General features: G+C 35.1%; 7 protein-coding genes across 12 annotated transcripts in view; 2 read left to right on the top strand and 5 right to left on the bottom strand.

The window, feature by feature from the left end:
- The window catches only part of LOC148944286 (intraflagellar transport protein 140 homolog), a 254,533-nt gene extending 175,895 nt beyond the window's left edge, over window positions 1-78,638 (bottom strand). The window contains exons 1-5 of the mRNA XM_089099895.1: window positions 78,453-78,638; window positions 73,576-73,791; window positions 65,081-65,214; window positions 59,004-59,149; window positions 19,735-19,910 (exon numbers count right to left, since the gene is read on the bottom strand). Coding sequence (XP_088956021.1) covers window positions 19,735-19,910; window positions 59,004-59,149; window positions 65,081-65,214; window positions 73,576-73,791; window positions 78,453-78,638 — 858 coding nt within the window. The remainder of the gene's footprint in view (window positions 1-19,734; window positions 19,911-59,003; window positions 59,150-65,080; window positions 65,215-73,575; window positions 73,792-78,452) is intronic.
- Window positions 78,639-116,428: 37,790 nt separating this feature from the next.
- Window positions 116,429-183,544, bottom strand: eco (Establishment of cohesion). Of its 3 annotated transcripts, none has more exons than XM_089099724.1 (6): window positions 183,529-183,544; window positions 158,012-158,994; window positions 129,294-129,635; window positions 125,778-125,874; window positions 123,084-123,251; window positions 116,429-118,303 (listed from the first exon to the last, which is right to left on the bottom strand). In XM_089099724.1, the coding sequence occupies exons 2-6, from the start codon at window positions 158,992-158,994 to the stop codon at window positions 117,965-117,967; spliced, it is 1,929 nt and encodes a 642-aa protein (XP_088955850.1). In that variant the 5' UTR covers window positions 183,529-183,544; the 3' UTR covers window positions 116,429-117,964. The 3 variants fall into 3 exon arrangements, with proteins under 3 accessions (XP_088955850.1, XP_088955851.1, XP_088955849.1); XM_089099725.1 differs by lacking the exon at window positions 183,529-183,544 and adding an exon at window positions 183,489-183,507; XM_089099723.1 differs by lacking the exon at window positions 183,529-183,544 and adding an exon at window positions 183,399-183,493.
- A 21,453-nt stretch (window positions 183,545-204,997) lies between these two features.
- crc (bZIP transcription factor crc) lies at window positions 204,998-277,505 on the top strand. 2 transcript variants are annotated; one of them, XM_089100078.1, is made up of 3 exons: window positions 204,998-205,146; window positions 234,770-235,006; window positions 276,344-277,505. In XM_089100078.1, exons 2-3 carry the CDS (start codon window positions 234,853-234,855, stop codon window positions 277,108-277,110), a joined length of 921 nt encoding a protein of 306 aa, XP_088956204.1. In that variant the 5' UTR covers window positions 204,998-205,146; window positions 234,770-234,852; the 3' UTR covers window positions 277,111-277,505. The 2 variants fall into 2 exon arrangements, with proteins under 2 accessions (XP_088956204.1, XP_088956205.1); XM_089100079.1 differs by lacking the exons at window positions 204,998-205,146; window positions 234,770-235,006 and adding an exon at window positions 253,885-254,250.
- Window positions 231,389-232,078, bottom strand: LOC148944284 (uncharacterized). The gene has a single exon (XM_089099893.1). It carries the CDS (start codon window positions 232,076-232,078, stop codon window positions 231,389-231,391), a length of 690 nt encoding a protein of 229 aa, XP_088956019.1.
- Window positions 277,506-286,021: 8,516 nt separating the features above from the next.
- Window positions 286,022-338,464, bottom strand: l(2)gd1 (lethal (2) giant discs 1). 2 transcript variants are annotated; one of them, XM_089100768.1, is made up of 14 exons: window positions 338,369-338,464; window positions 335,075-335,204; window positions 321,375-321,484; window positions 313,066-313,307; window positions 308,847-309,024; window positions 306,013-306,183; window positions 299,350-299,509; window positions 298,119-298,331; window positions 297,237-297,353; window positions 294,085-294,347; window positions 292,028-292,198; window positions 289,786-289,961; window positions 287,948-288,068; window positions 286,022-287,039 (listed from the first exon to the last, which is right to left on the bottom strand). In XM_089100768.1, exons 1-14 carry the CDS (start codon window positions 338,453-338,455, stop codon window positions 286,683-286,685), a joined length of 2,496 nt encoding a protein of 831 aa, XP_088956894.1. In that variant the 5' UTR covers window positions 338,456-338,464; the 3' UTR covers window positions 286,022-286,682. The 2 variants fall into 2 exon arrangements, with proteins under 2 accessions (XP_088956894.1, XP_088956895.1); XM_089100769.1 differs by having other exon boundaries at window positions 338,340-338,446.
- Window positions 338,465-351,042: 12,578 nt separating this feature from the next.
- On the top strand, window positions 351,043-380,318 carry LOC148944281 (glutathione S-transferase 3, mitochondrial-like). 2 transcript variants are annotated; one of them, XM_089100206.1, is made up of 5 exons: window positions 351,043-351,199; window positions 370,019-370,151; window positions 375,434-375,531; window positions 377,436-377,566; window positions 380,122-380,318. In XM_089100206.1, exons 1-5 carry the CDS (start codon window positions 351,192-351,194, stop codon window positions 380,220-380,222), a joined length of 471 nt encoding a protein of 156 aa, XP_088956332.1. In that variant the 5' UTR covers window positions 351,043-351,191; the 3' UTR covers window positions 380,223-380,318. The 2 variants fall into 2 exon arrangements, with proteins under 2 accessions (XP_088956332.1, XP_088956331.1); XM_089100205.1 differs by lacking the exon at window positions 380,122-380,318 and adding an exon at window positions 379,209-379,405 and having other exon boundaries at window positions 351,044-351,199.
- Window positions 380,319-385,303: 4,985 nt separating this feature from the next.
- Window positions 385,304-475,615, bottom strand: LOC148944280 (gamma-tubulin complex component 3 homolog). Its single transcript, XM_089099780.1, has 15 exons — window positions 475,554-475,615; window positions 467,689-467,769; window positions 460,367-460,554; window positions 455,722-455,893; window positions 446,985-447,151; window positions 441,598-441,792; window positions 437,328-437,484; window positions 433,808-434,030; window positions 427,383-427,531; window positions 415,970-416,165; window positions 412,141-412,339; window positions 409,321-409,456; window positions 395,426-395,649; window positions 388,879-389,127; window positions 385,304-386,009 (listed from the first exon to the last, which is right to left on the bottom strand). The coding sequence occupies exons 2-15, from the start codon at window positions 467,747-467,749 to the stop codon at window positions 385,842-385,844; spliced, it is 2,484 nt and encodes an 827-aa protein (XP_088955906.1). The 5' UTR covers window positions 467,750-467,769; window positions 475,554-475,615; the 3' UTR covers window positions 385,304-385,841.
- Between the last annotated feature and the right edge of the window lie 101,101 nt (window positions 475,616-576,716).

The following is a 576,716-nucleotide window of genomic DNA, read 5'->3' as shown; positions in this document are numbered from 1 at the left end:
AGTGTACTACTTCTGCTCTTACAATTTAACTAAATCAAAAGAATGTATCCAGGTTGTCAAAGAGCATAGAAAGAAAAATTTTTTAAATGATATTAGTTTTTTTTCAGGTCAACTTGAGGAGGTATAAAATTAAGGTAAACAATCTATTCGGGTCAGGATTAAAAATTGTTGAGAAAGTTTCTCCAACATGCAAATAGCAAGCCAAACTATCGATTTTTATAGAAAAAAGCCGAACAGATATATAATATTTTTTTCCGTGATAAAGACTATGTCAATATAAAACGAACAGAAACTAATTTAAAAAACTTTTTTCCACGTAACAAGTTTCACAAAGAAAAGTAAAGAGTTCCATTAAACCAAAAATGGGCAGAAATAAAGTCAAATAATCTTCCAACCGAAAAACTATCACCATAAAGAAATAGATGAAACCCAAAAGGAACAGAAATTACAATAAATAAGCAAGTCAAAAGAACATAATTTCCACTATACTGAAAAAAATACGTTTGAAACATTTTCACCTTTCTTGCTTTCATAAATAAAAAATTATTAAAACCGTAAGGAATAAACATCAGTATATGTGAATTAAACACACAATCCCGGTCAATTTTTTTTTTTCAGTAAAGCGCAAATTGTGTTCTGGTCTTGAGAAGTTATGGGAGTTATTAGTCTTATTCATGTTAATTTTTACTCGTTTTGAGTTTGACTCGGCTATTTATTGCAATTTCTGTTCTTTTTTAGTTTCGTTTATTTATTTATAGTGATTTGTGGTAGTTTGACGCTTAGAAGATTATTTGACTTTATTTTTACTTATTCTTTACTTAATGGAAGTAGAGAAGCCCTGATATCTCCGATCGCCCACCCCTGCTGCCACCTACAACTTTTTTTACATAATTTATGTCTGTTTGTTGTCAGTGAGAATGAAAAAACAGGAACTTTCTCACATTTATGTCTGTTTTCTTGGATGGTTATGTGTGTTGGTCGATTTATTTGATGTTTTTCATGGATGTTTTATGGTTTTTGTCAGTGAGAATGGAAAAACAGTATTTTTCTCACTTGAAAAACATGAATTTTGTCACATTCATGGATGTTTTTATGGTTTTTGTCAGTGAGAATGAAAAAACAGGAACTTTCTCACATTTATGTCTGGTTTATGGTTTTTGTCTGTGAAAATGGAAAAACAGGAACTTTCTCACTTTCATGGATTATTGAGTCATTAATCAAATTGTTTCCGGTTAAGGTTAATTAATGTCTGACAGATGACGTCAAGTTAATTAATGTCTTTGATGTATTTCCAAAGAGAATGTTTCCGAGGCACAGTTTAGATCACACATGACAGATGATGTCATGATTGATTGATTGACATGAAAGGGGAATTAATTTGTTGTTTCTAAAGAGAATGGATTTGACACGAAAGGGAATTAATTTGTTGTTTCTATAGAGAACTGTCTCCAAGCGAATGTTTAGATCTTAGCGATGAATTGTTTTAGCGCAGGAATCAGGTTTCTTAGTAATTTGAAATGTGTCAGCGCAGAGATGCCAAACAAAAGGAACACGCTGAAATTACGTTTAGGGATTATTTGGGCGAAGCTATTTTAGCTATTTTATGGAATTATTTCGGCGAAACAGTTAGAGACATTTTAAAAGATGATTTAAAAGATGATTTTAGAAGAGAATTTGAGGGTGAAACTCTGTGGTCGTTATAATACACAAGTTTCATTCGAACAGCGTCGTGAGGTCCCCTACCCAAACCCCAAAGGGTTTCGTTCCCCCTACCCCCACCCCGAAGGAAGCCCCCGGTGCTCAAAGGTCCCCCAAGCTCCCAAAGGGCCCCCGGACCCCCAAAGGCCATCCCCAGACCCCCAAAGGCCCTCCCCGGACCCCAAAGGCCCTCCTCCAGTCCCCAAAGGTCCACAGGGCTCCCAAAGAGCCACCCGGCCCTAAAGGGCCCCCCAGACCCCCAACTGTCCCCCAGGCTCCCAAAGGGCCCCCGGACCCCCCAAGGGCCCCCCCAGACCCCCAAAGGCCCATCGGACTCCCAAAAGACCACCGGGCTCCCAAAGGGCCCCCCGGACCCCCAAAGGCCCACACCCGGTCCCCAAAGGTCCACCGGGCTCCCAAAGGACCAATCGACCCACAATGCCCCACAGACCCCCAAAGGCCCTCCCCGGACCCCCAAAGGCCCACTGGGCTCCCAAAAGACCACCCGGCTCCCAAAGGGCCCCCCGGACCCCCAAAGGCCCTCACCCGGTCCCCAAAGGACCACCCAGCCCGAAAGGGCCCCCCCAGACCCCCAAAGGACCCCCAGCACCCCCAAGGCCCCTGAGCTCCCATTTTTAATACTTTTTCTGCCCTTTATTATATCTTTTCAGAACAAGTTCCTTTCATAATGTCCATCCTAAACCCATTTTACATGTTGAAGTTCCCATCCTTTTCCCCCACAACTTTACTTTATAGCTTTTTGAATGCCAAACACCCAGTAATACTTTTCAAAAGGCATTTCAGAACAAGTTCTTTTCTTAGTGACCGTCCTAAACCCATTTTACAAATTGAAGTATCCATCCTTTTCACCCAAAACTTAGTTATAGGTAAGAGTTTGAAGTTTTACCTTAGAGACTTAGCTTAGACTTTTAGTTTGGTTTTAGTTTTAGTTAAAAGTTTAGAGGTTTTTTTTAGCTCAGACTCTTAGCTTAGAGTTTTGTTAGAGTTCTAGTTTAGTTTAGTTTTAGTTAAGAGTTTTTAGCTTAGAGTCTTAGCTTAAAGTTTTAGTTTGGTTTAGTTTTAGTTAAAAGTTTAGAGTTTTTTTTTAGCTTAGAGTCTTAGTTTAGAGTTTTTGTTAGAGTTCTAGTTTAGATAAGTTTTAGTTAAGAGTTTAGAGTTTTTAGCTTAGAGTCGTAGCTTAGAGTTTTATTCAGAGTTCTAGTTTAGTTTAGTTACAGTTCAGAATTTAGAGTTTTAGCTTAGAGTCATAGCTTATAATTTTACTTAAGGTTGTAGTTTGGTTAAGTTTTAGCTAAGAGTTTCGAGTTTTAGCTTAGAGTCTTAGCTTAGAGTTTTTGTTAGAGTTGAAGTTTAGTTTAATTTTAGTTAAAAAGTTGATGCTTTACCTTTGAGTTTCAGTTAGAGTTCTAGTTTAGTTTACTTTTAGTTAAGAGTTTAGAGTTTTTAGCTTAGAGTCTTAGCTTAAAGTTTTAGTTTGGTTTAGTTTTAGTTAAAATTTTAGAGTTTTTTTTTTATCTTATAGTCTTAGCTTATAGTTTTTGTTAGAGTTCTATTTTAGTTTAGTTTAGTTTTAGTTAAGAGTTTAGAGTTTTTAGCTTAGAGTCTTAGCTTAGAGTTTTATTCAGAGTTCTAGTTTAGTTTAGTTTAGTTACAGTTCAGAATTTAGAGTTTTAGCTTAGAGTCATAGCTTATAATTTTACTTACAGTTGTAGTTTGGTTAAGTTTTAGTTAAGAGTTTCGAGTTTTAGCTTAGAGTCTTAGCTTATAGTTTTACTTAGAGTTATAGTTTAGTTTATTTTTATTTAAGAGTTTAGATTTTTACCTTATAGTCTTAGCTTAGAGTTTTAGTTATAGTTGAAGTTTAGTTTAGTTACAGTTAAGAATTTATAGTTTTAGCTTGTAGTCATAGCTTAGAGTTTTACTTAAAGTTTTAGTTTGGCTAAGTTTTAGTTAAGAATTTCGAGTTTTAGCTTAGAGTCTTAGCTAACAGTTTTTTGTTAGAGTTCTAGTTTAGTTTAATTTTAGTTAAGAGTTTGATGTTTTACCTTTGAGTTTCAGTTAGAGTTCTAGTTTAGTTTAATTTTAGTTAAGAGTTTGGTGTTTTACCTTAGAGTCTTAGCTTAGAGTTCTAGTTTAGTTTAGTTTTACTTAAGAGTTTAGAGTTTTAGCTTAGAGTCTCAGCTTAGAGTTTTTGTTAGAGTTCTACTTTATTTTAGTTTTAGTTAAGAGTTTAGTGTTTTTAACTTAGAGTCTTAGCTTAGAGTTTATGTTGAAGTTCTAGTATAGTTTAGTTTTAGTTTAGAGTTTTAGATTAGAGCCTTAGATTAGAGTTTTTGGCATAGTTGAAGTTTAGTTTATTTTTTGTTAAGAGTTTAGAGGGTTTTTTTTGTTATAGTTATAGTTTAGTTTAATTTTAGTTAATATTTTGATTTTCTAAATTTTAGTTTAATTTATAGTTATATTTTAGTTTAGTTTTAGTTAAGAGTTTAGAGTTTACCATAGAGTTTTAGCTTAGAGTTTTAGTTAGAGTTCTAGTTTAGTTTAGTTTTAGTTACAGTTCAGAATTTAGAGTTTTAGCTTAGAGTCATAGCTTAGAGTTTTACGTAAAGTTATAGTTTGGTTAAGTTTTAGTTAAGAGTTTAGAGTTTTTAGCTTAGAGTTTTTGTTGAAGTTCTAGTTTAGTTTAGTTTTAGTTAATAGTTTAGATTTCTAGCTTAGAGTCTTAGCTAATAGTTTTTGTTAGAGTTGAATTTTAGTTTAATTTTAGTTAATAATTTGATGTTTTAAATTTTAGTTTCAGTTAGATTTCTAGTATATTTTACTTTTAGTTTAGAGTTTAGAGTTTTTTAGCTTAAAGTCTTAGCTTAGAGTTTTAGTTAGAGTTCTAGTTTAGTTCTAAGAGTTTAGAGTTTTAGCTTAGAGTCTTAGTTAGAGTTTTTGTAAGAGTACTAGTTTATTTTAGTTTTGAGTTCTAGTTTAGTTTACATATAGTTAAGAGTTTGGATTTTTACCTTATAGACTTAGCTTAGAGTTTTAGTTTAGTTTAGTTTTAGTTAAGAGTTTAGAGTTTTTTAGCTTAGAGTTTTAGATTAGAGTTTTTGTTAGAGTTCTAGTTTAGTTTAGTTTTAGTTAAGAGTTTAGTGTTTTACATTAGAGTCTTAGTTTAGAGTTTCAGTTAGAGTTCTAGTTTAGTTTAGTTTTAGTTAAGAGTTTAGAGTTTTTAGCTTAGAGTCTTGGCTTAGAGTTTTCGTTAGAGTTCTAGTTTATTTTAGTTTTAGTTAAAAGCTTAGAGTTTTTAGCTTAGAGTCTTAGCTTAGAGTTTTTGTTGAAGTTTTAGTTTAGTTTAGTTTTAGTTAATAGTTTAGAGTTTTAGATTAGAGTCTTAGCTTATAGGTTTTGTTAGAGTTGAAGTTTAGTTTAGTAATAGTTAAGAGTTTAGATTTTTAGCTTATAGTCTTAGCTTAGAGTTTTTGTTATAGTTCTAGTTTAGTTTAGATATAGTTAAGAATTTGGAGTTTTACCTTAGAGACTTGGCTTATAGTTTCAGTTTAGTTTACTTTTAGTTAAGAGTTTTGAATTTTTAGATTCGAGTCTTAGCTTAGAGTTTTTGTTAGAGTTCTAGTTTAGTTTAGTTTTAGTTAAGAGTTTGGTGTTTTACCTTAGAATCATAGCTTAGACATTTAGTTAGAGTTTTAGTTTAGTTTAGTTTTAGTTAAGAGTTTAGAATTTTAGCTTAGAGTCTTAGATTAGAGTTTTAGTTATAGTTATAGTTTAGTTTAGTTTTAGTTAATAGTTTATAGTTTTTAGATTATAGTCTTAGAATAGTTTTTGTCGAAGTTCTATTTTAGTTTAGTAATAGTTAAGAGTTTAGAGTTTTAGCTTAGAGTCTTAGCTTAGAGTTTTTGTTAAGGTTGAAGTTTAGTTTAGTAATAGTTAAGAGTTTAGAGTTTTAGCTTAGAGTCTTAGCTTAGAGTTTTTGTTAAAGTTGAAGTTTAGTTTAGTAATAGTTAATAGTTTAGAGTTTTTTATAATAGAGTCTTAGATTAGAGTTTTTGTTAGAGTTCTAGTTTAGTTTAGTTATAGTTAAGAGTTTAGAGTTTTTAGCTTAGATTCTTAGCTTAGAGTTTTAGTTTAGTTTAATTTTAGTTAACAGTTTAGAGTTTTACCATAGAGTCTTATCTTAGGGTTTTTTTAGAGTTCTAGTTTAGTTTAGTTTTAGTTAAGAGTTTAGAGTTTTTAGCTTAGAGTCTTAGTTTAGAGTTTTTTGTTGCAGTTCTAGTTTAGTTTAGAGTTTTAGCTTAGACTTGGAGTTTTAATTAGAGTTCTAGTTTAGTTTAGTTTTAGTTAAGAGTTTAGAGTCTTAGCTTAGAGTCTTAGCTTAGAGTTTTTGTTAGAGTTGTAGCTTAGTTTAGTTTTAGTTAAGAGTTTAGAGCTTTACCTTAGAGTCTTAGATTAGAGTTTTTGTTAGACTCCTAGCTTAGTTACAGTTAAGAGTTTGAAGTTTTACCTTAGAGACTTAGCTTAGAGTTTTAGTTAATTTTAGTTTTACTTAAGATTATAGAATTTTAGTTGAGAGTCTCAGATTAGATTTTGCATTAGATATCGAGTTTAGTGCGGTTATAGATTTGAGCATAGTGTTTTTAGCTTAGAGTCTTAGGTCGGTGTTTTTGCCGAAGGTCTAGTTTAGTTTAGTTTTAGGTGGGAGTTTTGGACTAGCATTAAAGTATTAATTAGGGTTCTAGTTTAGCTTAGTTATAGTTAAGAGTTTAGAGTTTTAAGCTTTTAGTCTTAGTTTAGTTTTATTTAAATCTATAGTTTAGTTTAAATTTTGTTAAGAGTTTAGAGTTCCTACATAGATTCTTAACTTAGAGTTTTAGTTAAAGTTTAGTTTATTTGAAGTTAAGAATTTATAGTTTTAGCTTAGAGTCAAAGCTTAGAGTTTTACTTAAAGTTATAGCTTAGTTAAGATTTAGTTAAGAGTTTCGAGTTTTAGCTGAGTCTTAGCTTACAGTTTTTGTTAGAGTTATAGTTTAGCTTAGTTTTACTTAAGAGTTTAGAGTTTTACCTTAGAGTCTTAGCTTAGAGTTTTTGTTACAGTTCTAGTTTAGTTTAATTTTAGTTAAGAATTTGATGTTTCACCTTTGAGTTTCAGTTAGAGTTCTAGTTTAGTTTACTTTTAGTTAAGAGTTTAGTGTTTTACCTTAGAGTCTTAGCATAGATTTTTAGTTAGAGTTCTAGTTTAGTTTAGTGTTAGTTAAGAGTTTAGAATTTTAGCTTAGAGTCATAGCTTAGAGTTTTTGTTAGAGTTTTAGTTTAGTTTAATTTTAGTTAAGAATTTGATGTTTTACCTTTGAGTTTCAGTTAGAGTTCTAGTTTAGTTTAATTTTAGTTAAGAGTTTAGCGTTTTACCTTAGATTGTTATCTTAGAGCTCTAGTTAGAGTTTTATTTTAGTTTAGTTTTAGTTAAGAGTTTAGAATTTGAGCTTAGAGTCTTAGCTTAGAGTTTTTGTTAGAGTTCTAGTTTATTTTAGTTTTAGTTAAGAGTTTAGAGTTTTTGGCTTAGAGTCTTTTCCTTAGAGTTTTTGTTGAAGTTCCAGTTTAGTTTAGTTTTAGTTAAGAGTTTAGAGTTTTAGCTTAGAGTCTTAGCTTAGAGTTATAGTTAGAGTTGAAGTTTAGTTTAGTTATAGTTAAGAATTTAGAGTTTTAGCTTAGAGTAGTAGTTTAGAGTATTTATTAGAGTTCTAGTTTAGTTTACTTAAGAGTTTAGAGTTTTATCATAGAATCTTAGCTTAGAGTTTTTGTTAAAGTTTTAGTTTAGTTTAGTTTTAGTTAAGAGTTTAGAGTTTTTTAGCTTAGAGTCTTAGCTTAAAGTTTTTGTTAGAGTTGTAGTTTAGTTTAGTTTTAGTTAAGAGTTTGGTATTTTACCTTAGAGTTATAGATTAGAGTTTTAGTTAGAGTTCTAGTTTATTGTAGTTTTAGTTAAGAGTTTAGAATTTTAGCTTAGAATCTTATCATAGTGTTTTTGTTATTGTTACATTTTATCTTAGTTTTAGTTATGATTTTAGAGTTTTTAGCTTAGATTCTTATCTTAGGGTTTTTGTTGAAGTTCTAGTTTAGTTTAGTTTTAGTTAAAAGTTTAGCGTTTTAGCTTAGAGTCTTATCTTACAGTTTTTTTTAGAGTTTTAGTTTAGTTTAGTTTTAGTTAATAGTTTTGAGTTTTACCTTAAAGTCTTAGATTAGAGTTTTAGTTAGGGTTGAAGTTTCGTTTAGTTTAGTTATAGTTAAGAGTTTATAGTTTTAGCTTAGAGTCTTAGCTTAAAGTTTTAGTTATAGTTGTTTTTTATTTTAGTTTTACTTAAGAGTTATATATTAGAGGTTTATACTAAAATATTAGCTTAGAGATTTAGTTAGAGTTGAAGTTTAGTCCAAACTAACATAACCACAAAATTACACAATATTGCATAGAAATACCAAAACAATTGTTTAGATTAGGTTTGTTTAGGTTAGAGGTTAGGTGTCTCCCCGTTTAAGTTGGGTTAGATTTGGTTGGCATATCATAAGCGCTCATGATAAGCGAATCAAATCTAACCTAACATAAACGTGGAGAAACCAACTTGTAAAATGGGTTTAGGATGGACATTATTAAAAGAACTTGTTCTCAAAAGATATAATAAAGCCATAAAAAGTATTAAAAAATGGGAGCTCAGGGGCCTTTGGGGGGATGGGGGTCCTTTGGGGGCCTGGGGGGGCCCTTTAGGGCCGGGTGTTCCTTTGGGGACCGGGTGAGGGCCTTTGGGGGTCCGGGGGGCCCTTTGGGAGCCCGGTTGTCTTTTGGGAGCCCGGTGGGCCTTTGGGGGTCCGAGGAGGGCCTTTGGGGGTCTGGGGGGCATTGAGGGTCGATTGGTCCTTTGGGCGCCCGGTGGACCTTTGGGGACCGGGTGAGGGCCTTTGGGGGTCCGGGGGGCCCTTTGGGAGCCCGGTGGTCTTTTGGGAGTCCGATAGGCCTTTGGGGGTCTGGGGGGGCCCTTTGGGGGTCCGGGGGCCCTTTGGGAGCCTGGGGGACCTTTGGGGGTCTGGGGGGCCCTTTAGGGCCGGGTGGCCCTTTGGGAGCCCTGTGGACCTTTGGGGACTGGGGTAGGGCCTTTGGGGGTCCGGGGAGGGCCTTTGGGGGTCTGGGGATGGCCTTTGGGGGTCCGGGGGCCCTTTGGGAGCTTTGGGGACCTTTGAGCACCGGGGGCTTCCTTCGGGGTTGGGGTAAGAGGATCGAAACCCTTTGGGGTTGGGGTAGGGGACCTCACGACGCTGTTCAAATGAAACTTGTGTATTATAACGACCACAGAGTTTCACCCTCAAATTCTCTTCTAAAATCATCTTTTAAATCATCTTTTAAAATGTCTCTAACTGTTTCGCCGAAATAATTCCATAACATGGCTAAAACGGCTTCGCCCAAATAATCCCTAAACGTAATTTCAGCGTGTTCCTTTTGTTTGGCATCTCTGCGCTGACACATTTCAAATTACTAAGAAACCTGATTCCCGCGCTAAAACAATTCATCGCTAAGATCTAAACATTCGCTTGGAGACAGTTCTCTTTAGAAACAACAAATTAATTCCCTTTCGTGTCAAATCAATTCTCTTTAGAAACAACAAATTAATTCCCCTTTCATGTCAATCAATCAATCATGACATCATCTTTCATGTGTGATCTAAACTGTGCCTCGGAAACATTCTCTTTGGAAATACATTAAAGACATTAATTAACTTGACGTCATCTGTCAGACATTAATTAACCTTGCCAGGAAACAATTTGATTAATGAATCAATAATCCATGAAAGTGAGAAAGTTCCTGTTTATCCATTCTCACTGACGAAAACCATAAGCCAGACCTAAATGTGAGAAAGTTCCTTGTTTTTCAGTCTCACTGACAAAGAACATAAAAACATCCATGAACGTGACACAATTCATGTTTTTCAAGTGAGAAAAATACTGTTTTTTAATTCTCTCTGACAAAATCCATAAATCATCCATGAAAAACATCAAATAAATCGACCAACAAACATAAGCATCCAAGAAAACAGACATAAATGTGAGAAAGTTCCTGTTTTTTCATTCTCACTGACAACAAACAGACATAAATTATGTGAAAAAAGTTGTAGGTGGCAGCAGGGGTGGGCGATCGGAGATATTAGGGCTTCTCTACTAATGGAGCTCTTTATTTTTCTTTGAAAAACCTGTTTTGGGGGAAAAAGTTTTTAAATTAATAGCTAGATAGGTCAAACCTATTATAGTTTTATCATGGAACTTGGTAGAGGAGATACGCTCCAGGAATCATTTAATACCCCCATGCCTTCTCAAGACAAGGAATTAATTTTCCATTTACTAAAACAAAACAAATGACCGTCTTTTTTTACTGACTCTGCTTTACTGAACAAAAAATTCAAATGAATTTACTGAAAAAAATGTGCATTGTCAGCTTAATATATATATGCTGATGTTTATTCCTTAATATCCGAATTAATTTTTGATTTCTTAAAGTTATGAAAGTGAAAACATTTAAAAGAACTTTTTTCAGTAAAGTACAAATTATATTCTGGCTCTTAGAAAACATAGGGTTTAGAACCCTATACAGATTAATTTCTGCTCGTTTTGATTTTGACTTATTTTAATTTCTGTTTTGGGTTTCTTCTATTTATTGATACTGATTTGTGGTAGTTGTATGCTTGGTAGATTGTTTGATTCTATTTTTTTCATTTTTGGTTTAATGAGTTCTTTACTTTTTTTTTGAAAAACTTATTTTGTGGAAAAAGTTTTTTTGATTAATTTCTGTTCTTTTTATACTGACATAGTCTTTTTCAGGGAGAAAGACTGAGCCTCTTCTGAAGTTAAACAAACCATCCCTTCAATGACAACCTTTAATACCCCTGGGCATAACTTACAACCCCTGCTCCTAATCTCTGGGGTTTGTTACAACCCCAAAAGCCTTGTTATATGATATTTAGACTATTTTGAATAAAATCGCTATCTCAAAATTTCTATTAGACCCATTTTGGGGCAATACAACATGTGTGTAGGGGGGAGAGGATCTCTCTCTCCTCTGATGACTTTGAGTCTTAAAAGGAACACTAGAGCGTCTGATTACCAATCCAATAAGTCTCCTTTTAAGTTTATATGACCATACTTTCTATAAAAACCCTATATGTCCCCAGGGTATAACTTACAACCATTGCCCTGAGGGCTGGGGGGATTTGTTATTCTCAAAGACATAATTTCCGGACCTTTCTGATAGGCTTAACAAAATGGCTATATCAAAATTTTGATTGGAAGTGTTTGGGAAAATGACGTGGAGGGAGACATTTGCCCTCTGATGCCTTTCGACTAGTAAAAAAGGCACTAGTCCTCTCAATTTCCAATCGAATGAGCCCTTTTTGAAGGTTCTACGACAAAACTTTCCATAAAAACGTTATATGCCCCAAGGGTATAAATTACGAGCCTTTTCGCGAGGGCTATAGGGTGAGGGCTGTCATCCTCAAAGACATAATTTCCAGACCTTTCAACTACGTTGAACAAAATGGCCATATCAAAACATTCATCGGAAATGTTTGGGGAAATAATGGTCAGGGGAGGGGGGGGGGCGATTCTCCCTCTGATTACTTTCGACTTTTAAAAAGGGCAATAGCCCTCTCAATTTCCAGTCAAAAGAGCCCTTTTTGAAGTTTTTACGACAACACTTTCTGTATGACATTATATGCCCCCAGGGTATAACTTACAACCTATGCCTCGAGGGCTGTGGGGGGGATGTTGTACTCAAAAATATAGTTTCCGGACCCTTCAACTGCGTTCAACAAAATTGCTATATCAAAATGTTGATCGGAAGTGTTTGGGGAAATGATGGGTATGGTGGGGGGGGGGGGGCATTCGCCCTCCCATCGCTTTTGACTATTAATAAGGGCACTAGCCCTCTCAATTCCGAACTGAATGAGTCCTTTTTGAAGTTTCTACGACAACGCTGGCAAAGACATAATTTCCAGAACTTTCAACTACGTTGAATAAAATGTCCATCTCAAAATTTTAATTGGATGTGTTTGGGGAAGTAGTTGGCGTGAGAGGGGCGTTAGTTGCCCTCCAACCACTTTTGATTATTAAATAGGGCACTAGCGCTTTCAATTTCCAATCGAATGAGCCCTTTTTTCAAGTTTCTACGACAACACTTTCTATAAAAACTTATATGCCCCCAGGGCATAACTTACAACCCTTGCGCTGAGGGCTGTTGGGGGAGTCTCATCCTCAAAGACATCATTTCCGGACTTTCAACTACGTTGAACAAAATGGCTATCTTGAACATAAATTTTTAGTGTATGTGTTTGGGGAAATGGTGGGCATGGGAGGGGGGTTAGTTTTTCTCCAATCACTGTTGACTATCATCCTTAAAGACAAAATATCCAGAACTTTCAACTACGTTGAAAAAATGGCTATCTCAAAATTTTGATTGGATACCTTTGAGGAAATGGTGTGCGTGAGAGGGGGGATAGTTGCCCTCCAATCAGTTTCCACTAGCCTATTAAAAATGGCCTTAGCCTTTTCAATATTCAATTGAATGAGCCTTTTTTGAAGTTTCTACGACAACATTTTCTATAAAAAAAACTTATATGCCCCCAGGCCAAACCTTACAACCATTGCCTTGAAGGCTGAGGGGGTTGGGGTTGTCATCATCAAAAACCTAATTTCCAGAACTTTCATCTGGGTTGAATAAAATGGCTATTTCAAAATTTTGATTGGATGTGTTTGGGGAAATGGTGGGCGTGAGAGGGGGGTTAGTTACCCTCCAATAACTTTCTACTATTAAAAAGAGCACTAGCTATTTCAATTTCCAATCGAAAAAGCCCTTTTTGAAGTCTGTACAAAAATGCTATCTATAAATCTTCTATGCCCCCAGGGCATAACTAGCAACCCTTACCCTGAGGGGTTTGGGGGGTTTGTCATCCTCAAAATAATAATTTCCAGAATTTTCAACAACGTTGAAGAAAATAGCTATCTCAAAATTTTAATTGGATGTGTTTGGGTAAATGGTGGGCGTGAGAGGTGGGTTAGTTGCTCTCCAATCACTTTCGACTCTTAAAAAGGGCACTAGCCCTTTCAATTTCCTATCAAATGATTTTTGTTAAGCTTCTACGACAACATTTTCTATAAAAACCTTATATGCCCTCATGGTATGACTTACAACCCTTGCCCTGACGGCTCTGAAGGGGTTATCATCCTAAAAGAACTAATTTCCAAAACTTTTAACTACTTTGAACGAAACGAATAGCTCAAAATTTTGATTGCCTGTGTTTGGGATATGGTTGGCGTGGAAGGGGTTTTAGTTGCCTTCCAATCACTTTCGACTATTAAAAAGGGCACTAGCCCTTTGAATTTCCAATCGAATGAGCCCTTTTTGAAGTTTCTACGACAAAGTTTTCCATAAAAACCTTATATGCCCCTGGGCGTAACTTACAACCCTTGCCCTGAGGGCTGCGAGGGGAGTATCCTCCTCAAAAACATTTTTTCTATATGAAAATCAACTACGTTGAACAAAATGGCTATCTTAAAATTTTGATTGGATGTGTTTGGGGAAATGGTGGGCTAAGAATGGGTGTTGGTTGCCTTCCAATCACTTTCGACGATTAAAAAGGACACTAGCCATTTCAATTTCCAAACGAATGAGCCCTTTTCCAAGTTTTTACGACAGCTCCTTCGATACAAAGTGCCCTGGTCTGGAAAAAAAATAATTATACATTGTGCCAACATCGTTCTTTACTTAGGCAACACTATTGCGTTGCCTATGATTTTTGTTCTTCTTGGGTTTCATTTATTTAATGGTGGTGATTTGTGGTAGTTTTAGGCTTGGAGATTATTTGACTTTATTTCTGCCAATTTTTGGATTAATGGAATTCTTTACTTTAAATTGAAAAACTTGTTTCGTGGAAAAAGTTTTTTAAATTAATTACTACTAAAGAATAAACGAAACCCAAAACAAAGAGAAATTAAATAAAGAATGATAGCAAAAAAACATACAATAGGTACTAAGATAAATAAATAAATATATCTTTAAAAGAATAAATGAACCAAAAGGAACAGAAATTAAATAAAGAATCGTAGCAAACAAAAATACAACAGGTACTAATATAAACGAATAGATAAATATTAAAACGATTAAAACTTGAATTATATATGCAAATCAAGCTTAAAACAAACATTAATCACTACAAACAAGAAATTGGTCACTGTCTCCTTCTCTAACTGTAAAAACCTATAGCCTTCTACATCATTCGTGCTTTACTGAAAATAAATTGTATTACAAAGATTTTCTTTTGTACTTGGTACAACATTGAAAATAAAATGAAAACTACAGTGAAATAAAATCTTAAACCGATGAGCTTTCAGCAATTAATATCTTATGCGTCAAATATTCCGTTTTATTTCATTAGTTCTTTCCAATACTCCAAGCGCCAATTACGCAGTAGGCTTCAGACCTTTACAGTTAGGGAAGCGGACAGAAGCCAAACTCTTGTTTGTAGTGAAATATATTTGTGTCTCGAAGAGGCTTGCAGTGAAAACTATTTGTGTCTTCATGAGTATTTTGAACAAAATGGACTCAAAATTTTGATCAGATGCATTTGGAGAAAAGACTACGTGGCGGTAAGCTAGTTGCCCTACAGTCACTTTTGATTCTTAAAAAACAAAAACTAGAACTTTCAGTTTCCAATCAAATGAACCTCCTCCAAAGTTTATAAGACCGGCCCTTCCATAAAAAACCTTATAAGCCCGAGGGGTGCAACTTGCAATCGTCGCACCCAGGCTCTGGGAGGTTGTTTCCACACCGGAGGCACTGTTACATGATCTTTGGACTATTTTGAACAAAATTGCTACTTCGAAATTGTTTATCGGAAGGATTTGGATGAAAGAGAGCATGGGGGGGCTAGTTGCCCTTCGATCATTTTTTACTCTTAAAAAGGGAACTAGGACTGTCAATTTCCAATCAAATGAGCGTCCTCCAAAGTTTATATGATCACCCCTTCCATGTATTTCAAAGTTTATACGACAACCCCTTCCATAAAAACCCTTATGCCCCCTTGGCATAGCTTACAACACTTGCCACTGGGGTCTGTGGGGTTGTGTTGACCCTGGAGTTTCGTTTTCTGATCTTTGGAGGGTTTTGAATGCTAGTTGCCCTCCGATGACTTTTGACTCTTAAAAAGGGAACTAAAACTTTCAGTTTCAAATGAAATGAGCCGCCTCTAAAGTTTCTTATGAAAGACGTCTTCCATAAATACCTTATATACCCCCCGGGCATAACTTACAACACTTGCCCCTGGGCTCTGGGGGTTTGTTTCGTTCGACCCTGGAGTTTTATTTTCTGATCTTTGGAGTACTTTGAACAAAATGGCTCAAAATTTTGATCGGAGGCATTTAGAGAAAAAGAGGGGTTGGAGTGGCTAGTTGCCCTTCGATTTCTTTTGACTCTTAAAATGGACACTAAAAACTTCAATTTCCAATCAAATGAGCTTTCTCCAAAGTTTTTACGACCACTTCTGCCACTAAAACCCAGGGTCTCCGGGGGACTGTGTCGAAGCCAGAGTTTTGTTTTCTGATCTTTGGAGGATTTTGAACACAATGGCTATCTCAAATTTTTGATTTGATGTATTTGGGGAGAATAGGGCGTCGGGGAGCTAGTTGCGTTCCGATCACTTTTGACTCTTAAAAAGGCACTAGAATTTCCGATTTCCAATCGAATGAGCCCCCTCCTAAGTTTATACGACTATCCTTTCCATATGAAGCTTCTCTGGGGAAAACAATAAATAATAAATAATAAAATATTGAAGCCTTATGGCCTTCACTATAGGCAACGCTATAGCTAGACCCCGGTGCCGTGCCGGTGGATCGACCGAACGCCGCCGACGAGAGGCCCGGTCGACCGCTGCCCAAGTGTCAGAACGCCGCCAGCGCGCATCAGGCGCGCCACCGCCGGCAGAGGTGGTGGCGTTTGGTCGACTTTAAATTAATTTTGCGGCAGTTCTTTATAGCGTCAACCGTAAAGTCGGAGCTTTTCCTTCTCGTGTGGTTTAGTATTTTGATTTTCCTGATTAGAAATCAAGCAGGGCTTGCACTATCCCTGAATTTTTGGGCATTTACCCGAAAATCTATGCGTCACCCCGGAAAACAAATTAGTTCCCCGAATCCCCGACAATCAGGTAATCACGGTGCTACCCCTAGCGATTTATCACCAGTGACTTTCCCTGCCAAATATTACTTTACATACCATAATTCTTCACTACTCTCTTGTTAGTTAATTTTCGTCTCTTTTGTCACTTTGCTTAAAAGCCAGACAGATGCAATATGCAATTGCAAATATTGCAATATACACAGTTCTTCATATGTTGACAAAAAAAGTATCGTCTTTACGAAATGAGTTTAAATAATTTCGAATGCAGTTTCCCAATCGCTATTTCTTACATCATTCCTAGTCAAGAACTTTATTTTCAAAATGAATAGAATTATAGAACACATTCACTACTATACATCTTCAGCCTTCAGTTGGATTTGGAAATTGACAGCCGACAGATTGTTTCTACAGCTGAATTGTGAGTTTGCAGATTTTTTTTTCTTTTGCTGTTTTTAGATAAGATTTTCTTAATGTTTAATACTCAATTGTTGAACGCCTGATAGAAAATACAATCTTCTTTTTGAAACATTTTTACCCCCCACCCCCCAAAAAAAAACCTTCTATTGAGACATAATTTAGCTACAGACTAAGCTATGTACAAGGTTGGGGAATTAAAGATGGAAACGGAAGTTACCCCCAAAATATGATTCATAAATAAATTGTAAATTATTGCCTATAGGGAGGGGGGATAGGGGGCTATCATTTTTAAATGATAATACCTCTTTTTTTTTACTGAAAGCAGGGATGCCAAAAAGATAATTATTTTTTTCGTTTAAAGTAGAGACAAAAGAAAATTATATCGAATTCGCTGGGAAACCATTGACATATTTTTACAGACCCAGGGCCCGGGACGTGTTCATTGTCTTGGATATTATGCGATTTCTCATAGGCTATTGGCTTAATTTGGCTTTTGTGTCTGCTCCTTTTTAATTAGATTATTTGGATCTTATTGAATGCCATAGCACATCTACGACTCAGTTTTTCAATAATTTGAGGTATATCTGAATAATTTCGGCATTTTTGTTGTTGTCTTTGTACCCCTTTACTCATATCCTTAATTTTTTTTTCAAGGAACACTAAGCTGTTTAACGTTATTTTGCGTGGTTGTTTGAACCATATAGTGACCTAGTTAATTATTAAGTAAATTATTTTTCTAATGTAAAGCTAAGACGGTATTCTATCAAGGTGGTATCGAGAGGGGGGGGGGGTAGGGAGGTATTACATTTAAATGATAATATCTATTTTTTTTTATTGAAAGCAGGGATGCCAAAAAGTTAATTTTTTTAATTTAAAGCAGAGACGGCATCCTATCAAGGTGGTATCCAGAAGGGGGAGGGGGGTAGCGAGCTATCATACTTAAATGATAATACCTCGATTTTTTTTTGAAAGCAGGGATGCCAATAAGTTAATTATTTTTTTTTGTTAAAAGCAGAGACGGTATCCTATCAAGATGGCATCCAGGGGGGGGGGCATAGGGATTTATTATATTTAAGTGATAGTACCTTGATTTTTTTTTATTGAAAGCAGGGATGCCAAAATGTTTAAAAGTTGACAAAAATTTACAAGATTTTCGCGAGTTATACTTGATACAGCACTTGCATAGTTTATTCGTCCAAAGGGAAAGGGATATATGTGTCCAACCCATTTTTTTTCTTATTGATGAAACGGGTTTACTTTGGAAACATTAATTCATAAGTACCAGGCAGATTCACACTAAAATGAATTGGTGTGACGAAAGCGATATCGACATCCCCACCTAACGTTGCGCTCGAGTGACAATGGCGCCCTTGGTCCAGTGCCCAAGTTACATTAAAAAGCCAGGTCATAATAAAAGCTTTCAATTTGGGAGGTTCAAGGAGGAGTCTTTGACAGTCTTATGACCTCAGGGTACTAGATGTTGCAACGTTCTTACGTATCTACAGTGGTTTAAAAAATTCGATCACCCCACAAATGATGACCAAAAATATCCACAAATATAACAAATGTAACATTTGGAATATTAAAACACTTTTTTCAAAGACTAGAAGAAAAGCAAACAGCGCTAAATGCCCCCAAATATGCTTAAAAGCTATTTCAAAAAGAATCTCTTTGGAGATTTTGATGGATATGACCATAGCAGAAGCTTTGAGTCTGGGTGGGGATCAAAGAGGAGTCCTGGAGTATTTTGACCACAGATGACTTATTGTTGCAACTTTCTTAAATTTGGTAATTTTTGTGAGCATTTGGAAATCAAAGCTTAAACTCAATAACTGATACTAAGTGTCCTAATATTTTGCTTGGATTAAAAGTGACGAACTAGGAAGAGAATCTCAACATCTTCCTGGAGCTACTTCAGTCTGCATATCATTTCATTTAATTACCTTTAAAATGGATGAACTTTTCATTTTTTACCTAAGAAAATAGCTGGCACTTCATTTTTCTTCATACCGAATAAACCATTAAGTGTTTTTTGTTTCATTGTAATTGAAGTGTTCTCATGTGAAGTGTTCATCATGTATTTTTCATCTTGATAAATTTACTACTTTTACATGCAGTTTATAATTTGACTGATAGTAGGTATTTATGAGTTTATAATTTGGAATGAATCCCCAAAAGAAAAAATGAATAATATCCAAAAGAGCAGCCAAAAACAATAAAAAAGCAGCAGTTCAGCCTTAGCCTACATGACATATATTCTATAAAGAAGCCAAAAAAAAACAACTTTAAAATGTATTTTTTTAAAATTGTTATTAAAACAAGTTTTTAATACAAGAAGGCTTTTTCGGAATCCAAAAGAGCAAAAAAAAACTATATCAAAGTCGCCCATTTCAACTGTTTTAAAGGTGACAAAACAGATGTAGGCAAAGGGCATTATGAAAAAATTAAGCTTCTAAGTTCAAAATTACATTAAAAGTTTTTACCCAGATAACTAACGAATTTTGTGATATGGTATTTGAAGTTTTGTATGCAGTAATGCTCGATGAAAAAAAACTACTAATTTTTATAATTATTTATGTTAAGAATACATAGCTAATAGATACTTCAACTAGTCGTATTATCGTATTATGCAAGAGTTCTGAAACGCCACAGCCATTTTGTTTCTACCAGATTTATACTTCTCTTGATGAATAACGAAGAAGACTTGTTTCCAGCCAGCGACTTGCGAAGTTTTAAACTCATAAATAGGCTCGAATCTGTTGTAAATCTAAGCTGTGATTTGAGAAAGACTGATGAAAACATTAATGTTTGCGGTCAATATTGATCGTGCCAGCGGCGCGCCACCGACATCTTACCGGCGGCGTGGCGGTGGCGCGCAGTTTTAGCCCCGCCGCCACCGGTCTTCCCTCATCGGCTTGGCGCCGGGGTCTAGCTATAGCGTTGCCTCTGATACAAAAATAAGCACTGAACCTTTTTATTCTTCTTCTATATAGAGTTGTATATGGACCACCATGAAGGTCCTTCGACTTCTTAGGGATCGTCTGTTGAACAGATATTGTGGCTGGTATGAGCAACCAAGTGACAAACAGATCATCTTCTTATTTAAGAGGTTAGTAATATGTTAAACTATCATTAACTAATTCTGTTGGGGGGGGGGGAGGGTAATAAGAGCCCAGAATCTTGTTTGATCTCGTGCAACCCCGGCGAGACCTAAACTCAAATGAATATGAAGAACAGTGTACCATCCTCTTCCCCACCTTTCCAACCATTTAATTTTGAAATTTTCTTATAATGTTTTCGTTTATCTTATGTTTTGATAAGCTTCTTTTAGCCGATACAAATACCATACATACTTTCCTTTATAAGTTTAACATCTCATCTGAAATTGAGGTACTTACTCGACTAATTTCATCTAGAGCACCATCAGTGGCACACCTAAAAACATTAACACCCAAGTCTTCTGTAACAACGAGGAGGAGGCCATGCTTTTCAGCATAGGAGGCGGCAATAACAGCACAGCCCATTCGTAGTGTTTCTGAAGAAGAACCACTTTCTTCAGCATAGATCAGAACGCCTAAATAAAATTTCAGGTAAAAAGGGTAAAGATAATCAAAAAAAAATTTTTTTGACATAATATTTTGAGTTAATATTGATCAACAGTATGGGGAAGGGTGAATCCTAATTAGGACAAAGGTAAAGTTTTAGCTGATTTAGGTGGTCACAAGAGAGTAGAGTAGTACATTCCATTTCGAGCCGATTATGTTCCTTCCTGTGCTATTTGGGGAAATTACGTTCCATGGCACCTTTCCAGAGCATGTATCTATGGTAAAGGTTGTATAAGAGAATTAGACTGGTTTTTTTTTTTTTTTTTTGTTTTTTTTTTGGTAATTGGCATTTTTTTCTGATAACAGGTTCCATTCATTGCGATCATAGCTCTAAAAAGGGTTTAGCATTTGCGAATTTGATCCTATTAAGGTGGAAAAAAAGGGTTTAGCATTTGCGAATACTTTGATGTGTTCCGTATAATACACAAGTGATGTTTGAACAATTTTGTCAATTTAAAATTTTTTGCACTGGAGGGTTTTATTTTTTATTTTTTTTTTTTGGCAATTGACATTTTTGTCTGATAACAGGTACCATTCATTGCGATCATAGCTCTAAAAAGGGTTTAGCATTTGCGAATTTGATCCTATTAAGGTGTAAAAAAAGGGTTTAGCATTTGCGAATACTTCGATGTGTTCTGTATAATACACAAGTGATGTTTGAACAATGTTGTCAATTTAAAATTTTTTGCACAGGAGGGTTTTATTTTTTATTTATTTTTTGGCAATTGGCATTTTTGTCTGATAACAGGTACCATTCATTGCGATCATAGCTCTAAAAAAGGGTTTAGCATTTGCGAATACTTTGAGAGGACAGCAGCGTGTCTTAGAGTAGTTATAGTTCTGTACCGTGGTACGAGTTCCTTTTGAAAAACCCCAATGAATGACTTGAAATAAAATTTTTAACGAGAAATGTCTGAAAATTGTTTTTGGGGGGATGGGGCGATGACAGATTGGATGTCTCAGACTAGTGTTAGTGCTGAAAAATGGCACGAATTGCTTACGAAAAACCCAAATGAATGACTTGAAATAAAATTTTTAACAAGAAATGTCTGAAAAGTATTTTTTGGGAGATGGGGCGATGACAGAGTGGATGTCTTAGACTAGTTATAGTGCTGTACTCTGGCATGAATTGCTTTTCGAAACCCGGGTGAATTAGTTGAAAATAAAGTTTTAACAAGAAATGTCTGAAAAAGTGTTTTTGGGGGATGGGGTGATGACAGAAGGGTGTCTTAGACTAGTTATAGTTCAGTACTCTGGCACGAATTGCTTGTTAAAAACCCAAATGAATGACTTAAAATAGAATTTTTTAACGAGAAATGTCTGAAAAGCGTTTTTGGGGAGATGGGGCGATGACAAAAGTTTGTCTTAGAGTAGTTATAGTTCTGTACTGTGGCACGAATTGATTTTGAAAAAACCAAATGAATGAATTGAATTAAAATTTATAACAATACATGTCTGAAAAGTGTTTTTGGGGAGATGGGGGCGATGACAGAGTGGATGTCTTAGATTAGTTATAGTTCTGTACTCTGGCATGAACTGCTTTCGAAAACCTAAATGAATGACTTGAAATAAAATTTTAACGAGAAACGTCTGAAAATTGTTTTTGGGGGGATGGGGCGATGACAGAAGCGTGTCTTAGAGTAGTTATAGTTCTGTACTGTGGCATGAATTGCTTGTGAAAAACCAAAATGGATGACTTGAAATAGAATTTTTAACAAGAAATGTCTGAAAATTGTTTTTTTTGTGTGGGGGTTGGGCGATGACAGAGTGGATGTCTTAGACTAGTGATAGTGCTGTACTGTGGCACGAATTGCTTGCGAAAAACCCAAATGAATGACTTGAAATAAAAATTTTAACGAGTAATGTCTGAAAAGTGTTTCTGGGGAGATGGGGAGAGGACAGCAGCTTGTCTTAGAGTAGTTATAGTTCTGTAAAGTGGCACGAATTCCTTTTGAAAAACCCAAATAAATGACTTGAAATAAAATTTTTAAGGAGAAATGTCTGAAAAGTGTTTTCGGGGAGATGGGGCGATGACAGAAGCGTATCTTAGAGTAGTTGTAGTTCTGTACTGTGGCACACATTGCTTGTGAAAAACCAAAATAAATGACTTGAAATAGAATTTTTAACAAGAAATGTCTGAAAATAGTTTTTTTTTGGGTGGGGGGTGGGGGCGATGACAGAGTGGATGTCTTAGACTAGTGATAGTGCTGTACTGTGGCACGTATTGCTTGCGAAAAACCCAAATGGAGGACTTGAAATAAAAATTTTAACGAGAAATGTTTGAAAAGTGTTTTTGGGGAGATGGGGCGATGACAGAAGCGTGTCTTAGAGTAGTTATAGTTCTGGACTGTGGTATGAATTGATCGTGAAAAACCCAAATGAACGACTTGAAATAAAATTTTTAACAAGAAATGTCTGAATAGTGTTTTTGGGGGGATGGGACGATGACAGAGTGGATGTCTTAGACTAGTTATAATGCTGTACTCTGGCATGAATTGCTTGCGAAAACCCGGATGAATTACTTGAAAATAAAGTTTTGACAAGAAATGTCTGAAAAGTGTTCTTGGGGAGATGGGGCGATGACAGAAGCGTGTCTTAGAGTATTTATAGTTCTGTACTGTGGTACAAATTGATCGTGAAAAACCCAAATGAACGACTTGAAATAAAATTTTTAACAAGAAATGTCTGAATAGTGTTTTTGGGGGGATGGGACGATGACAGAGTGGATGTCTTAGACTAATTATAATACTGTACTCTGGCATGAATTGCTTGCGAAAACCTGGATGAATTACTTGAAAATAAAGTTTTGACAAGAAATGTCTGAAAAGTGTTTTTGGGGAGATGGGGCAAGGACAGCAGCGTGTCTTAGAGTAATTATAGTTCTGTACTGAGGCACAAATTGCTTGTGAAAAACCCAAATGAATAACTTGAAAATAAAGTTTTAACAAGAAATGTCTGAAAAGTGTTTTTGGGGAGATGGGGCGAGGACAGCAGCGTGTCTTAGAGTAGTTATAATTCTGTACTGTGGCACAAATTCCTTTTGAAAAACCCAAATTAATGACTTGAAATAAAAATTTTAACGAGAAATGTCTAAAAATTGTTTTTGGGGGGATGGGGCGACGACAGATTGGATGTCTCAGACTAGTGATAGTGCTGTACTGTGGCACGAATTGCTTTTCGAAAACCCGGGTGAATTAGTTGAAAATAAAGTTTTAACAAGAAATGTCTGAAAAGAGTTTTTGGGGAGATGGGGTAATGACAGAAGGGTGTCTTAGACTAGTTATAGTTCAGTACTGTGGTACGAATTGCTTGTGAAAACCCAAATGAATGACTTGAAATAGAATTTTTAACGAGAAATGTCTACAAAGCGTTTTTGGGGAGATGGGGCGATGACAGAAGCGTGTCTTAGAGTAGTTATAGTTCTGTACTGTGGCATGAATTGCCTGTGAAAAACCAAAATGGATGACTTGAAATAGAATTTTTAACAAGAAATGTCTGAAAATTGTTTTTTTTGGTGGGGATTGGGCGATGACAGAGTGGATGTCTTAGACTAGTGATAGTGCTGTACTGTGGCACGAATTGCTTGCGAAAAACCCAAATGAATGACTTAAAATAAAAATTTTAACGAGTAATGTCTGAAAAGTGTTTCTGGGGAGATGGGGCGAGGACAGCAGCGTGTCTTAGAGTATTTATAGTTCTGTAAAGTGGCACGAATTCCTTTTGAAAAACCCAAATAAATGACTTGAAATAAAATTTTTAAGGAGAAATGTCTGAAAAGTGTTTTCGGGGAGATGGGGCGATGACAGAAGCGTGTCTTAGAGTAGTTGTAGTTCTGTACTGTGGCACACATTGCTTGGGAAAAACCAAAATGAATGACTTGAAATAGAATTTTTAACAAGAAATGTCTGAAAATATTTTTTTTTTGGGGGGGGGGTGGGGCGATAACAGAGTGGATGTCTTAGACTAGTGATAGTGCTGTACTGTGGCACGTATTGCTTGCGAAAAACCCAAATGAATGACTTGAAATAAAAATTTTAACGAGAAATGTTTGAAAAGTGTTTTTGGGGAGATGGGGCGATGACAGAAGCGTGTCTTAGACTAGTTATAGTTCTGTACTGTGGTACTAATTGATCGTGAAAAACCCAAATGAACGACTTGAAATAAAATTTTTAACAAGAAGTGTCTAAATAGTGTTTTTGGGGGGATGGGGCGATGACAGAGTGGATGTCTTAGACTAGTTATAATGCTGTACTCTGGCATGAATTGCTTGCAAAAACCCGGATGAATTACTTGAAAATAAAGTTTTGACAAGAAATGTCTGAAAAGTGTTCTTGGGGAGATGGGGCGATGACAGAAGCGTGTCTTAGAGTAATTATAGTTCTGTACTGTGGTACAAATTGATCGTGAAAAACCCAAATGAACGACTTGAAATAAAATTTTTAACAAGAAATGTCTGAATAGTGTTTTTGGGGGGATGGGACGATGACAGAGTGGATGTCTTAGACTAATTATAATACTGTACTCTGGCATGAATTGCTTGCGAAAACCTGGATGAATTACTTGAAAATAAAGTTTTGACAAGAAATGTCTGAAAAGTGTTTCTGGGGAGATGGAGCGATGACAGAAGCGTGTCTTAGAGTAATTATAGTTCTGTACTGAGGCACGAATTGCTTGTGAAAAACCCAAATGAATAACTTGAAAATAAAGTTTTAACAAGAAATGTCTGAAAAGTGTTTTTGGGGAGATGGGGCGAGGACAGCAGCGTGTCTTAGAGTAGTTATAATTCTGTACTGTGGCACAAATTCCTTTTGAAAAACCCAAATGAATGACTTGAAATAAAATTTTTAACGAGAAATGTCTAAAAATTGTTTTTGGGGGGATGGGGCGACGACAGATTGGATGTCTCAGACTAGTGATAGTGCTGTACTGTGGCATGAATTGCTTTTCGAAAACCCGGGTGAATTAGTTGAAAATAAAGTTTTAACAAGAAATGTCTGAAAAGTGTTTTTGGGGAGATGGGGTAATGACAGAAGGGTGTCTTAGACTAGTTATAGTTCAGTACTGTGGCACGAATTGCTTGTGAAAAACCCAAATGAATGACTTGAAATATAATTTTTAACGATAAATGTCTACAAAGCGTTTTTGGGGAGATGGGGTGATGACAAAAGCGTGTCTTAGAGTAGTTATAGTTCTGTACTGTGGCACGAATTGATTGTGAAAAACCCAAATGAATGAACCCAAATGAAAAACGCACAGACACGACACACAAACAGAGTCATAGTGAGAGAGATATCCAAAAAGTTGGGTTGATCTTGGATATCTCTCTCACTATGACTCTGTTTGTGTGTCGTGTCTGTGCGTGTGTCGTCTCTATGTGTGTGTCATCTCTGTGGGTGTGTCGTCTCTGTTTTTGTGTCTTCTCCGTATGTTTGTCGTCTCTGTGCGTGTGTCGTCTCTTTGTGTGTTTTTTATCCGTTTGTGTGTGTCGTCTCTTTGTGTGTGTTGTCTCTGTGTGTTTGTCGTCTCTGTGTGTGTATGTATTCTCTCTCTGTGTGTCGTCTCCGTGTGTGTGTCTTCTCTGTGCGTGTGTCGTCTCTCTGTGTAAGTCTTCACTATGTGTGTGTCGTGTCTGTGTGTGTGTCGTCTCTGTGTCGGTGTTGTCTCTGTGTGTGTGTTGTCTCTATGCGTGTTTCGTCTCTATGTGTGTTTCGTATCTGTGTGTATGTGTCGTCTCTGTGTGTGTGTCGTCTCTATGTGTGTTGGTCATTTCTGTGTGTGTGTGTCTCGTCTCTCTGTGTGTGTTGTCTCTCTGTGTGTAACGTCTTTGTGCGTGTCTCGTCTCTATGGGTGTTTCTCCTCTGTGTGTGTGTCATCTCTGTGTGTGTGTCGTCTCTGTGTGTGTGTGTCGTCTCTGTGCGTTTGTCGTGTCTATGTGTGTGTGTCGTCTCTGTGTGTGTGTCGTCTCTGTGCGTGTGTGTCGCTATGTGTGTGTGTCATCTCTGTGTGTGTGTGGTCTCTGTGTGTGTGTGTGTGTCGTCTCTGTGTGTGTGTCTTCTCTCTCTGTGTGCGTTTCGTCTCTGTGTGTGTGTCGTCTCTGTGCGTGTGTATTCTCTATGTGTGTGTCGTCTCTGTGTGTGTGTGTTGTCTCTGTGTGTGTATCGTCTCTGTGCGTGTGTCGTCTCTATGTGTGTTTCGTCTCTGTGTGTGTGTCATCTCTCTGTGTGTGTCTTCTCTCTGTGTGTTGTCGTCTCTGTGTTTGTGTCGTCTCTGTGTGTGTGTCGTCGCTATGTGTGTGTGTCGTCTCTGTGTGTGTGTTGTCTCTGTGTGCGTGTTGTCTCTATGATTGTTATCTTTGTGTGTGTGTGTTTCGTCTCTGTGCGTGTGTCGTCTCTATGTGTGTTTCGTATCTGTGTGTGTGTCGTCTATTTTCGTGTGTCGTCTCTATGTGTGTGTGTCGTTTCTGTGTGTGTGTCTAGTCTCTATCTGTGTGCTTTCTCTGTGTGTATATCGTATCTGTGAGTGTTTATTATCTCTTTGTTTGTCGTATGTGTGTGTGTGTGTCATCTCTGTGTGTGTGTCGTCTGTCTGAGTGTGTCGTCTCTGTGTCTGTGTGTGTCTTCTCTGTGCGTGTGTCGTCTCTGTGTGTGTGTGTCGTCTCTGTGTGCGTGTGTCGTCGCTGTGCGTGTGTCTTCTCTATATGTGTGTCATCTGTGTGTGTGTGGTGTGTCTGTGTGTGTGTATGTCGTCTCTGTGCGTGTGTCTTCTCTCTGTGTGTGTGTCGTCTCTGTGTGTGTGTCGTCTGTGTGCGTGTGTCGTCGCTATGTGTGTATGTGTGTGTCGTCTCTGTGTGTGTTGTCTCTGTGTGTGTGTATCATCTCTGTGCGTGTGTCGTCTCTATGTGTGTTTCGTCTGTGTGTGTGTCATCTCTTTGTGTGTGTGGTATCTCTGTGTGTGTGTCGTCTCTGTGCGTGTGTCGTTTCTATGTGATTGTCGTCTCTCTATGTGTGTCGTCTCTGTGCGTATGTCGTTGCTATGTGTTTGTATTGTCTCTGTGTGGGTGTTGTCTCTGTGCGTGTGTCTTCCCTCTGTGTGTTGTCGTCTCTGTGTGTGTGTCGTCTCTGTGTGTGTGTTGTCGCTATGTATGTGTCGTCTCTCTGTGTCTGTGTGTGTGTTGTCTCTGTGTGCGTGTTGTCTCTGTGTGCGTGTTGTCTCTGTTCTTGTTGTCTTTGTGTGTGTGTCGTCTCTGTGCGTGTATCGTCGAGATGTGTGTGTCGTCTCTGTGTGTGTGTCGTCTCTGTGTGTGCGTCGTCTCTGTGCGTGTGTCTCCTCTCTGTGTGTGTATCGTCTCTGTGTGTGTGTCGTCTCTGTGCGTGTGTTGTCTCTGTGTTTGTTGTCTTTGTGTGTGTGTGTCGTCTCTGTTTTTGTGTCTTTTCTGTATGTTTGTCGTCTCTATGTGTGTGTCGCCTCTGTCTATGTGTCGTCTCTTTGTGTGTTACGTATCTGTGTGTGTGTCGTCTCTTTGTGTGTGTGTTGTCTCTGTGTGTTTGTCGTCTCTCTGTGTGTGTGTGTCGTCTCTCTATGTGTGTCGTCTCTGTGTGTGAGTCGTCTCTGTGCGCGTGTTGTCTCTGTGTGTAAATCTTCTCTGTGTGTGTATCATCCCTGTGTTTGTGTCATCTCTGTGTGTGTGTTGTCTCTGTTTTGCTGCCGTCTCTGTGTGTTTGCCGTCTCTGTGTGTGTTTCGTCTCTGTGTGTGTTTCGTCCCTGTGTGTGGACACGCTTCTGTCATCACCCCATCTCCCCAAAAACACTTTTCAAACATTTCTTGTTAAAAATTTATTTTCAAGTAATTCATCCGGGTTTTCGAAAGAAATTCATGCCAGAGTACAGCACTATAACTAGTCTAAGACATCTACTCTGTCATCGCCCCATCTCCCCAAAAAAACTTTTCAGACATGTCTTGTTATAAATTTTGTTTCAAGTCATTCATTTGGGTTTTTCACAATCAATTCGTGCCGCAGTACAGAACTATAAGTACTCTAAGACACGCTTCTGTCATCGCCCCATCTCCCCAAAAACGCTTTTCAGACATTTCTCGTTAAAAATTCTATTTCAAGTCATTCATTTGGGTTTTTCACAAGCAATTCGTGCCACAGTACTGAACTATAACTAGTCTAAGACACCCTTCTGTCATCACCCCATCTTCCCAAAAACACTTTTCAGACATTTCTTGTTAAAACTTTATTTTCAACTAATTCACCCGGATTTTCGAAAAGCAATTCATGCCAGAGTACAGCACTATAACTAGTCTAAGACATCCACTCTGTCATCGCCCCATCTCCCAAAAAATATTTTTCAGACATGTCTTGTTAAAAATTTTATTTCAAGTCATTCATTTGGGTTTTTCACAAGCAATTCGTGCCACAGTACAGCACTATCACTAGTCTGAGACATACAATCTGTCATCGCCCCATCCCCCCAAAAACAATTTTCAGACATTTCTCGTTAAAAATTTTATTTCAAGTCATTCTTTTGGGTTTTTCAAAAGGAATTCGTGCCACAGTACAGAACTATAACTACTCTAAGACACGCTGCTGTCATCGCCCCATCTCCCCAAAAACACTTTTCAGACATTTCTTGTTAAAACTTTATTTTCAAGTCATTCATTTGGGTTTTTCAAAAGGAACTCGTGCCACAGTACTGAACTATAACTACTCTAAGACACGCTTCTGTCATCGCCCCATCTCCCCAGAAACACTTTTCAGACATTTCTTGTCAAAACTTTATTTTCAAGTAATTCATCCGGGTTTTCGCAAGCAATTCATGCCAGAGTACAGCATTATAACTAGTCTAAGACATCCACTCTGTCATCGTCCCATCCCTCCAAAAACACTATTCAGACATTTCTTGTTAAAAAAATTTTTTCAAGTCGTTCATTTGGGTTTTTCACGATCAATTCGTACCACAGTACAGAACTATAACTACTCTAAGACACGCTTCTGTCATCGCCCCATCTCCCCAAAAACACTCTTCAGACATTGCTTGTCAAAACTTTATTTTCAAGTAATTCATCTGGGTTTTCGCAAGCAATTCATGCCAGAGTACAGCATTATAACTAGTCTAAGACATCCACTCTGTCATCGTCCCATCCCCCAAAAACACTATTCAGACATTTCTTGTTAAAAATTTTATTTCAAGTCGTTCATTTGGGTTTTTCACGATCAATTCGTACAACAGTACAGAACAATAACTACTCTAAGACACGCTTCTGTCATCGCCCCATCTCCCCAAAAACACTTCAGACATTTCTCGTTAAAATTTTTATTTCAAGTCATTCATTCGGGTTTTTCACAATCAGTTCGTGCCACAGTACAGAACTATAACTACTCTAAGACACGCTTCTGCCATCGCCCCATCTCCCCAAAAACACTTTTCAGACATTTCTCGTTAAAAAATTCTATTTCAAGTCATTCATTTGGGTTTTTCACAAGCAATTCGTGCCACAGTACTGAACTATAACTAGTCTGAGACATCCTTCTGTCATCGCCCCATCCCTCCCCCCCAAAACTTTTCAGACATTTCTCGTTAAAAATTTATTTTCAACTAATTCACCCGGGTTTTCGAAAAGCAATTCATGCCAGAGTACAGCACTATACCTAGTCTAAGACATCCACACTGTCATCGCCCCATCTCCCAAAAAATACTTTTCAGACATTTCTTGTTAAAAATTTTATTTCAAGTCATTCATTTGGGTTTTTCGCAAGCAATTCGTGCCATAGTACAGCACTAACACTAGTCTGAGACATCCAATCTGTCATCGCCCCATCCCCCCAAAAACAATTCTCGGACATTTCTCGTTAAAAATTTTCATTTCAAGTCATTCATTTGGGTTTTTCAAAAGGAATTCGTACCACGGTACAGAACTATAACTACTCTAAGACACGCTGTTGTCCTCTCAAAGTATTCGCAAAAGCTAAACCCCTTTTTAGAACTATGATCGCAATGAATGGTACCTGTTATCAGACAAAAATGCCAATTGCCAAAAAATAAATAAAAAATAAAACCCTCCTGTGCAAAAAATTTTAAATTGACAACATTGTTCAAACATCACTTGTGTATTATACAGAACACATCGAAGTATTCGCAAATGCTAAACCCTTTTTTTCACCTTAATAGGATCAAATTCGCAAATGCTAAACCCTTTTTATATATATGATCGCAATTAATGTTACCTTTTATAATAAAAAAATTTAAATTGCCAAAAAAAAAAAAAAAAAAATAAAACCCTCCAGTGCAAAAAATTTTAAATTGACAAAATTGTTCAAACATCACTTGTGTATTATACGGAACACATCAAAGTATTCGCAAATGCTAAACCCTTTTTTTCCACCTTAATAGGATCAAATTCACAAATGTTAAACCCTTTTTAGAGCTATGATCGCAATGAATGGTACCTGTTATCAGACAAAAATGCCAATTGCCAAAAAATAAATAAAAAATAAAAAAAACAGTCTAATTCTCTTATACAACCTTGACCATAGATACATGCTCTGGAAAGGTGCCATGGAATGTAATCTCCCCAAATAGTACAGGAAGGAACATAATCGGCGAGAATCCATAAGTACATGCTCTGAAAAGGTGCTAAGGAACGTAATCTCCCCAAATAGCACAAGAAGGAACATAATCGGCTCGAAATGGAATTTACTACTCTACTCAAGAGAAATACATTTTTAGTTGGGTCATTTTTATTGAATATCAAAACTCTTTTCAAAAATTCTTCAGTGATACAAAATAATTAAATTGTCCAAGAAAATTTCATGAAACTCACGAAATCTGTTTTTGATGAACAAAACAAAATAAGTATAGTAGGTAAAAACAGCCTTTCCATCAACCTGGTGTTTAATAAAAAAAAACCTTTTTCAACTGAAAGTAAGGAGGAACATTAAAACTTAAAATGAATGGACAATATTCTGTATACGAGGTGGGTTGCCCCCTCCTCAATACCTCGGTCTTAACGCAAAAGTTTTTTCAAAAAGTATCTTATTCTAATTAAATACCTCTGTTTCAGAAGTCGTTCTTAAATAATTGGGACAAAAAGTCAAGCTTTGGCGTAAACAGCGAGGTATTTTGGAGGGTACAACCCCCTTGTATACGGAATAATTTCTTTTCGCTTCAAGTTTTAATGTTGCTCCTGACTTTCAGTTGGAAAAATTTGTTTTTATTTTTAATTTCTGTTCGTTTTCCAAATAATACAGGGGGAATCCGGCTCCGCCTTCAAGGAAATTCCATCCCCCAACGAAAAATACTCCATGTAGAGTTCTTTCCACGCAAAATGCCCTCCCCCTAAGACTTTCCCCGAGACAATTCCATCATCGCTGAAATATCCCCCTCCCCCGGAAAATTTCTTGCGTATGATTCCGCCGGAAAAATTCTCCTTAGCATACTTTCATTTGACAAAGACTTCGATTCTTATCGTTTTTCAAATTATGACGAAAATCTCCTCTTTGTAGAAAATTTTCCCCATAAAACACCTCCCGTGGAAAGTTCCTCCCGGTTAAAATTCCCCCATAGAGAAATTTTCCCACGGAAAATCTCTATCCATAAAAAATTTCATCTCCACTAAAAATTTCCCCCCGAAAAATTCCCTCCAGAACATCTCCACACATAGTCTGAGTTGGCAAAGAGAAAGTCCGACGAATAAAAAGAATTTCGTATAGGAATTCTGGCAAATTTCCAAGTGTAAAATTTTCCTGGAAAGTTCCCCCCATAAACTTCCCTGTTCATGGAAATAGTTCCCAGTGGAAAATCCTCCCAAAGCAAAAACTCAACCCCCCCCCCCCCCGCGAAAAATATCTGTATACTTCACAATAACAAAGGCTCTATGCGTAAACTATGGGCAAACCTCACAACTTATAGCCCTTTCCCCAGAGGCTGTTGGAGGGTCATGTTACACCCAAAGGCATAGTTATTGGACTTCTCAACTATGTTGAATAAAATGGCTATCTCGAAATTTTGATTGGACTACTTCAGGGAAAAGGGGGTGTGGGAGGGGGCTAATTGCTCTCTTATCTTTTTGGTCACTTAAAAAGCGCACTAGAACTTATGATTTCGATTAGAATAAGCCCTCTTCCAATATTCTAGGACCACTGCTGGATACGATGACTCCTGAGGGAAAAAACAAACAAACTAAAACAAATAAACACACATCCGTGATCTTTGTTTTGGCAAAAAATTACAAATTCCACATTTTTGCAGATGGGAAAACCTCGATGAGAGCTTGAAACCTCTACATTAGTGTTCTCTGATACGCTGAATTTGATGGTGTCATTCTCATCAAAACTCCTTGACTTGTTGGGTGTCTTTCCCCCTTTTTCGAAAATCAGGCAAATATTCTCAGGCTTGGACCTATTGATGGGTAAGAGTTAACTTAATGAATCTTATATATTTGGAATCAACACAAAAACTTAATTCTTCTGCTATATCTATTGATATTAAAATTCCATTTTTAGAGTTTCTACTGAGCTATTATTATGCTGCTGAGTGTTATTATACTGCTACTAAAGTTAAATACCCATTCTACTACTACCGCTACTGCTACTAAAGCAAAGGCTAGAACTATTATTTCTACTGCTACTACTACTATGGCTGCTACTAAAACTAAAGGTATTAAGATGAAAACTTTGGGAAATATTGAAACAGTATGAAACTAAATTGAATCACACTATGCCCACACATGTTGTTAAGAGGACGTATCAGAAACTTTTCAGGAACGGTTTATGGTATTAAGTTGAAAGTGTCAGTTGTGTTGGAGGCAGAGTTGCCACCGCTAGTGATTTATCACTATATCTAGTGATTTTTTATGTTGCCTAGTGATTTTCTTCTAGTTAGTGATTTATAGTGATTTTTGCTCTAAAACTAGTAATTTTTTCCTAAATCTAGGTATTTTTCCTGATATAGCGTTTAGACTCATGATTCAATCGAATAAATCATACAAGAAGTTAATTAATAAAAAATGGGAAATAATGATTCACTACAGTTCCTAATATGCTACAGATTAGCATTTATGGAAATATAACGCCTTTGAAACTTCCGATTTCTCACCGTATGTCGATATCAAATATAGACCCCAGAGCGTTGTCATCAAGATAACAGGCGAAGCTAGCTAATCGCAAAATTGCAAAAATGTTCTATACTTCCTATTTCACAATATTTGTTCAGGTGGAATTTTTGTCTCCATATTTATGGATTTTTTCTCTGTAATCTATCAGTTCTAAATTAGATTTTCTTTGTTAAAATCTTTGAAAGTGGAGTGAATGGTGGATATGAATACATCCTCTACATCTGCAAAAAAAACAGAAAAGGAGTCATTGAAAAATAAGAAGGTAGGTATACATTAAATATAATTTTCTAAATGAAAAAAGAAATCATTAAAAAAGAAAATAGGACATATGGCTTTTTTATAATAGGATTTGTAGTATAACTACATAGATTAAATCGATTGTAGTTTGATGATTGAAGTCGTATGGGAGTAAGGGGGAGGGGGGGTACCTACTCTGATAATTGTCTAATGATTTTAGTACTTGTTTCCAATTTCTAACCAACACTACAGTAATTCCTTAAATTCTTTTATATGATATTTAAATGTCTTATAAACATAGATCATCTCTTACTCCTTCAGTTTTTGGAGTTATGTAATGACAAATCAAACAGTTTATGGTAACAAACTGTAAGAATGGAGCGGCAAGGCTGAATAGTAACCGAAACCTTAGAAACGGAATTTTGATATCAATCGATATATCATCGGCTCATTCCAAATATATAGACCATGATTCCAAATATATAAGATTCATTAAGCTTAGTTTTACATATAAAGGCTAAGAAACTGTGAGAGTTCGCCTGATTTTTGAAAGAGGAAGGAAACATCCACTAAAAGTCGAAGAATTGTAATAAAAATCAAACCATTAGATTCGGCGTATCAGAGAACCCTACTGTAGAGGTTTCAAACTCCTATTTGCACAGAAGTGTTGAGTTTTGCGTTGTTTGCAAGAACAAAAATCACGCAGGCGTGTTTATTTGTTGTTGGTTTTTCCCAGGGGTGATCGTATAGAAACAACGGTCCTAGAACACAGGCGATGGCTCGTTTGAACGTAAATTAAAATTTCTGGTATCCCTTTTATTTGATCAAAAAGATTGGAGGGCTACTAGCCCCCCTCCTACGTACCTTTTCCCCAAAAGCTGTCCGATCAAAAGTTTGAGATGGCCATTTTGTTAGCATAGTCGAAAGGCTCCAAAACTATACCTTCATATTTAACGTAACCCACGCAGCCCCTAAGGATAGGTCTGGGGATGAAAGTATGCTAACGATAATTTGCTAAGGATAATAAGGATAATATATGATCAATGAAAACCAGTTTCATTGTCACAAATAACGGGTGACAGAATGCATTGGAGTTGTATAACTTGGGCTATACATTTGCACATTAGGAGGGTAGAGGTAAGGTTAGGCTAAGTTACTAGTAGTATGCTAGAATGCACTCCGGCCAGTGATTGCGTAATATGCCTTACCAGGGTCATAGTAAGCTATCTAGTACCACGACCAGTGATTGCGTAATATGCCTTACCACGGGCCAGGCATCTATATATTTGAACCCTACGCCTGAGGCATTTGCAGGTATATTTTAAACAAATTGGGGTTACCAGGGTCATTTGCACAGAGGTACCATTTCTATAGAAGCTATAGTAATTTGAAATATCATATGGAATTTGCTTGAAGGTATATACTTTGTATACGCGCCCGTACCAAACAGGTTTTTCTGGTAGTCCTATTCTACAGGTCATTACACCTTTGCCAAGAGGAGCGAGTATAACTTGATTGGTGATTAGGATTTGAATAAAAGGAATAGTTTTCTTTACAATTCATATTAGTAAGAGAATTGAATTCAAAGAGAATAGTTTATTTGCAAGGATATTAGTGAGAAAAAAAATGAGTGGTGCATTTACACTATTGGAGATTAATGATGTAACCGACAGCAGCAGCAGCAGCGATATACGAGTACCTAATGTAGCTGTAGAAATAACCGCTGGTTGTAGACTATGTCTTGAATGGGACATTATGTATGCAAGATACGTGATATCATTAAGCAAATTTAAGCAGGAGGAGCAACTATGTTTTGCTGGAAAAGTAAATATTCTCCATATAAATAAATTTCGGTCAGCATTAGATGTCCTATCGAAATATATTTATGAGAACAAAATGCATCTGTGAATATTATTATTGTAATTATGTTCAATAAAAATGTTTCTAAATCAATGGTATTTTTTTATTTTTCTATAGTAGACAAGCGTATATTTCATAGAGTAGAAAAAAGAAATTCTGTTTAGTCTGAAGTTGGTTGTGAGAGAGTTAGGACTAAAAAAATGGATAGATTCGAGAAAGATCGAATCATGAGGAATCTAGTTCTTATGGAAAAACGTTTGATTCTAGATGATGATTTTCTAGAGTTGTCTATTCAAAGGAAGATATTTTCTCAAGGAATGCTTGTCGATATAATGAAAACTGATTCCCCATCATTAGACTATTGTATGAAGCTTCTACGTCCTGGTCCAAATGCATTTACACAATTTATTAATATATTGATCACGACACGACAAAATGATATTGTGGATATGCTTTTAAACATTAGTTTAGAAATTTAGGACTTTTTTCATAAGAAAGATGGTGCTCAAGGATGATTTACTCCTCTCTCTCTCTCAGAAAATTTTTTTTGTTGCTAGCTCAGTTTCATTGTGGCAGTGAGAGCGTTAACACATGACAAAATGTTCCATACATGTCCGTTATGTATGTACACACAGGGCAGCTGGTCATCATGTGAGAATTGCACAATGATTGAGGAGTATGATGAAAAGTGTAGATTATGCAACCCGTGTAAATTGCATAGAGGATATGCTACACAAATTAAATGTTGTAATTCCTGTCTTGAAGAGGTGTGTGACTCTCATCCTAGAGGCCAACTATGCTCCAATTGTCATTATGATAAATGCAAGCAGTGGGAGAGTACATATCCCGGTATGATTGGAAAGAATCCTAACCGTGATTTTAGTTTATTGCTACGAGATTGGTATCGTCGTTGTTTTAGATTGTTCGGGGAGGAGGAACCGGGTCAACGATTCAACTGTTGGAACAACAAAAGAATATGGTTTCTACGTCATCGTTGTGAAGACACTAGGTGTTATGATTATAAGCCCACTGATTTTTATTTGGCTGTGACGGAATGTGATTCGACACTTGAGGACACTGTTTGTGAAATTGCTTCAAATACGCAAATTAAAACATTTGAATTCTATAGAATGAATGAGAATAGTATCATTGACTATACAAAGAGATATGATAAGAGTGAAGTCACACTCTACTTTAGAAAATGTGACCCTGACATTGCAGTACATCAGGATCAGTACACTGTGAATTCAGATAATCTACCTGCACTAGTTGTTGTCGACAAATACCTAGTAGTTGATGAAATCTAAAGAGTAGAAAAGTCGTTTTATCATGTATATAAATTTTTATCAATAAACAATTTCACATACATCTTTATAACATTTTATTCTTAGGGCACTAAAATCAATATTAAATACACTTGTAAGTATATTCTCCACTAGGAAGTCGTTCAATTGAGGTAAGTCAACGTAGATGTTGAGAAACTGCGTGTAGGTGTAGCCACGACATCTGAACATGAAAAAGAGTAGTGCATGAAAGCCACATGTCTTAGTCGTTAAATCCTGTACTCTTCGTTGATTTTGAATAATGGTTTTCCCACAGCTTTCAATAAAGTTGCTGATGTATGGAGCGTAGAATTTATACGATAGGCCAAGAGGATCAAAAAATTCAATATTCTTTGCTGTTTGAAAGATGCATAACCAATGACCGGTCTTCAAAGTCGATGGACTGCTATTAATAATGATAATGGTATTGTTAACTCTTGGAATTTTTTCAATTAAGTCCGAAGGTAGGCAATAGGACTTGTAATGGGACATTAATGGATCCCTACTAAATACATTGATTATTTGGTTTGTGTTCATGGTGCTGGGTCTAGTAGAACACTGCTGTCGGGTATGATTTCCCAATAGGTTTCAAATTGACTCAGTGATATTAGCGTGATAATCTCTGTCAGAGCATTGGCAAATGTACACTCTAAAAGTACATTCCCTGTTCGTGCTATGGCCATATCCTGTGTGCCTGACAAATCCAAAACAATAACCCCATGATTTTTTGAAAACATTGAATCGGTTATTCCATTTTCAAATAGTTGAGAGTCATGATCTAGGGATTGCATGGTCAACTCGTACAGAATTCTATAGGAATTTTTGTCAAATGACTTAATGTACAGTGGAATATCATTCAATTTGCACACATGGCTAGATATATCGAAAAAATTTAAATCAAGGAGAGATTCAGTCCAGGATCCAACGGCACTGGCACTCTTCACAAAGGCCAAAGCAATTTTTGATGGGATTTTTCCAATGATAAATGATGAATCGCTATAGCTACGAGAGCCGGTGGCACTGTGACGTTGATTGGTGATTGTATGGGGGACAAGAAGTTTAATGTTGTTACCATTGGCTCTTAGCTTCTCCACTGCCAATGCAACTGAGCTCATAACTTGTTGTTTTCGGACGTGGAGAATTTCCGATGTTATAATGACATTTGAATAGGGTGCTGCAGGAAGTATTTTTCTCAAAATTAAATTTGATGGAGCCATCTGTAGCTTTATGTCAATCTTGACATTGGGGGATAGCCATAGGGATATATTGAATATATCATGATTTACCTTTCCAACTAGATGATACTTCGGATCCCTAACATGATCCAACTAAAAGTTAGATTCAACATTCTTTTGATGCTCATAGCAAAGTTACTTCCCTCTAAACTCTTTTTACCCCTTTAGTGTCATCATCATAGATTTTCTGCAGCTAGCATAGTTTGATAAATTGTTGAGAGTGAACACCAATGTTCCATTAATAAATACATTAATTTGTTTGAATAGATTGTGTAGAATACAGTTTTCGTAAGAGAGACCATCGCCGGCGTTTGGAGTTGTATTATCTGACTTTTTCTTCACCGCGACATTTAAATCAATAAATGTTGATGACAAATCAATGAAATAGTCTTCATTGGAAAATATTTGAAAGTGTATATTTTCCGAGAGGGGTTGTGGGGGGTGAACTTGTTCATAGTAACCATACTTGACGTTGACCACAACAAGTAAATCATTTTATTTATTCACTAATGATGTGTTTTACTGACATGATTCTTGGTGAGTGAGATAAGGCATCTTAATAGACTAAATCGTTCTTTGATATCACAACCTTTTTCTGTGTCTTTTGCTTCTTGGGTTGACGGTTGGACCTTATTGTTTGATTCCTGAAATTCCTTGTTAATTTCCTTTGCTTCCTACCTGTGTGGAGACTGATGATTGAATGACGCGAACGCATCCTTTTCAATCCCTCCCCATTTTGTCGAGATTTTAATTGTTCACCAACGGCTCTTGCTGAAGATCTAATATTTTCCTTAACACTCTCCTTGAAATTCTTCCCCGACCCCCTGTCCTGTAGTGTTGAGGCAGCAAAATATGATGCAGCAGTTACAATATATTTTCCGGCAAGGGGTAGTGCAAAACGAAATAGCCTAGCAAACCAGCTACCAAGACCATAGCCAGACATTGTAGTACGACCCTTGTAGTAGTCCAATCCATTGCCTATTTGACGTGGACTCAAAGGACCAACATAACAGTCAATATCGGGGCAGACAAATGGAATTCTTCTATTGTTCATTTTTTAGGTGATTGTACCGTTGTCGTTGACAATGGGTCGAAAATGACATGTAATCACTTCTAAGCCTTTTTAAATTGCTAGAGAATCACCTAATTCAGTTCTTAGTGTTAACTGACAGAGTTCCAAATAGGAAGTGTTTACAGGAATATACTGAAGATGCTTTATATTGTAGTGTTGAACATGTTCTTGGTTGGTTTTTCGTTCAAGAACTCGTAGGAGGGGAACATTTGAATTACCAACCCGAGATGTTTCCACAAATGAAGCGTAGAGAAATATACAAGTGTCCGTGGAGAAGGCAGGTGGGTAGTCAGCAAAAATGAAATTAGTGTTTCCGGCACTTCTACCATTGATTATATTGAGCTTAAAGCCAAGAATGTCCTTTAGATTATCATTGAGAATAACCTTTTCATTGGCAATAGGTGAACTAATGTAGATCTTGCCCTCCTCCTTTGAATAGTTGAAATGAAAAGCTCCTTTTTTACGAGCAGAAATTCTTTTATTGATAGTACGACATAAATCATTCATGCAGGTGAGCTCCTCGTAGGGTAATTCAACATATGGATAATCCATCCAATTGATTTTTTGAATTTGTTCTTGATCACCTGGTGGTGGCGGCAAATCATAGGGTATAATTTTTATTTAATATTTAATCTCTTTTCTCAGTATGTCGTTGGTATACGTGAGAATACGATTGACAAGATTAACTACACTTTCCCGGCTAAATTGAACAATGTTTAAGAGTTTTGTTAAAAAATCCATGGCTGCATTCAGGTCCGGTTATAGAGAATCGGAACCCTTGGACATAAAAGTCACATAGAAATCATTGGGCCTTTTCAATATCTTCAAAACTGATCCAAGAATCAAAATCAGAGTTGTATCCTAGCCACCGAACAAGTAACTGTTTCTTACCCCCACGAGTACGTGTCTTTAATATCTTTTCAATTTGATAGATTTCACTGGCATTTTTAACTTTTTGTAGTTCATAGTCATAAATGTCACCGAGAATCTCCTCATCTATGGTATCACGCAGGCGATAAGTTATGGGTTTAGTGTCTAGTATTTTTTCCAACTTAAAAAGTTCTGTGGACCACAAGTAATTCCCCTTTTCAAAAACATTAGTTGTTCTATTAATTGGAACGGCATCACCAACATTGAATTTATTTTTCTTTTTCTTGAAAGAAGACGAGTAATTTGACTACTATTTAAGAAAGGTGTCAATTGTATCATGATCAGAATGATGAACTTCTGTTGGCGTAGAGTTGGACAATGATCGATGAGGTCGTTGATTATAAATCAACATTATTTTATCAAGATCACGAATAAAAGCCGATGTATTTTTCAATGTACAATATCTTGAAATTAAAAGTCTAATAGTTCTTATCAATCTTTCGGCCAATGCAGCCTTTATAGGACTGTGACTATGATAGAGCAGTGTACTATATTTTTCTAGTACTTTTTCAACATTGGGATTAACAAATTCACTACCGTGATCCGTTTGAATTTTTTATATGAATCCTTTTGGAAAATACTCTCAATGGCCTGAGCAACTTCAAAATCTCTCTTCGATCGCAATGGAATTGCATATGTATAGCAACTAAAAACACTGATTGCAAGTAAAATGTAATTGTACGGTGTATTGTGACGTCGTTGAAGCTCATCTCGAGTCAGGAGATCTGCTTGCATTATATGCAATGGGTCAAAGGCTTTAGTTTTTCGATATTGATTGGCACGAAGTCTATGATTTCTATGCAGAGTGTAACTTGATTCATTTTGTAGACAGTCTTGTACATTTTTAGTGCGAACACCAGTGACTTTGGAAAGAGTTGTGGGGGAGCTTAAACTCCCCGCCTCACCAATATTTTCATGAACACCTTTCAGAACTTCAATCATTTTGAAAGTAAACCTGTATTGTAATGTCCACGACCCTGGTCGGTACTGACCAGTGGTGGTGACGTTTAGTGCATGCATGCTTGCCAGTTTCTAGCTCTTAGTGGGTGGCGAGTATTCTACAAAAGTTTTTAAAAATATTTTTCTTCAAGTTAATTTTTTAATTTTGACAATGTTGTTGTTGATGATGACGATGATGCCGGTTCATTTAATTTTTTTAGAATTCGTCTAATGACAATAAGAGTTTTTAGGAAGTTTAATGTATTTAGAAAGTTATATATATGAGAGTCAAATGATAATAGCCCTTTACGATTTGTAACCATATCATAGATTAAATCAAGTAGATTATAGCTCTTGCCCTGAATTATAATCCCTTCCCCATTGCTCTCAACTTGAATGTGACCACTTTCCAAGAGATAGGTTAGGAGTCGTTTACTTTGTTGACGATATTAGTTGGGCATTAGATTTCCAATTTTCGATACAATTGAATCCAATTACTTCTTCTTCAATTGTGTAGCAGAAGCAGAATCCAAAGGAGATGATTCTTTTTTGGGATAAGCAGCAGCAGCAGTGGGCTTCGAGCGATAAGACTTGTGTTTGTCCACTCGGCGAAGTGCATCTTGAAGTAAAAGCAGTTTTTTATCATCCTCAATATTTTCATTGTCAAGGAATTTACTCAGATTGTTCTCAAAGTGTTCGACGGCTGAGAGAGCGAGTTCTATTGGAGTCAATTTATAGGGTTTTGCCATTCTCTTTTAGAGAAAACTGTTTACAAGTCCTGCAATTATTGGCAGTAAGAGTGTGAAAAAGCTACCGCCCGCCTGAAGAAGTCGTTTCCTTTTAAAATTCTTTCCTTTCTTTTTAGAGGCCCATGTACGTACAATGGAACGATGTTGCTTTGCATGTTGCTTAACTACTTCTTGCACTTGAACATTACCCTCGATCAAATTTAAACAAAGTTCGGATATTAGATTAATGAAATCGTTGTCAATACAGTGTTTGAGTATTGCTTTCCTAAGCGGAGGTTTTGAACTGCTTAGAACTGAAAATAGATGTATATTTTCCTGTAGTTTCTTCAGAGTTATGATAGTGACTAATAGAACTTTTTAGTGTTCACAGGGAGATATACTGTAATCTCATCTTCGAAAACATATGTCGGCACACGCAGATCCTCAGGGAAATTTTAATTAAGATCAAATAGCATATGGCCGTATGGTTTATTATTTGCCTGTTTGTGTGTTGAGAGAAGACCCTTGTGGGCCCCTGGGTATATCTGTTTTTTGAGAGTTATGAGCGATCTTGAATCATTAACAACTCTGTAGATTATATAGTAGGTACAATTAAAAGCAGGTATTCGTATAAATTTGCTATGATGAAAGAGATTTGGTATAACTTGAGTAATGGAAAAATGTTCGTGATTAGAGCGAAAAGTGAAATGGCGTAGCATTTTCTGGGACCATTGTTCAATGTATTCAGCCAGATCATTAATGATGAACCAAGATTTGTGGTCAATAATTCTTAAAATATCAAGCCACAGTATGAATTATATCTGCACCAGCCCCATGGTGGTGGCAAGCGCTTTTATTTCATCACATTAATCCTTCAAAATAATATATACATAATAGATTTTTTTCGGCTTTTCCACAAACATTTTATCGCGATTTTTAATTATTTTAGTTAAGAGTGTTGTTTTTCCCGACATTGATGGTCCACACAGAAACGACCTGAATGGTGTTTTAAATTGGTACATGTTCCCTTCAACAGTTCACCTGGACAACTAACTGTAGACTATGGCTGTCTAATGACTAAATAATTTCCCTCTTACTACTACTCCCCTCAAGAATAATAATAACGAGAAGAAGAAGAAGAAGAATAAAGAATAACGCTTTCTTTTATTATATACATAAAAAAGGTGACAATATTTAAAAAAAAAATACTATATTGAAAAAGGCTCATTAAACATGAATAAAAAAAATACACTTTTTTTAATTTATTTATAATAAAAAAAAAAACAACATTTACATAGCCACTAGAAAAAAAAAAACACATAAATAAATGCACTTTTTTTTCTGTTTATTTATTTATAAAAAAATACAACATGTATTGGACTAATGTGCACACACATACACACACACTTGTAACATTACAACATACAATGATACTTGCGACATATTAATTTGTGGGATCCCCCCCCCCCCCCCCCCGGGGGGGGGGCGGCCCGTGGGGTGGGGGGGGCCGGGACGCGCCGCGGCGCCGGGGGGGGGCCGGCGGGGGGGGCCCCGGGCCGGGGCCGGCATTAAATACTGTAAATTTATCTGCCTTGCAAACACACACACACACACACACACACACATTGAAAATTGATTGTGATATAGAAAAAAAAATTAATTACCCAAAAAAAAAACCTCCCACCCAATTTATACTTTTTTTTTAGTGAATTTAAGTTAATTTTTCTAGACCGAGTTGTTTTCTGTACTCTGTACATTCAACTCGGTCTGAAATTAAATAATTACCGTGTGGCAATACCTTTGCACCATCCTCAAGTACATAGACGTTGTCCGATATGGCAGACATGGCGTTTTTCTCAACTCTAACTGTATAGTTTTTAAATTGTAAAGAGCAAATCGCTATGATTTTCGCTCTTGGCACTAAAATACTTTCCACACAGTTTCTATAAACACTCATATCGAAATTATTTTTAACATAGTGTGTAGGCACCCCCTTTCAGACTTGCTTTATATCCTTGCTGTGCGTTTCCACACAGTACACCTTCGGACCAGGAAACACACCACTGGATATCAGATCGCTATCCGTTTCAGATTTTAGCATTAACAATTGATTTGGGGCCTGGCGTTTCACTAGCTCCGGGTAGAGGGATTCGTCCCAGTTGGTGTAGTCCATTTATGAGCTGATTTACTCACCATTTTCCAAATCATTCAATAGAATTTCAGTTTCTACTTTGAACAGGAGTTAATCAGTGTTCCCGTAATACACTTGAACTTGTCCCTCAATCGGCCACTGTACCCTACATACATTATAATAAAATGGCAACATGAGTTTCTTGGATATTTCAGTTATTGCACTTCCTCCTGCAATATTTTTATTTAATACAATGTCTCTTTTCTTAATATGTAGGAGCACCACATTGGAGTCTATGATTGTGAAAGATGTGAAGTTTGGATCCGCAATGATTCGAGCAAAATCTTTGGGGTTGGTTAAAATGTCAAATCGACTTCTGTTTTGTACGCCCTCGCATATTTTACCGAAAGCTGAGTTGAAAATGAGCTTACAGACTTCTTTTTGAACTTTTTTTTTCTCTTGTGAATGCCTACTGAAAAAGCTATCAATAAACATTTTCATATATGGCTTTTGATCAAATTGGAGGGCTCTATGAATCTTTGTGACCTTGAAACCATTGGACACCATCCATTTCAATAGCACGTGATGAAAAACGATATTCTGTTTCGGGTTGAGATCGGCACTTAGTTTTTGTTTTGAAGGTACCCAGTGCATACTCCCGTCCTCTACTAAAGATAAATTGTAGGGGCTCAGAGAGCCCCTACCCACTGGTCTATTTATGCACGGAAAAACAAAGTCTTTCACCGAGTCATGGGTTTCCATGGGTATTTCATCGTCAATTTAAAAAAACCATCACCGTGCTCCATTCTCCTCAACACTGGCAATGTCGGGAAAATTCGAAGCACAGGGATTGTCAAGCCAATTATAATTGCCACACGGCAAACAGTAGTGAGACATTGCCGATGGGTAAAGAGAATTCATATCCAAAAACACTGCGTCCGACTTTTCATTGGTGTGCTGTCCACTCGGATCAGTTTTCATGATACGATCCCCGTGAAAAACATACCCACCCCGCATTGATCGCTCTACAAACAGATGCTGATCCACTACGGCGATCAGACCTATTTCTTCTTTGCTGATTTTAAGTATCAAGTCCATCACCAAATGGGGAGTGGAAAAATAATAACCTAAATCCAACCCAAATTCACCATAGATTTTATCCGTATTTCTGCACACAATATCCAGAAGAGTGAGTAAGTCACTGGCCAAGTATAGTTTACAATAATCCCACCCATTTTTACATCCGCCCTTTGCCCAAACCCTCTTAGCAAATTCGTAGTCGCTAGTGGTGCACTCACTCTCAGGAAGAGAATTGTAAAAAGCTTCAATGGGCGGTAGTGACACCTCATCTAGCCTCGAGCCAGAGTTGTAATAATCATATAGATATATACCCTTACACGTTAATAAATCACATGTTTCATCATCGGGGCCGCGCTGTTTGAGGAGGGGGAATCTATCAAAATTGTCACTTTTCTGCACCTGAATCAATTGACTTAAAGATTTGGGGAAGAAGCTGAACGAGTCTAAAAAACGGATTTTATTCAGGCACGTGTTACCCTTGTCAACTGTTTTCCACATGAATTCTAGCAGCAGTAGCTTCTCCGATGATTTGGGTATGATATTATATAAAAAAGAACCATCTATCCATGCGTCATCTACAACTCCTCCCTTGGCAATGCGGGCCAACACCGGAAGAACAAACTTTAAGTCGTAATTGGAATTGTGTATAAAAACAGGTACGAAATATTGTTGTCTAACGTTTAAATTGCATGATTGGTGTGCTACCCCTCTACAGTTACTCCCTCCCGATGTAAAGTCCTGCCACAAATGATTATGGTCGATCACCTTCCTCCTCCCCCCAGTCCCAACACCATCATCAAATTTTCCCTTGCAAACCCAACACAGTTTACGATTTTTATTGGCCACTATGTCATCTGGTGATAGGAGCATAGGAGAGTTTGTATAACGAAGGCGCGAAATTGCACCGTTCGCTGTTTTGACTAGACTGACCAATGCCGAGCGCATGCAGTCTTCACCGTCACTCAACATCTCAACTACATCCAACACTTGCATGGTATTATTGGAATCTCGTTGCGCGTGAGCGTAAGAGACCCCTATGGCTTCATGTATTTTAACACGATTTGAATTTGACGGATTGCACACATCTGTCAGCGTAGCCTCGCAGTCCAAAGCGATCTTATTGCTCTGCAGGAGCGTGTTTTGAAAATTTTTAAAACGTAAGATCGCTCTATCTCCGCTTACCGTCTCCACAGCCTGTTATCCATGACGTTTACAGTGTTTCATGTGATGCTTTAAATTTAAATCAGAGCGAAATCTCGAGAGGCATGTTGGACAGTAATAACACACACCACCCCACTTTGGAACTTCATTTAGAACCCTTCAAATATCCGTAATTGGATTGAAATGGCCAATTGAATCAGAGTCTGTGGGTGGGATGTATAGAAGCCATACCCAATGTTCTACTGATTCAATTGAAGGAGCCCGCACTGGAAATAATACACCCTTCTTATCGGAACGCTGACCCTCTTCAAATTCTGGTTAATACTGTAACACAGTGACACCAATCTTTAAATGTGCATTAGCCCGCTCAAAAATATCTATTCCTTTTAGTGTCACGGGAAATTGACCATTTAAACAATTAAAATTTACTTTGGGGAACTTTGAACCCTCCCTACCATTAACTGCCATTTTGTCCAACTTTTTCTTATATGCATCTTTTTCGAGTGGTCTGTATGCCGCAATTAAAAAAGCATACTTGAAACACTGCAGCCGCGTATCGAAACAGATTCGTTGTACCCCCTGACACCCCTCTAACTCTGAATGATATTTTAATTTAATATTCCCCGCCCCCCTCTTACAATAAAATCCTTTTTAAACCTACAAATTTTAACATTTAAACTTTCAATAAATAAAACCACAGATCCACTACCCCCCTCGTTATAATTTTCCCACTTACTTTGAATACTATTGGCCCAATTTAGAAAAACCTCCCCATAATTTGATAAATGCGGGTGTATTGCCAAAATCTCTTTGTGCAAGTATTTAGAATACATCTAACCAGCACTTTCATTTAAAAAAAATATTTTTAGTGCTATTGATGATTTTAAACTGACACCCACTCCCCACACACCCATTAGTTGTTCAAGAATGGCTCGAATCTTATCAGTATATGAATGTGTAATGGCCAGGGGATCTGTTATTATATCCTCCGACACTAGAGAGTTGAAAGGGTCACCGAATTTGGCGCTGTAGACCAATGTGTGATGCAAGGCAGAGTTAGAGAGAAAAAATCCGGAAGAGGGGATACTGTTGCTGTTGTATTACTACTACTTCTATCTATAGCATTAAATGGAATGGTGGTGGGTGACAGAGAATTGTCAATAACACCACTCCCAGTCTGTTCAATCATATTGGGGGGATGTGGCATGAGGTCCCCTAAAACATATTCCAAGGTGTTTGGGGACAATTGGTCGAGCCAGCCTGTGTTGTCCTCTGATGGAATTTCGTTATGAGGACCCGGTTCAGATTTACTTGTAACATCACCTAAATATTCACGCATGAAACTATCTGTCCACCCCGGATCCTCATGCATGTCAATATCACAGCTTAAGTCATCCAGGCTGGCCACTTCCCCAAAAACATCGTTAAAGAAGCCACTTTCCCACTCCAGATTCTCTAGAACCAATGTAGCTTCATCCCTGAACTCTGCTGGTGGTGACAGAATTGGTCCTGTAAATATAGTTGCTTCATCACTCAATGGTGTCGCTGGTGGTGCTATATTTTTAATCTGTAGAAAAAAAAAGTTTTATTTTTTATGTAAATTTTTTTATAGTTAATAAACTTTGTCAATTTTTCATAGTCTCTGTCACACTACCACCACCTTCACCACCACCTGCACAATTAAAATAAGAAGAAAAAAAAGTTACATTGCTTTATGTCTTTCATAATGTCAGTTGAACATGTTAAAAAATATATAGTCCAATTCGATTGTTTGAGCCTCTTCATTATAATTCTCAATGAAATTTGACCATCGTTCAAACGCTTGTTAATAATTAAATAAAAAAAACAAATTTTTTTCAACTGAAATTAAGGAGAAACACTAAAAATTAAAATGAACCAAAATTATTACATAGATGAGGGGGGGGTCCCTCCTCCTCAACCTCGCGCCGTTCCCGCTAATTTAAAATTTTGTTTCACTTATCAAAAAATGAACCCTCAAGCAAAATAGACGCTTATTTAGAATAAATAGCTCTTTTGAAAGCAATAAACAAACTTTAGCCTAAAGAGTGAGGTATTGACGAATGGGGGCAAACCCCCTCATATACGAAATAATTTCTGTTCTTTTTAAGTTTTAAAGTTGCTCCTTACTTTCAGCTGAAAAACTTTCAACTGAAAGTTCTATTTATTTAAACTAGTTTCTAGTTTAAATTTTAGTTTAAAATTTAGTTTCTTATCGTTTTTAAATAGTGCTGGGAAATCTGACATCACCCACATAGAAAATTTCTCTTCCCCCATGAAAAATTCCTCCATTGAGAGATCTTACCACGTAACTCCCTCCCCCCCAGCCTCCCTCGACCACAAAAAAAAAACTGAAAACATATCTATAAATCCCAAAAAACACAGCAAAATTCAAAAAATGGGCAAATCACAAAAAATGCATTCCACCACCCGGGCAGGTGAAGGATTAAATAATCCTCAAAGACATAGTTATTAGATTTTTTTGAATAAATATTGTAATTTCAAACTTTTAATCCGGTGACTTTGGGAAAAAATGATCCTAGGAGGGGGCTTAGTTACCGTCCAAATCCTTAGGTCACTTAAAAAGGACACTAGAACTTTTAATTTCTATTTGAATGAGACCTCTCTCAATATTCTAGGACCTCTGGGTCGATACAGTCACCCCTGAAAAAAAAAACAAATAAACAATCATACTTATAAAAAAAAAAAAAATGTTTTATTCCAAAAATTTTTTAAAATAAAAATGCAAACGATGTATCTGAGTTAAGGTTTGGAGTCTAGTTATTATGATTCTGACTGATCTTTGACAATCGTTTAACTGACGTAGTATTCCCTCTGAACATTTGCCCCTTGGCTTCAGTTAACTGACAGGAACCCCAGCTGTTAATTGGTGATGGTTCTACCTTCTCAATAATCCGTATTTTCCTGTGTCTTTTGCCAACAGATTTGTTTGAAGTTGACCTGGGCTAAATAAATGTTTGTAAGAGAGAAGAACTGTTTTCTCCATCCATATCAACAATTAATATGTTGGATGGTCCTTTTTTAGAACCCTCCCTCCCTCCCCTCTCCCGGGGTGGAACCGTGGGAACCAGGAGTGCTCTTCAATATAGGAGGATTGATACCCTTTCGAGTTGGGGGTATCGGACTTCACAACACAGTTCAAATAGAACAGACTCAAATTCTTTTTCGAAAACACCTAAGTGCTTCAATGAAATGATCAAAAACGGGTTCACCCAAATAATATTTCTTAACATTGCTGTGAAGACATATTTGGAAATTATCAAAAAACCTTTTTTCCTGTGTTAATTGCTTATCGAAGATATACATCTTGCTATTTAAAGTCCGCTTTGCATGCGACCCACTTAGAATTCAAATCGGATTAAAAAGCGATGGTAGATCTGATAAGGTAGCGGATGTATGCAAATGCATTAGCGCAAAAATACCAGTTTAAAAGTGCGCGTCAACTGTATATTAGCAAATTGTTTTCGCTTTCGTTTTTTTCAAAATAGATAGTTTTTTTTTGTCTAAAATGAAAATTTGAATTATTGCATTATAATTCATATTTGGTAGAATTTAAGAGGTTAGGTTTTTTTTTTGTTATATAAATGCATGATAATCATTCCTTTATACATATACCAGCTAATTTGGTTAATGAAAGAAAATGAAATAGTTTTTTAGAAACAAATTTTAAGTTTTACTCATCAAAAGCTATGCGCCTGAGAAAATTTACCTTATTTTGAAAATAGGGATAGAAACAAAAAAAAATTATGTATATACTTAAAAATTCTGAATGGGCTTCTATATCTGAACTCCTTGGCAAAACTTGAGGGGGGTTAAGCTCAAATTCTTCAGTAGGCTGAGCTGAGGCATTATATAAGGCACTCCATTCCCTTTTCAAGTTCCTTCCAGCTGACATGGAGCTAACACTGGAGTCAGAGGACCCTGTCATTAAAAGATTCGCGGCCATTGGCTGGTCCAGGTCGTGTGTAGTTCTAGCAGCGAATTTGATTAATGATGGTCTTGTAGCTTGCATTAATATACATTCGCTATATCTTGCCCTCTTTTCAGAAGGGGGGTATTGCATATGTCCACTTCCTTTAAAAAAAAATGCATTTTGGGTTTGGAAAATAATTAAGTTTATATTAGGAATTTAAAGTAGTGTAAAAAATTTTTTTTTAAATATAGATAAGCAATTTTTTCAAAAACATCCCTAAAAAGGTTAACTGATCATGATAAAAATCACACCTTAAATGAAGACTGGCCTGTAATTTTTTTAAAAAACACCCTTTAAAAAAAAAAGCCGCCGTAAGCTTCAACCTATAAGAGAATTATTTAGAGGTTTCAGCTCCTAAAAACAATAGGCTTCTAAGTATACAAGTACCCTTAGTTCTAGTGTAAGGAAAGAATTTCTTCCTTAACTTAATGACAAGACAATTTCTTTTTTTATTATAATAATGAGAAAATTTTTACTCACCAGAAATTGCTTTGAATTATCCATTTTCTATGTAAATGCTTACAAAAAATGTCAATTGTGTTATGTTCAATAAACTATTCAAAACTGTTGAGGAATCTAATTTGAAACTTGAATATATACAAAAAATAATTGGCATCTAAAAAGATACACCTGTTTTTCCGAGACGGATCTAACCTAAAAAAAAACTAGTATACCATGAAATAGAAATTCAGTTAATTGTGTCAGAAAAAACTTGAACCAGAATAGATTATAATAGATGCCTGGCCCGTGGTAAGGCATATTACGCAATCACTGGTCGTGGTACTAGATAGCTTACTATGACCCTGGTAAGGCATATTACGCAATCACTGGCCGGAGTGCATTCTAGCATACTACTGTTACTTTACCCCCACACTCCCTTAATGTGCAAATACACATCCCAAATTATGTTATTATATAAAATAAAGTGTTATGTTTTCACCATATTTTGACATATTTAATTAGGTTTAACATAACTTTACTTGTTGGGTGTGTTCCGTATAATTAACAAGAACCTCTTTTTTTTATTAAAGAAGCAATAAAACCGATGTTTATCGAAATTTGTGAAGGGTGGGACATTAAAATATAAAAAGACCATTTTCAAAATCGTTGCTGGTGTCCCAGTAATTATATTAGCTCAACTAGAGTAAAAAAAAATAGTTTCTATATTTTTTGGGAAAAAAACAGAAGTTTTGAATCGACAAGGGAAAAAAACTAAAAAGAAAAAGGAAATATGTCGATTAGATCACAGATAACCAATTTTCCGTGATCAGGGTATAAGCCAAGGGTACCAATTTGGCAAATACAAGAGGAAGCAAGGATTTTGTTCTATTCTCTGCATAAAGTTGCAACAAGGCATTATTCAAAATTTCAAGGGTAATTTTCACTTGAGAAAAACAAAACCTCAATCTAAAGGTATTTTTCCCCATCTAGAGGGTTAAGTTTACGCCCTTCCTGTAGGTCGCCTGCATAGAACATGGTAACGAAACGAAACAATTATTAATTACAATGATAAAAAGTATTATAATTCTTATAATATCTAGTGATTTATAGTCAATAATCTAGTGATTTCTAGTGATCTTTTTCAAGAATCTAGTGAATTTTTCATCGGCTGGCAACCCTGGTTGAAGGGGATGTTGAAGAAACTAAAGGTCCTTTGCGCATACTGCTACTAATGCTACTACGACTATAATTACTACACAAGCTAAGAGTATTAAGGTAAAGCTGTCAAGGAATATTTAGGCGGAGGTTGAACTAAATCAAAACGAGCTATGAGCAGGTAGATTTTCAAAATAGGTGACAAAGAAACATTTTAAGAACAGCTTACATTATTAACCTAGACCTTTAAGAGTAAGTTGTAGCGGATTTTGAACTAGCCAGAAGGCACTAGGTGTATACTATTAATACTACAACTAAAGTTACTGTAACTAATAACGCCAAGGATATTAAGGTGAGAGTTTTAGAGAACATTTTGGGGGTTTCAATTAAACGAAAGAACTATATGCACGCAGGTTTTCAAAAGGTCATATAAGCAATATTTATAGGCACCACCGCTCTATCATAGCTTGCAATATCATTGAAACTTTTAAAGGAGCTAATTTGATTGGAAACTAAAAGTTCTAGTGTCCTTTTTAAGAATCAAAAGTGACTGGAGGGCAAGCAGGCCTCCTCCCAAGCCCATTCATTTTCTAAGCACATCCAGTCAAAACTTTGAAACAGCCATTATGTTCAGAAAAGTAGAACGGTTCAGTAACTATGTCTCTAGGGATATTGTGCATTTCAACGCCCAAAACTTATAAAATTGGCCCATTATGCTTTAAAGTTAAATGGTGCTTTAAAACTGAATAAAAGTTACTGTGTATCTGGTTGCCAACTCAGAAATACATCGAGAACAAATGGGGGTATTAAGTTGAAACTTTCGGGTCTACTATTATAACTACTTCTGCTCTTACAATTTAAATAAATCAAAAGAGTCTAAGTGTATCCAAGTTGTCAAAGAGCAAAGATGGAATTTTTTGGGAAGGATATTAAGTTGTTTTTTCAGGTCAACTTGAAGAGGTATAAAATTAAATTAAACAATGCTATTTGTGTCAAGATTAAAAATTGTTGAAAAAGTTTTTCCAACATAAGAATAGCAAGCCGAACTATTGATTCTCATAGAAAAACCGAAAAGATACAAAATATTGTTTCCATGAAAATGAGTATATCAAGAAAAAACATAAATTAATTTTAAGAACTTTTGCCACGAACAAGTTTTTTAAAGAAAAGTAATGAGCTCCATTAAACCAAAAATGAGCAGAAATAAAGTCAAATAATCTTCCAAGCGTAAAACTATCACAAATCACCATCGTATTCTCCACGTAACACCTATAATTAGGAGTTGTTTTCTTCGACCACACTGCCGTTCTATGATGAACAAATAAACTTTCAAATGGGGATAAATTCATTTATTTATACAGTGACAAAACAGGTACAAAAGTCCAGATATTTCGATCACATATACAGCGACTGTCTTCAGTAGAAATACTAATATAATAAAACTTAATCTAGGATATTTATATACAACAAAATAAATAACTTTTCGGGTCATTAACAAAAAAATGAACCTCCAGATTATTAACTAGATTATTTTCAGAGAAAGTTCATTGACAAAGTTCATTCAAATTCTTGATGTAAATTTCCTTCTTTAATCTTGTCCAAATGTAAAACAAATTTCCAATGAAGGTGGCAAACCCTTCCGTGTCTTCTAATTGCAAACTAAATGTTGAGTTTATAGTTGTTTACTGGGTTGGACTAATTTCCCCATATATACGATGGATTTTCCACGTAACACTTTTAATTAGGTGTCGTTTTCTTAGACCACACTGCCGTTCTATGACAAAGAAATAAACTTTCAAATGGGGATAAATCCATTTATTTAGACAGTGAAAAAACAGGTACAAAAGCCCAGATATTTCCATCACATATTCAGCGACCGTCTTCAGTATAAATACTAAAATAATAAAATTTAAACTAGGATGTTTATATACAACAAAATAAATAACTTTTCGGGTCATTCACGAAATAAAGAACCTCCGGATTATTCACTAGATTTGTTTTCAGAGAGAGTTCATTGACAAAGTTCATTCAAAGTTCTTGATGTACATTTTCTTCTCTAATCTCACCCAAATGTAAAACAAATTTCCAATGAAGGTGGCAAAGCCTTCCGTGTCTAATAATTGCAAAGCAAATGTTGATTTTATAGTTGTTTACTTGGTTGGACTCGTTTCCCCATATATACGACGTATTTTCCACGTAACACCTATAATTAGGAGTTGTTTTCTTTAAACACACTGCCGTTCTATGATGAACAAACAAACTTTCAAATGAGGATGAATCCATTTATTTTAGAGAGTGAAAAAACAGGTACAAAATTCCAGATATTTCAATCACATATACAGCAACCGTCTTCAGTAGAAATACTAAAATAATAAAATTTAAACTAGGATATTTATATACGACAAAATAATTAACTTTTCGGTTCATTCACAAAATAATGAACCTCCGGATTATTCACTAGATATCTAGATATCTATTGAATATATCTTGTGATACAATTCTTATTGTATATCATCGGAATTCCTTGAAAAATATTCAAAGTGTTAACAATCCCATTAGCATTGTTAATAGCAGTCCATCGAGCGTAAAGACCAGGTCATTGGCTATGCACCTTTCAAACAGTGAAGAATTTTTTATCCTCTCGGCCTACCATAGAAATTCTACGATCCGCACATCAACAACTTTATTGAAAGCAGTGGGGAAAATAATATTCAAAACCAGAAGAGAGTGCAAGATTTAACAACTAAAATCTCTGGTTTTCATGCACTACTATGTTTCGTTTTCAGATGCCGTGGCTATACATACAACGATTTTCTCAATATTTACGTAGACAGTCCTTGCCTGAATGACTTCATAGTGGAAAATATACTTTCATACCTCTATAGTATTGATTTTAGTCCCCAACGAATAAAATTTTCTAAAAATGTATATAAATTTGTTTTTTAATAAAACAAAAATGTATATATATATATATATATATATATATATATATATATATATATATATATATATATATATATATATATATATATATATATATATATATATATATATATATATATATATATATATATATATATATATATATATAACTCTTTATATTTCTTCTTTTTCTATGTATAGGCAACTGTCGAGAACAACTAATGGTGGTAGATTATCTTAATTTGCTGTATTTTGATCATGATGAATTGCAAAGTCAGGGTCACATTTACAACAGTACAATGTAGCTTCGCTCTTATTGTACCTGTCTTATAGTTAATGATGCAAATTTCAGTTATACTGTAAAATTCACGTGTTTCAATTTGCTAAATAAAAATCAGTAGATCTATAGTCATAGTAGCCATTATCTTTACAACGATGGCGTAGAAACCAAATTGTCTTGTTACTCCAACATTTGAATCTTACACCTGATTCTTCCTCCTAAAACAATTTAAAACCACGACGATACCAATCTTTTAGAAATAAACTAAAATGTTGTTTAGGGTTCTTTCCAATCATACCAGGGTAGATATTCTCCCACTGATCACATTTATCATAGTGACAACTGGAGCATGGGTGTCCTCTAGGGTGAAAGTCGCACATCTCTTCAAGACAGGAATTACAATCTTGAACTTGTACTGCATATTCTCTATACAATTTACATGGATTGCATAATCTACACTTTTCATCATACTCATCAATAATTGTACAATTCTCACATGATGACCAGCTGCCCAGTGTACATGCATAGTGGGCACGTATAAAACATTTTATTTTCCAGTTTTAACTCTCTCACAGATAAAATGAAACTGATCTACGATCTATCGATAAATAGAATGTTCAAGAGAGAGGTAGAGAGAAAGAGAGAGAGGAGAGAAAGGAGTAATCTTTTGACATCACAAAACCTGTTTGAAAAAGATCTTCTAAGTTCTCGATTTATTTATTGTTCTGATTTGGATAGAGACTTCAATTTCTAAGCCAGTGTGTTCAAAAGCAAGTCCACAATATCATTTTGTTTTGTTTCAATTAATATATCAGTAAATTAAGTAAATATGTTTGACCCACATCGTAAAAGTTGCATACAAAATTCCAATGATGGAGAATCATTTCTCATTATACCGTCAAGTATTCTTTGAGAAAATATTTACCTTTGAAGAGATAACTCTAGAAATTCATCATCCGGGATCAAACGTTTTTCCATAATCACAAGATTCATCATAACTTTTTTTTCTCAAATCCATCCATTTTTCAATCCTATCACTCTCACTGCTTACTTCAGACTAAGCAGGATTCTTTCTATTTCAAGAATATTCGGTAACCTACTAAAAATCTATTAAGAAAAAAAAATCTTCGATTTAGAAATTTTTTTTATTATGTATATAATTACAACATTCAATTACTGACACAATTTATTCTCTTCAATATATTTTACTATTGCATTTAACGCAGCTTGAAGTCAATGTATATGCATTATATCAACTTTTACTGCAAAGCATATCTACTCCAATTTTAATTTACTCAATGATATCAAATATCTTGCATACACATCATCCCATTCAAAGCTTAGTCGAGATCCTCTTGTAATTTCTACTGCTATGTATGCTACTCTCGTCTTTGCATCACTGCTGTTGCTACCAACTGCACAATCAACTTCTAATAGTGTAAACATACTACTCATCATTGCTAATATATATCTTGTCAAAGATACGAGTATAATCAAGATGTTCTCTCTGTATTTTATACCCTTACAAATATTAATGACATCAAAAATTTGTCATGATATTGGTTCTGGCTGCTATGAGCGGTATTTCGGGCCTCATGGACATGGTATATTCAGGTAATAACTCTAGTACACAGGTTATGTCTCGGGCTATTTTTTTTCTCCCATATTTGGAGTACCATCAGTAACATGAGTAGATTTAGCGTCACAGGCTATTTTTAGTCTCCCGTATTTGAAGTATCCATTTTTGGTTTAATGGAGCTCTTTACATTTCTTTGAAAAACTTGTTTTGTTAAAAAATGTTTTAAATTAATCTCAGAAAAGGTTGAGGGTATTAAATTAAGATTTTGGGGATGTTAAGGGGGATGTTGAGCTGAATGAAAAGACACTATATACATCCATGTGGTCAAAAGGGTACAACACATGGGGTATCGCTAAGGTTATTAAGTTAAAACTTCTAGGAATGTTGAACTGAATCAAAACACACTCTTTGGTTCCAGGTTGTCAACAGGGCGCATTTGCGACATTTCAGAAACATCTAAGGATATTAAGCTAAACTTTCAAGACTTGTTTAGGGGGATGTGAAACTAAAACAAAAGACGCTATTCCCAACCAACTTGTCAAAAGGGCCCACTCACAATATTCTGGGAACGGCTAAGGGTATTAAGTTGAAACTTTCAGGGAATGTGTAGGGGGACATCGAACCAAATCAAAAGACACTATGTGCCCCCAGGTTGCCAAAAGGGCGTATCTGCAATATCTAAGGAATGGCTAAGGGTGTTAAGTTGCAACTTTCAGTTCATGTTGACGGGGATGTTGAAATAAACTCAAAGAAACTATATACATTCATGTTTTCAAAACGGCGTATCCGTAATATCTCAAAAACAGCTAAGGCTACTAAAAGATTATTTTAAGGTTGTCAAAGGAGTGGATCTGCAATATCTGAGGGACAGCTATGTGTACTAAATTGAAACTTCCAGGGAAAATTACGGGGGGTGACGTTGAACTGCATCAAAGATCTATGCACGTCCAGGTTGTCAAAAGAACGCAATATCTCAGAAACGGATAAGGGTATCAAGTTAAAAATTTCAGGGAATTGTTTAGGGGGGGGTGTTGGACTAAATGAAAATACAGTAATTGCAGCGAATCCAATTGGTCAAAAGGGCGCATCTGCAATGCATCAGTAACGGCTAAGGGCATTAACTTGAAACTTTCAGCGCATGTTGACGGAGATATTGAACTGATCGAAAAAACAGTCTGTGCAACATTTTTGTCAAGAGGCTGAATCTGTAATTGTTGGGATTTCTAGGACATAATGAACTAAATCGAAACCCACTATTTACATCCAGGTTATCCAACAGGGCGCATATGCAACATGTCATCAGCATCTAAGATATTAAACTTTCAGGGAATGTTCAGGGGGATATTGAACTAAAACAAAGGAAAATATGTGCATCCAGGTTATCGAAAAGGCATACCTTAAATATCTCAGGAACAACAAAGAGTGATTGTTTCAAACTTTCAAAGAATGTTGAGAGGGACGTGAAACAAAATCACTATGTGCATTCAGGTCGTAAAAAGGGTGCATCTCAGGAAGAGCCAAGCAATTTTGCCAAAACACCGTACCTACAATACCTCAGGGGCAGCAAAGGGTATTAAGCTAAAACTGTCAGGGAATGCTGAGGGGTATGTGGAACAAAACCAAAGACACTACGCTCATCCAGGTTGTAAAAATTGCGTATCTACAATGTCTCAGGAGCGGCTAAGGTATGAAGCTGAAACCTTCATGAAATATTAAGGATGATGTTGGGCTAAAACAAACTCAGTATTTACATCCAGGTTGTCAAATGGGCGTACCTGCAATATCTCAGGAATGCCTTTGGACATTAAGATGACAATTTCAAAGAAATTTGCACGGGATGTTGGGCTATTTTAAGATACTACGTACATCTGGGTTGTTAAAAGGATGTATCTGCGATATCTCAGGTACGCCTAAGGGTATAAATTAACAGCTTAAGGGATTCACCATATGCTTTGAGGGAATATTGAACGGGCATATTAAGTAGATTTTAGGACAAGACTTGGGGGAATAAGGGGAGCTTATCCAGAACAAAATATGCTTGAAAAAATCCAGTTGTATTGATTCATAGTGTGAAAAAAAAATTATGTTGAGCTGCATAAATTTTCAGGCCGTGAAGAAACATTAAAGTTTCAGAACCAAAAGAACCTCAACCTGAAACAATTATGGTTCTCGCGATTCTTAACGTCTTGTTTTATTTTTTAAACGGCAAATCAGATTTTTTTTTTTTTAAATAGATAACCTTAAAAGCCATTTGTTTGAACAAACAAGCAGTTAAACCAAAATATAGCACAAAAAGATTCTTATAATGAAACGGTCGATCAATGTACTCAACATAATAACGTGATGGAAGTAAGGATAGCTCCAGCCCTATAGAAAACCAAAAAAAGTGTGCAGACCTTTCATCAATATCGTTCAAATCATTTCAGTTGAACGATAAATCCCCCTAGCCATTCATCCAGACTTCTATAGTATAACTATTGCTAAGATTTGTTGCAAAATTGGTCAAAAATATAAATAGTTAGCCAAAATCATGATTCTTAAGCAGATTAAATATAAAAAAACAAGGTTTTTTTTAACTGAAGTAAGAGCTACATTAAAACTTAAAATGAACAGAAATTGTTCCGTACATGAAAGGGACTGTCCACTCCTCAGCGCCTCTCTCTTTGTGCTAAAGTTTGACTCTTTATCACAACTCTACTTCTTAAAACAATAATTTTTTTTATAAAGAGCAGAGAATAGCATGTGTAAGCTTTTTACAAAATATTGAAACTATTTATCGATATTTATTGAGTATATCTCTTTTCTTTTTCAAATACTACACTTTAAGAAAAAAAAAGAATGAATGGTGATTTTGCACATACCAGTCTTGGTCACTATGTATACTGCCGTAAGACCTTTTGATTGAACAATTGACGCTGGCATAAGTCTACCTGTTCTGGGTCGAACCCGTGGACCAAGAGCATCCAGAGCTGTTTCATCTCCAGCGATTGCGGCTTTAGCTAATTCACTGAAAATAAATATTAATCACTTTTGGATTTTTTTTTTTTTTTTTTTTTTTTTTTTTTTTTTTGCTGCAAAAAGTAAAGAAAATTTACTTTTAGTCAGACAATTTAATGGACAAAATTGGTAACTTTGTCTAAGTGGTCCAGGTCCATTCTAGCTTGACTCTTACTAGATAGTGACCGTAATAAAGACAATTTTGTAAACCACATTGGACTACCATAATAAAGAATAAGAAACCAAATAAAAGAAAATTGAGAAGAGGGGTTTAAAAAGCCAACGAAAATACTGGACGGAACAATTCGAATATTTCGGGAGGACAACCGCTTCCCATCTTCACTGCTATATAAGAAAGTTTCAAGGAAACATATTCACACTTTTTGAACGTAAATGTAAACAAAACAAAACAGATAAGAATAAAATGATAAAAACAATGTGGAACGCAAAGGAAAATGAAATAAAAACCCAAAATGGAAGCATTAAAAACCTTACAACACGGAAAAAACAATAAATATTTGTTTTTGTTTTTGCTTTCAGTGTTACTTGCTTTTGAATTTTATTTTTATTTGGTTTGTTTCGATTACATTTACTTTCAAAAAGTTTTGTTTACATTTCAGTTCAAAATGTTTGATCATGTTTCCTTGAAACTTTCTCATATAGCGCTGAGGATGAGAAGCGGTTGTCCTCTTGAAGAATTGTTTCGTCAAGTATTTTCGTTGGCCTTATAAAACCGCATTCTTGATTTTCTTTTCTCTGGTTTTGAACTTTTTCTTATGGTCCTTAATAAAAATTTTATGGGGAATATGACGAGGGTCAGTAAAATGTCTAAAATTCGGGGTTTCCAGAGCTTACAATTACCAAAAAAAACATCATTTTGTAAATCAAAATACAAAGCAGTATCAAAGTAGCCTAAAGGTTATTATTACTAATTAATTAAAAAACTTTTTCCACAAAATAAGTTTTTCAAAGAAAAGTAAAGAGCTCCATTGAACCAAAAATGAGCAAAAATAACATCAAATAATCTACCAAGCGTGAAAATACCACAAATCAGCATCGATAAATAAGTGAAACCCAAAACGAACAGAAATTACAATAAATAACCGAGTCAAACTCAAAACCAGCAGAAATTAACATACGTTGGGCTCAAAACCCCTATGCCTTCCCAAGGCCAGAACATAGTTTACACTTTACTGAAAAAAATATAAACGATCTTACTTTCATAACTCTAATATATCAAATAATATTAACATTTTGATTACAAAATATCAGTTTATGTATATTAAACTGACAATGCACATTCATTTGTATTTTTTTCAGTAAAGTGCAAATTATGTTCTAGCCTTGGATTATAATAAGGATTATAATCTTAATTATAATTTACGTCCTCTTCTTTGTCCGCTTTGCAGTTTTTATCAAACTATGCTTGTGATTACTGTGACTTTAACTAGACTTAAGTCGTCTTCATCATAGCATATACTAAATATATATTATTCATTTGAATCGGGGGTGAGTTAGTGGGGGTTGAACTGAGTAGGGATTTACTTGGCAGTTTTCATGGGCTAGTGAAATTTTCGGTATTTTGAAATTTGTTGGCAGATTTGGCTGCTTTTGGAATTCTATCAAATTCTGCTACTGGCTGCTTTGGAACTTTTTCCATACCTGCTCATTACGAATTCTAATATCCTGGTATCATACCATCAATTCTAATATTTTTTCTAAGATTGTTTCAACTAGCTACGGCCGATTATAACGGTTTTTGAGTTCATCTGTAGCACTAAAACTTATATTGAATCATGGGTAGACTGAAACATAGATAATAACTATCATAGGCAGCTCAATCGCGCTGTCAAACAGTTCGTGGTAACGAACTGTAAGTAAGGAGCGACCCGGCTCAATGGTAACCGAAACTCTAGAAAACGGGTTTTTGATACCAATAGATATATCAAAAGAATCAGATTTCAATGCTGATTTCAAATATATAACTTTCATCAAGTTTAGAGCTACCCATCAAAAGTTACGCGCCTGAGAAAATTTGGCTGATTTTCAAAAAAAGGGGGAAAGACCCACAAAAAGATATATAACCTTAATGAAAAACACAACATCATATTAAGCGTATCAGAGAACCCTACTGTAGAGGTTTCAAGCTCCTATCTACAAAAATGTGGAATTTTGCATTTTTTGCCAGAAGAAAGATCACGGATGCGTGGTTGTTTGTTTGTTTGTTTGTTTGTTTGTTTGTTTTTTTTTTTTTTACCAGGGGTGATCGTATCGAACCATTAGTCCTAGATTATCTTAGGAGGGCTCATTGGAATGGAAATTAAAATTTCTAGTTCCCTTTTTAAGTGACCAAAAAAATTGAGGCCAACTAGGCCCCCTCCCATGCTTGTGTTTTTACCAAAGTCACCCGATCAAAATTTTGAGATAGCCATTTTGTTCAGCCTGGTCGAAAATATGATAAATATGTCTTTTGGGATGACTTAATCCCCCGAAGTACCCAGAGGGAGGGCTAAAAGATATGAACTTTACCCAATGTTAACATATAGTATTGGTTATTCGGAAGTATACAGAAGTTTTCAGGAGGTTTTTTTCTGCTAGTGGGAGGGAAGGGTGGGTCGGGGGTTATGTTGGAGGATCTGTTCATGAAGGAAGTTTTCATGGGGGAAGGGAAATCGCCATGAAGGGGGCGCCGGACTTGCCAGCATTATTTATTGGTTATTGGGAAGTATACAACCATTTTCAGGAAGGATTTTTTCTGGAGGGGGGCTAGAGGCGGGAGTTACTCGGGAGAATAGTTCCGTGGAGGATGTTCCTTTGGGGTAAGGGACATTTCTATGAAGGGGGTGCCGGATTTCCAAGCATTATTTAAAAAACGATCAGAAATTAAATAAAAAAAAACCAAGTTTTTTCAACTGAAATGTAAGAAGGAATATTAGAACTTAAAACGAACAGAAATTATAACGTATGTGAGGGGGTTCTCCCCCAAGTCAATACCTCGCTCTTTATGCTACAGTTTTTTTTTAGTGCTTTCAAAAGAGCGATCTATTCTAATTAAACGGCCTTTGTGATTCAGGGGTTTGTGAATCAAATTTTTTTTTAACTTTTAACGTAAAGAGCGTGGTATTGACTAAGGGCAGAACCCCTCATATACGTAATAACATATACGTAATAAAAAAAACAATAAAAAAACAAGCGATACGGCTCAATAGTAATCGAAACTTTTAAAAACGGAATTTTGATGTCAATAAATGTATCAAAAGAATGTGTTTATAATGCTGATTCTAAATATATAAATTTTATTAAGTTTAGTATTACTCATCAAAGGCTACAAGCCTGAGGAAATTTACTCGATTTTTTAAAGAGGGGGAAACATCCCCTACAAGTGAAAGAATTTTAATGAAAATCACAACGTCAGATTCAGCGTATCAGAAAACCCTATTACATAGGTTTCAAGCTCATATCTGCAAAAATCTGCAACTTTGAATTTTTGCCAGAAGAAAAATATACGAATATAGAAGTTAGTTACGTAAGTTAATTTGTAAAGACATTCATTTAGCAAAAGAAAAGTAAAATTTTTATGCAAATAAAAGCTGCATTAACTAAAAAACGATCAGAAATTAAATAAAAAAAATAAGTTTTTTAAACTGAAAGTAAGGTGCGACATTGAAACTTAAAACGAACAGAAATTAGTCCGTATATGAAAGGGGCTGTCCCCTCCTCAACGCCTCGCTCTTTATTCCGTATATGAAATGGGCTGTCCCCTCCTCAACGCCTAGCTCTTTACGCTAAAGTTTTTTATTGTTTTAAAAAATAAAGTTGTGAGACAGAGTCAAACTTTAGCGTAAAGAGCGAGGCGTTGAGGAGGGGACAGCCCATTTCATATACGGAATAAAGAGCGAGGCGTTGAGGAGGGGACAGCCCCTTTCATATACGGAATAATTTCTGTTCGTTTTAAGTTTCAATGTCGCACCTTACTTTCAGTTTAAAAAACTTGTTTTTTTTTATTTAATTTTTAAGTAAAGAACGATGTTGGCACAATGTATAAATTTTTTTTTCCATACCAGGGCACTTCGTAACGAAGGACTTGTCGTAGAAACTTTGAAATGGGCTCATTCGATTGGAAATTTCAGTGGCTTGTGCCCTTTCTAATAGTCGAAAGTGATTGGAAGGCAACTAACACCCCTTCCACGTCCACCATTTCCCCAAACACATCCAATCAAAATTTTGAGATAGCCATTTTGTTCAGCGTAGTTGACCTTCAGATAGAAATTATGTTTTTGAGGAGGACACTCCCCCACAACCCTCAGGGCAAAGGTTGTAAGCTTTGCCCTGGGGGCATATAAGGTTTTTATAGAAAGCGTTGTCGTAGAAACTTCAAAAAGGGTTCATTTGATTGAAATTGAAATAGTTAGTGACATTTTTAATAGTCTAAAGTGAATGGAAGGCAACTGACACCCCTTCCACGACCATCATTTATCCATACACATGCCATCAACATTTTTAGATAGCCATTTTGATCAAAGTAGCTGAACGGCCTAAAAATTATATCTTTGAGGGTGAAACTCACCCCACAATCCTCGGCGTAAGGACTGTAAATTATGCCCTGGGGGCATATAAGGTTTTTACTGAAAGCTTTGTCGGAGAAACTTGAAAAAGGGCTCATTAGATTGAAAATTCAAAGGGCTAGTGCCCCTTTTAATAGTCAAAAGTGATTTGAGGGAAACTAACCCCACCTTTTCCCCAAATACATCCAATCAAAATTTTTTGATAGCCATTTTGTTCAACGTAGTTAAAAATCTTAGAAATTGGGTCTTTGAGGATGATAACCCCCTCAGAGCCCTCGGGGCAAGGGCTTTAAGTTATGCCCTTGGGGCATATAAGGTTCTTATAGATAGTGATGTTCTAGAAACTTCAAAAAGGGCTCATTCGATTGGAAATTAGAAGGGCTTGTGCCCTTTTTAATAGTAGAAAGTGATTAGAGGATACCTAATACCCCTCTCACACCCGAAATTTCCCCAAACACATCCAATCAAAATTTTGAGATAGCCATTTTATTCCACGTAGTTAAGAAGTCCGGAAATTATGTTTTTGAGGATGACACTCCCCCACAGACCCCAGGGGAAGGGTTGTAAGTTATGCCCTGGGGGCATATAAGGTTATTTTTTTATAGAAAAAGTTGTCGTACAAAATTCAAAAAGGAATCATTCGATTGGAAATTGAAAAGGCTAGTGCCCTTTTTAATAGTCGAAAGTGGTGGGTGGGCAAGTAACACCCCTTTCATCATTGGCGGATACAGGGGGGATATGGGCGCCCCCCCCCCCCCGAGCGTAGTCTAAAGTAGTGTAATTTACTTAATTAACCCAAGTTTGCGTTAATTAAACTTGCTCCTAACGCAAGTTTATCGGATCAACCTATTTTGCGCCCACCCCCCTAAAAAAACTTTATCGGATAAAACTATTTTGCGCCCCCCCCCCCACCTTAAAAAAATCCTGGATCCACCCCTGCCTCTCACGCCCACCATTTCCCCAAACACATCCAATCAATATTTTGAGATAATCATTTTGTTCAAGGTAGTTGAAAGTTCTGGAAATTAGGTCTTTGACTACTACAAATCAGCAGCGATAAATAAATGAAACCTAGAACTTCGAAATTAGACATAAGAACATAAGAAATTATGTTCCGGCCTTGGGAAGGCATAGGGGTTTTGAGCCCTACTCATCGTAGTTTCTGCTTGTTTTGAGTTTGACTCGCTTATTTATTGTAATTTCTGTTCGTTTTGGGTTTCATTTATTTATCGATGCTGATTAGTGGTAGTTTCACGCTTGGTAGATTATTTGATTTTATTTTTACTCATTTTTGGTTTAATGGAGTTTTCTACTTTGCTTTGAAAAACTTGTTTTGTAGAAAAAGTTTTTTAATTAATCTAAGTAAAACAGCATACGTTATGTCATTTCTGTGATCACTCAGCGAGCCGTCGACTAAAACAGCATCCGTTAATGCTTCAGGTGCTTCGTATTTTGTAAGCACTTGCATTTGCACACCACCTACGACTCTCCAAAAAGTCACCAGTCCATCCTAAAATAGTAGAAAGGATAAAATTGATTTATAGTAGTTCAAAAAACGTAAGTGATCGAGTTCCAGCATGTTTCTTTCTCTTGTTAAACTTGCGAGTTTGCTGTCAACTCTATGCGTCCCTTTTCATCTCCTATGTACCAATGTTCATTCTAGTATTTATAATCCCCAATCAAACGCTTACTCTCTTTAACTCATCAAACAGTTCGTGTTCAAACAACCCGTTCAAACCCTTACTCTCTTTAACTCATCAAACAGTGCGTTCCGTTCAAATTAAAAATAAAATTCTTGACTATGAATCCTTTAAGAATCTTATAGCAATTGGGAAACTGCATTCTAAATGGTTTAATCTCATCAAACAGTTCATGCTAATGAACTATAAGTAAGGAGTGACCTCGCTCAATAATAAAAGAAACTATAAGATACGGATAAAGATTGTAATACGAATGGATACATCAAAAGAATCAGCTTTTTATACCGATTTCAAATATGTACGTTTCATCAAAGTTACCTATCAAAAGTTACATGCCTAAAAAAAATTTGCCTTGTTTTAAAAAAAGAGGAAACACCCCCTAAGAGTCATGGAACCTTAATGAAAATCACACTATCAGATTTAGCGTACCAGAGAAGCCTACTGCAGAGGTTTCAAGCCCCTATCTGCAAAAGTGTGGAATTTTGTATTTTTGGCCGGAAGAAAGATCACGGATGCGTGACTATTTTTTTTTTCCAGGGGTGATCGTATTGACCCAGTGTTCCTATAGTATCTCGGGAGGGCTCATTCGAACGTAAACTAAAAGTTCTATTGCCCTTTTCAAGTGACGAAAAAAATAGAGGGCAACTAGGCCCCCTCCCACGCTCATTTTTTCCCAAAATTACCTGTTCAAAACTTTGAGATAGCCATTTTGATCAGCATGGTAAAAGAATATACTAATTATGTCTTTTAGGATGACTTGATCCCCCATAGTCCCCGGAGGAAGGGCTGTAAGTTATGAACTTTGCCCAATGTTTGCATATAATATTGGTTATTGGGAAGTATACAGATATTTTCAGGGGGGATTTTTTATGGTAGCAGGGTGGGGGGATTTCGTGGCAGTATCTCCCCATGGAAGAAGTTTTCGTGGGGGAAGGGAGATTGCTATGAAAAAAGCTCCGGATTTCCCAGCATTGTTTAAAAAACGATCAGAAATTAAACAATTTTTTTCAACTGAAAGTAAGGAGCAACATCAAAACTTAAAACGGACAGAAATTATTACGTATATGAGGGGGTTTGCCCCCTAGTCAATACCTGGGTCTTTACGCTAAAGTTTGTGTAGTACTTTCATAAAAGCTATTTATTCTAATTAAACGGCCTTTGTGATTAAAGGGTCTTTCTTAAAGAATTGGAACAAAATTTGAACTTTAGCGGAAAGAGCGAGGTATTGACTAGGGGGCAAAGCCCCAAATACACTCAATAAAATTATACGAGTATTGAAGGTAGTTACGTAAGTTAATTCGAAAGTTATGTATATTTATTACTAATAAAAACGTTCGTAAATAAAAATTAAAAGTTTCAGTGCCCTTTTTAAGTAACCAAAAAAATTGGAGGGCAACTAGGCCCCTCCTCCGCTCCTCTTTTCTGAAAATTGTCCGATCAAAATTTCGAGAGAGCCATTTAGCCAAAAAAAAAGTAAAATTAATATGTAAATTTCATCTTAACTATTCATGTACGGTGAGCCAAAATCAAAACCTGCAATAATTAAAATATGTTCAGAAATTAAATAAAAAACACATTTTTTTAGCTGAAAGTAAGGAGTGACATTAAACCTTAAAACGAACAGAAATTATTCCGTACATAAAAGGGCTGTCCCCTCCTCAACACCTCGCTCTTTACGCTAAAGTTTGATTCTTTCTAACAACTCTATTTTTTAAAACAATAAAAAATTTTAGCGTAAAGAGCGAGGCGTTGAGGAGGGGACAGCCCCTTTCATATACGGTATTAAATAAAAAAAAAACAAGTTTTATCAACTGAAAGTGAGGAGCAACATTAACACTTAAAACGAACAAGAATTATTGCATAAATGAGGGGATTCGCCCCCTAGTCAATACCTCGCTCTTTACTCTAAAGTTCAAATTTCGTTCAAATCACAAATACGTGAATCACAAATGCCGTTTAATAAGAATAGATAGCTCTTTTGAAAGTACTAAAAAAAAAACTTTAGCGTAAAGAGCAAGGTATAGAGGGGGCAACCCCCCTCGTATTCTTAGTAATTTCTGTTATTTTTAGGCTTTAACGTTATTCCTTAATTTCAGTTGAAAACACTTGTTTTTTATTTAATTTCTGATCGTTTTTTAAATAATGCTGGAAAATCCGGCGCCCCCTTCATAGAAATCAGTGGCGGATCCTGGGGGCAAGGGGGCGCACGCCCCCCCCCCCTCCAGCGTAGTCTGAAGTACTAAAATTTACTTAATTAACGCAAGTTTGCGTTAATCAAACTTACTCCTAACGGAAGTTTATCAGATCAACCTTTTTTGCGCCCCCCCCCCCCTAAGAAAAATCCTGGATCCGCCCCTGATAAAAATGTCCCTTCCTCCGAGGAAACATCCTCCATGGAAAGATCCTCCCATTTAGCCCCTTCCTCCGACCCCACTCCTCCCCCCACCGAAAAAAAATCCCCCCTGAAAACCCCTCTATACTTCAAAATAGCCAATACTGTATGTAAACAATGGGCAAAGTTCAAAGATTGTAGCCCTTCCCCCGGGGACTATGGGGAGTAAGTAATCTTCAAAGACATATTTATTAGATTTTTGACTATGTTGAACAAAATGGCAATCTTAAAATGTTTATTGGGAGACTTTAGGGAAAAATGAGTGAGGGAGGGGGCCTAGTTGTCCTCCAAATTTTTGGTTACTTAGAAATGACACTAGAACTTTTAATTTCCGCTCGAATGAGACCTCTCGCCATATTCTAATACTACTGGATCGATGCGATGACCCCTGGGGAAAAAAAAATAAAATCAACACGCATCTGCGATCTTTCTTCTTGCAAAAAATACAAAATTCCACATTTGTACAGATAGGAGCTTGAAACATATACAGTACGGTTTTCTGTTACGCTGAATCTGGTGGTTTGACTTTCGATAAGATTCTATCACTTTTAGGAGGTGTTTTCCCCTTTTTTCGAAAATAAGGCAAATTTTTTCAGGCTCGTAACTTTTGATGTGTTAGACTAAATTTGATGAAGCTCATATATTTGAAATCAGCATAAGAATATGTTCCTTTTGATGTATCTACTGGTATCAAAATTCCGTTTTTTAGAGTTTAGGTTACTATTGAGCCGAGTCGCTCCTTACGTACAGTTCGTTACGACGAAATGTTTGATAATTTCTGTTCGTTATAAGTTTTAATGTCGCTCCTTATTTTCATCTAAAAAACTTGTTTTTTTTATTTAATTTCATGCATGACGCAAGCTGAAGAAATCGCATCTCATCCGTGTCCAACGTAGTGCTCAAAAACCAACAAGGAAACGTAATCCTTTGCTAAAGAAAGTTAAAAATAAATAATTCTGGCTTAGAAAATTGGGCTACTTGTGGTCGAACAGCTGGGGATAGAGTTTATGACATTAAATAAAAGCAGAACTTGGATGTTAGCTTCACCTCCGTGCTGTTCGGTTATCAGGTGTAAAATTTCGGAAGAATAAAGTGAATGAGAAAAAATACCACTCAGCCAACTTTTCGGGGGCAGGTTTTTTATAACTCGTCCATCTTGGATTGAACGCTGCTCAAGGATTTTTCCCAGATTTAATCACTCTGTTCGTAAATGTTTTTTCTGTTTGCTTGAGACAATGTCACCACGTCGTGTAAGCCAGCGATGTGTGACTTTCATTCGGAAGTCCGCTGTTTTCAGAGGTATTAAACGATTGAAAGTAAAATCTGTTAATCTTGATGGTATTGTTGTTTCAAATTTAGTCCCTAATTTGCTCGAGTTTGTTTCGCATTTTCAACAATTTTTTTATTGTTCAAATGTGTGCTTCTAGTTCGTCGGCGCCGAATTTGTTTCTATGCGATAGCGTGACTTCACTTAAATAAAAAAGAGGAAAGACCTGGTTTTTGTAACTTGTGTAGAACTATAATGATTGTTTGCCGCTTATTAAGTTCTTTGAGTATCTGCTTATGCATTATACTACTGAGCCAGCCCTAGGTACTGATAATTAGTTCTGTTTTAAATCTGGACTTGGATGTCAACATTTTGATAGAGCTTTCCTTCGTCTCCCAAAAGATTCCCAACAGAGACACCACCCTATCTTCTTAAGCGGCGTTCACATGCATGTCTAGATAGAATCCCATGTCTGCACACGTGTCTAGCCAGACTTCAATGTCTAGGCAACAACCGTTCACAAGTAAAATTCGGTGCTTAGCTAGACAAGCTAGACAAACTGCTTGGCTAGACTTTGAGTTCTAGACTCTAGAGCTCATGTCTAGGATTTTTGATTACAGCCAATCAGAATGTGTCAAGTTCCACTATTTTCCCCATCTATGTTTACATTTTTCAACTGAAATTTAGTTTTTATTTTCTCATTAATTGTTTTTTTCATTTTAGGCAAAAATGCAACACCAGACATAACAGTGAAGCACACTAAGGCAATTACTTGGCTTATCTCATCCATTATCCTGTGACAGTAAAAATAGGGATTACAATTTTGAAAGTTATGCCTGCATAAGCTCTTTTGATTGGTTAGAAATGACAACTGTGATCTATCTGAAACAAAAATTTGTAGTTTTAGGTAAGCATTGAATCCTTCTTGTGAACATTAATTTCCTAGACATTAATTTTTGGCCAGACACGTGTCTAGACATGAGATTCTAGCTAGACACCAAAGTATAATCACCTACGGAACAAGTACTGACAAAACCAATCCTCTCCACACAAAAAGAGTGACCCTTTGTCCGCGTCTCCGGAGACGATTCCATACCTATGCGAACCTGGCAACTAAATACCGTAGTTACACAATTCAATACAACTTTCCCGGTCACTCGTCGCCTGAATCACGCTCTAGCATAATTTATTGGCTCGTAGCAAAGTACTTTGGCTCGGAGCGATTAAGTAGTACAGCACTTTGTGTCTAGAGGCGCTGAGGTACGCGGGGTCACTTTTGGAGAGTTTTGTCAGTACTTGTTCCGTAGGTGATTATACTTTGCTAGAAACGCATGTGAACGCCGCTTTAGCAACACTTGACCTGTCTTAGGCATTTGATAGTGTATGTGATACCCAGGCCGGGACTGTTTTATGCCAAGGCTGTGTTTCAAATTCCGTTCGAATATCGTTAAATGTTCTCTTTGACTCGAAATAAGTGTTTGTGATACCATGAGTACTATCCATTCACGTGCTATAAGTGATATTGATAATAAATTAAAGCTTGGTTATGCCAAAATTGTAGTAAATCGTAGATATTATAGAAAACAAGCGGTGACTCATCTCTCCTCTAACATCTGTGTTTATTTCTATTTTGTTTTGTATAAGTTTCCACCTTTTCTAAACTCTATAAAAAAGTTCTTATTATTAGTAATTACAGATATTGCAAGTTTCTTCTGTATTTGCCTCGTTTGTGATAAAATACAAGGCTTATACAAAAGTTTTTAGCTACTGATATTAACATTGTGTTTAATAGACTGTGGGTGATGCATAGAGGATGTTCTACTTAGGTAGGATTATTATCAGTATTTTTCACGAAAATTGTTGTTCGTGTTTTTAGTTGTTGCTGTTTTATTTGTTTATGTCCATTCTTTGGATGTTTAGCTTTATGTTGGTTTTAGTTCTGTTTCTGTATTTTTTTTTGTCAGTTCTCCACGAGTGTCCTATATTGTTGTATGATGTGGGCTATAAATAAATTATTATTACTATTAGGTTATCATGATTATTAGTAGTGGCTTGTACATATATTATTACTAATCAAGCAAACAGAATAATAAGAAAGCCATATGAGTATAATATCAATCATATAAAAATTTTTTTACCAAAATTAGGGCTCTAAATGAATTTTCCCTAAGCCTTGAACTATTTCGACCACCTTTTTAGGCCAAAAAATATAAGCACCAACTTTCAGGTTCATTTTACTCATAGTGCTCCTTTATGCACAAATAATTCAAATGTGCACATTAATTCAAATGTGCACATTCAAATATGCACATTAATTCAAAACTGATTACAAAGATGACAGTTTTTCTTTCTTTTTCTTTTTTGTTTTAGTTTATTGAAGCCCTATAAGTTTAATTCAGAGTGATTGACTAAAAACAAGTATTTGGCACTTTCTCCTAAGTTATTATGATTTTTTTTTATTGAAGCCCTATAAGTTTGATTCAGAGCGATTGACTAAAAACAAGTATTTTGCACTTTCTCCTAAGTTATTATGATTTACCTAAATTACTTTTAAAGGGAATTTTGTATGAATGAGCCCTATCCCAATCTCATAAAACCACAGGATCGATACAATCGCCCCCGGGAAAAAAAGATTTTCCAAAAATCTTGACCTATCTAGATCGTTTTTTTTTTCAGACCAGAAAATGTTAGTTTGCTATTTTTTTAGAAAATATTATGCCATTTCCGCATAAATACAAACAAACATACATCTACAATTATTGCTCTCTTAAAGCAAGTAGATATTATCGATAAATTTAGCAAAAAATGCATACAAAAAATGTACATGTTGTTTTGGTGGATTTATACATTTTTATGAATAAAATGCCAATGAATAAAATGCTAATGGCTGTTATGAATAACAGTCTAATACAGTTGATCAGTAGGGTAGAATCTTTCTTTGCAGCATCTACATGCAATGCCACAAAATTGTAGCATTGTACATCGAATAAAATAAAATGCTACATGCAAAAGAGATAACAGGAATTACTCAAGTCTCCAATACAGTTGATCAGCATGATAGAAATTTTACTATTATTCTTTTTTTTTGCAACATCCTAAACAAAATGAAAAAGATTGACGGGAGGAAATCTGACTTATGACGTCAAATTCAAAATAGAAAATGGATGAAAGGCCTGGTATCTCTAAAAGGGGTTTGTATCTCAAGACATGAACTGAAAGTCATTTATTTGATGGATTAATTAAATAATACTTCATTTCTTCAGTTTGCGGAAGAACTAAACTGAAAGTAGAAATAAACAGTATACCTTCTTGTTTTTGGCAAGTAGCCAAACAAACAGTGACCTTAGAATGTATTTGTTAGGTGATTTTTGTCTTGATGTCCAAATTATAAATTTTATTATAAGATGTTGGATTATAATCCTTCGATTATTATCAACTGGTTTTGAAAATCTGGTTGTGAATGATATGATTTTTATAGATCCTATTATTAGGTTACGTTTTTAACTCTTGAATTGAGAGTCATGCTACAGAGTCAGGTTTTCAAATTGGACGTTAGAGTGCATAAAGGACATTTGAATTTTTCTGAACATGAGAAACAAACCTCTTGAAAAAATTGTGATATACGAGTAAACAACATCGAATAATAAGCTGAAGCAAAAACAAAACTGGTTTCTGTATAGTTCAATCAACAAATTTGTGTAAGTTGACACAAATACCAGCAATCAAAGCCAAAATCAAAATTTAGAACGTTTTATAAATGCATTATTTTTATTGACAATTGAACTGTTGAACACTGTCTCATAGACAGCTGTCTAGGTTGGAAGTGGTAACATCCAATTATATTTTATTCTTAATAGGCTATTCAGATTTATTGTCCCTGTAAAACGTGCGATTTCGCAACAAGCCTGCAACCGTGCACTGAAAGGTCAAGATACTGGTATCAATGGATTTGTTTCAGATCTATTTATTTACTGAGTCACAATTATGATGTTACCTAGACTTTTTCTTAGAAAGTGATCTATACCTGTTCAAAAACTAGAAAAGTTTTACTATTTTTGTATGTTTTTGCCATAATTTCTAATGGATTTTTCAATCCAAATAAAGCAAAACAAATTGAAGAAACATAATACAGTAAATAAATGAAGCTGGATCGCAGCCACCAAATGACACAAAATTTGTTTTACGTTAAAACCATGGGACACAGAAAAATAACCCATCAAAAACTTTCTGAGCTAAACATAACCCTTAAGTCTATAAGTCACTAGGTTGTACATTAAAACAAAACCTACTATGTTAAAGAAAAGCTCGATAAAGTTTTTTTTAAGTTTCACATACATTGGACTTAGTATCTAGCATTATTATCTTTTCTGAAACACTGACTAAATTGAGAGTTCGTGGACCAAGCTATTCTTTCACTTTTGAAACGAAACTAAATTCGAAACCAAAACTTGTCTCAATACGGTTAGCAAAAAAAAATACCACAAACCTGCATAAGGTGCATAAATTTTGTACCTGATCTGCTGACACTATTCTTGATCCTAGGCTATTCCACTTCAGCATGAATATTGGCACTGAGCTAAAATCATTGATAACTTTTATCGTTGTTTCCCCTTCACAATTGAGAAGATTCAATTCGTTTGAGCGCCAGTAAAGAAGAAGAAATGTGTTCGTTGGATGCCAGCAAAACTTCAATATTTCGTCGTCATTTCGGTGTAAAATACTGGCTTTCTGAAGGAAGTTTAAGCTTGTAATATTGGCAACCTTGTCCACTATGCAGAGAAACTGGTAGAGAGTAAGACCAATGTGGGTTTTACCTTAAGGGCTCAGCACACGTAGCTGATTTCGGGAACCGATTTCAGCATCAGTGGACAGACGATAGCGGTAAGAAAAAATTGTTGAAAGAAAAAATTTATTGCGGGAGATTTTCAAAACAAAAAATCATGGACACAAATAGTCAACTGGAGTTTATTAATAGTTGTGTGATTTATCTTAGCTTAGTCCTCAGTTTAGTTCTCAGCTCAGTAGCGGGGTCTTTCGCAACAGACATCTCTGGCTGACTATTTTTTTGTATCCCTATTTTCTTGTGATGATCATGATGAAAATCGGCGCTGATTTTTTAAATCGGTGCCGAAAACTAGACAATTTGTCAAGCTGAAATCGACGCCGATTTCTTTTAAAATCGGCTCTGATTTGGAAATCAGTTCCCAAAATCAGCTACGTCTGCCCAGCCCTTTAGAAGCAAATTTATATACACCCTTTGATTCAAAATTATTATTTCACTGTTTTAACGTGAGCAGCTGTCATAACGAGTTTATCAAAACCCTGATAAGGGTATAATGAGCATTAAAGAACGTCTATACTCATCCTTAGTTACTTATTTGTTTATTTAAAATGCCTTCGCGGAAAGAATAGAAAAGACAGAGCATAAATAGAAGAAAAAAGAATGACACTAAACTCAAAGCAAACAGTTAAATATACATCAAACAAGTTGAGTTTGACGGACGAAAATGGGTCTGGAAAAATATATATTGGTATTTTTAAGATGAAGATTTAACTTCTGAGTATTGATCAGAAACTCAAGGACGATTGCTCTAAAAAAGATCCTTGTGGTTCTTTTGGGATAATGGTAACATTTTCTTTGATGCATAAAACCTTGTTCTCAATCAACTATACATCATCCTCTATCCTCCCAACCTTCCCTCAACCCGAAAACAAACCTAGGAGGAGTAGAAAGCTGTGCGCTTACAATATCTTTAGGCACGCCATTCTAATCCTTCTTTTATAACACACAAATAAACTACTATGGCCTTTTTAATACCCATTTGGCTACTCAAAAATCAAACAAAAACCAACAAAAAATAAAATAATATGGTTTAACATAATACTAACATCAATTCCTCTTCTTTTTTTTTTAATAATTTAAAACTTTTTTTTACAATAAAACAATTAAATCAAAACTTTCAAATTTAAAACTCAATTTTACTCATCCATTCCACATCTACTCTCTCCCTCCATACTCGACTCCGTCTCAAGTCATCCACATAACTTTCAAGCCAAACATTCGCCAAAGGAATTTGGACCTGCTTCTCACGTTTCCGCATTTTCCACACATGCATGCTAACACTTGTCACTAACAAACACAGCGCATAATTCCTTTGCTTACCTTTAACACAAAATGACAGCTTTAGAGTTTTTTTCTTTTCTTCTACAGAAGTTGTTTTTATTCCTTCATTTTCTAATATTTCCAATAATCTTCCAATAGTCTTCCAAAAACTATTTCCAATAGTTTGTTTTTATTACAACATTGAAAATAAAATTACAGTGAAATAAAATCTTGAAATCTTGAAATAAAATCTTGATAAGGACCTTATGTATCAAATATTCAGGTTAATTCTATTAATTCTTTCCAAGACTGTTCAAGACACATATAGTTTTTAGTAAAGCGTCAATGAGGCAGTTAGCATTAGACTTTTACAGTTAGGGAAGGAAGCAGTAGCCAAACTCTTGTCTGTAGTGACTTCTGTTCGTTTTAAACTAAATTTGCATATTCCATTCAAGTTTCACTCGTTGTAGTATTTACTTATTCGTTTATATTAATACCTGTTGTATGTTTGTCTGCTATGATTGTTTATTTAATTTCTGTTCGTTTTGCATTCATTTGTTCTTGAATAATAATTTCTGGTCATTTTGAGTTATTTTAATTATTTGAGTATATTTCAGTTATTTTGAGTTGAGTTATTATTTTAGGTCTACATTTCTGCTGCTCTTAAGTTTAATATGACCTTTACTTTCCTTTGAAAAACGTCTTTTTCGGTAAGTTTTTATAATTAATTTCCGTTCGTTTTTGATTGCCAAAGTTGCAAGTTCTTCAGCATTCCCAGCTTCAAAACCAAATTTTTGTTTTTTCGACATCAAAGTATCAAAACTAGTATAAAAGTAACAATATCAAAGTAACTAAGCATCAAGGTACACAAAGTATCAAAGTAAACAAATTATCAAAGCGACAATAAGCAACTTGCATAACTTACAGTTCTTGCCCCGTAAATAAAAGTTGCCCGGTAAATATGTAAATCAAAGTATCAAAGTAAACAAAGCACCAAAATAACAATAAAGAACTTGAATAAATTACAGCTTTTGCCCTGGCTGCCCTTTGATTACTTTTGACTTTTTAAAAAGTAACTAGAACTTTTAATTCCCAATCGAATGACCCCCCTCCAAAGTTAATACAACCGCTGCTTCCACAAACACCTTATATGTTAACAAGGGTAACCTTGTATACGTTTCAGCTCTTGCTCCGGGGACTGTGGGGTATTTTTCAACCTCTGATTTATAGTTGTTTAATTTTTGGACTATTTTGAACAAAATGGATATTTAAAAATTTTGATCGGATGCATTTGGGGAAAGAAGAGCGCGAGGGTGGGGGCTGGTTATCCTCCAATCACTTTTGACTCTTAAAAGAGCACTAGAACTTTCTATTTTCAATCGAATGAGCCCCTTCCAAAGTTCATAAGACCACCCTTCCTTTAAAACATTATATGTTAACAACAGACATCTTGCATAACTTACAGCTCTTGCCCTGGGGCGTGTGGGGGTTTTCAACCCCGGAGGCATAATTATTTGACCTTCGGACTATTTTGAACAAAATGCTATTTTGTAAATTTTCATCGGATGTATTTGAGGAAAAGAGGGCGCGGGAGGAGCCTAGTTGCCCCCCGATGACTTATGACTCTTAACAAGGAACTAGAAATTTCAATTCTTAATCAAATAAGCCTACTCCAAAGCTTTTACTATCACCTCTTCCATAAGAACATTATATGCCCCTGGGGCATAGCTTACAACCCTTACCTCCGGGCTCTGGGGGATTGTTTCAACTCTGGAGGCATTGTTGTATGATCTTTGGAATGTTTTAAACAAAATGGCTATCCCAAAATTTCGATCAGATACATTTGGGGAAATCGGACGTTTGGGGGATTGGTTGCCCTCCGATCACTTTTGACTTAAAAAGAGAACTAGAACTTTAGATTTCAAATCAAATAAGCCTCATCCAAAGTTTATATACCACCCCTTTCATAAAAACCTTATATGCCCCCGGGTTCTAACTTACACCAATGCCCTTGGGCCCTGCGGGATTTTGTCAACCCCAGAGGCATTGTTATATAATATATGGACAATGTTGAACAAAATGGCTAGCTCAAATTTTGATTGCATGCATTTGGGGAAAAGAGGGCATGGAGACTACTTGCCCTAAGATCACTGTTTGTTCTTAAAATTAGAACTAGAACTTTCAATTTCCAATCAAATAAGCCTCTCCAAAGTTTATACGATAACCCTTTTAATAAAAACCTTATATGCCCCCGGGGCATAACTTACGACCCTTTGTCCCCGGACTCTCCGGGGCTGTGTCAGCCCCGAAGGTATTGTTATAAGACATAATGATAGTTGGACTATTTTGACCATAATGACTATCTCAAAATTTCAATCGTATGCTTTTGGGGGAAAGAGGGCGTGGCGGAGTTATTGCTCTCTGATAACTTTATATATATATATATATATATATATATATATATATATATATATATATATATATATATATATATATATATATATATATATATATATATATATATATATATATATATATATATATATATATATATATTATATATATATATATATTCTCGATTCTTTTCCACTCATACTTAATCCATGGAATAAACATGTAATTCTTCATTAATTTTTTTTTTTTTTTTGTCTAAATATACGGCTACCCTTAATTTGCTTTTAAATAAATGAGGCACAGCTTCCTTAGTTATTAGTAATGGCAGTCATGTTAATTTATTTGTCTTGTCGCAATAGAAAATTTTGAAATTTCAATACAAGGCTCAAGCGAACTAGCAAACAATTTTTTCATTTCCATTGTTCATCCTAAAGTTATATCTTTCATGTTAATCTCTTACTATCATTTTTTAATGGTTTTATATTACTTATTTGTATATTGTGTTAGTAAATTGAGTGTGCATTATAGACCCACAGTTTTATTTTCAATTTTTGTTGGTAGAAAATTATTATTCAAATACCCAGTTTTCGCAAGGACTTAAACCACCATATTCATTTAATAAAATACATATTCATTTAATAAACTGACAGTAATTGTTTGTTCTTAGTTGTTTTTTATTCAAATTTAGTGGCAATAACTACATCTCTATTTTTTTATTTTTAAAAAATTAAGAATTTAAGGGTATTCTCTTAGATTAAGTTAAAGTAGAGTATTCAAGTTTAGTTATCAACTAACTCCATTTCAGTTTTCTAGTCGTTTGCCAAAATACAGTACTGGTCTATTGTCAAAATAAAAAAAAAAACCATAAAATTTAAGAATAACAAAAAAATACCTCTTGGGCTTTTAGGCTTGGGCATACTTCTTGAGATTTGAAGAGGAATAACTCTGTTTGAATGCTACTTCGCTCCGGAGTTAAAGCACAAGCTAAGATGTCGAGTCGTGGATGCCATTCAATAAGTCGAGGAGTCCAGTCTTGTTTGAAGTTTTTCCAATCCAAGATTTCAGAGTAGAACCGCATCTTTTATCCGTTCGTTGCAAAGTTTTTGTCCAGTTTTTGGATTGTTTCTTCCCGTTGAAATCTACATAATATAGAATACGTAAAATTGTTTTTTTTTTTGCTTAGAAGCTATCTGAATGCTACGGTATGATGTGTGCTATTTCTTTTGCATCGTTAATTTAAAAAGAAAAGTTTTCCGAAGGAAGTAAAGAGCAAAATTGACGCTCAAAACGAACAGAAATTATTCCTTCATGGTCTATTTAATATATATATCAATAAAACTAGTACAAATAAACCAACTATTTATATTTTCCTATGTTTATAGGATTATAGAAAACTAATGCTTTACTGAAAACATTACGACCATTTCTAATGATATTGATACATAAATAAAAAATTGATAATTATTCAAAATATAAATAAATATATAAAAAATGATTTAAAAATACTTATGTTTGTCTTATCTCATATACAGAATTACAAAGCAAGAAGATATAAAGATAGGTATGCAGGTGTTGGTGAAGAGCCCTCCGGCTAGTATCTCTCAGAATTGATCTCGACATTTTTACTAATTGTTCTATTGAATTTTTTCTAAAAACACCTGCCTGTATTGGGACAGAATTTAAAAATTGTGAGTGCACATTAGTTTTAACCAAAAGTCATCTGAAAGCCGTAGTATCACACATGATTGATGTATCTTTTGTTCTTTTTTATGTTTTCTATTTTAAAAAAATTAGAGCCAAAAAAAATCTACCAACACATAAAAAAGTTCAGATGATTTTTTGCTTCAGTTTTCGCTTCCCATCTTTTGGCATGTTTTGATCATACCTGTAGGTTTAAATTTTAATAGGAGTTTTTACTTTCATGTGAAAAAAACTAATTTGTGTTTAGTTTCTGTTTATTTCTTATAGAATACTTTGGGTTTATGTTAACGTGTGGGGGCTACCAACCCTTCCCTTCCCTGTCACTGTTTATGCTAAGGTTTACCTTTGGTATAACAGCGCTTTGAGAGTGATGGTGCATTTAGGTGCATTTGCTTTACACCATAAAAGAGGATTTTCCTAAATAAGAGGGAGTTTCCTGCCACCATCAATTGCTCTTTACGCTGAATTTGACTTTTTATCAAAATGCTTTAACATTTAATAAAACCATTTTCCGTGAAAGCTACCATTTTCGTAATAAGGGAGGAGGCTTAGCCCCCCTATGAAGCATTGTTAAGCCACTTAGCCAAAGCCTCAGTCAATGCATATTTCTCCGAGTCCAGGCAATGTAAGAGGTGACACCCTTCACACTGATCTTAAGGACTTCTCATAAAAGTTTTTCCGAAAACGTTCACTTCCTGGACACTTTAGACAGCCGATTTCTACAACCGCGGGTGTAATTCAATCCCATCGGGAGAAAATGAAAAAAAAAATACTGAATAAACCCACATTTCTAACCTTCCTTTGTGGAGAAAAAATTCTATTTGTGTACATAGAGGACTGAAACCTTCGTTTTTCGGCTTTGGTGAATTTGATAGTGAAATTGGCACCAAAATTGTTACCTTTTAGGGTCTTTACCCTCCTTTTTCAGTCACTTAATAAGAAAAAAAAACATTTCACATCTTGCAGTTACTGCCTTTAGGTTTCTCGTACATGTTGAGTTTCAATGCACAGTTTGTTTGTTTTTATCAAAATGGCACTTCTCTTTTGGGGGGTTTATTCCTTGTTTCATGTGCTAATAGCTACTAATGAGTAACTTAAAACTTAATACATTTTGAATGTTCAGAGTAAGCATTAAGCAATATATTTTGTCGTTGCATATTTTGTAATTGAAACTTTCCAAGAGTTTTGGTTTTTACCAACAATGGTTACTCTTTAGTTACAGTTTGTTATCATACGCCCAAGATTCCCAACGTTGGGCAATTGCCCTGTCGATGGGGCATGCCAATATTTTGGTGGGTCATGGGCAGGACGTGCACCCTTCACCTGACTATACTTTAGAGCAATAATTTTGAAAAAGAACCTTTTGCATATGACATCACATTCAAATGCATTTAAAAAGCCAAAAAGATGCATGATATCATTACAATAATTTTATACATTGTAAAATGTGTGGTATTCAGACAATATTTTTCATTAGTATAAATTATGTCTAGAGACCCCCCCCCCCCAAAAAAAAAAAAAAACATACCAATTTCGTAGCCCTATAGCGGCGCCAATTCACGAAAATAAAGGGGGAGGCAAGTGTTTTTTCCCCATTTTTTAATTAAGATACGGAAAACAGAACAAGGTAGAGCAAGCATACTTAAAGCAGGGGGTAGCGGCGACTTCGCTGTTTGGAAAAATTGTCGACTAATCTATCCAAATCCAGTTTCTTCTCTTTTTCAACAGCCATGATCATATTCACAAGTATGGTATTACTTTTTCTATCTTCCACCGAAAAATTTAGAATTGAACTTTAAATTTCTTTATGTCTTTGTGAAATAAAGAACTGAAGTGGAAGATTTTTATTTTCTCTGTAGAAATTAGAATTGAATTGTGTTCTTTGATACAAGTACGTTGATAACTTGAACTTTTTTATCTTACTTGAAAAATTTGGAAGATTATTTACAATTTTTCCTCGCTATTAGCCACATCTTAAATTAAGTGGAAAATGTTTATATTATTTGTACAAATATACGTGATCATTTACTAATTTTTTTTCAGTTCAAAATTTCAGAAGAGAACTTAAACTTTCCTTGACTTCGTTGAGAAAATTTCAAGTAGAACTAGAACTTTTTATCTTCCGTGAAAATATTCACAAGTATGATATTACTTTTTCCATCTTCCACCGAAAAATTAGAATTGAACTTTAAATTTCTTTATGTCTTTGTGAAATAATGACTGAAGTGGAAGATTTTTGTTTCCTCTGGAGAAATTAGAATTGAAGTGTGTTCTTTGGTAAAGTTCAGAATAGGAACTTGAACTTTTCTTCACTTCGTTGAGAAAATTTTAAATTGAACTAGAACTTTTTATCTTCCATGAAAATATTCACAAGTATGGTATTACTGTTTCTATCTTCCACCGAAAACTTTAGAATTGAACTTTAAATTTCTTTATGTCTTTGTGAAATAAAGAACTGAAGTAGAAGATTTTTATTTTCTCTGGAGAAATTTAGAATTGAAGTATGTTATTTGCTAAAATTCCGACGAGAACTTGAACTTTTCTTCGCTTCGTTGAGAAAATTTGGAACAGTATTTTAGATTTTTCATCTCTTCGAGACAGATCTGAAATAAAGTAGAAAATTTTTATATTATTTGGAAAAATAGAAATGATCAATGACTAATTTCTTTTTCATTGAGAACATTCAGAAGAGAAATTGAACTTTCATTGACTTCGTTGATAAAATTTTAAATTGAACTAGAACTTTTTATCTTCCGTGAAAATATTCACAAGTATGGTATTACTTTTTCCATCTTCCACAGAAAAATTAGAATTGAACTTTAAATTGCTTTATGTCTTTGTGAAATAATGAACTGAAATGGAAGGTTTTTGTTTTCTCTGGAGAAATTAGAATTGAAGTGTGTTCTTTGGTAAAATTCAGAAGAGAACTTGAATATTCACGATCAAAGTATAACTTTTCCAATATTCTATGAAAAATTTGGAACAGAACCTTAAGTTTTTTCATCTCTATGTGAAAAGTCAGAACTGAATTTAAGAAAATTTAGAATTAAAGTGAAACTTTTTATCTTCACAGAAAATAATCACTATCATAGTATAACTTTTCCTATCTTCTACAGAAAAATTTAGAACAGAACTTTAAATGTTTTATGTCTTGGTGAACTTAAAACTGAAGTGGAAGCTTTTTATTTTCTCTGGAGAAATTAGAATTGAATTGTATTTGTTGGTAAAATTCAGAAGAGAACTTGAACTTTTCTATCTTCTATGAAAAATTTGGAATAGTATTTTAAATTTTTCATCTCTTTGAGAAAAATCTGAAGTGAATTGGAAAATTTTTATATTATTTTGGGAAAATAGAATTGATCAATAACTTATTTCATTTTCAATGAGAAAATTCAGAATCGAAGTTGAACTTGTCTTCTTCCGAGAAAATATATTGAACAGAACTTTAAATTTTTTCATCTCTTTGAGAAAGGTCGGAACTGAATTTAAGAAAATTTAGAATTAAAGTGAAACTTTTTATCTTCATAGAAAACAATCACAATCAAAGTACAACTATTCCTATCTTCTAAGGAAAAATTTAGAACTGAACTTTAAATTTTTTAATGTCTTGGTAAACTTAAAACTGAAGTGGAAGCTTTTTATTTCCTCTGGAGAAATTAGAATTGAATTGTGTTCTTTGGTAAAATTCAGTAAAGAACATGAACTTTTCTTCACTTCATTGAGAAAATTTAAAATTGGACTAGAACTTTTTATCTTCCGTGAAAATAATCACAAGTATGGTATTACTTTTTCTATCTTCCACCGAAAAATTAGAATTGAACTTTAAATTTCTTTATGTCTTTGTGAAATAAAGAACTGAAGTGGAAGATTTTTGTTTTCTCTGGAGAAATTAGAATTGAAGTGTGTTCTTTGGTAAAGTTCAGAAGAGAACTTGAACTTTTCTTCACTTCGTTGAGAAAATTTTAAATTGAACTAGAACTTTTTATCTTCCAGGAAAATATTCACAAGTATGGTATTACTTTTTCTATCTTCCACCGAAAAATTTAGAATTGAACTTTAAATTTCTTTATGTCTTTGTGAAATTAAGAACTGAAGTGGAAGATTTTTATTTTCTCTGTAGAAATTAGAATTGAATTGTGTTCTTCGATAAAATTCCGACGAGAAATTGAACTTTTTTATCTTCCGTGAAAAATTTAGAACAGAACTTTAAATTTTTTATGTCTTCGAGACAGATCTGAACTAAAGTGGAAAATTTTTATATTATTTGGAAAAATAGAAATGATCAATGACTAATTTTTTTTTTCATTGAGAAAATTAATAATAGAAATTGAACTTTCCTTGAATTCGTTGAGAAAATTTTAAATTGAACTAGAACTTTTTATCTTCCGTGAAAATATTCACAAGTATGATATTACTTTTTCCATCTTCCACCGAAAAATTAGAATTGAACTTTAAATTTCTTTATGTCTTTGTGAAATAATGAACTGAAGTGGAAGATTTTTGTTTTCTCTGGAGAAATTAGAATTGATGTATGTTCTTTGATAAAGTTCAGAATATGAACTTGAACTTTTCTGCACTTCGTTGAGAAAATTTAAAACTGAAATAGAACTTTTTATTTTCAATGAAAATAATCACATGTATGGTATTACTTTTTCTATCTGCCACCGAAAACTTTAGAATTGAACTTTAAATTTCTTTATGTCTTTGTGAAATAAAGAACTGAAGTAGAAGATTTTTATTTTCTCTGAAGAAATTAGAATTGAAGTGTGTTCTTTGCTAAAATTCCGAAGAGAACTTGAACTTTTCTTCGATTCGTTGAGAAAATTTGGAACAGTATTTTAGATTTTTCATCTCTTCGAGACAGATCTGAACTAAAGTGGAAAATTTTTATATTATTTGGAAAAAAATAGAAATGATCAATGACTAATTTTTTTTTTCATTGAGAAAATTCAGAAGAGAACTTGAACTTTCCTTGACTTCGTTGATAAAATTTTAAATTGAACTAGAACTTTTTATCTTCCGTGAAAATATTCACAAGTATGGTATTACTTTTTCCATCTTCCACCGAAAAATTAGAATTGAACTTTAAATTTCTTTATGTCTTTGTGAAATAATGAACTGAAGTTGAAGATTTTTGTTTTCTCTGGAGAAATTAGAATTGAAGTGTGTTCTTTGGTAAAATTCAGAAGAGAACTTGAATATTCACGATCAGAGTATAACTTTTCTAATATTATATGAAAAATATGGAACAGAACCTAAAATTTCTTCATCTCTATGTGAAAAGTTGCAACTGAATATAAGGAAATTTAGACGTACAGTGAAACTTTTTGTCTTCACATAAAATAATTACTATCATAGTAAAACTTTTCCTATCTTTTACAGAAAAGTTTAGCACAGAACTTTAAATTTTTTATATCTTGGTGAACATAAAATTGAATTTAAAGCTTTTTATCTTATCTGGAGAAATTAGAATTGAATTGTGTTTTTTGGTAAAATTCAGAAGAGAACTTGAACTTTTCTATCTTCTATGTAAAATTTGGAATAGTATTTTAAATTTTTCATCTCTTTGAGAAAAATCTGAAGTGAGGTGGAAAATTTTTATATTATTTTGGGAAAATAGAATTGATCAATAACTTATTTCATTTTCAATGAGAAAATTCAGAATCGAAGTTGAACTTGTCTTCTTCCGAGAAAATATATTGAACAGAACTTTAAATTTTTTCATCTCTTTGAGAAAGGTCGGAACTGAATTTAAGAAAATTTAGAATTAAAGTGAAACTTTTTATCTTCATAGAAAACAATCACAATCAAAGTACAACTATTCCTATCTTCTAAGGAAAAATTTAGAACTGAACTTTAAATTTTTTAATGTCTTGGTAAACTTAAAACTGAAGTGGAAGATTTTTATTTCCTCTGGAGAAATTAGAATTGAATTGTGTTCTTTGGTAAAATTCAGTAAAGAACATGAACTTTTCTTCACTTCATTGAGAAAATTTAAAATTGGACTAGAACTTTTTATCTTCCGTGAAAATAATCACAAGTATGGTATTAATTTTTCTATATCCCACCGAAAAATTTAGAATTGAACTTTAAATTTCTTTAAGTCTTTGTGAAATAAAGAACTGATGCGGAAGATTTTTGTTTTCTCTGGAGAAATTAGAATTGAATTGTGTTCTTTGGTAAAATTCAGTAAAGAACATGAACTTTTCTTCACTTCGTTGAGAAAATTTTAAATTGAACTAGAACTTTTTATTTTCCGTGAAACAAATCACAAGTATGGTATTAATTTTTCTATCTCCCACCGAAAAATTTAGAATTGAACTTTAAATTTCTTTATGTCTTTGTGAAATAAAGAACTGAAGTGGAAGATTTTTGTTTTCTCTTGGAGAAATTAGAATTGAAGTGTGTTCTTTGGTAAAGTTCAGAAGAGAACTTGAACTTTACTTGACTTCGTTGAGAAAATTTTAAATTGAACTAGAAATTTTTATCTTCCGTGAAAATATTCACAAGTATGGTATTACTTTTTCTATCTTCCACCGAAAAATTAGAATTGAACTTTAAATTTCTGTATGTCTTTGTGAAATAAAGAACTGAAGTGGTAGATTTTTGTTTTCTCTGGTGAAATTAGAATTGAAGTTTCTTCTTTGGTAAACTTCAGAAGAGAACTTGAACTTTTCTTCACTTCGTTGAGAAAATTTTAACTTCAACTAGAACTTTTTATCTTCCAGGAAAATATTCACAAGTGTGGTATTACTTTTTCTATCTTCCACCGAAAAATTAGAATTGAACTTTAAATTTCTTTATGTCTTTGTGAAATTAAGAACTGAAGTGGAAGATTTTTATTTTCTCTGTAGAAATTAGAATTGAATTGTGTTCTTCGATAAAATTCCGACGAGAAATTGAACTTTTTTATCTTCCGTGAAAAATTTGGAACAGTATTTTAAATTTTTCATCTCTTCGGGACAGATCTGAAATAAAGTGGAAAATTTTTATATTATTTGGAAAAATAGAAATGATCAATGACTAATTTTTTTTCATTGAGAAAATTCAGAAGAGAACTTGAACTTTCCTTGACTTCGTTGATAAAATTTCAAATTGAACTAGAGCTTTTTATCTTCCGTGAAAATATTCACAAGTATGATATTACTTTTTCCATCTTCCACCTAAAAATTAGAATTGAACTTTAAATTTCTTTATGTCTTTGTGAAATACTGAACTGAAGTGGAAGATTTTTGTTTTCTCTGGAGAAATTAGAATTGAAGTGTGTTCTTTGGTAAAGTTCAGAATATGAACTTGAACTTTTCTTCCCTTCGTTGAGAAAATTTTAAATTGAACTAGAACTTTGTATCTTCCATGAAAATATTCACAAGTATGATATTACTTTTTCTATCTTCCACCGAAAAATTTAGAAATGAACTTTAAATTTCTTTATGTCTTTGTGAAATAAAGAACTGAAGTGGAAGATTTTCATTTTCTCCGGAGAAATTAGAATTGAAGTCTGTTCCTTGCTAAAATTCTGACGAGAACTTGAACTTTTCTTCGCTTCGATGAGAAAATTTGGAACATTATTTTAGATTTTTAATCTCTTCGAGACAGATCTTAACTAAATTTTAAAATTTTTATATTATTTGGAAAAAATAGAAATGATCAATGACTAATTTCTTTTTCATTGAGAAAATTCAGAAGAGAACTTGAACTTTCCTTGACTTCGTTGATAAAATTTAAAATTGAACTAGGACTTTTTATCTTCCAAGAAAATATTCACAAGTATGGTATTACTTTTTCCATCTTTCACCGAAAAATTAGAATTGAACTTTAAATTTCTTTATGTCTGTGAAATAATGAACTGAACTGGAAGATTTTTGTTTTCTCTGGAGAAATTAGAATTGAAGTGTGTTCTTTGGTAAAATTCAGAAGAGAACTTGAATATTCACGATCAAAGTATAACTTTTCTAATATTCTATGAAAAATTTGGAACAGAACTTTAATTTTTTTCATCTCTATGTGAAAAGTCGGAACTGAATTTAAGAAAATTTAGAATTAAAGTGAAACTTTTTATCTTCACGGAAAATAATTACTATCATAGTATAACTTTTCCTATCTTCTACAGAAAAATTTGGAACAGAACTTTAAATTTTTTATGTCTTGGTGAACTTAAAACTGAAGTGGAAGCTTTTTATCTTATCTGGAGAAATTAGAATTGACTTGTGTTTGTTGGTAAAATTCAGACGAGAACTTGAACTTTTCTATCTTCTAAGAAAAATTTGTAATAGTATTTTAAATTTTTCATCTCTTTGAGAAAAATCCGAAGTGAAGTGGAAAATTTTTATATTATTTTGGGGAAATAGAATTGATCAATAACTTATTTCATTTTCAATGAGAAAATTCAGAATCGGAGTTAAACTTTTCTTCTTCCGAGAAAATATATTGAACAGAACTTTAAATTTTTTCATCTCTTTGAGAAAGGTCGGAACTGAATTTAAGAAAATTTAGAATTAAAGTGAAACTTTTTATCTTCATAGAAAACAATCACAATCAAAGTATAACTATTCCTATCTTCTAAGGAAAAATTTAGAACTGAACTTTAAATTTTTTAATGTTTTGGTAAACTTAAAACTGAAGTGGAAGCTTTTTATTTCCTCTGGAGAAATTAGAATTGAATTGTGTTCTTTGGTAAAATTCAGATTAGAACTTGATCTTTTCTATCTTCTAAGAAAAATTTGGAACAATATTTTAAATTTTTCATCTCTTTGAGAAAAATCTGAATTGAAGTGGAAAATTTTATATTATTTTGGGAAAATAGAATTGATCAATAACTTATTTCATTTTCATTGAGAAAATTCAGAATCGAATTTGAAATTTTCTTCTTCCGTGGAAATATTTGGAATAGAACTTTAAATTTTTTCATCTCTTTGAGAAAGGTCGGAATTGAATTTAAGAAAATTTAGAATTAAAGTGAAATTTTTTATCTTCATGGAAAATAATCACTATCATAGTATAACTTTTCCTATCTTCTAAGGAAAAATTTAGAACTGAACTTTAAATTTTTTAATGTCTTGGTGAACTTAAAACTGAAGTGGAAGCTTTTTATTTTCTCTGGTGAAATTAGAATTGAATTGTGTTTGTTGGTAAAATTCAGAAGAGAACTTGAACTTTTCTATCTTCTATGAAAAATTTGGAATAGTAGTATCATTATCTCTAAAATTATTTTTCTTACCCTAAATATAATGAACACTTAACAAAATAACGCATAAGATATTTTTAATGAAATAAGGACATGTAGAATATTGATATAAAAATATGTTAAATACATTATTATACATTATTAGTACACTTGCGCTTCACTTTCCGTCAATTCATCTTTATATTCATTGATGATATTGTCTGCTAATGTCCTTTTTATTCTGCCTGCGATTTCACTGTCTATTTTCACATTATTTTTACATAGATAGCAGTTTTGGCACATTGACATGATATGATTTATGATGTTGATGCAGCTGTATGCATGTCTTCTTTTTCCTTTTGCTTTCATTCGAATGCTAACACCGGAAGAATTGCGATAAGATCTATCAACGGCTAACATGCTACCAGAACCATTAGCTAGAAGTTCATAGTTTAGGTATTTCTCCTTGTCAGCGTTCAACACGACAATGATTTTTTCATGTGCGCATACTTTCGTCGAATAATTCATCTTCACTTTTTACAGATATGAATTGTGTGTTGATCCTTCCACTGCGTAAAAAATACTGATTTAATGCATGCAATAAACTCGCTAGTGTCGATAACCTGCCATAGAGTACCAGTGGAAAAGCCGCGTCGTGTCCATGAACAAGCAAAGAGTACGATTGGTAGAGCCGTACGCATATTTCATGTCATTTTAAGATACGTAAAAAGTTAAAAAAATACCATGTTAAAAAATTCAAGATAGTATTTATGAATTGGGGAGGGGACTCTTTGAGGTTGTAAAATGGTTTTAGGAATGAAATTATGAATGTAACTTGGTCAAAAAGGATAAAATAAACCAATAAAAAAGTATTTAAAATAAAATGGCGCGGGGACTCTTGGGGGGGGCCTGGGGGGGGTGTTGGGGGGACCCTTGGGGGAGGGTGCCCTTCTGTGATCGAAATTTATACTGTTTAGTTTACTTTTTTTTTGCGGCGCATCCCTGCGGTACATCCTGCGGCCCTTTCCTGCGGTGCCTCCCTGCGGCGCATCCCCTGCGGCGCTTTCCTGAACCGCGGCGCAGCACTGCGGCACATCCGGTGGCGCTTTCCGGGCCCCCAACACAGCCCGACGCTGGTTCGCGGGGCCGGAGGCCCGTGGGGGGCGGGGGGAGGGCTTGGGGGGGCCCAGGGTGGACCTTGGGGGCACAGGGAGGACCTTGGGGGGTCCGGGGGGGCAGTTGGGGACCGGTGGAGGACCTTTGGGATCCCTGTTGGTCCTTTGGGAGCTCGATGGGCCTTGGGGGGCCGGGGGTGGGTGTGGGGGGGGGGGGGGGGGCATTTGGGGGCGCGGGTGGCCCTTTGGGAGCTTGGGGGGCTTTTGAGGACCGGGGGCTTCCTTCGGGGTTGGGGTAGGAGGATTGGAACCCTTTGGGGTAGGGTTAGAGGACCTCACAACACTGTTCAAATGAAACTTGTGTATTATAACGACCACAGAGTTTCACCATTAAATTCTCTTCTAAAATCTCTTCAAAAATCATCTTTTAAAATGTCTCTAACTGTTTCGCCGAAATAGTTCCATAACCTGTCTAAAACAGTTTCTTCCAAATAATCCCTAAACGTAATTCAGCGTGTTCCCTTTGTTTTTGGCATCTCTGCGCTAATGCATTTCAAATTAATAAGAAACCTGATTCCCGTGCTATAACAATTCATTGCTAAGATGTTTCTTGGAGAATTGTTTCCATGGCCTTTGGCTATTAATATCCTTTGGAGTTTGACCAAAAGAGTTGTTTCCGAGGCACTGACATTAATGACTTGGATATATTCCTGGAGAATCGTTTCTCTGCAAAAATTTTTAAAGTCTGACAGATGATGTCATTGGTTGATTGATCTGTTAAGAAAGGGGAGATTAATTTGTTGTTTCTAAGGGAAATTTTTGATTCACGATAGGTGACTTAAGGTCGACAGAACAGGTGTTCCAAGGTCGAGGGTGTTGTTATTGTTGTAAGTGCACTCTCTCAGCGAATGTCAAGGTCGATGTTGTTGTTGTTGACACACCTTGGAAATTTAGGTCATTGACCCCATTAACCACGTGTTCTCCCTAATGACTCTATGCCCATATTTGGTGCGCTGTCAGTATTCTATGCCCTTATTTGGTGTGGGGTTCGGAGTTCTATGCCCATATTTGGTGTGCTGTTCGGAGTTCTATGCCCATATTTGGTGTGCTGTTCGGAGTTCTATGCCCATATTTGGTGTGCTGTTCGGAGTTCTATGCCCATATATGGTGTGCTGTTCGGAGTTCTATGCCCATATTTGGTGTGCTGTTCGGAGTTCTATGCCCATATTTGGTGTGCTGTTCGGAGTTCTATGCCCATATTTGGTGTGCTGTTAGGAGTTCTATGCCCATATTTGGTGTGCTGTTCGGAGTTCTATGCCCATATTTGGTGTGGTGTTTGGAGTTCTATGCCCTTATTTGGTGTGCTGTTCGGAGTTCTATGCCCATATTTGGTGTGCTGTTCGGAGTTCTATGCCCATATTTGGTGTGCTGTTCGGAGTTCTATGCCCATATATGGTGTGCTGTTCGGAGTTCTATGCCCATATTTGGTGTGCTGTTCGGAGTATAAGATAGCCTTCTACTGAGGCTGAGTTGATTTTTTTCGAGTAGTCTCTTTGTTTCATCCACTGCCTCGCCGTCAAAACTATCAGAGACTGCGGCTAGCACAGCAGGAATACAATCAAGTCTGACCTTTATCGTAGAAATAGAGAAGACTGCGTAAAACCAGCGAGTTTGGACGGTCCTCTCAAACTTCAAGATTTTTTTGCCCGCTAATACACTGAGATTCCACAAATAGTTCATGTCAAGTGTTGTTGCATGATATAAATACATAAAGTTTTTGCACCACAGAGAAAAATTCCCAAAGTTCGCCACGTTTTTCAGGCAATCAGTCAAAACCAAGTGTAATCTGTGGGTGTAACAATGTAAAAAACTGTATGAGGCATCTTCTCCCTAGGCTTTGCTTGAGCTCCGTTAGATTCCCCACTCGTCACAAATATGCCGTCATAATATTGGGCAACACACAACATCAAATCTACAAAAAACTTTTCAATAGTTTCACAAATCAAGGTTGATAAGGTTTCGGCGTCTAATAATTGCATGTGATAGCTGTCGATTAGTCACTCCACTACTTTTCCATTTGATATGTACCTGAGTAGGATCGCTCATTTTTCTCTTCTAGGAACACCTTTGTCTCGTCAACAAGAATAGCGTACTAATTAGTTGATTTTACTTCTGAAAAAAAGTCTTGCCGCAAGATATTTCCTGCCAGTGTAACTGTGTTGTTTTGGTTCTTATGACTGTAATAGTGACCAAATCGGCAATGTAACTTGGGCTCCAGCATTTCGTCCCCTTTAGGTATTTCCTCCGTCAGTTCAACAAAATTACCCCTATTTGCGGAAGTTTCTGATTCGTCATCACCCTTTAAAGTAACCTGGCCGCCAATGAAGCAAATAGCGTGAAAAATGTATTTCACATAATCTCTTTTTTCTTGAACCTCTTGAAATCTGGATTGACTTAAGCTATTCATTACACATCTCGAAATATCAGTAGTAATTATCTTAAATTCCACCCATGCTGACACACAATTCTTATGTCTTTTACTACTATCATGTTGCTTCAATAGACCAGAACAGTCTTTCCGCTTGCAAAATCCTGTTTCGATGAAATCTCTTTTTCCAGCAGTTTCCACAGCCCTTAGAGCCCTATTAGATAAATGGCAGCAAACAAAATAAAACACAGAATCAAGTTTTATGAGTATTCAATCCAATCGTAAGTCTTAAAGTAATGCACACTGAATTTCCTTCCGTTAGAAGTGGAAGCCGGATATCTTTCAAGAATAGATTGAGCTGGTTGGTTGGGACGCGTTGTAGAGATACTTGAGAGAGATTGTCGACTGCTACTTGAACCTGCAACGGGTTTGGGGATGCAGACTACTCTTTCTTGTTGACCTGGGTCGTAAATCATGTCCAGTAGCTCGACACTTTGAGCACTGACATTATTGCCAGTTTCTTGTGCTGACGATTCTTCATCTTTCTTCTGGATTTTCACCGCAAAAAAAAGTCCAAAGTTTGTTGTTGCTTTTTACTCATTGTTTGATTACGGCCTCACACCAACGAAAGAGACAAACTGACGGGATGGAGCTGACACCTAGTTTTTCACTGAACCCTAGTCAGAGATCATTCATGAAAGCGGATAAGACAGCAGAGAGGAATCGTTTCACAGATATCAAAACAAGGTTGTCTACTATCGATCAGTCTTGCCACCTGTAGCACGAAAGTGCTATTTTAGTACTATTTTATCATGAGTAGCACTGCTGCACGTGCTACATTTAACGGCCAAACAGTAACACTTTCGTGCTACATTTTATAGCATTTTTGTGCTACAATTTTCTCTCTTTGTCTTGGGAGAAATACTGAAGATACTGAAAACAGGCAGAGGAATTAACAAAAAGTGCGGAGCTCCTCTTTCCCGTATTTTTTTTGAAAGATTGCCCGAAAGTTTATAGAGACTTGACAACCTTTTTTGCCGTGTTCGTTTCGAAAGATTGGGGCTAAGTTTGAAATAACCAGACGAAAAATTTAACCTAAAACTAATCCAAGTACACTTAAACGGACCACGCGCGTGTCGCGGCTAAATTGTTTTGAATCTAGCACCAAAAATCTTTGTATAGAACGCAAATCTGGACGATATTAGCACTTTAGGAACTGACCGTAGTAGCAACACTGCTATCAATATATTTAGGATTTTCCAGGAGGAGGACAGAAGTAACATTTCAAAACAAAGTCATTGAAATGTTACTGTAAAAAGTAACAGTGAGAAAAACAACAGCGCTATTTAATGGCTCTGAAAAAACAAAAGCATGGGGGTGAATACTTCAAGTAACCTGTAAGTCAGTCTCACTAGTTCAATATAGCACATAGCTAAAATGCATAAATGCTATTGAGTAGAACTAACAACGTTTTTTTCAAAATATAGGGGGCGTGCCCCTTACCTCCCTCTCTAAATTGGCACCACTGTGGCCTTTTAAGCTTCCTTCAGGTAAATATAGGTAAAATTTAGAATAACAAAATTTTAAAATCAAAAGGGGGCATGGGGATTTAGGAATGCCTATGTGGGCATGGCCCAAAATTGTTTGGGAGCCACTGCCATAAGCCATATGAGCCAATATTCTCATAAATTTTAACGAGGACTGCTACTCCATCTTCAACTCCCCTTTTTTATTCAAGTTTAATATTCATAACAAATTGCTACGATAATGATATTTGTCCTTGAAAAAAATAATCCTTTGAATATTTATTTGGGGGATCGGGGTTAAAAAATCGAAAGTTATTTATAAGGTCCTTGCCTATTTGTTTTATAGGGATTTTCCCCATGAATACCAGGAGGGAAAAACCCTCGGGAAACAGGAAGACTTTAAATATTATATATTAATGAGAAATGAGAAATATGATTATTTGAGTTCGGTGAAAACAAAGCTCCTGGTACCACTTTTCACCCCCCCCCCCTTCCTCCCAGACACTTCCTGGTGGCATTCACGATATGTCGGCTCACTTTTTCACCTCTCTACTAGTAGGCATGTAAATATATTATTTTATGCTATATAGAAAAAGAATTTATGAATGGGAAGGGTAACACCACCCCCAACACCACTATTAAAATGTGTGCACCAAAAATATTATAGGGACTCAAGAGGGATTTGAGATCAATGTTTGCTATGATTAATCAAAAAAAAATTTCAACAAAATAAGTTTTTCAAAGAAAAGTAAAGAACTCTATTAAACCAAAAATGAGTAAAAATAAAATCCAATAATCTACCAAGCGTGAAACTACCACAAATCAACATCGATAAATTAATGAAACCCAAAACGGACAGAAATTACAATAAATAATTGATTCAAACTCACATGAGTAGAAATTAACATGAGCAGGGCTCAAAACCCCTATGCCTTCCCAAGGCCAGAACGTAATTTGCACTTTACTGAAAAAAAAATATAAATGTTTTTACTTTTATGACTTTAATAAATCAAATGATATTAACATTCTGATTAATACATATCAGTATATGTATATTAAACTGATAATGCACATTCATTTCTATTTTTTCAGTAAAGTGCAAAATATGTTCTGGCCTTGGGAAGGCATAGGGGTTTTGAGCCCTACTCGTGTTACTTTCTGCTCCTTTTGAGTTTGAATCGGTTATTTATTGTAATTTCTGTCCGTTTTTGGTTTCATTTATTTATCGATGCTGATTTGTGGTAGTTTCACGCTTGGTAGATTATTTGATTTTATTTTTACTCATTTTTGGTTTAATGGAGTTCTTTACTTTTCTTTGAAAAACTTATTTTGTGGAAAAAGTTTTTTGATCAATTTCTGTTCGTTTTATATTAACATAGTCTTTTCAGGGAAAAATAAAATAATTCTTTAAATCTTTTCGTGTTTTTAAGACTTTATAGTTTGGCCTGCTATTTGTATGCTGGAGAAAAATTTTCAGCAATTTTTAACAACATAAACCCTTTTAAAAATCTGGACACAAATAGTAGTGTTTAATTTAGTTTCATACCTCCTCTAGTTGACCTGAAATAGAAAACTTGATACCATTCGCAAAAAAAATCTGTTTACTTTCCTTAATAGCTTGGATACACTTACACTATTTTGATTTGGTTAAATTTTAAGAGCAGAAGTAGGCCCAAAATTTTGAACATAATACCCTCAGTCGTTCTTGGGATACTGCTGAGATGCCTGATCAAGAATTAGCATTAACACAGTGCATTTTGATTTCATCGTAAGGCAACATTTAGTATTCGACTATTAAATAGGGCATTAGCCCTCTCTATTTTTAATCGAATGAGTCCTTTTCGAAGTTTTTAAGACAACTCGTTCGATACGAAGTGCCCTGGTATAAACAAAAAAGAAGAAAAAAAAATAATAACCCATTGTACCCATATCGATCTTAACTATAAAAATGTCAAGCCTTCCAATCACTTTCGACTATTAAAAAGAGCACTAGCCCTTTCAATTTCCAATCAAATGAGCCCTTTTTGAGTTTCTACGACAGCGCTTTCCATAAACACCTTATATGCCCCCAGGACATAAATTGCGACCCTTGCTATGAGGGATATGAGGGGGCTGTCATCCTCAAAGACCTAATTTCCAGAACTTTCAACTACGTTAAACAAAATGGCTATCTAAAAATTTTGATTGTATGTGTTTCCTTATATGACCCCAGGGCATAACTTAAAACTCTTGTCCCGAGCGCTCTGAGGGGTTATCATCCTCAAAGACCTAATTTCTAAAACTTGTAACTTCTTTAAACAAAATGGCTAGCTAAAAATTTTGATTGGATGTGTCTGGGGAAAAGGTAGGCGGGAGAGTGGGATTAGTTGCCCTCAAATCACTTTCGACTATTAAAAAGGGCACTAGCCCTTTGAATTTCCGATCAAACGAGCCCTTTTTCATATTTCTACGACAAAGCTTCCAATAAAAACCTTATATACCCCCAGGGCATAGCTTAAAACCCTTACACTGAGGGATGTGGGGGGAGTGTAATCCTTTTAGATATAATTTTCGCACCTTTCAACTACATTGTTTAGATTAAAGTGAACTCAATGAGAAGGAAAGCTAAAAAAGAATATTTTGCTAACCAACTGAGTTTAAATAAGGATAATGCGAGAGGAACTTGGAAGGTTATAAATGACCTATTGGGAAAGAAGAAAGAAGCTCCACCCAATTCGCTGCTGATTCAAGGAGAAGCAGTGAGTGATGAAACGATTATTACTAATAAATTTGCTGAGTTGTTTTCAAGTATTGGTCAAAATGTGCAGGCGGAAGGGTTAGTGAATTTTAATAATGATTCCTTGGAGGACGAATTTTTGGATGAAAGAGGAATTGGAAATGAAGTTGAATTTAACCGTGTACTGGACAAAATTCTGAAGGTTGTAAAAACAATCAAATCTAATTCACCAGGGACAGAAGGCATTAATTTTAAGGCTTTTAAATCAGTGATGTGTTATTTAATACCATGTCTCGTCCACATAATCAATCTTTCCCTGGAAACTGGTGTATTCCCCGATGCGCTTAAAAGGGCAAAAGTCATCCCTCTCCATAAAGGTGGGTCTAAACTAGATATCGAAAATTATAGACCTATATCAATCCTTCCCCTGTTTTCAAAAATATTTGAAAAAATTGTGCATAAAAGGCTATATGATTACCTTACGAAAACAGGGATGTTAAGTGAAACTCAGTTCGGCTTTAGGAAAGGTCACTTGACGTCGGACGCCGTGCATTCTCTCTGTGATATTGTAAATAGATGCTTTGAACGTGGTGAAATCCCTTTGACTGTTTTTATTGATTTTAGAAAGGCGATTGATACAGTGGATTTTAAAATTTTACTCAAACGTCTACAGTCCCTTGGAGTTCGTGGTAATTATCTGAAATGGTTTGATAGTTTTTTAAGTGGAAGATCTATTCAAGTTGTTTTAAATGATGCATTTTCTTCTCCCTATCAAGTGAAGTGTGGTGTACCTCAGGGATCTGTTTTGGGACCACTTCTGTACCTTGTGTATGTTGATTCAATGCGTTTTTACTTACCGGAGTGTTTTATCACGACTTTTGTGGATGATACTGCTTTGGCTATGTCTAGTAGAGTGATTGATGATCTATTGTTTAATGTAAGTAGTGTCTTAAAGTTATTTTATGCATTTACAAGTTTCAGCCTTTTGTCACTGAATGTTAAAAAAACTAATTTTATGATTTTTAGGAGAGTTGGTATGCCTCCGAGTGTTGATGGAGAGATATTTGTTAATGGTAAGCCTTTGTCACAGGTACACGAGGTGCGTTATTTGGGCTTCCAGCTTGATTGTAATTTGTCTTGGAAGCACCATAGTGATCTTGTTGCAGCTAAAGTTGCTAGAGGTCTGGGAATTTTGCGTCGTTTGAAGCATTTTTTAACATTATCGGTTCTTTTATTATTGTATCATAGTATTGTTGCGCCTTATATTTCTTATGGTTGTGTCATTTGGTCTAGCCATTTTTATTCAAATTTCAAAAGAGTGCAGATTTTACAAAATAAAACAGTACTTCTTCTTGGGAATTATATAGAAAATGTGAATGATACCGCGTCATGTTTAAAAAAATTGAGAGTGCTTAACATTGGTCGGACTCACAAGTACCTGGCTGCTATTTTTGTCTAGAGGTGTTGGATTGATGCATTTTCTTCAGTTCTTAAAGTTTGTTGTAGTGTAAATAGTTAACTCCAAAGGTATGCGACTCGACATGCAGACAATTCTAAGGTTGAATATAGGGGCACCCCACGTGCAGGTTTTGGAAGTCTGTATTTGGTTCCGGCTATTTGGACTGATATCCCAGTTGGCGTTCGGGAAGCTGAACACATTGGGTCGTTTAAAGTAAAAATAAAAAAACATTTATTGGGAGAGGGGAGGTAGTTTATTATTATTGTCATCATTAATGTCTTAATTTTTTTTTTCTTTTCTTCGTAGTTTTTGGTATTATTGTTTAAATTGAAAGGGAGTTTTCAGGTCTTTTTTCAGGTCTTTTTTTTTTTTGAGAATTAGAATTTTGAGAGGTTGAGAATTAGTGGATTGCAGCCGTCTTTCATCAGGCTTTTTGAGCCTTCCCCGGGCGGTTGCTTGTATATAGTTTATTTTGTAATTAGTAGTAAATAAAGCAAGTCAAGTCAAGTCAATTGAACAAAATGGCTATCTCAAAATTTTGATTGGATATGTTTGGATAAATGGTGGGCGTGGTAGGGGTGTTAGTTACCTTCAAATAATTTTCGACTATCAAAAAGAGCATTAGCCATTTCGATTTCCAATCAAATGAGCCCTTTTTGAAGTTTCTGTGACAACGCTTTCTATAAAAAAACCTTATATGCCCCCAGGGTATTACTTACAACTCTTGCCCTGAGGGCTCTGGTGGGGGGGGTTGTCATCCTCGAAGACCCAATTTCCAGAAATTTCAACGACGTTGAACAAAATAGCTGTCCTTAAATTTTGATTGGATGTCTTTGGGGAAAAGGTGGGCGTGAGAGGGGGGTTAGTTGCCCTCCAATCACTTTCGACTATTAAAAAGGGCACTACCCTTTGAATTTCCAATCGAATGAGCTTTTTTTGAAGTTAACGCTTTCTACAAAAACCTTATATGCCCCCAGGGCATAACTTACAACCCTTTCCCTGAGGGTTGTGGGGGAGTGTCCTCCTCAAAAATATAATTTCTATTTGAAAAACAACTGCGCTGAACAAAATGGCTATCTCAAAATGTTGATTGTATGTGTGTCGGGAAATGTTAGGCGTGGAAGGGGTTTTAGTTGCCTTCCAATCACTTTTGACAATTAAAAAGGGCACAAGCCACTCCAATTTCCAATCGAATGAGCCCTTTTCGAAGTTTCTACGACAACTCCTTCGATACGAAGTGCCCTGGTATGGAAACCAAAAAAAAAAATAATATATATTGTGCCAACATCGTTCTTTACTTAGGCAGCGCTATTGCGCTGCCTATGATTGTGATATCGTGAGACATTATTGTCTCTGAAAATAGAAAGCTCAATATAGCTTTCTGATAAATCTAAAATGACTGGCAAGCTCAGAGTTTTCATTCGATGGCTTTTCGGCACCCCTTGGGCTAAAATTGACATTTGCGCAACAAAATGGTAGGTATACACCAGTCTTTCGGCAATATATTGTTTGGTTACCAAAAAGAACAGCAGAACGTTCAAGTTTATTTTTAAAGAGCCTTCTTCCGACATTCTAGGACCGTTGGTTTTATACGATCACCAATAGGGAAAAGAACAGCATATTAACAACGACACATTCGTGATCATCCTTTAAAAAAAAAGGAAAATTTTCACTTTTTTGTACATAAGGGCTCAAAACCTATACAATAGAGTTTTATTACATACTGAATTTGAGGGCATAATTTTTTCCAAATCACTCGAGCTTTTGGGGTTATTTTCCCCTTTTTTGGAGACTGAATATATTTTCTGAGGCTCGTAATTTTTGACGAGCAAGTTTAAAATTAATGAATTTTATGTATTTGAGTCCCCATAAAAATCCAATTCTCTTAGTGTTTATCCGCCTCCCGGCAAATATCTATCTTCACGGTGCTCTTGATGAATGAAGTCTTATAGGTTACAGATAAGAAAAATTTCCCCAATAGGAAGAAAGTTATTACCTCACAGCACGCTAATCCAGGCTTAGTTCAGATGAAGGGAGAATAGAGATTAATTATTTCCCCAATCCTAGAACGATTTCTGTATCTATCAAAGGCTCATAGAGAGTTAAGCAATTTGGGTATTAAAATGCACCCTTTAAGGCATTTTAACACACACACACATCCGCCTACACAGTGACTCACCATCCCTCCTTCATAATAGCTGATGTGCAATTATAAATCAGTGTACATAAGGTTATCAAGCCTAAAGTGAATCAACGTAGCTAAATGAAGCTTTAAAATAAATTTCAATATTAAACATTTATCTTGTATAGACTACGCGGCACTTTAGGGACGAATACACCACCACGTGGCATTATTTCCTCTGAAACTGGGAGACTGAATATATTGTTTTTCTATGCTTTTAGATCAATTATCCTTAACCGAATTTTCAACCGATAACAATTTGGCCCTCTTTGGGGTAAATCATAGTTTGTTGCTAAAAAAGACAGAAAACGCCGTTTTCCCGTGGTAAAGTTTTTTTTGGCTACTTAAAAACGACACTATAACTTTTTAATTCGGTCTAAATGAGCTCTATCCCAATTCTCTAGGACCACTACCTCGATACAATTACTCTTGGTTGGGAAAAAAAAATGTAAACAAACAAGCATCTTTGATCCTTCTTTGGGAGAAAAATGTAAATTCCACACTTTTGTAGATAGAAGCTTGAAACCTCGGCAAGCTGGTTCTCTGACATACTGAAGTGGATTGCAGGATTTTAATCAAGTTCTCTTACCTTTTTGGGGTTATTTTTCATCTTTTACAGAAATAAAACAAATATTATCAGGCTTGCAGCTTTTGATGAGTAACTACAAACTTAATTTTGAAAGAGGGAGAAACTTAATGTTTACACATTTGGAATCGGCGCTAAAAGTCGATTCTTTTGACGTATTAATTGTTATCTAACTCCCTTTTTAGAGTTTTTATTACTGTTATCCAGAGTCGCTCCTTATTCACAGCTTGTTACGAAGAATTATTTGATATTGTTTTTTTTTTTTTTTTTAACACCAAACACCAATTGAAAACACCAAAAAAATGGTGTTTTCAATAAATCTCTTTTTCTGCAAAGGGCAAATGGAATTTCAGATTTAAGATGGGTTTTTAAGGGACTTTGAATTTTGCTCCTCGAATGAGTTAAATTTTAGGTGTTTTAACTTTTAATTATTAAAAAACAGTGATTTTTTTAACGAAAGTAAATAGGAGCCTAATAACTTTAAACAAGTAGAAATTATCACAAATATGAAGCGAATTTCGACCAGTCGTATCAACTTCAGGGGGGTTGGGGGTTGGTTGGGTTTGTTGTAACTATTCCCCCTTCCTATTTTGATAAATATATTTTCGGGTGTATCATTGAATTTCCCTTTTTCGACATTTTCGTTCAAAAAATCCAAAACAAAGCAAAAATTATCTCCCTACATTTTGAAAATTTATTCCCCCCCCCCTGATGCCCCAAAATTTTCGAGTATTGCCACAATAAATTTTACCTCAATACCGAGAGAACCCATGACTTTAACTTTAACAATGCATCAAGATCGATAGGACCCATTTAGTTGCATCTTTTTTTTAAAAAAACAACCTTTTATCTCTCGAGTTGTTGTTTTAGTTCTCGTGCTGTGTTACCAAAGGCAGTTTTTTTTTCTATTTTTCCAATATAAATATAAGAAAAAAGATGTTTTTCAACGAAGATTCCAAACAAATTTTTTTCAAAATTAAGGGGGGGGGACAGACAAAATTAGAGAGTAGAGACAATTCCCCCCCCCCCCCACCACCAACAATTTGCACCTCCGCCGCCACAGGATTTTGTGTGACATGAAAATGTCCTACATAGTTAAGAAAAAAATTAGCTTGCTTTCCTAATTGTAACTCATTTAGGTACAGGAAATGGTAAAAAATAACAAAAAACTATGTAATTATATGCTGATGATTTTCGCTATCTTTTCACACACTTTTGCAATTGTTATAACTTTTTATTTATCGAACTTGGAAATAAGTAAGGTAACATCCACAGATGTAAGCAAAGGTTTCTCAGGTGAAAATTCCATAAAAATTGCTGAATGTTTTTTTGGAGGAGGGGGGATTTGAATCTAATTCCCCCTCCAACGAATTTTGGGTATACCCCTGGTTTTAGTGATGATGCAATTTAATGTCAATGGCCAAAGAAAGTATTAGTCGACTGAAATTGTGTAAAAACAGGCTAAAAAAACAACTCTAGAATGACGTAGTTTTAGACAAGCAAAAACAAGAAAATGAATTGACAAAATATTAAAATAACATACCGAATTGGAAATTTTCGTTCTACAAATGCACTTGAGACAATAAATGTTGAATAAATAATTATACATTATCATCCATACTCACCTTTGATTTATAAGACCGCTGGTCATTCACTCTTAGCTGTGTTGTGTTTAGGATTCTATGGCAACCAATGATGCTGCCATCTAAGTAAGTATAAAAGAATGACAATAGGAACGCAGGAAGATAAAAGGAGATTAAACATTAAAACATTATAAAAATATAAATGTTTTTACTTTTATAACTTTAATAAATCAAATAATACTGATTACTAAATTTTGATTACTATATACTGATTAATAATTGATTAATAAATTATTATTTGATTAATAATATTGATAAACATTTTGATTACTAAATATCAGTATATGTATATTAAACTGACAATGCACATTCATTTGTATTTTTTCAGTAAAGTGCAAATTTTGTTCTGGCGTTGGGAAGGCATAGGGGTTTTGCGCCCAACTTATGTTAATATCTCCTCGTTTTGAGTTTGACTCGGTTATTTATTGTAATTTCTGTTCGTTTTGGGTTTCATTTGTTTATCAATGCTAATGTGTGGTAGTTCCGAGCTTGATAAATTATTTGATTTTATTTTCGCTCATTTTTTGTTTAATGGAGTTCTTTACTTTTCTTTGAAAAACTTATTTTGTGGAAAAGGTTTTTTTAATTAATTTCTGTTCGTTTTATATTGACATAGTCTTTTCAGAGAAAAGGAAAATAATACTTTAAATCTTTTCATTTTTTAAGACTTTATAGTTTGGCCTGCTATTTGTATGCCGGAAAAAATTTTCAGCAATTTTTAACAGCATACACCTTTTTAAAAATCTGGACACAAATAGTACTGTTTAATTTAGTTTCATAGCTCCTCTAGTTGACCTGTAATGAAAAACTTGATACTATTCGCAAAAAAATCTGTTTAATTTCTTTGATAGCTTGGATTTTGTTAAATTTTAAGAGCAGAAGTAGCCCCAAACGTTTGAATATAATACCCTCCTTTGTTCTTGGGATACTTCTGAGATTCCGAATTGGTAATTAGCATTATCACAGTGCATTTTTATTTAATCTTAATTCAAAATTTAGTTTTTAAACACATAAAAATTTGATTTTACGAATACTAAGTCTATTCTATAAATCATATACAACAACTTTCTAAATAAACCTTTTATGCCCCCAGGGCATAAATTACAACCCTTGCACTGAGGGCTCTGAGGGGGTTATCATCCTAAAAGACCTAATTTCCAGAACTTTTAACTACGTTGAACAAAATGGAAATCTCAAAATTTTAATTTGATGTCTTTGGAAGAGTGGTGGGCATGAGAGGGGCGTTAGTTCCTATACAGTCACTTTCAGCTATTAAAAAAAGAAACTAGCCCTTTCAATTTCCAATTGAATGAGCCCTTTTGAAGTTTCTACGACAAAGCTTTCAATAAAAACTTTATATGCCCCCAGGGCATAGCTTACAACCCCTGCCTTGAGGGCTGTCACTTTGTCACTTTGTTTTTGTCACTTAAAAAGGTCTCTAGAACTTTTAATTTCCGTTCCAATGAGCCCTCCCACGATATTCTAGGACAACTGGGTCAATTCGATCACCCCTGGAAAAAAAAAATATAAAAAAAATAAACACGAATCTGTGATCTTTCTTCTGGCAAAAAAAAATACAAAATTCCACATTTTTGCAGATAGGAGCTTGAAACCACTACGGTAGAGTTTTCTGCACATTACGGTTCTGTAACTTTTAGGGGGTATTTCCCCCTAAACTTTTGAGGGATAGGAATAAACTTGATGAAACTTATATATTTAAAATCAGCAATAAAATCTGATTCTTTTGATGTATCTATTGGTATCAAATTCCGTTTCTTAGAGTTTCGGTTACTATTGAGCCGGGTCGCTCCTTACTTACAGTTTCGTTACCACGAACTGTTTGATATATTTTTTGCTTTTAGTAAAGCACTAGTCAATTTTACGATGGAATGCGTGGAGGGGTGGCAATTTTTGTTTGTTAACAGGGCCCTTATTTGGCTTTTGACCTACACTTATGTGTAGGTTATCTAATATGCCGATTGTGTTTTTTCCTCGATTTAACCATAATAGCACTATAATAAGGCATAATAAGATTATAACAGCGTTCACTATTTTTATGCTAGATTGGGCTATTTTTGGGCTAGTGATTGCGCCAGTTTGGGCTATACGTTTTGCTGAAAACCTGGCAACTGTATTCTAAATATGCAATGCCTCAGTTAATCATTATCTTATTAAATTGAAGAAATTGCATGAATGATCAGTTTGAAAAGAACTTTCAATAAATATCTTCGGTTTAAACATAAATTATGAAACTCAAGATCAATTAGATTTTAATCAATATAGTAGGAAGGCAAAAAATTGAAAAAGAGGCACAGAGGAGATTAGGATGAATTAGGAAGATTATGAACGAATGCAGTAGGAAGGTGAGAAAATTGAAAAAGAGGCACAGAGAAAATTAGGAAAACCAAAGAAAGATCTGTCATCTTAAAGTCTACTTATTATATTGCTTTGGCGTCGTTCAAATTATGCTGCCATTTCCGAGAAAGGCACTCTGACACAGACCATGTACTCGAATAAACTTGACTTAACATAAAGCTCTTGCTCGGGCAGCGTCGCCAGCGTAGAGGGAACTAGACTTCAGCACCTTTAGTCGTCTCCAGAGTGGCCTGTTTTCGACGAGGGCAGCAGCTTCGTTGAGTTTGATGCACTGTGCAGTGAGTCGGTAGCGGATGATATCCGCCAATCTCGTACGAGGTCTACCTCTGGGGCGTTTCCAGCCATTTGCAGTTGGCTAAAATGTCCGATATAAGTCGGGCAGGTGTTTGAGTGGGTAGGCAAAGTAAATGTCCCTACCAACACAGAGCGGGACTCAAGCTGTTCGGACAGGGGTCGTAATTTAAAGGACCGGAGGATGTCCATGTTCCGTATCCTGTGAAGGTATCTAACGTGGTCGATTTTGCGGAGGTTTTTTTTGGACAGCATCTAGCTTCATCATCTGTGACTGAGTCAAAGGCCAGGTCTCTGAAGAGTACAGCACAATACTTGCTACCGAGGCAGAGTATATACGAGGTTTCGTGACATGGCTGGAGTTTATGGAATATTATCCTCAGAAGACGGCCAAAAACGGCGTTCGCCTCGCCACCCTTGCTGATGTCTCTGCATCTATACTTACGTTTGAAAAGACCATTGAACAAAGGTATGTGAACTGTTTCACTATCTCAACATTTTGGTTACACACTTCCATTGATGTCAGGGTCTGCATGGTTTCTTGTCCACTGGCAATATTTTGGTTTTAGTCCAGTTTACTTTTAAACCAAGTTTTTCTGCAGTAGATGCTAGTTTTTACAGGGCAGATTTGATGCCACTGAGATTTTTGCATGTCAATTCAACATCGTAAGTGAAGCCAACATCTGACAGAACTCTTCCAGCAAAATCGATGCAAAAAGGATTCACCAGCAGTATTTTGTTGAGAACATGGTTTATGACACAGTTGAAAAGTTCGGGACCAGCAGCGTAACCCTTCCGAACACTATTACTAATTTAAGAATGCAATGAGAGCTGGCCACTTACAATGACAGTGCTTTCGCTCTTATTGTATAATTCTTCGGACATATTGAAAATTTTCATAGGTTTACCAGCAGATTGAAGGATCAGCCACAGCGACTGTCTGTCAACAGTGACGAAAGCAGATCAAAAATCGACGGAGGTAATATATGGCATTCCTTTTATATTCTAGAGTTCTCTCTATCAGCTGTCTAACTGTATAGATTTTTTCAGTAGTGGACCGATCCGACATTAGCCCACCTTGCTGGTGGCGAAGAAGGGGATGAAGGTACTTTGTTGCCCACTTGAGGAGCAGCATGGCGAAGATTTTTTCGGGTACCGATAGCAGAATTATGCCACGATATTTATTACCTTCTGCTTTGCTCCCTTTCCTCTTGTAGACTGCTACAAGTAAACCTGTCTTCCAGTCTGATGGGATCATTTCAGAGCACCACAAAGTATTAAACAGCACTTGTAGCCAGAGGGTCATGGATGGATCACCATTCTTCAGAAGTTCTGATGTGAGGCCACATACTCTCGGTGCTTTGTTGTTCTTTAGATTTAGGACTGCAGTATTAATTTCTTCTGAGTAATTTCAGTGCCATCGGGGGCAGGGGTAGTATTGGCAGCAGTAGTAATCTAGTCGGTTGGCTCAGAGTTTAGTGGCTTCTCAAAGAGGTGTTCCCACTGGCGGAGGCAATGTGATTGGTCGTAAATATGCTCGCCACTGGTGAGTCGGAAGTACTTTTTAGTCTGATTGTAACGGCCTGAGAGCTCACGGAGGATCCCATATATGGCTACAATGTCCTTTTTTGGTGGCCTCTTGAAGCTCGCGTGCTTTTTTGCCGATAAAGGTCTTACGGTCTTTGTGCAGCATGGTGTCGCGCTCTTTATTTAATTGCATATATACTATCCTGTCCCTACGAAGGGGGGCTTCCCGTCTGTGTTTGACAATGACGAGGAACTCGTTGCTGATCCAGTCTTTATACTTCCGCTGTTTCATTCGAGGAATGCTAGTAGCAGCTGCAAGAACATTCCCTCTGAACACCTTCCATACACCTTAACTATCATCGCAATGCACAAGGACCTCGAATCTGTGGAATATTTCGACCGGATACCGCTCAGCAAGAGCGGGGTCATGCTGGATACAATAGGTATCAATTTTCGGAAATGGCTTGCTGTTTGTTGCAGCTTTTAGGCGAAGCCCGAATTTAGCTGCAACAAGACGATGGTCGATGTTCCCAAGTTCGGCACCACGATAGGTGTGACAATTCTGTACAGACGACAGCCATCGCCGGTGTATGATGATGTAGTCGAGCATATACTTTGTTGATCCATCAATGTTATATCAGGTATACTTGGCTATCTTGGGTCTCTGGAACCACGTGTTTTTAAATAGTTAAATTGTGGGTGAGACAGCAGTTCAGCATTCTCTCTCCGTTGTCATTTAGGCTATCTACTTTTACGGGTGCAACGGCAAAATCCCACAGGCCGGACTCATTCGAAATGCTAACATTCATATCTACTAGAAGGAAGAGGTAGTCATGGGGAGGTACTGACGAAACCTTCGAACTTAGAAAGATATAGAAGTTATCCTTATCTTTTTCCTCGGCTTCATTTGTGGAGACGTAAAAGGTGATGGTGGTTGTTTTTCCATGTTTCCCATCGAGCCTTGCTCTCAGGAGTCTGGGTGTTACTGGTGCGAATGATAGGAGGGTCTTACATGCAGCACTGTTCTGCAGTAGGTCAACACCTCCTCGTTTCTGGCTGGCATCAGACCAGAGCAGTGTACTCCTTACCATTACCAGATAGATCTGTTCCAGTGATTCCAGCAATTGTAACTATTTTTTTTTTTTTTTTTTTTTAACTCCTTGGCTTTGAAACGGGTGTGGTTCATTGTCAGGACATTCCAAGTAGCCACATTAATACCACCTTGGTCAACGATGTTAAGAGGGAATCGTCCTTGGGCGGTCCAGGGTCATGAAAGGGTTTGAGATGATATATCCAAGGCTGAATTTCTGGTTCCATTCGTAGCAACAGAAATTGAAGGAGGGCCGCCAACCCAGCCGTCCCAAGGTACATTTGGTTCTCCGATGACTAGTCGGATATCCAGAGGCACGTGTGAGGTCTTCTTTCATGAGCCAAATTGCATGGGAGCTACATCCAGACGAGTCTCCGTAGTCTCTAAGCTAAGATCTATTCCCCACGTAAGCACTTGCTCTTATGTAGCAAATAACCTTTTGAAAAGAGAAGGTGGGCTCTGACTCACGTCGATCGTGCCACAAGTACCTCAGCTGTGCTTGTACACTCTCACTCCGATTGAATTTGTTTTCTGTTGCATTAAACGCGTCATTTTCTTGAGTTGGCAGTTCATCTTAAAATTATTTTTCTAAAATATTCGCTGCGAGAGGGCTTTTTAACAAATCCAAGAATATTAAAACCAGGGTAATACTGCACCGTTGAATTAATTTCTCGCGGAGTTCTTGTTAAATAAATGTCTTGCGAGTGGCAACTTCTTCATAAAATTAAAAATAATTTTTTTTCTCAACTGAAAGTAAGGAGCAACATTAAAACTCAAGACGAACAGAATTTTTTCCGTAAATGAAGGGGTTACCCGCTCCTCAATTCATTGCTCTGCGTGCTAAAGTTTTTAGCACTTATAAGAAAGCTTCATATTCTAATTAAACGCCCTTGTGTTTCAAGAGTCATTCTTAAAATATTGGTACGAACAGTAAAACTTTAGCGTAAAGAACAAGGTATTGAGGAAGGGACCACCCTGCCCACATCACGTAGATACCTTTGCTTGAACCTACACGTGTCTTAATCTGCCATTTTGTTTAACGAATCTTTTTACTCATACTTGTTGTAAATGTCTGTTTAAATAAATGTATATCAAGGTCATTTAATAAACAAAAGAATGAAAAGTACGTCACGGGTCAATATAAGTATATTTGTTTCTGTAACTTTTTGCCCTAATTGAGGTTCCCTTGGAACTTAAATTTTAACTGAAGAGTCTACACGATTTGAAATTTTAAAGCAGATCCAAGTAAAGCATTCAAATTTTTAGCACCATGACTTGCAACCCTTTTCCTGAGGGTTGGTGGGGGGGGGGGGGGTTGTAACCCTCAAAGAACAAATTTCCAGAACTTTAAACGACGTTGAACAAACTGATTATCCCAATATTTTGATTAGATGTGTTTGGGGGAATGGCGGGCGTGAGAGGGGGGTTTGTTGCCCTTCAACCACTTTCAACTATTAAAAAGAGTACTAGCTCTCTCAATTTCCAATCGAATGAGTCATTTTTTAAGTTTCTACAACAACGCTTTCTGAAAAAAACCTTATATGACCCCAGGGCATATTTTACAACCCTTCCTCTGAGGACTGGGGGGGGGGGGGGTCATCCTGAAAGACCTAATTTCTTTAAGTTTCAACTACGGTGAAAAAAAAACGGTTATCTCAAAATTTTGATTGGATGTGTTTGGGGAAATGGTGGGTATGCCCTGGGGGCATATAAGGTTTTTATAGAAAATGCTGTAGAAACTTCAAAAAGGGCTCATCCGATTGGAAATTGAAAGGGCTAGTGTCCTTTTTAGTAGTCGAAAGTGATAGGAAGGCAACTAATCCTCTCTCACCCCCACCATTTTCCCGAACACATTCAATCAAAATTTTGAGATTTTGATTGAATTCAAGTCGTTTTGTTCAACGTAGTTCAAAGGTCCAGAAATTGTCTTTGAGGATGACAAACCCCCCACAGTCACCAGGGCAACGGTTGTAAGTTATGCCTTGGGGGCACATAAGGTTTTTACAGAAAGCCTTGATGTAAACACTTCAAAAACGGTTTATACGATTGGGAACTAAGAGGCCCAGGGCACTTCTTGTTATTCAAAAGTGTTCGGAGGGCGAGTATCCCCCCATGGCCATCATTACCCCAACCCTCCCAACTAAAATTTTGATTAGACATTTTGTTTAACGTTGTTGAAAGGTCCGAAAATTATGTCTTTGAGTGTGACACCCCCCCCCTACAGCCCTTGGCGATAAGGTTATAATTTCTGCCTGGGGGCATAGAAGGTTTTTATAGAATGCATTGTTAGGTAAACTTCAATAAGGGCTCATTCAATTGGGAATTGAGATGGCTAGTGCCCTTATTAATAGTCAAAAGCGATCGGAGGGCGAATATCTCCCCACGCCAAACATTTCACCAACCACTTCCAATCAACATTTTAATAAAGCCATTTTGTTTAACGTAGTTGACGGGTCTAGAAATCTTTTTTTTGGGTATAACCCCCCCCCCCCACCCACAGCCCTCAGGGCTAAGATTGTAAATTTTGTCCTGGTGGGCTTATAATGTTTTATAGAAAGCGTTGTCGTAGAAACTTCAAAAAGTCGTTATTGGATTGGAAATTGAGAGGGCTATTGTCCTTTTTAATAGTCGAAATTTATTGAAGGGAGAATCACCCCGCCCCATGCCTGTCATTTCCCAAAATTTCTGATAAACATTTTGATATGTCAATTTTGTTCCATGTAGTTGAAAGATCTGGAAATTATGTCTTTGAGGATGACAACCCTCCCCCCATAGCCCTCAAGACAAGGGCCCTAAGTCATGCCCTTGGGCCATATAAGGTTTTCATAGAAAGTTTTGTCGTAGAAGCTTCAAAAAGGGCTAATTCGATTGGAAATCGAGAGGGCCAGTGCCTTTGTCATTAGTCGGAAGTAATCAGACGGCAAACGCTCCCCCATGCCCATCATTTCCCCAAACACTTACAATCAAAATTTTGAGATAGCCATTTTGTTCAGCGTACCAGAAAGGATTGGACATTATGTTTTTGAGGATAAAAAATCCCTCCAACCCTCCGGGCAAGGATTGTAAGTATGCCCTTGGGACATTAGTTTTTACAGAAGCGTGGTCATATAAACTTCGGAGGGGGCTCATTGGATTGGTAATCAGACGCTCTAGTGCTCTTTTAAGAGCCAAAGTAATCTGAGGGCAGCTATCCCCCCACACACCAGACACGATCGTATTGTCCCGAAATGCATCTAATAGGAATTTTGAGATAGCCATTCTATTCAAAATAGTATAAATATCATATAACAAGGCTTTTGGGCAAGGGTTAGGGCAAGATTAGGGGCAAGGGTTGTAAGTTATGCCCAGGGGGTATTTTATGCTTTTATGGAAGAGGTGGTTGTTTATTTTTAGAAGAGGCTCAGTCTTTCTTTCTAAAAAAGACTGTGTCAATATAAAACAAACAGAAATGAATTTAAAAAAAACTTTTTCCAGAAAATAAGTATCAATAAATATATGAAACCCAAAATAAATAGAAATTAAAATAAATAATACAGTCAAACTCAAAACGAGCAGAAATTAATATGAGTAGGGCTCTAAACTTCATGCTTTCCAAAAGCCAGAATATAATTTGTACTTTACTGAAAAAATAATTCTTTTGAAGGTTTTCACTTTTATAACTTTAAGAAATCAAAAACTAATTAAGATTTTAAGGAATAAATATCAGCATATGTATATTCAACTGACAATGAACATTTTTTTTCAGCAAATACATTTGAATTTTTTTCAGTGAAGTGAAAATTATATTCTGGCTTTTTGAAACCATGAGGTTTATAACCCTAGTCTACTCATATCAATTTCTGCTCGATTTGAGTTCGACTCATGTTATATATTCTAATTTCTGTTTGTTTTGGGTTTCATTTATTTAATGATACTGATTTGTGTTAGTTGTATGCTTGGTAGATTATTTTATTCTATTTTTGGTTTAGTGGAGTTCTTACTTTTTTTTGAAAAACTTATTTTGTGGATAGAGCTTTTTTTAATTATTTCTATTTTAAGGACATACGCAATGGACTAGATGATTAAGAGGTTTCATAATACAACTTCCATTAACAACGAACTAGTCTGAGGACAACATCTAACAGCTCAAGAAGATGAATTCAGTCATTGGTTGTAATACAAAATTGCCGTTGCAATTTTTTAAGTTTCGTTTGTTCGTTTTTCAAAAAGTTTCGTTTGAAAATAATGACTACTTAAATGAAATGTATACCGAACGCACTTCCTAACTAGAAAACATAACCTTTTCAACTATAATTAATAGAAAATGTAAAGGAGACATTCAGAGGCCAAATCAATTAAGTTCACTGAGTCCATGGGCTAAATCCATATATCAGAAGCATTCATTAAAGTTAAGGTGATACCAGGGTCGTATCCAGGACTTTTTTCGGATAGGGTTACAAAAAAGATTTCTTCGCAGGGGGGGGGGACAAAAAAACTTTAAAAAACGTACCCAAACAAATTTTTAAGTCCCTTTTTTTTACGTTTTTACGAGTTTGGCAAACTTTTTTCGTGAGGGGGGTGTTCAACCCCACCCCCCTGAATACGGCCTTGGGTGATACCAACTTTAATGAACCTCTATTGCATAAATTCGATAACCACTCCCTAGTTTGTTTCTATCAAAAGTATGAAACTTGATTCAAAATCGTATATTTTGATAAAATAGAACATTTAAATAAATCATTTGGAATCAAAGTGCATGCCAAAATAACGCTTCACTTGTATGACACGAGCAATAAGGCACCAGAGAAATTTGCACTAAAAAGGGGCTAAAACTCATCTACAAATTATTCATGTAAAAGGTCAATTTACACCAAATTCAATTAAACTGCTAGAATTGACAGTGGCGTCAATTGAAGAGGAGGGCAGGAGGTTAACATTTAAGCCCCCCTCCCCACCCTTACCTAATTTAAAACTTTTTTTTTCCTAGAAAAAAATTATTTTTTTTGTGTTTTCATAGAAAAAAAAGGAAAAAACAGAATTGCTCCCCGATGCTATAACGATGAGACATTTGATATTTGAAAGGCAACTGCATTACAATCTAATGACAAACCATAGGGGAAATGGTACATGAGTGTGAAAGCAAGAAGGAAAAACAGTCAGTTAGACTTTGCTTCTACTTAACAAAAAAAGGTATTTTTCCACGTCAAGCAACTGTTTATATAGGCTGGAAGACCGTTTTACCAATCTCTCTAAATTTATAATATAAAAGAAAATTTCCCCGTCAATTTTAAAATACTGAAGCAAAATTAAAAAGCAAAATTTTTTTAAAATGACATCCTTAATTAATATTATCTATTTATAATGTCTTTAAAATTGTCGTCCTTATGCTTACAAATTGTAAAAAATGAAAGGTATTAAACGTTGAATATCAACAATTCTGCCGCATAAATAGTTGAGTAAGGCACTGGCACATTAATCTATTCAAAGGGCAATTCTTTTTTTAAACTATACAAAAAAGTGAAAATACAAGAAAATTCAGTACATCGTAGGAAAATCGTGAAAATCAAGGGGAGGGAGCCCCAAGATCCCTCCATATGCATTCGTGCTGATAACGTAGAAGAAAAAAAGCTAAATTAAAAGGTTTTAGTAACCATAGGGGGAGGGGAGGGAATCAACAGGCGAAAATATCAGGGTCTTTGCAGGTATAGTTCGGATTTGTAAAAATAGAAATAGGGAATTTTCACCGTGCTGTTCAACTGAGCTACATCGGACGACGCAACCTAAATAAAACTCTGCGAACTTCTATTTTTCAGTTCATAGAAGGATATTTCTTTTTTCCACATAGAAGGACCACATAGAAGGACCCTTGCTTTTTTCCACACATAATTGTTTGTGTTGTCACGTAAGAACCCTTACTTTTTTTTTCTCATACATTTTTTTGGATCTCCGCATTCATCAAAAAATCTTCTAGTTTTTGGGTTTGATATTTATAATAACAGTTTGGAACATATATTGATAATTTTTTTTTAATTCATCTATTTTCGAAAATATCTTTGACTAATACAATAAAGTAAAATGAGGCTAAAAAAAGGTCCTTTTGGACTAAACACAATTTTATAACAAGATATTCAATGTATCTTCTATATTTCAAAAACAATATTTTCTTTTTTGAAACATGTACAAATAATGAAAATAACAGTCACTTCATCTTTAATATTTTATCAAAGCGTCTACAGTATAACATAGGTTCTGCTAGCATAAGTTTAACAGTTCAAAAAGAATCAATCCAAAATAATTCCCTCATAATATGGTATAATGAGAATCCTTATATACAACCGCCTTTTAGAATGTTTGTACCATATAAACATATCCCCCCCCCAGACACACACACAAAAAAGCTAACGTTGGTAAGATATTTAAAATTTAATCTGCATTTTTCTTAATTCAGGATTATAGGGATATAAGGACACCCCCTTGCCTTACATAAAATAATATAGATCAAACAAAAGTGACAATCCTTAGCCTGTTTTTATTTCAAATTGTGATTATAAAATAACACTTTAAAATAAAATATTGGTGTCTTTCCTGGGATCTCAAAAAAAAATTTAAAATTCAGCAGACAGCATAAGAAAACAGAAAGGTTCCCGGACGCGGGCCGAAATATTTGGAGTATTTTCTAATCAAGTGTTTATTTGTTGTTATTTATTGTTTCACTGCTTTATTAAAATTGGCACCCGTTTTTTCTTGCTTAATTTTTCGTAAATGGAAAAGCAGTGTGGTCTAAGAAATTATTTGAGAAAACAGTGTTTTCTCAATACCAAATATACAGAGTCCTTTTGGATTAAACATAATTTCATAACAAGATATTCAATGTATAGTAAGAGCATGCAGAAAAAGCCTGAAGATTGGTTCTTTCAGCAGTTAATTTATTTTGGTAGCTGTATTTTGTGTCGACCCAAACGGAATGACCTCTTTATATGAGTGAATGTCAGAGTCTAGTTAAAGTCTTCAGGGGTATGATTTAGGACATTCAAATTTATTTGACCTCCGAAAGAGTTAATTGGAAACTTTGCATTGAAGATTTGGAATAAACTTGGAGAGGAAGATAATGGATTATTCTTTTCTTTTTTTACAAGGATAATTAGTTTACAGTTAGTTTACAAGTTAGTTTAAAAAAATACATCATTTTACTTTATTGATAACCGTTTCTGGTCATCTTTATTATTCACATCTTCTATTCCATTTTTAGAGGACCGAAGTCACTAATGGAAGAATTAAGAGAGGCAAATATTTACCCTTGTGAACACATCACCTTCTACGGTCTTAGGAATCATTCAAATCTGAACGAACAACTGGTAATCTCGACTTATCTTTTTTGTAAACAAGATTTCCATCTTATTGGCAATTTTATTTCCTTGTTATCTAACGAAGTAGATAACAAAGTGATTGCGGGTCAACAAATAAAAAACTTAATTATGAAAAATCCACCTTGAGAATATTTACTCGGCCTACAAATTATAACCCTTGGTTATAGTTTGCCACTGAAGTTGCAATCCGTAGGAATTCTGTGTAATATCTGGGGTTATTTTTAGATGAAGTTTTTTATGTTTCTCTGAGTATTTTATTTGTTCATTAAAAGAAACAAACAAGTTATGCCCAAAAGTCACAGGCAGTCGATAAGGGATATATCTATAATAAGAGTTATACCTAGGTGAGGGGGGGGGGTCCCAACAGTGTATTTTTTTATACATGACAAAAGTTAGGGCTTAAAATGATAATTTACTGAAGTCATTTACCGCATCTACTTAAAATAGACTTTTCTTTGTTAGTCTCACAACATTTTTTGAGCGGATCAGATCGATTCACTAAACTTTAGTTTTTTTTTGGGGGGGGGGGAGGGATTCCAGCTTGAGATTACTTTACCGATTTTAGCTTCTTATCAGTATATTCACTAAATATATGGATTTACACAAAATATAAAAAACATCTAGACAAGTTAAAATGGAATAATTCGTTTAGAAGACAATTTGACATACATACTAAAATGCACTTAAATGTTTTTTTTTTTTCCGAACTCAAACACTAAAAAGTTAAACAGATTCCCACCCCCTTGACAATTCATGCAAAAAGCTAGTCAATCATTTTTCCAACAAAAATAAAAAGACACCAGTAGCCCCAATTCACAAAAATGTTGAGGGGGGGGGATACATTTTTCAAAATTTAGAGGGCCGTACAATTTTATTTTTTCTACAATTTTTTCAAATGAAAATATCGAAAAGAAAATTTTAATGAAGAAACCAAAAAAGGTAATTTCTGAAATTTAGGGCGGGAGGGACAAAAACATCTAGAGGGGGAGGGGAATGCGACCCTTTTTCCTAATTAACACCAGTGAAAGACAATTTTTAGACGTAGGCTATATACCAGCAGCAACTTAGATTGCAAATTTGGGACACTTAGTGCAAATCGGCCAGATACATAAGGCTGCAAATATTTTTGGGAAAGCCAATCTTTACTCTTACAGATAAGTCTATATACAAAGTTTTTGATCAAAATAAAAAGACGCCTGTAGACGGATGTAGATTATACATCACAGAGTGTTTGGGTTGTAAAATTAGGACACTTTTGCATTAACACTAAATAATAAACAATAGTAAATATTAAAGGGGAAATGACAAAGACTCAAATTGTACAGATAAATGATAATAGAGCACTGTAAAGATCACACGTAGATGTAATGTTTCTAGTGCTATGTCTTTCGAAAAAAAGAAGGTTTTTTTTTAACCTGAATAAAGTAAAAACTTTATTTAAATCACCCTCCTCTTCTCGAAATTTCATCTAACCTGGATGTTGGATGTATTTTTACCCCCAAATAATGAAATGGGAATATGATTTGTAGCTACTTTTCTAGCAAATGACTTTCACTTTCAACATATTCACGTCGAAAAGTTTAGAACAAATAAATTTTATCTACGTCATATTTATGGGGATGATTTGATCAAAATTGTGTATAAATATATAAACACTCAGAAAAAACATGCAAATGTTATCAACCAACAGGATTTTCTTCTACGATGTAAGAAGATGAGAATTGTGCTTAACTGGGAGTTGCTTAACTGGTTTTCGTCTCATGTTCGCGTCACAAATTCTCGGGTGGCTCAAATCACCAAGTATTATTAGCGGAGACGGTGGAATCAGTGAAGATGTGAAAGCGAAACAAATAGTTTGTAAAATCTGAGCGAAAAGTTCGCGACCTGAGATTCGAAAATGTGGGATCTACGATAATGCAATGGTCAAATATGGTTTGGAAACGTGGGGGCTTCGAAAGACTATTATTCACTCGTTTCGGGATGATACCTAAATCTACTTTATCGGATACCTACTTTATCGGATGATACCTAAATTCAAATATCACAACGGATGCAGTACCTTCTCTTTTATATTTTTTCTGCTATTGGTTTTGTGAAGTCAAGGAGATAATCTCAATAAACTGACATTCATAATTGCTTCTTCGTTATAATTCTATAAGTTTTTGAAAATTCACTACAAATTCCATGAAATGATTGATTTATGTGAGCGATAGTGATTTATTTTAGTTATGTTCTATTCGCATTATAATTGAGGAAAGAAAAGAAAACGTTCATGGAGGCCCATCTTTTACATCAAAGAAAACAAAGCAGCGAAATTCATAGATTTTTTTAAGTCATTAGGGTAAAGACTGATTCAACCATTAATAGCTAGTAGCCATAAACCTTATGTCTTTCGGAACTGGGGTTCACCAGCAAATCCTTTGGTTTGTGCTGGAGGTCAGGGTGTGCAGTGGCGGCTCTGGCCTCTCTTGCGCCCGGGTAAAATCTTGATTAGCGCCCCCTCCTGCCTCCTGTCTTAAGTCTGGCCGCCCTCCTAGCGGTTCTAAAATTTCTGCGCCCAGGGCAAGTGCCTCCTCTGTCCCCCCCTAAAACCACCTAAGGTGGCATGACTTTGTAGGCACAGCCTCCATGAGTCTGAGGAGCTTACGATTAGATAAATCCTCATGAAACCTCTGAATTTTAGATGCCAGGTGAGGCGGAAAACGCCTGACCCTTCTGCAAGCATATACATTTTCCGCTAGCGGCCTGGATTCGCTTTTCAATATTAGCTAGTTTTCGCTAAACTTGAGTGTCGCAAGTATCCGCAGAAAACAAATCCGGTTTTGCTAGCCAGTTCGTATGTATCGGCCCTTAACCAATTCAGTCTCTTTAGCACTCATTTCATAGGAAGGTCAGTTAGCCCTCCACAACTTCATTATGAAAAAAAAAACTCATTAGAAGGGGGAAGTGAGGAGAAAATGGTGGCGATTTACCATGAAAAACGTCTTCATAGCCAATATACTATATAAAACAAAACACATTTTTCACGTTTCTACTTTCCAGAAAGGGTAAGGGGATGGGAGCTACAGCATTGAGTAAATTATAAATTAAATCTCTAGAAACTTATAAGGAGAAAAGAAATGTCAAAGAATAAAAACTCAAAAAATAAAAAAGAGATAGGTCTTTTAGGCTTAAAAGGGCAGAATAAACAGCCTCAGCTAGACATTTCTCTAATAAACACTTAAAAACTAAAAGGAAAGACAAAAACCACAGCACTTAAATATTACGCTGATACACGAGGTAATCCTTTTTCTTGGTATAGCTTTTCGCAAAGAGAGCACCATCTGCCGTCGGAGTGGAAAACGCAAACTGATTACATTTCAGAAGGGAACCAAACTGATATTGCGTTCGCATACAAGACATCAAACGGGAAGCTACCTTACGTCGACGATATGATGACAAAGTCCATATCCTTGAAATTCCAGCCTTTACTGCCACTTCCTCGTTGCCACATGCCACAGCACCGTCTACAGTCTCAATAACAGGATGAGCAGCCGATATTGGTTCAACAACAAGGCATCCGACAATACATTTATCAGTTACATACAGAAATACCTGGAAAAAATAAATGATATAAAGAAGACTAAATTCTAAATTATCTAAAAGCAATTATCATAACTATAGGAAACTGTTCCATATTAATGTCAGTTCCCTCATGCTTAGTTTTGGGAACCTAATAATGTTACAGGGCTATTCTTGGTTCATATGAATAGCCTTGACTCCCAAAGTTGCTATGGACTGTCATGGTCTTCACAAGTCATTTCGAAACTGTCATTTTTTCCTAGATTCAGTGTTTCTCTTTAGACTATTTAGGTTCTGAAACAAAAAGTCGGTTGCATGCATATTTGCAACGTTACGCTTTGATTTTCTCTGAAAATTTGATAAGCTGCAATTCTAGAAAGTTTTAGGCGAAGAAAATTGTATACATTGCAGCTATTTGAGTTCCCCAACATTCAGTTTTATGACCCTATAATTTTTTTAGGGATATTCTTGGTTTATATAAAAGACCATACTAATTGAAAGAATGGTGATGATAATCTAGGAATCACTTGTAGCAATAATACAGCAGTAGTTTCCAGCAAGAGTTTTAGAAAGAGAAATCATCCTCGGCTATGATGAACAAAACTGGAAAATATGACAAAACCGATAATCGGCTGTTCAATTGCAACTGTCCAGTACCAAAGTTAATAAAACAGAGTTTATACAATTTTCAAAAGATAAAACAACAAATCTGAAGATTTTTAGTATTGAGACTTTTATTAAAGTCATTCCTGTAAAAAGAGTGAAATCATAAAAAAAACAGGTGCAATTAATGATAATTTGTTATTGTTTTTTAATCATTGTAATAATTTACGCGCTTAAATTTGTATCAAAGTGGAGGTTGTTTGCATAATCTGAAACATATTTGTTCTCTGTCCTGTTATAAAAATTGTTCACCATTCATTAGTAGAATCACATCTTAGATTAATTACTAAATTACCAAGTACTAAAATCCAGTACTTTTAACACTTGATATTGACACCACCTGAAATGTTACGAAATAAGGATACATGAATTAGGAGTTTTTCTTAAAACGCTAACTCTAACTCTAAATTTTAACGCTAACTCTAAATTTTTCTCAGTCTTTTGAATATTAGGCAGATTGAAGACCAGCACAAAAATACGATTTTAGCTTTCAACGAATATGATTTAACTTAAAGCATTTGTGCACTACAATCTAGATTTATAATCAAGATTTTAAAAAAAAACATCTAAAAAACATTAGATTTTCGAATAAGACTGTAAGACACCACACAAGCGACAAAATTTAAAGGTCTTGATCAGGAATTATGATGAAATCTTGAGATTATTTAATAACATTCTCTATTAATGTAACTAAAATGGCTCTAATCCTCGTCACTCATCCTTGGCAACACTGCGTCTACAAAGTCTTCATTTCTGTTGATGACAGTATTTGTCAGCCAGGGTCGACATAGCTCTAAATGGGCCCCTGGAGAAATCTGGGGGGAAATACGAGAAGTGTGGGATGATCTGCCCCCAACCCCGCACTGCACTCCCGGCCGAAGGCAGTGAGTTAGGAGATCAGTATCTGCGTAACGCTGACCATTGGTCAGTATGTAAAAAAAATTTTATACGAAGTTTCTATCCTACTAGAAATGCATGTGCACACGATCTTTCAATATAGAAATAGTTATTCTAGCAATATCATTCCGCCATCAGTGTCAAAAGTAGCTGAATAAGTAAGGCCAATGATAGTATTACAAACAAAAAGCGATAATTTGTTTAGTTTGTGCCATTTTTACTATCTAAATACTGTTTCCAGTGTGCTGCAGTCGGATTGATATTCTTCAATTGACGAATATTTTGTATACTATGATAAATCCTTCAATCGAAATAGAAATCTTAGAATGTCATTTAAAAACGCTTTTACACTCTGTAAAAATTCTAGAATGACATACCGCTGTAGAGTCCACACATTGAAATTTTGAGTCTGTTTTTACATAAGCGATATTGCCATCTGGAATTTAATTGTTTCAAAGTAGATGTCATCAACAAACTACTTGCTAACAACCCCAAAAACTGCAATAAATTGAGAAAATACCAGAACAACTCACCGGTAGGTTCGAAATAAATTACCTAAATAGGATAATACCGAAGAGACAGTAATCTGCTAGGAGCAGGTATAGTATTTTAGGTGTTATAAGTTATTTTGTTTTGTAGTACATCTTCCCTTTTTAACCAAATCGCTAATAGCCACATTTTTATGTAGTTTTTTTAATGAGCGATAAACCATTTAAAAAAAAAGTATTTTATGGGTACAGTAGAAATTTAAAAGTGAAAAGAAATACCAAAGAAAGAAAAAATAGACGTGTGTTTTCGGCTTAGAAGGGCGGAGTAAGCAGGTGTATGCGGTGTTATAACAGGAGTTGAATTCCGTTTCGGCAATAAGATTTCACCTCACCCGATGAAAAGAATATCTTTATGTTGGTGAATATTTTGTTCGCTTCTTTTCCGAAACAGTGTTTCAGAATTTACCGGAAAGCTAGTATGGTTATCTTAATAAACAAGTAATAATTGTATATACCCGTATTTATTTATTTGTCTGTAATTTTTTTCTCGAAAACGGCACTACAATTTTTTTTTGAAAAACTATTATACTACCATTTTCTGGATAGGTCACGACTTAAGAAAAATTTGCTGAGGGTCTTAATTTTGGAAAAACATTTTTTATTTGAATGACGTCATAAATACCAAGAAGTCCAATACCGTAATGGTTTTACTTTCTATAGCGAATAAAACTAATGAAATTAAAGTTGTCTGCGAAAGAGATTAAGTCTTCCTTTTCGGTCCCCTCGTACTTATGACAAATTTGTCCAACAATTCAGCTGTCATAATATGTAATCAAATACGTAGGCCTTTCCTAATTTTAAGGGAGCAACAAAACGAAAATAAATTCTATTATAAACGTTTATATAAATTTGTATTTGCTTCTGTAAGCATAAAAAATGCAAATATTTAGACCCATCCACCAATTTCACATACTAAATTTTATTAGGAACAATCATTTTCATTTTCAACCGAATGAAATATGAATCTTTTTGGATTATAGCAGCAGAATTGTTCACTCGTCATCTCCAACTATAACCAGAAGTAAGAATAATTACTAGTTCTCAGTTGCAAGCTATTAGCCAGACAAAGAGGCCAAATAAATGCTTGTTTGAACCACAGACAGAAGTTCCATAGTACAGATGTTGAACTGGACAAGTTTTCGGTAACCGATGAAATTTAATACTTGTGCTCACCTGTCTGCTTTTTCTTCCAAAAACATTTTCATGAATATTGCCTATTAAATACAAACTTATTCAGAACATTTGCTCTTTAAAAATAAATTCAAGAACATCGAAAATAATTCATGAAATAACGTCAACTTTCTTTTGACTACTTATAAGTTTTAATACAATGATTGTCAAATAAATATTGTTTAATGAACATGACTTAATCGTTTGGATGGGTAGATCATTTAATAAATGTGGCAACTTTTTCTTCCGACATATAGCACCACCATCATGAATCACTTTGAGGTAGACCTTATGCAGGGATCAGTCTTGGCTCTCAACAGCCCTAAACATGGCATTCTCTTTGTTTACTGTTTAAGTAATTTAGATTATGCGGTTATGTAATTCAGATTACGTCCTCACTGCATTACTAGAACTCTCAAACACTATTTAGTTCAGTGGCCGATTATCGTTATAAATTATAGTACTGTGTTGTCATAAACAAATAACAAAGAAAAAACAAACTTTTGGAATTGCAAGTACGGTTGGCTTAGATTGAATTGTCAGAAATATTAGAATCAATGCTTAGTTTGCCCTTTTTAAACCTAAGAATTGAACCTTTCACCCCCCCCCCCTCTTCTGCACAATTCTCCCTACACCAAGGTAAACTTACATTCGGTTTCATTCTTTCTGGCCCCTTAACGACCCTTATGGTTTTCTTTAATGTTTGAACTTCAGCTCTGCAGAAGGCTATCATTAAAACACCCTAAATCAGAATACAGACATCATTCAGAAGACTTTATTTCCGCAATTACTTATACCTGGAAAAGGGGGAGGGGGTAGCACTCACTAGATTCGTTCCAAGTAGCCTCGTACAAAAATTGTTGCTACAATATGCACTTTTTTCATATTTAAAAAAAAATTCCAAATTCTTGCCTTAATTATTGTATGATAAACTTTTAGTTTTGAACTGATATTAGTTCCCTTTTTCGATTTTTGCCGCTTTATGCAAATTATTATGGCCATTTTTTTAAATACTCAATTTTATTTTCAATTTCATCCATGCGAACTTCTTGAGTTGGTCATATTTGTATCATCTTGATGTAATTTTATCAGCATATGGAGCCTAATAAGGGTTGCTACGGCAATGGATTTATCCACAGAGTTGTGTGCCTTGATTATGCTATCATAGATTCTGCTTTACCACCACAAAAAAAGATCATAGATTATGCTTTACCACCACAAAAAAAGAGAGAGAAAAACATTAATGCGTATGAAACCAGGATATTTGAACCTAAATTGAGGCTTTGACGACCACATAAAAAAAAAAAAAAAAAAAAAAAAAAAAAAAAAAAAAAAAAAATTGCAGGAAATTGAGATATTTTGACAAAACCAAACAAAGAAAAAAGTTTTAATAGCCAATGCTTTTAGAAATAACTTATTCCACGAAGTCAGGATATTCAAGTAAAAAAAAAACGAGCTTTGACGGCCAAATTATTCCACTACTTAAAATCACAAGGACTTACAACGAACATATTAATCAATAATGTTGATATTACCTTGTTTTTCTGAACGTCATCCTTCGATGTTTCTGGAAAGCCAAGTTCCGCATCAACAACCTGAAGAACGTCATGAGCTTTCTTCCATAAATGGGAAGGATCACCGGGTACTATTTGGATCACATACTCGTTTCCAAACTGTCCAACAACTCGCTCGCGCTTAAATCCCTTAAAAAAACAATAAATAGCTTTACTAAATTAATTTTAATAATACTTTAAATACCTGAATTAATTCAAAAAATGACTCAAATTTACATTAATGTGTCTGAATAATACAAAGTATTCAAAAAATAAGAAAAGCAATTTACTTTTTTATTAATTAGAAAATTGAAGCTCTTCTTGAACTTTTAATTTCTGGCCATTGGTGGCGCACAGGGCGTCGATAAACGTTTCGTTGTCGGGTCTTTTTACAATGACAGGTATCATGTATATATATATATATATATATATATATATATATATATATATATATATATATATATATATATATATATATATATATATATATATATATATATATATATACTTTCTATATTTGTGCGAATTAGATACACCGCGATCAGAAAGCATTCTAACATTTCAGGGTTTTTTTTATTTCAGAAAAAAGTTTTAGTCTTGATAGTTGGGTGTAGTTTTTTCTTAAGCATAGCTCCTCCGCCCAACGTCACTTGAAGAAATCCCCCAAATTTCAACCCTAAAGCCGAGATCTATCTTTATTCATGACCTAAAAAAGCAAGCATTTTCACTCGCTTCTCGATCTAATCTCGATACAGTGAGAGCCGAAACATAGGATCAAACTAGTACAAAAATTATTCACGCTTCTGGCTTGAATTATTCACGCTTATATATGTATATATATATATATATATATATATATATATATTATTTGAAAAAAACTACGTTTTCTAAACAGTTAATGAGGCTGAGTCACAAGTTCGAACCTTAAAACGTACAGGGATTAGGAGGTACAGTTGGGGGGCTGCCGCTCCCCAAACCCCCGCTTCCGTATATAAAAGGGGCTGTGCCTCCTCAACGCCTCGCTCTTTACGCTAAAGTTTTTATTGTTTAAAAAAAAAGAGTTGTGAGAAAGTCAAACTTTAGCGTAAAGAGCGAGCCGTTGAGGAGGGCACAGCCCCTTTTATATACGGAAGCGGGGGTTTGGAGGGCGGCAGCCCCCTAACTGTACCTCCGAACTTGTGACTCAGCCTCTTTAACCCTTTAGAAAACGTAGTTTTTTTCAAATAATTTCTGCACGTTTTTGTACAGTTTATTGCTTATTATTGTTTGACTAACTGTTAGCTGATCGTGTCAGGAGTTAAAGTTGGGGGGCTGCCGCCCCCAAACCCCCGCTCTTGAAGATACTTGTTTTAAAAGTTTTAATTCCTGAATAATCAAATCAAATACACAGTAAGATTTTCTTTTTTCAACTTTTCTTCAAGCATGCGGTTTTACGACATTCTATCAAAGCAGTGGAGACTTACCCGTAACCTGAAGGCCAACTCTGATACTCTTATGGAGACGCTTCTTGAGCCGAAGGATTTAATGGATTGGATTTAAAAAAGAAACTGAGTTTCTTTTTTAAACTTTAAATTCAATGTATAAAAAAATTTTCTGATGGGGAATCGAACCCGGATCTTCCGCCTGACAGTCAGGAACAGCGACCATTGTACCACAGAGACACTTACGGAATTATTATTTTAGTATCCCGTATCTATTTTTGACACAAGCAAATCCCCACAAAACTTGATATTTGGTTTTTGGAAGGAAGGATCGGATTGAGCTGAAATTTTGAGGATAAGCTCCCAGGCCCCAGGAAAGCTTATCCTCTAAATTTCAGCCAGATCGGACATCGTTAAAGGGGGCTGTGGTGGGAAAAATTAACATGGGCTCTTATAGGAAAACGAGGTTTTTCGTAAATGTAAATTCGGGGGATAATTTTTTCGGTCTGAAAATATCAAAAGGCCCTAACAGGCGAATTCCGCTTCGAATGAGTCCTCATTCACCCGGATTTGTTGCCAACTGTGGCCTGTAGGCGTGGCTGATAAAAAAAAGAGAAATGCACAGTGTGTAGCTATTTTTGGTTTTTGAAAAACAGGGAAGGAGTGATGGGACTGAACTGAAATTTCAAGGAAAAGTTTTCGGGTCCGAGGAATGCTCAACTATTTATTCCTAACTCACTCGAACCACTTTAAAGGGGGCTGTGGTCAGAGAGTTAAAACGCCCGGGCCACTTTTACCCAGTGAGATAAAGTCGGAGGGGGGGGGTACAATTTTGCACGTTTCTTAGTTTGTGCGTGCGCTAGAAAGTGCGATCATTGCTGTCTCTATGCGACCGCTAGGACCGGAAATCGCTTAACATTGTGGGGGGTCGCCTCTTTATAGAGGCACAAGTGTGCCTCCTTGATATATATTTACTCATATACCGTACTCAAATCTCCTTAAATCGTACCTTTCACACAGAGATGCTAAACAAGATATGACTTTCATTGGTTGACTTCGGTCCGCCCTATATCCTAATTTTGATCAATAAACTACGCTGGGTGAAGCCTATAGAAGTTGAAAAAAGCGACTCCATAGCGGAATAATTCGGATGGGGCCGACCAAGAAATAAACGTTAACTTGTGTTTTTCTTGCAAGAAGACAAGAGCTAAGAAATAAAAACACTAGTTTTCAAAGATTCCGAAAAAAAATTTACCGTGTATTTCAGCAGAGTCTCTATTGATTCCGGCAAACTGCTATTCTTATTCAAGTCACAGCTGTTTATTCTACCACTGTCGTGTAAACCTCTAACGCTAAAAAAGCAAATAATTATATTATCAGCAAACAACTGAAACCGGTGATGATTTTTTAGTGAAAAACAATAGAATATATGAAACAGAATAGAAACAGCGTTACCCAACAGAACTATAGAAATCAAAAACAAATTCAAATTAAGCTTAACTTTAGTTATTACAACTTTGATTTCTTATTATTTCAAAAGCACAAGCAAAAAAGTAAAGCAAAGTGGAATTACAAAAGGTAGAAAAGGAGCTAGAAATACGAAAATGTCTCTTATTCCCTTTGGGCAAAAATAAGTATTTTACCTTCAGTCTAATGTAAAGCAAAACAAGATAAATGAAATACGGTTTCTTTTTCTCTTTTTTTCCAGTCTTGGCTCTCGACGGCCCTGATCGTGGCATATTCGTTGCTTACTCTTTATGTAGTTCGGATTACGCAGTCCACATTGCATCAACAAAACGCTCAAATACCGTTTAGTTCAGTGGCCGATTATCATTAAGAATTATATTACTTTGTTATTATAAATAAACAATAATAAAAAGAACTTCCCAATTCGAATTGCAGGCATGATTGGCTTAGATTGAATAGTGAAAAATTATGTAATCAATATTGAACTTGCTCAGCACGTCTAAAATAGTGTTTAAGACAAAAACATTAATAGCAAGAATTCAAATACAGATTGATTTTGAATTGAAGTTATCAAGTATTTTGGGCAATAGGTTGCATGGGTTGCATCAAGACTGGGCTGAGTAATTGTAGACAGAGAAAAGCCAAGACAGATAGTCCAAGTAATTGAGAGGCAAATGTTTAAATGGCTGGGGCATCTTGTAGAATTTGGTGACTGAATTTGTTTTTTTTTTTTTTTTTGAATAATTTCATTAAAAAAAGAACGAAAAGCAATTATATCTCAAAAATAAATTGATGATCAATTGGTTATTAATTCAAGAAACTTAAACTAGGGTCAAGACACTAAAAATTAAAGTTTGTGCTAAGTGCCTTAGCACTTAGCACAAGCTAAGTGGTGTTTAGTGGTTATGGTAAAGCACCATAACTTGTGGTTTACTAAAACACCAGCCATATTTTAAGTTAAGCGAACTGGTGTTTAGATAAAACACTTTATTAACAATTGTAATATAAAGACAAATTGTAACTAAAAATGGTAACCTTGGTAAGCCAATTCTGGTGGCAAACCCAAAAAATTTGAAGGATAAAAGGAAGATTTGCAAAAATTTCCACTTTATGAATAACTGTGGATAATGTTTATATCTTACAGTTTCGCGTTGAATTTTTTTGAAGTTTGAAGTTTCTTGTTTTGCATTCCTTAAATTTCTTATTTTGCATCTGAAGGTCCCTTTAATTTCCATTAAATTTCTCGGTAAGCCACAGGTCTCCAAGAATTGGGAGAGAAAAAATATCGTTAGCTAAACATTATGATTCTCCAAGCTAACAGAAAATTGTTAATAACGAATGATACAGACGAAACAGGCGTGACCAAAATGTATCCACTGACAGAGCACGTCATAGTTACGTAGTTTTTGAAATACCATTGCCGAATTTTGGTATTTAAGACAATCAAACATCCTATAGAGACTGACCGTCCTCTCTCCTATTCTTTATAGGAAGGTAAAAAACTTAGATTGGATTTTAGGAAGAACAAAATGACATGCATTCAAAAAACAAGTAATTAATTTCAATAACATAATTAATCAATCAATTGACAAGTAGTTAAATTCTCACCACAGTGATATACAGCAGTGACTTGTTCAGGAGACCATGAAATTCAATTAACTAATCATGACTATTAGGGCAGGACGTGGTTATTCTTTTTTTTTTTCTTCAATCAATGTATAATGACTTTTCTTCCTATTTTTTATTTTTTTTTGTGCCTTATTTTAGCAATTTTGTAACGTTATCGTCTATTTTTCATTGTTTTTGTAGGAATTCAAACAAATAAATAGCAACTTACTCATTTAATTATAATTAATCTGTTTTTTTTTTTTATTTATTAAAATCCTGGCAGTCAACTGTTGAAAATAATTTGACAGCTTATGAACTAAAGGAGTATCCACAGATCCTATCAAATCCAAAAATACCAGAAGCAATCCAAAAGTACCTATAATCAGTACCTAAACTACCTATAACCAAATACATTCTTAGACCACACTGGCTATACATGACAAATGAAACTCAGAGAGGAGAGAAACTAACAAAATGAAAAATAAAAACAAAAAAGGTGAAAAAACGAGGATTTTGTCAGCCAGTGGCGAACCATGAAGATGACAAAATATAAGCAAATATTTCGACACGGACCTCCGCCAAGTCGTCCTCAGTGCTAAACAAAAAAGAAGACAAAGAGAAAAAAAAAATGAAAATCTAACCTTTCGAAGTTAACTTTACAAAAACAGAACAGACACTCAAGATCTGTTCTGTCTTTGTAAAGTAAACTTCGAAAGGTTAGATTTTCGTTTTTTTTTCTTTGTGTTTTTTTTTGTTTAGCACTGAGGACGACTTTGCGGAGGTCCTTGTCAAAATATTTGCTTATATTTTGTCATCTTCATGGTTCGCCACTGGCTGACAAAATCCTCGTTTTTTCACCTTTTTTGTTTTTATTTTTCATTTTGTTAGTTTCTCTCCTCTCTGAGTTTCATTTACCTATAACCAGCATGCTACCTTTTCACCAGTAAAATCTTTTTGGTCTGTTACCTACAATCAGAACAGAACACCAAGTTTTCAGAATTTTTTTGAAGTGCTCTTGGTGGTTCACTGGTGACATCTACTTTGGACAAATTAAAATGCAACAGCGATACTTTTAATACGGAATTTGTCAATTACAGAATCTCTAGTTGTGAGCGCTTTTCGATGGCGAATGTTTCGGGATCAGTTTTGTGGTTCAACACTCTAAAATTCTGGAAACTACTTTAAAACATTCTAAAATACTTACTTATGTCATTCCTAAATGCGGACTTCTTCACTTTATCCCCCCACCAATGAAAAAATGTATTGCCCAAATTATAATTACTTACTGTATTTTTAATAGCGCGACTTTATTTTTCTAATTAATGTAACGAGAAACTGTAAACAAGCGGAAGGAAGAAAATGTAGCGCTATTGAAAATACAATGAGTATATATAATTTGGGCTAAGCGTTTGTATCTTATTGGATGATTTGCCCCCAACCACACATTGCAGTCCCGGTTCCGGCCGGAGATCGGTACCTGCGCAATGCAGACCATTGGCCAGCAAGCGAAAAAAGTAAAGTAAATATACGTTTGTCCATTAGGGGCGGAGGAGGTGTAGGGGAGTTAAAGTGAAGCAGTCCACATTCTTGAATTTTAGTACACTATAAGTCAAACAATGTTTAAAATCAAAGCCATACTTTTACCAGTTGATAGTTATATACTTTGTCCTATGATCTTTGTGTACAAAAAGCTTACCCGTTTAATGAAGAATTAGTGGCTTGGTCTAATTTCTGATGATCCCGGAAGCCATCACCATTAGTTGAAAAATAATTTGATAGCTTTCTCGGAGATCTACGAACAGGAGGAGTATCTGCAGATCGTATCAAGTTCTCTTCCATTTTTAAAAGGTGTTTTCTTGGTGAAGATCGAAACCTGGTTGGGGTGGGACGCCCAGGTTTAGGTGTTTTTTCGTCAAATAGCCGCGCCATTGCAGATTCAACGTCTGCAACATTTGTCTTGACATTCTGTTCAAAAATTGGAATGTCTCTGAGGCCGTGCGATTTTTCTGGCGTTTTATCAATCATTATGTATTTCAGTCTGAAAAATAAGATAGCATCTATGGTGGGATCTTATAGAATATGGTTATTCATTACAAAAATAGCTTTGAGCCAACATAGGCATTTCATTATAGATAAAAATGAATGATTGAGTGAAATAAAAAATGAATAAGAATGCACAACTGTGTTTTCCTCAGACGGAGTTTTTAGTAGTAGTAAATAGTGCAAGGAGCTACAAAATCAGCAACAACAAAAATCCAAAGTAGCATAACTACTTCAAGATCAACACGATAAGATATAAGGAAAACGTCAAACATGGCCTTATCCCAGGAGGGGAGGGTTAAGAGGTTTACCCCCTCCCTTAAAAAATGTCTGACTCGTAAAAATATAAAAAATACATATAAAAAATTTGTGTATGCGTTGTTTTTAATTATTTTGCAAACCCCCTCCCCCCCCAAAAAAAAAAAATCAGATACGTTTCTGTTGATGTAGTGAAATTCCCTTGAAGGAGGATTCTTTCCTGTTAGTCTAGTATGGTAGTTAATTTCGAAGTCGTCCTGGAAAAATCTGACGATGAAAGTCAGACTAGGCATTTCAGTCCAAAGCCCATGGTAACCTGACGTGTGTCGTCTTATAATTAGTAAAGGAAAAACAAAGAACGATTTTTAAAGTAATTTTGTTAATATTCTTATTGTTATATATGAAATATTAATTTTAAATGTCAGGCTTAATTTGAGGTGACATTTAAGGCCAAAAGAGACAAATGTGTCCAAAAAAGGATCGAGCATAGAAACAATAAACAATTCTTAAACTATTTTTTGGAATGCTATATATTTTAGGTCAAGTGAAGGATTTTTAGCAAAAAGATAGCAGATTCAAATATTTTAGATACAGGACGATTAAATCTAAGGTCAGAGTCCAACTATACACATAAGAGTTTCAAATTCTTTACTCAGTTCGAAGTCAGTATTGGGTTAGAGGAAGGATATTGACAAAAGGCAACTTTTGTTTACTTTTCAAAGTAAGCTTCACTGTCATGGTCATCTTTCGGCGTCTAAGGTAAGGAGTCAAACTTAAATCCTGCAGTAAGGTCACAAAGTTATCTTAAACTTAAAATAGTTAGGTCATCTGCAAAAGTAAAAAGAGTATAATAATTGCTCATAAAACTATTAAAACGACGACAAAGTACAACGGATTTAATTTAGTTCCATCAGCACACCAACAAAAGCTGCTAGTGAAATTGTTTTTTTCCTCTTCATGAAACGTTTACAAGTTTTTTAAAGTAGAGGGTAACGCTAATCAGCTGGGCTGCATCAAGCAAGGCCATCTATGCGCTAAAGATACGAATGTTCAGAAGTCAGTTCAAACTCACGAAAAAGGCAAGACAAGGCTCTTGCTGATATTTGTCAATTCAGTGTGATCATCTACGTGAAAGCATGGTTCCAGGCATCATCAGCACCATCAGCCCCTTGCATTGATCTCCAACTTCTCAAGGACATCTACAGGTACAAGAACATGTCAGAATCAATATGAAAAACTGTCATGAACAAAATAATAAGACACCAGTAGAAAGGGGGGTGCTACTCCAAGCGGGAGTCCATTAATGGGCATAGAGTCCCTAGGGAGATGGTTTTCACATTCAGAATGAAAAAACAGGATTTTTCTCACTTGAAAAAACAGGAATTTTCTCACTTTTATGGATGTTTATTGGACGTTTATGTGTGTTGGTCAATTTATTTGATGTTTTTCATGGATGTCAACATCATTTTGTGTCTGTTTTATGGTTTTTGTCAGTGAGAATGAAAAAACATGATTTTTCTCATTTTGATGGATGTTTCTTGGATGTTCTCACTTTGATGGATGTTTCTTGGATGTTCTCACTTTGATGGATGTTTCTTGGATGTTCTCACTTTGATTGATGTTTCTTGGATGTTCTCAATTTGATGGATGTTTCTTGGATGTTCTCATTTTGATGGATGTTTCTTTGATGTTCTCACTTTGATGGATGTTTCTTGGATGTTCTCACTTTGATGGATGTTTCTTGGATGTTCTCACTTTGATGGATGTTTTCTTGGATTTTCTCACTTTGATGGATGTTTCTTGGATGTTCTCACATTGATGGATGTTTGTTGGATGTTCTCATTTTGATGGATGTTTCTTGGATTTTCTCACTTTGACGGATGTTTCTTGGATGGTTATGAGTAACGCATGACACATGACACGTGACACATGACACATGACATGTGACACGTGACACATGACACATGACACAACACATGAGACATGACACATGACACGAAACATGACACATGACGAATGACACATGACATAAGAATGACGTAATCGACTAGGACAAATGGATTTCTGAGAAATTGATTACATAATCAGTAGAACCCTATCAGAAGGTCATGACGGGAGTCCATATATGGACATAGAATGACGTAATCGACTAGGACAAATGGATTTCTGAGAAATTGATTACATAATCAGTAGAACCCTATCAGAAGGTCATGATGGGAGTCCATATATGGGCATAGAATGACGTAATCGACTAGGACAGTTGGATATCTGAGAAATTGATTACATAATCGGTAGAACCCTATCAGGAGCTCATGACGGGAGTCCATATATGGGCATTGAATGACGTAATCGACTAGGACAGTTGGATTATTTCAGTAGTGTTCTGTCTTGGTTTACCATCTCACAGTTATATTCTCTTGATTTTTCACAGTTGATTTTGAATTTCTTTCGTTGAAACGCAAGAGTTGGAATAATTCAGTAGTGTTCTATAGTTATTTAACTTTTCACTGTTACATTCTCTTCATTTCTCAAAGTTCAGTTTGAATTTCTTTCATTGAAAAGCAAGAGTTGGAATATTTCAGTAGCGTTTTGTCGTGGTTTACCTTGTCACAGTTACATTCTCTTGATTTCTCAAAGTTCATTTTGAATTTCTTTCATTGAAATACAAGAGTGGGATTATTTCAGTAGTGTTTTGTCGTGGTTTACCATGTCACAGTTACATTCCCTTGATTTTTCAAAGTTCATTTTCGATTTCCTTCGTTAAAATGCAAGAGTTGGAATATTTCCGTAGTGTTTTGTCATGGTTTACCTTGTCACAGTTACATTCTCTTAATTTTTCGAAGTTCATTTTGAATTTCTTTCATTGAAATGCAAGAGTGGGATTATTTCAGTAGTGTTTTGTCGTGGTTTACCATGTCACAGTTACATTCCCTTGATTTTTCAGTTCATTTTGGATTTCTTTCATTGAAATACAAGAGTTGGAATATTTCAGTAGTGTTTTATCGTGGTTTACCTTGTCACAGTTACATTCTCTTGATTTTTCAAATTATATTTAGATTTCTTTCGTTGAAATGCAAGAGTTGGTGTGTTTCAGTAGTGCTTTTTTGTGCTTTACCTTGTTACAATCATATTCTCTTGATTTTTCAAAGTTCATTTTGGATTTCTTTCATTGAAATGCAAGAGTTGGTATATTTCAATAGTGTCTTGTCGTGGTTTACCTTGTCACAGTTCATTTTCTTGATTCTTCGAAGTTCATTTTGGATTTCTTTCGTTGAAATGCAAGAGTTGACAGTAGTGTTTGGTCGTGGTTTACCTTGTCACAGTAACATTCTCTTGATTTTTCAAAGTTTATTTTGGATTTCTTTTGTGAAATGCAAGAGTTGGAGTATTTCAGTAGTGTTTTGTCGTGGTTTACTTTGTCACAGTTACATTCTTTGATTTTTTAAAGTTCATTTTGAATTTCTTTAATTGAAATGCAAGAGTTGGATTAATTCAGTAGTGTTTTGTCGTGGTTTACCTTGTCAAAGTTACATTCTCTGATTTTTCAAAGTTCATTTTGAGTTTCTTTCATTGAAATGCAAGAGTTGGAATATTTCGCTAATGTTTTGATGTGTTTTACCTTATCACAGTTACATTTTCTTGATTTTTCAAAGTTCATTTTGGATTTCTTTCATTGAAAAGCAAGAGCTTGATTTCTTCAGTAGCGTTTTGTTGTGGTTTACCATATCACAGTTACATTCCCTTGATTTTTCAAAGTTCATTTCGGTTTTCTTTCATTGAAATGCAAGAGTGAGATTATTTCAGTACTGTTTTGTCGTGGTTTACCTTGTCAAACTTACATTCTCTTGATTTTTCAAAGTTAATTTTGGATTTCTTTCTTTGAAATGCAAGAGTTGGAATATTTCAGTAGTGTTTTGTTGTGGGTTACCTTGTCACACTTACATTTTCTTGATTTTCAAAGTTCATTTTGGATTTCTTTCATTGAAATGCAAGAGTTGGAATATATCAGTAGTGTTTTGTCGTGGTTTACCTTGTCACAGTTACATTCTCTTGATTTTTCAAAGTTCATTTTGGATTTCTTTCGTTGAAATGCAAGAGTTGTATTATTTCAGTAGTGTTTTGTCGTGGTTTACCTTGTCACAGTTACATTCTCTTGATTTTTCAAAGTTCATTTTGGATTTCTTTCGTTGAAATGTTAGATTTGGAATATTTCAGTAGTGTTTTGTCATGGTTTACCTTGTCACAGTTACATTCTCTTGATTTTTCAAAGTTCATTTTGAATTTCTTTCATTGAAATGCAAGAGTTGGATTATTTCAGTAGTGTTTTGTCATGGTTTACCTTGTCAAAGTTACATTCTCTTGATTTTTCAAAGTTTATTTTGAATTTCTTTCGTTGAAATGCAAGAGTTGGAATATTTCAGTAATGTTTTGTTGTGGTTTACATTGTCACAGTTACATTTTCTTGATTTTTCAAAGTTCATTTCGGTTTTCTTTCATTGAAATGCAAGAGTTGGAATATTTCAGTAGTGTTTTATCGTGGTTTACCTTGTCACAGTTACATTCGCTTGATTTTTCAAAGTTCATTTGGGATTTCTTTAGTTTAAATGAAAGAGTCGGAATATTTAAGAAGCGTTTTTTCGTGGTTTACCTTGTCACAGTTACATTCTCTTGATTTTTCAAAGTTCATTTTGGATTTCTTTCATTGAAATGTAAGTGTGGGATTATTTCAGTAGTGTTTTGTCGTGGTTTACCATGTCACAGTTACATTCCCTTGATTTTTCAAAGTTCATTTTGGATTTGTTTCATTGAAATGCAAGAGTTGGAATATTTCAGTAGTGTTTTGTTGTGGTTTACTTTGTCACACTCACATTCTCATGATTTTTCAAAGTTCATTTTGGATTTCTTTCATTGAAATGCAAGTTGGAATTTTTCAGTAGTGTTTTGTCGTGGTTTACCTTGTCATACTTACATTCTCTTGATTTTTCAAAGTTCATTTTGAATTTCATTCATTGAAATGCAAGTTTGAATATTTCAGTAGTGTTTTGTTGTGGTTTACCTTGTCAAACTTACACTCTCTTGATTTTTCAAAGTTCATTTTGGATTTCTTTCATTGAAATGCAAGAGTTGGAATATTTCAGTAGTGTTTTGTCGTGGTTTACCTTTTCACAGTTACATTTTCTAGATTTTTCAAAGTTCATTTTGGATTTCTTTCGTTGAAATGCAAGAGATGGAATATTTCAGTAGTATTTTGTCGTGGTTTAACCTGTCACAGTTACATTCTCTTAATTTTTCAAAGTTCATTTGGATTTCTTTCGTTGAAATGCAAGAGTTGAATTATTTCAGTAGTGTTTTGTCGTGGTTTACCTTGTCACACTTACATTCTCTTGATTTTTCAAAGTTCATTTTGGATTTCTTTCGTTGAAATGCAAGAGTTGGAATATTTCAGTTGTGTTTTGTTGTGGTTTACCATGTCACACTTACATTCTCTTGATTTTTCAAAGTTCATTTTGGATTTCTTTCATTGAAATGCAAGAGTTGGAATATTTCAGGAGTGTTTTGTCGTGGTTTACCTTGTCACAGTTACATTCTCTTAATTTTTCAAAGTTCATTTTGGATTTCTTTCGTTGAAATGCAAGAGTTGAATTATTTCAGTAGTGTTTTTGTCGTGGTTTACCTTGTCACAGTTACATTCTAGTGAATTTTAGATGTTCATTTTCGATTTATTTATTTTATAACCAAGAGTTTTAATATTTCAGTAGTTTATTGTCATGATCTACCTTGTTATAGTTACATTCTCATGATTTTCAAAGTTGATTTTGGATTCCTTTCATTGAAATAAAAGAGTTGGAATATTTCAGTAGTGTTTTGTCGTGGTTTACCTTGTCAAAGTTACATTCTCTGATTTTTCAAAGTTCATTTTGAATTTCTTTCATTGAAATGCAAGAGTTGGAATATTTCAGTAGTGTTTGGTTGTGGTTTACCTTGTCACAGTTACATTCTCTTGATTTTTCAAAGTTCATTTTGTATTTCTTTTGGTGAAAAGCAAGAGTTGGAATACTTCAGTAGCGTTTTGTTGTGGTTTACCTTATCACAGTTACATTCTCTTGATTTTTCAAAGTTCATTTCGGTTTTCTTTCATTGAAATGCAAGAGTGCGATTATTTCAGTACTGTTTTATCGTTTTTTACCTTATCACAGTTAAATTCTCTTGATTTTTCAAAGTTCATTTTGGATTTTTTTCATTGAAATGCAAGATTTGGAATATTTCAGTAGTTTTTTGTTGTGGTTTACATTGTCAGACTTACATTTTCTTGATTTTTAAAGTTCATTTTGGATTTCTTTCATTGAAATGCAAGAGTTGGATTATTTCAGTAGTGTTTTGTCATGGTTTACCGTGTCACAGTTACATTTTCTTGATTCTTCAAAGTTCATTTTGGATTTCTCTGGTTGAAATGCAAGAGTTGAGTTATTTCAGTAGTGTTTTGTCGTGGTTTACCTTGTCAGTTACATTCTCTTGATTTTTCAAAGTTCATTTTGGATTTATTTCATTGAAATGTAAGAGTGGGAATATTTCACTAGTGTTTTGTCATGGTATACCTTGTCACAGTTACATTCTCTTGATTTTTCAAAGTTCATTTTGAATTTCTATCATTGAAATGAAAGAGTTGGATTATTACAGTAGTGTTTTTTCGTGGTTTACCTTGTCATAGTTATATTTTCTGTTTTTTAAAAGTTCATTTTGAATTTCTTTAGTTGAAATGCAAGAGTTGGATTATTTCAGTAGTGTTTTGTTGTGGTTTACATTGTCACAGTTACATTTTCTTGATTTTTCAAAGTTCATTTCGGTTTTCTTTCATTGAAATGCAAGAGTTGGAATATTTCAGTAGTGTTTTGTCGTGGTTTACCTTGTCAAAGTTACATTCTCTTAATTTTTCAAAGTTCATTTGTTATTTCTTTAGTTTAAATGCAAGAGTAGGAATATTTCAGAAGCGTTTTGTCGTGGTTTACCTTGTCACAGTTACATTCTCTTCATTTTTCAAAGTTCATTTTGAATTTATTTAATTGAAATGAAAGAGTGGGATTATTTCAGTAGTGTTTTGTCGTGGTTTACCATGTCACAGTTACATTCCCTTGATTTTTCAAAGTTCATTTTGGATTTATTTCATTGAAATGCAAGAGTTGGAATATTTCAGTAGTGTTTTGTTGTGGTTTACTTTGTCACACTCACATTCTCATGATTTTTCAAAGTTCATTTTGGATTTCTTTCATTGAAATGCAAGTTGGAATTTTTCAGTAGTGTTTTGTCGTGGTTTACCTTGTCATACTTACATTCTCTTGATTTTTCAAAGTTCATTTTGGATTTCATTCATTGAAATGCAAGTTTGAATATTTCAGTAGTTTTTTGTTGTGGTTTACCTTGTCACACTTACATTTTCTTGATTTTTCAAAGTTCATTTTGGATTTCTTTCATTGAAATGCAAGAGTTGGAATATTTCAGTAGTGTTTTGTCGTGGTTTACCTTGTCACAGTTACATTCTCTTGATTTTTCAAAGTTCATTTTGGATTTCTCTCTTTGAAATGCAAGAGTTGAATTATTTCAGTAGTGTTTTGTCGTGGTTTACCTTGTCACAGTTACATTCTCTTGATTTTTCAAAGTTCATTTTGGATTTCTTTCATTGATGTGCAAGAGTTGGAATATTTCAGTAGTGTTTTGTCATGGTTTACCTTGTCACAGTTACATTCTATTTATTTTTCAAAGTTCATTTTGAATTTCTTTTGTTGAAAAGCAAGAGTTGAAATATTTCAGTAGTGTTTTGTCGTGGTTTACCTTGTCTCAGTTACATTTTGTTGATTTTTCGAAGTTCATTTTTAACGTCTTTCTTTGAAATGCAAGAGTTGGAATATTTCAGTAGTGTTTTGTTGTGGTTTACCTTGTCACAGTTACATTTTCTTGATTTTTCAAAGTTCATTTTGAATTTCTTTCATTGAAATGCAAGAGTTGGAATATTTCAGTAGTGTTTTGTCGTGGTTTACCTTGTTACACTTACATTTCCTTGATTTTTCAAAGTTCATTTTCAATTTCTTTCGTTAAAATGCAAGAGTTGGAATATTTCAGTAGCTTTTTGTTGCGGTTTACCGTATCACAGTTACATTCTCATAATCTTTCAAAGTTTATTTTGAAGTTCTTTCATTGAAATACAAGAGTTTGATTATATCAGTAGTTTTTTTTTGAGGTTTAACTTGTAACAGTTAAATTCTAATGGAGGTTCAAATATTATTATGAATTTATTTAATTGAAATGAAAGATCTGGATTATTTAAGTAGCGTTTTGTACTTATTTAAAATGTAACAGTTACAATCTCTTAATTTTTCAAATTTCATTGTTAATTTATTTCGTTGAAATGTAAGAGTTGGAATATTTCAGTAGTGTTTTCTCGTGGTTTACCTTACCACACTTACATTCTCTTGATTTTTCAAAGATCATTTTGGATTTCTTTCGTTGAAATGCAAGAGTTGGAATATTTCAGTAGTGTTTTGCCGTGGTTTACTTTGTTACAGTTACATTCTCTTAATTTTTCAAAGTTCATTTTGGATTTCTTTCGTTGAAATGCAAGAGTTGGAATATTTCAGTAGTGTTTTATCGTGGTTTACTTTGTCACAGTTACATTCTCTTGATTTTTCAAAGTTCATTGTGGATTTCTTTCGTTGAAATATGTTTTGTTGTGCTTTAAGTTAGGTTAGGTTAGCCTACGTACGCGCGCGTACGTAAGCTAACCTAACCTAACCTAACTTAACCTAACCTAACTTAACCTAACCTAACTTGATCTAGCCTAACCTAACCTAACAAAAATCAAGAAAATGTAGCTGTGTCAAAGAAAAGCACAACAAAACATAATTCAACGAAAGAAATTCAAAATGAACTTTGAGAAATGAAGAGAATGTAACTTTGACATGGTAAACCACGACAAAACACTACTGAAATAATCCAACTCTTGCATTTCAATGAAAGAAATTCAAAATGAACTTTGAAAAATCAAGAAAATGTATCTGTGACAAGGTAAACCATGACAAAACACTAGTGAAATATTCCAACTCTTGCATTTCAACGAAAGAAATTCAAAATGAACTTTGAAAAATCACGAAAATGTAACTGTGACAAGGTAAACCACAACCAAACACAACTGAAATATTACAACTCTTGCATTTCAGGGAAAGAAATTCAAAATGAACTTTGAAAAATAAAGAGAATGTAACTTTGACAAGGTAAACCAAGACAAAACACTACTGAAATATTCCAACTCTTGCATTTCAACGAAAGAAATTCAAAATGAACTTTGAAAAATTAAAAGAACGTAACCGTGACAAGGTAAACCATGACAAAACACTACTGAAATATTCCAACTCTTGTATTTCAATGAAAGAAATCCAAAATGAGCTTTGAAAAATCATGAGAATGTAACAGTGACATGATAAACCACGACAAAACACTACTGAAATTTTTCAACTCTTGCATTTCAACGAGAGAAATCCAAAATGAGCTTTGAAAAATCCAAAGAATGTAACTGTGACAAGGTAAACCACGACAAAACACTACTGAAATATTCCAACTCTTGCATTTCAATGAAAGAAATCCAACATGAACTTTGAAAAATCAAGAAAATGTAAGTATGACAAGGTAAACCACGACAAAACACTACTGAAAAATTCCAACTCTTGCATTTCAATGAAAGAAATCCAAAATGAACTTTGAAAAATCATGAGAATGTGAGTGTGACAAAGTAAACCACAACAAAACACTACTGAAATATTCCAACTCCTGCATTTCAATGAAACAAATCCAAAATGAACATTGAAAAATCAAGGGAATGTAACTGTGACATGGTAAACAACGACAAAACACTACTGAAATAATCCCACTCTTTCATTTCAATGAAAGAAATTCAAAATGAACTTTGAAAAATAAAGAGAATATAACTGTGACAAGGTAAACCACGACAAAACTTTTCTGAAATATTCCAACTCTTGCATTTCAACTAAAGAAATCCAAAATGAACTTTAAAAAATCAAGCGAATGTAACAGTGACAAGGTAAACCACGACAAAAACACTACTGAAATATTCCAACTCTTGCATTTCAATGAAAGAAAACCAAAATGAACTTTGAAAAATCAAGAAAATGTAACTGTGACAAGGCAAACCACAACAAAACATTACTGAAATATTCCAACTCTTGCATTTCAATGAAAGAAATTCAAAATGAACTTTGAAAAATCAGAGAATGTAACTTTGACAAGGTAAACCACGACAAAACACTACTGAATTATTCCAACTCTTGCATTTCAACGTAAAAAATTCAAAATGAACTTTGAAAAATCGAGAGAATGTAACTGTGACCAATTAAACCACGACAAAACACAACTGAAATATTCCAACTCTTGCATTTCAATGAAAGAAATATAAAACGAGCTTTGAAAAATCAAGAGAATGTAACTATGACAAGGTAAACCACGACAAAACACTACTGAAATATTCCAACTCTTGCATTTCAATGAAAGAAATCCAAAATGAACTTTGAAAAATCAAGGGAATGTAACTGTGACATGGTAAACCACGACAAAACACTACTGAAATAATCCCACTCTTGCATTTCGATGAAAGAAATTCAAAATGAACATTGAAAAATCAAGAGAATGTAACTGTGACAAGGTAAACCACGACAAAACGCTACTGAAATATTCCAACTCTTGCATTTCAATGAAAGAAATTAAAAATGAACTTTGAAAAATCAAGAGAATGTAACTGATCAAGAGAATGTGACACGGTAAACCACGACAAAACACTACTGAAATATTCCAACTCTTGCATTTCAATGAAAGAAAACCGAAATGAACTTTGAAAAATCAAGAGAATGTAACTGTGACAAGGTAAACCACGACAAAACGCTACTAAAATATTCCAACTCTTGCTTTTCAACAAAAGAAATCCAAAATGAACTTTGAAAAATCAAGAAAATGTAACTGTGACAAGGTAAACCACAACCAAACACTACTGAAATATTCCAACTCTTGCATTTCAATGAAATAAATTCAAAATGAACTTTGAAAAATCAGAGAATGTAACTTTGACAAGGTAAACCACGACAAAACACTACTGAATTATTCCAACTCTTGCATTTCAATGAAAGAAATTCAAAATGAACTTTGAAAAATCATGAGAATGTACCTGTGACCAGGTAAACCATGACAAAACACTACTGAAATATTCCAACTCTTGCATTTCAACAAAGGAAATCCAAAATGAACTTTGAAAAATCAAGAGAATGTAAGTGTGACAAGGTAAACCATGACAAAACACTACTGAAATAATTCAACTCTTGCATTTCAACGAGAGAAATACAAAATGAACTTTGAAAAATCAAGAGAATGTAACTGTGACAAGGTAAACCACGACAAAACATTACTGAAATATTCCAACTCTTGTATTTCAACGAAAGAAATTCAAAATGAACTTTGAAAAATCAAGAAAATATAAGTGTGATAAGGTAAACCACGACAAATCACTGCTGAAATATTCCAACTCTTGCATTTCAACGAAAGAAATCCAAAATGAACTTTGAAAAATCAAGAGAATGTAAGTTTGACAAGGTAAACCACGACAAAACACTACTGAAATATTCCAACTCTTGCATTTCAACGAAAGAAATTCAAAAATGAACTTTGAAAAACAAGGGAATGTAACTGTGACATGGTAAACCACGACAAAACACTACTGAAATAATCCCACTCTTGCATTTCAATGAAAGAAATTCAAAATGAACTTTGAAAAATCAAGAGAATGTAACTGTGACAAGGTAATCCACGACAAAACGCTACTGAAATATTCCAACTCTTGCATTTCAACGAAAGAAATCCAAAATGAACTTTGAAAAATCAAGAGAATGTAACTGTGACAAGGTAAACCACGACAAAACACTACTGAAATAATTCAACTCTTGCATTTGAACGAGAGAAATCCAAAATGAACTTTGAAGAATCAAAAGAATGTAACTGTGACAAGGTAAACCACGACAAAACACTACTGAAATATTCCAACTCTTGCATTTCAATGAAAGAAATCCAAAATGAACTTTGAAAAATCAAGAAAATGTAAGTGTGACAAGGCAAACCACAACAAAACACTACTGAAATATTCCAACTTTTTCATTTCAATGAAAGAAAACCAAAATGAACTTTGAAAAATCAAGATAATGTAACTGTGACACGGTAAACCCCAACAAAACACTACTGAAATATTCCAACTCATGCATTTCAACGAAAGAAATTCAAAATGAACTTTGAAAAATCAGAGAATGTAATTTTGACAAGGTAAACCATGACAAAACACTACTGAAATATTCCAACTTTTGCTTATCCACGAAAGAATTCCAAAATGAACTTTTTTGAAAAATCATGAAAATGTAACTGTGACAAGGTAAAACCTCGACAAAACACTAGTGAAATATTCCAACTCTTGCATTTCAACGAATGAAATCTAAAATGAACTCTCAAAAATAAAGAGAATGTAAGTGTGACAAGGTAAACCACAACAAAACACTACTGAAATATTCCAACTCTTACATTTCAAAGAAAGAAATCCAAAATGAACTTTGAAAAATCAAGAGAATGTAAGTATGATAAGGTAAACCACTATTAAACACTACTGAAATGTTTCAACTCTTGCATTTCAATGAAAGAAATCCAAAATGAACTTTGAAAAATCAAAGGGAATGTAACTGTGACATGGTAAACCACGACAAAACACTACTGAAATAATCCCACTCTTGCATTTCGATGAAAGAAATTCAAAATGAACTTTGAAAAATCAAGAGAATGTAACTGTGACAAGGTAAACCACGACAAAACGCTACTGAAATATTCCAACTCTTGCATTTCAATGAAAGAAATTAAAAATGAACTTTGAAAAATCATGAGAATGTAACTGTGACAAGGAAAACCACGACAAAACACTACTGAAATATTCCAACTCTTGCATTTCAATGAAAGAAATCCGAAATGAACTTTGAAAAATCAAAAGAATGTAAGTGAGACACGGTAAACCACAAAATAAGACAACTGAAATATTTCAACTCATTCTTTTCAATGTCAGAAATCCAAATTGAACTTTGAAAAATCAAGAGAATGTAACTGTGACAAGGTATACCACAACAAAACACTAGTGAAATATTCCAATTCATGCATTTCAATGAAAGAAATTTAAAATGAACTTTGAAAAATCAGAGAATGTAACTTTGACAAGGTAAACCACGACAAAACACTACTGAAATAATCCAACTCTTGCATTTCAATGAAAGAAATTCAAAATGAACTTTGAAAAATTAAGATAATGTATCTGTGACAAGGTAAATCATGAAAAAACACTACTGAAATAATCCAACTCGTGCATTTCAACGAAAGAAATCCAACATGAACTTTGAAAAATCAAGAGAATGTAACTGTGACAAGGTAAACCACGACAAAACACTACTGAAATAATTCAACTCTTGCATTTCAACGAGAGAAATCCAAAATGAACTTTGAAGAATCAAAAGAATGTAACTGTGACAAGGTAAACCACGACAAAACACTACTGAAATATTCCAACTCTTGCATTTCAAATAAAGAAATTCAAAATAAACTTTGAAAAATCAAGAAAATATAAGTGTGATAAGGTAAACCACAACAAATCACTACTGATATTCCAACTCTTGCATTTCAATGAAAGAAATCCAAAACAAACTCTGAAAAATCTTGAGAATGTAAGTGTGACAAGGTAAACCACGACAAAACACTACTGAAATATTCCAACTCTTGCATTTCAATGAAAGAAATCAAAAATGAACTTTGAAAAACAAGGGAATGTAACTGTGACATGGTAAACCACGACAAAACACTACTGAAATAATCCCACTCTTGCATTTCAATGAAAGAAATTCAAAATGAACTTTGAAAAATCAAGAGAATGTAACTGTGACAAGGTAAACCCCGACAAAACGCTACTGAAATATTCCAACTCTTGCTTTTCAACGGCAGACATACAAAATGAACTTTGAAGAATCAAGAGAATTTAATTGTGACATGGTAAACCACGACAAAACACTACTGAAATATTTCAACTCTTGCATTTCAACGAGAGAAATCCAAAATGAACTTTGAAAAATCCAAAGAATGTAACTGTGACAAGGTAAACCACGGCAAAACCCTACTGAAGTATTCTAACTCTTGCATTTCAATGAAAGAAATCCAAAATGAACTTTGAAAAATCAAGAAAATGTAAGTGTGACAAGGTAAACCACAACAAAACACAATTGAAATATTTCAACTCTTGCATTTCAATGAAAGAAATCCAAAAATGAACTTCGAAAAATCAAGAGAATGTAAGTATGACAAGGTAAACCACGACTAAACACTACTGAAATGTTCCAACTCTTGCATTTCAAGGAAAGAAATCCAAAATGAACTTTGAAAAATCAAGTGAATGTAACTGTGACATGGTAAACCACGACAAAACACTACTGAAATAATCCCACTCTTGCATTTCAATGAAAGAAATTCAAAATGTACTTTCAAAAATCAAGAGAATGTAACTATGACAAGGTAAACTACTACAAAACACTACTGAAATATTCCAACTCTTACATTTTAATGAAAAAAATCCAAAATGAACTTTGAAAAATCAAGAGAATGTAATTGTAACAAGGTAAACCACGACAAAACACTACTGAAATATTCCAACTCTTGCATTTCAATCAAAGAAAAACGAAATGAATTTTGAAAAATCAAGAGAATGTAACTGTGACAAGGTAAACCACAACAAAACACTACTGAAATATTCCTACTCTTGCATTTCAACGAAAGAAAACCTAAATAAACTTTGAAAAGTCAAGAAAATGTAACTCTGACAAGGTAAACCACGACAAAACACTACTGAAATATCCCAACTAGTGCATTTCAACGATAGAAATTCAAAATTAACTTTAGAAAATCAAGAGAATGTAAATGTGACAGGGTAAATCATATCAAAACACTAGTAAAATATTCCAAGTCTTGCATTTCTACGATAGAAATCCACAATGAACTTTGAAAAATCAAGAGAATGTAACTGTGACATGGTAAACCACGACAAAACACTACTGAAATAATCCCACTCTTGCATTTCAATGAAAGAAATTCAAAATGAACTTTGAAAAATCAAGAGAATGTAACTGTGACAAGTAAACCACGACAAAACGCTACTGAAATATTCCAACTCTTGCTTTTCAATGAGAGAAATTCAAAATGAACATTGAAAAATAAAGAGAATGTAACTTTGACAAGGTAAACCACGACAAAACGCTACTGAAATAATCCAACTCTTGCATTTCAATGAAAGAAATTCAAAATGAACTTTGAAAAATCAAGAGAATGTAACTTTGACAAGGTAAACCACGACTAAAAAAACTACTAAAATAATCCAACTGTCCTAGTCGATTATGTCATTCAATGCCCATATTTGGACTCCCGTCATGAGCTCCTGATAGGGTTCTACCGATTATGTAATCAATTTCTCAGATATCCAACTGTCCTAGTCGATTACGTCATTCTATGCCCATATATGGACTCCCGTCATGACCTTCTGATTGGGTTCTACCGATTATGTAACCAATTTCTCAGAAATCCATTTGTCCTAGTCGATTACGTCATTCTATGCCCATATATGGACCCCCGTCATGACCTTCTGATAGGGTTCTACTGATTATGTAATCAATTTCTCAGAAAATCCATTTGTCCTAGTCGATTACGTCATTCTTATGTCATGTGTCATGTGTCATTCGTCATGTGTCATGTTTCGTGTCATGTGTCATGTCTCATGTGTTGTGTCATGTGTCACGTGTCACGTGTCATGTGTCATGTGTCACGTGTCACGTGTTATGTGTCACTCATAAGCATCCAAGAAACATCCATCAAAGTTAGAACATCCAAGAAACATCCATCAAAGTGAGAAAATACAAGAAACATCCATCAAAGTGAGAACATCCAAGAAACATCAATCAAAGTGAGAACATACAAGAAAAATCCATCAAAGTAAGAACATCCAAGAAACATCCATCAAAGTGAGAACATCCAATAAAAATCAATCAAATTGAGAACACCCAAGAAACATCCATCAAAGTGAGAACATCCAAGAAACATCCATCAAAGTGAGAACATCCAAGAAACATCCATCAAAGTGAGAATATCCAAAAAACATCCATCAAAGTGAGAACATCCAAGAAACATCCATCAAAGTGATAACATCCAAGAAAAATACATAAAAGTGATAAAATCCAAGAAAAAACTAAAAAATTTAGAAAATACAAGAAAACATCAATAAATGTGATAAAATCCAAGAAACATCCATAAAAGTGATAACATCCAAGAAACATCCATCAAAGTAAGAACATCCAAGAAAACATCCATCAAAGTGATAACATCCATGAAACATCCATCAAAGTGAGAAAAATCATGTTTTTTTCATTCTCACTGACAAAAACCATAAAACAGACATAAAATGATGTTGACATCCATGAAAACATCAAATAAATTGACCAACACTCATAACCGTCTAAGAAACATCCATAAAAGTGAGAAAATTCCTGTTTTTTCAAGTGAGAAAAATCCTGTTTTTTCATTCTCAGTGAGAAAACCATCTCCCTAGGGACTCTATGCCCATATATGGACTCCTGCTCGGAGTAGCACCCCCCTTTCTACTGACACCTATGGTATTTATCAGAGGAATTGATGGCCCTTGCCTTCTTTGACGACAATGTATCATATGACACCAAACAATATATGGTTACGGCTCTGCAAACATCAAGAGCAGAGCACCCTCTGAAGAGAATAACTGAACCCGTTGAGACTGGGGAAGAAGAAGTTAGAAAACTTTCTCACGCAGAATACCAACATATTCTTCACCATTACTGGACTGCCTTCATCATTCCTAACTAAGAACATTGATTTGTGGTCAATTGATGAAGACTACCAGGCAGTTAAAAATATAGTGCAGAGCATGAGGGTAATCAATGACATTGCCGAACGTGGTGTTGCACTGATGGATGACTATAACAAACTGCACACAACATCTGAAGAACAGAAACAGTTCCTGTTGCTAGTTGTCAAGGAGTACTGACAGCATTAGTGATTGAACCAAAAAGACACTGATGGACCAGTCTGAAGCCCATATGTGAACTGTGTAGTTTGGCAATTGAAGTGACTGGACACAATTACTATTGCTGGACACTATTGTGATTCACTTATTTTCTGTTTTGCATACAGCAACTCAACAGTCATGTTTGATATTATTTAATTAAGCGGCATTATTGCGTGTTTTATTTTATCAAAGTTCGCTTATACATTCCTAATAGTTATTGTAGGGACCACTGAAATTTGAAATAATGTTAAAATGTTTGTTCAATTAGGCCTACAATCAGAATGGAATCATTTCAGACTCTGTCCCATAAAAAAAAATAAAAAAAAGTTTTTCCAATATGCCAAAGACCACCCTAGTGTGCGTGGGAGGGGGATTAGTTGCCCTCCAATCACTTTCGACTATTAAAAACGGCATCAGCCCTTTCTATTTTCAATCGAATGAGCCCTTTTCGAAGTCCCTACAACAACTCCTTCGATACGATGTGCCCTGGTCTAAAAAATAAAAAAATAATACATTATACCCACATAGATCTTCACTATAAAAATGTCAAGCCTTCCAATCACTTTCGATAATTAAAAAGGGCACTAGGCCCTTCAATTTCTAATCGAATGAGCCCTTTATGAGTTTCACCGACAACGCTTTCTATAAACACCTTATATGCCCCCAGGGCATAAATTACAACCTTTACCCTAAGGGCTGTGAGGGAGGTTGTTATCCTCAAAGACCTAATTTCCAGAACTTTCAACTACGTATGACAAAATGGCTATCTCAAAATTTAGTTGGGTGTTTGGGGATAAGGGGGCGTGAGAGGGGCGTTAGTTGCTCTCCAATCACTTTCAACTACTAAAAAAGCCACTAGCCCTTTCAATTTCCAATCGAATGAGCCCTTTTTAAGTTTCTATGACAACGCGAACAATAAAAACCTTATCTGCCCCCAGGGAACAACGTCACACCCGGGCCCTGAGGGCTGGGGGGGGGGGGTAGTCATCCATAAAAATCAAATTTCGGGAACTTTCAACTACGTTGAACAAAATTGTTATCTCAAAATTTTGATTGGATGTGTTTGGGGAAATGGTGGGTGTGGAAAGGGAGTTAGTTGCCTTCCAATCACTTTCGACTATTAAAAAGGGCACTAGCCCTTTCAATTTCCAATCGAATGAGCCCTTTCCCCCTACACAATGCCTACCAACCATCTTTTATAATAGCTGATGCATAATCATTTGTCACTGCACAGAATTTTCTGTAAATCAACTATTTGTAAATCAACGTAGTTAAGACGATAATTGCCTATGTTTAGTGTTTCTCTTATATGGACTAAACTGTATTACTTTTCAAGTAGCCTACAAATGCCTCTCAGTGCAGCTTTACATTCTTTACAACTGAGAAGATTAATAGTATTTTTCAAAGCTCATAAATTGATGTCCTTTCACAGAATTGAGAATTAATGGCAAACCTGATCCTCTTTGGGATAAATCAGAGCTTGGTGACTGCACAATCTTTTTAATCACTAAAAAAAAACACTGAAAATCCAATTTCCATCCAAATGAGCCCTAATCATAGGCAGCCGCGCAAGCGCTGCCTAAGTAAATAACGATGTGGCCACAATGTGTTTTTTTTTCTTCGACAGGCACTTCGTATCGAAGGAATTGTCGTAGAAACTTCGAAAATGGCTCATTCGATTTGAAATTGGGGTGGCTAGTGCCCTTTTTAATAGTCGAAAGTGATTGGAGGGCAACTGCCCCCCCCCCACGCCCATCATTCCCCCAAACACATCCAACCAAATTTTGAGATAGCCATTTTTTTCAGCGTAGTTGATTTCCAGATAGAAAATATCTTTTTGAGGAGGACACTCCCCCAAAACTCTCGGGGCAAGGGTTTTAAGTTATGCCCTGAGGGCATATAAGAACAACGTTGGCACAATGTACCATATATTATTTATTTACTTTAGAGCAGGGCACTTCATATGGAAGAGGTCGTCGTAGAGACTTCAAAAGGGACTCATTCGATTGGAAATCAAGAGTTCTAGGGCCCATTTTAATAGTCGAAAATGATTGGAGGGCAATTAGCCCACCCCCCACGCCCATCATTCCCCCAAACACATCCAATCAAAAGTTAGAGAGAGCCATTTTGTTCAGCGTAGTTGATTTCCAGATATAAAATATATTTTTGAGGAGGACACTCCCCCACAACCCTCAGGGCAAGGGTTTTAAGTTATGCCCTGGGGGGATATAAGGTTTTTTTATAGAAGGCGTTGTCGCAGAAGCTTAAAAAAAGGCTAATTCGATTGGAAATTCAAAGGGCTAGTGCCCTTTTTAACAGTCGTAAGTGATTGGAGGGCAACTAGCCCCCCCCCCCGCCCATTATTCCCCCAAACACATCCAATCAAAGTTTTGAGATAGCCATTTTGTTCAGCGTAGTTGATTTCGAGATAGAAATAGGTTTTTGAGGAGGATACTCCACCATTACCCTCAGGGCAAGGGTTTTAAGTTATGCCCTGGGGCATATAAGGTTTTTATAGAAGGCGTTGTCGTAGAAACTTCAAAAAAGGCTCATTCAATTGGACATTCAAAGGGCTAGTGGCTTTTTATAGTCGAAAATGATTGGAGGGCAACTAGCCCCCCCCCCCCCCCCACGCCCGTCATTTCCCCAAACACATCCAATCAAAATTTTGAGATAGCCATTTTGTTCAGCGTAGTTGATTTCCAGATAGAAAATATTTTTGAGAAGGACACTCCCCCACAACCCTCGGGGCAAAGGTTTTAAGTTATGCCCTGAGGACAAATAAGAACGGTGTTGGCACAATGTACTATTTATTATTTTTTCCTTTAGAGCTGGGCACTTCACATGGAAGCGGTCGCCATAGAAACTTCAAAAGGGGCTCATTAGATTGGAAATTGAGAGTTCTAGTGCCCTTTCTAAAAGTCAAAAGTGATTGGAGGGCAACAACAACCCCCCCCCCCCCACACCCATCATTCCCCAGTACACATCCAATCAAAATTTTGAGATAGCCATTTTGTTCAGCGTAGTTGATATCCAGATAGAAATTATGTTTTTGAGGAGGACACTCCTCCACAGCCCTCCAGGGCAAGGGTTTTAAGTTATGCCCTGCGGGCATATAAGAACGATGTTGGCACAATGTACCATATATTATTTATTTACTTTAGAGCAGGGCACTTCATATGGAAGAGGTCGTCGTAGAGACTTCAAAAGGGACTCATTCGATTGGAAATCGAGAGTTCTAGGGCCCTTTATAATTGTCGAAAATGATTGGAGGGCAACTAGCCCACCCCCACGCCCATCATTCCCCCAAACACAACCAATCAAAATTTCGAGATAGCCATTTTGTTCAGCGTAGTTGATTTCCGGATAGAAAATGTGTTTTTGAGGAGGACACTCCCCCACAACCCTCAGGGCAAGGTTTTTAAGTTATTCCCTGGGGGCAAATAGTTTTTATAGAAGGCGTTGTCGTAGAAACTTCAAAACTGGCTCATTCAATTGGAAATTCGAAGGGCTAGTACCCTTTTTAATAGTCAAAAGTGATTGAAGGACAACTAGCCCCCCCCACGTACATAATTTCCCAAAACACGTCCAATCAAAATTTTTAGATATCGATTTTCTTCAGTGTAGTTTATTTCCAAATGTAAAATATGGTTTTGAGAATGACACTCCCCCACAACCCTAGGGGCAAGGGTTTTAAGTTATGCCCTGGGGGATATAAGGTTTTTTTATAAAAGGCGTTGTCGCAGAAGCTTAAAAAAAAGGCTAATTCGATTGGAAATTCAAAGGGCTAGTGCCCTTTTTAACAGTCGTAAGTGATTGGAGGGCAACTAGCCCCCCCCCACGCCCATTATTGCCCCCAACACATCCAATCAAAGGTTTGAGATAGCCATTTTGTTCAGCGTAGTTGATTTCGAGATAGAAAATAGGTTTTTGAGGAGGATACTCCCCCACTACCCTCAGGGCAAGGGTTTTAAGTTATGCCCTGGGGGCATATAAGGTTTTTATAGAAGGTGTTGTCGTAGAAACTTCACAACAGGCTCATTCGATTGGACATTCAAAGGGCTAGTGCCTTTTTATAGTCGAAAATGATTGGAGGGCAACTAGCCCCCCCCCCCACGCCCATCATTTCCCCAAACACATCCAATCCAAATTTTGAGATAGCCATTCTGTTCAGCTTAGTTGATTTCCAGATAGAAAATATGTTTTTGAGGAGGACACTCCCCCACAACCCTTGGGGCCAGGGTTTTAAGTTATGCCATGAGGGCATATAAGGACGATGTTGGCACAATGTGCTATTTATTATTTTTTTTTCTTTTAGAGCTGGGCACTTTATATGGAAGTGGTCGTCGTAGAAACTTCAAAAGGGGCTTATTCGATAGTAAATTGAGAGTTCTAGTGCCCTTTTTAATAGTCAAAAGTTATTGGATGGCAACAACAACAACCCCACACCCATCATTCCCCAGTACACATCCAATCAAAATTTTGAGATGGCCATTTTGTTCAGCGTAGTTGATTACCAGATAGAAATAATGTTTTTAAGGAGGACACTCCCCCACAGCCCTAAGGGCAAGGGTTTGAAGTTATACCCTGGGGTCATATATGGTTTTTAAAGAAGGTGTTGTCGTAGAAACTTCAAAAAAGCTCATTCGATTGGAAATTCAAAGGACTAGTGCCCTTTTATTAGTCGAAAGTGATTGAAGATCGAGGTGAGTATAACGTATTATTTTTTGCTGTTGTTGTTGTTTAGACGAGGGTACTTCGTATCGAAGGAGTTGTCGTGGGAACTTCGAAAAGGGCTCATTCTATTGAAAACAGAAAGGGCTGATTTCCTTTTTAATAGTCAAAAGTGATTTGAGGGCAACTAATCCCCCTTCAACTCCCACTCTCCCACGCCAACCCTCCCATTTCTGCTGTTAAAATTTAACCAAATCAAAATAGCGTAAATGTTTCCAAGCTATCAAAGAAAGCAAACAGATTTTTTAGCGAATGGTATCAAGTTTTCCATTTCAGGTCAACTAGAGGAGGTATGATTTAAACAGTACTATTTGTGTATTTGTATAAATAACCGAGTCAAACTCAAAATGAGCAGAAATTAACATAAGTTGGGCGCAAAACCCCTATGCCTTCCCAAGGCCAGAACAAAATTTGCACTTTACTGAAAAAAAATATAAATGTTTTTACTTTTATAAATTTAATAAATTAAATAATTTTAACATTTTGATTACTAAATATCAGTATATGTATATTAAACTGACAATGCACATTCATTTGTATTTTTTCAGTAAAGTCCAAATTTTGTTCTGGCCTTGGGAAGGCATAGGGGTTTTGCGCCCAACTTATGTTAATTTCTCCTCGCTAGTTTGACTCGGTTATTTATTGTAATTTCTGTCCGTTTTTGGTTTCATTTATTTATCGATGCTGATTTGTGGTAGTTTCACGCTTGGTAGATTATTTGATTTTATTTTTGCTCATTTTTTGTTTAATGGAGTTCTTTACTTTTCCTTGAAAAACTTATTTTGTGGAAAGTTTTTTTAAATTAATCCAATATTCAAGAACCACTGGTCTGATGCAATCACTTATGGGGAAAACAAAACAAAAACACAAATAAAAAAAAAACATTCATCCATAATTTTTCTTCTGGGAAAAACATAAATAAGATAAAAGTTTGAAATGTTTACCACAGGGCTCTCTGACATGCTGAATATGAGGGTGTGATTTTCATTAAGATTGCTTAACTTCATGTGGGTGCTTTTTCGTCTTTGAAAGTCAGTCAAATTTTGTCAAGCTTATAGCTTTTTATGGGCACCATTAAACTTGATGAATTTTATATGTTGTATATTTTTTTTTATCAGCATTGAAAGGCAATTCTTTTTTATGTATTAGTTTCTATTAAAAATTCTTACTTACAGTTTTCTACTAAGAACTACTTGATGTAAAATAATTTTTACAGAGCATCACCAAGAGCCTTTATGCTAATTTAAACTAGCTTCTAGTACAAGAGTAAGCTGTATACTGAACTATTAAACTTTTGAAATATTTCTTGTCAAGACTTGCAGGATCTGAAATTTGTGCCTTCTTGCTGTATTGTGAGTCAAACTTTTTCATTATTCAAACAAGTAGAAATCTCTTCTGAAATGACCCAGAATGATATACCATCTGCTATTCAAATGCAATCAGAGCTATACCTAGAGTTAGTAATGCCTGGGGAAAATATAATTACGTTGCACTCATGGGCATAGGGAAGGAGGGGGGGGGAGAGGCAGGGGAGGGCAGCTGCCCCCCCCCCGAGAACGTCAAATTTACGATAGATGTTCGCGAAAACTTTTTGTATGTTGTAATTTTTTGTTAGATGTTACCTGGTAGATGGTTAAAAAAGCTGGAAATAAACAGAAATTTCCAAATATCGTTTGCGCTATCAACGTTTACGTTTCGATCTTCAATATTGATTTTCGGTCCGATATATGGATAGGAGACTGACCCACGATCGGCCGATGTTGACTTGTTTAATTCTCCATGAATTGATTCAAGCGATAAGAAGTTGCTGAGTATGCCAAAGCAAAGGTAACTCATTCAATACCATCCTGAAAAAGACAATTAGAATACTCCACCATTTTTCCACCTGGATGCCTTTCTATCCAAGTGGTCAAGAGTGCCAAACCTGGGCCACCCCAGCACTGGTTCGGTCGTCTCTGGCTTACGTTTGGCCACCGAACAAAAGAAAAAGAAAAGTGACCAGGGGAACATTAAAGTTTGTTTTTCGGCTATAAAATTAAGAAAGAATATGATCAGCATAAAAAAATACAAAATGAATTTCATTAAGGTTAAAAAAAAACTAAAGAGTATTAATTTCAAATTATACCTTGACTGATCAACACCCAAAGTAAGCCGCTCCGCTAATCTTGGTGTTCTACCTTTCAGTGGTGGCAGGTTTATTTCAACTTCTGTCTTTAAGACACTCTCCATCTCGTCAGTTAGTGCAGAGTCTCTTGCTCCAGTCTCCTTCCAAAAGTGGACCTTAAGTTCTTCAGTTGCTACTTTTTGATAATGATAATATTATGAACAGAAGTCCCTTTCTTTCTCTTCAGCTCAATCAGAATGTTATCACCAGCCTTGACTTTCTCAGTGTCAAATTAGAAGTTGCTGGTAGGGGGATTGTCTTCAATGTCTATGTTGGGGTCTGAAGAGTTGTTGTATACAGGATCATCTACGTCAGAATCGTCACTCTAACTGTAACTCTTGTTGCGAGAGACACGCCTTTTGCTTTTTAGTCTTTTGACTTGTCTGACTTTCTTCTGTTCCAGGACTAGGGCTTTTTGGCAGATACAGCTTTTATCGTAGCAGTAATGCATTCTTTCGTGGGGGTGTCAGTGAGCACTTCTGACTTTTTCATATTTTTTTCCGGTTGATTTTTTGGGTTTGACTTGATTGATAAATTGCTGCAAATAAAGCAAAGAATGAGAGGCAGTCATCCAGCCAGAAGTATTTTCTGAGCTGATTGTGATGATTCCTGGTAAAGCTCCCCTGAGTAAAATTTCCAGACACTTATTTTTGTGGGGAAATAAGTAGAGGAGGGACTGTGTTCACAACACATTAACACCAGCACAAATCGTTGGCAACTGACCTGTTTCTGCTGATGTGATCTTCCCTGCTTACTTCTGGCCTTGCTGTGCAATGATTTTACCAGGCTTGTGGATTTTTTCAGACCTGATTCGTGAAAATTTCAAATGTCTTGTGATCTGAACATGTGTTTATATAGGCCTCGCTCCAGGTTGTTAAAGAAAGCTCCTACACTGACAGTTGAAAGCAGTTGTCCGTCACAGGCTTGTAATTTTTGGCGTTCTTATTGATAGATTTTTAAGGCAATCCATAAAACCACGGTACCAATATTTACCTGTAATTCCTCCACTGCCTTTGCAGTTCCGTTATCTGGTACTTTTATGCTCTTAATAATGGCATAAGTGTATGCAAATTTACACGCTTCTAGGGGAATACAGTCGAAAGCATATCAGCTATCGTTTTCAAGTAAGTTTTTAGTCTTTTTTCTTGTTCCTCTGTAAATATTTTTCATGTGTTGTAAATGGGTGTAAAAAAAATTCAGGTCCAGACTTTTTAGAGAGATATTCAGCTTCTCAACTTTTATTTATGTAGTCCTGCTGCGTTCCACTAGGGACACCAGAGAATCCAACTGACTTCTTGTATAATAAGACAGAAAAAACTGCTATTATATTTTCTTCTGGATCACAGCCACCTTTCTTTATATTCTCTTCTGTTTTACTTTTAATAACTTTATCTTGAATGAAATTTAACAGGAAAAAATAGAACTTCACTTCACCTACTGTTCTGACAGGATTAAACAACGCCAGAATTAACACAATTTTGGGTTTTTTAGATTGCCTTCAACCTTTAAATATGCTGTTTACACAGCTTTTACAAGCATAGCCCACTTTTGGACACCTTGGTACCGCATGTAGAATTTACCCTGGGTATTGTGGCCGAACATGGGAGTTCACTATCCCACAGGATGAGAAAATACTAACAGCAAACTGGTGAAGATGGCACGAGTTGGAAGCTGCCAAAAACAGGCAAATAATAAGAGAATACAATGTTAGATTACAACATGAGTTTTCTAGTGTTCGTGATAAAGCGTAGGCTTTCAGACAAACCTAAACAACATTCCAGAGTTAATCGCCATAAAACCTGATCCAATCTGATATTTTTGACAAAAGTATTAATTAAGGTCAGACATTTTAAAAACATACACGGCCATCTGTCAGAGCTTATATAATCCACCAGCAGCCCCATGGGTTTTTGTATTGAAACTGTTTGCTTTGGCTAAATGTGGGCCGGTCTCCCCTATACCAATTTTGATATTTAATTTTGTCCAACTGTGAACTTTTAAACTGAATTCTTAGAAGAAGCTGTTATCTAACGATAATGTGATTTGTGTCAAATCGCTTTTGTGGTGTTTATGTTTTCTGGAAATTGGAATTAGGATAGTGGGTCTCTTATATTATACCGTTGCAGGAAAAATAGAACATGGAAAATGTTAAAGGCCGAGTTTTAGAGAAATATAGAATGACTAGTTTCTAAAGACCTTTATTCAAAGGACCTCGGGACGTATTAGTAAGATCCCTCCCCCCGCCATCCCAGAAGCGGCTGCCCCCATCTACACAAGATGCTAATTACGCCCATGGTTGCACCCCTCCTGACTCAAATATAAGCAAACACAGCCAAATCAAAAAAAAAAATCTTTATCAAAACAGGCAATCCCTCTGCCTTGCCACCCAAAGAAGTGACCTTGGTTGCCCTGCCCCTCCCCCTCCCTCTGAACAGCTCTGAATGCAATTTGTTATGTTATGGCAAGACAGTAATTTATGCTGTTTGTCAAAGTAATTTAAAATTCTAATATAAAAAAAAACATAAAAAGTATGTACTACTATTATATAATAACTATGAGGTAGACTTATATCAAAATATTCAAGCAAATCACACCGCCTACTAGGCATCTTACCTTAACCTACACAAGGTATCAGAGGAAGTCATTGAGTGTGAAAAACGACCAATAGGGTAGATCTTACTGCTTTCTTTTAGAGCCATTAATGTTTACCTCTAAACTACTTCATGGTTAATAGATCCCGGAGTGTCAACAATCCTAGTAACATCGAGACTAGGACTAGCCTAGCCAAGCTCTTTTCAAGAAGCATTACTTAAATTTATTTTTCAAAGAAATGAGCTTTGCTGAACTAGGTACCGATTTTTTTTTACCAGAACAATCAAGAATATAACACTTTCTAAGGTTATATGCTGATTTATTGTTTTTGCTCATTTTACACTGTTTATCACCACACGTTCTTTATTTTTAAAATAGGCTACAAACTTTCCTGATAGAATACAGTGTGTAAACAAATGGAATACAGTATGTATGACGATCTTCCTCCTATCGATTTTCACACTTATTTAAGACATATATGGCTGTGTAAGCTTCCACTTGACCAATTTAATGAACTAGTTTTCATTTTAGGGGTCCTTGGTACTTTAAGGCAAAGAACAATTATCCAAGTAATACAATAAGTCAAGCTAAAAAAAAATTAAAAAAACCGATGATAATAAGTAAAACAGTAATCTATTTATTTCTTTAATCCTATTTTACAATAGTGCTTGAAATCACGCAGTAGAATATAAAATCAAATTAAACCATTCGTAGTGACTTCAAAAGAGTTTGCTTTTCATGCTAATTTTAAATATGTCAGATTTCTTGAGTTTAAAATTAACAAAACAAACTTTATAAACGTAATCTTAAAAAATGGCATAAAAAACTGGACAAGGAGAGCAATCACGACAAAAATTGCATCCTCAAATTCATCATGTCTGAGAGCTGTACAGTGAAGGTTTCCAGCCTCTATCTAAAAACTCCCTGTATTATCAAGAACAAAGGTCATAGATGTACATTTTTTCCTTATTTTTTTCTTACAGGGTGATTGAATCTAACCACCATAGAAGTGTTGTATATAATGAATATAAACATTGGTTTGATCTACATACTATTCATACCCCCCCCCCAGAATACCCCTGTTATCTGAATACCTATTGAGAATACCTGTTCGTCCCCTGTTTACCTGAGTTGTTTCTACTTCATCCTTTGTTGACAATCCTTCTAGTTAGGCATGGAAAGCATCAGTGAAGTTACCAAAGAATAGGAAAATATGAAGAACAAGCAACAAAGCCCGTGTACACACTGGACCAAACTTTAGCACCAGAGGGGTATTAGACGATTTTAAAAGTGGGAAGGTCAAAATAGTAAAACATGCATGCTCTTATGCAAAAATTTTCCAAAATGCCATGAGAGAATGGGGCCTTCAGACTACCCTCTCCCCTCTAAGAAGTACTTAATATATTGAAAACTGAAAACTTACTTCAGCTTGGAGTTTTTAGTGAAACCATCAACAATAGATCCTGGAGTGGAGGAGGGAGAGGACTTCTTCTTGAAAAACCTCTTTTCGCCAGGTGAATCATCAACATTCATTTCACTTGACTTTCGAACGACAATATAGGTTTGCAAATCGCTGTCGGTCTTCTTTGGACGTTTTTTCTCTATCTGTGGTGATTTTTTCTTAGATGGAACGAACTTTTTAATGCTATGACCTACACCACGGTTTACCCCAACCTTGGCTTTCTTACTAGGGGGATGGTGTCTATATGAAGAAGATGAACTGCGGGAACGATTTGTTTCTAAGCTGCTAGATCGTTTTCTTTTGAATCTGTTCAATTTTTCATCAAGAATTTTTCGAATCACTGATGGTGATACTGGGTTCTGCTGCAGTTTATAGAATGTGCTTGAAACAGGAGTAAAGGATTTTTTTGGCGAGTCCTGCAAAATTTTTCTAGTTGCAGAAGTAGATATTGGAGTAAGTGGATTAGGCTGTGGAGCCCTAGGTGAACGTCTCGGAGTTAAGCTCAGATGCTCAATAGTTCGAGTCTTACAGGATTCAGCAAATTCTTCTTCTGAATTGTCAACAATGCTATTCGAGGAGGCTGGAGAATAAAATGCACTTGGTTTTTTAGAGACTGGCGAAACTGGCTTCATCTTTGATTTATTTTTAGATCTTTGTTCATCTTTGAGAAGTTCTGCTTCCTTGGGTGAAACATCTCGATTCTGTGTTTGATTGGTGTGATAAAACCTGGGTACTGGACGGCGTGGGATGATTTCTGGTACAGTCTTGGCTATTTCTGGAGATTTACAAGTATTACCAGTGGTTTCAACAGGCGATTTCAAACTCGTTCCTAATTGAGCTAACTTGTCACTCTTTGCTGGAAATTTGTAATCCCGGCGATCTTGCCATGGCAATGTTGCCTCACATGATTCAAACACTTTAAATATGGGAAGCTCGAGCTCCATCTGCAAGAAAAAGGGAAAAAATTTTAATATATTAGAACCAGAATTTATGTTTTTTCTAATGCTTTGAATTTTCATTTTACATTTCACAATTGAAGGAATGCATAGTTTGTTCCTATTAATTCGTCCTACATGTTGCCATATAGCAACTCAAGTGGAACAGGTCTTCATGCCTGATAATATTAATGATAATTGTCCCAAATTTTGCCTGGTTTAGTTTGTATCTAGTTTGGTGACAGATTTTATTTGATGGTTAGATTTGTCAACCTCAAGGCTACAAAAAAGGAAAAAGTCCGAAAGTATAATATTCGTTTTAAATTACAAACATCTTCCACTGAATGTTTTCATTTAGTAAATGGAGCCATTCGACTAAGGAAATACGAAAAAGCGTGTGACATTTTCCAAAATGTTCAGGAGAAGCAAAAAACTGTTTTGGAAAATATGCCTCCATATCTCTCGAGCTCCAATCATGCCTTTTTGGCCAATCTTATGGTAGAACTTCTGCGACAATCCTTGTGGCTGTGAATAGTTGTGCATTTTACGCTTTTTGGTCTGCAAAACTGGTCGGAATTTGTTTTTAATATGCTTTGAGTGGATTATAAAATTTGATATATTAGTAGAATCGATTTATAATTCATTTTTGACTCGTATGTCACATAATGCCTTTTATATTTCCACAGCTGTACTGTAACAACTCACTTTCATCCAAAAATGTCGGCAGAAATTTTTTTTAGAGGGGGCGAAGAAGCTTTCAAAACGTTCTGACTGGGGCGAGGATTGAAAAAGAGAGGTATCTATGCCAGGAAACCGCCACCCAGCCCCACAAAAAATTTTGGTCCTCTATGGGTATCCCCTGTAGGTACCCTTGCCAAGTATCTTGTTAAGGAATAAAGGAAAGGGACAAATTTTTACGTCGTCATAGCTGAAAATCACTTTCTAAATAAAAAAAAAAATTAACTGTGGAGATGGATGGATATCATCACATTTCTGAAGTTTAGGATAGACAGACACTGACACGCAGACATAAAAAGTGCAACAATTTAAAATATGTACACCTTTATGAGTAGGAGGACCTATGTCTGAGTAAGATAGTAATACATAAGTTTATAATACACTGCTTCTTCTGGGAATTAATCTTAAAAAAAAGACTTTTTCCAAAAGCAATTTTTTCAAAGTAAAGAAAAGAAAAGAGCCACATTAAAACCTAAAGTGAGTAGAAGTAAAGTCACTAAATAATTCGAACTTTATAAAAACGCAAATTACAATGAATGAACAAGTTAAACTTAAAAAAAAAACAGACATTAATGGATAATCAAATCAAACCTAAAAATTACAGAAATTACAAGAAATGAGAGAAGCACTTCCACCCCTCTAAACCTTCTAAAGGCTAAAGCGTCATTTGTGCTAAACTGTAAACGATTTGTATTTCATGTAAAGTGTTTTTTATTTGCCCTAGCTTCAAGAACAACACAACAACAAAATAAAATCATAAAGCTAACCAAGGTTTCACAATCAGTTGTAACTGCAAGTAAGGAGTAGCTTGGCTTAATAGTAACCAAAAAGCCCAAAAGTTTTGAAAACAATACATACGTCACATTAATCGGCTTTTTACAGTGATTCCAACCATGTAAAAATAATAAAAGCTTTTTTAACTCGCTTTTAAAACGGAATAAAAAGTAAAAAATATTTTTTTTGATCCTCAAGAATCTATGAATCTAAGTGAAAACAAGGGCCGCAAAACGGATTGGGCTTTACATAACATAGATATCAAATTGATCTAGGCTACAAATGCATAAATGAAAAAAGCTGCTGAGTTGGGGAAAACGAGTTGAAAAGATTAAGTTACGTAAAGTCCAAACCCTTTTGATCCCCACCCCATAGTTTCACTTATATTCATAGATTTTCGAAAAAAAAACTATTTCGACATTATAGTCTATTTTGAAAACGAGTTTGTTTCTAAAACAAAATTTGTCTTATCTAAGATTCGAACCTATGTAACTACAGCCACAGGCAAATGTTCTTACCGCTGAGCTATTAAGTCTTGCACAATATTACTTTTTAATTTTCAGCTGCGCCTAAACACCGGTTTATGTTGTTCTGTTTAAACAAGGGGGGGGAGGTATGCAAGACAGGAGAATTTTGATGTTGCATTATTGCACTGTCATTGGAAGTGCACATACTGATAAAATTCGGATGATATGGAAGATTCTTCTTTTTCTTCCCAGATGTTGTTGTTAAAACCAATAGTCCTAAAAAATCAGGAAAGGGCTCATTGGAACGTAAATTAAAAGTTCTAGTGCCCTTTTTTATTAGCCAAAAAGATAGTAGCATAGCAAAGTGACGTTTAACAATTTTGACCCAAAGAGAGCCAATTTGCTATCAAGTGAAAATTCATAGACAACCAGCTGCTTTAAAATGATCAGAAAACTATACATTAAGCTTTACAGGCTAAGAGGCAGTTCTGCCAATTTATGGTAATACCAGATTCACATAGTCGATCAAGACGAACACTTAACAATGACATTTATTTTAAAAATGCATCTAAAACAGTTGGTTCACCTTATGTTTGACCAATTTATGTATATTGATGTATTCTTACCTTAAATTGCACTTGCTAGCAATAGGGCAAATCATGTGTCCATCAATTTCAATGATGACCACCCCCTCTCCAATGATGACTTAAACACATCAACGCTGGTATAGGTAACTATTTTTCCATTGAGGGAGTTCCACAAGTTGACAACTCTATTTGAGAGTACTTATTCCTTAGTCTGGTGTTTACTTGTTTCCAGACAAATTTCTGAGGGTAAACAGAAGTTCTCTTTGAATTGTCTGGATGTAAAAGGCCAGGAATGGTATCCTCAGCATTAAGAAGCTTGTATACTGTTTTCACATTGCCTTGTTTGTGATGATATGTTAGAGATGGTGTTCTAAACTTACAGAGACAGGAATCACGCGTTTAGCTATTATGGAAGAGGGCCAGTGGGTCACTATGTAGAGTTGATATCTCAAAAATTACATTTTTATACTCGGATTTTCTAACTCTCCACGAACCTTTAGCAAACAAGGAAGAGAGTCAGGAGCGGGGAGAAGATAGAAATTAATCTTTCATCTCCCGTCGTTCAAACTAAGCCTGAAAATGGGTGCTGCAGGGTGATAAATCTTCTCTTGCAACAGAACATGTTTAATGAAATAATAATATAATAAAATAAAACATTCACATGCTTGCTGGTCCATTATATGGTGAGAGAGAAGACATCATGAGCACTGTCAGGGAAATTCTCAAGAGGGGAAACCAAGTTGAAATGAAAATATTACTTTATCTTTATCTTTATAAATTCAACACTTCATTGTTACAAAACTAGGTGTATAAAGAACAATTTTTGCATACAGTAATCAAAACTCTTAAAAAAGGAGTTTTGGTAGCAATACCATACTTTAAAAGAATTGGCTTTTTATGGTGATTCCAATTTAAAAAAAAACTTATTAAGTTTGAATTTACCCACAAACAGCTACAAGCCTGAGAAAAATTACCTCATTTTCAAAAGAGTGAAACACCCCCTTCAGGACTACTAATTTTGATGAAAACTACACCATCGATTTCAGTATATCAGATACCGGTATTGTATAGGTTTTAAGCCCCTATCTACAAAAACGTGAAATTTTGTATTTTTTCCAAGAAGGATAATCATAGATGCGTTTTATTTGTTTGTTTATCTTTTCCCCGGGGATAACCAAGTCATAGGTTCTAGAATATTGGGAGAAGGCTCATTAGATAGGAAACTGAAAGTTCTACTGACCTTTATAAGCAATAAAAAAATCATACCACAAAAACGGTGTTTTCTGCTATTTGTAGGACTAAACAATACTTCTGGTCCTAAGATCCATTAAGTGACTATTCTAAGGTTCAAGTTCAAGTTCTTTATTAATCAATAAAAAAAATTTGACAAAACTATCAAATTAATTACCCACAGTGAGAATAACTCGTGTGTGGGTTTATATACACTCAACAATAAATAACTAATACTATCTCCAGATACCGGAATAAAAAGATTGCTCTTCAACTCTACGTACGGTAACAACAAACAAAATCCGCAAAAAATCAAAGTAACCCAATAAATAAAATGAAATGAGGAGCATCCACCCCAGAAAATAAATCAAATTAATAATTACTGATTAAGTAATTAATTAATCTAATTTTATTATTAACCAATGAATTATTCAAATCAATAAAACTATGAAATTTATTCCAATTATATATAATACTATGCCTTGGTGAAAAACGGGACCTTTCAGATTTTATTAAAGACTGACGGACAACAGAACTGCCACGGGTCCAATATGCATGCAAAACCCGATTATCACCCTGAAAAAAATTATTTTGCAAATAAAAACACTCAGGCAAAAGACCTTGAACGTGGTTAATCATATAAAGAACAGAATGGAATGAAGGGGAAAGATCCAGTGGAAGGATATTTAAAATTTGATACATAATTTTTATTGACGATTTACCAGGGTAAGAAAACGCGCTAGGCATCCAATTTTTCAATAGACGCAGAGCTTTATTTTGTTGCCTCTGAAGAGGAAGAATATGAGTTTTAAAAGTATTCAAAAAAATAATGGGACAGTAATTTATATATGAATGCACTAGAGAATGATTTCAGGGCAAAAAACGGCAGAACAAATTTCAGATGATTCATCATACCAATATTTCTTGCCAGTTTCATTCGAAGATAAATTGCGTGTCTTTTAAATGATAAACTTGAATCCAGTATTATCCCGAGATATTTAATATCATCAACTCTTTCAATTTCAATGGGTAGGCCTTGAATATTAATCATCATAATTTCCGGTGCTGTTTTCCCAGTACGAGAGAAGATGATGAACTTTGTCTTAGTACAATTAATAGTCAATATATTTTTCAAAAACCATAAGATAAGCCTCGACAGTGCTGATTCCAACATAAGCTTCAAAGATCTAGAGTCGGGGCTGCTGACATTGCATGCTGTGTCATCAGCAAATAATATGTCAAGGCCAGTATCTTTGATGGTATTACTGATATCATTAACATAGATAAGAAATAGGAGTGGACCCAAAATAGAGCCTTTTGGGACTCCGACTGACTGAGATTGAGATACTGATGAGGAAGAAGTATCACCTCCGTCTACAAACTGAGTTCGGTTTTTTTAGGTATGACATTACTAAATCATTAACTGGGCCTCTTATGCCGCAGTTATCAAGTTTAGTATCCAATATTTTATGGGAATTCGTATCAAATGCCTTTTTAATGTCAATAAAAATTGTAGCTGGAATATCACCTTTGTCGAGGGCGTCGTGAACAAACTGAGTCATTGCCATAATAGCACGCTCAGTAGAGTGAGACTTCCGGAACCCAAATTGCATCAGACTAAAAAATTTAGATTTCATTAGAAAGCTGACTATACGGTTATATAGGCACTTTTCAAGCAACTTCCCAAATGTAGACAGGATCGAAATCGGCCGATAGTTTGTTGGGTTCTTCGGGTCTCCTCCTTTATACAAAGAGATAATTCTTGCAGACTTGAAACAAGAAGGAAATCTTCCGGTTTTAAAACAGAGGTTGAACACATGGAAAAGCGGGTTTACAATATTTGGTGCTATGCACTTAATCAGATTAGTCAATGACCCATCGATCCCTTCCGAAGATCCATTCTTTAAAAGGTTTGTTGTAAGTAAAAGTTCATCTGGGGTTACAGGAGTAAGAAAAATGAACCAATTGAGAAACGGGGGTAGATATGATTGAAAGTCCTCTCCAGTTTCATTATCCAGATGACGGGCCAGGTTGTTTCCAGCAGCTACGCGGTTTCCTCGCCAATTTTTGCAAAGTGTATATTTAATGCATTGATAACTTCCACTTTCCCTGTAGCCAGTTTAGTTCCATCTTCAGCTATTAATTCATCAGGAAGATCATGGGTCTTATGTTTTCCTAAGCACTTATTAATTATTTCCCATGTCTTCTTGGGGGACCCTTCTGCTTCAACAAATGCTTCGGCGAAGTAATGACTTTTTGCTGATCTTAAAATTTTTGTTAAATGATTTTTGTATCTGCGAAATTCAGCTAATTTAACTTCAGATGGATGCATTAAGTATGCCTTATATAACAGATTTTTTTTTATTGATACCAGCAATCCAGAAGATATCCAAGGTTTAATCGGCTTTAAACTATTTCTTCTTGATATTTGGCGGAGAGGGAAAGCATTATTGAAACAACGTTTAAACTGTTTCACAAAACATTCAGCAGCAAAATCAGGGTCTGAAGACTCTAAACAAGAAGAAAAGTCACTTGAAGAAAGCAATACTTTAAGTTTACTTTAGGAGTTTCTATTAGTCATCCTAATTTTTTTTTTTTTAGTAGGCCTATTAAACTCTGTAATCAAGTGAAAGTCGGTCACAAGCATCAAATAGTCTGAAAAATCTTCAGTAACCGCATCACTAGAATTTAGTTCTAGATTGATAAGCAAACTATCAATAAGGGAACCAGAATCTTTCTTTAATTCCTGTTGGGACTCTGTAAGCTGATAAGAGGCCACTAGATAAGCACACAGACAACAAGTCAGCCCCGTCAGAAGATATTCCTTTGAAATTACCACTTGAATTATTAGAATTATATAAATCAATATTAAAGTCACCCATGAAAACTATTTTTGGATACTTTTTCGAAGCAATAAGCACAAAATCATCAAGAAGTTCCATGAATTTTGAAACAGGAGAACTTGGAGGCCGGTAAAAAACACAACACAAAATTTTCATACCATTTAGCCTACATCTATTTTAACTGCCAAAAATTCAAACACCATTTCAAGATATAGGTAATCAAATTCGCTCCCCAGACCTGACTGAATTGTTGATTTAATGAAAAAACCTACCCCTCTCTTTTTTTTATTAATCCAATTCTTAAGAAAAAAAAGTAATTTCTTATTTATTAATAAATGTCTTTGTCGAGTCATTTAAAAATTTTTAACAAGAGGAAAACAAATGTATATTAGTGTTATACATATACAAGGATATTCCATCAAAAATATTTAGTAACCCGCGACAGTTCAACAATGCCATTCTAAAATTAGAGCCGATCAATTTAACGTTAAAACTGTATTTAGCACATTTTGAAAGTGCATCCACTTTCCACACCCCAACCTCTGGTAAATTTGCAGAAATACAACATAATTTAGCTAGGATAAAAGTAAATATGTCACTTGATGCTGCTTTCACAATTCCATATTTGCTTCTGGGGCAAATTGCATCTTAAGCCCTTAAAGGGTTCCCAAGGGTACCTTGATTTATTTACAACACAAAAAGTTATCAACACTAGCAAAGGTTTTGAAAAATGGTTAAAAACATACTATTAGCTTATAAATTAATTATTAAAAAGTACTATATGCAAAAGGCACCTATTTATAACAGAAGAATCCTCATTCAATAAGCAATTCTGATCCAAAACGTTTTTACAGCGTTTGTATTTTATGTGTGTTTCCTCTACAATAAACTTTGCCATTGCATAACAATAGTGCCGAATTTGTCAGGAAGCATCTGAATTTGAGCTGTCATGGGGTTTACTTTTCAATCTCTAGCAATGACAAATACAAACCTATGTTTTCCACTGGAGGAAATGCTTTTACTTCAAAGCAAATTTACCAAGATTCAAAGCAAGTTACCCGGATATTTCTAATAGTTTACTTATTGTAATACCTAAAAGCCTACCCACTAGTATCCTACAACTATAGTTCACAAATAATAATATTAATTGACGTAGTCCAAGTGATAATACAGGGTCATTACCACAACTTGCAGAGTTTGACTTTTGTTTTAATACTATACATATTGTAGAGGTTCAATTGACATATCCCCCATAAGAGGAATATTCCATATACTCTAGAAGTCTAAAATCTCCCTGTAAACTTATTGAAGACAACAGCCTTGGAAACATTTCTGGATTTGAATCTATGTCATCAAGCTATTACACAGTTATTGAACTACTGTTTATTAGATTGCAAAAACCAGGTCTGGGGAGTTTTTACCCAACCACTTATGTAATAGAAAAAACAAAAACTGTCAGGGTCAAACATTTTGAAAAATGGTTGGTAGAGGGTCTGAATGGCTAGCATTTGATAGAGAAACTGTAGTTCAACTACTTCCATAGTTTATCTTTACTTATATACAGATACTGATGGTGTTTCTATCTGTTTAGCAGGAAATATACTATTCCTATTGGTCCAAAAGTATTTATTACCAATAAGGTGAATACTTTTACCCTCCTTTGCCTTCCTAATTTATTCCTTACTTTTCTAGGAAGTCCAAATAAGTAGCCACAAGAAACTAGCTGAGCAAGAAGTCATGGAGCTCCTTGAAACCAACAAAGATCAATCAGATGAAGGTCATAATATGGGTCCTAGCTTTCAGGTTGAAGAGGACATCAAAGAAGATGTCATTGAAGGTGAAATTAACAAAGAGGTGGAAGTAGACACCCATAAAACTTGTTCTTCAGATGTACAGTAACCCCAGACCTTGATTATGTTTGACAATGATGATATTCCTCATGCAAGGTGGTAAAGGAAACTTGTGGGCATGTTTATTAGTAAATACGACAGAACAGAACAGTCCAAGCAACCACCCTCAGCTTCACATACTCACTCTTCCAATGTAATATCACAACTAAATGGTGTTCAAGGGCCATCCAGAGTAGTGGGGACTCTCAGCAAGAATATGTAAGAGCTCCCAGCAGTCTTTCTTTCACACAGGGATTGTGAGCCTGGTTCCTTAATCTGTGGTTTTGCTAAGAAGAACACTATTGTACTGTATGTGCCTAAGAAGTACACAACAGTAACTTTGATCTCTTTAATGCACAACACAAAGCCAATAGATGCAATTTCAGGCAAGCTGGAGATAGCGAAGTTTTACAATGTAAATCGATCTGGCATTGACAGTTTAGATCAGATAGATGCCAACTACACAACCAGGTCTTGCTGTCAGCACTGGCCACTTATAAACTTCTTTGCAATGCTGGATATTGGAAGTCCAAATAAGTAGCCACAAGAAACTAGCTGAGCAAGAAGTCATGGAGCTCCTTGAAACCAACAAAGATCAATCAGATGAAGGTCATAATATGGGTCCTAGCTTTCAGGTTGAAGAGGACATCAAAGAAGATGTCATTGAAGGTGAAATTAACAAAGAGGTGGAAGTAGACACCCATAAAACTTGTTCTTCAGATGTACAGTAACCCCAGACCTTGATTATGTTTGACAATGATGATATTCCTCATGCAAGGTGGTAAAGGAAACTTGTGGGCATGTTTATTAGTAAATACGACAGAACAGAACAGTCCAAGCAACCACCCTCAGCTTCACATACTCACTCTTCCAATGTAATATCACAACTAAATGGTGTTCAAGGGCCATCCAGAGTAGTGGGGACTCTCAGCAAGAATATGTAAGAGCTCCCAGCAGTCTTTCTTTCACACAGGGATTGTGAGCCTGGTTCCTTAATCTGTGGTTTTGCTAAGAAGAACACTATTGTACTGTATGTGCCTAAGAAGTACACAACAGTAACTTTGATCTCTTTAATGCACAACACAAAGCCAATAGATGCAATTTCAGGCAAGCTGGAGATAGCGAAGTTTTACAATGTAAATCAATCTGGCATTGACAGTTTAGATCAGATAGATGCCAACTACACAACCAGGTCTTGCTGTCAGCACTGGCCACTTATAAACTTCTTTGCAATGCTGGATATTGCAGGTGTAAATACAGGAGTACATACGTCCCGCCGTGCAAAAAGTAGGGTAGCATAGTAGCAATACTATTTGGCAGTTTTCATGGCCCAGTAAAATTTGTTGGCAGATTTTGTCTGAAAATACCAGCGCTTCCACTATTCCCGAACTTTTGGGGATTTCTCCAAAAGCCTCTGTTTTCTCAAGAACAATTCGGTTCCCCAAAAATCACCTTTCGTAAAAGGGTTGCCACCTCTAGTGATTTTACACTAGTGACTATACAAATCCTAGAAACTATCACTTTCACCTAACTTGGCATTATTTTTTCACTACTATCCAAAGTTTTTATCTCAACTATTTACTACACATAAAAATCAGACAGATCATTGAATTTCTGACCTTTCTTTCTAAGCTAGTAAAATCATAATGTTTAAAAGATTATATCATGTCACCAAAGATTCTCTTGTGACTCGTGGTAAAGAATTTCATTTGAACACGTTTACATTAAGTGTAATTCTGAGCATTGATGCAGAGGGTTATTTTAGACAGCTGGACCGTGAGTTATAATTTTGTTTTCTTTTGCTATTCTGTTTAATTTTCAAAGGTCTGAAAATATGAGAGAGTTAGATTGAAAAATTCTTCTAAAATGAAATGGGATATATTATACAACCATTATAAAATCAAAGCATGGTATCTATGCAGAGAGGAGGGGGGGGGGGGGGTTCGTGATAAATTTAGAGATGTTTTCATTATCGAGGTATAAATTAGATGAACATACTACTCGATACCTTTTTTATGCTCTCAGAATATAGCTGTTGTGTAACTCAAATTGAATGGACCCTTTAAGATGATATCTTTATCTCTTATTTTATGCAATTTAGTTTGAATCTGATTTGCTTTTACTCTAGGTTTTGGGCATAATATATTAATCTTAAATAAATAATAATTGAATGTTTGATAGATTAAAGGAATTGATCTTTTTACCGGGAATCTTCACCAATTAAAAATTTGTTGAATTTTGCTTCATTTGGTATGTAAAAGTTAAGTGCTTTTCTTTTTTTCTTGATAAGTGCTAAGTGATAAGTGCTTTTCTTGATTTTCCTTTATGCGACAAGTCTATGGCTTCCTCCTTTATTGGATAAAATAAATAAATAAAATAATTTTATTTTGCATATAACCTTTTATTTTCAAATGTATTCCCCTCCTCCCCTCACTGTTGCTATTCTGTTGTCCTTCTCCTGCAATATTTTTGGCAGGCATCCATGCTAGATTGAGTGGTTCAACTGCAGTTAATACCTAGGCTTAGCTTCACTACCTCTAATGCTTGAGCAATTATTAATCCTGTATGATTATAACCAAAAGTAAAAAATTCGGTTATTATTTCCAGATTGTTTTCTTGTGAAGTTTTATATGATTTTCAGACTTATTTTTAACAAACACTCTTTATTTCTTACTCTACTACCTGATATCTGTGTTTGAAGATTGATCAAACAGTTTGAGGTAATGAACTGTAAGTAACTTGACCCAACAGGAACCAAAACTATAAAAGAGCAACTACAAAACAAAAAAAGGCTCTTTTCGTTTTTGATTTAAAAAAAATTCCAGGTGATGTCTCTCTTCCAAAAGAACAGCCAAACTCTAGAAAAAAGTTCTTTAAATTACTTCTGTAAATTCAACTTGAAAAAGCAACTTGATAGGCTACTTATGATAAAGACAAGTCAAGTTTGAAGATAGGTATTGTATCTTAATATCTGAGAAAAAAAAGGGGGGCAAAATTTTCGAAAAGGTCTGTTTGAAATACTTGAGAGGTGGAAATTTCGGCAATAGGGTTTGTGAGTGCGCTACTTTACGTGTGATGTTCTTTTGTTCTGAATCGATGTACTGCGGACCCAAATAAAGTCCAGAAAATAGTATTGAACCATTTACCAAAATTCACCCAATTGATTTCAGGGTTCTTATGTCACTGGGATGTCTGTCTGTAAATACGTAGGCTGACCAAAAGTATTGGTTTCCATCAAAGACCTTGTTAGTTTCTCTCACAGACCATCAAATTGCAATCTAATACTTAAATTTACAACTTGACTTACCACTTCTTTTCTGCTTTCAGTAAGACATGCATCCAGCTTCAAACTGCCTTGTTCACTGCAGGTACTGTAGGTATCTGGCTAGTACACAGTCAAAGACCATATTGCCAAAAAACACCCTAATCAGCCTTTCAAACAGTTCGTGGTAACGAACTGTAAGTAAGGAGCGACCCGGCTCAATGGTAACCGAAACTCTAAAAAACGGGATTTTGATACCAATAGATACATCAAAAGAATCAGATTTTAATTCTGATTTCAAATATATAAGTTTCATCAAGTTTAATCTTACCTATCAAAAGTTACGTGCCTGAGAAAATTTGGCTGATTTTCGAAAATAGGGGGAAAGACCCCCTAAAGTTATAGAACCTTAATGAAAATCACACCATCATATTCAGCGTATCGGAGAACCCTACTGTAGAGGTGTCAAGCTCCTATCTACAAAAATGTGGAATTTTCCATTTTTTGCCAGAGGAAAGATCACGGATGCGTGTTTATTTGTTTGTTTGTTTTTTTGTTTTTTTTTTTTTTTCCCCAGGGGTGATCGTATCGACCCAGTGTTCCTAGAATATCGTAGGAGGGCTCATTCGAACGGAAATTAAAAATTGTAGTGCCCTTTTTAAGTGACAAAAATAAATGGAGGGCAACTAGGCCCCCTCCCACGCTCATTTTTTCCCAAAGTCATCCGATCAAAATTTTGAGATAGCCATTTTCTTCAGCATGGTCGAAAATATGATAAAAATGTCTTTTAGGATGACTTGATCCCCCAAAGTCCCCAGGGGGAGGGCTGAAAGTTATGAACTTTACTCAATGTTAACATATAGTATTGGTTATTGGGAAGTATACAGACTTTTTCAGAGGAGATTTTTTCTGGTAGGTGGGGGACGGAGAGGGGCGGGGGCAATAGGGAAGGATCGTTCCATGACGGACGTTTTCATGGGGGAAGGGACCGTGCTAGGACGGGGGGGCCGGATGTCCCAGCATTATAAAAGAAAAAGATCAGGAATTAAATAAAAAAAAAAACAAGTTTTTCAACTGATCAACTGATTGTGATTAAGAGGTCATTTTTAAAGAACTGAAAAAAAAATTCGAACTATAGTTTAAAGAGAAGGGTATTGACTAGGGGGCGAACCCCCTAATATACGTGTTAAAAATTTATGAATATAGAAGTTCGTTACGTAAGTTAATTCTAAGTTACGTATATTTATTACTAATAAAAACGTTCGTAAATAAAATTAAACAAGTTTCGAGAAAGCCATTTAACCAAATATAATATGCAAATTTTGTTTTAATTATTCATGTACGGTGAGCCAAAATCAAAACCTGCATTAATTCAAAAACGTTCAAAAATTAAATAAAAAAAACAAGTTTTTTTAACTGAAAGTAAGGAACGACGTTAAAACTTAAAACGAACAGAAATTATTCCGTATATGAAGGGGCTGTCCCCTCCTCAACGCCTCGCTCTTTACGCTAAAGTTTGACTTTCTCACAACTCTATTTTTTTAAACAATAAAAAAACTTTAGCGTAAAGAGCGAGGCGTTGAGGAGGGGACAGCCCCCTTCATATACGGAATAATATCTGTTCGTTTTAAGTTTTAACGTCGTTCCTTACTTTCAGTTAAAAAAACTTGTTTTTTTTTTATTTAATCAGATTAAAAGGGGAACAATCAATTGCTAGTGTTTTCACCAAATTTCCTGTCACTTATGCTGGTAGCATATCTAGTTCAACTCTACCACCCAGTTCAGCAGTTGAGTGCTCATTGTCTGTGCTTGACTTACTTCCTGATTTAGAAAATGAATCAATTGAAAAGCCAGACAAATCATGTTAACCAAACAGTTAGTAGGTCTTTAAGCGCCCCAGAGCCTACCAATATGAACTATATAGCTATCTCTAACCCTCTTTACATCCTCAACACCAGCCAATCCCAAAAAACAACCCAGAAATAATGGCACCAATTCTGCAGTGACAGTATAGTAAGACCAGCTAGCGCTAGTTATAAGTATGATAAAAGCTCTTCTGCAAAAGCTTCAGTACAAAGGAACATCATTATCAAGCTCTGTATTAGGAAATATCAAACGTAGTAGTATTAACAATTCCAAAACTTTGGTGATATTGATGCTTAGTGCCAAAACAATTACAAGACTTCAGACTCTTTTAGACAAGCAGTTTCAGTTTCTAGTTTTTGACAAAGAGACTGAGCTTTGTACACTGTGCTTAACCTGCACCAACACTAATTCTACACTTACAATGTTTCACTTGGAACTAACTTTACCAACTCAAATCAACCTAGGGACTTTCAAAATCTCAAAAAAAATAGTCCAGCATCAAGAATTGTTATCTCATAAGAAAAATTTTCTAGATGACACTACCAAAAACTCCAAAGCAGATCAGCTTCTGTGTAGAAACCATAGAATGGGGTTTATCTGTGGTCTGAATTCTTATTGACAGCTTAAAGTGGGTCATGATTCCCAGCTCTAATACAAAGGCAATATAACGCAATATAAAGGACTTGTTGACGTCTAGTGCTTCAAGTCACTTTTGGATGACAGGGGGGGGGGGGGGGAAGAGTAGAAGAGTTGGCATCAGGTTAGGGATGCAGTATGAGGGGCTATGAGGAAGAGGGCCATCTGGTTCATTGGTGAAAGCTGACACAAACTGTCTGTTGAGGAGTTCGGCAATGTCCTTCAAGTTGCTTACTTCCTTGCTATCATCCGTACTGAGTGCTTTTACTGACTGTCTGCTATGGTCCTTACTAGATACGTGCTTCCAGAACATCTTTGGGTTATTCTTACTATCATCAGCTAGCTTGGACTCGTAACTTGCATAAAGTTGTTTAGTTAGGCATCTTAGTTTGTTTCAAGCTTTTGCAAACTTTTGGTAGTGTTCTTCTTTCCCTCCTTTATTGTACTTTCTCCAATACCTTCCCTTCCTGTTTCTTTCCTTGCGTATCTCGGGGGTCATGAAAGGCAGTGTTTTGGGCTTTGGCGTGAGTTTTACTGACATATACTTTTTTTGAAAACTAATATCACAGCTTCATAATGCATTTGACTAACAGGCTGCCAATCAATATTGTTATCCCAGAAAATCAAATGGTGCTTTTTATTGTTGTAGTATAGTGATCAATGAGTATCAAGCATGCAATTGGGTATACATTATTTTTATAACACCAATAGCATTGGAATGTACAATGTACAGCTCAATCCATAATGTAACAGCAGTAAGCTATATACAGTATACTTTAGACTTTGAATACTATACCCCATTAGCAGTGTTAGAGTAAATATGGTATAGTACTTTTGATAACTGGTACATATAAAATTATAGAATAATATTTATGCCTAGTATACGGCTTGCCATTGAAATAGTTTACACTATTAACTGTAATTCAGAAACTATTGATATTTCTAACTGCAAGCTATACTAAGTTACATTTGTTACTGTTCTGCAAATTTAACATGTAAATATACTTTTTACACAAAGCAAAATTGTCAAAACACAAGTTGTGCTGCTAAGCATTGGCAGCTTTTGGAATTCTGCTACTGGCAGCTTTGGAACTTTTTTGCCTATCTGCATATGTTTATTCATGGACATATTCAAGGTATAGTTGTAGGATACTAGCAGGTAAGTTTTTAGGTATTTCAGTAAGTAAATTAGTAGAAATATCCAGGTAATCTTGCTTGACTTGACTTATTGCTCCTTTTGGTGGTCCAGTATAGATAGAGAAGCCTCACTCACCTCCAGTCCAGATGGTTCTGAGCTAGTATGATGGCTTTGTCTGGGGCGCTACACATCAATTACCTTAAATAACACTTACTAGCAATATGGATGAATCCAGCACTTGACTTATTGCTCCTTTTGGTGGTCCAGTATAGACTGAGAAGCCACTCGTCTCCAGTCCCTGCTATTGAAGCATGGGTGTGGCAGTTGAATTTGAGGTCCTCATCCACAACACCTTTCAAATATTTTCCCAAGGTACTCTTGGAAATCAGTTGTCTCTCACTGGAATTTGATAACATTGAATATTGTCATTGTGGGTTATTTCTTCCAAAATGGAGAACCTTGCACTTTCAACATTAAACTTGAGTGTCCATATATTGGCCCATTTGCAAAAGCAATCTAGGTCAGACATTATTGAGGCTAAACCCTGTTGTGTGTCAATGGGACCAATAAGTTTTGAGTCATCAGCATATAGGCTTAGTTTATTAGTCATTTTTTTGGGCATTGTTAATATGGATATTAAAAAGCATAGGTCCAAAAACAGTTCCTTGAGGCACCCCACTTAAAACCTCTGCTATTTCAGAATAGAAAGCTGCACCACCTTCACCAAAAACTCTGATCCACTGCTTTCTTCCCTTCAAGAAAGACATAATCCAGTCCTCCATATCCTCTTCAATACCTATTGCCTTCAGTTTCAGCTGGAGCCTTTAATGAATTTATTGAAAGCTTTAGCAAACTCTAGTAGAACCATATCATCTGGGAGACTTGGGTCAAGGAGCTCAGTTATGTAATTATATGAGTTAATCAGATTTGCTCAAACTAATCTACCTGGTTGGAATCTGTGTGGTGTTTTGATAGAAGGTTATTTGTGGTCAGATGTTTGAGAATGGCAGCATTTACAATGCTTTCTAGGATTTTCCCAATAGCAGAGGTAATACTGATTGGCTGATAATTGGGAGATTTAGTCCTGTCACCTCCTGTATGCATTGACAAGATACAGGCAACTTTACAGCCCAATGGTATGACTTTGGCATCAACAGACTTTAGGAAGAACCTTGAGTGGCAGTACTAATTGGGCATGAGCTTCTTTTAAGAGTCGTGGATGAATACCATCCAGCCCAACAGAGTTATTTGGATTAAACTTTTTAAGCCAAGATTCAAGCTTAGCCTTATCCACTATTATTGGAGAAACTTGAGTGTTAATTGCATAGTGTGGTGGGGTTGTGAGGGGGGGAGTGTCTGCATGTGTGAAAACTGATGTAAACTGGTGATTCAGGGCATCAACAATTTTTTGAGGGTCACTCAACTGGATTCCATTACAAACCAGCTCAGTAACTGCAGGCACTTTCAGCCATGCATTGAGGGATCAAACCTAAAGGCAATTCTGGCTGGCATGCATGCTAGGTGGCCAGACCAACAAAGAGTTTATGCAGCAAGCTGACAAGAGTTAGGTGTCTGGTTAACAAGGGACAGTAGTGGGATGCAGGAGAAAGTTAAACCACTGAATCTCTTTAATTCATCTGAGAAACTTGGTTTGAGCAATGTCTATGGTTTTTGAACCAAAATGGCAGCAGGCCAGGTCTCAGCACACTAGAGAAGAACTTGGTTTACAGTGGCATTGTAAATACATATCTTTGTTGTACAGGGAATACAAGGCATTCATCAGACAGAGCAACAGAGTTGGGCCATAATTGAGGTGGCTTTTGTAATATGGGACTGAGTTTCAGCTTTGATAGATCTGCTGTCTGTGATGGTTGGGCCAAGATAAATGAACAATTTCAAAACTTCAATGGTACCTAATATGCTGAATGCAAGTGAGTTTGAGGTTATGTCTGCTTATCAATGATCATTAACTTAGTGCTTTCCCATCTGATTTTTGGGCCCACTTTTTTCTGACAGTGTGGTATGGACTTCTTTGAGTTCAGCTGCAGAAGTGCATACCAAAGTGACATCATCCTCAAGATTGCAATCACTTAGGACTTGGCCACCAAACTGCAGATGGTTTGTGGTTTGGCCCATTACATGATCAATGTCAGCATTGAAAAGTTTGGGGGCAACAGTACAGCCTTGCCTCACACAAGTATTTTTTTTAATGCTGGGGTGTAACAGCTGTTTATTTGGAAGCACCTCTTCATATCAGTACAGAGGGCCTAGAACACAAGGCAATACTTGTCAGGAAGTCCTGTTTGTTCAAGTATCAGCAGGGGAGATAATCATGGTCAACTGAATCAAAGGCTGCTTTGAAGTTGACAAAGGCAACATATGCTCTATGTTGGAACTTGCAAACCTTTTCTACACCCTGTTAGACATGAAACACACTTGTTGAATCCAGCATCACTTGTGGAGGAATTGAGTGCTTCTGTCCAGTAGTCATGGTAAACAATTTACCAGGGACTGATAAGAGGGTGATTCCTCTGTAATTGGAGCAATTGCTTCTGCTGCCTTTGCACTTCCACAGAAGGATTAGTCCTGCATTCTATTCTTGTGGGATCTCTGTCATCCAGACAAGGGAGAAAAGCATGCATAGCCAGAGAAGCATTGCTGGTCCTCCAAGTTTATGGATAAATGATAAGATATTTATTTAGAGAAATTACTATAACAAGCCCTGAAGGGCCGAATTATAATTTCGAAATCCATAAAAAAACAAACAACCAAGAAAATCATAAAAAAAGCACAACAATTTACAGATTGGCAACCAATGAAAAAAAAAAAAAAAATTAAAATAAAATAAATTAATAATTAAATATCGGAATGCTGTATGATTCCTTTGTCACTTATAATAAAAAACTTCAAAATAGCAACTAGTTAATAAGGTAAAAACTAATAAAACTGAAAAAAAATAAATAATATACACATTAACAAATATTTAAAAAACAACATAAAAAGGGGATAGGGAACAAAAAAAAGAGTATAGAGAAAACCGAGCTGTTTCTTTTATTATATAAGAGAAACGACAAAATTTATGCACAAATTAACCACTATTTATTAAATCAGTAAAAAAAGGGATAAAAGATTTCTTATACCGCAAGGTAGTACAAAGAATGGGACGATTTCTATCAGGTACATGGTATTCAGGGAAAAGGTTCACAGTACGGGGGTTCAAAAGTGCCAACTTACCAAAACGGAGGCACAAATTATTTCTTCGTCTCTCGAGGGTCTCTAGGTTTGAAATATTTAACAAATACAGATAGGGTATCTTGCCCTCTTTAAAAATAATTCTTAGAGCTCTCTTTTGGACATTTTCAATTTTTTGCGTTGCTTCATTAGAGAGGCCAGGGTGCCACACAGGACAAGCGTACTCTAATATGGGACGCACAAAAGAAATGTATACTTGTAGTAAATGTGATAGGGGGCAACTGAATTTATTTAAAAGTTTAAGGAAGGAAAGCGAGGAGTTTGCTTGTCATAGGATATTATTTATATGGGCATCCCATTTCAAATTAGAAGAAATTGTAACACCAAGGATTTGTGACGTGGGTTCGATATGATATAAGGTCACGAACCGGGGGCGGGAATTGCAGGAAACTTACCGGGATTGGGTTGTGGTTACCCGGGTTAGCTCCCAAGCCTAGAGCAATGATCTCGTGTACAAAATCTTGGGGCCCGCTCAGAAGGCCGCTCAACATATTTTTATGGCACGTCCCTATAACTGTCAAGTCATCGACAAATTTCCATCCATTGTCATAAAGGGTTGAAAGGCTGTTAATCATAAGAGAAAAAGGAGAGGGCCTAGAATAGTCCCCTGAGGAATGCCATTAAATATGGGGAGGTGATCTGAGAAACAATTTAGATATTTAACTGCTTGAGATCTATTAGAAAGAAAAGAGGCAACAAGCTTAACAAGGAAAGTTTCAATGCGGAATTCATTTATAAGTTTATCTATGAGTAAATTGTGGTTAATCAAATCAAAGACTTTTTGAAGATCAATAGAAATCAGATTAAGTAAAGTGTTTGGTTTTTCAAGTAGTTTACCCATGGCATCAACAAGATAGATCAGGTAATAACAGGTTGATGTGGATTTAAGATTATAAAACTGTCTAAGATCAATGAGGGGGGGGGGACTTTCATCTTAAGCCAGTCTGCGAGAAAACTTTCATACAATTTTGAAGAAATCGAGGTGAGGGTAATAGGACGAATGCCATCAAAGCCAAGCTTCCCATTTTTCTTTTTGATTGGGGTAATAAAGCCTTGTTTCCAATATTGAGGGAACTGTCCGGATTCGGTAATTTCACTGAACAGGGTGGATAGGGGTTTTGAGAGGTAATCACTGAAAGCTTTAATCAGAGGAACAGGAATATCTAAAGGGCAAATGCTTGATCGTTTTAGTTTTTCAATTTTTTTTACAACATCAAGTGGAGAAATATGTGGGAGTGAAAAAGAAACAGGAATATCTGGAAATTCGTAAGATAGTGGTGGGAGACTCTGGACAATAGAAGCCAGAAACTTATTGAGGTTATTAGCTGTGGTCTTTGGAGGTTCATTTATATTAAAATTTAGTTGTTCTTGACTCTTGCCGGTAAGTTTTTTAATTTCAGAGTACCAGTTCTTTAAAGCTTGATTAGCTTGATGGGGATCCCATAGATTCTGGACACCTTGTTGTTTTTCATTCTCTGCAGATCTTTCTGTATCTCTTCCACTGAAGGGGGATCTGGATTTGGAGGATTCTTGTAGAAGGTTGCTAAACAGACAGCAGCAGGTCCAGATCAACATCTACTGTGTCAGCATTCAGGAGCTTTGCAAAGTGTCCTTTCCATCTTTCTAGTTGTGTGCTGTCATCTTCAAGCATTTCACCAGATTCTAATCTTACTTGTCCTATTTTTGGAGGTTTCCCTTAGCTCAGGTCTCTGACATACTTGAACAAGGATATAACATCACCTTTGCAAGCAGCTTCTTCCAGTTCATCAGCCTTTTTATCAACAAATTATTGATCATTATAGTGAATAGGTTTGTTCCTGATCTTGTTTAGACCTCTGTATGTGGGCATACCAAAAGACAGCCAGGCTTTCCTGTACTGTTCAATGACCTACAGTGCTTCCTGAAATCATTGCTTGGAAGTAAACACGTTTTCTGCAATGATAAACATAGCTTTATCTTTGACATTGCAAGGGGTTGAAAACTAAACTCCATAACACCTAAAATTCGGATAGTTCCCAACAAACACAGCATATTGTTATGTTACAACAAAATTTATTATTGTTATGCAACAGAAGCCCTGCAAAATAGATCTTCTCCTTAAATGAAGTACAAGAAAAGTGTTTTCAGCTACAAAACTTTGCTTAATCCCTATTTATGAGGTTTCAAAGATCTATAAATGCATTTCCAAATATTAAAAAAGAAAAAAATTGAGATGGCTAAAAATTCTACCCAAATAACAGTAATTTCATTTTCAAAACTAAAACCAGAGAAAAGGGAACAGAAAATCAAGGTTGACTATAATGTTGTTTTGTCAAAATTCCAATAGGTCAAGTTGCCAAATTTCCAAGACTTAGAAATTGGAAGAAGGTTAACATAGTAACTTGGTTATACCTTCATAGATTATGTTTTTGGCACTGAACTGTAGCTTGTCTAGGTTTTACTGTTTAATTTAGCTTATGTGCCAGCATTTGTTGGCCCATTGAACAATTTTTTCAGCACATTCAGTAAATATGGAGCAGTCCACATTTCTGACCTATGAATAAAGTGAACATGCCACTTCATGCTCTTTTTTAATATGATAATCACTTTGGTTGCAAATTTAATTTTAAGCCCTTTTTGGAACCTTAGAAAGGATAATTTTTGAAGGTCCTGGATAATTTTTTCTCTAATTTTTGGGTATAAAAAGTTTTGAAACATTGGTTTCAAACTTACTATTTCAGTATAAATCCATTTTGTAAAAGTTACATTGCAATTTTCCCAATTAAGTCAAATAAAAAAAATTCAAATCAATTCTGCTGTTTTCTTCTTATTCTGTTAAGGCTGCTTTAAAACTACCATTCTGACTAAATGTTGAAATATATCACAGCTGACTAAAGAAGCATGGTGGATAGAGAAATGGCAAATTTGTTTTGAATTTTTATTATCCAACTTAATCCTGACAAATCAATGCTTGCAGATTGTTTAACTTTAACAAAATGGATTTACAGGCTACTCAATTAGTAAGTTTGAAACCAATGTTTTAACCCTTTTTATACCCAAAAACTATAGAACTAAATTATCGTTTTCAAGGGCAAAAAGGGGCTTAAAATTGAATTTGCAACAAAAGCAATTATTATATGAGAAAGAGCACAAAAAGGCATCAAGTGGTATATTCACTTTATTTATAGGTTAGAACTGTGGACTTCTCTATGTTTACCACAAATTCTTTATATCCTCCCCAAACTATGCCCCTGTCAATTGGAAACAAGTAATCATAGGCCTAGGGTAAAAGATCTCTTTTTGGGGAAAACCACTTTTCTTTGGCATTCTGGGAAAACAGAGACGGGATTTCACTACAACATGATGCAATGTGAGGGTAGTAACAAGAGGGTACTGGTGCATAATAACAACACTTCTATATACTATTAGAGGGAGATGAAACCTGTCAGACAGGTTATTTTCAAGAGACTGCTATTGAGAAATGGAATGCAAAGCATAGTTTTCATGGTGTTTACAATATTTAAACAGTTGTTTTTTGGAGTTTAGGGGGGGGGGGGTACCTAGGTTAGGTTATGTATTTAATATACCCCCCATCCGCCTAATGCTTTACCCCCCCCCCCCCCACCCATAATGTGCAGATATATAGCCCAAATTTGTTTCTAATCTATTATATATACATCCTATTTTATTTCATTAGCATTAACCAAAGTTGACTTCTGTAGAAGTGTTGTTGTAATGCACTAGTACCAACAAGAGTCCCACCTTCTTGGTGAATTTCTGCCAATAGTTTGTCAGCATAAATTAAAAATATGGTCTCTGTTTTGACTAGCAATTGAAAAGAAAAGTAATATTTAATATTTGTGATTTACAGAATAAATATCAAGCAATGAAAGTTACATCTTTGAAATCAGAAGAAAATCAGCATTCTGTTGATATGTGAATAAAACCAAAACACTGAAAGGATATATATATATATCAAAATTGAATAATTGGTATTTCCAAAAAGAGGTCTTTGTAAGTAAGTCAATAAAGTAATAATTTCAAGTGTTTGATCTTAAATAATTTTAATAATAACCATATTAATGCATAGCTTAGATTTGTAGCTATTCATTGGTATAGGCCTATACAATTCCTCTTTGGTAAGAAGATGTGAGGGTTTTAGTTTTATATAATTTTGCAAAATTGGATACTGGTTTTTTATCCTATCCTAGACCAACAATGTATCTAGGCATAAAAGAGGGGAGGCAGCTTTGTTAAAGTGAAGCTAGAAGCAACTAGAACCTAGAAGCTAGAACCTATTAGAATTTGATAAATTATTATTTTCTGAATTTAGTGAAGTAAGAATAAGAAAAGGTCATATAGGCTAGTGAATTGTCAGGAAATGGAGCATGAACTCAACTGTTAGCCAACACCCCTAGAAATGAGAATTTTTTACATTTAAATCAGAAATTTTATTTCTGATGTAAATGAGAAGTAAGTTTAAACTTTACCTCCACCCCCCTAATGTGCAAATATACACCCTGAATTGGTATATAGGGGTGGGGATAAAGTTCATTTCAGTAAAATTCTACTTTAGCTACTTTTGGCTATCTTGGAATGGGGTTAGGTTAGGAAAATGAAACTTTCAGGGATGGGTCTACAGACCAAACTATGTCCCAGGAAGGTATTTTGAAGTACCTACCCCCACTCCTTCTCCCTCTAGAGGGTCCTGAAATTTGCCTACATGACAGGTCTATACTTATTGAAATTTTGACAAAACAACATTTTACCTTAATTTTCAGTTATCAGTTTCTTTTTCTCTGGCTTTAGCTCAGAAAATGCAATTTCAGTTATTTGAGCCCAATTTTAACCATATCAATGTTTTATTTCCAAAATTTAGGAAATGTATTTCTATATCTTTAAAACCTTATAGGCCTAAATTGGGATTGAGCAAAGTGGTGAAGCTGAAAACAATTCTGTTGTACTTCATTTAAGCAGAAAATCTATTTTGCAAGGTTTCACTTCTATAACTCACAGTTTTTTAAAGGTCATCAAAGGTCAGGACCCTCTATAGGGAAAAGGAGTGGAGGTAGGTACTTTGGTCAATTTATACCAAATCATATTATTGAGTTAGGACTAAAGTGAATACACCATTCGATGCTTTTTTTTATGATGATTACAAATATAATAAGAATTTCTATCGTAAATTAATTTCCGCCCCCCCCTATCGCTGTCATTTCAGGGTTTGGTTTGGTATCACCTATATAGGGGGGGGGGGCTGAAATTCATTTCTGATAGAAATGCTTATTATATTTATAATCAGCATAAAAAAGGCATTGAATGGTGTATTCACTTTAGTCCTAACTCAATAATATGATTTGGTATATATTGACTGGTACTTCAAAATATCTTCTTAGGCGATAGGCCTACTTTAGCCTGTAGACCCATCCCTGAAAATTTCATTTTCCTCACCTAACCCCTTTCTAAGATAGTCAAAAGTAGCTAAAGTAGAATTTTACCATCATTTCTGACAAAAATGATTATTAGGCTATAGGCTATTTGGATAGACCATAAAAAAGGCATCAAGTGGTAGGCTATGTTTACTTTATTTGTAAGTCAATTACATGAACTGCGAAAAATTTACCACCCTGAATTCATTTTACAGTTTGATTTATTAAACTTAGCCTACTCCCCAAGATAGCCTAGCAAAAAGCCTGTCATCAAGAATTTTTCCTTAGGCTAAATCAAGATATTATGTTGTGAAATAGGCTACCCCAGGCCTCTGTGAGAGTCTTCGACTTGACTTTAAAACTTCCTAGACCAGGATATAGCAACAACTCAACATGTTCTAAACTATTTGCACCTCTTACAAATTGAAACCTAGCCTAGTTCTGGTAGACTACCTCGTTGAATTTAGGCGGTTCCTTTTAAATTTGGCGCTACGGGATTTTTATTTCTTCGTAGATGGTACTACGTACTACAGCGCATTAAAATCACATGTGGTTTTATTTATGGTGAGTTTAGATCTTGGACCACCTCTATAGTCACAGTTGATTAACAGTTTTAACCTTGAAATCTAAGTGATTTTTCACATACCATGCTACTGAGCAGAATTAGTATGTAGAGGGTTATTCATGACAAGCGAAGTCATAAGGCCAAAAATTTGCCAACCGTGAAAAACCAGTTAAAAGTGAAACTGGCTTATTAGACCGGCAAATAAATATTTTTAGGACTAGTCAAGAATAATAATAATTTGTCAGAAGCTATATTGTGATGTTTTAACAAAGGAGCTTAGTACAACAAATACATATAAAAAGATTCAAGATGTTAATAATAGTCTATTGATTGGAATAGAGGATACACTTTTTAAAAAGTTTAATATTAAGGTTAATGATAATGACAAGAATTTTCCATTTTTATATTGGACGGCAAAATTTCATAAAAATCCCCCGAAATCACGCTTTATTGCGGGTGCAGCAAGATGCCCGACCAGAGTTGCGGCTACTGACCTGTCGTGTATTTTAGGAGAAATTCAAAATAAATTTAAGGCATATTGCTCGGGAATCAAAAAATTTTCTAAGTTCAATCTACATTGGCGTTAATAATTCTCTGCAAGTAATAGACTCTCTTGCTTTAGTTTCAGCCAAAAGAGTGCACTCGTTTGATTTAACTACATTATATACAAATTTACCGATTAATTTAGTATTTATAAATTTTAAAAAAATTATTAAGAAAGCTTTTCTTTTGTCTAATTTGCCGTTTTGAAAATTGATGCGTATAATAAGAAGGCGAGATGGACTAATTATTTTAATAGTATCGCTGGTTCAAAATGTTATAGCCTAGATATGATTTTTGATCTACTAGAATTTGTTCTATTTAATACTTTTATAAAATTTAATGGTAATCTACATAATCAAAGTATTGGAATTCCTATGGGGGGTAATGCCAGTCCAGTTATAGCGGACCTGTTTTTAAATTATTTAGAATATGATTATATGATTGTTAAAAAGAATCCAAGTAACATAAAATATTTGCTCTCAAATAATAAAAGATATTTAGATGACCTTCTGGTGAAAAATTGTTCAAATTTTGTAGAGATTTCAAGTAAAATATATCCACCAGAGTTAAAGCTGGAATCCACTAATGGGAATGGCAATTATGACCATTTTCTAGATTTAGATATTAATGTGGCACCTAATAATACAATAATTTTTAAATAAAATAGACGATTTTAATTTTGAAATAGTTAATTTTCCATTTCCAAAAAATAATATTCATTCGAATATAACATATTCATCGTATTTTTCCCTACTATTTAGATATGCAAGAATTTGTACTAATTACATCGATTTTAGAAACAGATGTATGCTACTTAGCAAGAAGATAATCGTAAGAGGTTTTTCCGCCAATAAACTTGCTTGGCAATTTAAAAAGCTTTGTTTTCAGTATAATCAGCTTTTACTTAAGTATAATAAGGGTTATCAAATTATTTTGAATGATATTTTACGGTAATCTGTTGAAGGAATATGGTTTATCTTCTCGGTAGTTTAGGGTTGGTTGCGACACATGTGGTAAAGATTGAAGTATGATATTTAGAATTTATTTCTTAGTGTTTGAGTGAAAGTGAAATTGTTCCGGGGGATGGCTAGTGCTATGTAATTATTTGGATTTAAATTGGCTGAAGGTTTGGCTCTCAGTGCTAATTGAAGGTTGGTTAAGGATGCTTAGAAAATTTTTTTTTGGGGTATATATTTTTATATTTTTGGGATATTTTGGATTTTGTTTATTCCATAGGTGGCACTACATAGGGGTATGCCAAATTATGGCATAGCGTGCTCATTTTGCCTAGGCAATAAACTTGAAGCGCCGAAACCCATTTAGGAGATGATTTTTCATCTGATGATCCCGGTTATTCAGTGATCATCTTAGGAATATAAAGTTTTTGTAGATTTAAGGTGTTATAGCTTGGTTTCGGAACACTGACGTATACTTGTTGATGTTGATTTTGCTCTAATTTGGACTCGATTTTCGGATTGGATGTACTGTTTTGTCCTAGGGAACTGGATGGATGAGTAGGGTCTAGACCTTGTTCAAGTTCTCTATTATTTCAGTTACTAAAGTAGGAAGACAGTTTTTTTTTTTTTTTTTTTTTTTTTTTAGACAAGTAATTACCGTAATACATTATAGTCTCAGTAATGATTTATTAAGGTTTTCAAAAATGCTGTTCGTTTCTTGAAGCAAATGTTAACAAAATGAAGAAAGAGTCAAATTTAGAAGAATTATTGAAGTTATGATTGTATTAATTTAAATTTACTGCGAAGAACCACTAGCCAGTGATACCTTACACAAGATTCACTCTCCGAGTGTAGCCAATTTTCTTCTTATTTTGATTAACGGCCTGGCAGCTTTCCACCACCCACAAATAATGGAAGTAAACAATTGAAAGTTAAGCCAAATACACTTTTCAGTTCACAAATAACGGCTTTTAATCTTTTTATTACATTTACGATTATTGTGTATAGGCTCAATAAAATACGCGGAAATGCAAGCTAAAAGGGTCCATTGTTTCAACGCCAAAAAAGAGAAAAGAAACAAGGGAAACAATAACTAACTATTTGAGGACTAGGGGAAAACATTCATTTAGGTATTTTCGGAATTTTACTTGTAGATTTTTAAATGTTCGACAAAAGTGATAGTATGGTACCAAAAAAGCTCCATATAAGCTTCTTTAGCTATTTACAAAAATTTTAAAGACATTTTTCCATACTCACACAGGAGTAAACTTTTGACAACGGGAGTTTCTCAGAAATGCATAAAAACTATTGCTAACGTCACTGTAATCAAATCTACAACTGTTTAGGTTCCTAATGCACTCTTAAAGAAAATATTCACTCAATATGAAGCTGACGTTGGGCGGTGGTGTCACCTTTAAATCTCTGGATAATTGTTATTTGGAACCTTAACTACCTTATTGTCGCCAATGGGAAATACCTTACTTGTATCCTTTAGGGGAGCCTCTTTCATGGAATTAAATAAAAAAAACAAGTTTTTTAAACTGAAAGTAAGGAGCGACATTAAAACTTAAAACGAACAAAAATTATTCCGTATATGAAAGGGGCTGTCCCCTCCTCAACGCCTCTTTCTTTACGCTAAAGTTTGACTCTGTCTCACAACTTTATTTTTTAAAACAATAAAAAACTTTAGCGTAAAGAGCGAAGCATTGAGGAGGGGACAGCCACTTTCATATACAGAATAATTTCTGTTCGTTTTAAGTTTTATTGTCGCTCCTTACTTTCAGTTTAACAAACTTGTTTTTTTTATTTAATTTCTGATCGTTTTTTAGTTAATGCAGCTTTTATTTTGGCTCGCCGTCATTGAATAAGTAAACAAAAGTTGCATAAAAATTTTACTTTTCTTTTGCTAAATGGCTGTCTCTAAATTTGGTTCTGACGTAATTTACAAATTAACTTACGTAACGAACTTCTATATCCGTATATTTTTCTTCTGGCAAAAAATACAAAGTTGCAGATTTTTGCAGATATGAGCTTGAAACCTATGTTATAGGGTTTTCTGATACGCTGAATCTGACGGTGTGATTTTCATTAAAATTTTTTCACTTTTAGTGGATGTTTCCCCCTCTTTAAAAAATCAGGTAAGTTTTCTCAGGCTCGTAGCCTTTGATGAGTAATACTAAAATTAATAAAATTCATATATTTAGAATCAGCATTATAAGTCCATTCTTTTTATACATTTATTGACTCCAAAGTTCCCTTTTTAAAAGTTTGGCTTACGATTGAGCTGTATCGCTTGTTTTTTTTTATTACGTATACGTTATTACGTATATGATGGGGTTCTCCCCTTAGTCAATACCACGCTCTTTACGTTAAAAGTTAAAAAAAAATTTTATTCACACACCCCTGAATCACAAAGGCCGTTTAATTAGAATAGATAGCTCTTTTGAAAGTAGTAAAAAAAAACTATAGCGTAAAGAGCGAGGTATTGACTTGGGGGAGAACCCCCTCATATACGTAATAATTTCTGTTCATTTTAAGTTCTAATGTTGCTTCTTACTTTCAGTTGAAAAAACTTGTTTTTTCAAATTTAATTTCTGATCGTATTTTAAATGATGCTTGGAAATCCGGCGCCCCCTTCATAGAAATGTCCCTTACCCCAAAGAAACATCCTCCACGGAAAGATTCTCCCGAGTAACCCCCTCGTTCATCCCCCCCCCCCACCAGAAAAAAATCCTTCCTGAAAATGTCTGTATGCTTTCCAATAACCAATACAATATTTAAACAACGGTCACAGTTCACAACTTGCAGCCCTTCCCCGGGGGTCTGTGGAGGACTAATCATCGTAAAAGAAATAGTTATTAGATTTTTCGACTACGCTGAGCGAAATGGCAATCTCAAAATTTTGGTCGGGTGACTTTGAGAAAAAAATAGACGTGGGAGGGGGCCTAGTTGCCCTCCATCTTTTTGGTCACTTAAAAAGGGCACTAGAACTTTTAATTTCCGTTCCAATGAGCCCTCCTACAATATTCTAGGACTACTGGGTCAATACGATCACCCCTGGGAAAAAGAAAAAAAAACAAACAAAAGAACACCCACCCGTGATCTTTCTTCTGGCAAAAAATGCAAAATTCCACATTTTGTAGATAGGAGCTTGAAACTTCTAAATTAGGGTTCTCTGATATACTGAATATGATGGTGTGAATTCATTAAGTTTCTATAACTTTTAGGGGGTCTTTCCCCCTTTTCTCGAAAATCAGCCAAATTTTCTCCGGTGCGTAACTTTTGATGTGTAAGATTAAACTTACTAAACTTATATATTTGAAATCAGAATTAAAATCTGATTCTTTTGATGTATCTATTGGTATCAAAATTCCGTTTTTTAGAGTTTCGGTTACCATTGAGCCGGGTCGCTCCTTACTTACGGTTCGTTACCACGAACTGTTTGATGTCACTTGGCCACTAACACAATGACCCTTACGAAATTCCAATAATTAGCGCAGATAAGAAGATATGCATCATAAACCTTAATTTCAGTCTGAAACGCAAATTAAGGTAATCGACAAATTTTTAGAGAGTACGTTAAACAATTTGTAAAGAGAAACGTTCTGTCTTGGCCAAAGTACAATTTTTTTAGTAATTCCTAAATATCAATAAATAAAATATTTTTTTATATCAGTAAGATAATAATTATTAACTAGATAATGGCCGCTCACTAATATTGATGTAAAACACAATAAATAAAAACGCGTGTGAGGGTCAAAGGTTAATTTCAATTGGTCAACAAACATATATTTAATCAATGAATATTACATCAATGGCGGGGCGTTCACTAGGCAAACAAGGTGGCCGCCCAGGGCGGAAACTTGGGGAGGGCGGCAAAAATGGAAAAAAAAGATTTCATGATAAAACTTTATGAATATTTGCTTGATTTAAGTTTTACAGGTCAAACTACTGATTCATTCTGTACAAGAGACGTGAGTAACAGACGACACTCGACAGTAGTCGACAGTGTCGGTTGTGCGCTAAGGAAAATGAAGAGGTACGGGTCGGTACTGTGCTGTGTGCGGGGATTGGGGAGCAGAGAGGGGCGTGAACGCCGCCGCGTACTCTCAGAGCATCCGCGTGACCTTGAATGAAAGTTTCAAGTCTCTAAATGAATCGGCGTTGTTGCCATCCCAAATCTGCTCATATCAGTTGTGTTGTGACAGGTGATCAGATCAATGAAGATTTGGTCTTTTTTGTTACACTGTGATGGGCTGTGTTGTATGTTGTCTGTATAATTTCAATAATACCTTATCTAAGTCAGATCAAGTAATTAGTAAACACCCTCTTTTTCCCGTAATTAAAAGTTTGACCTCATACAGCCTTGTGTGGGACGTGCCCTACAATGTACGAAGTGGAAAAACTGTATACAATACAGTATACACAACTTGATATAGGTAAGCGAAGTAGGTAATAAAAAAATAAGTTTAATTCTCGTCCTCGTTCAATTTACTGGGAACATAATTTATTGATTGTTGTATTATTATTGTACGTAACAGTTTAATTCTTGTCGGACCTCTGGCCTCCCAGTATTTTGTTTTGAATCAACTGTTACTTGGTATTATTTATTATATTAATTAGCTTTTACAGTGCTGCCTACAGCACACGTTTCGGTATAAATTAGCTGATATACATTCTGTATTATGCATGGTCTGATACAAATTTGCTTTCCATAAAGAACAAACCATCATCAAAAAGATGCACATTACTTATTTCAAATGTCAAAATAAGAAGTTTAAAACAATATTCTTGCAACTTTTGATCTTTCACACTCGAGAAATACATTTTTAAAAATGTATTTATCTTTAAATTTCCACAATGTGTAGTAAATTTCTACGTATAATGTCTTTAATTTCAGGTAGAAATTGTTCGTTATAATGGCTGAAAGAAAAAGACTATCTGGCTTCCAATAGCCAAGCCAAAAGCAGAGCTGAGAATAACAAGTTTATTTCAGAACAAAAAGGGTCATTTTTAAAGTATTTACGCCACAAACAAGTCAAACAACAAAACACAACCGATCAAGAGGAAGTGGGACAGGGACCCTCATCAGGAGCAGATTATCTACTTAAAAATAGTAGTATTAATTATAATGTTGAGGAGAACGTCAGTGAAATTTGAACAGAGGAAGGTAACGATGGAAGTGTAGGTACTGAAAAAGAGTTGAATGTGTCTACGCTAGAAAACTAAGAATCAGAATCAGCTCTTGGTTTTAATGACCCAGCTACTTTTTCTGACAGGTGCGATGATACTCTTCGAGCATCTCCTGTTCAAAGTGGTCCTCATCAGGAGAAGAATATTGATTTTTCATTCGATATCGGTCGTAGGAGATTTTCAAAGAATGATTTCCAAAGGCAACTGAATCTGTCTGCCGTACATGGTTACTGTACTTAAAATATAATGATTTTGTTTTCTGATTTTGTTATGAACTGTTCTTTAAATCAACCGCCAAGTTGGAAAAAAAAACTAAAATTCTGAGCAATCATGAAAAGAGCGACGGTCACATAACTTGCTTTCATGAATGGAAGGAACTTGAGCTAAGATTAAATACAAACAAAATTATAGATGATGAAAATTTATGACTGATGAAACAAGAAGAAAAATATCGGAAAAGTGTATTGGAAAGAATAGTTACTCTTGTGCCAGTTTTAGTTCTAGGAACTCAAAATCTTGCACTTCGAGGAAAACATGATTAACTCTTCACAGCCGGTAATGGAAACTTCTTGAAATTTTTGGAATACTTGGCACTATTTGACCCCTTGATACACTAACATCTTCGCAAAATTCAAGGCAATGAGAAAAAGGTGCATTACTTGAACAAAGATGTTCAGAATGAAATGATCAAACTGTTAGCAAACGCCATGCAGGCTAAAATTATTTTTCTAGTCCATGCTGAAAGTATTACTCTATAATTCTTGATTGCACTCCAGAAGTAAGCCATACAGAACAAACGAACGACTGTGGTTGTAAGATTTGTGTCTATCAAGGAAACTACAAGTGAAATTCGAGAGCACTTTTTAGGTTTCATAACCTTGGCTGAGACAATTGGTGCTTGTTTAACTAAAGCAATTGTTGAAAAGTTCAAAGATTTCGAACTTTACATCGACGGTTTACGCGGTCAAGGCTATGATAACGGAAGTAATATGAAAGGCAAACACTCAAGAGTACAAAAGAGAATCAAAGAGATCAGCCAGAGAGCGTTTTATGTGCCTTATAGCTCACATTCATTGAATCTTGTTGTTAATGATGCAGCGAATTGTTGCTTGGAGGCTACGAAGTTCTTTGCTTTAGTTCGCGAAATTTATGTTTATTTTTCTGCTTCAACACAACGTCGGAATACTCTAAAAAAACATGTAATTAACTTGACGCTCAAGCCCCTTAGTGAAACCAGATGGAAAACTTAAATAGATGCTCTTGTACCTCTTCGATATCAACTGGGTGATGTTCATAACGCTTTAAATAACATTTATGAAGATTAATTAAAAAAACTTTTTCCGCAAAATAAGTTTTTCAAAGAAAACTAAAGAACTCCATTAAACAACAAATGAGCAAAAATAAAATCAAATAATCTACCAAGCGTGAAACTACCACAAGTCAGCATCGATAAATAAATGAAACCGAAACAGAACAGAAATTACAATAAATAACCGAGTTAATTTCTGCACAAAGCGAGCAGAAATTAACATGAGCTGGGCACAAAACCCCCTGTTCGTTCCCAAAGCCAGAACATAGATTCCACTTTACTGAAAAAGTACAAATGTTTTTAATTTAATACATTTAATAAATCAATTAAAATTATAATTTTTATAAATAAATATAATTATATTTTTTTTAAAATGAAAATGCAAATTATTTTTTTTTTTTTTAAGTAAAGTTAAAATTATGTTCTGGCCTTGGGAAGGCATTGGGGGTTTTGAGCCCTACTCGTGTTAATTTATGCTCGTTTTGAGTTTGACTCGGTTATTTATTGTAATTTCTGTTCATTTATTTATCGATGCTCATTTGTGGTATTTTCACGCTTGGTAAGATTTAAGACTTTATAGTTTGGCCTGCTATTTGTATGCTGGAGAAAATTCTTCAGAAATTTTTAACAACATACACCCTTTTAAAAATCTGGACACAAATAGAAGGCTTAAAATTAGTTTTATACCTCCTTTAGCTGACCTGAAATAGAAAACTGGATACCATTCGCAAAAAAATCTGTTTACTTTCATTGATAGCTTAAACACAATTACGCTATTTTGATTTGGTTAAATTTTAAGAGCAGAAATAGCCCCGAAAGTTTGAGCATAATACCCTCAGTCGTTCTTGGGATACTGCTGAGATATCTTATTGTGAATTAGCATTAACACAGTGCATTTTGATTTAATTTTAAGGCAACATTTAGTTCTTAAACATAATGGGGCAAATGGGAGGATCGGCGTGGGAAGGGGATTAGTTGCCCTCCAATCAGTTTCAACTGCTAAAATGGGTACTAGCCCTTTCTATTTTCAATAGAATGAGCCGTTTTCGAAGTTTCTACGACAACTACTTCCATTCGAAGTGCCCTAGTTTAAACAAAAAAAAAATTAATAATAATAATTAACAATAATACATTGTACCCACATCGCTCTTAACTATAAAAATGTCAAGCCTTCCAATCACTTTCGACTATTAAAAAGGGTAGTAGCCCTTTCAATTTCGAATCGAATGAATCGTTTTGAGTTTCTACGACAACACTTTCTATAAGAACCTTATATGTCCCCAGGGTATAACTTACAACCCTTGCCCTGAGGCTTGTGGGGGGGGGGGGCGGGTCATCCTCAAAGACCTAGTTTCCAGAACTTTCAACTACATTGAACAAAATGGCTATTTCATTATTTTGATAGGATGTGTTTGGGGAAGAGGTGGGCGTGAGAGGGGGGTTAGTTGCCCTCCAATCACTTTCGAACAATAAAAAGGGCACTACCCCTTTGAATTTCCAATCGAATGAGTCTTTTTTTGAAGTTTCTACGACACCGCTTTCTATAAAAACCTTATGCGCCCCCAGGGAAAAACTTACAACCCTTGCCCTGAGGGTTGTGCGGGAGTGTCCTCCTCAAAAACGTAATTTCTATCTGGAAATCAACTACGCTGAACAAAATGGCTATCTCAGAATGTAGATTGGATATGTTTGGGGAAATGGTGGGAGTAGAAGGGTGTTAGTTGCCTTCTAATCACTTTCAACTATTAAAAAGGGCACTAGCCATTCCAATTTCCAATCAAATAAGCCCTTTTCGAAGTTTCTATGACAACTATTTCGATACGAAGTGCCCTGGTATGGAAAATAAATAATACATTGTGCCAACATCGTTCTTTACTTATTGCGCTGCCTATGATTGCTCCTTAAATGGGTCAACAGGTAACAACTAGCAAATGCAAGCTTTAGGTCTGGCAAAAGACATTGAAAAATATGATTTTGTTGTAAGTGTAGTTTTGTGTCACAGCATACTTTTTGAAATTAACATAACAAGTAAGCACTTACAATCTAAAAATTTAATTTTGGCTGCTGCTAAAGATCATCTAAGGAAAACTGAATTGTACTTGCAAACGTTACGTTGTAACGATGGCTTTGGAAGTATTCTAGTTGACGCCAGAAGAGTGGCAGAGGATGTAAATATTCAACCAATAACTGAAACAGAAACCCTGCCGACTCGGTTGAAAAAGCAGAAAAACAGAAATTCAATTTTCTTTTTGCCATTCTCTATACTGCAATTTTTTCTCTTGAGAAAAGATTTCAGCAGTTAGAAGAGGTTACTTCAATATTCGAATTTCTCTACAACATGTCCAAGGTAAATACCGCAACAACAAAGTCCCTGATAGACGATTGTGTGAATTTACAACACTTTCTCTCAAACAGTGAGGCTAAGGATATTGAAGGCCACGAACTTTGCAATGAAGTTCAAGCTATTGCTAGGAGAGTACCCAAGAACGCAAATCCAGAAGATGTCCTTAACTGAATAATGAAAAATGAGCTTAAAGATTGTGCCCCGAATTTATCCATGTCTTTACCGATTTTGCTGACTCTGCCTGTGTTTATTGCTAGTGGTGAGCGTAGTTTTTCAAAATTGAAATTAATTAAAACTTAAATTCGATCCACCATGACGCAAGAAAGGCTTCAAGTACTGGCCGCTTTATCAGTTAAACAAGACTTGGCAAAAGACATCGACTTGAACGAAATGGTGACTTCTTTCACAAAGATGAAATTAAGAAAAAATAAATTGTAAAATGTAGACCTTCTCTGTTAACTTTTCACTTTTAACTTTTCCCTATAGTCTATGTAAACTTTTAGAACTAAAGTTATTTTTTTGCAATATTATCAGTTTTATTTGATAAGTTCCTATTATGTCCTAATGAAATAAATACCCTGACACTAAGGGTTTCGCGTATAATTATCTGTTCGCGTATAATCTAAAATTTTTAATCTAATATCACGGAGGTTACGGAGGAGGAGGGGGGGGGGGCAAAAAGAACTTAGGAGGGAAGCTCGTTGCCCTCCGGTCAATTTTGGTTATTTAATGGGAACTAGAACTCTCAATTTCATATCAAATTAATAAATCTAAAATTTCTCCGACCTCCCTTTTATACGAAGTGTCTCGGATTTTTTTTACCCAGTTTTGGCGGGAATCAGATTATTTTCCTGTTGTACCATCTAAATTCAGTCAGTTTTAAAATACCCCAACTGATTAATACTTAATTTATTGTTCAAGCCTTTAGGTTTACTGCATGAAAATTAATCTCACACGAACACTAAAACAATTTACATTGATTAAGAAAATAAAGAAGATGCCAACTTCAAAATCTTAAAAAGTATGTCTGCATCACAAATAAAAGTCGAGCAAAAAAACGAAATGAAAAAAGTTGGAATTAAATTGGAAGCACAATTATAAATCCACCTAAAAAGAAATGAAGTTGTAATGGATTAACTATCAATTAGAAATCTGATGGAAGTCTTCCGACATAACTTTGAAAAAAATCACCATAATTTCAGAAAACCATAATTTTCGCCACAAAACAACTTCACATAATTATGACGTAACACACGATATATCAGCACATCAGGTTGATTGAAACAAACTAAAACCGTTTATCTTGAAGCAGCTCACTATGAAGCTGTTGCTCAAATAACACAACTGATTAACAAAAGCTTGTATTGTTCAAGGCTCCTGAACTAAAATAAGTCATGTAAAAACATTGTTTCAAATCATTGTTGGCTATTGAATGAAAGCGAATCTTTAACGAACAGAAAAAATAGCTTATATTGATTAAAAAATAAAGATAAACCAGTTTCAGAATCTTGAAAAATGTGTCTGAATTACAAAAAAAACTCATAGAAAAAAAATGCATAAGAAATTTGGAACTAAATTTAAAGCAGGATTTTGCATCTAACAACACGAAATTCAGTGGTAATAGATGTCTATCAATTTGAAATCTGATGGAAGTCTTTTGACGTACTTTCGAAAAATTAACATCAAAAGTAAAACACGATTAAAAAAAAGATCAGAACACCAAAATGTTCGCTATATAACGAATTCACCTATTTATGAGGAAATTACACAATAAACCATTGATACCAACTGTAACAACTTATTTTAAAGCAGCTGGTTATGCAGCTGTTATTGAAATAACACAACTGATTTAAAAAAGTATGTTAATTCAAGGTTTGTGAACCAAATATATCAGATAAAAACATGGTTTCAAATAATTAAAAGCTATTACATGAAATAAATCTAACACAAACACAAAAAAGTAGCTTATATTGAATAGAAATACAAATTAAACCAACTACAGAATCTTGTCAAATGCATCGGCGTCAAAAAAAAAACGCGTGAAAACAAAGAAAATGCTTAAGAAGGTTGAAAAGAAATTGAGAGCATGATTTGTCATCCACCGACAAAAATTCAGCTGTAATAGATTACCTACTTGTTAGAAGTCTGATGAAAATTTTTTATAGATTAAAAAAAAGTAAACACCAAAAAAATGAAAAAAACACGATTTAAAAATTCTAGGTGATATTGCTTTTAGTCTTCGTGGATCCATTACGGTTTCCTCTTGTACAAATATTTCCTCTAAATTCAGTAAATACTTTGGGAAGCCTTGGTCTTCCAAAATTCCAGGATTCTTGTTTTAACTTTTCATTAACCTTTTCCACATTAATCATAGCAAGTTCTTTTTTATTGTGCTTTTCAAAAAGTCATTCAAACTCTTTGATAGAATTTGTATAATTCGTTTATAAATTTTAACTGTTGTTTAACAATGGGCTGTTCATCCAAGTTTAGTTATATCATAAACAAAGCACAACACCAGTTAATTGAAACTCTGATCCGAAATTTGAACCACTTCGTTTCTAAAATTCGTTTATTTAAGCTAACAGCAATCAACTTTGAGGGGCCTGTAAATTCAAATCGATTTCAAGAGGTTATAGTAAAACAAAGATTGATAAGAAAAAGACTTTTATTGAGTAGAATCAAAACAAACTACGAAGCTAACTGTTCGGCTTGAGACTCTTTAAAAGTTCGTATTCTTCTTCTATTTAACAGCAGGTGGGCTATTCAGTAATACTATTTAGCCCTTTTCCTTTTGCTTCACTTTGTGGGCTACGGAGCTACTGGCTTGATTGCCATTTGTTTATTAGATATTTTCAGTAGATCTTTCGACTCTAGGAGTTCAAATATAAGATGATAGATGCCGATTTCTATGCTCTGTGTGCAGATATAGTTGGCTAGGCTCTTGGCTGATAGTGAGATTTTGTGGTGTTTGAAGCATTTAACAATTTACAAAGCAAGGTATGTTGTGCCGGCGTCAGCATATTACATTCAAATAGGCAATGGTAATTGTTTCATTATTCATATTGCAATGCCTGCAAACAGGGGACAGGGGAACTGAACCACTTGAATTAGGAAACTTATACGAGAATGCAAGAAAATTTAGTCCATTTGTTCCACAACGAATTCTATGATAAATTTTAGAAAAATACTTACTGAGAATGGGGGAAAGGCTAGGATTATTTTTATTAAAATTAGTATCTGATAGTCTCCATCAGTAAATATCTCTATTGGAGATTGGTCTCCCACTTGGCTGGTCAATATTTATAGCATTTTTTGCTATTTCATCAACCTGATGATTACCACTTATACCAGAGTGGCTAGGTATTTTTTGGAAATAAGTTCTTATGCCACTTGAAGCAAGATTACCTGTAATACTGGTACAATGATAAGTGTCAGTGTCCAACTTATACTGAGGAGCTGAGGCCAGCAAATCAAGGCTTGATAAAGAGTCGGAATATACTATAATATTATCTAATTAGCAATCAAAGGTTCGTTTTCCATAAGGTGTTCTAATGCCATGATTATGGCATTTAACTCAGCAGACATAATAGATACATTATTATATAATCTCTCGACCATTGCAATTTTCAGGTGAGGAAGGAAAGCACCAGTTGCTACCTTCTCATTCATTTTTGACCCATCAACAAATATTTGGAAGTGGTTTTTATAAGTAATTGTATTCAGTTCAACAAATTTTTTCTGGACAAAAGTAATGGGGGTTAGATCTTTATTCCACTTTGAGAAATCAGTATTTATTATGGGAATTGACCAATTCCATGGAGGGGATTGGAGGAAAGTAGGTGCAATAGACTTTGCCGGTACGGGGAACTTCTTCTGAATATTGGCATGCTCATCTGCAATGCCTCTGTACATAGCTGGATTTCTTAATCAATTATGTAGGGCATGTGAGCTATTTGATTCGATTTTTGTAAAATGTTTTTTCAAGAGAAAACTACGTCACTCCCTTATTGTTGATAATCCACTCTCCATAAGCAGAAACTAGGTGCCTGTGGGTTTTCTAAGACCAAATATGAGACTTATTATATCATTTTGTATTGTTTCAATTTTTTGCATCTGGGTCTTTGCACATGCACCATAGACGATGAGCCCATAGTCAATATAGGTATTATATTTGACTCATATAACTGGAATAAGGTGTTCTCCTTACATCCCCATGGTGTGGAAAGAAGTTTTTTTAGTATAGTTGTTTTTCTATAGCATTTTTTTATTGTGTTTGAAATATGGAGGTGGAAATTAAGTTTTTGGTCGAGCATGAGACCTAGGTAATTAATATGATTATCTTCTGGAATAGTTGTTCCATTTAGAGTTAGTCTTGCATCAACATGATTTCGCTTTCGGTGAAATTGGATTATTTTTGACTTGATAGGTGCAATGGGTAAATCTGAATGTTGAGATAATTTTTCAAATTGGAAAAGTGACTTTTGCAGCTTAGACTGTGAAGTCTCAAAGGTGTTGCCAGATGACCATAGCACCAGATCGTCAGCATATTGTAGATTCGTGTGGGGGAGGTTCATGTCCCAGAGATATAGGGCAAAGAGGAGGCAGCTGAGGACTGCTCCCTGAGGACGGCCTTTGGTTATTGTCTTTTGGGGTGAAGAGGCTGAGCCTACACAAACAATAAAACTTCGCAATTCTATGAAAGAATTTATGAAAGATACTAGCTTAGGGGGTAGTTCCAAGGTTTGCAAGTTTGTTTAAAAGGATTTAATGGTTCACATTGTCATATGCCCCTTCAAAATCTAGGAAAGCTGCAACTAGGACATTATTTTTTGAGAATGATTCATTTATTGCATTTGTTAGCAATATGAAAGCATATGTTGAGGAATGGTTTTTCCTAAAACCAGTTTGAGTGTGAGGGATCACATTATTTTTTTCAAGAAACAAGATGAGTCGGTAATATATAATTTTCTACATTATTTTTACCATCATAGGTGTACTCATTATGGGCCTATAATACTCAGGGTTATTTTTGGGTTTATTTTTCTTTAGGATTGGTAGGAGGGACGAACATTTTCAGATATTGGGGAACATAGAAGATGCCCAAGCATGATTATAACAATTTAGAAGTTCCTGTTTGTATGAAGGGGTAAGATTCTTTATCCTTGTAGGGTGTATACTATCATAGCTGCCGCTAGTTTTGTTACTAATATGATGTATTGAATTATTCATTTCCCGGATTGAAAATGGGCTGGTTATATACTCGGATCCTGGGCGTAGTTGGTAACTTGCGTTCATAGGGATTGAGGATATTTTGCTACAATTGTTTGATGTTAGCTTATTAACAAAAAGAGTGGCAAATAGCTTAGCTTTTTCATTATCATTGTCATAATGGGTATTATTATGTATAAGCTCATACAGGAGTGGGTTGGGGGAAGTCTTTTTCTCACAGATGTGGCTTATAACTTTATGTATAATTGGCTCATGTGTTTCTCTGGAGAGATTATTTGCAAAATTATTCCAGTAGTTATATTTAGCATTTATTATGGTCCTTTTTAGATTAGATTCTGCTTGTAATTTTTTTAAATATGTAGTAGGTGATGGGTTTTTTATGAATGTTCTCCTAGCTGCCTTTTTTGTTCTCGATTTGTTTTTACATTCATTTGTCCACCATGCTTTGGGAATGTGTTTAGGGAAGGTTTTCTTGGGTGTTGTCCGTGGGATAGATAATTTCGGAGACCACACTGCCTTTCCATGACGATAAACAAAAGTTCAAATAGGGATAAAATCTTTTTAATAGACAGTGTTTTTTATAACAGTGATAGAAATTCACAAAAATACCAGATATTTCGGTCACATATACAGTGACCGTCATCAGTGGTAAAACTCTTGAAAGTGCCCAAATGTAAATTGAATTTTAGTGAAGGTGGCACAATTCTCATCTTCTTACATTGTAGAAGAAAATGCTGCTGGTTGATAATATTTGCATGTTTTTTTCTGAGTGTTTATATATTTATACACAATTTTGGTCAAATCATCCCCATAAATATGACGTAGATAATTTCGGAGACCACACTGCCTTTCCATGACGATAAATAAAAGTTCAAATAGGGATAAAATCCTTTTAATAGACAGTGTTTTTTATAACAGTGATAGAAATTCACAAAAATACCAGATATTTCGGTCACATATACAGTGACCGTCATCAGTGGTAAAACAGTTTTACCACTGATGACGGTCACTGTATATGTGACCGAAATAACTGGTATTTTTGTGAATTTCTATCACTGTTATAAAAAACACTGTCTATTAAAAGGATTTTATCCCTATTTGAACTTTTGTTTATTGTCCGTGGGATAGCATGATTAGCTGTATTTATTAGCAAAGATGCCAAAACTTCAGCAAGTGTGTCAACTGTTGTGTTTGAAATGCATGAATTTTGGGTGAAACTTGTAACTTCATCATTTAGCTTATTTTGGAACATAGACCAATTTGCTTTAGTGTTGACATATCTGGAGGTATGTGATAAGGTTTCAGCAGTTTCATTTAGGGAGCAAACGATAGCAAAGTGGTCAGTACATAGACTATCAATTTTATTTATATAAATTTTATTCAAAATATTTAATGACACAATTTTTAGGTCAATTGCAGAGAAGCTGTCACTTTTGGGGTTGAAATATGTATTCAGGTTTAGAGGGGTAACAACAGCTAATTCAATATTACTTGAAGTCATACGCTCAATGAACTTACCAGCTTTATTTGCTGGTTTATTCCCCCACAAGAGGCTGTGGGCATTGAAGTCTCCACAAATAATAATATTTTTTAACATATTAGAATTATTAATATATTTGAAGAAATCCATGGCATCTGTTGTTTTGCCATTGGGGTTATAAAAGCTTATTATGTAAGTTTTTGTATTATTCAGCCAAACACTGATACCAATTGCATCAACAGCATTTACAAAATCTGGAAAGTTGATGCCACAGAATTTTATATTATTATTAACTATTAAAGCTGCTCCACCTCCTTTTCTCTCTGATGTTCTATCCTTTCTCAGGATAGTATATCCCACAGACTTAATTTGTTGATTTTGGGTTAAATGAGTATCCTGGAGGCAAGCAATATTGATGGATTTATTATTCATAAAAAATATTAGTTCATTTAGCTTGTTTTCTGTGAGTGATCTTACGTTCCACTGGAGTATTGATATGTGTTGTGTTGTTGACTTATTTTTCATATGACTGTGTATCAATGTTCAGCTTTGTTAATAGTAAAGCAAGATCTTTTTTTGCTTGAATGAGCATATCATCAGGGATGTAGATTTTTGCCAATTCTGCATTGATTTTTGTTTTCTATAATTTATGTACATTCATGGCCTCGACTGCATTACAGTTTAGAATGAATAAGCATATATTTGGGGATTGCATGTTTAGTTGTGCATCCTGTTTGTCAGTTAAGGGATTAATTCCCGGTAGTGTTTCTGGTTTGTTTCTTCTTGGGAGGGGGGGGCCAGGCTGACCTCATCTCACTGGACAAGGAGGCTTGTTGACTTGGTGATTCTTTCTGATAGGGATGTGAGCTAGGGGGCTTAGATGATGGTGTTTTATAAGGGGTACTTGATGCATTGGGCGCGTTTGACTTGGAGGTTTTGGTTTGTTTCATTACGGGCTTTATTTGGTATGGTTGGGCAGCATTTGCTTCCATTGCTGCAAAGGGGTATAGGATGGCTTTCTCTGTTACTATTTGGAGTGTTAGTGCTCTTTTCTTATATGCAGGGCATAGTGATTTATTGGTAGATTCACGTGGGCCTTTGCAATTGATACATGTAGGCTGAGTGTTGTTGCAAGTTGTCAACTCTTTAGGATGGAATGCTTTACAATTACTACACGCTAGGAGAATTTCATTACATTTGTTTGTTGTGTGTCCCAGTTTGAGACTCTTCTGACACTGGATAGGCTTTGGTTTGTCTTCCTTGTACGGTTTGATTTCCCCAAATAGGAATAACTTTTCTGGGATATTATTTGAAAAAAACTACGTTTTCTAAAGAGTTAAAGAGGCTGAGTCACGAGTTCGGACCTTAAAACGTACAGGGATTAGGAGGTGCAGCTGGGGGGCTGCCGCCCCCCAAACCCCCGCTTCCGTATATGAAAGGGGCTGTGCCCTCCTCAACGCCTCGCTCTTTACGCTAAAGTTTGACTTTCTTACAACTATTTTTTTTAAACAAAAAAACTTTAGCGTAAAGAGCGAGGCGTTGAGGAGGGCACAGCCCCTTTCATATACGGAAGCGGGGGTTTGGGGGCGGCAGCCCCCCAACTGCACCTCCTAATCCCTGTACATTTTAAGGTTCGAACTTGTGACTCAGCCTCTTTAACTTTTTAGAAAATGTAGTTTTTTTCAAATAATTTCTGCACGTTGTTGTACAGTTTATTACTTATTTAACTCTTTAGAAAACGTAGTTTTTTTCAAATAATGTTATCAAAGCAGTGGAGACTTACCTGTAACCTGAAGGCCGACTGTGATATTCTTCTGGAGACGCCTGTTGAGCCGAAGGATTTAATAGATTGGATTTAAAAAAGAAACTGAGTTTCTTTTTTAAACTTTAAATTCAATATAAACTCAACGCCTCGCTCTTTACGCTAAAGTTTTTATTGTTTAAAAAAAAGAGTTGTGAGAAAGTCAAACTTTAGCGTAAAGAGCGAGGCGTTGAGGAGGGCACAACCCCTTTCATATACGGAAGCGGGGGTTTGGGGGGTGGCAGCCCCCCAACTGCACCTCCTAATCCCTATACGTTTTAAGTTTCAAACTTGTGACTGAGCCTCTTTAAAAGCCCCCCAACTGTGCCTCCTAATCCCTGTATGTTTTAAGGTTCGTCCTTGTAACTCAGCCTGTTTAACTCTTTAAAAAATGTAGTTTTTTTCAAATAATTTAAAAAAGAAACTGAGTTTCTTTTTTAAACTTTAAATTCAGTATATAAAAAATTTCCTCTGACGGGGAATCGAACCCGGGCCTTCCACCTGACAGTCAGGAGTATCGACCACTGTACCAAAGAGACACAACTATGCTTGGATTTTTAGTCTGTGGGATCTATTTTTGACGCAAGTAAATGCCCAAAAAACTGGATATTTTGTTTTTGGAAAACAGGGAACAAGTGATCGGATTGAGCTGAAATTTCGAGAATAAGCTTCCAGGCCCCAGGAAAACTTATCTTCTAAATTTCAGCCCGATCGGACAACCTTAAAGGGAGGCTGTGGTGGGAAAATTTAACATGGGCTCTTATAGGAAAACGAGGTTTTTCGTAAATGTAAGTTCGGGGGATAATTTTTTCGGTCTGAAAATATCAAAAGGTCCTAACAGGTTGAATTCCGCTTTGAATGAGTCCTAATTCACTCAGATCCGTAGCCAACTGTGGCCTGTAGGCGTGGCTAATAAAAAAAAGAGAAATGAACATTAAGTGGCTATATCTGGTTTTTGGAAAACAGGGAAGGAGTTATCGGATTGAGCTGAAATCTTGAGGATAAGCTCCCGGGCCCTAGGAAAGCTTAACCTCTAAATTTCAGCCCAATCTGACAACGTTAAAGGGGGGCTGTGGTGGGAGGTTCGAAACTTCCGGCCCAGTTTACTCCATGAAGATAAAGTCGGAGGAGGATGAAATTTTGCACGTTTCTTAGTTTGAGCTTGGGCTACAAAATGCAATCACCGCCGTCTCTCTGCGACGTCTAGGACCGGAAATCGCTTAACATTGTGGTGGGTCTCCTCTTTAAAGAGGCACAAGTGTGCCTCCTTGATTAATTTTTTCCTTCAGTGTAAATAAGAAGGATCTACTTGTTTTTAGGCCACTAGAGTTAGGTTTACCAAGTTGAGTAACATCTTCAACTGGGATTGTGTTGCCAGCCCTATCTGAGAGCCCTCCTTTTAACTCCTGAATGGGTATTTCTGGGGGAACATTATAAACTACTATTTTTGTTGGGGATTTTTTTGGGTTCTATTTAGATGCATTAATTTAGGTATTCAGAAGGGATTTTAGATCAATTATTGTGTCTGCTGATTTCTGATCTTGGACAGCTATTAGCAGAGATCCATCATGGTGAATATTAAGAGAGAACATTGATTTTAGCAATTTGAAAATTGCAACTCTTATTGCAGGAATCTTTTTTATTTTAAAGGGGGTATTAGGAGAAATTTTAAGATAAATTCCCAAGTTTGGGAAGGGAGGATCTTGGGCGGGGAGAGGGGAAATGCTTTTGATTTGGGAGATTTTTTTCCTTTTTTTAGAGCTTCTAGAAAGGACCTCTTGAAACCCATTATCATCATTTATAGTGACATTAGCCCCTACACTGATCATTGTCCTATTCTCAGAATTGGAGCTATCATTTGAACTCTGTGATAGTGAGCTTGACCAGCCAAGATGGGTATCAATTTCACTGGTATTTGGGGTGGGATCTGGGGGGACATTTTTTTTTGAGGACTTCTAAGCATTGTCTATTGGAATAAGCTTTAAACTAAAACAAGAAAGGATATTACAATGATAACAGACCGTCTGCACTCTACTGTGGGGAAAACTTCACCATCCACAAAAGAAACACCACAGTATGGCCCTGAGGAGGATTTGAGCACGATTGGTTCGGTACAACTACTGATAAATTGAGGTAATAATTCTCGAGAAATTTATTTTAAATTTCTTAAAATGTTGCTGCTGCTGTTCTATTAAATCTGTATTAAATCTATGTCCATAGTTTTCTTCTACCAAAAGACTTTTTTGAAAAAAAAATTAAAAACAGACAGAATATTAGAAAAAAATGAATGTTATTAAATAAAAGCCTTTAATCTCCCCAGTGAGTTGAACCACAATTTAAGTCCTTTAATAACTTAGTTAATATTAAAAGGATAGCCAAGCATGTTAGACCTCTCTCGCCATAATGCCAAAGGAATCGGCCAAAGGAAGGAAGGATCGGCCTAAGCTAATTTGCGCCACCTACTTCACTTTTTAGCACAATTTAAAAAGATAACGTGGAAAGTCTTGATAAGAAAGGAAGATATAGTAAAAATAAATTGTTAATAATTGGTCATAATGGCCTTCTAATCTGTTGCTAGTGCTCAAAATGGTGGACTAGTTCATAGTTTTGCACCTAGCGTGCTCCAGTTAACCTAAGTTTTTAATCATGGAGTAAGTTGAACGTCATTAAGCCCTTATTCCTTTTCAGTTTGGTAAAGTTGGCTAGGGCTAGCTTATGTGTGCAATGCCTGGCACATTTGCATTTCCCCACTTTCGCTATAAAAATGGGTCGCTGGCTTGCTAGCTTCGAAAGTAAAACCTATTACTTGAGACAGTGCCTAATCTTGGGTAAAGTCCTACTTTAAAGGCTGCTTGTTATCTTTGAAAGTTTAGATTGGTAAAGGAAACTCAGGAATTAGCCTAATCAAGGTACAAAAAAAAGGCTAGGATAGGCTATATCCTGGGAAAGTATTTTCTAAGCTTCTGTGTCTACCCTTTTCTCATTTTAAGGGCCCTGAAGACTGCATAGCCTAGGCTACATAACAGGTCTGACATGAGTATGCCTAGGCTATCTGAATTCTGGATAAAATGTTGTGGTATTAGTGTACAGTTTCTCCAATTTCTTAAAAAAACAACTGAAAAATGTGGAAGTATTGATTGAATTTATGTTGCCTAGTTTTCATATGTAATCAGTATAGACATACGGTAAAAGACCAGTATCTGGTTGAGCAAAATTACGTAAAACTAAAACCCTCACATCTTGTTACCAAAGAGAAATTGAGAAGAATTGTATATATCAATGAATAGCTAAGAATCTAAGCTATGCATTGATGTAGTTATTACTGAAATTATTTTAGGTTAAATGCTTGAAATTATTAGTTTATTGACTTACCTCCAAGAACCTCTTTTTGGAAATACCAATTATCCTATTTTGATGTATATATCCTTTCAGTGTTTCAGGGTTTTTTACATATTAACAGAAAGCTGATTGTCTGCTGATTCTAAAAATATAACTCTTATTTCTTTATATTGGCTCTATAAATCACAAATATTATATATAATTTTTCCTTTTCAATTGCTTGTCAAAGCAGACCACATTTCAATTTTATGACGACAAATTTCTTCCACTGGGTTGAACCAAGAAGGTGGTTATCTCTTTCCACCCCCTGAGCGGGTGGCTGACTTGACTTCCCTAAAGACAAAAGAATTGTCTACCTGTTTTGTAACTGTAATTAGTACAGCCTACAGCAGTACAGGACATGTTTCTTAAAGATGATAGTTGAATAGAATTTATTAGCAATAATAAAGAAAATGGCAGAACAATATATTGATCAATACTCAGGGGAGTAGGGCTATCTTTTTGTTTTTCCAATGAAAATAGTTTTAAAAAAATGCATTTTTTAATGGAAAAGTTTTTTTTTCTGTAGAAATGTAGAAAAGAGGGTGAAAAAAAATTAGCATAACCACAAGCAGCCCTTTAGGGGAAGGATAGGGCTGCCCCATCTAGAAATCAAAATACTTTTTAGAATATTTTTACTGAGTATCCAAATTATCCATCTGAAAAAAATGGCTGACTCTGAAAAAATCTTCCTTCTACGGAAAGTTTTTGTCTCAACAGAAGGTTTCTCCCACGTGAAGTTCCCCCATGGGGAATCTCTCCCGTGGAAAATTAACCCACCTCACCATGGCAATATCTACCTGACAACTTCCACTCCTTTGAAAATATTACCTTGGCTATTTCCCCGGAATATCTTCAATTGTTGAATTGGCAAAAGAAAGCAGGTAAAATAAAATTATTTTTGTATCAGAGTTCCGGTAAATTCTTTTAAATATAGTTTCCCTTTGAAAGTTCATCCCTGTAAGCTTCCCTCCCCATGGTAAATTCTCCTGTTGGAAACACCCCCCCCCTCCTCTGCAGAAAATTTTTCCCACAGAAATATCACCCTCCCCGAAAAATGTCTACTTCCCAATAATAAATACTATATGTAAACACAGGACAACTTTCAAAACTTACAGCACTTTCCCGAGGGACTTGCAGGTTTGTGTCATCCCCAGAGGCTTGATTAATTGACCTTTCAACTATGCTGATCAAAATGGCTATCTCAAATTTTTGATCAGATGGGTTTGGGAAAAAGAAGCATGGGATTTTTTTAGTACTTTAAAAAAAGCGTCTTATTGTTCTAATCAAACGGCCCTTGTGTTTCAGGAGTCATTATTAAATAATTGGGACGAAAATTAAAACTTTAGCGTAAAGAGCAATGTGCTGAAGAGGGGACAACCCTCTTTATGTACATAATAATTTATGTTTATAAGTTTTAATGTTGATCCTTACTTTCAGTTGAAAAAACTTGTTTGTTTTGACTTTAATTTTGATTGTTTTTTAATTAATTCCAGAAAATCTGGCCCTACCTCCACAGAGAACCCCCCCCCCCCCACGGAAATATCCTTTATAAAATTCAACCCGGGTGAAAATTTACCTTGGACAATTACTCGTAACCACTCCGCGTGTAAAATTGAGACGGAAAAGAGAAAGCAAGACATAAAAAGAATTTTGTATAATAATTCTGCCAAATTCCCCCAGTGTAGAATTTCGACGATTTTGGTAAAAACGGGTTTGGGGAGGGAGCCTAGTAGGTGCCCTCCAATTTTTTGATCACTTAAAAATGGAACTTGAACTTTTAATTTCCATTCAATAAAGCCTCTTGCAATATTCTAGGACCGCTGGGTCGATACGATCACCCCTGGAAAGTAAAAAAAACAAATAAATACACAGGCATCCGTGTTCTTTCTTCTGGAAAAAAATACAAAATTCTAAATTTTTGTAAATAGGATCTTGAAACCTATATAGTAGGGTTCTCTGATATGCTGAATCTGAGTGTGATTTTCATTGAGATCACTTGACTTTTAGGGGCTGTTTCGCCCCTTTTTTTGAAAATCAGGCAATTTTTCTTAGGCTTGTAACTTTCGATGGGTAAGGTTAAACCTAATGAATTTTATATAGCCTATTGAAATCAGCATAAAAAGCCAATTCTTTTGGTATATCTATTGGTATCAAAGTTCTGTTGTTTAGAGTTTTGGTTACTGTTGATCTGGGTTGCTCCTTACTTACAATTTGCTACCACAAACTGTTTGATATTTAGGTTTTGATTTCAATATTTGGTCCAATATATTGACATCCATATCTAATATCGCCAAACACTAGTAAAAATTGCCTCCATCCCTGCCCCAAAGCAACTTAAACCTGTGTTTTCTACACAAAATTTTAGGCTGGGGGAATTTGCCAGAATTCCTATACAAAATTCTTTTTATTTGTCTTTGCAGTACTTGTTGCTTATATAATACACACTTGAGAAGTGAAGTTAGGCAAATGCTAAGGAAATAAAAAAAAAATATGATGAAAATATAATAGATTAGAAACAGATTTGGGCTATATATTTGCACATTAGGGGGGGGGGGTTGCAGAGAAGATGTTAAATACCTACCCAAATTACCAAATAAATACTTAAATAAAATATAGCTACAATTTATTTTCCAACCAACCAAGCCAAAACTAGTTGTCTGGTATAAAGAAGTAGCTTGACCAGTTTCTTGTCTCATCTTTGCATCATTTGCGATCGAAATTCTCGAGTGTGTATTATATAACCGACAAGTGCCAACTTTGTCAACTAAATTTAATTTGTGCAATTGTTAAAGGGAAAGCTTCCAACAGGGTTAGAATTGTCTAGAGGTTTTTCCATGGGGGTGTGGGGGTAATTTTCCCCTGGATAAAAATGAGATTAAATTAGTGAAAAAAACAAGTTTTCTTTTCAGCTAAAAGTAAAGTGCAAAATAAAAACTTAAAACAAACAGAAATTGTTCTGTATATGAGTCGGGTTGATTCCTTCTCAATACTTTGCTCTTTACGCTAGAGTTAAGCTTTTTGTCTCAATTCCTCAAGAACAGCTCCTGAAACTCTAAAGTCATTTAATTAGAATAAGAAGTATATTTTGTAAATTCTGAAGTATGTTAGCATCAAGAGCAAGCACTAGTAAAAGTTACCTCCATCCTTGCCCCAAAGCAACTTAAACCCGTGTTTTCTACAGGAAATTTTAGGCTGGGGGAATTTGCCAGAATTCCTATACAAAATTCTTTTTATTTGTCTTTGCGGTACTTGTTGCTTATATAATACACACTCGAGAAGTGAAGTTAGGTGAATGCTAAGGAAATAAAAAAAAATATGATGAAAAAAAAAAATATAGTTTAGAAACAGATTTGGGCTACATATTTGCACATTAGGGGGGGGGGGGTCCCATAGCATATGTTAAATACCTACCCAAATTACCAAATAAATACTTAAATAAAATATAGCTACAATATATTTTCCAACCAACCAAGCCAAAACTAATTGTCTGGTATAAAGAATTTGCTTGACCAGTTTCTTGTCTCATCTTTGCATCATTTGCAATCAAAATTCTCGAGTGTGTATTATATAACCGACAAGTGCCAACTTTGTCAACTAAATTTAATTTGTGCAATTGTTAAAGGGAAAGCTTCCAACAGGGTTAGAATTGTCTAGAGGTTTTTCCAGGGGGGTGGGGGTAATTTTCCTCTGGATAAAAATGATATTAAAATAGTGAATAAAAACAAGTTTTCTTTTCAGCTGAAAGTAAAGTGCAAAATAAAAGCTTAAAACAAACAGAAATTGTTATATGAGTGGGGTGGATTCCTTCTCAATACTTTGCTCTTTACGCTAAAGTTAAGCTTTTTGTCTCAATTCCTCAAGAACAGCTCCTGAAACTCCAGTCATTCAATTCGAATAAGAAGTATATTTTGTAAGTTCTGAAGTATGTTAGTGTCAAGAGCAAGGTAATGAGGAGGGGGTAACCCCCCTAAAATATGTGATAATTTATGTTGCAGTTATTGTAGGTTGCCTTGGACCTTGATTGCAGCTATTGCTGCAACTATGATCAGCCTAGTTTTTCTGTTATATGTGAGGCTAATAATAACTTGGCATTGGCTTAATAATGGGTTCGCTTTACGTATAAACACTATTTTATTGTATGCTGTTTAAATCCTAAACATAGTTTTGGTTAGAGGTTCAATTTCTTCACCAAAGATAGAACATCTAGCCTATATGAGGGACTAAGCTTAATCTAAGCCCGTAATCTAGGCAATCCTCTATACACAACAAAGCTCTTGGAGAATACATCAATCATAAAATATTTAAAATATATATTTTTAAATACGATACAAAAATATAGTCAAGCAATGAAAATAACCACATATAAAAATAATATTTACACAGTCAAAACTCATTATAAACATGATAACACATAAAAATAAACCATTTTTAATAAAACAAATTTACATGTAATCAAAATACACATATATGTTTTAGTCAGAAAAGATTGCAAGAAAAGATGCAAGAAAAGATTTGAAAAGTAATCATATGATTTGAAAAGCAATCTGAAATTAGTTTTTTTCTAATAAAAATAATTACATTTAACACAAAGATAATAATATAAAAAGATAATTTTTTAGACAGAATTATCCACAAAATCATTTCCTGGGATACTTTCAGCGATGATTAGATTTTCTGGGAGTAGCTTGTTAACTTAAATCTTGGGATCACATATAAAAATAAACCATTTATAGTAAAAAAATTACATTTAATTCAAATAAATATACATGTTGCAGTTGGTGCTACAGGAAAAGGGATTGAATAACAACTAATCCTTGTATTTGTTAGGTTGATGTAAATTGTAAATCTATTTGTGTAAAATAAATCCAAAGTTTCCTGATAGGAAAATGGAAAAATTCATGACGAAAATAAGACGGAAAATTTACTGAAAAAAAAAAAAATAAATATACAAACGATATGAGGATTGTTGGGAAATGTCCAGATTCTTTCTTTGCCCAAGTTTTTAATCAAACATATTTTTAAAATTTTTTAATAATCGTCACATTTAAATAATCTGCTAAATATAAAAAAAAAAAAAAAAAATTAGTAACACGAATCTTTAAGTTTTTCGCCAATTTAAGTTATATTGTAGGTAAAACCAGAAAATAAAACCTTAATGACAGCCTTTTTTCCTTTTCTTGATAAAAAAAAACTTGGGAAAAAATTCATTTAAAATAAAATTAAAAAAATCTATGCTAGGACAATCTAACAAGAGCACTAATAACTGACCAAATGGACAAATTTATTTTTAAAAAGAGCAAAAAACATTGAAAAGGCACAGAGGAGGGTTCCCCCTTTCCCCTGGGTCTGCTAGTGTGCAATATTCAGTATAAAAAAAGAGTGAAAAAGAAAACCCCCAGACAAAACCAATAAACAGTAATCTTAAAATACAAAAATAAGGAGGAATAAAATAAAAGGAAAGAAAAAAGTTTTAGCTATTGATTGGGATTTGGATTTAATATGGAGGATTATGAATAGTGAAACAAGGGGCACAGTAAAAATCTGTGTCTGATGCCCTTACAAATTTAAGAAATGGCTTTGGGTATTTATCCAAAAGTGTCTTGGGTATGCAACAATAATGCATGTGTTTACGACATTCAAGATTGCTGCACGATACCCAAAAACTGTGCTTTACACCTTGACCATATATTTCTTTGCAATAAATGCAAAGCCACTGGTCATCTTCAACGTTTGCTGCTTGTTTTTTTTGTGGTTTTCTTGCAACCACCTCATACAAGAAGATTGCATTAAACAGGAGTCAGGTGGACAACTTATTTTCCGGGAAGGCCTTCCATTGTCACTGGCCTCTACACTTGTACCTGATAAAAACTTTCCATTGGACCAGTGACAGAAAGAGAAGGGGAGCTAGGCATAGCTGCAGAGCTACAATGTGGCAGCACCACGGTCCTCGGAATAGAAGTTACTTCCCTCCTTGTTGTGCTTACTTCATCTGGCAAACATACTGCATGACTCCAGTTATTCTCTGTAGTGTTGGGTTTAATTTCTGGTAAATAAGTGACCATGGATCTGGTGTTATGGAGAGAATTATAAGCATCTCGCCACATATAAAAAAATAGCGTATGCTCTCTATTTCCCTCCCACCCCATAGAATTCCTCTGTCACATAAACTCATTGAGGTCATTGGGGTCAATATGATCAGCAAAATAAGTTAAAAAACTTTTTTATCGATGAAGGAGAATTTTCTAATGGGAGAGGACTGTGTTTTGCTGGAGAAGGTATTGGAGGTGAAAAGGATGCTGTGGATGTAGTCGGGATGGTAGTAGATGATTCGAGGGGTTCAATATTACTTAATAATGATCCTGAGGAAGGTTATTGGATAAGATTCGACCCCAAAGTTGATGGAACAGGAATAGGATCTGGGGTCAAAATTAAGGGGGGTGAAGTCGAGGGTGAATTTTGATTTTCTGGAGAAACAGAGGAATCCCTTTCAACACATTTTGTAAAATTAATATTGTCTGCAACAAATGGAAAGAGCCCAGTTGCACGAAACGCATTTTTGCAAGTACTTTCTTTCATTTTTCGAATTATTCTTGGTAGATGAGCCGCGAAATTAGTTTTTTTTTTATTTCTCTTGGACGGTCACTGACTCTTTCCAATAGTGTAATTCCATTCTCATCACAAATACCAGCCTTATATTCACTAATATGGTGTTTCCATGACCTTTTCAAGGGGCCAAAAATACCAACGTCAGCTGGTTGTAATATATGGGTCGCATTTGGAAAGAAGCACGGCAGTTCAATTTTATTCTCTAAACAGAATCTGGACAATTCATGATTTATATGGGACCTGTGTCCATCAAAAGTTACGATGACTTAGTCGTTGTTTAGGCCCTGTTCTTGTAACCATGGCACAAATATATCTCGGATATACCGTAGTAAGGCTGAGGGCTGTATCCAACCTGAGTCATTGAAATCTTCTGTCAACTCTTGCAGTACAGACTTTGCTAAAGCCGAGTTTCTAGTTTTGCCTTTAAGATTGAGAGGTCGTGGATACTCCCCTTTTGCATTAAAACAATTGAGGAGTGTGAGCCCACTTTTTTTCGTTATTGGCCTGGAGGCAGACAACTTGGCTACCTTATTTAGCAAGCACTCTGTTTTTTTTTGGCAGAATTAGGGCTAAAATATAACATGGTTTCGTCTAAGTTAAACCACCGACTTAGGTTATCAAACAGTTCTTGGGGAAGTACCCCTTCCAATTGCAATTTGGTATTTGCATGCCAATTCCTTAGATTTGTCTTGCTCACAGCAGTAGCACCAGCATGAATTATTTTGACGGCTCTTTCGGAAATTGTCTTGCTCTGCCTTTTCTTGAACCGCTGAGCCCACATTCCGCTTGGGATACCGCTATTTTAAAATCGGGCTAATATATCGGTAACAGCCACACTTGCAAGCCGAAGGGGCAGTCTCAATAAGTTTAATGTCGTTATTGGGAACCCGCTGACCTGGCTTGAATGACTGAAGTGTGTTATAGCTTCTTAAATTTCTGCTCCAAGTGCTGGATGAGGCCCTGTGTCCAGAGCCTCCCGAGGTACCAGGCGATACTCATAGTCTAATTTTAATATAGGGATCCCATATTTTATCGATGTCGCCTTAATTGTTTGGCTTTGGCGTATCTCCGCCTCGGCTTGCTCCTTTTGCGAAGGATTCATACTGAAAAAAAAGAAAAGAAAAGAATAAATTTCTGCTATAAAGACCAAACTGAAACGAAAAAGACAGTGTCTCTAAGCAAATTAGATAAAGTGCAGTAATGGCGTTTTCACATTAAATTGTATACCCTTTTACAGTAGCATAATGCTAAGAAATTCAAAGTTTCAGAAAGAAGTGTGTCCGTAACCTACTCAACCGAGCCAACGATTCTTGTTTAGGGAGGGAAGGGGTACTAAGATTTTTTTAGTACGGGCGGGGTTTTGAGAAATTTCCGACTCATTAATTACTTGGCGAAGTGTTTTCTGGAAACCCTTCTCCAGCTCTACAAATAAATTTTGCACTACATTGTTTACCCTTTAGTTTATAATGCAGGGTTTTTAAAAAGCCTGCAATGGGAACGAGAAAACTACTGATTATATTTGAGTGATTTTTTTTCACATCACGGACTAAAAAAATCTCAGTTTGAAAAAATGGTTTGTTTTCTGTTTACGAACCGTTAGTTTAATAAACCATGTTGTCGACCACAAACAATTTAGCAACCGAGGCTGTGTTAGTTGTGAATGGAAGTGGCCTAAACATTGATTTTTGGTCAGACACGTGTCTAGACATGGCATTTTAGCTAGATACGCATGTTAACGCCATTTGATAGTAACCAAAGCTTTAATAAAAAGAAGTTTTGATTGAAATATACACATAACAGATATTGTTTTATATAAACTATAATATATAAAATTCATTAACTTTAAAGTTATATGTCTAAAATAATGATCATCAAAAAATTTGCTTGATTTGCTGGAAAAGATAAAACATTACTAAGTATATAAGATTAATGAAAAAAAAATCCATAATATTAAGAACATCAGAGAACCTTGATTGAGGAATTTCAAGTTCTTATCTACCATAATACCAAATTTTGCATTATTTTTCTTACCTTTTTGAGAAGACAATTTATAAGAGTATGTATTCGTTTTTATTTTTATCCCATAGCCTATCGCAATAAACCACTGATCTTAGAAAATTAAGAAAAGGTTCATCTGAATAGAAAACAAAAGTTCTAGCGTCCTTCTAAGTATGCCTAGCTTAGGCAAAAAGATTGCGCCTCAGTAAAGTGGCGTTTTCTGTCTTTTTGTGGCACCGAACTACACTTTTGTCCCAAATAGGGAAAAGGTGATACCGATTGAAAATTCTGAGGAAGCCAAAAGATTTAAAATGATTAACAAATCATATAATAAGATTTCGTGTTTCCGGTTACGTATTTACTTAGCGTATAAACATAGCCCGTAACTTATAAACTTATGTAGCTATGAACTTGGTGTGTGCACAATAGACAGATGTGACCTGTGCGTCCGCACAGGTCTTTGTACCACCACAGGCCCCGTATTTAAGCAGGGCCATTAATTTGTGAAAATGTCACTAAAAACTTCAATAATATGTATTTGAGTAAAGAGCTATAAATTAGTTTCAAGCCCCAGATACTCCCTATTATTTGGCTCCCTCTTTATGCCAATAAGACTGACATAGTTGTTCCGCAATCTGATTGAAGCAAATAAAAGACAAAATAACTTAAGTTATATCTAGATATAATTAATTATCTTACCTCAAACAAGTTGTCTGTCTCCTGAACTTCAAGGACTTGTCTCTCTCCTTGCTCTGCCTAGAGTCTTGTCTTGCTCCTCAAATGTTAAAGAAAAAGTTAATCTTCAAAAAGACAAAACTTCAACTCTCCGCTCCTCCAGTGTTAAAAAATTGAGATAAAAAACTACTCTTGAAAAAAACAGAGATTTCAATCACTCGAGTAGTGTATTTCTTGACTGGTACTATCTTTATTAACTAGTTGATAATATTCACAGGCAATTTTGAGAATTCTTATTACAATAGTTCGTTTCGCGGTCACTGGTTCATATATAGAGTCCCCGAAGCCGCGCCACGCCGACATTACGGCGGCGAATGTGTGATTTAGTATCGGTGGCGGCGCGCCACCAATTTTTTTGGCGGCGCGCCACCGATTTTTTTGGCGGCGCGAATTTTTTTTGGCGGCGCGCCGCCGACTTTAGACCGGTGGCGCGCCACGGCGTGCCGATTTTTCTGATTAAAAATAATAATAAAAATTCCTCTTCACCAAGCACGTTCAACCTCGATTTTAGTAAGGATTTTTAAATGGTTAGCTAGAAACATACAAGAACAATATGACAAAACAGGAATTTGTTGGGCCGTTCGGAAAGTGTTTATGTTCACCGTCGATCAGACCAAGTAGAATTCTCATTTTTAGCCACTAGACCCAGGGAAACCTATGTTGTGTTTATGTTTAACATCGCATTGTTCCTATAAAATCCCGTGTTTAGTCATTTCCTTCTTGTTAATGATTTGAGCTAATGTGTGTATAATTTTCAAAGTTTGAAGTTCAAACATCTCCTGTTCATCAAATTCATACGAAAAGGGAGTGAAAAAAAAACAACAACAAATAACAACATCGAAAAAACATTGTATACAAGTCAGATACCATGGCTTAACAACACCAACAATTATAATTCAGCGGTTACATAACTTCAGTTACAATTGATGTAACAATAGTGAGTTTGTTTACTCTGCTTGGAGCCATTGATCTTTTTGCAGTCACTATCAGTCCTGTCGTGCTAAAAAGCCGTTTAGCTGGGACACTTGTGGCCGGTACAGCCAGAACTTGACGAGCGTAAACTGCCACTCGCGGTATCGGATACTAGTATTGGACATTGGGGTCCCACAGAATGCCGCAAATGGGCTTCTTCTTTGTATCTGCTGAAATAAGTTGTTTTTATAAGGTAGAACACACTTGCACCTTTACCATAGGGCTCCTGCGCTCTACTGCGCTCTGTGGGGGAGTAACCTCCTCAAAAAACATTTTTTCTCTCTGGAAATCAGTTACTCTGAACAAAATGGCTATCTTAGAATTTTGATATGATGTGTTTGGGGAAATGGTGGGCGTAGAAGGGGTGTTATCTGCCTTCTAATCACTTTTGACTATTAAAAAGGGCACTAGCTATTCCAATCGAATGAGCCCTTTTCGAAGTTTTTACGACAGCTCCTTCGACACGAATTGCCCTGGTATGAAAAAAAAAAAAGAAAAAAAAAAAATACATTGTGCTAACATTGTTCTTTACTTAGGCAGCGCGATTGCGCTGCCTATGATAACATCCTGAATTGCCTAATGCTCTTTTACCTACCTCTTTTCAACCGAAAAATCAGAAAGAAAAATGAACAGAATTTTAAAGTGGAAGGTAGAATTTTTGTTTCAAGAAAAATTTCTTCTTCTCCTTCCTACGAACCGATATACATGGCGAGCAGTATTTATCTTTAAGAAACAGATTAGCCGGGATGACGGTTGAAGCCCGGAGATCGAGATCGATAACCAAAAAAGAGAGCAAAAAAAAACACGGCCGTGCATTAGGGACGCCGCCGCCGATAGAATCAGCGGCGGTGTCAGCGCGCTGATGCAAGCTCGGCGGCGCACCACCGTTTTTTTTTCGGCGGCGCGCCGCCGACTTTTCGGCGCGGCTTCGGGGTCTACATATATTGATCGATCACCGCCGTACCCGGGTTAACATTTCTTGCATGAGCTTACAGGGTGAAAATGAAAAAATCTGTGTTTGTTCCTGGCGTTTTAAATAGAAATTTAAAAATGAAGGAGAACTCAGATTTTTGATTTGAAACCTAATTAATGCTTTAGAAAGTGTTTGTTGCGTGCTTATACTTTTTTTACGTCCGACAATTGTTCAGGGGTCCTTCAAATCGGAATAATCGGCCTAATCTACAGCAGTGTAGGGGACAAAAGCTTAAAAATCCCTGATTCGGGCATTTAAAGATTTTTTGTGGGTTTCCTTATATTTTTTTTTCTTATTTAGCCGTCAGTGTCCTATTGAATAGTAATAATCTCAATATCCTTTTTACAATCATAATGTACATTAAATGCCGTAGGAATTTTTAAACAAACACAGCCTATCTTATCCAAGTTAACCAAAATTTGCCGAAAGATAAAATTTGATAATCTTCTAGTCCTTTGATTATCCAAAATAGAAATGCAATTGATTAGCTACAAGTTAGCTTATATTAAGTAATAATATAATTATAATATTATAATTATAATATTATAATTATAATATCATAATTATAATATTATAATTATATTATAATTATAATATTATTGCATTGAAAAGCTTAAATTATAATTTTTCGTCCTAACAAATCTTACTGCGACTATTCCAGGACTATATGTCCCAGAGATTTTAGACCCTTTTTAAAACAATCCTGACTAAATTTTTTCAGTTGGGGGAGGGGCAATGCTCAATACTTACGGTGTAAATTGAAGGAATAATGTGTTTTCCTTTTCAATACCCGATCAGGATGCACCTATATTTTACAAGCTTCTATGTACAAAGTTAAAAACTTTTTTTGGAGGGAGGGGGTGCTTACTACATGTGCAACCAATTTTCCTCCCATTCTCTACACAATGGGCTACTCTAAGGACCCGTCTTCATTCTAACCCTTCTCAAATATCTTATTCATTCCCCAACCAGGATGAAATTACCTCTACAAGAAATTGCCCACGTAATACCCTCCCTAGATAGCACAGCTTTAAAACATACCTCCTCTCTCCGTGCCTCTTTTACCCTAGAATACCAACCAAGACAGTCAGATGTTCTCATCTGACACCCAGAATTCTGAATTTCCTGATCAACTAAAATAGAACATACCTGTTCATATACCTCTCCTACTCGCTAACTCCTACCAAGTCCTCTATTCCGTTTACCCGACATTCCGCACGAATCCAAAATTGCCTTAATCTGCCCCATCCACGAACAAATTCTTCTGTCTACAAAAGACTCTACCAATGCTTTCCTCACTAACAAGCATAGCATATATTAAATATGTAACATAACCTAGGTACCTCCCCCTCCCCCTCAACCCCAAAAAACAAACGTTTAAATATTGTAAACTCAATAAGAAACCACGCTTTGCCATCAATTTATCTAGCAAATTCCCGTTTGTTTGCTTTCTTGTCTGGTTTCCTTGTACAGTCTATAGCGCTGGTTTAGTTATAATGTACAAGCAGGCATGTGCGCAGGAATTTGTTTCGGGAGGGGGCCCAATTCCTTCAAACCCATTATTCTATGAAAAAAATCAGAAAAATATGGGAAAGTGAAAAAAAATCGTGAGATTTCGAGGGGGCCCGGGCTCGGAGGCCCCCCTCCCCTGCGTATGTCACTGTGTACAAGTACCGTTTAAATATTGTAAACGCAATGAGAAATCACGCTTTGCAATCAATTTAGATGGGAAATACCCATTTGACGGGTTATGTCTGGTTTCCTTGTACAGTCTATAGCGCTGGTTTAGTTATGATGCATAAGCACCAAATAAACTCATCCACAACGGGTAAATTTTCCATTCCAAACCTGAACTTCTCTCTCCCCCCCCTTTATATTATATATATATATATATATATATATATATATATATATATATATATATATATATATATATATATATATATATATATATATATATATATATATATATATATATATATGTATATATATATATATATATATATATATATATATATATATATATATATATATATCTAGCTGTGTTTCTAACTTCCCTCCCTAAGAAAATTCATTAAACTACATAATTAATTTTAATCTATGGATGCACTCTTTAGTGCTACAGTAATCAGATAAGAACCAAAACTTGGTTCTTATCTGATTAGTTCTATCTTCCGGTTCATTAAACTTGTCAGCTTAACACCATAAACTGTCATCAATGTCAATTACAACTGAAAAGCTTATAATCAACTCGTTATTTTAATTTTCAGTGCAAGCGCCTTGGCTAATTGGCTTAAAGTGTATAAACATGTGTCCACAAACATATATTTAATACTAAAATTATGCCTATCCTACATTACGGATCAGAAATATGGGGGTATCAGCCGGCAAAGCAACTAGAAACCATTCAACTTCAATATTATAAACGAGTTTTTGGCCTACACAATACAACACATACGTTAGTATTAAAAGGTGATCTTGGTAAATTTAACCTGAAATTAAAAAGATATACCCAAATCATCAAATTTTGGTTAAGACTTCTAGAACTTCCCCAGACTAGACTTGCCCGAGGAGCATATGAACATCTTCTCCTTCAGTGTAACAAAACATCATGGGCAGAACAAATCAAAAGTATATTAGATGAGAATGGATTTTCAAGTTCGTGGGAGAAGGGAAAAGGGCCAGAGGATCATGAAAAGTTCTTCAAGGAATTTAGTTCAAGACTTGAAGACCAAGAAGTGCAACTATGGCAAGTAGCTGTGGACAAATCTCCAGAGTCTTGCTTTGTATAGAAAAGTAAAAGAGAATTTTGGTCAGGAGTTTTATTTCAAGCTGGGATTGCCCATTAAATATCTGAGGATTTGGATTCAGATTCGAGCAAATTGTCTTCCAATTTATACTAAGGTTGCAAGGAAAAAGAGGGAAGGTTCGGAGGCCGGGTGTAATTGCTTAAGATGTGGGGAAAATGATTATGGTTTGGGCCATTTCCTCCTCCGGTGTAAGCAACTATCTCATTTAAGGGGATTAATTATCCAGGAGGGGGAAGATAGGCTGCTTTGTGAGTTAATGAGGTCTAGGACTCCCCGTTATATTGTGGCAGTAGGAAATTTTGTATTGATGGGAAGGATGTCAAATGAAGTGTAATTTTTCTTTAGTATTTGTCTTTTTGTATATGGCTTTAATTGGCTTTTAAATACAGATTATTATTATTATTATAAAACAACTCGAGTGTGTTTATTTTAGTTTTACTACCATTCAAGGATGTATCCAGGATTCTGTTGGGGGGAGGGGGGATGCAATAAGAACACCGTAAGAACATATCAAAAATTCAAAACTGAATTTATGCATCTTTAATACGTCTTTCTGTGCCGGAGAAACATTTTTTTTTGGGGGGGGGGGGAGGTTCAATCCTCTAATCCTGCTTCCTGGATACGTTCTTGCTATCATTAATATATTTTTTATGTTAATACTAAAATGACCAATAACGTTCAAAAAAAACTCGGAGATCCAACCTAACAATTTATTGGGGACAAATGTATGCAATTTAGATATGGCCTATACAACCAGTCTTATCAAACAGTTTGTGATGACGAACTGCAAGTAAGGAGCTAACCAGCTGAATACTAACCGAAACTTTAAAAACGGAATTTTGATACCAATAGATATATAAAACAAAATGGGATTTTTATGCTGATTTCAAATATATAAGTTTTATTAAATTTAATTTTACCCATTAAAGGTTATGAACCTGAGAAATTTTGCTTATTTACAAAAAAAAGTGGACGTCCCTAAAAGTCATAGAATCATAATGAAAATCACTTCATCAGATTAAGCATATAAAAGAATCCTACAAGAGGTTTCAAGCTGCTCTATGCAAAAATGTAGAATTTTGTATTTTTTGCCAAAAGAAAGATCACGGAGGCGTGTTTATTTGTTGTTTTTTCCCAGGAGTTATCTTATCAACCAAGTGGTCCTAAAATATTGGGAGAGGGCTCATTCCAACGGATATTAAAAGTTCTAGTGCCATTTTCAAGTGACCAAAAAATTGGAGAGCAACTGGACCCCCTCCCACGCTCATTTCCCCCCCCCCCCAAAGTTATCTGAACAAAATGTTGAGATAGTCATTTTTGTTCAGTATAGTTGAAAGATAAAACAACTATGTCGTTAGCTGTAAAATGACCCCTCACAGTCCGTTGGGAGAGGCCTATAAGTTGTGAAATTCGTCTATTGTCTACATGTAGTATTTGTTATTGAGAAGTATGTACATTTTTTTTTTGGGGGGGGGAGTGTTCTGGGACACTGGTGGCAAGGCCTTACCCAGGATTTTTTTCGGAGGGGTTTTTACTCAAAAAAAAAAATTTGGGGTGGGTTTTACACAAAAAACGCATAAAAAATTTGTTTATAAGCATTTTATTACGTTTTTACGACTCAGACAAACATTTCGGGGGGGGGGGGGGGGGTGCAACCGGGGGACCCCCCCCCCCCCCCCTCCGGATATGGCCCTGACTGTGGGTTTTGAAAGAATTACTATACGAAATTCTTTTAATTGTCTTACATTCTTTTTGCCAAATTTTTCATGTAGAGATTTTCCAGGTCAATTATCCAGAGTTTTTTTTCCGCGTGTTTTGTTTTACCCAAAAACAAAACAAACTATAGCCAATCATGACATATCCTAGGCATGCTACATACTTGAAGTTTCAATTATTTTTTTTTAATATGATAGGTTTAATTACAATAGAATAGGAAAATTCAAGAAAGACCCATTTTTTCAAATCAAACTACTTTTGTCTTAATTCTCTGGTACTAATATGAATGCTTAGCTCATCAGAGCACTACAGCCTTATTTACATAGATCCATTTCCAGGTCCAATTTATGACTAAGGTGACCTTGTTTACTGACAATATGAGTCAGAAATTAGAAATTAGTTCACAGCAAAACAAAAATGAAAGCTAACCAAAAACGGAGTATTTTTACCCCACTTTAAAATGGTGGCTGGTGTTTGAATCACGGAGGCTTGTTTATCTGCTGTTCTTTCCCAGGAGTGATCGTATTGACCAAATGGACCTAGAAGGGCTCTTCCAAATGGATATTAAAACTTCTTGTGCCCTTTTTAAGTGACCAAAAAGACTAAAGGATAACTGGTCCCCCGCCCAAGCTCATGGCCCCCCAAATTATCTGATCCAAATTTTGAGATAGCCTTTTTGTTCGGTCTAGTTGAAAGATCAAACAACTATGTCTCTTAAGGCCGTACCCAGCGGGGGGGGGGGGTACGGGAGTTTGAACCCTTCTCCCCCACAATGTTTGTTTGACTTGTAAAAACATAACAAAAATGGATTAAAACAAAATTTGAATGCGTTTTTAGAGGGTTTTTCGTGTAAACCCCCCCCCCCTACCCAAAAAAAACAGCCTTGATGTCTTTAGCTGTAAAATGACCCCCCCCCTTGTAAGTTATGTAAGTTATGAAGGGAGAGGCCTGTAAGTTATGAAATTAGTCCATTGTTTACATGTAGTATTTGTTATTGGGAAGTATGCACTTTTTTTCTGGGGGGGGGGGGGGCGGTTCTTAGGATAGTTTTCTATGAGTAGAATGTTCCTTGGGGAGGGAAAATTCTGGATTGTGAATATTCTAGGGGAAATGTTACACTGGGGACAAGGCCATACCCAGGATTTTTTTCTTTGCTTTCTGGGAAATAATTTTCACAGAAGGGGGCTTTTCTGGAGGGATCAAGAAACCGATTAGAGATTAAAGTCTTATTGAAATGAAAGGATACAAAGGAGAATATTTTAGGCTGAATCGTCTGCAAGCAATTTTACAGAGAGGGGGGGGGGGTCGCAGCGAAAATGAAACTGGCTGGAGGGAATTTGACAGGGAGAGGGTGCACTTTACATTGGATAAACGTTCCACAGATGAGTTTTCCGTGAGGGGGAGGGGTCTATTTCATAGAGGGTCAACCAGATCCACCGGTATTATTTGAAAAACGAACAGAAATTATTCTATATATGAAGGGTTGCCCCTCCTCAATACCTTGCCTTTTATGCTAAAGTTCGACTGTTTACTAAAATTGAAACACGTGGGCCGTTTAATTACAATAGGAAGCTTTTTTTAAAAGTGCTAACAGCTTTAGCGTGAAGAGCAGAGCGTTAAGGAAGAGTCCTTCATATATGGAATAAATCTGCCAAAAATTAATATGCAAATCTTGTTTTAATTTTTCATGTACGGTGAGCCAAATTCGACCCTGCATCAGTTGAAAAACGTTCAGAAACTAAATTTAAAAAAAACGATTTTTTTACTGAAAGTAAGGAGCGACATTAAAACTTAAAATTAACAGAAATTATTCTAGATACGAAAGGGGCTGTCCTCTCCTCAACGCCTCGCTCCTTACGCTTAGGTTTTTATTGTTTTAAAAAGTAGAGTTGCTACACGGAGTTGAAATTTAGTGTAGAGAGAGAGGTGTTGAGGGGGGGGGACAGCCCCTTTCATATATGGAATAATTTCTGTTCGTTTTAAGTTATAATGTCACTCCTTACTTTCAGTTAAAAAACTTAAAAAAAAATAATTCAATAGATTAAAACTTAACTTTCTGATAAAACTTAATCATTTGGGTTGGGAGCAGAGTAGTAAAATTCGTCTGTTTTATTCTTGTGCATGTTATTCCATGTTATTATACTGGCTTTTTGGTGCAAAAATACCATAATTCTGTATTTAGCCCATTAGAAGAAAATTTCTTTTTGTGTACAATTGTTGGTTTCTTTGAAACACTGTCAAAATTATAAATCACAACAAAAACGGATACACGCTTAACCTTGTTTCTGTAATAACAGGTTGTAACTTACCTTCAATATTTATTTGCATTGCCACTAACCCATATTTTTGTTTTTATTTCCAATTAGCTTTAAGTTATTTTTGTAGAAATTTTCCTTCATGACACCTTTCACCAAGAAGGCGGGGGTGTTGTTACTACACTTGCATTGTGTCATGCAGTAGTAAAATAGGGGCGGTCCGAAAACCCGTCTCTGTTTTTCCAGAATGCCGAAGAAAAGTGGTTCTTTCCGAAAAGAGGTATTTTACCCTATGTAGGGAAGAGTGGTCCATACTGAGCTGGATTTTGGTGCTGCCTGTTGGGTATTTTGTTACTTCTCTTGCATCATAACATAGCACATAACAAGTAGTTTTTTTGATAATTTTTGCATATTTTAGTACTGGCTCCATCTAGGGAAAAATCTCAGTGGATCACTATGTACCACCTGGCCCGGTATGGACCGGGGTTGGCGCATGGTGAGCCACCTTATGGTACAAACTGGGCCATTTGAAGACTTTCAAATAAAAGATGATTTGTTTATTGTGTTAAAACGGTACAAAGGTAAACAAAACTTCTAAAAAATGAAACAGGTGACAGTCATTTGTTTATAATGTTGAAGTGCTAGAAAAGTAAAAAACTAAAATGGTATAGGCTACTGTAAAAAAAAAAAACGTTTGGCAAGTAATGGAAACTACAGGTGTTTACCAATCCTCAAAAGTAAAGAAAGAAGATGCCCTTGAAGCTGTCCCTTTTGCTGGGAATGGGTTTGAAATCTTCTTCAGAATATCTTCACAGGGATACACAATGGCATCTTCTTTTTTGGGCCACTTCCACCTGTTCACTCCCGCCACGCTTAGCAAACTAACTTGGGCAGAGTCTTTGTTCTTTACCTGAACCACTCCAGGGAAATATTCACCTTCATAAAAAATTTTCACAAAATTGCCAATTATAATTGTGTCGAACTGTCCGTCCTCTGGACATAGCTTGTCTTCTTCCTCCTGTCCAATCTGAAGTGACAATCATCACTGTCATCATGGAGTGAAAGGCTTCCATCACTGTCACTGTCCTCGTCAAACTGTAAAACCTGCTTTGCTGCTTTCTTTTGCATTCCTCTTGGCTTTGGCTTTGCAGCTTTCCCCTTTCTGCTGGCTCTTGCTACTTCCTCTGCTTCAATTTGTTGCTTTACAGGCGTATCAGTCAAGATTTTGGATGAGCCTCGCTTCCTACCTCTGAGAGACTGCTTCCTAGGAGCAGCTTTAGCAAAAGGCCTCACCTGTTCTGGACTGAAGGCGATGGAAGATGAGGGTATGTGCGCCTGTCTTACATTGTCAGACATACTTGCTCTTCCTAGTTGAGGGATGGTACTTGCACCTGTGCTGTTAGCCTCTGGGCGAGAGTCTACAGCTTCTGTGTCATGATTTGTGGTACTGCTTGATCTGTTCTCCTCACTTTTGGGTCTGTCTGTGACATATGAGCACAGGAAATCTTGTTCTGTAAATACGCCTGGGTTGTAAGGCCAAATGCCTGATCTAGTAAACCCACTCTGGATGTTGGAAGGGGTAGATGCGAGTGGAAAGGCTGAACCAACTAGTCCAGCAATACCGTAGATTGAGATGGTTTTTCCCGGATTGCTCAACATCCAATTATCCATTGCCCTGTTATACTGGGCCTTGAATGAGAAATAGACACTGACATCAAGGGGTTGTAGCCTGTGGCTGCAGTGTGGGGGATTAGTCAGTAGAACTACGCCATTCTTCTTGGTGAATTCCAGTGCATTTACCAAGATATAGGATTTGTGATTGTCTAGTATGAGCAGCTTTTTCTGCTCAGTTGAAGCATGCAAATGTTTGGCAAAATGTTGCAAGTAGTTGCAAAACAGTTCTTGGGATATCCATCCAGATGGGTTTGCTCCTCCTGCTGATCCAGCAGGGCTTCCATTCAGCGTATGTGGCTGAAATTTCTTTCTGGGAAAGATCAAGTACAGAGGTAAGAAATTTCCAGTTGCAGCAACTGTTCTAATCACTGTCACTAGAGTTCCTCTTTCTGCTGAAGTAACTTTACCTTTTATTTTTCTTCCTTTCTCGGCAAGGACCTCTGGGGGCTTGTGAACTTTTGTCACACCTATTTCATCCATGTTGTAAATATTAGCTGCATCAATGCAGTTTTTTTTTAAGCAAAGTATGCAGGTTGTTAAAAAACTGCATCACATTGTGAGGATTCAAGCTGATTACTTGACTGAGGCTGGTTGCTTCTGGTTTCCTCAGTGATAAAGTAGGATTCCGAGATTTGAAACCATACATCCATTCTTTACCCGCTTTTGCGTGGTCAACCCATGCCTGAGGCATTTTTTTCTTATTTGGTAATGCAAACTGATATGCCAGTTTCCTGGCCTCTTTTTCAGTGAGCCCGTAACACATGTTCAAAGCAGTGATTAAGTAAGTGACCAAAGCAGCTTCTTCATTGGGAGAAAACATGGTGAGAAATCCATGCTTTCTGGCAAGACTGGCTGAGACTTTCTGGTCATCACTGAAATTCTTGTATTCGTTGTACTGCTGCTGAAGCGTTGCTCTGGGAATGCCAAACATACCTCCTGCCGTTCGGACACTGATACCTTCATAGACCTAATTCAAAGCTAGTCTAGTATTCTCTTTGGATTCAGCCTGCTGTACCGCTACATCCTGTCTGTACTGTTCTATCTGGCCCCTTTGGGACTCTTGGCATTTTGAGACTTCTTTCTGGTTTGTAGATCAGTTCCTAGGACAAAAGTCCTTTGATTAGCAAATCAGTTTTTAGAAGAAACCTGAGCGAAAAATCCTATCGTACATAGTGAGCCACTGATCCAGTATGCACTGCTTCTGAGTGGCTCAGTATTTACCACAGACCATCTGTTCTTTAAAAGTGAAACTGCCTGAAGCTGGTTGTAAGAATAGGTAAAAGATGGCACTGCTTATGCTCTCTGATAAATAAGGATTCAAACAAGGTAGAAAACAACCTTCTAGGATAAACCATAGCAGAGAAAGATGAAGAAGTGCATACAAGAAATATTTTTCCTAGGGTATAACAAAAAGGTTAAAGAGAGCTGGTGGAAAACGAAGATAGAAATATACCTTCAATTTTGTTGAAAAAAAGGAAAAATATAAAGAGATGATAGAGGAGTCAACCCCAGGGATAGAGATGAAAATAATATTAAGTTTAATTAATATAATTACCTTAAATCACATTTGCTAGCAATAAGATGAATCCTGTGTCTGCCAGCTTCAGTGATGATAGTTAATGGTTAATCCTCCATGGGGTCCCAAGCAGTGGTCCATGGTTTACTGAGCCACTCCCTATTAACTTGTGAATTGAATGCCTCCATGCTGGTAGATGTTACTGTTTTTTCACTGAGGGAATTCCACAAGCTGACAGCCCTATTTGAAAAGAATTTGTTCCCTAGTTTGATATTTGCTTGTTTCAGGAAAAGCTTATGGTGATGACTACAAGTTCTCTTTGAATTTTCCAGTTGGAAAAGGTCAGGAATGGTATCCTCAGCATTTAGAAGCTTGTATGTTGTTATTACATTGCCTTATTTGCATCTATATGTTAGAGATGGTATTCTGGGCTTGTGGAGATGGGATGGATATGGGACATCACAGAGGCCTTTTATACATTTTGTTGCCCTCTGGACTGATTCCATTGCTGCTTGGTCAGTCTTGTTTATTAGACATGCAACACACATTCTAAATTCTAGCCTTGGTCAAACTAGACCCTTATACAGTTTAGTAATAACATTTGGAGATCTGCTAGTGAATGTTCTTTTGATTAAGCCAAGTGTTTGATTAGCATTTGCAATAGTTGCTTGTGTATGAATATGGAAATACAACTTATCATCTACCAGGACACCAAGATCTCTCTGCATGGCTGCTGAAAATAGCTTTGCAAGACCCATCACTACAATTTTTATGGTACTGAGTGTGTGAGTTTTCCTTCCCCAGGTGGAGAGTCTTGCATTTTGCTGCATTGAATTCAAGCTTCCAAATATTAGTCCAGTGAGTGAATACATCAAGGTCCTGTTGTTTTGACACAATATTTTCTGCTGTGTCTGCACAACCAATAAGTTTTGAACATCAGCATAGAGGCTTACTTTATTATTAAAGATTTTTTGGCACTGTGCTCTGGGGGACACCACTTCCAACAGCAGCATCCTCAGAGAAGAATGTCCTTTCATCCCTTCCAAATATTTTAACCATCTCTTTCCTATCTGTTAGGTATTGCTTTACCCATTCTACCACATCCTCATTCACCCCAATAGCTTGGAGCTTGATTTGAAGTCTTTTATGGCATACTTTGCCAAATCCATTAATATAATGTCAACAGGGAACCCCTGATCCAGAAGATTGGTGACATAATTGTAAGTATCAATCAGGTTTCAACCAATTGACCAGGCTTAAAGCCATGTTGACATGATGAGGATAGTTTATTGGTTTTTAAGTGTTTCAAGATTGCAGTATTATCAATTCCTTTTAGAAGCTTCCCAACTGCAGAGGTGATGATTATTGGCCTGTAGTTACTCACAACCTCTTTCTTACCACCTTTGTACATGGGGGTAGTATATGTTGTGTACCACTGTTGTGGGATACACTTTTCATACAGAGACTTCTGAAAAAGTAGAGGTAGTAGTCCTAACATTTCAACATACAATTCTTTTAGAAGCCTTGGGACAAAACAAAGAAATAAATCTAGAACAATAAACAGGTCTAGATCTTTTGGCTTTACATCTTTTATTAATTTAAATAGCTAGTAAATATACAAGCTATTTCAAGTTTAGACATATTTTTCCATAACTATCTTCAACACTGTTTAGTACAAAAGCTACAATTGATTTTATGGTAGTATTTGTAATGATCCAGCCAACTGGTAGAAACAACTTGAAGTTGAATATGGGTTTCTGCTTCTCAGAAGATCATTTACTTGTTGGTTTATGAGTTATTTCATGTTTTTAAGGGGATTACATAAGTCATTATGTTCTGGATACTGCTGTTGCCAATAAAACTCACATAGTAGGTCAAAGAAAAAAAAATCATATCGTGTAGCACTATGGCCAATGTTGTTCATTAAAATGGCATAGCTTTAAATTCCAACTCTTACAGTAGGTTAAACCATTGGTCAAGTGAACAATACTTGGTAAATACCATTTAGCACTTCAAATAGACTGTGGAACCAAACTGAAAACAATAACAATTCTATTGTAGCTTTATAGATTTAGTACATACTTAACAATTTTGCCAAAAGCTTTTCAGGTTAGTGCATGCCTGAACATTCTCACAAACTAGTGAATTAATTGAAAATCTGTGTAATTGCCTATGATATCTATTAAAATAGTTTCTTCCTTCTTAAAAATTTTCACTACAAAAGATTTCATAAGAAGTTAGATGGAAAATTCAATTTTTTTTTTTTTGGCACAAAGAAATAAACCTTGACATTGAATGCTAAAATTTATTTATAAAAAGTCTACAGAATTGTTCAATTGAGTTTCAGTATGTAAAGTAGGTGCTAAATTATTTGTCAAATACTGTTAAATTATACAGTAGTATAATTTATTGAAAGCACAGGATGTAAAACTATTTTATTGGATAGTAGAGACTAGAATACTGAGTATTACAGAAATCTTATCCCCATTTCTTTTTTGGATTTTTGTGTAAGCTTCATTAAGTATAAAAAAAAATCCCAAAAGCAATGATTTAACTTGTACAAGTTCTAGGTTTTAATATGTATATGTATATATATATATATATATATATATATATATATATATATATATATATATATATATATATATATATATATATATATATATATATATATATATATATATATATATATATATATATATATATATATATATATATATATATATATATATATATATATTTCAACTTGAGAAGTAAATAAGAACAGCTTTTTCTTAACACACAGAAAAAAAATTAGCTTTGGTCATATCAAAATTTATATATTAGAGGAAAACAAGCAGTTGATTTATGTAAGAAAGAAACTGGCAAAGTCCCTGGTGCTTGATCAGTGATTTAAGTCCTTCAGTTGTTGTTGTTTTTTACTCAGTTGTGGAAGTCATTTTGTTTTACAAATGTTTGATCTGTATGTTTTTTTTAAATTTTATTCAATAAAGGAGGAAGCCATAGGCTTGTCACATAACAAACAAAAAAAAATAACAGCTCAAACAGCAACACTGCAAAACACAAACGAAAAATAAAACAAAAAAAAATATTCATCAGTAAAAAACAACTATGCAACAACTATATTACAGAAACTGTTTTTCATAGAACTCAGTTCAAGAGCACTCTTAAATGATTGCACTGTTTGCATAGAAACTACGGTATCAGGTAAACTATTCCAAAGTTTTGTTGCATGGTTAACAAAGCTACATTGATTTGTTTTCTTGTGCACTTGTGGCCAATATAGTTTATACGAGTTTTGTCAAGTGGCTGAGTAATGACTAAGTTTGAACAAAACAGTCCAGTTCACATTATTGAGCCCTTCATAATACAGAATGTATTGATCAGGTCAATCCTATCCCATCGAAACTCCAGAGAAGGAAGTCCCAAACACTCCAGTCAATGCTGATATGGTAAATGGCTCAAATATGGCACAAACTTTGACCCCCAATGTTGAGCCCTTTCAATTTACTGCAAGTCACATTTCCATGTAGGACACCACACAGAGGAACAATAATATTCTACCAGCAGGCATACTATTGTCTTGTATAGTGTCATAAAAGTGTGAAGGTTAAATTTCCTGAAACTTATCTTAATCCAAAACAGACTGTAATTAGCATTTCATGAAATTATTGACACATGCTTGTGAAACTTCAATTGGTTATCAAAGTGGATACCTAAATCCCTTACTGAATCTGCAGATGAAACTGGTGTATCATCAAGAAAATAATGATAAGTCAAACTTTTCGAAAAGTAATGGAGTACAAGACATTTTTGATGGTTTACAAACATGGAGTTCAATTTACACCAATCATTTAGGGCATTCAGATCCTCTTGAATAAGGGTGACATCTACCAGGGAGGTAACACTTTTATACAGTTTTATATCATCTGCAAACAGTTTGACAGTGGAGTGACGAAATACATCAGGCAAATCATTGACAAACAAACAAAATAACACTGGACCCAAACAACTACCCTGTGGCACACCACTAAAAATCGGACTCTCACTTGAAAGTGCACTACCAACTATAACTTGCTGGGAATGGCCTGATAAATAATTTGTAATCCATGTTAAAGTTCTACTGCCTAGCTTATACTTTTCACATTTTTCAAGCAACAAATTTTTCAACATTTTTCAAGTAATTGAAACTTTGTAAAATGCTTTACTGAAGTCAATGTACAAGCAATCAAACTTCAAATTGAAATCAGCCATGTTTTAGAAATCTTTTACAACTTCTAGCAACTGTGTATTACATGACCTGTTTTTTCTAAAACCATGCTGTGACAGATGCCATAATTTATTTTGGTTGAAGTAATCCTGTATCCAATATACAATAATCTTTTCAAGAACTCTAAAAAAAATTGAGGTGTTTGAAATTGGACAATAATTTTCAAATTGGGATTTAGATCCTCCTTTGTGGAGTGGCTTTACAACTGCTTTTTTCCATGCTGCAGGGCATCTACCACTCAATAGACAGTGGTTAAACAAAAACACAAGAGGTTCAGCTAAACACATGGCTGTCTTCTGAAGAAAAGGGTTAGAAATACCATCTATATCTGGAGCTTTAACAACCATTCTGAAGAAATGGGGTGGACTGCATGCATGAACATCATTTGGATTTACAAAAACTGACGAAAACACTTGATTAAACACATCAGCCTTTTTCTGATCATCACTTATTGATTCACTTGTAGCTGGGTCATCCAAAATGCAGGAACCAGTTGAGGAGTCAGTCTTATTTCTATTAACATACTTCGAAAACTTCTTTGGACACCCTCGAATATTAGTAATGATTGACGATTCGAGTGATTCCCGGTTAAGGCAGAGAGAATGAGTGGCGCGATTCCGAGCCCTTTTATACGCACACCACGTGTCTTCATTTTTTCCAACATATACTGTTTCCATTGTCTATTTTTATCACTAATAGTATCCAGTACAAATTTTGGCAGTCCTCTTCTTTTTCTTGGACCTTCTTTTATGTAATAACATGGAACAAATTTACCACATGCATCTTTTGTAACCTCTCAGATGAACTCAAAAGCAACATCCACATTTCTAGACTGAAGCTCCTCAACAATAGAAACAGAACGGATAAATTCTTGAATTTCATTGTAACAACCCTTGCTATAATCATAATAAAGTTTAGAACCAGAGTTCATCACTGCACTTACATTCATTGATAGAGACATAACTATATGGTCGCTTTTACCTAGAGGTGGCAGCATCTTAAGATCTAGTATGTCATCTGGAGATTTCGTGATCACCAAATCTAGTACATGGGGAGTGGAGTCGCTTCTCAGTCTTGTGGGATCAACAACATGCTGGTGCAGAAAGCTGTCCTGTAAGGTTTGCACAAGTTTAAAAGAAAAACTCTGGTCCGTCCCTGATGTAGCTTGGGATAATCAGTCAATATCAGGCACATTAAAGACACCAAGAACAAGAATTTTTGAGGAAACAGACAAAAGATACAACAGATAACTCAGCAGGTGATCATCATTTAACATACTAAATTCATTTCTGGATGGGCTTCAATATATGCCTACAATCCTCAAATTTTGGGATACCCCTGGTAACTTAATTTCTACACTAATTATTTCACTTAATTCCATAGTAAACAAAACATCAACTTCTGCATATTTCAATTTAGATGACAACAAAATATAAATACAAATTTCCCTTTTCAAATTCTTGTTATACATGATATTATAGCCACTCAGTTGAAAGAAATGTGCTTTGGGGTTGAGGCAGTGCTTTGGAAGCACCTCAGTCATGATAACTATATCAGGTTTCTGCAAATTTACCAAAGAATAAAGTTCGTCTAGTTTGTTTGAAAGTACATCAGCATTTGTATACAACATGGAAAGATTATTCTTCCATTTCATGCCTGGAGGAAGCTGCTGGTCCCTAATGTTTCTTTGAAACACGTTACCTTCTAACTGTCTATTTATACTGGTTACATTGTAGGGTAAAACATTTAATGTTACATTGCAACTGGAAGGGCTGCATAAATCTGACCGTTTTTTGGAACTAGAGTTCCTACATATAACCAAATCAGCTTTGCCCTGTGCACACCTGACCTGCAACTCCTCATATAACTTTGCTCTTTTCTGACAGTCAGTCTTGGAGACATCATTTTGAAACTGAATCGTTCCTGGCCCTTTTCTTTTGTAAGACTTTTGTTGAATTTGCTTCTTAGTCTTGAAATATGGGACTGAGAATAATATGGGAACAGGCCTTTTTTCGGTAACGGTGGTTACAACTTGGCTTTGCTGACTCCTCAGACAATGGACATTAGAGATGCTTGTGTTTGGGAGCCCATTATCACTCACAAGATATTTTTTGATGTAGAGTTCATCATTTGTCTGAGGGGGGACACCAAAAACAACAATATTTATCTTGCAACGCTGATGGTCTCTATCATCTGCAATCATCTGTTTAACTTTGGTTTCAAACTGCATCTCAAGATCATTTTTCAACGTCTGAATCTCCAACTCAACCAAATTCTGAACAGCATCCTTGCCAAACGAGGAAGACTGTTCAAGGGTTGTCAAACAGCTCTCAGCATTACCAAAACGGTTTTCGATGTCAGTGGTTAGCTGTTCTTGAAGTTCAGAAAATGCTGCTTTTACTGCATCTTTAACTTTGGTGTCCAGTTCATTTACTGCACTAAGAGTTGACCAGAATGGTTCAAGAGCTGTCCATAAATTTTTGAATATCGTCCAAAGGTGCCCCACCTGTCACTTGTGGGTTACCTTTGCAAACTGGGCATTTCCACTCGCAGCCTACTCACTGTGTCATTTTAGTTAGTAGAGAGTATTCAGCCTCTGACATTTCTAGACAATCAATGCATAACCAGAGGCTACATCCGCCACAGTTCATAACACTTGAATTTATATCTAAATTCTCATCACATGTTGCACACATATTGGTTCCTTTTTTGGGGCTCTGACGAGGTCTTTTTGGTGGCATTATATTCAAGCTTTAAGGATTCTAAGGTAGACAAGACCTGTGGGAAGTGCAACACACAAATCACCTGGTCCCAGCAGTTTAAGGACACAAGATCCTGCTAGTACTATATGGCTCTTGAATGTTTGTTGTTGCTCCCTTCTGCACAGGCTGTCTCTGAAAAATGCAGCTTGAATTTCAACGTTGAAAATGCGTAAAGACGGCTTTTTTTTATCTTTTTTACACCTCTTTGTAGATTGTAGTGTTATTCTTGTATTGTTGTATGGAAAATAAATTTATCTCTCTAAAAAATCTAGTGCATTATTTTAATGAAAGAGACTATTTTTATATTATTTTGATAACCCAGAAGTATTTACTTCACTTTTTTCTAGGGCTAAATTTTTTCTAAGATTTTCATAAATTCATGGATAGGAATGTGCAGTAAAGATGGTTTAATTAGTAATTAGTGCTGAAGAAATAAAAATATTCCCCCATCTCTTATGCAGCTTGTGCCCCAACCATTCTTGACAATTTTTTTTTTATATGGCTGGTAAGAAAAAGTAATTCAGACCAGAATGGAGGAGTGATACCATATTCTCCCTAAGTGTGCCGGTATGCCAGTAAATGTTGTATATTAACTATGACTTTTAGGTACCTACAATGGCAACCCGCCACCCTTGTGGATTTACCAACCAAATCAATTATTTTGGACACCTATTTTGCTTTGAATCACAATGTCAATTCAGTATATTATGCTGGATCCTCCAAGTCTGGCTGCTCTGCAGTCAGGGCTGTCAATTGCTGAAAAGTATGATAGCAACTTCCAAGAGGTTACCCTTTCATTCAGTGGTGACAATGGCTTGCTTGATGATATCTATAAAATAACAGGTATTCATTTTTCTGAGCATTACTTTTTTAATATACAAAATTTTGTCTAATTATTGTACTTTTTGTTTATTTCAGTCCTTGAAGGGGGGGGGGGCTCAACTCTCCCCTTTCCCTTCGCAGCTGTCCTTGATCTAGTCCTCTTAGTCCCACTGATACATTTTTTTTTTAGATTTTCCAAGGAGGATCTATGAGCAGGTTTTGAGTGAAACCTCCTCTATGTTCAGCCAAATGATAAAAAGACAATTCATTTTTTTTTCAATACAGTTTCCTGTAGCATTAATGCACTGTATTTAGTAGTGTTCCAATACCATTACCTAATATCTGTCTGGTGACATTTTGGAAATTGCTCTTAAATATTCATCTACAGCCACAATCGTTTCTTGATTCAACTCAAAATCTTGACCAGTGAAGAAACTTTTGAGGTTGGGAGGACATGGAAGTCCAAGGGAGATAAATGCAAGGAATAGAATGGATTTTCTAGCTTTTCATTGTGCAACTCCCTTAATTTCCACACCACCAAAACATTTGTATGGACATTGCCTATTGCCATTTCATTTCTGCTAGCTGTTCATGCTTTCAAAAATTTCTGTGTCTAGTTAAAAAAAAAAGAAGCTGGAATTGCTATTTCCAGTTACAATTCCCCTTGTTCTCTCCCAGTTACTATTTTGTCATTTAAAGGTATCAGTCAAGAAAATTCCTTTTACATTCAAAAACACTGATGCCATGACTTTTCCTACAATGGTTAATATTGACAACCAAGGTGAGAAATATTCTGACCTTAATCATACCATTAAATAAATGATTTAACATTCATTTTAAGCTGATATAATAAAAAAATCAAATGTTAAAAAATCACTCATATGCACAACAGGATGGGCAGAAAAAAATGACTGGAGATTGTCAGTTTAATGTACATTTACTTATTTTTATTTCTTAAAGTTTTGATAATTTTTTATTTATTAAAGTTAAAAAACTGAAAACGCTTTAAATTTATTTTGTTTTCAGTAAAGTACAAATTATGTCCTGGTCTCGGGAAGGCATGGGGGTTGTCAGCCCTACTCATGTTAGTTTTTGCTTGTTTTGAGTTTGACTTGGTTATTTGTTGAAATTTGACTTGGTTATTTGTTGAAATTTCTGTTCATTCTGAGTTTTGTTTATTTATTGATGATGATTTATGGTAGTTCTACAATTGGAAGATTATTCGAGTTTATTTCTACTCATTTTTGGCTTAATGGATCTCTTTACTGTTCTTTGAAAAACTTGTTTGTGGAAAAAATTTTGAATTAATTTCTTGCTTGCTATTTGTATGCTGGAGAGTCTTTTTCAACAATTTTTAATCCTGACACAAATAGTATTGTTAAATCTAAGTTTATACCTCCTCAAGTTGACCTGAAAAATAAAACTTAATATCATTCCCAGAAAAGTCTATGTATACTCTTTGAGAACCTGGATACACGCACCTGGATTACACTCTTTTGATTTATTTAAGTTGTAAGAGTACAAGTAGTAATAGTAGTAGCCCCAAAAGATTCAAATTAATACTCCCAGTCGTTCTCGATATATTGCCGAAGTTTCTTATTGGCACCATACACACAGTGCCTTTTGACTTAGTTTTATAGCAACATTTAGTTTAAAAGCATATTGGGCCAATTTCATAATTGTGGGGCGTTGATGTACCCAATATCCCTAGAGACATAGCTGCTGGACTGTTCTGGCTGTCTCAAAATTTTGATTGGATGTGTTTGGAAAATGAATGGGCTTGGTAGGAGGGCAAGCTTGGCCTCCATTCTCTTTCTACTCTTAAAAAGGGCACTAGAACTTTTAATCTTGAATTGAATTAGCTCTTTTAAAAGTTTCAATGATATTACTAGCTATTATAGAGTAGTGCTGCCTGTCATATTACATGTATGCCACTTTGAAAACCTGCGTACGTGTAGTTTTCTCGTCTAATTGAAATTCCACTTGAACGTTCCAGAAAAGTTTCACCCTAATACCCTTAGCGTCATTAGCTACAGTAACTGTAGTGGTAGTATTAATAGTGTATATATTACCTTTTGGTGATTTCAACATCATTCTCATCAAGTCCTGGAAGTTTCAACTTAATACAATTTTTGTGATTTTCATCTTAATGTTCTTAGCCTTAGGAATAGTTGCAATAGAGGTAGTAGTCAAAGTAGCAACAGTAGTAGTAAATGTAGCAGCGCTAGTAGTATTAGTATTAGCATCCACATATTGTGCATGCATAGTGTCTTTTGATTTAGTTTGAATTTCCCCTTAATATTTTAAATGTAGTACTGTGGTTGTAGTAGTAGTTGTAGTGGAAGCAGTAGTAGTGGTGGTAGTTGTAGCAGTAGTAGTAGCGTACATATATTACCTTTTTGGTCAATTGATCATCTCCCTTATCATTTCCTGAAAGTTCCAAATTAATATACTCTTTCATTCCTGAGTCATGCTCTTTTGACAGCCTGTATACACATGAAATGTTTAGATTTAGTTCAACACTCCCCTCAACCTTCTCTGATAGGCTCACCTGAATACCCTTTGTTCTTATGGAAAGTAAAGGTCAAGCATGTATAACTTTTTTGCTAACATTAATTAAATGTAAACTGTGAACAAATTGCCTAACTTACAGCCCTTGTTGTCAGGGATGGTTGCCCTCAATTCCTTTTGACTTTTAAAAAAACACTATAACTTCCAATTTCCAATCAAATGAGCCCTATCCAAAGTTTATACGACCACCCATTTATATAACAACCTTTTATACCTTTGGGGCATAACTTACAACCCTTGCCCCCAGGTTCTGAGGGGTCATATCAACCCTGAATGCCTTTTTAGATAATCTTTAGACTATTTTGAACAAAATAGCAATCTCATAATTTCTATCGGATCCATTTGGAGGAAAGAAGACGTGGGGTGGGGCTAGTTGCCCTCCTATCACTTTTGACTCTTAAAAAGGAAACTAGGAATTTAATTTCCAATTGAATGAGCCACGTCCGAAGTTTATACGACCACCCTTTCCACAAAAACCTTAAATGTTAACATTGGTCAACCAATATGACTTATAGGCCCTACCCTGAGGGCCCTGGGGGGGGGTATTGTCATCCCTAAAGACATAATTATTGGACTTTTCAAATATACTTAACAAAATGACTATCTCAAAATTTTGATTGGATGTGTTTGGGGAATTGATGGGTGTGGGAGGGGTTTCTTGTCCTCCAATCATTTTCGACTATTAAAAGGGGAACTAGAACTTTCAATTTACAATCCAATGACCCCCTCCGGAGTTGATGCGACCATCATTTCCATAAAAACCTTATATGCCCACGGGACATAGCTCACAACCCTTGCCCTGATGGTTCTGGAGGAGGGGGTTATAATCTTCAAAGACATAATTAATGGATCCTTCAACTACAGTGAACAAAACGGCTTTTTCGAAATTTTTTATTGGATGTATTTGCGGAAATGGTGGGGGGCTGGTTGCCCTCCAATCTCTTTCAACTATTAAAAAGGGCAACAGAACTTGCAATTTTTAATCGGATGAGCTCCTTTCGAAGTTTCTACGACAACTGCTCCTATACGAAATGCCCTCGTAAAAAAATAATACATTGTGTACACATTGCTCTTTACTTAGGCAGGGTAATTGCGCTGCCTATGGACTTGGGACTATTTTTTGAATGAACAAATGGTTATCTCGAAATTTCTATCAGGTGCATTTCGTTAAATACGACGTGCGTGGGGGGGGAATAGCTGCCCTCTGATCATTTTGACTCTTTAAAAGGGCACTAAAACTTCTGATTACGAATCTAATGAGCCCCCTCCGAAGTTTATACGACCACCGTTTCTATAAGAAAAAGAATTATGCCCCCAGGGCATAACCTACAACCCTTGCCCTGAGGGCTGTTAAAAACCTAATTTCTGGACCTTTCAACTTCACTGAAAACAAAGCCTATTTCAAAATTTTGATTGGATGTGTTTGGGGAAATGATAGGCGTGGGGGGGGGGGGTCTGGTTTCCCTCCATTCACTTTCAACTATTAAAAAGGGCACTACCCCTTTCAATTTCCAATCGAATGAGCCCCTTTCGATTTTTCTACGACAACTCCTTCCACACGAAGTGCCGTGGTCTAAAAAAAGTAAAATAATACATTTTGCCCACATCTCTCTTTGCTTAGGCAGTACTATTGTGCTGCCTATGATCATAGGCAGCGCAATAGCGCTGCCATTGCGCTGCCTAAGTAAAGAAAGATCTTGACACAATGTATTGTTTATTTTTTTCCTACACCAGGGCACTTCGTATCGAAGGAGTTGTCGTAGAAACTTCGAAAAAGGTTCATTCGATTGGAAATTGGAATGGCTAGTGCCCTTTTTAACAGTCGAAAGGAATTGGAAGGCGACTAACACCCCTTCCACGTCCGACATTCAAAGACATCCCATCAAAATTTTGAGGTAGCCATTTTGTTCAACGTAGTTGATTTCCTCATAGAAATTGTGTTTTTGAGGAGGAGACTCCCCAACAGCCCTCAGGGCAAGGGTTATAAGTTATGCCCTGGGCGCATCTAAGGTTTTTATAAAAAGCTCTGTTGTAGAAACTTCAAAAAGGTTTCATATGATTGGAAATTCAAAGGGCTAGTGCCTTTTTAAAAGTCGAAAGTGATTAGAGGGCAACTACCTCCCCTCTCACGCCCACCATTTCCCAAACACATCCAATCAAAACTTTGAGATAGTCATTTTGTTCAACGTAGTTGAAAGGTCCGGAAAGTATGTCTTTGAGGATGACACTCCTCCCCAAAGCCCTCAGGGCGTGGGCTGTAATTTATGCCCTGGGGGCATATAAGGTTTTTATAGAAAGCGTTGTCGTAAAAACTAAAAAAAAGCTCATTTGATTGAAAATTGAAAGTACTAGTGCCCTTTTAATAGTCGAAAGTGATTGGAGAGCAACTAACCCCCTCTCACGCCAAACATTTCCTCAAACACATCCTATAAAAATTTTGAGATAGGTAATTTGTTCAACGTAGTTGAAAATTCTTGAAATTATGTCTTTAAGGATGACAAATCCTTCTGGCCAATGGTTGTAAGCTATGCCCCGGGGGCATATAAGATTTTTATAGAAAGTGTTTTCGTAGAAACTTCACAAAGGGCTTGTTTAATTGGAAATTCAAAGAGCTAGGGGCCTTTTTAATAGTCGAAAGTGATTGGAGGGCAACTAATCCCTCTCTCACACCCACCATTTCCCCAAACGCATCCAATCAAAATTTTGAGATAGACATTTTTTTTTCAACGTTGTTGAAAGGTCCGAAAATTATGTTTTTTAGGATGAAACTCCCCCTAAAGCCCTCGGGGCAAGGGCTGCAAGTTATACCCTGGGGGCATATAAGGTTTTAATAGAAAGTTTTTTGTAAAAACTTCAAAATAGGCTCACTCGATTGGAAATTGAAAGGTCTATGCCGTTTTTAATAGTTGAAAGTAAGTGGAGGGCAACTATCCCCCCCCCCCCCTCTTACGCCCACCATTTCCCCAAACACATACAATCAAAGTTTTGATACAGCCATTGTTTTCAACATAGTTAAAAGTTCAGGAAATTAGGTCTTTGAGGATGATAGCCCCTTGATAGCCCTCCGGACATGGGTTATAAGTTATGCCCCGGGGGCATATAAGGTTTTTATAGAAAGTGTTGTTGTAGAAACTTCAAAAAAAGTTCACTTGATTGGAAATTGAAAGGGCTAATGCCCTTTTTAAAAGCCAAAAGTGATTGGAGAGCAACTAACCCCCCTCTCACGCCCACCATTTCCCCAAACTCATCCAACTAAAATTTCGACATCGGTATTTTCTTCAACGTAATTGAAAGTTCTCGAAATTCTGTCTTTGAGGATGACAAACCCCCCAAACCCCTCATGGCAAGGATTGTAAGTCATGCCCTGGGGTCATATAATTTTTTTATAGAAAGCGTTTTCGTAGAAACTTTTGATTGGCAAATGAGCCCTTTTTAATAGTCGAAAGTAATTGGAGGGCGATTAACCCCCCTCTCACGCCCACCATTTCCCCGAACGTATCCAATCAAAATTTTGAGATAGACATTTTGTTCAGCGTAGCTGACAGGTCCGGAAATTATGTCTTTGAGGATGACACTCCCCCTACAGTCCTCAGGGCAAGGGTTGTAAGTTATTCCCTGGGGGCATATAAGGTTTTTATAGAAAGCGTTTGTTGTAAAAACTTCAAAAAGGGCTCACTCGATTGAAAGTTGAAAGGGCTAGTGCCCTTTTTAATAGTTGAAAGTAATTGGAGGGCAACTAACCCCCCTCTTACGCCCACCATTCCCCCAAACACATGCAATCAAAATTTTGAGATTTCCATTTTGTTCAACGTAGTTAAAGTTCTGGAAATTAGGTCTTTGTGGATGATAGCCCCCTCAGAGTCCTCGGGACAAGGGTTGTAAGTTATGCCTTGGGGGCATATAAGGTTTTCTATAGAAAGCATTGTCATAGAAACTTCAAAAAAAGTCTGTTTGATTGAAAATTGAAAGGGCTAGTGCCCTTTTTAATAGTCGAAAGTGCTTGGAGAGCAACTAACCTCCCTCTCACGCCCACCATTTCCTCTAACACATCCAATTAAAATTTTGAGATAGTTATTTTCTCCAAAGTGGTTGAAAGTTCTGGAAATACTGTCTTTGAGGATGACAAACCCCTCAGGACAAGGGTTGAAAGTTATACCCAGGGGGCATTTGAAGTTTTTATACAAAGTGTTTTCGTAGAGACTTCAAAAAGGGCTCATTCGATTGGAAATTGAAATGGCTAGTGCTCTTTTTAATAGTCGAAAGTGATTGGAGGGTGACTAACCCCTCTCTCACGCCCACCTTTTCTCCAAACACATCCGATCAAAATTTTGAGATAGCCTTATATTTATGGTTATCTCAATAGGTTTACAAAACCTCTTTTTCATACCATCTTAGAGGTAAAGATCTCTGTAATTTTTTTTAGTGGTTTCGGCAGTTTCTTTTCTCGTTAAGATTAGTCAAATATTACTTGTAAATTGTACAAGCATAAGAAGCTAGTTGCCAACTTACCAGTTGTCTACTCTAGCCACTAATCCTCTTCTTGATTTTTATCAATTATATTTACTCAAGTTTAGTATATGTACATATATATGTGTATATATATATATATATATATATACATATATATATACATATATTTATATATATATATATATATATATATATATATATATATATATATATATATATATATATATATATATATATATATATATATATATATATATATATATATATATATATATATTAATATATATATTAATAATATATATATTATATATTATATTATTAATATATATTTATTATATTAATAATATTTTAATAATATATTATATTATTAATATATTATATATATATTAATATATATATTATTAATATAATATATATAATAATATATATATATATATATATTAATATATATATTATTAATAAAATATATATATTAATATATATATATATATATATATTAATATATATATATATATTAATATAATTTAGATAAAACACGTTATAGTCAGCATTTCCCCAAACATATCCAATCAAAATTTTGAGATAGACATTTTGTTCAACGTAGTTGAAAGTTATGGAAATTAGGTCTTTGCCAGCGTTGTCGTAGAAACTTTAAAAATTACTTTGGACTTGGAAATTGAGAGGGCTAGTACCCGTATTAATAGTCAAAGGCGATTGGATGGCAAATGGCCCCCCCCCCCACGTCCATCATTTCCCCAAACACTTCCGATCAAAATTTTGAGATATCCCTTCTGTTCAACGTAGTTAAAAGTTCTGGAAATTAGGTCTTTGTGGATGATAGCCCCCTCATAGGCCTCAGGGCAAGGGTTGTAAGTTATGCCCTGAGGGCATATAAGGTTTTTATAGAAAGCATTGTCATAGAAACTTCAAAAAAAGTCCATTTGATTGAAAATTGAAAGGGCTAGTGCCCTTTATAATAGTCGAAAGTGCTTGGAGAGTAACTAACCTCCTTCTCACGCCCACCATTTCCTCTAACACATCCAATTAAAATTGTGAGATTGTTATTTTCTCCAAAGTGGTTGAAAATTCTGGAAATACTGTCTTTGAGGATGACAAACCCCTCAAGGTAAGGGTTGTAAGTTATGACCTAGGAGCATTTAAGGTTTTTATAGAAAGTATTGTTATTAAGACTTCAAAAAGGGCTGATTCGATTGGAAACTGAAAGAGCAAGTGCCCTTTTTAAAAGTTAAAAGTGATTGGAGGGTGACTAGCCCTCTCACGCCCACCATTTTTCCAAACACATCCAATCATAATTTTGAGATAGCCATATATTTATGGTTATCTCAATAGGTTTACAAAACCTCTTCTTCATACCATCTTAGAGGTAAAGATCTCTGTAATTTTTTTTAGTGGTTTCGGCAGTTTCTTTTCTCGTTAAGATTAGTCAAATATTACTTGTAAATTGTACAAGCAAATAAGAAGCTAGTTGCCAACTTACCAGTTGTCTACTCTAGCCACTAATCCTCTCCTTGATTTTTATCAATTATATTTCCTTCTGACGCCCACCATTTCCTCTAACACATCCAATTAAAATTGTGAGATAGGTATTTTCTCCAAAGTAGTTGAAAGTTCTGGAAATACTGTCTTTGACGATGACAAACCCCTCAGGACAATGGTTGTAAGTCATTCCCTGGGGGCATATAAGGTTTTTTATAGAAAGTGTTTTCGTAGAAACTTCAAAAAGGGTTCATTCGATTGGAAATTGAAAGGGCTACTGTTCTTTTTAATAGTCGAAAGTGATTCGAGGGCGACCAACCCCTCTCTCAGGCCCACCATTTCTCCAAACACATCCAATCAAAATTTTGTGATAGCCATATATTTATGGTTATCTCAATAGGTTTACAAAACCTCTTCTTCATACCATCTTAGAGGTAAAGATCTCTGTAATTTTTTTAGTGGTTTCGGCAGTTTCTTTTCTCGTTAAGATTAGTCAAATATTACTTGTAAATTGTACAAGCAAATAAGAAGCTAGTTGCCAACTTACCAGTTGTCTACTCTAGCCACTAATCCTCTCCTTGATTTTATCAATTATATTTACTCAAGTTGAGTATATGTATATATATATGTATATATATATATATATATATATATATATATATATATATATATATATATATATATATATATATATATATATATATATATATATATATATATATATATATATATATATATATATATATATATATATTTTAATATAATTTAGATAAAACACGTTATAGTCAACATAACTAAAATGAAACATTCCAGTATTCGAACCTTTTTAATAGTCGAAATTGATTGGAGGGCAACTAACGCCCCTATCACGCCAACCTTTCCCCAAACACATCCAATCAAAATTTTGACATAGACATTTTGTTCAACGTAGTTGAAAGTTATGGAAATTAGGTCTTCGCCAGCGTTATCGTAGAAACTTTAAAAATGACTTTGCACTTGGAAATTGAGAGGGCTAGTGCCCGTATAAATAGTCAAAGGCGATTGGATGGCAAATGGCCCCCCCCCCCACGTCCATCATTTCCCCAGACACTTCCGATCAAAATTTTGATATAGCCATTCGGTTCAACGTAGTTGAAAGGTCCGGAAATTATGTCTTTGTGGATGACAGCCACCTTATAGGCCTCAGGGCAAGGGTTGTAAGTTATGCCCTGGGGGCATATAAGGTTTTTATAGAAAGCATTGTCATAGAAACTTCAAAAAAAGTCCATTTGATTGAAAATTGAAAGGGCTAGTGCCCTTTTTAATAGTCAAAAGTGCTTGGAGAGCAACTAACCTCCCTCTCACGCCCACCATTTCCTCAAACACATCCAATTAAAATTTTGAGATAGGTATTTTCTCCAAAGTAGTTGAAAGTTCTGGAAATACTGTCTTTGAGGATGACAAACCCCTCAGGGCAAGGGTTGTAAGTTATGCCCTGGGACATTTAAGGTTTTTATAGAAAGCGTTGTCGTAGAAACTTCAAAAAGGGCTCATTTGATTGGAAATTGAAAGGGCTAGTGTTCTTTTTAATAGTCGAAAGTGATTATAGGGTGACTAGCCCCTCTCTCAAGCTCACCATTTCCCCAAACACATCCAATCAAAATTTTGAGATAGCCATATATTTATGGTTATCTCAAGAGGTTTACAAAACCTCTTTTTCATACCATCTAAGAGGTAAAGATCTCTGTAATTTTTTTTAGTGGTTTCGGCAGTTTCTTTTCTCGTTAAGATTAGTCAAATATTACTTGTAAATTGTACAAGCAAATAAGAAGCTAGTTACCAACTTACCAGTTGTCTACTCTAGCCACTAATCCTCTCCTTGATTTTTATCAATTATATTTACTCAAGTTTAGTGTATGTATATATATATATATATGTATATATATATATATATATATATATATATGTAGATATATATATATATATTTATATATTTATTTATATATATATATTATATATATATATATATATATATATATATATATATATATATATATATATATATATATATAGATATATATATATATATATATATATATTCGAACCTATTTAATAGTCGAAAGTGAATGGAGGGCAACTAACGCCCCTCTCACGCCCCCCATTTCCCCAAAAACATCCAATCAAAATTTTGAGATAGACATTTTGTTCAACTTAGTTGAAAGTTTTGGAAATTAGGTCTTTGTCAGCGTCGTCGTAGAAACTTCAAAAATGACTTTGCACTTGGGAATTGAGAGGGCTAGTGCCCGTATTAATAGTCAAAGGCGATTGGATGGCAAATGCAACCCCCCCCCCCCAGGTCCATCATTTCCCAAAACATTTCCAATCAACATTTTGATATAGCCATTTTTTTGAACGTAGTTGAAGGGTCCGGAAATTATGTTTTTGAGTATGACAGCCCCCTCACATCACTCAGGGCTAAGGTTGTAAGTTATATCCTGGGAGCATATAATGTTTTTATAGAAAGTGTTGTCTCAAAAACTTCAGAAAGGGCTCTTTCGATAGGAAATTGAGAGGGCTTTTGCCCTTTTCAATAGTCGAAAGTAATCGGAGGGAAAATCACCCCCCCCCCCCCTGCCCACGCCCATCGTTTCCCCAAACATTTCCGATCAACATTTTGATAAGGCCATTTTGTTCAACGTAGTTGAAATGTCTGGAAGTAATTTCTTTGAGGATGACAACCCTCCCTCCATAGCCCTCAGGATAAGAATCGTACGTTATGCCCTTGGGGCATATAATGTTTTTATAGAAAGTTTTGTCGTAGAAGCTTCAAAAAGGGCTCATTTGATTGGAAATTGAGGGGACTAATGTCTTTTCTATTAGTCGAAAGTGATCAGAGGGAAACTGCCCCTCCCCTCACGCCTATCATTTCCCCTAACACTTCCAATCAAAATTTTGATATTGCCATTTTGTTCAGCCTATCAGGAAGGTCTGGAAATTATGTCTTGGAGGATAACAAATCCCCCCAGCCCTCAGGATAAGGGTTGAAATTTATGCCGTGGGGACATATATAAACTTCGGAGAGGGCTCATTGGGTAATCAGACGCTCTAGTGCTCTTTTTAAGAGTCAAAGTGATCAGAGGGCAGCTAGCCCCTCCCTCCTACACACACGTCGTATTGTCCCGAAAAGCGTCTAATAGAAATTTTGAGATAGCCATTCTACTCAAAATAACAAGGCTTTTGGAGTTGAAACAAACCCCAGAGATTAGGGCAAGGGTTGTAAGTTATGCTTAGGGGGCATTTAAGGTTTTTATTGAAGGGGTGGTTGTTCAACTTCTAAGAGGCTCAGTCTTTCTCCTTGAAAAAGACTATTTCAATATAAAACGAACAGAAATTAATCAAAAAACTTTTTGCACAAAATAAGTTTTTCAAAAAAAAGTAAAGAACTCCATTGAACCAAAAATGAATAAAAATAGAATCAAATAACCTACCAAATATACAACTACCGCAAGTCAGCATCAATAAATAATTGAAACCAAAAACAAACAGAAAATAAAATAAGTCAAACTCAAAACGAGCAGAAATTAATTTGAGTTCGGTTTTAAACCGTATGCTTTCTAAAAGCCAGAATATAATTTGTACTTTACTGAAAAAATTCTTTTAAATGTTTTCACTTTTATGACTTTATGAAATCAAAAATTAATTAATATTCTAAGGAATAAATATCATCATATGTATATTAAACTGACAATGCACATTTGTTTCAGTAAATTCATTTGAATGTTTTTCAGTCAAGTACAAATTATATTCTGGCTTTTAGAAAGTATTATTCCGTATATGAAAGGGGCTGTCCCCTCCTCAACGCCTCGCTCTTTACGCTAAAGTTTTTTATTGTTTTAAAAAACAAAGTTGTGAGACAGAGTCAAACTTTAGCGTAAAGAGCGAGGCGTTGAGGAGGGGCCAGCCCTTTTTATATACGGAATAATTTTTGTTTTAAGGTTTAATGTTTTCAGTTGAAAAAAAAACTTATTTTCTTTTTATTTAATTTCTGATCGTTTTTTAGTTAATGCAGCTTTTATTTTGGTTCACCGTCATTGAATAAGTAAAAAAAATTTGCATAAAAATTTTACTTTTCTTTTGCTAAATGGATGTCTCTAAATTTGGTTATGACGTAATTTACAAATTAACTTACGTAACTAACTTCTATATTCGTATATTTTTCTTCTGGCAAAAAATACGAAGTTGCAGATTTTTGCAGATATGAACTTGAAACCTATGTAATACGGTTTTCTGATACGCTGAAACTGAAGGTGTGATTTTCATTAAAATTCTTTCACTAGTAGGGGATGTTTCCCCCCTCTTTAAAAAATCAGGTAAATTTTCTCAGGCTCGTAGCCTTTGATGAGTAATACTAAACTTAATAAAATTTACATATTTAGAATCAGCATTTTATACCCATTCTTTTGATACATCTACTGACATCAAAATTCCGTTTTTAAATGTTTCGATTACTATTGAGCCGTATCGCTTGTTTTTTTATTATTGTTTTTTTTTATTACGTATATGAAAGGGTTATCCCCTTAGTCAATACCACGCTCTTTACGTTAAAAGTTAAACAAAAATTTTGATTCACAAACCCCTGAATCACAAAGGCCGTTTAATTAGAATAGATAGCTCTTTTGAAAGCACTAAAAAAAACTGTAACGTAAAGAGCGAGGTATTGACTTGGGGGAGAACCCCCTCACATACGTTATAATTTCTGTTTGTTTTAAGTTCTTATGTTGCTTCTTACTTTCAGTTGAAAAAACTTGTTTTTTTTAATTTGATTTCTGATCGTTTTTTAAATAATGCTTGGAAATCCAGTGCCCCCTTCATAGAAATGTCCCTTACCCCAAAGAAACATCCTCCACGGAAAGATTCTCCCGAGTAACCCCCTCCTCTAGCTCCCCCTTCTCCAGAAAAAAATCCTTCCTGAAAATGTCTGTATACTTCCAAATAACCAATAAATAATGCTGGCAATTCCGGCGCCCCCTTCATGGCAATTTCCCTTCCCCCATGAAAACTTCCTTCATGGACAGATCCTCCGACATAATCCCTGTGATTTAGTATCGGCGGCGGCGCGCCGCTAGGTGCGCCGACATTTTTTGGCGGCGCGCCGTCTATTTCTGACCGGCGGCGCGCCACGGCGCGCCAATTTTTCTGATGAAAAATAATAATAAAATTCAAACCACACCAAGCACATTCCAACTCAACTTGATTTTAGTAAGGACTTTTAAATGGTTGGCTAAAAACATTCAAGAACAATATGCCAAAACAGGAATTTGTTGGGCCGTGGAGAAAGTTTTTATGTTCAAAGTCGATAAGACCAAGTAGAATTCTCATTTTTAGCCACTAGACCCAGGGAAACCTATGTTGTGTTAATGCTTAACATCGCATTGTTCCTATAAAATCCCGTGTTTGGTCATTTTCTTCTTGTTAATGATTTGGGCTTAATGTGTGTATAACTTTCAAAGTTTGAAGTTCAAACATCTCCTAGTTCATCAAATACATACGAAAAGGAAGTGAAAAAAAACAAATAACAACATAAAAAAACACTGTATACAAGTTAGATACCATGGCTTAACAATAATTTTAAATCAGCGGTTACATCACTTCAGTTACAATTGATGTAACAAAAGTGAGTTAGTTCACTCTGCCTGGAGCCATTGATCTTTTTGCAGTCACTATCAGTCCTGTCGTGCTAAAAAGCCGTTTAGCTGGGGCACTTGTGGCCGGTACAGCCAGAACTTGACGAGCGTAAACTGCAACTCGCGGGATCTGATACTAGCATCGGACCTTGGGGTCCCGAAGAATGCCGCAAATGGGCTTCTTCTTTGTATCTGCTGAAATAAGTTGTTTTTATAAGGGAGAACTAACCTGCACCGTTACTATAGGGCTCCTGCGCCCTACATTAAGGGGGGAACTAAACTGCACCTTTACCCTCTTTTCTTATCAACATGGATTAACCCTCCAAGATTCTTTTCTGAAAGAAGTGGTCAAGTTATGAAGTTTCAAGTCAATTTATAAGGCTGCTTCAACTTCAGTGTGCTCTGCTCACTGTGCAAAAAAATGTAATTCATTTCTATAGATATATTTCTATACTAGCTCTCTTTTCCAGATTAATTTAAAAAAAAATTTCCACAAAATAAGTTTTTCAAAGAAAAGTAAACAACTCCATTAAGCAAAAAATGAGCAAAAATAAAATCAAATAATCTACCAATCGGGAAACTACCACAAATCAGCATCGATAAATAAATAAAACCCAAAACAAACAGAAATTACAATAAAACCGAGTCAAACTCAAAACGAGCAGAAATTAACATAAGTTGGCCTCAAAACCCCTATGCTTTCCCAGAACAGAATTTGCACTTTACTGAAAAAATATAAATGTTTTTACTTTTATAACTTTAATAAATCAAATGATATTAAGACTTTGATTACTAAATATGAGTATATGTAGATTAAACTGTCAATGCACATTAATTTGCATTTTTTCAGTAAATTGCAAATTATGTCCTAATCTTGAGAAAGCATTGGGGTTGTCAGCCCTACTCATGTTAATTTCTGTTTGTTTTGAGTTTGACTTGATTACTTATTGTGATTTCTGTTCGTTTTAGGTTTCATTTATTTATAGATGCTGATTTGTGGTAGTTTCATGCTTGGTAGATTATATGATTTTATTTTTGCTCATTTTTGGTTTAATGGAGTTCTTTACTGTTCTTTGAAAAACTTATTTTGTGGAAAAAGTTTTCTTTATTAATTACTGTTCGTTTTATATTGACACAGTATTTTTAGGGAAAAAGAAAATTAGACTTTAAATCTTTTCGTTTTTTTAAGAATTTGTAGTTTGGCCTGCGATTTTTATGCTGGAAAAAAATTTTCAGCAATTTTTAACAACATAGACCCTTTTAAAAATCTGGACACAAATAGTAGTGGTTAATTTAGTTTCATACCTCCTCTAGTTGACCTCTGAAATGGAAAACTTGATACCATTCGCAAAATAAAAATCTGTTTACTTTCTTTGATAGCTTGGATACACTTATGCTATTTTGATTTGGTTAAATTTTAAGAGCAGAAGCAACCCCGAAAGTCTGAAGATAATACCCTCAGTCCTTATTGGGATACTACTGAGATGGCTTATTGGGAATTAGCATTAACACAGTGCATTTTTATTTAATCTTAAGGCAACATTTACTTTTTAAACATAAAGGCAAATGGGAGGGTGGGCGTGGTAGGGGGGTTAGTTTACCTCCAATCACTTTCGACTATTAAAAAGGATATCAGCCCTTTCTATTTTCAATCGAACAGGCGCTTTTCGAAGTTCCTACGACAACTCCTTCGATACGAAGTGCCCTGGTCTAAACAACAACAACAACAAAAAAATGATATATTATACCCACATCGATCTTTACTATAAAAATGTCAAGCCTTTCAATAACTTTTGACCATTAAAAAAGGCACTAGCCCTTTCGATTTTCAATCGAATGACCCCTTTTTGGGTTTCTACGAAAATACTTTCCATAAACGTCATACATGTCCCCAGGGTATACATTACAACCTTTAACCTAAGACCTGTGAGTGTGGATGTCATACTCTAAGACCTAATTTCCAGAACTTTCAACTACGTTAAACAAAATGGCTGTCTCAAAATATTGAGTGGATGTGTCTAGGGAGGTGGTGGGCGTGGAAGGGGTGTTAATTGCCTTTCAGTTACTTTCGACTATTAAAAAAGGCACAAGCCACTCCAATTTCCAATTGAATGAGCCCTTTTCAAAGTTTCTACGACAACTTCTTCGATACGAAGTGCCTTGGTCTAAAGGAAAAAATAATAAATAATACATTATGCCAACATCGTTCTTATATACCCCCAGGTCATAACTTAAAACTCCTGCCCTAAAGGTTGTGGGGGAGTAACCTCCTCAAAAACATATTTTCTCTCTGGAAATCAGTTACTCTGAACAAAATGGCTATCTTAAAATTTTGATTGGATGTGTTTGGGGAAATGGTGGGCGTGGAAGGGGTGTTATCTGCCTTCCGATCACTTTCTACTATTAAAAAGGGCACTAGATATTCCAATACCAATCGAATGAGTCCAATTGAAGTTTCTACGACAACTCCTTCGATACGAATTGCCCTGGTATGGAAAAAAATAATACATTGTGCCAACATTGTTCTTTACTTACGCAGCGCGATTGCTCTGCCTATAGTAACATCCTGAATTGCCTAATGCTCTTTTACCTACCTCTTTTCATCCGAAAAATCAGAAAGAAAAATGAACAGAATTTTAAAGTGGAAGGTAGAATTTTTGTTTCAAGAAATTTTTTTTCTTTTTCTACTACGAACCGATATACATGGCGAGCCCAAGATGACAGTATTAATCTTTAAGAAACAGATTAGCTGGGATGACGGTTGAAGCCCGGAGGTCGATATCGATAAGAAAAAAAGAGAGAAAAAAACGGCGGCGTATTAGTGATACCACCGCCGATAGAATCAGCGGCGGCGTCAGTGCGCTGATGCAAGCTCGGCGGCGCGCCACCGTTTTTTTTCGGCGCGGCTTCGGGGTCTATTTTAGGGGGTCTTTCCCCCTTTTTTTGAAAATCAGCCAAATTTTCTCAGGCACGTAACTTTTGATGGGTAGTACTAAACTTGATGAAAGTTATATATTTGAAATCAGCATTGAAATCTGATTCTTTTGATGTATCTATTGGTATCAAAAACCCATTTTCTAGAATTTCGGTTACCATTCAGCCGGGTCACTCCTTACTTACAGTTCGTTACCACGAACTGTTTGATATGGTTTAGAACCCTACTCAGATTAATTTCTGCTCGTTTTGAGTTTGACTTATTTTAATTTCTGTTTGTTTTGGGTTTTATTTATGTATTGATACTGATGTGGTATGTTTTTTAGATTATTTGATTCTATTTTTGATCATTTTTGGTTTAATGGAGTTTACTTTTTTTTAAAAACTTATTTTCTGCAAAAAGTTGTTTTGATTAGTTATTTAAAAACGACTGGTGAAACACAGGGGCAGTTGAAATGGAATAAGAAACTTTTTTAGAACATTATAGTCGGTAACAACGCATAACACTGCTTTTCAACTGATTGAAAAGCAGGCTAAATCTTCAAGAGGGCGCTGGAAATTTTGATTTCCAATTAAATAAGTCCCCTTCAATGTTTCTTTGACCACCTTTTCCATAAAAACCTAATATCTAAACAATGCACAACTTGCATTACTCACAGCCCTTCCCTCAGGGGCTGGAAAGGAGGTTGTCAAACCTGAGGACATGGTATGTGACATGTGGACTATTTTGAACAAGTGGCTATCTTAAAATTCTGATCGGATGTGTTCTGGGGAAAACAGTGGGGGTGACTTGATGCCCTCCAAATAACTTTCGACTCTTAAAAAGGGCATTAGAACTTTTAATTTTGCAATTGAATGACCCCCCCCCCCTCCCGCCAAAGTTTTTACGACCACCCCTTCCATATGAAATGCCCTTGGGTAAAAATAAATAAATAATAATTAGGGGGAATATGGGTGAGGGGATTTTCCCGAGGGAAGCCTAAACCTGACTTTTTGGTCACCCATAACCTTGTTTATGGCAAGGGCGTATCCAGGATATTCGTTCGGGTACGAAAAACTAGATAAGATGGTATGATAAGAGGTACGAAAAAGTGTACAAAACGCATTGTATGCATTTGTTTGTATGCATTTTTGTTGCTTTTTTACGGGTTGGACAGAAAATTCGGGGTAGGGGGTTCAAATCCGGCACCCCTCCCCCGCGGATACGGCCTTTTCTTATGGCATTCTTTGTAATCGGGCATGTACAAAGGAATTCGGTTCAAGATGATAAGAGGGTACGGAGGCACAAGTTCGGAAAAAACACAATAAATCGAGGAATTACACGGAAATATACACGAGATTATTGGAAAATCATAAAGATTTCGGATTGGACCCGACTTTAAAGCCCCCCTCTATTTCGCATGCGGGGTGCTATGGATTGTGGCAGCAAATCTTGTTTGAAATAAGGATGAATAGTAAACTAGACATCTAGTGATTGCATCGATCGGTGCAATAGCAGGGATAACCATAAATGGCGAATTTAACTCAGCTGGTTTTTATAGGAATACCTTTTGATTTTTAACGGTTTGTTTTTCCACTATCAATCAAGAATTTATACGAACAATTGCTAGTAACCTAGAAAACATTGATAATATTTTGTTTACGCAATCATGTTGATAAAACGTGTTCTTTATTTATCCTGGAAACATGCCCATATTTCCAGAGTAAGTTTTTTATTTGAGGTTTTGTTTTTAGTCGTATTTCCTTGTGAAAACTCGTCAGCCAACAATTCGTAATTATTCTGCCTTAAAGCTAACTTAATTTCTTCAGTTGGCTCATTGAATTTGGGATAAATGAATGATTTGTTTTTGTGATTTTTCAAACGACAAAAGGAGTACAATGTTGTGATTGTGCTCTACAATGGCGTTGGATGGACTTGAAATTATGCCTGGATATCCGTATTTGTGGGCAAGATTGATGATTATTGCTTCTGAAAAATTAGTTCGAAGAAGGTGACTTGTTGACAAAAGTCGCGGGAATTATTGGACTCTAAAATTGAAAGAGAATAAACTTTCTGTGATATCAATTTCTTGCTCAAAAGCGTTATTGTTTTATGTTAAAATATGCGTCATTTAATCTTATACCTTCCAGGTAACCTACCTATTCTATGTTTTCAATTGCAACTTAGCTAATTTTGATTAGGCACCAGTTTGGTGTTTGGCCTCTTCTCAACTTGGCACTAAAATAGCAAAATACTTACTTCACTAGGCTACATTAAGAAAATCTTTATTGTTGGATATTCAAAGTCTTCATGGGGCTTAACTGCATCACAGCCCTTCCCGCTCTAATGCTTACAAGTAGACCTAGAATATACAAAAAGTGCGTTTAATTTTTTATTTTTTTATTCTCGGGAAGAAGCTACTGTTAATGGCGAATAAATACAAAGAAGAATGTCAACCAACAAGATCAGCAAACTTTTGGATGCAGCCTAGGGCTATGTTCAGGCATCGGGGGGGGGGGGGAGGCATGGGATGCAGTCTGAAGTAAGAATTTGCGGTTATAGTGCTAGGTTTCGGAGAGACCACAAAATGTTCAACGAAAAAGGAACTAAACAAAAAAAGTGTCCCCTTTTTCTCAATTGGCTCAATTTTCTTCTACTTTGAACGATATAGAAAATTGGGTTATCCACCTAATGCGTACATATGCTCTGTTATTGTTAAGAAGAGAGAAGCTTTATAAATCGAGCACAGAAAGACACGCACACAATAGTATCTAATAACAGAAACAAGGGTAGGGTAAATACAAGAAGGAGAATTCGGTACTGTTGTACTAAACAGACTCTTATATAGCGCTGGTTTGGTTAATGCTAATGAAATAAAATAAAATAGGATGAACATATGATAGTTTAGAAACAAATTTGGGCTTTATTTTTGCACTTTAGGGGGGTGGGGTGGGGGGCAAAGCATAGCATATATTAAATACGTAATCTGACCTAGGTGCCTTCCCCCCCCCCAAAAAAAAAACAACACTTTTAATATCTTATACGCAATTAAAACCACGCTATATATTGTATTTCCCTGCTGCGGTGTCTTAAATCATCCCGTAAAAAGGGGTTTTTCGTCGCGTCTCCAATTTGACATTCCATATACACTAGATAGAAGAGTCCATTTAGTACAACAGTACCGAGAATTCCTTCTCGCAAGATTGATTCCAAGACCCCTCCCAAACCACATGTCGGGACAACATTATAATACTTGAAACACCGTGTTAAGAAAGACTCTTTATGCATCAGCCCTCTACCCCCACCCCCGCCACCGTGAAAACATTTTAATTTCACTAAAATTCTGGGCTATACCGCTTCTCTTGGAATTGATCCAAATATCCTTTGTCCCAAAGGAGTGAAACCGTGCATCCCAAGGAAATATTTCCTATTTTCACTCCTTCCCTTAAGGGCTGGATCTATTACACAGATGGTTACTGCTTCATTGGTATTGCGCAGTTGCGTGTTCTATTCAACAATGCAAAGAAACTACGCGTTGTCGTATGTTGCTGTGATAAATAAAAAAAACAGGTTTTTTTTCAACTGAAAAGCCTCTAAAAATAACCCTTTTCACAGGGATAATGTAAAGGCGGCAACACTGATTGCATAGGCTGGTTTTTTTTTTTTTTTTTTTTTTTTTTTTTTTTTTTTTTTTTTTTTATCGGCCCACTTTGTATGAAAGGATTTTTCGCAGAAACTTCGGAGGGAGCTCAACGATTGGAAGTTGTAAGCTTTAGTGTCCTTTTTAAGAGTCAAAAGAGATTGGAGGGCAGCTGGGCCCTCTCCATGGCACAATTATTTCTAACTGTCTCTCTAGACCCCCAGAAACCTCAGATCAAAACTTTGAGATAACCATTTTGTTGAAATAGTCGAAAGGTCCAAGGACTGCCTTCGGGGATGCTCCATAGCCCCTAGGGCATATCCTGTAACTTTTGCAAGTTACCTATTGTTTACATACAAATTTTGACATTGGGAAAGGAAACATGTCTGTTCAAGGGTCATCCAAAAAGACTAAGGGTATTAAGGCGACACTTTCAGAGAATGTTGAATTAACCGAAAGACACTAAGTGCATCCAGGTTGTCAAAAGAGGGAATCTGTAATGTCCCAGGAAAGGCTAAGAGTGTTTATTTGAAACTCAGGGCGTGATGAGGTGGATGTTCAGTTAAATCGAAACGCTTTAATTGCGTGCGTGTTGTCAAATCGGTATATCAGCTATATCTCAGGAACGGCAGAGGGCGCTAAGTTGAAACTTCCGAGGTAAATTGAGGGGGATGTTGAGTTAACCAGAAGACAATTTGTGGATCCAGATTGCCAAATGGGCGTATCTGCAATATCTCAGGAACGGCTAAGGGTCATAAGTTGAAACTTTTAGGAAAAGCTATTGAACTAAGTAATAAAAAAAGGCTATGCATCCGGGTTTTCTAGAGGTGATGTCTGCAGTATCTCAGAGACGACTAAGTGTTATTAAGTTAAAACTTCCTGGGGGTGTTGAACTAAATCCAAAGAAACTATGTTCATCCAAACTGCGAGTGAATATTGGGCGAGGAGATCAAGTAGATTTTAATTTTTGGCTCAAGAGGAACATCAAGGGCAAAAAAAAAAATTTTTAAACCAAATTGTGGTTGAATCTCAAATTTTTATTTTGCTGACCTGATTGAAATTTCAGGCCTTGAAGATACTTTAATTGAGTTTGAGAATTAAGGGAACCTCGGCGGAAAACCAATCTGATTGCATTGATTCTTAGCGTTCTTTTTTTTATTCTATTTTTAACAACAATCAGGATTATTGTAATGAATGAGCCCAAAAGGCATATATTTTAAGAAGGAAGCAGTTAAAACAAAATGTAACACAATAAGATTCTTGTAATGAAACGGTCGATCAATATGTGTCTATACTCAAAATTGTAACATGATGGAATTCAGAATGGCTCCATTCTTTTAGAAGCCCAAAAAGTATGCAGATTTTCAATCCTTTTATTTGAATAATATCCCCCTGGGCATCCATTCAAAATTTGATAGTACAGCTACGATTAAAGTTGTTGCAAAAATTAGTCTAAAATATAAATAGCAAGCCACCATTTATTAACCAATAAAAAACAAGGTACTTACGCATTGTACCGACCACACCCAAGAAGTGAAGCTAGGTTAATTCTTATGAAATATACCAAAATATGATGAAAATATAATACTTTAGTAACAAAATTATGGAAACTACAACAGAGAATTATGGAAAGCAGGCCGCCCAGAACGCAGATATTAAATATATGACCTAACCAACTATATATTAAACATTTATTAAAAATATACCTGCATAATAGTTTATCTCACTCGGGATAAGCTGATTATCTCCGATTGCACACAGAGAAACCGGTTTTAAACAGATCAAGAACAACAGTGTTGTCGGTATTATACGTAAGTACCAAAAACTATTTCAATTAAAAATGAACATAAATTAATTTTAAAAGACCTTTCCTGCAAAAGAAATTCTTCAAAGAAAAGTAAATAGCTACATAAAACCGAAGACGAGTAGGAATAAAAAAGATGAAGGTTTAAGCGGACATAAATCACTATCATTAAACCGATGAGACTCAAAACGAACATAAATCACAATAAATAATTAAGTCAAATTTAAAACGAACAGATATTACCTCAAAAAGGGACACGACTAACGCCCCCTTAGCCATCTGAAGACCAGAACGTCGTCTGAGCTTTACTGAAAACAAAATGTGTTTAATAATTTTCTCATTTTTAAATTAAATAAATAAATTCGAAATGGCCGACACTTACAGCAATGAATATTATATTAAACTGTCAGTGTTCATTCATTAGTTCTTTTGAGAAATCTTAGTTGTTATGATGATTTTCTTTCTTTTTTTGTTCATGTTTATGACAAACAAAACCACGCACCTCCAAAGAAAAACTGGTTTCAGTAAAGCGTAAATGACGTTTTGGTCTTTAGAAGGGTTTGGGGGCGTCAGACTTGTTCCTTTTTGTGGTAATTTCTTCGTTTGAAGCTTGTATTATTATATGAATGTATCTCTGCTCGTTTTTGTTTTAATATTGTCCTTTACTTTTCTTTGAAAAACTTCTTTTGTGGAAGAGAAAAAAAAATCTACAACTTAGTATGTGCCCTTGTAATGACAGACAAATAAATTACAAGTTTGCCAGGCAAATTCCTTCTAAATTTATAAAAAAAAGAAGGAACGTTATTGGTTGCGTAGTTTGCATGAAATCTCCCATGTACGCAATAACAAAAAAAAAACGCAGCAATTTGTGATTATGCAATATACAAAGCATTTGGAATATTTTTTTTTGTTTTAAAATTCACTGTAGATTTTACGGAAATAAATTCTTGACCGTGGGTAAGGTATTCGAATCTCATTCGAAGGAGCTTAGTATTACCCTATTAGCTGTAGCCTTGGGACTTGTGATGAAAATGAGGTATAGTTCAGGATTCGAGGCCTTTGCTGTCTTCACTGGTAAATTAGTTCAGTTAAGAGCACAGAACTTTCAAGGAAACATGCTTACGCCCCAAAATTGATTTTTCATAATCTTAATTTTGTCCTTTCCCCCTCTAGTAATGACTTCATAAACGCCTTTTGGGCTGCTGCAGGGAAAGGCGTCAGGACCTCGACACGTCAGGACCACTACCGTCAGGACATCGACAAAATCCGTCATAACATCGACAAAAAATCTGTCAGAACATCGACAGTCATAACATCGACACATCAAGACATCGACAGTCAAAGTCGCTACCCGTCGAACCTCGACAGTAAGTTCATCGACAGTCACAATCGCTACCCGTCAGAACGTCGACAGTCATAACATCGACACGTCATAACATCTAAAAATTTTTCAATTTTTGGGGTCTAGGGGGGAAAGGTACCTAGGTTAGGTTAGGTTACATATTTTATATATGCTATGCTTTACCCCCACCCCCCTGATGTGCAAATTTATAGCCGAAATTTGTTTCTAAACTATTATATACTTATTACTATTATATAAACTTATACATTTTTTTACATAACGAAAAACCGTCAGAACCACTAACCGTCAGAATATCGTCAGTCTTTACATCGATAAGTCATAACATTTAAAAAAAATTTAGATGTTAGCGATTGTGACTGTCGATGTTCTGATGGGTAGCGATTGTGATTGTCGATGTCCTGACATGTCGATGTTCTGACGAATTTTCCTTGTCGAGGAAATGACGTTTAGGGCTTGTGACGGTTAGATGAAATGTTAGCACCCCTGCTGCAGGTGTCATGTATGCAGATCTTTTATTTATTTATTTTTTTAGTTCAAAAATCCTGGATGCGCTCTTGCTCTAAACATAAACGTACCATTTGATGGGTAGATTTGAATTAATAAATTTTACGGAATTGATGTCAGCGTACGAAGCAGATTTTTCTGACTATCATAGTGCAAGTTTATGTTGCATGTGGAGGCTTCGTTCATCTCGCGTAGCAGCTTTCCAAGGTTTCGTTTGGCTATCTCATAATTTTGATCGGATACTATTGGGAAAAGAGGGCGTGGGGGAGGGGGATAGTTGCTCTCTGATCACTTTTACTCTTAAAAGCCCTCTAGAACTTCCGATATCCCATTGAATGTGCCCCCTCAAAAGTTTATATTACCGTCCCTTCCATTTGAAGTGCCTCTGGAAAAAATAGCATTGCCTATAGGAAAGAGCCACATGGCTTCAAGTTACCCACCACCTTGAATTTGAGTATTTTTGAGCCCTTCCCTAAATTTTGGTGAATTGAGGCCTCTGATAAGAGGCCCAACCTAGGCACCGAAGAACTGATTTGAGTTTCAACCAAAAACTTGCTTCTTTTTTAGTATCTGAAATCTGAATTCTAACTCTGATGAGTCTTGCTGTTTCTACCCTTATTGTTTATATAAGTTACGACATTTGGGTTCTTTATACATTTATTAAACACACTTAAACAGAAATGAAAAAACAGAAAATTTAATTGGAACTAATTCATCCGAAAGGATTTTACTTTTGAAATATACTCATGTCATCGATGCCATCACATGTTTGGTGAAAGTTCTGAAAATACTCTTTTAAAACCTCTGGTTCCATCTGGCCCTCTTGGCTGCCTTATTACAATAACTCTGGGACCAGCATATGGCTCTTCTTTTTTGTAGTTTGCACCTCTTCTGCACGGTGGCACATACACATTGGTAACTGTGACTTTGTCTCGGTTGTCAACAATTGATTTTTCCATTAAACTGTCTTTTCTTTGTGACAGCATCTATTTTTACCTGGTTTTCTACATCTGAAGTATTGGCTCTGACACATTTTTTACTACTAGAAGGAGGATCTATTTGTCGCATCTTCTCCACTTCTTTTTCCCGGTTGTCTATGGTTGAACTCAGTTTGGCCACTTGAAAATAAAAACTGGATAAGATTCCATTTAAATCAAGTTTTCCAGTTTGGCTTTGGCATCTTTTCAATTTTTCCGTAAGTGAGTTTGTCTGTCGTATAGAATCCATTATTTTCTTCCGCAACCTGAATCTTTTCTTCACTTCTGGGGATCTGCGCCTCAACCTCCGAAATTTTTGTTCAACTCAAAAACGTAATAAAAATGCACATAAAAACTTTTTGATGCGTTTTTTAATTTTTTTTTTCTTGTAACCCCTCCTCGCCGAACGAAAATGTTATTTAGATCATATTATATTTCGAGGCACAAGCACAGATATGAGGTACGGTCATCTATTGTAATAACAGAGGTATCAAGGTCAGCCACCGTTAACAGTAAAAGAAAAATACTGCTAGCTGGTTTCATAAATGACGGCATCCGAAGGGGGAGAGTATACGGGTTTGAACCACTACCACCGTTAAATATGCAGAAAAAACTTTCTTCCTACAAAACTAAAAGTTATTTTTCTGACTAAGTAAATGGGTTGGAAAAATATAGGTAAGAAAAAAAACTTACTTGAGACTTAAACAGGCGTACATTTTTAAGTGAACAACAGTCTTTAGGAAAATGAGAGGATGGGTTGACCAAATTTTCACTCTTAGGTTAATAACTGAGAAGTTCCTGAGTCATCAGACCCTTTTAGTTCTCGTTTTTTTAAGTTGTGAGGAAACGTTTGATTCAGCCTATAGAAGAGCTTTAGCGAAGGTCCTATCCATAGATGGTATCCAAATAAATACATTAAAGTGATTAGTGCTATGTACGAGAATAACATTGCTGCAGCTAATGTAGAAAATCTGGTTAGTAGCTGGTTTCGTGTTGAAACAGGGGTTAAGCACGGTTGCATTCTATTCCGATTTATATTAATCATCTTGATGGACTCTGTCGCAAGAACCCAGCTAAGGCTATGGTAGAGCATGGAATCCATTGGGGAAGTAAAACTCTCCTGGACTCAGTTTACGTGTGCTGATGATTTTGGCGTCTTAGTTGAAAATATTGGCGAAATGAAGGAAATTTTTCGGAAGTTTTGAGAGTTCAGGGTGCAAGAATAGGTTAGAAAATTCATGTCAGGAAGGCTAAGTCACTAAGACTGGGGATTAGTAAAGGTGAAGAGGTGATGTTGGGTAACGAGGAGATCGATCAGGTGGACAGCATCACTTACCTAGGTAGTATTATTAGTAAAGACGGTGGATGCAGCAAAGATGTTAAAAGTACAATAGCCAAAGCCCAGGGTTTTTTTTTACAGTTGAAAAATTTAGAACAGAGGCCTCACTTTGCCTCTGAACCTGAGGATCAATTGCTCTAAGGATTGCTGTATCAATCTTAATCAATTGATTGAGCGATCAATTGATTGAGCGATCAAGTACGCTTATTTCGCTTGGGAAGTTTCTTTTAATGAAGCTAACAATCAAATGGGAAACTTTTTCCAGTAACTCAATGGGATATTTAAGATAATTTGTAGGAAAAAAACAGCTTTTGACAGTCCCAAGTTTCTTTTCGGTTTCTGCTAGATCTAATATTCAGATCCGAAAGGCCTATTTTAACTCTATTTTTTCCGAACTCTAATAAATCCTTTCCTGTAAAGACAATATATTCAATACGATGTCTTTATAAAATAGGGAACTCATTAAGATGCTGCATTTAAGTTTTAGGACATAGCTTTTTAGAAATCCCTGGCACATTTTAAGGACGGTATTGCTTAGTATGAACCGACATGCTCACAAAAATAAAGGCCCGTTTGCATTTGACGTTTTACGAACGCAGCACCAAATGGATCAGCCCGTTGAAACCCCCTTTTTCCTATATTTAAAAAAAAATAGTTTTCTCGCATTTTAATTGTCTGGTTAGCTTTCTTTTATGTCCCTGAAACTCTAAACGAAAACTGGTCAGGCGCGACTAATCTTTGACGTATAGATAGTGGTAAACTACTCAAAAGGGACTCGGTAGAAACATGAATTGCTATGATGCATTTAGGTTTTAAACCGCTTACATTTTTGAAATTCTAGTCACTTCTAGAGGATGATATTTAAGTCATCATTGATGGCAGTTGCCTGAAGCGAAAAATAGTGGCAGGCAACTCAGCATCATATCGAGATAAAAATGAAATTCCCTGCATGGACGCGCGTAGCTTTTGCATTTTTGAAATCTTAGCGATATCTGGCAGACGATACTAAAGTTGTTTTTGATGTCAGTTGGGTGAAGCAAAGGGTAGTGGTAGGTTACTCAAAGTTATATCGAGATTACCGGTAAATTAATTGTGATGACTTGATTAGCTTTTAGAACAGTTACTTTTTCCATTTTTTGGGGAAATCTGATGAACGATACAGAAGTCGTCATTGATAGCCAGTGGCTATTATGAGGGCGTCGTGTGCACCCTTCCAAGATTTTGAAAAATACCTTTTCTTGGGGTGTTTTCATTATAAAATTAAAATAAATTCCTCCTCCTAGATTAAGGAAAATGCATCTTGCCACTTCTAAATCTTTATGAATTAACGCCATTGGTAATGGCAGTTGCTCAAGGAAAAATATTTGTCTTGAAATCAAAAACGGTGATAAAAAGCTTATGCTTGCTCGTATTCCCCGCAAAAAAAAAGAAAAGAAAAAGATGGAACGCTGGATATGTTAGTCTAAGTTCCGTAATGTTACAGAACATGGCCTAATTACCGGAGCTAAAGGATACTAGCTAAAGGATCACTTGCTAAATATCAATAAGGACTTAGTTTTGTTGTTATTCTGATAAAGCTACTATATAAAGCTAATAACTATCAAAGTTCATATGGTCAAGTTCGATCATTTTTGAGAACACCAATGAAATAAATTGAATGTTCAAGTCCTGATGCAACAAAGATGTTCCAAAGATGTCATTTAGAAGGTCTGTATAAATTTTATCTACGCAGAGATAAACCTCCCAATATTGGTTCGAGGACCCCCTTCCCCTTTACGAAAGTAGAAAGGTTTCCGAAATAGTATTTTATCTTGTATCTCTGACACAATTTTTAAGTAAGATTTACTGATGAATCTGATAAAAGTATGATTAGACTTACCGTTTGGATTTTTGGACTCTGAAATTTAGACGTTGCTTTTGAAATTGATGGTAATGTATCTGGGCCATATTTAATTATTCAAACGGAAAGCTAGGTTATTTTTCTGAAAATAAATCTTCTGATCCTCTAAATCAGGAGATTTATTTCGAAAAGATAAATCTTTTCTGAAACTAAAAATTTTCTTTTAAAATCTTCATTCAGTGCTAAAAGGGACTTAGCCTTTTGGAAATCTCATTTTAGTACGCTGTTTTAAAATCTGTCACTTAAGTGTACTTAAGGAAACCCCTTTAGTTTGTTGAATATATCAGGTTAATAAGACCAAATCACTTAATTACAAATCAATAAGACCTGTCCACTTTTCTTGAATAGATTCTCCTAGTTTTCACGAAGGTTCTTTTCTGGCTGCTCCTATGTTTGGGCCACAAATAAAAAGGTGTCCTAAAGCCACATTTATTGGTAATTATGTCTTATTCACCGCAATCAAGAAGTGAAGTTAGATAAATCCTAATGAAATATACATAAACATAATAGAAATATAATGCTTTAGTAACAAAATTATGAAAACTACAGCAGAGAATTATGGAAACCAGGTCGCCCAGAACGCATTATATTAAATGGTATTTAAGTGGTTTCTAACCTAGCCTAACAAAAATGCTAACTCTATATATAAAATGTTTAATTAAAATATACCTACATTGTAGTTTATCTTTCTCACGCTAAGCTGATTATCAGTAGGAATGACAGTACCAGCGCGAAACCTACATAATTTATTCAAGGATTATCGATCGAGTCTAATGGGGTCAAGGTCGATTTATTTGTTGTTGTCTGTCTAGGTGCAATGACTCCAGGGCGAAGTCTGTACATGCACACTAAGGGGAAGAGATGAATTGATCCAGGACAAGAGGGGGAAGTGGATTTCTGAGAAATTGATTACATAATCGCCTAGGACAAGAGGAGAGAATTTCTGAGAAATTGATTTACATAATCGAAGGGGAACTAGATTTCTGAGAAATTGATTTGCATAATCGAGGGGAATTATTAATTCACGAAAGGGGAATTTATTTCTTGTTTCTAAGGGGAATTATTGATCCATGAAGGGGGACTTTATTTGTTGTTTCTAAGGGGAATTATTGATCGAGTCTAATGAAATGAGGAATGGCATCAATTATGTCCTAGGAATTATGCGGGACTCTAAGGAGATAGGAATTGCATATTTAAATATGGCTTCTTTAGTCTTTAGTGACAGAGATAAATTAATATTCTATTTTTTAAATATGGCTTCTCCGATCTTTAGGTCAGAGTGATAAATTGATATTCTATCGAAACCATAATAGTGTAGCAAGGAACATCTTAGAGATGAAGAGATTATCACGGGCATTTTTTCATGGGAATTTCAAATGTGACAGCACAGGGATGCCATAACAAAAGGATCACGCAGAAATTACTTTTAGGGGATTATTTGGGCGAAACCGTTTGAAACATTTTAGAAGATGGTTTAGGCGAAATAGTTTGAGACATTTTAGAAGATGATTTGGGGTGAAACTCTGTGGTCGTTATAATACACAAGTTCCATTTGGACAGTGTTGTGAGGTCCCCTACCCTAACCCCAAGGGCTCAGTCCCCCCAACCCAAAGGGCCCCACCCCCACAGACCCCAAAAGGCCCCCCAGGTCCCCAAAGACCCCCTGCCCCTCCCTTTTTTGATTGTTTTTTTAAGTCTTTTCGGACTGAATTTTTTTTAGACTTAGAAATTATCCAACATTTTTCCGGTTTTTTCTTTAACCCATTGGCATAGAGTTTTTAGCCTAGAGTCTTAGCTTAGTTTTATTTAGAGTTGAAGTTTAGTTATAGTTAAAAGTTTAAAGTTTTACCTTAGAGTCTTAGCTTAGAGTTTTAGTTAGAGTTCTAGTTTAGTTCTAGGTAAGAGTTTTAGCTTAGAGGTTTAGCATAGAGTCTTAGCTTAGAGTTTTAGTTATAGTTCTAGTTTAGTTTTAGTTAAGAGTTTTAGCTTAGAGTTTTAGCCTAGTCTTAGCTTAGAGTTTTAGCCTAGAGTCTTAGCTTAGAGTTTTAGTTAGAGTTGAAGTTTAGTATAGTTATAGTTAAGAGTTTAGAGTTTTAGCTTAGGGTTTTAGCCTAGAGTCTCAGCGTAGAGCTTTATTTATAGCTGAAGTTAATTTTAGCTATTGTTAATTTCTGGGAGTTTTTAGTCTACAGTCTTAGCTAAGAGTTTTTGTTAGAGTTCTAGTTTAGTTTAGTTTTGTTAAGAATTTTGATTTTTAGCTTAGATACTTAGCTTAGAGTTTTAGTTAGAGTTCTAGTCTAGTTTAGTTATAGTTAAGAGTTTAGAGTTTTAGCTTAGAATTTTAGCTTAGAGTTTTAGTTAGAGTTGAAGTTTCGTTTACGTTTAGTTTTACTTTATAGTTTTAGCTTAGAGTCTTAGCTTAGAGTTTTTGTTAGAGTTCTAGTTTAGTTTAGTTTTAGTTAAGAGTTTAGAGTTTTACCTTATGTTGTAAAGTGTATTTTATGGTATTTGGGGGTTGTAGTCGTAGATGCCTTTATTCTCCCTTTATAGGGGAGATGAACTCTGGCCCTAAGGTAATTTAACTCTGGTAGAGTGCCTTAGGCTATGACCGAACTAATGAGGCGTACCGACTGGGTATGTTCGAGGGGCTAAAGGTAGATCGTAGAGAGGTTGTCTAAAATACAATACTTTTATTCAATTTACATATAATAATTACAGATATAGATATTCTACTGGGACTGGCTGTCCCAAGTAGACCACAAGTCTGAGAAAATACAATAATATATAATAAGATACTTAGACACTTACAATGATAAGACAAGATTCCAAGGTATTCCTAAAAGCAACGGACCAGGGGTCAGTCCGGCATAAAGTTAGTATCCGATCACCCCTTCCGATAAAATGTATCTTTTATACGTTTTTATCAACCATACCTTCCTTTAACCAACCCACGTAATAGCTAGGAAGTGGTAATTTCTCAATTTCCCGTTAAACAGGAACTTGGCAGGATATGTTCCTTATCTTAATAAAAAGTGGTATTTCTAAAATTCGTATTTACGTCTTATATATTTTTACTAAATTAATAATTTAACTAAATTAGAAAGCTTTACCACACTTAGAGTCTTAGCTTAGAGTTTAGTTAGAGTTCTAGTTTAGTTATAGTTAAGAGTTTAGAGTTTTAGCTTAGAGTCTTAGCTTAGAGTTTTAGTTAGAGTTGAAGTTTAGTATAGTTATAGTTAAGAGTTTAGAGATTTAGCTTGGAGTCTCAGCTGAGAGTTTTAGTTAGAGTTCTATTTTAGTTTAGTTTTATTTAGTAGTTTAGAGTTTTACTTAGTCTTAGCTTAGTGCTTTTGATAGATTTGAAGTTCAATTTAGATTAGTTAAGAGTTTAGAGTTTTATCTTAGAGTCTTATCTTATAGCTTTAGTTAGAGTTGAAGTTTAGGTTAGTTATAGTTAATAATTTGGAGTTTTAGCTTAGAGTCATAGTTTTTGTAGAAGCTCTAGTTTATTTTAGTTTTAGTTAAGAGCTTGGAGTTTTACCTTAGAGTCCTATCTTAGACTTTTAGTTAGAGTCGAAGTTTTGTTTAGTTATAGTTAAAAGTTTAGAGTTTTTATGATAGAGTTTTTAGTTAGAGTTCTAGTTTGAGTTGAAGTTTATTTTATTTTTAGTTAAGAGTTTAGAGTTTTAGCTTAGATTCATAGCTTAGAGTTTTTGTTAGAGTTCTAGTTTAGTTTTACTTAAGAGTTCAGAGTTTTTAGCTTAAAGTCTTAGCTTAGAGTTTTAGTTAGAGTTGAAATTTAGTTTTAGTTAAGAGTTTAGAGTTTTAGCTTAGAGTCTAAGCTTAGAGTTTTAGTTAGAGTTGAAGTTTAGTTTAGTAATAGTTAAGAGTTCAGAGTTTTACCCTAGAGTCTTAGCTTAGAGTTTTAGCTTAGAGTTGAAGTTTAGTTATAGTTATAGTTAAGAGTTTAGAGTTTTAGCTTAGAGTCTTAGCTTAGAGTTTTTGTTAGAGTTCTAGTTTAGTTTTAGTTAAGAGTAGTGTTTTACCTTAGAGTCTTAGCTTAGAGTTTTAGTCAGAGTTGAAGTTTAATTTAGTTTTAGTTAAGAGTTTAGAGTTTTAGCTTAGAGTTTTAGTTAGAGTTGAAGTTTAGTTTAGTTATAGTTAAGAGTTTAAAGTTTTATCTTAGAGTATTAGCTTAGAGTTTATGTTGAAATTCTAGTTTAGTTTAGATTTAGTTAAGAGTTTAGAGTTTTGCCTTAGAGTCTTATATTAGATTTTTAGTTAGAGTTTAAGTTTAGTTTAGTTATAGTTAAGAATTTAGAGTTTTAGCATATAGTCTTGCTTAGAGTTTTAGTTTGAGTTCTAGTTTACTTTAGTTTTAGTTAAGACTTTACACTTTTAACTTAGAGACTTAGCTTGAGGTTTTAGTTAGAGTTGAAGTTTAGTTTAGTTTTAATTTATAGTTTTAGCTTAGAGTCTTAGCATGGAGTTTTAGTTAGAGTTGAAGTTTAGTTTAGTTTTACTTTATAGTTTTAGCTTAGAGTTTTAGTTAGAGTTGAAGTTTAGTTTAGTTATAGTTAAGAGTTTAGAGTTTTAGCCTAGAGTCTTATCTTAGAGTTTTAGTTAGTTCTCATTTAGTTTAGTTTTATCTAAGAGTTTAGAGTTTTACCTTGGAGTCTTAGCTTAGAGTTTTAGTTAGAGTTGAAGTTTAGTATAGTTATAGCTAAGAGTTTAGAGTTTTAGCCTAGAGTCTTAGTTTAGAGTTTTAGCTTAGAGTTTTTGTTAGAGTTCTAGTTTAGTTTAGTTTTAGTTAAGAGTTTAGAGTTTTAGTCTAGAGTCTGTTTTTTTCATAGATTAATTTCAGTTAAGTTATAGTAAAGAGATTATATTTCTACCCTATAATTTTTGCTTAAAGTTCTAGTTGGAGTTGAACTTTAGGTTATTTATTGTTAATAGTTAAGAGTTTTAGCTTAGAGTCTTAGCTTAGAGTTTTTGTTGAAGTTCTAATTTAGTTTAGTTTTAGTTAAGAGTTTAGAGTTTGACCTTAAAGTCTTAGCTTAGAGTTTTAGTTACTATAACTAAACTAAACTTCAACTCTAACTAAAGCTCTAAGCTAAGACTCTAGGCTAAAACTGTAAACTCTTAACTAAAACTTATCTAAACTAGAACTTTAACTAAAACTCTAAGCTAAGACTCCAAGCTAAAACTCTAAACTCTTAAATATAACTAAATTAAACTAGAACTCTAAGTAAAAATCTAAGCTCAGACTCAAAGCTAAAACTCTAAAATCTTAACTACAACTAAACTAAACTTCAACTCTAACTGAAACTTTAGGCTAACACTCAAATCTAAATTTTTAAATTCTTAACTAAACTAATATTGAACTATATAAAAAAATCTAAGATAATACTATAATATAAAAAATCTAAACTCTTAAATATAACTAAACTCGACGTGATCTATAACTAAAAATATAAGCTAAGACACTAAACTAAAACTCAAAAAACTTAACTATAAATAAACTTCAACTATAACTAAACTCTAAGCTAAGACTCTGGGCTAAAACTCTAAACTCTTAAATATAACTAAACTAAACTTCAACTCTTAACTAAGACTCTAAGCTAAGACTCTAAGGTTAAACCCCTAACTATAACTAAACTAAACTTCGATTCTAACTAAAACTCTAAGCTAAGACTCTAAGCTAAAACTCCAAACTCTTAACTATAGCTAAACTAAACTTCAACTCTAACTAAAACTCTAAGCTAATACTCTAGGCTAAAACTCTCAAATTTTAACTATAACTAAACTAAATTTCAACTCTTTAAAACTCTAAGCTAAAACTCTTAACTATAGCTAAACTAAACTTGAACTCTAACTAAAACTCTAAGCTAAGACTCTAAGCTAAAACTCTAAACTCTTAACTAAAACTAAACTTGAACTCTAACAAAAGCACTAAGGTAAGACTCTAGGCTAAAACTCTAAACTCTTAACTAAAACTAAAGTAATCTATAAGTCTAACAAAACTCTAAGCTAAGACTCTAGGCTAAAACTCTAAGCTCTTAACCATAACTAAAATAAACTTCAACTCTAACTAAAACTCTAAGCTAAGACTCTAAGCTAAAACTATAAAGTAAAACTAAACTAAACTTAAACTCTAACTAAAACTCTAAGCTAAGACTCTAAGCTAAAACTCTAAACTCTTAACTATAACTAAACTAAACTAGAACTCTAACTAAACTCTAAGCTAAGAAACTCGAAGGACTCAATCAATATTTTCACCCGGTATAACTTAAAAGAACCTATTTGCATATCTAATGAAAACCGAAATTGTAGACCAGCTAAAACTATTGCAAGGCAAAAGATCCTTGCCCAATCCTCTTGGTAAATTCATTTTCATTGGTTCCTGCCTGGTTTTTATTCAGTGTCTGTTCTGTCTTTGTAAAGTAAACTTCGAAAAGTTAGATTTTCGTTTTTTTTCTCTCTTTGTCTTCTTTTTTGTTTAGCACTGAGGACGACTTGGCGGAGGTCCTTGTTGAAATATTTGCTTATATTTTGTTCATCTTCATGGTTCTCCACTGGCTGACAAAATCCTCGTTTTTTCACCCTTTTTGATTTTATTTTTCATTTTGTTAGTTTCTCTCCTCTCTGAGTTTCATTGGTCTAAGAATGTATTTGACTCTAAGGTAAAACTCTAAACTCTTAACTAAAACTAAACTAAACTAGAACTAACAAAAACTCTAAGCTATGACTCTAAGCTAAAACTATAAAGTAAAACTTAACTAAACTTCAACTCTAACTAAAACTCTAAGCTCTTAACTATAACTAAACTAAACTTCAACTCTAACAAAACTCTAAGCTAAAACTATAAAGTAAAACTAAACTAAACTTCAACTCTAACTAAAACTCTAAGCTAAGACTCTAAGCTAAAACTCTAAACTCTTAACTATAACTAAACTAAACTAGAACTCTTAACAAAACTCTAAGCTATGACTCTAAGCTAAGACACTAAACTCTTAACTAAAACTAAACTAAACTAGAACTAACAAAAACTCTAATCTAAGACTCTAAGCTAAAACTCTAAACTCTTAACTAAACTAAACTGCAACTCTAACTAAAGCTATAAGATAAGACTCTAGACTAAAACTCTAAACTCTTAACTAAAACTTAACTAAACTACAACTTTAACTAAAACTCTAAGCTAAAACTCTAAATTCTTAACTATAACTAAACTAAACTTCAACTCTAACTAAAACTCTAAGGTAAAACTCTAAACTCTTAACTAAAAAACTAAACTAGAACTCTAACAAAAACTAAGTTTAGACTTTAAGCTAAAACTCTAAGCTCTTAACTATTACTAAACTAAACTTCAACTCTAGCTAAAACTCTAAGCTAAGACTCTAAGCTATAACTCTAAACTCTTAACTAAAACTAAACTAGAACTTCAACAAAAACTCTAATCTAAAAACTCTAAACTCTTAACTAAAACTAAACTAAACTAGAATTCTAACAAAAACTCTAAGCTAAACTCTAAACTCTTAACTTAAACTAAATTAAAATTCAGATCTAACTAAAACTCTAAGCTAAGACTCTACGGTAAAACTCTTAACTATAACTAAACTAAACTAGAACTCTAAAAAAACTCTAAGCTAAGACACTAATCTAAAAACTATAAAGTCTTAACTATAACTAAACTAAACTTCAACTCTAACTAAAACTCTAAGCTAAGACTCTAATTTAAAACTCTAAACTCTTAACTAAAACTAAAGTAAACTAGAACTTCAACAAAAACTCTAAGCTAAACCACTAAGCTAAAACTCCAAACTCTTAACTAAACTAAACTTCAACCCTAACTAAAACTCTAAGCTAAGACTAGCTAAAACTCTAAACTCTTAACTAAAACTAAAGTAAACTTCAACTCTGACTAAAACTAAGCTAAGACTCTAAGGTAAAACTCTAAACTCTTAACTAAAACTAAACTAGAACTCTGACTAAAACTCTAAGCTAAGACTAGGCTAAGACTCTAGGCTGAAACTCTTAACTATTACTAAACTAAACTTCAACTCTAACTAAAACTCTAAGCTAAGACTAAGCTAAAAACTCTCAACTCTTAAGTAAAACTAAACTAAATTAGAATTCTAACAAAAACTCTAAGCTAAGACTCTAAGCTAAAACTCTAAACTCTTAACTAAAACCAAAGTAAACTTCAACTCTAAATAAAACTCTAAGCTGAAACTCAAAGCTAAAACTCCAAAGCCTTAACTATAACTAAACTAGAACTCTAACAAAAGCTCTAATATATGGTTCTAAGCTAAAAACTATATATTCTTAACTATAACTTCAACTGTAACTAAAACTCTAATCTAAGACTCTTAGGTAAAACTCTAAACTCTCAACTAAAACTAAAGTAAACTAGAACTTCAACAAAAACTCTAAGCTAAGACTCTAAGCTAAAACTCCAAACTCTTAACTAAAAAACCAAACTTCAACTCTAAGCTAAGACTCTAAGCTAAAACTCTTTGCCAAAACTAAAGTAACTTCAACTCTGACTAAAACTCTAAGCTAAGACTCTAAGCTAAAACTCCAAACTCTTAACTAAGACTAAACTAAACTAGAACTCTAACGAAAACTCTAAGCTAAGACTCTAAGCTACAACTCTTAACTAAAACTAAAGTAAACTTCAACTATGACTAAAACTCTAAGCTAAGACTCTAAGCTAAAACTCTAAACTCTTAACTATAACTAAACTAAACTTCAACTCTAACTAAAACTCTAAGCTAAGACTCTAAGCTAAAACTCTAAACTCTTAACTAAAACTAAACTAAACTAGAACTTTAGTAGAAACTCTGAGCTAAGACTCTAAGCTAAAAACTCTAAACTCTTAACTATAACTAAACTAAACTTCAACTCTAACTAAAGCTCTAAGCTAAAACTCTAAGCTAAGACTCTAAGCTAAAGCTCTAAACTCTTAACTATAGCTAAACTAAACTTCAACTCTAACTATAACTCTAAGCTAAGACTCTAGGCTAAAACTCTAAGCTAAGACTCTAGGCTAAAACTCTTAACTAAAACTAAACTAGAACTCTAACTAAAACTCTAAGCTAAGACTCTAGGGTAAAACTCTAAGCTATAACTCTTTACTAAAACTAAACTAGAACTCTAAGCTAAAACTCTAAGGTAAAACTTTAAACTCTTAGCTATAACTAAACTAACTTTCAACTCTAAATAAAACTAAACTCTGACTCTAGGCCAAAAACTCTATGCCAATGGGTTAAAGAAAAAAACGGAAAAATATTGGATAATTTCTAAGTCTAAAACAAAATTCAGTCCGAAAAAACTTTTAAAAAAATCAAAAAAGGGAGGGGGCGGGGGGTCTTTGGGGGCCCGGGGGACCTGGGGGTCCGGGGGCACTTTGGGTTGGGGGATTAAGCCCTTGGGGGTTGGAGTAGGGGACCTCACAACACTGTCCAAATGGAACTTGTGTATTATAACGACCACAGAGTTTCACCCCAAATCATCTTCTAAAATGTCTTAAACTGTTTCTCCTAAATCATTTTCTAAAATGTCTCAAACGGTTTCGCCCAAATAATCCCTTAAAAGTAATTTTTGCGTGTTCCTTCTTTTTTGGCATCCCTGCGCTGTCACATTTGAAATTCCAAGGAAAAAATTCCCGTGTTAATCTCTTCATCTCTAAGATGCTCCTTGCTACAATATTATGGTTTCGATAGAATATCAATTTATCACTCTGACCTAAAGATCGGAGAAGCCATATTTAAAAAATAGAATATTAATTTATCTCTGTCACTAAAGACCAAAGAAGCCATATTTAAAAATGGAATTTCTATCTCTTTAGAGTCCCGCATAATTCCTAGGAAACAAGTGATGTGATTTCTAATTCCGTTAGACTCGATCAATAATTCCCCTTAGAAACAACATATAAATTCCCCTTTCATGGATCAATAATTCCCCTTAGAAACAAGAAATAAATTCCCCTTTCTTGGATTAATAATTCCCCTCGATTATGCAAATCAATTTCTCAGAAATCTAGTTCCCCTTCGATTATGTAAATCAATTTCCCAGAAATTCTCTCCTCTTGTCCTAGGCGATTATGTAATCAATTTCTCAGAAATTCACTTCCCCTTCTTGTCCTAGATCAATACATCTCCTCCCGTTAATGCGCATGTGCAAAATTCGCCCTGGAGTCATTACACCTAGACGAACAACAACAAATAAATCGACCTTGACCTCATTAGACTCGATCAATAATCCTTGAATAAATTATGTACGTTTCACGCTGGTACTGCCATTCCTACTATTATCACCGATTATATACTGAAATACGGAAAGAAACCGGTTCTACTCAGACCAAGAACTTGAGTTTGGTGGATGTGATGCATCGTACCCATTTATTGAAAACCCCTGCTAGTACAAGCAGCTCATACTTGGCGAGGCCTTCATCCGCTCCCCCAATCTCAAGATCCTAATGACTGAAGTTGCTCCATTGAAATAAATCACTACCTACGGGAATGACTACAAATGTACCTCATGAGGGAAGGGGGTTATTATTGACACTATCTAAAGAATATGGGTAGCTTATAAGAGTGGAGACTGGCGCTAGTATCCGCTAAAAAAAAAATCAACACCATCTAGCGTATGGTGACATTTGGCATTTTCCCCAGCTTTGTACTCGTTTTTCTGTCAGGAACTGATATCAGAAACTTAATACCACACTAATTTACCAATTACACAAATTAAATCAGTTATTCTTATTATTACACTGAAAAAAAAATGCCCTAGCATCGCCAAACTGGATGGCTTTGATGTTTTTTTCGACACCCATACTCTTTAGGCACTATCTAAGGAATAATAAGAGTAGTTAGAGTTTGCTTCGGTTCACTAAAAGCAGGTAAAATTCTGAATGAGTATGGCATTAAATTCTGAAATGATATAATTTTATCTTCGTTTAAAATGGAACAATTGCTCCTTTTGCCGCTTGCGAATACCTGATTGAAATTCGAATTTTTCGTGTGTTTAAAACGGCAATGGACAGTTTGGACGTGGCTATTGAAAGACGGTAGAAAGCGCTCTTCTTGTTTTAGCTGCGTTGTCGCTTTTAGTCAGTGATATCAAAACTGACCTTTGCAGTGAACCACCAGCCGTTGCGAAAGATTGTCGTGGTTAAAAGGCCGTGAACCCTTGATGGGAATTTTTGCTGTTGAAAGATCGGTAAACTAGGACCCTAACAAGCTTGCATAATATTTGTACATCTTTGTCGTATTCCAATGTCAAATTAGGGCTTTTCTTGTAATTTTTATTATGGAGGAGGGGCACTTAACGAACAAAAATGGACATTACAGTCAATAATTAAGCAACAAGTTTCTCGGGCAAAATGTTTGGCTGTATTTTCGGGGTTGGAGATTTTAATCTGGTGTCTATTGCCCTTGTCGAAATGCTTAGGCTAGTGTCATATAAAAGAGGATAGCTCTTATTTCTAACTTTCATTTATGAAGTAACTTCGAAAAAATACCAAAAATAGGCGAGCTATTTGAGTGATACAAAAAATTATAGGACAAATTGCAGAAGTCGTGAGATTTCTGGGAGTGGGTGTACATACCCAATGCTAACCCCCCTCTGTGCATATTTCTATACTGACAACCCCTTGTGTTCTAAAGAAGAAAAATGTCATCTCAATATTGCAAATTTTAAACGTAAATGTCTAAGAACGAGAGAAGTACTAGAACTTCTATATAGACAGTTTCTCATTTTTATTGCTTACATCTGGTTGTTCTTGTATATTTTTTTGTTACATAAAAGACGAAAATATTTAAGCGTTAAAAAAGTTTTGATATTAGTTTGTCGGACACAGCAATGTAGGTGCTATTTCTAATGTATTTTTTAGGGAAGATATGTGTGCCAGCAGAGATGTATGCAGGAGGGAGGGGCACAGCCCCTCTCCCAATTGTACGTTTTCCCAAAATTTTGGTCACTTCTTATTCAAATTATCAAGTAAGATCCTTTGATGTTGCCCTCCCCCTAAAAAAATAACCGGCATATGTTATTGTGTGTCAATTTTTGAATTCGCATTAAGCCGAACAGAATAACAACGAAAAACTGACCGAGTTTTTGTAAGAGTATATTTCAGAGCAAGTAAATAAAAAGAATGGGAAGAATTGCTAAGGTGTTTAAGTAGTAAAGTAAATTTATAAAGTGCTACCTATTAGGAGTCTACATAGAAAAATAAATTTGTTGTAGCAGTGGCGGATCCAGGGGGGCTAGGGGGCCCCCCTAACCTAGTCAAAAATAGCGTAATTTACTTAATTAACGCAATTTTGCGTTAATTAAACTTGTTCCTAACGCAAGTTAATCGGTTTAACCTATTTTGCGCTCCCCCCACTAAAAAAAAGTCCTGGATCCGCCCTTGTGTTGTAGGTTAGTATCAGAAGGATTTGGTCAAATAGCGAAAAAGTACGCAAATATAACTGCAGTGAGGAGGGGAGGGGATGTGATTAGGAAATTGCCCCCTCTAGATTCTGAAAATATACCTTATTTTTGTATCTCTCTTCTTTTTTTTTAATCGAAGGAACCCTCCCCCGTTCTTATCCTATATTTTAGTGAGTGGGCGCCAGTGTATTTTTTTTCTTTTCTTATTTTTTTACAGTCAAAGATAAAATACTTCTAACAGAAGTAAACTTTCACTTATTTTATGATTTTTTTTTCAGAACCTTACTCAGTGTTGTTTTCTGAATTAGAAGATTTTGAACCCCAAATATCCCAGCAACCTCAAGTGGAATCAATTGATGCTACTTCAAGCTTTCAATGTGAAGAACTAAACGGCGACTTTCCTACCCCCCCTGCGTCGCCTCCTATCAACCCTGAAAATGAAACAGATTTGCTAACGATTGCCAACGAATTGTTAGACTGGAGGAATACTCCTGCGGAATTAGATTCTCTTTTCGAATCTGTCAAAGATGAAGTTGAACATTGGGATTGTGTCGCATCAAGCCCAGAAAGCTCATCGTCAATGTCATGGGAGTTGTCATCAAGCGTTGGTCATGACAGTTCTAGCATTACAACTGAAGAGGACTTGTCGGTATTAAGCCCAAATGCTGATTATGCTAGTTCGAGCATTACAACTGAAGAGGATCTATCAGTAACGCGCCCAGCGAGTGAGCATTCATATAGTAGACCTTTTGGCGAAAAAGCCCAAGTGTTGCCGCCTCCTCGCCTGAAAAAGGTGTTGAAGACAACATCTCGTGCTAAATATCCAGCTGATGTTCGAAAATTGAGGAAGAAGGAGCAGAATAAACAGGCAGCGATTCGGTATCGTTTAAAAAAGAAAGAAGAGGAATTACGTTTCGCCTCATATGAAAAACAACTGATCAAACAGAATAAAAATTTTGTACGAGAGGCGAATAAAGTCCGTGCCGAAATTCGCATAATCAAGAGCATAATGAAAGAACACTTCATTGCTAGAGGGATGATATGAGTTCTCCGATTTTTGCTTGCCTTATCACCACTGAATGTATTTGTAACTCTATTGTGGTTCAAGGCAAATTAAAAATAATGAGTTAATTTCTTTGCATCTTTGTTGAATTGATGACGGCATTATTGTCAGATGAATTATTCAACAGAAAAATGCAAAGGTGTCAAATTGTTGTTTGCCAATATATTTCCTGTAGTTATTCTGAACCAACATTCATTTACTGCATGGCTATTCTTTGATTAATATTGGTTGTAGTATTCTTTTATGATACATCAATCCTAATACATGTATTGATTATCAATATTATAAGTCTGTCTTTGGTGGTTGTAATAAATATAATGTATTTCTCTTATATTTACCTCTAGGTTTCTGTTGCCAAAAATAAAAAAAGAGCTATGCTTAGTGTTGTCCAATTAGTCATTTGCTGCCTTATTAATATACTGAAGACGGAAGGAATCTTTGGCATGTAGAGTTTGCAAAAGAAGTATTAAGGTTCCTTCACATTGAAAACGTAAGACTTTACGTTACGTTTAGTCCTAAGGTTGTTGCGTTTCATGTTACGGGTCTTACGTTTATGTTCCTTCACACCGAAAATCTTCCCTTCACACCGCAACGTCAATTTTCAGTGCTACCCATGCAAAAAAGTGGCTTTCCTTGTTGTGCAAGGAAGGGGGCTGTAATGTCCCTATTCTAGGTTTTTGACCATACTGATACCAACGGTCCATTTTTCATTTTGATCTGATGGCATTTTAGATGGGTTTTAGACTTTTTCTAAAAATCACCATAGATTTGTTTTCGAAATTAAGTTTTACTTTTAAGAAGAACCAAAGTAATAGTTACCATTCCTGAATAAGTGTCAGATGGTATTTTTTTTTCACTAGGTATTTTTTTTCTAAACGCGTTTTTCAACTTTTCGTTACTATGGGCTGCAGTTTGCTCTTTAGTCATCCCTGTGATTATCCCTGTCCAACGTTAAACTTCTGGAAGTAAACACTATCAAAGGGAAAGGATACTGCATGGCAGTTTCCAAATTTCTTTATTTCTCTAAATCTCTTTATTTTTTTCTTTAGTTCCAGTTTCATGGCAGACATGTCTTTTTACACATTTTTAATAACTTTATGTTAAAAAGCGTCTCTTTACCTTGTTTTTCACCATATCCGATAGAATTAAGACACCTAATTATAGCTATTAGATTTTTTCAAAGAAAATCTAAATCCATTTACTACATTTCAAAAAAAAGCCATAGAAATGTCAAAACGATTTTGTCATATCATGTTTTTACTCGGGTACTGATGTTGTTATTGTTAGTTATTTATATTACTGGAATATTTGTTTTTTTAGACCTACTAGCCATTTTTTCATATAATTTAATGATTACATTAAAGAGAGAAAAAAATCTTTATTAAGTTCGTCTATAAGACCAAAAACACACTGGATGATTAATTTTTTAATTGCCTTCATGATATCCATCTGCCACTCTAACTTTGAGTTATCTGGTACTTTATTCAGATGAGATAACAGTGATTGTAGAAAGTACCGCTCCAGATCATACTGTTCATCACTGTCAATCGCTTGCTGTTCCTTCAGGTTTGTTTGATCTCTAGAGCCTTTCTTTGTTCTATTATGAGTTTGATTTTGGCTTGTTGATGCATATATTTGTTGCCTACTAGAAGCTTGGGAACTTGGGATATCTGTTTGATTGTTAAAGAGAATTTCTTGACTAGGGGTAATAAAATCAGCATCATTCACCTCAGCATAGTTATATTGTTGGCTGCTAACTGCAGCATGTGAAGCATATTAATCAGGAGATTTGGCGAAAATACTTATTGTATAGTTCCAGGGATTCTCACTAGAAACACCCTCTGCACACTCTGAATAAATTTTCACTTATATATTCTCATCTTGAACAGTGTTCCCTGTTGTCTAACGGTTCCTTTCAATTATATGTTAAGAAAGTAAGTTCATTCTTTGTACAAGCTTTAGGTCTTGTGGCTTTAAGCCTACATTAGCAGCAGATCCACTTGGAGATATCCCTTTTTTCTTTAGATGGACATAGTGGTGTCTCGGGTTCTCAAGCTCCCCCATCTTTTCATTAGCTCATTAACTAGAAAAAACCACAATAATTACTAAATTTTTCAGTTTTAAAACTTTACATATACACATTTTATATCCCAATTTGTAATCCAGCTTGTTTGTAAAATACATTGTGAAGACTTAGTTAATTTTTCTCCACAATAGAAAGAACGCAATATCTGATTAATTCTTTGGAGCAACAAAAAAAGAATTTTTTGGACCTCAGAAAGTCAAGGATCACTTAGAAAAGAAGTAAAATTTACTCTGCCTTAAATCAAATTTATTGAAACAAGTACTTAGCCTAAACACAATTATAAAACATTTGTTAGGTTACTAACTGAATTATTATAATTTCTTTGCTACTACAATACTTCAATGCATAAATACTCAATAGACTGTACTGTATTTCCATTTGTTTATCAAAGTTGAGTGTCACTTAAAACCTGCTGGTCATGGGCCAAAAAACCATGCATATTCAGTGTTCTGATTGAAAGCTTTAAAATACAATACAATTTGTTGTGTTTGTATCAAATTTTAAGGTTGCTTTGAGCCCAACTAAAGTTATTCAAAATCAACTTTTACTTCAAGACAATATCCACACATAGGTGTCTGGGGAAATGATGACATTGTCTTTACTATTCTCTTTTTTTCCTTTTTTTCAAAGTTTATATTTTTCTATGACATTTTCCTTCCTTTCAGACAAAGTTCTTCAAGATCACACATTACATAGATATAATGACCAAAAATTAATTCTATCTTTGTCATTCAAATCTTTGTACTAAATGGTTTTATCCTTCATTTAAATTCTTACTAATGTTTGGTAGTTGGTATATATTTCTGTGTCAACAAATCCATACAAATATATTTCAACACCACAGAAAAAATTGCTGTAGCCTACTGTTAATACGCTGTCTGTTGTGAATTCCATAAATATAATTTTCAAATGTTGGAAATGTAAATAAAATGTTGTTGTAAAAAAATAATTTAAAATATATAACCTATTGCCTATGCTATAAACAAAACTTTGCAGATCATCTATGCTTGTAATATTTTTGTACTTATTTCCAATCAAAACTTAGGTAATATTGTACAATTTTATCATTTTTAGAAAAAATAAATAGCCTTAAATAGCCCATTTTGAACCCAATCATGGGGAATGGCAGTATAATGCAAGGTAGCATTACAGATCAGCAGCTTTGTAGGAGAAAATGGCTTAATAAACTTAAATAAATAACATTAGATACCTTATTTTATGCTCTTTTCCTGTATCAAATGTGTTTCTGACACTGCACCTTATCTTCCCTAACAGTCCTGGATATATCCCTAAGATAGCCTATATAAAACTGCTACATTGCCAAAGAAATTAACTTAAAGTCTTTATTTTTTCTTAATGATCCTAAATCTTTATTATTTGAGAGGATGTTGTGAAACTAGATCAAACTATCTTTTTAAATGTACCAAAGTAGGTTAGATCCTAATCTAAATTTATTTTTGCTTCAACCTTATAAAGAACATTTTAAATCCTGAGTTAAGTTACAAAACTAATCTCCTAAATATCATTTTAACTGATTAACTGTACCAGAGCAGGTTTTATTTTAACCTTAAACCCAAATAGAATTGAAAAAAACTAGCAATATTTATCAAAGTATAGCCTATCCTAGCCAAGGCCTAAAAATAAAGACAGTCTATACTTACTAATTTCTTTCCTGCTGGTGAAAAACTTGGCTTAGACTTTCCAAAGAATTTAGTTTAAATTGCTTTTCCTTGAAAACAGAGTCCTTTGAGCTATATAGCATTTTCTAGCTTCTACACACTCAAATATTTTTTCATCAAGTTCCATTTTGCTTAAACGTAAACGTAAGAAGTTGAAATATTTTGAACTTCTTCCGTCAGAGCTCTAGCATTTCGTTTTGAATTACGCATACGCTAACTTAAGGTCATATGGAGGATTATGAGCCTTACGGAAGGCTTACGGAGTTCAGTGTGAAGGGGAGAACGGAAAGCCAAAATTCAATGTGAAGGAACCTTTATGAGTTGTGCATTTAGGTTCATTCACGTCTTGCTTACTGTCACTTAGAAAGACTAGCTTGGTTTGTTAAAGAAGGCTCTTGGATTAGAGGTTGAAAGGAGTAATGGTTTTAGGTCTCATAAGCTAGGGAGAGGGGAAGGGGCAAGTTATACAAAAATTAAAATTTTGACAATTTTTTAGTCAATTAAGTACCTTAATAGGAGTGTCAAAATATAAAATAAAAGGAATTTAATGTCAGATACCAGGAAAACTGGAAGGGGCAGCTGCCCCCCCACCCAGGCCCAGAAACGCCACTGGTTGAAATTTGTTTTATATACTGGACTTTACAATCAAGTTTCTGGCAAGAAGGTTAGAGAAGACGATATGGAGAGCAAGTCCAATCAGGTGTTTAATTTTTGCGTTGCTAAAATTAAATGTACAAATATTAGAGTGAGCGAAGACTTCATGATTGACTTTTGGGCAAGAAGTTAAAGAAGACAACATGGAACAATTTTAACATGGCGTTTATTTCATTCTTTTGCTAAATTGGCTTTATAAACATTATATTATTCATTCATGATCGTTTTAGATGAAGATTTTGACAAAAAGTTAGAAGTAAGAACTAAAATGATTGAAAAAAAATAGAATCTCGAGTGCTGATAGTGTGTTAGTTTGAACTATGGTGGTGGTGAATTCAAAGATTAAATACTGAAAATTTTGAATATAACTTTCAAAAAGTGAGAGGGAGTACTTAAGTGCTCTTACCCCTTTATAACAAGGTGATAAGAGTGAGTGTGTTAATTATATATGTGCTAACTTGATTTCAGTAGGGAACAAATGACTAAGGAAGATGAAACTTAATGACTTTAGGAAGGGAGAGGATATATTGACCAAATCTTCAGACTTGGATTAATTATTGTGAAGTTACTGAATCATCGAACTTCTATAGTCCTCAGTTTTATTTGATTCAGCAGATAGAAAACTAGTGAAGGTCCTATCATTATAGGGTATATCAAATAAGTACATTAAAGTGACGAAGTGCTAATTACGTGAATAATATTGCTGCTTTTAAGGTGGGGAGTGAGGGTAGCAGTAGTAGTAGTAGAGGGTAGTAGTAGGTGTGGAATTAGGAGTTAAGCCGGGCTGTGTCCTATCCCTGTTAATATGAATTATCTCTATGGACTTCGTACTAAAGAACAGGTTAAAGAGTCTTCGAGAACCTGAAATGTGGGAGTAAAACCATTGAAGACTTAGACTCTGAAGATGATTTGAGTGTCCTAAATTTTTTTTTCCAGCTAACGAACGAACTTTTGAGAGTTTAGGGGGCAAAAATAAGTTTGAAATTAATGTTAATTCTTTAGACTAGGAATACATCAGGGTGAAGTGGCAACAAGAAATCGATAAACTAGATAGCTTCACCTTAAGAAGTATTATTGGTACAGAGAGTTGGTGCAGTTGAGGTATAAAAGTAGAATAGCAAACGTTTTCCAGAATTGTCAAACAATAATGCTTCACGAAAGATATGGTTCGACCCCACTTTCTAGGGCTCTAATACGAAAAAAATTAAAATGGATAGGCCACATTTTACGGATGAAGAATAACAGATTGCTAAATATTGTGCTTTTAGGCCATCCATCTGGGCCCAAAAAATAGGTAGGTCGCCCCCAAATGGGACTTGGTGCTAAACTGAGTTCTTTTGCGGCAATAGAATTTTGACGAGTCATCAGTACGGAAAGTCTTTAAATTATAGAATTTTTTTCAGTAGCTTTTGCCAAAGAAGTTGTAACAAGTCGCATGTCTGGGTAACTCTCGATCTTACCTGAAACCTATAGCTGTCACAATTCTCATCACTACGCAGCAGACTGCATCACACTTTTTAAAGTCAACAGATATAACTTAAGTTGGCAATATTATTAATCGAAAATATATTTGCTATAAACTACTTCAATGAATGACAAGATTTTTTTAATATAATATCGATTGAAGTTACAGTAAAACAACAAAAACAGTCAGTAAAATAATACAATGCCGTCTGGTTAACAATGCTTCTTTCTAAGAATACAACAAGGCAAAGCAAATCACACTAATTATGTATGGTTCATTCCGATACAAACAGGCTCTTTTAATAAGACGTTTTTGGTAAAAAAAAAAAACAAAAAAAAAAAACACTATTCGGATGTTCATAGCAGAGCCTATTCTACCAATGTAAACGGGTATTAACCTATAATAACAAATATTTTGTAAAGCTTTCTACTGAAAGTTTTGATATAACTTCTCAAGTTTGATGTAACAATAAAGGAACTTCTTTTAGCACATAAGGCGCGAACTAGCCATATCCCAATTTTGTTTCAGCGCCGCCCTGGTGCCAAATGTGTAATGATCTTTCGCCAAAAACTTTCACAAACGGTAAGTACTTTATTTTAAAGATAAACCTTTCCTATGTGAAAAAAGGAAAAGAAAAAATGTAAATAGTTATAAGTGACTATAGAAGTTGAACTGAAATTTTTAAAACTTATTGTCCAAATGAAGGATGAACCACCAATTTTAAACATTACTTATTTTTTTGGTGACAAATAATAGTATGTTCGACACCGGGCCGACGTAAAGACCAAAATGAAATGCCACTGATTGAACCGAAAACATTTTACTTTTCAAGAAAATCCTTTCCTACCTTTTTTCTTATTAAAAAAATTAAATGAAAGCTTACAAAAATAATACACTATTACAAAAAAACATGTAAATATCATATATGAAATAGAGAGCATTCCGCAGTTTTTTTTTTTGCATACTTTATAAGAGGTCAATTGTTTCGACAGTAACTTTTTGAAGCCGCATCGAGGAATGTAATCAGATAAAAGCTTTGATAGTTTGCTAAATGAAGTCATCAAATGAATACATGCACCGAGAGTGGGACTGGAATCTAACATCCCCCAAAACTGGTTCAAAGAAAATGCCCCGACCACTCGTGGCAGAAAAAATTTGCGGCCTGCAATTGTATTTTTTTGTATATTGGACCCCACCCCTTAAGAAGAAGACATTTTAAACTTCCCTACAGTCTGGAAGTTTTTATTTTTAGACCCGGAAAATATATATCTTATTTCTTGTAAATTTGAGTGATATTTTTACATTTTTTTGCCGGACACTTTAAATTCTTTTGACTTTTCCGTTTGTTAAGATTAAAAATTGTATTGATCTTTTTTTAAGCATTATTCATATTCATTACTAAAAAAAAAAAACTCATTACTCTGCCAAACCACCAGAGGTCGACCTACTGACGAACAATCCTCCCTATCCTTCCTTCATATTGATGGATTTACTTTCTTTTAAAATTTAAATTTTCTTCAAAGTTAAATTATGATACATCCGCAAGACGATGACAAACGTCTATCGCGCATCCTCTACCCCAGCGTTTATGTCACAGCGGAAAACCAGGAGGTTTTCCTCAGGAGGAAACCCAAAATTCTAAGATTTGGGTGGATGGACACGGGGTTCAAGAAAGTTTATTGGCCATGTAACAAAATAGCCAACAGAAAACTGTTAAAATCATTTTCTCCTTATTCTGAAACTCAATTTCAAGGTGGGCACATGACGAGCATTATCGATCTGTGAAAAGCACCAATTATTCATATTTATGTTAATTCTCACATCTCCTCCCTCAGATTTTTTGACAGGAAGGTAGTTCTTGAAGGGGACATCAGGAATTAAATTATCATCAGGTAAAAGATTGAAAGTCTTTTGTTTAGCACAAACTACGTCATTTTACGCATTGCATCATTCCCTGGGTAAAACGTCAATGACGTCAATAAAACGTCAATTATAGGAGGAAGAGGGAAGAGATGTAATCCTCATCTCCGGATAAAATTCAGTTAGGTGTAAACATATCTGCACAGAGAAAAGTTTCTCCTCTTCAAAAAACTGAAAGACTTCCGAAATATTTTTCAATTTATTTATAAATTTCACAGATACTCTAAACCAGTGGTTCCTAACCGATTTTGGGTCACGCCCCACCTAGACATTCTAAAATCATGATGCCCCCTCGTAATATTTAACTTTTTGTTCTTCAAAATTTTACACTTATTCCCCTGAAGGAAGCTTCGAGGGCCATTCACTTGGAATCTTTTCTAGAGTCGTCCTCTACACATATTTCATACTAATAGAATTTTTTGTTTGTATGCAGCACCTTTAATACAATTTGTCACGACATTGTAATACTATCATGCATCTTTTTTGCTCTTTAAATGCATATGAATGCGAAGTCATTCAAACAATTTTTTTCTTCAAAATTATGGCTGTAGAGTATAGTCAGAGGAGGATGCACTTCCTATACATGACCCACTAAAATATTGCCAGGCCCCACGTTGGGGATCACGACCCTAGACGATAGTAATATTTTTTTATATAGAATTTGGTATAATTTCCTATCTTTATATTTCTTAACGAATAATTATAATACATATGTCAGGAATAAGACAGAACAATAAACCATCTCAAATATATCAATAGGTAGTAGGGTACTTGTATGATAAACCCCCTACCGCTCAAGTTATTCATATAACCGTTATTTTCGTTAGTTTCTTTCAGCTTAGCGTGAGACAAAAAAAGAGAAGTGACAGAATAGATGACAAATATATAATTTGGGCTATATATTTACACATTAGGGGTGGGGGTAAAGTATTGGGACAGTGTGAAGTTAGAAAACAATTCTTATTACATAATATGCAGAATAATTGTACCCAACACATTAGGCATGCAGAGCCGGCATACTTTATCCCCCCCCCCCTAATGTGCAAACGTATAGTCGAAATTTGTTTCTAAAGTATTTTTTACTATCTTAATTTGGTATATTTCATTAGGATTCAGCGTCGGAGAAACATATTAGCAGAATATTAGGTAGGGGTATATCATACAAGTACAGGTAGTAAACTGGATCTGATATTAAAATTATTTCAAATTTTTTTTGTGTTAAATATAAACTGGCACTCACAATCCTGCTGCGTTGCACTAGTTAAACAGCAGCATAAATTTTTTCTATGTTTTAGGAACCCACTGATGCCGGATTGTGGTGATTTCCACAACCAGTGCTTGCCAAATATTAGTTTGGTGACCGAATTCAGTGGCTTCAGACACTTTTTCATGCATTTTTATGTTTGACCAGATAAATTTTGAAAAATTCGGTCGACTAGATCTGAAGTTTAAATGTATGTATTATGGAGATTAGCTTAATTTGGCCTCAATGCACGCACCCGTACAGAAGGTACCTATGTTAATGACTTAGCCCCAACTTACCCAAGAATTTTGATTTGGACAATATAAATTAAAATTTAAGCAGCCAAAATATAGACATAGGCGAGGGTTTGCCCACTCTTCGCCACCTGATGTACATATCAGGGCACTATTTGTTCCATCATGCATGACGCACTTCGCACCTTTCTACGCTACATGCGGCCCACTTTGCTAATTTTAGAAAATGGACAGCCCCTCGGGTATCAGCTAACTATTCCAACAAAACTACCCACTTTTCAGTCACATTTTCAACTTGTTTCGTTAAAATTGGATGCCTCACTTTGGCTTTGACTTCTAGCTTTCCAACGCTCTTTCTTCCTTCAAAAATATCAAATATTTGATGCACTTCGGTCTTGGTTTCTAGATCTTGTATTTTCATATTGCCTTTGCCTACTTCTTTATCGCCACTGAAAAAGCTGCCTTTGGAAAATACTTCAAATTTGATTGTTTTCTTCAAAACTCGATGAAAGGACCTCGCTTGACGATTAATCGGAATGATAAAGGCTTGATTGTAAAATGGGTTGTTTGTGTCTTTTATCACAGTTGTTTTGTTTTTCACAGGGTTTTCCTAAATAAAAGAAATATGTTAGACGCTGCATAAATTCCCATCTTTCATAACCAGCTCATTAACCTCAACGGCTAAAGCTATTTATGAATCGATTTTCCCTCTATTTCTTCTTTCTTTCTATTTTGTTTGTGCGTGTATTCATCTTTATAAAAAAAAAACTGTTCCTGATAAGCGACGTTTTCTGGGCCCATTGCCTCATGTATGTAAACACTTATTTTCGCTACTACTCAGTGAAATCCACGGTTTTGGGCAATATTTGGGCATTACAAATGACAATATCGGACATTTGACAATGTTTGGGCACGGCAAATGAAAGTGTGTTTTTTTTTCAATTTTCTTTTCAAAGGACATGTTTGAGGAATCAATTCAAAAAAGTGTTGGCTTTACCTTTTATCAGAGTTGTTTGGACTTTACCAGAATTCTTATCGTAAAGTATAAGAGTAGAAAATTACAATTCTTACAACATCGCCATCTATTCAATTTACAAGATTAAACATTTATTTTCCGTAAAAGTGGGGTTATTTATCACTGCTTTATCTTTTATCCGAATTGTTTTGTGGTTCACAGTATTTTCAGGCAAGGAAAGAATTGCATCAAATGCGGCACCAACTTTGGCCCACCCATATCAAAACACATTACCATTATCATAGTTACATGGTTTACAAGCTAGTTTCACAAACATTCATTTTTTACATAATCAAAACTAACCTCTTTCCAAATATTTGATGTTAAATTTCACATCCAAAACATCTGTTTAAATGTTACTGTTTTTGTCTGTTTTCAGATACCAGGTCCCAAACTCAGTATCGAGTTTTGATATGCTCAAACCACGGACATAGTAAAGAAGCATAAAGACCGGATTTCGCATAAAGCATAAAGACCGGAAAGAAGACGAATAAAAGACTTACTGAGGGCCATGGAAAGTCGAACTTCACGTATGTGTCAACTTCTTTGGGGTTTGGAACCATGAAATTAATACCACGAACAATATGGAACTCCATGACATTATCGTCCAGTTCGGTGTTACACCTTGAATTAACAAAGAAAAAAAGAATTAGAAACCACTGATAAATATGATTTTTGAATCAGTCATAGCTGAAAGGTATTATTTTACCAGAAATTTGGCTGGTTTGCTACAGTTTGCCTGGATATTTCAGGACGGTGAAGTTAGGCCAGATTTGACAACTCTTTAGGCTTTCACATATTGCGTCACCCTTGAGCCCTGCTCATGCAAGCGCTGAACGGAAATAGAACTTACGATTGAATTTGTGGCTGTGGTGAGAAATGTTTGAAGGCTTCTTTGTTCCATAATGTTGCATCTAAACGTTGTCGTTTAAAATCTGTTAGTTAAGAAATGCACTATACAAAAGAATTACCAGTTATTCATTTGAAGAAAGTGCGAGGCTTTACTATTCTCAATATTAGTGATTTTGCTTCGGGAAGGAAGAATTTTATTTTCGAAGTCACGTGCGTGAATACTACCCCTTTTAACTATGCTCGTTTTGTGTTTGACTAGGTTATCTATTTTAATTTCGGTTCGTTTTGGGTTTCATTTACTGTTCTGTTCGTTCGTTTTTTTCCTTTTCTGTTCATTCGTTACTGTTCTGCTCTCTTCGTTTTGGGTGTTGGATTCCAGCAATTCTTAACTGTAGATGAGAAGCTCTATCAAGTACCCCAGAATAAAATATCGTTAGGAAACGAGGACCTTCTTCACCTCCCTCCCCTTCTCGATGCTTTTCATTTGCAGCGGAATATAGTGAAGACGGTCATGTCCGTTTTTGACGAAGCGAGACTCCTGCAATTGTTTGTTGCGGTTGGATATTTCGATGAAAAAGAGTATACGTTCATTAAGGAAGCTAAAAATGTACATAGGGCACAGTACTGTCTAGAATAACTGTGGTTCAACCTCCAGATTGAGACGATTCATCTCTTTGTTACAGAGGAAAATCTGTGCCCTTTAGATCTCCAGTGTCTATTAGCAGACTTGGACCAATGTTACAGCAAGTTTGAAGGATGGCAAATTCGACGAGGAAAAGCTGACTGTCAGTTCTCCATTTGGGGGCATTCTTTTCTACGACTCTCTAATGTCAGCTATGGCTGCATGGGATTCAATACGAACGGAGAACTGGCATTTGTACATGGCCAGCATGAAAACATCTAAGACTAGAATCCCTGGATTTTTGCCGAAATTTTACAGTTTGAAACGCCCTAACTACCAAGAATCCGTTCTTGAGCAGCTGCGTGACTGATTTTTAATATGTCAAAAAAATTTTTGAAAAAAAATTGTGCAAAATACTCTTTAATTAAAATTTTTATAATTAAACTTTGGCATAACGAAGAGTTAATTAATTTAAGCAAAAAAAAATAATTGGAGATATCGAAATCGATATAACAAACATAGAAATTTAAGACGTTGATATTTCGTTTAATCAAATTATCGCCCAACACTTCCAATTTGAAGGGAAACATCTGCTAATAAAACTCATCTGATAACGGACTTGAAGTAAAACACTGGTACACTTTGACTTCGGTTGCATGAGCTAATTGCCTAAAGGCATTTAGATTGCCTCTGCATACACCTTGTCAACGTAGCATTAATCATTGATGCAAGAGTAGAATGTGACGTAAATTATGCAAATAAAATACAAACTTTCTCTGGGGTTCTGACTATAACTGTTATAACAAAACAGCGATAAAAAAAAAATAATAGAAAAAAAACTAAAGATAAAATAGAACAAACACAAACCTCACAATGGAAAACGTTTTGGTTTCGTATTTATACTTGGGAACTGGTTCATTCCTTGCTTTATAAACCCTTAGTCGATCTAAATCCTTCTTTACCTCCTGGCCCAATTGTTCCATTCTATTAGCACTGGCCATATCTCCCAACATTCGAGAGTGATCTCGATTCTTCAAACATGTCTATAAGAAAACACCAAGTCAAAAGATTATTTAAGTCACTCAATCAGGTTATTTAATCAGTCAAGTCAATCACTTATCTGTTTCTATTATCAATATTCTATAATATACACCCAAATAACTCGTTAACGAGTTTATTATACTTCTTTATTTATTGTATAAGTATATTGTATTTTTTTTTATTTTTTATTTATATTTATCAAGTCTACTTATTGTATCATATTTCTTTCTCATTCATAGCGAAAATCACAGAAGAAAAATATACTCATAACGAGAGATGGCTAAGAGAAAGAAGAGAGAGGAGGGATTAACAAAAGGTTAGATAAAGTTAAATTTAGTAAAATAAAAACTAAAATGCAAATGGCTAAACCAATGTATGAGCTCAAACAAAAAAATAAATAAAACAGACAGAAGTAGAAATATATTATCTCAAAAAAGTATTAGTTATGTAAAAAAAAATACAGCATAAACAAAGAAGCAAAGGCTGGAAAAAAAGGCTAATGATTGAACATTTATCACTTGAACAAAACTCCGCATTTCGACCCACAGACGGCTCATTCGCCACTCACAAAATTGATTAAGTTTAAACAAAATTAAGCTTTCCATAGACGGTACTCCTAAAGAATTGTGGTCATTCATGTGAAAATTTGAAATTATTGACTTTATAAAGGTTTTCTGTAGTAACAATTCCAATTTCTCTTAGAAGCAGTTCACATAATTTCAGAGAGAACCTTAACCTTCTTTCAGAAGTTCGCGATAATGATATGAAACCATCAATAATGCAACTTAAAATTTCAAAATTGTTCCGTTTAAAAATTTAACCACAGCTCATTTCTGCAACCAGGTTAACATTGTTGACTTCTAAGAAAAAGTCAAAGAAAGTTTAATTCCTTTTGGAGCACCATAAGATACTTTGTTAAATATAATAAGTTTTAAAAGAGAGATATATTTATTAAACCAAAAAAAAAACAACATCAGTGTTAACAGCAACCCCGAAAAGTAAACAAATTGTCCAAGGTGGTGGCAAAAAAAAAAAAAAAAATACACGAGTAAATAAATTATAAAACAACTAATACAAACCGCACATCCTAATCGGCACCACAAACCTTACAACAAAACAAATTCAACTTAACAGTTAAAATCATACTCCAAGAGGCCATAACAAATTATTCAATTATATATTTACATACTTTCAATTTAAACAGTTGACGAACGGTTTTAAACACTTTATTGAAACTACGAAGGCTGTCTATAAGGTTTAAGGAGTAGAGGGTTTAATCAACCATTTTCAAGAAACATAGTCTTGTGGCAAGAAAAAAAAATCTTTTCGTTTTTTTTACGTTTGCAGATAAGTGTTATATAACGTAGGCGGAATCTAGGATACTATTTCAAAGGGGGTCCGGTTTATTTTTAGGGAAAAGAATTCTAACCCCCGGAACCTCTCTATGATGTATTTTTGAGTATGCTTAACGATAGACCTTAAGACGTATAGTTTGAAGTAGAAAGATGTCTTTTCCACCTAATAAGTAAAAATACTGACTACATACATATGTTTCTTTGCGTCCAAAGGGGTAGTGAGACTGAAGTTGGAACCAGGACTTAAATGTGAACATGAATATCCAGCGGCAAAAAAGGTATCCACCCAATTTTCAGAAGTATGGTGTTAATTCACTCCAGTTTATGAAAATGAACAACTATATTTTGAATAGTTTTTCTCTTTTGGAGCATTTTTGTTCAATCTTTTTGAGAATTTACATATTTCTTTTTTCTTTCTCCTTACGTCTTTCTATAATAGTTTTTAGGCTCATAAAAGTGCGTCAGTTGCGCTGGTACAATTGAGTTTTGTATGAAGTATTAATACAAAAATATGGTAAAGTGCAAATTATATTAAAAAGAGAGAATGTCTTAGAGTAGTGGTTCTCAAACTTATTTAGAAACTGTACCCCTTTTTGCCCACAAAACATTTTAGGTACCACTTCTCAGTTACTGGTACTCAGTTACTGGTTTTTACGTACCCCCAAGGGGTACGCGTACCACAGTTTGAGAACCACTGTCTTAGAGAAACCTACTCTTAGCTGTAGAAGCAGATCAATTTCAAGCCGTTTATAGATATCCTTCATATCCGAACTATTCTCGCCAGCAAGATCTAAAGGTGGCTCGCACATTTCCGGACTTACTTCCACAAAACCAGCTACAGCAGTTGATTCCAACTCGGCTTGTTGACTAGGGGGCAATGGGATCTACAAAATAAACACTTTTAGAATAAGAAGAGCTGATTTCAAAACAAAAAATTAGCATTTGTTACGTCAGAAATATCGCTTGAGGAGTTTTTTCGCATCGTATTGATAGCGTCTCAAGCTTCAAGAAGCGAAACGCTCAGTCAATACTAAGACTCGGCCTTTTTTGTCATCATCTAGTTGAACGTCTAACGTTGACAGTACTATTCAGGTTAAATCGTTGCTCTGTGGTAAAAAACTGCCAGGAAATGGGAGTTTATTAAGGTGTGGCCTTTTTTGCTATTTAAAAGGCCACTAGATTAAAATAATTGTTTGAACGAGCCTTTACTCTAATTTTGTTCACCATTGGTTCAATACGAACACGCCTAAAGAAGTGCCTTCTCCCCCCCCCCAAAAAAAGCAAGCTAAAAATGCTAGAAATAAATTTTTTTATCTTAACAGTACATTTTTTTTTCAAGAAGGCATTTTTCGTTGAACGTCTTAAAAATCTGATGTTTTCACTATTATGTTTATGGGTGACATACCTGTTACCGTTCGGCGACTATCTCGCCAACACTATCTGACGGTGCTTTATTTTCTTTTAATCAATTGCCGATGAATTATCGTCATTTACTAGCTGTTTTTAACATTTACTGTTAAGTAATTTACTGAAAACATCTAGACCTGATGTGTTGAAATTGAAAAACTTTAACTAATTATTTAAAAATTATTTAAAATTGATAGATTTATTCAACTTATTTATTAGTTTAAATTTAGTTATTAAAAACTCTGGCCAGGATTCACACCTGGTACTATTGCGAATTTCATTGGTGAAAAAGGAGTGTTGGAAGAATCTATAGCAGGCTACTCAAATTTTGGAACTGATTTCCCAATAAAATGAAAAAATAAAATCAACTTTTTGAAACATATTAGGTATGATTAATAGTACAAATAATAAAATCAGAACAAAAATAAAAACACGATTAGAGAAATTTTACAAAAACGAGCATATTTACCCCAAGAGATACTTATCCTGAAGATCTTCTAGAAAATACTCTTCGTATTTAAATAGAGTATATTTAAACTGAAAAAGTGAAATTAAAAATTAAATGGCAATATTATTTGTATAAAAAATTAAAATATCATAATTCAGTCTTAGCACTTAAAAATGACATACAATTCTTGGATTTTAAAGACTGCAAATCAAAACTTCTAGTCTGCAAAGCGACTAAAAATCACAGTCATCCATACTAAATGTGTTCATTATTGTTTTTCACTTTATGGAAGTTTGAATGGAATTTCTGGTTTCAATTTTCCCTCCGTTACTGAATTTACTATTTGCTACTATTTACTATGACTGGAGTGACAACTGAAATCAACAATACGTTTAAGAAACATTCAAATAATAATCAATTACTTCTTTTTGTGTTCCTGGCTACTTTTCCTTGGAATCCTTTTGCGATCATCCAATTTTTCGATTTTTAGTATTTAATTAATTTGTTCTAATTTGGAATTAAACAACCAAAAACCATTATCACAGCATCAAATGAGTTACTTACAAGGATGTGTTGTTAAACACACAAGTACATCTAGGGAGAAGGGGCACTTGCCCCCTTCTCCCTAGAGTTCGGAAAATACCTTCCTTGGTATTTTTATTGAAAAATATCCTGTTTTGTCTTTTCATTCAAATAAAATGAAAAAGGAAAAGACTTGCATCTAGGGGGTCAAAAATAGATTTTGACCCTTCGCCAAACCAACATTTCCATGCTTATTAAATAAAATGTTTTGATTTTGATGTCCTTTGTACTTATTACCAAGCTCTTGGCTTGAAGCTAAAAATGGGTCAAGCCTGAAAAAAAAATGCCCTGCACAAAGCAATTAAGCGTCAAAAATAATAAATTCATAATTACCGACTTCATATCCACCGGCAGTCCACCTTTACTCGCCTCAATTAGAGGATCAAAACCTTTCGAAATTTTTAAAAACTCCTTGGCTTGATTGATTTCACCACGCGTTTTTGCCTCCAAAGCAGCTTGTTTGAATTGCTTCTGACGCTCCAGGATTATATCCAACTGTTTTTGCTGTAAAGAAGGAGCAGCTTTCTTAGCATCAGGGGACGGTGCCACCTTTTCTCGTTTAGCTGGAACAGATTGAGACGAGTGACTTTTCGAAACTGAAAAAAAGAACCATAAACAAGTCATTATGATAAGTCTCAATGCTTTGACAAGCCTTAATTGGTGCAGCGTCTTGTTTTGATTGACAAATAACAGCAGAAATAGCGACGAAGACCACACTGCTATTCCATACAAACATCAAAAACAAGAAGAACAATAGGGAATTCAACCATTGCACTCCAGTTCAACCAGGACAGGTTGAACTGGACATGAGTCCTGGTTGAACTTCGCCGAAGTAAGGATCCTGGGACTGTTTTAAAAATTTTTCATTTTAGTTTTATTGGTCGTATGTTGTTGTAAGTCTTGCTTCTTTTATATATATATATATATATATATATATATATATATATATATATATATATATATATATATATATATATATATATATATATATATATATATATATATATATATATTTAAGTCTTGCTACTGTCTTACGAAAAGAATTCCCTATTGTTCTTCTTGTTTTTGATGTTTGCGAATAACAGCAATTGGGGTCCTATATCTTTGAGCAACAACAGAATAATCCAAATAGCGCTAAAGTGAAGCATCGCCTTACTTTTCTTATTAATCTTGCGAGTCAAGCCGTCACAGGTTCAGAATCGTTATTGGTTTGGAAAGAGAGGAAGGCGTGGTCTGTTTCAACTGTCTTATGCATGAATTTAGACAAGGTGAAACCAGTTGTAAGTAATTTTCGTACAAGCTTCCCAAGGTATAGAGTCCTTATGACCCTCGTTACACTAATTAAGACGGGTTTAAAACTGTCTCTCTGACGGCCTTGCAAACGCGATATAATGCTCATGCCTTGAGTAAAGAATTAATGAAATCCTAATGGAATGGGCAATTGAGTTTAATGACGAGCCATAGAAGAATGGGACATACATGACTATGAAAAAAAGGCAAAAAAAACTTCCAGCTAGACTTTTTTCTGCTTGAATATAATGTCAACAGTAAGGTTATTACAGGCTAAGCTGATGCTTTTAGCGGCTGTGAAGCCATTTTCCTGATGTATTTAAACTTACCTCAATCAAAAAAAAAAAAAAAAAAAAAAAAAAAAAAAAAAAAAAAACAGCGGGTTTTAGCCACAGACAGGTTAAACCGGCAATTTTCAGCATTTAGCCTTAGCAATCTCTGTGCATTTTCTCTGATGAAGTCTGGTGTAATATTCATTTTCAAACGATAACTGTATTTTCAACACAGCTATAAATATACTTTAGGGTTTTTCTTGGTTTAATTGTGTTTCGGGAGCAACACTTAGGTCTCATTCAAGTTTTTCTTCCTGTGCAGTCGATTTCAGTTTACTTACTCTTGTCTTGTGATGCAATGTTAATTTCAAAGAGATAATTTATTTTCAACGAAGCTAGACAACATACAAGGTAAAAATAAATGTTATGTTTAATTGTGTTGCAATTCGGTTTTGTCATTTATTTTATGCTGCCAATCTGACTTTATTGCAAGAAATCGGTAAGGGGCAGATTAAATAGACAACATGCAACAATGAATTTTAGCAACCTCTAGGTGTGTTTTTCTTAGCGCTACGAGGTGGCCTGTACAGGTAGAGAAATGAGGTCAAATTGCAGAGCCAACACTTCATTACAATGGAGAATATGCGTTGAATAAATCCTTATGCCGCAATATTAGCTCAAAGTGTTAGAGAAGATCGAGTTTTTATTAGCTAGAAAATAAACCTGTTAAGGTTTCACAGACATACTTTACATAAATTCCAAACATCAAAGTTTAAGTTGACTGACTCAACACCCCCCCCCCCCAAAAAAAAAACACACACACACAATTCAATATAATCTCCTTGCCCTTATGCCAAGAGGAGCGTAAGTCGTTGAATATCCTTAAAAATATTATCTATAAGAAACATCGTGATTTTTAGAGTGTGAGGAGGACGTAGATCGGAACTTAGTCACTCAAATGAGAACACTCTCAAAATAGTTGTTGGCGCCCAAGTGGCTGCCACACTAAACTTGAAATTCTTTACCCGTGAGGACAGGGTTTCGAGTCCTGGTGTCAATGGTTATTTGGTTTGGAAAGAGAGTCAGTAGCGTGACTCTGCAAGCTCAAACAGAGTACCTGGAAAAATCTGAGGAAGGTAAACAGGAAGGGTGTGCGAAAGAACATGATGGCTGCCCCCAGCCAACACTGCACTTTCTGGCTGAAGGGCCGTGAAATGGAGATCAGCACAACCAGTAGGGAGTGTTAGGTCGAATGCCCTATTCTTTACCATTACCTTAGTGCCACTACATTTCCCAAGGATTTGCAACAATTATCTCACATATTGCTCTTAGAGGAAATTTACTCTATTTCCACCTTTTAGCGCAAGTTTCTTTATCGTAAATCACTGAAATGACGACGCTTTCTTTTTGAAGAAATATCGAAATTGTTTTGCAACAAGTGACTCACTTGGAGTCTCTATTGGAGCTAACACAGCAGCGCTAATTTTGAATTAAAATCAACTTGGTGGAAGTGATAAAAACTTGAGAGCCATGGCTAATTGGAGTAAAGCCAGTACAGATAGTAATGATAATAATAAGATATTTATTTCAAAAAAACCTCTATCACAAGCCCACAAAGGGCCGAATTTGGACTTCGAAGTCGACAATATTAAATATTGTCTCAGTGAGAGGCAAAGCTGACAACTCTTTTTCAGAATTGTATAAAAATGATGTCACTTAACTTATTGATAGATAGTGTATCGTCCATCCAGGAGCAAAACTAAGGTAGATAGGCATAGAGTAAGGGTAATTCAAATAGTCTATCAGGTTCTTTTTTTTCGCAACAAGTGCTTAATCTCCTGCAATTTGTCCTTACAATTTCAAATCACAGACTTCATAGATATAATCGTATTTATAGGGACTTGTATTTAGAAATAATCTTACCTGAGCTGGGTATCTCATTAGAAACTGATTCACTTGGAGTCTCTATTGGAGCTAACACAACAGAGCCAATTCCAGGTGCAGCTTGTGCGGGTGCTATGCCAGGTATGGGAGGGTATCCTGAAAAAAAAATTAAACGAGGTAGTATTTTGCTTAAAAAGTGCCCATCACTATTGTATTTAAAGTTCTGTATTTAATATAATTACAACTGTAATGTAATGATGTTATTTGTAATGTAATGATGTTATTTGTAATGTAATGATGCTATATGTAATGCAATGATGCTATATGTAATGTAAATGATGTTATATCATCATTTTTAAGTCGCAAAACAACGCACACAAACAAATCAGACTATTAAAAAATTAAACCCATAATTTTTTTTTTTTTTAACAAGAAACATTGAAAATTTAGCTACATAAATTTTATAAAAAAAAAATCAACAAAAATTTTACAAAAAAAAACGAAGTCAAGATTACTTTTTGTCTTAGAAGATGAAGAAAACGTATCATATTGTGTGTGTGTGTGTGGGGGGGGGGGGGCGCGGTATGGTTTCAAGATATCTGAAAGGCAGAAAATATGGAGTCTATTAAAGGCCACATCTAGAACCCCCCTTTGAAGGGGGTCATACTCGTCTCAGGGACAGGGGTTCCAACACAAAATCACAAGGAGTTCCAGCATCTTCTTTCATATGGTCAATGATTAATATATCCAAGAGTAAGCACATTTAAGCAATTTTCAAGATAAAAAGGGGCTAGTGATAGTGGGGGGGGGGAACCTCCAGAAATCCCCTTTGGCTACAAAAAGGAGCACAGTTTGCTAAGTTACTTTGTTGATAGGTAGTCAAAACACTTAAAATAAAGGATATACAAATAGTAATGGTACCTGGAGGACAAGGCAGTTCTTCATAATCGATGGTTCTGCCTGCTTTGTGAGCCTTTATTGCATCTAAGTACTGTTTAACAATACGACCAAACCGACGAGCCTTGCTGTTGTTTCCCTCATCTTTGGCTTGCTTTTCAATTGACTTATATTTCTGCAGTCTTTGCTCTAAGGCCTCCAAAACAGTTCTGGGTGTCGATACTTCACTCGGCTCCTCTACGAAACACGAAAGCTCGTTTAAATACTTGCGTATTTAACGCAATAGGCTAACACAAGGTCTCAACGCCTCATCGACAATTTTTGAAGAATGCAAACTTGGGTTTAATTAATCACCAATTTAAAAGATCGGACCGCCCCCTCCCCGATTCTGAAAAAAATATCCAAAACACTCTTTGTCTGGCTGCGCACCTATCTTACAATTTAGAAGGAAATCTCCTTTAAAATGATTTTTACGGATGCCAGAAGAAAACACCACACTGTAAGGCCCAAATACGCTGAAGGTGCGATCAATAAGGACATATAAAGGCCTTGAAAGTCTTCCGCTACAATCCTGAACTAAATCAAACGACAGCAATTAAGTGGACTTGTGCACTTCACAACAATCGACCCCGACCAAATTCCAAAAACTTAGCTTGATGAAAAATCAACGTCATTAAGCTTTACCCAACAAAATCATAATAACATAAACATATACAAAATATTAGTTGCATCGATTTTTCTCTTCTTTACAAATACTTACATTGGACTGAATATAAAACAACCACTCTTGCTAAAAGAATGGAATAGGCAAATTTATGTATATTTGTTTAGCTAGCTTATGTTCTACATACTAGCCTAGTTCTAACTATTTTATAATCCATGAAAATAGCCCGTAAACAATATAGACTACTTACTTTCATACAATTTCAGGTTGGATCTAAACAGAGTTGGACCCTAATGAAATCAAAATTTTAGTAAATTAGAGTTGAGTTGGATCTAAACAGAGTTGGACCCTAATGAAATCAAAATTTTAGTAAATTAGAGTTGAGTTGGATCTAAATAGATCCAACTTAACTCTTTCATTAGGGTTGGACCCTAATGGAATCAAAATTTTAATAAACCAGAGTTAAGCTTGGTTTTCTAATTCTGCTAGGTAATGCATCACTGCCACTGGTCCTGATAACATGTAATTTACATTAAATCCATGTTGAAGTGCTACAGTTTCCTATACTTATCAACTATAAAGTCGCCATACCTTTTTTTACAGGTACTGCAGCAATAGGTGTTGCCATTGGAGCTTCTGGAGCCACATTCACTGGCATAGGGGTGTCAATGGGTTCTTGTGGCAGGGGTGGGAGTGAATCCATATCCACAGGCTGACCTGACTCAGCAGCAGTAATAAGTGGCTCAAATTGCTAAAGAAGAAAAAATTTGACAACCAAAGAACGCTAGAGAGAACTAAAGAGAGATAGAAAGAGGGAGAGAAAAAAGGGAGTGAGCGAGAGATGAAAAGAGAAAGATAGGATAAGACTTCCATCAGTGAAAATATAGCCAAGAAAAATATTTGACAAAAAATGAGGCAGACTTTTTTCGTTTTTTTTTATGAACATATAAATAAGCTATTGTTCATAATCTAAGAGGTGAAAAACAGTCCTTCCCTCTCCCTCCCATAATTGGCACTCCTCTTCTCAGTACTTTTGATTTGGCTTTGGCTGAGCAAATTTTCAATCACCATAGCCATTTTATGCAGTTTAAGGATACTTTAGTTATTTCTAAGAGCAGGAGTTTTACACAATTCCCAAGAGAATCAATCGATTCGACAGCTAAAAAAAGCAGTGGATGCTTACAAGATGACTATTTCTTAACGTAATTAACATCGTTTTTTCGTTTTAATGTTAGTTAACTTTCTAGATGTGACAGAGCTAGCTCAAATTGTATATTTTTTTTTCTACCTGGCTCTTTGAGATTATACCTTAGCTATAGTCCTTTAGTTTAGTTATAGTGTAGAAAGTTTTATTTCACAATTCAGTTATTTTGAGTTTTCTGGTCTTTGTCTTCTTTTCTTGGTTTGGTTAATTTTTGTTCCTTTTTTTTTGTATTTTGCTCTTTCCCAAACATGCCTTGTTTAACTCAGGCAAGATAGTTCGATTCATTCTTTATCCCTCGTCTTTCTCACTTGTCTTAGATGCATATTTCGTTTTACTTCTCTATTTTCTTCTCACAGACTTGGCAAAGGCATTTTGTTTCACTGTTCTCTTTATTTCTTTTTTCCCCATGGGTTTCGGATCCATTTTTCACTAATAATGAGGACTTTTTGCTAAACTTCAATTACTTTCTGGACCAAAGAGAATGGGTAGCTTAGAAGAGTGGAAACTGGCACTAGTGTCGACAAAAAAATATAAACGCTCTTGGCGTTTACTTATGCCGCTGGCACCACTTATTGGTGTTTAAGTACGGGGGTCACCACTTATTGGTGCAAAAAGGGCGCAAAAAGGCTGCTATGCCACTTACTCGAAGGGGAGAACCCCTTGTCGGCCCAAATATTAGTGGGATTCCCGCTCTTACCCCCACGGTCCTCTTGCTGCCACCAATGTTCGTGGTGTTTAGTTACCAGTGTTATACCGGTAGGCCACAACACCACTGGCGTGGTAATATACGGGTGTCACCACTTATTGGAGGGGAAAGCCCCGGCCCCAAATTATAATGCTATGCCCGTGTCTACCACACCAGTTCTGCAAATATCGGGTTTGGTACTACCCTATTTACAGTATACCCTGTCCCAGGGTATGATAACGCGATCGAGTGGTCAAATGGCCACTTTCTAAAGCCAAATGTATCCGCCTTGGGTTACGGCTAGAAAGCTCGTATTAATGAAGGTACCTCGTAGCTCTATTCCTACCCTGCCTGGGTTACGGAAACTAGTACACAGTTGTAGAAAATACCTTACTTGTATTCTTCCAAAAGGGTCACATATAACAACAGAAATATCCTTCCCCAAACGGGGTCAAAACGCAGACTAAAAAATAATAATAATCTTTACACAACTGTTCATATGGGTGGACCTCCACTTGGCCCAGCCAATCAGCTACATCCCCATTCAAACCCAATTCTAACTCTTAGATTTATCTTACAATGACTCCCCAAAAGCAGGAAGTACGAAAATAGAACTTAGTTCACAGCTCATTTATTGCAAAACCACTATCGCTTAGTAACGGAATTTAACCTGTCTTTTGAAATTATACTATAAGCAAATGTAATTCAGAAAAGGAAAACAGGTCATTTATCTAAGAGGAAAGAAACAGGGGTGGAACCCCAAAACCTCCCCCCGTAAGATAAATGACCGCCCACGTGCTACCGTGGTCCACCCTTACAAACATAAACACACAATTTCAACTTTACAAAATCCATTTGCCTTCTCTCCTCCACCAGTGTCTGTGCTACTACTTCCACCGCTTGGCAGTGGAACGGTCGTCATCGAAACGTTTCTACTGTAGGACCACCATGGTCTACATCGTATAGTATCCACCTTAAATTTTGAAAGTTGAAGTCTTCAAGATTCGTAGATAATGACTGTGCGCAGCACAATTCAAAACAACAAATTTTCTCGCTCTCACGAATTTAAATTTGAGAGGAGCAGAGGATCAGTTTCTGGCACCTATGATGATGTAAGCCATCATGAAAGATTTGGCTATGCTAGCCTTTTAATTTCCATCCGTGAAAACAACCCCACATCTCAAAAAGTAATTTGCCCTTTAGCACAATTTCAGATAATCTAAGGCCAACAATACAAAGGCCTGTGAAAACGATAGAGGTACTGGGAATGAAGTAAAATTTTGAGCGAACCACGAATCGCCTTTTTTCTGGGTTCCCTCTCCTGGGATAACTAACTGAAGAATATACGTTGATGCTAATTCAAGATGAAACTTAGATACATCTCCCACTGAATACAATTTTCCGGAAATAATTATCGATTCCCATGAACAATAACAGCTATGAATAGGGCTACTGGACTAAGGTTTGGGTGAAGTATAAGGTGACTGGGAGAGAATATCCCCCAAGGACTCCAGATCAGAAGGGAAGATCTCGGTAAAGGGATCACAACTTGTCCGCCGGTTGTGCATTGAAAAAAGGGGCTGTCTTTTGCGACTTCCCGCAAGCGATCTTCCCCAAGAGATTCCTCCCCCTCATAAAAGAACAAACCCTCTTTTGAATTGATCAGACCAACATCAGAGTTCTTTCTAAATCTTTCCAATCCGAATTGATGTTTCATATCTCCAAACTCTCCCCCAACCCGTTGTAAGTCATTCATCTCGATTTTGTAACCATCTTGTTTTATTCCTCATGGGTCTTTGACCTCTTTCCCCCTTATTATCTATGTTTTCAAGGCACAGCCCATCCAACATTTTATTTTTCTCCCTATTATTTATGTTTTCAAGGCACAGCCCATCCACTGCCTTGCTAGTTCCGTTGAATTCTGCTACTCTTAACCAAAGCTCCGTATGGCTATGATTAATGTCTTTAGACAAGATTCTTTTTAGAAACTCTTGGTTGCTAAATATCTAAGAACGACTATTTAATCTATAGCTAGCCTTTTTAAGGTTAGTTGGTCTCCATACATCTGGAACCCAGAAATTTTTCGGTTGATCTCTCTCAAAAGCCTCCAACTGGGCCTTTTCTTCTCCACTTCTGCGTTTTTTTTCTTTCATGTCTCTTTCTTTATAGGCTACTCTAGCACTTTCGTCCTGTTTTCTATTCTTTCTAATTTCATCTTTCTCAGCCTGTATTTTCCCCTCATATTCTCGGTGCTCTCTCTCAAAGGCCTCCATATTAGCCTTTTTTTTCTATTTTCCTACTTTTTCTATGGGCTTTACTCGCCCTTCTCGATATTGAGTTAATCTCATCTCTGTCCGACATAATTTCAGAATTCCGTTAACTTCAAATTACCTCTTCAGTCTAAATGAAAATTCTTTTATCCATTTAACTTCCGGTCTCTCGCGAAAAATTTTTTTGACACGCGGCAATTTTAGCCTTATATTTTTGAATACTAATTAGTTGCGTGATATATTGATTCATAAATTTTTCAATTATGATCTCAAAAGGCATAGCCCATAATAGATATTCAGAATTGTATTAATTGATTCAGTATTTCTTTCTTTTCTCTTTATATGTAACCACAATAGGCTACTATCACTATGCAGGTTAACTCGACTAGTCTCTTCGAAAACACGAAATTCTTTTATTATCAACGCTGTTAATAATTCCTGTTCTTGCTGCCACCACTTCTTGGCGTTTACTTATGCCGCTGGCACCACTTATTGGGGTGTAAGTACGGGGGTCGCCACTTATTGATGCAAAAATGGCGCAAAAAGGTTGCTATACCACTTACTTGAAGGGGAGAACCCCTTGTCGGCCCAAATATTAGTGGGATTCCCGCTCTTACCCCAACGGTTCACTTGCTGCCACCAATGTTCGTGGTGTTTAGTTACCAATGTAGTGCGAGATGGCCACAACACCACTGGCGTGGCAATATACGAGTGTCACCACTTATTGGAGGGGAAAGCCCCGGCCCAAAAATATAATGCTATGCCCGTGTTTGCCATACTGATTCTGCACATATCGGCTTTTATACTACCCTATGTACAGTATACCCTGTCCCAGGGTATGATAACGCCATCGAGTGGTCAAATGGCCACTTTCTAAAGCCAAATGTAACCACCTTGGGTTACGGCTAGAAAATCTCTTAACTTCCTCGTCGGAGGTAACAAACCTCCTTGTCATTATAATAATGAAGATACCTCGTAGCTCTATTTCTACCCTGCCTGGGCTACAGACAATAGTACACAGTTTGTAGAAAATACTTTACTTGTATTCTTCCAAAAGGGTCACATATAACAACAGAGATTTCCGTTTCAAGACGGGGTCAAAATACAGACTAAAGAATATTAACAATCTTTACACAACTCTTCATATGGGTGGACCTCCGCTTGGTCCAGCCACTCAGTTGCATCCCCATTCAAACCCAATTCTAACTCTTAGATTTATCTTTCAATGACTCCCCAAAACCAGGAAGTACGAAAATAGAACTTAGTTCACAGCTCATTTATTGCAAAACCACTATCGCTTAGTAACGGGAATTTAACCTGTCTTTTGAAATTATACTATAAGCAAATGCAATTAAGAAAAGGAAAACGGGTCATTTATCTGAAAGGAAAAGAAACAGGGGTGGAACCCCAACAAATGCCATCTAACGTTTGGCGGTACTTGACATTTTTTCAAGCTTTGTTATCAGATACTTATTTTTTTTGTCAGATACTTATTACTACCCTAATTTTAACAATCGCACTAATTAAATTGATTATTCTAACTATTACACTGGAAAAAATGTAAAATGTCGCCAGTTGCTAGATGGTGTTGACTGTTTTTGTCAACACTAGTGCCAGCTCCCACTCTAATAACTACCCATACTCTTTATTCTGGACGTAAAGAAAGTAGCTCAAATTGTGTATTTTGTTACCACCTGGATTATCTAAGGAGTAATGATTCCAATCTCCTTTGTTTTTATTCTAGATTTTAATCATTTTTATATTTCTTGTTTGTTTTTTGGCTTCTCTTCTTTTTTTAAAGTTTCAGCTGCGGTAAAGATGCCTTGTTTATAAAGGCAAAGTATTCACGATTGTTTCTTTCTTCCTTGTCTTTTTATCAGCCATAGAAAAACATTTTGCTTCCCTCCACTTGTATTTTTCACTGGCCTCTTTGCTAGAATTCCTTTTTTTTATCATATTATTTCTCACCTTCATCAAAGAATAAATCTAGTCTTATATCCATAAACATTGGAAATAATCTAATATTCTAAATTCTAAAGACAAAGGCGCCTAAACTAATAACATATGTTTTTTTTTTATCTTCACTCCATTTTCTCCCTATTTCCACAATTTTAAAGGGGAAAGTAAATATGTTCTGAAACCCCATTTGATATACATAGCGTACGACAAAAAAAAAGAAAAGACCAAATCAAACGAGTCTAATCTTCAGCCAATGAATAAAACGAAGGTGGGAGAAAACGAGGCCACGTCTAGATTGACATTATTCGACTAAAAAACTTGCCAGGCATGTTTCTAGCTGGTTGAAATACTGTCAATCAAGACGGGTTTGACTTATACTGAAAGCTTGGTTAAAACAAGAGACACGCTTGATAACTTCTTAGATATTACCGCTTTGGCTCAAATTTGTAAGAAGATGTGGGTTATTTCTAGTATGTGACACAACCCATATTGGACAAAAACACAAATATCAATATACAAGGAAGACAAATTTAGGGGGGGGGATTTCACATCCACTTATGTCCCAAATAAATATATTCAAAGGTATACAGTTTTATCGAAATGCAATATTTTAAGCAATTCAAATTCACTGCCACTTTTCCCAAAAAGAACTCAACTTCCCACTTCCCATCAGTGTCAGACTGGATTACAAGATTACAGAAGATAACTTCAAAATATCGGTATTAGATGTGCTTGTTTGCACCATTTTAAGACATGCAAAGGACATCCAGACTTCCCACCTAATTCTCCCCCAAGGAAATCTTGGCCAGAAATAACATTTTTTTTTTTAATCCTACAAACACAATCAAAATTACCTTGTCTCCCTAAATGTTGAAACTGTATATGCTTAAAGGCTAGCCAAAAGAAAAACAGGCGATACTTATATTTCAGATTGATTCCATTTTTGGCTATTTATAAGCTTATTAGCTTTTGCCCTGGGCCAGTTTTTAGATTTTGTTACAGCTAATATATTTCAATTCACTTCTCTATATTTTCCATATTGTTAATTCTGTATCGTTAATCCACTTAGATTAGCTTTGAGCGATAGAACAAATTTAATACGTTCTATTTTACACATAGAGGAAGTTGTCATTTACCTTGACTATGCGCAGATATTTCAATGCTGTCTCGGTATCTCCCTTTTGCTTAGCAAAAACTGCTGCTTTCTTAAACGCATCTCTTCGTTGTTGAACTTCTTTGACCATTTCCTCGTTGACTGAACTTACTGCTTCTTGTATCACAGCTGGTCCCAATTCTGGCTGAGGCACCTGCAAGTATCAAAAGCAAACTTGCTTCAGATTTGGCATGCACATGAACAAAAAATAATAGGCCCCGCCTCCCCCTAAAAAAAGAAATTGGAAAATAGTAGCCTGAAAATATTTTTTTCTTAGCATCCCGAACTTGAAATCAAATATATATTCTGAAATACTGCACTGTTCAAACTGCCTATCTCCACAAAATCTACGCCAAAAAAGAAAGACCACAATTTGAATATCTTTTTTACACATTCTATGAAAGAAAATACAAAGCTACAACGTTGCATCCGGTACAGCCTTAAAACCTGACACGCAAGTATACAAAACATCCTGCAGTACTTGGCAGTGGTTCAGTTTTTTTTTTATCAATTTTATAAGTGGGTTGCGTAGCGCTTCGAAAAAAAAACAACAAAAAAACAAGCACAAATTTTGAAAATACTGTTACCAGGGCGTGATACTAAAGGGATGTCTGGAATGACTAAAGCAAGGAACAGGGCCGTATCCAGGTTTTTTTCGGGGGAGGGGGAGGGTATTCAAGCCCCCTAAACCCTCCTTCCCCAATTATACGGCCTGGGAAAGGAGTACCCAGTCTTTTTTTAAACAATAGTTTAAGTAGATTCGCATATTTTGCTTACTTTCAGCTCAAGAACTGATTTTTCAGTTATAATTACTCCGCACTTTTTTTTCTTACTTACTTTATTTTCCACTTCTAATTCACTCAAGTTCAACAAAAGAACTAATTTTCTAGTTCTATTTGCTTTCTGCTTACTAAACTTTCTACTTCTAGTTCTAGTTAATTTCAATGGAAGACCTTATTTTTTATTTCTACTTATTTTCTACTAAGTTTTCTTTTTTACTTTTTCCTTACATTTTATTTTCTTATTTACTTCACTTTCCACTCGTAAATCTACATACTTTCAGCTGAAGAACCGATTTTTCAAAACACAAACCATTCATTAAAGTTGGACATAATTATATCGGTTATAAAAACAAGGCAATACTTAATAAAACTACATTTTCCAAAATAAAAATATATATACGCTTCTCTTTAAAAAAATGAATTCACAACTCATGCCTAAACCAAGATTTATTTTAACCTCCTGGCCTCTCTTTCTGACTGAATAAGGGCAATAATATCTCCTTTTCTTACGGATAACTTGATATTTCTAATAGAACACTTCCTTTTCAGAATGAAATCAACTTTTGACTTTGAGCTTCCAGTACTTCCAAGGACTTCAGTTACAGTAGCCGAATTACTACTGTTTTGTATAATTATTTAGGTTAGACCCAAAAATGTTATTTAAGAGACAATCCATTCAAACTGATAAACAAGTTGAAAATAAGGGTTTTTGTGAGTTCAGTGTACTCATACCTGCATATAGACACTCTTATCCCTCTCTAATGAGGAAGATTCGTCTTCTTCCGCTCATCGTTCGCAGCGGCAACACGAGCAACTTGTCGCAACTAACAGCAGCACCGATCATCTTAGATTTTTAGTCGAAAATAGTATTAAGCGGGTAATCTATTTCAATTATTACCCAAACCAACATACAAAATAGTTTATTTTGTATGTTCGGTTTACAGTCTGTACATAAGTGGTACGGGGGATCCCTCCTTCATTCTGATGCTGCACAGTGATGGCAACAGTGTCAGAAGCACCATGGTGCAACCAACAACAACTCCCGTCATCATGGAGCTTAAGTTACTCTAGAAATAAACTACTGATTTTTCCATTTTTAAAATTTCTAAATCTGACTAATCTGTTCATCAATGTGACAAGCTGTTCATCAAGCTTATAAAATACTTTCTTTTGTGTTTTCAATGTGTTCCTACTTGCACATAGGGAGTGGGGGAATTTCCCTCCTCCCTAACGTTGGACAGATTTATCAACGGTGCTATGGGTACTTTGTGGCATCTAATAACAGTTCCTGTCATCTTACGTGACAAAAAGAAAGTTTGTATTTAAAATGTTTTCACATTGAAACAGTCCACTGTTTCATGCGTTAAAAGCAGGCGTCATTTGGCATCACAGGTAAGAGTAGACAACTATGGTAAAAATAAAAAGCCCTCGAACAATCCTACCGTAAACCAAGAGCAACTAAATACAAAAGGCAAAGAAGAATAAGAAGAAATAGAGAGAGTACGAGGGGGGGGGGGCAAGCATGTACCAAATAACGACTGGTTAAAAATATTACATGTGTTGTTTCTGAAGGAGGTTATGTTCCGGTGGGAGGGGTATCTAGACACTGATTAAAAATAAATACCATGTTAAAAATACTTTATGTTAAATATGGATCAGCAACTGGTTAAAGATAGGTTCAAAATATAAGGGGGATTAGAAATATTTTACAGGCTAAACATAAGTTAATAAGAATGACCTGGTTAGAAATAAATGCGATTAAAAAACAGTCATCAGTTCAAAATCAATCCCGGCTGAAAATAAATACTGGTGGAGTTTCTAAACGGAGATTAAATTTTAGTGAGTCCCAATAATAGTCCAAACAGGTAAATACAACAGTATGAAAATAACTATACGATTTAAAATGCTTTTCTTTTAAATGTAGGCTTGATAAAAAAAAAGTAAAAACATAGTTTAAAGGTAGAGACCTTTCAATAGTAGTTGCACGTTCAAAAATAGTTGCACGTCAACAATTAAGAACAGTTATAAATAGTACCTCTGTTGTTTCTGAGGGGGGTTCTGTCTCACCAACGGGGATATCTAACAGAGGATTTGGTGCTTCACTCTTTTTCTCCCCAGTCGCAACAGGCGGAGGAATTTCAGACTCCTCGATCTTTCTCCCTGCTTTCACCGCCCTTTCCATATCTTTCAGAGTCTTCAACCCTCTTTGATACCTAGCAAGGAGAACAAATTGGGTAATATTATTGGGTATAATTGGGTAACATTAGGTTGAATAGCCTGGTTAACAGTTACTTAGCAACAATAATTTTCTTAACAACAGGAAACTACAATTGCATTGTAAATAAATAAAAAATTATATATTGATGGGTTTCTAACCAAAAGATAAGTGCTCTAGTTGCATCAATTTTACCTCCAGGTCTGAGCGAAGTATGAGATGTTATAAGGGAATTTTAAGATAACAAGATATAATTACAAAAATATATGACAAAACTGTAGAAGGGTGGGTTTTTGATAAACCAGAAGGTTGGCAGCCACTGTTACAAGCATAATGCATTTAACAAAGCGCTTGCACAGCGTTGGCATGTATTTTTAAGTGGGGGAGAGGGCAAAAAACAAGTAAAAATGTCATTTTAAAAGCGACGTTATTCGGTACGAGATTTGTTCACCGCTTTGTCTGTGTTTTGTCTAATGGGCTTCAACCCTCATCTAAAAGAACGCTAAATATAAAAGAAGGCAGTGCCACTTTGTATTTTATTTACAAAATGCAAGGCTTTTCTGAGAAAAAACTTTTCATTTCAAACAAAAGACTCCTTTTTGCGAGGAGAAACCTTTTTGCAAGGCCAGTGAACCAGCAACATAATACTACAGTGTAAATATATACAATAATGTAAGCTCCTATCTTCTCCGTTAAAATATTTTGAGATATACTGAGGCAGGGTACTACCCTTTGGCTCCGCCTTTGCGCGAACGCAATAACGAATTTTTATAAATGGCTGGCGCATATGCGCCAATTCAATCCTTCCGATCCAAATACAACATCCTATTCAAAGACTTCCATCTATGGCGCTAGTGCTGCTCTATCCTTTTTAAAAGCAAAATTGCATTACTGAACAAGTTTATACTATGCGTGACACTATAATGGTAGTGGTTATAAGCAGGAGCGTCTCGAGGCAGGGGCAAGGGGGAGGGGGCGCACTGCTCCCCCCCCCCAACTTTTATTGTATTCGGTAAAATTTTCACCGAAGGCAAAAATGTCGGCAGAAATTTTGCAAAATTTCTAATTTCTGTTGAAAATTCGGCGGAAATCAGGTAGCGATTCGGTAAAATCGACACAGTTCGCCCCCCCCCTCCCATGAAAAGAAGCTCGGGACACTCTTGGTTATAAGACTCAAGGATTTAATGGATATTTTAAAGAAAAACTTTTAAAGAATATGTCGTTTAAAGAAAATGGGTCTTTCAGCTAATTTAAATGAGTTATTTAAGGAAAACTTCCTTAGCCACAGGAACTATAATTCAATCATAAAAACGTAACAAAAAGCAGCTTTTCATCTATTTTTCCAGTGGTTCCCATACTTTAATGATTTTTAAGACACAAATCGTCATTACAACAAGTTATGACGAAGTTGTAGATTCATAGATTGTCGCTAACTCGGAAAGTTGTTCAGCTAGGGCAATAGAGCCCTAGGGAAGGGAAGGATCTATGGACCAAATGAGGTTCCAGTAAGGGTCTCAAAAGCTTCTACCTCTCTATTTTCGCCTTAGACTGACGATGAAATTGCAGTAATTCTTGGTCATAATGTTATTGTAACTAATTTATATAAGCCTTGCCTTTACCGATTTGCAGTTTAGCATTCATCAATCTAATTTAAACCGCCCACTTTAACTTCATTAGCAATAGATATGTCACACCTCTTTTCTTACTTTTGTTTACACTAAACTCAAACGATTTTATTGTCAAACGCCTTACACGGTCATACCGATCAGTGGCAGTTCTTGTCACATTTAAAGATAAGGCACTAATCATATATAAATCAAAGCCATAACAATCGTTATACAAATTTATATGTTAGTTCGAAATACCACGAAAAGGGTTAAACTAAAACTTAAAAACAATTAAATATCCAGCTATCTTAAAAGAAATTAAAATAACCTAACTCCAAGTTCAATTTAAAGAAAAAAAGCCTTTAAAATCAACAAGGAATAAAAAGTATAATGAACTAAACAAATAAATATGTACGATTATTGACGAGTGAGTGAAGTATTAAAAACCTTGACAAACGAGGGAACGAAATTAATTGCCTAATGCATATTTCGTGCTGTTACCAGCCGAATTTTACAGTAGTTAGGACATAAACCTTTTACCATATTTACCATTTTACCTTTACCATATTTCCTGCCGTTACCGGCTGAATTTTACACTAGTTAGAACATAAAAAAAAACTTTTACCAAAAAGGCAGAATCTGCACACATGTATTTTTTTTAACTAGTGCGTGTTCTGTCTAGCTCTAACTCTTTAATAATCAATGGAAAATTGTTTAAAATAAAACAATCTACCCCTATTTTAAAAACTTCAGTGGGATTTAAATAAATTAGAACCTTTAATTAAAATCTGAATTTTCATAAGATTAAAATAAAGCTCATCTTTTGTGTTTCTAGTTTTCTTGGGCAATGTTGCACTGTCGGGTTTTGACTTATATTAAACCAGTTTTAAAATGCTAAAGCTTCCTCCTATATCAGTTTTCTATGCTTTGTAATCCCAGTCAAGCAATGTTACAAAGAGCACCAACATTTGCTGACATGCAAACAGGAAAATGAACTCCACAAATAGTAATTATAAAAAAACTGAAGGGGAGGCTCGGGGGTATGCTGAAACCAGCATATGAATCAAAAATTCAGTTCAATTATTGTTGATAGGCTATCACAAACAATTGCTCAGGAAAAAAAGCTAATAAACAGCTTTAATATAGAAATATATATATTAGATAAAAAGGGTGGTTGTACATACAGCTTACAAGTTTTTCAACTTCAATGGGTTAATTAACAGACAAAAACACAAATCTCGTACAATCGAAATACTTAGTGGTGAGAGTGGTGAGAGCTCCTACTCTAAGACACAAACTTACCTCTCATTTTCAAAAAACTAATTAAATGCATTCCTGCTTCAATCCCCAGGGTAAACCACCCCATCAAAAAAGAAAATAATAAATAAATATAAACTAATTCAATATAATTCCAAATTTCATATAATTCTTGAATTATGTCAAATTCTTGAAATTATAACTTAATTTTATCATATTTAAAGTAGCCCTAAACTATAAGGTTGCCACACCTTAATTTAACAAAATCATGCGATACTTTTGGTGATATTTAGCAAAAGGAGTTTTCCGAAGGTAGCTAATATACATCACGTAGTTTTTCATGTAGTATAATGTAGCCATATGTACGGGTTGTCTAAAAGATTTTTAAACATCGTCCAATAATGCAACAACAAAAAAGAAGAATCCAGGAAAGTAGTTTAAAACAGTAACATCATAAGCTAGTCATTAACCATCCTCTCACTTTCCTCCAAAGTCTCTGATTTTATTAGATTCAAAATATAAATAAATCCCTATTTTATGTGTCACATCAAAAGTCTGAACTCACCCTTTTTCCCGTAAAATACTCGCACAAATTACGACATAATAATCGTGGATCTTTTATTACTTATCGTCAAATTTCTTTACCTTTTCTTGTCTTATTCACTTCATTTTTAAAAAAGTAATTCCAAACGGTATAAATTATAATTTCACACCATTTCTTACTTCAACTCAATATTAAAAATTTCATTTGCATGAAATTAGAAAAAAAAAATTCATTACAATACACTTTTCATTTAATTTAATTTTGTTTTTCAATATTAGCGCAATCATTTCGAGTTTTGTGATCAAAAAAAGAAACGGTGAAGCGAGTTTTTACTTCTTCTGGAAGATATATTTGTAAAAAACAGGTTAAGGTACATAACGACAATGATGATTAAAATTCACAGCTCAAAATCAAACATTTGCACTAAAGACTGTAGCTAGAGTGACAGAGGGAGTCTTAACTTGACCCTCCCCCCTCGTTATCCATCAGATATCTGAAAAACAACATAAAATGTAAACGTTTTGGTCACATAATGGCTTAAAAGGACAATAAATGACTTGCATAGTTGAGTTCAGACCAAAAAAGGCAGCCTCTGCTCCCTCTGATTAAAAAAAAACTAAATAAAGCTTACCTCTTAACACGCGAGGTCTCGCCAGCGACGAGTGCATTCTTAGTGGCTAATTCATACATAGAAATTCTTTCCGACAATGTCCCTAGAACACCATTCGGGATCTTTGATGGCTGAGGTACCAATAAACGTGGGGGAGGCAAAGGCTTCTTTACCGGAGGTGGAGGGACTTCAGAAATTTCTTCTTCAAGAATTTCGGAGTTTTCTTCACCATCTGTTGCAGAACCAAGATTTAAAAGTTCTTGCTATAAATGAGCAGAAGTTAAATTAAATTTAGTTAATGTCAAATAACGAACTGAAGCAATATTAAGGGCATTACTTTTAGAACACGTCGATGACAAGTTTACAGGTTCAACTTAACTCACTGGACGTAAAAAAATTCTTAAACCACAGTGCCCTTCCAAATTTGACTAAAATAAAACAAAAATATAATAATGGGTAAATCCTTAAGTTATGACAGTGAAAGAATAAAACACTAAAATACTATATACTTTTACCAAAAGCCCAGATGTTTTTCTTCACGTCCAGAAGCCTTCATCAGAAGAAAAAAGAGAAACTAGACTAGATGAAAAAACAATATACAACAAAAAGAGAAAAACAAAAAAAAGAACGAAATTCGGATAGACCGGCAAGTGATCTGACAAAAATCTACGCGAGGTTATGACACAGTTTATCAGACACTGTATGACGTTTGTGTCACCATCCTGGATTATGTTTAGAACATGCACTGAATAACAACCACTAAATATATAATTAGCAGTAAGTTTACCGCAGATGATTTCTAGCTTTTTCTTACCGTTGGGAACAAAAAATTCTTCCCACTTCTTCATGCATGAGCAGGTTAGTGTGTATGCGTCAATCAATGAGAAATGGTTCGAAATTGTATTATTCGTAATTGCGAAAGCAGAAAAAAAACTTGTGAGCCGGCCAAGTGGTTTGCAACTGTCCCATCTCACAGGTATGACTTAATTTATGTACAAATTATGACTCAATCTTTTATTTATATACAGTGGACTGATTGGCCTATGTAGGATTTCTAAAAAAAAGGGGGCGGGGGTTGATGAGATGTGTGAAAATAAGGAATTTTTTTTCTTCTAATAACTGGTGGAATAATTGTGATGCTTTCAGGGGCGGATCCAGGATTTTTTTAGGGGGAGGGGGGCACAAAATAAGTTGATCCGATAAACTTACGTTAGGAGCAAGTTTAATTAACGCAAACTTGCGTTCATTTTGTAAATTAAACTACTTTGGACTACGTTAGGGGGGGGGCCCTCCCCCTCCTCCTCTGGATCCCCCACTGGATGGTTATTCATTTTTTTTTCACGTCGTGATATTTATTTTCTCAGATTGTAGTTCCTGTGTGACTTGAAAAAGGCTAATTACCTGTTTTGGCGGAGAGCCGAGATAAGAGCAAGATAAGAGCATTTCTGGTCGTTTTGAGTTTGAGTTATTGTAGGCTTCTATTTCTACTGATCTTAAGTTTAATATGGCCTTTACTTTTCTTTTAAAAAAACTTTCTTTTTCGTAAAGTTTTCGTAGTATATATATATATATATATATATATATATATATATATATATATATATATATATATATATTTATATCGGCGCGTACAAACAGCTCCTCTCATTTGATCTACCATCAGCGGTCCAATTACCCTGGAACACGTATTTTGGCAGAAACTTTCTCAAAATGCCTTTGAAACCAACTTGAGACTTCGAAACCTACTTTTAATTCCTAAAAACATCCAATAATAACATTGCACTACTATACTGATTTTCATATATGTATTGGAATAAATTAATTTAAAATTAGTTTCTTCAAAATTTAATGTTCCAACGTTGAAGCCACTTTCAGAAACTTTCTCAAAATGCCTTTGAAACCAACTTGAGACTTCGAAACCTACTTTTAATTCCTAAAAACATCTAATAATAACATTGCACTACTATACTGATTTTCATATATGTATTGGAATAAATTAATTTAAAATTAGTTTCTTCAAAATTTTATGTTCCAACGTTGAAGCCAAGATTCGCGTTCAAGAGAAACCTGACTTGTCTACCCGTGAACAGATCTAATGTCGTTTGTGTTTATACGTTCTCTGGAGCCCTCGCACCTCGGTCCGTGTTTTTATAATGGGTGAGATAGGGAAAGATCATACTGCCTATTATATATACAGTGATAACAACTATACCTTACCAGATTTGAGTTTCTTTTATTGTTTTATTTTTGTAGTATGGCGTTTTTTCATCTCTTTGACTAGGCTTTAAAAACTCAATCTTTACAATAATTTTAAATAAAATCCCTCTGAGCAAAGACATTCAGCTTCTTTTCTTTTTCTCTTTCTCTACAGTGGTTTTAGCTGTCTTTGTTCCTATTTACATGTTTTAGACTGAGCCGTCGATTCTGTTTTTTCGAAGCTATTGTTAAAGTTATTAAAATTTTCCCCCTTTTCTAATAAGCAAAAGAACATTTGAAGTCTTTGAAAATATGATAAAAAGGCCCAGTGACAAGGTAAAAAAAATGCATCTCCGTAAATCCGAGCTCTCACATTATCACAACACTCGCGTTGAGAACTGTTTTTTCGCTTTTTTTTTTTTTTTTTTTTTTTTTTTTTTTTTTTTACTTTGGTGAATAACTATTTTTGTTATTTTCTTCCACTTGTTTTGGTATTTTTTCAAAACTGCCTAAAAACCGACTTGGCATAGGAGGGACCAATTATTAAAATACTTATATTTTAGGCTCATATATCTTAAGTTCCCCAAATATTTCAACTAAGTTATCAAAATTGTGAAATCCACGGTTTTGATATTTATGAGACTATTCCAGGTATTTTTTTTACATCTTTTTAACACTTCCCAATACACTTTAGAACATTAGAACTGATGTAAAATGTTCCAGTAGCTATAACTGGGGGGGGGGTGGTGACTTACCCCCTAGATAACGAAAAAATAATTTATAAGTATTTTAATTGAAAATAGCGTTTCATTAGTGTTTTCACTGAAAAAATTACCCTCCCTCAAGATTTTTGAAGAATACATTGACCATCACCCCGTATATTTTTGCGAATTGGCGCCACTGGAATGTTTATCTTTATTAGTGATATCAACGGATTTATGCCACACAAAAATTTTCAGAAACATATTCCTTACACTGAGAAGGAGATGGTGTGTTATATATGAGAATATAAAGTTTAGTGCCAGAAAGGCACAAGTACAAGCCACAATAATTCTCAATAGATAATGAGAATGCTCTTTTTCCTCAAGTAGAGTTTGGCAACTTCACGTCTTGTCAATTTATGCATCGAAGTTGATGTTGGGTATAAGCCAGGTATAAGCAAGCCGAACAGGTACGCAGGCTAGTGACCTTCAGGCCTATCAGCTCTCATACCAAAACCCAAAGATTTTCGTATATGTGCTCATATATTCGGCATAGCCTGTTTCACGCATTATTTGTGTGTTTGGAATTTGTCCCCTCCCCCACAAGATACATTCCTACATACATGTCTGCATCCATGTATGACAACATCTATGAGCCCTTTCCACGACCAGAGAAAATCATGCTATTTTACATCAGTATTTACAACTTCAGCAATAACAATCCATACATGTCTGCATCCATGTATGACAACATCTATGAGCCCTTTCCACGACCAGAGAAAATCATGCTATTTTACATCAGTATTTACAACTTCAGCAATAACAATCATATTCAACTGGCAATGTTCGTGGCAAATATCTTTTTTACCCAATAGGACTCAGGGGCGAATCCAGGATTTTTTTTAGGGGGGGGGGGGCAAAATAGGTTGATCCGATAAACTTGCGTTAGGAGCACGTTTCTTGCGTTAATTAAGTAAATTACACTACTTTAGACGACGTTAGGGGAGCCCCCATCGCCCCCCTGGATCCACCACTGATAGGACTGATCAGATTCCTCTTAATTGATTTTCAGATGGATTTCTGTGAAACACTTCAACTAAGAGCTTGTTTATCATTTCAAGTGACCACCAAACAAAGCTTTTGATAGTTACTCCTGTCTAACAGTTTTCTGGTGAAGATTACAGAGCGACTCTCCTTACTTCAATTCTGGGCACAGTCATACGAGAATTTTCCTCAGGAGCTTAAAGCACATACTTGTAGGATACTCTCATTACTGTAATCTTACAACACTTCAATAACAAAGAAGTAAATACAACAGTTTTTTGGAGAACTATCACCCTACAAAAATAAATAAGGGTAATAGTCCAACTCACTGGTAATATTAACAAAAATGTTTACAAGTAAAACGACGTGAAGATAAATAAAAACGGGTATAATATTTCAAATAAGACAGTTGAAAATAACAAAAGTCTTTTTTTCACTAACAAAAGTCCGGAAGCCTTTATCAATGGCAAAAAAAACAACTAAATTAAACAGAACACATAAAGAATAGGAAAAAAAAAACAAGCTATAAAAAAACACGCATCTTAATGATGAAAAATAATAACGAACAAGTATTTCTATTTCGTTTCATTTCCTAAGAAATTAGTAACAAAGTATTTTATTTCGATATTAAACGACATTGTCATTATCATTTCAAAAATTGTAATATTAACAAGGATAATGACCTAGCTAACTATCATTGGTAAAAATTTGCCAATGTACATTTTTTTTTTTTTTTTGGGCAAAATACCAGGGAAAGGCTTTTTCTTATTAAAATAAATTTAATGTTTTTCAGGCATTTCACCTCCTTACTACTAAGTAACCTCCTTACTACTATGTTAACTCATTATTTCACCTCCTTACTACTAAGTTATCAGCTAAGACCTGCACATTCTGAGTCATGGGACCAGCAGAAAATGGTAGAAAATATTTTTGTCAAATTTACGTTTTAAAGCATTTGAAATCATAAACAAAAATTTACATGATTAAAATATATTAATCTGTTACGCTGTGCAATTATTAAATATAAATGCATATTGTTTTATGTGTGTATTTAGTTGTTAGATTTTGCTTTTTTTTTCTTCTTTGCCTCAGTGCATGTTTTCACCGACCAGTTCTTCGAATTTTTAATTGTTTTTCATGCATTCTGTTTAACATCAAAACCCATTGGAATTATTCTTTTTCTGTACTTTTGATTATTTTTCTTTATATCAATAAATTACTTTAGCAGCCACTACTAATAAACTCTTGACTTTATCTAGTATTATTTAGGAGTAGCCTATGACCCTGCAAATAACAGCCTTAAAACCTGACACGCCAGTATACAAAACATCCTGCAGTACTTGGCTGTGGTTCAGTTTTTTACCAATTTTACAAGTGGGTTGCGTAGGGCTTCGTTAAAAAAAACAAAAAAAAAACAAGCATAAATTTTGAAAATACTGTTACCAGGGCGTGAAATTAAAGGGATGTCTGGAGCGATTAAAGCAAGGAGCAGGGCCGTATCCAGGATTTTTTTCCATATCTTAAGAGCCCCAAATATTTAACCTAAGTTATCAAAAATTGTCAAATGCACGGTTTTGATATTTATGAGATTATTCAAGGTATTTTTTTTACTTCTTTTTAACACTTCCCAATACACTTTAGAACCTAAGAACTGACGTAAAATGTTCCAGTAGCTATACTTGGCGGGGGGGGGAGTGACTCACCCCCTAGGTAACGAAAAAACTTCTAAGTATTTTCATTGAAAATAGCGTTTCATTAGTGTTTTCACTGAAAAAATTACCCTCCCCCAACATTTTGAAGAATACATTGACCATCACCCCGTATATTTTTGCGAATTGGCACTACTGGTATGTTTATCTTTATTAGTTATATCAACGGATTTATGTCACACAAAAAATTTCACAAACATATTCCTTACACTGAGAAGGAGATGGTATGTTATAAACTCGGAACATAAAGTTTAGTGCCAGAAAGGCACAAGTACAAGCCACAATAATTCACAATAAATAATGAGAATGTTCTTTTTCCTCAAGTAGAATCTGGCTACTTCATTGTTTTTCATGCATTCTGTTTAACATCACACCCATAGGAATTATTCTTTTTCTGAACTTTTGATTATTTTTCTTTATATCAATCAATCACTTTAGCAGCCACAAATAATAAACTCTTGACTTCATCTAGTATTATTTAGGAGTAGCCTATGACCCTGCAAATTAAATAAAAAAACAAGTTTTTTTTAACTGAAAGTTAGGAGCGACATTAAAACTTAAAACGAACAGAAATTATCCGTATATGAAAGGGGCTGTCCCCTCCTCAACGCCTCGCTCTTTACGCTAAAGTTTTTTATTGTTTTAAAAAATAAAGTTGTGTGACAGAGTCAAACTTTTAGAGTCAAACAAAGAGCGAGGTGTTGAGGAGGGGACAGCCCCTTTCATATACGGAATAATTTCTGTTCGTTTTAAGTTTTAATGTCGCTCCTTACTTTCAGTTAAAAAAACTTGTTTTTTTTATTTAATTTCTGAAAGTTTTTGAATCAACACAGCTTTGATTTTGGCTCACCGTACATGAATATTTAGAATGAAATTTGCATTTTAATTTTATTGTTTTGGCTAAATGGCTTTCTCGAAATTTTTTTATGACTTAACTTACGAATTAACTTACGTAACGAACTTCTATATTTGTATGTTTTTATTACGTATATTAGGGAGTTTACCCCTAGTCAATACCTCGCTCTTTACACTAAGTTCGAATTTTGTTCGAATCACAAACCCCGGAATCAAAACAGCCTGTTGATTCGAATGAATAGCTCTTCTTAATGTACTAAAAAAAAAACTTTACCAGAAAGAGTGAGATACTCACTAGGGGGCGAATCCCTTCATGAACGTAATCATTTCTGTTTAAGTTAAGTTGTTGCTCCTTCTTCTTTTCTGAAAAAACTTGTTTTTATTTTTAAATTTGAATCGTTTTTTAAATAATGCTCGGAAACCTAGCACCCCCTTCATAAAACTGTCCCTTCCTCCACGCAAATATCCTCCCTCGACCCCCCCCCCCTCCCACCAGAAAAAATACCTCCTGAAACGTCTGTATACTTCGCATTTACCAATACTATATGTAAACAATGGGCAAAGTTTATAACTTGCAGCCCTTCCCCCGGGAACTGTGGAAGATTAAGTCATCCTTAAAGACATATTTATTAAATTTTCGACTATGCTGAACAAAATGGCTATCTCAAAATTTTGATTGGGTGACTTCTGGAAAAAAATGAGCGTGAAAGGGGGCCAAGTTGCCCTCCAGTTTTTTGGTCACTTAAAAAGGGCACTAGAACTTTAAATTTCCGTTCAGATGAGCCCTCTCACGATATTCTAGGACTACTGGATCGATACGATCACCCCTGGAAAAAAAATAAATAAATACGCATCCATGACCCACGGCCGTATCCCGGGGGGGGGGTACCCGGTTTGAACCCCCCCCCCCCCGAAATTTTTGACCGAGTTGAAAATAAGTCGAAAATTAGTAAAACCTAGGTAAAAATCAGTAAAGTTAGTGGAAAACTGAGTCAAAAATTCGTAAGCCCCCCCCCCCGAAAAAAAATCCTGGATCCACCCTTGCCGTGACCTTTCTTCTGGCAAAAAATACAAAATTCCACATTTTTGCAGATAGGAGTTTGAAACTTCTATAGTAGGGTTCTCTAATACGCTGAATCTGATGGTGTGATTTTCATTAAAGTTCTATGATTTTTAGGGGCTGTTTCCCCCTTTTTCGAAAATAATGCAAATTTTCTCAGGCCCGTAACATTTAAGACAAAACTTAATGAAACTTATATATTTGAAACCAGCATAAAAATTCGATTCTACCGATGAATCTATTGGTATCAAAATTACGAGTTTTTGTTACTATTGAGCAGGGTCGCGCCTTGCTTACAGTTCGTTAACACGCACTGTTTGATATCAAAATAATTACAAATTACATTTGAGCCCTGCAGAACAAGGCAAAGGATGGCAAACATACATCAACTAAATAAATATTCCTTAGTTTATCTAAATATACTCACTGATGTATTTAAAATCATCTCTAAAAATAAGAAATAGAACAATCAAGAAATATATATTTTCTATGTTCGTTTGGAATCCAAAACAATGTAATGCAATTTTATATTTGTCCATAGATTTTTTTTGTATGGTTTTACCCACTGACTAATTCGATTATTCCGTTATATTTGTTTATTATATTTAGCAGCACATCTTTAGAACAGAAGTGGCTCTTTTGGTGAACTCTTGATAATTTTATTGCGTTACTAAATTTTAGCAACTCACGACTACCAAACTCTTGACTATATCTAGTTTTCTCAAGGAACGTGCTCTAAAAAATATCAAAATTATTCCAGATTACCTCTAATTCCGGATCGTCTTCGTCAATGTCTGATTCGTGGTCTACATCTTTCATGCTTTCAGAAACCATTCTGTCCAACTCATTTGGGTCAACCGGTAGTGCTTTCTTTCCTACAAAAACAACAAGTCAACTTAGCAATAATACTCTATATTTGTTGTTGATATGCTAAAGTTATGTGCTTGTTACTGTCATGCTACCTCTTCACTGGCTACCCACCACCACATTGCAAAGTTTTTCCTAGGAAAACACTAAATGTTTTTGGCTATTAATGGGGCTGCTGGTACATGGCTCACTGATGGCATCTGCTTTGCACCAAACCATGTTTGCACCAACCCAAAAGATTCAAAATACAACCTTAGCTGTGGTACAAATTGAATACCATTACCAACTCTAAGTAAGAGATTTGATTTAGCCTCAATGGATGTTTTACACAGGTGTCCCCAGATTTTTTATTCCCCTCCCCCTAGATTTTGAGAAATACCTTTTTGGCGTTCTCATCGAAAAATACCTCTTGAAAGTAATTATTATTTTAAAAATCGAAAACAAAAAAAATGTTACCTCCCTTATATTTTGAAAAAAAATGCTCCCTCCCCTAGATTTTGAAAAAAATTCGCCCTTCCCAAGATTTTGAAAAAAAAATCCCCATCCCCCTATATTTTCGTGAAATGCCGCCCTGATGGATAGTAAAATAATTCAGCTAGGCTAGTTTGCAGAACTTAAACTAGTTAAAAATGTACACAAAGACAATTAGTATGCCCTTTTGCCATATTGGGTGCCATATTGTCATATTGAGTGATAAACATATCTAATGGAAATAAACAGACGGAGATTAAGAAAGCATATAGGAATATATAATAAGTATACATAAGAAATAAACAAATAAAAATAAAAATAAATGCAGAATTTTTTTTATTTAGGTTTCAACTTTATAATTTTGCTGTGTAATGCTAAATACCTCTGTTCGCTTTCTAGTACAGTCTGCCTGATGCTTTGTTGTTTTACCCGATTATTTTTGTCTACCCAGACATGAAACCCAATGTTATGATCAGACCAGGATCTTACACCTCCACCAATATGTTTAAATATGGTAGTAAATTTACCCAATAGTAACTTAAATTGTACTATTTGTCTCAGACAACAGAAATTAATTATTTAATAGGTTACATTGTAGTAACAAAAATATGTGCACATGAAACTACATACAAAATAGTAAACAAATTTAAAATAAAAATCTGAAATGTGTTAAAGGAATTTGTTCAGTTTTTATTTATCTTAGAGGAACACTTCAGCCTTTTTAATGCAGATACACTTAACATACTTAGCATGCAAACAGAGGGGAGAGGGAAATCACAAAATAAAGTTGACTTGTAAGACCTCCCCTTCTTCCCCTGATGGTAAAAATGCCTAGATTGCAATTTTTTATGTTTTTAGCCTCTTGAACTCAGATAATTACTTAGATACTGCAGAACAGATGAACCCCAATGGACACTCAACCTCAAAGTATCCACCAAGGTTTTTTTAAGTGTTTTAAAGCCAATAAAATTTTCTACCTTGTTTACTAGTTTTAATACAAACTTTGCTTGTTTTAGTCATTCTTAAACCTTGACAAGATAGTATTTAAAATTCTAGAATAATCAAGCTAATATTAAAATTTTCCAGGGCCAACCAAAAGTTAATGCAACCTAGTAATGACAGATCCCGGCCCATAGTAACCGAAAATTAAAAGATTAGTTTTCAAAGAAAGAGTCTAGTTGTAAGCATTTCCAAACTGACAATTATTTGGAAATAGTTTTTTTTTATTTATTTAGATACAGCACAGCAATAATTCGTAACTACGCAAAGAAACTTTTGAAAATTTCGAAAGAGCCTGAAACAGCTCAAAACATTGTCATCACCATTGTCAAAAACCCTTACGTAGAGGTTTACAGTACAAGGAGGCTTACCTTGAACAGCAAGGAAAATAATATTTTTGCATATATAGCAAACCACCGTGTCTTCTATTTCTTCTTTTTTCACCAGGGATAAAAAAAATGTTTTCCCAGGTGAAAATTAACCACAGGTTGTAGGATATCAGCAAACGACTCATTTGATGTCAAATAAAAACAAAAATACCCCTTTTAAGTGATGAAATAATAGCAAAACAATAAAGCACCGTTTCCTTCCACAAAACTTTAATAGTGGCCAAAACAAGATTTGACTTACTTACTTGACTTAAGGCTCCTGCTGGTGGTCCAGCGTAGAGAGCGATGAGACTCTTTGCCTCCATTCCGAACGGTCCTGCGCAATCGTGACTGCTCCTTGGAGATCAGTACCGATCATGGAGAAGTACTGGGTAGGACTGCTTCTCCATCTGAACCAGGGTCCTGCATATGGACGCTTCCATCCATGTTGAGGGGGGTCAAGATTAAAGAGAGAGCTGGCGGTTGCTTTTTCTGGAACGCAAATCGGGAGGCCAAACCATCGTAAAATTCTTATGGCGAGCTGACGAGACTTCGGGGCCTGATCCGTTAGTGTTAGCAGTCGGGTGTTTGAGACAAAGTCGTACCACTTGATCTCTTCGATTCGTCTTAGGAAGTTTGTTTGGCCCGCATCTATGACATCACGAACAGAAGCAGCAGCCGGCCAAGTTTCAGTACCATAGGGAAGAATTTGCGTTGCGGTCGTGTTGTGGATCCGCATTTTGTTTTTCGGCTAATGTTGGGCTTTGACCACAAGGAACGGCAGAATTGAGTAAGAGCGGACACAGTTTTCGCAATATGTGACTTAACTTCCAATTCAACTCAGCTGGTATCCAAAACGGCAAATTAAATGTAAATAGAAGAATTGACAATATTAACAGTGTGTCCTATAACAATAAATGCTGGTGGGTTGGCTGAATTTCCTGCTAGGTCGATAATCATTATTTTTGTTTTCGATCAGCCAATATCCAGTGTCACTTTCAGGGCTTCCTCCGACAACGTATTGAGAGTTGCCTCGAGTTTCATTACAGAAGTTCATATCAGGACAATATCTTTTGCGAAATTGCAATCGGTTAGAACTCTTATCGCCGTATTTCAACCCAAATTGGAGCCAATTCGTGGTTCTATCCATGAATTAATGAATCACCCTGTTGAAAGGTTCAGGAGTAGCAACACAGCCTTGTTTTTTACCAGTATCTATCTCGAATAGTGACCATTAGCCTGGACGGAACTTTTTGTACCATTGTAGAGCGCCTTGAACAGGCGGCAGTGTTTGTCAGGGAGACCTGTTCGTTTTAGTATCCGCCAAAGAGACTCACGGTCGACCGAGTCGAAAGCTGCTTTAAATTCAAGAAATGCAATATATTCTGTACGCTGGACCTCGCGGGCTTTCTCGATGACCTATCGAATGGTGTATATCTGCTCGGTCGTGGATCTGTTGGGCATGAAACCTGCTTAGTCAAGACCAGAAGTGTAAATTCCAAGATAACCAACTACTTCGTAAATGTAGGAAATCTTTCATGAGAGACTAACTGCAACCCTCAACCCATCTTGAAAACCAAAGAAAATTAGTTTCCAGCCTGGTTAACAGGACTATTGTGTCACCTTTATTTTTTCCTGGGGTGATTGAATAGAGCCAGAAGTAGTAGACAATAACTATAAGACCCACTTGAATCAAAATACAAAGTTTTAGCATTTATTCTGAAGTTACAAAAGGGACCAAAGCACAGCAAAGTTACATTTTCTGCCGAAAAAAAAATTCATACAAACAGGGTAAAATTGCAGATGACTAAAAATTCTGAGATAGATGATTGTAGACGGGCGAATAAGGGATTATAGGAAACCTAATACAAATTCTCACACACTTCTCGAAAATCCGCATAGATAGTGCCACGGGGAGGTGCTGCTTCTTAAATAAAGTGGATTTGAAACCAAACCTTTATAATTACTATTATTAAAAGCCTCTAACTTGAGGTTTATTTTAGATACTGGAGAATGAAATAAGTATATATTGAAAAAAAGGGAAAAATATATCCTTCTCCATATCCAAGTGATCCAAGTAGATTATTGTTAGTTTTGTGTTTTGTTGCTTCTCAGAAAGATTCTGGTAATAATGTGCAGCTGACCACCTGGGATACTTACATTTTAATACTACAGAAATCTTATCTATAATGGCCAACTAGTATATATTCCTTGAAAAGTTTGAACAAGGCTAGAAGTAAAACTTATGTTTAATGCTCCATTTTAACAAAAAGTCACATTGATTTTTTTGTGTGACATTGTTCAATTTATATAAAGAGCTTTTGTCAGGTTTACTAAAAAAGAAAAGAAAAATAACAACGACAATAAACAAATTTTTTCCGGTGGAAGTAAAGATCAAATTGGAATGAAACAACAATAAATTATTGCTTCTCCGTTTTTGCAACATATCTATAAAACTAGCTCAAATAACATGACCCATGATGTTATTCTGTATTTGTAGAATTATGCACTGGTGCTTAATTCTGGTGCTCAGCTGAAAGCATAAAATTTAATATGCTCTCAATAGTTCTTCACTAGCCATAATAATAATAATTTTTATTACACAGATCAAATTTTCTCAAACACTGAAGCAATATAAGAAATAGTACTTTAGTTGCCAAAAAGTGATTAATCGGCACATAAAAATGATAGATACATGTATAAGTCACAGGTCTTACCAGAAGTGTTACCAATAGCTAATAACTTAAAATTTTAAGCTGTGGAAATGCATATTTACTATTCACATTCTCTAACCAATAAACCATTATATAAAGTAATCCGGTTATTTCTGCACAACCAAAGCATTATCCAAATACATTTGCTTCAGATTTGACAACAAGATAATCATAAAATGTGCATGTTAAAACTGAAAAGAGACCTATTTACTGGATTGAAACAATTTTATAGAAGTTGGTCAAATCAAATAGTTTCAAACATCTTAAACAATAATATAATATAATTTAAATTTATTGCCCATCATAAATGTAAAATACAACACTGATGGAGTAATAAAGAAAGAAAAGAAACAAATTAATTCTGACAAATACAAACAAAACCAAAAAGAAGAACTGACAATAAAAAATACAAATAAGGGCAGTCAGGTACAAGAACAAACGCATGATCAACAAAGGACAATTTCAGAGGTGCTTTCACCAATAATCTGCCTCTGATTTCTGTAATTTTTTTTCCTGCACCGTGGACGCAGGACTAGCAACTCTGTGCTGCGAGGATAGGGAGCTGTTGTTAGTCCAGAGAGGCAGCCATAGCAAATATTTCGCATACTTGTAGAAACACGTATATCCTTAATATCTGAAGCAGTAAGAAGAGACCAAAATGGTGCAAGGGCGAACATATGCGGAACAACAAATGCATTATAAATGCTAGCTAAGATACGGCAGTTAAATAAAAACTTTAATACAACTAGTAAACCCTACACATTCCTAGATTTTCTGGCAAAATAATCTTTCAGAAGTTGAAGCATGGCGCAAAGATTTGACCTAATAAGTACACCAAGACATGTCAGTGTATTTTGTGCTTTAATAGCATGTTCACCTAACTGAACGTTTGTCAGGCAATCTGAGCAATGGTTGAATACCAGGAACTCAGTCTTACTTTCATCATGGTCGCAGCGTTAGCTGCAACCTAGTAAAGAGCGAACAACAGCCCGTAGTAACCAAAAGTCAAAAAACGCGTTTATAAAAAAAACTGCCTAGTGAAAAAAATGCCGTCTGCAACTGATTCAGGAATAGTAACTTTTATTTCTGTTCGTATTAAAAATAAAAGTTTATTGCAAAAGTAAATTTATGGTGATTTCGAAAAAAGACTGAAAACCCTCAAAAATGGCGTCAGATCAAAATGAAAAGTATACCATTGGAATCAGCATAGTTGAAAACCTTGTGCAGGGAAATTACAGTCCCCAACCTTGAACGATAAGGAAAATAAATTTTTTGCATGGGTAGCACTGATCAGTCTCCCGTTTTTTTTTTCTTTTTTTCCAGGGCTAGAGGTTTACCAGAACATCATAGAGAGACGTTTAATAGCTCACTCACAAGCTATTTCTCACATCTACGTGGTTTTCATAAATTCCACCATCTACAAGTGCCATACGGCACATTCTGCGCCATTTCTCAAGGGGTGGGGCTTGCAGGCAACAAAAGAAAGATGTTTAATTACTAGCATAAAAGCTACTTCTCATACCTACGCTTAATCAATAAACTCAACCGCTTGCAAGTAACAACTAACACTAAAAGGGGCGCTACTGATACCCTGTCTCCAACGAGAAAGCGAGGGAATAATAGAATGCCAGAACTTCTTAGTGAGACATTTAGAGGCAGACTGGAATGCTTTTGCTCATTTCTACGTGCTTATAATCAGTTTTGCCATCCGTAAGTGCCAAATAGCACAAAAAACGGCACCTTTTGTCCCACTTCTTAAGTGGAAACGCTTCGAAGTATAAAACGGTACCATTGTAACCATTATGGTCCAAAACCCTTATCTGAAGATTTCCAAGAACTCCTTCCATATACCCTGCAAGTGCCACATGGCACGGAAATTGGCACTTTTTGTGTCATTTCTCAAGGGTTGGGGTTGTTGGGCTACCAGAACATCGTAGACCGATATTTAATAGCTAATATCACTCATGTCGACGTTCTTCCTATAAGTTCCACCATCTGCAAGTGCCAAATGGCACTTTTGGTGGCATGTCTAAAGAGCAGAGACTAGAGCCCATGAGCAACGAGAACTTTTTAGAGAGGCTTTTAATGGCTTATTTTAAAGCTACTACTCATATCTACGTTTTTTTTATCAATTCTACCACCCGTAAGTGCGATATAGCACTAAAAACAGCACTTTTGGTGCCACTTCTTAAGTGGAAAAACTTGGAAGCATAAAACGGTACCATCGTAATAATTATGTTACGAAACTCTTCCCTGGAGGTTTACAAGAAGCCCTCCCATTCACCCTCCCATTCCCATTAATCACGGTTACAGCAGTAGTAGCAACCTAGTAAAGAGGGAACCACAGCCCATAGTAACCAAATTTTAAAAAACACGTTTAGAAAAAACTACCTAGTAAAAAAAATTGTCATCTGACATTGATTCAGGAATGGTAACTATTATTTCGGTTCGTCTTAACAGTAAAAGTTTATTGCGAAAAGAAATTTATGGTGATTTCGAAAAAAAAGTCTGAAACCCCTCAAAAATGGCGTTATTTTATTTTTATTTTTTTTTAGCAAGGCTAGGGGGTGATCAGAACATCATAGAGAGATGTGCAATAGCTCATTCGAACGGAAATTAAATTTGAAAGCGCCCTTTATAAGTGACCAAAAAGATTGGAGGGCATCTAGCCCCCCCCCCCAGAGTCATCCAATCACAATTTTGAGATAGTCATTTTGTTCAATATGGTTCAGAGGTCAATATTTGGGTTTGGTGATGATATGACCCTCCTTAGTCCCTGAGGAAAGGGCTGCACACTGTGTCAGTATCGGAAATATTGATATCACGCGTATCAATATTGGCGTATTGTTATTGGGCGTATTGGTATTGCAGGTATCTAGACAGATTTTTAATAGCTCATATAAAAGATATTGCTCATATCTACGTCATTCCCATAAATTCAAAAATCAGCAAGTTCCAAATGGCACTAAAAACGGCACTTTTGGTGTCATTTCTCAAGTGGAAAAGCTGAGGCTAGTGGGCTACCAGTATTTTTTAGAGTGACGTTTAATGGCTCATTTGAAAGCTATTGCTCATATCTACGTGATTTTTAGTAATTCTACCATCCGTAGTGTGATATAGCACTAAAAACAATACTTTTGATGTCACTTCTTAAGTAGGAAAGGTTGGAAGTATAAAACGAAACATCAGTGCAATAATTATGGTCCAAAACCCGTAACTGGAGGTTTGCAAGAACACCTCTTGTATGTTCCTCCTCCAAGCCTCTTTAATAAGTTACGCAATTAAGGTAGAAGCACTAATGTACCAAATCTGATTATTAGAGGCGTGGACCTGTGGGTATAGCGTTCGACTTTGAGATAGTGTTTTGCGTTCAATTCCTGCTAGGGTGTTGTTTTTTTTAATAATGCTTTTCTCTCTTTTATATGATCATTTTCAGATAATTTCACTATTTTCGTAAATATGATGCCCTCATTTTTTTTATGTTTGTTCCAGAAAGGTACTTGGTCAAGCATTTTGATTCAAAAGGGAATAGAGGTCATCCAGTTCATGGTTTGCAACAACATTCTGAGTAGATCTCTAAATCCATACCCAACGAATGGCGTACTTTTGTAAAAAATCCTGTGGGGGTGAGGGTCAAAGGCGGAGCCAATTTTCCTAAATCAAGTGAAAATGACAGAGAAAACTGAAAACTAGCCGTATAGTAATAAAAAAGACAAAGATGTACTAAAGAAAACTGACCTTTTTCAGTGGACGCTTGAATTATGCAGACTTATCTTAGTTTTGACAACAATTTTGGATAAACTGAATTTCAGCTGGGAGGGGTGGGGGTGGGCCCAAATAGAGTCAGGAGGAAAACTGAGGTCTAGGAGGGGGAGTTGTCCCCTCTGCCTCATAGCAAATTACGCCCCTGACCCCAACCCCTTGCTACTAAGTGGTTGGAGAAGTGTAGGCAAGGCATGTGGTTCTGGAACCACTCAAAGTTGTATATTAAAAGAAGGATTACTTATTGTTAAACTTACTTATTCAAATTATTTACTTTATAATTCCACCGTAAAATTCTCTCCATACGTAAGATTGTGCAGCCAAAGAGGAAGAAAGACAAATGAAAACAGTTCTGTAGGAGAATGTGGGAAATTTTTGAAATGAAAACAAACTTAGTTTGTAATACCATTTATTGTACCTATACAAGAAATGATCTTTTTTTGAAAATTTCCATCCATTTCTGAGCAATGAGTGGCTTTTTATTTAGGGACAGGTCAAAGGCACATTTCTGTTCCATTTGAAAAATTTTCTGCAAGCTTGTCGACATATAATGATGTCCGCACAGTTAGCCTTTGGTGGCATAACTATTTACCTTCAGTTACTCTCTTAGACATGACTAAACTTAATTTTTTAAAACCAAGACATGAATATTTATTTTTTCTTTTTAATTTCTTTTTACAAAAAGAAAAGATACTATGTTTTTTTTTGTTTTTTTTTCCACTCTAAACTTATTTTTTCTTTCAGTTCTAGTACTGTACGGCTTCTTAGTTCTGCTCCTTATTAAGTGTTGAGGTGTCTTATCTCCCCTAGATTGGAGGTGATTAGAAATTATATAAAAAAAAGTTTTCAACTGAAACTAAGGACCAACATTAAAACTTAAAAAAAAACAGAAATTATTCCGTATAAATAGAAAAGGTCATAGCAGTGTTGTGTCTAAATTAAATTTTAATCAAAAAGGAGCTTAAATTTTAATCAAAAAAGGAGCAAAATTGATTTTAAAAAAACAAAGTTTTTTCGAGGGAAGTAAAGGGCAAAGTTGAAAGTTGAAACAAACAACAATTATTAATTCACAGCCTATTTAAAATATATCAATAAAATTAGAACAAACAAATTAACTGGCGATATTTCCATTTGCTTGTATAATTAAAGAAAACTAGCGCTTTAATGAAAACACAAAACCCAAGTAAAAAAAACAAGAATATTGATTCAGGAGTCAAAAGTAAATACGTAGTCTCAATACAAAAAAAAACTAATCTATAACGTTTTTCATAGTCTTACAGGAGCTGTGATATCATTAACTTTCAGTGTACAATTAATATTATCTTAAAAACTTAGGCAGAAGAATAATAAGTTTAAAATCATTACACAGTATATAAAACAATGGATTGATTTATTAGGAAACATCTTGGTCTTTCCTAGTATTACTAGAAATGAAGAACATATCAACCATAATATGAACTCTAGAAATCCAGTTATTTCTCTCTATATAATGGAGGATTTTAAGTTGTGATACAAATTCTAAAGCGAGCTTGTAGTTCTAATACCAATAAGATTCCTTCACTTCGAACTTGTCTACAAAATAATCATCAAATGTCCTTTTCAGATCCAAAACGACAGTCAATGATTGAACTTAGCTCATTGTGCAGAAGTAATGCCAAATTAAACGAAAAAATAAATAAAACAACAATCTAAAAATGTTTGACTTTTATACTGTTAAAAGTGTCCTTAAAAGGTTTACTTTTACTGTACCAAAACTCCTATATTGTTTTGTGTTTTCAGTAAAGCGCAAGTTTTCTGTAATCCTACAAACAAAGGGAAATATCACCAATTGATTTATGTGCATTATTTTTGTTGATATATGTTAGATAGGCTGTGAAGTAATAATTTTTGTTCGTTTTAAGTTTCAACTTTGCTCTTTACATCCCTAAGAAAAACTTTGTTTTTTTTTTAATTAATTAAACCAAAGACCAATATGTTTATATTTCCTATTGAAAATTCGAAAATTTTCCTCTATTCCATAGGCTGTTCTACTAATATCAAGGATGTCATCCACATAGTTAACTAGCAAAACATCAATGCCTTTAAATATACATTTGGTTAGAACATTCTGTTGTGGCACAATGACAGTATTATTAAACAGGGCCAGAGAAGTGACAGTGCCCTATCTAATACCCTTTTTTACTGGAATTGAAGGAGTAAGTTACACCATATTAGGTGAGACGGTGACCTTAACTCTAGCATTTAGCTTTTTATACATATTAATCAAAAAAACTTTTTGATCAAAATAATTTTTCAAAAAAAAAAGTAAAGAACTCCATTAAACCAAAAATGAACAAATATAGAATCAAATAATCTACCAAGCATACAACTGCCACAAATCAGTATCAATAAATAAATGAAACCAAAAACAAACAGAAATTAAAATAAGTCAAACTCAAAATGAGTAGAAATTAATCTGAGTAGGGTTCTGAACCCTATGCTTTCTAAAAGCCAGAATGTAATTTGTACTTTACTGAAAAAAATTCAAATGAAATTTACTGAAAAAATGTGAATTGTCAGTTTAATACACATATGCTGATACTTATTCCTTAAACTCTTAATTAATGAGGAAATCACTCATGTCAACACTGAAAAAAATTCAAATGAAATTTACTGAAAAAATGTGAATTGTCAGTTTAATATACATATGCTGATACTTATTCCTTAAAATCTTAATTAATGAGGAAATCACTCATGTCAAATGAGAAACATCACTCAATTCTTCGTCCAATTGCACCGACCCACAAAATCACCAGGCATCAGAACAGACTGCAACCCGTCAAGTGCCGAACGAACAGATTTGCCAATTCCTTTGTACCATATTTTGTTAGTGCATTAAATAAGTGATTTTTTTCTTAAATGCATTGTAAAAATAGCATAATTTAGCGTTCAGTTTTGTTTGCTACGAAAGCTATTTGAATAAACAAATACGAATACGAATTAATTTTTGATTTCTTAAAGTTATAAAAATGAAAATATTTACGAGAATTTTTCCAGTAAAGTACAATTTATATTCTGGGGAAAATCAAATTTTTTATATTGTTTGGGGAAAAGGTTGGAGTGAGAGGGGGGTTAGTTGCCCTCCAATCACTTTTGACGATTAAAAAAGGCACTAGCCCTTTCAATTTCCAATTGAATGAGCCCTTTTTGGAGTTTCTACAACAGCACTTTATATAAAAACCTTATACGCCCCACGTCATTACTTACAACCCTTGCCATGAGGGCTCTGAGGGGGTAGTCATCCTAAAAGACCTAATTTCCAGAACATTTAACTATGTTGAACAAAACAAATATCTCAAAATTTTAATTGGATGTTTTTGGGGAAACAGTGAGCATGAGGGGGGTTAGTTGCCCTCCAACTACTTTCAACTATTAAAAAGGGCACTAGCCCTTTCTATTTTAAATCAAATAAGCCCTTTTTTAAGTTTTACAACAATGCTTTCTAGAAAAAAACAACAAAAAACAATACATTGTGCCAACATTGTTATACATTGTGCCAACATTGTTCTTTACTTAGGCAGCACTATTGTGCTGCCTATGATCATGTATTAATTTGATAACAGAAATATTAACTCCACGCTTATAAGCAGTCAATAAGATATGAGGATGTACACCCATGTTGAAAGCTCTAGATATGTCTAACCCAGCAAAATATATTACCTCAGTATTTTCATGAGCATATAGAAGTAAATTAGCAATCAACTCCTTTCTTGAAGCCAAATTGATTACCTTGTGTATAACACTTATCAGATATCTTGTCAATAATTAGTAACTCAAAAACTTTGCAGAAAACTGGTGACACCATAATTGGCCTAAAAGAAGAACATTTGTCCAAGGGCTTTCCCCCTTTTTAATACCGGGTTATTACTCCAGTACTGAACAAATCAGGAACTATACCACAACATAATATCATCTGAAAGAGTAGGGTCAGATGTTCAATCAGGAGAGGGGACCCACACCTTAGATGCTTTGCACAGAGGCCATCACCACTACACAAAGTGTTCTTTTGTAGCTTAGAAATACACTAAGTAACAGCAGATTGAGTAACAATAAAACTCATCTCATTAATTGATTGGTCAAAGCAACCATCAAGCTCTGTTTCATATTGATTTGACAATGATGGATCAGGCTATAAAAACTCACTTTTGAATTAACCATATGACTGGTCACTGGCAATTTTGATAGCATTATAGGCTTTTGAATTATCTCTTTTGAGCACTTTTCATACAAAATTAGGATACCTTGTGGCTTTACTTGATAGTTCAGTTACTGATTTAGCCTGATGTTCTCTAAGCACTTTCACAAAATGTCACTTTGTTTTCAGATGAATTTCACTTACCAAACCTTGCTCTGGCATACCACACTCCTTCCAGACATGAAACCAGAATTTTGATTTAGCACAAGAATCAATGGGGTCAGGGTTACCTGACCAACCATGCTTCTCAGTTCCAAGATTTTTCTACAGTAAGAAATATCCTAAGGTGCTTTATGTTTCTACTATACAATAATCTTATATTTCTTTTAGGTTTTCAGTAAAGCATTACTTTTATATAATCATGCAAATATATGACACTATCATGAATCAGTTTATTTGAGCTAGCTTACAAATGAATAATGTATACCTAGTACATCCTAGTAGCCTAGCATGTATGCAGGAAATCTATTTCAATGACAAGGTAAAGGGGGATATGAAAGTGAACAAAAAAATGAGCAATATGTTGAAAATGCACAGAAGGGTAAATAGAACCATGAGATTGAGGGGAAGTTACCAAACCCAAAGGTTACCCCACCCTCAATGAAATATGTGTAAGCAACCCAGGCAACCCACAAGTTAGCAGCAGGATTACATCTCAAGGAGGCCTATCTGTTTTAAGAAAATAGCCTTGGCCTTCTTTGTGCAGACGAGATTTTAATTTAAAAGGATTTTTAAAAGCAAAGTAATATACAGATTAGTTATGATTAATGTATTTGGGAATTTCAGTGTTGATTGTAGAAAATTACAGGTCAACCATATGAACTATATAATTTGCTTTGAAATTATCTACTTATTTAATAAAGTTGTTATATGCTATAATGTCAGTGGTGCTAATAATATTGTATCCCTATCTGTGTCTACTATGTTTAAACTGCACTGAACAAAAATAACAATGGTTTGCAAAAAAAAATAGCATAAGACAAGAAGATATTATTATCTCCTAGAAATACTGATAATTAATAGAAAAAAGTTAGAAGGTAAACACATTACCAACATTCCTAGGCCTTGCTTTTGGCTTGGTACCACCTGCAAGGGCACTTAATTCTGCTTCTAAGGATTCATCATCACTTCCATCTTGACTGACAGAACCGGGATCAAAATTTACCCCAAATATACCAAGCTGAAAAAGAGAAATCTAATAGCACAATAAGTTCAAGCAATCCAAACTAAAAACTATAGTCTGAACTACTAAAGCCATCACCTGGAATAGGGCATAGACTGAGCAGTTGGAAAAAAGACAGAAGAAAAAATAAAAAGGGAAAGAGCTGTATATGAACCTTTGTTTTCATTAAAAACATGTGTTTTTAATTGTGATGGATTCTGGGTGTTTTTGAATGTAATATGCTGACGTCTGCACAACATACCTTGCTTTGTAAACTGTTAAAATACTTCAAACACCACAAAATACCACTATCAGCCAAGAGCCTAGCCAACTATACCTGCACACAGAGCATAGAAATCGACATCTATCAACTTATATTTGAACTCCTAGAGTTGAAAGATCTGCTGAAAGATATCTGAATATATCTAATAAATATGAGGGAATCAAGCCAGTAGCTCTGTAGCCCACAGAGTGAAGCAAAAGGCAAAGGGCTAAATAGTTTTTACTGAAAAGCCCGCCTGCTGTTAAATAGAAGAAGAAGAGTGTAGTGAGAAATACTGCAATGACACCTCCAGCAGCCATGCAGACAGATACCTTTGTGTTCTGGTTGACAATGAGCTGAATTTTCATCTATGTGTGCAAGTACCTGCTGCAACATCAATCAGAAACTTGAGGTAATTAAAGGGCATTCACCATCAGGTCACCAAATGTCAGGTTGACCAATCTCTATAACAGTCAATTTTTACTTCATAATATGCAGAAAAATCGAAGCTAACACATTTTGAAGGTAGGCCTACTTCTACTATACTTTACTGCTAACCTTAATGTGCAAATATATAGCCAATTTCATGTATTTTCTATGTCTCACTCTTGTTTTAACCTGTGTATCTGTAAATTGAATCAACATTGATCAAGGAATGCAGAAACACATGGGAAATATATAATTTGGGCTATATATTTGCAAATTAGAGGGGTTGGTTGGGGGGGGGGTAAAGTATAGTAGAAGCACCTTCAGAATGTTTTAACTAAAAATTTTCTGCATATTATGGAGTAAGAATTGTTTTCTTAAAATGCTTGCTTCTCAATAGCCCTAAGTGTAGGTTAATACCTAAATGTTCAAGCAGTTAATAAAAGTAGCTTTTCTGTGCAGCATATTTGCTACATGCAATGAATCAAGTTAAATTCACAAGGCTTTGTAACTAGCTGCAGAACCAATAACTTCCAATAGAAAATTTTTAGGTCTTTTGAACCATTACATGAATTCACTGATATAGATACAAAATATGGTAGCAGACATTCAAATATAGAAACATTATCAGATTTAATTCAAGAAGATAGGCTATTTGAAGTCTAATAGCCTAGTCTGCATATGCCTAGGTTTAGAATTACTTTTGGAATACTGTTCAAATTAAGCCTATGTGTGGTTTAAAAATCCTTCAGTAAATATATATTTCTTCCCACAGCTTAGCTAGGAAGTGAATACATCACCTGATGCCTTATCTTTTGCTCTTTCCAAATTCAATAATCACTTTTGGGGCAAATTCCATTTTGAATCCTTAAAGGGGCTCAAAACAACTCACAGTAACCAACAGTTTAAAAATATGTTTCTAGAAAATGTTGAGTGAGAAAAATTGTCATTTGTAGCTGATTTATAAATTGTAACTATTATTTTCACTAGTCTTAATAGTAAAACATTATTTTGAAAACAAATTTGTAGGAATTTTGGGGAAAAAAAGCCAGAAATCCCTCAAAATGATGTCATAATAAAACAAAAAATATAACATTGAAATCACCATTGCTAAAATTCCTAAATAGGAGATAAAGGTTTGAAATTGGGGCTATTGAGAAGGAATTGTAACAATTTTTACTTCATAATGTGCAGAGAAATTGTAGCTAACATATTTTGGCTGCATTTCTACTACACTTTATCCCCCCCCCCCTTCAGTGCAAATATGTAGCCAAAGCTATACATTTCCTATGCATTTGACCATGTGTCTATTGTTTCAATCCACATACCCATAAAATGAATCAACTGCAACAAAACAAGAAAAACAAGTGATGCATGGCAGAATACATGGGAAATAGGCTATATAATTTGGGCTATAGCCTATATTTGCACACTAGGAGTATTAGGGGTAAAATATAGTGGAGCTGTAACCACACCATGTTAGATATAATTGTTCTTGATATTATGAAGTAAGAATTGTTTCTACTTTAGTTATTATGAAGTAATTATGATATTATGAAGTAAGAAATTCTACTTTAGTTACTTTTACCTATATTAGAAAGGGGTGAGGTTAGGAAATTGAAACTTTCAGGGATGAGTCTACAGGCTAAAATGTGTCCTGGGAAGGTATTTTGAAGTACTTATCTCCTCTCCTTCTCCCTCTTGAGGATCCTGAAATTTGCCTACATGACAGGTCTATATCTATTGAAATTTTGACAAAACAAATTTTACCTTAATTTTCTGTTAGGCCTATAACATTCTTTTTCTCTGGCTTTAGTTCTGAAAATGCAATTCCTGTTATTTGAGTAGTATTTTCAGCCATATCAATGTTAATTTTCAAAATTTATGAGATGTATTTGCATATCTTTAAAACTCTATAAATCAGGATTGAGCAATGTTGTGAAGCTGAAAACAATTTTGTTGGACTTCATTTTAAGCAGAAGATCTATTTTACAAGGTTTCACTTTAATAACACACAGATTGTTAAAGGTCATCAAAGGTCAGGACCCTCTAGAGGGAGAAAGAGTGGAGGTAGGTACTTCAAAATACCTTCCCGGGACGTACTTTAGCCTGTAGATCTATCCCTGAAAATTTCATTTTCCTAACTCCTTTCCAAGATAGCCAGAAGAAGCTAAAGCAGAATTTTACCAAAAAAGCATCCAATGGTATATTAACTTTATTTGAAACTCAATAGGCCTAATATGATTTGGTAAATATTTACCTAATTTTGTAACTTTAGCCTACTTCATAGGCTAGTTAAACTATAAAAAAGGTAATGTTACCTTTTTGGCCTCCATTAACGATTCAAAATGGAAGCCCCAGAAGCAATTACCGAAATTGGAAAGAGCATAAAAAGTCATCAAATAGCCTAATGTATGTGCTTCACTTTCATCCTAGCTAAATTATGTGAAGATGTATACATTTACCCATCCTTCTCTATAGAAGTATATTTAACCTCATCGTTTTTTGCTCTTCTCCTGTCACCACGAGCAGAGGGTTCTCTTTCTTTCTTAACCTTTTCTCTACTAAAAATATTGAACATTTTGTTCGAGTTTAAATATGTTGCCAGAACTTTAATGAAAATGAAAAACACAACAAAGGTCACATCACCACTGACACCCTTGTTATTTTTTGGAATTTTTACTACAAAGACGCATTGGATTTTGTCAAAATTCTATACGTCTGACCTTAGTATAATAACGAAAAGGTTATTATCCAAAAAAATAACGAGATAACTGTTTTATCAAAAGTGCAAAAATAATTGGCTTTTAAATTAACTGAGCTACAAATTAAAAGCATCACCTAGCACACTAATAGAATAAGAATCTTTAATCTTTTCTGTTGAGATGGTCTCTCCACTTCGAGTAAAATTGAGACTAGAGATAACTAGAAAATAACAGTCTTCTGCTTTATTAGAAACGATATCAGTAGGGAAAGATGTTGTATTCCACTAAATTTGAACAAGTTCTTTTGTTGAAATCTAACTGAATCTTATTACCTTTTGTTCAAATCTGTCTATATTGAACTTAGGAATGGCCAACAAATGTTACACGAGCTTAATAGCTAGTAGCTGCTTCAGAAAATTAATTAAAAAACAAAATAAAAAAAGAAGTTTTTCAAAGAAAAGTAAAGAGCAATGTCAAAACACAGGATGAGCATAAATACAGTCCTATAATAAAATTAACTTAAAACGACCAACATTTATCATCAAAGAGTAAATGAAACACAAATCGAACAGAAAGTAAACGAATAATCCGATCAAACATAAGTAACACACATTGACATTTTTAGGATGGAGAATAAGCTGGTAGTTTTTCACGAATTCAAACAAGTTATGAATTCGGCAAATTTATAATTTGCTTGGGGACCGTTCTCCTTCAAAAGTGTTTCATTGAATTCAGAAGATCTTTTAGCCTTCGAAATCAAAATTATCATTTCTGAACTTTGCAAACTTGCCTTTGAAACCTTCACTGTATTAGTTGCAAATGTCCCAAACTGCTTCAACAGCTATATGGCCTCAATGAAAAGTGAAGAAGAGTAGGTGACTAAATGTTTATTTTTACCTCCTGGATATTCGATTTCTGATCCCAAAAGCAATTAAAAATTCAATTGCTAAGAAAAGGCTAGAACAGTTTTATAAAGGGGAACAAATTTTATCGAATGAATACTAACACTTTGTTAAACAGTAAAAAATCGTTATAAAGCAAAGAAAACACAAAAAAAAACTACGAACTAATGATTAAATAAGCTTTCTTTTTCCTCATTCTTTGCAAAAATTAGAACAGAACAAAGTTAAAGACACAGAAACGAAGATGACCCCTTTTTGCCTTGCTGAGGGTATTTTCCCTCTTTCTTGAAATACAGGCAAGTTTTCCTTGGATTGTAACTTTTAGTTGGCATTTTTAAAACTTAAAAAATCTTATATATATTTGAGCTCACCATAAAAAGCCAGTTTATTTATTTTTCTTATCAAAACTCCAGTTTTACAGTCCTGGTTACACATGGCAAAATTGGCTTCTTACTTAGTGCCACGAACTGTTTAATATACTAAAAATAAACATAAAAACCAACACCAATAATGTTAAATTAAATGTCAATAAAGGCAAAACTTCAGTGAATTATTGTCGATGCTGTTAGAGCTTGATTTTAGCACCCTTAGAAACTATGCTGCCTTCCGTTTTGAACATGTTGCAAACTTGGAATGCCTCTCGCTTGAAAATACATTTAAAGAATAGAGCCTAAGCCTACTGATGTACGTAGGTTAGCCCATCTTGATCAGAGAGCCTCTTTCCTTGATTTGTAAACATTATTCATTCCTTGATTTGTTATACATTATTAAAGCACGCGGTATTTGAGGAAAATCGGTAAGAAGACCTCCTGGCATCTTTATGGCTCCCACTTTCTCTTTACGCTGAAATATAACCAACCGTTTCTTTACTGTTTTCAATGTATTTTTCATATTCCCTTGTCTTTAGGGATTCCATTTTAAAAGTAAAATTTCTGTGCTTTCCATTCTACTGAATACAAAACATTCCGATTTGTTTTCATTTTATCAAATTTTTTCTGAACAGTCAAAAAATGCTGTAGATTAAGGTTTAGTAGAAGAACAGTGTGGTTTAAAAAGGGGAGAGGATGTGTTGACCAAATTTTTACTCTTAGATTTATAATTCAGAAGTGCCTGAGTCATCAAACCTCTTTAGTCTTCAGTTTTTATATTATGAGCAACCGTTTAATTTATCTGATAGAAGAGCTTTATCAAAGGTATTATCCTTGCATGGTACGCAAGATAAACACATTAAACTGAGTAATGCTATAAACAACAATAAAATTGCTGCGGTTAAGATAGGAAATAAGGTTAGTAGCTAGGTTACGTTCTTTTTCCATTTATTCGGATCATTTTGATGGACTTTATCCTAAGGAGCACAGCACAGACAATGGGAGAACAGGGAGGCAACTGGAGAAGTAACACTCTACTAGACTTAGGTTATGCAGGTGATTTAAGCATCCGGATGAAAATGGGAGTAAAATGAATAAATTTTTGGAGGCTCCGAGGATTCAAGGTGCAAGAACAGGTTTAAAAATTAATGTTAAGAAGCCTATTTTGCTAAGACTTAGAATAAGTGAAAGTGCTGAGGTAATGCTGGGTAACGATAGGATCGATCTAGCGGATAGCCTCACTTACCCATGTAGTATTATTAGCAAAGACAGTGGATGTAGTGAAGATGTTACAATTGAATAGTCATGGCCCATGGTGTTTTTTCACAGCTGAAAAAAGTTTAGAAGAATAGGGAGATACGTCTGCAAACTGTGATTAGAATATTGGGAGCTACAGTAATACCAGTGGTCAAGTATGTTTCTCAAAAGTGGGCACTCCAAAAGACGGAGGAGGATTTTCTTGGTGTTTTCCAGAGAAATTGCCTAAGGACTGTTTTGGGTGCCGGTCTGACTGACCATATCTCTAACAGTAAGCTGTTTGAATAAAGTTGTTTAATCTTGCTTTCTAGATCTATAATGAGAGAAAGGTTGAAATGGCTAGTACACCTTCCGTGGGATGACATGTTGCCAAAGATCTTCTTTGTTGGTCAACCATCTACGGCCGAACGAAAAGCTGGTCTTCTCCACATGGAATGGGAAGATGTCATAAAGGAAGGTTTAAGAGAAATCGAAACTTCTTGGGATGGTGTAAATAGGGAAGCTTTGGATAGACTGGGCTGGAGGAAGAGTGTCTGTAGTTATGCTGGCCTAAGGTGGCTTGTTGCTGCAGTGAGTTGTTAGTAGTAGTAGTAGTAAGTTGGTGATTCAGCATCCCTCTAGGAGTGACTAAAAACAAGTGGTAGGGGTGTTCTCCTAAATAGGCTTTCCAACAGAAATGATTCCAATGGATCAGTTTTCATTTTGATCCAACACCATTTTCTGGAATATCATTAAGATTAATCAAAATAATAGTTACCAATCGTTCAAATGGCGATTCATTCTCATACGAAAGGAACACACTTAAAATTATCGATCACTATGGGCTAGGGATCGTTATTTACTACATTGCTCCTAAGGGATGAACCATGATGGTTTTATAGAAAAATTTCTATTAGGATTACCTTTTTCTTCAAGAGACATGTGTATTCCATGGATACTTAATCACCATAACTATGTAAATTGGCTTTATCCATCAAGTCACCAGTGTTTTTAGATTTGATTTTTTGTTTTGCGGCAAAATAAACTTTTTCATTCTGTTTATTTTCTCTTTACAAAATAAGTTTAATTCACATGTAAATTTTTTTGAAAAATTTCCTAAAAAAGTAATTTTTAAAAGAAAAGTAAAGAGCTGCATTAGAACCAAAGACGAGAAAAATAAATACATAGAATAATCTTAACTAGAAATGAACAGACCTTAATATCGATGAATAAATGAGAGCCAACACTAACAGAAAGCAAAATGAATAATCAAGTCAAACTTAAAACGAACAGATAGAAGAACAGAAGTAGGGCTAAGTGCCTCCCTAAGCCATCTCAATGCGATAGCGTCTCTTGCACTTTATTGAAACAGTTTGCAATTCAGTTTCTGATGAAACAGTTTTTGATGTGTGTGTACCATTGAAGAAATATTGAAGATAATATTTGTTATGGTTTGTGATAGAAAAATTAGTATTTGAATCAAACGTATTCTTATTAATCAAAAACAAAACCCGGCTTTCTCAATAAATCAGATATGAATGGCATAGGTTTACTTCCCTATTTCTTATTTCTTATATTTGAACCGGATGCCGTAATTCCTCTAATATACATATTAATCGAATTGTATTTTAATGCTGATATTGAATATCTTTGAATTATTTCATTTAATTTAATCCATTAAAAGTTACGAGGAATTAAGAATTATTGAACTAGAAATACTGATGTCTCAGAGCTTTGTTTCCGCGGCGCAATTAGATCTTGCTTAAGAGATGCGAATTCTTATAGGCTAGCAGGGGTTAGAAACTCTTTCTAAGCTGTGGCGATGACAACTTTTGGTGCTTGTAGGGATGAAAAAGCGTGGCCTCTTCTTCTCGGGCTATCTGGGGATCAGATTCCTTTGGGAGCACTTACCTTGGAAACTTGCGAACTAATTACCTATTATTGGACTAGACGCAGACATATAAATGAAACAAACACATATAAAAAGACAATAGATTTATTGAACTTACATGCTTAGTTGTACAGCAACGGGTCACTTCAATGACAAATAATGGTGACCAAAATAATTTCGTACTAATCGTTTCAAGTCTGATTTCACATTCAAATTAAAAAACACATTTACCCCACTCCCAAACGCAGTTCTTTCGTCCTGCGCTGTAGGGACTGCTTGCCATTGGACCAAGTGACCCAAGGACGCAAATCTTCGTCCAATAATCTCTTTAAGATTTTTCAGATGATTCAGGAGTTCACACAGTTTTTTTTTGCCTTTTAAACTTACTTATAAATGTTGTGCATTGCATTTTTTTTGCTAAAATTATCTTAGCGAAATTCGAACGACTAGCGCCGTTGTCTGACTGAAGCTAGAAGCGCCACTTCTCTTTTTGCTGATTATGAATTTAGACTCTTGGAAGTGGTATTTGAACTCAATTAGGGAACGTTTAATTTCTGCCCGAATCATCTTTAGAAGGAAAGAATCTTATATTTTAAATATATGGTATTCTACTGCTGGTGCACATCACCCTTCCCATCAAATAATGACGTCCCGTCATTAGTAACTGCTCATTAGGAGTGCTTAAAATTTTTCAATTATTTTTCTTATTTTATTCTACATCCCTATCTAAAATTCATCTACCGGACTAAGATTATTTTTGGTTATAGTTTAGATACTATACTAAAGATTTTTTTTTTCTCTATATATAAAACTGATTAATTTTACATTTAAAACAAAGTTTGGGATATTCTATTTTTACATTATTTTTTTTTTTGTTTTTTATGGATATATTAAGTAATAAATAATATATATACAACGTTAAATTAATAAAATGATAATATTACATCTAACTCTACTTGTGGTACATACATGAATGATTTATAACATACAATATTTGGTTTATCATATTCACAGATGACGTTAAAACACTTTCACTATTGGGATTTTTGCATTGTCAACGTTATTAAGACATAACACATTTAGATTCACATCTATTGATCACATTTCGTGTCCTTATTATACTACACACTTCTTTTTTAAATAACTGTCCTTCATTCCTTGTGTCTTGGCAAAAATTTTGATGCATTTACGTTATGGTTTCTTTATGGAACAGTTCGAGTCTAGTTGTCTTTACACGGTAAGTTTTCCTAATAGTCAACTGGGAAATGACCGTTAAATATCGTTCTAATAGTCAACTGGGAAATGATTCTTCCCACTACAGGTGTTGGTGTTTTTCTTATCAGCATATCATTTTTAGGATTTTTGAGGCACATAGAGGATGTATTCTCGCGTAAAATTGTTCATTTGTGCCTTTTGAAACGGGTTGTCGTCCTACTATAGTGACTCTCTTAATATATTGTCTTTAAATGCCACCTCAAACATCTTCAAATATCATTTGACTTCAAACATCATCTATCATGTGCTGATCGATGGAGTTCTCAGAATTAAACTTCAAATTGTCTTTAATTTCAGCTTCAAATATCTTCAAATGTCTTTAAGTATCATTTAACTTCAAATATCGTTAAATATCGTTTATCTTGTTCTGATCGATGGGGTTCTCAGAATTAAACTTCAAATTGTCTCTAACTTCAGTTTCAAATATCTTCAAATGTCTTTAAGTATCTTTTAACTTCAAATATCGTTAAATATCGTTTATCTTGTTCTGATCGATGGGGTTCTCAGCATTTATGTGATTATATAGTTCGTTAAAACACCTGATACTGAGGTTCAAATATAGTGTTACCTGATACGTAATATGGTTCATGGTCGCAGAAACGTCGATCAAAGGTAACTGATGTTTTTGTAGACGAAGTTGAGATGGCAGTTGCCTAGAGTTATGATGCGTACTCTTTGTTGGTTGAGATATGAGGAAAATAGATGCTACTGGGTCGTATCTGTACTGGGCAGCTCATTGTAATGCTCAATAACCAATTTGCCATTTACTTCCTGTAATAAAAATAGCGAGGCAGAATCACACGTTCTTTAAAGTAAACACTCATAGCACAAATAAGTCACGTGTTAATTGGGTACATTAATTTCTAAGCTATGAGACAGAATTAAATAAATACACTAATATTAGTACTCACAATGAAAATCTAAAACAGAAATGTCTTCAAATTTGTTTTGAGAACGGAAATATCGATATTAAATAAACATAATTTACCCTAAATTATTAAGTTTGAGGTCTACTTTTACAATATTTTTTTCATGCCTGCATTGTTCACGCAAGTCCGTGCTGTATAAGAAACGCATGTTGCAGCGTCATAACCACACGGTTTTACGCAAACGATACTACAATGGGGGAACAAGACATAACAAGGACGAGTGGAGACCTCTCTACCCACTCGTTTTCAGATGTCTTCCCTATTTCTTGGCTTAGACGTTCTCATGGGGTTCCGGGTTTAACGGCTGAAATGCAGAGGTTCTTAGTCTCAGGATTTTTCCGTAATTGCAAGTCAACATTGGTGCCTCATATTCGCTTTTCGAATAAGGTCATTAGGTGCAGGATTTCCAAGCTTGCCTCCGTAGATTCCAGTTAATGCTTGGCAAAGAATATAAGCATAATGAAGAACTGACATCAATATCTTTTTAGAAGGCTATTGTTTGAACAAATATTTCAGCACTAAATATATAAATATTATATGAATGTCTTATTAGAATCCGTTAAGTGAGAAACATCTTCACATTAATAGGGAATTCCTTGTGGGTTTTACTTAGTCGCCATTGGACATACACAGGGTTTCAATTCATATATCTTAACTGATTAAAGGGTTTTAAAATTTTACATATTATTATTGAGATGTAATTTCACATCCACCGTGAAATTCTACATATAAACGGACCAATAGGTTGTTTGGTTATAGTTACCAATAGTTGGCTACTAGTACATATATTACTCGAGTGAGAAACATTATATTCCTCGAGTAAGAAACACATGAATAAGCAAGCGTGTAGCACGTAATTACACTGGTAGTCCAAAAATAATTATAATCTGCACTAAGATAAAATATTTCATATAAATAGACGCTTCTGTACTGATAATTTCTTTTTGTTTTGATAAGATACATCTTGATTAGGACATGGGTCGATTTTTTGATGGAAAATCCAAGGGAGACCTGAGTCAGTATAGGTAAGATATAACGTGACTGACTTGCGAAAATATGTCACAAAAATTAGAGCACAATATATGTCATGGATAAACCAATGAAATTAAAGAACATTTTTGTCACAAAACTATAGAACGGTGATCTCTCTGTTATTGTATGCGTCATAGATATAAACTAATGAAATTAAAAATTTTTTCGCCAAGGAGCTAAAGACATTAATGTCTCTGTTTCTCTTTGGAAGTAATGTTTAACACAGAGCTGTAGGATAGCATACGTCATTGATATAATATAATGAAATTAAAACGCTTTTCTCTTCTTCTTTTTTCGGATCTATAAGAAAGTAAACTCTCTGTTTCTCTCTCAAAGCATTCTGATCCAAAAACGAAAACTTAACTCACTGAAGTTTCTATTCAACCTTTAAGTATTGTTTTGACTGGCCCTGATTGGCATAAAAATACTAATTTCTTACACTTGAAGGACTGAGAAATATCCCTTCCTACGATCGTTTACACAAAAAAAATTACAAAAAAACAATCATGGGCCTTGAGTTCCTCCCCGGACTTCCCACAAGACGTGGTCAAACGCCAGTTGTCGTACTCAGTAGACCACAAGCTTCCTACCTTTGGTTATTTTCTGTTCTAAGCTTTCTATTATCCTTTGAAAGGGCATAGAAATAGCACTTAACAAAAATAAGACATCTAAAAATTAATCAAATCCTTAGTAACATAGACTAATTTAGTCTAAGGTGCGCAAAGTATAGCAATCAAGGATGCTTGTTGTAACAAAACATTGAACGTAGATTTAATTAAACTGAAGTACTAAGGTATGTCTTATGTCTAGCTACAAACATAAAACCTACATATGCTCATCCTCTCTCGCTCTTAAATAAATAGAACAACATAAAAAGAAAATTGACATTTTCAAATAAGCAGTTTTTAAGAACAATAGACGGACTTTTGACGACCTTTCTTAATTGTGTTGAATGGTATCTGTTTATAAAAAAAGCAATAAGTTAAGTCTGATATTTGCCATCATTACAAATAACCCATAAAATTAATAAGCGCAAATAACGCGGATATTAATCCACTAGGGGACCTAACGTGTGCGAGGGGAGTCGACCCCAGCGATACAAATGACACTCGACCCAAAATAATACATTCATGTATTTTTAATTATTCTTTGTAAACAAGCATGAACACTGGCTTGTTTTACATCTACATGGCTCTAAAGCAGCCATGGTTCAAAATTCAAATTTTCTTGTTCACTCATTTTGCGGAGCTACTTTAGAATTTGAATTTTTTCTAACACCATTATTCAAGTGAAGGTCATCTGTGTAGGTCAAGGAGACCCTTTTAAGACCTATCCCTATTCCTCAATTTTCTGTGATTAACGGTTTCTTTCGCCGAATTTCTCGCCTTATGCAGAGTTCCAGTCACAGCTGGGTAACAACCCCTTTTTTTTTTTTTGCTTCCTTCGGCGACTTTTGCTAAGCTTCCTAGGATGTGTGCTTATCCCGCTGCCGCCAATGTTCGTAGTGCTAGCTACCGCTGGCACCTCTTATTAGGGTGTATGTGCGGGGTCACTACTTTTAAAGGCAAAAAATGACACAAAAAGATTGCTATGTCACTTACTCGAATGACGCAAAAAGATTGCAATGCCACTTACTCGAAGGGGAGAACCCCTTGTCGGCCCTAATGTTAGTGAGATTCCCGCTCTTACCCCAGCGTTTCTGCAGATATCGGGTTTGGTACTACCCTATTTACAGTATACCCTGTCTCAGGGTATGATAACGCGATCGAGTGGTCAAATGACAACTTTCTAAAGCCAAATGTACCCGCCTTGGGTTATGGCTAAAAAATCTCTACTCTCTCCTTGGAGGTAATAACCCTCCCTGTCAATATAATAATGACGGTGCCTTGTAGCTCTATTCCTACCCTACCTGGGTTACGTAAAATACTACACAGTTTGTATAAAACACCCTAGTTGTATTCTACAAAAAGGGTCACAAATGTAATTAAAGAAACGAAAATAGGTCACTTATCTGAAAGGAAAAGAAACGGGGGTGGAATATAACAGACCCAATTTGCTCCTATTATGCCTAAAATTCTTCTGTTTCTATCAACGTTTCATCGGTCCAGCTAGGTTTTGTTTTTCTTTACGTATTATCTTTTATTTAAATCTTTCAATTCACGGTACAAATACTTTATTATTTAGTAATATACGGCACTACTACATTGCATTTATTACTAACACTAAAAAAATTACTAATTATACACTTGCTTCTACTTGTTAAAAACTGAATACTATTTTTTTTCATTTTACAATTCTTCATTGAGCCTTTTCTCCATTTTTTATATTGTACACAACTCTTTTAGGGGATACAAATTTATTTCTAACAGCCAAAGTTCAAGCAAAGCTGCTCGAAGTTTTGCTAATTCGAGCGCCGCTAAAAGCGAAGTCCATTTACCTTCCTCTTTTGACAAAGCCAGTTCTGTTTCAATATACCATTTTTTATTTAGTCGACTCGACCCAGTTTTCTCAACTTCCACCAGTTAAAACTTAAAGAAAATAAAAATATAGTATATATGTATTGGGGGAGGCTATTATCTCCTATGAGATATCTAAAGGGTTTTCTTGTAGTAGTTTAGCGGCAATAGGCCTAATTACTTTACTTATATGTCTGTATCTCTCCAATAATTAAATTTAAATTACAAAGTTTTTATAGCTTAATTAGTTCGGAAGTTTTTTCTCCAATTTCCGACACGCGCCATTTGTTATGTAAAGTTTTGGTAGTAATTACGGATTTATTGAACTATAAGTTTTGACGTCTCAAAGCTTTGTTTCCGCGGCGCAATTAGATCTTGCTTAAGAGATGCGAATTCTTATAGGCTAGCAGGGGTTAGAAACTCTTTCTAAGCTGTGGCGATGACAACTTTTGGTGCTTGTAGGGATGAAAAAGCGTGGCCTCTTCTTCTCGGGCTATCTGGGGATCAGATTCCTTTGGGAGCACTTGCCTTGGAAACTTGTGAACTAATTACCCAATATTGGACTAGACGCAGACATATAAATGAAACAAACACATATAAAAAGGTAATAGATTTATTGGACTTACATACTTAGTTGTACAGCAACAGGTCACTTCTATGACAATAATGGTGACCAAAATAATTCCGTACTAATTGTTTCAAGTCTAATTTAACATTCAAATCAAAAAACACATTTACCCCACTCCCAAATGCAGTTCTTTCGTCCTGCGCTGTAAGGACTGCTTGCCAATGAACCACGTGACCCAAGGACGCAAATCTTTGTCCAATAATATCTTTAAGATTTTTCAGATGATTCAGGTGTTCACACAGTTTTTTTTTGCCTTTTAAACTTCCTTAGAAATGTTGTGCATTGCATTTTTTTTTGCTACAATTATCTTAGAGAAATTCGAACGACTAGTGCCGTTGTCTGACTGAAGCTAGAAGTGCGATTTCTCTTTTTGCTGATTATGAATTTAGACTCTTGGAAGCGGTATTTGAACTCAATTAGGGAACGTTTAATTTCTGCCCGAATCATCTTTAGAAGGAAAGAATCTTATATTTTAAATATATGGTATTCTACTGCTGGTGCATGTGTATGTGCGTGCGTGTGTGTGTGTGTGTGTGGGGGGGGGGGGGGGTCATGTTATTCCTAACGGGATAGTTATTGGATCTTTCAACTACGCTTTACAAAATTTTTATCTCAAAATTTTGATCGGACGACTTTGGGAAAAAAGGGGCGGAGGAGGGGGGCTAGTTGCCCTACAATCGTTTTGGTAACTTAAAAAGGGCACTAGAACTTTAGGGCACAAAGACCATTAGTTCAATATGACCACCCCTGGGGGAAAAAATGAAGAAAAAAAACCCAAATAAACACGCATCCGTGATCTTTTTTTCTGGCAAAAGGAAAAAAGAAGCAAAATTCCACATTTGTGTACATAGGAGCTTAAAACTTCTACAATTGAGTTTTCTGGTACGCTGAATCTTATGGTGTGATTTTCATTGACATTCCAATTTTTTTTCTGAATCGTAGCTTTTGATGGGTAACACTAACTTGATACTTCTTATACATTTGGAATCAGCAAAGTAAGTTGATTCGTTTGACGTAACTATTGATTTCAAAATTCCGTTTTTAAGAGGTTCGGTTACTATTGAGTCGAGTCACTCCTTACATACAGTTCGTTTGCACAAACTGTTTGATGGAAAAGTTTTTGCCATCTTTCTGAATTCTTTATAGTTTTTTATGGTACCAATCGTTTTTTTTATCCGTTCTCAAGCAAAAAAAAAAAAAAAAAAAAAAAAAAAAAATTAGAAATGGAACAATTGTCAACTGTAGTCCCAAAGCGGGAAGTTTGGTGGTTCTTGTTTAGAACTGCGAGTTTTATACAGCAGGAGTTATGGTGTGTATAAACCAAAGGATTCTACAGCTTCGAATTCAGAGACATCTGAATTTAATTACATCCTTTTTGAAATTTTCACAACTTTTGGCTGCAAAAATCTCACACTTTAAGCACTAACAAAAGTAGAACAAGATGGAACTTTTCCCCTATTGCTCTATTTCCTGGCTGAACTTCCCTGAAGTAAGGATGCTAGGACTGTTTTAAAAGGATTGAGTTTTAATGGCCGTATTTTAATGTAAGTTTCTTTTTATTTTTTCATTTGCTGAGGACGGCCCTTGGATATAAGGTCGAAATATTCATTTAAGGTTAAAGTTCCGCTATTTTACGAAAAAATTTCCAATTGTTCTAGTTCTATGTTTACGATGGAAAGGTAGTGTTGTCCTGGTTACTATTATATCTCGCACCAATCATTTGAATGCTTTTCCTTTCGCAGGGATCGAAATTTCTCAGCAATTTTCATTAGCATCTGAGCCAGACTTAATCATGGAAGCGTAGCTTGCATGAATGCCACCTTTCCAGCTTTCTTTAAATCAAAGTCAGAGAAGAAGAGAAGAGGCAGAATTGGAAAAACCGGTTTTATAAGAAAATGGCAGGGTGAGTTTACTATCAGTAAATGCATTTAGACTGCAGATTGGTTCTTTGAATTAATGGGTATAAACCTAGAATTGAAAACAATACTAACTTCATAATAGATTGTGTAGGATAGTTAACACATTTTGACTGCAATTCTAGTGTAGGCTACTTTACCCCCTAGGCTAATGTGTAAATATAAACCTAGAATTGGGCTTGTTGAGACAAAACCTTGTTAAGAAATATTATTAGTTTATTAACTTACCTCCTAGAACCTCTTTTCAGAAATACCAATTATCCTATTTTGATGTATATATCCTTTGTGTTTCAGTTTTTTTTTTTACATAGGGTAAAAGACCAGTATCCAATTGAGCAAAATTATGTAAAACTTAAAACCTCATATCTAGTTATCAAATTAGAGTTGAAAAGGTTTGTATAGGCCAATGAATATCTAAAAATCTAAGCTATGCAACAACATGGTTATTAATAAAATTATTTAAGATCATTCACTGAAAATGATTAGTTTATTGACTTACCTAAAAAGACCTCTTTTTGAAAATACCAATTATCCTATTTTGATGTAAATATATTTTCAGTGTTTCAGTATTATTCAAATAATAATAGAAAGCTGATTGTCTTCTGATTCTAAAAATCTAACTTTTATTTCTTGATTTTTATTCTATAAATCACAAATATTAAATTTATAATTTTTTTCATTTCACTTGCTTGTCAAAACAGAGACCACACATTGGATTTATGATGACAAATTACTCCCACTGGGCTGGCTCTAGTGAGAGTTGATTGGGTCTACACTTGCATTGTGTCATATTGTAGTAAAAAAGGGGCAGTCCAAAAACCCATTGCTATTTTCCCAGAAAAGTGGTCTTTCCCAAAAAGAGGTTTTTTACCCTATTAACAGAAAGCTGATTGTCTGCTGATTATAAAAATGTAACTTTTATTTTTTTTTATATTGGCTCTAAATCACAAATATTATATATAATTTTTCCTTTTCAATTGCTTGTCAAAGCAGAGACCACATTTCAAATTTATGACAACAAATTCCTCCCACTGGGATGAACCAAGAGGGTGGTTATCTCTATCTACCCCCTGAGTAGGTGGCTGACTGGAGACCGCCCTAAAGACAAATAAGAATTGTCTATCTGTAACTGTAATTAGTACAGCCAGAACATGCAGGGCTTCCACTATCCTAAAATTTTTGGGGATTTCCCCAAAAATCTATGTGTCTCCCCCCAAAAAAAATTTGGTTCCCTGAAAATCACCCAACCACAGTGTCACCCTTAGTGACTATCCCTAGCAAACATTACTTTACATACCATAATTTTTTGCTACTTTCTTCTCTGTTAATTTTTGTCTCCTGTGTTGCTTTGCATAAAAACCAGACTGATACAATTTAAGTATAGACGGTTCTTCATATGTTTACAAAAGTATCATTTTCCAGCATTTAGATTAAACCATTTTGAATGGAGTATTCCAAATACTATAAGATTTTTGCATTTACATCATTTGTGGTCCAGACAATCTTGAAAAAATTAGCCAAGAATTATATTTGAAGTTGTTTAACGGAACAATCAGTATCATTTTGGGTTTTGAAATTGAACTTATAAAGAAGGGGAATTGTTTAGAAAATCGTAAGTTTAAATTTAGTTCTCTTCTGCTATTTTTGGTTTGAGACATACTGCATAAATGTTTAATACTTAATGATGAACGTATATTATATTGAAGGAATTGATCTTTTTGCCAGGAATTCTTACCATTTAAATTTTTGTTTCATTTGGCGTGTAATATTTAAGTTCTTTTTTTTTATCTGATTTTTGTAATTGTTATACCACCTTTTATCCTCAAATAATTTCGGAGACCACACTGCCTTTCCATGATGATAAAAGTCCAAAATAGGGATAAAATCCTTTTTAATAGACAGTGTATAATAAATTTCACAAAAAATACCAGATATTATTTCAGTCACATATACAGTGACCATCATCAGTAGAGGGATAAAATCCTTTTTAATAGACAGTGTATAATAAATTTCACAAAAATACCAGATATTTTGGTCACATATACAGTGACCATCATCAGTAGCAAAACGTCATCAGTTTTACTACTGATGACGGTCACTGTATATGTGACCAAAATATCTGGTATTTTTTGTAAAATTTATTATACACTGTCTATTAAAAAGGAATTTATCCCTATTTTGGACTTTTATTTTATCCTCAAACATATTTACCCAGCACTCCTCACAATTATTATTCTGGTCCTTTCACCTGTGTAATATTTTCAGGGGGTGTAATATTTTAAACTGCAGTTTTAGGATCTTTTTACGGTTTTGCAAAAATGTTAGTTAGCTGCAAGAAATTTGATGGACAAAAAATATTCTGCTCAAATTCGGGACAGCCAAATCAATTTGTTTAAGTATCTAGGCTTATCCTTACAACTTCTAATGCTTGAACAATTAGTAACCCTGTATGAAGGCTAATTCTGAGATAGAAACAAAAGATTTGAAAGAAATAGTGGTATAATTTATTTCTTCTTAAGAAAAATCCCTAAATAAAATCTTCTTACCATAAAAAATGCACCCCCCTCCGCCTCCTAATGAGACAAATTTTTGCTATAGATTATGTACAAGGTCGGAGAATAGGGGATTTAAACAAAAATAACCCCAAAAATATTATCCATAAGAAAATTTATATTACAGCTGAAAGTAAAAATTTGGTTATTAGGCTCAAATTGTTTTCTTCTCAACTTTTACATTATTTTCCGACTTATTTATCACGAACTGTTCGTTAATAATGCCAAATAATGTTAGTGTGAAGAAAAAGAATAAGTGATTTTTATATAATTTGAAGCCTATAGCTATCTTGTCCAGACATTAGAAGGGCTGATATAAAAATGAGACTGCAATAAATATTATATTTGGAACATGAATGGCCGCAGGGTTGGGGGTTAATCGGTGACTATATAGTGATTATGAGGTAATTAAAAGAAAGGAAAGCATAGTAGAAACAACCAATGAAAAAAAATGTATTTTCGGAGGGTGTATTTTCCACAGGGAGGATGTGTCTTTTCCGAGGGTATTTTTAGCAGGGGTTCTTTCCATGAGTGGTATTTTCTGAGGGGGGGGGGGTATTTTACAGTTTTTCTGATGGAGGATTTCTGGGTGGGGTTAAACAGTTAAGACCTTAGAATCAGCAAGAAAAACCAATAATATGTCAATTGTCATCAAAAGTCCCTTTTTAATTTAAGTTTAAATTTGCTTGTTTAATTTAGTTCTTATTTGTTCTAAGTTTTAATGTTGCCCCATACTTATAGGTTTAATTTTGTCTAATTAGTTTACCTATGTAGAAACCTCAAACATTTTTTTTTTTTAATATCATTAATGAATTCCTGAGATCATGACCTAATGAAAAATTGCTACTGGTATTTACAATTCACTTGTGTTCCATTTTTTTTAATTTGAAAACAATTTTGAAGTTTTTGTCACAATATGAGCAATAAGCGTTTTCAGCCATAGGTTCCAATCCCCTGGTCAGGCTCTAAAACCTATTCTGTAAAAGGCTTAGGGCCATTCTTTTACTCATCTTTGTGCTAAGGTCTTACATCTTTTGAAAAAGAATGTTTAAAAGTGAAATCTTACATCTTCTAGCGTTCTTTTGCAAATGTCTTTCATCATTCTGCTGTGATCAGTGTCTTTCATCATTCTGCTAAGAACAATGATGAGTATGTCATCAAAGTTCTCTCATCATGGTTCTATATGGCAGAAAGATGGCATCTTTCACATTTTTGCTAACATCAGTGAGCTGTAAGATCTTAGAACAAAGATGAGTTAAAAGAACGGAAATCTTTGCAGAAAGATGTGAGATCTTAGATATAAGATCTTAGTGCAAAAGAATGGGCCTCTTGATTTACTATGTGGATCCGTGCCCTACTTGAGCCTGAAAACAAAGCTAAAACTTCTTGGCTCATAAATGTTCACAAGAAAATTTCATTTTATTTTTTCCCCCAAAAAATCCCCAAATCTTGAAGACTTGTCCCTGAAAACTCCCTGAATTTTTATGACTTGTCCCCGAATTTTAATATTCGAGAGTGGAAGCCCTGAGTACATGACATGTTTCTCAACATGATAGTCGAATTGAACTTCTTAGCTATAATAAAGAGAATGGCAGAACAATATATTTATCAATACTCAAGAGGAGTAGGGCTATCTTTTGGTTTTCCAATGAAAATAGTTTTTAAAATGCATTCTTTAATGGAAAAGTTTTTTTTTAAATGTAGAAAAGAGAGTGAAAAAAAATTAGCATAACCACAGGCAGCCCTTTAGGGGAAGGATAGGGGTGCCCCATCTAGAAATCAAAAATACTTTTTAGAATATTTTTATTGAAAATGCAAATTATCCCACTGAAAAAAAGTAAAAAAAAAACAAATTAGCTTTCCAACAGATATATAAAAAACTGACCCACCCCCCTCCTTTTTTACATTTTAGTAAAGTGAAAAATTAGCCATATAGTACCATAAAGGTAAAAGTTAGTGTTGGGCAATATTTTGATTAAATGTCATAAATATTTTTACATTCGATTTTGATATTTCTGACAAGTTTTTTGTTCAGATTAACTTTAGGGTTTGGCAAAATTCAATTACGAAATTTGCAATTAAGGAGTATTTTGCACCTTTTTTTCCAAATTTTGAATAAAATTAAAAAGACTCCATTACAAGAATGAACATTAGCCTACATAAATCCTGATTTGGAATTACTTGGGCTCAGGATAAAGAAAAACGAGCTTCTGGCTATTTTTGACTATTCAAATCAGGAATATGTCAATATTTTCTCCTGAGAATTGGTTCAGCCTTTCAGTGATTTAATAAAAAAAAAATCATTTTGTTTTGAACTAAAAGCAAGGAGCAACCATTAAAACTTAAAAGAGCATAAATTTTACTGTATACCATAAATTTTTACATATATATAGTTTCACTTTGAAAGTTCATCCCTGTAAGCTTCCCTCCCCAAAGTAAATTCTCCAGTTGGAAACACCCCCCTCCGCAGAAAATTTTCCCTACAGAAAAATCACCATCCCCAAAAAATGTCTATACTTCCCAATAAAAGCGTGGGAGTTATTTAGTACTTTTTAAAAAGCGTCTTATTGTTCTAATTAAACGGCCCTTGCGTTTCAGGAGTTATTTTTAAAGAATCTGTACAAAATTTAAACTTAAGTATAGAAAGCGATGTGTTGACGAGGAAAAAATCCATTGTACACACGTAATCATTTATGTTCTTTCTTAGTTTTAACGTTATTCCTTACTATCAGTTGAAAAAACTTGTTTGTTTTTAATTTAATTGCTGATCGTTTTTTAAATAATACCAGGAAATCTAGTCCTGCCTTCACAGAGAACCCCCCCCCCCTTATGGGAATATTCTCTATATAATTCAATCCGGGTGAAAATTTTCCTTGGAAAATTACTCGTAACCACTCCGCGTGTAAAATTGAGACGGAAAAGAGAAAGTAAGACATAGAAAGAATTTTGTATAAGAATTCTGGCAAATTCCCCCAGTGTAGAATTTCGACGATTTTGGGAAAAAGGGTTGGGGGAGGGGGCCTAGTAGTTGCCCTCCAATTTTTTTGGTCACTTATAAAGGGCACTAGAACTTTTCATTTCCGTTCAATGAGCCCTCTCACGATATTCTAGGACCACTAGGTTGATATGATCACCCCTAGAAAGTAGAAAAAAACAACAACAAATAAACATGCATCTGTGATCTTTCTTCTAGCAAAAAATACAAAGTTACACATTTTTGTAAATAGGAGCTTGAAACCTATATAGTAGGGTTCTCTGATATGCTGAATCTGAGTGTGTGATTTTCATTGAGATCACTAGACTTTTAGGAAAATCCTTTTTTCGAAAATCGGGAAAATTTTCTCAGGCTCGTAGCCTTTGATGGGTAACATTAAACCTAATGAAATTTATATAGCCTACTTGAAATCAGCATAAAGAGTCGATTCTTTTGATATATCTATTAATATCAAAATTCTGTTTTTTAGAGTTTTGGTTACTAATGATCCGGGTCACTCCTTACTTACAATTTGTTACCACGAACTGATTGATATTTAGGTTTTGATATTGATATTTGGTCCAATATATCAACATTGATATCTAATATTGCCAAACACTAGCAAAAGTTGCCTCCCCGCCCTGCCTCATAGCAAATTAAACCCGTGTTTTCTACAGGAAATTTTAGGCTGGGGGAATTTGCCAGAATTCTTTCTATTTGTCTTTGCGGTACTTGTCGGTTATATAATACACACTCGAGAAGTGAAATTTGGTGAATACTAAGGAAATAAAAAAATATGATGAAAATATGATAGTTTAGAAACAGATTTGGGCTATATATTTGCACATTAGGGGGGGGGCTCGCATAGCATATGTTAACTACCTACCCAAATTACCAAATAAATACTCAAATAAAATATAGCTACAATTTGTTTTCCAACCAAGCCAAAACTAATTGTCTGCTATAAAGAAGTTGCTTGACCAGTTTCTTGTCTCATGTTTGTGCCATTTGCAATCAAAATTCTCGAGTTTTTATTATATAACCGACAAGTACCAACTTTGCCAACTCAATTTAATTTGTGCAATTGTTCAAGGGAAAGTTTCCAACAGGGTTAGAATTGTCTTGAGGTTTTTTCCATGGGGGGGGGGCAATTTTCTAGAGTCTAACAGAGACTCTATCAATGCTTTCCTCATTAACAAGCATAGCATATATTAAATATGTAACCTAACCTAGTTAGTACAAGTACCGTTTAAATATTGTAAACACAATGAGAAATCACGCTTTGCAATCAATTTAGATAGGAAATACCCGTTTGAAGGGTTTCCATGTACAGTCTATAGCGCTGGTTTAGTTATAAGGCATATGTACCAAATAAACTCATCCACAACGAATAAATTTTCCATTCCAAACCTAAACTTCTCCTCCCTCATTATATATATATATATATATATATATATATATATATATATATATATATATATATATATATATATATATATAAATATATATATAATATATATATAATTATATAATTCACACAGAATAAGATATTCACACAGAACACAGAAAAGTCCCAACATATATAATTAGTTCATGAACAAAAAGAAAAAATTCATTAAACTACATAATTAATTTTAATCTGTGGATACACACTTTAGTGCTACAGTAATCAGATAAGAACCAAAACTTGGTTCTTATCTGATTAGTTCTATCTTCCGGTTCATTAAACTTGTCAGCTTAACACCATAAACTGTCATCAATGTCAAGTTACAACTGAAAAGCTTATAATCAACTCGTTATTTTAATTTTCAGTACAAGCGCCTTCGCTAATTGGTATAAACATGTGTCCACGTGTAAATAATAAAAAAAAAAATCGAGTTTGTTTATTTTAGTTTTACTATCATTAAAGGCTGTAATCAGGATTCTGTTGGGGGGGGGAGGGGCAATAAGACCACCATAAAAACATATCAAAACTATATTTATGCATCTTTAATACGTCTTTCTGTGCCGGAGAAACATTTTTTTTTGGGGGGGGGGGTTCAATCCCCTAATCCTGCTTCATGGATATGGTCTTGCTATCATTAATATATTTTTTTATGTTAATATTAAAACGACCAATAACGTTCAAGAAAAACTCGGAGATCCAACCTAACATTTTATTGGTGACAAATGTATACAATTTAGATGTGACCTATATAACCAGTCTTATCAGTTTGCGGTGACGAACTGTAAGTAAGGAGCTAGCCAGCTCAATACTAACCGAAACTCTAAAAACGGAATTTTAATACCAATAGATATATAAAAAAATGGATTTTTATGCTGATTTCAAATATATAAGTTTAATTAAATTTAGTTTTACCCATCAAAGGTTGTTTTTTCCCAGGGGTGATTGTATCGACCAAGTGGTCCTAAAAAATCGGAAGAGGGCTCATCCGAACGGATATTAAAAGTTCTAGTGCCCTTTTTAAGTGACCAAAAAGACTGGAGAGCAACTGGACCCCTCCCACGCTCATTTACCCCCAAAGTTATCTGATCCAAATTTGAGCCATTTTGTTCAGTATAGTTGAAAGATAAAACAATTATGTCTTTAGCTGTAAAATGACCCCTCACAGTCTGTTGGGAGAGGCCTGTAAGTTATGTTATGAAATTTGTCTATTTTTTACATGTAGTTTTTGTTATTGGGAAGTATGTACATTTTTTTGGAGGGTGGGGGGTGTTCTGAGACACTGGGGGCAAGGTCGTACCCAGGATTTTTTTCGGAGGGGTTTTTACTAAAAAAAAAAATTCGGGGGGGTTTTACACATAAAAACTAAAAAACGCATACAAAATTTGTTTATATCCATTTTTGTTACAGTTTTACGAGTCAGACAAATATTTCGGGAGGGGGGGGGGTTCAAACAGGGTAAATCCCCCCCATGGATACAGCCCTGACTGGGGGATTTGAATGAATTACTAAACAAAATTCTTTTTAATTGTCTTGCATTCTTTTTGCCAAATTTTTCATGTAGAGATGTTCCAGGGCAATTATCCAGAGGTTTTTTTTTCCGCGTGTTTTGTTTTAGCCAAAAATAAAATAAACTATAGCCAGTCATAACATATCATAGGCATGCTACATACTTAAAGTTTCAATTATTTTTAATGAGATAGGTTTAATTATAATAGAATAGGAAAATTCAAGAAACACCCATTCTTTCAAATCAAACGACTTTTGTCTTAATTCTCTGGTACTAGTATGAATGCTTAGCTCATCAGAGCGCTACAGCCTTATTTAGACAGAACCCTTTCCAGGACCAATTTATGACTAAGGAAACCTTGTTTACTGACTATGAGTCAGAAATTAGAAATTAGTCCACAACAAAACAAAAAATGAAAGCTAACCAAAAATGGAGTATTTTTACCACACTTTAAAATGGTGGCTGGTGTTTGATTCACGGAGGCTTGTTTATTTGCTGTTTTTTCCCAGGAGTGATCGTATATCCTGGGAGAGTGCTGATTCAAATGGATATTAAAAGTACTAGTGCCTTTTTTAAGTGACAAAAAGATTGGAGGGCAACTGGCCCCCCTCCCATGTCCGTTTATTTCCCAAAATTATCTGATCAAAATTTTGAGATAGCCTTTTTGTTCAGTATAGTTGAAATATCAAACAACTATGTCTCTCAAGTCCGTACCCAGAGGGCGGGGGGTATAGGGTTTGAACCCCTCCCCACCCCAAAATGTTTGTTTGCTCGTAAAAAGTAACAAAAATGGATTAAAACAAATTTTGTATGCGTTTTTTTACTTTTTTTTGTGTAAACCCCTTCCCCCCAAATAAATTGTTTATGCAAAACCCCCTCCGAAAAAAATCCTGGGTACGGCCTTGATGTCTTTAGCTGTAAAATGGCCCCTCACAGTCCTTGGGGCGAGGCCTGTAAGTTATGAAATTCGTCCATTGTTCACATGTAGTATTTGTTATTGGGAAGTACGCACAATTTTTTTTTTTTGGGGGGTGGGCTGATCCGGGGATAGATTTCTATAAGTAGAATATTCCATGGGGAGGGAAATTTCTGGAGTGTGAATATTTTAGGGGAAATGTTACACTGGGGACAAGGCCATACCCAGGATTTTTTTTCCTTGTTTTCTGGAAAATAATTTTCACAGAACGAGGCTTTTCTGGAGGGATCAAGAAACTGATTAGAGATTAAAGTCTTATTCAAATGAAAGGATACCTACAAAGGAGAATTTTTTAGGTTGGATCGTCTGCAAGCAATTTTACAGAGAGGAGGGATTCTTAGCAAAAATGAAACTGGCTGGAGGGAATTTGATAGGGAGAGGGTGCACTTTATATTGGATAAATTTCCACAGGTGAGTTTTCCGTGAGGGGGGGGGTCTATTTCATAGAGGGTCAGCCAGATCCACCGGTATTATTTGAAAAACGAACAGAAATTATTCTATATATGAAGGGTTGCCCCTCCTCAAGACCTTGCCCTTTTTGCTAAAGTTCGACTGTTTACTAAAATTGAAACACGGGGGCCGTTTAATTAGAATAGGATGCTTTTTTAAAAATGCTTACAGCTTTAGCGTAAAGAGCAAGGCATTAAGGAAGAGCCCTTATCATGTCTGAACTAAGGCTGCCAAAATGAATACGCAAATCTGGTTTTAGTTTTTCATGTACGGTGATCCAAATTTGAGCCTGCATTAGTTGAAAAACATTTAGAAAGTAAATTAAAAAAAGCGAGTTTTTTTTTTACTGAAAGTAAGGAGCGCCATTAAAACTTAAAATGAACAGAAATTATTCTGGATATGAAAGGGACTGTCCCCTCCTCAACACCTTGCTCCTTACGCTTAAGTTTTTTTTTAAGTTTTATTGTTTTAAAAAGTAGAGTTGCTACACAGAGTCGATATTTAGCATAAAGAGAGAGGTGTTGGGGAGGGGACGGCCCCTTTCATATACGGAATAATTTCTGTTCATTTTAAGTTATAATGTCACTCCTTACTTTCAGTTAAAAACTTAAAAAAAATAATTCTATAGATTAAAACATAACTTTCCCATAAAACTTAATCATTTGGGTTGGGAGCAGAGTAGTAAAATTTGTCTATTTCCTTCTTGTGCTTGTTATTCCATGTTATTACACTGGCTTTTCGGTGCAAAAGTACCATAATTATGTATTTAGGTCATTGGAAGAAAATTCCTTTTTGTGTACAATTGTTGGTTTCTTTGAAAACACTCGAATTTATAAATCAAAACAAAAACGGATATACGCTTAACTTTTTTCCGTAATGACGGGTTGTAACTTACCTTCAATATTTATTTGCATTTCCACTTACCCATATTTTTGTTTTTATTTCAATTAGCTTGAAAAGCCTAAGTTATTTTTGTATAAATTTTCCCTCATGACGTCTTTCACCAAGAAGGTGGATAAAAGGTGGGGATGTTGTTACTACACTTGCATTGCATCATGCAGTAGTAAAATAGGGGCGGTCCGAAAACCCGTCTCTGTTTTCCCGGAATGCCGAAGAAAAGTGGTTCTTTCCGAAAAGAGGTCTTTTACCCTATTCCAGTGGTTTACTACATGGCAGAAGAAAACTGTTGTTGGTGTTGAGTTTTGACTGATGGCTTGAACAGCTTCTTTGAATGTCCTCTCCTGTCAATGCCAAGATTTTGGGAAGTTTACAAGTGAATTGGGGGATTTCTTGTGAAGTAAGCCTTTATGTCATGAGCATATCAGCTCTTTGTTGTTGGTAAACAAGTAGATAATTTTAGTTCTTTAAAATGTTCATCGTAAGGTTTTTCTCTCATCTTTGTTATTGCCTTTGTAGCTCTCCTTTGTACCCCTTCCAAAAGCTGTATGTCACCCCTGTATCCTGGTGATGCTATGCACATTCCAAAATCAAGCACTGGTCTGACAAGGGCCTTGTACAACCTCATGAAAACATAGGGTGACCTACTGGATATAGTTTTTTCACAAGTACTTGGATAGAGCTTGCATGAGACACAGTCTTCTTGTTGTTTGAATAGAATTTACACTGATTGTCACAGTGACTCCAAGGTTGTTTTCTTCATCCACAATTTGCTGCTCTTAAATGTTATTTACAGCTGGATTGACCATAGTATACTTGAAACCTGGGTTGGACCTACTAAAATGAATAACACTACATTTGTCAGTATTGAAGCTCATGTGTCATGTTGTTGCTCTGTTTTGAATATGGCTGTGATCTGCTTGTAGTGAGTCATGATTGACTCACCAAACAACTTTGAGTCATCAGCATAAAGAGTTAGATGATTTGTAGCTAATTGCAAAATATCAATGATATAGATATTGAATAGGGTTGTTCCTACAACACTACCCTGCAGGACACTGTTGGTGACTCCATATCTCTCAAAGAGGATTGATTCTCCTTCATTAGTAAAAAGCCTCACTCTCTGTGTTCTATCAGTAAGATAAGCTGAGATCCACCTCAAGGTCTGCATTAATTCAACATGAGATGAGTTTTATCAAGTGTAGATGTGGAACTTTGTCAAACACTTTTGCAAGGTCAAGCAGCAAGACATCCACAGTTAGGCCCTGAACAATGAAGTCTGTTGTAACATCATAAATACCCAGCAAATTTGTTTCAACTGATGTTCCTGGGTGAAAACCATGTTGGCTAGGCAATGACATCCCATTAAGTTTGAGATGTTCCATGACAAGTTATTTACCACTCTCAAGGATTTTTGCAATAGCAGAAGTTTTACTTCTGGGAAGTCAGTTTCCTGTTCTCGTTTTCTTTTTCTTTTTGAGGAAAGAGATGAAAGATGTTTTTTCCCAATTTGCTGGCACTTCCTTGGTACTTTGGGATACTTTGGATGATTGGGAGAGTGGCTTGGCGATGTCTTCAGCAACTTCTTCTAGAAGATGTGGATGTAACCTATCTGGCTCAACTGTTTTGTTGACGTCTAGCAATGTAAGTTGTTTGAGGATATTTGAACTATGAATCTTAGTAGCCTCCATTGGAAGGTGGATTTGTGTTGGTTCAACATTGGGTAGGTCTCTATCTGATGCACTACTAAAAACAGACAGAAACAGGTGGTTCAATTTATCTACACTTTCTTCGACATCTGTTAGTTCAGCTCCTGAAGCAGTTAGTTTAGATATTGATTACTGATCAGAATTTCTACAGGACACATTGCCAAAATTTTTTTGGATTAGGCTTGCATTCTTTAGCTAGTTTGGCTTCATGGTTATGGCAAAGTTTCCTGGTAAAATTTCTTGACTTATCTCTTGCTCTTTTGAACTTCCTGTACTGGTCTGAACTCTCAGTTGCTTTGTATTTTTTTGAAGATCTTCTTTTATTCTGCTGACCTACTAAAAAAAAGGGACCAAAGCCTCAGTCACTGCACACTTCAAAATCTTTATGCTACAGGACCCAAGATAGGATTTGTAATGGTAGTAGTTAGCATATTTTGAAAGGGTGTTATAAAGCTCACCAAGTGGTATGTTGATCATTCAGCTAGTGAATTAACCCAAATATTGAGAAAATTATGGTACTTTCTTTTAAAAGATCTCTTCTAAAATAAGAAAATAGTGCTACCATTTGATTCCCAATTGAATTCTGTTTCCAAATGTAATGGTTACTACTATGACAGTTCCAGCCCTCCTCCACCCTTTAACAAGGCCAGGTATTATACAGATGTATGTTATACCCTATGTTATACAGAAATAAATTCAAAAAATAATTTGAACTAACAGAATTAGCAAAGTTGTGTACCACAGATTTTCCTTCTCCACTTCCTCATATTCATAGTTAGTCATTTCAAAAACTCTTAAATACAAACTTTTGGAGAAACCAAGCAAAAGCTATGAAAGGTATACCTACCATTTTATTTTTTATTCAGGATGTCTGCATTGTAGTGTTAGTCTTGTAATTAACAAGCTCAAAATACCTTCTGCAAAAATGTGGTGGAAATTGAAAGCCATCTATGAATAATTTAGGCTAAAGTCTATGTTTTCTTTTTAGATCATAATTCTAGCCTCATAACCCAAAAACTAAAGTTTTGGACTTGCATATAAATTAGATATTATCCATGATTTTAACTAATAAAGAGTTGTTTGCTGAGATTAAATGGAATAGAAAGCTGTGGTACCAATCAACAAAAATGTGTGGGGGGGGGGACATTCAATTATGTTTATGAAGGACATTTTTTTTTCAAAATCTATGGCAGGGGTAATTATCCCTCCCCTCCCCAATTTGTGACCCTGATGAAATCAAAACATCTTTGGTGGGAAGTTGCAGAGTGGGGGAGGAGGCTGCAGGCTGTTGGGCTGCATGGAATGGAAAATGGAATCTTATTTCCATTGGGACTTCATTTCTATTGGGAAAAATGGGCTGAAATGGAATGGAAAGCTGTGGCACCAATCAACAAAAATGCAGGGGAACGGAACACTCAATTATCTTTATGAAGGAATATTTTTTTGTTAATATCTATGGCAGGGGTAATTATCCCTGCCCTCCCCAATTTGTGACCCTGATGAAATCAAAAGATCTTTGGTGGGAAGTTCTAGAGTGGGGTAGGAGGCTGCTGGTTATTGGGCTGGCTGGCCACCAGGTTTGATGCAGTGAATTATAAACTAAAACCCTACCATAGTTATAACACTATTTTGAAATTCTCAAAAAAATTATAGGATGTTTTTTTTTTCAACTGGCTTTCCAAATGCTAATTAACAGCAAATTTGTCTAATCAAATTTGATATGTTCCAAGTTTATTTTTCAAGAATATCTGTTCTGTACAAATTAACTTCAGTTACAATTCCAAATATTATAATCCTTGAAATTAGGTTCCTGATTGATAAGCAATTTTTTTCACTAGCAAGATGTTGACTGTTTTTAAGTCCAAAATCAAATCACAATAAATAAATTGTAAGAAAAAACTATTGATAGTTTTTTTGTGTTTCTGAAATAAGCATAGCATTTAGCAAGCAGAGCATATTAAGCTATGGGCAAGGAACACAAACCAGCTGGATTTTTTAAAAGACTGAAAAAAAGGATTTTTTCAAAGTTTAATTTCAGTATTCAAAGAAAGTAAATAATTTGGCTACAGAAGATTTGGTAAGTCACCTTAGATAATTTTGGAGACCACACTGCCTTTCCATGACGATAAAATAAAAGTCCAAAATAGGGATAAAATCCTTTTTAATAGACAGTGTATGATAAATTTCAAAAAAAATACCAGATATTTCGGTCACATATACAGTGACCGAAATATCTGGTATTTTTTGTGAAATTTATTATACACTGTCTATTAATAAGGATTTTATCCCTATTTTGGACTTTTATTTTATCGTAAGTCACCTTAGTGTAAAAAAAAAAAACAACAAGAAAATCTTGAATAGAAGAAGAAAGCAGCAAGTATTTTACATGATCTGTTCATTGTTTTTCATGGGAATTGTCTAAGGATAGTGCTAGTTTGTCATTTGACTGACCATCTGTCGAACAATAAGCTATACAAAAAAATGTAGTCTGATTCTGCTTCTAGCCCAACTTTTGTTGATCCCAGTATTTGCTGACAAATTCAGGTACCAGTATCTGGAATCTGTCAATGAAGACCAAGCTTAACTTTTTGGTTAAGCTGGAACAAACTCAAAGCTTTTGTTCATGTTTTCCTCCAAAAATCGCAGGAAAATTGTTAAAAATCCATTGCCTTTGTAAAGCTCATGCATCAAAAGTCCATGTTTTCATGGATTTACTTATGGTAATCTCTGTATGTAAATGGTTCTTGGCAAACCGTCAAAGCCCTTTGGATAATAATGATGTAACATTATGCAAGGCTGTCAGGGTGTAAAAGTTTCCAACAATAGAAAAATCCCCAAAAATAAGTTTAGCTAATAAAATTCATTCAAACAACCTGAATAAGGATCTTAAAATTTCCAAATCAGACCCATCCTATCAAAAGTAATCATAGTACAATGGAAAAATAATTGTGAAGAATTGCATAACAGAAGTGTGCCAAGTTTGGCAGAACTGGGTGGTACAGCAGGTGGTGGAAATTCCTGATTATCTGAATATAGTATATTTTTCATTGTTGCAGCAGTAGCTGCAACCTAGCAAAGAACCAACCCCAGTCAGTAATTGCAACTGTTATTTTAACTAATATTGATAGTGCAAGTTTATTTCAAAAATAAAATAATAAGAACTTTGAAAAATAGTGTGAAATCCATAAAAAATGATTTTGAATCGAAATAAAAGCTGTACAATAGGAATAGCCACAGTTAAAAACACAATGTAGGAGAATTACAGTCTCCCATCTTGAAGAACATGGAAATTACTTTTTTGCATAGGAAGCAATATGTGTCTCTTGATTCTAACATTAACCACGATTATGCTGTCATTAATTTTAATTAAATATTGTATTTTGTTAATTGCAAAAGTAAGTAGATGTAGCGGTTTCCTTCAAATTGAGCCCTTAAACAGGTCTGTATAATGTTCCAGTTCCCTGTAGTAGTGAAGAAAAAAGTAGTGAGAGAAGGTTAAAGAGCAATAGAACTAGCGTAGTCAGAGAATAAGAAAGCTTAAAGAAGGATCAGAAATAGGAGGGTTGAAGAGCCTGCTTGAACAAGTAGAAATAGAAGTGTTAATGAAATCATTGGTACATGAAATAATTGGTAGTACGAAAAAAAACTTCTGAAATAGATGCCTTAAACTGCTTGCTGTGCTTTTCACGAAGGGAGGAACTGCCAAGTAGCATTGCTACTTTGTTACTCCATTTTTTCCAGGACAGTTGATCAATGTCTATTAAACGCACATTGTCCTGGTGATTCTCCATTTGAGGACAGCTTAGTAAACGATTTTTGGCCATTATCTTAAAAGTCTGAAATGAGAGATATAGCCTTTACGCATGGCAGTGTTTTCAGAGGAGGGGGGGGGGATAATAAATTTGATTGACACTAGAAAATAGTTTTTTTTTTTTTTTATTCAGACAAATTTTCTTATTCTGAACATGGAAAGATTGCTCAGATAGGGATTTCAGAAATCAAAAGTAGCAGGAGTAGGGTGTAATAACTTAAAAAGAGTTCTTGATATTTTGATTTACAGTAATAGAAGATAAAAGACGTGCTTCAGTAGTTTTTTATGTTGTGTCCAATCATTGTGTAAAAAATAGGCTTGAGCCCTTTAAAAAGGAAGGGTATCTTTTTTTTCAATAAATTGTTAAAGTTGAAAAAAGGGACATAAAAATTCAGTACTAAAAAAGAAAACCATGATGACCTTTTGGCTAAGTATCTTCAGCGTCCTTAGTTGATGAGAGAGATACTAGATTAAAAGAACAGAAAACAATAAAAATGGTTGATTTAACTAGGCAAGAAGACAAAACCACCAAAAGAAACAAAAGCAAAACAAAAAGCCAACATAGAATTCAAATAATATGTCATTGGTAAATTACTTCTATGACTTTGGCAAAATAATTTCAGATTAAATTTGTAATGTTGAGTAGGCCTATTAAGGATGATAAGGAGCCAGTAAATCAACCTGACAATGCATATCAATGCAGGATATGTTTTGAAGCAGCTAATGATCCATTTGTGAGCTTGTGTGGCCATCTTTTTTGCTGGCCATGTATTTATGAGTGGTTTGAAAAAGACCCAGATAAAAAAAAACTTGTCCAGTTTGCCACTCTGGCTGTGATGAAAATCAAGTTGTGGCAGTTTATGGAGCAAATGGTGCTCCAACATTGAATGCCAAGAATGTGCCCCAAAGCAAAGCTAAGTGCATCAGAGACAAGATATATTTATAATCTATTCAACTCCATTTAGCTGTTGTTTTTGGCATGTGATGAGTTTCCTATATACTATCTCGTCCAGGCAACTATTATGATTGTGTTGTGGTGGGTTTTACAATAGCAACAAACTTCACTATTACAACTTGCTGGTTTACCCTTTGATAAGTAGCTAACGTTCCTACAAAATTAACTGCCCTAATAAACGATCTTCAAGTTTACAAAAAAAAAAAAATTTGGAGAACGAAGTTGGAACTTAAAACGATACAAACTATATGTTCTCCATTCAAGATTTTGGTATGTTATTTTTCTGTAGTCCTACACTTTTAATGTTTCAACGTAAGACGGCGACTTTAACATGATTCAGTAATTGAGATTCAAATTTATTCATCAACCGCATTGCAGGTTTTGAAATTTGCTTTTTATTATTTTTTTTTTTTTCAATTGGTGAAAAACATGCAGAAAATGTTGCTATTTTTAATCAACTTTTGACACTAATAAAGTCTTAGAGTACCAACGACAGTGAAAGAGAAATCTGGTTTTTTGAACTGATTAGCTAGAAACTACGCAACCGCATATATCTTTAAAAATGAGAAAAATCAGGATTTTGGTTTAATTTTTAATGATAAAGACCATATGCAGCTATGAAGTTTCCGGTAATAACGGACACCAAATTTAAAAATAAGAAGCATGGAGAATAGCAAAAACTAAGCCAGAGACTTATGACAATAGCTAGAGAAGGTGTAGTCGTCTTTTCCGAATCAACAAGTTGTTAATGTGTCATTTTTACAAGGAAAAGTCCTGTCAAATTTAGCTGATTAGTTTTGTGTATTAATTTTCGAAAGTATGGTACTGCCCTAAGAACTTCGTAATTTTAAAACAACCAAACAAAAAATCTTAGAAAATTATGGTTTTCAGAAAGGAATAGACCTAAGATTAGTTTTGATGTCCTTTGTACTTATCATGATTTGGCTTGGTCCAGTGAGTCCAATTGGACCAACTACTAGTAATTGGTATTAATTACTGGTAGTTGTACACATTAACACATTAAACAATTACACATTAATGTTCCCTATCTTTTCAGTGCAAATTACAGCTGTTGGTCAGTCACAAAATTACATGTTTCTTAGGGAACATATACCTTCAAGTTGTTATCAGAGAGAGTTTCCTTTGATGTTTATGATTGGTGGAATGTGATAGTGACTGGCAATTTTTAGCTCTAAATCCAAATAACTACATATATAACTTCAAAGAAATAAGCTGCTGATTTTATTTTATTATTGATTGTATGCTCATCAATTAGTTACTAGTGTTTCACTTGTTTTAGTTTGTTTTTGTGTATATTTGTCTATGTTTTTATTGAATTTACTCGGAAAATAAAAAAAGATGGACTTTAAAGTAGTGAACGTAAAATATAGCACAAATGTTTCGCCTGTGTGAATTTCAATATACCCAAAATATGTTCTAGGAGTGTGAAACGCTGCTTTTCACAAATAGCGATTTTATTTATTCTTTAAATTTTATGCATTAGATATATGTATATTATTTCTTTTAGAATTATCAGTCGTTTGTTTGCTCCAACTTACGGAACACACATCATGGCAAATGTTCACTTCCAATCAGACTATGGCTATGTAATACTTGTTGGAATTGGGTCTGCCTTTATGCTTGTATGGAAATCGCTACAGGTATAGTATAGTGCTTGGATTTGTTTTAGCTCTTGTTGGAAACCAAATCAGGCTTTCTTTTAAGCTGATCACGGTTGCTCAAATAGCTGCTATCTAGTAGACAGTTCATTGTAACCAAATATTAAAAAAAACGTTTTTTTTTTACTGAATTGTTTATCAAATCCATAGAATAGACAACACTCATTCAGAAATAGTTACAGTTAGACCCCGGCGCCAAGCCAGCGGATCGACCGAACGCCGCCAACTAGAGGCCCGGTTGACCGCCGCCGGCGTGCCACTGCCGGCAGAGGCGGTGGCGTTCGGCTGACTTTGAATTAATTTTGCGGCAATTCTTTATTTCGATTTTCCTGATTAGAAATCAAGCAGGGCTTGCACTATCCCCGAATTTTCGGGTATTTCCCCGAAAATCTATGCGTCACCCCGAAAAAAATTTGGTCTCCCAAATCCCCAAAAATCACCCAATCACGGTGCCACTCCTAGCGATTTATCACCTGTGACTTTCCCTGCCAAATATTACTTTGCATACCATAATTCTTCACTACTTTCTTGTTCGTTAATTTTTGTCTTTTTTTTTACTTTGCATAAAAACCAGACAGATGCAATTGCAATATACACAGTTCTTCTTTGACAGAAAAAGTATCATCTTTATGAAATGACATTAAATCATTTCGAATGCAGCTTCCCAATTGCTATTTCTTACATCGTTCGTATTAAAGAATTTTGTTTTTAAGTTGAATAGAACGCATTCACTACTATACAGCTTCAGTTGGATTTTGAAATTGATAGTTGACAGATTGTTTCTACAGCTGAATCGTAAGTTTGCAGAATTTGTTTTCTTTTGCTGGTTTTAGATAAGATTTTCTTAATGTTTAATGCACAATTGTTGAATGCCTGATAGATTAAAGAAAATACAATCTTCTTTCTGAAAAAATTTTACGCCCCCCCCCCCTAAAAAAACAAACACCCTTCTATTGAGACAAAATTTAGCTATAGACTAAGCTATGTGCAAGGTTGGAGAATTAAAGATTGAAACGGAAGTTACCCCAAAAATATGATTCATAAAAAAATTGTTATTGCCTATAGGGGGGGATAAGGGGCTATCATTATTAAATGATAATAATTGAAGCAGGGGTGCCAAAATATAATTGTTTTTTATTTAAAGTGGAGACGGAAGAAAATGATATCAAATTCCCTGGGAAACCATTGAAATATTTTGAGAGACCCAGGGCCCCATATTGGGACTTGTTCATTGTCTTGGGTATTTTGCGATTTCTCATAGGCTACTGGCCTAATTTGGCTTTTGTGTTTGCTCTCTTTTAATTAGATTCTTTGGGTCTTATTGAATGCCACGGCGAATCTATGACTCAGTTTTCCAATAATTTGAGATATTTCTGAATAATTTCGACATTTTTGTTGTTGTCATTGTATCCCGTTACTCATACCCTCAATTTTTTTTTTCAAGGAACACTAAGCTGTTTAACGTTATTTCGCGTGTTTTTTTTTTTAAACCTTATAGCGACCTAGCTAATTATGGTTTTTGTTGTAAAATTTTTTATATTATTTTATCTACACCCATATCAAAAATTCCTTGCTTCCATTCACACTTGCATACAGGACGTCCACGCCCCCCCCCCCTGATTAGTCTTAGTGACTCAAAGGCAGATGCAGTTTTTGAACTTCTCCCCCTTGGATAATCCTGTGACTTCCATTTCCCCAAACACATCCAATCAAAATTTTGAGATAGCCATTTTGTTCAAAGTAGTTGAAAGGTATATCTTTGAGGATGACACTCCCCCCACAGCCCTCAGGGTAGATAAAAAAAATGCAAAAGAAAATTGAATAATTTGAAAATGGTGTATTTTGATTTAGCTCAACTTCCCATTGAACATGTCCTGACAATTTCAATGTAGTGCCCTTAGCCGTTCCTGAGGTATCGCCCTATTGACAAAACTGAAAGCTTGAAGTGAGTAGAGTAGTACCAAAGTATAAGGTACTACTCTACTCCGTAAAGCTCCGTAAACGCCGTAAAGCTCTTTTAAAAAGATACAAGAACTACTTATTTAACACAAAAATTTCGTTTTTAATGGGCACCAAGTAAAAAAAAACCACACGGTATCAGGCAACAGGAAAAAAGCTTTACTGCATACCTTACATTTATAAAACTTTTCTCTTGTGTATTTTCTTTAATGTTTACTCAGATCGGAAGTGGTACAAAACTTTTTACCGAATAATCTTTTACACAATTTGCAATGATGATTTTTTTTCCTTAAGTAAATTATTTTTTTAATGTAAAGCTGAGACGGTATCCTATCAAGGTGGTATCCAGAGGGGGGGGGGGTATTACATTTAAATGATAATATCTCGAATTTTTTTTTGAGGTGGTAATTTTGGGAGCATTTGGAAATATGAGCAAAAATCAAAATGTGTTTAGAAATCAAAGTTTAAACTCAATAACTGATACTAAGTCTCCTAACATTTTGCTTGGATTGAAAGTGACGAACTAGGAAGAAAATTTCAACACCTTCCTGGAGCTACTTCAGTCTGCATATTATTTCATTTAATTACATTTCAAACGGATGAGCTTTTCATTTTTACCTAAGAAAATAGCTGGCACTTCTTCATACCGAATAAGCCATTAAGTGTTTTTTGTTTCATTGAAATTGAAGTGTTCGCATGTGAAGTGTTCACCATGTAGTTTTTAATTTGATAAATTTACTCCTTTTAGATGTAGTTTATAATTTAGTTGATATTAGGTATTTATGAGTTTATAACTTGGAGTGAATCCCCAAAAGAAAAAATGAATAATATCCAAAAGTAATAAAAAAAGCAGCAGTTCAGCATTAGCCGACATGACATATATTCTATAAAGAAGCCAAAAAAACTTAAAAATGTATATTTTTTTTAATTGTTAATTTAAAAACCAGTTTTTAATACAAGGAAGGCTTTTTAGGAATCCAAAAGAGCAAAAACAAAAAAACAAATCAATATCAAAGTCGCCCATTTCAACTGTTTTAAAGGTGACAAAACCGATATTGGCAAAGGGCATTGGGAAAAAATTAAGCTTCTAAGTTCAAACTTATATTCAAAATTTTTACCCAGATAACTGACGAATTTTTTGTTACGGTAGTTGAAGTTTTGTGTGTAGTAATGCTCGATGAAAAAAAGACTAATAATTTTGATAATTGTTTATGTTAAGAATACATAGCTAATAGATACTTCAACTATTATGCAAGGGTTCGGAAATCCCACAGCCATTTTGTTTCTACCAGATTTCTACTTCTCTTGATGAATAACGAAGAAGACCAGTTTCCAGCCAGCAACTACTGAAGTTTTGATCTCATGAATAGGCCCGAATCTGTTGTAAATTTAAGCTGTGATTAATGTTTGCGGTCAACATTGATCGCGCCGGCGGCGCGCCACTGTTTTCTTACCGGTTGCGCGCTGCCGCTGCTGTTTTTGGCCCCGCCGCCGCCGGTCTTCCCTTATCGGCGCGGCGCCGGGGTTTAGTTACAGTACTATTATCCATGTAAAAGTAAAATGTAACAACAAAAGCAATTTATGGGAATTTCGAAAAGAGTTTCAAAACTCTCGAAAACGGCGGTTTGGAACAAAACGTATACTACTGGAATCACCAGGATCTAAAACCCTTAACTGGAGGTTTTCAGCCCTCCATCCTAAAAATTGAAGAAAATTGCTCCTATTTTGGGCAGTAAAGATTTGTATTCTTCTTCTCTTAGCCCCAGTGAAGCGCTGTATTATCATAGAGAGCTTTTTAAAGGCCTGTTTGAAATATACTGCTTATATCTACGTGCTTTTTAGTTTTAACATGATTCCAGTAGTAGCTGCTGCCTAGTAAAAATCAAATAACGGACCATAGCTACCAAAACATTTTACCACCTTTTTGAAGAAGTTGTCTGGGAAGGAACGTTTCCTAATTGGTATTGGTTCGGAAATGTTACACCTTATTAAGATTCCACTGAACTATAATTTATTTTTGTGCTAAGAAATTTCTGTCAATCCTAAAAAAAAAGCCTGGAACCCCTCCAGCATGGAGTTAAATCGATATAAAAGGTTCTCTATAGAAAGTGCCATCTTCAAAAATCCCAGCTTGGAAAACAAGGCATATCTAATTTTGGGATGGAACTGATCTGTCTCCTTTTTTCTTCTTTTGCTTCCCATGGGTAATTGTATAATAAAGGTGGTCGTAGAGAGACAGAGAAGGCCTAGTATGAAGGGTAATTTTAATCTTCGTGCACTTTCGTAAATTGGCACTGGTAGTGCTGTGCTTGAGCGGAATATGGCACCAGAAAGAGCCAAAACTGATGTATACTTTTTTCCCAAGGGATCATGATATAGAATGGCTGGTCGGGGACAGACGGATAAGGATTCATAAAAAAGCTATCATTTATTTTTGTTAGTCGAGACTGAAAGTGCCACGTCTCAGTTTCATATGGCATTGAAAAGGGTCATTTTCGGATGCCATTTCTGGAATTGCATGAATTAGAAAACTGGCTATTCACCAAGAACAGTGAAAATTGAAACTGATAGTTTAGATTGGTTAAGCGGAAACTTTGCGCAACAATTTATATCTTTAAAGGATAAAAAAAAAATCAGGAATTCAGTTTTTAATGTAAAAGGCCTCGATATGCAGCATTATGTAGTAGGGGGTGCCAAATTAAAAAAAAAACTTGGGGGGAAATGAGCATAAAAACAAGCTAAGACATCTAGCAAAAATAGCTGAAGAAGGCGTAGCTTTCTTTTGAAAGTATAGTTGTCTTAAGTAGTCAACAAACTGTCAGTACCGTATTTGAGTTTTCACGGATGGAAAGCGTTTTCAAATTTAACAAATTCGTTTTGCTAATTTGTTTTCACGGCTCAATGTGGTAACACTGACGAAAATATTGTACTGCCCCAAGTTTTGAAACAACCGAAAGAAAAATCTTAGAAAGTGGTGGTTTCATGTATGAGTACGACTAAGGTGAGTCCATGGGACAAAAAAATGTTTTTGTTTTGATGTCCTTGGTACTTTAAGGAAGGTAATAAGTAGCATTGTTGAACCGTATGCTTGGTCTTTTCATCCAAATTTGTGCACTTCGGGTTATTTTTGTACCTCTCCTTAATAAATTCCTGCTTATGTCTCTGAGTGTTGACTGTTTGTTCTAAATCCTTGTTTGCCTCGACAAGCTCATAGGGAAATAATTTAAACTTGTATCAAAAGTAATTTAAGCCCACTCCCCCCGCCTTCACCCTTACCCTGTAGTATAATTATATTTCTCTTTCAGGTTGGAAAAATGAGAAGGAAGTTCAAAATCAACTATCCAGTAATGTATAGTGCCGATAATGAATTGTTCAACTGTTACCAAAGAGCCCATCAGAATACGTAATTGACCCTCTCTAAATTTTTTCTTATATTTCATTGGAATATTATAGCTACAACAATTCCTAAACCATAGACGCAAGGACAAAGCTAAAGAATGTAGGAAAACAAAGGGTATCAGATCTCTGAACTGGCGTTAAAAACAGCTAGTAACAGACGAGTTTCAACTTTTAGCCCCATTCACAATACGATTTTACTAATACCAAGGTTTGGCTAGCGACAATCTAAGCCAATCAAATTTTTCACAGGATTTTCTAATTGGCTGAAAAATTCTATGAAAAATTTTTATTGGCCCAAATTAGCGTAGCAAAATCTCGGTATTAGTAAAATCGCATTATGAATAGACCTTTTATCATTTATAAAACGTTTCCGAAATAGGGGATGCTTGAGTAAACGTTATTGAGGCATTAAAAAAACATAGAAAATACAAAATAATTAAGAAACCAAGAAACAAGGGGAATTTTAAGCCAGTTGAAAAAAGAAGTGAACCGAAAAGACAAAGCCGATATTTCGACAAGGACCTCCGATAAGCCGTCCTTAGTGCTCAACACACACACACACAGACAAAAAAAACGCTAACCTTTTGAAGTGAACTCTAACGGGACAGAGGAAACCCTGACAAAAAAAAGAAGAAAAAGACAAGAACAAATGAAAGACTATTTAAAAATTAGATTGGGCAAGAACTCTGTTCCCTAGCGATTAATGCAAACTGTCTACTGAACTGATTGTGTTATTGCCGTCAATTGATCTTGGTTTAAAATGAGAAGGAATAATTGCTGATATTCTTCGCGTTAAAATACCGTAAATTGGGTTTATCGAAATATCCCCAGTATGTCTATTTAAAGCCAGGTCTTTGTATGTCTATTTTTAATTTCAATTGCTTCCCTAAAAGATCGGGGTAAACCATTTATGTGGGAACTAAAGTTGCCTAAAAAAAAACTTTTGATCTTGATATTCAAAAGCTTGGAGTGCCAGAGCAGAGTCAAATTCTTCTTTTCTGCTCTTGGACTTTAGATATTTGTTTATTGAAAGCTTTTGTTTGTGTAGTCTTTCCCTCAAACGTTGACGGGTTCTGCCAATCTGGAATTTCCCAAAGGAACAAGGGACTCTGTAAAAGCCACTACCAAGTACAGAATAAGTTTTATCTTTCCCAGAACTGTTATAAAACCTTTTGTTCATTCTTGAAGGCGACGGAGAGATTATGTTGGTTTCAAATTTTTCCAAGCTTATCATTGAGTCTAGGAATATAAGGTTAAACAGTAAATTGTTATTTTCACTTGTAATATTGATTAAAGAATGGGGGACCTGATTTACAATATTTTAATACAAAAGGAATCGATTATTATTCGATTTTAGATATGCCTGGAAGGCTGTTTTCTTTTTTCATATAAATTATTTCTTCGAATATTGCAATTGTCAAAAACAGAGCCAGTTGTGGCAATTTGGAAATTTTCTAAAAAACATAACCCCTTTTTTCGGTTTTCCGAATCGTCTGATTTGAATGAAAACTCGTGTTCAGTTAGCAAATGAAACAGTTATGTATGACAAATTATGAAGTTACCATGTACATTTCCACTAATGTTTTAGTTCCAAAGGTTCTTACTTCTTCATCGAGATATTAAAATTTTGTAGATTTTGCTTATAATTAGTCTTTTTTTCGTACTACAGTCTTTTTTGCGTTTTTATATTTGTCCAGCCCTCATACCCAAGATAAACCTATGCTTACGTGCCTAAGCAGTTTTCCCTTTTATAAGTATAAGTATATAAGTTTCTATTTGAAAATATAATTCCTAACTTGAGAAGTGTGGTTCATTATAAGAAGTTTAAGAATATAACATATTAGTCTCATTAAAAGTTGTAAAAAACGGTCAAGAAAATGTTGACAAAAGAATGTTTCTTTTTTCAAGGCTTGAAGTATATCCTCAATTTTTGTTTATGCTCCTTGTTGGCGGAATTCAATATCCGCTACTGAGTGCCACAGCAGGAGCTGTTTGGATTGCTGGAAGAATTGCATACGCTAAAGGATATTATACTGGAGGTAATATTTAATTTTTCATGTATTTATCCCTCTTGGGAGGAGATTCTGAGAAATAAAGTAATTCAGGGTGTATTTAACCCTGAAGCTTTTGATGTATAATTATATATATATATATATATATATATATATATATATATATATATATATATATATATATATATATATATATATATATATATATATATATATATATATATATATATATATATATATATATATATATATATATATATATATATATATATATATATATATATATATATATATATATATATATATATATATATATATATATAATATGTACAGTCGTATTGTATTCTTCAACGCCTCATGCAATTTCCACATGATTAGCAAACACAATTTTTTTTTCTGTAGATATTTCATCTACTAAAAGCCTGTATCGCTCACTCTGGTTTCATGATTTTCAGTGCACGCATATCTAATTATTTATATAGTTAGCTTATAGTTGTTCGCACTGTTTGTGCTTATTGTCGATTAAATAAATCTAGATTGCTGTTTCTTCGATCTCGAAGACCCAGATTCCCGATACGGTATGTTCTCGTCGATTACTAAGACTTGTTTTCATTCATTGCCTTTTTTTTCTTTGTAACACTGAGGTGATCTCCCTAATATGCGTGCGTATTTTAAGTCCTTTAATACCACTGACAAAAGAAACAACAAAAAGGAAAATGGCAGACTAGAAAGAAAGAAAACTATTTAGACTTAAACTAATTACAAAACTTAGTGATACACAGCTGGCACGCACCTGATTTCAAATTCTAATATATTTAACTGGTAATTTTAGCTTAAAATAAAGTTCTTCTCTAATATCTCATAGTATTAAATATCTAATCAATCTTAGAAAATATTTTTTATCTGTTGTAAGTATATATAGTTCATTCTGCTGTGTTTAATTTTTTCTGTCCGTCATTTCGAGCCATGTACTCTGTTATGGTTAAATCCCTGATTGTTATGTCTGGGTTATTATCTATGAATAAAGTAGGAATATATTATGCTGAAGGTAATAATTAATCTTCTTAGATCGATCGATATTCTTCAGTTCCACAAGTTATACACTAGTGTTCTGAAGGGACAAACTAAAGGGGCCAATTATCCCGTGTTTTTTCCCCCGGATTTTGAAAAATACCTTCATTTTTGGTATTTTCATTTCAAATGCTATTTTTGTACTTTCGTTGAAAAAAAAATTCGGAAAAACAACAAAATAATCCATATCATTATTTATCATCCATCAAATATTCATTGAACATCTCAATCATTTATTGAGCACATTATATTTCAAGTATCCCCTGCTAAATGGTTTTTTTTTTTTTTTTTTCTTTTTTTTTCTTTTTTTTTTACAACAATTACACCTTATTTCAAATCACGAGATTCCAGTTGTCCATTGAGCAAGTCACATCTCAGCTATCCGTTTCTGTTTTTTTTTTTTTTTTTTTTTTTTCTTTCGCCCGTTTTCTTGCACAAGCCATAACCTGTCTCGAATCAAAACATCTCAATAATCCATTGAACACATTACATCTGAATTACCCACTACTGATTATATAGTACTCCGTCTGTTTTGTACACAAATCCCTCAAAATGTGTTTAATATTCAGTCACCCTTAATAATAATTTCTAATTTTAGATCCCCAAAAGCGAATGCAAGGTGGTTTCAACTACATCGGTCTGATCACTCTTTTGGGAACGACCAGTGCATTTGCCTTTCGACTTTTGAACTGGGTTTAAATGCTCATTATTCTTGATGAATGTTGGACTTGTGGCCATTGTGATTGTGATGTACCTTTCTTTTTCATGGTAGAATAAAATTTTACTTGTTGCGTATTTCTGTCTTTTATAGCAAGAAAATTGCGTTTTGTAGTATTCACTCAAAAAGATTAAGCAATTCGAATAAGGACCATAGAAATATCAAATTTTCTAATGGACGCTGAAGTATTTCACAATTTGTGTAAACATCTAATTAATGACTTTTTTTCATCATTGTGCATCATTTATCATCCATCAACATATTTATTAAACATCTCAATCATCCAGTGAGCAAATCATACCTCAAGTATCCTTTGCTAAGTATGTTTTGTTTCGCATTGTTTTTTACACCAAGGACCAGGGGCGTCCTGAGGCTCATTTTATTTGGGGGCGATCTGCCGAAATCAAGAATTTTGCTAAATTTCGGCCGAAATTATCGCCTTCGGCGAAAATTTTACCGAAAAACGTTGGGGGGGGGGGGGGGGGGAGGCGTGCCCGCCACCCCCCACGGAACGCCCCTGCCAAGGACACCTCATTGCAAATCACGAAATTCAAATTGTCCATTCATTGAGCGAGTCACATCTCAGCTGCTCGTTTCTGAATTTTTCTTCTTTTTTTGCCCCTTTCATGCACAAACCATAACCTGTCTCAAATCAAAACATCTCAATAATCCACTGATAAAATTTTTTCTCAAATATCAAACTGATTAGATAGTACTCGGTCCGTTTTGTACACAAATCCCTCAAAAATGCGTTTAACGTTCAGTCAGCCTTAATAATAATTTCTAATTTTAGATCCCGAAAAGCGATTGCAAGGTGGTTTACACTACATAGGTCAGCTCGCTCTTCTGGGAACGACCAGTGCATTTGCCTTTCGACTTTTGAACTGGGTTTAAATTCTCATTATTCTTGATGAATTTTTGACTTGTGGCCACTGTGATTGTGATGTACCTTTCTTTTTCATGGTAGAATAAAATTTTAGTTGTTGCATATTTCTGTCTTTTATAGAAAGAAAAATGTGTTTGTAGTATTCACTCGGAAAGGTCCATTGATTCGAACAAGAATCTTAGAAATACCAAATTTTTAACAGGATGCTGAAGTATTTCATAATTAGTGTAAACTGAAGATATAATTGCTATATAAAGCGCAAAGAGAATGAGAAACTGAAATGAAGGGAAAAGCAAGATTATCTATATATAGTAAAAACAACCAGAGCCATCTAATGTTACCCAGTACAATAGCGCCAGTTGAAGGGGGGGGGGGCCACTGCTCAGATCTTTTACCCTTTCCCCTAGATTTTGAAAAATAACTTTTATGGAGTATTTTCATTGAAAAGACTGAAAAAGACAAATCTGCCTCCCCTACCCTGGATATTGAAAAATATATTCCCCCCATGGGCGTAGGCAGCATACTGTCTAGGGGGGGGGGGGCAGTCGTTAGTGTGTTGGAGGGCCTTTTAGAAACTGCTTTGACAACCAGCTGCTTTTTAAGCCATATATACTGTAAATTTGAAGGTCTAGGGGGGGGGCCGCTGCCCCCCTCCCTACGCTCATGATTCCCCCCCCCCCTAAATTCTAATGAATTAGCGCCACTGACCCAATATTTTAATAAACTAAATATGAGCTTATTCTGAATGTTTCTGATTCGGCTGTGTAACCTTATGCACCATTAGTTGTTTATTCCTGTTAAACCGGTATTAAAACGTCAATGTTTTATCTCAACAGCTTCCTCTTCATTGGGTTTTGAGTGAAAACAAGCAGGTAAGTTAATTCTAAATTGCACAATTCAGATCCTGGCCACTTTAACAAAAATCGCCTATATCGGTAAAAGTAGATTTGAGAGCCCTTTCGGACGTTTGTCACATGGAATAGTAATGTGTGACAATCTCCACATGATAATTTTATTTTGTGAAGATAGTTGGGAACAATGCCAGGCTGCTGTCATGTAAGCCACGTGCTGGTAACCTTGGGCTCCTAAGATTGTTGAACTTCCTTTAAGTCGCGTGTGTGCTTTTTCAGTGCTTATATAGAAGCCTACGCCCCTGTTTGTTAATTAGTCGTCCATCACATCAAAATGGAAATCAACAATTATAGACTTTTCCCAAAAGAAACAGTTGGTTGAACATACTTCTGAACCCTACTATAATAAAAAAGATAAGGAAATTTCGGACACTCAGTCCCAAAGAAGTTTCAACTGACTATATAAAGGCCAAAGTGAAATAAATATAGGGGTATTAATGGTGATTTGGAATTCCTTCTGGGGGTGACATCTGCTCATTAACAGGATGAAAGAAAGTTTATTTAATTTTCCAAGCATAGTATTAATTTTCCTATATATTAGTAGTTCATTCAAGAACCATACTTGACTTCTGATATTATTGTATCGTACAATATGCTAATTTTGGCGTGCAGCCTTATCTTGTTATGCTTTCAAACTTTTCCAACTATGAAAAAACACCTTTGGCTATTCCACCTGTAACATCTTCACAGCACCCATTTTCTTCAGTAATAATACTACCAAGCTAAGTTTATGATGGAGCTTCATCTATGAGTGGCCAGTGCTTTTTCAGTGTTTATATAGAAGTCAACGCCCCTGTTTGTTAATTAGTTGTCCATCATGTCAAAAAGGAAATCAACAACTGTAGAATTTTCCAAAAAGAAACGGTTGATAGCAGACCTTGGTTGGGTTGATACTAATCTAACTTGGAATGGGAAGCAATTAAAATACTTAGGAAGGCAAGTTTATGATGGAGCTTCATCTATGAGTGGCCAGTGCTTTTTCAGTGTTTATATAGAAGTCAACGCCCCTGTTTGTTAATTAGTTGTCCATCATGTCAAAAAGGAAATCAACAACTGTAGAATTTTCCAAAAAGAAACGGTTGATAGCAGACCTTGGTTGGGTTGATACTAATCTAACTTGGAATGGGAAGCAATTAAAATACTTAGGAAGGCAAGTTTATGATGGAGCTTCATCTATGAGTGGCCAGTGCTTTTTCAGTGTTTATATAGAAGTCAACGCCCCTGTTTGTTAATTAGTTGTCCATCATGTCAAAAAGGAAATCAACAACTGTAGACTTTTCCAAAAAGAAACGGTTGATAGCAGACCTTGGTTGGGTTGATACTAATCTAACTTGGAATGGGAAGCAATTAAAATACTTAGGGAGGCAAGTTTATGATGGAGCCTCATCTATGAGTGGGCAGTTTCAAGGTTGTGCTGCTTAGCTGCTATAGGCCTACTCTGTTTAGTCTTTCCCCATCTTTACTGTGCAAGTCACTCCTTAAATTAGCCCTGTGTCATTTGTGCAATATACCTGTCATAAGAAATTGTCTTGGAACTTTGAAAGAGCTAATTAATTTCTTTAGAATTTCACCTAAACGCTCTGCAATTTTTAAACAAATTGCTCAAGAAATTAATGTTATCACAGGGACAAAAAGAATAAGATTGAATAATTTTTGCGAGACTAGATGGGTGGATCACTTAAAAGCCATCATTTTGTTTAAAGAAATGTTCATTATTATCTGTAAGGCTCTTGGGGAAATTCAAGAACATCCTGATTCAGATTTTGAATCTTCAAGCAAAGCTTTCTTTGCTATCTGCTCTTGAGAGATGCAGTTTTTTGCAGCTATGGTTACTGTCAGTGAAATGTTTAGTCTGTCACACAATTTGTCGACATCTTTGTGATCTGAAACTATAGATCTTGTATACTTTCTCAAATACGCTGATGATCTTAAGAGCAAAGTTAGAGGTATGAGAGAGAGGAGTGAAGCTACATTTCATCTATTTTTACTGAAGGGACTGAACTGGGTCATGATTCTGAAATTAGCAATAGTGCCTAAATGAGCTCCAAAACAAACGTATAGGAATAATTACTTAACAGCATCAGAGGATCCTGAAATGTATTCCCAACTTTATGTCTTAATCCCATGTATGGACTACATTTTGAAGCAGCTGCACCAGCGGTCCTTAGTGACAGAAAGTTGCTAGAGTCACTGCAATACCTACTTCTTCAGCACTGTATTTCCCTCGGCAAAGAAAAAAAGGATACATCGGATACTCTGACTAATTTTTGGTATCTTGATGTAGACAGCTATAGGGGATTTTATTTCAACTAATATTTCTTTTAATTTTATTTCAACTAATATTTTACCATTTTAAAATTATAAATAGCTGTACTATAATACACATTATCGTTCTGATAATAAGAGACCTAAGCCAGACAGACCGCCTTTTAAACCAGGAAACACAGCTATACACAAAACAAAATAATATTCAATTTTTTTTCTGCCAGCCTCTTCACGCTTTTGTGCTCTGAAAATTGAAAGGCGTCGTAAAATATGTAAAATACGTGAAATAGCGGTAAAATACGTAAGTTACGTAAAATACCAATTTTATGGTGGTCCGTAAAATTACGGTAAAATACGTAATATACCGAATTTTACCGTGACCAATTTTACCAATTACAACAATAAATAGCTACAAGTCTAACTTTCCCAGTTTTTACCTAACTTAACTGGTTTTTCTTGTCTTCTACTTTTCTTTTTTTGTGTGTGGGGGGATCTTCGTATTTTTCTTTTAGAAGATTTTCCCCTCTGCACTCAGGTAAAGACTTAGGCAGCTTTCTTCGTCATTGTAACCGTGAAACCAAGTTTTTTTTTTCAAATCAAAGTAAAGAGCGGCATTAAAACTGAAAGCAAATATACATTATTTTATACATAACGGAAATTATCTTCAGCTTCCTAATCCTTGTGCTAAAGTTTGAGTTTTGTTCCTAACACTTCAAGAACGAATACTCCATCACAAGGGCAATTAGAATGAGAAAGCATTTTCACAATGCCTCGAGAATAAAAGGCTCGTAGATGTGCATTTCCTTTCAACAGTAAAATATTCCATACTTTGAACTAATTTTGAAAGGCAACAGTTGAATTACCCATTAGCTATATCTGTTGAACTCAAAGTTGCTTCAGTAAATCACTAGTAAAAATTCAGCGGAAAGAGCAGGGTATTGAGGAGGGATTGACATTATAAGTTTTAATGTCGCTCTTTACTTTTATTTTCGTTTCAATTCGACGCCATTTTTGAGGCGTTTCAGACCATTTTTTGAAATTCCCATAAATTCCTTTTTGCGACAAACTTTTACCATTAAGATTAATCGAATAATAACTATTATTCCTGAATCAGTTGCAAATGGCAATATTTTCTCACTAAACAGTTTTTGAAACGTTTTTAAATTTTTGGTTACTATGGGCCGTGGTCTGTTCTTTACTAGGTTGCAGCTGTGGCTGCAACTATGATTAAAAAAAAAGGATCATGAATAAAGGAATCAGTTCATTCCATTTTCTGAATCATCTTCTAACATTAAAACTGTCAGATATTTTTTGTTATTTCAAATTTATATTTTCTGCTACATAGATTTTTGCCAGGTTTTTTTCAACTTCAAATATTTACATTAGACGAGTGGATTGCACTACTAGACTTGCAATCCTACGTCCTTCAGAACGAGAGTTCGAATCCTGGTGTCGCCGAATCTTTGGCTTGGGGGGAGGGTCAATGGTGTGACTCCGCAAGCTCAGTCGCCGTGAGTCTGGATAGGTTGCGGTCAAATAAATTCCCACAAAACACTAAATTTCAGACGCCAGCTAATGCAAAACGCCTAGTCCTGCTGCAAGTAAAGGTCCAGCAATGCTGTGTAAGCGTCATGACAATCAAGTTCAAATATTATTTGCTAAGATCAACAATCTTGCTGGATCCAAGCTTATTGCTATAAAAAAAGTTATGTCATGAAATGTAATGTTGTGCATGGGTCTGGTTGCATATAAATTTGCCACGGAACATGCTTTTACCAACTAATTTTTTAAGTTCCGCTTCACGTTATTTGTTCAATTAAATCTATTTTTTGTCCTTGATTAGTAGCAAACCCATGCATTCTTAGCTTCTGGTGTGCTGCAGATTAATTTACTGCTTATAATTTGAATAAATTATTGTACTACTATTCGAAAAAAGTCGCATATAATTGACAGAAAAAGAACATACAACTGAATAGTATAAATACTGCAGAGTAGTTTTCGAAAATTTTGCGAGTTCAATGACCTCCATATTTTAGGAAATCCAAATTTTTAAAAATCCGAAACTGCAGTTTCAACGTATGGCAACCAAGCATAAACTCATTTGGTACTAAATAGCATATTGTCTCATACAATATTAGACAATAAACGCCTGTTGATTGACGAGTAGCACAACTCAATTAAATGAATTATTGGACAAGAAATAGAAGCACAAAATAAAGCTTTCAAAGATTAAGTAACCAGAACATCATTATGGCAGTTTGCTTCCAACTTGTCTTCCAGATTGAAAAGGCGACTGATGTACTAAGACGATCGTTCTTCCAATGATAAAAATTGGTAAAATCTGAATCTAATCTGAAACCTTGAGATGAGCACATCTCAACTGAAATTAATACTGAACAAGATATAGAAGCACAAAACGAAGCTTTCAACGAACATGGAGCCAGAACATCTTCATAGAAGCTTACTCCCAACTTGTCTCCGAGCTTGAAAAGTGACTGACATACTAAGACGATCGTTCTTTCGATGATAAAAATCGTTGAAGTCCAATCTGAAACTTAGCTGTTGCAAACTTGGATCTGGCTGTGATGACAGGGATAGCAAAAAGTCCTGAACTTTGTCCTAAAAAAATTGGAACGGTATTAGTTGTAAAGGCAGAAGTGGGTAGAGTCGCTGGCAGAGGGGAAAAACGGGCTATTGCAGAGGGATTTCGAGACCCGGTATCGATTTAACGTATTGTTATGACAAAGACGAAACAGCAAGTTGGACATTATTGTGATTTTACAGGAGATCAAGGTGTTGGACACTTATCCCAGAGACTATTTTCTTCAGACTTTGAAAGCAAATTTCCGCCGCTATTGAAAGCATTACTGGCTAGTTGTTTTCAGTGCCAGATTCAAATTGTTACTCTCATAGGTTTGGAAGAAAACTAGTGAATCTGGTTGTTTTCTCTATTTTATAATCAATAACTTCACGAAATAAATAATATTTTTGAAAACTGCACGTAGCCATGACCCAAAGTCATACCTGCGTTGTCATGCCAGTCTATTGATGCAAGTTGAATAGGACGATGAAAGCATTGTCAATTTTAAATAATGATACTAGCGATAGTTTTTGCCGGAAGGTCTTCTAAACCATTAGCGCTTTTTTCGTTCTTTGCTTCATTTAGTTTTTTTTTCTATATAACCCCATCCTCTTTTACATTTCTGTAGACGAGATTTGAATAAAATAATCTTTTTCTAGAAAATATACCCTTTGCTCCAAAAAAAAATGAAAATATGGTAAGTTTTGAAAAACGCAACCTTTGGTCTTTGTCATAATCATATATAAATTAGAAAATATATATTTTTAACTTAACTTTTTTTTGTTCATTAATCCTTGTAAGTTTATTTACACTTCTAACTTGTAAGTTCATTTAGAATATGATGCTTACTCTCCAAGCTTAGTGAAATAGCCCGAAGCAAGACATTACCAAGAAGTGGCTCGGTCTTGTAGTTTACCGCAGTAGTGAGATTTTTCAGGTTTGAAGGATTTGAGACCACCTCACTGCGGTATCAATATCTCGTCATTGGAAATATTTGATTGGAAACCTCCGAGTTTTCAATCTAGTGACATCAAGAAGTACCCTGTTTGTTTCACCAAGCAATACAGGTCTTGAGATATAAACCCGTTTTTATCAACCACAAACGTTCTTCTCAACTCGGGCTAGCGCTCTATCACTAGTTTTATATTTTCTTGTTATAGAAATTTACAGAAATTACAATACTGTTTACGGGTATTTTCATTTAATTTTTTTCGTATTTCATTTGGAAAGTCGCGAACGATAAAAATGACCCCCTTAGATAAAAAAAACCTTCTTATAAATTCGGGAAATGATTCCCTAGCTTGGGGAGTTGAACTTTCAAAAAAAAAGAAGCTTGAAACAGTACGAAACAGATTATTAATAATAGATTTTTAGCACTGAAATCCAGTTAAGCTCAAAACTATGAGATTCAGCCTTCTTTTGCAAAAGCCAAACCTGCCATACAAAACTTACCTTCCAAGTTGCATGTAAAATTCATGTAAAATTAGTTACCAAAAGTTTTTGCTTTTAGTAATTTTAGTGTAGTTGTTACATCGGATTCAATAAACTGAACTCAACTGAAACAATACAATATGCATAGTTTTAAAATCTGCTACAGAATTTGAAATTTAACTGAGTGAGATGACACTAAAATAAATATGAATAAAATGAATCAAAAGCTCAAGTGCACGTTTTGGTCTTGTCCAACGGCCGCATGCTTGAAGTCCACTTTTCGTCTAGTGCCTTCATATTTGCACTCACCTGATGTCTGGAAAAGTTCCTAGTGTCCCCCTTCTATCCTATGGCCACATATGTGGACTCTATATCCTCCTCTTGTCCTGTACCATGAATTTGAACATCCCTAGCACATGCCAGTAATTTTTCGCAGTCGTCTTTTCCAGTTACCTCTTAACAGTAACTCTGTCTAGTAACTCCAGAAGCTGTCAACATAAAAACACAAATGCCTTTTGGACTTAATTGTTGATCCAAGGCCCCAGACAGTATTAAAATATTATCGACTGTATTAATTTAGAAAAAAATTTGTGTATTGTCAGCAGCTGCTCTCCATGTACTTTGTTTGGATGGTTTTAGTTCGGGTTATGTTTGTGTCTCTGTCATCTTTGCGAATTTATAGATTAGTATCCTAAGCGAAAATATATAGACTGAATAGATTTTGTTCCTTCCATAAATTTGTCATTATACTGTTGCAAAATATTGAAAATATTAGCCCTAAGCGAACTCACTACCAGTTACAGATTATTTTGAAAGATTTCCTATTTCCTTACTATAATCGATGACTGCCAATTCATATTTAATGCAATTTCACGCTTTGCAGCAAATAATAACATAAACTTTTTTTTTGTTAAGCCCCCTCTTCATTCGTCTTTTTAGGCGAAGTTGGTCGTTATTTGGATAACCGCGTTGACGAATAAATTAAAAAGGGATAAAATATTTATGATTTATAAAGATTTATATTAATAAGAATAAAAACTAAGTTTCATGATTTAGCGAGTGCACAAAACTTAGTATACATTTTCATCACGAAACTGCTGGAAAACTTTTCCCTTTTAGAACCGTGACAATACAAACGAAACTCAAATGGCAAAATATTGAAACAAGAAGATCATAAAAGGTATGTATTAGAATTTGCGAAATAATTGCAGTAGTAAAAAAGGAATTAGAAACAGCAAATACTCTAGGGGGAGGGGGGGGGGAATTAGAAAGAGTATAAGAGCCATCTTTATGGCCCCTAAATATAATAAATAATGTAATAATAATAAAAATAGCAAAAATTAAAGGAAAAGGAAGACTTTGCTTCTTGCAACTTGAGAACAATTTCCGGAACCGTTCTTTCTTTAATTACGATAAACTGAGGCAGCAATTCAAAGTTTAAATTCAAAAATATTAAAAAAAAGATGAATATATTACCTCATATGATTTAGCGAGAACACGAAACTTGGCCTTCATTTTCATCACAAAATTGCTGGAAAATTCTTCCCTTCTGGACCTCTCTCTTGCAACTTGCGAGCCAGACGATTCGACAATGTGAGCAACCATTCTCTCCTCAAATTCCTTACGCTTGCGGCATTCATCCTCAAAGCCTCTAAACATCTTTTCCTGGAGTTCACCAAATAGAATTATGATAGAGTATAGGGATTGAAGGGTGTGTCTCAGGTGCTGAAAGGTGAATATCTAATGTAATAACAGAAATAGTTCAATAAATTCCAATCCAATTCTTTTACGCCATTAAATCATTTCATAAGCAAAATACCTCAGACACGAAAACAAACAATTGGATATGGTAGAATTATGCCACACAAGCCTTACATTAATATGCCAGTACGATTATTACGTAATTAGAGGGTAAATAATTGGGTTAGTTTAAATAAGGTAAAGGGTAAAAGGTAAAGGATACGGCACTAGACCCTTAAAATCCAAACCGTCTGTGCTGATCTCCATTTCAAGGCCCTTCAGCCAGGAAGTGCAATGGGGGACGGGGCAGCAATCCCGTGCTTTCGCACAACCTTTCTGGTTACCTTCCCCAGATTTCTCCAAGTACCCGACTCTGGCTGAATTTACAGAGTCGCGCTCCTGGCCCCAGTCCCAAACCAAATAACCAGCCACACCAGGAATCAAACCCCGACCTTCGGATAAAGAATTCCAAATCCAGCGTGACAACCCCTCGGCTAGGATGACACAAATAAGCTAAAAGTCTAAATAAGCTAATGCATGAACTAAATTTTGAATAAAAAACTCTAATTTAAGGAACGCTTAAATTTTGCTATTTTTCGACTCCAGCTTGTCTCCCGTAAATTCAAGTAGTAAAAAAATAAGGTTATTCAATTAACTTTCCAACAATATATGTGATTGTGTACATAAATATTACAGAAAATAAAATTAATCAAATTCAAAGTTTGGAATTTCGTCATTTTCACAAGTTTTAATAAATAAAGCGAGCCTGGACAAACCAACACGCATCATAATCCCATCCTCCCAAAATTGGCGTATGTGTTAAGGAGTCGAATGCCTTCATTACATCCACAAATAGAGAAGGTGAGATTAAATCAGCATATAAAGTCGAATGACTGAAACTAAGAAGCGAAGCACATGCTGAAATTCATGAAAGAAGTTTTGCATCAATAAAGCGTTCGAATTTTGATAGCATGGCCTTTTCAAAAATTCGGCTGAATATTAGCAGGAGAGAGATTGGTATTTAATTTCAAACACATATAAAAACATACATCTCGGTAGTTTCAGAAACTATTTTATTGACAACCAAATCATTTTACCCCATATTTCGTACTGGAGTTTCTTTTTAGATTAGTGCTCATTTTAAGGATTGTTTACACTGAAACTAGGTTTTACTTACTTTATTTTGATGGGAATTAGACGCTGCTCCGCCCAGCCCGGCATCCAAAATTTCACCAACAGAACTTTTCCATGAGGCACAGACATGTGGAACGGCTTCGACATCGTACAGCAACCGATCGAAGAGGCAGAACTTTCCAAGCGGATCCAGTGATTTAGTGAGCTGAGCAAAGCTGGAAGAGTCTAGTCGAATGGGCCTTTCAATTTATTTGTCAGACCTCCTCCGAATATATAAGGGATACGAGGTAGACAAGTTATACAACTTTTACAATGCTGTTGCCGTCGAGGGATACTGAAAGGGGACTCTGAGGTCATCATTTGGGCTTTTAGTGTGTCATCCTCGGTGAGGGCGATATCATCAGCATAGTCCAAATCAGTGACAAGAACACATTTTCCACCCCCCTCACTTCTTCGTCTGTGCCCACAACTCTCTATAATCTAGTCAATTATGTAATTGAAAGGAATGGGGGACAGGACATTGGCTAACTTGACTTAAGAATTTACAGCAAAATTTTCAGACTCGTCACCATAAGCCCGTACCCTCATCTGCCTTCTTAGTACGCTTTCAAAAGGTCTAGAAATGCGAGTGCATTCCATCCTCTTCTAGGATATGCTGGAAAGCTTCTCGCTCGACTGAATAGAAGACTCTATGAAATCGATGAAGATAAGGATTAGTGGCATACTGTGTCTACAGTACTGCTGAAACAACAACCAAAGGGTAAAAATTTGGTCAGTGCAAGACCAAAAACTGACCAAAAATTTGGTCAGTTCGAAAGTCAGCTTGTTCTTTCCTCATTTTCTCCTCTCGGGCCTGTTTCAATCTTTTAAGGAGAAGAATGGCAACCAACTTTGCCACGATATAGCTGAAAGGGATTCCACGGTAATTCTATTGTCACTTTTCTTAAGAGAGGAAGAAGGCCTGAATTTTTCCAATTCTTCGGCAATTCTTTTTGGTCCGAATTCTGTCAAACGGCGGTCTCATTTGAGCGGCAAAAATCTCAGCACCAGTTTCATATAGTTTTTGGATGAGGACCGTCTTCACCAGGAGACTCAGGGTATTTCGGTGACCAAATGACTTTCTTTTCCATTGATGTCAGGGAGTTCAGGATAAACTATATAAGGTGCTCGGAGGAACCCTGGAGGAAGACTTGGGGGTTATGCGCGGACGATGGGAGGACTTCAGGAGTTCTTGATAAAATTCCTTCTATCTTGATATAATCGCGGACAGGTCCGTTATGATCTGCCTGTCCCTCAGGCAGATGGTCTCAAAGACTTGTTGCGTTCTCCCAGTGGCCTACTTTAGAAATTAGTAGTGCTTACGGGTATCGTGTGCCTTAGACGCGACTTCCATGGAATTCACCATTTCTGATAGGTAATTTTCCCAGCCTCTTCTGGATGTTTTTTTAACTTCCGCTCTTCGCTTTTTGCGCTCTGTTTTAGAGCAGAACACACGACACTTTTCGGCTAACTTGAAGCTTTCGCGGCTGATCCAGCTTTTTTGTTCTGGTTTTAACGCACCAAGGACTTCTTTCGCTGACTCCTGCATTGCTGCAGCAGACTTCTTCCATCTTCTCTCTACGTAACCACCGGAAGACGTTTTCTTCATCATTCACATCGGAAATGGCGCTGAAACTGTTTGACAAAGACAGGCGGGACATAGCCTTGCTTCCTGGGTCTTTAAGACCCGTGGCATCTAATCTGAGGGGTATATGGCTTCTACGCTTGGTGGAGAGCCAAAGTTGAATTCTAGTCAGCATCAGGTTGCGGTCGAAGCCATACTTGGAGCCCGTGTTGGCATCAAGATATGAGCAAGAATCCAGCACAGAACTTTGGAATTTAGACTTGACAAGTAAATAATCTATCTGGGTCTTGGTAGCTCCGTCATTGGAATACCACGTAATAAAATGGCTTTTCGTGCTAGAATATCGTACTGCAAGTGACCAAATTCTCATCTAGTGAAAGACCAATGAGGCTTTCACCGTCGTCAAAGCCTGTTCATAGGTGGAATGAGCCAAATACAAACCGAGTTGAGTCATTCTTCAGTCCAACTCTGGCATTCCAATCTCCAGCAAGAGCGTGAAAGTCTCGGGGCAGAACGTGCACCAGAAGTCGTTTCAAATAGTCATAAAACACAGACTTTGCTTCATCAATCGCCCTCTAGCCTTATTCTAGCAATTCTTGGAGATGCTGGTTCCCACGCAATAAGGACATGATTTGCAGCAACAGAAAGGAGACATCTAAATCCATGCAAACCAGAGCTGTCATCTACTCCTGAGTAATACAGGTGGTATGATTCTTTCGATGGGATAATAGTAGTCGATGTACCACAATCATAGTTTCTGATCTGAGATCTGAGTTTGCGACAAGCCGAGAATGTCGATTCCATACTTCTGCCTATCTTCTACATCATATATAGGTTGCATTTGCTTTTATTGATCGAACGTTCCACGATCCGGTCTTCAGAGAAATTTTATTATCTGAGATGGCTCGTCAATTTTTCATTTCTTTTCATTTTCAAAGAAAGATGGCAAAAAATCACAATTTATGGCATTCTATCATTCTTTATCCGTAGAAAATGGCCAAGCCATCTTAAATTTTCTATTATTATAGCCCAGGGAAGAGAATAGAATCAAATTTTTCGATCAACTTAATGTTTGACATACAGTTAATCATATCGATAGTAAACCATCCTTAGGCAATTTCCATTGAAAACATTTAAAAAACCTTCATCAGCCTTTCGAGGTGCCCATGTTTCAGACCCATACTTGACCACTGTGAATACCATGGCTTCCAATATTCTACTCCTGAATTACAGGCTACCTTCCTATCCTTCCGAACCTTTTCAACTACAAAACAACACCCTGTGGTTATTCTACTTTTACATTTTCACTGCATCCACAATCTTTACTAATAATACTATCCAACTAAATGAAGCTATTTACTTGATTTTCTTGTTATCTAACATCACCTCTTCGCCCTAATTTATTCCTAGACTAAGTGACAAACTTATTCTTGAAACCTGAACTCTCAAAACCTCATTTATTCCTAAGCTAAGTGATATAGTCTCCTCGTCATTAATTTACAAACTTATTCTTACAATCTGAACTGTCAAAACATCCGTAAGTTCATTCATTTCGCCAACATTTTTATCTAGGAGACTCGCGCCATCCACATAATCTAAGTATAGACGACTTTTTCCTTCCCATTTGATACGATGTTTTCACATAGCCTATTGCTGTGGTCGTCAGGACATAGTCCACCAAAACAGTCCATATAAACGGGGTAGGATACAACCCTGGTTATGTCCCGATAACACACCGAAGCAGCTTTTAACCTCACTTCCTACCATAACCACAGCAGTATCTACATTGTACTAGTCAGTTTAGTGTGCTTATCCCGTATACCATACGAGGGTGGGACGTTCACTGAAGTTTTTTTTAATGTTTTATAAACTTAAAGTTCCATAAACTAAAGTTTCATAAAACTGAAGACTAAGAGGGTCTGATGATCCAGATAGTTCTCAATTACTAATCTAAGAGTGAAAATTTGGTCTGCGCATCCTCTCCCTTCCTAATGCCAAACAGTTCTTCTCTTAGAACTTTTTCCACTGCATCTCTTAGTTTAATAAGCACCATCATGTCAAGTAATTTATTTCCACTAGAAATCAAGCTAATGTCTCAGCATTTATAACATTCCCTCTTATCATCTTTCTTATAAAGGAGTTTCATTGAATTTTTCCAAAAATCCCTCGGTACTTCTTCTTCTTCACAAATTATATTCATAATCTTCAGTAACTTATCACTAACTTCGCAGCTAAAATATTTCAAAAGCTTACTTAGCACACTATTCGCACCTCAAAACTTACTATTTTTCAATCTCTCAGTACTGTGTGGTAACTCCTCTCAAAGTAAATTCTTTTTCAATTCCAAACTGTCGAAGTTTTTTCATTCTTTTTTCTATATCATTTCCTATAGCTTTATCTCACAAATTCTAAAAATGTTCTGCCTATCTTAGACTTTCCTTACCACTAATTGAGACGCCGCTTTTATCTTTAACTGGGACAAGTCCAGACTGAGTAATTCCTCTTCTCAACTTCTCAACGTGTAAATACGATATCTTACTTTTATACCGTGTAGTTGCACTTTTCCAGGTCCTTGGCAATTTTATCCGCAGCCTCCCTTTCACATTTTCTTAATTTACACTTTAACGCCTTCTCAACTCCTTTTACTTTCTTCTTGTTTTGTAAGATATATCACTCAATAACTTCTTGTACAAACCCCTTCTCTCTTTTACCAAGCTTAAAGCGTTTGATTTCTTGAAATTCTCCAAAGGGTCTTTTTATAATCGCAAGGAGGAGGAGCCACTTGGGTTTGAAAATGGAATTTTTCCCCCTACATCAGACCTTCACTTTTTTTCTGCTACATCAGACCTTTACCTTTTTTCTTACCATAGGGAAATCCAGACTACCAAGAATTCTCATATCCGTTTTTTTTTTCTTCAAAAAATTGTTTCTGAGCTATAATAAGGTCAACCATTGAGCAAGCATATTTATGATATACACTTGCAAATCTATATCCATATTCTGGTGCATTGTTTTTTAGTTTTCTCATGAAAAGCCATACTATATCGACAATACTCATATATGCTCGACAATATATTGACAATATATGAAAAGAGTAATTTGAACTTGGATATTAGTTTAGGCATGAAATCTCATTCCTATATAAAATCCTTGTTCTTGCCAAAGGGCTACCAGGTTAATAAGAGTATTCATAGCCCTTGTTTCTAAAGATTCATTGTAAGCTATAATATGCAGAAATCCCTTAGAGGAAGGAGAAATCTCTCTTTTCCAATTAGGTTAAAATTAAACATAAAAGCCCTTTCCTTTTTAAGAACCTTTACCCTGCCTTTTTTTTTCTCCTCATAGTACTATCGAGGCTAAAAACAGCTCTCATAGTCGTTGTTTTAAGGAATCCTTGTAAGTTGTAAATACAATATATTTAAAATTGTTGGAAGGAGGAGGGATTTCCCCTTTCCAGTCACACACGAAATAAGGTATGGAACCTGTTTCCTATATAAGACCTTTAGCCCTGCCCTTTGTGCTTACCATTGGACTATCCAGGTTAACTAAAGTTCTCATGGCCGTCGTTTCTAAAAATTCCTTATGAGCTATAATAACGTCATCCATTGAGCGCGCACTTTTGAGCTTTCGTGAAAGGGTTTCCCAGGTACAGGCCAATACCTCAAAGGTAATATAATAAGCCATTTGCCGAACAAAATGGATCATTTGAAATAAAAGCAAATGCGCACTGTGTGCCAGTCCACGGGCCTCTAGAAAAAAATAAAAACAATATTAAGTTTGTAACACAATGCATCAAAGTTAATAATCAATAACATAACTTAATTCTGAGTTGAGGAGAAGGTGGCGGATAGAATGTTTGTGAGGCCCGGAAAGTAAGCTTTTACATGTATTTCATTCTTAGGAGACTAGTTCTAAACATTATCATTTTGATATCCTCAATTTTGTCATCTATGATATATTCAGTCCTGTGCTGGACAGGTGGAGTGATTTTTACCTGGAGATACATGAACTAGGGTTCAATTCCGGCCGCTGCGGGACCAATACAAGGACTTTGGAACCGAGAAGCTTTATCAATTAACGAATAGAATTGACTATTATTAAATTACTGTTTAATTACCAGTTGCTTGTGTAATTATTGTGTTTTTAAGCATCAGATATGTTTAAAAGGCGAAAAGAGCTGCATTTACTTTTCTTTTTTGGCTACTGACAGAAGGCAATTTAACACAATTTGAAAAAAAAAAACTAGTCCTAAGTATCTCGGGAACCAAATGAGTTCCAGATGAATGGAGCGCGCTGAGTTTAAGAATATACTAGGCTATGTATCTTCATTTAAAATGTAAGAGCATTAAGCCTTTGAATTGCTACAGACAACGTATTAATTGACTTAACGTACATTTTGACTATTTTGTTTCTTTATTACTTTCTAAGAATTAGTAATGCCAGGGCGAGTTTAATAACCCTCACATAGCATTGTTCTTAATTTAAAAATATCTCCCTTCCCATAGAATTGTGTAGTCTTTGAGGGTTTGGAGGCTGAAACCCTCCCTTAAAATTGTGAGGGATACCTCATTTGTTATGATAATTTTACTTACTAGCAGGGACCCCAAGTACTAGCAAAGTTTAGGGCCTCTGTTCTGTTATCTTTGTACTCTTGTAAACGTTTTTTTCAAATTTTGAAGGGTTCTAACGATACAATAATTGACGCAGTAAAAGGATATTTGATATAACCCCTTTGACAAGTAAAGATCTTATCCTTACCAGAGTTAAGGAAATTCATAATTTTAAATTACTTGTAAAAAAAAACAGGCTTTTCATGGTAATTTTGTTGCAATTTTGGGCATGTAGTAAATATACATGAGGGCTTATTCGGAACATCACCTGATAAGAGGTATTTAATTTCAAGGGAATCTTTATTTAACCTTTGACTAATTGTATTATTAATAAAAGAGCCATTCCAGAAAATATATCTTTAATAAAATTTAATTCCTGCTGGATGTAAGGCTTTGAGCAGATGTTTAGAACACGACCTACAGGAGAAATCCCAACAGCTCTTTTAATTCATGGGGGAGGACTGGATTAAAAATGAACGTGTCTATTATATTTCTGAGATTTTAGCAAATTGTAAAACAAAAATCAAGTTTATTACTACTAGGAATATCAATATCAAAAAAAGATTTCATCATAAGATTTATATACGTATACAAAAATTTCAATTTGAATTATATTTATTGTAATACTTTTATATTTATTTATCACATTTAATTTTTTAATTTTTTATTTTTAATTTAATTTATTATTTATTATATTTAGTTTTTATGCTTATTATAAGATTTATTTTATTATAAGATTATATTGATGATCTAAGATTTAAGATCCAGTTTCTAAAGTAAACTACAAGTTTCGATCATTTTTACGAAGTGATCTAAAGAGCACCAGGGTTCATCATTTCTTTGGATTAATTAAAAAAAACTTTCCGAAAAATAAGTTTTTCAAAGAAAAGTAAAGGCCATTTTAAACTTAAGCTCAGGAGATACAAATATCTGTTAAAATTCAATCTCAAAAAAACCAAAAATCAATTTTAAAGAATAAATGAAACCCAAAACGAGCATAAATAAACAATCATAGCAAAAAACATACAACAAGTAATAATATAAATGAATAAATAGATCTTAAAGCGAGTAATACTTAGATTGAATATGAAAATCAAGCTTAAAACAAAAAAAAATATTTTGCTATTGAAGTATAAATGAAACTTAAAACGAACAGAAATTAAATAAACAATCAATGCGAACAAAATACAATATATATTAATGTAAATGAATAAATAAATCTTAAAACGAACGAAAATTAAAAAGAATATGCAAATCAAGTTTGAATCGAATAAAAATAACTACAAACAAGAGTTTTGGTACCTCTTTGATAAAAACCTTATATATGAACAATAGACAGCTTGCATAACTTGTGGACAGCGATTGACAAAAATGAACGGATTGAAAAAATAGCTCCAATAAGGAGGTTTAGACCATTTCACTTGCTGACATAAAAGGGATCACGACTGTTTGGAATTGACCTTAATAGGATTTTGTGTGCCAAAGCAATTTTACATCTATCTCAGAGTATGTATTTTAGCCTTATAATTGGATAGTTATAATAGATTTCCTATGTGTTCTTCCCATACAAAACCCCTTCTCATAAGTTATAAACCCCCTTTAATCAGTTATGCCCCAGGGCATAACTTACAACGCCTACCCCCGGGCCCGGGGGAGCTTTTCCCACTTTAGTTTTTTGTGAGCCTACCTTTTAAATGTATTAACAAAATTAAAATATAAAAATTGGCATAGAAGAAAGTGATGGTGGGACGGCGAGGAGAGGGGCTTGTCACTCTCCTATATCCTTTTACGCTTAAAAAGTGAACAAGAACTTTCAATTTTAAGTCAAATGAGACCTCTCTAAAGTTAATACGAGCATCCCTTCCATAAGAAATAATGGGAAGGATCCGGAGAATCCTTAAATTACAACTCTTGCCCTGAGGGCTGTGAGGGCTCTTGCCCTGTTGCTATTAAAGTATAAATGAAACTTAAAACAAACAGAAATTAAATAAACAATCAATGCGAACAAAATACAATATATATTAATGTAAATGAATAAATAAATCTTAAAACGAACGAAAATTAAAAAGAATATGCAAATCAAGTTTGAATCGAATAAAAATAACTACAAACAAGAGTTTTGGTACCTCTTTGATAAAAACCTTATATATGAACAATAGACAGCTTGCATAACTTGTGGACAGCGATTGACAAAAATGAACGGATTGAAAAAATAGCTCCAATAAGGAGGTTTAGACCATTTCACTTGCTGACATAAAAGGGATCACGACTGTTTGGAATTGACCTTAATAGGATTTTGTGTGCCAAAGCAATTTTACATCTATCTCAGAGTATGTATTTTAGCCTTATAATTGGATAGTTATAATAGATTTCCTATGTGTTCTTCCCATACAAAACCCCTTCTCATAAGTTATAAACCCCCTTTAATAAGTTATGCCCCAGGACATAACTTACAACGCCTCCCCCCAGGCCCGTGGTAGCGCGATCACCCCCGTAGTTTTTGTGAACCGACATTTGACCATTATTAACAAATTTTTAATCTCAAAATTTTTATTGGAGGCATTTAGGGCGTGGAGGAGGGGGGGGGGGGCTATTCACCCACCGTACTATTTTTCCGATTAAAAAGTGAACAAGAAATTTAAATTTTAAGTCAAATGAGACCTCTCTAAAGTTAATACGAGCATCCCTTCCATAAGAAATAATGGGAAGGATCCGGAGAATCCTTAAATTACAACTCTTGCCCTGAGGGCTGTGGGGGAGTTGTCATCCTCAAAGACCTAATTTCTAGAACTTAAAACTACGTTTAATAAAATGGCTGTCTCAAAATTTTGATTGGATGTGTTTGGGGAAAAGGTGGGCGTGAGAGAGGGGGTTAGTTGCCCTCAAATCACTTTCAACTATTGAAAACGGCACTATCCCTTTGAATTTCCAATATCGAATGAGCCTTTTTTGAAGTTTCTACGACAACGCCTTCTATAAAAACCTTATATGCCCCCAGGTCATATCTTAAAAGCATTGCCCAGACGGTTGTGGGGGAGTGTTCTCCTCAAGAACATATTTTTTATCTGCAAGTCAACTACACTGAACGAAATGGCCGTCTCAAAAATTTTGATTGGGTGTTTGGGGAAATGCTAGACGTGGGGGGGGGGGGGGGGGGTAGGCTAGTTGCCCACAAATAACTTTCGACTATTAAAAAGGGCACTAGCCCTTTAATTTCCAATCGAATAAGCCTGTTTTGAAGTTTCTAAGACAATGCCTTCTATAAAAACCTTATATGCCCCCAGGGTATAACTTAGATCCCTTGCCCTGGGGGTTGTTGGGGAGTGTCCTCCTCAAAAATATATTTTCTATCTGGAAATCAACTACGCTGAACAAAATGGCTATCTCAAAATTTTGATTGGATGTGTTTGGGGAAATGATCGGCGTGGGGGGGGGGGTGGGGGGCAAGTTACACTCAAATCATTTTCGATTTTTAAAAAGGGCACTAGCCCTTTGAATTTCTAATCGAATGAGCATTTTTTGAAGTTTCTACGGCAGCGCCTTCTATGAAAAACCTCACATGCCTACAGGTCATAACTTAAAACCTTTCCCTGAGGGTTGCGGGGGAGTATCCTCCTCAAAAACATAGTTTCTATCTGGAAATCAACTACGCTGAACAAATGGCTATCTCAAAATTTTGATTGGATGTGTTTGGGGGAATGGTGGGCGTGGGAAGGGGGGGGGGCTAGTTGCCCTCTAATCATTTTTGATTATTATAAAGGGCAGTAGCTCTTTAATTTCCAATCGAATGAGCCAGTTTGAAAGTTTCTACGACAACGCCTGCTGTAAAAACCTGATGTACCCCCAGGGCATAACTTAAAACCCTTGCCCTGAGGGTTGTGGGGGAATATCCTCCTCAAAAATATATTTTGTATTTGGAAATCAACTACGCTGAACAAAATGGCTATCTGAAAATTTTGATTGGATGTGTTCGGGAAAATGATGGGCGTGGGGGGGGGGGAGGGGGGCTAGTTACACTCCAATCACTTTCGACTATTAAAAAGGGCACTAGCTCTTTAATTTCCAATCGAATGAGCCTGTTTTGAAGTTTCTACGATACCTCCTTCTATAAAAAACCTTATATGCCCTCAGGGAATTAATTTACACCATTGCCCTAAGGGTTTTGGGGTAGTATACACCAAAAAAATATATTATACATCTAGAACTAAAAAACGCAGAACAAAATGAATATATCTAAATTTGTAGGGGGTGGGTTTGGGGGAATGATGGGCGTGAGGGGGGGTGCTATTTGCCCTCCAATCATTTTCAACTATTAAAAAGGGCACGAGCCCTTTAATTTCCTATCGAATGAGCCTTTTTTCAAGTTTTTACGACAACACTTTCTATAGAAACCCTATATTGCCCCAGGCCATTGCTTAAACCACTTCCCCTGAGAATTGTTAAGGTGAGTCTTCCTTAACAACGAATTTTCTATTTGGAAATAAACTATGCTAAACAAAATTACTCTCTGAAAATTTTGATTGGATGTGTTTGGGGAAATTATGGGCGTGGGGGGGGGAGGGGGCTAGTTACACTCCAATCACTTTCGACTATTAAAAAGGGCACTAGCTCTTTAATTTCCAATAGAATGAGCCTTTTTTGAAGTTTCTACGACAAAGCTTTCTATCTAAACCTTATATGCCCCCAGGGTATAACTGAAAACCCTTGCCTTGAGGGATGTGGGGGAGTATCCTCCTCAAAAATATATTTTCTATCTGAAAATCAAACTTTGAATTTCAAATCGAATGAACCTTTTTGAAGTTTCTACCACAACGCTTTTTATAAAAACCTTATATGCCCCCAGGGCATAAGTTAAAATCCTTGCCCTGAAGGTTATGGGGGAGTATCGTCCTCAAAAACATATTTTCTATCTGGAAATCAACTACGCTAAATAAAATGGCTATCTCAAAATTTTAATTGAATATGTTTGGGGGAATAATGGGCGTGGGGGGGGGGGGTTAGTAGCACTCCAATCAAATTAGACTATTAAAAAGGGCACTAGCCCTTTAATTTCCAATCGAATGAGCCTTTTTTGAAGTTTCTACGACAACGCCTTCTATAAAAACCTTATATGCCCCCAGGGTATAACTTAAAACCCTTGCCCTGAGGGTTGTGGGGGAGTGTCCTCCTCAAATATATATTTACTATCTGGAAATCAACTGCGCTGAACAAAATGGCTATCTCAAAATTTTGATTGGATGTGTTTGGGGGAATAATGGGCGTGGGGGGGGGGGGTAGTTGCCCCCCAATCACTTTCGACTACTAAAAAGGGCACTAGCTTTTTGAATTTCCAATCGAATGAGACTTTTTGAAGTTTCTACGACAACACCTTCTATAAAAAACTTATATGCCCCCAGGGTATAACTTAAAACCCTTGTCCTGAGGGTTGTGGGGGAGTGTCCTCCTCAAAAATATATTTTCTATCTGGAAATCAACTACGCTGAACAAAATGGCTATCTCAAAATTTTGATTGGATGAGTTGGGGGGAATGATGGGCGTGGGGGGGGGGCTAGTTGCCCTCCAATCATTTTTGACTATTAAAAAGGGCACTAGAACTCTCGATTTCCAATCGAATGAGCCCCCTTTGAAGCTTCTACGATGACCCCTTCCGTATGAAGTGCCTCTGGAAAAAAAAAAAAATAATAATAAAACATTGGAGCCGTATAGCCTTTACTATAGGCAACACTATAGCGTTGCCTCTGATTATTTATGTTTTTTGTTTCCCCAGAGGCACTTCATACGGAAGGGGTCGTCGTAGAAACTTCAAAGGGGGCTCATTCGATTGGAAATCGAGAGTTATAGTGCCCTTTTTAATAGTCGAAAATGATTGGAGGGCAACTAGCCCCCCCCCCACGCCCATCATTCCCCCCAACCCAACCAATCAAAATTTTGAGATAGCCATTTTGTTCAGCGTAGATGATTTCCAGATAGAAAATATGTTTTTGAGGAGAACACTCCCCCCCAACCCTCAGGGCAAGGGTTTGAAGCTATGCCCTGGGGGCATATAAGATTTTTATAGAAGGCGTTGTCGTAAAAACTTCAAAACAGGCTCAATCGATTGGAAATTAAAGGGCTAGTGCCCTTTTTAATAGTCGAAAGTGATTGGAGTGTAACTAGCCCCCATCCCCCCACGCCCATCATTTCCCCAAAAACATACAATCAAAATTTTGAGATATCCATTTTGTTCAGCGTAGTTGATCTCTAGATAGAAAATATATTTTTTAGGAGGACGCTACCCCACAACCCTCAGGGCAAGGGTTTTAAGTTATACCCTGGGGACATATAAGGTTTTTATAGAAGGCGTTGTCGTAGAAACTTCAAAAAAGGCTCATTCGATTGGAAATTCTAAAAGCTAGTGCCCTTTTTAATAGTCGAAAGTGATTGGAGGGCAACTAGCCCCCCCCCCCCGCCCATTATTCCCCCTAAGACATCCAATCAAAATTCTGAGATAGCCATTTTGTTCAGCGTAGTTGATTTCTGGATAGAAAATATATTTTTGAGGAGGACACTCCCCCACAACCCTCAGGGCAAGGGTTTGAAGTTATGCCCTGGGGGCACATAAGGTTTTTATAGAAGGCGCTGTCGTAAAAACTTCAAAACTGGCTCAATCGATTGGAAATAAAAGGGCTAGTGCCCTTTTTGACAGTCGAATGTGATTGGAGTGTAACTAAACCCCCTCCCCCCACGCCCATCATTTCCCCAAACACATCCTATCAAAATTTTGAGATAGCCAATTTATTCAACGTAGTTGATTTGAGGATAGAAAATATATTTTTGATGAGGACACTCCCCCACAACCCTCAGGGCAAGGGTTTTAAGTTATACCCTGGGGACATATAAGGCTTTTATAGAAGGTGTTGTCGTAGAAACTTCAAAAAAGGCTAATTAGATCGGAAATTCAAAAAGCTAGTGCCCTTTTTAAAAGTCGAAAGGGATTGGAGGGCAAATAGCCCCCCCCCTCACGCCAACCATTCCCCAAAACCCATCCAATCAAAATTTTGAGATAGCCATTTTGTTCAGCGTAGTTGATTTCCAAATATAAAATATATTTTTGGAGAGGACACTCCCCCACCAGCCTCAGGGCAAGGCCCTGGGGCCATATAAGGTTTTTATAGAAGGCGTTGCCGTAGAAACTTCAAAACAGGCTCATTCGATTGGAAATTCGAAGGGCTAGTACCCTTTTCAATAGTCGAAAGTGATTGGAGGGCAACTAGCCCCCCCCCCCACGCCCATCATTCCCCCAAACACATCCAATCAAAATTTCGAGATATGCATTTTGTTCAACGTAATTGATTTTCACATACAATACATGTTTTTGAGGAGGACAATCCCCCACAACCCTCAGGGCAAGGGTTTTAAGTTATGCCCTAGGGGCATATAAGGTTCTTATAGAAGGCATTGTCAAAGAAACTTCAAAACAGGCTCATTCGATTGGAAATTCAAAGGGCTAGTGCCCTTTTTAATAATCAAAAGTGATTTGAGGGCAACTAACCCCCCCCACACGCCCATCATTCCCTCAAAAACATCAAATCAAAATTTTGAGATAGCCATTTTGTTCAGCGTAGTTGATTTCCAGATAGAAAATATGTTTTTTAGGAGTACACTCCCCAACAACCCTCAGGGCAAAGGTTTTAAGTTATGCCCTTGGGTCATAGAAAGTTTTTAATAGAAGGTTCTGTCATGGAAACTTAAAAAAAGGATCATTCTATTAGAAATTAAAAGGGCAAGCGCCCTTTTCAATATTCGAGAGGGATTGGAGGGCAACTAACCCCCCTCTCACGCTCACCTTTTCCCCAAACACAATCCAATCAAAATTTTGAGATAGCCATTTTATTAAACGTAGTTTTAAGTTCTGAAAATTAGGTCTTTGAGGATGACAACTCCCCCACAGCCCTCAGGGCAAGAGTTGTAATTTAAAGCTTCTCCGAATCCTTCCCATTATTTCTTATGGAAGGGATGCTCGTATAAACTTTAAAAAGGGCTCATTTGACTGAAAATTAAAAGTTCTTGTTCACTTTTTAAGAGTCAAAAGAGATTGGAGGGTAACTAGCCCCCCCTCCTCCAAGCCCTAAATGCATCAGATAAAAATTTTGAGATATACATTTTATTAAAATAGTTCAAAGTTCTGATAACAAAAAACTCCGGTGTCGACACAGCCCATCAGGGTCTGGGGGTAGGCGTTTTAAGTTATGCCCTGGGGCATAACTTATTAAGGGGGGATTATAACTTATGGGAAGGGATTTGGTAAGGGAAGAACGCATAGGAAATCAATTATAATTATCCAATTATAAGGTTAAAATACATACTCTGTGATAGGTGCAAAATTGCTTTGGCACACAAAATCCTGTTAAGGTCAATTCCAAACAGTCGTGATGCCTTTGTGCCAGCAAGTAAAATAGTCTAAACCCTCTTATTGGAGCTATGTTTTCAATCCATTCATTGTTGTCAATTGCTGTCCACAAGTTATGCAAGCTGTCTATTGTTCATATATAAGGTTTTTATCAAAGAGGTAATCGTATACACTTTGAAAAAACCCTCATTCGATTTAAATTGAAAGTTCTAGATCTGTTTTTTAAATTCAAGAATAATCGGAACGTAAACACCCCCCCCCCCCCCATGCCATAAAAACTTGAAACCTTTTGCAATCAAAAACGAACAAAAATTGATTAAAAAAAATTTCCGAAAAATAAGTTTTTCAAAGAAAAGTAAAGGCCATTTTAAACTTAAGCTCAGTAGATACAAATACCTGTTAAAATTCAAACTCAAAACGGCCAGAAATTAATATTACAGAATAAATAAAACCCAAAACGAACAGAAATTAAATAAACAATCATAGAAAAAAAAATACAACCAGTAATAATATAAATTAAAAAATAGATAATAAAGCGAGTAATGCTTAGATTGAATATGAAAATCAAGCTTAAAACGAAAAAATATGTTTTGCTATTAAAGTATAAATGAAACTTAAAACGATCAGAAATTGAATAAACAATCAGTGCGAACAAACATACAATATATATTAATGTAAATGAATAAATAAATCTTAAAACGAGTGAAACTTAAAAAGAAAATGCAAATCAAGTTTGAATCGAATAAAAGTCGTTATTTAGTTCTAAATTAGCATAATAGCACAACGGTAGTTTTCAAAATTCAGTAAAAATATTGAGCGCTCCCCTAGACAGTAGTGGCTTTAAAAGCAGTAAGACAACTATATATTTAACTGTATTCCTGAATAACAACAGACCTGAAAAGTAAGTTCAAAGTTTTATGGTTTTTTAGGTTGATGTCATATTTATAGGACAGTGGGCTGTAAGGGTTGCTTTTTGTACGTGAAATTTCAATGATTACTTTTTTATTGCTAATTTCACTTGAGATTTTTTTTTTTTTTTTTTTTTAATGAAATTCTTTTGTTGACTCTTCGTTGTGACAATTTGGGGAAAACTTTATCTACGCTTTTTCGTGTTTCAGTCATAATTCTCTCTACAATTTTCTTCGGAGTGTTCACCTATGCGTTTAGTTTACTTGTGATATCCATGTGTGTTTTTCTTGTTTTCTCTGATTATTAATCCGTTTTTCCCTCTTTTTGATCGGGTATGAGTAAAATAACAATAATAAGTTGGGTTCCTTATCATCCTTCAGTTTTAGCCTATCAGTCGACATGGAAAAAATATCTTAAAATTTTTCTGTACATTTTTCTTCGTCTTCCAGATTTCTGAAAATGAAGACAAGAAACCCCTGCATTTCACTTAGCGAAGCTCTAGAGCTCCTGGAAGACATTGTCCTGCCTCCTGATACCGATCAAGCATCTGATGAAGATGAAGGAAATGACGACGACACCGCGGCTCTGATTGTAAATGACATCCCGGGTACTGTTGAAGTAGATTTCAGACCAGGTCCTCTTGAAGAAGAACAATTTGAAGACATTGACAACATCATCCTCACAGAAGAAAAAGGTGCATCAACTTCGTGGGCCACAGAAGAGGCAGTTCAAAGCCGCGAACCCAAAAATGGTGGAAGCAAAATGGAACCTTTCCTTGGCGAAACTTGGGCGAGGGAGCGGCTCAGGCGTTTGAGAAAGCCCGAGAAGCAATAAAAGGAAAAACACCAATAGAGGTTTTGGCTTTGTTTCTATACGATGAATTCTTTGACCTCATTTCTCGTGAAACGGTTAAATATGCGACGTCTAAGGGAAACTTTGACTTCAGTACATCAGGTAACAAAATCCGTGTGTTCGTGGGAATACTGATTGTTTGAGCTATAATATATTGTACTCCCAAAGAGTCAAGCAAGCAATGTCCAGAAATCGATTCGTGAAGATAAAAGAGAACATCCACTTCGTGGACAACGATACAGTTCAAAGCTTTAAAGATTGGCGGTATTTCAAGGTGAAGCCCCCTCTTCGACATAATCAATGCAAACTTTAAGCAGTTTGGAATTTTCGCTCAGCATCTATCCATCGACGAAATGATTGTAAAGTATTACGGAAAACATAGCCTGAAGCAGTTCATCCGAGGCAAGCCCATTCGATTCGGATATAAACTATGGGCTATATGCACTTCGGATGGCTATTGCCTTCAGTTTCATCTGTACTCGGGGAAGGAGCCTAGTGCCCCATCTCAGACTGCTAAAGAAGGTCTAGGGTCTTGAGTCGTGAAAGGACTTTTGGAAATCGTTGAAGATGGCAACAGCCACGAGGTATATTTTGACAGTTTCTTTACAAGTCATCAGCTTTTTTGTGATCTGAAAGGAGCTGGATTTCGAGCAACTGGGACGGTTAGAGAAAACCAATTGGCAAGGTGCCCTCTCCTTTCCAACAAGGATGTTAAGAAGGAGCAACGTGGAGCGTATGATTATCGGTTTGATGTAGCCAACGATATATTGGTCGTAAAATGGCAGAACAATAACGTTGTCTCTGTTGCATCAAACCATCTCAGCCTAGATCCACTAAGACCGGTTGACCGAAGAGTTAAGGGACAGATGGGAAAGACGGCAGTGCAGCAGCCACATCCACTCAGGCAATACAACCGGTTGATTTACATGACTGGCTTGTCAGTAAGTATGCTGTGTCTATTAGAGGAAAGAAATGGTATTGGGCTCTGTCTGTGCGCCTGTTATACATGGCTGTCGTCAATGCTTATACACTATTCAATATGGTGGTTGACAAAGAATAGGAAATGCCTCTTGTAGATTTTAGACGGGAGGTCAAACGAGCCCTTTTGAAAACAAAATACGGAAGAGCGGAACCGAGGCCTTCAATGTTAGAAGGAAGACCAGTTTCTGTGCCACCAGTCAGCACCCGATAGGATAGAATAGGACACTTCCTAGTGAAGCGCGAAAAGCAGTGACGATGCCAAGGCGAAAACTGCAAGAAAAAACCACTGAGCTACTGTGAGAAATGCTACTGTGAGAGGCTGTTTTGCGTCTTACCACACTAAGTTTTGAATTGTTTTGGTTTTGTGTTGCAATTAATTCAATCTTTGGTATTAAAAATATACTTGATAAAAATCGTGTATACTTTGATACCACTAGAGCCCACTGTCCTATAAATAGGACAGCTTGTATCTCAGAAACCGGAAACAGGAAAAATCTATAAATGCATTTTTGGCTTACTTATGTGATAAAAAGAAACTGGTGAAAAGGACAACTAGAATCTCCGACATTTTTTCTTGGGTCTTAACGGGTTAATATACATATGGTGATATTTATTCCCTAAAATCTCAATTAATTTTTGATTTCTTAAAGTTACAAAAGTGAAAACATTTCAAAGAATTGTTTTCAGTAAAGCGCCAATGACGCAGTAGGTTTTAGGCTTCTGCAGTGAGGCGATACCCAAACTCTTATTTGTAGTTATTTTTATTCGATTCAAACTTGATTTGCATCGTCTTTTTAAGTTTCACTCGTTTTAAGATTTATTTATTCATTTACATTAATATTTATTGTATGTTTTTTCGCATTTATTTTTTATTTAATTTCTGTTCGTTTTAACGTTCATTTATACTTTAATAGCAAAATATTTGTTTTCGTTTTAAGCTTGATTTTCATATTCAATCTAAGCATTACTCACTTTAAGATCTATTGATTCATTTGTATTATTACTAGTTGTATGTTTTTTGCTATGATTGTTTATTTTATATATACTCGTTTTGGGTTTAATTTATTCTTTAATAGTAATTTCTGGTCGTTTTGAGTTTGAATTTTAAAAGTTATTTGTATCTCCTGAGCTTAAGTTTAAAATGACCTTTACTTTTCTTTGAAAAACGTATTTTTCGGAAAGTTTTTTTAATTAATAATAGTAAACATTGGAGCCGTATGGCCTTTACTATAGGCAACGCTACAGCGTTGCCTCTGATTCAGTTCTGATCAGCCATATTTTCGAAAACTCTATTCATTCAGTATTTTTTGAAGACGTCTCTCATAATGATCAAGATATTAAACAAATTGTTCGAGAAGCAGTTGAATTTCAACGGAAGTATTTTGATACTCTCTAATTAATTTTGGAACTCTCTATTGGAGCTCTAATTAATTTTCGCTTACCTGAAAGTTGCTAGTTATTTGGTTTGGAACGGGAGTCAATGGTGTGACTCCGTAAGCTCAGCCAGAGTCAACCCAGCTTTAAATGGGTACCTGGAGAAATCAGGGGGAACAACACGGGAAGCGTCAGATGACTTGCCCCCAACTACGCATTACATTCTCGGCCAAAGGTAGCGAATCAGGAGATCGGTACCTACGCAAAGTAGACCATTGGTCAGAACGCAAAAAAGCTTTTTTTACCTGGTAGTTTGTTCAGTAGCCTTCCAGATACAGTCTGACTGCGCCAAAGCTTCACTAGCAAATTTTCTACGTATTTTGTCTTCCAAAGAAATCGGAAGATGTTTTTATATTCCGCTTTCATTTCCACTGACGTAATCTACAAAAGAGAACATATTATTGTCGAATCAGAAATCAATTGGAAAAAGAACTATCAATTAATTTTTACTACTATAAATCTTCATAACATGGTAGATGCCAAAAAGGGGAATATGATAGGATTTTGGGGGTTTAGGGGGACTAAAAGGTAGCTAGGTTAGGTTAGGTTACGTATTTAATATATGCTATGCTTTACTAGCCTTCTTATCTTAATAGCATTATCTTAATATCATGTTTTTATCATTTTCAAAGGGTTTTTAACCACATTCATGAATTTCGTAATGACAACCTGTCGTGTATAACAATCGAGGATCTAATCATTCTTAGAAGGGGGGGGGGGTGGAAATAAATTCCTTTCCGGTGATTCTCCTTCTTATCTGTAATAGCCTTCTTATCTTAATGCTTAAATTTGACTCCACTTCCAATAATTCAAAAATACTCCCTTTCACACAAGAAGAATACTATTGAAAACAAAATTAAATTAAATAAATAAAATTAAATAAATAAAATCTAATTAAATAAATAAAAAATAACGATGCCTTGAGGAGAGAAAGTCTTATTAATTTGCATGTGTGTTAAGCAGTAAAATTTTCAGTCCGTATATTACGAAAGAAGTACAATTGCAGTGTTACAGCATAAAGCAGCAAAAAAGTGGAAAGCAGTTAGGCAATAATATTTTTAGTTCAGATATTATGAAAGCAGTAAAATTGCGGTGTTGAGCAGAAAGTAGTAAAAAAGCAGAAAGCAGAGTTAAGCTGTAAATTTTCAGTTTATAAATTCTGAAAGCAGTGTTAAAGAAGAAAGCAGCAGAAAAAGCAAAAAGAAAAGCTGAGCAGTAAAATTTTCAGTTCAAATATTTTGAAAGCAGTTAAAATTCCAGTGATATAGCAGAAAAAAAAGTAGAAAGACGTTAGACAGTAAAATTTTTAGTTCAGATATTTTGAAAGCAGTGAACCGCAATTTTGAAAGCCGTAAAATTGCAGTGTTAAAGCAACAAAAAGGCAGAAAGCAGAGTTAAGCTGTAAAATGTCCAGTTCAGATGTTTTGAAAGCGGTAAAATTGCAGTGTTGACGTGGAAAGCAGCAAAAACTAGAGACTCCGTACTTTCAGTGGAGAGAAAAAAAAATTATTTAATTGCTGAAAGGCAGAATCAACTCTCAGGGGAATTTACTAACATGCGACTGATTTTGAATAGCCAAAGATAACCAAAAATATAAATATAGCCAAAAAAAAAGAAGTTAGCAAAAACATGGTAGATGCCAAAAAGGGGAATTCAATAAAGTTAAATTCAGTGGTCAAAGTAGCTCGGCTCAGTAACGCTAACTGACAGACATAGAGGGGAAGGGGGGGGGAGAGAAGTTTTTCTAAGGAAGATAAAAAAGTTGTTTTCAAGATCTTCCAGTCGGGGAGGGGGTGGCTTTTCTGATTTTTAAATGAAAACAAAAACAGGTCTTTCAAAATCTAGGGGGCAGAAGCCGTCCCCCAACAGGTTTATACAACATAGCCAAATGAAGGAAAATCCATACAGGAAAGCAAAGAAACTATTTATTTTTTTTATTGTTCACTTGCAGAACAGAAAAAAACAGCAAAAAAATTTAATTGACATATTTTCAAGTTACTAAAACAAGGTAAAACACGACAAAGGTAATGGAACTCTACATATTACTCGATCGTAAAAAAGATTTCGCCATATTTAACCAATGGAAGAATATTACTTATGGTAAAACTTATGCAGTCATTTCTGCTACGGTTATTGAAAAAGTGACACTACGGAGCTATACAGATTCTACAGGAGTGAAAAAACAAAAAGAAAACGAAAATCGAAACAATGGATCAAACAACCCAAATTTGTGGTTGTTCGATTGTTGCCAACGAGCTGTTGTTTAAGCAATGAATATTTTTGTTGAACCCTTTGAAAAGTAAAATTACAAAGTGAAAAGTCGGCAAATTTTAGTCAATAAACGATTATTTATCATCTTGAGATACCAAATAAGATTTTAGAAAGCGGACCGGACGCATTCAGATAGGCTTGATGGGCTCCGATGTCTCCCAGCTATAACTTATTACATGAAAGAGGCGATATTGGGAAAATGTCTAGATTTTGGAAGAAAGACATAGGCCTGAAGCCATACTTGATAAGATTTTAGTTGAAAAATAACGATGACAGTTAGAATTTAAAAAGAAAGAGATTGGAACTGCGACTTTGAATCATAGTACTACAATACTAATAATATAATGAGAAATTTAAATAAAAAAAAGTTATACGCGTGATGCCACAGGACTAAATCAAACAAGGTCCGTACTTAAATTCATTAAAAAAACTGTGACAAACTAGAATAAAAACAAGACAGAAACAGAGAGAGGTGACAGAGAGAGAGAGGTGAGGGAGGAAGAGAGGAGGAGGAGAGAGATAGGGAAATAGAGAGAGGGAAAGAAGGAAGGATATGGAGAGAAAGAGAGAGAGAATCTTCTCTGGCATTAATTTTTACCTTGTGTACATGCTGGTGCAGTCCTCTTATTACAGGGTTCATGGAACCCAGTTCCAAAGAGAACAAGTTGAGACAGTCAGTATTTTGTGAGGAGAATAAAAATACAAAGAAAACAGAATCTCCATTCATTCATCCTGCCTGTGAGTAGATATCCTTCACAAGATAAAAACATTGACAACTGTACACTGTGGCTTACCGTGAGAAGTGGGCCATCAATCCTATACTCCAAAGAAAAACCATCCCACCCTGTTTGTCCAGTATTGTCAAGTCTGACATCAAGTCTCTTTAGTACTTCTGAATCATCAAACTGAGCATTGGTTTGTCGAATGGCAGTTTCAAGCAGAGTTGCCAGCGTATGAGACGAAACTGATAAAATTGGTTTATTTAACTCTGGCCTAGAAATTTTATACAAGGTTTCATCAGATTTACATATTAAAACATCAATTCTAAATATGCCCTGGACTGAACCAAAGACCATCCTTCACATAAAATTCTCTAATATTACGTTTGAGAAACCTGAGGTTATTTAGATTGACCATAAGGAAACTTACATGATTCGCACTAAGGGTATTGTACCCCAAAAGCTGTAAAAATAAAAATCCTATATTGACAGCATCAACTGTATTTTGCCCACGATGAAGAAACGCCCGTGGATTGGCTAAAATATTGTTTTTAGAAAGCTATCCAAATTCTCATTCAACGTCAAAAAGGCTCTCGTCACAACAGCGAACATTATTCTTGGCTTAAGAGTCCTTGTTAAGTAGTAACTAAGAGTTATACTATATATATAAATATATATATATATATATATATATATATATATATATATATATATATATATATATATATATATATATATATATATATATATATATATATATATATATATATATATATATATATATATATATATATATATATATATATATATATATATATATATATATATATATATATATATATATATATATATATATATATATATATATATATATATATATATATATATATGTATATGTATATATATATATTTATATATAATTACTATATAAAATAATATAAATACAATACAATATAATTACTATAATACAGTTATAATAATACAAAATGACTAAACCTAATAACATATGTAAACATGCGTGCTTGTCCCATTTGGCTTACATGTCTCACTAAACGTCAGACAAAAATTATTCTTGGCTCTTCCTTTACTACTTATGAAAATGGTCTTTGTCAGCTTCAACTGTTTTCCTTGGAAAGAAGACGTCACAAACTTACCATGGACGTTGATAGAAATGCCAAGAGTTAGACTTTCACAGTCAAAATCTCCCTCGCTAACGAGACAACTAAGAAGCAAATCATAACTCAAAAGGCAGGAGGAGATCCCCCTCCCAGATTTTGCAGACCCTAGATTTTGAGAAAAAATCTTTTAGAGGGGATTTTGGTATTATCGCCGTAACACCTTTAATTAGGTGTTGTTTTCTTAGACCATATTGCCGTTCTACGACGAACAAATAAACGTTCAAACGGGGATAAATCCATTTATTTAGACAGTGAAAAAAAAAAAAAAAAAAAAAAAAAAAAAAAAAAAAAAAACAGGTATAAAAGTCCAGATATTTCGATCACATATACAGCGACCGTCTTCAGTAGAAATACTAAAATGATAAAATTGAAACTAGCATATTTATCAATCAATCAATCAATATCTTTATTGTCCAAAAAACACACAATATGGAGTACATGAAGACAAAAAAAGAGAAAAAAAGAAGGAGAATACACTCACAAAGAAAACTATACTACCGAGAATAGATTCAAATATTTCTACTAACACATAGCAGGATGGAGGCTGTTTGTCCTATCACCCCTAGAAAAATAGCGACCGCGACGCTGCTCAGCCACGGTTAGTGGCTCAGTTAACCCATAGGCTGATACTAGTCTTTTGTTTCTAGCCCAAATCAGTATACACAGGAGAAATTTCGCGAAACGAAAATATACGGACCTAATGGACTTTTTATCAGTTGCCGTAAGCATATTCCTAAACGGAGTCAATGCGAGGACATGAGGAATAGCTAAAGCGTTGTAGACACGGACGAGAATACGAATTCCTTAGCAAGCTTTACAGCCAACTAGCACACTAAACACTTTTCTAAGTTTTTTACTTATATCAAGGATAAGGAGTGTCCTTTTTATTCTTACGCTACCCCCTATCGGTAAACCAATATAATTAGGCCTAATACAAGCAGACAAATTAACTCTGATATCCTAACTGTACGCATCCAGCATCACCAACAGATTTGCCGAAAGTAAGGATCTCGCTCTTCGATAAAACAAAATAAATCACGTTTAGGATCATTCACAAAATAAAGAACTTCCGGATTATTCACTAGATTATTTTCAGAGAGAGTTCATTGACAAAAATAATTTAAAGTTCTTATGTAAATTATCTTCTTTAATCTTGTCCAAATGTAAAACAAATTTCCAATGAAAGTGGCAAAGCCTTCCGTGTCTTCTAATTGCAAACCAAATGTCGAGTTTATAGTTGTTTACTGGGTTGGTCTCATTTCCCCATTTATACAACGTATTTTCGACGCAACACCATTAATTAGGTGTTGTTTTCTTAGATCACACTGCCGTTCTAAGACGAACAAATAAAATTCCAAATGGTGATAAATCCATTTATTTAAACAGTGAAAAAAAAAAAAAAAAAAAAAAAAAAAAAAAAACAAAACAAACAGATATAATAGTCCAGATACTTCGATCGCATATACAGCAACCGTCTTCAGAAGAAATACTAAAATAATAAAATTAAAACTAGCATATTTATATGCAACAAAATAAACAATTTTTCGGGTCATTCACAAAATAATGCACTTCCGGATTATCCACTAGATTATTTTCAGAGAGAGAACTCTCTGAAAATAATCTCAATGAACTCTCTCTGAAAATAATCTAGTGAATAATCCGGAAGTTCATTATTTTGGTATTAGAAATACCTTACTAGATTAACTGAAAAAAAAAATGCCATGAGACTTTTACTTCAAGAGGATTTCACGTCGACCAAAAAAATCAATTTTAATTCCTTTGTGAAGTGTTTTCTTCGTGAAGTGTTTCTTTGTGAAGTTTTCTTTGTGAAGTGTTTCTTTGTGAAGTGTTTCTTTGTTTCTTTCGTGAAGTTTCTTTGTGAAGTGTTTTCTTCGTCGCTTTAACCATTGACTTTATTGTTTGACATTTACCTTACTGCATTGACATTCAAATAGTACTTACTATTTTGGATTTTGCTGTTGCTTCTTTGTTTTAGCTTCTTGCATAACGTAATTCCTTTTTTTCTCAGTATAAACTTGCTCATGTTAGCTTAAAGGTATTATAGTGAATAAAGACATTCTATCCTATACGTTAAAGGTATAATACATATTAGACTGCCAATAACTCTGCTTTTTGCCATTACAGTTGGAGCTAAGAAAAAAAAAAGAACTCAAATGGAGTTTGAAGATACTATAAGAAAAGGTTTAAGGGAAGTAGATATCTCAAGGTAAGGAACAAAGCGTGAAACTGTGAATAGTGAGGTAAAGAAGGTGCTTGTCTATTTGTGTTAGCTTCAAGTGAGTATTGACTATAAGATTAGTTCGGGTGCAGTAGCTGAAATGGTGGTATGTTTCAAATAAAAATTAAAAAAAAAAGCGGACAAACAGAAAAATATATTTCATGTTTCGGTTATTACTAAGGACCTATTTTTGCAGAACCAAAGTAAGGTTTTCTTAGGGCTCCAAGATACGACAAGAACTAAGTTTTAATCTGAAGGTCTATTTCCTGGCTACTTCTGAGTGAGAAAAGAAAGAAAAGAAAACTTCCATGCATCTTTAGAACCACTCACTTTGTGAATGAGTTAGGGGATTGGGTCACTTGATTGAAATTGTTTACTTCGTCGGAGTGGGGCATAAATCAAAGCTCTCTTAAAAACACCGCATAACGTCAGTTAAGTCACCACAGCTAAGTTGTTAGTAGCAGTATTAACGAACAAGTAAACTCACGTCATTGCCTCAAGTAATGTGAAGGCAAAATCTCCCTGAGAAAGCATGATGTATTTCCTAAAGGCGTCAAAATGTTTGGCTAGCTCATATTTATTCATCATGACCATTAGTAAATGCTTTGAAGTTGCATCACAGGACTCAACAACCAGTTCTCGAAGTTCTCCGTCCTCCCATTTAACAATCCACGGTTCTTCCCCTACAAATATAGTAAAACATAATTAGTAGCAGAAAATGGTTAACAGAAAACTTGATTTGTTGTCATTGATAGGGTTCAGTAACAACTGACGTAACCTAATGACGGTATAACCTAATGATGTCATGACCCGATGACGTCAAAATGCATGGTAATTGACAGCAACCGATGACTCAATGGCTTTTAACATGAAACCTAAATAGAACTGAAGGTTCCTTGTTTGTTTTATCAGTTATAGAGCGTATAAAATTTAGAATAAGCTTAGTCCAAGCATAATTAAAAAAAAAAAAATTAATAGTTTTTAATCTTGGTTATGCCGAGACCAGCTGAATAAGAAAAGATAAAAAAAAAATCAAATGGAACCCGTTTCATGTACTTTAGTTTTTTTCACATTTTTATTCTTTATTTAATTTATTTGTTATAAAAAAAAACGCTGTTTTGTTGTTGCGGGTCGTGAAATAGTTGCGGGTAGTATTATGTATGCGTTTGTTCTCGTAAAAGTTCAACTCAGTACAGGGTTTTACTCCTGAATTCCTAAAATAATTTTAAAAATCATTTTATTGATTCTATCCTGTTGAAAATTATTTTACACTTTTCACTCTCCTTGTTTGGAAAATAAACTATTCACTTGGCAGTTCAGGGTTATCCCCTTCAAACAAGGTAAAACTAAGTTCTGAAAGAATTCAATTTTTGCTTCAGTAGCTGGATTTCAAATCGTTCAGTACACCTTTAATCACGTCGACAAATATTCGCTTTACTTTTGTCTAGGATCAAAGTTGAAGATTCCCCTTTTCCTGTCGGCAAAGTTTCGTTTAAAATAAAGTTTCCTGTTTAAAGAATGTACTATTCAATTTGCAATACCGAAAGAATGTACTATTGTCTTTCTACTTTAAACGGGTATTCAACAGCATCTTTTTTTTTGAGAGGTGCAGTTTTTTTTTAAGACAGCACCTTTTTAAACGGGGATTCAACAGCACCTTTCTACAACGATTTTAGAGAACTTGCTTTCAATCTGACATGCCAGTCGAAATCCACATATCGAAGCTAGGTGGTTTTCACTCGACAAAATTTGTCACCTTGTTTCTGATTTTTACAAAATTTAGAGTTTCAGTTGCTGTAGTGGCAGATTACTCTTTACCAACAGTTCGTTACCACAAACTGTTTGATAAAACGCGCTGATCTTAGCATGACAACCTTTTGAGCTTATTCTATTTCTATCATTTAGGAGACCAAAGACATTTTTAACACGCCTATAAATACGTGGAATTTTTTTTTAAATAGGCAAAGAAAAATATAAAATGTCAAAACTTTTATTTACACAATTAATATAACAAAAATTTTGATTTCAGTTCCGAAAGATTTAACATCCTTAATAATATCCTACACCTTTAAGGGATGTTTGAAATAAACACCTTAAGCGGATATTCAATCTCTTTGTTGTGGGAATTGTGTGATCTGGCAACATCATTATTTCAGTCCTTTTGTATCTCTGTCGGCCCAATGATGGGTTTTTCACAAAACTTTTCGGCTCTTTTATCTCATCTCTCCTTGTATTTGGCATTATCGGAGGAGTAAACACTTGCACGTAATCTTTCCTTGAACACTGGAAGGCTGAACATTCACATCCTCTTTCGTTTAGACATGGACTGTTATCAAATTCATGTTTTATACAGCACTCATTAAGGAAATTACACAAGGATATGGAACTTTCAGCAGCAGTACTGTCTTGAACAATTCTAGAAGTGGAATCATCAGGCTGTTTGAAGGAAGGTTCCTCCAACTGGTGCCAGGTTTCTCCAGTGTGTCTCCATATCTGTTTTCTTCCATCAAGCCATATCACCTCATCAGAATACCTTGATGCACTTGAAACTTTTCCAAATAAATTGTCTTGAACAGGTCTTGAAGAAGAATTATTAGGCTGTTTGAATGTAGTTTCCTCCAACTGTTTCCAGGTTTCGCCGGTATATCTCCATATCTGCTTTCTTCCATCAAGCCATATAACTTCATCAGAATATTTTGGTGCACTTAAAACTTTTCCAAATAACATGATAAAATAGTTGTTTTCTCTTTGCTTGATAAACTCAAACTATGCATTATTAGTCAGAACCATGCCTTATATTATGAGAGTGACGTCATATCTTCCACCATCTGAAATGCTAAAAAAAGTGACGTCATACCTTCCACCATCTGAAATGCTTTAAAAAAGTGACGTCATACCTTGTACCATCTCAAATGTTTCTAAATGAAAGTGACGTCATTTCTTCTTAAACATTATCATAAAAACAAGGGCCAATGCATGATGACGATAATACATTGTAGAAGCCTGAAAACCCAAGGATAGGACAAGCAAGAAATTAATTAGTATCATAAATGATTTCAGTTGGACGTCTGTATTGCATACATTTTGTCTGTGGCTAGTATGTAGACTCAAAGAACTGAACACCTACTGTAGTTAAATTTTATTCATTGAAGAAAAGATTTACTTAGGAGAGTTTTCTCTCAAGATTATAGGCTATAAAATGGCAGGAGTAGCAACAAAATTAGCCAAGCCGATTCTGTCCAAAACAGCTTGCCAAAAAGCACAACAGATATTTATTTTAATAACAGTTAATTTTCTTCTGTGCCCAGTTTCTGTAGGTTTGTTTTTCAGTTAAATTTGTGATTATATAATCAACAGGTAGCATATCTACTCTAGGATCTTTTAGAGAGCCTAGTACATTGGGTAAAGTAGCCTACACTTATTGGAATTGAATCTGCATTTTCAAGTGTGATGTATTGTACGTGTAATAAAACTTGGCCTGTCTGCTCTGACATAGCTCTCAAATACCTAATTGCTTGAGGGTAGCCTACTCACGTCAGCTATATCACTTAAAGTGTAAAAAAAACATTATTATACTGTTTTTTTCTGTACATTTTGTCTATAGGAAGATGATCCTACCTTTAATGTTGATTCCTAATATAGCCTAGGCTAAATGAGGTTACTGCTTTCCCAAATGTGCCCTTGCCTTACAAATTGTAAATGTAAATATTTAGGAATGATATAGACTAGCTAAAATATGTTATATTGTTTCTGAGCAGTTTTTAGGATTTTATAGGGTATAATTCTACTTTAGCTACTTTTGGCTAGGCTATCTTGGAAAGGGGTTAGGTTAGTTAGGAAAATGATACTTTCAGGGATGGGTCTACAGACTAAAGTATGTAATGGGAAGGTATTTTGAAGTACCTACCTCCACTCCTCCCTCTAGAGGGTCCTGACCTTTGATGACCTTTAAAAATCTGTGTGTTATAAAAGAATCCTTTTATAATGTTTCCTTTTGGAGAGTAGGAGCACTAAACTGATAGGCTACTCTAGATTATCAGCAGCATCAGTTCATGAAAATTTAAGGGAAGGGACAAAATGTATTTTTCAGTATCTAGAGAGAGGTGTAAATTTCATGCAGTTTTCCATTTTTTAATGAAAATGTCAAAATGGCATTTCAATGAAAATAGGGTAAAAGACCTCTTTTCAGAAAAGACCACTTGGTAAATCTCTAGTGGGCCTTATAATTTAGCTAAGATGAAAGCAAAAACATCATTTGATACCTTTTTGTGCTCTTTCATGGTTTGGTAGTTGCTTCTGGGGCTGGTTATATCTTGAGCCCTCAAAGGGGCCCCAAAGCTATCATTTCATTTTTGTAACCACGCAAAGAAGTTATCAACACTAGTTGAGTCATTGAAAAGTGGTTAAAACATATCACTAGCTTATAAATAGGTTGTTCAAGAGTAATATATTCCAAAAATACTTATTTATCACAATTCAAACCTCATTTATTAGGTAACTCAAATATAAACCATTTCCCTACCATTTCAAGTTTTTGAATGCCATTGACAAACATAGTGCTGAATTTTGTGATTCAAAACTTCAACAATTCAGGGTATGTATTTGCAAATTAGGCGGGGGGGGGGGGGCAATTTCATGTTAAATTTGCAGTGGGCCATATAATTTAGCTAGGATGAAAGTGAAAACATCATTTGATGCTTTTTTATGCTCTTTCATTATTCATATAAAATACCTTCAGGGCCCCTTTGAGGGCTCGGGGTGCAGTGGGCCCCAGAGGTGATTATTGAATTATGAAAGAGCATAATGTGGTCTATGTATGGAATAAGTACTAATATAAATGAATTTAGTACTAATATAAATGAATAAATTACTATAGATTACTATTAAAGAATAAATAAAACCCAAATCAAGCAGTAATTAAATAAACAATCATAGCAAACAAACATACAACAGGTGGAAATATAAACGAATAAATAAATCTTAAAACGAGTAAAGTTTAAGCTGAATATGCAAATCTAGCTTGAAACAAACAAAAATCACTGCAAACAGGAGTTTGGGTTTAATATAAATGAATTTAGTACTAATATAAATGAATAAACTACAAGAAATTACTATCATAGGCAGTGCAATAGCACTGCCTAAGTAAAAAACAATGTTGGCACAATCTATTATTTTTTTTTTCTTTATACCAGGGCACTTTGTATCAAAGGAGTTTTCGAAGAAAATTCGAAAAGGGCTCTTTCGATTGGAAATTGGAGTGGCCTGTGCCCTTTTTAATAGTCAAAAGTGATTGGAGGGTAACTAACACCACTTATATGCCCACTATTTCCCCGAGCACATCCAATCAGAATTTTGAGATAGCCATTTTGTTCAGCGTAGTTAATTTCCAAATAGAAATTATGTTTTTGAGGAGGACACTCCCCCACAACCCTCAGGGCAAGGGTTGTAAGTTATACCCTGGGGGCATATAAGATTTTTATAGAAAGGATTGTCCTAGAGACTTCAAAAAGAGCTCATTCGATTGGAAATTCGAAGGGCTAGTGCCCTTTTTAATAGTCGAAAGTGATTGGAGGGCAACTACCCCCCCCCCCTCTCACAGCCACCTTCTCCCCAAACACATCGAATCAAAATTTTGAGATAGCCATTTTGTTCAACATAGTTGCAAATTCTGAAAATTAGGTCTTTGAGGATGACAACCCCCCCCCACAGCCCTCAGGGTAAGGGTTATAAATTATGCCCTGGAGGCATATAAGGTATTCATAGAAAGCGTTGTTGTAAAAACTTCAAAATGGGCTCATTCAATTGGTAATTGAAATGGCTAGTGCCCTTTTTAATAGTTGAAAGTAATTGGAAGGCAGTAAATTCCACCACTGTAAAATCAGTAAAAGGCAGTAAAATTTGGAAGGCAGTAAAATCAACCACTAAAACCAAATGGTTTTTGTGGTTGATTTAAAGAATGGTGGAAGAAGATAAATATTGAAGGTTTCAAATTTTTTTTATAAATAGTCGTTTTGATTGAACCATCTAGGGCAAACTTATGTGGAAGCTCGACTGTGTCTGAGGGTGTAGGTTATGCCTATATACGAGTATTATCTTCCTTTATTTTCCTTTAACTATGTTGTTAGAGAGAGAGAGAGAGAGAGAGAGAGAGAGAGAGAGAGAGAGAGAGAGAGAGAGAGAGAGAGAGAGAGAGAGAGAGAGAAAAAAACGAACAAAGAGAGAGAGGTGAGAGGGTAAACACAAAGAAGGAGGAGAGGAAAGGGAAAAGAGCAACAGCATGCGCAATTAAGGGGGGGAACGTAAAAAAATTTATCTAATTCCAGCCAAGGAGGGAGCAGTGCTGACTCTTTTATTGTCGAAATAGAAAATTCAGTGTTGAGATTGAACATTTGTTAAAGAACCCATAGTCAAAGTAGCTGAAATATGTTCCTGGCCTCCCCCAGGCCATTCAGCGTGTCCCCAGGTGGCGATAGGGGAATACCCTACAGATATGCAGGGTACCTCCATAGGAGAACGACCAAGGAGGGGCCTTGTCCTTGGGGGTCCATAATAGAAACTGGGACACCCTCGCCCGGAGTCATAAATACAGGCGGAGGAGGAAGAAGGCCCCTCAAATGTACACTCAAAAGGACTCACTGTTTTGTCCACAAGTCCCATGAGTTACAAAACTTCTCCCAGTAATGGGATAAATTGCATGGTGATGAAGAACACCATCGCGGGAGGATCCTCTATAGGACAACTGCGGCAGGGTGTAAGATCCAGATCTATGGACAAAGGCCTCTGCAAAGGGTTGCCTCGACCTTTTTGGGGTACCTGCAAGACTGGGGACCTTGCGGTCAACTCTATTCCCACTTGCGGAGTGGCGCCCCTCCAGGAAATTATAGCCTAGTAAACGAAACGGCATTCGCAAGGGATTCTGACTAATGGACAATTCTTCTGGGCTTGGTTTGTTTTGATGGGCATCTTCGGGCTGAAAAACCTCTTCCTAGCTAATTTATCTATTATGGGCAGCCTCCCCGTAGTAGCATAATATTTGTAGGCATGAATATATAACGAGTCGGAGGTAATAGGCTTGAGATTGTCTGTGCAGGATTTCGACTCTTGTTGATAGAAGAGCATTGCCAAGTGCTGAAAACTATGTTGTGACCAAGATGGGCCCAGGATTGCACAAAGCCTCCATTCATGGAGGCCTCCATTAGGTGATATAGAATTTGTTTACTCAGGCAGGAAGGATGGGGTACATAGACAGGGAGTAGGGCTCATGATAAAAAAGGAAGCTACTAAGTCTTGTTTAGGCTGGGAAGGTATTATTAATAGAATACTAATTCCTCATTTTATGAGTAAAAAGCTCAGGGTATCAGTTATAGTAGCATATGCCCCTGTACAACCGACTGACGGAGTTACTAATGACTCAGATGAATTTTACTTATAGTTACAGGATCCAATAGACAGGGTCCCAAGTAGAAATATGATGTTGTTACTGGAATATTTTAACACACAGGTTGGTAGAAATATGGATAAATATTATCATAGCCCATGTAAATTTGGCATAGGAAAAGAAAACAGTAATAGATACAGTCTTTTTTATTATTGTGGGCACAACCATCTAGTTATAATAAACCCAACGTTTGGTCACAAGATCGATCATAAGCCAACACGGTATTCACGTGATTGTAAAACAATAAACTTTATTGATTATGTTATAGTAAACCAAAGACTGGCAGGATCAATACAAGATACTAGGGTATATAGGAGTGCCGTTATTGATGTTAAGAGTAAAGATAACCATCTAGTAGTGTCAAGGGTTAATTTAAAGTTGAACTATCAGAAGGGTAACTACCTCCCGGGAAGTTATGATGTTAGTAGATTGCAGGATAAGAATTTGAGAGAAAATTTCCAGGAACAGTTGTATACTAAACTTAAGAGCTTAAAATTTGATAATGTGGAAGATGTTTGGAATCATTTTAGAAAAATAATTTGTGAAGTTGCTGAAGGTGTATTAGGGAAGAAAGCTAGAACTGCAGCTAAGAATATTAGTGAAAAAGCTTTATCTTTAATAGAAAGGAGAAAGGAATTGTACAAAAATTATTTCAGGGATATATTCTATGAAAACAAAAGCACTTTAAAGAAGGTGGAGACAGTATCGAAATATGAACTACGTAAACGTGAATTGAAGGTTTGGGGGAAAAGTGTTAAGGAACTTGAAGATACAGTTCTATAGTATAATTGTAAAATATTGGATAGATATGTTAATAAATTGAGAGGGAGTTGTCAATGCGGACTTGGATCAATTAGAGGTAGGAACGGGGCTCCAATTAACGACAATGCAAAACCTAAAGAGAGATGGGCCGAACATTTTGAGAATTTGCTTACCCGAGATAGAGTTGCAGGAAAAGATATGTTTTGTGAGGAAGAATTAGCAGCGGTACTAAAAGGATTAAAAAATAATAAGGCTCCAGGTGCTGATAGGGTGGTAAATGAGTTTCTTAAAATATGGTGGCTCTGAGGTTAAAAGTAAGTTACTGAAGATAATGAATATGAATTTTGAAAAAGAGGAAGTACCTAAAGGTTTTTAAAAAACCTTAATTAAGCCACTTAGTAAGAAAACTGATAATAATGAGTGTGGAAATTATCGAGAAACTGGTCTAGTCTCTGTAAGTAGTAAATTACTTAGTAATATGATACTTTTTAGACTGAGAGATGCCGTAGACAAAGTTTTAAGAGAAGAACAGTAGGGTTTTAGAAAAGGTAGAGGATGTGTTTGACAATATTTTCACTATTAGGCTAATAATTGAGAAGTGCCTGAGTTTTCAAACACCTTTGATCCTCAGTTTCATAGATTATGACCAAGTGTCTGATTCTGTCGATACAAGAGCTTTGGTAAAAATTTATCCTTGTATGGTATACCAGACAAATACATTAAAGTGCTTAGTGCTATGTACGAGAATAACACCGCTGCGGTTAAGGTAGGAAATGAGGTTAGCAGCTGGTTTTGCATTAAATCAGGAGTTAAGCAGGGTTGTGTTCTATCCCTCTTTATATGGATTATTTTGATGGACTTTGTTTAAGGAGCACAGGAAAGGCAATGGGAGACCACGGAATCAAATGGGGAGGAAAAAGTCTCCTGGACTTGGGTTATGCTAATGATTTAAGCATCCTAGATGAAAGTGTGAGCAAAATGAATGAAGTTTTAGAAGTTTTGCGAGTTCAGGGTGCTAGAATTGGTTTGAAAATTAATGTTAGGAAGACTAAGTCACTAAGGCTAGGAATAAGTGAAGATGAAAAGGTGACGTTGGGTAATGAAAAAATTGATCAGATGGGCAGCCTCACTTACCTTGGTAGTATTATTAGTAAAGATGGTGGGAGCAGTGAAGATGTCAAAAGTAAAATAGCCAAGGCTCAGGGTGTTTTTCACAGATAAAAAAAGTTTGGAAGAACAGGAAGATAAATCTGCAAACCAAGATTAGAATATTAAAAGCTACAGTGATGACAGTGATCAAATATGGATCTGAAGTAAGGGCGCTGCGAAAAGCAGATAAAGATTTGCTAGATGTTTTCCGGAAAAATTGCTAAAGGATTGTTCTGGGTACCTGGCTGACTGACCGTATTTCAAACAATAGGCTATACGTAAAATGTGGTTCAATACCACTGTCTAGGGCTATAATGAAAGAAAGGTTGAGGTGGCTAGGGCACGTTTTGCGGATGAAGGATGACATATTGCTGGAGGTTTTTCTTTTCAGCCAACCATCTAGGGCTAAACGGAAAGCAGATTGTCCCCGTCTGGGGTGAGAAGACATCATGAAGAAAGATTTAAAGGAAATGAGAACTTCGTGGACGGGTGTAAAAAGGGAGGTTTTGAATAGATTGGGGTGGAGGAGGAGCGTGCGTAGCTGTGTTGGCCTCAGGCGGCTTGGTGCTGCGGTGAGTTGTTAGTAGTAGAAGTAGTATTCCGGACCTGATTTTTTTTATTTAGAGGGTTCAGTAGTAAAATGGATGAAATGATATACAATGATTATTAGCCATTTAACCATCAGAGAGCAACGATTCTTGGTAATAGTTATACATATAAAAAAAAAGGCAAAACAAGCTAAATCTACGATATTTGCAAGAACAGATAGACTTTAGGTCTATCTATACATAGCCAGTAGTCCAAAAACAGAAATAAACAAACAAGAACATAAAATTACGTCTTAAGCTGTTTTAACATCATGGTATAAAATCATCTTCCTAAGTTCGAATTTCCGAAGATGCAACTATATAAATCTTCAGTTTCTTTTTGAAGTCTTAATTTATGTGCAACAAAGGACACGTAATTGGTAAATATTATAAATACGTCATTTTAACAGTGCTAAATCTTAGCCGTTTAAGCCTTTTCTGAGAAAAATTCTGAAAAATAAAACATTACAGCGTGTACCATCATTGCCTGTCGTAGGTTTTGGAAGAAAAACTTGTTTATATTTTTTGACCAATTTCATCAAAAGCTCGACAAAATAAACCTTGAATTTGCAGTTGACGGATTTAGTAATAAGAAAAAAAAAGGAAATTTCGATTAATCGGCTCCTGAAGTTACTAAATAAAATTAATATGATATGCATGAAAATGTCCGCAACAAACGGTAAACTACAGACCAAGATTTATGCATTAAATGTATTTCAACCATAGGTATTATGAGCAACAAACCTATATTAAAAGTGTAATTTGCATATAGAGGATTGGTTAACGCCCTTTGTAGTTCAATGCTCAGCTGCCCACAAAGTTATTGTGAGGTCGTGGGTACAAGTCCCTAATATAATATCCCAATGTCCCTAATACAAGTCCCAAGTCCCCCTAATATAAGGACAAGTTCCTTAAAAAATTCCCTCTATATGTTTTGATGTGGTCACTAAAGTGGGATTGCTTACTTTCAAATTATAAAGTTGCAAAATCCGTTAACACTTGTCGGAAAATTTGCCGTGATGAGTAAGATAGCTTTCTGGTAAAATCTGAGAAAATGAAACCAAAACAAAGAAGGTGAATTCGGTAACAACTCCCTTACAGTTCTCATAGTTATTGCATACTATCTAACCTCTTTTATATCTGGTTTATCGATATAAACATTACATTTTACTTATTAACATCTCATTCCAAACGTTTATGTATATCAACATCTTTATATAGGCTAAAAAGCGTGATCAAGGTACATAAAAAATTGTCAATTAAGAAAAAGATATTCCACCGGTAGGATTCTAATATCGTAGTGGATTATAATTATTTTCTTTACCTTCTAAATTCATTGATGGATTGAGGTTAGGGAGGTTTCTTAACAAAGCCAATGACAAATAAACAATTCAGCTGACGAAAATTTCCCGAACCCAGTGTAACTAATAGACTTAAGACCTTAATAATATTGATAAGATCTTAATAGACTTAACACCTTATTAATAGACCCAGTGGAATTAATAGTTTAAATTAGCAGTATGATGAACACTAAATGTCGAAACTGCAATTGAACATTCTTGAGTATTGCTAAAAAACGAAAGTATCAGAATATAAGAAAAAAAAGACAAAAAAAAAGTATTGTCAAACGATTATTTTTCTAATTATTCAGTTGATCAGTTTCAAAAACAAGGAGCTTATTGAAGGATTAATTCTGCATGCGAATCGCTGGATAAAAACGTAATTATACGTTCTTGGAGAGTTCAAGAACTAGCTTTACTTGATTAAACAAAAAAATGTTCAAACGTTATTTTTTAGGAACGTTTAATGGCCAAGTGGAATCATTTCAAAAATCCAGATATTTTCTCAATTTCGATCCTTTGCATTCCCCCGTTATAATTCATTGTCCCTTGACTAATTTCAAAGATATAATAGACTTAAGGCATTCATAGGAGGTAATAATGATAGATATTAATCGTCTATACCTCCTTCTCTTATGAATTTGATGAGCTTCGCGTGGCCAGGTATTTCAGATGAATCTCCACATACTTCTCGAAGAAATCGTAAACTTTTGCCTGCTGTTAGAATCATCTGAGCGTCCTCTTTGCTTAGAAAACTAGGAACCATTGTCTGTCTAAAAAGAAGCAAGAAACATTTCAAATAAAATGTTAGTTTTTCAAGAGAGGTTTTTGTGGGTACCCCCTTTTTTGCTTAGTCGCGTCATATACTTTATGTAGCAATTAAACGGAGAGTGTAGCCACTTCACACATATGAGGTTTCTTGCAACAGCAACATTGTTGTAACAGCAGCATTTACACTAAAGTTATTTGGAATAGTGCTCACTTTTTCCATTTGCGGACACTAGGGTTCATCTCGTCTTTCCTGGCATTAAAGGACTAAAAAAATATAGCGTTTTCCAAGCCAAAACTGGCCATGTTCATTAAAAAAAAGAAAAAAAGTTTTAGTTTGCACCAGACGTTATATTAGGCGGAGAACAGCTCACTTACTTAAGTTTAGTATTTCCACTCAATAACAGTGAATATTTTTAAAACTGCAGCTTTGGGAGGAAAAATTATTGCTCAATCTCACTTAATATGCTGCTTGAAATATGATATGTTTATTGGCCAAGTCTGTCAAAGATCGTCAAAATCATTTGGTGTGAAACAAAAAGAAATCAGGCCACGTAAATGTTAGTCATTTTGTTTAACTATATAAATTTAGTATATGTATGTGTTACTGTGAAAGATCCAAATTAGAGAATGTCGACATTCACCGGTGAATGTTCGAAATTACTGTTTTTCTTCTTGGATTCAATCAACTTTGCCAGTCAGCTTTGTCAGTCTTATGCAAGGTTTGATGGTGACAGGTTGGATTAGGTATTCAACCAATTTCTGATATTTATAACCTATCTTAGGTTGTTCTGTAAGTGCTCTGGTTACAAAAAAATTAAGTTTACAACATAAAAAAAAACTATTCAAATAACTGCACGAAGGTTTACTATTAACAATTGAAGTATCAAGGACATCAAAATAAAAATATTTTCTGCTCCCTGCATTCATCTGAAGTCTACTCATAACTGAAAACACACGGTTTTGCAAAACAATTTTTTTCAACATTATAAAGTTTTAAGGGCATTATGACATTTCCGTCAGTGTTGTCACACTGAAAAATGAAAACAAATACGCGAAACTAATTCGTTTAGTTGGACAACGCTTTTATTCAGTCTCAATTCAGTCTTTGACTAGTTATATTGTACTTTTTGGATATGTTTCCTGGGATAATATATGAAAGGTTATTGGATCTAGGCTAAATAATTTACGTTAAAAAAAAGAAAAAATCTTGTAAACACTCAATTTCGCTTCAGGAAAAAACTACTAATCGATATGGCCACAATCAAACTTATTGAATTAGGTAAATGAGGCGTTAGAATTAGGTTTGATTCCAGCTGCTTTATTCCTAGATTTAAAGAAAGCCTTTGACACGAATGACCACAAAAAATTATTACTTGAGCTGGATAAAATCCGTTTGACTGGAGAGAGCTTCTTATGGTTTAACTCTTACTTCAATGGACGGAAGCAAACGGTGGTGAACGGGTGTTCAACTTCTGTAGCTAATAGGATAACATGCGGAGTACCCTGAGGGTCTATACTAGGTCCTTTTATTATTAATTTTTATTGATCCAATTAAGTATTGATTGTCAGAGGCTGGTATAATCCTTTTTGCAGGTGACACTCTTTCACTTGTTTTTGCGCTATCAGTTACTCTACTTTTTGGTAAATGAGAAAGGCATTGGTCGAATTTATTGAGTGGGCGGAATTAAATCTTTTGACATTAAATTATAACAAAACTAATTACATTTTATTTTCTCGGACATCTAGCATTGAAAATAACTCAAAATTAATAATAAATGGTAATCAAATAAAAACAATAAAGGTAACAAAGTATTTGGGTTTTATGATTACCGAAAATCTATCATGGAAAACACATTCTGATATTATAGCTTTAAAGTAGTCGAGATATTTGGTTGTGCTTCGCCAAGTTACAAACTTGGTTTCAAAGAAAATTCTTAGATTGCATTATTTTGCTATTTTTACCCATATATTTCCTATGGTTGCTCTGTATGGGCAAGTAATTTTGTTCCATGCTATAAGAAAATTCAAAAAATTCAAAATAAAGCTATTAAACTTTTGTCACCTAAGATATTCATAACTCAAAATATTAATGAATGTAACATTAAGAATCAAATTCTTTATATTTCAAAAACTAGAGATTATCAAGTTAGTATTTTAACATATGAATTATCTTAATAATATACTTCCCTCTTCTTTCCAAAATATTTTTTGCATTAATAGTGATCTCCATAGTCATGACACACGAGGAGCATCAAATCTAGTACATCAATTTAGAAATACTACTAGAGATTCTTCTGTAATAAATAATTTTGCTCCCAGTGTATGGAATATAATACCGGTTGCAATACGAAATGCAAATCATCTGGTAACCTTCAAGGCCACAGCTAAAAGATTTTCCCTTGCAAAAGAATAGTAATTATGTGTGTGTTTTATGTCAGTAGGATGGTTGTTGTATATGAGTGAATTGAGAAATATTTAGATTTTTAGTTTTTAGATTATCTTAACGATCTTTTCATTCCTAAAGACAACTGCGGCTTCAAAGAGAAGCTACACATTTTTAACGAGTTTCGTGCCAAATGTTATTATCTTATTTGTTTTGCTGACTTCAAACCCACGTTTCTTTTCTTAATGCGACATTTTATTTTTTGGTTGATTTTAAACCCACGTTTCTTTTATTAATGTGACATCTTACTTTTTGGCTGATTTTAAACCCACGTTTCTTTTTTTAATGTGAAATCTTATTTTTTGGCTGATTTTAAACCCACGTTTCTTTTTTTAATGTGATATCTTATTTTTTGGCTGAACCCATGTGTTTTTTTTTTAATGTGAGATCTTATTTTTTGGCTGATTTTAAACCCACGTTTCTTTTCTTAATGTGACGTCTTATTTTTCGGCTGATTTTAAATCCACGTTTCTTTTTTTAATTTGACATCTTACTTTTTGGCTGATTTTAAACTCACGTTTCTTTTTTTAATGTGACATTTTATTTTTTGGCTGATTTTAAACCATCGTTTTTTTTTAATGTGACATCTTATTTTTTGGCTGATTTTAAACCCACGTTTGTTTTTTTTAATGTGAAATCTTATTTCTTGGCTGATTTTAAAATCCACATTTCTTTTTTTAATGTGACATCTTTTATGGCTGATTTTAAACCCACGTTTCTTCTTTTAATGTGACATCTTATTTTTTGGCTGATTTTAAACCCCCTTTCCTTTTTTTAATGTGAGGTCTTAATTTTTGGCTGATTTTAAATCCAAGTTTCTTTTTTTAATGCGACATCTTATTTTTTGGCTGATTTTAAACCCACGTTTCTTTTTTTTTAATGTGACATCTTATTTTTTGGCTGATTTTAAACCCACGTTTCTTTTTTTAATGTGACATCCACTACTACCAAAATTGCATAGTTACATGTGGAGACCTCTTTCAGTAACAACTGAATGCCTCATTTCTCCTAAATTTTAAATAAGGAAATATAACATAATAATCAATTGAGATATATTCCTATATCCCATAAAATATACAATTAATATTTTTATTTTATAATTAATACTATAATATAATATACAATATTATATAATCCGGGTTGCAGCAGTAGCTAGCAACCTATTAAGAGACGATCATGTCCCTTAGTTAAAACTATAATAATCCATAACTCCTAAAAATAGAGTAAGATGAAAACAAGAAGTACACTATCAGAACCGCCTTGTACGGAACCCCTATATAAGAAACTTACAGTTCCTTGGATTGAACAACAAGGAAAATATATTGGCTTGAAAATAAAAAAAAAGTGGCTGAAACCGCGATATTCTGCATATACGGCATCTTTTTTTCTCTTTTTTTCCTCAGATAGCGGGCACTGGAACATTGTATATAATATTAGAATCAGTAATAAACTACAACAATTGTATAGGCTTCCACTTAACTAATTTAAACAATTAGATATCATTTTCGCCCTCCTTTGTGCTTTGCCCGCTTCGAAACAGATCTCTGAATTTGGCTCTGATTTATAACAACCCAATCCAAGCTACACGGAGTAATCATGATGCGTGTAAAACCATTATTTCCTTCAGCCTTCGTTAGAACGCGTTAATATACAACTGAATAAAAACAGCATGGACTTTCGTGAGCTCTATCTGCTTTTTTTGTGCTTCTTTTTGTAAACCCATCAGTAACAGTTTGTTAAGATTCCTCTCCAGGGCTTTCAAACAAAAAGTAAAGTAGAAAAAGCCTATACTATAAACTGCTCTTACTAAAAAAAGAAAAGGAAAAAAACCTAAAACGGAAAGCTTTCATGTAAAGAGATTAGATTTTCATGAGCTCATTGTGCTTATATTTGTCACGCAACCAGTAACAATTTGTAGACGTTTCTTTCCAGGGCTTTCAAACAAAGGAATAAGGTAGAAAAAAGTCTACAGTACAATCTGCCCTTACTATTAAAAAGAAAAAATAGTATAAATAGAAAGTTTTAAATAAATAGAAGCTTCTAAATCTCTGATACGAGACAGACCAGATAGATCAGATAGACCAGACATAAATTTCAAGTCTACCCCAAATAGACCAATTGAACAGAAACCAAGAATAATCGCGAAATTCCCAAAACTTCAGCAATGTCACAGGCCTTGGGGATTTGAAAAAATTATACTTTTATCTTTCAAGTTTGATTCTAGCTGGGCTGTTTACTCTTTCCGACGCATGTCCTGTACGCCTAATGAATGAATTTAAGTTAATTTCGCTTGATTATTTGATTTTACCCCCCCCCCCTCCTCCTCCTGAGAAAAAAATATGACCCCCTTCAAAAAATAATCTATCTTACTGAGATACTTAGTAATTTTTACCATTAAATTCTCTTTACAATGAAAAACACCAATTAAATTTTATGAATATATTTTTATGAAATGCAACCGAAGAAGGAATAATCTGTGCGAGCATGTCAATTAAAATTACTCATTGATGCAATTCGTGAATATTGCAAATGGCAGTAAGTCCTTTCTGTATGAACCTATAGTAAGAGTGCAGAGTGGAGTACTCTAACCGTTTGAATGACGACCAAAAACATAGCGACTGTATAATGTCATTCGACTCAACAGAAGTAAAAAAGCAGGATTAAAATTTAAAACAAGCACTAATGGGCTTCCCTGGTTATGCCCATGTTCACGTATCGTCAGCAGAAATCGTTATTGGTGGGTATAAACATAGGGACACAGATATGAGACCTGAGGATATCAGGCTGAGTGTGTTACACACTTCCGTTATTCGCATACAATAAGCGAAAAAAAACGTAAAGTTATTGTAATAAATAAATGGCAGAAAAACGAATAAAATTAAAATAATCAAGCCAAGCCTAAAAATAACGGATATTAAACCCTATTATAAATAAACAAATGAGCCCTAAAACGAACAGAAATTACCACAACTGATAGTCGGGCTATCACTCCCTTAACTCTAAAGCAAAGAATTTCGTTTGAATTAAACTGAAAACGCGTTGTATTTCAAACAGTATAGGAAAAATAAGGCAAATTCTGTCCACTTTAAGCTTGACTTAATAGATAATTATGTTGTTACTCTTATATTGTACGTTACTATCTATTATTATAATTATTGTAGTAAAACCTGCTTGAGTTCCAATACTGACCCAACTAGTTGCTCTAGTTTCCTTTTCTTTTTTTCTCCTGTTTCCTTTGAAGAGATTGCATTATCTTCATTGACTCTAGTATTGAATCATACACCAATACTCATGTGCTAGCATATTTTTAGATACCACTTGAACTTCCGTTATGCTATTATGAGCGTCTTTGTTTTCATCTTAAATATCTATGTTGCTACTACGTTATCTTGTATTTATCTTTAGTAGCCTTTGCCTTCAGTTATTGTGAGTTGTGCACATTTTATTCTTTTGTTCCTTTTTTTATTTTCTGCTTTGTCTTCAAATGAATAAATATGACTATTTCTGCTCCTTTTGGGTTTTTAAATCGCTCTTTCTTTTTCCTTGAAAACCCTTTATGAGAAGCACTTTTTTTTTAACTAATATATAGAAATACGTGCAAAAGTGCCGGTATCATCAGCTTTTTGTTGCCTTCTTCCACTCACCCGGGCCTTTGACTCTCACCGATTACGAACTCGGGCCGTCATCCCCTGCAAACATAGCTCCGAACCACCTCCCTCCACTCATCATAGCCAATTATCACCAGTCCACAAATATTTGCTGAGAGAGAGCATTCCTTATATCTCAACTCAGTGTCAGAAAAATTCTAAACTACTTCAAAAATGTGGTTACAAACCTGATTGAATATTTTGAGTCCCATAGTTCTTGGTCTGGTACCTTTTGATCGACTGAGATAAAGAATTCATTATAGGGGTCATCCAAACTTCCACTGAGTATCCACTCGGTGATCATAATTAGTAGAGGTTTGGCTGTCCGTCCAAGTACGTTCTCAACTGAGGAGTATATACCCTGATCACCTTGGAATGTATATGGAAATATGCAGGAAATCAACTCTCCGCCTGAAAAAAGTAGAAATCAAATATAGAAAGGAAAATGTAAAAGTATAAATGTAAATGAAGGAAATATATAAAATAAGGTTTAAGTAAACAAAAAAGTAGAATGTTTGAAAAAATATGCAGGAAACCGACTCTCCATCTAATAAAAGGAGAATTAAAGTTTAAAAGGAAAAAGCAAAATTTAAAAAGAATAAAAGTAAACAAAAGAAAATAAATGCACGAAAAAGTAGAACTTGGGTAAAAAGCATTGGCAATACAAAACTCAATTTTGCGGTCTTTCATGGTTTCATGTTCTTTATATTTGCAAAAGTAAAAAGTTTGAAGAAGCTGAAAAAAATAGCTTAGACTCTAAAAGGAAAATCAGAATATACGTCATATGAAGGTGAAGAAAAGAGATAAAGAAATAAAACATAAGTAAAAGCAAAAGTAGAATATTAGAAAAGTATATGCAGCAAATCCATTGTCGGTCTAATAAAAGAAGAATTAAGATTTAAAAAGAAAAATCAGAATTTAAAGAGTATAAGTGAAAAGAATTTAAGAAGCATAAGCGAAATAAAGCAAAAGAAAAAGTAGAACGTTAGAAAAAAGAAGTAGAATATTGACAATACAAAACTCAATATAATATGGGTTACGTATAACTTACAGCTTTTCATGGTAATGCACGATCTGAAGAGGAGCTGAAGAGGTAAGGGTGGGCTGGGAACGTAAGGGTGGGTAGGGGTTAAGGTAAGGTTGGCTGGGTGGGGGTGGGGAGAGGGAGTTGAGTATAATGAGTGATGGGGACTGGATTGGTTATTATTATTTTTCTTTTATATTATTATTTTTCTTTTATATTTTATTTATGTATTATCATTTTTAATTCAGTTATTTATTCATTTTTCTATATTTTTTTTTATTTATTTTTTATATATATATATATATATATATATATATATATATATATATATATATATATATATATATATATATATATATATATATAGGATACAGTTTATCTATTTTTAGTTTATTTATAATAGTTTTAATTAAATAGTTGAGGTTTACGTAAATAGTTGAGGTTTACGTAAATAGTTGAGTTAGTACGTAAGTAGTTACGTGGAGTTTCGCACGATCGCAAACCTTCATAGGTTTTCTCCAGCGTGAAAGTGTTGCTTAATTTATTTATTTGTTTATGAATGTGGATTAATAAACTTATGAACTTATCTGCAAAAACAGAATTTAAAGAAACTGATAAAAAAGGAATTTAAACTTTAAAAGCAGGGTGGCGAATGTGGTCCACAAGTCTCATTTGCGTAACGCCCAAGTACCACTGTTTTGAACCAGCTTGCTTACGTACTTTTAATGCGTCAGTGACGCTTTGACTAGAGGCACAAGAATGTCCCTTTCAATATATTTACATAAGTGAGAAACACCCCTGATTAGTTGAAAGTGATGTCATGCGATCAATTTCATTTAATCAAAGCCCATTTCATGATCCTCCTGGTTCGGATTGGCATTTCTGGTACTGCTGCCCAAGCATATTGACAGTGGGCAAGCGCACTGTTCAAATTTAGCGATACTTAAGCGTTCCATTTTTAAAATGAACGTGATAATTGTGGACAACATTCCCCGCCCTGAAAAGGTAAAGCAGAATATAAATCAAATCAACATAAATAAAGGATACAAAAATAACACAAGTAAATGACAAAAGTGGAATGTTAGAAAAAAATACGCAGGAAATTAACTTAAAACCTAAGAAAAGAAGAATCAAGATTTAAAAGGAAAAAGCAAAATTTTAAAAGTATACAGGCAAATACAAGGAACAAGAAAAAAAAAAGTAGAATGTTAGGGAAACAAGCTTGAATATCGGGCAATACAAAACAGAATTTATTGCGGGTAATGTGTAACTTATGGTTTTTCATGGTATTTAGCAAGTTGCAAAAGTAAAATGCAAAAAATATAAATACAAATAATTCTTTTAACTTTATTTTAATAATTATTAAAATAATCATTTTATCATAATATAACGAAAAAATAAGATGCAAGTACACACACTTAAAATTTTTAACAAATTGCTAGAAGACTGGCAATACAAAACAAAATTTATTACATGCCACGTATTCAGGTTTTTCTTGGTAACCCAATGTTGTTACTACTACAGAACTTGTTGCCACAGTGTTAGCTTTTTGAGGCTGACACACTGGCGCTAACCCTTAATCCACCCCACTAAATAATGTCACATGGCTCGCCAGTTTTTTAGTCAATAAGAGAAATCTTATGGGAGGCAGAAGGATCCTTCTCCATTCAATATTATGAAAACTACTGGGTTAACGCCTGAATTTCAAAATACCTCCCCCCAACCCCAAAACTCCACACACATTCACACTTTTCTATTTTAAATAACTACCCCCAACTATTTTCTTGAGTGACCCCCCCTCCCAATAAAGATCCTGAGATGTCCTATGGTCATATTAATGTTTACACTGTTATCAACCATTCCTTATTCGATCAAATAGTTTTAGTGATCAACTAAGATCACATTCTTCTAGTAGGCTACTTCATTTCAATCTTAATCTTTGAGGCTTAATTTTCAACTCTGTATACTTAGATGTGGAAATTTCTTCCTGTATATATATATATATATATATATATATATATATATATATATATATATATATATATATGTGTGTGTGTGTATATATATATATATATATATATATATATATATATATATATATATATATATATATATATATATATATATATATATATGTGTATATATATATATATATATATATATATATATATATATATATATATATATATATATATATATATATATATATATATATATATATATATATATATATATATATATATATATATATATATATATATATATATATATATATGTCTTTGTCTCAATTCCTCTCCAGCATGATCCAAATTGTTCAGCTTTCTCTTAATCCTTGTACGCTGTTTAGAAATTCTAGAAATAATATTCTAGAATAAAATTATTTTAGAAGTATCTATTCTAGAAATAACTAGAAAAAATTATTCAAGAAAAAAAGACTAATCTATAAATAAATAAACGCTGTTTAGAAAAAAATACTATTCAAGAAATAAATAAACGCTGTTTAGAGAAAAAGAATATTTTGGAAATAATAAGCATTTTTGGAATAACATAGACAAACAACCGAGGATAGCAACAACATCTATGAATAGCACGGAAAAAGCTATTGATGATAACAAAAAATAAAAATCAAAAATACCCAAAATCATTGGTTTATCATTTGCTTGAATTTTAAAGCCTAGACTTACCTTTGCTGTTCCGACAAGCATCAACCAATGATACCAGATTAGCTAAACGTTTCCTGGGTTCTAACGTCCATAGAAATAACCGATGAAGGGTAATATTTGGAACTGGTATATCTTCCATTGGTGTATCCACTGGAGAAATGTTACTTTTTGATGTCACCTATAGTGAATAAATATTAAGCTGCGTGCACAGAGGGCGATGTGTGGATGAACTTTCCAATAAGATTCATTCAAGGAGCCCCTATACCCCACAATTTTGGTTACACTCATCTTTAAACATCAGCTTCATTAGAGGCACTTTTTTTGTTGGTCCAAGGACTGTTACCTAGTAGGATGGAAAATACTTTCTAATTTAATTGGTTATATTTAACATTTAACGATTTCTTCGGGGGGAAAAGGGCGTGGGATGGGGGATAGTTCCCCTCCAATCTCTTTGGTCACTTAAGAAAGTCACTAAACTTTTGATTTCCATTCCAATGAACCTCTCCCCATTTTTTCAGGCCACTAGTTCGATACGATCATCCCTGCAAAAAAACAAATAAACACGTACCCGTGATCATTCTTGTGGCAAAAAATACAAAATTCCATATTTTTGTAGATAGGAGCTTGTCACCTATAAAGTGGGGTTCTCTGATATGCTAAATTTGATGGTGTGATTTTCATTAAAATCGCTTGACTTCTTGAATTTTACATATTTGGAATCAGCATAAAAGGCAAGCTTTTCATGTATCAACTTTCATCAAAATTTCGTTGTTTAGAGTTTCGGTTACTATTGGGCCGAGTCGCTCCTTATTTACAGTTCGTTATCACGAACTCTTTGATTCTAAGTATCTGAAAATTTGTCTAGTTTAAATTTACCTTCCTGAATTTAACAACCCTGAGAAAACCTGCCTGATTTTCTACAAAAAGGCAAACCTCCCCGGTAAGGAGAGTATTCTTGATAAAAATTACACTATCGAATTCAGTGCATCAAAGAAACCTCCCTATCTACAAAAATGCAAATTTTCCAAGATTACAGATGGTTGTTTATTTGCTTGTTTTACCCAGGAATGATAATGTCGATAAAATCTCATAAATTCTAACATTACATTTTAAGAATTATGCTTCCATTTCCTTTCACATACTTCTAAAATGGCACAAGTCCAGCAATTACATGTTGCAATTAAAATTCAAAAGCATCTATTAATTATCAATTATGCACATAAGGTAAATGATCCTCCGATGCACATAATAGTACAGTAAAATTAATTATAAAGATATATATTTGGCTCCCGTGCAACTGAACCCTCGCATACCCCTTGCAACCTAATCTATTTAACTGAACCCCCGTGCAACTCACCCTGTTTAACTGAGCCCCCATTTAACTCGATCCCCGTGCAACTCAACCTTCGTTTAACTCGAACTCGTCTAACTCAACCCCCATTCAACTCAAAATCCATGCAAGTCAGCCTTCATTCAACTCTAACTCCATTCAACTAAAGCCACATGCATATCAACCCTCCTTCAGCTTAACCTCCGTTTAATTCAGCCCTCATTCAATTCAACCATATTTAACTCAACCCTTATGCAGCTCAACCCCGTGAAATTCAACCCTCGTTTAACTCAACCCCCATTCACCTCCACCAATGCAATTCAACCCTCATGCAACATAGCCTCAAGTTAACTCAACACCTATTCGAATCAGCCCAATTCAGCTCAACCTTTCTTAAATCAACAACATACCTAGAACATGTAATTCAGCCCGTTTTGTTGGAACTGATAAAATTTGCCTCGAATGAAATGCTCTTTATTCATTGGTTAATTCTTATGGAAGTGTTTCTTATGCTGCTTTAATGCAAAACTATTCCTCCTCCTTCCCCCTCAAAAACAAAGATTTATCCTACTGGCTTATATATTTAAATTAGCAACATTTTTCATGCCTAGAGCCCTAAAACACCTATCTTTCATGGTTGCAGCAATGGGGTTGAATTTGGATTGAGTCAAGCAGGGTTGGGTTAAACAAGGTTTGAGTTAAATGAGGTTTGACTTGCACGGGGATTTAGCTGAATGAGGGTTGAGTTAAATATTGGTTGAGTTGCACGGGGGTTGAGTTGAACAGGGGTTGAGTTAAACAGTGGTTGAGTTAACGGGGTTTCAGGAAAGAGGGTTCAGTTAAATGGGTTGAGTTGAATGGGGCTCAATCAAGCGAGGGTTCAGTCACACGCACACCACATATTTATTTGTCTAAATTATATTTAATATATACATATAACACATTTCTATAAATAATAAATACTGTCGATATTGTAATTTTCAATACTTTAGTAATACAAAAATACTATAGCATGATTCTTATTACGTAACAACATTTATAATTAATGTGTATTTGCATATTTAGATAATACAATATTTTTAATTCTGTTTTTGTCTGGTGTAAAACTGGAGAACTCGGACACATGCACTTTCATAATATGAAGAATTCAAACGTTAGTTTAGGTTAAAAGTCATTCCATAAAAAGCTCTGTCCTTATTTTTTTTATATACGGGTTTCATTTTTTGCCAGAAATTGGCATTCATATTTGAAAACTCCTCTTCTAAGCACTCTAACCGGAAGCTCATAAAACTTGAAGTGCAAGTCAGTGCTATTTAAGTCTAACAATTTTACCGTTTATTCCTTCGGATCTGTGCTATTTTAAATTAATATTTCTGAAAGCAACACATTGATTTTTTTAACCTTAAGCAACAAGATATGTGTCAAGAGTATTTATTTTGAGATAGCACGCTTAATCCCAATTCTAAATTAAGGTCAAAACTTTCAGTCCCTTCATTGCACTTTTAGATGGGTCTAAAATCGCACCCCCCCCCCCCTTCCACCCAATCCCTCTTTTTTTAACAAACATTATATTACACATTAGTTTGTTTTTTTCCTTTTTTTTTTTTACAAAATAGCTTTTTCGTATTTCTAGATTATTCTTGTAATACAATTTCATACGCTTTCATAATTTTGATTGAACTGGATACTATCTGTGCAACCACGATATGATAGAGTGACTGATAAGTGTGACTGAGAGTGAATGTTATGATACTACAGGATAGCTCCCTCACCCCCCCCCCCCCCCCGTGAAAGAATGCGATACGTACTTTTTGTGAGGTCTCCTCTTTTTAGTCACTAATCACCCTCATTCCACATGACGTGATCACCCGTATTTAGTAGCAATAAGTATAACACTATCTAAACGGTACCATTAACAGAATAATAGACGATATTCAATAATAGATCGTTACATCAAGGACTAGAATATTATTCATACGTTAAATCAATAATAGAACTTTTATCAGAATGGAACGCTAAATCAGATAGTATAATGGATTTGGTCTTAATAATAGAATGTTCAATCAATATATTGACATATATATCAACCAATACAACGTCTATCAGTAATAGACCGTTATAGTACAATAGAACATTATTCAGGGTGCTGTATAAATAATAGACCTTTATACGTAATATAAATAATAGAGAGTTTTGTCTACTGATATCATTGAGCAGCTATCTGATCTGCACAAAATTAAGTCTGAAATGGCATATCAGTCTTTCAGCAATGTTTCACTGTACAATGTGTCCTCAACAGTGCTTTGATTTATTTGTTCTGTTAATGTTTTCTTCGATACTATATTTTGTTTCATGTTCTTTCCCTTCTTTTGTAAGTTTTTACTCCAATATTCATTTATTTTCATGTAAGCGGGCAACAAAGGAAAACTAGGACAACAAATAATTTGTATTTAAATAATAATACCAAATAAACATTCAAGTAATAAAACAATCTTTAGAAGCAATGTCTTTGCAGCCAACTAGACCTCAACTGGAGCTTCAATAGAAGATACACTGCAAGAAATACTACTGCCAGACATGCTCGTCCAAGAAGACAAAGCACAATGTAATGCATCCGTTTGGATTGGAGCCCCCCCCCCCTCGCCCTTCCAAGAGCAAAATCCAAATACGATGGAATAATTTAGGAAGTATTGGGCCACGGGAAGCCTCAATAGAGGCAGTGAAAACAGTCTAAAGCAACTTAAGACGCTACAGGGATAGGTCGAAAAGGGGAAAAGGGTAAGGGATTCAATCCAGCAGTGTCGAAGATGTTCTGTACCAAGTCGGCCCCAGTAAGACACGCATGAAAACACTCTGCTTCCAGAAATAGGATCAAGATCTTGCAGCTTCAAAATTCTGTCTTACCATTCCAGCCCCCTGCCTGAAAAAGGAGAAAAAAGAAGAAGAGAAAAGGAACCTTACCTGAGATTCAAATAAAGCAAGGAGACGATAAAACTCAAGAAGCTCAGCTTGAATAGCACTGACAAAAGCTTGTCCAACCATACCAACAGACGAATCACGAAGTTTATCTTCACAGAATTTGCTTATACGCATATACATAAAGCCCATTTCAATTATACTAAGACTTCTTTTGCGAATAGGAGAGGGCAGTTTGACCTTGAAAGAAAAGCCATGGGGAAACCAAAAACAAACTTTATAGGATATTGTTAGCGTATAATTTCTGAGGAAGAAGAAGAATTTTTTTAACCTAGAATTTAAAGTATCTCAAACGTTCACAATGAAACCGGAGTCGCACCCCGACATCTATTGCAGGCTGATCTATAGTACATAATCATCTTCTGGACAAAATTTCTTTAGTATTAAACAAAAAGTAGTTGAGCTTGGTGAATGAAACTTTCAAAGATTTTCCGGGATAGATATGTCAGCTGACCCTAGAAAGTGCCATTCACTTGTCTCTACTGCTTTCTTTAAAATAGTGAAGAAAGTTTGTCTGAAAAGCTTGATAAAATTAACCTGTTCAACTGAATCAAAAGATTCTTGGATTCTTGTTAAAAAAGAAGATCAACTGTAAAAGCAAGCATAATTATTCGTTCTAACACGTGGCGAGTAAATAGTGGGAAGTCAAAAGCTCAGAACCCTCTAATTTGCAATTTTAACCATAAAATCCCGTAAATGTGACATAAAATGATAATAATAGCAATTCTAATAATAACATAATAGTAATGTCGTATTTCAAGACTTTTCAGTCATATACAAAATAAAATTATGCATATAACATTAAAACATGTAGCGAAACATACGCGTAAGCGAAATCAATAAATTCGAATTTACTAGGATTAAAAAAAAGAAAAAAAAAATGAATGTAGCCTTTTTGGGAAATTACCAAATACTACTATATAACTTAGAGAAGGTGGTGTTAGGCAAATATAAATAGAAGCTACTCATCTCCCTAATCCCTGCTTCCCCTAAGTTTATTTGCTTTTGGCCTTTATTTTATTTGTGGCGTTTTGGGGGGAATACAGCCCCCCCCCCGTGAAAATACGTGCAGCGTGAACCCCTGATTTTCATCAGATCTTCAAAGAGTCATAATTGAACTAATTATGCAGAAAAGACTCAACCAACAAAAAGAGAATTGCTCTTGTTCCCTGCAGCTGACTTATCTAATACACCAATCTAATACATTTAATAACTGCTTATGCATAATGAATCCAAACTCATACCAACTGAACCTCTCAGTAGTAACTGCCGAGGGGGACAATACATACGACAAAACCTGTTCTTGAAAAAACGTGTTTTAATATAATTTGATGAAAAAAAAAATGGACTCGTTTTTATTTGTACAAATTTGAAGAAAAGGTTAACGAGGTTTTAAACATTTCAAGAAAAGCCAGACAGCCAGTCAGAGAGTTGTCAAGACAAAGATGTGGATTAGTCAAAGAAATTTGTCAGGAAAGATGAGAAAATAAAAAAGTATTCAGGTGAAACATATCACATTCTGTCTATCTGAAATAAAAAGTAATGTCCTGCAGCCAAATAACAAAAAAAGATTTGTAAAAAAAAATTCAAGAAAAGCCAGACAGCCAGTCAGAGAGTTGTCAAGACAAAGATGTGGATTAGTCAAAGAAATCTGTCAGGAAAGATGGGAAAATAAAAAAGTATTCAGGTCAAACATATCACATTCTGTCTATTTGAAATGCAACGTGATGTCCCGCAGCCAAACATCAAACACAAATCACTTTTTTTTTACACAAATAGAAAAGATTTTTTGACACCTTTTTTTTGACGCAAAGACCTTTTTTGACACAAATAGAAAAAGATTTGTGTCAAAAAATGGGGCTAAATCAGTTGATCTTGAGCGCGAACGAGAATATTTGAAGAATAAAACGAAGATCGAAAAAAGGAGGGACAGTATCTCCTTAATTGACGACACAAAGGTTTTAAATTCAGTTAGTACACACTTTTAGACATGCGATTTCTAATAATGTTTCACGGCAAATCCGGTCATAACGTCCAAATAAGGGTATACGACAAAAAAAGAACACGTAATGATAACAGTTCTTCGAACAGATCTTTTGAAGAGAATAATAGCAGAATCTACGATGAAAGCTAAACATGACTTTGTTGACATTACTTAACTTAATAATTAGTTTGAACTTCCACTTTATCATCTAAGCGGCTTTTTTTATATTAGAAGGTAATTTAGTCAACGAAATTTATATTTTAGCTGTTTTTCTACGTTCTCATGTTTGTGGTGTTTCCGTATTTTTCTTTTTTTTTTTATATTAGAAGGTAATTTAGTCTACGAAATTTATATTTTAGCTGTTTTGTGTTTTTCTACGTTCTCATGTTTGTGGTGTTTCCGTATTTTTCTTATTTTTTTTTACTTTTCTTGTTTCTTTTTTTATATTAGAAGGTAATTTAGTCTACGAAATTTATATTTTAGCTTTTTTGTGCTTTTCTACGTTCTCATGTTTGTGGTGTTTCCGTATTTTTCTTTTTTTTTCTTTTTTTATTTTTCTTTTTTTATATTAGAAGGTAATTTAGTCTACGAAATTTATATTTTAGCTGTTTTGTGTTTTTCTACGTTCTCATGTTTGTGGTGTTTCCGTATTTTTCTTTTTTTTTATATTAGAAGGTAATTTAGTCTACGAAATTTATATTTTAGCTGTTTTGTGTTTTTCTTCGTTCTTATATTTGTGGTGTTTTCGTATTTTTCTTTTTTTTTCTTTTTTTATTTTTCTTTTTTCTTTTTTTATATTAGAAGGTCATTTAGTCTACGAAATTTATATTTTAGCTGTTTTGTGTTTTTCTACGTTCTCATGTTTGTGGTGTTTCCGTATTTTTCTTTCTTTTCTTTTTTTTATTTTTTTATATTAGAAGGTAATTTAGTCTACGAAATTAATATTTTAGCTGTTTTGTGTTTTTCTACGTTCTTATGTTTGTGGTGTTTCTGTATTTTTCTTCTTTTTTTCTTTTTTTATATTGGAAGGTAATTTAGTCTACGGAATTAATATTTTAGCTGTTTTGTGCTTTTCTACGTTCTCATGTTTGTGGTGTTTCTGTATTTTTCTTTTTTTATATTAGAAGGTAATTTAGTCTACGAAATTTATATTTTAGCTGTTTTGTGTGTTTCTACGTTCTTATGTTTGTGGTGTTTCCGTAATTTTCTTTTTTTTTCTTTTTTTTTTATCTTTTTTATTTTTTCATATTAGAAGGTAATTTAGTATACGAAATTTATATTTTAGCTGTTTTGTGTTTTTCTACGTTCTCATGTTTGTGGTGTTTCCATATTTTTCTTTTTTCCTTTTTTTATTTTTCTTTTTTTTTTCTTTTTTTATATTAGAAGGTAATTTAGTCTACGAAATTTATATTTTAGCTGTTTTGTGTTTTTTTCGTTCTTATGTTTGTGGTGTTTCCTTATTTTTCTTCTTTTTTTTATATTAGAAGGTCATTTAGTCTACGAAATTTATATTTTAGCTGTTTTGTGTTTCTCTACGTTCTCATGTTTGTGGTGTTTCCGTATTTTTCTTTCTTTTCTGTTTTTCTTTTTCTTTTTTTGTATTAGAAGGTAATTTAGTCTACGAAATTTATATTTTAGCTGTTTTGTGTTTTTCTATGGTCTTATGTTTGTGGTGTTTCCGTATTTTTCTTTTTTTCTTTTTTTATATTAGAAGGTAATTTAGTCTATGAGAAATTAATATTTTAGCTGTTTTGTGTTTTTCTACGTCCTCGTGTTTGTGGTGTTTCCTTATTTTTCTTTTTTTCCTTTTTTTTTTTCTTTTTCTTTTTTTCTTTTTTTTATATTAGAAGGTAATTTAGTCTACGAAATTTATATTTTAGCTGTTTTGTGTTTTTCTACGTTCTTATGTTTGTGGCGTTTCCGTACTTTTCTTTCTTTTTTTTTTTTTTTTTTTAATTTTAGAAGTTAATTTATTCTACGAAATTTATATTTTAGCTGTTTTGTGTTTTTCTACGTTCACATGTTTGTGGTGTTTCCGTATTTTTCTTTTTTTTATATTAGAAGGTAATTTAGTGTACAAAGTTTATATTTTAGCTGTTTTGTGCTTTTCTACGTTCTTTTCTACGCTGTTTTTCTCTCCGTATTTTTCTTTTTTTCCTTTTTTTATTTTTCTTTTTTTCTTTTTTTATATTAGAAGGTAATTTAGTCTACGAAATATACATTTTAGCTGTTTTGTGTTTTTCTACGTTCTTATGTTTGTGGTGTTTCCGTATTTTTCTTCTTTTTTTTTATTTTGTTATATTTCTTTTTTTTTATATTAGAAGGTAATTTAGTCTACGAAATTTATATTTTAGCTTTTTTGTGCTTTTCTACGTTCTCATGTTTGTGGTGTTTCCGTATTTTTCTTTTTTTTTCTTTTTTTCTTTTTCTTTTTTTTATATTAGAAGGTAATTTAGTCTACGAAATTTATATTTTAGCTGTTTTGTGTTTTTCTACGTTCTTATGTTTGTGGCGTTTCCATATTTTTCTTTCTTTTTTTTTTCTTTTTCTTTTTTTCATATTAGAAGGTAATTTAGTCTACGAAATTTATATTTTAGCTGTTTTGTGTTTTTCTACGTTCTCATGTTTGTGGTGTTTCCGTATGTTTCTTAATTCTCCCGTTTTTGGTATACAAAAAACAAACAGACTTTACAACTGAGCGAAAACGTTTTGTCTAGATATAATACACAGTGATATGATTAGATACATAGACATAACTTGGATGAATAGATATATTTAGATATAATTAAGGGGAATAAAATAAGATAAATAGATATAATAAGATTAAAATATTTAATTAGATAAACAGATATAACTTGAACGCAATAGAGTTCTAAAATATGGCAGGTCAATGTTGCCACAGAATTGAAGATAGCGTTGCAGCTGAGGTCGCCAGATTTCTATAGTTAATCCATTTTTTAACCTATTTGGGTTGGTACTAAAAACATTCTGATGAATCTTTTAATTCTAAGAAAAAGTTACCCGAAAAAGTCATGTCTGATTTTAACAGATAAAGCTTCGCTGATCAAATAATTCTTTAAACACGAGAAAAATTTCCAAAGTCACACACTTCTAAAATTATTAAAATAAAGAACTGTTCCTTTTCGAAAAATTCAAATTAAGATATTTGAAATCAGTAAAAGAAGTCGTATTAGAAATAGAAGGAGAAAAAACAAATTAGGAGTTCTTTAAGTCTCAGAAAGAAGAAAATCGCCCAATATTTTTAAAAATGATTTCCTGACTGTTGTTCTGCGAAAACGCTACGCCATAGTTGAGTAAACGATTAAACAACCAAAAAAGATTGCACAAAAGGGCAAGCATAATCCAAAAATCTGGCAACCATGCTTACAGATTCATCCACTCTGAAACCATCTTTATCAGCAGACATCCGGATTATTTCACCTCCTATACCTTGAAGTGCAAATATTATTTCTCTCAATAACTTCTTGTGTGAACTAGGATTAGCATCAATACCATTTTCAAATGCACGGAGCTGTCTTGGAGGATGCGATACAGCTGCAAAAGTCATTTTGATACGTTAGTTACAAACAGAACTATATTGGATAGTGAAAATGTAAGAAAAATATTAGCAGAGGACTGGATCATAAAAGGCATTCACACGTTTAACAAACAAATTTTTTTCCTTTAAAGATAATATTTATTTAGTCTAAACTTTAGTACTTTACATTTTTTTATTTCTTACAATTGACTTTCTTTCTCTTAATTTCTCTTCATTTTTTCTTACATCTTTTCTTATTTTAAAAATATTTTCCTGAGTTTACACTTACAATTTATTTATTAATTTTTATGTTTAATAGGGGCAAGAGAGAAGTGGATAAAATACTTTTTTTAATGTTTAAGTGCATAAGCGCCTGAAGAGGTTTTTTTTTCTTTTGAGACAAACATATATTAATTAATCCATTATAACCCACTTAATACACACGTAAGCAACGGTGGATTAAAAATAAGAAAAAACGGTACAAGAGAAAAATACATAATCACCAAAAAAATTGGACAAGACGGTGGTGAGGGCATGAGCCAAGGCCGTATATTTCATATAGATGGTGCTGCTAAACTCTAGTTTAGTTTGTTTATGTGGAGTTCTCAACTGTTTTTGATGGTGCATTCTTTCAAGGAATTGGCCTCCCTATATTTGTAATCATAATGACTTTTACCTATCAAAAAGAATGTTTAAGAAGACTTAATTCATTTCATCTGACTACAACGTCATTTACATTTGTCAGTCACCAGAGGACTCCCTGCTTAAAAAAAAGCGTAGACGGCGTGGAAAGAGAGGCGGGTGGCGAGGCAGACAGACGGCCATACCCGTTCATGTTTCTGAGGAACGTCGTTCTGACCGGAGGACGGCTGTATGTGAACCAAGGACTCTTGTGAAAATAAGATGTTTGCAAAGGTACGAAATTCCTCCCACTCTTTCTCCATCACAGCTACAGCCGATCTTACTGTGTTCCTCTGATGAACTTCCCCCGCTGTTACGTCCTGAACAGTTATCAGCTCAGGCAAAGTTTCCGAATTTTATTCTGTGTAATGCCCGATCCTTAACAAATAAAGTTGACGAGATGGAGATACTGCTGAGAGAAGTGAGTGTTCCTATTGCTGCAGTTACCGAATGCTGGGATATCACTGATGAAATGGGTAGAATAAAAGGCTACACTAGCTATTTCAACACTCGCCGTGATAGAGGTTTGAGTAGAAAAGGTGGTGGCGTTGGTATCTATATTCGTAATGACATTTCCTCTAAGCTGTTAAATATACCCACCGATTCGTGTCACGAAGTTGTCTGGGTAGAGTGCAAGCCATCCAAACTATCAAAAAAGTTCTCATGTTTGATAATTGCATCTGTGTATTACCCAGAGAGTGCAAAAAATAGGAAAGAGCTTATCAGCTACTTACAGACCTACATCGATAAACTTCGTCGTGCCCATGCCTATCCCGCCTTCGTAATAGCTAGCAATTTTAACAAGACAAACAGATAATTGGTATCCATTGCCCTCGATCTGAAGCAGGTAGTCACTAGTGCTATGTCCCAGAGGGGCAGGACTTCAGGCCTACTTCTTACAAACATGATTAACAATTATTACTCCTCTTGGTCGCTAGATCCTCTCCACAGTTCAGATCATTATGTAATTCTTTGGCAAGCCAAAAATAACCAACCGAAGCCAAAGAGAACCAAAGTGACTATTCGTCCGCTTAACTCTCAATCAATCTGCGATTTCGGTCGGTGGATCGGGACTTACTGCTTCGACGACCTGTGTTCTATAGTAAACCTGAATAGCAAAGTTCAACAGTTTAACTCTCTTCTGTTAGAGATGTTTCAGAAGTTTTTTCCCACTAGAGTTGTAGTGTTAAGTAAGTCCGATAAGCCATGGATCACAAGTGGCCTCAAAGAAATGATCAAGATGAGGTGCAAGCTGCACAGTTCCGGACAAATAACCGTTGCGGCAAAACTTAGAAATCGAGTCTTGGCAGTCAATCGTTTCAAGCGAAGAAATTATGTTCGGGAAAAGGTAGTAACCCTTGTCCAAAGTAGCAGTCGGAAGTGGCATTCCACAGTGAAACAAATGACTGGCAAGTCAGTTAACAGTGAGCTGAAAATACCCAAGCCTGACGGATCTCAAATGAGCGCTTCAGACGTAAACGAGTTCTTTGCTGGCATTTGTACCACCTACCCCTCAATTACAGAGGCCGAACTAGTTGATCTCTTAGTCGATTGTGAAACTGACGAAATAAAACAGTTTACTGAATTTGCTGTTTATAAAGAACTTAAAAAACTAAAACCGACTTGCTCTTCCTACCCTGGTGAGTTGCCGGTCAAACTTATTCGCGAATATGCCTTGTTTTTAGCCAAACCATTGGCATCGATCATCAATCAGTGCTTCAGTGAACAAACCTTTCCCGATGCTTGGAAGCGAGCCTATGTTCGTGTAATACCCAAAGTTAAAGGACCTAAGACATGTGATCAGTTAAGACCTATTTCGATCACACCGAACTTTGCTAAAGTTGCAGAATCTTTCATATATCGTGAACTTCTCAAGGACATTTCACCGTCACTTGACCCCTTCCAGTATTGTTGCTTGAAGGGATGCAGCACGTCTGTTTATTTGGTACGGCTTTATCACCTAGTAGTTGAATGGTTGGAGTTTGGAAGCTCGTTTGTAGATTTACTTCTGGTAGACTACCAAAAGGCATTTGATTTGATTAGGCACCCTCTTGCCGCCCAGAATCTCAAGTCAATGGGTGCCCGTAAGCACATCCTCCAATTATTAATTGATTTCTTACGTCACAGATATCAAAAAATGTACGCCCATTTTCCCGGTGATATTGAATCATAATGGGTAGAAATTACATGTGGTGCCCCACAAGGTACCAAATTAGCAGCTCTTCTTTTCCTGGCTGTTATCAACTATGTACTTTCTGACTTTGACGATCGTTTTAAATTCGTCGATGATTTGTCTGCGCTTCTTAAATACCACGTAAAGGATTCGCAAGCTGTAGCCCAGTTCAACCCAAATTTTTTCGATCAGTTTAAATCACAGTGTACTGCGAACAGTCTTCAAATTAATGAGAATAAATCAAAGGTTTTGAGGTTCAACCCACTTAAACGCGATTTTACCTGCCCCGCGACTTTGTTCCCTTCTGCTTCGTGTGCAACTATCTTGGGCGTCACCTTTAGTGTGGACTGTTCGTTCTCTATTCATGTACAAGAGCTGGTTAAGAAGGGACATTATGCTATGCGGACACTGGTGGCGATGCGCCGCCTAGGTTTTCCAGTGTATAAGCTGAAAACCGCGTACCTCACTTTATTCGACCCATCCTTGAATGTGCGTGTCCCGTCTGGGGCCCACAAGTTCATCACATAGATTACTTAAGTGATGATTTGGAGGGGATCCAGAAACGAGCTGTAAAGATCATTCTTTTCGACAAATATGTAGATTATAGCTCCGCTTTGAAGTCACTTGAAATACCAAACCTTCGCGATCGCCGTTTTCAGCTGATGATTCGTTTTGGCCAGTTTTTATTGTCCAGTCCTGTACATAGGACAATATTACCACCTGAAATGCCTGTCCGCGCAAATACCAGAAGCAAAAGCAAACTTATGCCCGTCTCGTGCCGCACAAACAGACTTAGTAACTCCTTTATTCCTTTTTTTACAAGTACATTTAATTAAATGTAGAGAAGTGTTTTAATGTAAAAAAGTTTTCATGTAAAAAACAGCGCCTTTTAGTGCATTTTTTTTAATGTGTCTATGACAGCTGTTTTTCATTAAAATGATTCTATGATTCTATTCTATGTATCCAGGGGGGGGGGGGGGTTACCCGGTTTGAACCCCCCCCCCCCAGATTTTTACCAAGTCGAAAATTAGTCTAAAAAATACCCATCTCGAAGATGTTAGACCAAGTCCACGGGAAAAAATCGGGTACCCCCCCCCCGAAAAAAAATCCTGGATATGGCCACACACAAGCTCATCAGGAGTAAAGTTTTGATTTACGCAAGATTTATTAGTTTGCAGTGGCCCATAAAAAATGAATAATAGAATTAATAATTGTCAAATATAAAATTACATTTGTTCAATAGAAAACAAAATTAAATAGTTATTATCATTAGACCTCGTGAAGCTCGTACTCTTAACGGTATGGTGGTTGACGTAGCAATATCAAGAAGCACCTTATATAAGTGCAATTTCTACGCCTGACTCTTTTTTGACTTTGTGTTAGACAGTAATATTTAATTTTTAAGTTATATTCCTGCCTATTATTGTTTCTGTAGTGAACACCATTTTAAATATAGCAGAATTTATTTGTTCTTTGGATGTTCACAAGTTTTGTATAAGACTATGAATAACTGTAGATAGCACCCTAGTTACTAGTTATAATCAGTCACAATCATTAAAACTTGTCCCTCCCCTTCTGCAAAAAATTGTAGGCCACCAGCCCCTCCCCTACAAAAATTTATGTAAGCCTCTTTGTCCCACTTCTCTCTCAAGGGAGAACCAAGAAAACAGGTAAAAATACCCAAAATATGGATACCACTTTGACTTGGTAAGAGAACATTTTTCAAAGTAGAGGATTTGATTTATTTGTGTGGAAACACTGGTATATGTATAATTATAGTTATAAAGAGTTTTGGATATAATTACAAAGTAGGTAGATGATCTTATAAATTCACCTCTTTTTGATGTTTCTGACCCTACCTAAAAACAATTTCTGCAACTTCATTAATAACAACTCCAAACGGTCTTCAATCCTCCCCAAAAAGTATCCATCTGTATCCAGGGATGCCCAAATCTGAATTCTGCTCAAAAAGGTATTCTTACTAAAAAAGTATTCATCCTTTGCCGGAGATTTTCTCAGACTCGTACCTTTTGATGGGTAACACTAAACTTAATGAGTCTTAAGAATTACGAATTATTTGGAATCATTCTTAATGAATTTGAAATCAGCATAATAAGCCAATTCTTTTGATGTATCTATTGATATCGGAATTACGTTTTTTATAGTTCGGTTAATATTGAGCCACGTCGCTCCTTACTTACAGTTCGTTACCACGAACAGTTTGATAAACATGTCTGAACTCTTCCCAAGAAGTCTTTAATTCTTTCCAAAAGTTATTAATCTCTCCCCAAAACACATTCGTCCATTCCCAAAGACGGGGAAACCGGAGTTCTTCCCGAAAATAGTCCATCCATTGCCATAGATGGGCAAATCTGAATGCACCCTAAGAATTCCTTAATTCTCTTCAAAATTTACACATCCACCGCTAGGTATGGGCAAATCTGAATTCTCCACAATAAATGTTTATTTTTTGCCAGCAATGCCTTTGTGTCAGTTCAGATACGCTGATAAAACTGTATCTCGCTGATAAAACTGTATACACTGATAAAGCTGATATACAAAAACCTATATACAAAGGCAGTACAGTGTCCAAGCTATGATGAGGGAATGTTTGATTTTGGAATTGAACGGTTGTATGCAGAACGGTTTCTGTATATAAGAAATGGTTTCTAATGCCAAGAAATGGCTAAGAACAGTCCATCCACATTTTTTCCTTTTTTCTAGTAATTCCAAATGAAAAAAACAGGTAAATTGAATGTAAAAATAGGACATAAAATGGGCCAGCTAGACTTAAACTCTGAAGAAAAAAAAAGTGAATCCTGATGATCTCCCATGCCAAGCAACTATATGTACAGTCAGGAAAACTGACTGTCTCAACGTACTATTACATTTTAAGTCATTTTATTATCCTCATTTGCAAATTCGGCTTGCAATCTGGAAGATTTGCAGGAAGACTTATAATCTGGTGAAAAAAGGGCCAATCGTAATATTCTTCCATGTCAAGCAACTATCAGCGCAGTCAGAAACACTGCTGAGTCTGCACTTGCCCTGCATTTTAAATCATTATATTATTGTCATTTGCAAATTTGGCTCGTAATCTGGAAAATTTGCAAATCAGCACATCCACTCAAATTGTCATTTTTCTATTCCTAAATCAAAGACCGCATCTGATATTTTCCTCTCGAAAAGAAGCAACTGTATTAATTTAAATGAAATCACACACTCTATCCCAGTCAATGTACTAATATCTTTAAACTTAACAATTTAGTAAGTTAATAATTTACTCCATGACTAAAACACAACTCCTGTGACGTGAATTAAAAAATGTGTAATAATGGATATGTGAAAGAATAATAAAAAAAAAAAAACACTATAAAAAACTTGAACAATTTTAATAGCAGAAGAAGAATCAAAACATAGCCAGTTCGTAATTACAAGTGTTTCATTTACTGATTACCTTTCATATATTTGACTTCTCAAATATTTGAATATTACATTATTTAAAACAAATGCGAATAAATTCATACTAGAAAAACCAAACTTTAATGTAAAGAGCCGAGGGATAAAAGGGGCATCTTCCCTCTCATAGACCCATATACAGGATGACTTGTATTAATTATAAGGTTTAATATCACTCTTTGTTTACCTTTAAAAAAAATTGATTTTTTAAAATATTTTATTTCTGCTTGTTTTAACATTATATTCGGAATCATCCTCATACGACGGGGCTACTGCCTCCATTCAAACGTCTCATTCCTTTCTTTTATCAAAACTGTTATCGCAACGATCCAAAATTTGAAAAGCCTGCGTTTTCCTTTAGAAACTAAGCTCCTAAATAAAATGGGATTTATCAACTTCTTAGCATCCCTATTGCACGTTTGATCTACATACATTCCTGCAAATGAAGTGAGGTCAATGTTACCCCCCCCCCCTTCTTCCACATCTATTGTGAGAGTATAGCATGGGAAATTTGGACATAAAAGTACAGCTTTTTGCACAAAAGAACAGCAGACACTGTTGTTTTGAGACAAGAAATGATTGATATAGGCATTATTGTGATTTAATTTTCATGAAGATCCCCCCCTTTTTTTGGGGTAGTTTTTCTGATTTTTCTAAGATTATGCAAATATTCTTATACCAATTAATTTTGGATAAAATAAGCAAATTTCGCATATTTGGAATCAGCATGCATAGCTCATTCCTTTGATGCATAGCCTATATTGTAATACAAATTCAGTTGTTTAGGGTATATGTCTCTACTGACAACAGTCACTATTTACTTACACTTCTTTACCATGAACCGGTCACAAGAAACCTGTAATTGAATGAGGGCGTACCGGCGTACCATAAAAAGTAATCTACTAAATACCAAATGTGAAATAACATCCTACTAAGTAAAAACGTAAGTAAGGTCTTAATAAGATATTTTCTTATAAAGTAGATTATTTTTCAAAAATTATTGTCTGTTTTATGGGTTGAATAATCAAAAACAAAAGCTGGGGTACTTTTATTAAGCTTGAATTTAATTTGTATGAAAAGTTAAGAAATTGAAGTGTTGTTAATTAAGATAGAAGACTCGCAACCATACAGTGCATGCCTCAAGATCAGACTATGCCGCTCATGCCGCCCACCAAAACTGTATAAAAGCAACCCAAGCTACTATAAGTTTAGCACAAATTCCCATGTATTTCAATGCCCGGAATTCGACCATAGACTGGAATTTAGAGCTCCACTACTAGCTCCTTAGACAATGCAACTGTTTAGTACCTATTTGAAGACCATGGTGGAATTAGAAAGCCTTAAAATGATCAAAAGATACAAAACGTGTGGCTCAAAGTGGTCATGTCATACATAGATGTAAGGATCTGTGAAACCTGAATTTTAAAATTTGAGACTTACTGATATTGCCTCTGAGTGGTCTATAGTTTCACGAGTCAGCAAATTATCCTCTATTATTTCTGAATGCTGAGGGAGCAGATGTCAAAAATGAGTTTTAAAAGTTCATAAACAGTTCGCAAATTGGAACTGAGATTTATAAAAACAGAATTAGAACAGGCCGATACCACATAGTTTACCCAAGACATTTTCTTTTCGACAAAATCTTAGTTTACTGTATTGGAAACAGCAGTCCGCGTCAAAACGGACTCGCTGAGAGGGGTAAGGTACAGTCAATATTGTGAAACACGAAAATAGACCAATTACATGAAACACTTGTATTTTATTTCATTTAATAACAACCACAAGCTGAAGACAAAAGACATAAAATATCTTTTGTTTATTATCACATAAAAATTATAGTTATGAAGCTTCTTAAGGTAAAATTAAATGCTAAGATTGGCCGGAAATTAACACAAACAATCAAACAGTTCGTGGTAACGAACTATAAGTAAGAAATCTTAGGGAAAATCATGACAGTCTCGATATTCTGGAGGAAGGGGTATCGGGAGGCCTTCTGTTTACGTATCTGAGATAAATATACATATTACTGACCGTTCTTTAAATCCATGCTGTGTTTTGAAAGTTATAACCTAGGCTGCACAGTTCTGAACGAATCCAAGCTGAATTTTTAATCCGTGTTGAGTGTTAGACCTGCTTTGAGTTTTGGAAGTCACTACTTACTGGCATCATCTTAATGATTCATCTATTAATTTTTGTAGTTTATATATTATAGTCTGCTGTTTCTAAATGCTGAGGGATCAGAAATTCACGGTGAGTTTTAAAATTATCACTTACTGACATTGCCTCTAAGTGGTTTATCTATAATTGCGGGTGTTGATAAATTATCCTCTATTGTTTCTAAATGCTGAGGGAGCAGAAATCCAGGCTGAGTTCCTGTGTTGAGCAAAGTAGAATCCCTGAGGCAATAAAGTAGTACCACTACAGAAACCCGATTTCGCAGAACTCTCTGAAATAAAGGTAAAAAAATCACAAACGCATCACACATGACACATGAAGGAATTCCAATCCCGGATATTTCCTCTGAGGAAATTCTGGACTAAAAAGCCACGCTTGGAGTTTCAAGTCCCATTCCCAAGCGATAAATTTTCCTGGACTTTGTGCCTCCACTTCATCAAAGCTTTGGCCATGTAAATTGAATTTGAATTCGTTTTTATACTAACGATAAAAAAAAAAAAAAAAAATCCCTATTTTCCCTAGGGATTACTTATTTTTACCAGAAAGCTACTTTGAGTGGTCTCAGATTCTTCGTTCCCAAGGGGGGTGGCAGTAACTCTCTCAGAAAACCCTCAAAATATCGGTCTTGTGAACACCTATGCATGTGTGTAACCCTCAAATAATGAAGAGATATCTAAAAAAAGCCGGACATCCAGGTTTATGGCTTCAAAATATCTGAAAAGCTTGAATATCCTAGCGGGAAGGATGTCCCGTTAAGCAAAAACCTAGATAGCATTCAAAAGAAACAGAAGATTTACATACCGTTCAGACCCTTCGCTTCTAGAAACGCCCATAAAGCATCCGGAAATGCCCTTTGATTTAAGTATGTTTTATATCTTAACCAGCCCTTTTATGAATTTAATTGATCAGAATTTCCCAAAACAAGAGTAACTTCGCTCATCCTAATTTGGACTGACCTATCAAAAAGTGGAGTAAGAAATTCTATCGCACGAAAAACTGTCGTAGTTCAACAGGAGTCACAGTAAAGTAAATAACAGCAGCTGTTAGCTCACCCAGATATGTTCCGTGGAACAATTAGAGAGATTGACTTACGGTCCAAACTAGGGCCCGGGAAGGTATTTTTAGCTTCTAGATTAACACCTTCCATAACTTAAGATTTGTGTTCCCTGTGGAATTTTAGGTGTCTTATTTTTCTGCTCTCCTGCGGTTGAGGAACAGAAGACGAGAATTTTGAGATCATTTAACAGTTGATGTGCAGCTCTATCCATCTACAGAATGACACTTTCTAAATTAAGTGTACATGAGTTTTTAGATTGAAATACGCGGAATATTATTTGAAAACTGTTGAAAAAAGAACAATTTTCCTTTTTTCTAACCAAATTTAGACCCTTCTCCAATAATAAGTAATATCATAATTCTGGCTTGGTGAATGGATAGATCCTCCTTCATAGAAAGATAGCAGTCGCCGCTCATGTTATTGACGAGTATCAAGCTGGGCTTCGACAAGGACGATCAACTATTGACCAAATCTTTACTGTGCACCAACTGATGGACCGACACATTGAGATTAATAGAGAGCTCTATCACCTATTCATGGATTTTCGACAGCCCTTTGATCTCATATGGAGGAAAGGTATGCGCTTTATATTTTGACATTACGATGTCCCAGATGAAATCGTCAAAATCGTTGAGGAAATGTAAAATCAGTTTAAAACCCAAATTCCTAACTGCCGTTGGGCTCTCTGATGAATTGTCGACAATTTCTAGAGTTCTCCAGGGATGCATCATATCCCCGCAATTGTTTAACCTTTTTTTTTTTTTTCTTGCATGCCATCCTCTCCCTGATACTCGCTGAGTACGGGGTGAAAATAGGTGGGATCCTACTTGAGAAACTAGCTTACGTTGATGATACCGACCAGCTAGCTACGACCGCCCAAGAACTCCAAGGACAGGCCGACAGCATCTGTCAAGCAACGAGGTCGTTTGGGAGGCAGATTAATGCAAACAAAACTAAAGTTATCGTTAAATCATACGAGGACATTACAAATCCGCCGTCTATAATAACCGATGGCGAGCAAGTGGAAACAGTAGATCAATTTCTTCGTCTTTTTAAGAAAGACGTCTTTCGTTGATCAAGATCAACGGCTGATAATTGCCACACTGCCAACATTTAACTCCGCCTAACCCTTACCAACTCTATTTCCAGAACTCTCAAATTTACGGAAGTCCAGCCACCTTCCAAACCATCTGAAAAATCACCTTTTTAACAGCCTTATCCTACCATTGCTTTGTATAGGTGTGAAACTTGGACAAAGGGTTGTCTCCATGATTTTTTTCCGGAGGGGGAGGGTTATAAAAGGATTTTTTTTCCGGGGGAGGGGGTACAAAATAAACTTTAAAAATATATAAAAAATTTGTTTATATTCATTTTTATTACGTTTTTACCGTACAGTGACCGTGTCACAAATGAAGAAATCCGGAGAAGACTAAAATCACCAGATACGGTCCAAAACAAAGTTAGAAGACAGCAGCTATGCTGGTTTGGGTAGGTCAAGAGAATGGACCCTATTCGACTACTCAAGATTTCGCTCGAAGGGACTGTTGAAGGACTTCGACAACGGGGATGACCTCGTAAGACGTCGATTGACAACTTTGATCGCCAATGTATCAACAAAACTGTCCAGAGCTGCACCTGACAGAACAGTATAACGAGCACTGGTCCATGAAGATGGAACTGGTCCATCCACAGTCCATCAAATTTCAAAAGGAGAGGCCCAAAAACATCCCATGAAGATGAGTGGGATTTAAATAATTAACTAACTTGTTATAGGAATCATAGCACCAAGAACAAACTGAGAAACACCAAGACACACTGAGAGCATTAAGAGCACCAACGTTCTATACTCCATAGACGTACCATGCCAAACTTCAACTTGTGACAGTTACTATTCTATTGAATCTATCTGGTTAATCCACTCATCCATAGAGACATCACTATTCTTTGTTTTCTGCATCTGTGATCTCGACTTTCTACTAGAAATGATGTCCATTGCAGCTTCGAAATTACCAAGTTGAGAGAAGGCGACAAACGCGAGCAAGATACAACTTTCATGCTCAGAACTTTTATTATACACCTTCATTTAGCCGCTTTATTCGACTATTAAAATCTCTTTTATCTTCCCAGGGCATAATTTGGGTTGTAGAGCTTCTCCTTGAAGTTTCATTCATAAAGCAAAACAACTTTATAAATTAGTATAACTTTTTTAAACATTAAAAAATGCCTCACAAGCTTAAGACATTCGGGACTTGTTTATTATTTTTAATAGATGCTCTTACAATTATTGAACAAAATTCTTTTAATGCCCCCCCCCCCACCATTAGAACTCACAATGTGGGTTAGAATGAGCCTTCTGCGGCTGCGTACAAATAATTGTTCTCTGCATTAACGTCCCAGGAAAATTTTTCTGTACCATTACTGCAAATTCATTCAGAGTGCAACAAGCTACCATACAGGAAAACTACCCGGCAAAAGTATAGGAATATGTAGCTGAAGTACTGAGTAAATTATGACAAAACTACCATTGCTTTTTGCTAAGACTACAACAAAAACAATGTTTTTACATCAATATACATAGAAATTATATAAATTATATCAAACTCTACAAGCCAATTTGGTTATTTTTTAATGTTTATTTGTCTTTTGAGAGGTAAGCAATGAAGCTAAATTATTCTTTGCTTTAATTTATTAACAGTATCACTTTTTTTGTTAATTTTTTAGAATTATCATTAATATGATGATTGTCAATTATAGTTATTTATATTTGCATCATTGAATGATTCTAAGCTTTATGAAACTCACGTGATTAGTTTCAGTGTGGTCACAAGCTCATTGAGCAAGCGTAGGCTTCTAGACCCAAACCCATGATACATTATATTATCTTTCAACGTTCCCATTCATTCAATAATGAGATAGCACTACGCAACACAATAAAAAAGGGCAACAAAATCTCTGATTTCAAAAATAAGTAAAAAACAAAAAAGTACAGCGGTTCTGTATGCAAAATGTGTTTAGCTACAATTATTCTGACATTATGAAGTAAGAATTGTTTTCTGACTTCACACTGCCCAAATACTTCACCCCACACCCCTTAATATGCAAATATATAGCCCAAATTAACTATTTCCCATCTATTCTGTCACTTCTCTTTGTCTTTTCTCATGCTATGTCGAAAGAAACTAGCGAAAAAGTCCGGTTTTACAGTGTGTCAATGCATGAACAACTTGAGCGGTAGGGGGTATATCATAAAAAACACATTATAATATAGAAAAGTATAACAATGGATAAAGCTTTCAAATTAAGAAATGAAATAAATAAAATTTCAAAGCCCCTATATTTCGGTTTCAAACCCAGAAACCTTTATGAAAAACCTAGACTAAAAATAAGAAAACTACAACATACCAGAAAATAGCATACAAAGATGAAAACTATATGCTTGAATTAAACCTACCGAAAGATAGCATCTGAGTAGAGTTTTTCGTGTTTTTTAATGTTTTTTTTTCTGAATGTTTCAGTCGATTTTTTTTTGTCCTTTTTCTATTTTTTTTCCTGGTTAAAGTTACCTGCATAACCGGCTACATTATTATCTTTAGCTTAATCTTTTAATTAAAGTTTTTGCTGTTGTCATGTTTATCAAAAATTTCCTTTCATTTATAGATGGAAGGCATTTTGCTACAAGAAACTTACACTTCCTTTCAATTTGTCACAGAGTTCAATAAAACGAACACCATCAGTTTGTCTTCTCTTCTCACAGAAATGGAGTTTGACCCTTTCCATTATGGCAAATTCTTGTGCAGGTGTATACTTCCCACTAGCTGGTCCAGTAGCTATACACTGCATAGCTGATTGAACCGCCATTTTCTTCACCGTCTCATCTAAAAACAGATTTCTTATTTACCTCACTTATACAAAATTGGGCAACTGCTTCCCCTCCATCCGTACAAGGCCAACATAAATAAGAAATGTAAAATTTTACAATATGATGAAAAACCATGGTTTTCCAACCGTTCCAACTGCTGAAAAAGTGACAGAAAAAAATTGTTGTTCCTGATTATTACCCCCCCCCCCCCCCTCTTTCTTCATTGTAAACTGTTTTTAAAGAATTGTCCCCTTTAAAATACTCTTAGTTTCTCTAAATGGTGCTATGTTTACATAAAGGAGACCACTTAATAATACTATAGACGCACATATTTATAATAAATGGTAATATTTTGCAATACCATTTCTATAATATGTGGGATCTATTTCATACATCAAAAGAATTGGCTTTTTATTCTGATTCTAAATATATAAAATTCATTAAGTTTAATATTACAATCAAAGTTGAAACTGACAAAATAGGACGAATACCTACGTAATTCATGTGAACCGAAACCAAGCAAAGTTAAAAAGTAAAGGTTCATCGAGCCGACTATAAATAGATATAATTTTGCTTTCTTTCTTAACATAAATTCATAGGGTTATATCTTGAATTTTTTCTGTCGGTGTTGCCAATACAATTTCCTGTTGGTGGAAAATTTGTTCGTGCCCGAAATGCCACCAAAATCGAAACGTCCCAGAGAGAGCCCCCAGAAAAATGTGGACAGATGCCTGTTATATACTTCAGACCTAGAAGAGGACTCTAAAGCAGTAATTTGTGATGCGTTTGTGAAATGGATATATTGTGACTGGCCGAAAATATCCGACGCAGAGTATGAACTTCTCGTGAAAATGCAGGAGAAAAATGGTTTCAATTGGGACTGTGCTTGGTGCAAATCAAATGTGACCACCCCCTAGATCCATTATCCCTCCCCAACCCACAGCTACTATCCAAGATATTACTACTGTGATCACGCAAGCAATAGGAAACCTTCAGAGTAGTCTCTCCAATACCATTGCGCAAACTGAGTGCACTTAGAGCTGAGCTAGGTTCTATAAAAGACAAAGTAAATAGTGTGGAAGTGGCCCTATCTTCAAAATGTAGCGTGGATAAAACGAAGAAAATTGTGCAAGCAGAAGTCCATGCACTTAGTGCTAACTTTCAGCAGTCGTTAGAATCCGAAGTACGACAGATCATCCGAGCTGAAAAAGACCGAGAGTCACGGAAAAACAACATTGTTGAATGCGGTATCGACGCTTCCATTGATGATACTAACACTCTCAAGCAGTATTTCGCAACCGAGTATAGAATCAATTGTAGTTACATAGCTGATGTTTATCGCCTAAAGCAGAATATACAGGCTAGCGATCCAACCTAGAATGCAGCACCGCCCCTTTTGTTTACTGTTTCATCCTTTCAAATTAAAAAAACATATCTTGAAAGAGTCTTTCTCAAGGAAAGGAGCAGTACAGTTCCGCCATGATCAATCGAAACAAGATCAAGAGAGATATAAAGCACTTGTTGCAGAGCTTAAGGACAGAATAGCTGGTGGTGAACAAAACCTCGCAATCCGTGACCTCCGTATTGTGTCAAAAAACCCGAAAAGCGGAGGAGAAGTCTCTCCTCCGAACCTGATACAGATGTAAAATTCCAAGTTGTGAACTGTGTAAATAATGTAAATATGGGTGTTACCAAACATGTTAGTGCTTTTTCTACGGAAAGACTCTCATCCATGACTAGTGACAGCTCATTGGAGAGCGAAACAAGCTCTGGATGCTACTACACTGCTAACTCGAAGGCGCCAGCGACCACTTTAGGCAAAACAGATGAGGACTCGGGTCAGCCGGGAAACGGGACCAACGACCGGAGTAAGCAACACCAAAAACGAGTAAGTACAGATTTTTATGCTCTAATTACTAACGTTAACCAACTTCTTAACAAATTGAACGAGCTCAAATCCGTGATTTATTCAAAAAATTCTGATCTGGTCCTATTGACTAAGGTTGGTCCCAAGTCCAGTAGAAATAAAATCGAAGATTCCCATTTTAAGATTCCAGGGTATGGTGTCATGTCAAACCTACAGTCTTTAGAATGCAGGCGTGGTACGTTGGCGCTATTCAAGACATGTTATAGTATACGATCATTATGTCTCCCAGGTAACTCACAATTTGTCGAATCTGTATGGTTCGACCTATGTGATGACGGCGGTGGAGTAATAACCAGAGTAGGCTGTATTTACAGAAGCCCATCTGCCTCTGATTGCCAAGAAACCGAGCGGACATTAGCAACAATGCTGCATAAAGCAACTATAAATTACACGGGGAACCTTTTTATAGCTGGTGATTTCAACTTCCCTGACCTCATATGGAAGGATGGATATCCGTATATACCTGTACTTACGAACAGAAGCAGAAGCACGAATCTATTCACAGACTGCCTTCACAACCTTAATCTCTACCAGATTGTCGAACAAGCTACTAGAGGCCGACTTTTACAGAGACCGACTCTACTGGACCTAGTGTTCTTACGGGATAAAGACCAGCTTCAGAACATAAATTACTTACCTCCTCTAGGAAAGAGCGATCATCTAATCCTAGAAGTGAATGTGTCATTTCGTAAGATAAAAAATGATTACATACAGAAAACTTATGTAGACTACGGGGCGATCAGAAAAGAGCTGGAAGGCGTAGTTTGGTCACCTTTACTTCAAGGGGACGTCGACCAACAATGGGCTAACCTAAAGGACGAGCTACTTACACTTCAAAAAAAACACACGTCAGTAAAACTCACGCCAAAGCCCAAAACACTGCCTTTCATGACCCCCTAGATACGCAAGGAAAGAAACAGGAGGGGACGGTACTGGAGAAAGTACAATAAAGGAGGGAAGGAAGAACACTACCAAATGTTTGCGAAAGCTCGAAACAAACTAAGAAGCTTAACTAAACAACTTTACGCACGGTACGAGTCCAAGTTAGTTGATGATAGTAAGAATAACCCAAAGAAGTTCTGGAAGTACGTATCAAGTAAGGACCACAGCAGACGGTCAGTAAAAGCACTCAGTACAGATGATAGCAAGGAAGTGACCAACTTGAAGGACATCACCGAACTCCTCAACAGGCAGTTTGCGTCGGTTTTCACCTATGAACCAGATAGTCCTCTTCCTCATAGCCCACAATAGGACATCCCTAACCCGATGCCACCTATTCTACTCTCCCCCCCCCTGTTATACCAACGCAACATGAAGTGATAGATCTAAATAAGTCTGCTAGTCGAGATAATTTGCACCCAAGACTGTTGCAGGAGCTTGCGAAAGAAATTGAATGACCACTGTGCAGTATATTCAAATTGTCACTGAACTCAAAAAAGGTACCCAAAGACTGGCAGCTGATCCATGTCACCTCAATACTCACGAAAGGTGACTGCACCAAAGCCAAAAACTACGGACCCATCAGTCTGACCTCAGCGGTGGCAAAAACCCTTGAGTGGATTGTGAATGCTGATATTTTGACACATCTCCTTAATAATAATATACTTTCCCCCAACCAGCATGGATTTCTGCCAGGAAAATCGGTTGAGACCAATCTCCTTGAGACATACATCACCATAACAGATCACCTGGAGAAAGGAATCCCTGTGGACCTGATTTTAATGGACCTAGCCAAGGCTTTTGACAAGGTACCACACAACCATCTCAGATTGAAACTTGCAGCAGCAGGTACCCACTCGGACGTGGTCGATTGGGTCATGGACTTTCTGACTGGTTGGAGTCAGCAGGTTTGACTCTTCACAACTAACGTCGATAAGGTCTTCTCCGAACCACGTGATGTTGTAATCGGAGTCCCCCAAGGTACTTTCTTGGTCCCTACCCTATTCCTTATATACATGAACGATATGATGAATAGAACAGAAAACAACATCACTCTCTATGCCGACGACTCCAAGCCGTTTGGGCCTGCAAACCAACAAAGTCTTCAGCGTAACCTTCTTAAAATCCAAACGTGGGCACAAGACTAGCTAATTGAATTCAACGCATCGAAGTGCAGTGTCCTTCACTTTGGAAGCAACAACCCCCATCACCAGTACAACATGTCCGATCCCAATTCACTGGCTAGCTTAGTACTAAAGACAAGTCCCGAAGAAAGAGATCTGGGAGTTCTGATAGATGAACAACTGAAGTTCCACGGACACTGGCAAAAAGCAGTTTCAAAAACAAATTCAAGCCTTGGTCTCCTCAAATGCACTATAACCAGCCACTCCCATACAGTCTTTCTAAGGCTCTATAAGACTATAGTTAGACCCGTTTTGGATTTTGGTACGTGTCTCACCTCCCCTTCTTATAAGAATGATACCAGTCTAATCGAAGGAGTTCAGAGACGTTCCACGAAGCGCGTAGCTGGCCTATGAGATCTCCCATACAACAAGAGACTGGAACGCATGCAGCTGCCAACACTCGTCTTCAGACGTCGCCGTGGTGATATGATGCTGACCTACAAGTATAACGCACAACCAAATAACCCCCTCTTTACCAAACATTCAAGTCAGCACCATACAAGAGGACACTCACATAAGCTCTCAAAACTTTTTGTTAAAACACGAACGCGGCAACACTTCTTCTCTGAGCGTGTTGTCAACGATTGGAATAACCTTCAAGCTGAAACGGCGACTGCACCTACGGCTGCGTCCTTCAAGTCCAGACTTGACAAGGAATGGAATAACAAGCCATGGAAATATGAGTGGGACTGTCCGTCCCACTCAACTACTGACTGATGCCAACTTTATCATAATGAGTGTCTTGCTAGGAGGCTGATGCCACTTGTCATACCCAACCATCTCACATACTTGATCCGAAGTTGCTTTTGCGCTGCAGTGTCAGCTCTGTACCACTGTGAATGGTCTTTATAGGCCATACCTACCTCGTTGCCACTGCTACCAAGTGGGCTCAAATTGCATATCTCCAGCAGACCTCTCCTATGGTGTGTCACTGGGCCCTAACACAGTGACGAATTTCTGCCATCATTTGACCCGGAGCACAACAGATCCAGTATGGACCTTAATTTGCTCCGAAGTGCGAATTAAGGTAATTAAGGTAAAAGCTATGAATCTGAGAGAATAGGCCTGATTTCCAAAAAGGGGGGACACCCCCCCCAGATGTTTTTTTCAAGAGTGGCTGCATTGAACCAATGGTCAATGGATATTTCAAACAGAAATCTCTTTCAAACAGAAATTAAAAGTTCTAGTACCCTTTTTAATTGATAAAAAAAACTCTGCCAAGGAAGAGTGGCATTTTCTGTCATTTTGTAGCACCAAACTACGGTTTTGCCAAAAAGAGAACGAGTTGCTATCGATTGAAAATTCTGAGATGGACATCTGATTGAAAAGTATCAGTTCCCAGTTGTAGAAGAAGCAATGCTGCATGGTGGTATATTAGTTCCTGAAAGTTCATGTAGTCCATACAAGATAAATGGTTAATATGGATATTTATCTTAATGCTTGATTTCATTAATTTGATTCACTTTATTTTTCATGATTTTATCTTTAGTGATGTTTAATTACGCATTAGCTATTATGAGGGAGTGGTGGCGGGTTTTTGTGTAGGCAGAGGAGGGGGCGGAGGCCTAAGAAAACACTTTTCAATGCCCGAATTGTTTAACTCCCTACGTGTCTCCAGACAAATACAGAAAGGCGACTGGGGGGGGGAGAGGAGATAATCTCTTATCTCCCTTTATTTGGACTAAGCCTAATAATGGTGCTGTGGGGTGATACCTCCCTTCTTGTTGCAGAAAAATGTTTATAATATTTACTTTAAAGTTTTGTTTAACTAAACTGATTTGCTTCATATTTCGTAAAATTACATACAGGTATGTAGAAGTATGCATAAGCTACAATGAAGGAGCAACAGTGGGTCATTTTGTAGGCAAGGGGGGGGGGGGTGTCAAAGATTACATTTTAATACCCAAACATTCGAACTCTCTTTAAGCCTCCAGATTAATACAGAATGAGTCCTGGAAAAGGGAGGAGGGACGGATATCTAATCCCTCTTGATGTCTGGGAATGTTTTTCATGTACACCTTTATTATTGTTGATATGCATCCCATTTCAAAATCTTTTTCTATGTAGCATAAAATATTATATCACATTTACATGCCTACCAGCAGAGAGGTGGAAAAGACGAGGCAGGGCATCAGGAGCACCACCAAGAAATTTCTTTGCAGAGAGGGGAGGCAAGTGCTACCAGGAGCTTTGGTTTCAGCAATTTTAAAAGGTAATATTTCTCTTTTCGTATTTACATACAATATTTTGATGTATTTAAATATTTGTAGATAATAAATTTAAACATCAGAGAACCCTACTGTTGAAGTTGCAATGACTTCAACCACGTAGAAGACAAAAAGCCACACGGAATTTCCATCCACATAAAAAATAACACCCCTCTCCATCAAACCGAAATTCTGTAGTAAAAATATTATTAAGGACAAATTCAACAAAACTACAGTTCACCAAAAATTTGAACAAAAATTCAAGTTTTGTCCAAACTTTTAATTACAATAAAACAATTATTTTAAGCAGAAAAACTGAAAAGATGGAGCACCACCAATCAATTTTCAATTATTGATATATGCTATCTAATAGCATGAACTTGAGGATTTATGAGAGTGGCAATTGTAAAAAGAAAAACAAAAAATGCATAGTATATTTAATCAAAGAGCTTGTAGAGCATCCAATATTAGAAGAATGTTGTCTGTGTAGCAGAGGTGGCTAACATCAACATTGGGGGACTGGAGGCCAGCCATCCTGTGCTTTCGCACACCTTTCCTGCTTACCTTCCCCAGATTTCTCCAGGTACCCATTTAGAGCTGGGTTGACTCTGGCTGAGCTTGCAGAGTCACGCCACTGACCCCCGTCCCAATCCAAATAACTGGCCACGCCAAGGATCGAACCTGTGCCCCTTGGACAAAGAATTCTCAACCCAGCACACGTCCACTTAGCCAAAACGACCTTGGCTAAGTGGCTCAATTTGGCTCAATTTAATTCAATTCACTTTAATGTTTCACCTATCCATTCATAGTAATGGATAGTAATAGATAATGGATATCCATTCATAGTTGAAAGTCCAGAACTCATTATTTAAAATTGGCGAAAACGTTGTTACCTGTTTGAATAATCTGCATGCATAATTTTTCCACTAAAGTGACTATTTCATTCTGGTTCATTTTTTCTTAAGATGACTTGTCTGCAAGGAACAATAAAATAAAAAAAGCATGGTAGTGCAAAACTATAAAACCAGAACAATAACATAATACTAGGCTTAAAAAATGAACTATTCATTTAAGTTCTTTTTCTGGTTATCTGGAGTAATTATGGTAAGAGGGACAACAGACAGTAAAATTTAAATGAAAACGAAATATCCTTTAAAACTTAAAATGAATCCCATGAGAGGGTCATGGTTTTGAAATACCAATATACAATTCTTAAATCTCTAATTTTTGGGCCAAAGTTTTAAAAAGGGAGAAAGAAACAAAAAAAGGGCATGCAAAACAAATAACTGAAATAGGGTTTGCTCAACTCTCTTAGATGTATAGCATAAGAGATATAAGGGCATTGTCTAGACTTGAATATTGGGTATTCACAAACTTTATGATATTACTACAGCTGATCCATTTAGGCTGCAAAACTTAAACCTAATAGATTATATTTAGTACTGACCCTTTTAGAGTTCTTTTCACCACCAAAAACGGCTAAGCTATCATAGTCATTACTGCTAAAAATCAAAATAAGGCATAAATTAATACTGCCACAACTCACTGTAGCACCAAGCTGCCAGAGGCCAAAACAGCTGTGTACAAACCTCCTCCATCCCAATATATTCAAAGTTTTACACCCTCCCCAGAAGTCCCATTTTCCTTTAAATTCTTCCTTACAATCTCTATCCACCCCATACAGGGACAACTTGCTTTTTGTTTGGCCCTAGATGGTTGGTCAGAAAGGATGTTCTTTGGCAATCCCTTATCCTTCATCTGCAGAAGCCCTAGAATGCAGATAGAACCACATTTTTCATAAAGATTACTGTTTGAAATATGGTCAGTAAGAAAGGTACCCAAAACAATGTACAGATAATTGCTCTGGAAGATATCTAACAAATCCTCCTCTATCTTTCAAAGCACCTAAGTTTCAGAGCCATACTTGACCATTATCATCACTGCAGGTTCCAATATTCTAATCTTTGTTTGCAGACTTATCTTCCTATTCTTCCAACCTTTTTTTCAAAATATTCTGCTCATCTCTCATTATTAATAAAGACAATATTTTACTATTATACCATCTAGCTACATCTTCCAGAACTTCAGCAATTTTATCCACGACCTCCACTTCACACCTCCTGATTCATATTTTATTGCTTATTCTAATTTCCATAGATTCTTCTTATTTTTATATAATCTATTACTCAAATACTTTTGTAGCAATCTCTCTTCTTTTTTACTAAACTTAATGGGTTTTCACTAGTATTTACAGCTGTCTTTTAAACTTTCCTTCATACAGCACCAGCTGCAAGTTTAAAAACTGTTTTCCTAAAATTATTCCATCCATCTTTTAAATTGTCAAACTTCAGACCATCCATCTTAATATTTAACTGTTCCAAGAAAGTTTCTCTTAAATTCTCATCCTGGAGTCTATCAGGATCATAACTTCATGGAGGGTAGTTACAAGCCTTCTTTAGTAGAAATTCATTAAGCTTCATGTGGAGATGATACTATGTTCAATGGCTATCAAAGCCAACAAAGTGAAATGCTCTTGCTTCACTGATACTTTTTACTTTGTGGTTAACACAATGGCCAGCTATGGTGAATACATACTTCACTATTGCTACATTTACTAAGAGATTACATAAGGTTAGGAAGCAATAAAATTTTCAGAAAAAAAAACCTAAGTAGATGTGATCAATGTAAAAAAAAGGATAATGATGCTTGACACATTAAGACAAAATGTGCAATAGAGACAAAAATCTTTTTAAACTATTTGTATTTCAATCACAAAAAATAATATGTGTATTTTTAAGTTTAGAGAGCAAAACTATTGCATGCAAAAAGTGTTGACTGGATGATGATTAACAATCAAAAAAATTGAGGTCTTTCAAAGCATTGGAATCAATTAATTTTCCTTGACTCGTGTCTAACTTAGCAGTCTGTAACAAAAAAGTAACATCTATTTTTGTTGAAAATAAAGCTAATAATTGTACTCTTCAATACCAAATAATCAAATCAATATATGGTAAGATTACTTAATTAGCATCTTTATTAACCTTAGTTCTATCCAGGATTCGCAATTAGTTAGCTCTGAAAAATACAGGCTGGTGACAACTCATGCAGGAAATTGTTAGTTCTGTTCTGAATACAGCAAATTTTCTTGTAAGATTGTCTGATATTAGGAATTTGAACTATGTTGATTATAATGATGACAATTTTGAACATGTAGGTTTTTCTGAAAGCAGTTCAGATTCACCTTTATAGGAAAGCAAATCAGATGCTGAAATAAGTAGTACTGATGATGATAATTTGTCTGATGCAAAGATTTATCTTCACTGCCTAATCTCAGAAATCATGTATACCCAGTGGCATGTTTCAACTACGGAGGAGCATTTTGGTGAGTGACCCAAGTATTTTGGGAATTATGCCAAGCATAGCAAAACTATGTTGTACAGCAGATGGCAGGAAATGGACAATCCCTTGGGGCAGTTACCATGTACTTCAAGTAAGTATATAATAAAATATCACAGCTAATCACCTACCAAATAACCTAAAGATCAATTATCTTCAATAAAAAAAAAAAAAAAAAAAACCATATTTTTTCTTCAATGAATATTAAGAGATTAATCAATTTTTTATTGCCATTTTGGGCAACATTTGATGATGTTTTATGTTCTCTTTGAATAGGTATTTGACCTGTCATAACCATTTGACTGATATCTGAGTATAATTAAATTTTAGATCTGTTTGAAATTGAACAATGAAAGTAAATAATAATAAAATTATGAAAGTAAACATGATAATGTGATTAATAAAAAGATTCTGCATACAATAAAGTATGAATTTTTGTTCTTTGTTTTTCTTGTACAAATCTATATCCTGGGGCTACATATGAGACCATAGGGTGGAGGGGGGGGGGGTTGTTTTCGCAAGTGAAACAATTATTATATTTTGAAAAAACATTGAAAAAGGGATCAAGCAGTATATTTCACCTTGTCTCTACCTTAGTTATGGATTCTTGTATATAGCATATATAATCTATTTACCAAATGTTTTTTGCCAAAATTTAGATGAATGTAGATCTCTTATGATACAAAATCTTCAAAGCCTTAGAAATAAGAAAATGGTGTAGAAAATGATTTGGTAATACTTCCCAGGTTATATTTTAGACTCTGGATTCATTTTTGAAAGTTTGACTTTCCTAGCTCAACTACTTTCTAAGATAGCAAGAAGCCCCTTAACCAAAAGTTACTATTTCTATTAATCAGACTACAATGTTTTCCAGCATTTTTATCAAATTTTCAAAATCATTTCAAAGGATATTTTACCTTAAATTACACTTGCTATTAATATGGACAAATCCAGTTTATTCCTAGTAGTGATGATGGGGCTGCAGGACATCTGCTGCACCCCATTATGTGAGCCATTGTTTAGTTGTCTAATCCTTGTCAGGATTAGATTTGAAGCTGTCAATGGTTGTTGATCCCACTGTTGTCTTACTTAGACTATTCTAGACTTATGATGTGGTTGTTGAAGAAATGGTTTTGGTACTTATCTGTTATATTGCCTATGCTAAGTTCTTCATCTAAGTAGAACCTTGGTACTTATTGGTTATATCATAAACACTCAAGAATTTGTGACAAACTCAAAAGACAAAAACTAGTCAAGCAACTTCTTTAACAAGACAATTCCTTTTGCTTGCTAGGCAAATAGGGGTTTCTCACTCTGTGAACAATATTTCTGAATAGGTTATTTGGTGGTTGAGGGGCAAAAAAAGGTACCTAGGTTAGGTTACATATTTAATATACTGCAGTCTAGGCAGCCCCCCCCCCTTACATAATTCTTTGTGGTAGTTTTCATAATTTTGTTACTACACTATTATATTTTCATCATATTTTTGTTTTATTTCATTAGCATTAACCAAACTTCACTTTCAAGTGTTTATTATATAACCAATAAGTACCAGAACCTGTTTCTCTGACTAATCCTTATGAAATATCACAAAATATGACAAAAATATAATACTTTAGAAGCAAATTTGGGCTATATATTTGCACATTCGGGGGAGGGGGTAAAGTATAGCAAGTCTGTATGCAAAATGTGTTAGGTAGGCTACAATTAGTCTACAAATTGTGAAATAAGAACTGTTTTCTAACTTTGAACTGTCCAAATACTTTACCCCCCCCCCCTAATGTGCAAATATAAAGCCCAAATTATGTATTTCCCATTTAATTGAGTTAGAATATAATTTTATTTCAAAAATTTCTTTCACAGGATGTTTGCCAAATTTGAATTTTACATAAAAAAAAAGCACTATATATATCTCAAAAGCACTATAAATTCACATCAAACATAATTCATTGTAAAAAAATACATGAAAAAAGTCAACATTTAAATAGAAATCAAAAATACAATAAATAGAAAACAATAAAATTAATACATTCTAAAACCACACTGGCTATACATGACATATGAAGCTAAGAGAGGAAAGGAAATAATAAAAGAAAAATAAAATAAAAAAAGGGTGAGTGGCAAAACATGAAGACAAAGAACAAGTAAATATTTCAACAAGGACCTCTACCAAGTTGTCCTCAGTGCCAAACAAAAAAGAAAAACAAAAAAAGAAGAGAAGAAGAAAAAAACAACAAAATCTAACCTTTTGGAGTTTACTTGCTTTTGTTGTTTTTTTTTATTTTTTGTTTAGCACTGAGGACGACTTGGCAGAGGTCCTTGTTGAAATATTTGCTTGTTCTTTGTCTTCATTTTTTGCCACTGACTGACAAAATCTTTGTTTTCTCACCCTTTTTTATTTTATTTTTCATTTATTATTTCCTTTTCTCTCTTAGCTTTTTACGTAATAAAATTAATGAAAATACATAAAAAATGTGATGAGTCAAAAGTTAGTTAAAAAGTCAAAAGAAAAAAATAAATAGATAACAACAAAATTAATGACTAATTTTCCTGGCTATTATATAACTCAACAAAACTGGGAACAAAACTCTTCCAATATCTTTTATGTTTAGCAGGGATGGGAGTCAGTTTGGGGACTTTTTGGGATTTTATACAGGACAGTCTGTTGCAGGCTAGAAGGTAGGGTTCAGGAATGATGGAATGTAATCAAGGAACAGACATGGTTTCAGTACCAAAACAAAGGCACAGGAGATTCCTTCTCTCAGCCAATGTGGTGAGCTTGAACTTACCAAGTAGATAATGATATGGAACTTTCCTTTCACCATTTATGATTCTAAGTGCTCATTTTTGGACATTTTCAATCTTATAAATATGCTCTGAAGAAAGACAAAAATGCCACACTGGACAAGCAAACTCCAATATTGGCCAAATAAAAGAACAATAAAGTTGGAGAAGATCCTTAGGGGGCAAGAAAATTTAAAAAAGAAATTTTAGAAAGGAAATCAAAGGCAAAGCTTGTTTTAGGATATTTTTAACATGGGGGATATTTGAACATTCAAGTCAGCAGTAATTGTCACCCCACGTAGTTTAATGCATGTGACACAGATTTTGGGAGGAATGGGGTTTGTGAAAGAAGGGGGTGGTTTTAAAAAATCAACTGTCATAACTGATGATTTACTAGCATTAACTTTCATCTTTGACAAGGAAGCCTCCTGCATGACATTGTCTAGTAATGTCATAATTGAATGTTTAATATTTTGTTGACAAACCTCAAGTGCAGACAGGTCATCCATATACTTCCATCACTCTTTGTGGTCAGTCATGAGGCTATTAACCATTATAAGAAATAAAATGGGACCCATCAGAGTTCCCTGGGGCACCCCACAAAAGATAGGAAGGGGATCGGAATAAACATTTTTATATTTAAGCACTTGAAAACAATTTGTTAAAAAGGAGGCAACAATTTTAACTAGAAAGGGACTCACTTGAAACTTTGTCAGCAGTTTATTTAAGAGGATATTGTGGTCAATTAGGTTGAACACTTTCTGGAGATCAAGTAATAAAAGATTCAACCAAGTATCAGGGTTTCCAAGGCTTTTAAGAATGGTGTCAAGAAGACTAACAAGATAGTGTGAGGTAGATGTCTCCTTCAGGTTTCCAAATTATTGTAAGTCAATAAGTTCAATGATCTCTGCCTACTGGTGATTGTGTGCTTGATGATACCAAGAGTTTGGTTTGCCTCTGCTACTGCAAGGGTGTAGCAGTTGAAGAATTTAAGACCTTCATCTATAAAAATCCCTAAATCTTTTTTTGAGGTGCTTTTGAAAATTGGTTATATACCACCAGCATTTGACAACATTAAGTACTGTCATCATAGGTTATTTCTTCCAAAATGGAGAATCTTGCACTTTTCAACATAAAACTCAAGCCTCTATGTATCAGCCCATTTGCAGAATCTGTCTAGATCTGACTGTATTGAGGCCATACACTGCTGTGTGTTGACAAGATAAATAGCCTAAGTTTTGAGGGACATCCACCACATGGCTAATGTGGCAGTAAAATTCATTTGTGATACAAATGGATGTTATAGGGCCTATTTAGAGGTCAAAATCAACCAAATCATATTATTTAGTTAGGAATAAATTTAATACACTATTCGATGCTTTTTTTTATACTTATTATAAATATAATGATCATTTCTATCGGAAATAAGTTTCAGCCCCCCCCCACCTATATATGCTATACCTAAAAAACACCTCATTGGAGCTAGATAGGGGGGGGGGGGCTGAAATTCATTTCCAATAGAAATGGTTATTATATTTTTAATAAGCATTAAAAAATACATTGAATGGTGTATTCACTTTAGTCCTAACTCAATAATATGATTTGGTAGATATTGACCTATTTAGATTGAGGATACAATTCTAGGTATATATTTGCACATTAGGGGGGTGGGGGTATATATTCTGTGAATATATAGCTTCTAAGAAATTCATGAATTTCTTGGAAAAACTGGATAAACAAGGAAAGAAGTGAAGATAAAGGCTCTCCCCCTGCAAAATATGTTAACTAGGATTATTCTTCATATTATGGAGTAAGAATTGTTTTCTTAGGCTAATATGTTTCCTTTTGTCCAGCTGGGCTCCTAGGCTTAAAATACTGGTTGGCTAATTGGTCAATATCTTTCAAATCATATTATTGAGTTAGGACTAAAGTGAATAGGCCTACACCATTTGATGCCTTTTTCAATGCTGATTACATATATAATAAGCATTTCTATAGGAAATGAACTTCAGCCCCCCCCCCCTATAAAGGCTATTCCAATTCCGGGGTAGGTTTGGTTAGTTTAGGTATAGCCTATATAGGGGGGGGGGGCTTAAGTTAATTACCAATAGAAATGCTTATTATATTTTTAATAAGCTTAAAAAAATGAATTAAATGGTGTATTCACTTTAGTCCTAAATCAATAATATGATTTGGTAGATATTGACCGGCTAATTTAAAGATTTGTATATATATATATACACTGTCAAATTAGCCATCTGGTGGTAGGCTACCCCAAGTTTTGAGTCATTGGTATACATTTTATCTAACATTGCAATCAAACATATGAAAACTGTAGAAGCCTGTTTTGACAAAGAGTTCATGATGTGTCATGAGGTTCAATTAATAGAAACACTTCTCATTAGGCCTATAGATGGAACCATCAGTGAGGTGCAATGTCAGAAAAGCAGCCATGATATTTGGAAAAAGCATAAAACAAGGAATCTGACAGTGCTACTTTCACTTTATTAGCATATTTTCTTTACAGGTGATGAACCATTAAACTAACAATGAGTATTGTAATGAAGTTACTTATCACCTTATTTTTTGTTCCTCGGCCTCAACAGCTATATTTGAAATTTCGCGATGCCTGCCAATAAAATGAAATACTCAAGAAAATGTACGCAGTGACAGCTGTAACTAGACCCCGGCACCGCGCCGATGAGGGAAGACCGGCGGCGGAGGGGCAAAAAACCGCGCGCTGCGCCGCCAGTAAGACGTCGGTGGCGCACTGCCGGTAATATTTCGGAGGCGCCTGCCAGCGCAATCAATGTTGACCGCAAACATTAATGTTTTAATCAGTCTTTCTCAAATCACAGTTTAAATTTACAACAGATTCGAGCCTAGTCATGAGTTCAGAAATTCACAAGTCACTGGCTGGAAACCGGTCTTCTTCGTTATTCATCAAGAGAAGTATAAATCTGGTAGAAACGAAATGGCTGTGGCGTTTCAGAACCCTTGCATAATACGAGTAGTTGAAGTATCTATTAGCTATGTATTCTTAACATAAATAATTATCAAAATTAGTAGTTTTTTTCATCGAGCATTATTGCATACAAAACTTCAAACACCGTATCACAAAATTCGTCAGTTATCTGGGTAAAAACTTTGAATATAACTTCGAACTTAGAAGCTTAATTTTTTCATAATGTCCTTTGCCTATATCTGTTTTGTCACCTTTAAAACAGTTGAAATGGGCGACGTTGATATAGATAGTTTTTTTTTGGCTCTTTTGGATTCCTAAGAAGCCTTCTTTAAAAACTGTTTTTTAATAATAATTAAAAAAAAAATGCATTTTAAAGTTTTTTTGGCTTCTTTATAGAATATATGTCATGTAGGCTAAGGCTGAACTGCTCCTTTTTGTATTGCTTTTGGCTGCTCTTTTGGATGTTATTCATTTTTTCTTTTGGACATTCATTCCAAATTATAAAGTCATAAATACCTAATATCAGTCAAATTATAAACTGCATCTAAAAATAGTAAATTTATCAAATTGAAAAATACATGATGAACACTTCACATGAGAACACTGCAATTACAATGACACAAAAAACACTTAATAGTTTATTCGCTATGAAGAAAAATGAAGTGCCAGCTATTTTCTTAGGTAAAAAATGAAAAGCTCATCCGTTTTAAGTGTAATTAAATGAAATAGTATGCAGACTAAAGTAGCTCCAGGAAGATTTTGAAGTTTCCATCCTAGTTCGTCACTTTTAATCCAAGCAAAATGTTAGGACACTTAGCATCAGTTATTGAGTTTAAGCTTTGATTTCCAAATGCTCACAATAATTACCAAATTTAAGAAAGTCGCAACAATAAGTCACCTGTGGTCAAAATACTCAAAGACTCCTCTTTGATCCCCACCCAGGCTCAAAGCTTCTGCTATGGTCATTTCCATGGAAATCTCCAAAGAGTGTCTTTTTAAAATAGCTTTCAAGCGTAATTAGGGGTATTTAGACTTTTTTGCTTTTCTTCAAAGCTTTGAAAAAAGTGGTATAATATACCAAATGTTACAGTTTTGCATATTTTTGGTAATCATTTGCGGAGTGATCGAATTTTTTAATCCACTGTAGATACGTAAGAACGTTGCAACATCTAGTACCCTGAGGTCATAACACTGTCAAAGACTCCTCCTTGAACCTCCCAAATTGAAACCTTTTATTATGACCTGGCCTTTTAATGTAACTTGGACACTGGACCAAGGGCGCCATTGTTACTCGAGCGCAACGTTAGGTGGGGATGTCGAAATCGCTTTCGTCACACCAATTCGTTTTAGTCTGAATCTGCCTGGTACTTATGAATGAATGTTTTCAAAATAAACCCGTTTCATCAATAAGAAAAAAAATGGATTGGACGCATATGTCCCTTTCCCTTTGGATTATAAAACCATGCAAATGCTGTATCAAATATAACTCACGAAAATCTTGTTAATTTTGTCAACTTTTTAACTTTTTGGCATCCCTGCTTTCAATAAAAAAACACTTAAATATAATGACTCCCTATCCCCCCCCTTCTGGATACCATCTTGATTTCTCTTGTGCTTGTAATGGTCTTAAAACTTTAATTCAATAGATATCGGATAACTGGTGATTTTAAAACCGATCTGGTTTCTGATAATGTAAGGAATGGTCAGCTTTTTGATTCTCTCCCGGCTTATAAAATTGTTCGGAAGTCCCATGATTATACGTATATTCACCATTTAGGTAGTAAATCAGACATTGATCACGTTATTTGTTCTGCAGCTCTTGTCTGCTCGCCCGTTACGGTTCATTTTGACGAGAATGATCTTGATCACCTTCCGATGTCGTTTTGTTGATCATAGTCTGTTGTATTTTCTGGGAGTGTGTATAGGAGTCGTGGTGTACGTTCTAATTGGTTTTATAATCCTAATTGGAATGATGTAAATTTTTATGTTTATCTTATAACTTTGGCTTCACTACTAAGTAAGATATATGTTTCTTATCAGCTTTTGCAGTGTAGTCAGAATTTTATTTATGCTAAATATGAAATAGACCGATATTATCATTCTATCCTCTCTGCTATGAAAGAAGCATAAAAAATTTCTGTCCCAGTAAAGCGAATCCGAAAGAATACTCAAAAGCCTCTTTGGTCAATTGATCCTAACCTTAAGACCTGTAAAAATAATGCTAAATTTTGGCTAAAAATTTGGACAAATTGTGGTCGGCCTAGGTCTAGTAATATTTTTCTTGTTAATCAGAAAACATAATTAGAATTTAAGAAGTATCTAAAAAGTGTCCGATACTGAGGGCTTGATTTTCCATCTTCGCCTAAGGATTGGAGAGAAGCAATTAATTCAAGTAAAACAGATGATTCTGATGTGAGTAGTAATGTTGTTCCACCATGCCCTTGGCATGCATTTTATTTGAAGATTTTATCCGTTTTGAATTATTTTGTTCATAAAAAGTTTGGTGAAGCGATTCTTAAAATTGTCCCTAGATTTCTAAGTCAGCGCTTTGTTTTGCCTATATCGCGTTGTGAAGTTTTCAATGCTTTGAATCATCTTAAGTCAAAATCTATTGATGCTGATGGTATCTCTAAAAAGCATCTAACTCTCCCATGTGCTGAACTTGTGTCAAATCTTGCACTTTTGTTTTAAATATGCTTGGCATCTTCTGTCGTCCCGGAAAGCTTTTTGTGAGGCAGCGTGACTACAATATCAAAAAGAGATAAACCGCCAACAGATTGCTCTTCTTACAGTTCAATTTCTGTTTCTTGCAATATTGGTTTGATTTTCGAGTATAGTCTTTTACCTAATTTAACTCAAAATATTGCTTTTTGGGGTGAAAATCAACTAGGTTTCAAACCTGGGGTGGGGTGCCCACAGGCTCGTCATGTCTTTTCTTCTATTCTACTTTCTAATTCTTCTAAGGGTAAAGGCGTATACCTCTGTACACTTGATCTTTCAAAGGCTTTTGATTCTGTTGTTCTTAACCAGCTTTTCTTTTCTTTGGCTTCTTCTGGTGTTAATTTTTCGGTTATTTACCTTCTACGGTTTTGGTATTCTAATTCTTACCTCCGCCTGAAATCTTCTCTAGAAACAACTATTAAAGTGCTTCGTGGTGTTAGACAGGGAGGTGTTTTATCACCTAACCTTTTCAAAATTTGTATTTCTACTGTTCTGGAAAAGATCTCAGGCACTGGTGCTTATTCTCGACTATTTCTGATCATTCTGTGCTTTATTTTTCGGGTGTTCATTCTGTTCTTAAGCTAAAGGATTTAAAAAAGATTAAAGTTACATATTTCAAATTTTGCAAATTTCTTCTTTCTCTGCCGCTATGGACTAGAAATCGGTATCTAGTTAAAATTTTTTATGTTACGGATTTAACTCAAAAGCTCAGTGACCTACGCAAAATGGTATGGGCAGATGCATTTTGTAATTTTGGCCCTTACCATGGTCCTTTACAGTTCTTTTCGTAGTTTAATTTAATTGCTAGTGTTTGTTGAGTTCTTTTTTGTTTTTCTTTTTTATTATTATGTTTATACTCCACTTGTACTACTTGTTGTCTTGTAGTTGTGGGTAATAAATGATAGATTGATTGATTGATACCGTCTCTGCTTTAAATAAAAAATAAAAATTAAATTATTGGCACCCCTACTTTAAAAAAAATCAAGATATTATCATTTAAATATGATAGCTCAATACCCCCCTCCCACCTCTGGATCACACCGTGAGAGGATGCCGGCTCTGCTCTAAATTAAAAAAAAAACATCTTTTTGGGATCCCTGCTTTCAATTAATAAAATTTCGAGCTATTATCATTCAAATGTAATGCCTCCCTACCCCTCCCCCCTCTGGATACCCCCTTGATAGGATACCGTCTCAGCTTCCATTAGAAAAATAATTTACTTAATAATTAACTAGGTCACTATATGGTTCAAACAAACACGCAAAATAACGTTAAACAGCTTAGTGTTCCTTGAAACAAACTGAGGGTATGAGTAAAGGGGTACAAAGACAACAACAAAAATGTCGAAATTATTCAGTATACCTCAAATTATTGGAAAACTGAGTGTTAGATTCGCCATGGCATTCCTTAAGATCCAAAGAATCTAATTAAAAGGGAGCACACACAAAAGCCAAATAAGGCCAGTAGCCTATGAGAAATCGCAAAAATACCCAAGACAATGAACAAGTCCTAATAGGGGGCCCTGGGTCTATCAAAATATTTTAATGGTTTCCCAGGGAATTTGATATCATTTTCTCCTGCCTCCACTTTAAATGAAAAAAATAACTACCTTTTTGGCATCCCTGCTTTCAATAAAAAAAATTAGGTATTATCATTTAAAAATGATAGCCCCCTATCCCCCCCCCTATAGGCAATAATTTGCAATTTTTTTTATGAATCATATTTATGGGGTAACTTCCGGTTCAATCTTTAATTCCCCAACCTTTTAATTGCTTAGTCTATTGCTAAATTTTGTCACAATCCAAGGTTTTTTTTTTTTTGGGGGGGGGGGGTAAAAATTGTTCCAGAAAGAAGACTGTATTTTCTATCAGGCGTTCAATAATTGAGTTTTAAACTCATTGAATATTAAACAGTAATTGACTACGAATGATGTAAGAAATAGCGATTGGGAAAATGCATTCGAAATGATTTAAACTCATTTCATAAAGACGATACTCTTTTTTGTCAACATATGAAGAACTGTGTATATTGCAATATTTGCAATAGCATATTGCATCTGTCTGGTTTTTATGCAAAGTAATATTTGCAAGGGAAAGTCACTGGTGATAAATCGCTAGGGGCGGCACCGTGATTGGATGATTTTTGGGGATTCGGGGAGCCAAATTTTTTTTCGGGGTGACGCATAGATTTTCGGGGAAATACACGAAAATTCTGGGATAGTGCAAGCCCTGCTTAATTTTTAATCAGGAAAATCGAAATACTAAACCACACGAGAAGGAAAAGCTCCGACTTTGCGGTTGACGCAATAAAGAATTGCCGCAAAAGTAATTTAAAGTCGACCGAACGCCACCGCCACTGCCGGCGTCGGCGTGCCGGTGGCGTTACGACACTTCGGTGGCGTTCGACCGGGCCTCTCATCGGCGGCGTTCGGTCGATCCGCGTGTGCGGCGCCGGGGTCTAGCTGTAACCTACTAGGCTGTGTCGTCCTGGGCACACGTAGCTGATTTCGAAAACCGATTTCAGCATGAGTGGAAAAACGATAGCGGTAAATTTGTCGAAAGAAAAATTTATTGCGCGAGATTTTCAAAACAAAGAATCACGGACATAAATAATCAACTGGAGTTTATTAATAGTTGCATGGCTGATCTCAGCTCAGTAGCGAGGTCTTTCACCACAGACATCTCTGGCTGACTATTTATTTGTATCCCTATTGTTTTGTGATGATCATGATGAAAATCGGCACCAGAAACTAGAAAATTTTTCAAGCCCAAATCGACGCCGGTTTCTTTTAAAATCGGCGCGCTGATTTGGAAATCAGTTCCAGGAATCAGCTACGTGTGCCCAGCCCTTAAGGCTTTTTTTCGGCAAAGTCACCCGTGTTTTTTACTTTTTCAGGCAACCTTAGTCTCTATTAATGCTTTTTAAGGCTCAAAAAGGCAAATCAGACGCATTTCAGATGACTTTTTTTTTTTTTAGAAAAGTCTGATTTTCAATGAATAAAAAGCCGTTTTTACTCGGCCGACTTCGCCTTAAAAAACCGTAATGAAGACAGGGCTTTAAATAGCGAACCACGGCCCACAGTAGCCACAAGTTTAAAAATGCACTAAAAAAAACTGTCCATTGGTCTAAAAAACCATTGCACTAAAAAAAAACTGTCCAATCGCTATTTGTAAATGATTCAAGAATGGTACCTATTTTCTTATGAATCTTAATAGTAAAGTTTTATTATAAACAAATTTTAGGAATTTTGAAAAAGAGCATGATACCCTCGAAAATGGCGTCGACCCGAATTGAAAAAAAGACCATTGAAACCGACATTATCAAAAGACTAATATAGGACGTTTACAGCCCCCACCTTAAACAAGAAGAAAACCACTTCTGTCATGGGTAGTGCCGATGTGTCCTTTTTTCTACATTTATTTCTTTCGTGGTACCCTGGCACAGAAACATCAAAAAGAGCTGTTTAAGGGCTCGTTTTAGGCTAATTTATATATCTAATTGGCTTTTATAAGATTCAAATTTGATATCGCAATCATAAATCCAGTATTGTATGCAAAAGTGCAATTTCGGTGCTATTTCTGGAATAGAAAAGCTGGGGGGGGGGGTACTGGAACACTGTAGAGAGCCGTTTAATTGCTCATTTAGAAGCTAATTTTTTATCTGGTTGATTTTTCATTGAATCTACTTGATAACGCCATCATAAAGTTAAACATCGCCTCCGAAAATTTCACTTTCGTTTTTTTAATGAAAATACCAAAAAAAGGCATTTTCCAATGAAAAGATTCCAAAAACAATGTTTTTCAAAATTTAGGAAGGGGCAGGAAACTAAAGGGCACGAGAATCACTCACCTCTTAATCTCCGCGAAAAGAACTAGCAATAAGGCAACATCGTAAGAAAATGTTTAGTGGCTCAGTTCAAAGCTATTGATCATTTCAGTGTGCTTTTTCTTTATCTAGAGTTAAAAATAGCATTAAGAAGCCACATAGAGCGGTGATAAAACTTTTAAATCAAGGTTACCCTATTATCTCATATTTTTAGGATAATGGGTGATTTGCAACAGCTAGTTTGTAGGATGAAGCAGACTCTTATGGACAAAATGCAATAGTCTAATTGTAACAGCTCGTGCTTGGTGTAACAGCTCGTGCGTGCTTGGCTCGTGCTTGGTGACAAAGGCTCGAATCTTAAGAAAACAAAAATTTCGAAATGTTTATTCTGGTTTTAAGCACCAATTTATTTGTAATAACCAGTTATCCTAAAATGTTAGAGGCAAAGAAGCAGAAATAATTGAAACAAAAATTTATGTAGTGTATTAACTAAACATGATGGTTTTTTAAATAATTTTATAGATAGTTGAATTTTCTATTTACAGCTCCTCAATGTTACCAAGGATAAATACCCCAAGGACCTTTTTTTGTGACAAATCCCAGATTTGTCACATTTGACACCAGAATTGCCCTAGACAATTGCACCATTTGACACCAGAATTGCCCTAGACAATTTGTCTAGGGCAAAGTTTAAAGATGAGCAAATCAAAACCAACACCTGTCCTATTCAAGAGCCTGCCCTCTTGAAAAAAAAAAATTGTTGACATCTATAGTTTCTTCACTTAAGTTGGAAAAGACCTTTTTATAAGGCGCATCGTTGATATTTTTAAAACCTAAAAAATTGGACAACAATTAATTCAAATGGTTTCTATGTTGAAAGTAAAGAGAGAAGTTGAAAAAACTAAACAAACAAAAATTATAGCTTCGCTGTCTATAAATTATATTTTTGACAAACTTTTTCAAACAAGTTGGCCTGTCATACTTCCCTGTTCCCTATATTTATAGAATTCTATAATACTAGCTCTTTACTAAAAACACAAAACCAACGCAACAAAACAAGATTAGAAATAGCAAAATAATGTTTCAAGATCAGAAACAAGATGGTTATCTCGAAATTTTGACTGGATGCATTTGAGGAAAATGAACAGGAAGTTGAGCTGGCTGCCCATCGGTCATTTTTATTTCTCAAAAAAGGAACTAGAACCCGTTCCACATAAATCTTATATGGTAACTATGGGCAACCTGCATAAGTTACAGCCCTCTCCGCAGGGGATGTGAGGGATTTGTCAACCACATGAGTTATAATCATTTGACTTTTAGACATTTTGAAAAAAGTTGTTATTTCAAAATTTTGATTTGATGTATTTGGGGAAAAGGGAGTAAGGGGGGCTGGTTACCCTCGATTACTTTTGACTCTTGAAAAGGGTACAGGAACTTTTGATTTCCAATCAAATCAGCCCCCTAAAACGTTTCTATGATTACCCCTCCCATTGAAACTTCATATGTTAACAATGGTCAACTAGCATGACTTATAGCCCTTGTCCCGAGGGCTAGGGGTTATCAAATCCTAAGCCATAGTTGTTTGGAATTTGGAATATTTTGAACGAAATGGTTATCTGAAAATTTCAATCGGATACATTTAGGGAAAAGAAGACGTATGGGGCTGGTTGTCCTTTGATCACTCTTGATTCTTAAAAAGGGAACCAGGATTTTCGATTTAAAATCGAATTTGCCTTCTCCAAAGTCTATACGACAACCCTTTCCATAAATACCTAATACGTTAACAATGGACTTCTTGTATAACTTACAGCCCTTGTCCCCGAGCTCGAGGGGTTATATCAACCCTGGATGTATTTTTATATGATCTTTGGACTATTTATGACAGCCCTTTCATCACAACCTTAGATGTCAAAGGACACAAAATATAACCCTTGCCCCAGGCTCTGGGGGTTTTGTCCACCCTGGAGGTATTGTTACATGATATGTGTACTATTTTGATCAAAATGGTTGTCTCAAAATTTCAATCTCATGCATCACAGGCAGCGCAATCGAGCTGCCTAAGTAAAGAACGATGTTGGCACAATGTATTATTTATTATTTATTTATTTCTTTAGACCAGGGCACTACATATCGAAGGGGTTGTTGTTAAAACTTCAAAAAGGGCTCATTCGATTGGAAATTGGAGTGGCTTGTGCCCTTTCTAATAGTTGAAAGGGATTGGAAGGCAACTGACACCCCTTCCACGCCCACCATATCCCAAAACACATCCAATCAAAATTTTGAGATAGCCATTTTGTTCAGCGTAGTTGATTTCTAAACATAAATTATGTTTTTGAGGAGGAGAATCCACCACAGCCTTCAGAGCAATGATTGTAAGTTATGCCCTGGGGGCATATAAGGTTTTTATAGAAAGCATTGTCGTAGAAACTTCAAAAAGGCTCGTTCGATTGGAAATTCAAAGGGCTAGTGCCCTTTTTAATAGTCGAAAGTTTTTGGAAGACAACTAACCCCCCTTTCACACCCACCTTTTCCCCAAACACATCCAATCAAAATTTCAGATAGCCATTTTGTTCAACGTAGTTGAAAGTTCTGGAAATTAGGTCCCCCCACAGCCCTCAGAGAAAGGGTTGTAAGTTATGCCCTGGGGGCATATAAGGTTTTTTATAGAAAGCGCTGTCGTAGAAACTTCAAAAATGGTTCTTTTGATTGGAAATTGAAATGGCTAGTGTCCTTTTTAATAGTCGAAAGTGATTGGAAGGCAACTAACACCCCTTCCACGCCCACCATTTATACAAACACGCCCAATCAAAATTTTGAGAGAGCCATTTTGTTCAAAATAGTTGCAAGGTCTGGAAATTATATCTAAGAGGATGATACTCCCCCCACAGCCCTCAGGGCAAGAGTTGTAAGTTATGCCCTGGGTGCATATAAGATTTTTTCGACAGCTTTGTCGTAGAAACTTGAAAAAGGGCTCATTCGATTGGAAATGTTTTTGAGGATGACGACCCCCTCACAGCCCTCACGTCAAGTGTTGTAAGTTATGCCCTGGGGCATATAAGTTTTTTTTTTTTATATAAAGTGTTGTCGTAGAAACTTGAAATATTAATCATTTGATAGGAAATTTTAACGGCTAGTGCCCTTTTTAATAGTCGAAAGTGATTGGAGGGCAAGTAACCCCCCTCTGACGCCAACCATTTCCCTAAACACATCCAATAAAAATTTTTAGATAGCCATTTTGTTCAACGTAGTTGAAAGGTCCGGAAATTATGTCTTTGGGGATAACGACCCCCTCACAGCCCTCTCGTCAAGGGTTGTAAGTTATGCCCTGGGGCATATAAGGTTTATATAGAAAGCGTTGTCTTAAAACTTCAAAAAGGGCCCATTCTATTGGAAATTGAAAGGGCTAGGGCCCTTTTTAATAGTCGGAAGTGATTGGAGGGCAACTAACCCCCCTCTGACGCCCACCATTTCCCCAAACACATCTAATCAAAATTTTGATAGAAATTTTCTTCAACGTAGTTGGAAGTTTTGGAAATTAGGTCTTTCAGGATTACAACCCCCCCCCCCCCCAGCCCTCAGGGAAATTGTTGTAAGTTATGCCCTGGGGGATATAAGGTTTTTATTGAAAGCGTTGTCGTAAAAACTTCAAAAGGGCTCATTCGATTGGAAATAGAAAGGGCTAGTGCCCTTTTTAATAGTTGAAAGGATTGGAGAGCAACTAACGCCCCTCTCATGCCCAACATTTCCCCAAATACGTCCAATCAAAATTTTGAGATAGTCATTTTGTTTAACGTAGTTGAGATTTCTGGAAATTAGGTCTTTGAGGATAACAACCCCCTCACAGCGCTCAGGGCAAGTGTTGTAATTTATGGCCTAGGGGTATATAAGGTGATTATAGAAAGCGTTGTCATAGAAACTCAAAAAGGGCTCACTTTATTGGGAATTTAAAGGGCTAGTGCCCTTTTTAATAGTCGAAAGCGATTGAAGGCTTTACATTTTTATAGTAAAGATCGAAGTGGGTACAATGTATTATTTTTTTTTTTCTTTTTTTTAGTTTAGATCAGGGCACTTCGTATCGAAGGAGTTGTCTTAGGAACTTCGAAAAGGGCTCATTCGATTGAACACAGAAAGGGCTAATGCCCTTTTTAATAGTCGAAAGTGGTTGGAGGGCAACTAGTCCCCCTCCCACGCCTACCCTCCCATTTGCCCATTATGTTTAAAAATTAAATGTTACCTTAAGATTAAATCAAAATGCACCGTGTTAATGCTAATTCCCAATAAGGCATCTCTGCAGTAGCCTATCGCAAGAACGACTGAGGGTATTATGTTCAAACTTTTGTGGCTACTTCTGCTCTTAAAATTTAACCAAATCAAAATAGCGTAAGTGTATCCAAACTATCAAAGAAAGTAAACAGATTTTTATTTTGCGAATGGTATCAAGTTTTCTATTTCAGGTCAGTAGTAAGTTATATAAAGTTTTCACACCTACATTCAACCCTACAATAATATGCTCAAAAGTGTACGCACTTTCACACCTACGCCTGAGGCATGGATATGCGTGTAGTTTAACCGGTACATTGGGTTACCAGGGCCAGTCACCTATTACTATGAACGATACTTGTCTTAGCAGACGGGTTTCTGCAAAGTTTTATGGGCTTCCTTGAAAAAATACCAGTTTAAAAAAAAAATAAACATGTATCCATGATCTTTATTATGGCAAAAAAAAAAAACAACTTACAAACAAAACTGGTCAAAAGTGTTAATAACATGTAATTTATAGCTATCTGATAAATCGTTAAGTATCGCATCTATTATTAGCAGTATCAATGGTATTTCATTTGCGTAAAGCTATCTCAATTTGCCAAAACTTTTATCGTTCGCATAAAACTAACTCAATTTGCAAAAATGGTATTCCATTTGCGTAACTCTGCTCTGAATGTTCTTAATGAGGATATAAATAATATAGAATGACAGTGTGACTTGACCTAGCTTTACCTCTCCGATATTGTCTGTATAATACACAAGTAACGTTTGAAAAGTATTCTCAATTTAAAATAGGATCTAACGTTCATAAAAGATGATTTTAGAAGAGGATTTGAGGGTGAAACTCGGTGGTCGTTATAATACACAAGTTCCATTTGAACAGTGTTGTGAGGTCCCCTACCACAACCCCAAAGGGCTCCGATCCCCCCACCCCAACCCCGAAGGAAGCCCCCGGGCCGCAAAGGTTCTCTGGGCTCCCAAAGGGCCCCCGACGTCCCAATGGCTCCTGAGCCCCCATTATAATACTTTTTAAGGCTTTATTATATCTTTTCAGAACAAATTATTATTTTAGGGAATTATTTCGGTGAAACAGTTAGAGACATTTTAAAAGATGATTTAAAAGATGATTTTAGAGGAGGATTTAAGGGTGAAACTCAGTGGTTATTATAATACACACGGTCCATCTGAAAAGTGTTGTGAGGTCTCGTACCACATCCCCAAAGAGCACAGATCAACCACTCCCAAATCCGAAGACAGCCACCCGGCCTTCAAGGGGCCCCCACTTCCCCAACGGCTCCCCGCGCCCCCATGGCACCTGAGCCCCCAATAAAATACTTTTTAAGGCTTTATTATGTCTTTTCAGAACAAATTATTATTTTAGGGAATTATTTCGGTGAAACAGTTAGAGTCATTTTAAAAGATTATTTAAAAGATGATTTTAGAAGAGGATTTGAGGGTGAAACTCTTTGGTCGTTATAATACACAAGTTCCATTTGAACAGTGTTGTGAGGTCTCCTACCCCAACCCCAAAGGGTTCCGATCCCCCTACCCCAACCCCGAAGGAAACCCCCGGTCCTCAAAGGTTCTCTGGGCTCCCAAAGGGCCCCCGGCACCCCAATGGCTCCTGAGTCCCCCATTATAATACTTTTTAAGGCTTTATTTTATCTTTTCAGCACAAATTATTATTTTAGGGAATTATTTTGGTGAAGCAGTTAGAGACATTTTAAAAGATGATTTAATAGATGATTTTAGAAGAGGATTTGAGGGTGAAACTCGGTGGTCGTTATAATACACAAGTTCCATTTGAACAATGTTGTGAGGTCCCCTACCACAACCCCAAAGGGCTCCGATCCCCCCACCCCCAACCCGAAGGAAACCCCTGGTCCTCAAAGGTTCTCTGGGCTTCCAAAGGGCCCCCGGCCCCCCAATGGCTCCTGAGCCCCCATTATAATACTTTTTAAGGCTTTATTATATCTTTTCAGAACAAATTATTATTTTAGGGAATTATTTCGGTGAAACAGTTAGAGACAATTTAAAAGATGATTTAATAGATGATTTTAGAAGAAGATTTTAGGGTGAAACTTTGTGGTCGTTATAATACGCAAGTTCCATCTGAAGAATTTTTTGTGGCCCCGTACCAAAATCCCAACGGACTCTGCTCGTCCCACCCAGCAGCTCAACAACGCCACCCGGCCTCCAACGGTCTCCGGGCTCCCAAAGGCCCCCCAGCGTCCCAAAGGCTCCTGAGCCCCCATTATAATACTTTTTAAGGCTTTATTATATCTTTTCAGAACAAATTATTATTTTAGGGAATTATTTCGGTGAAACAGTCAGAGACATTTTAAAAGATGATTTAAAAGATGATTTTAGAAGAGGATTTGAGGGTGAAACTCGGTGGTCGTTATAACACACAAGTTCGATTTGAACAGTGGTGTGAGGTCCCCTATCAAAGCCCCCAAGGGCTCCGATCCCCCCACCCCCACCCTCCACAACCCCCCCCGGCCTCAAAGGTCCCCCCACCGTCCAAAGGCCCCCGGCGCCCCAATGGCTCCTGAGTCCCCATTATAATACTTTTTAAGGCTTTATTATATCTTTTCAGAACAAATTATTATTTTAGGGAATTATTTCGGTGAAACAGTTAGAGTCATTTTAAAAGATGATTTAAAGGATCATTTTAGAAGAGGATTTGAGGTTGAAACTCTGTGGTCGTTATAATACACAAGTTCCATTTAAACAGTGTTGTGAAGTCCCCTACCACAACCCCAGAGGCTTCCGATCCCCCTACTCCAACCCCGATGGAAGTCACTTGTCCTCAAAGGTCCCCCACGCTCCCAAAGGACCACCCCGCCCACAAAGGTCCCCTCAGCCCCTCAAAGGCCCTCCCTAGGCTACCGTCTGTCGTAGGTGACCGTTGTCTAAAACTCAGGTTGTGAGGTGACTGATTTACTATTTTTGACGTTTTGGAGCTTGAGTTAATAGTCTTTCATAAGTCCATTCGATATGAAATATATTATTTGTAATGTGTGGTTTGCCATTTTTTACTTTACTGAGCAGTATTTATTATAATTTACTAGTTTTGTGTTATCAGAAAATTATGATTTGGGATGTGTAGTTTGCTAGTTGAACTTTTCAGAGCTAGATTTCTTAGTCTTTCGTTGCTGTGTGTTGTCTGAAATATATGATTTAGGATGTGTGGCTTGCTATTTTTTGACTTTTCTGAGCTGGAATTCTTATCCTTTTATTGGTATATGTTGTCACAAAATCATGATTTTGAACGAGTGGTTTGATGTTTTTGACTTTTATGAGCTAGATTTCTTAGTCTCTAGTTGGTGTGTGTTGTCTGAAACCTATGATTTGGGATATGACATTTTTAGCCTAATTGCGTAGCTACTAAAGGAACATATTTGTTGTATCTATTGGTATCAATATTCCGTTTTTTAGAGTTTTGGTTACTATTGAGCTTTACATGACTGAAATCATGAATTAGAATATTCAATTAGATGTTTGTGTTTTCAGACATAGTGTTTTAGATATTCATGGGTGGTAGGTTCTTGGAGGGTTTAATGACTCCTCCCCCAAATGAATTCAGATGGTTTTAGGACTCATCCCTCTATCCATAGTTACATTCAACCTTGAGTGAAGATATAAAAGTTTGATGAAGTATTTTTCCTCTTAACAACTACATTAATAACTTCCAAGATGATGGGACTGTATGACACAGAATATTGCGTAGCTACTAAAGGAACATTTTTGTTGTATCTATTGGTATCAATATTCCGTTTTTTAGAGTTTCGGTTACTATTGAGCCTTATGTGCCTGAAATCATGAATTAGAATATTTAATTAGCTGTTTGGGTTTTCAGACATAGTTTTTTAGATGTTCATGGGTGGTAGGTTCCTGGAGGGTTTTATAACTCCTCCCTCCGATGAATTCAGATGGTTTTAGGACTCATCCCCCTAGCCATAACTCCATTCAACCTTGAGCGAAGATATAAAAGTTTGATGAAGTATTTTTCTACTTAACAACTACATTAATAACTTCCAAGATGATGGGACTGTATGACACATAATTTATCAGTTACCGAGAGTTCAATGACTCCTCCCCGCAATGACTTCCAAGGGTTTTATGACTCCTCCCCACAATGAATTCAGATGGTTTTAGGACTCATCCCCTAGCCCTAACTCCATTCAACCTTGAGCAAAGATATAAAAGTTTGATGAAGTATTTTTCTGCTTAACAACTACATTAATAACTTCCAAGATGATAGGACTGTATGACACAGAATTTATCAGTTTGGAAAAATCATCTTGTGGTGTTACATTTGAATGTGTAGTTTTATTATTGTCTATGGAACTCGAAGAAATTGACTGTTATCATTGGATAGTGAACTATAATCTGTTTGAGTAAGATAAATGCTTGTGGAGTACTACACTACGTCATATAAACAGACTGGGATTCTATGATAGAGTGATTACACCCCTTAATAATACTGGTCAGGAGCTGAGAAATGTTCAGGAGGAAGTCAGTGAAATTTGCAGCTTTTTCGGGGTTGAAGCACTCTACGTAAAGGGCAATGTACCTACAGATAAAGTTGTAATTCAAAAGTGTGACCCTAGGATTCCACTTTTCAATCTAGAAGAGTTTAAGTGTCCTAAATTTGAAAGGGGTTATCACCGTCCTGAAGACGACGTTAGGTTCTTCGCACAGTGGATACCTAAGAACATACCTGAACGTGATAAATCCATAAGACATGGTAAAAACTATTCTATACCATGGGACCATCGTTTGTTGATGTTTAAGAGTGAACTCTAAGTACTATTTTTATGTAAACATTTGTTGTTGTGTTTTTGTTTCTCAAAAAAATCTGTTAATACGTTTAAGCAATAAATATCTTTAAGCTTAACCCGTCTTTATTCTTTAGAATAGTTCTATTGTAAGCAATTAACAAACTCTTTCATGAAGAAAAATTGTAAGTAAGTAGCAAATTCTTTTTTGAATTCACATGCTCGATAAACAAAGACATTTCGTTCAAGAATTTATGAGAAAATTGAAAGTAAGTACCAAACTGTTTATTGATCGCACGAAATAGATAAACGATATAGAAAGTGTAGTTCGAAAAATTAAGATAAATTTACCAGTAAGTAACAATTTCTTTCTTTAAATCAACTCTTTTACATACAGTATTGACATTTCGCAAATGAAACAATGAAAATATTTGTAAGTAAGTAATAAACTCTTTATTGATTTCACCTCTTGGATATACAAAACAGATACTTCATTCAAGGAATTATGAAAAAATCGCAAGTAAGTAACTTTTTTTTCTCTTTATCACAAACAATTTTCACTTAGCTACATGATCTAGAAATTTAATTCAAGAAATTATTAAAAAATTCTGATTAAGTAACATTTTATTTCTTGAAGTCAACTCTTGGATACACAATACGTAAATTTCATTCAAGAAATTATGGAAAAATTGTAACTAAGTAGCAAATTCTTTCTTGATTTCACCTGTTGGATAAACAAAAAGACATTTCGTTCAAGAAATTATGACAAAATTCTAAGTAAGTAACAAACTCTTTATTGTTTTCACGAGTTAGATATACGATGTAGAAATTTAATTCAGGAAATTATGAAAAAATTCTCAGTAAGTAACAATTTCTTTCTTGAAGTCAACTCTTGGATACACAATACGGATATTTCATTCAAGAAATTATGAAAATATTTGTAAGTAAGTAACAAACTCTTTATTGATTTCACCTCTTGGATATACAGTACAGATACTTCATTCAAGAAATTATGAAAAAATCGCAAGTAAGTCACTTTTTTTCTCTTTATCACTAACAATTTTCACTTAGCTACACGATGTAGAAATTTAATTCAAGAAATTATTAAAAAATTCTCAGTAAGTAACAATTTCTTTCTTGAAGTCAACTCTTGGATACACAATACGGAAATTTCATTCAAGAAATTATGAAAAAATTGTAACTAAGTAGCAAATTCTTTCTTGAATTCACCTGTTGGATAAACAAAAAGACATTTCGTTCAAGAAATTATGACAAAATTCTAAGTAAGTAACAAACTCTTTATTGTTTTCACAAGTTAGATATACGATGTAGAAATTAAATTCAAGAATTAATGAAAAAATTCTCAGTAAGTAACCATTTCTTTCTTGAAGTCAACTCTTGGATACACAATACGGAAATTTCATTCAAGAAATTATGAAAATATTTGTAAGTAAGTAACAAACTCTTTATTGATTCCACCTTTTGGATATACAGTACAGATACTTCATTCAATAAATTATGAAAAAATCGCAAATAAGTAACTTTTTTTCTCTTTATCACAAACAATTTTCACTTAGCTACACGATGTAGAAATTTAATTCAAGAAATTATGAAAAAATTCTCAGTAAGTAACAATTTCTTTCTTGAAGTCAACTCTTGGATACACAATACGGAAATTTCATTCAAGAAATTATGCAAAAATTGTAACTAAGTAGCAAATTCTTTCTTGAATTCACCTGTTGGATAAACAAAAAGACACTTCATTCAAGAAATTATGACAAAATTCTAATTAAGTAACAAACTCTTCATTGTTTTCACGAGTTAGATATACGATTTAGAAATTAATTTCAAGAAATTACAAAAAAATTCTCATTTAGTAACAATTTCTTTCTTGAAGTCAACTCTTGGATACACAATACGGAAATTTCGTTCAAGAAATTATGAAAATATTTGTAAGAAAGTAACAAACTCTTAATTAATTTCACCTCTTGGATATACACTACAGATACTTCATTCAAGAAATTATGAAAAAATTGCAAGTAAGCAACTTTTTTTTCTCTTTATCACAAACAATTTTCACTTAGCTACACGATGTAGAAATTTAATTCAAGAAATTATGAAAAAATTCTCAGTAAGTAACAATTTCTTTCTTGAAGTCAACTCTTGGATACACAATACAGAAATTTCATTTAAGAAATTATACAGTACAGATACTTCATTCAAGAAATTTAAGTAACAAACTCTTTATTGTTTTCACGAGTTAGATATACGATGTAGAAATTTAATTCAAGAAATTATGAAAATATTCTCAGTAAGTAACAATTTCTTTCTTGAAGTCAACTCTTGGATACACAATACGGAAATTTCATTCAAGAAATTATGAAAATATTTGTAAGTAAGTAACAAACTCTTTATTGATTTCACCTCTTGGATATACATTAAAGATACTTCATTCAAGAAATTATGAAAAAATCGCAAGTATGTAAGTTTTTTTCTCTTTATCAAAAACAATTTTCAATTATCTACACTATGTAGAAATTTAATTCAAGAAATTTTGAAAAAATTATCAGTAAGTAACAATTTCTTTCTTGAAGTCAACTCTTGGATACACAATACGGAAATTTCATTCAAGAAATTATGAAAAAATTGTAACTAAGTAGCAAATTCTTTCTTGATTTCACCTGTTGGATAAACAAAAAGACATTTCGTTCAAGAAATTATGACAAAATTCTAAGTAAGTAACAAACTCTCTATTGTTTTCACGAGTTAGATATACAATGTAGAAATTAAATTCAAGAAATTATGAAAAAATTCTCAGTAAGTAACCATTTCTTTTTTTAAGTCAACTCTTGGATACACAATACGGAAATTTCATTCAAAAAATTATGAAAATATTTGTAAGTAAGTAACAAACTCTTTATTTATTTCACATCTTGGATATAAATTACATGTAATTCATTCAATAAATTATGAAAAAATAGAAATTTATTAACTTTTTTTTTTCTCTTTATAAAAAAAAATTTTAAATTAGATAAACGATTTAGAAATTTAATTAATGAAATTATGAAAAAATTCTCAGTAAGTAAAAATTTCTTTCTTGATGTCAACTCTTGGATACACAATACGGAAATTTCATTCAAGAAATTATAAAAATATTTGTAAGTAAGTAACAAGCTCTTTATTGATTTCACCTCTTGAATATACAGTACAGATACTTCATTCAAGAAACGTGATTAAACACGTTTTGAAACTACATGCTATTTGCATGCCTTTCCTTGGCACCTTTCCAAACGAGCATACAATAACTTGATTGGTGATTGGTCACCAACCAGACTGGTTTTTTAGACAACATACACACACATAGAGACGAGACTAACGCATATAACATCTATATCTAACTCGTGAAAACAATAAAGAGTTTGTTACTTTAATTTCTTAAATGAAGCATCTGTACTTTATAAATTCTTGAATGAAATTTCCATATTGTGTATTCAAGAGTTGACTTCAAGAAAGAAATCGTTACTTAGTGAGAATTTTTTCATGATTTCTTGAATTAAATTTCTTCATCGTTTAGCTACGTGAAAATTGTTTGTGATAAAAAGAAAAAAAAGTTACTTACTTGCGATTTTTTCATAATTTCTTGAATGAAGTATCTGTAGTGTATATCCAAGAGGTGAAATCAATAAAGAGTTTGTTACTTACTTACAAATATTTTCATAATTTCTTGAATGAAATTTCCGTATTGTGTATCCAAGAGTTGACTTCGAGAAAGAAATGGTTACTTACTGAGAATTTTTCATAATTTCTTGAATTTAATTTCTACATCGTATATCTAATTCGTGAAAACAATAAAGAGTTTGTTACTTACTTAGAATTTTGTCATAATTTCTTGAACGAAATGTCTTTTTGTTTATCCAACAGGTGAATTCAAGAAAGAATTTGCTACTTAGTTACAATTTTTTCATAATTTCTTTAATGAAATTTCCGTATTGTGTATCCAAGAGTTGACTTCAAGAAAGAAATTGTTACTTACTGTGAATTTTTTCATAATTTCTTTAATTAAATTTCTACATCGTGTAGATAAGTTAAAATTGTTTTTTATAAAGAGAAAAAAAAAAGTTACTTACTTGCAATTTTTTCATAATTCCTTGAATGAAGTATCTGTATTGTATATCCAAGAGATGAAATCAATAAAGAGTTTGTTACTTACTTACAAATATTTTCGTAATTTCTTGATTGAAATTTCCGTATTGTGTATCCAAGAGTTGACTTCAAGAAAGAAATTGTTTCTTACTGATAATTTTTTCATAATTTCTTGAATTAAATTTCTACATCGTATATGTAACTCATGAAAATAATAAAAAGTTTGTTACTTACTAAGAATTTTGTCATAATTTCTTGAATGATACGTCTTTTTGCTTATCAAACAGATGAATTCAAGAATGAATTTGATATTTAGTTATATTATTTTCATAATTTCTTGAATGAAATTTCCGTACTGTGTATTCAAGAGTTGACTTCTAGAAAGAAATAGTTAATTACTGAGAATTTTTTCATAATTTCTTGAATTAAATTTCTACAGCGTGTAGCTAAGTGAAAATTGTTTGTGATAAAGAGGAAAAAAAGTTACTTACTTGCGATTTTTTCATAATTCCTTGAATGAAGTATCAGTACTGTATATCCAAGAGGTGAAATCAATAAAGAGCTTGTTACTTACTTACAAATATTTTCATAATTTCTTGAATGAAATTTCCTTATTGTGTATCCAAGAGTTGACTTCAAGAAAGAAATTGTTACTTACTAAGAATTTTTTCATAATTTCTTGAATTAAATTTCTACATCGTGTATCTATGTCGTGTAAACAATAAAGAGTTGGTTACTTACTTAGAATTTTTTCATAATTTCATGAACGGAATGTCTTTGTTCATCGAACTTGTTAATTCTAGAAAAAATATGCTACCTGCTGAGAATTTTTATTCATTAAAGATTTTATTGCCCGCTTAAAATGGAACTATTCCAAAGAATAATCACTGTTTAAGCTTAAGCTTAAAGACATTTATTGTTTAAACCGTTTAAAAGATTTTTTTTTGAGAAAAAAAAACACAACAACAAATGTTTACATAAAAATAGTACTTAGAGTTCACTCTTAAACATCAACAAACGATGTTCCCATGGTATAGAATAGTTTTTACCATGTCTTATGGATTTATCACGATAAGGTATGTTCTTAGGTATCCACTGTGCGAAGAACCTAACCTCGTCTTCAGGACGGTGATAACCCCCTTCAAATTTAGGACACTTAAACTCTTCTAGATTGAAAAGTGGAATTCTAGGGTCACACTTTGAATTAAAACTTTATCTCTAGGTACATTGCCCTTTACGTAGAGTGCTTCAACCCCGAAAAAGCTGCAAATTTCACTGACTTCCTCCTGAACATTTCTCAGTTCCTGACCAGTATTATTAAGGGGCGTAATCTCTCTATTGTAGAATTCCAGTCGGTTTATATGACGTAGTGTAGTACTCCACGAGCTTTTATCATACTCAAACAGATTATAGTTCACTATCCAATGATAACAGTCGATTTCTTCGAGTTCCATAGACAATAATAAAAATGCACATTCAAATATAACACCACAAGATGATTTTTTTCAAACTGATAAATTCTGTGTCATACAGTCCTATCATCTTGGAAGTTATTAATGTAGTTGTTAAGTAGAAAAATACTTCATCAAACTTTTATATCTTCGCTCAAGGTTGAATGGAGTTATGGCTAGGGGATGAGTCCTAAGACCATCTGAATTCATTGTGGGGAGGAGTCATAAAACCCTTGGAAGTCATTGCGGGGATGAGTCATTAAACTCTCTGTAACTGATAAATACTGTGTCATACAGTCCCATCATATTGGAAGTTATTAATATAGTTGTTAAGTAGAAAAATACTTCATTAAACTTTTATATCTTCGCTCAAGGTTGAATGGAGTTATGGCTAGGGGGATGAGTCTTAAAACCATCTGAATTCATTGGAGGGAGGAGTCATAAAACCCTCCAGGAACCTAACACCCATGAATATCTAAAAAACTATGTCTGAAAACCCAAACAGCTAATTAAATATTCTAATTCATGATTTCAGGCAGATAAGGCTCAATAGTAACCGAAACTCTAAAAAACGGAATATTGATACCAATAGATACAACAAAAATGTTCCTTTAGTAGCTACGCAATTAGGCTAAAAATGTCATATCCCAAATCATAGGTTTCAGACAACACACACCAACGAAAGACTAAGAAATATAGCTCAGAAAAGTCAAAAACAGCAAACCACACGTTCCAAATCATAATTTTCTGACAACATATACCAATAAAAAACTAAGAAATCTAGCTCAGAAAAGTCAAAAAATACCAAGCTACACAACCCAAATCATATATTTCGGACAACAAAATGCAACGAAAGACTAAGAAATCTATCTCTGTAAACTCCAACTAGTAAAGTACACATCCCAAATCTTAATTTTCTGAAAACACACACCTATGAAAGGGTAAGAAATCTAGCTCAGGAAAGTAAAAAATAGCAAACCACCCATCACAAATCATAGATTTCAGACAGAACGTACCTATGAAAGACTAAGAAATCCAACTCCGAAAAGTCAAAAATAGCAACCCATACACCCCAAAACATAAGTTTCAGACAATATTCACCTACGAAAGACGGGAGCCCGGGGAGGGCCTTTGAGGGTTTGAGGGGGCCCCTGAGGGCTGGGTGGTCCTTTGGGAGCTTGGGGGACCTTTGAGGACCGGTGGCTTCCTTCAGGGTTGAGGTTGGGGGATCGGAACCCTTTGGGGTTGGGGTAGGAGACCTCACAACACTGTTCAAATGGAACTTGTGTATTATAACGACCACAGAGTCTCATCCTCAAATCCTCTTCTAAAATCATCTTTTAAATCATCTTTTAAAATGTCTCTAACTGTTTCACCGAAATAATTCCCTAAAATAATAATTTGTTCTGAAAAGATATAATAAAGCCTTAAAAAGTATTATAATGGGGGCTCAGGAGCCATTGGGACGCGGGGTGCCCTTTGGGAGCCCAGAGAACCTTTGAGGCCCGGGGGGTTCCTGGGGAGTGGGAGTGGGGGGATCGGAGCCCTTTGGGGTTGTGGTAGGGGACCTCAAAACACTGTTCAAATAGAACTTGTGAATTATAATGACCACTGAGTTTCACGCTGAAATCCTCTTCTAAAATCCTTTATTAAATCATAATTTAAAATGTATAACTGTTTCACAGAAATAATTCACTAAAATAATAATTTGTTCTGAAAAGATATAATAAAGCCTTAAAAGTATTATAATGGGGCTCCGGAGCCATGGGGACGCCGGGGGCCGTTTGGGAGCCATGAGAACCTTTGCCGACGGGGGTGTTTCTTGGGAGTTGAGGGGGGGGGATCGGAGCCCTTTGGGGTTGTGGTAGGGGACCTCACAACACTGTTCAAATGGAACTTGTGTATTATAACGACCACCGAGTTTCACCCTCAAATCCTCTTCTAAAAACATCTATTAAATCATCTTTTAAAATGTCTCTAACTGTTTCACCGAAATAATTCCCTAAAATAATAATTTTTTCTGAAAAGATACAATAAAGCCTAAAAAAGTATTACAATGGGGGACTCAGGAGCCATTGGGGCGCCGGGGACCCTTTGGGGGCTCAGATAACCTTGGAAGACCGGGGGGTTCTTTCGGGGTTGGGTTAGGGGGATCGGAACCCTTTGGGGTTGGGGTAGGAGACCTCACAACACTGTTCAAATGGAACTTGTGTATTATAACGACCACAGTTTCACCCTCAAATCCTCTTCTAAAATCCTCTTTTAAATCATCTTTTAAAATGACTCTAAATGTTTCACCGAAATAATTCCCTAAAATAATAATTTGTTCTGAAAAGATATAATAAAGCCTTAAAAAGTATTATACTGGGGGCTCTGGAGCCTTTGGGGCACGGGGGGCCCTTTGGGAGCTTGGGGGACCTTTGCGGACCGGTGGCTTCCTTCGGGGTCGGGGTGGGGGGATCGGAGCCCTTTGGGGTTGTGGTAGGGGACCTCACAACACTGTTCAAATGGAACTTGTGTATTATAACGAGCACCGAGTTTCACCCTAAAATCCTCTTCTAAAATCATCTTTTAAATCATCTTTTAAAATGTCTCTAACTGTTTCACCGAAATAATTCCCTAAAATAATAATTTGTTCTGAAAAGATATAATAAAGCCTTCAACAGTATTATAATGGGGCTCAGGAGCCATTGGGACGCCGGGGGCCCTTTGGGAGCCCAGAGAACCTTTGACGACCAGTGGCTTCCTTCGGGGTTAGGGTGGGGGGGAACGAAGCCCTTTGGGATTGTGGTAGGAGACCTCACAACACTGTTCAAATGGAACTTGTGTATTATAACGACCACCGAGTTTCACCCTCAAATCCTCTTCTAAAATCATCTTTTATGAACGTTAGATCCTATTTTAAATTGACAATACTTTTCAAACGTTACTTGTGTATTATACAGACCACATCGGAGAGGTAAAGCTAGGTCAAGTCACAATGTCATTTTATATTATTTATATCATCATTAAGAACATTCAGAGCAGAGTTACGCAAATGGAATACCATTTTTCCAAATTGAGTTAGTTGTATGCGAACGATAAAAGTTTTGGCAAATCGAGATAGCTTTGCGCAAATGAAATAGCATTGATATCGCTAATAATAGATGCGATACTGAACGAGTTATCAGAAAGCTATAACTTACATGTTATTAACACGTTTGACCAGTTTTGATTGGAATTTGTATTTGTTTTTTTGCCAGAAGAAAGATCATGGATACATGTTTATTTTTTTTTTAAACTGGTATTTTTTCAAGGAAGCCCATAACACTTTGCAGAAACCCGTCTGGTAAGGCAAGTACCGTTCGTAGTAATAGGTGACTGGCCCAAGTAACCCAATGTACCGGTTAAACTACACGCATATCCATGCCTCAGGCGTAGGTGTGAAAGTGCGTACACTTTTGAGCATATTATTGTAGGGTTGAATGTAGGTGTGAAAACTTTATATAACTTACTACTCAGGTCAACTAGAGGAGGTATGAAACTAAATTAAACACTATTATTTGTGGCCAGATTTTTAAAAGGGTGTATGCTGTTAAAAACTGCTGAAAATTTTCTCCAGCATACAAATAGCAGGCCAAACTATAAAGTCTTAAGAAAACGAAAAGATTTAAAGAATTATCTTCGTTTTCCCTGAAAAGACTATTTTCATATAAAACGAACAGAAATTAACGAAAAAAACATTTTCCAAAGAAATAAGTTTTTCAAATTAAAGTAAAGAACTCCATTAAACCAAAAATGACCAAAAATAAAGTCAAATAATCTACCAAGCGTGAAACTACCACAAATCAGCCTCTATAAATAAATGAAACCCAAAAAGAGCAGAAATTACTATAATTAACTGAGTCAAACTCAAAACGAGCAGAAATTAACATGAGCAGGGCTCGAAACCCCTATGCCTTCCCAAGGCCAGAACATAATTTGCACTTTACTGAAAAAAATACAAATGGATGTGCATTGTCAGTTTAATATACATATAGTGATATTTAGTAATGAAAATGTTAATATTGTTTGTTTTATTAAAGTTAAAAAAATAAAACATTTATATTTTTTCAGTAAAGTGCCCAGAAAAGCGCCAGTAAAAAATAATGTTTCAATAAAGTGCGAGTAAAGCGCCACATTTGCCCAGGTCAATTTTGTCCCCTAATATTTAAGGTGCTTTTTCTTCCTAAAATCTATCAGTTAAAGATTAGATTCTCTTATTTTAAAACTTCCAAAAGTGGAAATGAATACACCCTCTACATCTGCAAACAGGATAGAAATGGAATCATTGAAGAATAAGAAGGTAGATACAGTAAATATAATTTCCTGAATGAAAAAGAAATCATTGAAAAAGAACACAAAACTTAGTGATTTTTATAATGATATCCGCATTATAACTAGATAGGCCAAATTGGCCAAAAATACTTCAAAAAAGGCTCATTCAATTGTAAATTGAAAGGGCTAGTGCCCTTTTTAATAGACTAGTCGAAACTGATTGGAGGGCAACTAACCTCCCGTTCACGCCCACCATTTCTCCAAACACAACCAATCAAAAATTTTTTTTAAATGTTTTCACTTATAACTTTAAGAAAACAAAATTAATTAAGATTTTAAGGAATAAATATCAGCATATGTATATTAAACTGACAATGTACATTTTTTCAAGTAAATTCATTTAAAATTTTTTCAGTAAAGTACAAATTATATTCTGGCTTTTAATGGGGTTTAGAACCCTACTCAGATTAATTTCTGCTCATTTGGGGTTTGACTTATTTTAATTTCTGTTTGTTTTGGGTTTCATTTATTTTTTTTATACTGATTTGTGGTAGTTGTATGCTTGGTAGATTATTGGATTCTATTTTTGTTCATTTTTGGTTTAATAGAGTCCTTTACTTTTTTTGAGAAACTTATTTTGTGCAAAAAGTTTTTTTGATTAATTTCACACAACGCCAGCGCTACTTTTGAGACATTTATCTCTGCATCAGCATGCTGTACGAAATGTCTGATGAGAATAGAATAAAGTGAATTTAAACAAAATATGTATATTTTTCTCACAATTTAGAAATTTTGTGTGCATGTATAAGTGGTACCAACCCATTCTGTTTTTCTATTGTTATCAGTTTTATCATGCAACACTAGGAGACCGTGCTGTGCTTGTAAAGGGAATTAAAGACATAAAAACGATATTCAGTATAACCCCCTCCGGAAAAACGACATTCAGTGTGTAACCCCCTCCCGAAATGTATACCCCCCATACCCTGATTTACACAAGAAAAACATTTGTGTATTTCTTATAGATATGCATTTTTTTTTAAACAAAGATGCAAAGGGGAGGATAATTTTCAAACTCTAGAAGGCAATTTTCCCTTCCAACTGGCATCCCCGGCAATTTTTAATTAATCTAAGGTTTTTGCCGAAAAGATGCCAATAATTGTTCAGATTTTCTGGATATTCTTTGTCAAACATTGCCCAACGGAAAAGTTAATAATTCTAACTTTATTTTTCGAATACTTTTAAATTTAAAAAACGGCGGCTATTTATATGTGGGGAATATCTCACAATGTGATGTTTCACAATATTTGGTAATACTTTGACTTATCCTGTATCTTTACTTAGACAACGTTATTGCGCTGCCTATGATTTTTGTTTCGGCTTTGGCCCGCTGATATCAATGCTTATTAATATAAATAGGCGATCCGAGAAACAAAACAATTTAATGAAAAACCATAAGTAATGTTTCAATAAATCACGTATATTATAAGTTTAGTAAAGCAAATTAAATCTTACAGAGTCAAAATCCATTCAAAATTACAAGCAAATTAACAGCGCGATACCCGGGCCTATTAGATTAGAGCTTGGTTCGATTATGAGATTGAGCATGATGTGCTGAGTATGGCGGTTGGGAAAAGTGGAGGGGGGATATGTATTAGTGGTGAATCTAGCTAAAAAAAACCGAGTGTATACGACATTCACCTTCGCCCAACCGAAAGCCTGTTTACGCTATAATACTGTCATCTGCAGCAGCTCATTGCTGACAATTTTAGTAAAAGCCGAGCACCAGCACTTATATTTATGATTGTTTGATGTGTGTTTACTCTTTATAATGTATTGCGTAATGTTTTTAAATTCACCAAGTAGTGTGTTTGTTAACTATCTACTTTTCTTCACTACCCGCTTGAATAGCACCTACTACAATAGCACCCCCTCGTGTCCCTCCCCCAATAAAACTACTGTAGCTACGCCCCTGCCATTACCCCTGGGGGTGTGATGTTTTTTCTACCCTGGATGCATGTTTATTACAACTTGGCTAAAACCTTAATCTGATAGCACAATGTTTATGGAAGTGCTCGTGGTAAAAAAGACACGGGAAGGGGCTAGTTACCCTACAGTCATTATCAGCTCTTAAAACAGGTACTAGAACTTTTGCTTTTTAGTTGAATGATTGACACATTCAAGACGGATATATTGCTCTTTACTAACTTAAGCTAGTGTGTTGACTCTGATTAATGTCAGGCGCTACAATCAAACATAATAAAATATAAGTATTTGACATCAGTCAAATACCGCTAAAACCGGAGCCTCAACATTCACATTTTTATTTGGAGTCAAAGGAACGGGAAAGCTCTTGGCAGAAATAATTTTCAAGAAATTTGTTTTTAGGAGCCCTAACATGCAAACTGTCATAAAATAATGTCAGGATTCTGCAATTTTCTTCGGCTTCTGGCGGTTTATATAAAAATCTGCCTGTTTTGATGAAGTCTCCTGTCCCTCTCTCTGATACAATTACCGTAAAAATACATACTTCCACCCATGCCTCCAGACACTACTCTCTTGACGAACAAGCACGGTTCACTATTTCAGAAATTTCAGAAGACAAAATTGACTTGGTTCATATTATAACTAAAAATTCCGCTCCTATAAGCCGAAGGTGCCAAATCTGAAATACATTTTAGATGTTAATGACTAGACACCTGATTCCTTGTCGTTTTTCTAATTCCCACAAATTATTATGCGTTATGTGTGCAATCTTCCAAGTGTCCAATCTTCCATGAGTAAAAACTTTGTAGGCTAAATATTTTATCAGTACAATCTTTTGTAGGTACTATCTTCCGAGCGGGATTTGCCATAAGTACTGGCAAGTTGTTCGTGGATGCACTTTTTCAGGGTGTAATCTTATGTAGATGGAATCACCCTCGTTTAGAATCTTCCCTGGGTGAAATCCCCCATTGTGCAATCTTTCTGGCGGGGTCACAGCATGAGGAGGTCCTACATGTGCATTGTTTTGTTCAGAAATCGACGAAGTAACAAGAAGACTATCTTTTCAACTCTTCTTTTCTGAAGAACGTATAACCTCCAAAAATGTGCATTACGCTTCTGCGTGTACGATGTTACTATGAGTTCTAATATTTACTTTTCATTGAATTTGCTTAAGTAAAAAAACGGCTAATCTTTACGAGGGCAATAACGAAAGGGTTTGTTTACTTAAGATTAAAAGCTCACACGGCTTGCGAGTGAACTTTCCTTTGGTATTACGACTTTTATCACGGCTTCCAGTTTGACCTTTCCAGTTTTCCAATTACCCACGCAACTTTGACCGACATGAGAGAAAAATGTATCGTCAGTATTTTATTATGACCATTTACTACGTAGATGGGGGGTCCTTACTGGTGCCTCAAAAAGCGCATTTTCAAATTAAAATTTTCTGACTTTCCGTGAGCATTCAAGTAAATATGGTAAAGGGTCTAGGGAAGGGAGTAGGCACAAATTTCTGTCTAATTCTTTCTTCATTTCGATTAAGTCTGAATATAGGCGATGTGGAGTGATACTTCCCTCCTTATTGCTGGAAAATGTTTTCTTTTTAACATAAAAAAGTGCATTCATATGCTTATCGGGACACAATGTAGGTAGGCAGAGGGGTATCTTGAGTGTTGTCAGGAATTTGAGTGTTGTCAGGGATTTGAGTGTTGTCAGGGACTGTTGTCAGGATTTTCCAAAGAAGAAGATGCTTCCAAAGAAGGATTTTCCAAAGAAGGATTGTTGCAAGGAACCAGTGGCAGATCCAGAGGGGGGGGGGGGTGTGAGGGGTGCGCGCCCCCAAACATAGTCTAAAGTAGTGTAATTTAATTGATTAATGCAAGTTTGCGTTAATTAAACTTGCTCCTAACGCAAGTTTATCGGATCAACCTATTTTGCCACCCCCTAAAAAAAGTTCTGGATCCACCACTGCAAGCAACTTTTTTTATCGATGTTTGATTGGAATTTCTCGGCTTTTGTGCTTACTTTTTTTATATATTAAACAATGATGAAGCAACGAACTCCAGGTAATGTGTGACACATGCTTATAATAAACAAAACTTCAAAAATACTTTGATAGCAATAGATACATTAAAATGGTAATTCCAAAGATTTTTAATTCGTTAAGTTAAACTCACGCAGCAAAAATTACGAGCCTAAGGAAATTGCTCTATTTACGAAAAAATGGGGAAACACTGTCACAAGTACGTTGTTTCATTCACCAATCGACCTCAGTTTCAAGCCCGTCCTATATGATCTTCTCCCCTTCATTTACTTATTGCATTCGATCACTTTAGTCACTCACTGCTACACTAAACAAAATCATGGTTGCAGTTGCAGCTACAACCTAGCAAGAGCGAACCACAGTCAATAGTAATCAAAAGTTAAAAAACACGTCTTCAAAAAAACTGCCTTGTCAGAAAAAATTGCCATTTGACACTGAATCAGTAATGGTAACTATTATTTCGGTTAATCTTAAAAGTAAAAGTTTATTACGAAAACAAATTTATGGTGATTTCGAAAAAGAGCCTGAAACCCCTTGAAAATAACGTTAGATCGAAATGAAAAGTGCCCCTTTGGAGTCAGCATGGTCCAAAACATTATGTAGGATAATTACAGTCTCCCACCCTCAACACCAAGGGAAATGACTTTTTTGTATTGGTAGCACTGATGTGTCTCCTTTTTTTCTTTTTTTTTTACCAGGGCTAGCGAATGACCAGAACATCATAGAGAGATTTTTAATGGCTCATTCGAATGGAAATTGAATTTGCTATTGCCACTTTTAAGTGACCAAAAACATTGGAGGGTAAATAGCCCCCTCTCCCACTTCCCTACAGGCCCCCTCCCCCAAACTAGCCCTATAAAAATTTTGAGATAGCCATTTTGTTTAACATAGTTCAAAGGTCCAATATATTGTTTTGATGATTATCAAGCCCTATTGGTATCCGTTGTTTTTTCAGTCATTTTCTAGGCTCATTTTTTAAAGCATGTCCCGGCAAGGTTTCATGGTTGCAGCGGTAGCTGCAACCTAGTGAAGAGCGAACCACAGCCCATAGTAACCAAAAATTAAAAAACGCGATTTGAAAAAAATTGCCTAAGTAGTAGGGCCTTATTGACTCCGGTACGAACCACGTGGTTTATGGTCCTAATATGGGCATAGAGTCCCTAGGGGAGATGGATTTCTGAGAAATTGATTGCGTAATCGATTGGGAATTTGGAACACCTGTGCCGTCAGTCATTAATCAAATTGTTTCCAGGCAAAGTTTAATAATGTCTGACAGGTACTGTCAACATTTCTCCAGGAATAGATCCAAGTCATTAATGTCTTTGCCTCGGAAATAACTCTTTTGGTCGAACTCCAAAGATATTAATAACCAAAGGCCATGGAAACAATTCTCCAAGAAACATCTTAGCGATGAATTGCTTTAGCGCGGGAATCAGGTGTCATTGTAATTTCAATGTGAAAGCACAGGGATGCCAAACAAAAGGAACACGCTGAAATTACGTTTAGGGATTATTTGGTCCAAACCGTTTTAGACAGGTTATGGAATTATTTCGGCGAAACAGTTAGAGACATTTTAAAAGATGATGTTTGAAGAGATTTTGGAAGAGGATTTGAAGGTGAAACTCTGTGATCGTTATAATACACAAGTTTCATTTGAACAGTGTTGTGAGGTCCTCTACCCCAAGCCCAAAGGGTTCCGACCCCCCTACCCCAACCCCGAAGGAAGCCCCCGGTACTCAAAGGTCCACCGGGCTCCCAAAGGACCACCCGGCCCTCAAGGGTCCCCCAGACCCTCAACGGACCCCCCGGGCCCCAAAGGGCCCCTCCCCCCTCTAACCCCCCAAAGGGGCCCCTCTCCCTCAATCTCCTCCCTCCTCCTCCCCTCCCCTCCCCCTCCTCCCCTCCTCCTCCTCCCTCCTCCTCCCCTCCCCTCCCCTCCCCTCCTCCCCTCCTCCTCCTCCCTTCCTCCTCCTCCCTCCTCCTCCTCCTCCCCTCCCCTCCCCCTCCCCTTCCCTCCCCCATTTTTTATACTTTTTTTGTGCGTTGAGACACAGAACGACCCCTCCCCCGGCCCCTCCCCCCTCCAAAGGTCTGGTTTTTCAAAGTTCATTTTGGATTTCTTTCGTTGAAATGCAAGAGTTGGTATATTTCAGTAGGGTTTTGTTGTGGTTTACCAGGTCACAGTTACATTCTCTTGATTTTTCAAAGTTCTCTTTGGAATTTCTTTAGTTGGAATGCAAGAGTTGGAATATTTCAGTAGTGTTTTGTTATAGTTTACCTTGTCATAGTTACATTCTCTTGATTTTTCAAAGTTCATTTTGAATTATTTTCGCTGAAATGCATGAGTTGGAATATTTCAGCAGTGTTCTGTCGTGGTTTACCTTGTCACAGTTACATTCTCTTGATTTTTCAAAGTTAATTTTGAATTTCTTTCATTGAAATGCAAGAGTTGGAATACTTCAGTGGTGTTTTGTCGTGGTATACCCTGTCACAGTTACATTCTCTTGATTTTTCAAAGTTCATTTGAAATTTCTTTCATTGAAATGCAAGAGTTGGAATATTTCAGTAGTGTTTTGTTGTGGTTTACCTAGTCACTGTTACATTCTCTTGATATTTCAAAGTTCATTTCGGATTTCTTTCATTGAAATGCAAGAGTTGGAATATTTCAGTAGTGTTCTGCCGTGGTTTACTTTGTCAAAGTTACATTCTCTTGATTTTTCAAAGTTCATTTTGAATTTCTTTCGTTGAAATGCAAGAGTTGGAATATTGCAGTAGTGTCTTGTCGTGGTTTACCTTGTCACAGTTACATTCTCTTAATTTTTCAAAGTTCATTTTGGTTTTCTTTCGTTGAAATGCAAGAGTTGGAATATTTCAGTCGTGTTTTGTTGTAGTTTACCTTGTCACAGTTACATTCTCTTAATTTTTCAAAGTTCATATTGATTTTTTTCATTGAAATGCAAGAGTTGGATTATTTCAGTAGCGTTTTGTCATGATTTACCTTGTCACAGTTACATTCTCTTGATTTTTCAAAGTTCATTTTGGATTTCTTTCGTTGAAATGCAAGAGTTGGAATATTTCAGTAGGGTTTTGTTGTGGTTTATCTTGTCACATTTACATTCTCGTGATTTTTCAAAGTTCTTTTTGGAATTTATTTCGTTGAAATGCAAGAGTTGGAATATTTGAGTAGGGTTTTGTTGTGGTTTACCTTGTCACAGTTACATTCTCTTGATTTTTCAAAGTTCATTTTGAATTATTTTCGCTGAAATGCATGAGTTGGAATATTTCAGCAGTGTTCTGTCGTGGTTTACCTTGTCACAGTTACATTCTCTTGATTTTTCAAAGTTAATTTTGAATTTCTTTCATTGAAATGCAAGAGTTGGAATACTTCAGTGGTGTTTTGTCGTGGCATACCCTGTCACAGTTACATTCTCTTGATTTTTCAAAGTTCATTTGAAATTTCTTTCATTGAAATGCAAGAGTTGGAATATTTCAGTAGTGTTTTGTTGTGGTTTACCTAGTCACTGTTACATTCTCTTGATATTTCAAAGTTCATTTCGGATTGTTTTCATTGAAATGCAAGAGTTGGAATATTTCAGTAGTGTTCTGCCGTGGTTTACTTTGTCAAAGTTACATTTTCTTGATTTTTCAAAGTTCATTTTGAATTTCTTTCGTTGAAATGCAAGAGTTGGAATATTTCGGTAGTGTCTTGTTGTGTTTTACATTGTCACATTTACATTCTCTTAATTTTTCAAAGTTCATTTTGGTTTTCTTTCTTTGAAATGCAAGAGTTGGAATATTTCAGTAGTGTTTTGTTGTGGTTTACCTTGTCACAGTTACATTCTCTTAATTTTTCAAAGTTCATTTTGATTTTTTTCATTGAAATGCAAGAGTTGGATTATTTCAGTAGTGTTTTGTCATGATTTACCTTGTCACAGTTACATTCTCTTTATTTTTCAAAGTTTATTTTGAATTTCTATCGTTGAAATTCATGAGTTGGAATAATTAAGTAGTGTTTTGTCGTGTTTTATCCTGTCACACTTTCATTCCCTTAATTTTTCAAAGTTCATTTTGGTTTTCTTTCGTTGAAATGCAAGAGTTGGAATATTTCAGTAGTGTTTTGTTGTAGTTTACCTTGTCACAGTTACATTCTCTTAATTTTTCAAAGTTCATTTTGGATTTCTTTCGATGAAATGCAAGAGTTGGAATATTTCAAAAGTGTTTTGTCGTGGTTTACCTAGTCACAGTTACATTCTCTTGATTTTTCAAAGTCCATTTTGAATTTCTTTCATTGAAATGAAAGAGTTGGAATATTTCAGTAGTGTTTTGTCGTGGTTTACCTTGTCAAAGTTACATTCTCTAGATTTTTCAAAGTTCATTTTGGTTTTCTTTCGTTGAAATGAAAGAGTTGGAATATTTCAGTAGTGTTCTGTTGTGGTTTACCTTGTCACACTTACATTCTCTTAATTTTTCAAAGTTCATTTTGGGTTTCTTTCGATGAAATGCAAGAGTTGGAATATTTCAGTAGTGTTTTGTCGTGGTTTACCTTGTCACACTTAAATTCTCTTAATTTCTCAAAGTTTATTTTGAATTTCTTTCATTGAAATGCAAGAGTTGTAATATTTCAGTAGTGTTTTGATGTGGTTTACCTTGTCACAGTTACATTCTCTTGATTTTTCAAAGTTCATTTTGGTTTTCTTTCGTTGAAATGCAAGAGTTGGAATATTTCAGTAGTGTTTTGTAGTGGTTTACCTTGTCACACTTACATTCTCTTAATTTTTCAAAGTTCATTTTGGAATTTCTTTCGTTGAAATGCAAGAGTTGGAATATTTCAGTAGTGTTTTGTCATGGTTTACCTTGTCACTTTTACATTCTCTTAATTTTTCAAAGATCAGTTTGAATTTCTTTCATTGAAATGCAAGAGTTGGATTATTTCAGTAGTGTTTTGTTGTGGTTTACCATGTCACAGTTACATTCTCTTAATTTTTCAAAGTTCATTTTGAATTTCTTTCGATGAAATGTGAGAGTTGAAATATTTCAATAGTGTTTTGTTGTGGTTTACCTTGTCACAGTTACATTCTCTTAATTTTTCAAAGTTCATATTGAATTTCTTTCGTTGAAAAGCAAGAGTTGTAATATTTAAGTATTGTTTTGTCATGGTTTAAATTGTCACAGTTACATTCTCTTTATTTTTAAAAGTTCATTTTGAATTTCTTTTGTTGAAATGCAAGAGTAGTAATATTTCAGTAGTGTTTTGTTGTGGTTTACATCTTCACAGTCACATTTTTTTGATTTTTCAAAGTTCATTTTGAATTTATTTTCATAGAAATTAAAGAGTTGTAATATTTCAGTAGTTTTTTGTTGTGGTTTACCTTGTCACAGTTACATTCTCTTAATTTTTCAAAGTTCATTTTGGATTTTTTTCGTTGAAATGCAAGAGTTGGAATATTTCAGTAGTGTTCTGTTGTGGTTTATCTTATCACAGTTACATTTTCATGATTTTTCAAAGTTCATTTGGATTTCTTTCGTTGAAATGCAAGAGTTGGAATATTTCAGTAGTGTTTTGTTGTGGTTTACCTTGTCACAGTTACATTCTCTTGATTTTTCAAAGTTCATTTTGGATTTCTTTCGTTGCAATGCAAGAGTTGGAATATTTCAGTAGGGTTTTGTTGTGGTTTACCTTGTCACAGTTACATTCTCTTGACTTTTCAAAGTTCTTTTTGGAATTTCTTTCGTTGAAATGTAAGAGTTGGAATATTTCAGTAGTTTTTTGTTGTAGTTTACCATGTCACAGTTACATTCTCTTAATTTTTCAAAGTTCATTTTGAATTTCTTTCGATGAAATGTGAGAGTTGAAATATTTCAGTAGTGTTTTGTTGTAGTTTACATTATCACAGTTACATTCTCTTAATTTTTCAATGTTGATATTGAATTTCATTAATTGAAATGCGAGAGTTGGAATATTTAAGTAGTGTTTTGTCATGGTTTACCTTGTCACAGTTACATTCTCTTGATTTTTCAAAGTTCATTTTGAATTTGTTTCGTTGAAATACAAGAGTTGGAATATTTAAGTAGTGTTTTGTTATGGTTTACCTCTTCACAGTTAAATTTTCTTGATTTTTCAAAGTTTATTTTGAATTTCTTTCGTTGAAATGCAAGAGTTGGAATATTTCAGTAGTTTTTTGTTGTGGTTTACCTTGTCACAGTTACATTCTCTTAATTTTTCAAAGTTCATTTTGAATTTCTTTCGTTGAAAGGCAAGAGTTGGAATATTTCAGTAGTGTTCTGTCGTGGTTTATCTTATCACAGATACATTCTCTTGATTTTTCAAAGTTCATTTTGAATTTCTTTCGTTGAAATGCAAGAGTTGGAATATTTCAGTAGTGTTTTGTCATGGTTTACCTTGACACAGTTACATTCTCTTGATTTTTCAAAGTTCATTTGGATTTCTCTCGTTGAAATGCAAGAGTTGGAATATTTCAGTAGTGTTTTGTTGTGGTTTACCTTGTCACAGTTACATTCTCTTGATTTTTCAAAGTTCTTTTTGGAATTTCTTTCGTTGAAATGTAAGTGTTGGAATATTTCAGTAGTTTTTTGTTGTAGTTTACCTTGTCAGAGTTACATTCTCTTGATTTTTTCAAAGTTAATTTTGAATTTCACTCATTGAAATACAAGAGTTGGAATACTTCAGTGGTGTTTTGTCGTGGTTTACCCTGTCACAGTTACATTCTCTTGATATTTCAAAGTTCATTTCGGATTTCTTTCATTGAAATGCAAGAGTTGGAATATTTCAGTAGTGTTTTGCTGTGGTTTACCTTGTCACAGTTACATTCTCTTGATTTTTCAAAATACATAGTTGGAATATTTCAGTAGTATTTTGTTGTGGTTTACCTTGTCACAGTTACATTCTCTAGATTTTTCAAAGTTCATTGTGGATTTCTTTCATTGAAATTCAAGAGTTGGATTATTTCAGTAGTGTTTTGTCATGGTTTACCTTGTCGCAGTTACATTCTCTTGATTTTCAACGTTCATTGCGGATTTCTTTCATTGAAATGCAAGAGTTGGAATATTTCAGTAGTGTTTTGTTGTAGTTTACCTTGTCGCAGTTACATTTTCTTGATTTTTTAAAGTTCATTTTGGATTTCTTTTGTTTAAATGCAAGAGTTGGAATATTTCAGTTGTTTTTTGTTGTGGTTTACCTTGTCAAAGTTACATTCTCTTGATTTTTCAAAGTTCATTTTGAATTTCTTTCATTGAAATGCATGAGTTGAAACATTTCAGTAGTGTTTTGTAGTGGTTTACCTTGTCACAGTTACATTCTCGTGATTTTTCAAAGTTCATTTTGAATTTCTTTCATTGAAATGCAAGAGTTGTAATATTTCAGTAGTGTTTTGTTGTAGTTTACCTTGTCGCAGTTACATTTTCTTAATTTTCAAAGTTCATTGTGGATTTCTTTCATTGAAATGCAAGAGTTTGAATATTTCAGTAGTGTTTTGTTGTAGTTTACCTTGTCGCAGTTACATTTTCTTGATTTTTCAAAGTTCATTTTGAATTTCATTCGTTGAAATGCAAAGAGTTGGAATATTTCAGTAGGGTTTTGTTGTAGTTTATCTTGTCGCAGTTACATTTTCAAAAGTTTTCAAAGATAATTTTGGTTTTCTTTCGTTGAAATGCAAGAGTTGGAATATTTCAGTAGTGTTTTGTTGTGCTTTACCTTGACACACTTACATTTTCTTGTTTTTTGTTAGGTTAGGTTAGGCTAGATCAAATTAGGTTAGGTTAGGTTAAGTTAGGTTAGGTTAAGTTAGGTTAGGTTAAGTTAGGTTAGGTTAAGTTAGGTTAGGTTAAGTTAGGTTAGGTTAGGTTAGCCTACGTACGCGCGCGTACGTAGGCTAACCTAACCTAACCTAACTTAACCTAACCTAATTTGATCTAGCCTAACCTAAACTAACCTAACAAAAATCAAGAAAATGTAAGTGTGTCAAGGTAAAGCACAACAAAACACTACTGAAATATTCCAACTCTTGCATTTCAACGAAAGAAAACCAAAATTATCTTTGAAAACTTTTGAAAATGTAACTGCGACAAGATAAACTACAACAAAACCCTACTGAAATATTCCAACTCTTTGCATTTCAACGAATGAAATTCAAAATGAACTTTGAAAAATCAAGAAAATGTAACTGCGACAAGGTAAACTACAACAAAACACTACTGAAATATTCCAACTCTTGCATTTCAATGAAAGAAATCAAAAATGACCTTTGAAAAATTAAGAAAATGTAACTGCGACAAGTTAAACTACAACAAAACACTACTCAAATATTCCAACTCTTGCATTTCAATGAAAGAAATTCAAAATGAACTATGAAAAATCAAGAGAATGTAACTGTGACAAGGTAAGCCACTACAAAACACTACTGAAATTTTTCAACTCATGCATTTCAATGAAAGAAATTCAAAATGAACTTTGAAAAATCAAGAGAATGTAACTTTGACAAGGTAAACCACAACAAAACACAACTGAAATATTCCAACTCTTGCATTTCAACAAAAGAAATTCAAAATGAACTTTAAAAAATCAAGAAAATGTAACTGCGACAAGGTAAACTACAGCAAAACACTACTGAAATATTCCAACTCTTGCATTTCAATGAAAGAAATCCGCAATTAACGTTGAAAATCAAGAGAATGTAACTGCGACAAGGTAAACCATGACAAAACACTACTGAAATAATCCAACTCTTGCATTTTAATGAAAGAAATCCACATTGAACTTTGAAAAATCAAGAAAATGTAACTGTGACAAGGTAAACCACAACAAAATACTACCGAAATATTCCAACTATGAATTTTGAAAAATCAAGAGAATGTAACTGTGACAAGCTAAACCACAGCAAAACACTACTGAAATATTCCAACTCTTGCATTTCAATGAAAGAAATCCGAAATGAACTTTGAAATATCAAGAGAATGTAACTGTGACAGGGTAAACCACGACAAAACACCACTTAAGTATTCCAACTCTTGTATTTCAATGAGTGAAATTCAAAATTAACTTTGAAAAATCAAGAGAATGTAACTCTGACAAGGTAAACTACAACAAAAAACTACTGAAATATTCCAACTCTTGCATTTCAACGAAAGAAATTCCAAAAAGAACTTTGAAAAATCAAGAAAATGTAACTGTGACAAGGTAAACTGCTACAAAACACTACTGAAAGATCCCAACTCGTTTATTTCAACTAAAGAAAATCTAAATTATCTTTGAAAAATCTGTATAATGTAAATTTGATAAGGTAAAGAACGACATAACACTACTTAAATATTCCAACTCTTGCATTTCAATGAAAGAAAACCAAAATGATCTTTGAAAAATTAAGAGAATGTAACTGTGACAAGATAAACCAAAACACAACACTACTGAAATATTCCAACTCTTGCATTTCAATGAAAGAAATTCAAAATGGACTTTGAAAAATCAAGAGAATGTAACAATGACTAGGTAAACCACGACAAAACACCACTTAAGTATTCCAACTCTTGTATTTCAATGAGTGAAATTCAAAATTAACTTTGAAAAATCAAGAGAATGTAACTCTGACAAGGTAAACTACAACAAAAAACTACTGAAATATTCCAACTCTTACATTTCAAAGAAAGAAATTCCAAAAAGAACTTTGAAAAGTCAAGAGAATGTAACTGTGACAAGGTAAACCACAACAAAACCCTACTGAAATAATCCAACTCTTGCATTTCAATGAAAGAAATCCACAATGAACTTTGAAAATCAAGAGAATGTAACTGCAACAAGGTAAACTACAACAAAACACTACTGAAATATTCCAACTCTGGCATTTCAATGAAAGAAGTCCGCAATGAACGTTGAAAATCAAGAGAATGTAACTGTGACAAGGTAAACCATGACAAAACACTACTGAAATAATCCAACTCTTGTATTTCAATGAAAGAAATCCACAATGAACTTTGAAAAATCAAGAAAATGTAACTGTGACAAGGTAAACCACAACAAAATACTACTGAAATATTCCAACTATGTATTTTGAAAAATCAAGAGAATGTAACTGTGACAAGGTAAACCACAGCAAAACACTACTGAAATATTCCAACTCTTGCATTTCAACGAAAGAAATCCGAAATGAACTTTGAAATATCAAGAGAATGTAACTGTGACAGGGTAAACCACGACAAAACACCACTTAAGTATTCCAACTCTTGTATTTCAATGAGTGAAATTCAAAATTAACTTTGAAAAATCAAGAGAATGTAACTCTGACAAGGTAAACTACAACAAAAAACTACTGAAATATTCCAACTCTTAAATTTCAACGAAAGAAATTCCAAAAAGAACTTTGAAAAGTCAAGAGAATGTAACTGTGACAAGGTAAACCACAACAAAACCCTACTGAAATATTCCAACTCTTGCATTGCAACGAAAGAAATCCAAAATGAACTTTGAAAAATCAAGAGAATGTAACTGTGACAAGGTAAACCACAACAAAACACTACTGAAATATTCCAACTCTTGCATTTCAACAAAAGAAATCCAAATGGAACTTTGAAAAATCAAGAAAATGTAACTGTGTCAAGGTAAACCATGACAAAACACTACTGAAATATTCCAACTCTTGCATTTCAACGAAAGAAATTCCAAAATGAACTTTGAAAAATCAAGAAAATGTAACTGTGATAAGATAAACCACAACAGAACACTACTGAAATATTCCAACTCTTGCATTTCAATGAAAGAAATTCAAAATGGACTTTGAAAAATCAAGAGAATGTAACATTGACTAGGTAAACCACGACAAAACACTTTTGAAATATACCAACTCTTGCATTTCATCGAAAGAAATCCAAAATGAACTTTGAAAAATTAAGATAATGTAACTGTGACAAGTTAAACTACAACAAAACACGACTGAAATATTCCAACTCTTGCATTTCAACGAAAGAAAACCAAAATGAACTTTGAAAAATTAAGAGAATGTAACTGTGACAAGGTAAACCACAACAAGACACTACTGAAATATTCCAACTCTTGCATTTCAACGAAAGAAATTCAAAATGAACTTTGAAAAATCAAGAGAATGTAACTTTGACAAAGTAAACCACGGCAGAACACTACTGAAATATTCCAACTCTTGCATTTCAATGAAAGAAATCAGAAATGAACTTTGAAATATCAAGAGAATGTAACTGTGACAGGGTAAACCACGACAAAACACCACTGAAGTATTCCAACTCTTGTATTTCAATGAGTGAAATTCAAAATTAACTTTGAAAAATCAAGAGAATGTAACTCTGACAAGGTAAACTACAACAAAAAACTACTGAAATATTCCAACTCTTACATTTCAACGAAAGAAATTCCAAAAAGAACTTTGAAAACTCAAGAGAATGTAACTGTGACAAGGTAAACCATAACAAAACCCTACTGAAATATTCCAACTCTTGCATTGCAACGAAAGAAATCCAAAATGAACTTTGAAAAATTATGAGAATGTAATTGTGACAATGTAAACCACACCAAAACACTACTGAAATATTCCAACTCTTGCATTTGAACGAGAGAAATCCAAATGAAATTTGAAAAATCAAGAAAAAGTAACTGTGTCAGGGTAAACCACGACAAAACATTACAGAAATATTCCAACTCTTGCATTTCAACGAAAGAAATTCAAAATGAACTTTGAAAAATCAAGAAAATGTAACTGTGATAAGATAAACCACAACAAAACACTATTGAAATATTCCAACTCTCACATTTCATCGAAAGAAATTCAAAATGAACTTTGAAAAATTAAGAGAATGTAACTGTGACATGGTAAACTACAACAAAAAACTACTGAAATATTCCAACTCTTACATTTCAACGAAAGAAATTCCAAAAAGAATTTTGAAAAGTCAAGAGAATGTAACTGTGACAAGGTAAACCACAACAAAACCCTACTGAAATATTCCAACTCTTGCATTGCAACGAAAGAAATCCAAAATGAACTTTGAAAAATCAAGAGAATGTAACTGTGTCAAGGTAAACCATGACAAAACACTACTGAAATATTCCAACTCTTGCATTTCAACAAAAGAAATTCAAAATAAATTTTGAAAAATCAAGAAAATGTAACTGTGATAAGATAAACCACAACAGAACACTACTGAAATATTCCAACTCTTGCATTTCAACGAAATAAATCCAAAATGAACTTTGAAAAATTAAGAGAATGTAACTGTGACAAGGTAAACCACAACAAAAAACTACTGAAATATTCCAACTCTTGCATTTCAACGAAAGAAATTCAAAATGAACTTTGAAAAATCAAGAGAATTTAACTGTGAAGAGGTAAACCATAACAAAACACTACTTAAATATTCCAACTCTTGTATTTCAACGAAATAAATTCAAAATGAACTTTGAAAAATCAAGAGAATGTAAATGTGACAAGGTGAACCATGACAAAACACTACTGAAATATTCCAACTCTTGCATTTCAATGAAAGAAATTCAAAATGAACTTTGAAAAATTAAGAGAATGTAACTGTGATAAGGTAAACCACAACAAAACACTACTGAAATATTCCAACTCTCACATTTCATCGAAAGAAATTCAAAATGAACTTTGAAAATCAAGAGAATGTAACTGTGACATGGTAAACCACAACAAAACACTACTGAAATAATCCAACTCTTGCATTTCAATGAAAGAAATTCAAACTGAGCTTTGAAAAATTAAGAGAATGTAAAAGTGACAAGGTAAACCATGACAAAACACTACTGAAATATTCCAACTCTTGCATTTGAACGATAGAAATTCCAAAATGAACTTTGAAAAATTAGGAGAATGTAAGTGTGACACGGTAAACCACTACAAAACACTACTGAAATATTCCAACTCTTGCATTTCAACGAAAGAAAACCAAAATGAACTTTGGAAAATCAAGAGAATGTAACTGTGACAAGGTAAACCACATCAAAACACTACTGAAATATTCCAACTCTTGCATTTCAATGAAAGAAATACAAAATGAACTTTAAAAAATCAAGAGAATGTAACTGTGACAAGGTAGACCACGACAAAACACTACTGAAATATTCCAACTCTTGCATTTCAAAGAAAGAAATTCAAAATGAACTTTGAAAAATTAAGAGAATGTAACTGTGATTAGGTAAACCACGACAAAACACTATTGAAATATTCCAACTATTGCATTTCAACGAAAGAAACCCAAAATGAACTTTGAAAAATTAAGAGAATGTAATTGTGACAAGGTAAACCACAACAAAACACTACTGAAATATTCCAACTCTTACATTTCAACGAAAGAAAACCAAAATGAACTTTGAAAAATCTAGAGAATGTAACTTTGACAAGGTAAATCACGACAAAACACTACTGAAATATTCCAACTCTTGCATTTCAATGAAAGAAATTCAAAATGGACTTTGAAAAATCAAGAGAATGTAACTGTGACTAGGTAAACCACGACAAAACACTTTTGAAATATTCCAACTCTTGCATTTCTTCGAAAGAAATCCAAAATGAACTTTGAAAAATTAAGAGAATGTAACTGTGACAAGGTAAACTACAACAAAACACGACTGAAATATTCCAACTCTTACATTTCAACGAAAGAAAATCAAAATGAACTTTGAAAAATTAAGAGAATAAAAGTGTTACAGGGTAAAACACGATAAACAACTACTGAATTATTCCAACTCATGCATTTCAACGATAGAAATTCCAAATAAACTTTAAAAATCCAGAGAATGTAACTATGACAAGGAAAATAATGACAAAACACTACTGAAATAATCCAACTCTTGCATTTCAATGAAAAAAATCAAAATGAACTTTGAAAAATTAAGAGAATGTAACTGTGACAAGGTAAACTACAACAAAACACGACTGAAATATTCCAACTCTTGCATTTCAATGAAAGAAAAACAAAATGAACTTTGAAAAATAAAGAGAATGTAACTGTGACAAGGTAAACCACGACAATACACTACTGAAATATTCCAACTCTTGCATTTCAACGAAAGAAATTCAAAATGAACTTTGAAAAATCAAGAAAATGTAACTTTGACAAAGTAAACCACGGCAGAACACTACTGAAATATTCCAACTCTTGCATTTCAATGAAAGAAATCCGAAATGAACTTTGAAATATCAAGAGAATGTAACAGTGACTAGGTAAACCACAACAAAACACTACTGAAATATTCCAACTCTTGCATTTCAATGAAAGAAATTTCAAATGAACTTTGAAAAATCAAGAGAATGTAACTGTGACAGGGTATGCCACGACAAAACACCACTGAAGTATTCCAACTCTTGCATTTCAATGAAAGAAATTCAAAATTAACTTTGAAAAATTAAGAGAATGTAACTGTGACAAGGTAAACCATGAAAAAACACTGCTGAAATATTCCAACTCATGCATTTCAGCGAAAATAATTCAAAATGAACTTTGAAAAATCAAGAGAATGTAACTGTGACAAGGTAAACCACAACAAAACCCTACTGAAATATTCCAACTCTTGCATTTCAACGAAAGAAATCCAAAATGAACTTTGAAAAATCAGACCTTTGGAGGGGGGAGGGGCCGGGGGGAGGGGTCGTTCTGTGTCTCAACGCACAAAAAAAGTATAAAAAATGGGGGAGGGAAGGGGAGGGGGAGGGGAGGGGAGGAGGAGGAGGAGGAGGAGGAGGAGGAGGAGGAGGAGGAGGAGGAGGATGAGGAGGGGAGGAGGAGGGAAGAGATGGAGGGAGAGGGGCCCCTTTGGGGGGTCAAAGGGGGAGGGGCCCTTTGGGGCCCGGGGGGTCCGTTGAGGGTCTGGGGGACCCTTGAGGGCCGGGTGGTCCTTTGGGAGCCCGGTGGACCTTTGAGTACCGGGGGCTTCCTTCGGGGTTGGGGTAGGGGGGTCGGAACCCTTTGGGCTTGGGATAGAGGACCTCACAACACTGTTCAAATGAAACTTGTGTATTATAACGACCACAGAGTTTCACCCTCAAATCCTCTTCCAAAATCTCTTCAAAAATCATCTTTTAAAATGTCTCTAACTGTTTCGCCGAAATAATTCCATAACCTGTCTAAAACGGTTTCGCCCAAATAATCCCTAAACGTAATTTCAGCGTGTTCCTTTTGTTTGGCATCCCTGTGCTTTCACATTGAAATTACAATGACACCTGATTCCCGCGCTAAAACAATTCATCGCTAAGATGTTTCTTGGAGAATTGTTTCCATGGCGTTTGGTTATTAATATCTTTGGAGTTCGACCAAAAGAGTTGTTTCCGAGGCAAAGACATTAATGACTTGGATCTATTCCTGGAGAGATGTTGACAGTACCTGTCAGACATTATTAAACTTTGCCTGGAAACAATTTGATTAATGACTGACATCCCAGGTGTTCCAAATTCCCAATCGTTTACGCAATCAATTTCTCAGAAATCCATCTCCCCTAGGGACTCTATGCCCATATTAGGACCATAAACCACGTGGTTCATACGGGAGTCAATAAGGCCCTACTACGTGCCTAGTGAAAAAAATTGCCATCTGACACTGACTCAGGAATGATAAATATTATTTCGGTTCGTCTTAAAAGTAAAAGTTTATTGCGAAAAGTAATTTATGCTGATTTCGAAAAAAACCTCAAACCCCTTGAAAATGGCGTCATATCAAAATGGAAAGTGCACCATTGGAATCAGCATGGTCGAAAACCTTGTATACGGAATATACAGTCCCCCTCCCTGAACAGCAAGGAAAATCACTTTTTTGCATCGGTAGTACTGATCTGTCTCCCGTTTTTTATTCTTTTTTTTCTTTTTTTTTTCAACAGGCCTAGCGGGCTACCAAAACATCATAGAGAGATGCTTAACAGCTCATTCAAAAGCTATTTCTCATATCTACGTGATTTTTATAAATTCCGCCATCTGCAAATGCCATATGACACTCAAATGGCACTTTTTGTGTCATTTCTCAAGGGGTGGCACTAACAGGCTACCAGAATATCGTAGACAGATCTTTTATTGCTCATTTAAAATATATTGCTCATATCTACGTCTTTCATATACATTCCACCATCAGCAAGTTCCAAATGGCACTAAAAACGGCACTTTTGGCGTCGTATCTGAAGTGGAAAAGATGGGGCTGTTGGGCTGGTAGAACTTATAAGAGTGATGTTCAATGACTCATTTGAAAGCTATTGCTCTTATAGACGTGTTTTTTTTTTTATCAGTTTTACCATTCATAAGTGCGATATAGCACTGAAAACAACACTTTTGGTGCCACTTCTTAAGTGGAAAAGCTCTGAAGTACAAAACAGGTACAATTGTAATAGATACGTTCCAGAACCCTTAACTGGAGGTTCATAAGAACCCCTGCCGTACACTCCCCTCCAAGCCCCCTTAGTAAGTTTCATAAATCGTCTGCTCATTAGTAAGCTACTGAAACATTAGCATGCTACCACACCCTCGTAGATAGATGCTTAATGGCTCAATTAAAAGCTATTGCTTATATTTACTAGGTTTTTAAAAATTCTACCATCTATTAGATTTCACAGATTTTAATGTTAAATAGTTTCTGGGGAGAATTTGCATTGAACTCTTTGTCATGGTTGAAGCATTAGCTGCAACCTAGTAAAGAGCGAACCACAGCGCATAACAACTAAAAGTAAAAAAATCTTAAAACGGTCATTTTTTCTTCTTTTTTCCAGGCCTAGCGAGTTACTAAAGCATCATAGAGAGATGCTTAAGAGCTGATCCAAAAGCTATTTCTCATATGTACGTGGTTTATACAAATTCCGCCATGTGCAAGTGCCATATGGCACAAAAAGGGCACTTTTCATGGCGTTTCTCGAGGGGTGGGGCTAGCAGGCTACCAGAACATCTTAGATAGATTTTTGATAGATCATATAAAAAATATTGCTCATATTTACGTTCTTCACATAAATTCCACAATCTGCAAGTTTCAAATAGCACTAAAAACGGCACTTTTGGTGCCATGTCTCAAGTGGAAAAGCTAGGGATAATGGGCTGCCAGAACTTTTTAGAGTGATGTCTAATGGCTAATTTCAAAAATTTTGCTCGTGTCTACGTGCTTTTTATCAATTCTACCATTCGTAAGTGAGATAAAGCATTGAAAACAACATTTTTGGTGCCACTTCTTAAGTGGAAAATCTTGCAAGCATAAAACGGTATCATTGTAATAATTATGGTCCAAAACCCTTAAATGATGGTTTGCAAGAACACCTCCTGCAAATTCCTCCTCCAGACCCCCTTAATCAGCTACGCAATTAAAGTCCTACAAACACGAATATATTAAATTACATTATTATTAGAGGCGTGGTTCTGTCAGTACAGCGTTGGACTTCAAATTAGATTTTCAAGCGTTCGATTCCAGCTTGGATTTTTTTTTTTCGATCATGGTTTGTCCCTTATTATGATTACTTTTCAGATAATCAACTGTTTTTGCAAACACGATGCACTCATTTTTTAAGGCATATCTCGAGAAGGCTGATTTTAAACCTATTACTTATATCTACGTGCTTTTTATCAATTTTACCATCCATAAGTGCCATATAGCACTAAAAACGGGACTTTTGGTGCCACTTCTTAAGTGGAAGAGTTTGGAAGCATAAAAAGGCACCATTGCAATAATTGTGGCTCAAAGCCCTTAACTGGTGGTTTATAAGAACCCATTACATATGCTCCCCCTCCAGACCCTCTTAGTAAGTTTCATAAATCGTCTACTCATCTTAAGAATAAAAGATTATTTCGAAAACAAATTAACTAAAACTAAAAACTTTTCAACTAAAAATCTTCCGAAAATTAAGCTTGATTGATCAACAGTTTTGAATGGAATCTTCAAACTTTACTCTGCGATGAAGCCTGTGTGCTAGTTCTAACGGCGGTAATTGAGGGGAAGGGTCGTCCTTACCCCTTAGTTTTCGCTTCTGCCTAGGTTTTGAAAAACACCTTTTTTTGGTCATTTCATTGGAAAAGGCACTTGTTTCATTTAAAAAAGTTGGGGAAACAGACGAAAGTGTACTTTGTGGAAGTATGCTATCAAGTCAAATCTATAAAAAACAATTAGATATAAATATAAGCTTTTAAATGAGCCCTTAAATAGCTCTATTTTGTTATAGTAGCCTTCTAGATTCTGCTAGTCAGTAGGTGATTTATAAAGCCCTGTCTTCATTATGGCTTTTTCAGACTATTTCGGCCGAGCAAAAACAGCTTTTTGCTCATCGAAAAACAAACGTTCCTGAAAAACATGTATTGTTTTTGTGAAATATGGATAATGAACTTTATGTTATAGACTGATAGTTGTTCTTAGGTGTCAAGGTTGTTTGCAGTATTTTTTAGAGGTGTCTTATCTCCCCTAGATCGGTGATAATTAGAAATTATATTAAAAATAAGTTTTCAACTGAAACTAAGAAGTGACATTAAAACTTAAAACGAACATACATTATACCGTATAAATAAAAACGATCATGGCAGCGTTGTTTCTACATTCAATTTTAATTAGAAACGAACAAAGATTAATCTAAAAAAAACTTTCATTTGGAAACACTTCATACGCAGGCCTATCACATAATTAATCTAATAAAACTAAATTTTCCCGAGGGAAGTAAAGAGCGATGTTGAAACTTAAAACGGATAAAAATTATTACTTCACAGCCTATTTAATACGTATCAATAAAACTAGTACAGATAAACCAACTAATTATGTTTCCCTATGATTTTAGGATTATACATAACTAGCGCTTTACTGAAAACACAAAATAATATAGGAGTTTTAGTACAGTAAAAGCAAACCAATTAAGGGCACTTTTTAAAGAATAAAAATATTATCAATCCATTTTAGGATTTTGCTTTATTTTTTTACGTTTAATTTGGTATCACTTCTTTATAATGGCTCAGTTCAATGACTGGCTCTCGTTTCGGTTTTGAAAAGGGCATATCATGATTAGCTCGTACAATAGTTCAAAGTAAAGCCATCTTGATAGTATTAGGGCTATAGACTAGGTTTAGAATTTGTATCATAGCTTGAAATTCACTGTTGAATAGAGAGAAATAATCAGATTTCCAGAGTTCAAATTATGTCTTATTTGATTTTTATTTTAAGTAATACTAAAGCATATTTCTCACAATTTAAGACTGTATATTACCCACTATTGGTATTATAGCTGGCGAGACCGAAATGCTGCTTGATAAATCAATACAATATTTCTGTATGCTGTTCAATTACTACGCGGTTATTAAAAAATATTTAGTTTTACGCTTATGTTTTTAGGATAATTTTAATTGTATACTGAAAGTTACTGATGTCACAACTGGTGTACGACTATGAAAAGCTTTATAGATTCCTTTGGTGTTGTCAGGTTATAAACTCACTTTTGACTCTTAAATCAATAATCCTTTTTATTATACTTGACTTTTGTGTTTTCAGTAAAGCGCTAGTTTTGTATAATCCTAAAAGTATAGGGAAACATAATTAGTTGGTTTATTTGCACTAGTTTTATTGATATGTATTAAATAGGCTGTGAAGTAATAATTTTTGTCCGTTTTAAGTTTCAACTTCGCTGATTACTTACCTCGGGAAAACTTTGTTTTTTTATACTAATTATGTGATAACGCTTATGAAGAGTTTCCAAATGAAAGTAAGAAACGGCAGTAAAGCATAAAATGAACTGTACTTATTCCGTATATTGTGAGCATTGTCACCTCCGCAACTCCCTGCTCTTTACGCTTAAGTTTCAAAGTGCTTTAAAAATACTTTTTATTCAATTCAAAGCCTTTCGTGTTTAAGCAGTCGTTCTTAAAAAATTATGACAAAAAGTCGAACTTCAGCGTAAAGAGCGGGATTGAGGAGGAACCAATCATTCTTACGTAGGAAATAATTTCTGTTCACTTGAAGCTGTAATGTCATTCCTTTTCTTTTCTTTTCTTTTTAGTTAACAACATGTAAATCGTTACAACTAATTTATGCGTTAAATTCCCCAAATTGGATAGGTTCTTATGGTTAAATATTCGGCGAAGTTTGTCAAACCTAAACTTATGTATGATATTTTATTAGAACAGGAGAGCGTGATTACCATATGGTAACTAATCATGGCGTCAGTTACGGTTATTGAGGCTTTACTACTAGTTTGGTCAATAATCATTTGTTTTCTATTCGTTTTAGCACGTTCCCTCTTCGTTCGCAAATTCCCTTTGCGAAAGCTCTCTGCTGGTCGCTTCAAATTATGTTTTAGTGAAGGGCAAAATAGACTGTATTGCGTTCAGCAGACGTTAAGGGTGAAGGCAGAGCAAAAAATAGTTTGTAGTTGAAATCCCCTTCTAAATTAACAATTCACGCTGCATATAATTAGAGACACGAATCAATGAAATGGGAACATTATTCAACATTCCTTATATAAAACTGAACTTAGTAATACAGGACAAAAAAAGGAAGACAAACAAAATGTATCCTTCAGTGATATTTTATTTCTGTTTCAATTTAGTTCTCAATAGTGCCTTCCAATCCTGCCTTGCCCCTTGAGTGCCAAGTGCAAGGATTTATGATTCACCTAATTGGAGAACCAAAGCGGATGAGGGGGCTTCTAATACCATCCCACCCCTCTAACAGCCAACTTTCAGCACAGAGGTAGGCATGTTGAATCTTGTTTGAATGGAATGGGAGGGCGCCAGGACATCAACACGTCAGGACCACTACCCTCAGGACATAAACAAAATCCGTCATAACATCGACAATAAATCCGTCAGAACATCGACAGTCATAACAACGACACGTCAGGACATCGACAATCACAATCGCTACCCGTCAGAACGTCGACAGTCGTAACATCGACATGTCAGTTCATTGACAGTCACAATCGCTACCCGTCAGCGCGTTTTTGAGTTGATTGCGCATTGAATTTTCCAAATTGGCTCATTGCGCCAATTTTGCGCATGTCAAAAAAATATGGCGCAAAGTGGGCGCATTTTGCCTTCACAATAACAATGAAAAAACTCAAAATTTTAAAGTCTATTGTTTACTGACTACTTCTACTGACAGATTCAGGAATCTGTCTAAAAACACAGGTTGAACTTTCGGAACCCCGTAGGGATTCTCATATCGCATTCCAGGCTCCATGACGACCTAAATTTTAAATTATTAAAGCGTGCATTATCCTTAGCGTGAAAAACCAAATGGGAAAGTGGCCAAATTTCGTTAAAAACAAAATACACAAAACAGTGGGAAAAGCTGACCTTTGATCGACATAGCTCAAGCAGCTCTTTCTGTCTTAAGCTTACCCATCAGCAACCCTTTCGTCGAGAGAGTTTTTTCTATTATGAATATTGTCAAGTACAAAATTCGAAACAGGATGTACCCTAAAATGCTTAACTCTACTGTGACTTAGGCTAAATTGCCATCCGACTTAGGCTAAATTGCCATCTGACTTAGGCTAAATTGCCAGGGGACTTTGATCCTACACCCTCTATGCTGAATAGATTTACCGTTGAAATGCAAGACATCAAAAAACCATCCAATGAGAATAAAAATGAAAATGAAACTCTTGAGGAAAGTCTGGGTAATATAGCAGGAGGGTTTGCTATTTAACTTCGAAAATGATCTTGAATACTAGTCGACGGTAAATACTATATATGATTAAAAAATGTACGAAACTAATTAGAAGTTCATTAAAAGGACAACACAAATAAAATAAAAATTGGAACTGTTGAAGGACCTTTTCAGGTATAATTGTGTTTATTTGTATGTCTGGCATCTGTTTCAGGACAAAATCTTAGAACATAGTATTTAGCCTGCAATTTTATAGATGGTCGCATTAACGGCGGCGGGCTAACTTATTATGTTTTACTTGGTCGTTCTTGTCGTTCCAATTTATATTTTGGAGTCGACGAAACATTTTGTTCTCATACCTAAGTTTGATAATTTATATCTTTTTGCAGCTTAGAATTGGAATGTCATAAAAACACTGTATAAAGAAGTAAACTTTGATGTCACTTACCTAAATGAAACTTTGGAGAGATGTGATCTTCAAGGATCATGCTTCTCTTTAGTTCTACATTAGAAAATCCTATCTATTAGTTATCTTTATCAAGTGCCCTTTAACTTCCACTTTTTTTGTATAACTTATCTATATTGCACGACCAGTATACTGAGTACCTATTTCTTTTTTTAGTTCTTTCATCACAATTTCTATTGTTGATAGGGAATAATTCAGCATATTAGCCAGAAAGTAATGTAAAATACCACCCTAGATATTGGCAAGTATTTTTTTTTTTTTTGTTAGATCTTCTAGAATTCCCTTTTTTATTTAATCCTTTGACATACCAGAGAACAAAGGAAAATATTTTTCTTGTAAAGCCAGAGACTGAGAACAGAAAATTTCGACCACAAAAGCGCATGTTCATCAGATTTCGGAATATGGTGCCAAAATCTGTCAATGAAGACTGAATCCTACCAATTTTGAGTTCTAGTATTCTGAAAAGTAAAATTCACGCTATCTGGTAAAATTGTCTCTGATTTCTTTTTTTTTTGCACTCATCCCTGCAAGATCTAATTTACCCTGAATTTCGAACTCCACCATAAATTATATAGCGAAAATGCGCCGATGGCGCATTTTCGCTTCCCTTGCAGCGCAATCTAAAGTCAGGCACCTGGCATCACTGGTCAGAACGTCGACAGTCATAACATCGACACGTCATAACATTAGTATTTTTTTTATAACGAAAATCCGTCAGAACCACTAACCGTCAAAACGTCGGCAGTCATAATATCGACATGTCATAACATCTAAAAAAAATTTCGTAACGAAAATCCGTCTCCGAACCACTAACCGTCAGAACGTCGACAGTCATAACAACGACACGTCATAACATCTAACATTTTAAAACTTTAGTTTTTGGAGGGTTGGGGAAAAAAACCTTGGTTAGGTTACGTATTTAATATATGCTATGCTTTACCCCCACCCCCCTGATGTGCAAATATATAGCCGAAATTTGTTTCTAAACTACTGTATACTTATTGCTATTATAGAAACTTATAAATTTTTTTCAAAACAAAAATTTGTCAGAACCACTAACCGTCAGAACGTCGACAGTCATAACATCGACACGTCATAACATGTAGAGAATTTTCATAACAAAAATCTATCAGAGCCACTAACTGTCAGAACGTCGACAATCATAACATCGACACGTCTTAACATCTAAATTTTTTTTAGATATTATGACGTGTCGATGTTATGACTGTCAACGATCTGACGAGTAGCGATTGTGACTGTCGATGAACTGACGTATCAATGTTATGACTGTCAACGTTCTGACGGATATCGATTGTGACTGTTGATGTCCTGACGTGTCGATGTTATGACTGTCGATGTCCTGACGTGTCGATGTTCAGATGGATTTTCCTTGCCGACGAAATGACATTTAGTGCTTGTGACGGTTCGATGAAATGGTAGCATCCCAAATGGAATCAATGAATAATTTTGGTACTGGTGCATTATACGGACACTTTTATATATTGTACAAGGAAACCAGTCGCGAAAAACCCGTCAAACAAGCTATTCTCAAGAGACCGCTAGCAAAGCCGTGGTTTCTCAATGAGTTACAATATTTAAACGATTGTTTTTTGGGGTTTAAGGAGGGGGGGAAGGTACCTTTTCCTTTGTGCAAATATATAGCCCAAATTTGTTTATAACTATTATGTATTCATCCTATTTTGTTTTATTTCATTAGCATTAACCAAACTTGACTTTTTTGAAGTGTTCGTATAATGCACCAGTACCAAAATTTTCAAGCTGCATGATTTGAGAGCCAAAGTGGGGTCATGTTTCCTCCAAAAATATTCTCTCTAACCCCTCTGTCAGCTTTTTACTATAAGCGTGGGAACGTTGCACATTATTCTAACTAAAATCATGCAAGTATTTTTAACCTGTGTGGCATCCGATTTTTAGGAAAGAGATAGTTTATTACACCTTATTTGATTCGAAAACATGAAATTATTTTTGATCTTTAGCATTTTTAGGCATGAAAAGGGCTCGTGGTTTCTCCTGTAACCCCCCTCCTCTTCTTCTCACCAACTTCAACACAACTGCATACATATTGCACTTTGTTTGAAGTAGAATCACACAAGAGCTTTCAATATTGATGAAGGCGAACACTAGACCCTTCAATACCCCCTCCTGGCCCTTGCAATACCAGCTTCTTGGCAGAATGGAATTAGTTTGCGTCTGTACCATTGAAGAATTATTTGCAGTAATAGAAAAGGTTTGATCGTGGCTATAGAGATTTCTCCTATAGTGCCACTTATAGGGCTGGAGATTGTGTCAACTAGGCTAGGGCCGCTCTCAATTAATGAGAGAAAATTGAATATGTAGACATACCAATGTGGCTTCTTCTTTTTTGAGCTATCTGGAGATCAGATTCCTTTGGGAGCATTTACCTTGGAGACTGGCGAACTAATTACCTATTATCGGACTAGACTCAGACATATAAGAGAAACAAACACATATAAAAAGACAATAGATTTATTTAACTTTCATGCTTAGTTGTACAGCAACGGGTCACTTCAATGACAATAATGGTGACCGAAATTATTTGCGGTACGAATAGTTTTAAGTCTGACTTCCTATTCAAATCAAAAAACGCATTTACCCCACTCCCAACCGCAGTTCTTTCGTCCTGCGCCCTGGGGATTGCCTGCCATTGGCTCACGTGCCCCAAGGACTGGAATCCTCGTCCAATGAGCTCTTCTAGATTTTTCAGATGATTCAGGAGTTCACACAGTGTTTTGCCTTTTAAACTTCCTTATAAATATTATGCATTGCATTTTTTTTTGCTACAATTATCTTAGCGATATTCGAACGACTAGCGCCGTTGTCTGACTGAAGCTAGAAATGCAATTTCTCTTTTTGCTGATTAAGGACTTTTCATTTTTGCGATTAGATTTAGCTTAATTATAAGAAATCGGAATTATCTTTAGAAAGGAACTTTATTTTGGTATTTCAAATACATCACATCTTACTCATGGTACATATCACCCTTCCCATGAAATAATGACGCCCCGTCATTAGTTACTGCCCATTAGGACTTTTAAAATTTTTCAATTATTTTTCTTAATTTATTCTACGTCCCTATCTAAAATTCATCTACCGGACTAAGATTATTTTTGGTTCTAGGTTAGCTACTATACTAAAGATTTTTTTTTTTTTTTTCTATATCTAAAAAGTATTACGTTTAATTTTACAATAATGTTTGGAATATTCTAATTTTACATTAGTTTTTTTTTTGTCTATATTAAGTACTAAATACTATCTAAACAACGTTAAGTTAATAAATTGATAATATTACACCTAATTCTACTTGTGGTACATACATGAATGATTTATAACATACAATATTTGGTTCATCATATTCACTGATAACATTAAAGCACTTTCACTATTGGGATTTTTGAATTGTCAAAGCTGTTAGGAAGTAACCATGTAGCTTCACATCTATTCGTCACCTTTCGTGTCCTTAGTGTACTACACCCTTCTGTTGTAAATTACTGTCCTTCACTCCTTTTGTCCTGGCAAAAATTTCGAAGCACTTACGTTATGGTTTCTTCATGGAACAGTTTGAGTCTAGTTGTCTTTACACGGTAAGTTTTCCCTAATGGTCAACTGGGAAATGACCGTTGAATATCGTTCTAATGGTCAACTGGGAAATGATTCTTCCCACTGTAGGTGTTGGTGTTTTTCTTCTCAGCAAATCATTTTTAGGATTTTTGAGGCACATAAAAAATGTATTCTCGCGCAAAATTGTTCATTTGTGCCTATTGAAACGGGTTGTCGTCCTACTATAGTGACTCTCTTAATATATTGTCTTTAAATTCAACTTCAAACATCTTCAACTATCATTTAACTTCAAATATCGTTGAATATCGTTTATCTTGTACTGCTCGATGGTGTTCTCAGAGTTAAAGTTCAAATTGTCTTTAATTTCTGCTTCAAATATCTTCAAATGTCTTTAAGTATCTTTCAACTTCAAATATCGTTAAATATCGTCTATCTTGTTCTTCTCGATGGTGTTCTCAGAGTTAAAGTTCAAAGTGTCTTTAATTTCTGCTTCAAATATCTTCAAATGTCTTTAAGTGTCATTTAACTTCAAATATCGTTTATCGTGTGCTGATCGGTGGAGTTCTCAGAATTAAACTTCAAATTGTCTTTGATTTTGTCTTAAAATATCTTCAAATGTCTGTGAGTGTCATTTAACTTCAAAAATTGTTTAATATTGTTTAGCTTCAAATATCATAACTATACTGTAAAATTATTCTGGGGTCCATAGTGAGTATCAACAGCGATATATACGTATTTATATCTTGTACTGACTGATGGGTTTCTCAGCGTTTATGCGATTATATAGTTCGTTAAAGCACTTGATACTGAGGTTCAATTATATTGTTACGTGATACATAATATGGTTCATAGTCGAAGAAACGACGATCGAAGGTAACTGTTATTTTCGTAGACGAAGTTGGGATAAAACTTGCCTGGAGTTGTGGTGAGTACTCTTCGTTGGTTGAGATATGATAAAATAGATGTTACTGGGTCGTATCTGTACTGGGCAGCTCTTTGTAATGCTCAATAACCAAAGTGTCCATTTACTTTCCTGTAATAAAAACAACGCGGCAGAATCACATGTTCTTTGAAGTAAATACACATACAATAATTCACGCATTAATTGGGTTATAATTTCTTAGCTATGAGACAGAATTAAATAAATACACTAATATTGGTACTCACAATGAAAATCTAAAACAGAAATGTCTTCAAATTTGTTTTGATAACGAAAATATCGATATTAAATAAACATAATTTACCCTACATTATTAATTTTGAGGTCTACTTTTTACAATATTTTTCATGCCTGCATTGTTCAAGCACGTCCGTGCTATTTAAGAAACGCATGTTGCAGCGTCATGACCACACGGTTTTACGCAAACGATATTACAATGAGGGAACAAGACATAACAAGGACTAGTGAAGACCTCTATATCCACTAGTTTTCTGATGTCTTCCCTATTTCTAGGCTTAGACGTTCTCATGTGACTCCGGGTTTAACGGCTGAAATGCAGAAGTTATTAGTCTCAGGATTTTTCCGTAATTGCAAGTCAACATTGGTGTCTCATATTCGCCTTTCGAATGAGGTCATTAGATGTAGGATTTCCAAGCTTGTTCGCGTAGATTACAGTTGATGCTTGGCAAAAAATATAAGCATAATGAAGAACTGACATCAATATCTTATTAGAAGGCTATTGTTTGAGCAAATCCTTCAGAACTAAATAAATAAATATTATATTAAAGTCTTATTAGAATCCGTTAAGCAAGAAACACCTTCACATTAATAGGGAATTCCTTGTGGGTTTTACTTAGTCGCCATTGGACATTCACAGAGTTCCAATCCATATATCTTAACTGATTAAATGGTTTAAAAATTTTACATATTATTTTTTAGATATAATTTCACATCCGCCGTGAAATTCTACATATAAACGTACCAATAGGTTGTTTGGTTATAGTTACCAATTGTTGGCTATTAGTACATCTATTACTCGAGTAAGAAACACATGAATGAGCAATGTGTAGGCCTAAAATAATTATAATCTGCACTAAGATAAAATATTTCATATAATTAGACGCTTCTGCACTGATAATTTCTTGTTTTTTTTTTTGATATTATACATCTTGGTTGGGAAATGGGTGGATTTTTCATGGAAAATACAATGGAGACCTGAGTCGGTATAGGTAAGCTATAACATGATTGACGTGCAGGAATATGTCACAAAATTTAGAGCACAAGATATGTTATAGATAGAACAATGAAATTAAAGAACGTTTTTGTCACAGAACTATAGAACAGTGATCTCTCTGTTATTGTATACGTCATAGATATAAACTAATGAAGTTAAATTTTTCGCCAAGGAGCTACAAGAAAGTAAACTCTCTGTTTCTCTTTCAAAGCATTCTGATCCAAAAAACGAAAACTTAGCTCACTGAAGTTTCTATTCAACCTTTAAGTATTGTTTTTACTGGCCCTAATTGGCATAAAAATACTAATTTCTTACACTTGAAGGACTGAAGAATATCCCTTCCTACGGTCGTGTAAAAAAAATAAAAAAAGAATAATTAGCCGTGGGCTACTCGCCAGGCTTATCACAAGACGTGGCCCAACACCACTTGTCGTTATCAGTCGACCGCGAGCATACTACCCTTGGTTATTTTTTGTTCCAACCTTTCTATTATTCTTTGAAAGGGCATAGAAATAACACTAACAAAAATAAGACATCTAAAACTTACTCAAATCCTTACTTGGTTAACTCTACTTGCACACTGTTAAATTTATTGTGGTGTTAAATTTATTATCTTTGAAATTTGTCTTTACGTTAATTAGGGATATGTCTATCTGTCAGCTTTTTTAACCGTTCTACCTGACTGTGTCGTGATTTTCTCCGCGGTTTCTTGTGGTTTTTTATTTTTCGGGTTATATAGCGAAAAAAGGTAAAATTTTTTTTATTGTTTTTTCAAAAATTCTTGCCCTTTTAATTTCGTTTGTTTACCGTGTGCGGCTGCTGAGGTCGGCCTTGATTTTCCTATTTCTTTAGTTACTCTATGGTCTGATTCACCGTTAGACTCTTCTGAACTGGTTTCCGACAAATCCGGATTAGGAATTTTAGGGGTGGTACTTTTTGTAGTATCACCTGCCCTTCCTTCGTAAATTTCCGCTCCTCTGGAAGTAGAAGGTTTATTCTCTAAGTCTTTGCCTTGAGTTTTCAACTCGGGAGATTTGACAGAGTCTTGAGAGCTTTGGGAGGAATCAATAGTTTTTGCGGGGTTCCTCCATTGTTTGAAGGCCATGTTTTCAGGGGGATGGGGCATTCTTTGCAATAGAGATTCCCTCCGTGAAGTCCACGTCCAGTCGTGTTTAGGTTTGACCTTGGACACAGTTATATCATGATATCGACCTTGCTGGTCATCCTTTGGAGTTTTAGTCCCGGGCAATGTACTTTGACTCGTTTTTATGGGAAAATTTATTAAATCCATAGCTTCTCTCAGGTGTGTTTTAGTTAAATCTTTGGTAGGAGATTTCTTTACAGTAATACCGAGGGTTTCTTCATCTCTGTTTAATTATTCTTGTAAAGTAAGGGGCCTCTCTATTGGTATTGCAGGGGAAACAATATGGTCTGGAAATCTTTTGGGGGGACATGGGGTGGAAATTATATCGGAGAAAAATTGGGTTTTTGGAAATATTGAATAATCTAAATCTCCCGCGCTCGCCAATGAATAACTTTTTGGACTTTTTGGCGTCTTTATTTCAGGAAAAAATCCTGGTATTAGGGATTTTTTCTTAGGAACAACTAGATTTTCCATTGCTAAAAATTCTTCAAAGTTTTGTCCATCACTGTCATTTTCAAAATAATCTTGTTTAAAATTGAAAGGTTTTAGCCCAGCCAATCTCGACCTTGGGGGCTCATTTTCCGAATCTGATGAATCAGTAGAAGAGGGATGTGATACCCATCTCTCTGGAAATTTTGTTCTTTTTATTCGGGTAACATGCGCCTTGTACGTGTTTCCACTATTGGGGTTTTCCATTTTAAAGGTATATTCATTATCGTACTTTTTGACTATTCTGTACGGTCCAGAATATTTGTTTGAAAGTTTTTTTCCTTCCGTTTTTGCCTCGTTCTTTAGGTAAACGAAGTCTCCTACTTTGAAATTTATATTCCCCTTAACTTTGGGTTGGTTTCTTATTTCTTGGTTTATTTTACATTTTTCCAACTCTTTCATAACTATTTTATAATTTTTACTCATCATATTTATGAATTCTTTTTTATAATCTTCTGAGTCTTTATAATACTTCCGAGATTAAATAATATCATCATAAGGGATTCTAAAATCTCGACCAAAAAGTAAATAGAATGGAGTTTCTTTGGAAGTTTTTGACTAACTAGCGTTAAGTTCGGAATTTAAGGAGGGTGGAAATGGGGTACCATCGCTCCTAGTGACTGGTGCGTAACTTCTGCGTAAATTCAAGAATATTGTAGTCCTTTGGTATATAGAGCACTTGGCGGATTTGTTTGTCGTTGCGTGAAACCATTTACATAGCTTCGTGACAATACTTTGATAAAGGTTAACTTTTGAATCAAAGGGGATCAAGTTGTTGCTCAAAATTTTATTAGGAATTCCAAATTTTAAAAATAATTTTACTAATGCCTTACTTGTGGCATAAGCACCTTGATTTTTTAATGCTTTTGCAAAAGTAAATCCGGAAAAATGATCTACAACAGAAAGAATATACGTATGGCCTCTGCTAGAAACAGGTAAGCCTCCATTTGTACCGTATAGGTCGAATGAGATAATATCGAAGGGGTACTTTGCTACTGGGACCCTTCCCATTGGAGGATTTGGATAAGCTGGGGTGATTTTTCTCAATTTACATGATTATCATGTACTTACAAATTCTTTAAGTTTTTTCAGTGCCGATTGTAAGTAAAAGTATTGTTTTAATTTATGGAACGTTTTCATAACTCCTAAATGTCCACCTGTGTCCGAATGAAAATATTCAAATGCAGGCCCTATCAAGTTTTGTGGTAATACAGGTATTATCGAGGTTTGGTTTCTATTTGCCTCAGCAGTCACAATCCTACACAGTTCTTCTTCATCAAGGTCATAGTAAAAATTATCTATCTCTTTTCTAAGAGTTTTGAATTTATCCGGTAACGCCTCATCATTCACAAAATAATCAATTAGTGCTACACACATTTCGTCCTTTTTTTGCTTTCTTTTTATATTTTCCAAAGATAAGGGACAATAGTTAATCTTATTTTCTTTTACTGCATCTTTGAATTTGTTTTTCTTATATCCATGTTTAATTTTAGCATTTATAGCGTTAACTTCATTTTCTTCAGCTTCCGACGGACCATTTTCTGGATATCTACTCAAAAAGTCGCAAGCTACGTTTTGTTTTCCCTTTAAATGTTCAAATTCATAATCTAGGTCTTGGATTTTCATAATCCATCTAGCTAGAATGCCCGTTGGGTTTTTAAATGTGCGCAGGTACTGCAAGCTTTTATGGTCTGATCGTAACATAAATTTTCTACCAATTAAATAATGCCTAAATTTGTCCAGGTGGTAGATAATAGATAGTAATTCTAAGTTTTTGGAGGAATAGCTGTTTTCGCCCTTTGATAAAGTTTTACTTGAATAGCATATAACTTTTTCTATTTGTTTAGGCGTTCCCTGTAGAGGGTTAGGGTTTTCTACTGGGATTGTTTGCGAAAGAATTGCGCCAATGCCTTTTGAACTAGCATCAGTGGTAACGATGAATTTTCCGTTTTCGAAATCAGGGAGTGATAAAATTGGTTCAGAAGTGAGCGCTATTTTGAGTTGGTCTAGGGAAGTTTGAGCTTCCTGGGACCAGGTAACATTATGGGAGTTTCCTTTGGTTAATTCCGTGAGGGGTTTCGCAATTTGGGAATAATTGCGTACAAATTTTCTAAAGTAGCCAGTAAGTCCTAAACTTCCCCTTAATTCTTTCATAGTTCTGGGGGGCTTGAGGTTTTCAACACATTTTATTTTATCAGGGTCTGGGGATATCTTTCCCTGGGTTACTACTACTCCTAAAAATTTAATTTTGGATTGAAATAAATTTACTTTCTCGGGCCGGCATTTTAAATTTCCTTGCCTGAACTTCTCGAACACCTTAGCTAAAGTTGCTAAGTGTTGCTCAGTGTTTTCCCCACGCATATAATATCATCAACAAAATGAATTATATTCCTTAATCCTCTCAACAGGTGCAATAGGGGTCTACATAACGAGCTTGAACTTGTTTTAAGCCCAAATGTTACCCTTAAGTATTCATAAGATCCATATTCGGATGCTGAAAATGCAGATTTATGGACATCCTTTTCGGCTATTTTCACTTGGTGGTAGCCTTGGGTAAGGTACAAAGAAGTAAAAATTGTGTTTTTGCTTGAAATTGAGTCAAGAATTTCGTTTATTCTTGGTAGAGGAAATTTATCGCTAACTACTTGTTTGTTGAGAGACCTATAATCTACTACGAGTCTAAGATCGCCATTCTTTTTTGGTACTAGGATCACTGGTACACTATACGGACTTATACTTGGGCGTATAATCTCATTCTTTTCTAATACATGGATTTTATTTTTTTAACCACTCTTTGTGATTATATTTCACGCGGTATGGCTGTTTTTCTATGGGGTTACCTGTCTATTAAAATGAGAGATCGTAAAAAGTGAACATCCCGAAGTAATTATAAGATTCATAAAAAGAAAACATAAATATACAAAAAAAACCGCAAAAAATTTTCTCGATGTAAATATAAGGCATATGATCAAATTTAAATATGTTTAAAAATTTCGAGTTATTTAAAGGATATTAGTTATTTGTAGTTTTGATGACGTTAACCAGGTTTCGTTTTGAATTTTCCCATTTATTTAAATCATTTTCCGTTATAACCTCGATTTGGACTAAACACGTCCCCTTTTTAATTGTAATTGTATCGTTTTCATGGTTATTGGTAACCCAAATAAAACCTTCCCCTTTGTCATAAGATATAATCTGTTCCTCGCATTACAGATTTTCGGGTATTTCCGACGGTCTCGCAGACCAGATTTCTGATGTTATTACTTTGGCCTCTATTATTTGGGAGAACTGGATTTTTTGCAGCGGGGGGTGTGTAACTTCCGTTTTCATTGTCAAACATACTTCCGCATTCTAGTTAGTTTTCGTGTGTATTAGGGAAATAAAGTAGATAATCTTCACCACTTAGTCATCTTGTGTAGTATCGTTTGGTTTTATTATGTTTTTACATAATTCAACTATTTTCTTAATTTCATTTGATCTGTACTGTCGCATATCTCCTATTTTTATTTTCGCAGATTCAATACTGTTATTATTTAAATTTACTTCATTTCTGCTATCTCTTTCAGGATAATTGAACAAATTCCCAATTAAGCCGTGTCTTTCCGAGACATGGGGTTCAAAATACTTCGACATTATACCACTAGAAATTTTGTTTACTGTTATGTTATCTTCGTAACCTCTGTTACGATTTCTTAAGCTAGAAATTTTTTCACCCACCGTAGCTGGGTATACAAGCTTCTCATTGGCTACGTCTAATAATATTCTATTAGACCTTAGAAAATTTGACCCTATAATAGCTTCATATGGGAGATTATCGCATATAATAAAATTTGTCATGAAGGTTCTGTTGTCTCTTTTTACGTTTAGGCAAATTGACCCTTTTGCATTTAATTTATGGCCTGTAACACTTGTTAAATTCGGATTATTAGGGTTCTTTTGTCGCCTAATGTGCAGAGGCAACGTATTAAATACGCAAGAGTTTATGATATTTACAGTAGCACCACTGTCAACTAAGGCCGTAAAGTAAACGTTTTCTACACAAAAATCATTAAATATAGGTAACTTGTTAATAATATCACTACAAGAAGGCACTAGTATTGTTATGGACCTATTAAATATCCCTGGCACCTCGGGGTCCAACTTATGTTTCTGAGGGGCCTGAAGCGTTTCCCTGAGAATTTATTTCATTTGTCGGTGCCTGTAATAGATATTCAGACGTATTAGGTTCCGTAGGCATATTTAAATGATTTATGTCTGACTGTGTTCGCCATATATTATTATGGTAACGTGGGTGTCTCGTGTCAGTGCCGTTTGCTGGCGCTGATTGCCAGTGCCGTTGGCTTGTAAAATTTACAGTTCTCATCGGCATATTTTCATGATTTTTGTATTGAACTCTCGAATTATATTGGCCTTGGAGAGTATTTGGGTTTTCAAACCGGTAATTGATTTGCCTGTTGGGGAAAGGGCTATACAAATTTGTTTGGTACGCATTATAAGGTACTGATTGGCGCACTCCCCCCTGGATATAGCCTATTGCACGACCGGTGCTAAAATTTGTTCTTCTGAACAAATGGTTACAGTAATTTTGCATATGACCGACAGTATTTCTTGGTATGGGATTGGTGACGTAGTGGCACTCTCTTGCTATGTGGCCAACACGATTGCAGTTATAGCACCTTATTATTGTAGTGTTGATGGGCTGAAAACGTTCTGTTTTCTGCCTAGCGGGTTCTTGCGTTTTGTTTCTTTGTGCTACTGGGGAGTTTTCCCTTGAAAAGAAATTGGGGGATGTCTGATCGCCCTTGAAGATTAGGTTCGCGTTTGAGTGGCCTAGGCTGCTTATTTTTGCATTACTATGATTAGCAACCATTTTATCAACTTCAATTAGTCGTTCTACCTCTTGGACTGCAAGATCCAACGTCTGAATATTCTTGGATATTACTACTCTATATAGTTTTGGGGGTAGCCCTTGCAAAAAGGTATTTAGTATGACTTTTTCATACAGTTGCCCCGAACCACTTCCGTATTTTGCTTCTACAGAAATGCGTATATTTTCCAGATATTCCCTTATATTTTGTGAAATATCAAAGTTCACTGCTCCATGTTTTAATTTATTTATTGAACTGGTTTCTATAAATCTCTCTTTGAATGCTTTTAATAAGTCATCAAACGTATTTATTGGCAAGTTGGCGTTATTCCCTATGGTATGCTCGACCTGTTTTAGAAAGGTTAAGGCCTGGCCTCTTAATCGTAGAAGCAGCTTGTTTTTTAACGCTCCAACGTCTGTTTTTGTTAATTGTACAAACTGGGTCAATTGGATATTAAATTCGTCAATATCTAATTGACCATTGCATTCCGGGATAGATTTTGCAATCTCTATATTTTTTGCGACTAACTTTTGCACTATTAGTAATTCATTTAGATCGTCCAAGTTTTTTTTTTGTGTTTATATCAACTTAAAATTTTACTTAACCTATTTTTGGGTAGGCTTTTATCTCCTATGAGATATAAGGGGTTTCCAATCGTAGCCTAGCGGTTATAGGCCTAATTAGTTTTCTTATATGTTTGTACCTCTCCGAAAATTAAATTTGAGTTATACAGTTTATATAGCCTAATTAGTTCGCAGTTTTACTCCGATTTCCGACACGCGCCCTTTGTACCATTGAAGGATTATTTGCAGTAATAGAAAAGATTTTCTCGTGGCTATAGAGATTTCTCCTATTGCGCCACTTATAGCGCTGGAGATTGTGTCAACTAGGCTAGCGCCGCTCTCGATTAATGAGAGAAAATTGAATATGTAGAAATAACACTGTGTTTTCTCCTTTCTTGAGCTCTCTGGTGATCGGATTCCTTCGGGAGCATTTACCTTGGAGACTTGCGAACTAATTATCCCTTATCGGACTAGACTCAGACATACAACAGAAACAAACACATATAAAAAGACAATAGATTTATTGAACTTACATGCTTAGTTGTACAGCAACGGGTCACTTCAATGACAATAACGGTGACCGAAATTATTTGCGGTACTAATCGTTTTAAGTGTGACTTCATATTAAAATCAAGAAACACATTGACCCCACTCCCAAACGCAGTTCTTTCTTCCTGTGCCCTAGGGACTGCCTGCCATTGGCTCACGTGCACCAAGGACGGAAATCCTCGTCCAATAATCTCTTAAAGATATTTCAGATGATTCAGGAGTTCAAACAGTTTTTGGCTTTTTAAACTTCCTTATAAATGTTATGCATTGCATTTTTTTTTGCTACAATTATCTTAGCGAAATTCGAACGACTAGTGCCGTTGTCTGACTGAAGCTAGAAATACAATTTCTCTTTTTGCTGATTAAGGACTTTTCATTTCTGCGACTAGATTTAGCTTAATTATAAGAAATCGGAATTATCTTTAGAAAGGAACTTTTTTTTGGTATTTCAAATACATCACATCTTACTCATGGTACACGTCTTTCTTGACAAGGAGTCATGCAAGGATTTTCAATATATATTATTTTAAAATTAAAGAGGAACAATTGCCCTTTCAATACCCATACCCCTTCTGCCTTCAATTTTTTAGTGGAAAGAGAGGCTTTTTGCACTATATTTCAATAAGTAACGGTGAAATGATTGCAATCAGTGTGATTAAACAAATAGGACCGTGGTCCTCAACATCTTAATTGCAAGTATTTTTAAATGTATGATCAGAGATAAAAAGTTGGTCCTTGGACCCTTCAAGACCGAATCCCTCACCAAGTTTTTAGCGTAGAGATAGGCAGGGATGTTTTTTCATTAATCAGCTAGAAATTCATAGGGCAAGTGCCCATGGCCAATGCGACATGAAAAGGATAATTTTCACAGGCATATATCCCTTCTCTTACCTCGAATCTGCTTTAAACTTACCGGGCAAGCAATTTTGGTTAAGTAAGCAAAGTTAAGGGATTTTTTTTTTTAACGAAGGCTGAAAATTTTTCTCAAATATTGCATATGCCCAGATATCTTTAGGTGTTGCAACACTAAATAATGTTGCGAATATCAGTGTGAAGATTAAAAAAGCCCAAAACGCGTAATATTATCACACTTATTGTATATTTAGTAACTTACGTAGCCTAGTATTTAATTTAATTTTAGGCAATGCCTTTGATTAGTGTGGACTGGTGACGTAAGGAATAATTGGTTAGGCTATGCAGCAATTGAGTAGGAGCATGTCACCTATGCACTCAGGGATAATTTCAATATCCTGGTGACATTTGTTCCCGCATTCATCTACATATCTGCAGGGGAATGACTGATGTCACTGAACTTCAATTTCGAGATGCCCAAGCTCAAAATCTGTTATTGGAGCAGTGCTGGAGTGTCAGTTGAGCAGGACTTGTAGCGGCAAAATGAAGCACCCAGAACTGCAGAAGTGCATATAGCTGATTTTGTCGTTACCTTTTAGCAATTTTCCAGCTCAGCGTTTGTACAGCTTCCGGAATTTGATAAAAGCAGACATGAGAAATAGTCTTGTGAATATCACCAGTAGGAGGGGCCTATTGACTCCGAGGCTTACATGATTTATTCATGGTTCTGTTCTGTTTGATGGTTATTTGATGTTGTTTCTGTTCTGTTTGTTGATGGTTGGTTTGTTGGTTTGATGTTGCTTCTGTTCTGTTTATTGATGGTTGTTTGATGGTTATGAGTGTTGGTCAATTTGTTTGTTGTTTCTTGGATGTAAACATAAGTTCAACAACAATTGCTGGATAATCGACGGGACAGGATCACGTGTCTCTTTCTAGACCAATCATAGGAGTCAAAAACACTAACGGGACAAGATCGCAGTGAATATAAGGTAGGATTTTTGCTATAGTTATTAGTGTGAGAATAGAATTCAAGGAGACAGAACAGTTTGACTTTACTTGTTAAGATATATTTGTAATAATGAGTGGAATGTTTACACTATTAGAAGTTGATAGTGGAGTTGGTAGAAATGATACAAGAGCACCAAACATTGCGGTGGAAATCACGAGAGGATCATGGCTTTGTCTTGAATGGGATGAAGTATATGCAAGATATGTGATATCTTTGAGCAAATTTAAAATGGAAGATCAATTATGCTTCGCTGCAAAAGTTGATATGGCACATGTGGATAGACTTCAAAGTGCTTTAAATGCAACAGTAAAGTATATAGAGGACAATAAGTTATATCGCTAATTGTACATGTGTAATATATATTATTGTTGTAATTATGCAATAAAATTGTTTCGAAATCGAAAATATCACCCTTTTCTTAGAATGCTAGACTATCGAATATTCTTGAAGTAGAACGAATCATGGTTAATCTAGAGTCAGCAGTGAGAGTGACAGTATTGAAAAATGAATAAATTTGAGAAAGAGAGAATTAGATCGAATCTTGTGATTATGGAAGAACATATGATTTTGGAAGACTATTTCCTTTAGATATCCCTTTGATGAAAGATATCGTCACGGGGAACACTTGACAATATAATGAAAACTGACTCTACCCTATTGAACTAGGTTATGCAACTTTTACGACGTGACTCAAAAGCTTTTACTCAATTTATCGATAAATTAATTCAAACAAAGCAGAATATTACCGTGGATATACTTTTGAAAACATTGCCATAGATTCAATGTAGATAGCCCCCCCTTCGAAAGAGGAAACGTCACAGAGTTACTCCTCTCCCATTCACTCCGAATTTATCGAATGTGGATCAGTTTCTTTTTAACTTTGAGAGAGCTGACATCGGAAATCCAAAAAATGTTTCATGCATGACCACTTTGTCTGTACATTCTAGGCAGTTTATCATCATGAGAGAATCGTACAATTATTGATGACTGTAATGAAAAGTGCAAATTATGCAATCCATTTAAATTACAAAGAGGATATGCAGTACAAATTAAAGGATGTAACTCATGTCTTGAAGAGATTTGTGACTCTCACCCTAGAGGGCATCTATGCTCCAATCGCCACTATGAAAAATGTGATCAGTGGGAGAATACTTATCCCGGTATGATCGGAAAGAACCCCAAACGTGATTTTAGTTTATTTCTATGAGATTGGTATATCTCATAGAGTGGATTTAAATTATTTTGGGAGGAAGAATCAGGTCTACGATTCAACTGTTGGGGTAACAAGACAATTTGGTTTCTACGTCATCGTTGTGACAACACTGCCTATCATGACTATAAACCTAGTGATTTTTATTTGGCAGTTACCGAATGTGATTCATCATTTGAAAACTGTATGTGATATTGCTTCAAATAGACAGATTGAAACACGTGAATTTCACAATATGAATGCAAATAGTATCATTGACTATACAAAGAGATATGACAAGAGTGAAGTTACATTATAATGTAGAAAATGTGACCCTAACTTTGCAGCCAATCAAGATCAATATACAGTGAATTCAAATGATCTACTTGTATTAATGGTTCACGACAGTTGCCTATACACCGAAGAAAAAATCTAAAGTGAAGAATAAAGACATTGTTGTATATATGTTTTTCTTTATTAATAAACAAATTCACATACATTTTTAAGCACTTTACTCTTATAGCCCTAAATCAATGTTATACAAGTTTGAGAGGAACTTTTACAAAATAAGGTTGTTCAGAGTGGATTGTCTATATAAATTCCGAGTAATTGCGTGTAGATACAATCACGAGATTTGATCATGGATATTAACGGCATATGGAAATCGCAACTTTAATTCTTCATATTTCGCACTCTCCTTTGATTTTGAATATTTATTTCTTCAATATTCTATATCCTGATGTTAATGTGTGAATTGCAAAATATTCAAGGTGGTCCGAAAGGATCAAAAAATTCCAATTGTGTTTAGTGTTTGAAAGATGCACAACAAATTGTCAGTATTCACAGTCGATGGATTTCTATTAACAATAATTAGGTATTTATGGCACTTTGAATTTTTCCAAGAAAGTCCAAGGGCAGACAATAGGATCTGTATTTGGACATGTAGGGGTCTATAAAATACATTGATTATTTGACTGGTGTTCATGGTGCAAGGTCTAGTAGAACACTGCCTTCGGGAGTGATTTCCCAATAGGTTTCAAATTGATTTAGCGAGACTAGTGTAATACTCTCAGCTAATGGTTTGGAAGATGTATACTCTAAACGCACACTCCCTGTTCGTACTATACTCATATCCTGGGTGCCATACAAATCCAATACAAAGATACCATGTGGTTTATAAAACATTTCATCGGTTATACCATTTTCAAATAGTTGTGAATCATGATCTAGGGTTTGCATTATCAACTCATACAATGTCCTATAGGATTTATCAAAAGATAGATTGTAGAGTGGGATTCCAATTACCTGTGCAGACAAGAGATGAAAGCCAAAACATTTCAAATTTATGTGGGCATCCGGTCCCCGATCCTATTGCACTAGCGCTTTTTACAAATGCCAATGCTAATTTTGACAGAATTTCACCATTGATAACAGATGAGTCGGTGCAGATAGACGAGCCTATGGTAAAACGTAGTTCATTGGGGACCGCATAAGCAACAAATAGTTCAATATTTTTTCAATTAGCTCTCTGTGTTTTCACTGCCAAAGCAACGGAGATCACATCCTACTGTTTGCGTACACGTAGTATTGCCAAGGTGAGGGAGAGAGTTACACCAGGATTGGCAGCAAGTTCTTTTCGTAAACTGAAATTGGATGGAGCAAGCGTCAATTTTATATCCAATTTAACATTGGGTGGTAGCCATTGGGGTATATTAAATATTTCCAACTTTTCATGATATATTTTTCCAACTAGATGTAATTCACTAGTTGTAGCATTTTTAAGTGCATCTGTACTATCAATATTAGTAATATATTTATATTCATTGGAGGTACCTCTCAATTCCTTTTATGACTTGGGTGTCATCAGCATGAATTGCATATAGATTGTATAATTCGAGAGATTGTTGCTTGTGCTCACCAGTGCACCATTTATGTAGACACTGATTTGACGAAATAAATTATGTAATATAAAATTTTCATAGGATATTCCATCGGCAAGAATTGGCAATGCATTATCGGATTTCCGGGCTTTCATTCGTAAATCTATAAATGTCGAAGACATGTCCATAAACTAGTCTTCATTGGAATAAATTTAAAAGTGGATATTATCGGAGAGAGGTTGTTGTGGATAAAATTGTTCATAGTATCCATGTTTTACACTCACATCAACATTTTCTGCATTGAATAGATTTAAAGATGAAGTGATTGAAGGTTGGGAATCCTTATGCGGTATATATTCCATCTATGAAAAGAAATCTAGTTTCGATCTAACCATTCTCTTCCTGGGGCTTCTTCTTCTACTGTTTACTGTGCATGTCGTCTTTTTCCTTCTTTTCCTTGACAAGGTGATTCCTTTAGTCTCTGACATGAGTAGAAACTGTTGAGTGATGCATTTTTTCTTAACCTTTTAAAACTTTTTCTATTTTGATTAAATCTCAATTGTTCACCAAGGGTTTGCACAGTGGACCTAAGATTTTTCGAGTCACTTTTTTTAAATCCTTGCCAGAGCTCCAATCTGATAGAGGATGCAAAATCTGTCGCAGTCCGTACAGTATATATTTTAGCCAGGGGTAGTGCAGAGCGAAATAGCTTAGCAAACCAACTGCCAAGACCATAGCCAGCCACTGGTGAACGACCTTTATAATAGTCCATTCCAGAACCCTGTTGTCTCTGCCCATGATTATCAACGGAGCGTTCAATGTCAGGACAAATGAATACCACTTTTCCTTTACACATCTTGGTGCTGAATGATAGGTTCAAAAAGACATCTAATAACAGCCAAATATTTTGTTAGTGCTAGAGGATCGTCTAATTCAGTTCTTAGTGTTAACTAATAGAGATCCAAATAGGAAGTTTTTACGGGGATACACCGAGAATGTTTTGAATTGTAATGTTGAATATTTTCTTGATTGGTTTTTTGTTCAAGAACTCGTAGGAGGGGGACATTGCTATTACCAACTCTGGATGTTTCAACAAATAAAGCGTAGAGAAATATACATGTGTCCGTGGAGAAGGCAGGCGGGTAGTCAGCAAAAATAAAGTTAGTTTCTCAGGCACTTTTACCATTGATTATATTGAGCTTATGGCCAAGATCATCCTTTTAATTATTACTGAGACAAAACTTTTCACCGACAGTCAGCAAAATAAAGTAAATCCTGTCGTCCTTATTCGTCTAGTTTAAAGTAAAAGCTCCTTTTTTACAAATAGACACTCTTATGTCGATAGAACAACATAAATCCTTCATACAAATGAAGTCCTCATAGGGTTCTTAAACATATGGATAATCCATCCAGTTGCTCTTTTGAATTTGTTTTTGATCACCTGGAGGTGGTAGCCAAACATAAAGTCTAATTTTTATATCATATTTGCAATCTTTTCTCATGATGTCATAGGTATTTTTTAGAATACAGTCGACAAGAGCCACTTCATACGCGCCGTTGAATTTGATGGTGGGAGAGAGTTTCGTCCATAAATCACTTGTTTTATTCAAATCATTGTAGAGTGGGTCGGAAACATTGGACATGAATGTCACATAGAAATCATTGGGCATTTTTAATGTCTTCAACTGCAACCCAAGAATCAAAATCAGAGTTGTACCCTAGCCAACGAACAAGCAACTGTCTCTTGCCCCTGCGAGTACGACACTTTAACATCTTTTCAATTTGATAAATTTCACTAGTTTTTCTGACTTTTTGTAGTTCGTATTCATAAAAACCGCCGAGAATCTCATCATCTTCGTTGTTTCGCAGTTGATATGTCGTGGGTTAAGTGTCTAGGATTTTGGACACTTTAAAAAGTTCAGTGCTCCATAAACAATTCCCCTTTCCAAAAATGTTGGTGGTTCTGTTAATTCGAACAGTATCGCCAACATTGAATTTCTTCTTCACAATTTTTTTTCATTTGAATATTGTGGTAAATTTTCTTCCGCTATTCAAGAAACATTTTATTACAATTTTGAAATTTTGTAGCTAAAAGTTTCGTTTTGCCTGACATTGTCGGGCAACAAGGAAACGTTCTGAATGGTGTTTTAAATTGGTACATTCTGCTGTTTTTGACAACAGTCGGACTACAACTAACTGCAAACCATACTTCTCCAATGAATAAATAATAATTTTCCTTAGATCTATCTAGTACGTTAACAACAAAAACAATATTTCTTTAATTTATTAACATCAACAACTTGAAATACAGCACGAATAGCACAGACTATCTGTTCAACAACAATAGCAACTACGCAATTTTTCATTTATTTTCAAAACTTAAAATAGCACACACTATTTGTACAACAACAATAGCATTTTTCATTTATTAACAACAACACTTTTTGTAAAACAATAGCAACAAGAACAACAAGAACAATATTTTTCATTTATTGAAAAAAACACGTTTGTACAACAATAGCAACAAGAACACTATTTGTTCAACAACAACAGCATTTTCATTTATCAACAACAACATTTTTGTACAACAATAGCATGAAGAACAGCCTTTTTCACTTATTGACAAAAAAAAAATTAAAATAAAACATGAACAATAGCAATAGCAGCACAGTTGAATAAATTTCTAGACTATGAATTTAAAAGATGAGAATCTCCCCCCAAGGGCCCCCCATTCCCCGGGCCGTTGACCGAAAGCCGGCCGTGGGTGGGACAATATTAATTTAGTCAATGCCTTGATCATGCACTCATTCTCATTCAATGTTTCGACTATTTCTAACAGTTACATTGTGTTAGAGCTGTCTCTTTGTGCATGGCCATAGGAAACCGCAATAGATTGATGTTCTTTAATTCGATTCGGAAAACGTGGGTCATTAAAAGTCACTAGACGAGCTTCATAATCCAACTTATTTAGTTGCTTTACAGGAGAGCGTTCGGGAAATTTTTAAATCTCAAGGGGGCCCTGTCACCCGAAACTGTTTCCACTGATTGATAGCCAAGACGCCTGCAATGCTTCATGTGATTTTGTAGCTTTAGATCACTACGAAATCTAGACAGGTATGTTGGGCAGTAGAAACATAGCCCCATTTTCTTACCCCCTCCCAGAAGTCTACTAATGTCCGTAATTGTATTGAAGTGGCCAATTGAATTGGGTTCACTAGGTGGTGTATACAACAACCAAACCCAGTCCTTCACCTATTCAATCGACGGGCCCCTTACTGAGAATATCACCCCCTTTTTGTGAGAACGTGCTCCATCCCCAAATTCTGTTTCATATTGGAGTACAGTAATGCCGATATTCAAATGGGCATTGGCCCTTTCAAAAATATCAATCGACCTGAGCGTTACCGGGAATTTTCCCTCTAAACAAGAGAAATCTACAGGGGGAAAATCAGACCAGTCTTTCCCATGTACAGCCCAGTATTTCAAATTTTTCTTTTTAGCGTCACATGCTAGAGGTTCGAAAGCTGATATGAGGAAAGCGTACATGAAACATTTTTGGCCTGTTTCGAAACAGATTCGTTGAACACCCTGACATCCTTCGAAATCAGGATTATATTTCAAAATTATAGCCCTCTCTCCCGCCCCACCCCCTCTTAAAATAAAATCCTTTTTAAATTTACATAAATTTACACTTAAATTTTCAATAAATAAAACTATGGAACCACTACCGTTTTCATTATAATTTTTGAGATGCGTGAAAATTGTGTCGATCCACTGCATAAAAACTGTTTCATAATTTTCCAAATGAGGATAGACCGCTAACATCTCGGTGTGTACATAATTATCGTACACCTCACTTTGTCCCTCATTCAAATAAAATATATTTAAAACAATTGAGGCCTTAATAGAGTCCCTACCCCCCCCCCTCCACAACTGAATCTGGTTTTCTAAAAGTGTAAGAATTTTTCTATATATTCATGAACAATATCTATAGAGTCGATTATAAAATTCACCCCCATAAGTGAATTAAACGGATCCCCAAAGGTTGCAGTATAAACGACTATTGTATTCAATATCGAATTTGTTTGATGAAATTCTGGTAGTTTTGTAAATAGTATATCATTACCCTCCCCCTCTTGTATATTATCACCCCCTCCCCCACTTTGTTTAATAATAGGGCTGTGAGAATCCATCGAAGTCATTTCATTTTCAATAAAATTTGATTGAATGGGAACTATATTCATTAAATCAGTGGGGGGAGGGTTCTCATTTAATTCTTTGGTAAAATCATCTAAAGTTTGTAATGTATTCGGACTTAGCCATGTTAAGTCGCCCTCTGAACTAACTTCGATGCCTTGCTCAACAGTGCTATTATCTACACTGAAATAATTACTTAGTAAATTGTCAATATTAGAAGGTATTTCATCAAAGTTAACATTGCCACGCCATTCATTATCGTCGATAGCTGATGTTACAACGTCCTGAATGTCACGAAATTCTATAGCCCCTTTAATGAGTTCATATAGTTCATGACGTGTTTCTTCAGTTGGTGAGGGAGATAGTGCATATGGAACCAATTCAGTCTATAAAAGAAAATAGCTTATTTTCAAAGTGTCTAAAACACCCTATTTTTAAAATTGGATCATTATTTACTCATCATTTAAAACACGCTTAGTAGTAGTAGCATAAGCAGTATGCACATAGTACCATTTGGTTAATTCACTGTTCACCGCTCTATATATCCTGAAAGTTCCAATTTCCAACTTAATAGTTATATAACATATTTACAATCTAAACAAGACATAGTAGGTTTTGATTTTGTTCAAAAAATCCCCCCCCTCCCAAAAAAAATCATATTAATACTCTTGATCTGCTTTGGAAAAAAACGGGGTCTAATTCATTCATGTCATCTCCTAAAAATAGCCTATTTTCAATGTGTATAAACCAATCTACTTTGTCTTTACATCCATAAATGCAAGTGTTATTTTCAAGATTTTCCGGAGCAAATGATAAAATGAAGACCGTTAAGTCTCGCATCGAAGCCTTTATTACGCAAATTTGAATCTGGAATTATGTCTAACGGTACAATTATCAGTCTTTCAAATTGACTTGGAGGGAAAAATCATTAGTGGAATTAAAATTTGAAAACTTACATTTAGATTTGCAGCTTGCATGTTCAGGGCTGTAGGGGCCATAAATAAAAGTTCAAATAGGGATAAAATCCTTTTAATAGACAGTGTTTTTTATAACAGTGATAGAAATTCACAAAAATACCAGATATTTCGGTCACATATACAGTGACCGTCATCAGTAGTAAAACTTCATCAGTCATCAGTGTCATCAGTCATCAGTGACCGTCATCAGTAGTAAAAGTTTTACTACTGATGACGGTCACTGTATATGTGACCGAAATATCTGGTATTTTTGTGAATTTCTATCACTGTTATAAAAAACACTGTCTATTAAAAGGATTTTATCCCTATTTGAACTTTTATTTATCGTCATGGAAAGGCAGTGTGGTCTCCGAAATTATCTACGTTGTAGGGGCCACATGATTCTCACCTTGCATTGGTCGTGAAGGGCCCGGCTATGCTTGTATATGTGAAGTGGACGGACCAGCAACGTCATGAGTTTGTATATGCGTGGTACACTGTGCTGAAGGTGTTGGCCAAGTGCCATACTGCACAACTGACGCCCTCACAGGGGTTTTATCATTAACCCTAGCCCTCTTTGATGGAGGGGGGCATTTTTCATAATTGTCCTTAAAAAGAAGAGAAAATTTAGTATAAAATGACGACTCCCTTTTTACTGAAGAAAAAGTAGTACCCCCCCCCCCTTCTAGAGAAGAAAAACAGAATTTATTGTAAGGCACTATTTTGTCTAGAAAGCATCTGCCATTACCCAAAGAAGCCCCTCCCCCCTTATTCAGCAAAGCAAAAAGTAAAATTTGCGAGAAATACACCGCGACAGTCAGTAGCTCTACAGTAGAAATGCTCTTATTTTTACCATTTAGAAAAAAAATTAAATACACTCCATGCAGGAAATATACCCGTCAAAAACTAGTCATGTGTTACAAATAACTGTTCTTATTTTCACCATTTAGAAAAAAATTAAATACATGCCTAGAGATACAACGCTTTTAAAGCAAAATTAGCTCTATTTTAAAGCTTAAAAATTATTATTATTCCTCTAGGGTCAAAAGATGTATCAATTTAGATCATTTAAATGGACCCGCTCTCCAAAACACCTTCTCATGGCTGGTATGTATCTTTTTCTTAACCCCCCCCCCCCATACACTGAGCCCAAACACTGATAAACACTGAGTACTCAAAATGGAAGCAATGAAATTTAGTATATGAAACTATTTATCATAAGCAACATCTACCAACCCTTGCAATTCATAAGATTTACTCTAGACAATTTGACGGGGAAAAAAGCATTTTTTTGTGAAACCTTTGTAATGCTTAAGCGTAAATTCACGAGAATTTAGCAGGCCGGAGGTGCATTTGACGCGATGCAATAATTAAGGTTTTAACCTATTTACCGTACTGATAAAGTCAGGTTGACCTATTAGCGGCTTAACGTCATAGGGGATCGGTATATTAATACCTAAGAGTTGACGGATTTTAGTTTACCCTTTTAGCTAGAATATAGAAAACATAAAAATTGTACATATTTGTCGAAAAGGGAATTATTTCCAATGACAGAATTAAAATCGTTAACCGTGGGGGGTTTACACGGTAAAATTGAGCGTATTTTACGCTTCCTAACGACTATAAACATCGCATAGTGGAGATTTTTTTTTTGGGGGGGGGGGGGTACACCCTGAATTTGAACATAATGGAGGGGGACTACAAAAAATGATTTTATTTGGAAAAACCAAAGACAAAATGCTACCCATCTTACATTTAATATATGCTATGCTTTACCCTCCCGCCCTCACAATGTGCGAATATATACCCCGAATTTGTTTCTAAACTATTATTCATCCATTTTCATTTTATTAATAAACTTGAATTTTTAAGAAGTGTCCGTATAATGCAACAGTACCGAAATATCTCAATTAATTATTTATAAAATAAACTTGCAGCATATAATTGGTTAACAATATCGTCAAGATTTTCCATGTTGCTTATTGTTCAAGAGCTTAAAATGAACTGTTACAATATCACAGGTATACAATGCACTTATACTAATATTTCCAGAGAAGCCATATTTAAAAATAGAAATGTCTAACTTGATTTTCATCATAATCTATTACATAAAACCAGGCTAGAATTTCTTAGAAACAATAGCTCGTACCGTTAGCGGATCAATACATTTAGAAACATCCCCTGATTGGTCTAGAAAGAGACTCGTGATCCTGTCCCGTCGATTATCCAGCAACTGTTGCTGAACTTATGTCTACATCCAAGAAACAACAAATAAATTGACCAACACTCATAACCATCAAACAACCATCAATAAACAGAACAGAAACAATATCAAACCAACAAACCAACCATCAACAAACAGAACAAAAACAACATCAAATAACCATCAAACCATGAACAGAACATGAAAAAAACATCAAATAACAATCAAACAGAACAGAACCATGAATAAATTATGTAAGCCTCGGAGTCAATAGGCCCCTCCTACTATCCCCTCCTACTATCACCCTAGTCTCACCTAGACCCCGGCGCCGCACCGGCGGATAGACCGAACGTCACCAACGAGAGGCCCGTTCGGCCGCCACCGAAGTGTCACTGTGCCGCCGGTGCGTCGCAGCCGCACCGCTGCCAGCCTCGGCGGTGGCGTTCAGCTGACTTTGAATTAATTTTGCGGCAATTCTTTATTGCGCCAACCGCAAAGTCAGAGCTTTTTTTCTCGTGTGGTTTAGTATTTCGATTTTCCTGATTAGAATCAAGCAGGGCTTGCACTATCCCCGAATTTTTGGATATTTCTCCGAAAATTTATGTGTCAGCCCGAAAATTTATGTGTCACCCTGAAAAAAATATGATTCCCCGAATCCCGGAAAATCACCCAATCACGGTGCCACCCCTAGCGATTTATCACCAGTGATTTTCCCTGCCAAATATTACTTTGCATACCATAATTCTTCACTACTCTCTTGTTCTTTAATTTTCGTCTTCTTTATTACTTTGCATAAAAGCCAGACAAATGCAATTGCAATATACACAGTTCTTCATATGTTGACAAAAAAAGTATCGTCTTTATGAAATGATATTAAATCATTTCGAATGCAGTTTCCCAATTGCTATTTCTTACATCATTTGTAGTCAAGAGTTAAACTTTTAAGTTGAATAGAACGCATTCACTACTATACAGCTTCAGTTGGATTTTGAAATTGATAGTCGATAGGTTGTTTCTACAGCTGAATCGTAAGTGTGCAGAATTTTGTTTTCTTTTGCTGTTTTTAGATAAGATTTTTTTAATGTTTAATACACAATTGTTGAACGCCTGACAGATTAAAGAAAACACAATATTCTTTCTGAAAAAATGTTACCCCCCCCCCTAAAAACCCTTCTATTGAGACAAAATTTAGCTATAGACTAAGCTTTGTACAAGGCTGGGGAATTAAAGACTGAAACGGAAGTTACCCCAAAACATGATTCATAAAAAAATTTTAAGTTTTGCCTTTAGGGGGGGGGGGGATAGAAGGCTATAATTTTGAAATGATAACACCTTCATTTTGTTTTATTGGAAGCAGAGATGCCAAAAAGATAATGATTTTTTCATTTAAAGTGGAGACGGAAGAAAATGATACAAAATTCCGTGGGAAACCATTGAATTATTTTTATAGACCCAGGGCCCCCCATTTGGGACTTGTTCACTGTCTTGGGTATTTTGTAATTTCTTTGGGATATTGGGGTATGTCATCCCCCACAGTTTTGCAATATACCTGTCAAGGGCGGATCCAGGATTTTTTTTTTTTGGGGGGGGGGGTTACTAATTTTTGACTCAGTTTTAGACTAATTTTACTGATTTTTACCTAGGTTTTACTAATTTTCAACTTATTTTCGACTCGGTCAAAAATTTCGGGGGGGGGGTCAAACCGGGTACCCCCCCCCCCCCTGGATACGGCCTTGATACCTGTTATGCTTTAAAAGTAAATGTTGCTTTAAAGCTAAATCAAAATGCATTGTATGGTTGCCAATAAGACATCTCAGCAATATCTCAAGAACGACTGGGGGTATTAAGTTGAAACTTTCAGGTCTACTACTGTTACTACTTCTGCTCTTACAATTTAAATAAATCAAAAGAGTGTAAGTTTACCCAGGTTGTCAAAGAGCATAGATATAATTTTTTGGTAATGGTATTAAGTTTTATTTTTTAGGTCAACTTGAGGAGGTATAAAGTTAGATCAAACAATACTATTTGCGTGAGGATTAAAAATTGTTAAAAAAGTTCCTTCAACATACAAATAGCCAGCCAAACTATGGATTCTTATAGAAAGTAAAACCGAAAAGATATCAAATATTATTTTTCCATGAAAAAGACTATGTCAATAAAAGACGAATAGAAATGAATATAAAAAACTTTTCAACAAAATAAGTCTTTTAAAGAAAAGTAAAGAACTCCATTAAACCAGAAATGAGCAGAAATAAAGTAAAATAGTCTTCCGGGCGTAAAACTACCACAAATCACCATCAATAAATAAATGAAACACAAAACGAACAGAAATTACAATAATTAACCGAGTCAAATTCAAAGCGATGAAAAATTAACATGGGAAGGGCTGACAACCCCTATGCCTCCTCAAGACCAGAACATATTTTGCACTTTACTGAAAAAAAGAACGACCGCGGATTGTCAGTTTAATATACATATGCTAATATTTATTCCTTAAAGTTTTAATAATTTTTTATTTATTAATGTAAAAAAGTGAAAACATTTAAAATGTCTTTTTTTGCTTTCCGCTTCAACATTTCTCTTTGCTTTCTTTTGAAAAGAAACTTACATTTAGTTTGATATTTGTTCGTTATTTGTATATATATAAATTTCTTAAATGATAGGGGGGCGTCCGCTTCTCTGTCCCGAGCTCTCTGTGCTGAAATTTCACTTTTCAATCGCAATAGTGTTTCAGAATTAAATGTTGTACCAAAATGATGAAATACAATGGATTTATAAAAAGATTGTCATTTTTATGCTAATTAAATAAAAAAAACAAGTTTTTTTAACTGAAAGTAAGGAGCGACATTAAAACTTGAAACGAACAGAAATTATTCCGTATATGAAAGGGGCTGTCCCCTCCTCAACGCCTCGCTCTTTACGCTAAAGTTTTATTGTTTAAAAAAATAAAGCTATGAGACACAGTCAAACTTTTGCGTAAAGAGCAACATATTGATCAGGGGACATCCCCTTTCATATACGGACTAATTTTTGTGCGTTTCAAGTTTTAATATCGCTCCTTACTTTCAGTTAAAAAAACTTGTTTTTTTTATTTAATTTCTGATCGTTTTTTAGTTAATGCAGCTTTTATTTTAGCTCGCCGTCATTGAATAAGTAAACAAAATTTGCATAAAAATTTTACTTTTCTTTTGCTAAATGGTTGTCTCTAAATTTGGTTCTGACGTAATTTACAAATTAACTTACGTAACGAATTCCTATATTGGTATATTTTTCTTCTGGCAAAAAATACAAAGTTGCAGATTTTTGCAGATATAAGCTTAAAACATATGTTATAGGGTTTTCTGATACGCTGAATCTGACGGTGTGATTTTTATTAAAATTCTTTCACTTTTAGGGGATGTTGCCCCCCTCTTTAAAAAATCAGGTAAATTTTCTCAGGCTGGTAGCCTTTGATGAGTAATATTAAAATTAATAAAATTAATATATTTAGAATCAGCATTATAAACCCTTTCTTTTGATAAATTTATTGACATAAAAGTTCCGTTTTTAAAAGTTTCGCTTAATTTTGAGCCGTATCGCTTGTTTTTTTTTTTTTTTTTTTTTTTATTAAGGTGTTTTTAGTGATTATATTAATGGGTTCTAACCTTTTTAAAAAACACGCAATTTAATTTAAAAGTTAAAAAAATTTTAATTCACAAACCCCTGAATCACAAAGGCCGTTTAATTAGAACAGATAGCTCTTTTGAAAGCACTAAAAAAAAACTGTAGCGTAAAGAGCGAGGTATTGACTTGGGGAAGAACCCCCTCATATACGTAATAATTTCTGTTCATTTTAAGTTCTAATGTTGCTTCTTACTTTCAGTTGAAAAAACTTGTTTTTTCTTGTTTGTTTTTTTTTTAATTTAATTTCTGATCGTTTTTTAAATAATGCTTGGAAATCCGGCGCCCCCTTCATAGAAATGTCCCTTACCCCAAAGAAACATCCTCCACGGAAAGATTCTCCCGAGTAACCCCCTCCTCCAGCCCCCCCCACCAGAAAAAAATTCTTCCTGAAAATGTCTGTATACTTCCCAATAACCAATACAATTTGTAAGCAATGGGCAAAGTTCATAACTTGCAGCCCTTCCCCTGGGAACTGTGGGGGATTAAGTCATCCTAAAAGACATATTTATTACATTTTCGACTATGCTGAACAAAATGGCTATCGCAAAATTTTAATTGGGTGACTCTGAGAAAAAATGAGCTTGGGAGGGGGCCTAGTTGCCCTCCATTTTTATTGTCACTCAAAAAGGGCACTAGAACTTTTAATTTTCATTCCAATGAGCCCTCTTACGATATTCTAGGACCACTGGGTCAATACGATTACCCCGGGGAAAAAAAAAAAAAAAAAAAACAAATAAACACGCACCCGTGATCTTTCTTCTGGCAAAAAAATGCATAATTTCACATTTTTGTAGATAGGAGCTTGAAACCTCTACAGTAGGGTTTTCTGATACGTTGAATATGATGGTGTGAATTTCATTAAGGTTCCATAACTTTTGGGGGGTCTCTCCCCCTTTTTCCGAAAATAAGCCAAATTTTCTCATGCTTGTAACTTTTGATAGGTAAGATTAAACTTGATGAAACTTATATATTTGAAATCAGAATTAAAATCTAATTCTTTTGATGTATCTACTGATACCCAAAATTCCGTTTTTTAGAGTTTCGGTTACTATTGAGCCGCGTCGCTCCTTACTTACAGTTCGTTACCACGAACTGTTTGAAAAAGAGCTCATGAGCCTTCTCTTTAAATTCTTCAGCCCCTCTCTTTACATTATCAACCACGGAAAGAATTTTATCGAGAAAAGTCTCTATGAGAATGAAGAAGATCTAAAGTACCAAAATTGAGAGCAGGGAAGGTATAGGATACCAAAACAGCTGTATTGGAATTGGATATAATCTTATAGTTTTTCAATGGTTGGGGCTTCTTTAAATACGCTTTATCCTAGAGCGTTTTCTCCAAACCGCCTCGCTATCAGCAAAGTTCGCTTTTGAGCAAAGTATAATCAACTACGGAACAAGTACTGACAAAACCTATCCTCTCCACACAAAAAAGTGACCCTTTGTTACACAATTTACACAGACCCTTAGGTTTCTTCAAGACCCTTAGTTACACAATTCAATATAAATTTCCGGGTAACTCGTTGCCTGAATCACGTTCTAGCATAGTTTATTGGCTGGGAGCAAAGTACTTTGGCTCGGAGCGATTAAGTAGTACAACATTTTGCGTCAAGAGGCGCTGAGGTACGCGGGGTCACTTTTGGAGAGTTTTGTCAGTACTTTTTTCGTAGATGATTATACTTTGCTTTTGAGATATTCCTTTCAGACAAATAAAGACCCCTTTCCTCAAAGGACATAGTGATGTCTATTCATGGAAATTAGGGAGAGTTGGCAAAATGTGTTTTTAAAATCTAGGGTGGGGGTGGGGATTTCGTTTTTTTTCAATCTTACCAATGAAAACACCAATAAAGGCGTTTTTTCAAAGAAACCACCAAAACAATTATTGTTCTGTATCTATGGGGATAAAAAACATTAGGTGAGCACACGTTCTCTCCTCCCTCCCCCCAAATGATGCCACTGAGAGGGCGTCTTCATTTGCAACTGATTTGCTCAGCTATATTATATATTACTCATTATCGTAGTAATCACAATTATTCATCAGGGACTGTCCACCTGTTTACTTTATTCACGTTCTAGATATGTGGATTAAGTTTCATGGATTAACCTAGACTTCACTTTGAACCTTGGAATCTTTCGATTGAAGAACGAGTTAGATCACGAAGCGGCGAGGTGATTTGGCTGGACTTCGATCAATCTGCATTCGCCACATTTCATGTAATATTTATATTCACTTAAAAAATATGCGAATTGGAAACAAAGTATTTGAATTAGCTTATCTAAGTCTTTGACGGTTAACTTACATGGTTACATGAGCTGTTTTACAAAAATGTCAGCTGGGGCTTTATTTTGTAACAGCGACATATTTTAGATAAAAGTGATTAAGCATTTTCCGAAATGCACCGGGATAGATCCGTTGGCCACCCCTTCCAGCCTGCGTAAATAGGCTTATCGAGCAACGAGTTGCTCGTATTCAGCATTTTATATAAAATAAACCACGCTTGACGACCCAACTGCAAAAAATGACCTCATCTTGTCGACATTACAAAGCAAGTTGACAAAGCATATCTTGAATTCATTGTTTAATCTCTTGGCCTCTCAAACGAATTCAATATAATTTTCCAATTCCAATTCCCTTTGCATCACTCCCTACAGGCAAGTGTCAGCGAACTTATTTATGAAACGTTCAAAATTAAATAAAAAAAACAAGTTTTTTTTTAACTGAAAGTAAGGAACGACGTTAAAACTTAAAACGAGCAGAAATTATTCCGTATATGAAAGGGGTTGTCCCCTCCTCAACGCTTCACTCTTTACGCTAAAGTTTTTCATTGTTAAAAAAAAAAATAGAGTTGTGAGAAAGTCAAACTTTAGCGTAAAGAGCGAGGCGTTGAGGAGGGGAAAGCCCCTTTCATATACGGAATAATTTCTGTTCGTTTTAAGTTTTAACGTCGTTCCTTACTTTCAGTTAAAAAAAAAACTTGTTTTTTTTATTTAATTTTTGAACATTTTTGAATTAATGCAGGTTTTGATTTTGGCTCACCGTACATGAATAATTAAAAAAAAAAAAATTGAATATTAATTTCACTTTTATTTGGTTAAATGGCTTTCTCGAAACCTGTTTAATTTTATTTACGAACGTTTTTATTAGTAATAAATATACGTAACTTACGAATTAACTTACGTCACGAACCTCTATATTCTTATATTTTTAATACGTATATTAGAGGGTTTGCCCCCTAGTCAGTACCTTGCTCTTTAAGCTAAAGTTAGAATTTTGTTCCAATTCTTTAAAAATGACCCCTTAATCACAAATGCCGTTAATTAGAATAAATAGCTCTTATGAAAGTACTAAAAAATATTTGGCATAAAGAGCGAGGTATTGACAAGGGGATGAACCCAACCATGTACGTAATGTTTTCTGTCGTTTTAAGTTTTGATTTTGCTCCTTACTTTCAGTTAAAAAACATGTTTTTTTATATAGAATTTCTAATCTTTATTTAAATAATGCTGGGACATCCAGCGTCCCTGTCATAGCAATGTCCCTTCTCCCATGAACACTTCCTTCATGGTAAGATCCTCCCACATAACCCCCAACCGACTCCCCCCCACTACCAGAAAAAATCCCTCCTGAAAACGTCAGTATACTTCCCAATAACCAATATTATATGTTAACATTGGGTAAGTTCATAACTTTCAGCCCTCCCCCCGGAACTTCGGGGGATTAAGTCATCCTTAAAGACATAGTTATCATATTTTCGACCATGCTGAACAAAATGGCTATCTCTAAATTTTGATTGAAATGAGCTTAGGAGGGGGCCTAGTTGCCCTCCATTTTTTGGTCACTTAAAAAGGGCACTAGAACTTTAGATTTCCGTTCGAATGAGCCCTCTCCAAATATTTTAGGAACACTGGGTAGATACGATCACCCCTGGGAAAAAAACAACAAACAAACAAACAAATAAACACGCATCCGTGATCTTTCTTCTGGCAAAAAATGTAAAATTCCACATTTTTGTAGACAGGAGCTTGAAGCTTCCGCAGTAGGGTTCTCTGATACGCTGAATATGATGGTGTGATTTTGATTAAGGTTCTATAACTTTTAGGGGGTCTTCCACCTTTTTTCGAAAATCAGCCAAATTTTCTCAGGCACGTAACTTTTGATAGGCAGGACTAAACTTGATGAAACTTATATATTTGAAATCAGCATTAAATCTGATTCTTTTGATGTATCTATTGGTATCAAAATTCCGTTTTCTACAGTTTCGGTTAACATTGAGCAGGGTCGCTCCTTACTTCCAGTTCGTTACCACGAACTGTTTGACGTTGCATTTAATTTCATGGAGTTACCAGGGCTTCTTAAACTTTTTCATTCACAACCCCATTTATGATTCCTAGTTTCCTGGCGAAACCATTTAAATGTAAAACAAATATATTAATAAATATTGTATTATGATTTATTTATTAGGTAATAATATACGTGTACATATGAAAATATATATTATTAGAATTAGTTTAGAAACATACAAAAATATTACATTAAAATTTAAACAAAAAGTCGCAAAATTGTTTTTATCATAGTTATTATATAAATATAGTTGCATTTATTATAGTTATAGTTACATAAATTAAACAATTAAAAATTAATTAAAATTAACAATTAAACTAATAAAAATTAACATAAATTAAAAATTAAACAAAAAGTCGTAAAATTGTATTTATTATAGTTACGTTATATTCAGTGTCGGATCCAGGGGGGCATCGGATCAATCTATTTTGCCCCCCCCCCCCTAAAAAAAATTTCAGATCAACCTATTTTGCTCTCCCCCCTAAAAAATCCTGGATCCACCCCTGGTTATATTTTAGTTATATTTATTATATAAATATAGTTATATTTATTGTAGTTATAGTTGCATAAAATATATGCCTTATTTTTCATTAAAATTTGATTTTTTTTTTTTTTTTTTTTTTTTTTTTTTTTTTTAGTAAGGGAATTCTTACTTGAATTTATTCGAACGCAAGTGTTGAGTGGTAATTATTAAATTAAAATTAAAGGAAAAAATTTAATGAGATGGATATGCCTATTTTTCTTATTTCATAACAAATTAAATCTTGGTGGAATTTTTGATGCTGGTGGAAGTAAGAAATCTTGAACATTTTTTAGCGAGGAACAATGCTGAGATTTAATAATTATTAAAGCTAAGAAAGTAACTTAACATAAATATGTAGTGTCTAATGGCAGAAGAACATTTAACACCATATCAGTCATTGTGGGCAGTTCAAGTTCTGATCTTGTATTCAGTTAAGGACTGTGTTGGAAATTCTAGTTTTAAATTGGAGTCACTCAGAAGTTCAGCAGATTCCTCTTGACCTTTAAGTAACAGGTGATCAATCTCACCTAAGCCAATCCAAAAGAGCTTTTGGCTCCAAGCTACCTTTTTGAAATCAATATTTAATATAAAATATGTGCAGAACTGTGTTTCTAGTGCTTTTAAGTGATCTACAATAATTTTTGCAATAAATGTCTGAGAATGATTTCTATTGGTTATTAAATTCTCAATGCTGGAAAACATTTCGAACGATTTTTTTCTTCAATATTTTTTTCAAATGTTGATATTTTCTTTTATAAAAGTTTCAGTTTTATCAGTTGATGTGAATATATTACATTTTCTTGGAGAGACAAGTTGAGATTGTTTAATTTTGCAAAGATATCTGACAAATTACACATCTTAGATAGCCATAAGTCATTTTGAAACATTTTCGTATGGTTAAAAATATTTCAATTCCATCCTTTAATAACAATAATATTCATTAAACTTCAACCTTTTCACAACCATTTTACTTTTGCAGATAACATTAAAGTTGTGTAGTTGGAATTCGTATCCTTACAGAGATTTGAAAATTAACAGCTGTTGAGGGCACGGTTCTCAATAAATTTATAATCTCAACAGCATCCTGAAGCACATCGTTTATTTTAGGTGCTATGTTTTTGCTGCAATAGCCTCTTGGAGAATAAGGCAGTGAGTAAAAGTTATATGACCGTAATGAGCAGCTTGAAAAATGATTTAAAACCAATATTTTTGCCCGTCATCGGTCTTACACCATCTGTGCGCATTCAAAAGCAATTTTTTCTTTCCAAACCTTCAGTATTATTAATTTTTCAACTTTACTATATAATTATGTCTTTCCCTATAGCATGGTTTTTGCTAAGACGAAAAAATAACAATTCTTCCTCCACGAATCTTTATAATTGTACCTGACATATACTAACAACTGGGCATATTTAGTAAAATCAGTTGTTCCGTTCAACTGAATTGAAAAATTTGGGCTTTCTTTAATTCTTGTAACAAGTTCTACTAGTTGGCCCTTGTTAATATCAGAAATTATATTCAAGACAGTGTCGTTTGACAAAGAAATTTTTTGAATATCATAGGCATATTTACTTTCATCCAGCATTTCAACCATTTTTCTACAAATAGCTGCAGGCAATACAAGATTGTCTCCAATAGTGAACAGCATTTTATTTTTAGCAATACAGTATGAAACTTCATGTGATGGTAGTGAATATTTTTCATTAATAGTCATAAATTTCTCAAAGATTTTTTTTTTACTTTATTTAAATATTTATACGGTCTTTCAAAATATTATTCTGGTTTATTGATATGAAAACTTATTCAAGATGTATTATTTTTTGTGAAGGTTTCATACTCTCTGGAGCCTATAATTTATTGCTGGTCAAACAAAGAGGTTGTTCATTATCGTTACAACTTTGAAATATAAAGCAAAATTGAAGCAAACACTCTTTATATTTTCTTTTTCGTACATTAGATGTTTTTTTTTCAATACTTTGTCCTGCGTGAGCAAACTGTAGCATTATTATCTGCATCAGTATCATTCTTGTACAAGTTGAGTCATTTAGTCATGGCTAAAAATTATTATGAACCCGAAATCAAATGAATATATAAAATAACATATTGTATTTAATAATTGATTAATTAGTGAATAAAAAGAGAAAAAAAAAATGAAATCTCTTTACGGTGAAACGCTAACAATTGACTTCACTAGACAACCCAGTGATGCCAGAAGGTAAAAAAAAAAGTCAGAGCCTTGAAAACAATTTTTACAGTACCAAGCGCGATCTCCGAGAACATACGAACCTATTAGAAGAATTGACGAACAAAGGCTTTTAGTTCGTCCTTCCCAGCCTTTTGAGCACACAGAGAATACAGCTTCGTTATGTGACGTAAAAATTATTCGATTCAAATGATGTATGGATATCTGAAGACAATTATTTTTTCCCGAAAAAGTATTTCATGCCAAAAAATAAGCCAAGTCACAATAAAATTGGCCAAGATTTAAGCCAGTCGATAAATTAAAAAAAAATTATCACCAGTCATCAAAATAAGCCAGTTTGGGGAGAAATAAGCCAATATGGCAACACTGCAAAGAGAGTCAATACTACACTAGTTCACATTAGAGTCAGTGTTATTGAATCATTGTCTCGCTTAACCCATCTGCGTGCATTTCAACCTTTTTTTGGTGGGCAGGTTTTTGAGAGTAACTCTGCAAAAATACACACCTAGATGTTATAAAATCGTTTATTTAAATATTTAACATTAAAATCTCTCGTGACCCCAGAATTTTGCCACGTGACCCCATTTGGGGTCACGAACCATAGTTTAAGAAGGCCTGGATTAGACTACATTCCCAGAGTTTGTTCGATCACCTTACTGGGTCATAACATTTCAAGTGAGTACCTGCCTTTAAACCACACATACTGGGGAAAAGCTGCAACCAATTCCAGGCAAGCACTCGATGATGCTCAAGAGATGCACAATGAAATTTCTGTTTAAAATTTTTGAAAGCAGTCTATAGAGAGACTGTTCGTAAGCACTAACTGGCTCTATTTTTCTAATCCTAACACGATTTAAGTACAGCAAAAGTTCAATTCAAGTGGGCTCTCCTTATAACTTGGATAATAAAATTTCTATTTGCTTTCCGTTTCAACATTGGTCTTTGCTTTCCTTTGAAAAGTAACTTATGTTTTTGTTTGATGTTATTGTTATTTCGTTTATTTTGTGTATAGATTCTTTAAGTGATAGGGGGAGGCTTCCACCCCACAATCCCCAGCTCTTTGAACTGAAATTTCACTTTTCATTCACATTAAACAGTTCGTGGTAACGAACTGTAAGCAAGGAGCGACCATGCTCAATAGTAACCGAAACTCTAAAAAACGCAATTTTAATAACAATGAATAAATCAAAACAACCATATTTTTATGCTGATTTCAAATATATAAGTTTCATCAAGTTTAGTTTTACCGATCAAAATTTGCCTTATTTTGGAAAAAAAAGGGAAAATACACCCCCCCCTTACGGGCGCCCATAGAAGGGGGTACCGGATTTCCCAGCATTATTTAAAAAACGATCAGAAATTAAATAAAAAAAACAACAATTTTTTCAACTGAAAGTAAGGAGCAACATCAAAATTTAAAACGAACTGAAATTAATGCGCATGTCATTGGGTTCGCCCCCTACTCATTACCTCGCTCTATACACTAAAGTTTTTTCTGTACTTTCGTCAGAGCTGTTGATTCTTATTAATGGTCTTTTGTGATTATGAAGTTATTCTTAAAGAACTGAAACAAAATAGGAACTTAGCGTTAAGAGCGAGGTATTGGCTAAGGACTAAGCCTCCTAATTTATGTAATTCAAACACATGAATATATAGGTTTGTCACGTAAGTTAATTTGTAAATTACGTCTGAACAAAATTTCGAGAAAGCCATTTAACAAAAAAAAAAAGTAAAATTAATATGCAAACTTCGTTTTCGTTATTCACGTACGGTGAGCCAAACTAAAAACAGCGGTAACTCAAAAAAGTTTAGAGTTTAAATTATATAAAAATACGAGTTTTTTTTTAACTGAAAGTAAAGAGCTACATTATTAAAACTTAAAACGAACAGAAATTATTCCATGTAGGAAAGGGGCTGCCCCCTCCTCAAACCCTCACTCTTTACGCTAAAGTTGGACTCTGTCTCACAACTTTGTTTTTTAAAACAATAAAAAACTTTAGCGTAAAGAGTGAGGGGCTGAGGAGAGGGCAGCTCCTTTCATATACGGAATAATTTCTGTTCGTTTTAAGTTTTAATGTCGCTCCTTGCTTTCAGTTAAAAAAAAACTTGTTTTTTTTTATTTAATTCAGTATTAAACGCCGTGCCAATACGATGAAATACAGTGTATTTACAAAAAAAAATTCATTTTTATACTCAAAAAGAACTAAAACTTTGCTAAAAGAGTAAAAGAAAAAATTTTTGCCTCAAGAAAACTCCCCCTGAAAAAGATCTCCCCCTGGGGAAGATCTAAAATACCAAAATTGAGGGTGGGGAAGGTACAAAATACCAAAATTGTTCTGTAGGATATAACTTTCTATTTTTTCAATGGCTCGGGGCTCTTTAGACAAACTTTATTTTAGAGGGATGTCCCCAAGCCACCTTATTATCAGCAAAATTCGCTTTTGAGACGTTCTTCGTGAAAATTAAGGAGAGTTTAAAAAATGCGTTTTTAAATTTTAGGGGGCGGGGCGAATTTCGTTTTTTCAATATATCAATGAAAAACAAAAAAGTTATTTTTCAAAGAAACTACCATAAAATAGTATTTTTCTAAGCTATGGAGGCAAAGCAATCTAGGTGAGTACACGTCCTCCCTTCCCTCCCCCCACTGAAAGGACATCTTCACTTGCAACTGATTTGCTCATCTGTATTCTATATTGCCCATTCTCTTAGCAATCCCAATTACTCATGAAGGACTGTTACCTGATTACTTTGTTCACGTCCTAGATCTATGGATTAAGTTTCATGGATTAATCTAGACTTTACTCTGAACCTTGGCATCTTTCGATTGAAGAACGATCACGAAGCGGCTTGGTGATTCGACTGAACTTCGACTGGGCGATCAATCAGCATTCGCCACACTTCGTAATATTTATATTCACTTAAGAAATATGCGAATTGGAAATAAAGGATTTTGATGGTATTAATTGTATCGTTAGCTTATCTAAATCTTTGATGGTTGAATTTGTAGTGATTCTGTGTCAACAAGAATGCAGAGCTGGAGGGACAGAGGGCAAAGTAATTAGAGCAAAGCAACAAAGTAAAGGGCAAAGTAATTAAAAAGACACATGACAAACAAGAAAAGAAAAAAAAATATTATAATTCAATAACCGAGAAAACGAGGGTAACATTAGCGAGGGGACAGAAAATAAGCAAAAAGGACAAAAGCAGACATTTTGGCGAGGACCTCCGCCAAGCCACCTTCAGTGAAAAAAAAAGAGGAGAAAAATCCAGCCTTTTGAAGTAGACTAAAGTAGAGCAGATGTTCTGTTTGATTTCTTGTTCATCATCTCCATGTACAGCCAGTGTGGTCTTAGACTGTATATAAGTCAGAAAAGAACACAGGAGCCGAAGCTGAAACTGAGCCTGCTAAATTGGGCACCCTAAGTCTAACCCTACTCATTGCAATAAACCAGTCAGAGGCAACGCTATAGCGTTGCCTATAGTAAAGGCCATACGGCTCCAATGTTTTATTATTATTATTTATTTTTTCCCAGAAGCACTTCATATGGAAGGAGTCGTCGTAGAAACTTCAAAGGGGGCTCATTTGAATGGAAATCGAGAGTTCTAGTGCTCTTTCTCAGGGTCAAAAGTGATTGGAGGGCAACTAGACCCCCCCCCCCCCCACGCCCATCATTCCCCCAAACACATCCAATCAAAATTTTGAGATAGCCATTTTGTTCAGCGTAGTTGATTTCCAGATAGAAAATATGTTTTTGAGGAGGACACTCCCCCACAACCCTCAGGGCAAGGGTTTTAAGTTATGCCCAGGGGGCATATAAGAACGACGTTGGCACAATGTGTTATTTATTTTTTTTTTCCTTTAGAGCAGGGCACTTCGTATCGAAGAAGTTGTCGTAGAAACTTCGAAAAAGGCTCATTCAATTCGAAATCGGAGTGGCTTGTGCCCTTTTTAATAGTCCAAGCTCTAGCACCCCTTCCACACCCACCATTTCCCGAAACACATCCAATCAAAATTTTAAGATAGCCATTTTTTTCAGCGTAGTTGATTTCCAAATAGAAATTATGTTTTTGAGGAGGAGACTCCCCCGCAGCCTTCAGAGCAAGGGTTGTAAGTTATTCCCTGGGGGCATATAAGGTTTTTATAGAAGGCGTTGCCGTAGAACTCATTCGATTGGAAACTTAAAGGGCTAGTGCCTTTTTTAATAGTCGAAAGTGATTGGAGGGCAACTAACCCCCCTCTCACGCCCACCTTTTCCCCAAACACATCCAATCAAAATTTTGATATAGCCATTTTATTCAACGTAGTTTTAAGTTCAGAAATTAGGTTTTTGAGGATGACAACCACCTCACAGCCCTCAGGGCAAGGGTTGTAAGTTATGCCCTGGGGGCATATAATGTTTTGTATAGACAGTGTTGTCGTAGAAACTTCAGAAAGTGCTCCTTCGATTAGAAATTTAAATGGCTAGTTCCCTCTTTAACAGTCGAAAGTAATTCTAAGGCAACTGACACCTCTTCCACGCCCACCATTTCCCCAAACACATCCAATCAAAATTTTGATATAGTAATTTTGGTCAACGTAGTTGAAAATTCTGGAAATTATATGTTTGAGCAGGACACTCCCCCCACAGTCTTAAGGGGCAAGGGTTATAAGTTATGCCCTGGGGCATATATGGTTCTTATGGAAGGAATGCTCGTATAAACTTCAGAGAGGGTTCATTTGATTGGAAATTGAAAGTTCTAGTTCACCTTTTAAGCGCCAAAAGATATTGGAGGGTAACCAGCTCCCCTCCCCCCCCCCAAAAAAAACAAACAAAAAAAAACTCTTTTTTCCAAATGCATCCAATAAAAATTTGAAGATAGCTATTTTGTTTAAAATAATTCAAAGATCATATAACAAAATCTCCAGGGTCGAAAAGGCCCTTCTGGGCCTGGGGGCAGGCGTTAAAAGTTTTGCACTGGGGGCGTTTAAAGGCCTTATGTCAGCAATGTTCTTACAAACTTCCAAGAAGAATTATTTGATTGGAAATTGAAAGTTCTAGTTCACTTTTTAAGAGTCAAAATAGATTGAAGGGCACTTAGCCACCACCCCCCCCTCCAAGCCCTTTTTTTTTCAAACCCATCCGATAAGAACTTTGAGATAGCTTTTTTTTAAATAGTTCAAAGACCATATAACGAAAACTCCGGGATCGAAACATCCCCCCAGGTCCCGAGGACAGGCGTTGTAAGTTATGCTCTAGGGGAATATATAACTCTTTTGGAAAAGATGCTCGTAAAAACTTCAGAGATGGCTCATTGGATTGGAAATTGAAAGTTCTAGTTACGTTTTTTTAGAGTCAAAAGAGATTGGAGGGCAACTAGCCCCCCCCCCATGCCCCTTTTTCCCAAATGCATCCAATAAAATTTTGAGATAGCCATTTAAGCTAAAAATTGATCAAAAGTCAGATAATAAAAGCTCAGGTGTCGCCTCAACTCCCCAGGGCTCGGGGGCAGGCGTTTTAAATTACGCCCTGGGGCATTTATTGTTCTTCCGAAATGGATGCTCGTATAAACTTCAGAGAGGGCTCATTTGATTTGAAATTGAAAGCTCGAGCTCACTTTTTAATAGTCAAAAGAGATCCGAGGGCAGCTAGCCCCCCCCCTCATCCACGCCTTCTACCCATCTGATAAAAATTTTGAGATAGACATTTTGTTAAAAATAGTTCAAAGGTCGGATAAGAAAAAATCCAGTATCAATAAAACCCCCCCCCCCGGGCCCAGGGGAAGGCGTTCTAAGTTATGCCCTAAGGGCGTGTATGGTTCTTATGAAAAGGATGCTCATATATACTTCATAGAGCACTCATTTAATTGTAAATTGAAAGTTCTAGTTCAATTTTTAAGAGTCAAGAGAGTTAAGGGCAACTAGCCCCCTCCTACGCTTGTTTTACCCCAAACCCATCCGCTAAAAATTTTGAGATAGCTATTTTTTGGAAATTGTTCAAAAATTAGATAACAACCCCCCCCCCCCAGGGCCCGGGGGATAGGCGTTGTAAGTGTTGTCCTGGGGGTGTATATGGTTCTTATGAAAGGGGTGCTCGTATAAACTTCAGAGGGGGCTCATTTGATTGGAAATTGAAAGTTCTAGTTCAATTTTTAAGAGTCAAATTTATCTGAGGGCAACTAGCCCCCCCCCCCCCCAACCTTTTTTTCCCAAGCCCATCTGATAAAATTTTTATAATAGCCATGTCATTAAAAATAGTTCAAAGGTCAGATAAGAAAAATTCCTGAGTTGACGGAACCCACCAGGGCCCAGAGGCAGGCGTTATGAGTACTGATCTAGGGGAATATATAGTTCTTATAGAAGGGATGATCGTATAAACTTCGGAGAGGGCTCATTTGATTGGAAATTGAAAGTTGTTGTTCACTTTTTGAGAGTCAAAAGAGATCGGAGGGCAACTAACCCCCCCCCCGTCTCCACGCCCTAAATGCATCAGATAAAAAATTTGGGATAATCATTTTGTTAAAAATAGTTCAAAGTTCTGAGAGCACAAAACTCCTGTGTCGACACAGTCCCCCCGGATTCCGGGGGTAGGCGTTGTAAGTTAGGCCCTGGGGGCATATATGGTTGTTATGGAAGGGATGCTCGTATAAACTTCCTAGACGGCTCATTTGATTGGAAATTGAAAATTATAGTTAGATTTTTAAGAGTCAAAAGTGATTGGAGGGCAGCTAGCCTCCCCCCACACTCCATTTATTTTTTTTCCAGAGGCACTTCATATAGAAGGGGTCGTCGTATAAACTTCAAAGGAGGCTCATTCGATTCGAAATCAAGAGTTCTAGTGCCCTTTTTAAGAGTCAAAAGTGATCAAAGGGCAACTGACCCCCCCCCCCCAAACCCTTTTTCCTCAAATACATATGATAAAAAGTTCGAGGTAACCATTTTGTTAAAGATAGCTCAAAGATCATAGAACAAAAACTCCTTTACGTATGGCCATTTCGTTAAAAATAGTTCAAAGGTCAGATAAGAAAACCTCCTGTGTCGACATACCCCGCCCCAAACCCAGGGCAAGCATTTTAAGTATTGCTCTGGGGGCATACATGTTTCTTATGGAAGGTATGCTCGTATAAACTTTGGAGGGCTCATATGATAGGAAATTAAAAGTTGTAGTTCATTTTCTCAGATTGAAAAAAGATTGGAGGGCAACTAGCTACTCTTACCCTGCGAGGCTTTGGGTTTATTGGGTTGATAAACCCATCCTATAAAAACTTGAGGTGGCCATTTTATCAAAAGTAGTCCAATCATCATGTATAAAAACTCCAAGGTCGACACAACCCCCAGGGCCTAGGGACAGGCGTTGCAAGTTATACTCTGGGGATATATATGGTTTTATAGAAGGGATACTCGTATAAGCTTCAGAGAGGGCTCATTTGATTGAAAATAGAAAGTTCTAGTTCACTTTCAAAGAGTCAAAAGAGACCGAAGCTTAATTAATCCCCCCACGCCCTTTTTCCCCCCACCCATCCGATAACACTGGTGAGATAGCACTTTTGTTTAAATTATTTCAATCATCAGATAATAAAAAACCAGAGGTTTACACAAAACCATTATTTCACTTTGATATTGTTACTCTGATACCAGTTTTGATACTTTGATGAATATTTGATTTTTTTTAAGCTTGATTTTGAAATTTTTAAAAACTAGAAATTTTTTGCAATCAATTTTTTGCATTACAAGGTTTTTATAGAAAGCGATGTTGTAAAAAAAAACAAAAACGGCTCATTCTATTGAAAATTAAAAGGACTAGTGCCCTTTTAACAGTCAAAAGTGATTAGAGGGCAAATATCCCCTCTCTCACGCTCACCATTTCTCAAATCAAATACAATCAAAATCTGGATATAACTATTTTATTCAGCGCAGTTGAAAGTTCTGGAAAATAAGGTCCTTTAGGATGATAACCCTCTCAGAGCCCTCAGTGCAAGGGTTGTCTGTTATGCCCTGGGGACATATAAGGTTTATATAGAAAGTTGTAAAAATTTCAAAAAGGGCTCATTTGTTTGGAAATTGAAATGGCCCTTTTTAATAGTCGAAAGTGATTGGAGAGTAATTGACCCCCTTCTCATACCTACCATTTTCCCAAACACATTCAATCAAAGTTTAGAGATAGCCATTTTCTTCAACGTAGTTGAAAGTTCTGGAAATTATGTATTTAAGGATGACAAACCCCCCAGAGTCCCCAGGGAAAAGGTTCTAAGTTAAGATTAAATCAAAATGTACTGTGTTAATGCTAATTCTCAATAAGGCATCTCAGCAGTATTCCAAGAACGACTAAGGGTATTATACTCAAACTTTCGGGGCTACATCAGCTCTTAAAATTTAGCCAAACCAAAATAGCGTAAGTGTATTTAAGCTATCAAAGAAAGTAAACTAATTTTTTTTGCGAATGGTATCAAGTTTACTATTTCAGGTCAACTAGAGGAGGTATGAAACTAAATTGAGCACTACTATATGTGTCCAGATTTTTAAAAGGGTGTATGCTGTTAAAAATCTATCATGGCGCTTTACTGAAAACTTTATGCGTCTTGAAGAGTCTTGGAAAGTATAAACAACCTCAAATTGAATATTTGATGTATATTAGTATAATGATATTAATTGTTGAAAGATCCATAAGTTCAAGAATTTATTTCACTGTAATTGTATTTTTATTTTCAATACTGTAAGAACTGGAAAAGAAAATATTTGTAATATAACTCGTTTTCAGTTAAGCGCCAATGACGCAGTAGGCTTTTGGTTTTTATTTACAGTTAAGGAAGGAGGCAGTATCCGAACACTTTTTTGTAGTGAAACTATATTCGTCTTTAAAAAATTTAAAAGAAGCTAATAAATTAAACTGAATATGTGATGTATAATGGTATTAATTGCTGAAAGCTCATCAGTTCAAAATTTTACTATTATTTTAGTGTTTATTTTCAATATTAAGCACAAAAGAAAATATTTGTAATAAAATAAGTTTCCAGAAAAGCGCCAATGACGTAGTAGGTTTAAGGCTTTTACAGTGAGAGAAGGAGGTCATACCCAAACTCTTGTTTGCAGTGATTTTGGTTAGTTTCAAGCTTGATTTGCATATTCAATTTAAGTTTCACTCGTTTTAAGATTTATTTATTAATTTACATTAATATCTATTGTATGTTTGTTTGCATTGATTGTTTATTTAATTTCTGTCCATTTTAAGTTTCATTTATACTTAAAATAGGAAAATATTTTTTTCGTTTTAAGCTTGATTTTCATATTCAATCTAAGCATTACTCGCTTGAAGACCTATTTATTCATTTATATTATTGCTTGTTGTATGTTTTGGCTATGATTGTTTATTTAATTTCTGTTCGTTTTGGGTTTCATTTATTCATTAATAGTAATTTCTGGTCGTTTTGAGTTAGAATTTTAAAAGGTATTTGTATCTACTGAGCTTAAGTTTAAAATGGTCTTTGCTTGTCTTTGAAAAACTTATTTTTTCGGAAAGTTTTTTTTAATGAATTTCTAGCAATTCTGTTCATTTTGGGGTTTAATATTACCCTTTACTTTCAAATAACAGCGTAGACCAGAAATATTCCCAGAAAGCGAGAGGGATTAAATATTAATTTCACATTTTCAATTTTTTTCAATAGTTTTTTGTCCCTCCACCCAAAATAATACCCCCCCCCCCCCCCACACAAAAAAGCCCTCGATATAGCCTTGGGGATTACATATTAATTTCTATCTCCATTTTCCCCTCGTCTTTCCCTTAGAACTAAATCTGTATTTATGTGAAGGCTCAATGAGAGTTGGGATGTTTTGGCATTAAAAAATGCACCCTCCGAGGGGATCTTCCTCCCTCCCTAACTACAAAACAATCAGAGAACCCCATTGTAGAGATTTAAAGCCCTTATATGCAAGTGTTTGGGATTGTAAAATAACAGCGAATTTACTTGAGACAGTGAAATTTGAAAAGACCTTAGAAATATTTCGGCTAGTTAGGGAGGGAAAGAGATACCACAAAGGGTGCATTTTAATGCCAAAACACCCCAACTCTTATTGAGCCTTCAGATAAATACAAAACTAGTACTAAGGGAGAGATGAGGGTAGGGTGGAGGTAGAAATTGATTTTCCGCGGGGGTACTCTCCGGGGGCTGTTTTCCGGGTTGAGTTAACGTCCCAAATTTTATATTTTTGGAGCCAGCATAGAGTTTTGGTTACTATTGACCTTAGTTGCTCTTTACCTACAGTTTGTTACCACGAACTATTTGACCCTTGTCATATAGCATCCTTAAACGATCGCTTTGATGTGGAATTTACTTTTTGTTAATTAATGTGTTTTTCAAATTATCAATATTTTCCTTGTCATGAAGTCTTTTTTTTGGGGGGGGGGGATAGGACTTTAAAACAAAAACGTCTCTGGATTTTGAGCTGCCTTAAGCCCGTGTTGCTATGAATTTGAAGACATTAAGTTACTATGTTTCCCAGTCATTTTTTATTTTGGGAAATTTCCAATGTTTGAATAAACATTAAGTATATTTTGTAAGACTGATCACGAATAAATTGCGTGAACAAAACCTGCCCAAGCATTTTTAATGAAGCACAATTTCCAAGTTATAGTTATGGTACATTTTTTTTCTGCTTGAATAAGACGCCTCACATATAGGAAGTTCCATTTCTATTTTTATTTTTGTGAATATTCAATTTAAAAAAACAACTAATTTTTAGTGAATATTCCATTCTAAAAAATTCTAAAAGAGAACGCCTCATTTCCATTTTTTCGGGAATTTTCAAATCTCTCTCTCTCTCTCTCTCTCTCTCTCTCTCTATATATATATATATATATATATATATATATATATATATATATATATATATATATATATATACAATTACTATTGAAGAAATTTAACACTTACGGTGGTAATGCCTTTAAATTCTATTAACCACAGAAAAAAAAATAAAAAAAAATAATTGAGACTACGGTCCAAAAATATACTGGTTTGGAGAAATCGAGTTGTTTACTTTTCTCTTCAAACACCGAGATTAAAAAGAAAGTTTTGCACTTTGTTTGGAGTAGAACCATACAATAATTTCCAATCTTTATTATTTCTCTACGAACAAAAAAGTTAAAGATCCCTTCCTTCCTTGCTCCCCAAAACTTTGCAATTCTCAGCTCAATCCCAGCCTGTCGTTCCCAAGATGTCTCATAATTACCATTTTGACAACCTAGATAAATATTCTCTTTCACTTTACGTCTGCCCCTCCTCGCCAAATCAAACTTGGTCCCTTGACCCCCCCCCCCCTATAAGTCTTCAATGTTGTATTATTTTTTCCCAGAGGCGCTTCAGATGGAAGGAGTGGTCGTATAAACTTAAGAGGAGGCTCATTGGATCAGAAATAGGATGTTCTGGTGCCCTTTTTATCAGTCAAAATTGATCGGAGGGCAACCAGCTGGCCCGAACCCCTTTTCCCCAAATGCTTCCGATCAAAATTTGAGATAGCAATTTTTTCAAAATAGCCCGAAGGTCAAATAACTATTCTTCCAGGTTTGACTCCCCCCCCCACCCCTTGGCAAGGGCCATAAGTTTTGATGCTCATTGTTAATGTATAAGGTTTGCATGGAAAAGGCAGTTTTGGAGGGACAACTAGTCCCCCCTCACCCGATGTCTTTGTTGTCCCAAATACATCTGATTAAAATTTTGAGATAGACATTTTGTTTAAACTAGTTCAAAGAACAAATAAATAAGTCTCAGTGGTTGACAACCCTCCCTCCCAGCTTCCAAGCCAAGGTTTGCAAGCTGAGCAAGTTGCCCATTGGTAACATATAGGGTTTTTGGGATAGGGGTGGTCGTATTGTTCCCTTTTTAAGAGCCGGAGAGCAACCCCCCCCCCCCTCAATGCCCCCTTTTTCTAAAAATGATTTCAATCGAAACCCCTGCCCCCCGGAGCAAGGGCTGCGAGATACGCAAGATGCTAATTGTTAACATATAAGGTTTTTGTGGAAGAGGTGGTCCTATAAAATCCGGAAGGTCTTATTTAATTGGAAATTGGAAGTTCTAGTACCCTTTTTAAGAGTCAAAAGTGATCAGACGGCAACCAACCCCCGCGCCATGTTTTCCCCAAATCGACCTGATCAAAATTTTGAGATAGCAATTTTGTTTAAAACAGTCCAAAGGAAAAATAGGTATGCCTCCAGAGTTGACAAAACCCCCCACAGCCCCCGTGGCAAGGACTTCAAGTTATGCAAGTTGCCCATTTTTAATATGCAAGGTTTTTATGAAAGGGGAAGTCGTATAAGCTATGGAAGGAGTTAAATCAATTGAATATTGAAAGTTTTATTTCCCCTTTTTTAGATTCCAAAGGGATCTAAGGGCAACCAGACCCCCTCCCCCTTACCACGCCATATTTCCCCAAACACATCCACTCAAAATTTTGAGATAACCATTTTGTCCAAAATAGTCTATAGGTCAAATAACTATGCTCACAAGTTTGACAACCTCCCGCCCCAGCCCACGGTGCGAGGGCTATAAGTTATGTAGGTTACCCATTATTAATATATAAGGATTTTTATTGGAAAAGAGAGCATGTTTGATCCTGGGTATCCAAATAGGCTTAGGGTATTAAGGTGAAGCTTTAAAGAAATGTTGAGAGGGATGCCAAACACTATAAAATCACACTATGTGCTTGCTGTTTGTGGAAAAGGGAATATCAGCAGCATCTATAGAACTACAGAGGGTATTAAGTTTAAACTTCCAAGGCATGGTCATGAGATGTTGAAGAAAGATTGGAGGCTGACAAGAACTACTCCCCCCAAGCCTATTTCAG

This window comes from Artemia sp. Qi Xiang Cuo, chromosome 14 (genome assembly GCF_049724085.1).
Source record: "Artemia sp. Qi Xiang Cuo chromosome 14, ASM4972408v1, whole genome shotgun sequence".
Lineage (NCBI taxonomy): Eukaryota > Metazoa > Arthropoda > Branchiopoda > Anostraca > Artemiidae > Artemia > Artemia sp. Qi Xiang Cuo.
This window is presented reverse-complemented; position numbering and strand designations above follow the sequence as displayed.

Bases quoted from the DNA above. Each gene is read 5' to 3' on its own strand.
- eco (XM_089099724.1), bottom strand. From the start codon at position 158,994: ATGGAGCTCGAGCTTCCCATATTTAAAGTGTTTGAATCATGTGAGGCA. The intron at 129,636-158,011 runs GTAAGTTTTCAG...CTTATTTTTCAG, and splicing joins ACTAAAAACTCCAAGCTGAA to ACTGAAATACATAATGATTG. The intron at 118,304-123,083 runs GTAATATCAACA...TATTTTTTCCAG, and splicing joins ATGACGTTCAGAAAAACAAG to GTATTTCTGTATGTAACTGA.
- LOC148944284 (XM_089099893.1), bottom strand. From the start codon at position 232,078: ATGGAAACAGTATATGTTGGAAAAAATGAAGACACGTGGTGTGCGTAT.
- crc (XM_089100078.1), top strand. From the start codon at position 234,853: ATGTCAATTCAGTATATTATGCTGGATCCTCCAAGTCTGGCTGCTCTG. The intron at 235,007-276,343 runs GTATTCATTTTT...TTTTTTTTTCAG, and splicing joins TGATATCTATAAAATAACAG to AACCTTACTCAGTGTTGTTT.
- LOC148944281 (XM_089100206.1), top strand. The intron at 370,152-375,433 runs GTATAGTATAGT...TTTCTCTTTCAG, and splicing joins TTGTATGGAAATCGCTACAG to GTTGGAAAAATGAGAAGGAA. The intron at 377,567-380,121 runs GTAATATTTAAT...TTCTAATTTTAG, and splicing joins TAAAGGATATTATACTGGAG to ATCCCGAAAAGCGATTGCAA.
- LOC148944280 (XM_089099780.1), bottom strand. From the start codon at position 467,749: ATGAACCAGAATGAAATAGTCACTTTAGTGGAAAAATTATGCATGCAG. The intron at 441,793-446,984 runs GTAAGCATGGTT...TTTTCTTTCAAG, and splicing joins GTTTCAGAGTGGATGAATCT to GTCAAACTGCCCTCTCCTAT. The intron at 416,166-427,382 runs GTATAGACGATT...CTATATTTGTAG, and splicing joins CAAATTCATAAGAGAAGGAG to GGGAAGAACCGTGGATTGTT.